This window comes from Hesperophylax consimilis, chromosome 6, assembly GCF_061612785.1.
Source record: "Hesperophylax consimilis isolate HC1 chromosome 6, BYU_Hcon_1.0, whole genome shotgun sequence".
In the NCBI taxonomy this organism is placed as follows: domain Eukaryota; kingdom Metazoa; phylum Arthropoda; class Insecta; order Trichoptera; family Limnephilidae; genus Hesperophylax; species Hesperophylax consimilis.
In genome coordinates, this window is record NC_142841.1 from 17,069,954 (window position 1) to 17,518,258 (window position 448,305).

General features: G+C 34.6%; 3 protein-coding genes across 5 annotated transcripts; 1 reads left to right on the top strand and 2 right to left on the bottom strand.

Annotated features, from left to right (window-relative positions):
* Positions 1-150,175: 150,175 nt before the first annotated feature.
* Positions 150,176-410,031, bottom strand: LOC149422999 (uncharacterized). Of its 3 annotated transcripts, XM_089632415.1 has the most exons (10): positions 409,723-410,031; positions 407,610-409,004; positions 356,414-356,537; positions 244,863-245,016; positions 167,637-167,902; positions 161,974-166,938; positions 161,504-161,597; positions 159,237-159,746; positions 155,597-155,891; positions 150,176-154,662 (listed from the first exon to the last, which is right to left on the bottom strand). In XM_089632415.1, exons 2-10 carry the CDS (start codon positions 408,935-408,937, stop codon positions 154,248-154,250), a joined length of 8,151 nt encoding a protein of 2,716 aa, XP_089488541.1. In that variant the 5' UTR covers positions 408,938-409,004; positions 409,723-410,031; the 3' UTR covers positions 150,176-154,247. The 3 variants fall into 3 exon arrangements, with proteins under 3 accessions (XP_089488541.1, XP_089488543.1, XP_089488542.1); XM_089632416.1 differs by lacking the exon at positions 155,597-155,891 and having other exon boundaries at positions 154,504-154,662; XM_089632417.1 differs by lacking the exons at positions 356,414-356,537; positions 407,610-409,004; positions 409,723-410,031 and adding an exon at positions 268,223-268,346.
* Positions 410,032-411,420: 1,389 nt separating this feature from the next.
* wcd (U3 small nucleolar RNA-associated protein 18 homolog wicked) lies at positions 411,421-413,229 on the top strand. The gene is made up of 2 exons (XM_089632805.1): positions 411,421-411,643; positions 411,863-413,229. Exons 1-2 carry the CDS (start codon positions 411,603-411,605, stop codon positions 413,187-413,189), a joined length of 1,368 nt encoding a protein of 455 aa, XP_089488931.1. The 5' UTR covers positions 411,421-411,602; the 3' UTR covers positions 413,190-413,229.
* A 5,473-nt stretch (positions 413,230-418,702) lies between these two features.
* Positions 418,703-437,817, bottom strand: Droj2 (DnaJ heat shock protein family (Hsp40) member A4-like). The gene is made up of 8 exons (XM_089632806.1): positions 437,705-437,817; positions 434,423-434,636; positions 429,918-430,084; positions 428,959-429,189; positions 426,925-427,080; positions 424,104-424,275; positions 420,177-420,304; positions 418,703-419,096 (listed from the first exon to the last, which is right to left on the bottom strand). Exons 2-8 carry the CDS (start codon positions 434,619-434,621, stop codon positions 418,953-418,955), a joined length of 1,197 nt encoding a protein of 398 aa, XP_089488932.1. The 5' UTR covers positions 434,622-434,636; positions 437,705-437,817; the 3' UTR covers positions 418,703-418,952.
* Between the last annotated feature and the right edge of the window lie 10,488 nt (positions 437,818-448,305).

Genomic DNA, 448,305 nt, shown 5'->3' on the forward strand with positions numbered 1-448,305 from the left:
TCGGTTTGTTATTCTGAGCATCAAGGACCAGTCGGGTTAGAGGAGGTAATAATAAACTATTCCTGCTGCAAATCAATTAAAATCTTAAATTAACTCCTTCCTTCTAAATAGCTTCTATGTTTTGCTATCACGTACATATCTATATTATTGTATATTAAATATTTGATATATTCTTTTAAATTATTTTAATAAACTTTGAATAAACACTGTTACTCGCACGTATAAAATATCAACAGTTTATCAATTTTATTCTTATTCGCTTACCCAGTTGTTTTGATTTTATATCTATTTTCTTTTAAATTATAAACTTCATAATATTTTTTAATTCTTCTACATTTCATACTTTCGATATATTCTTTCAAATTATTTTAATGTATTATAAGAATACAGTGTCCATCTTCAGGGCAGGTCTCACATCTGCCCTTATGATAGATACAAGGATGCTGTCCGAAACACGGCATAATACCCCAAAAATAAATCACTATAATACTTTTGGCCGTGAAAATCACAAATTATTTCTATTTTAATGTACTTTCAAACATTAACTCGCGCACGTTAAATATTATCATTTAATTTTTTTCTTATTTCCTTACTTAGTAGTACCTTTTTTTCTAAACTATATAGTCCTTTTTTAGTTTTTATTATATACTTCTTGTAATAATTCTTACAAGTGTTTTTGGATTTTTTTTAAATTCTTCTGTATTTCATATTTGATATATTTTGAACTTTATATATAATCAATCACTACAACATGGGCATGTACCTAGCATTGGGGTCGAAAGATTCTCAATTACTGTAATAAACAATGCACTGAAAAGAACACCTTTTTAAAAATTTATACTTTTTAATCCTTTAATATATTATTTTCAAAAATTAGTAAAATGATGGAAAATTAGCTGGTATATAAAAACATTTATGAAGGTGATAGAAATTTTTTTTTTCCAAAATGTTAATTTTCAATCCTATTTTATTTTTAGAACAGGTCATGTAAATTATATAAATTCAACATATTGTGCAAATGTAGTTTTTGAAAATTGACATTGTTTTTACCAGAGCAAATAAAAACACTATTTGACTTCAAAGCGTTGACAATATCTGCAGAAAATTCAACCAATCTACACAAAATAAATTAAATATGATGGCAAGTATGCAAAGATAGTGAATTTTATTCACAGTAAAATAAAATAACAATTTATTGGTACCTACATGAAATAAAATATTTTTTTAAATAAATTCAGAAAAGAAGTAAAAAAATATTATAAATGGAGTGGCAGGCTCCATCCAGGCAGCCGTGGCAGTGACGATGGAATTCTCGAAATGACCTAGTGAAAGAGTGCACATATCCCTCCAAGAACATTTACGTAGCGCTGCAGTATCTCGGTAGGCGGAACAGTCGGCAATGTTAGGTAACGAGTATGACCGGTCAGTGGCTGAGTTGGCATCGCGATTGGATCCCATCCAGGCGTCGAAAGTTCCCCATCCCGACACAAGCAACATATTCGCTTACCGTGATGGTAATATTTTCAAGTACTGTAAGGTTATTCGTAACCTGACGCAACCTTTCTTTCTTTTTAAAAAATATAGTAATAAAAAGATATAGTAATCAACAGCGTTTTTATTTGTGAAAAACTGTTATTTAAAAAAAAAGGTTGTGAAAATTCTTAAAATTTGCTGCACTTTCCAAATTCCTCCACTACACTACAAAAACCCAACATTACAATCTAAGAACTAAGCGCTACCGCCGACAACCCTCTTGAAGAAAGAAGATGCGATGATTTTTTTGTACTTGTAAAACAACAGAGCACGGCCCGCGTTGCAAACAATACAAATCTATCGCTGCCGTATCTGGAAACCAAAGATACTAAGCGATTTGCCTCAGACGTATCTGGAAACCAAAGACACTAAGTGATAAGCCTCGGAGGTATCTGGAAACCAAAGACACTAAGCGACACCATGTAAAAAGAGTCTGGATAACCGAGTGTTGGAAGGGGTGGAAGGTTTGCAGAAAAAAATAAAGAAGGACTCTAGCGCATCAAATTAACCAGGTCAATACCGCAACAGGCACGGCGCGGGGGATGCGGTGTCTGTGCTACAAATAACGGGGTGCCACGAGAAATGGGAACCTTCTCGAGATTAATCAATAAGGTACAAGCTTTCGTAGCTGGATCCCAAAAATATACATTTTGTCAGTTAGTTATTTCTGGAAAAAAAAATTAATATGATAATATTGTTGTCTTATTGTACACTTTGTTATTTTTATTATAATTTTGTTAATTCACCACGCGAGTTGAAAACATCATAACTTAAACACTACTACAATAATCACAAATACTACTACAACCCATACAGATTAGCAGTTTTTCTACAACATGTACTTATTATGTAAACTGTATGTAAGAGAATAGAAATGAATAAATTTAAAAAATAACAGGATGCAAAAAATTTTGCGCGCGCGTTTATCGTTTTTTTTATTTTAATTTTTTATTCATTTATAGAATGAATAGTTAATACATATCAACAAACAAGTCCTGCTAATCCAATTGAATTGACTTGTCAACAGGTGCTTAAAGTTTAGTTACATATACATTTTATAAGTTATAATTTACATCTTATATGTACAGATTCAACATTTTTTCATACAATTTTTCATTCATATTAAAGTTAATATCTTTTCCGATAGCCAATATTTCACCATATATTTAACCTTATTCATAGACTTTACGTTTCTTTACATTGCTTTATTTGTTTATATTGCTTTCTTTGTTTACATTGCTTTGAGTATCAGGTAATAAACTAAATATCTTCGGCATGTTGTATTCAAACGTTCTCGGTCCGTACTTATTATTAAATTTCGGAATCCCGTCATTGCGCGTGAATCTAGTGCTGTATTTATGTTAAAATTTCTCTTTATGCTGCGGGGTTAATATATGCTGAATTATAATTTTTTGCCATAACAGGAAAAAATTTTAATTCCCACTGTACACGTATACGAACACCCGTGCCAAAAGGATCAATGAAGATAGTTCTTTCGACCACCCACTATTTTAATTAAAATATTTTCATTTTCTCGAGTTATATTTTTTGCAGCTATCTTTTAACTCAGATTTCAGACATGTTCATTAAAATAAACCCAAGTAAATAAATAAAGATATTCAAATAAATATATTAAATACTTATTATACGTAAACTGAAATCTGAACCTTCTGCCTATTGAATTTCTATGAATTTATGCAGCTTACATAATAAAACGTAATATATTATGTTCTTAAAAAATTTTGCTACTTTATAGATGAACAAAAGTAATTTTATGGCCCGTTATCTTAAACCCTACAAAAACAATAACCCACACAAGTGGAAGATACTTTTAAATTCAAATCTACCTCCATCTCTAGATCTATAGATCTCAGAGCTGCAATAAGCCAATTATAAACTCTGGAGATTCGTATATAAACACTCTAGCCCTCTCACAATACTCGAGGCAAATGCTGGGTGTAGTAGTTGGGGCCGTGGGGAGATGGGGAAGTAAATATTTAGGTGCGCCTCGGGGCTGGATTATAACATTACTATTCCTGGGCACAGCTGAGAGTACTTGCGTGCTAGTGAAGTACTGAGCAACTAGCGGTTACAGTCGGTGTTGTTGTAATAATTATTCTAAGTGTGGTTTAGTACGTTTATTAAAATACCAAGGAAAATATTATTATTTTAGTGTAAATTGTTTTAAGGATAAGATTTAAAAGGCAGAGTTCTTAACGGTGATAATATTTAACAAAAATTGTTCGATATCCGAAAACAAAAGTGAAGAAGAAGGTTGACACAAGAGGTAAATGGTCAGAGCACACGCCCACATCCGGGTCGTGTTTTTCTCCTAAACACACTATTACGATCACTGTCCCATGAAAGAGCATTTGATTTTATATTCCAAATTAATTAAACAAAAGCACAAAATTTAACGTTGCACAAGCCCAAAAGTAAGAATTTAACAGCATCATAACTCGATATATGTACCTATTTATAAAATGCAGGTGACGTTCAAGTCAATGCCTGTAAATGTAAATATGTCTCCTCAGCCTCGTAAAATGACACGCGACGTCATTCCGAGAGGAACATGCAAGCCAACTAATATTTATAATTTTATTTTACGAAACAGCGTGTGTGACGTCACTCCGCTGAGACATGTTTACGTCCCAGTTTATTGGTATCGACTTGAACATTGCCTGCATTTTCTAAATACATGTTCTATCGTTCCTTCCAACTAAAACCGCGGCATATCCCAAACACCTTGCACGAATGCCGAATTCATCCCGAGCTGCTGCGCCCAGAGAACAGCCTATCACTAGAAATGCAAAACTCATTTTCTAAAGGAAAACGGATGCCGCCAATTTACATAAGCCTGAAGATACACACAAACCTGTTATGACAGTCATTGCTGATTTTTATGGCAATATCCACACAAGGCCGGCCCTGAACCAAACGGGGTTTGGCGTTATCAAAAAACTTGAGGGAGCTGTGTTAGGTGTTGGGTCTCTTCTTGGCTCCTTGGCGCCTTAGCAAGTTGGCTCCCTGGGCGGACTGCTGCAATTGTGCCCCACAAGCCGGCCCTGTACAGACAAGGTAATCGTAGTTATCGGGACCAATGCCATACAAACTTGTACCGACCGCCGAAAACCAGTCGATACACAGGTGCGTGTGTCTTCTCGCTAACGATGCCTTAAAGTTAAGATATTGTATATCTATAAACTATTATTTAAAACTAAACTTGCAAATTTGAGTTCTCCTTAGAAGAGTCTAGTTCATAGATCATTTTGTGGGCACACTGACACTACCACGGTAAACTTTTATTGGTTTATCTCTTCCGTGGCTGAGGCAGACACCCGGGCTTCTGTCAGGAAGGGAGGAGACGAGGAAGCAGGGATGTATGTAAGGAAGCAAGTTCGGTTTATAATGACGTTCCCCTTATATTGCGATAAGTATCTGCAGCACCCGCACCTTTATTATACCTGTGTGAAGTTATTACCTCCGTTAACTTCTACGATGAAAACTGCACTTCGAAATGTCAAGTGTTTATGACTTTCTTCAATTTTTTTTAATAATGATAGCCTTTATATTATCATTTAACATGAAAGAAAAATCCTGTTTTGAGTGAATATATATATTTTAAATTTGCGTACGATAACCACTTTTAAAAAATATTTTGCAGGTACCTACTACATCGGATTTTTAAACTGTAACGTTTTGGCCCAACACGATCCCAATCACAAAGCTATCTGTCTCTTATCGGAAGTTGTACAAAAAAAATCATATTAGTTTAAGTGTTTGTTATTCAATCAATGGTTCCCGGGGCGGCGATATAATCACCTCAATAAATATATAACAATAAAAAATTGGTAAAAGGTTGATTTGGTGTTTAAGATTGGCTAATATGTACTTTGTATGCTTGATAGAATTTTAATAGTAATGTTACAATGGAGCTCAGAGTAACTGAGACAATATGTAATCTTTGCTCTCGAATTATAATATATAATGGCATGATGTGGCGTCTTTAGCGCTGTTAAGTTATGTTCGGTCAGGTTATGTTCGATCAGGCTAGGTTAGATTAAAATGGAGTTTTCTGCAGCAGCGCCATAATAGACAGGTTGAAAATTCTATATCTATTCTCTTCAGTTAAGAACACCACATGACGTAGCGGACTAACTGTGGCGGTGGCTGTGTAGGTAGTAGGTAGTGTAGCTGGTACCCGCTGTGCCGGAATAACTACCCGCGTGTGACGTCGCGACGCTTTCCGCGTCGAGGCAGTGTTATTTATAACCATCGTAAATTTCAAATAGGATCGCGTAAAATTGAATCAGCCAATCGAGGAGGTTGGTTTTTCCCCATATTCCGCTCTATTATAAGCCGAACGCCCACTGCTTCCGCTACGTTCATTTCCGTTGTCACATATTATTATTCCGTTGATAATATCATGTACGGCGGAGAGCCGACCGAGCGGAAATTCAAGGAAAGCTAGTGCGAACGGCGCGGAAACGTTGTGGCGCACTTATTTGTACTAGTTTGTTTCGGTAATTGCTGTTACTAGAGCTTACAATAACTTAGGCACGGTTAGACAGACTCACCGTAAGGAAGCATTGCTTTGTGCCATAGAATAAAGAATAACACAAGAAGTACCTTGTGGGCGTATTTCGTGATCCAAATATAAGCCCAATTTGAGCTTTTATTATTTATTTCCATGCAAAACTGTGTTTCTCCTTGATTACGAAAATTCAAATGGGACGGCGTTTTACAATTTCAGGCAATTGCAAGAGTGACAGACCGCGTTCTAAATGGTCTAGAACCAAAAGTCAGTGGCACCTTTGTTTCCATTCAAATTTGTGGGGAAGGCATTTCTTATTTCCTTCTTTATTCTATGATTAGCGCCGACTTGTCGTTTTGTGCGTGGCTAAGACCTCAATTCAAATCACTTTTTCTGGCATGGTTATAGTGGAACTCTCCGTAGTATGCCAAGAAATTAACATAGTATTAGCTATTTGAGTAATAGGGAGAAAAATCAGACGACAAAATGATTCATAACACATAATGAAAACATGTTTTTTAGCGTAATAATGCACACGTTTATTTTTTGCTTAAATCATCGTATCGCAGCTGATGTTTGCGCATAAACTAAGTTTAACAACTGCTGCTAATTTATTAACGATTTTTACATTTGAATAGTAAAAATTATACAGTTTATATTTTTTAACGAAACGTGATAAATCGAAGATGTCAACTGATTCGGTATAATTATTTTGGGCAGTGAGGAATACGGTTCCATGCTAACTCAACACAGTGACTATTCAACACACTTTTAAAAAGTGATGGAGTCATTAAAAAGATGATTTTTTTTTAACCTAACCCAACCTACTTAACCCAGTTAATAAAAATTTTGTTTCATCACTTTCCATGACTTTATATAACTTTTTTAAGATGTGATGAATTATCATTTTGATGATTTATCCGGTCACCGAGGAATACATATGGCAGGTAGTCTAAGAATTTCTGCAATGAAATAAATCCCGACTTCTAGTCTTACGTAGTGGAATCTAAAAGCTTATCAATATAAGCAATTCTGGACTATCAAATGATAGATTTAGAATAGAATAGAATAGAGTTTAATTTAAAAATACAAGTCAGCGAAAATCCTTCTGTCCGACAATTTCAACATATTCATATTATTTAAAAGAGTGTCGTAGTTCAACAAAATTGCAGGAATACTCATTTTAAAACATAGAAAACCTAAGAATTTTTGTTATTGTACTCTTTCAATAGCTTGTACGCGAAAATTTTTATGTGGGTTCTAGACGGGAGAATTGTACTGAAGTTGACTTTAACAATTCCAAAATATTGTATGTCTCATATTTGAATTTAGATTCAATTTCAAAGTGTAAAATTCGTTATCTTTGCTACAGGACAAAGTGAACATAATAATTTATAATCGATTTTTGCTATGAAAGTGATAATTTTAAGAGTGTTTTTCTGAATTTTAACCGTTTGATTGCCAATCGTCGACTTTCGTCGATTCGTGTTTTAACGAAGATTGCCGATCGTCGATTTCCGTCGATTGCGTCAGTCGTGTTCTGATTCGCGCGTACGTCGGGTGTGGTGCTGCGGCGTTGGTAAATATTATTCTAATATTATCTTAATAGTTGTAAGATCGTAGTAAACCGTTTAAAATTCAGATTAATTTATTATTTTTTTTATTTTAGTTAATTGAAAAAATATAACGTCGAGGGCGTCCTCTGAAATGTCTGACAGCGGGAGCGACGATTTACACTCCTCTAATTCAAGTTCGAGTAAGAGTAGCTCTGATGAGAGTGATGTCAGTGATGTCATACCTGTGTTTCCCAACCGCAGGATGCGAATTTCCAGTAATTCTTCGGATAGTGACCAAGAAATGGAGAGTAACACCGGAAATTACTCATTTTCAAATGTACCTCCCGGAACCAATTTTTCTAACGGAAATTCTCATTTTTTCGAAACGCCTGGACTTCGGGATCCTCCTCCGCGTGATTCTAAACCAATATCATATTTTGATTTATCGAAATCCTTGAAAATTCAAAGAATTTATGGGGTTTTAAAAAAATATATAGTTATAAAAAAAATAAGGTTTTTTTGGTGGCATTTTACAAGCAAATGTATGAATTTTTTGGCAGTCAAACGGTTTATATTGTGCGAAAAGCTCATATTTATGCAGGGACCCAGATTTAAAAAAATATTAGTATTTTTTGTAATCAGAGCGAAACAAATAATTCGTTCCATATTGGAAAAGAATAAGAGAGAACGTGTTTTTTTTTTATGGAATCGAACAACTACTGTAGGTATTTCTGGATTAAATTATTCAAACGTAACCGTACAAGGAAATTCGTGAAACTGTAACGAATTGATTCATATGAATTTAAGTTAATGGCCCAATTGCCGCGCGATACGTGTGACAAAACAGGATGAATGTCTTCAATGAAAATAACTCATTAAATTATCGACAGTCGAATTTTCGACATTCAATTAAAATTAAACATTATTTCTCAATAATGTATTTTTTTACTTCTTCAATAATTTCAAATTCACTTTGTTTAGTCATTTTAGTTATTTATAAAATAAATAACTTTGTATACACTATTATTCAATCAAAATAATTGACACATTTCAACACCAGTAGTTTCTTCATCAGAATGAACGCATAATGAAAATTGACAAATATAAAAACAGACAAACAATTGTGGATAAATAAGTACCTACAGACAAAAATTTCACACATCTGCCCTGATGATGAACACTGAAGTGCTGTCCTAAACATTGGCTAAAGAAGGAGGTAGCGCAACACGGTATAACACCCCAAAAATAAATTCTTATAATATTTTCTAATAAATTTCTTAAATCTCAAATCATATCCGAATAATATTAAAATGTAAATGAGGCCCACGTTATAAACAATGTTTAAAAATATGTAAAGTTATTGTATCCGGTTTAAAAAAAACACACACATACAAAAATTATATAAAAATAAAATGTTGTCAATAGAGTATTAATGTGAAAATAGATTCAAAAAATGGCTATTTAAAAAAAAATGTATCGCATCACCAGCCAGCGCAGAAAAGAGAACTATTTAAAAACCTGAAATCGGATCGAAGGTAGACTTACCACTTCACGATGGGACTCAAAAAGGGACAATTGTTTCATACCAATTTGATTTTCTTTACGACTTTTAAAAATACAGGAAAGATTTGGTGTTCATATTATCAATCCGGATCAGCAGTGACCCGCAAGCCGTGAGATTACAATAACACGAATCTTCGGGACAACCGGGTCTCGAACCGTGAAGATCGGTCTTTGCAAACCGGATCTCATGGATTTGTACAGCGATCCGGTTCACTGAGCCGAGTCGTTTGCGAACGTCTCACTTTTAGACTTATAGTATGTACACATTCGTATTGTAGACATTCCTGATTTCTGGCCCGATCACAAGAAACTGGTTCTTTTTCTGCCACTGGAACCGTCGATATTTTTCCCCGAGAAACCGGTTCCCTGTGTAATATGTATAAAATAAAACACGAGCCCCTGAGGTGATATCTCACAAAAGCGGCGCTATACAAATTGTCCAAATATTATTATTATTAATACTATTTTAATTAGAAATTTATAAAAAACCTGTGATATTTTTCTAAAAATTTCTCTAGTACCCTCTCCTCCCTTGCCCCATTAAAAAAAAGTACAGTGTGTGGCAAGCCTACGCACGACGGAAGTGAAACTTTTAGTATTCTACTCTCTCTCTTTTCATTTCATATTATTATTATTCAGAATGCTGTACATTATAGTTTTAAAAAGTATACATTTATTTATAGGCGTGTTGTTAACAAATGAACGTTTAACGAGATTCCTAATATTGACATATTTATAAGTAGCATGTAATAAAAAAAATAAAAAGTTATAAAAATATGGGATTTGAACCTGGGTCCTGCATAACGAGTGTCGAACGCTCTGCCTCTAAACCGCGAGGAGACGTAACTCGCGCGACGAGAACCGCGTATACAACGTGTACTCCTCAATCGACTCAATTGAATTTTGAAAAACTCACTTACGACTGTGTTTTTTACTAAAAAAACTTGTCACGCACGTCTGCGAGGGTAATTAGTCGCGTTATCGGCCTTGATTAGTAATTTTAATGATTCAAAATAAAAATAATTAATCAAAATACCGAGCGACTCTACCGGCTTGATTTGTAAGCTATATTTCGACCGAAATATCATATAGGTACCGACCGTTACTTCTAGCCAATTACTCGAGTGAACACCTGCCGGTCTAGAGTCTCACTAAATGGATTTAGACATTTCGGGAGACTCTCGGTTAAAATTAAGAAATTTATGTAATTTTTTACTACATTATTACAAATCATGTAGATATCTTCTTTTATGTAGCCTGACAAAGTCGCAGCACGAGAGCATTTTATCACTTTTCCTCGTATTAAAAAAATCACAAAAAGAAAAAAAACATAGTTAAAGCGGGGATCGAACCTCGGTTCTTAACGACGACAGTCGTGCGCTCTGCCTCTAGAGAGCGAAGCTGAGTTTGGAGAGTGACCTAAACTAGGTATATAATATAAACTAGGCTCCTATAGCGAAATGATCACGATTTTCGTGACGGTCATGAGTCGGTTTTACTCCGGTTTTCGAAAATGCATAACGCGCGTAAAGAAGTTTCACTTCAAAAACATACTTATTGAGAAACCGCTTCCAAAAGTAACGGGTTGAAGAACCGGTTCAACATCGGTCTCCGGTAACTGGAACCGAAGGGGACAACTGACCATGTGACCATTTCAAGATTTAACAATTTCTAATGGCCACGAACATTCCTGAACAACGAATCCATTATATCCCGTTGATTTATATATTTTTTGGCCCTAACCACTCACGTAATTAAGGCCTAAACAAACAGAACCTTCTCCACACTACTCACCATCGCGCTTGTTTTCATATATTTTTTGCCGGGGGTTCAATTTTTCGTGGCAAAAGCCGACCCGCCACCCCGGAAAAGAGGTCCAAGAACAAGGTTAGGTTAGGCACCTCAGTATTAAAACCGAGCCGACCCGAAGGTACTGCAATCCAGAAATTCTTGACGTATATACCTAATCTGAAATTATCCGTATAGGTGCGCTAACATAGTACAAAAGCTGCCGAGAGTGTCGCTGCACGACCATTTTAGTTGGTGATTAAAGCGATAGATGGCATTACTCCACAACCCAATAACTTGATTTTATTCCCTTTTAAATTTCCGTTTTAAATTTTTTATTAATCATGCCAGAAAATACCACAAAAGCTACCTTGTTTTTTTGTTTGTTTTGCATTGAACAATTTTTTTTTTCTGTGTTTATTTAACAGACAAATTGTTTCAATTATCATATAAATGTTCATTACACATATATGCTCACATAGATGTGTATAGGTACATATTACAATTTTTCGTGAACACCTCACTAGGAGAACTTGCTCTGTGTTTTTTTGTTTGTTTTTGATAAATTGTTAAAGCGTGTATATTATCCTAGCAAATGTTTGCTTCATTTAGCAGCCAGGCAATATTCAATAAAATAATATTAATAACCATTTATATGTACAAAATAAAGAAAAAAATGTTTTTAAGCAATAAATATTATTTTCATAATGAGCAGATAATATTTCAATTACAAGAGCTCCATCTCTTTAATCAAAGTGATATAAATATTAAGATATGGCAAGTCTAGGTCCCAAAAACACTTTCTAATAAATTTACCCCCCTCCCCTTTCTCCTTTTCCAAATTCTTCCCCCCCCCCCCTTAGTGTCGAAACCCCTCCCACCATATGAATACTTTAGCTACGACGCAAAAAATACATAGACATTTCTTTCTGAACATCGGCACAGATTTTTTATGTTTCTCACTATAACATTTTTCCTTTGATTTTCCGAACTTTTTTTTTTTTTTTTTTTTAATTCCTTTATTTTTCCCAATTTTTACATTAATTACATACAATATTTTATAAATCAATAAGAATAATGGGAACCCACTAAGGCGCAGCCTATGCGTGGGTAATATATTTAAGTTATTATTTTATTGTACCTAGAAATAAAACAAATTGTGGGCATATAAAATAAAAAACAAGATTACATTTTGTATTAGCGTTTTGTATAAAAAGTGTTTATAATAGTGTATAGTGAAGTTATAAGTGTTTAGTGTAATATATGGTGAATATTTTATGAGAAACATAAATTGATTAAAACAAATTAAATAAAAAAAGTTTCAACTGCTGTATCGAAAAGCCATAATTTTAATTCTTTTAAATATTGAGGAAGTTTAGTTATCACTTGAATATTTTTCGGTAAAAGATTGAAAGTACGAGGTCCAATGAAACTGCAGTGTGTTTGCATTTGTTTTGTGTTCGTTTGGGGAGTATAAAATACATTATTATTTCTAATGTTGGTTCTGTTTTCATTTATTTCGAATTTATTTTTGTTTTTAAATATGTATTTCATAGTTTGCAAAATAAATAGTTTACGGAGACAGAATAATTTAGATTCTTTGTATAACTCATCCGTTGAAAATGTTCTTTTCCGACTATACATAACTTTGATGATATAATTTTGAATTATTTGTAAAGGTTTGATATGTGCATTAAGCGCACCGCCTTATCCTATTATTCCGTATATGAGTGAAGATTGCACCAAAGAAAAATAAATAATTTTCAGTTTTTCAACATTGAGTACTTCTTTTAGTCTGTAAAATGTGTATGTAAGATATCTTAATTTACAGACGGTATTATTAATTTGTGACTGCCAATTTAATTTTGTATCAATAACAATACCTAAATATTTAATCTTTTCAACTTTTCCGAGTTCAAAGCAAGATGAGCATATTTCTTGATTACAGTTAACGTTATGTAAAATTAATTTGCCAGATTAGGTTAGTAAAGAGTTTTGTATGCAACTAATTAATTTAAAATATTGAATATTGATTTTTTTTAAAAACATTTGACATTGAAAGATATTTACACGGAAATTGTACGTGATTTATATTGATCTGGTGTTACCATTGGTGGTAAGTAAACACTGTAAAAGTTTTTTTTTTTGTAGGTATATATTAAAAAATACGCAGGCACGTTGTAAGCTTTTTGTAACGTAAAAGTAATTTTTACTTAAAAAAATTTTTTATTGCATCAGGATCTATGTTTTCAATATTTAATATTTAATGGCTTGCACACAACACTTGTAAAGCACTAAAAGTTATGTCGGTGATATTAAAAATGCATTTCATTAAATTATTCCGTCTCTCCCGTTGTCCTACAGCAGTACTAACATTGCTACTGAATAGTTCCTAGGTATATTTTTGTAACGGTTCGCTCAAGTTCGCAACCCCCGCTGCATTGCATGTCATTCAGAGGTGCATCTGCCGCATGTGAAAAGTGCATGTTGTGGATACTCGGGCATTTTAAATAATACATTCCAACAGTCATTTTGACTACAGTGGGATTGGAAAGGATGCAATTGAATTACAGATTTGCGTGTATTCAGAAATTGTTGAAGAAATGTGAAACGTGTTAACCCGGACTTAGGTAAGTATTAATATACATTATCGTGCCAGGATTTCCAATAAAATATTTTATTACTTAACTAAAAATCAAAATCATTAACTTGATGTAAATTTGAAGATAGATAAATAACTCAATTAAAACCATTGAGGAAAACTCCACAGTTCAAACTTTTAAAAAAAGTTATTTTGAACGTTACGATTAGGTGGTATTTTGGGTTTATTCACACTTAAAAAAAATATCTACCTACCCAAAGCATGAAAAAGGGCACTAATATATATATATATATTAAGAAGTTGCTAATATATATATATATATATATTAGCAACTTCTTCCGAATATTAAAACTTATAATTGTTTTGTAATTGATGTTGTTACCAACCTACACGTGTAATTGATCTGTCACGTCATTGAAAGGCCACCGATAAAATACGGAACATAAAAAAATTTATGTTTAGTGACAAGATTCGAATGCCGAAGTTTTCTTACCATTCCTGTACACTTTCTTACTCCGTTCCTCTCCCTAATTGGTCTATCTTGTTTATTTATTTATGATTTCTTACGATCAAACTGATTTGCTCAGTTTTGTAAGATTTATGTAAAATACAATGTTGTAAAAAAAATAACATTTAATCTTATCTGTTTGAAGTATATGTAGATATAGCCTATGTCATAATACAATCCTATTCATTATATTTTTTTTATATTGGTTTGAAAAAAAAACATTGCACAGAAAATCTTACAAAAAAAGGAGGTAAAATAAGTGTAACGTATTTATCGAGATGGACAAACATTTCCGCAACCTGATTTTTTTTAAACTTGCCTTATTTCTAGATTAGGGAACAATTCATTGCAACATTGGGTACCTGTTCTCAATAAGGTTTAATAAACTCTTTCTCGGGAGGTCATTGCATCACAAAAGTTGTCAATATAATCAAAGTTGTCTAAATGAATATAGTTGTCAACATCATTGAAGTTGTCAATATCAATAAAATTGTCAACGTAATTTATTTTATTTTATTTTAACCTCTCGTACATCCATGTTTACAAATGTCTAATTTATTATATTAGTTTTAATATTTATTACATTTTCTCATTATTAATATAGACCCTACAATCCAGCTGTAATATATCAATTGATTTGAAGTTGTCAATGTCAGAACAAGCAAAAAACTATCGAACGGTGAACTCTGGTATGGGAATTTTCACATCTTTTTCTGTCTGGAATTTCTGGGTGAACGCATCATAATTCCTTAATGAAGTAACTATTATTGCAAATTCACTTTGTGGCATCATTTTACTTAAAATTAGATAAATAACTTATCAAAATGGAACGACATGTTTCAAAATCAATGGTTACTTCGTCACGATAATATTATACTTTATCCTGAAAAAAACATTGGTTTTGAAACATGTCGATCGTCTTTGATGAAAAAATGGTGATTTCGCAATTGTTTATTTCATTTAAGATAAACCTATATTTATCCGTCTAAACAGTAAGATAAGAAGCCACGTTGAACCCTGTTTTTCAATGGTTAATGGTTAGTAAATACCGTAGTAACTACGGTCACATTTGAATAGCATTCTAATATAATATTATTACCTATGTGCTTGAATCTACCAGAAAAGGAAATATCCCAATACGTAATAATAATTATATAATTTCTATTTGTATAAGTCTTCTAAAAGCACAAAATCTTTTTACTCATGTTTTTCTTAAAAAATGGTAAAAATATATCAGACAGTTATTTTGCACCCACCCTGTACGCGAGCAAAACAATAATAAAACGATATAAAAATAATAAAAAAATAGTTTGACGCTTCGGTTCCAATGGCAACAAGGCACATGGCGACTGGCGACTGGCGACTGGCAACTGGAGAGTGGATGGACTGAGCAGAGAATTGAATGCTTCTCGCTACTATTCCCGGAATAACATAGGAAATTTGTGGAGCATTTGCTGACGCCGACGACCTCGTCCGGAATACCGAATCAGTTTCGGCACTCGGCTGCCATGCCTGTGTCCTATATCCCACAACTCTTATCCCGAATTTGCAGGCATATTTTATGGATTCATCAGATACGTCGGCGGGCTTCAATAAATCGTTGTCAAAAATGGATAATTGTTCAAAATAATTTAATTTAATTTAATAACAAACACACCACAGTCTGTCTAAAAGTAATAATGTGGTATCACAATTATTCGGATGTATTGTGAATCATATCTGGACACTAAAGACTGTTTTACAGAATTTGATAAATTTCAACGTTGATTCTCAAGTTCTGTGAAGATTCTATTCAAGTTCTGTATTTTTCAAATTTGTAATTTCAATTTTGTGAAACACCTGGGCAATATTTATATAATAACAGAACTTGAATAGAACCTTCACAGAACTTGAAAATTAAGTTTGAAATTCGATGACTCGTTCAAATTCTGTCAAACGACCCGTCTTAAGGTGATTTCAAACAACGCTTCGATAAAAAGGTTATTTCAAACAACATTTCTATTCAAAAACAAAATAAACTTTTCTAATTTTTTCAACAGGGCGATACTGAAAGTATCCACCACCAGATGGAAGGCTTTGTTAGGGAGGATGTACCATAGTACTTTTTAACTTTATTTTGTGAATATTACCTACTTAAAAGAGGCTCACTATTCAAACCTCTGTATCACATATACCTACTAATTATAGAGTACAATACAATGAATATGTATGATTGAGTACTTAAAAATTCACGAGTAGAAATGTATAATTCATAGATAATCCGCAATAAGTCAATTGGTGTTGACGTATGAAAAAATATATTTTATAACTGAACTCGTGAAACCAAAAACTGATTCAATATTTGTATTTATGTGAATACCGTGTAAGAGTCCCAACTGCTCCCAACCGTCTGGAGCAAGTGAGGCTATGGTATCCCGAATTAGGGTTGTGATGCTGAAAGTACTGGGAAGGGGAAGGAAATGGAAAAGAGGAAGGTGTGGAAGTACCTGGCTAATCTGACCTGGTCACCAAATACGGCTTAACCCATTTCAATCAATGTTTCAATTCAGAATAATGTCTTACACTAGGGCGAAAATGAGTATATTTTCCTGGAACTACCATGGAAATTTATTATTTTTAATTAATAATTTGTGATTAAAAAAAATAATCAAAAAAACATTACTTGTGTACCTCCGGAGGCCGTCAAAGAAATTTGATATGCATTTATTCGTATATAATTCAAATTGTGTGCCCGAGCAACGAAAGCCAACGTTCTTACCACTCAGCCATAAAACAACCCAAGCAAAATTCTTCAATCTCAAAACATATTTCAATCCGTGATATCTTGCTAAAGCCAAACTTTATTTTCCGAGAAACTTTAAATAATAAATAAAAATTACAACTATCCCTTGGAAAGTCAGGAAAGTGTGTGTACCATTTTCAATACTTTTAACCCACGCGTTCTTCCTTTCTTTACTTACTTTTTTACTTTACTTCCTCCTAATGCGACCCAACGCTCCTGGTATACGTTTTGTAGGATAGGATTTTCATTAAATCATATTTTCACCTTGTGAAAGTCGCCAGAACTGAAATCGTAAAACGTGCTTCGAATGTCGACAATTTTGGACTTATTTTGTACAACACTTTGATCGTGAAATTTGATACAAATATTTTTTGAACGAAGGTATACAAAATATAGATGTAAGTACACCTGTACGTGAATAGTTCTTATGGCATCTTTCAATCTCAGTTTTATTTGCTGTAATCTAAATAATACTTAGACATGTGATTCTAAAACGAGAAACCTTTAAATTAATTAGAATATATTTTGAAGGTTATATCATCTTTGAAATGATTAACGATTCCCAGCCGAGACTGTTACCTTATTATTTTTCTGTGTCTTGTTCTACTTCATGTTTTGTTTAGATTTAGTAACATCTACTTTTAAAAGGAAAATGTTTGATTACTTTTTATGATAACCAGTGGAAATGTGGAATCTACAATTTGGAGAATTACGGGAGGCTGGAGAAAGTATGACTGCCTATTACGATTGTTAAAAGTCTATGGTTCAATTTAACATTGTGATTCGGTAGACATTCGAATCCTGGTGGCTTTGAAATCTTTCCAAACTTACAAATAAATAAATATGTGAGGCGTGTTGAAACAAAGACAGCAATCTCCACTTCTTTTCATTTTGAGTAAAATGCAATAAATGTTTTTTTTTTGTATTTTTCCAATACCTTATGTATCACACCAGCTGTTCACACTTTGTATGGGGTGGCGGTTTTAAATATCATATTTCTGGGTCTCTGATTGGCTCAAACAAAAACTGCTGTTTTTGTTCCGTAACCTGAAGGAAATCGCTATGTTTGTTGTGGAACTAAATATTAAAATTCAAAAATGTATGGAATATTGTCGTTTATGCTCCAAAACCTTTGCAGCAGTCGATAGTATTTTTGATTCTCTATCCATCGCCATATCTTACTCATTTTACACCAATGGTGGAGATTGCTGTCTTTGTTTCAACACGCCTCATGTGTTTATGACTAAAATTATGTTTAAAAATTAGAAGGCTTTTTTAGAAGCGGATATGTTCTTCTACATTATAACAATCAATATATAAGTCTCTTATATTAATACTAGCTGACGTGTACCCGACGTTGCTTGGGGTTGTTAATGATTTGGAGTAAAGTTTCGAGGTTGTGAATGATTTGGAATAAAGTTTTGTAGTTGTGAATTCCGAGATAATCATCGACTTTTCTCTATTTTTTATAAAAAGAATATGCACTTATTTATATTTAAACCTTCCAAAAGAAATTCTCTAAATAAAAGTTAAAACCTTATCCAAATCCGTTGCTTAGTTTAGAAGAACCAAGCGCACAAACTGAAAACGTGGGTGGTGAATTCGTTTTATAATATTTAGAGAAATATTATTATGATTGAAAATGTAGGGTGCGGCCCAGACACTTTCTTTTTTTTGAGTGGAAGAATTTTTGATAGACAAAATTTTTTCTTCATATGAAGCGGTTACTTTGTGACATTATAACGCATTAAGTATTTACCCATAAGTGATGTTTACAAAGTTACTGTTTAATTTTAAAAGACAAAATTTTGTTTAGATTGTGAAAGAACATAATTTCAAGTTATAAATAATGTCGTCTAATATAAAACATTTTTAAGGTGGTGCCCATCTTTCTCTCCGACCAAATTGTATTGAATTAATCCAAGCCGATCTCTGAAGTTTCTCTCTACACGTTCCAACTTACCCCAATCAACAATACTTCTTTTTCTGTTCGCCTTTAAAAAGGAAAGTGTCCAGGCCTCAGTTCAAAATCGGCCCACTAAACCAACACAAAATTTGTTCTTAGAAAGCTTTCAAAAGAAAATTGAAATGTTCCGTCTAAAATTTAAATAATTTTATGCCTACATAAAATTTAATATAACACAAATTTGAGTGGGTACCTACTACCCATATACCATCAATTTCCAAAACATTAAGCTAATGGTTGATTTCATTTCACGGCTATATCATTTAATATATTTCTGCTATTGAAATCTATTTGTAAGACTATTTGCAGGAAATTTGAATATCTCCTCTGAAAACGCTTCAATAAAGGTTCATTAAATAAATGGTTTCAAACATTTCCATAAAGAAAATTTATATCAGACAGAGCAGTTTTGTGAAGAACAAATTTCCCGTCCCCCGCTGTTGCCCAATATATTATGTACGATTCTCATACTAAAAGTGTAGTCCCTCCTCTTGAAATTATAAAAAAAAATAAAGCAGGTATTTCATCCCATTTCAATGTCTTATTTTATAATTTAATCCGTCAATCGGCTTCAGCAAAAGAATCAATAACGTCAAAGAGAACTTTATAAACATGTTTAATTTCGCCGGCAGTGATGAAAGCTATTTTTATTCCGCCTTTCGTGAATATATTATTTACAAAACCGATATCGAAAATCCGTCACCGAATTTCTAGAACAATTTTCCCGGAACATAGGTATGATATAATAAAATGTAATATTCATGAAGCGGCAGCATTTCAAAGTCCTCGTATCGCCATAATATTGCATTTTTTATATCACGTATAAGCAACAATCAATAAATTGTAATTTATAAGTTAATGGCACCACAAACGAAACCCGATTATTTTGCCTCCTACGCAGAATTGCGTCACAAATTCCCTCCCGGTGATTATAGCAAGCGAAGCGTTCGCATTTTGCACACATTGGAGTATTACGATAAAAAACGTCAAATACGTGATGTTATTTTAAAATTTAAAACTGCCGGAAAGCTTTTAATTTCAATTTATCTTGTGTGCTGACCATACTAACGAGGGAATTAATTATGTACGATGTTAATAGACAGGTGGTTGGTTTTAATTAAATTTACTAACGTCATTGGCATTAATCTGGTCATGCAATTGATATTTTATTGTCTATGCGTTAGCCCGTATAAATTATGATTAATATGAAAATACAATTTATTTCGGTTTTATGTATATGCACGGAACTTCACCTAGTGTACTTTATAAAAAAATAAAATTAAAAAATTATAATAATTTAAAAAATGATTACCAGGTGGTGTTGCTAGGCTAGAGTAAATACATAATTATTGTCCCAAGAACCTAAGCGCCATTTTTGCGGACATAGTCTGTTTAGTATTTTTTAATGAAAATTTGTACAATCCTTTGTAGCAATTGATGTTAACACATTGCCCGCAACTAGCTCTGAATCATACTTAAATATATTGCTGTTTTTATACTTACCGATTCGTATGTTCTGCCTTCTCGCCAATTCGTGTCGTTTGGGTGGGGACTAGGGAGGTGAATTTAATTAAGAACATCTAATAATTATAAGTCTCGATTTTAATAGGGTTTGTCAAGTGTTAATACTAAATCTAAATTATCCTTAGATCTACTTACATCTATAACTTAACTAGTTGTCATATGGTTCGGATTACTTCTTCACTATTCGCATTGTCATTGTTCACTGCAGTTACACTGTTGTCACTGAGTTGATTTTGTTCGATGGCCTTAGTAAGGCCGAAGTCCTAGGTGGCAGCTTCTGCAGTTCTGCAGCTCAGGCCCTCCCGGCCGCGTCTGATCACCGCACTTTCTTCGCCTCCCGCCCAACATTACGTCGCCGGGCGGAGGATAATACTTGAAAATCACTTTCTCTAACTCGACTGTAACTTCTTCATCCGCCGCCCAGCATCACACCGCTGGGCGGGGAGCGCGTACTTCACCACCACTCCTGTCTCGATCTCCTCTCTCTCCCGCCTCGATCTTGACTGTCTTTCTTTCTTGAGCTCGTAGGACCTGTCGCCCTACCCCGCACTTCTCACTTCTTTCTTTACAACCCCCGTCTGTCAACACTTTCTTTGTCTTTGGCCGCACACTGCGAGACATACTTAGTTTAACGTTCAAATTTATTTGTGACGAAATTTGATTCGTCACACCTTGTAGATATATGTAACTTTAAGGAAAAAAAATTGGGTTCCTGAAATAAAGGTTAAGGTACTGAAAAATATTCAGGAACTCGGAAATTGTGTCATTTTAGTGATTTATGGGTATTATTAATTAAATAAATTATTGTTTTGATGGTTTAAGATTATTATAGCACTAAAAACATTTTTTTGTATTATTTTGAACGTATGTTTAAACACTGAAAAAATCCTGAAACTCTGAAATGCGGTAAATTATTCGATTTCATTATTTATATTTTTATTTTCTCTGGATGGAGTAGCAAAGGTAAAATAGGTGCATTAAATTAAGGCGTAGATACTAAACTGACTATACAAAAAAAATTTAATGATTGTTTATAAAATTTTTTAATGCCCTCTCGGGAAAATGATACAATTATATTCGTAGAATTTAAAAGAAGAAAAATTGAACTATAACATATTTTTAGGTATGTAGGTACCTAGGTACCAAAAACAAATTTTGAGAAATGTAGGTACCTAGGTACTAAAAACATATCTTGGTTAATATTAATTTGGTGTGTTCAAATTTAATTTTATTTTATAGTACTTACTAAAAATATTTTTAGAAACAGAATATAGGAAAATATGTAAATAATAAAAGTTAGCAGAGATGAATATTTATAATCCACATTCATGATACAACTCTCTGAAATATATAAAAATAAATATATTTTAAAACTTATCCCTCCAACAGATAGTTAGTTAATAAAACACTAACTTCAGGAAAATATCCGCAGCTGAAATTTTACAACCTCTCTATAATAGATATTACGTATTTTCTATACATGTATATTGGTTTCCTGGAGGACGCAGGTGGACAAATTGTATTTTAGTTTTACAAAAATTAGTTTAAAAAATCCATAGAGTCTGAAATATATAAATAAAAAAATATTTAGAAATAAAATAATAGATTTTTTTTATTAAAAATCGAAATGTGTTTAGAATATAAAATAAAACAATATCAACGATACGGCCCTTCTAAATCAACCAAAGAACTCTCAAAATAAATAAATTCAAAAAATTATCTGCTAAGAGAAAAAATTAAATAAAATCTAACTTCCCGCAAATATGAAAGCACAGCTGAAATTTTGCCAAATATAAATACATTTTTTTTGTACATATTTTCCATATATTGGTTTCCCGGAGGACCCGGGTGGACAAACTTTACTTTATTTATTATTTTTTTGTTTTTTTATAAATTTAATTTAGATTAAATTTGATAATATTATTATTAAGTTCTGCAAGTGTTTTAGTTTTTTATTATTGTGACAACTGTTTCGGCTTACAAGGCCATTTTCAAACTGTGGTTAGTCCACATTGAGACGACGTATTTATACTATTTCAAATGTAAATTTTGAAGGTGCATACATTGATTTATTACTGGTTAAACCGATGACATGATCTATTGTTGGTTAAACCAATCTATGTTTTCCCCTCAGTAAATGGTAATGAGTTCTTAATTATTTACTAATGACTTTATTGCTATGAATTATTTGGGTGCATTATACTGCTTGGGTTTTGTAAAACAATGAATAAAAAAATAAAAATAAAAAATAAAAATAAAAAATAAATAAAAATAAAAACTTTACTTTAGTTTTTTTAATGTACTCTTTACTTTCAAAACCGTAAAAAAATCATAAAACATTAAATATAAAAACCACTGAAATGTATAAAATAATATGTATAATAATAACCAAAAGTTGTGCAATGTATAAAATGAATAATATTAACAATACAATCCTTCAAAATCAAACAAAAAACTATCAACAGTCATGTTTGTTGACCCACAATTATATCTACACAGGTTGCATAAAAAAATTGCATTCAAATCACATCAAGATAATGTCTACCGAATCACAAGGTTAAATTTAACGATAGACTTTTGAATATCGTAATAGGCAAGTTTTACTTTCTTCAGCCTCCCGAAATTCTCCAAATTGTGGTTTTCATAGTTCTACTGGTTCCGAGCAGTTGGGACTATTGTACGGTTTAACTTAATAAAAGTATTTCCAATCTTAAAAAGTGCTAATTTAAAATATCGTCAAAATTCACGATGTTCCATCAGTTCTATGGAATGAAGACACGGAGTAATATCAACGAACCGTCTATGCTAAATATTATTAATGTTATGAAAAAGATCATTTCGTGCAATTTAACTTTCATTTTGACGGCCTCGACTAAGAAACTGGAAGTCGCGGGCTCTAATCCCGGCACGCACAAGTAAATTAGGTATATTTGATTGATTTGTATTATTCCACAAATTACTCATTTAAAAACAATAAATATTACATTTGCGGCAAGTTCCAGAGTGGAAGATACTGTCAGTATCGGTGTAAGACCACCATTAATAATCGAAACGTTTTTGAAATGGCTTTAGCCATCTTTTGTGACCAGATCTGAATATTCATGTAATTTCCCTCCTTCCACTTCCCCCTCCCCTTTCGCTCTCCACTACCTTCAACCTCACAACATGCCCCAATTGGGGATGCCATGGTCTCACTGGATCAATATGGTTGAGAGCAGTTAAGTATCTTATATGGTTCCACATTAAAAAGCAAATTTAAAAAAACGGTATAAATGTATTAATTTCGTTTCGTTTCACAACCTTTCACGTGGGATTTTTAGCGTTCCATTTCCTATCCCACATCTGGCAGCCACAAATCAAGGGAGCCCGGAAGCGGGAGCAGAGATTTCACGCCATCCGGAATCCGTCCGGCGACAATTTCAACATTCGCTGGCTTTTTAATATGAATGTACTTGAAAATTTGCAGTTTTTGCACTCCGTAATTTATCCGATTTTAAAAACACAGAAGTAAGTAATGGGTTTTTAAGGTGTCTTTGAAATGGATAGCTCTCCCTTATTATTTTACTGCTATTGTCATGATAGTGCGAAACAATAAACTCCTCAAATTTATCCGAACTGCATGACATTGCACAATACTTTTTTCCATAACTGAAACCAGCAGAAATGAGGTCGATTTTCCAGTATCAGCCATTAATCATTTTATCTATGCCACTTGTGTTTTTAAATTATTCCGGTGCTGGACGTTGATTAATCAATTATTGAATATTAATCCCTCAATTTGTGAATGTTGAATTAATGGAATATTTCCTAGCGTGTCAATTTATTCAGTATATTTTCTATTTAAATTATACACATGTTTGTGTTTTATACATAAATTGTATGTTCTGATTATAATTAATATATTACTAAAGTGGAAGATACTTTCAGTAACGCCCTGCTAAGATCACCACCACTCACAATCGGAAAGATAATCCTAAATTTCAACTTTGGTGGCAAAATAAAAATGTAATGCAACTTTTTACATCAGAAAATACTTAATTTCCCATTGATTTAGTCGATTTCTTGTTGTTTAATCTTCAGTTAAAATCTGGGCTGGAACCTGAAAAAAATACTGTGGTCTAAAACAAGGCATATTATATCTAAAAGTAATTTTTTTAAATACATTACAGCTGTGTTTGCTGACAGCACACCAAAAGCCAGATATTCCCAAAGATCTCCTCCCCTTACTTGCTCTTTGAATTTATATAATGGTACTTTCATATTATTGTGTTACTCCGGTTTCGGGATGGCGGATATATAATCTGACAGAATATAATTTGACAGGTGATAATGAAGAAAGAATGGACAACCACGCGTAATCTTTATAAACCTGCAGTTGACTCGCTTTCATGTCGTCTCTCTCATACAAGATTTCAGTCGCACGTTCAATACTTCAACATTCTTCCAAAATAAATTACCTACATTCCATAGTTCCACTGGCTCCTGGCAAATGGAAGTATTGTACCGTATCACAAGCAAATGTTGCAAGTAGCATCGAAAAATACATTGAGTTTTAATGAAAAACGAAATTCTTAGTATAAATATGGTTTAAATCTACAAGAAAAGCATTGCTTATTTCCTTGTCCTTATAAAGTAGATTACGTATTATTTAGTATCTATCCTTGCCACTAAAGCACCACTTTGAGTATATGAGACGTATCTAAATAGAATAAGAGCGCAACAGCTAAAAGCGGTAGAAGTAACAGGTAACAGGTGTGAACGATACCTTACTTAAAGAAGTTGTCGCAGCAGCATCGGAAGAGTAATAATGGAAATAAGTAAGGGGGCATCTTCATATACAATCACGACGTGTCCTCGTATAAGCAACAGATGCTAAAATAAAGTCTTCGTGTTTATCTTCTTCAATCTTCTTTCATGTTTGCAGAGTTGAAAATTCCAACGTTCTATTCAATTGTCTTTTTTTATGTTACTCTCTATAAGTACTAGTACAACAGCACCCTTCTTCTAGTGTTGTCAGTGGAAACCTGATTACGTAACGTTTTGGGTGGGTTATGACTTATGAGTTATGAGGGAGGTACTGAATATTTTTGTTGTCTTCAGTTCGTCCCTTTATGTTATCTTATATTGTGCTACACATACTGACTATTTAATTTAGCATTATTTTTCAAAATTTCCCTGTTGTGACCACGCTGATGCAAATAATTACATACATCTATAAATGGACAACATTGTGTTATACCGTATGCAACATGCAAAATCAATCAATGATATTGCACAGCAAAGCGGCTTTCTAATTTATACTTTAGAAAGTTTTAAGTAAGCTCTCAATGACTTGTTTAAGTGGTTAGTGTGTAATTGTAAACAAATTTATATGAGTCATTAATATACTCGTATAATAATAAATTAGTGTACAGTATTGATATCTGATCAGAATAACAATACACGGGTATTTGAACAGTTATAAAATGAAAATACAATGTCAAAGGCAATTATATATGTTGCCCGCTCGTAACCAATGAATTGCTTGCCATAGTCAGTATGTATGGTGTTTTAATTTATATATTTTAACTAACCTCTTACCTGTAGAAAAGGCACAGAGGTTGATTCCAAAAGCCATCCTACCTAAACCATCTATATTTCCAACACAGCTATTTAACTCTTTTAGGGTTGTTAGTCTAAATAATATATTCAAAAAGAACTCATCGTTACAAACTCACAAAGATCATTTCAATACTACCATAACATTTCCAAAAATAATTAACCGATCAAGATCACGTTGCAACTTAGAAATCTCTTAATTTAAAATGAGTGCTTATCAACACTATTATACTTGTCAAGGTATATTTTTTTTAATGCACTCCCATATAAAATCAAATCTGAAAAAATTATAAAGCCTTTAAATCACAAATAAAACGACTGCTTGATCAATCCAATAATAATTATAAGTTTTAATTTTATAAAATTAATTTTTACTATGTTTTGATTATATGTACATATTAGTAGTAAATTTTAATATTACATACTTAGTATATAATTATTTTTTTAATTTCATCATTTATTAACAAAATCATATCCTCTTGAAATATTATATCAGCATTCGAATTACTAATAGCTTATTGTCACAATTTATTATGTACCTACTATTGCAATATTATCAGCTCTGCTTTATTCCAACTGAATAGAATAACTCCATGTACTTACCACCTACTTATTAATCGAAATATAATAATAATATTTTTATTTTACTACATCCATATTCTTAAATTTATTTACATTTACTGTGTATCTAATTTAGTAACAAACAATATTAATATTTCTTTTTTTTTTATATATTCAATAATATTGTTATTGGGTTTATAAAAACAGTTTATTTTTAAACAAATGCCTTCAGAGGGCGAAACAGCTTGTAATGTAAGGAAAAGGCTGGGTCGCCAAATGCAATGTATATTGTTGTAACATTCCAATGTTTACAAAAACGGTAGAGCAAAGATCTCATCTCATGATTGTGGGATTAATTTCCTGTCAAGTAAGTTGGGTAATCATAAATAATAAGAATGAATTCTTAATGTAAAATATATTGAAACAACAAGAGTTACAACAAAGCAGTACAGATGATAAACATTGTAACCATAGAAATAAATATAGGCACATACCCGATGGACTCCTGAATCAAACTAAACTAACTTAACGTAAAACGAAAGAACGACAACGGATAGCGAACGAAGACTTGCTCTCGGCAGCGGGGAACGGACCCGAGACGAAAGCCAGGACATCCTTCCCTTGGTGGAAGCAGGAGGACGCAACTCCTTCAATGGACGCCTGCAGGGGCATCAGGCCTGCAGCACGTGGTAGTCGACCAGACTCTTCAACGGAGCCAAGACAGCAATCCGTATTCTTAGTGGCAGCGGGAGAACGCAGCTCCTTTAAAGGAGAGTAACTGGATCCACCGACCCACCGGCAAGGCAGGCCGGGGAGGAAGTGACCATAAACAAAACTGTACTTCCTTCCTTCAAAATATTGCCAAAGTTCGAGAAAAAACACCATAGACAAAATAACCCCAATTAAGCAAGAACTAAACTTGTCACAAAATATTTATGTGACAATTCCCCCCTTCCCACAAAATGTTTGCCCTCAAACATGAACAACTAAGACCACTAATAAACTAAACTATGAGTCCATCAGGTGTCTAGAAAAATGAAAACATAAACAATAATTAGTAGTTATAATAACAACTTAGAATTAAGTTTCTTAAAAACTAAATTTCTTAAAAATAAATTTCTTAATAATAAAGAAAAAAAACAAGATCACTTTTCCTTGCACAGGAAATCAAGGCCAATTTGGCTTCACTTTAGGGTGGTTAAACAGCCCTCACTTACACTGAATTTACGCTATAATTAAATAGCAAAATGAGAAACCTATCTAACTAAGTCCATCCGGTTTAACAGTCTTATGACAAAAATCTTATGACAACATTCTTATGACAAAACTTAAAATTAAACAATACTTAAAATTAAACAATCATAGATAATGAAAATATCTTTATAGATATACATTTTTTTTTTTACAATTCAGAACAATGCAGTTCAAAGTAGGCAAAATTAGTACACAAGAAAATACTTTTCTGTGTTATAAGTAATATAGAATCAGTTTACAAACTGTCTATCAGACGTGACCAGAGTAGGGGTTTGTATTGGATTATTTATCCATCATTATTTATCGTTCGTTATTGAACCAGGATTTACAATTCTGAAGAAATACCAATAAGTAACAGAGTCGTCAAACAAGAATAATATTCAAATTATTCTTTTTGCGAAAGTCAAATCAGGTCAGGTTTATAAAACTATAAATACCTGCCAATCAAGGTGAACAGAATAGGATTTACATAACACAATACCTATCTATTTATCAATCAGTTCATGACCAAAGTCAATTGGTACTAAAAAGCAAAACAGAAACTAGTAAGTTAAGCTCATACCTTAGGATATACAAAAATCCATATAACAATCTGCAGCAAACACTCAACAGAGTGACATTGATTGTAAAAGAAAAGAGACCAAGGCAATACCCAAGCTGGCATTCCTTAAAAAAACACTCCAAGTGTAGACAAAACGTCAGCATTTCTTGTACAAACAAAACAAAATTGTGTGGTCAACTATGGCTTTCAGTGAGCTGACACTATTCGAGGGGTGATCAATCCAAAATTTAATGAATGACACTAGTAATACTTAATTTATAGTCTAATACTGGTATTAACAGTAAGACTCTAATGTTTATCACATTTAGACTTAAAAACTAAACAGAAACACACTTTCCTGTATTAGAGGCAAAGTGATAATTCCAAAAGAATTAATTACTAGTTAAGCACGCCAAAGCAGTACTAACTTTGTTAGAGACAAAACAACTTTCTTATGAACTAAGACTTATTTAAAGAACTTTTAGGAAAGCTATACCATACTTAAAGTTTATGAAATACAAACTATCAATAATAGACTTAACAGAACTTTTGTGCATCAGAAAGTAGTTCAAGTCTCTGAAACACAAAATTCCAAGATATACATTCTGAAGTTCCCTGGAGGTTCAATGGGCCGATAAAAGGGCCTCCAGTGGACTAAAGAAAGAAGGGCATAAACTTAAAAATAAAAGTATTACAACATAATCCGTTATACAGACGGAACCAAGAAATAAATCAATGTGTGTGCATGTATATAACTAAGTGTATTATAACCAATATAATCAAATATTTGAAACTACCAAAATCCCGAAACTAATGTATGTTATTATTAACAAGAAAAGCGTAGTAACGAAGGAAAGAAAGACTTAACTAACAAAATTTGGGCGCCAGTGACCACAAGGATCACGTTCCAGTTTACCGAGGGTAAATAAACGGTTTATCGTCGATAAACTAGATTTTAGTGTCCGTACTGAGCACAAGAAATGGAGGTACCAAACTCCAAATCATGAGAACAGAACAGTCACAAAAGAATTATAAATATATATTGCAATAATGTGAAGGCTTTGGTAGGCCTACACACTAAAACATTGGCTTCCTTAAAGGGAAAAAAAAAAACAAAACTAATCTACCTGAAAAAACCAAATTCTTAATTTTAATATAAACAAGTGGTCTAACATCTTGTCCACAATGAGATAGCGACACACATGCGTCCATGTTGTGTGTTGTAAACTTATATTTATTACTAGTAACCGCTGACGACCCTTTATCACCCCTGTACACAGAATGCAAAAGATCGTTGGCTTTTTGAATTATACTTAACAATAACTTAATTTAACTGCGGAAAATGATAATTAGAATTTTAATAATTATTCTTCAATAAGAATATTATCACTTATGTAATAATGAAATATAAATAATAATTTATTTATAACAGATCAATTACCAAACACCCTATACAAGTCAACTCGAAAAGTAGAAATTGTTTACACTAATACGCGTCAAAACAGTGCCGCCAACGTATTCTCCAAATAAATCAGTGCCGCCAAGCGACGATATACGAGTACTCCAAGTACAATTAAGAATCAAGGACAACTACTTTATTGTAATTTAATAAAAAAAACAATTATCCAAATTGTTATAATAATTGATAAAGAAAACAATTAACCAAATTGTTATGATAATTGATGTAGATGATGATGATGCTCTTTATTAAAAAATTACACGTCGTTATTTTCGATTAAATAAACCGCAAAAAAAATAACGAAGTCTTGTGCAGACATTGACAGTTATCCATGTCTGTAAACAATGTAGTATTTACTAGTGCCTAATGTCAGATGACACCACAACAACATATTCAATAATGACAGAAGTGCGCTGTCATTGAAAAATAACCATGAAAAGTCTCGTTACCATTTTTGTATATGAAATGGTAATATCATATAAAAGATTCTTTAATAAAGGTATTTCATTATAAAATAACAATATTGAACATTATTTGCATGTTTATGTTTCATCATGATAGATGACAAATGTCAATGTACACATTTTGACAGATAGTATTTTTAGAATGTAAACAATGAATTTGTTTTGATAGAATTTGTGATAATAATAAGGTAGGTAATTTTTTTTTTTGACAAAGTCGTAATTTAAATGTGTACTGGATTCATAAAAACTTGAATATTACTGTGCAAATATATTTAAAAAGTAAGTATTGTACGTATGTTTGTACCTTGTATGCATTGCAATTACAAATAAACTGAATTTTAATATCACAGTTGTTTGTATTGATATGAAAAATGTACCTCCGTATTGAATATAAAAACATAAAGATTTTAACAAATGCATGTTAATTTTTAATTTGATTCGGTATTATTATTCACCATTCATAAAAATACAATAGCTTTTGACTGCTGTAATGAAGTGTATTTGAAAGTGTAAAAATACAACACTCGTTTTGACGTTTAACCTTTGTTTATTTTGACAACTAATCTTGTTCATAGATCAACAAAAAAAATCATAGACAATCGATATTATAATTTAAAGAAAATAATTACTTATTTACTCAAACTTTCGAAAACTTTAACAGTAATAAATTGTCTATGCTCAAACAATGACATTTGAAAATGCAAACAACATAATTATTATAGGTTATGTATGAGAATACATGAACATAACATTGAATAACATTAATATTAAAGGTTATAATGTTAGAAATTAGATATTCTCGAGCAAGAAAAACAATAGTAGACAATAGAATATGTAAATGTAAGTATATAAATGTAAAGTACACACACATCGATTTAATTTTAATATTATCAACTAGTATTAATGAAAATCCAACCTGACATGACAGAAAAAAGTATACGGCACCGAAAATGAAATATTTTAAACGTTGAGCGCCAAATGTAATGTAAGGAAAAGGCTGGGTCGCCAAATGCAATGTATATTGTTGTAACATTCCAATGTTTACAAAAACGGTAGAGCAAAGATCTCATCTCATGATTGTGGGATTAATTTCCTGTCAAGTAAGTTGGGTAATCATAAATAATAAGAATGAATTCTTAATGTAAAATATATTGAAACAACAAGAGTTACAACAAAGCAGTACAGATGATAAACATTGTAACCATAGAAATAAATATAGGCACATACCCGATGGACTCCTGAATCAAACTAAACTAACTTAACGTAAAACGAAAGAACGACAACGGATAGCGAACGAAGACTTGCTCTCGGCAGCGGGGAACGGACCCGAGACGAAAGCCAGGACATCCTTCCCTTGGTGGAAGCAGGAGGACGCAACTCCTTCAATGGACGCCTGCAGGGGCATCAGGCCTGCAGCACGTGGTAGTCGACCAGACTCTTCAACGGAGCCAAGACAGCAATCCGTATTCTTAGTGGCAGCGGGAGAACGCAGCTCCTTTAAAGGAGAGTAACTGGATCCACCGACCCACCGGCAAGGCAGGCCGGGGAGGAAGTGACCATAAACAAAACTGTACTTCCTTCCTTCAAAATATTGCCAAAGTTCGAGAAAAAACACCATAGACAAAATAACCCCAATTAAGCAAGAACTAAACTTGTCACAAAATATTTATGTGACAAGCTGTCACGCGTAATAATAATTACACAGCAGAACTTCTTTAAAAATAAACTGTTTTTATAAACCCAATAATAATATTATTGAATATATAAAAAATTAAAATTAAAATGGAGTTCTACAAATTAAACTTAATTACAATAAATTAATATTTCTTACTTACTTTTCTTTACATTATGTATACTATAATGGCACTACTCCCCAACTCAAACACGAGAAACGTTTTTCTCTATTGAATTGGGTAGTTACGTTAAAAAGAAAATATTTTATTGCAATTAGTTTTTAGAACTATATGTTTTTCTTCTGTAAATATGTCATATGCATGTATTTCAAATATATTTATTCAAATGTAATTGTGTTGCCGTGAAGAGTGTGGGTACCTGGGACGTTCTTATGAATTCTGTATGTGTATGTATGAGTTTATTATTTATTTTGTACATAAGTAGACATTTATAATATTCATATAGTTTTCTTAATGTTAACAGTTTTGTTTCTATGTATAATTTATTGGGGATGTTCTGGGTTTGAAGTGAAATAGCTTTTAGATTACTTTGTTTTGTGTTACCTGTATCTCATTTATGTTAGTTTCATACGCGCTTCCCCAGATTTCAATCAAGTAATTTAATTAGTAATTTGTACGAGGCTATAATATAGAACTTTTTTTATTTTTATTTGGTAACAGATATGATAACCGGCTTAATACGCGAATTAAGGGGGATTTTATCTTTAATATCATGAATATGCTATTTAAATGTGCTTATCAATGCACAACCCAAGATATTTCTCCTGTATCAGGATTTGCAGGTTTTTATTTTAATATTTTAAGGGTACATGAGGAGGAATTATTTTACGGGTTGAGTATAATTTTCTAGTAAGATATCTAAAACTTTACCACAGTAGAAAATTTCAGTATCAACTGAAAACAAAAAAATCACCTTTTAAATCTAATTGGGAGATATCATTCATATAATTTGAATTTGTATCTATTTACTTCTTACAAAACACATTTTTCATTGAGTTTATGGTGCTACAAATTGTCATAGTTGGCTCATAAAGGAAATCAAGCTGTGAAGCTCATGATGGCTGTAAAAAATTAAACCAAAAAATTAATAAGCAAACCAGTATACTGTCAATTCCGTGACCTCAGCACAAAGATGATAAGTATTTCCATATTGTTAACAACAAGAGATACATACACTAACTATTTATATACTGCCGTACTTAAAACTAAAATAATTAGAGGTTGGCATCTAACCCTTTAGACAACTCGGCCACAAGTAGCATAGAATTCCAAGTAGCAGGATCTCTTTCTCTTTGCTTAATCCCCTTATCTTTCAAATCTTTGCGAATAAATTAACAATTTAAGACTAAACAATGAATTTTGCAAATCATCGCCGGCTTAGAGGAATGTGCTCAGAAAAAGCTGGGACATAATTTGTTTTCTTATAAAAATCTTCCTGCCACTCTAGGCCCTAACGAGCTTATCTGACTCTGCAGAAAGGATAATATAATCCATGGAATTTGATACCCGGATAAGACATTTCAGATAGACAGACAGACTTTAGCAAGACAAATTCGCGGTAATGAAATATGAATATATTTTTATCTTTCGCAGTATTTTTACGTGAAGTAAAAATATCATCTCCAAAACGTTTTATAAAGATTTTTTTTTAAATTAACCCCACACAGGAGGCCCTGACGAAAATAATTTCCCTCGGAGCCTAAGTCACCTTTCGGGATGCTGCGTGGAGGGTAGTTTTAAGGAAAAGAAGGAAAAATATATGAGGGGTTGGTAGTTGGTAATCTAAGGATCAGTGTGTCCAGTAGAGACGGACAAATGAATATAAAGGCGCAAGGCGATGGGTCGAGAAACCAGCTGAAGAGGTCAAAGGGTCTCCCCAAACCAGTCTGTTCCGATTTGGCAGCTGGTGGGCAGGCGCATCCTGAACATACCTCAGCCGATGAACTCGGCCCCCCCTGCTAAATCACCAAACGTATCAAACCACTTGGGGTGACCTATGACAGAGGAGTTAGTTATCCAAGTGGTTACCGGGGCGGCGGTACCCAAACCCGCAAGACTGGCTCAGTTTTTTTTAACCAGTTCGGTCAAAGCAAGTAATCAAGCCATTTCGAATAATGTTTTGATTATGAATTGGGATCTTTCACCGGGTATAATGAAATAATCACATGAGAACGAGTCGTTTCTACGGTTTGTTCTAGAGTTGAACAGCTCGACTGTGGAATGAATTGCCGGTCTCTGTGTTTCTTCCCTCCTACAACATGGGTCTTTTCAAGGTTCATGTTCACTCACTCTTTAAGACCCATGTTCTCTGCTTCATTTTCTCAAAAAGACCACCAACACAGCATCCCCAAAATTATATAGGCCCTGAGGGAAATTAAACCCTCACCCTCCAAATTTGGAACCGAAGATCTAATACGCTCGACAACGGAGGTCGTCAAAATCTGCAAAATGTATACAATGCTAAATAACAAAACTAAAAACAGAGTAAAGCCGGTTTTAAAAATAGTTGTAAAGCCGGTTCCAGATTATGAAATGCCATGAAATTATTTTGAAAAATGGCTGACGCTAAATAAGACATTTACGTGCTTTAAGAATATAGAGATTGCCTTCACAGATTCGCTTCAGGAGAAAAACTTGAGTGAAATATTTTCTAGTAAAATGCAGCCAAATAGCGAAGAGGGAGCCAACGTTTTGTAACAGTATTTCAAATCTTTTTACTCATAGCTAACGATTGTATATAAGAAAATCCCCTCCCGCTATTGCAGCACGCTGAAATGGTTCCGGAAACTCAATACATGTGCGGAATAAAGAGAGTTTCAACTTTAAGAATACGTTTTTCCCCAAGAACACTTCGGAATAAACTTTGTAGGTATCTTAAACCCAACCAATCCACGAATTCGAGCCTTAGAACTCTCGCACACTTTCCCGAGGCTTTAAATATAATTGTTTCAAGTATCCCACTTCTCAAGACGTCAGGATATCAAAGTAAAAGCGACCTTTTGATAATTTACTTAGGCTCTTCTCGTAAGCGGAAAAGATTCATTAGATTTAGCAACTTTTAATGACTCATTATCGTGGAAACTCTTGGTGATTCGTGACAACTGCAAATCCACGCTTAAATATGGGTAGATTTTGGAAGAATATCGAGTGCCTGATCACAGAAGAGCACTAAAATAGATTACATCCAGTAAGAGACTTCTTGTCCGTAGTTATCTAAGTAGGTTAATAGTTATTTGCTTTCTGGTTGTTGTTTCCTTCATCGGAGTTTGGTTATGACATGCACTAAGACTTAGTCCATTCTGAGAAATTGGTTTGATTATATTGTTAATACATACTACATTTCTGAGTGGGCATTGATGTACTGAATAATCCCCGTAATACTTGTATGCTAATCAATACAGCAACGCGGTGAACATATAATATTAGATTCAGGGTCGTGATCAGGTACATTTCATGTAGGTATCAAGACATAATTTTGATTATTATAAACACCTTGATATCGATCAAATTATATACTAAAACAACGCTTATTTCAAATAATTATTTAAAATTATGTAAACTTGATTATTTACCATGAAATAAACACGAAAACCTACGCCTTCCAAAAAATTGTTATTTTTCCCGTGTTGCTTTCGCTATTATCAAAATAAAAGTGCTCGAATACTTAATGTTTATGGCTGAAAAAAATAAACTCCATAAAAAAGGTACGAGAGAAGCACCAGGGAAAACGGAAAAGGAACAAACAAAAATTATCTCTGAGGTGCCATAAATGTTCCTCCGGCCGCCAGAGCGCCGAACGAATTTCTTTGTTTTCTGTCCACTCAAAAACATCTTTGTAGATGTTTGCCTCAGCTCTCGATCTTAACTTAACTGTTATATTCAGCATAAAGGTATTCCGTTCTGTATTCTTTTATTGCACTAACTCCTATCCCGGTATAAGTTTATCTACTTTAATGTGGAACGATAAAGATTTCTGCGAGTAAGGATTTTCATTTATTAAGTCAAATCAAAATAATCGCACCAAAATAATAGGAAAATAATATTCTCCAACCCGTATTTAGAACAAAAGGGTACGTACATCCGACATATGTGAGGTTTTAGAATATCTGTGACATGTACCAGAATAGGTACATGTCACAGTTCATTTAGTTACAGTCATAGAATAAATTCTTATTCTATGACTGTAATAGTTTTCATAAACTAGAAGTGCTTTCCATACAAATTTTAATGGAAACAGATTTTCCATTTAACCTGACAACCCAGGGCTCTGTCACACTTACACTCGGCTGACATCGTAGATCTCTATCCCATTTGATTTTTTTCTTCTTATTATTCCAGATATCGGAGAAGGTGGTGCAATCCCACCAGCTCCATATTATACATAGAATATGTCAAGTAAATATAAATTTTATGAACGCAGTTTTGTATGTTTATTATTATTAAATAGTATAAAATAAAGTCGCAATCCGTGTGTGTCTGTTTGTTCGCTTAGTTCTTCTAAACAACGCAACGGATTTTGATAGGGTTTTTAGTATCATTTAGAGATTTTCTTCCGGGAGGTTTACATATATGATACATATCATAATTATAGAAAGTAGAGAAATGTAGATGTTTTGTAATATTTTCAGACGCTTCCATTGCTAGTGCTGGCTAAGCCTTGTGAGATGAACCAATTTAATTTCTACGGAATTGTGTATCTTAAAAAGGTCTACAGAAAAGTCCGGGATGGTATGTGTCTATCTCCTAAGGAACGTCGTGTACGTGTCAGCTAGTTGAAAATAAGTCTCGATTAGTTAAGTATTTGGATCACGAAGCAAGCCCACAAAGCATTTCTTGTGTTCTTATTTATTCTATGGTTACAATAGTTAAAAACCTATGTAGTAAAATGTGTGCATTTCATTCGGTTTATTTTGGTGACTAGATTTTAATAGCCTTGTTTATTACTCCGTTACCTACCAAACAAATCACGAGTAGGTGCCTGTATTCTGGAACTAGCTGGAAGGTAACTACGCTGACCATCATACCACCAATTGTTTAACCTTTCCCTTACTGTGCTAAAAAAATCCACGCGTTCCGGTGCTGTGTAGTCAATACACATCTCAAAATAAGCGATTTTATATCGTAAAAATATAAATATTTATAACTAATCACTTATTTTTATTACATTTTATATCAAAAGTGATAATAATTGTAATTTGATTGCTGAAAACATGAAAAAACATCCACATCCACATCTAACGACGGTCCGCGACCGACTGTCTGGCGGCTGGCGACTGGCACACACACAGCTATGTGGTCGTAGATATCGATGGTCTAAATCAAAATACAACTGTGGACTTGTGGATTTCTCATGTTCCCGCATAGCGAACTAAAGCAGGAACATGAGAAATCGTGTCACACGGTTGATTGTATTGGTGTATTTGTTTCCGATTTTTTATAAAAATCTGTGATTTTTAATTGAATTTGAAAACTATGTAATATATTATTTTTTTAATTCAGTGCATAAATGTATAACGGAGAAATACCGAAAATCTGAACCTAGAATTTATTATATTTATAGAGTTATTAACGTTATTAGAAGCGATGTGTAGTAAATACACTCCACAGATAAGGAAAGGTTAATAACTGCGGCATAAATTCTTTATACAGGGTGTTGAGTTGGAGAACAATTATTTATTACCCCATACCATTAACATAATGCTTTGGGGAAAAAAATTACATGGGCTTACTATTTATCAAAATCAAATCAAAAATATGACCTTTTTCTGACCATCCTTACACATATTTTGTTTACGCCTAACTGGGCTTTATCATGCATTTTAAAACCGAATATATCTAGTAAGACATCAAAAATTATTTTAAAAAAATAAAGCTTATGAAATCAACATAATATTAGTAAAACATGTAACAGTAACATCAAATATTATAGAGACTAGAATAGGTACATATAACTACATATAAGACAAATCACTAAAACGAAATTACCAACGCTACCCTAACAGTGGCGGTTCGTGGTCTTTTTAACAGGGGGTTCAGAAATTCAAGAGAAGATAAACATATCTAATTAAAATTTACTTACTGTTGTCCTTCGTCAAATAGTCGAATACGGCAGCAGTCACACAACTTAAATAAAGTTAGTGGGAGGGGTACCTACATATTATTGTTTTTAAATCACTTTACCTAGACACAATTATTAGATAATGAGAAAAGTTTTATAGGAATTAAATTGTTTAATGTTTTTATAGCACTCAATGTAGGTATGTTGCTAATTATTAAACGCTTTCAATTTGAAATCCGAAAGAATACTGGAGATAGTGGAGATGGAGAACTGAACTGGAGAAGACAAAACACAAAATTGCATAACTAGCGACGACAATGGGGCGTTTGCCGAAACTTTCGCAAATAGAATTAAGGAATATAACGACTTATCTAAAAAAAAAATACGAAAACAGTAATCAAAATCGGTCTACTTCAATAGGTAGTAGATTTACAAATGCCATAAGCAAACGGTTGGAGAAATGCAGAAACAAGAAAACAAAAATATGTACAAAAATGACTACAAAGTTAAATACCATAATATAACATAAAAAAATAACACTTAACTTGCATCCCTATGGTTCAAAGGTCAAACGTCGGCCGCGAAGTTCTCGGGTTTCTTCGGTTACATTCGTCAATGTTCGGAGGTCACGTGATATCGTAACGCGTGTTCGACGCACACAATTTGTCTTATTTTTGCAAAGAAAGACCAAATTTTGTATAAGTCACCGTCATAGGGTCTGTACCGGCTAAGATTATTTTGTATGAAGAGTTTGGCGCGGATTTCAACTCGCACAAATTTGGAATAGGTATCGTATTTTTCGGTGGCGCGGGTTTTGAAGGCGAAATTTTAATAGCGTGCTATCTATAATGTGCTTATATTATTATAAAACAAGTTTGTTTTATTTTCTCATCTTTTTAATGGGGGTTCGCCGCACAAACGCACTTTAGAGAAAACCGCCACTGTACCCTAATTTGAAAGTTGTTTCAGAAATATGACCATTATCTGACCGTCCTTCCACATGTCTCAGAAATATGACCTTTTTCTGACCGTAGTTCCGAATATTTAAGAATATGACCTTTTTCTGACCGTCCTTCGCATATTTTATAAATATGACCTTTTCAGACCGTCCTTACGCATGTTTCAGAAATATGACCTTTTTCTGACCATCCTTCCGCATTTTTCAGAAATATTACCTTTTTACGACCGTCCTTCCGCATGTTTCAAAAAATATTTAAAAATGTTGAATATCCTCAAAAAAAACTTTAAAGGTTTTCTTTAAGCCCCCATTAAAAAATTAAAACATAAATAAGAATTGGGTTGCGGTTTAATTTTTACAAAACTTTGATTAACTTTAAAAAAAACAGAACGTAATAGAATCGCTATTATTTTTCTATATACTTTTTAATTACTTTCATATATATAAATCACCATTTTAAAGGGGTTTCAGAATTATAAAGTTAATTAATTATCTTACCGTAACTTGGCGCCATATATAAGATTTCCAATACGGTGCGATTTGGTATAAAAAAATATAATTTTTAAAGTCAACAGATGTCCGTAGGGAATCAAACCATTAGCATAATTATGTTTATTTTAGGTAGGTTACCTACTCATTTTGTAACAGTCACCAACAGTGATTTATTTCGTCTTAGTTGTAAGATACAGTCACAGTCGGATCAATGTGATCCGTAACAATTGTTATATGTATGTATTTTTTTTACTAAAAACATCTGTAATATATATATATATATATTACAATAGAAAGACAAATACATGGCAAGTTACAGGCAAGTTACATGCAAGTTCTATATCTTCTATCTTTGTTGAACGTCACAGCGGTAATGCCAAGGTCTGTTATCTATGTGAGAATATTGTGTCAGCGCTTTATTAGCAGCAGACACATGCCTGGTCGAATGAAGAACCTCGTGCTGGCACTGTTGGTGGACACGGTGGACTCTCTCGTCGCAGCAGCTGGTCCAGTTTTTTCACCACCTAGGATTCTTGTTGCAGAGTCTCCATCTTCACTTTATTTTTGTAATATTATTTTTTGTTTGTAATACCTGCATCAACTGTAAAGCGCTCCTGAGATGATATCTCACAAAAGCGGCGCTATAAAAATTTTCAAATAAATAAATGGAAATGGAAGGTGGGGAAGTACCTGGCTTATTAGATCAGGTCACACAACAAGACTAAAGCCATCTCATGCAACGTTCCGATTTTCTCGTTAACTCCTTAAGTTTTTATGTTTAAAAAAACATATGTTATTTTTTAAGATAATATCAAAACATTAATTATTCAGAAACTTTAACTATATGAAATTCCCTTCGATGGAAAAAAAACAATAATTTCAATATATATATTTTTTTTTTTAACAAACTTTTTTCCACATATCGTCACTAATTTCTCTGCCTAGTAACCGCCCACCCCTCACCCCGACCCTGAATGTCCAATAACTACTGATTTTTGATGTTTTAAAAAAAACATCAAAAATGTCACCGAAATTATGTTCCCATTTTTACTCCAAATAATGTCAGGAATCACTTGTTAAAGAAAGTCAGGTACGTCCCTTAACACCCTGTATTTACCTACTGGAAAATTAAGAATATTTTTTTGTATTTTAGAATAACGTACATATTTCGGTAAACATAACTTAAACTATACTGTTTACTAGCGCAGTGAAAAATCACGGAAAATATATTTTTTTTTTTTTTCAAAAGAGTATCATAAATTTACATTTCGAATGACCACCATTATTAAACTAGAAACATGACGAAATCTGTCAATATTTTACGTTCATATATGTTTGAAACGCATTATTATTCCAATTTCGATAATCAAAGCAAATCCCAGTTCTGGAGTTCATGGAACAAGAGTTACACAAAGACATATAAACACAGAGACACGCCACCGAAATTATTATTTTTAACAATAATATGTAAATACAACAATATCGATCTTTTTTGCCGTTTGATGTCTATGATAATAATAAAATTCTGCCGAACTTTTGGTCCAAAGAAAGCTGAGCCTATCAAAAACAGTGCTAGTCTGTTGGTCTGTGTCCCTATGTATTCCCTTCCCCTTCCCTCTCTCCACCCCCAGCCCTAACTCGCCGATTTCTCCCCGGGCAATCCCAATCCCCTTATCTGATCTGGACCCCTCATAACTTTCCCGACATCGACAGTACAAATCGTTTCCACGGTACGATATAATGCCAACTAAAATATGTACACAGCGGTCTATTCTAATAACAAACCAATTCGTTTGTATTTATTTTGCATTATTTACTGCTACCTGTCCTCATCCGAAATTCAATGCAATATTTTTTTATTGACCAAGGCAATTAAAAAATTGGTAAAAATAGTTTTTCCGATAGCGAATATCCGTCAACAAGTAAAACGAAAAGGTTCTAACCTTTTAATTATCGTGTAAAACGCTTATTTTCTTTTACTTTACATTGGTAGGTTCAACAACAACAAAAAACGATGTGCAAGTTCTCACAACTTATTGCAGAGCAAGAGTAACTTTTTATCCCCAGATTGAGTGAGGCGGATTAAGTTAGGAGAGAATTTGTTAATCCGAGTTTTTAACTCAGGGACCTCAAATAGTACAACATATGTGCCAACGGAAAGCGATTAAGGCCGACCAGTTTATGTTCCCTGTTGTTGAATTTTCAAGCAATAGCCTGAAAAACGAAAAGAATAAATACGTAACTTAACCAATGAATACGTACGGTAAGTAAAGAGTTCTTGCAGCTTGGTTATATAGAACGCAGAACCATGGTATGTGTTAATCGGGTTCAACTCGGCAGCATTTGCATTAGGTCCCATCCATAATATGCAGAGATGTGCAAAATGGGTACCCAAAACCATTTGAAATGCAAAATGGAAATGGGTCAAAACTTTTCCATTAGAAAATGCAAAATGGTTTTTAGAAAAGCATTTCAAATGCAAAATGCAAAATACCTATTTTCAAAATGCATTGAAAATGCAAAATGGTTTCTCAGGTTTAAAATAATTATTGAGTTTTTAAACAATTTTGTCATTTAATAATGGACATCAATGTAGAACAAACATATTACATCATGGTAAATCTAAAAACACCACGACTACAGATTATGAAACCACAAAAAATTTGCGTGGTACTAATGTTGCCAACGTAAAAACATGGAAACTTCTATCTTACATTTAATATTACAGCTTCATGGCCACATGTTCAGTATTTGAATCAGTATTTTATGTTATGGTATCACTCAATTGCCAGGGCTCCTACCAGGGAGCAACTTGACAAATGTCAATTATGTATCTCTCATAGCGAGGTTGAGGACCGACTGATATTTGGGGCTTATGAAGAAAAGATGAGTGGAGATAGTAGGAAGAATGTTGCAAAAAAGCATTTAAAATGGAAAATGCATTGAGAAAAGCATTTAAAATGTAAAATGCAAAATGGTTTTTAGAAAAGCATTTAAAATGCAAAATGGAAAATACCCATTTTGCATTTTGCATTTCCATTTGAAATGGATTTATTTGAAATAAAACACATCTCTGATAATATGTATGTATATCGGATATGGAAGACTAACGAGAGTAATTTCTAGGCTGCCAGGGTGAGGTGAATGAGGAGTGTGGCGGAAATCACTATATATGGGATCAAGTGAGTGGCTGCAATCTTCCAGAAGCGCTTAAAATCTATCCCCTGCTTACCAGCTACTAATAGGAAAAAAAAAACATTGAGTGACTCGGACGTATTCTCAGGGTAGCAACAGAAAAACTCCCGCAAATATGTCTACCGTAGAAGGAAGACACACTTAAAAACAAATGCGATAAGAATCTCTGCCTGCAATGGACCGTAGTCACCGAACTTATGCAAAATAGAGGCACATTTCAGAACACCTTCATAACCTTCACTGGCTCAAGTGCCCTGAAAGAATCCAGTACAAACTGTGCTGGATGACCACCAATGAAATGGCCCCACCCTACATCTCTGAACTATGCGTCCCGGAAAACACTGCTCTGAGGCGGTCAACTCTTAGATCAGCAACATCAGCAGCTGTAGGCAGACTTATGGAATCTAAGCGCAAGCCAAATACTAAGTTTGGTGATCGCGCTTTCGGAGCATCTGGGCCGAAGCTTGGAATAAATTCCTTCCGGAACTAAGATCCATAACAAGTCCAACAGAATTCAGTTCTAAACTGAAAACTTACCTTTTTAAGCTGTCATACCCTTAAATTAAATATACCAATCCTGAGAGAAAGTTCAGTTATATCCAATTATGTCCTTAGTCCTGTATCTAAATTTCGCTAATAAACAATTAGTTAATGTTAATTATGTGTTAATCTCGAGTGACCTACCAGGTAAGTAGTGTACTTATATTATCTCCATATATAGTTAGTAATAACATTGTAGAAATGTATTATATATAAATACAGCGCACTTGATGTGATTTTGCACAAAAACGGCGCTATACAAATCGTCCAAAAATTATTATTATTATTATATATTTACTCTCTAATATATATATACTCTCTACTGTCATCGGGAGATTGAGAGCTTTGTCAGTGTCAAATATTTGGGGCGGGTTTAATTTGTGAGTTATTTTATTGATAATTTTCCCACATTAATTAGCATTGTGCTGATTGAATTTTAAATAGTATTTGTTTTGATTGATTTAATGAACTACTCATGAAATTATGACGAACAAACCGCTGAAAACACTCTTCTCACGTTGAAAAATTTCTCTTGTAATACCTTACCAGACTATTTGTCTGTTTTAGATTATCTATAAATTACATCAACACCCCTCATCGCTCGATGAATATAATAGTCCATACTGATAAAATCAGTCAATTTACGTATATTTTGAGGCGGAAGTACGTAAAATCACGTAAAAGTCATATTTGATATTTTTTATTGCTTGTGCCTCAGCTTCTAAAATAGTAACTATTCTGCGGCTTGCCAAGGCTTATGCGACCAATTTAGCCCGCTTAAATTTGAGTGATGGGTACTGAGGATACGGACTAACTGATATACCGGGTCTTAAACTCTCTCTTTCAACAAGCCGAATTCAAAATAATACTTATGAACACCGAGCATATCCATCGTTTTCTATTTTTTACTAATTTAGGTATTTTTTTATTAATTTACGTAGGTTTACTTCTCGTAAGATATGGTAGGTCTGAGTTTATAATCATCACTGAATTAGGCACTTAATAAATAAATAAATAAATTAATAAATTTTGTAAAAATTCAACAATTGCCTCTTATTGACTTCGATTATCGTTTATGATGATTAGTCATAATTCATAGTTCACTGAACTTAAAATTAGCATCTTCAATAAGTAATATTTTTTTAAAGAAGTGTATGCAATAATTTTTATTTTATAAATGTACTATCTGTCTTGCACCAATGAAATAATATTAAAGAAATAAGTATTGCCAAACATATTGAAGTCACTTATAATAATCTATACTTTCAGGGAACTAAACATACCAAAATTGTAAAGTAAATTAAATTTTCAATTAGACCCTTTTTCTGCTATTCGAAAGCGGCACTTGGAACGAATACTTTCCACTTCAAAAATTAAGCCTGGCCGCCTTCCGTAGCGGAATAGCCCCGATAGTTTGCCAGAATTGGTATCATTGAACCATTTTTTACTTCATAAGGCCGTTCGCCAGACTTTGAAGATATCTCAATTTTTTTATTTCCTTATTCGGTCTCGCAAAAGTTAAGGCCAGAACTTCAAATAGCTGGTGAGGGGAATAAGAAGTGCTTATCTCAAGGGGATCTGCTTTTGAAAAGAGTTTGCATCCGTTCATGATTAACGAAGCAAATATTTTCTATTCTTTCTTTTTTTTGCACTACATAGATAATATTATGTTATTAGGGTAAGTCCGGGAGAATTGGCCATACGGGAGAGATGGCCCGGAACCGTAATTCCAAATCCTAATCACAGATGACGCCGCATGCATATTAGTACGACTCTCCGTGATGACTACATCGAACGTTTCCTCGCCAGAAAACACGAAAAACGTGAGTAATGAATGTTTATTTATTAAATTAAGTTTTATTTTGTTTCACAACATTTTAAGCCTCATTGATTGGCATCTTGTTAACTATATATTTTTGAAAGGAAGTGTGTTTTAAGCACTTATTTGTGAAGCGTTAACGTGTTTCTAACCTAATAATTGTTAGCGTCGTCATTATGTTTGGCTCGGAATATTGGGATGGCCATCTAACCCTTACAATTAGGTGAGATAGCCATCTTTTTTAAAGATGTGATGGCCATATGCATATACAGGGTGTATCGGCACGTACCCGACAAACTTTAACCAGCTATTCCTTGGCACATTTGGAGTAAAAAATGTTATTTGCACTTTGCTGTCTGGTAACATTTTTTTTTAATAAAAAATTTACTATTCATATTTTTACCACATTTCACCAATGTTTTATCCTTTGTCGAAGTTTGAAAACCCGTCTGGAAATATTTTGTTCGAGTTTCGTTGAATAATGTACGTACGTACCTACGTTGGCGCGCTTTTACAAGCACAACGAAATGGCACGGCACCATTCGTCTCATTTTTAACTATTATTATTTAGTGTGTACGAAAGAGCGAGGACACTTTTTGACACACTTGCTAGTAATAAATATATATATATATATATACAGGGTGTATATATTGGTTGTGCGGAACTCTTTCGTACGCAATTGTGCGGGGGGTTGCGGTATTGCGGATGCGATATAGACTAAGACAAATAAAAACGAATTGAATTGCCTTAGTGTTTGCAAGAGGAAAATGAGTGGGAAAGGCCAAAGACTTACCCTGGTCTCGTTCTCCTTAAGCCGCTGGTTCTGCTCTCTTATCAGTTTGCATACAATTAACATTAACACTTTACACAAAACAAAAAACACAGTGAAATTCACTGCGGCGGGTAAAACCGTTTCACTGGACGATTGTGCTCCAAAATGATCACAGCCGAGTTCAACATATGCGGGTTTCAATATGACACGAAATGTTCGCGGGTAAGATGCAACGATAACACTGATAACAATACTCCTTGTCTCTGGGCCCGGATCAAGGAAAGGGGACAAGGGGCAAAGGGGGGTGAAGGGTACACATTTAAGGCTATTCAATTTTAAAACCTAGCGCGCAACTATATATATTTGTGAGTATTCCATTCTTTTCACAATAACAGAATGTTGGTTTCTTCTTTTTTCCCGATACCTAACAAATACAAACGCATCAGCATGGGTCTTCTTGGCAACTTGACGGAGGAGCAGTTGCAATGTACAATTCATACGTAGAGAACTACTACAAATCTGAAAAGACCGAAGACTGGTGTAAATTGTGCTCTTATTGGTTGCATGAACACTGCACAGAATTTTTTGATATTTGCCATCCACGCGGCCGTAAGGATTTGACATTAAAAAGGGAAGTAGCCAAAGGAAGAAAAATAAAAATTAGGTTGAGTTTTTTGTTGTTCATTTTTCCACCCTTTTATCTATTTTCATAATTGTACAACTACTGAAGAATTATGTATAAAAATGAATAAAGTTTTGATAACAGTAATCAATGAAATTTTATTTGCTAAAACTAAAGAAAAAATTGTAAAACCAAATATGGCCAACTCTCCCGGACTTACCCTATGCTTTAACTATCTCGGCTGTCTTTAAGTCAGGATTTTTAATTCTTATTTTGTTTACAAAGATTTACAAAGAAGTTTTGACTGGCATTCCATTTGGTTAGCTATAACCGTATCACTACTGACAGACAGCTGAAGACAAGGGCGCTATTGTTAGCTATAACCTTATCGCTACCGACAGACTGCTGCAGAAAAGGGCGCGATTGTTAGCTATAACCGTATCGCTACTGACAGACAGCTGAAGACAAGGGCGCGATTGTTAGCTATAACCTTATCGCTACCGACAGACTGCTGCAGAAAAGGGCGCGATTGTTAGCTATAACCGTATCGCTACTGACAGACAGCTGAAGACAAGGGCGCGATTGTTAGCTATAACCCTATCGCTACCGGCAGACCGCTACAAACAAGGGTGGAATTATTGGCTATAGCCTATAACCGTATCGCTACCGACAGACCGCTGCAGACAAGGGCGCGATTGTGAGGTGTAACATAAAATAAATTAAAAATGGTCAATGCAGATATTTATTGCTGTATGGTGTGTAGGGCGGTCATCTTGGACATCATAACGGGTATCAGTTGCAACATTTGTTCTAAAGTGAAAAATCTACAAGAAACAAACAATGAAATAACGTGTTGGTTATAAGTAAATTGTTTGATTTGTGCCCTTTCGATAAAAATATATTTTTAAATACAATAAACATTATTTTTTGTTTACCGAACAATAATAATAAAAAAAATATTTCGAACCGTATGTAGACATAGTGGAATTCAATACCTTTCAGTATTAATTAAGAGTTAAACAAAATAACCATATATAAAAAGATAAATAAAAGTGGGAGTGAAAAAAATATTTTTTATAAATTATGCAAATAGTCGTTTGCAGGTTATTGGTCACCATCTCCCGTCTCCAGAGTCTCCGGACTCCATTCAAGCAACCATGGCAGTGATAATGGTAGGTATTCTAGGATTGGCATGGACTGCATAATAACATCCTGTACAAATTGACAGTTGAGTGGCATCGCGTTTGGGTCCAATTCAGGCGTAGTTTGTTCAATTCCTCGTCTGGCTAAGTCCTCCATCACAACACAAGCAACATTTTCCTCGTAATATGGTGGTAGTAGGAGATTTTCAAATATTGTTAGGTTATTCGTAACCGTCTTCCGTCTCCAGAGGGCCACAAGGGGGGACTCCATTCAGGCAACCATGGCAGTGATGATGGTAGGTATTCTAGGATAGGCATGGGCTGTGTAATAACTTCGTGTACGTATTGAACGGTCAGTGGCTGAGTTGGCATCGCGTTTGGGTCCCACCCGGACGTAGTGTGTTCAATTCTTCGGCTGGCCAAGTCTACCATTACAACACAATCGCCGACTACCACCGTAGACTGTGGTGGTAGTATGCGATTTTAAAACATTGCAGGGTAATCGTAACCCGAAAGTGTTTGACTTTCTTAAAAAAATAATAGTAAAAATATGATAACATTTGACTTCGCTGGGAAACGAATCTGATACCACCGTTTAGGGTCAAAACTCTTAACCTCTCGGCTAACTCTCGAACAACTTAAGATATATGTTTCGATGTAAATTATAATTTCCTTGGAGAAGTATTTTTTTACGCTTACTCATTACATTCAATCATATTTTGTATTATTTTACACACCATCGTAGTCCACAGCTTGTGTATATATACTGTCGTAATTGTGTTGCTTGGCTGAAAACGCCTCAATTGTGCCTACTTACGGTGCAAACATTTAATTACGTAGTGTCTCTTGCGCCTATAAAATAAATCTACCGCACCATTCCCGGAAGCAATCCAAGTCTAAGACTAAGATAAATGGTTTTTTTATTGCGTTCTTCGATTTGAAATGTCTTCTTCACTCGTCGAATCTAGGCGACAATTCTGCCAAATATATTGGAAAAATACATGTCGTATATAATTTATTTAAAAATTGATTTTTTTGCATTATTTTCTGCAAAGTTGATAAAATGCTTTTTGATAAAAATAAATGTATTTGGAGAGAAATTGCTGAAAAATCCAACCGTAAATAAATTATTTTTACTATAATACATCTGTGTTCAATTTTCTACCTAGTTGCGCCATCTCTTGAGCCGGCTAGTAGGTAATATCAAAGAAGAAGTCCTTGATGTGATTTTGCACAAAAACGGCGCTATAAAAATCATCCAAATATTATTATTGTTTATTATTAAGAAGAAATTGATTTGACGATCGAAACTTCCTGAGGAACTGAAGTCAACACCGCTAACATCTAAGCCGAACCTTAATTGGATGGTACCGACATCTATTACTCGCGTATATGAATGCAACCAACATGAATTGTCATCGACAACGAGTCTGTGTGCCGAGTTTCAGCTCGATCAGGTGTCGGAATGTGGGTTAATTTCTACTTCTAAAGTTCCTTTTCACTCATTCAATCAAGAAAACAAAATGTAAATTCAAATAGATGTATTTAAGAATTCGTGTTTTTATCCAAAAAGCGTACTTTATATACATTACAATTTTTGTATCCGTTCTGAGCTCACCACAAATATGTATTTCGTTTTTTTTTATCTTCGTAATTTTTTTTTCTTACAGATAATTAAACATTTTTAAATTGAAGGTAAACGCACCATAATAAACTTAATAATAAGACTTTGTGTATTAAAACTCGTCTACAACTTTCTACCACTTATTTTATTAATTACCGGACCGGTTTTATCTTATTACGGGCATCTTTCAAACCGGTACAACTTTAACTAAATCTTAAGTACACAGGAACGGCAGAAGCTATATTAAATATGATATAGTTACCATGTTATTGGCTATATACAATGATGCACATCTAGGACCTTATGCGAAGCGACTTTATTACGTTTGAATATACGCACTTTAAAAACACAGTGTTTTATAAAACTACAATCCATTGACATACCAGTAGATAATATTTAAAATGTCTTAGAATGGCGAAAAGCTTACTCAGCATTATTATTCTCTAACGAAATAGTAGGAGAATCAGTTCCCGAGTCGCATCGGCTAAAGGAATCAGATAAGGTTTTCACGCTGATTGATTTAATGAAAAATGACAGAAATCGACCCCTCCTTGAATTTGCTCCCCTCGCCCACCCTGCTCCGTCACTGGAAAAGTTATTCCATTTTCGGCAATTTCTTCCGTATTATAATTCTAAGAAAAACATTTATTTCAGCGCGCTTTCAATCGGAGAAACGCCTCCATCATTTATTTTGCTTTCAGGTTTTATAATTATTATTTATTATCGGAGCGATTTTGGCAATTTATTAAGGGTAATATTGTATTACGGATGGGATTGTTATACAGGTATTACATCTAAATAATTTGTTTACTTACGTTGCTTGCTTAACTTACTAACGTTAACAAACTATTTTACACGATGTAACTACTAAGAAATACCAATTAAACTAAATCAATGAGGGAAACGTAGGTGTACCATGCGAACACGCACACGCACTCGCGCACACACACACACAAACACACAGCAATATTGTCATTGATATTAATTGAGTTTAGAATTTGTTATCGTGCGTATTTTTAACACAACATAAAATATATATATATATATTACAATATTATAATAATATAATATGTAACACCGTATTTCACGCTCATAGCACGAATCATTCGGGGTGATTATTAATGAAAACTTATTCAAATAAAAAGTTATGATAAATATTGCAATTGGCAATTTTGCTATCCGAACACGTGCATTATTCGCAAAAATCAATCTACGATTACACTGGAAAAATTTTATAACATTTTTTTTCAATTCGAATTGCGTTGATCTAAAAACTGAAATCGGGTTTTTTCTTCGAATTAGTAAAACACCCAAAGTTTCGCGGTATGAGCGTGGAACACAGTATGTTTATATATATATATATATATATATTTATGTGTGTATTTTAGGGCAGTAAATACAAAAACAAGTTATCTACAAAATTCATTGCAAAAAATCTCTTTGGTAATAATCTCTACTTAATAAAGTTTTAATAACCTTAAAAGGTAATACATACAATAGGGATTTAAAGTTTAAGCAACTCGTATAAAATTTTCCTTTTTTTCGTTGATATATTATTATTTTCTGTGATGTTTTTCCCTTTTCCTCCGTGACTTCTCTCCCTGACTCTCCAGCTCACTTTCTTATCACGTCCTGTTCATCAGTTATTTTTGCAACGTGACTTTTCCTTTTATGTACACACATGGGATCAATAGTCCTTTAATATTGTTCTATCCTTTTAGTCGGGGCGATTAACACGGCATCTTTCTTTCGGCGAGTCACCCCCGATGAGATGAAATATTGTCCACAAAGAAATGTTCCCACAGAATAATGCAATTTATTACTCGCAGAAGCTTGTAAGAGTTAGATCTTTTTACGTGCTTATTTTTTTTGTTGAAATAAGAAAAAAATTTCACCGGATAACTGTGTATTTTTTTTGACTAGTTTTATAAAAAAAGATCTATTAAACACTCTGAATCTATGAATTAGTGTACATTCTTGCAGGTAACGGTATTCCGAATTCCAAAAAAGGCTCTATTTTTGCTCGATCTACCTGTATTTAAAGTTTTACTGGTGAAAATTAGTATAGTGCCAATCGTCTGGATTGATAATAATGTTTGAAAATCATTTACAAATAATAAACGAGATATTATGTCGGATGTGGATATGTTTATAGGGGTTTCCTCAACCTACCCTAGGTGTATGGGGTAGCTCGAGGATGCACCTATAGGTATATCTACATGTTATTAGTCAGATGGTCATCAGATTGCGTTTTGCAAGTATGAGTAAAGTTGCTTATATTATGAAGCAGTGTGCTTCAGCGTCATTAAAGTTTACGAGCTTTTTTTAATATGGATTTTTTTTTTAATTATAAATAGTTGAGCTTTCAACATCAGATAAATAATGATCAATAAAGCTTTGAAATTTCCATCTATCCGTCAACAATACCATAACGTTATTCGTTTTTGTTAAAAATATATAAGGTGCATTATGAAGAGCAGAAATACTAGGTCACCAAACAAAAAATATATAAGGTACACCATGAAGAGCAGAAATACAAGGTCACCAAACAATGTTTAACCTGTTGGCAGACAATCACTGCGCGCTTAAAAATATATAAGGTTCACCATGAGAAGCAGAAATACAAGGTCACAGACCAATCTTAAACCTGATAGCAGACAATCGCCTCGCGCATAAAAAACATCTAAAGAAGGTGGAGGTTGAATATTACCTTGTAGTTTTTTTTTTCGGAAAGTCTAAACAGTTACAATACGGTTGGTTTATACATTTTTAACTGAGAAACTAATTATAGATTACCTCATTATACTTATACATTATGTATTTAACAATTAAACAGTGCATTTATAAAAATTAACAGGTATTACAAATAAAATATATAATTATAACAGGAGATACTCCATAATATATAATTATTATGTCATTACATAATGTATCATTACATTTTATGTAGTTTGGTTTAATTAGTGTACAAATCAATACATTTTTTATAGTTATTACATTATTTTTTATTGCAATTGAAGATATTTATATCAGAGAGAATTTTTTATATGTTGAACACAGTCTCTTAAAGGATAGCATTTTAGTTTGAATTAGTTTTACATTGTTTGTTGAATCAATTTTGTTTAATAAATCCGGACAGTCGGTAATGTTGTTTTCGATTTTGTATAGCGACATCGGATCTAATATTCTCCACGTACACTCAAAGCATCAATTATGAAAAAAGTGCACACAGATAATTAATAAATCGATTGTGCGATTTGTACGATTTTTTTTCTGAATCGATTCAATTCTATTTATATGTAATATATAAAACGGAGACCACACAGTTGACGCAAACTTTAGATGGCTTCGTACGTACGCAAGAGTAAAGGTGGAAACACATTATTAAAACCCGACGCGACCCGATGAAACGCGATGCGTGTTGAGTCGAATCAAATGTATTGTTTTCTTATGACCAGAATCACACTATGAACATCCGACGCGACGCCATGTCGGGATTGTCGGGTGTTCATAGTGTGATTCTGGTCATAAGAAAACAATACATTTGATTCGACTCAACACGCATCGCGTTTCATCGGGTCGCGTCGGGTTTTAATAATGTGTTTCCGACTTGAATGCAAAAAAAGAAATATATATTTTTAAAGTACACATATTTGTACTTTGATAAAATTAAAAGACGCAATTGTTTACCTGAGCAAACAATGTAAATTATGACTGCATTACTTTACGTACCTTATATTTTTCTATATTAAGTGAAGAAGTTGGCTAAAATGTTGGATGTCATTAGATATTCACGGTTCAGAAGCCAATATGTGTAAAAACTATATCCTTGGAAAGTGATGGCTCAACTTCCGGCCACATCTTCTTCTTCTATCTCTGGCTTAGTATGCGCCATCAATTTTCGATAAAATGGTCGTCGTTTATTCTGATCTCTCATCCCTACCTTCTTTCTCCCTTAGTTCAAACACTTTCCGATGGTATTTTAAAGAAAACTTTCAAGGGAAGATAAAAGTTGTGATGGTAAAAGTATTTGCATTTGAATAATAAAAAATAAGGCAATATTGACAATCTTCTTAGCGTAATAGTTGACGCATTTAACTTTAATCCGAGTGGTTGATGGCTCGAACCTCGAATCTTTTGAAAAACTAATATTGACAGCATTACATCAGAAATCAAGATTAAACAATAAAATTACAAAAATTCATAACTTAATATTAATATTTTCGGATAAAATTAAAACTGCACCAAAGTAAAATTTTACCGAAACCAGTCGATAAATAATATAATAAAAGCTCTTGGTTTATACAAATTGTTTGTATCATTTCAAAATATAATGCCTAGCCACAAAGTAATTGCTTCTAACGAAATATATATTTTTTGATCTTTTTTTTTGTACAATATCTTTCATTTCTTAGTACAATTTAGTAATTTTGGCCTCACTGGGTGGCTCACCCGTGCTGAGGCCTCCATTATACAAAAAAATATTCAAAATACATTTAAGGAAATATATATATACATTTTTTTTTTTTAAAGAAAGACAAACATTCGAATAACCGAATAACCATAATAAACGAATAACCTGACAATTTTTTAAAATCTCCTACTACCACCACAGTAAGCTGAAAATGTTGCTTGTGTTGTGATGGAGGACTAAGCCAGCCGAGGAATTAAACACACTACGCCTGAGTGGGACCCAAGCGCGATGTCAACTCGGCCACCGACCGGTATGAAATGTTGGCGAAGAAAAATAACATAAGATTAAGATAAATTTAAACTAAAAATATAAATTTAAAATTTAAATTAAATTAAAATAAAACTTAAATGAAATAAAGTAAAAAGTCGGTATATTTATATTATATGTTGTATAAAAAAAACTTACCTATTTTTTATTTATTTACCTATATGTTGTGTGTTTGTGTGATGTGTGTTTTATACTGGTTTTGTGTGTTACGTGTAGGTTTTTTTATTTTATGTTATGAAATCTTGGTAATATTGTCTTTTTTGTTCTTTAATCCATTTTGTAATTTTGTGTCTAAATTTATTTTTGTTTTCCTCAATTTTATTTTCAAGTGTTTCAAGACTGTTGAAAGCTTTTATAGCATGGTATTGATAGTGTATTTGTCCAAAGCTTGTATTTACCGCTTTAAACTTGCTTTAAACTTTCATTACCGATACTATTAGACACATGCCTCCATCATTGTTTCTTATATTGGTCACTATTCTAATAAAATATTTCGTAAATTTTCATCTCATTCTGGAGTGAAAGATATTATCAGAAACATATAAGCAAACTTTCAGAATTGTACATTGGAATGGATTTAACTATTTTTAGATTTAGTGACAAGATTAGAATAGACGTGTCCTTTCTGACCTTCTTACGCCTTTTACAGCCTCACAAGGTTACCCAATGGAAATGACAAAATTCCACTGGCTTAACTTCAAGAAAACTTTTCTTTTAAACACTGGGATAACAATAAGTATCTTTGAATTTTTGGGTAATCATCCGAAGTTAGTGTTAGGTGTGTATTAATCTTAGGTGTGTAGAGATTGTTTCTAATTTTGTGATCATAGGCACAATAAAAAAAATATTATTTGAAGTAAAATCTTAACAAACAAGTGGGTAAGGAAAAGATAGAATAGGATTTCACAATAACGGAGAAAAGATTTGGACCATAGGGATTAGAATATTGTTTTTTATAAAATTAAATTATTGTGATTTTTCCACCATCTTGTTAAATACCTATTCATCTCACGTTTGATGAATATTAAAACTTTATGTTTTTAAACTACAATAAATGTATTAGACTTTTTAATATTGGATAGAATAGCGTGTAACACAAAAACAGAATATGAAATAGTTTCGATCAAAGAAGCGATAGAAAACCGTGAATATTGAACACCATATTTCTAATAAAAAAAATCGTCTGGTCTTTTTATACTTTTCGCTCTTGTAGTTTTTTTTTATGTCCGTATTTGCAATTGAATTTAGTAAAAAAAAACATGACGAAGGTTTTTTTGCTATTTGTTTTTGGGGTATTATGCCGTGTTGCGCTAACTCTAAAGACTATCTCCAAAAGAATTTCAGAACACTTCAGAGCTTGTAAACTCGGCCACCCTGACAAATCGTCAATTGCCGAGCATTTTATTGACACCGGGCATTACTTTGGATTTGTTCCTGAAATCCTGGGGAGACCGAAAACTTATAGAGCACGGCTGATTACGGAGGCCATTGAAATTCATAAAAATCCCGTAAACATTAATAGAGACGATGGAGCTAAGCTTAATAGTTCTTGGTATCCGGTAATTGACGGATACACCAGAGCTAAACGAAGAAAACCACTTTAAATAAAAAATGATACGTTAATGTTAGCTCAGAGGGTTGGAGCTGGCAACACGGTATCACAACCTTGTAATTTTTCTACGGCTCCCCTCGCTTCTTGTTAACTGATTAATATTTTCGTCACGATTGGTTTGCAACTTCTCGCGGTTTATCAACCCTTCAATCTTAACGAATTAATATGTCACGTTGTGTCAATTTTTTGTTTCGACAGGGATTAATTCATTGAAGGATCCTTTTAATTGGTTGTGGTAACTTTGGTTCTTTTTAGATGAGGCGTGTTACATTCTGTATGGTTTGAAAATAAGACAATGACCGACTACCCTGATTTAAATTACCTTTTCCTACCTTGTTTGCTCGCCCAAACGTTTCAGGATGCTGCAGTCGACAATGTGCTAATATAATGAGACAATTAATTACAATTTCATGAAATTCGCTATAGACAATTCAATTCAAGATGCACAAAATTCTAAGTTAATGATTTGACTATGGATTGTTAGTTTTGTGAGTTATTTCTATGAGTAGGTATTTTCGGGAATAGCTAGAGACAAAACATGTGTTGCTTTCGATTGGTCTCCGTCCAAATCCCATCCATCAACGTGACCAGCTCGAAAGCAGCCAAGTTGATGGTCCAATCCCAACACCTCCAGAAATGAATTGAATATCGCTCAGCGACAGATGAAATAATGACATGTTTTGCCTCCTGCCGGAGGGTGATGAAGGTGGGATGTGGGTCCTTGGTGGTAAATGATGATGTTGATGATGATGATGATTGAAGAAGATTCATCTTATACCGTTAGGTACAAGGAGCTGCTCCGGTCCGGTGGCATGATAGCCTGGTGTCAGGAACCATTTGGGTCACGTGGGTAGCGCGAGGTTTAGGTCGCGTCAACCTCCCCCAAATCGATGATGAGTTAAGCTTCGCCAGCATGCCGAAAATTAGGAGTCCACTCTACTAACCTCAAACATAAACATATACTGAAGTGGTTTGCATCAGCAACGTCAGGAGTTCGGGAGTCCCGTGAACACCCCTCTGGTTTACGCTCGTAAGGATAATGATGAATTCAGCTTCAGTTTGTTCGACTTCGCCTCTGCAGTCACGCTACTCCAAATAGCTCCTGGCTCCAGTCTATACAGCTTCTCGTTCCAGTAGAGGTAATTACACATATTTATCATATGTACAATACAGAACATACTTCAAGTCTTTCGTCCACACTCAAAATAGTCATGTCAATATTTAATTTGGATGAGGGCGTCCATCCGACATAACGAATGTTTCCTAGACGGGAGATTTTACCCCACTTCAAAGTCATGGTCATTCGCTCTATCGTTGGTTACCCTCCGTTCGCTTCAAATATCAAAGAATGGTAGAAATTGATATCCTCGACTTCCGGCGCTAAGGATCAGGGATACTGGAATCATCAGGTCGTGAATCTGAAATCATCCGATCTCCGTCAGCTCAAACGGTTTCAGTCGGAGTCAATTTCCAACCTAATTCTGGATGACTTCTCCTCCTATAGTGGGGTAAGTACTTATTGAATTTGACAGGAAGGACGTCAGAAAGCGCCGAGACAACTTCATATTCGTCACGATCCCTTCGTTCTGTCAGCGAGAAAATCCTTCCCACACGCCAGACAAGAATAGCATAGCCCTTATCCGCTTTGTTCCTTCGTCTACCAGCTAACTCAAGTAGGAAAGCCCATTAGCAATTTTCGTTCCCTTCGATCTGAACTCAGTGAAAGCGTCCTCTCACCAGCTGAAAATACTCGAAACAGGGGTCTATTCAGGGTGACTATCTAAGGCTGGTCCGCCAACACCTTCGACAGAAACCGGTGCTTTTTACGGGAATAACTCAACCACACCTGAGCAGGGTAAAACCGACAGAAACCGGTGCTTTTTACGGGAATAACTCAACCACACCTGAGCAGGGTAAAACCCGGCGCTACTCTACTGAAAATAGACTTTATCTCGGTATCCAGGGTTATCGACTTTGCTAACACAAAAGTCCCTATTAGGCAAGCCAATTACAAATTTCGTTCCCTTCGCTTTTGTTGCTTTGGTAAGATAGGACAGCCTACGGAAAATTCGTACACCTCGTCCCCGCCAAACTTATGAAAAATTAAAATCTCACTTGATAGAATAGGAATGCCAGATAGATGCATTCTCTCGGCGGCTAGCTTCCATCCGCTGCGTTATTCCGATTCAAAAATGAATGAAAAGAGTGATGTTTGAATAAATTATATTTAATTAAATATATACTATGAATTCCGTGAAGAATAAGTTGAATTCCCAAGGAGGATACGACAACTCATTGTCAAATAACAGGCATTGAAGCATTTAATTAACCGTTCTATCCGTTACTATTCCGCCCATAGGTATCTGATTGTTTCGACTAATAACCGTTCTATCCGTTACTATTCCGCCCATAGGTATCTGATTGTTTCGACTAATAACCGTTCGCCGGACTTAAAAACACTGCATAAATACAATGGTTTGTGTTCTATAAATTTTGGCGCTAAATATAACTTCTGGAGAGTTATTAAATCATTTTAAATTGCATAAAATAGTCTAACTCATAAACAATGTCTATTATTGAATGATCCAAGCGGCTTCAGGGTAACCGCTCTTCGTCCTTTTTTTTATAGCCGAGACCCGGTCGCTTCCATGCAATAGGTGATTTATGGCCTCCCTTGCTAACAGGTCCGGACCTATAGTACTCAAGTTAAATACCCCTACTTCAAAATACAATTGAATTATATGGTTTACATTAGGGAAATAAGTTTTAATAATTAGATTATAATAGACTTACCGATACATCTTAGTGTCAACAATCCAAATAATTATAAAAAACCAATACAGTCACATGCAGTAAAATACTCATGCTGTTAGAAAACCGCACCTTCTACACTAAATGATTTTAGCCGTGTTCGCGTCCCGACGATTAATTCTTGTTGACGCGCTTCCTAGTTTTTACTAACTCGACTATCTTAAAACGCTGACCGATCCTGATTATTCCTGACCGTCTCTCAGACCTTGAAACTCTGACCCCCCTTGACTGTATTTGATCGTCTCCCAACGCTTTCAAACTGACTATCTTGACCCGCTTTTTCTAACCACCGACTATCGACTTCCTTCTTCCGTTCTTCAACGCTAACTGTCTCGACCGTCTCCCCGCGCTTTCAAATCCAGACTCCCCCTCCCCAAACCAACCCCCCCCCCCAAATCACCATATGCGATTTCTAATTTATGTTCTTTTGAATTCTGAATGCTTTTTGTTTTCAAAAGACAGAAATGCACTAAAGGAACACATCAATTATGGCCCTAGAACCTGTCACATTAATTTTAAATCGTTTCAAAACCAATAAATTGTTACTTCTCCAGTAAAATGTCTAACTCTTTGTTCAAAGGATGAAACTTGACTACCCCCAGTCCAGTTTCCCAGCCCAAATTCGCTCTCCACTGAATAAAATCTAAGAATTCAAACCACATCCCGGAGGTCTCTGACGATACAGTGCATGTTCCCATTTTTTTCTCTACCCTAATAAATCTAAACACTTGTTTCTAAAACAGCTTTAAGGCCAACATCTGGTAAACCCTTACTTCGTGAAATCAACTGAAAAATTCTTTCTAACCATAATAAATCAACAATAAAAAAAATTTATCCCAGGGCGAGTCCATCACAGCTCCCTTCTGGAAAAATAATAGTGGGAGTAGATACAGAGATAAGCTATTGTCAGCTATTATTGTTCCATCACCCTAGCAGCAGAACACGTTTGAACTCGCCAATAATACATTTTTTTTTTTCAAACCTTCCTAGGTTTCACTTGCTCCCCACTGCCCTGTTCTTGTTGCTAAAATTGTTAAAACTCCTAATCCCTTTTACTTTTTATTTTATTTTTTTATATATATTTTTTTTTCTACGAAAGATTTCCCAATCCGCCCCTGTCTCGCTCGACGTTCTTATCTTTTTTTTCCTTGGCCGAACGCTATCAGTTAAACCTCTGGTAGGTCCGTTATGGGGCCCTTTTGTTAACTTTTTGTGTGTTCCTGCCGTTGTTAATTGTTTTATGACTGAGCATACAGTAACCAAGATCTTGAGAGTTATTTCGCACTAATTATTTGCATTTTTAAGCGTTGGGTAATTTGTTTTGATGTTTTAATTCATGTGAATAGGACTCCTTCTATATGAACAATCTATAAGTGTACCTATATGTTTTGCGGTAATTCAGTTCCGTCTAATTAGAGTGGATAATCTCTTTACCAATTTAATTGATAAATTATTTCTCGTAAAACCGTGTGCCTTATTTCCTATTGCTCCTTACAGGACGCCTAATAATAATAATTATTATTATTGAATAATTTATATAGCGCCGCTTTCGTGAAAAGCTAACTCAAGGAACCTAATATTGTAGTAGCTACTAATATTTTGATAAGAGTTTAGTTGAACAACTGAAAGGCATCAGGGAAACCCTAGGTATAAATATGTTTATATGTAACCATATTTTTTTTATTTTTATCACGAACTCTTTATTCAATACGCAACTTTTATTAGAATATTAACACTCGTGTTTCTATTACGTTTCAGGAATCCCATTATTATTCAACCGTTTTGAATTGAAGGCCCCGATCGACTCTGGATTTTACATTCGAAATCTGATTAAGATGAGTTAGATTATTATTTTTATTAATTATGTTGATCCCTCCGTTTATTATTGTAGTAAATATATTTTGTTTTATTTGAAAGGAATTTAATTGTTTTATTTACAAAACTTAATCACTGATTCACGCCGTAATGTCCTCATCATCACTTTATTCAATTAGCAAGTTAGGTTATATCAAAATTGAATCAATTTATTGTAGATATTCACTGCACAAGGACACGGCCTTCTTTTCATGGAAGAATACCCGTTAGAGAACGAAGCCATAAGTACTCTACTAATGCGCACTTTTATTGTTCACTGAATTTTTACTAACATTTCAAGATAATATAAACCTGTTCCGTCGACCCACTTATAAATGGTCAAGTTCATAGTAAGTGACGTAATAAGCTATTATTTGGTTTTGTCCCCCCCGGGAAGAGGCTCCGGTCTAGTAGTACAATACATCTTTGTTTAGATTTTACAACCGTCTTAGGCCCTAGGGTCTTTCTCACCGTACGTATTATTGACTTTAAATGTTTGTTTACAATTGCAATTTCTCTTCCCGTCTCCCTTCAAAGTTGAACTTCAAAAAAAAACTGTTATCATAAGTGATTTTTTTGTTGTTTTTTCTCTCCCCAAAGTAAAACGGGCATGTGCCTAGCATGGTGGTCGAAAAAATCCTAAATGCATGTACTAAATAATTTCAATGAATAAAGAAACATAAAAAAAGGTTTTATCTGCTAATTCAGTCCTTATCGGAGGTTGGACATCAGCCTCTAGAATGAATTGGGTTTGTGTATACTACTTGAAGAAACTATTTTCTCCCTCCACAATGTAATACCTTTAATAACTATGTCTTATCGGAGGTTGGATGACAATACAAAATTTTGCTTTTACAATTTTATTTAAAATTTAAATAATCTAATTTATTCCCTGCTTATAAATTCACGGATATTTTTATTTCGGATATTTAGCATTTAAAGCAAATAAACTAATGCGCTGGTGTTTGGTCTACTACTGAAGGAACTATTTTTTCCCTCCACAATGTAATACCTTTACTCACTGTGTCCTATCGGAGGTTGGATAACATCATAAAATTTCGTTCGTATATTTTTATTTGGAATTTAAATAAATTAATTTTTACCCTAGTGATAAATTCACGTATGGCTCAACTATTATTGTAGAAATTCACTACCTTCCGCAGTTTTGTATTTAAAATACTGAACTGTTAGCCCTGGCTTTTTTTTATTTTTTTTTCTTTGTCTTGAACCAAACAGAATGTAAAACATTTTAAAACCCCACCTCCTGGTCCAACGGCATCACTGTAATGTTTTCACCGTGTCCCCTGCGTTATAACGAATTAACATTTTGTTACGTTTGATTTGGCTCTTCTCGCGGTTTATCAACCCTTCAATCTTAACGAATTAATATGTCACGTTGTGTCAATTTTTTGTTTCGACAGGGATTAATTCATTGAAGGATCCTTTTAATTGGTTGTGGTAACTTTGGTTCTTTTTAGATGAGGCGTGTTACATTCTGTATGGTTTGAAAATAAGACAATGACCGACTACCCTGATTTTAACTACCTTTTCCTACCTTGTTTGCTCGCCCAAACGTTTCAGGATGCTGCAGTCGACAATGTGCTAATATAATGAGACAATTAATTACAATTTCATGAAATTCGCTATAGACAATTCAATTCAAGATGCACAAAATTCTAAGTTAATGATTTGACTATGGATTGTTAGTTTTGTGAGTTATTTCTATGAGTAGGTATTTTCGGGAATAGCTAGAGACAAAACATGTGTTGCTTTCGATTGGTCTCCGTCCAAATCCCATCCATCAACGTGACCAGCTCGAAAGCAGCCAAGTTGATGGTCCAATCCCAACACCTCCAGAAATGAATTGAATATCGCTCAGCGACAGATGAAATAATGACATGTTTTGCCTCCTGCCGGAGGGTGATGAAGGTGGGATGTGGGTCCTTGGTGGTAAATGATGATGTTGATGATGATGATGATTGAAGAAGATTCATCTTATACCGTTAGGTACAAGGAGCTGCTCCGGTCCGGTGGCATGATAGCCTGGTGTCAGGAACCATTTGGGTCACGTGGGTAGCGCGAGGTTTAGGTCGCGTCAACCTCCCCCAAATCGATGATGAGTTAAGCTTCGCCAGCATGCCGAAAATTAGGAGTCCACTCTACTAACCTCAAACATAAACATATACTGAAGTGGTTTGCATCAGCAACGTCAGGAGTTCGGGAGTCCCGTGAACACCCCTCTGGTTTACGCTCGTAAGGATAATGATGAATTCAGCTTCAGTTTGTTCGACTTCGCCTCTGCAGTCACGCTACTCCAAATAGCTCCTGGCTCCAGTCTATACAGCTTCTCGTTCCAGTAGAGGTAATTACACATATTTATCATATGTACAATACAGAACATACTTCAAGTCTTTCGTCCACACTCAAAATAGTCATGTCAATATTTAATTTGGATGAGGGCGTCCATCCGACATAACGAATGTTTCCTAGACGGGAGATTTTACCCCACTTCAAAGTCATGGTCATTCGCTCTATCGTTGGTTACCCTCCGTTCGCTTCAAATATCAAAGAATGGTAGAAATTGATATCCTCGACTTCCGGCGCTAAGGATCAGGGATACTGGAATCATCAGGTCGTGAATCTGAAATCATCCGATCTCCGTCAGCTCAAACGGTTTCAGTCGGAGTCAATTTCCAACCTAATTCTGGATGACTTCTCCTCCTATAGTGGGGTAAGTACTTATTGAATTTGACAGGAAGGACGTCAGAAAGCGCCGAGACAACTTCATATTCGTCACGATCTCTTCGTTCTGTCAGCGAGAAAATCCTTCCCACACGCCAGACAAGAATAGCATAGCCCTTATCCGCTTTGTTCCTTCGTCTACCAGCTAACTCAAGTAGGAAAGCCCATTAGCAATTTTCGTTCCCTTCGATCTGAACTCAGTGAAAGCGTCCTCTCACCAGCTGAAAATACTCGAAACAGGGGTCTATTCAGGGTGACTATCTAAGGCTGGTCCGCCAACACCTTCGACAGAAACCGGTGCTTTTTACGGGAATAACTCAACCACACCTGAGCAGGGTAAAACCCGGCGCTACTCTACTGAAAATAGACTTTATCTCGGTATCCAGGGTTATCGACTTTGCTAACACAAAAGTCCCTATTAGGCAAGCCAATTACAAATTTCGTTCCCTTCGCTTTTGTTGCTTTGGTAAGATAGGACAGCCTACGGAAAATTCGTACACCTCGTCCCCGCCAAACTTATGAAAAATTAAAATCTCACTTGATAGAATAGGAATGCCAGACAGATGCATTCTCTCGGCGGCTAGCTTCCATCCGCTGCGTTATTCCGATTCAAAAATGAATGAAAAGAGTGATGTTTGAATAAATTATATTTAATTAAATATATACTATGAATTCCGTGAAGAATAAGTTGAATTCCCAAGGAGGATACGACAACTCATTGTCAAATAACAGGCATTGAAGCATTTAATTAACCGTTCTATCCGTTACTATTCCGCCCATAGGTATCTGATTGTTTCGACTAATAACCGTTCTATCCGTTACTATTCCGCCCATAGGTATCTGATTGTTTCGACTAATAACCGTTCGCCGGACTTAAAAACACTGCATAAATACAATGGTTTGTGTTCTATAAATTTTGGCGCTAAATATAACTTCTGGAGAGTTATTAAATCATTTTAAATTGCATAAAATAGTCTAACTCATAAACAATGTCTATTATTGAATGATCCAAGCGGCTTCAGGGTAACCGCTCTTCGTCCTTTTTTTTATAGCCGAGACCCGGTCGCTTCCATGCAATAGGTGATTTATGGCCTCCCTTGCTAACAGGTCCGGACCTATAGTACTCAAGTTAAATACCCCTACTTCAAAATACAATTGAATTATATGGTTTACATTAGGGAAATAAGTTTTAATAATTAGATTATAATAGACTTACCGATACATCTTAGTGTCAACAATCCAAATAATTATAAAAAACCAACACAGTCACATGCAGTAAAATACTCATGCTGTTAGAAAACCGCACCTTCTACACTAAATGATTTTAGCCGTGTTCGCGTCCCGACGATTAATTCTTGTTGACGCGCTTCCTAGTTTTTACTAACTCGACTATCTTAAAACGCTGACCGATCCTGATTATTCCTGACCGTCTCCCAGACCTTGAAACTCTGACCCCCCTTGACTGTATTTGATCGTCTCCCAACGCTTTCAAACTGACTATCTTGAACCGCTTTTTCTAACCACCGACTATCGACTTCCTTCTTCCGTTCTTCAACGCTAACTGTCTCGACCGTCTCCCCGCGCTTTCAAATCCAGACTCCCCCTCCCCAAACCAACCCCCCCCAAATCACCATATGCGATTTCTAATTTATGTTCTTTTGAATTCTGAATGCTTTTTGTTTTCAAAAGACAGAAATGCACTAAAGGAACACATCAATTATGGCCCTAGAACCTGTCACATTAATTTTAAATCGTTTCAAAACCAATAAATTGTTACTTCTCCAGTAAAATGTCTAACTCTTTGTTCAAAGGATGAAACTTGACTACCCCCAGTCCAGTTTCCCAGCCCAAATTCGCTCTCCACTGAATAAAATCTAAGAATTCAAACCACATCCCGGAGGTCTCTGACGATACAGTGCATGTTCCCATTTTTTTCTCTACCCTAATAAATCTAAACACTTGTTTCTAAAACAGCTTTAAGGCCAACATCTGGTAAACCCTTACTTCATGAAATCAACTGAAAAATTCTTTCTAACCATAATAAATCAACAATAAAAAAAATTTATCCCAGGGCGAGTCCATCACAACCTCATACATAAGCTCACATTTTAACACAACCTCAAATAACACATCTGCCCTGATGATGGACACTGCAATGCTGTCCGAAACGTTGGCTAAAGAAGGAGTTAGCACAACACGGCATAATACCCCAAAAACAAATAGCAAAAATACTTTTGGCCGTGAAAATCTTAAATCATATATGACGAAGGTTGATTCAAGCGAATCCCGAATGACATATATTTTTTAATATATTTTACGGTAATATCTAACCGTCACGCCGTTTATTGGCATGAGTAGGCAGAGGGATAGACTGTCAAACAAATCCGTCTCGGCACACACTCCTCGCTTTATTCGCATTCATATATAGAATAAAACATACTCTTCTGTTATTCTGACTCAAGACCTGACTATTATTAAGTATTCGCTTGAACGTGCCATGTCTTCCTCGTAATATAAATAAAACTATGTTGTTAAAATCAATGATGATCATAATAGGACCTTCATTAAAATGTTCAATTTAGCAAGGTCGGCATTTTGACCTTCAGTTCACTTATCTTTTCTAAAATGTTGGCCTTAAATACACACATGAATTTGAGTTCTATTGTTTTTCTTAGAAGTCAACTAAATATTTAGTAGATGAACTCGGTCGGGCGTAAAATGCGCAAGGGAAAACAGCCGCAAGATTGTTCCGAAATTCCCCCCATCTACTGAATTGAATTAACAAAATGCCTGACGTAAAAGCAATTTTGCCTAAACGTCTTCATAAATAGTAGATGGCCAGTGATATCGACCTAATTTTGTTGCGATCGTTTTATTAGCTCTCTAATCGATTTAGTCTTCCTGATTAAGGTCGTACAGAAGGCTCTCAAAACAACATATTAACAATGGAATGTGGTTTGTGTAATAAATAAACCTTGCTTAGTGTTACCCAAACAGACGACCGAGAAAGTATGTGCATATGACTATGGAAAAATTTAACGGCCCGTCATAGTTTTGTAGAACAAAAAAGACAATATTACCAAGATTTCATAACATAAAATAAAAAAACCTACACGTAACACACAAAACCAGTATAAAACACACAACATATAATATAACGACTTTTTACTTTGTTTCATTTAAGTTTTATTTTACTTTAATTTTGAATCTATATTTTTAGTTTAAATTTATCTTAATCTTATATTATTTTTCTTCATCAACATTTCATATATTTTCCTTAAGGCGATGCACTACGTCGTGTAATATTTTAAATTGAGCCGCTATCAATAATAACCCTTACGTAGATGGCGATAAGCTTTAAATTCCCGCTTAACACCATCCGCCTGTTTTGATTTATGCAAGAAAAAAACATGGCCAAAAAGTGCCTTTTATTTTATTTTGTGGATGTTCAGGCATAAATATTTTTTTTTTTTTCGATCATTTTATAAATAACTTAATTTGCCACATTATACAATAAAATCATAACCGAAAATGGGTCCGTAAGTAGGAGATTTTGAACTTTAAAGCTGTTTTCATAGGCCTTTACATTATTTTTTTCTTGGCTTATAAAAAGACTTAACTAACTAAGTAACTCTCTCTATAGTGCCATGTTTTCCTAGGGTGTCCGTTCACTTGCGCCTTACATATTCTCCTTTCGCAGTCCACCCGCTTGACAAATGTCTAAAAAGTCTATGAGAACATTTCTACTATGGTATTTTTTTTACCTATTACTGCGTTCAATTCCCAATTAATTGAATTCCCCTGCATTTATTCCACAAACAAAAACATATTACCTGTCTCTCCCAAACATACTTCCCGAATTTATTGTACATAATGTAAAAAATAAAATCTCCATTGGAAACAATTGGCCTTTATATTTCCTTCAAAAACAAACACTATTCACTGAGTGCATTCTGTTTTATTTTAATAATTTATTTTAAAAATAGATAGTTAGGTAGGTTGCAATATATGGTATACATAAAGCTCACAATATATTGCTTTACTTAACCATTGTTGTTGATGGGTTCAATAAATACCAATATCTTTCAGCCAATGTTGTGTATTATGTGGAATGCTGCATATTCACAGGCTATAGCTTTTCCATAGCGGTATGTATATTACATCTCATTCCTGAAGCTTTTCACAGAATTTTCCAGTGTTCGATTTCACGCCACCGGGGTATATTTCACACGGCGGACAAACGCAGGGTCTCCAAGAATGTGTCGGGAATTTGATGAATTTATCGGTTCACCTGGCAAGGGTGCTCACCTCTCCCTTACCCGGAGCCTCCAGCGTAGAATATACGACCTACCCCTTCCCTTCGCTTTAGAGACTTTCGACCGATAATTATCGCCAAACTGTTGCAAAGTGTTTCGCTCGAACAATAGTTAACAGACAATCATTTTGCCGCGCAATATGTTCACGAGAAGGTTATTAATTATCACATTGTTCGCAGGTGATGATGGGAAGGGATCTGTTTGCTTAAATTAACAGCCATAATTAGAGCCGCCTTATTTAACACCACATTTTGATGTACTATTATTTGTCTGTGAGTGATGGAGATTCTACATTATATTGTACGCGAGCAATGGGGTAAGACACGCGTAATGGTTAGTATCAACAAAGGAACTGTTTGTGTTAAAGTTTTGCATGAAAAACTTCATATTGTTATTCTTCTTATATCCTCGTCTATCGGAGGTTGGCTGGTACCACCGTACAGGCTGCGACCGGGCACAGCAAACAAGCAGAACACTCGTTCCAAACACGTAAGTTTCAAAACCATGCAATGCATCGTAATACTAATTATTACTGTACATTTTTCCCCGTTTAATAGTGTTAAAAAAACACTGTTCAACGCATTCTGTACCGGCCTGTATACGTGTGAGACATGGTGTCACTACCGAACTTGTTCGATGGAACGATTCCGAATTCAATATAATGACGACTGTAGAATCATATTTGGATACCGGAGGTACAGCAGCGCATCGACAATGTTCACAGAATAAGGACTAAATTGATTTTCAGACCCGATGAGACACCGGGTTACTGGAGCCAGGATGCGGCTAATGGCCTCCGCCAACACGGTAGTGACCGCAGCCTACCAGCGAGTGAGCGCTGGGCCCAAGCTCACGCAAGACCGCGCACTACATAGTCCTTAATTGATAATTTTATTTTTTTGGATTTTCTTAGATCTCCTAAAGTTCATTGTTTTCACGTAATTGTTGTTTTTTTTAGATCTCTTGTATATATGTCTTGAAAAAAATTGCTAGTATTTCCAAAAATTCTTGTATTCACATATCTATTGTACAATCAATGTGTATATCTATATGGGACGTGTGGGTTTGCACTATTTTTTGTTGTATGTCCGTAGTATTTATGTTTAATTACTACAACATAATGTATGTTGACGGTTAATTTACAAATCAAAACATTGCTTTACTAACTATCCATAAAAGCAGCACTATACCCATTATACCCATTATATCCATAAATTCCGACATTTCCGGACAAGCAACGTTATAAAATCATGCAAATAACCGCATTTATGTAAACACTGAATACAAATTGAAAAAAAGCGCTTTAATTTTTAACAGTTAACAATCCAATTATAACTAATTCCCCGTTTTCCATGGTTATTCAACTAAAATTTGAATGTTCGTGGTTTATTTACCTAACTAATGGCTATTCAAAATTATTCCAAAATAACAAATTTCCACCGATTTTTTAACATAATTTCAGTTACTATTAATAATGTAAGTCAATAATAACATAGGGTCGCTCGAAGATCTAGAGTTGTTTTACATAATTTAGCTTAATTTATTTTAATAAAAAATAGATTCCTTGTGAGAGACCTGAAGGAGTAACCATCTGTTACCACAAGCAGGGCAGGAAAGCTGTGGATATCATCTAATGGTGGTAAATAACTGTTATAAATCATTCACAAAATCCATCAAAAATACATTAATTAGTTAATTATACTTCAACCATATAAATGATAAAATCTGCTACAATACCCACGCACAGGCTTTGCCTTTGTGGGATTTATTGCTACGTACTACAGTGTATTTTTATTTGTAAAACTATTCCAATGCTTTATCAAAAATTTCAATTAAAAAAATCAATTCAAATTTTAACTTAATGTAATCAATAAATAAAGTAAAACAGGTGGATTTAATATATCCTTCAAGAGCACTTCATTTGTTTAGTTTATTCCGTTCGGAGGTAACTTTTTTAATAAAATTACTTTGACCCATTAACTTAACAGTTTGTAGTATCTTTATGAAAACTATAAATTTTGAATGTTGAAAAATTAAATTTGTCAAAATGCTAATGAAAATATAGAAAGAGAAATCTTAGTTTTTTTTAAATATTTCTTTAAGGTAATAATTATTTATGAACAATAATAAAGAATATTCGAAATTAGTGACTAAATAATTTAACTATTCGTAAATTTTACTATTACGAATACGGACATGTTCCTCGTGAGGTACTCGAGAAAACGCAATAAATTGTAATACGTAAAATTTATTAAGAATTTCATTAAATAAATATAGAAAAAAAAATTCGCTGATGGTATCGTATCGTACGAGATTAAATAATTTTAATTTTCTTACAATTCATCACGAGTTTTAAATAATAATCACACAGTGGAAAACTATTTAAAAACATCAGGACGAGAATACAAAACAAAACAAAAAACATTTATAGTAAAGTTTGATAAATAATTCTATAATCAGTGATTTATTATAATACGCGTAAAGAACTATAAAAAAATACCTAGGAGAAGTAGATTAGTACAGTATCTATAAAGAAATCACATATCTTCTAAATATGTTGGTATGGCATTATCTGTCCTCCAAAATTGTTTATGAAAATAATTGTCCGTTCAAGTTTCCAAGTAGATCTTCAGACTCCAAATTGCACTTTCTTAGCACGATAAAAATATCTCTTGAGATTGACCTATCATCACCCAAGTATCCATAAATTGCATTAAAAACCCTTTACGCTCCTAAGGGCTGCATTTGAATACAAATGATATTGAGTCGAGTGCTCTAAGTCAATTTTATGGGCTCTACCATAGATTACTATAAGCTTCGATTTAGAAAAAATGCTCCCTCCCGTATACAAGTTATACAGGTTGTTACATGGAATTTATATTTGTTCTGTGAAGTAAATGTGAGATATTCTCAGTGGTATTAGTATTGTGAACCAAGATGTTGAGAGATCGATTATTTTAAGGGAAATAAAAATATTATACGAAGAAAAATATCGAAAAATTCTCACCGCATTACTGAAATTCTTGGGATTGCTTTTTTAAAATATTATTTGACAACAATCGTGACAAAGCGGTTTAAACGTTTAATTATGTAAAAAAACGTTTGTTTTTTACATAAAGAATTGATATAAATTAACTTTTAGATATTTTGTAGTTCGTCCGGTAGAGGAAATTTTTTTCATCACAACCAAGATGAAAGAGCACGACCAAAAATCCGAATCAATATGACTTTGTTTGAGCGTGTACTTCCCGACCGTCATCTGTGTGTCCTCCTTCCACTTCCGCATTTTTATCCATCTTATTTTTTTTCTAATTGCTGGCTACTAGCTGTAAGACTCTTGAGGTATTCACTTCAAATGATAGATTTTCATCGGTATACAGAAAAATAAATTTGTGGATGAATTATTTCTGAAGTTTAGATACTAGGGTTTTCAATCCCGCATCCCGCAACACCGCGGAATTTCAGTAACATTATAGATATATGGGATTTTATGTGCGGGATTGAATAAATACTAAATTTACCCCAAACACATGATTTTTATATAAATAAGTTGTGGTCAATCTTTGACAATGAAAGAGGAACTGAATTTGATGTTAGAAAGATGGGATAGAACCGCATCTCGAGCTCGAAAACTTCAAGACCTGGAATCGATTTTGAAGAAAGAGATGTTCCTTTTTGAGAAGCCACCAACTTTTTTGGAAGCAGAGAGAGCTTTTTCCGCTGATGGACTGCTTTGCACGAATATCAAAATATCAGTGACAGAACTCTCCAATGTCATCTTAAACTACTTATTACATTACTCTTTACTTTTTTTATAAAATTACTCTTACCAAAGATGATTGACACGAAATAATAAATAAAAAAATGTTGACACTATTTCAATTAATTACCCCTTAGTAAAAATCCCGCAATATCCCGCGGGATTTTAAAATTCTATTGCGCAATCTTGCGGGATTCGAAAAAGGTGCGAGATTTGCAAACCCTATTAGAGACAATCATTGTCATTTTTCTGACTGTAAAGACTTATTAATAAATTCTGCTTTAACATTTTTTAAATTTATTATTCCGGTTTTTAGTAACAACCTGTATCCAACTTCTATATTGGTATAGCAATGAAAATTTTATGAGGCTTAAGTACGCCATACATACGAGTATGGCATAGTCTAGTATAGCGTATACGCCGCATATTATACCTTTGGAAAAAAGTTCCTTCTATTTATCATTATTATGTTTTTACACATCATTGGCGTTCGTGAGAGATCGTTTACTTTAGTTTATAAAGTGCTTTAGAAATATCATGTTTATATTCCCAATTTCATTGGAAAATATTTACTTAGGTAAGAACTTCACCACTACCTACTTACATGATTTCTGAATTTGCTTTTGCGCTGAAAATTTATAGAATATAATTTATTTTGACGTCTCGATTTGATGATTAACGATTTTATTTCAGCTTTTTATTAAAGGTATGAAAGGTTTCCTCGCATATAGTGAGCTTTGATCTAATATTACGTTTCAAGGTGCTCTTTATTTCTCGTTTCATCGGATCTACTATTGTCTGCTGAATTACCGTCTGCCAAACTTATATCACAAACACAATATCCGTGAACATGCACATTGAACATGCCTATATACTTGAAATAATCCACGCAGGAACACATAATGTTTTGGTCTGGAAAAAAACAAAGGGTACAGAATTATTTCATAACTTAATAACACCAAGTAAAACATAATACAATGTCATTAACATTAAATATAATTTATTTTCATCTGGATGTTTTCGTCTTTCTTATAATATTTGATATTTAAAAAAATTAAAATACTTGATATTTTATAATATTAAAGTGATTCTAAATACATGTAATCAAACATTAGTGATTGGACTTACGTTATAATTGCATAAATTTAACTGTAAAATAAATAGAAATAGCTAAATCGTAATAAATAAAAAAAATCAGCCTGAAACTCGAAAAGTGAAAAACCGTGCCAGGAGTGCTTAGAGAGTGGTTTTGATGGTAGAACAAGTCGAGGACGCCCGAGGAATACTCAACGCATATCGAATATAAAAAAATACCACTCTCACTCAAAAACCTCGACATTATAACATTTAAATCTCAAATAAAAAGCTGGATACTTAATATAGGGAGATCTGAAATAGAAAATATTCTGATATCAATCACAGACTAAAATCAAATCTACTAAACTGAACTATACAAAAAAACACTATCTTACTTATTTTGAAATTATTTTTAAAAAAATTTACTACATGATAAATGTTTATAATTAAATTTATATATTACTTTGATGTAATATTAATTTCTTATAATTAAATTATAATATGTAAATGTAATCCTCAGCACGGGAGATCCCAGTGAGGATATCATTATCTCTATATGTTACTAAGAAAAGAAGACAATAAATCATTATTATTATTATTAATATCTGTGAACCGGAATGAGATGCGGAAACGAATAAGGTCGATATAATGTAGTTTTTAACAGTTCCATTGTGGTATAAAGTAGCAAATGGTGGAAGATGTCAGAGACGCCCGAGAAATGCATTAGAAATTAAAAATCTTTTCAATTATTTCTTAATGATTTCTCATGGAAAAGTAGCAGAGGATGTGTCATTTATTTAGACACACACATTACATTGTATTACAAGTGATAAGGTGATTATTATCTTGATAAATGATATCAGTAACCTTTACATTAACTGAAACATAATCAGTTTGGCTGATGATACCGTTATATTATTTAAGAAGAAAACTGGACGGAAATTTTTTATTTGGCTGAACAAGGGCTTAGTTCACTTCGAAATCGGCTAAAAATTAACTCGCTTACTTTAATGAGCAAAACTAAATATATAAAATTTTCAATGAACTCAAGGCCAATTACGAGTAGTAAAATCACTAGAACTAAAATTATGTGTAGGTACTGTATAGTAGTATTTAATGAAATAATGTTTGATCTTATAAAAAAATTACAAAGCATGAAATGTCTCGGAGTAGTATTAATGAAAATCTTAGATGGGACCGACACATGTCAAAGGTATGATGGAAAAACTCACAAGCCTTCTTTAAAAATCTAAGAAATTTTGTAAATAAAAAGAACATAAAAATGTATTTTACACTTTATTTCATAGGATGGGGATGTGCTATATCTAAATACAAACATAACCTGAATACAATTAAAAGAATAAATCATAAAGACCATGCTGAAAGTACCCATAAGAACGCATTCCATTGAAATTTTCAATAGTTTTGATGTACCAAATGTACAAAAAATATACTGTTGAAACTATTCAAAAATACGGAGTCCTCTACTATTCCGGGATTACATCACACTACATCGAATCACAGTGACATAAAAAATATGCCTAGTTATAAAACTATATTCGGACAAAGAAACTACATTTATTTTGCGACAAAACTCCACCATATCCTTCCCTCAAATATAAAGCGAAAAGAAAAATTTAATGATTACATCTTTAAAAAACTGACTAAAAGAGATTAATTAAAACCTCAAAAAAAACATTGAAAACGACATAGAAAACAAATAAAATAAGATTAAAATAGGAAAAAGTGAGATGAGAAGAGGTTTTATATTATATTGCTCTAAATTATTTTACTTCATCAAGAATCAAACCTTGAAAGGAGACCCAGATTCAAATAATCTTTCACCTGTATCCCACGACATAATATCTTAACCACAATAAATATTACTATGTATCTTACTTTGTATATTTACCTTCGGGCTTAAGACATGCTCATTAGAAATAAAACATGAGCAAACCCGGTAAACATCTGCTTGGTCGTATTTAAACGTTTTCGTATAGCTAACTGGAAAACATGAATACAGGACGATGTTATCCAAGCAAAGGAACTTTTAATAACATGAAAATGGTTTCAAAATCATAGCGCTGATAATTATATTGCAGTTCCGCTCGGATTTAATGCAGTGGCAGTTGCTATTTTTTAACCGAAAAGATCAAGTGGGGCAAATAAGCATCTCTCGACTCCGTGGAAATATCCGCTGCCACTGTGAATCTGGCAGGCTACCAGTAGCGCCGAAAGAGGGCAGCTTGTTTTAATTACTTCCCACCACAATCCCCTTCCCACCCCCTTTCCAATCCATGTTTTATCTCCCTTCCCTATTTTTTAGGCCGCCACCCCTTCTACCTGCTACAGCCACACCGTAATAATAAATTGAAAAATATTACCCATTTCGCTAAACGCTGCTGTTAAACGACTAGTGCTTGAAAAGTCTAAATGTCCATTTTCGCTGGAAGTTGACAGTATTTGAAATTCATTGTCACATTTCGCTTTTTCAAATTCCATCCAGAAGTCGATAGAAGTGATTTAATTTTTTTTACTTTTTTAAAATTCGTTAAGTAAAGTTTGTAGGCTTCTCAAACATTTGTTTAAGCAAGGAAATTTTATTGTAATGGCAATGTTTATATTTGTTCTATCTAATCGGGCGTAATAAAGGTTTGTTAATTGCAAACGTGCTTTACGTTGCGTACTGTTCATGTTTATTTATATAATTAGGTTAAAAAACTTACTTTAACTACCTTATTATACTACTATAATACACCTATCAAATTCCACTGTACAATTTTCGATATATCATAATACCTTTCATACTTCTTCATGTTCACCTTTTACCGCTGTATTAATTAAGCAATGTTCTGTAAAACACCCAATTAAAAGTTACTACACATTGCCCTGTAACTACTTTCATAGTATCTTAATTACTTACTTTGCACTCTTGTTATTATATACAATTATTGAACTCCAAGATAACTTGTCTTGTACCTACTTATATCGTTATTATACTATACACTTATTATTGTACTCCTGAACAACTCACATATAACAATGTATACAATTAAAAGCCTTCAAAGCGTGAATACATATTTTACATTTTACGCGAGCCGAACTGCCGAACTGAACTTCAACTTATGGGAAAGGAACAAAGAAACCGCAAAGGGTGTAAAACGCCGCTTGCAGTTGCTTCGTTCCTTTCCCGTAATTCGTGGCTCGGTTCGCGTTAAGGTTCGCAAATGTATACATATCATTATATTTCTATTTCGCACGTAACACAAGAAATTTAATTGCCTATTTCCTATGAAACATATTTTTGAATCTAATAAAGAAAGTATTTACATTCAACGACGTGTTTATAACACATAAATTCTTGGCATTATATAAAATAAATAAAAACTGTGAATGTGTAACATTTTAATAATTCAATTTCATCAAAACCATTTCGCGTAACAAAGCAAAATCTTAAATAAATAACAATATCTGTATAGCAAACCATTTTATTGTGTAATTCAAAATAAATAAAAATTTACTTGTATTAAAAAGTTAACACCCTTAAATAAGCGTTAAGACTGAGCTATTTTAAATTACTACCAAGCCGATAATAATTACGTATAATTCTTTATTATCTAAAAGTATTTCTTTTTAAATTTGTCGTTTGTTGTTTTGTAAATTGCAAAGTACTTAAGCAATGGCAATCACGTTAATGGTTTTTCTTGGCGTGCCTATTATAATCGTTGCGCATTAAAATATTTCTTCTCAGAAATCACAGAGCTCATTAAAATTCTTTTTGAATACCTTTTCTGTCCATTATAATCGCTATAAGGACGCTGACTCATTGGGAATATATTTTCGGAACAATCCTGTTTTATTATTATTATTTGTCAGTTTAATGATATTTGTCCACAAGGATTAATTTAAAATAAAATATTTATCTCTAGTAAAGTGGTTCTACAAAATCGATCCATTGTTATAAAAAGTATTGTAATTATTTTCGTACGTTGACGCAACGTTCATTGTTATAAATTACTGCATTATTTACATTATACCATATTCGGCGAAGTTATCTGATCGTGATCCCCCAAACTATGTGCTATATTTTTTTATAAAAATGTTCTCATGAGGTGTTTTTGATATGTTGTTAATTGATTTTGCTAACAACTATAAGAGTGTTTTTGTTTGTTTGTTTGTTTATTTGATTTTTGTCAAAAACAGAACAGGAATATAAACGTACTTACTATTCAGGTTAACATTATAGGTAATCATTAAAAAGATTTGTAGAGATGTTTAGATTTCCTTTAAAGCTAAAAAAATAAAGCTAAATTGTTCTATAGTTCAGCCATAAACGGTAATAGAAAAAAAATTATAACAGTAATAAAGAGAGAATAATATAGTTTATTTAAGTTGGACATCACAAAATTAATTAATACTCTTAGGGTACTAATAAACAAACATAAATATATGGTAAATGGTTGCTTACAAGTTATTTAAAATTTAAAACACATTTATTACAAGTGATTTAGTCTATGGTTTACCAATACACACAGCGTTCATCAATAGCACGATTGGAAATGGTTGACTGAATTTTGACAGTTAAGTAATTATAAAAGAGATCTAGGTATTTACCTGTTTTTGTATTTAATTTAATTATTACTATGTCGTGGGAGATCGAATCAAACTTCAACCGCGTTTTGTAATTGGATTTTTCACACGTAAGGCAGCTCGCTCATGGGCCGGTAAGGAATCGACAAGAACCGGGTGCTGTAAGAAAGCGTGATACCGAGAGCGCCACTTTTCATATGTTTCTATTGAAGCCCGTATGGCGTATACGGGTCTGCGCGGCAAGGGCGTGTTGTTGCATAATTCAACTGCCCAAATTTTTACTGCACCCGGTTTGTATTGATTCTTTGCTGACCCATGAGGGAGTGGGATAAGAGTGAACATCTGTAAATAAAATTTAAAATATTGACTCAGTACAGAAGAGACTAAACATTGTTTATATGAGGTAGCTAAATCTCTGTACAATATGGGTTACTGAAGAATTCAACCCTCATCATCTTGTTTATAAAGCAACTATAATGATGTAAACTATACCTTTTATCATCAAACAAACCAACAGGCGGGTCAGTTCTGTCACTGAGTAACGAGTAACGAACTTATAATGTTCGAGTATTTCCCGGTGGTAAAGTTTAAGCAACATAGGCGTGGCTACAGACAGGGCAAATAGAGCTGTCGTTTAGGGACCTGGATTGCAGTGTACATATTAGTTTGAATTTATTTCAATCTTCATTTGACTTATTTATTTAGTGCCAACGACGAAAAAATTACAATTAATGTAAAATAATGCAATGCCAGTATCACATTCAACGGAGCTGAATTTCATTGCAATTAAGTATATTATGAATTGAACTGACAATATATAGTTATTGCACTATCTACAGATGTGAATACCGCAACTGTAACCGTCCGGAGCCAGTAGGACTAAGCATCCCCCATCGTGGTATTTTGAGAGGCTAAAGATAGTGGGAACGGGAAGAAGATGCGCGGGAGGAAGGTTGGGAAATATCTGACTATTCTTATCTGTTCATCAAACACGGCGAAAGCTGTTTTAAGCGGGAAGCAAATTTGCAATTTGGGACGCGGGTATGGGTACCGCCGCCCCGCAAACCATTTATCGGATGACCAACACCTCTGCCATAGGTCACCCCAAGTAGTTCGATGATTTAGCAGGGGTGCCCCGGTTAATGTTGAGAGGTTTGTTACAGCGTGGCGGGTGGAATCGGGAGAAACTGGTTGAAGAAAATATTTTAACCTCTCCAGCCGGATTCTCTCAATCCATCGCTTTGCACTGCAATGGGAGAAATGGATTCATACGTCCGTCACATTGAACGCATTGAACATGTATGAACAGGTACGCAATGTAAAAGAAAATTAATTTAAAATTTTACTTTGTTATAGAACGATAGTAATGTAAAAATACCTTAACATACATTTTAATTTATTTTAAATACACCACTAGTTAATCCATTAATACTGTTAAAATTGGTTTTTATTTCGTTATTTTTATTTGATGCTTTAACGCGTTCCATGAAACGACAACGTGAAAAAATTGGTCTGCCGCGTAAATTTATTGTCCATTATTGATATTTTTCAATAAATTATATCTAGATATTTAGAAAAATTAGTTTTGCTACCTTTTGTCTTGATCGTTTTACTGGCTTGCCATGGGGCTGGTGAGTGAGTCGCTGTGCTACTGATTACACTGTATAGTGGTATAACTTCAAGCTTAGATCTTAAAAGCTAGGTGGATCTACATTCAAAAGCTACAACAATTCACATTCAAATTGTATTCAGGTTGAAAAGGAAGGTTTGTTACTTCCGTTTAGGGTCATGCCTGAAACATAAAGGATCTGCGTGAACACGTGTTTGAGCTGCTACTATATAACAGAAGGATATACACGATTACAATACAGGGAAAATCATAAGTAAATGAAAAATCTATTATAATCAATCGTCATTTAATGAATCTTGATTATCTGGAAAATAATTCTGAATGATGGTTTTTCGTATAAGAATTTCAATGCTCAAGTTTCTTTTTCCGAAAAAGCTGATCTAGAAATTGCTAACTCAATATTCAAATTTTCAACTATTGAAACGATTTATATTAGAAGCTTTTCACTTGAAAATACCAATACTGAATGAATGAATCCTGGATTTTTACTTGTGGAAATGCAATACTTTTGTTCTTATGATGCTAAAACCAAGCACGTTTCAGCTTTAGGCTTACGAAAATTCTTAAATCGGATACTTGGACACTTCGCGGAAATACAAAGATCGTGTTTTTCGATCTGAAACCATTCAAAATTGGAGCTTCAACTTGCGAAATGCCCAAGGCATTATAATATAGTATCTAAATAATTCCCGGTTTGTCTCATGGAAATAAAATGCTTATTATTTTATCAGATTTCTTCGGTTGAAAAGCTAAGCACCTCTTTAGGGTTCATCTCCTGAAAATAGCTAATTCTACTAATGACCTCTAACCTTCACAGAAGACCTCGTCCGCAATAATAATTCAAATGCGTACATTGTTTAGTAGGGGAGCGTGGGACAGTTTGGAGCGGGGTTGGTCGGGTAGGGCTCGTTACCCGACAGGTGCCGCCATCTGCCGCCCTCGGGGGAAATTACATTAAATGGCCAGCGGGCGTGATGTCCAACCGACCAACGACCGTCCTGTTTTTATATCGTCATTATCGGACCGATGCACCCTTTGAAATACGACCATTGAGTAGGCAACGGGAGTAACCCCGAAAAAACGACACCATCTATTTCCCGGTCGTGCGTGCGTGATGACAAGGTAATGAACGTCGGGTTAATTGTTCGAATTGACTTTAAAATATCACACGGTCGGATGCCTAGTTTCAATCATTTATACGACACTTGCGCAATTTTTTTTCAAGCGATCAATCATATTCAATGAATAAGAAATAAAACGTTAACAGATTATTGTTAGCGTGTTTGTATAACCGAATTGAAGTTAGTTTATCTTATTTCGGAAGACATTGATTAAAAAATTATGTATTGAAATTCATTCTTGAACAAACAATCAATTTCATCGGCTTCCTTGGAAGCCTAGGTCAGTTTCCTTTTATCTTTAAAAACAGGTATTGATCACACTTCTAGGGTTTTTCTTTTTCATGTTTATATCATTCAAATTGTTCGAATATTCTCATAAAATACTTATATTATTGTACATTTACTGTCGCACACAATGTGGCTTTCAACCAACATTTCAAAAACCAAGTTCATAACTTTTCGTAGCATTATTGAAATGTCACTTGATAATGGGTTTTTTATGTTCTTATTTCCCTGCGTTTCCCCCTTATCTTGTAAATCTCACAATCGAAAATGTACGCCAGATTTCTTAAAAATGTAAAAATTCCTACGAAATTATGTTTTGACATATTTTCTTAAGATTTTCTTTTTTTCGTAGTGAGAAATTATAGTACCCCCTAGGAGAAAAGAAGATTAAAATTTACCTACTTGTCGATTCAGATCTACGAAAAATATATAGTTTTTCTATTACAAACAACATTTAGATTTTCAATTATGGTGTAACTAGGCCATCTAGGTTGATAAAATTGAAGGAATATAATAATATTATGTCTTACTGCTATTTCTTCGGATTCCTATTGCACTCGTGTCTCGGGCTTAAATCATCCCAAGGACTCTATTTTCAAATCCTGTGCTCCGAAGTTTCTGTATCAATTTTATTGTCTTTAGTTACTTACACAATATGTGACTGATTTTGTATCGGTACCTTATGTCTCTAGTTTCGCAGACAATAATTTGGATCACCCATCTATCAAAAACTTTAAAAATGAGACAATACGAAACCCGCTAAGACCGGAAAAAGTTAATTGCCGTGGCATTAATGAACATACGTATCCCATTTGAATAAAAAATTCACAATAATTATTATAAAGTAATGAACCATTGCTGTATTTATTTTAGAACGAAGATTAAATCAAATACTGTAAGAATTAACGACCCCCGTGGCAGAGCGGCGAGCTCCTCGGCTCTGAATCCATAGGTCGGGTCTCCAGTACAAAATACGAAATTATGTTTTTTTTATTCCCCATTAAATCTTATAGAATAAAAATGGTAGTATAATGGTAGTAAATGGTAACCTCTCAGTATCCTGTTCATCTCAGTATCCTGTCCATTCTAAGTCTGATATACATTCTCAGTATGTCCTGATGAGAGACGACAATTAAGAATCGAAACGTGTCTTAACACGATTTAGGCATGTGAAATTATCGTTTTTTCTAATCTTCATCTTCCCGTAGTATTTCCTTTTTTACATTAGCTCCACACAGGAGGCCTTGAGGACAAAATAAATCAGGGCCTATGCCATCTTTGGGGATGCTGTATGAAGACTTATGTATGGTGTTCCTGTCCATCTTGTATTTTAATCCAATCTAACTCTGTTGTCTGTGTACGAGTATGTAGAACTTTTGTTGTGTTAATTTATTTATTGCAAAACCCCCCAATGTCGTGACTCACCGAGGGTGCCAAGGATCTGCAAATAGTATATTGTCCCGGGACGATAGATGGTGTCTCCTGTCTCCTGAAGAAGTGTCCAGGCTAAACCCAATATCGCCGTATAGGAATCATTGGATCATCCGGGTACCACGTGGCCCCACCCTCTGAACCCACCCCCACATCGTGTGACCCTACCCGCATACTAATAACACACGCTACGGATTACAATAGACACAACGGCAAGTGACATCTTTAAAATATTTTTTCAATATTTCAATTTGAATTCGAGCAGAACATGGTATAATTTAAGGTTAAACGTATCGTAATGTACGCATTCATAGATAGCGTTAATTTAATTGTGGCTAATTTTGTTCGTATAAAAAACTCAATTCTTTTAACAGTGGCATACAAATACAATATTGAATTGAATCACCTGTACAATATTGTATTTGTATGCCTTACTTGAAATATTTGAGTTTATACACGGACAAAACTATTTATTCATATTCATATTGCGTATGTACGAGAGCAAACAAATAAGTCGTCTTAAGAGGAAGCTACAAGCCAAAAATGTGTATATTCTTGGTATACCTTATATTGTAGGTAATAGGCATTAAAATCGCTTGACAAACGAAATCTAAAAACGTTCGATTTCATCTCAAAACTGATTTTTATTTATTTTGTAAATAATTTTATAAGAAAGCAAAAAAGTTAATCAAGTGAAACTGTCACAGATAATCTTAGCTATAATACTGTATTTTTTTAAGTTGTTTCCTTTACGCGTTCATACATTTCTATTGAAAAAATATTTTTTTTAGTAGCTTACATTTATATTTTTTATTGAGTCATTTATTATTTTATTTGTATTCTACTCAAGTGAAACGATAGGAAAACCTTCAATTTATCTAAAGCATATTTTTGGTATTCATAATGTACACCAATTCGGTATAAAGATTAATCAAAATAGTGATTTAGCATTAAGTTTCGCCCTACTATTTTAAAGCATGACCACAAAAAAGTGTATTTTCATAAAATAATTAAACTAACGCCGTCTATAATGCGTAGATTATAATGTACGTTACTTTTGCCCTTAAAGTCCAGATAAACTAATAGGTGAGCTAACTATGAGGTGAATAGGTGAACTCTCTTCGAATATGCTTAAATGTTTAGTTTTCTCATCAATTTTCATGGCTTTATATATTATTGTTTATAAATATGTATCCTACATAATAATTGATAAAATTCTATTTCGCCAGCCATACCTAATTACCTAGTGTACCTACCGTTTTAAAAAATATTGCCTGCAAAATTTAAGATATTTTTAAATACTAGATTGTTTGTAAATTTTATTCCCTGACCGGCCTCAAAAATAATCTTATTCTTTTTCATAACAAGGAACAACAAATAGCTTTTAAACTTTTAATATATATATAACTCGTTTGTAGTGAAACGAAAAATCATTATATTATCAGACCCCTACCTGCTTTTCGCGGACTGCTTTTATTCTAGAAAATTCTTTTCCCATGCAATATTCATGGCAGTGGTCAAAGGGCAAGCTCGTATGGGTGACTCTGCCGACCAAAGTAGACGTCTGCAGGAAGGTTCTATCCCAAATCTAAATATAATAACATTACTTCCGGCTCACTAAGCGAGATCACAGAGCCAGGGGGCGCTTTGAAGCTGCGAATCGATTTGCAATAATTACACGCAAATACATTTAATAATCAATATTCAAATATGCCCATTATTTTATGTATGAAGGTTCAGGTGTTGTGTTTGATTTTCCCTTGTAATGACGGATCATGATCAGCAATGTTTCAATGTGAAAATAAAACCTGTGACAGACTGACAGACTACGCTATAAGCGCGCTTTATTTTCGTGGCTTGGCCTATTTCAGTATATCACTATCCATACATTAGAATTGGGCTAAGCCATGATGCGTATAGCGTAATTTTGAAAAATAATTATAATTATAGGCTTCAGAAAAATGTGTACCTCGTTGACTGTTCCGAATACCCGGCCTTACGAGTTACGCGTTGCATTTTTAAAAAATATTACAATTAAAATATATGCATTAAGCCTCTGACAGACACGCTATATTCTTGTGGCTTAGCCTATTTCAGCACATCGCTCGTCATAAATTCCCATTGGGATTGTATGGCAAGCAATATGCTGAAATAGGATAAGGCATGATGCGTATAGCGTAATCTCTCAGCTACATTACACTGTCGTGAAGCAGTGAAACCATGTGTTACAACACCTTAGTGGAATGTACAAAGTTTCAAAGTCGGCCTAGTTTCAACGCACTTCTTTCAAAAGTATTTCAAATTGATCATTTGAAAAATATACAAACAATATGTTTAATAAAGTTCCATGACTTGTTATGACGCTCCACACGATGAAACTTATAGAATTCGATGCGATCTGAAAATATTCGATTTGACTGATAAAGATACTCTGCTAATTTCATGACTCCAGGGGGCACCGTTCGAAATATATACGTTATTCTTGTTCAGACAGTCAGATTTCTGCTATTTAGGTGTGATTGAAAATCCATAAAACATTCCGATAACAGAATCCAAAATAAAGGTTTTTACTTACCTGTTTATTTACGGAAATCTAAGTGTCTTGTGTGATTTTTCAACATAGAGTATCTATATTTTAAAATGAAACTGTCTGAAAACGAGACTTTTCCTCCCTGAAATTTATTTGTCCCGCTAAAATTGTCAAAGGCGTTATTAATTCGCGTAATATGTAAAGCGATAGAGGATCGATGGCGGTGGAATGTCATTCCTATCGTCCTTGTGAATGCCGATCATTAATCTGAATAGCGATTACTAGGCCATTCATCTGAATACCATCACTGTGCCTAATCGGTATTAATTAAAGCTTTATTTGCCGCCAGCTAATGAATTGGCGACCTCAAAACCGTAAATGTAACTAAAGCCATTATTTACACGCACAGCCGCAATTGGACACATGCGAGATCTTCGTAGATGTTTGGTCGCAAGTAGATATAATAGTATCTAGTATCTCATCCTACAAAACCGTACGATCGTGGTGACCTATATAAACTAGTACCTACTATAAAAATATATCTGTTTTTCATCCACGTGCAAAAATAAAAGTTAATTTTATTCTTACACGTACACAAATTTTACCTGTGGTCAAAGATTTAACATTGTTTATTATGAATAACTCACAAGAGGTATGGTGTCCACAATAATTAGGGTATGCTGTGAGGCTGAAGAAACTGGGGAAGGGGAAGCAGATGTGGAAGTAGGAAAGCTGGGAAGTACAGGGAAATCATTTTAAAAATGAAACGTTTGAATGCATTTGTTTGGGCATAACTGATTATTATTAGTTTAATATACCTACGTCCCCCGCCTTTCCAACTATTTTGTCACCAGGAGAAGAAAGAGTGCCGGGCAATACCTTTTCTACCGTTCGATAAATTACAAGTGATACGTTCAAAGCCGCGTTGCGCGCAAAAGTGAAGCAATTATGTAGCCATCGAGTTTTTAGTATATACGAAGGAATAAAGAGGATCATCAAGGTAGGCCTTTTCGACATTCTGGTGGCATCCTCACTGCTGTACTATTTTCCGTTACTTTTTACTTACTTCCATCATTTCGTCATCAAGAACAAAACTCGCGGCCCTAGATTGCAATTCCAAGAGCTATCGAAATAGTGTGTGAGCACCCTAATAGTATAGAGTGTATCAAAAATGTTAAAACTAGTTTTGAAAACCGACCGTTTTTATCGACGTTTATCAATAATTGGTTAACGTCGATATAATAATTGAATTTAAAATAATTAGTTTCACCTATCAGTATTCGAGTAGGTACCTACTTTAAGTAGTAAACCCTTTAAATTTATATTCTTTTTTTCATATTCTTTGCCATGGAATATGGAATCGAATGAAATATTCTATATCAAAAATAATACTATGTGCTCTCTGGAGTTTCCCAGGGCTCCAATTTAGGATCACTCTTTTTTTATATTTTTACCAATGAAATCACATAAATTATTCTTCATTCTAGCTCACTTCTTTTCGCTGATGATCTTAAATTATTCTTAGTAATACAAATTATAGAAGACTGCATTCGACATCAATTGAACATCGATAGAATTGTTGATTGGGGTAAAATGAATGCGATTAAGGTTAATGTTTCGTTTTTTCATCATACTTGGTGTTTTCCAGTATACTATGAAGTTTAAAACGTGTTTTCACTATGAAAAATCTTGGTATCATGTTTGATAGTAGGCTGACAATTCATACTCATATTGAAATGACCTATTGTACTTCATTGAGGTTTCTGGGTTTCGTCCTACGTACTGTGAGGAATTTTAAAAACACCCGGGTATTCATAATACTGTACAATGCATTGGTTAGGAGAAGGCTTGAGAGTGGGTCGCTGGTTTGGAGCACGCACTAGGCGAAGTATTCCCTTGTGTTCAGTAATAGATAAATAAACATATATTTTGAGACAGTGTAGAAAAACGGTAGGAAAATTCGAAATCAAATTGAATTCAAATGAAGCGTCTTTTATCCGATTTTCAAAAATCTGAAAAAATGATAAGGGCCAAAATTTATTATCGAAATAGAAAGTTTTATTATATAGTTATATAAACTTAATCCAAATCATTTTACCTACAAATAAACATTCCTTGTCTTCCGTATAATTTTGCCGGTTCCTTCAGTCATAACCAATAACATATATTATACATGTGTACAGTGTACACACATACATATTGTCCACTTATTCCTTAATCTATTTCGGTTCAAATTAGTATACATTATTATATATTGGTTAATTAAAGATCATGCATATATTTACGACTACGTTATCAGTATAATCGCAATATCTCATGACTGTTTACGGTTATTATTTTGGGTTGACTGTAATGATAATTCAAATACATAGCTTATACTAAATTTAAATATTGAAGTAAGGTGGGAGGAAAAATATTGCTATTTTGATTATTGAATATTGGAGAAAACTTGATTTATAGATTCCAACTCAAAAATGCCTCTTGTCACTCAATTTTAAGCAGATTCACAAACTTTAATCACTGGCCAATAATTTACAAAGCTTTATCATTTGTATCCCTTTGAAGGGTATGAAACCTTAAAAATATATTTAATATTAATTTGCATATTTATGATGAAGTCGTATTAAAATTCTGAGGGAATTAGGTACGTGATTTTTTAATTTTAGAATTTCCTAGAATTTTTTATTTTAATTTAAAATTTGTGTTTTATAATTATGTGGAGTATGAATGAGGCATACTAGGCAAAAATGTTTTGTATTTATTAAGCTACAATATAATAACGGTTTTAAATTTCAAAACCATTTTTTTTCTGAATTTTTCTGAAAGAAGTGCACTGCGTATTGTGTAGATTATGTGATCACTAGTATCTAATGCAATCTCTAATAATTTGCAAAATTATTAATAAAGTTTGTAAAGTAACTGAATATCTATTGAACTTGCATTAAAAAACGAAAAACTTGAATGCTTACTTGGCAAGCCAGTTGTTTTCAAGAGAATGTATGAACTATAGTAATTTGAGTAAAGTGACTTAATGAATTAAAACATTTTATTGACTTATAAAAAGATTCTTAATGGATTTTAATTAGTAAATACATGATTTACTGTTAATTTACTAGCACTGCTGCTAATCTTGATCTTAAATGACGTTGCAGTAGGATTTGCAAACCTTATTCATGGCTTGTCTTTCGTTACAACAACAGTGTTTAATTAACAGTGTTAATTCAACATTTCTTGAAAGATTATTATTTTAAACACAATTTAACTTTCATTGTATGTGTACATAGACCAACTACCGTAAGTGCGAATTAAAATGGGGAAAGTTGTCTGGTTTATTACATTGGTTTCCTTTACCCAAGGTCACAAATATTTATAAAACTTTGGACATATTCTAGATGTGTTCTCACAAAGAGCCTGCATACAAACAACCCCTATTTATAGTATCATTGTTTAACAAGGCGGTTAGCTAAGATCCACCCTACTAGTTCCGGAAATCGTAGCACCATAATATATGCTCGAATATGTGGGTTTCACATTGTGACCCGAGCCTGTATTCAAGTATCAACAATATTATCTATAATTGAAGAGGCAGGATTACCATGAAAGGTTTCAGGCAATAATAATAACTCGAATCAATACAAAGGACACCCAAACCTGCCCCAGACGTTCCTTACAGATACGCTAAATTGAATTTATAATTTCAACAAAATCAAATTTCCGAACCCCATTGAGACAATGTACCCACGATAAAACTCCCATAATGCCAAAACATCTACGGAGATTATATTTACAACTTTGTTTCCAATTCATTTTCCAAATGGCTCGGTAATTCGGTGATTGTAAAAATTCCTCTCTCTTACAAAGAACAAAAAATGTTGAAAGCAATTTTTTTCGACGAGTAAAGGCGCAATTACAATTATTGGCATCAATAAATGAATTCATAAAATGCCTCGGGCATGAATGCTTTGTTTTCAATAACGTTATGAAACCTTTTTTAGTTATCATTGTACAATGAACAAGGAATTGGTAAAGTTTTTTTTATTGATTAGATTATCTGACAAATTTGTTTGTATGATGACCTCCATGGTAGAACATTAATCCCAGTATTATCATTGGTCTCATACCAAAAACTAGTACCTACTTGTTACATATAAAATATGCAACTATTAAGCGTACCTACATTCCCAGTCATTAATTTCTCTTTGATGCTTTTATGCACCGGTATCCCGATGTTTGTCTATTATTGCGACAGAAGGAAAGATGCTTCATTAACAAAAGACATGACGACAAACGGGTTCCATAAACGTACGAGATATTATTTTAAAAGTGGAAGACAATTCTTATCCGGATAAACAGAGTATTTAATAGCCCGGCTAGGCAAATTCTATCTGAAATGATTGGATAATCACCAATCTATAATACGAAGGTCATATTTTTCATTTTTTTCCTACATATTGTAAAATTGGGATTTTTATAAGGCCCATGCTGTTATGGACATGATCATTCCTGTGAAGAGGTTCTGGCCTGAACCAAGGTTAATTCACAGCCTTAATCTTGGATCGGGGATCGCCAAGATCATTTGTCGAAGCCTGGAATAATGACTTTCGCATCACAACGTGTAAGATTAGAGATGTAACCCACAGAGTTTACCCCCGTTTGCTACTTTGTGTTCGTAAATTAAGCGCTGGTAGAGCCCTTTTCAGGAATGGTTGTAGGTTTTTTTACATGTTTTTCGCAAAATATCTATTTGTTTGCTGATTGAAAATTCGCCATTTAACATGAATCCTAAGATGCAGTCCCATTACCACAAGTTACCTACAAGACCTGGGGTAAGATTTCTCAAATGGTAATTAGTTTCCTTTACTTTAAAAAGAGAATGGTGCCCATTACAGTTACATGCGTTGCCCGTTATAGTTACACTAACATACTTCAGGAACCAAAACAACTGTAACTTTCCGATGATGTACGATAACGGGTATGAACGATGAACTTAATGGCAAACAGGTTTAGCCCAGCGGGAGTAAACACAGACTCCTATTTGCGCGAGCTTAAAAAGCGTATAATATTTTGCCGTCATATCGTCTGTGTCAAGCGCGGTGTACCTGAAACGTTTCATCTTCCTTATTACTGTCAAATAAATTTCCACAAGGTTTTACAGCGGTTTTTATAGCGGAGCTTTATTACTTGCTCACACACATTTCGGTGTTAATGTAATTCAAACACCGGCTACGAAACAATAAACTTTATATCGCCGGAATAACAGCCCTCTATAAACGTTAACGGAATCTGTGTTGTCTAACGATGTGGCGATACCGAGCTTTAACGTGACCATTTACTTCAATGAGTGTATTTTTTATACGTTGCTAATAATAAATAAACATTGCTTTGATTACATAATGAAAGCTTACCAAGCTGTATGCTTTCCCTACCCGTAATTTAAAGGTAAACATTTGCACACCACGAATTATATAAAATTTACATTACGCACAAAGTAAAAGCAGTATTATAATAAAAGGTATTGATCGCTTCAGTGTTCATATATTTTATAATATAATACAATAGAGCTGGGGTGAAAACAGAACTTTACTATGTTGTCCTATTTTGAGTGGAAAAATAAATTTCAACCATTATTATATTATACTAAGCATTCCGCAAATTCATTTACGCACATAAATGTTTAGTGTATATTTTTATTACGTGCTTTGTGAACAAAATTGGTAATAACGCATATGAATTCCACTTCCCAGAGCCAGTGGAACTGTGACACCCCTATTTAGGGAAGGTTGGTGAAAGGCTGAAGAAAGAGAGAGAGGGGAAGGTGAAGTAATAAGGAGGATCGAAAAGTATCTGTGTGTGTTTTTTTTACATAACCCCACACAGGAAGCCCTGAAGAAAATATTTTCCCTCAGGGCCTGTGTCATCTTTAGGGATGCTGTGTGGAGGGTCTTTTTTAAGGAAAGGAAGGAGATTAGTTCTGGGGAGGAAAAGGGAAGGAGGGGTGGGTAGGATTTTAGGGCTCAGAGTGTCCAGTGGTGACGGACGAATGATCTATCCCTCCCGCTGCGGCACAAGGCGATGGATCCAGAGAGTGCAGTTGGAGATGTCACTTGAGGGTGTCCTAAGACAGAGGTGTTGGTTATCAAATAAATGATTCCCGAGGCCGCGGTGCCTAAATCCGTCTCCTAAATTGTCGTTTTTTTAAATTTATTTATCAATATAAAGTTTTCTTACATATATTTTTCGTCTGTCTCACTAGGGTACACCTGTGTCGAGACAGACGTATTCAGGTACTTATAGAATACTTACAAAGGGGCTATTATGAAATTATTTAATCTATTATTTTATTTTGTATATGAATTGTTGTTCCAATACTTGTTATCCATTTCTTTATTTCATGTTTGAATTTGGTCATTGACTCTATCCGTCTAATAATGGCTGGTAGTATATTGTATAGTTTGCAAGCATTTTATGTATTTAAAATGTCTTTGCACAAAGGTGGTTTTAGAAAAAGGAGCTTGAAGAAGTTCTTTGTTTTTAGCTCGGTTATTGTGTATCGTTTGAGATTTTTTGTACAGTGTTTTGCTGTTTTGATGTAAATTAATCAGGATGGATCTTGCAAAGAGCTGTTTTATGTCCGAAATGGCGAAAATTGGCATAACCGGTAACGTACTATCTTGGTTTAAGAATTATCTGTCTAATCGAGAGCTTACTGTCTGCATTAAAGGTCAACTGTCCTACACTTTTACAGCTACAAGCGGCGTGCCCCAGGGATCACATCTAGGACCCATTCTTTTCAACATATTTATAAATGACGTTACAAATGTATTTAAACGTGTCTTTATTTTGATGTTCGCAGATGATATGAAAATTTACCGAATTATTGAAAATATTAATGACTGCTTATTATTACAATCAAATCTCATTAGCTTTTCTGATTGGTGTATCCTAAATAAATTAACCCTTAATGTAAAAAAGTGTCAAGTCATGAAATTTTATAGGAAGAAAAACCCATTGATTTTCACATACTGTATGAATAATCAAGTCTTAGTATCTGTACCTGAAATAAAAGACGTGGGGATAATATTTGACACCAAATTAACATTTCTCTGGTGGTTATATTGTTAATCTCCCACATTAACAATATAACCACTAAAGCGATGCAAATGTTGGGTTTCATATTAAGAACTTAAAAGGATTCAAAAATTTAAAAACTTTAAAAATATTGTATTCATCCTTTGTCAGAAGCCATTTAGAATTCAACTCAACCATTTGGAATCCATTTTACAATATTCGTGAAAAATCTATCGAGCGAATCCAACATAAATTTTTACGAAACATAAATTATAGATTAGGTATTCCTATTGAAAACATTAACTACACCTCACTGTTGAAAGTCATGGGCCTTGCCACATTAAAAGAAAGAAGAATATGTTCTGATCTCTTTTTTCTTTATAAAATTGTTAATAACATGTTCGACTCCCCTGAACTCCTTAGGTTGATCGACTTTCATGTGCCTAGTAGAACGGTTTGTCAGAAAATACCTTACCATTGTAACATTGCAGGTACCAAAGCAGAAATAAATTCAGTAATGAACCGACTACACAGTGCAGGGAATAAATATTGCGTGAACACTAACAGTACTGAATGTCTATCAGCCTATAAACACATTATTATTAAATCTGTATGTCAAATATGAACTTGGCAAACATTAAATGGAGTATGTGCGAACTATTTCTCCTACTTTGCAAACTATTTTTATACTTTCCTTTAATCATTATCATTGATTTGGAGGATTTTGGCAGATTCTCTATTTTTCATCTCAATTATTTGGACCTATATTTTGTTAACTCGTATATTTTTTTATATAACCTATATTTATCATATAAAATATAAGATCTGTATAATTTATTATCTGTAAAAGCCCTATGGGCGTTTAAATAAATAAATAAATAAATAACGTTGATAGTATTTATGATAGTATCAGTGCTGGTAAAAAAGGAAGTTTGAGAATTATTTTTATGATTAATTTTTGTGCTTTAATAATGGGGTCGAGGGCACTAGAAGAAGTACTACCCCAAGCCAAAATTCCGTATTCTATGTGTGATTGGCATAGTGAGAAATACACTGATTTCAAAAGTTTGGGGTTAAGGAAATTAAGTGTTTGTGTGAAAAAGTAAATAGATTTACGAATTTTGTTTGTAATGTTATAGATATGTTGTTTCCAGTTTAGGTGTGTGTCAAAGGTTAGTCCTAGATATTTGATATTGATTGCTTGTTCTAGGCATGAGCAGTCACAATTCCGGTCAAGGGGAGAATTTTTGCAAACGTGTATTTTTAAAGTTAGGTTTGACTTTGGGATATTGGTGAAGCTAAACAGTAAGTATTTTGTTTTAGGTACATTCAGAGTTAGTGAATTAGAGTTGAGCCACTGTTTTACCTTATGAATTCCTTCATCCGCTTTGGCGTATACGATAGGCCAGTCTTTCGATTGGAATAGTAGGACTGTGTCATCGGCAAAACTGACAATAGTGGCATCGATATCTAGGTTACATAACTCATTAATATATATCAGGAAGAGGGTTGGACCTAAAACACTGCCTTGTGGGACACCGTAACTAATAGGCAGATTATGACTCTTTTTGGTTCTGATTTTAACGCATTGTGATCTGCCAGATCAGAAGCTAGAGAGAAGGTCTAATTCCTTATTTCTAACACCTATATTGAACATTTTGCGTTCTAATTTGATTTTGGCGTGTGTGAGATTGTATCAAACGTTTTACAAAGGTTGAGGAATACCGACAGACATATATATATAGTCAGTAACCGTGGCTATGGCATCGTTAGTGTTTTTGTGTCTTCTGAAGCCAAATTGACGAGGCGATAGTAATTTTTTGGTTTCCAAGTATTCAATCAGACTAGTATGAACGATCTTTACAAACACTTTCGAAAGGGAATTTAGCAAAGTAATAGGGCGATAATTACTGACGTCAAGTTTGGAGCATGTTTTTAAAATAGGGATAGTAAGACCTTGTTTTAGAATAGTGGGGAAAAGCCTTTGGCGGATGCTAATATTAAGAAGATGAGTTAGTGGTTGAATTATACCGGGGGCAATTTTTTTAGAACAGTATTGGGTATTTCATCTATGCCGGAAGATGAGGAAAATTTGAGAGACTTTTTTGCTATTGAAACTTCATTTTCTGTAACTGTTTTAAGAACGAGGCGTGTTGGGAATTCTTCCTTGGTTGCGGGGTTGCTAGGGCCAAGTGTATGATTATTTTATTTGCTAGTTCTGAACCTATATTTGCAAAATAATGGTTGATATGATTGACAATTGTGTTAGGTTTCGATGTAAAGTCTGCAGTGTTATCATTGATTTTGAGAGAGTTTAAAGGTCGGTGGCTTTGTATGAGTTGGTAGCTTCCTTGAGGACTTTCCATATTTTTTTAGGGTCATTGTTGCATTCGGAGATTTTTTTATTGTAATATAAATTGTTGGCTTTTCTAATGACTTGTGTGCAAATATTTCTGTATATTTTGTAGAAATTGTGGATGGTTATATCATATAGATTCGTGGCACATTTTTGCGTATGGAGTTGCGTTTCCGATAACAGTATGGTTTATCCATGGTTTTGGTGGTTTGATCGCTCTACGAGTGTTCATGGTGATGATTTTGGTGTTCTGATTAAAGTTGTCTTGTAGGTAGGTAGAGAAGTAATTTCAGGCATCCTCTGTTTTTGTTATAATGTGCAGTATGTCCCAGGATTTGGAGTTAATCGTTTTGTTGAGGTTTTCATAGTCAATTGTTTTCTTTGTTATTGCAGTTGGTGCTTGGTTTTGTTCGTTATATTTGGAACCTATTATGAAGGAAGTAGCGTAGTGATCTGTAATTGATGACGTATGAATTTCAGAGGTGTGTCGGTTGTTCGATTTTACCATAATATGGTCGATGTAGGAGGATGAGTATTGCGTGCGTCGTGTTTACTGTGCTTACATTCCATGAAACATTACAGTATTTAGGTAGTTCACTGGGGATGTTCGTTGTTTTTTAGAATGTTGGTGTTGAGGTCTCCAATTAAAACTAGGTTCTTTATTTTTTTTAGTTCAGTGAGACTGTAATTTAAGTCTTGCAAAATGGGGAGATATTTGGTTTAGAAGGGGAACGGTAGAGTGCAATGATACATGTGTTGACGTTGTGTGTTATTTGAAGACAGTTTGAATTAGTAATGGTAATTTCTTTGACGTTATACGGTTACTCCGGTCTGGTCAGTAAAATTAGCTAAAGTAATTTCAAGCTACTTTAATATTTCGATTCTGAATGGTGGCCATACTGAATACTGAATACTGAGTCCTTACTGCCCGGAGCCGGTGGGACTATAGCATTTCCAATCGGGTTATGTTGTGTGGCTGGAAAGAATGGGAGGGAAAGGAGATGCTATGAGTAAGGTTGGAAAGTACTGCGCTAATTAGATCTGGTCACTTAAGGAACCATAGTAAGTGTTCAAAAAGAAGAAGAAGATGTGTCGATAGGGAGATATTAGAGGGAGTGATATAGGCGTAAGGTAAAATATTTAATAAAGCACGACTTATTTAAAACTGACTAAAACGCCTAAATTAGCTTTTAAAGAGACACTGTGAATGTTTTCATACTTATAACATGTTAAATAACAGAACAAAATATTTATTTTTTGCTATAGAGAAATTTTCATATAATTACTGTATCGGCTCGGTAAATGCATAAGCATTATCTTCAAAATAACAGATGTATTTTTTAAATCTTAAAAACAATTGTACAAAGGAAATGTGTTAAAAATCTATACAAATTCGGAATACCGAGGCAACGGCTAAAGCTATTTCGATAGTTCTTTCACGTACTTTCAGCTTGATATCGAGAGTATCTACGATTATGAATTTGATAGGAATCGAATAACGGCTGTTAACTTAAGGCGATGCCATACGTAGTAATGCAAAATCATGTGTTTTTGGTTTTAAAATTTGGTCGCCTAGAAATGTTTCAGATGCTTTAATTAAATACTGCGAGTAGAATACATTTTGGCCTTTAAACTAATCGTGCATTTTTTAAGTCTTTTTATAAGCCCAGAAAAAAATAATGTATAAGGCCTATGAAAACTGCTTTAAAGTTCAAAATCTCCTACTTACAAACCCATTTCCGGTAATGATTTTATTGTATAATGTGGCAAATTAAGTTATTTATAAAATGATCAAAAAAATATACATATTTATTCGTGAAAATCCACAGAATAAAATAAAAGGCACTTTTTGGCCATGTTTTTTTCTTGCATAAATCAAAACAGGCGGATTAAGGCGATGCACTGCGTCATGTAATATTTTAAATTGAGCCGCTATCAATAACAACCCTTACGTAGATGGAGATTAGGTTTAAATTCCCGCTTAACACTATCCACCTGTTTTGATTTATGCAAGAAAAAAACGTGGCCAAAAAGTGCCTTTTATTTTATTTTGTGGATGTTCAGGCACAAATATTTAAATGTTTTTCGATCATTTTATAAATAACTTAATTTGCTACATTATACAATAAAACCATAACCGAAAATGGGTTCGTAAATAGGAGATTTTGAACTTTAAAGCAGTTTTCATAGGCCTAAAAAATACTCGATTATTTCAAAGGCCAAGATGTATTCTACTCGCAATATTTAATTAAAGCATCTGAAACATTTCTAGGCGACCAAATTTTCAAACCAAAAACACTTGATTTTGCATTACTACGTATGGCATCGCCTTAAAACGGATTAAACTACGTAAGGGTTGTTATTGACAGCGGCTCAATTTAAAATATTACACGACGTAGTGCATCGCCTTAACTAGAAAATGGTTTTACTGTTCAAATAAAAACAATTTATTTGTTAAATTTGGAATGCTTTATAAAAAAATATTTATTTTATGTGCCTAGTAGAATTTTCCTGATTTATGTAGCAAGTTTGCATTTCAGTGAAGACTTCCAAGTATATCATGAAAATTACACGTGATATCCCATTATGGGGAGAGACGAGCTGGAACAGACTATTTTCTTTGCCCATTACCTCCGAGCCAGCCCTCCGTCACCCGTTGCGCCACTGGAGCGATTATTACGTCAGGCGTAATGTGTATTATGATGATGACGTAAAGTGTGTTTTATAACGGCAAGAAAATATTTGGCATCAAATGTGTATTATTTTGGCAAGATTTTACAATGCTAATGGTGTGAATCATTTCTCTTCTTCAAATTCACGTTTGTCCTCCACATTTTGTAGATATATTTCGCTGGGACGGTTTATTTTTAGAAATGTTTGAATGCAATCTAACAAATTGGATAATTAAACACTTAAAATGATCTGTACATTATAATACCACTGAAATTGAGTTTAAATACAACTCATAAATATAAATTTAAAACCAATTACGTCAATTTCAGTACCTATCCATTTAAACACTCATTTTAATGCTATGTCACAAATACAGGGTTTTCCAATAAGAGGTGTTATTTTGATATTCAATCGTAAAAAATCAATGGTTTCGTTGCTTGTGTGGTACGTAACGCCGTTTTTTTTTAAATTAAACGTTGTCAAGATCAATACCATCCAATTCCAGCCATAAAAAATCATTAATCATCTCTTGATAGCGCAATCCATTCACCGTAACTGTCGCTCCAGCCTCATTTTCAAAAAAGTAAGGTCCAATGACTCCGCCGGACCATAAACCTTTTTTAATGTGAATTATTTTTTTCTCTCTTTCTTTCTTCTCTGTTTTAAAAAAAATAATAGTTTATTACATTTTTATTGCAATAAAATATCATGGTCGCCCTACATATTTACAGCATTATATTGTAATGAATAGGCTGATAGGTACCATGTAGGTATCCAATTCTCAGAAACGTCAATGTAACAATATTGTTATCTTAATATTTGAAATATTTGTACTATTTTAAATCTCTTATAATCTTTGTACTATTTTTTTAATATTTTGTAAAATTATTAACCTCAACACAGGCTTGTACTAGTGAGGTTAAAAATTCTAACTTTTAAAAAAAAGATACAATGTAAAGAAACGATAAATAAATAAATAAAATAAACCGCACCAAACAGTCACAGGATGAAGAGGATTTTCAACAATAATTATTGGGTTTTCCGAGTCCCAAATGCGACGATTTTGCTTGTTGACGAAGCCACCTAGGTGGAAATGTACCTCATCACTCAAGATGATTTGCATTTGATTCACTCAAGTGAATTTTAATAATTTCAATGCATTTTCGAAGCGTGTATCGTTCCATTTTTATTAATGGCGTAGCTTTTAATTGTGAAATATCAAAAAATGACAGCTTTAAAAGTAAAATCTACGGAAATAGTGGGCTATTCAAAATAACACCTCTTATTGGAAAACCCTTTATATATATATATATATTTTTTTTTTTTCAATAACTTGACTCGAAAGCATTAAACTTTGATTATTTATTTTGAACCCTGAGATGGGCTAATTTGGGAGGCAGATTTGTGTAACGCCGCCCCGGGAACCATTTATTTGATAACCAACACCTCTGCCATGCGTCACCACAAGTGGTTTGCTACGTTTGGTGATTTAGCGGGGGTGCAATGGTTCATCAGGTGAGGTGTGTTCAAAATGCGCCTGCCCACCAGATAAGTGGTGTGCCAGTTCGGGAGAGGCTGGTTTGGTAGCTCCAACTGGTCTCTCGACTCATTGCTTTGCGCCGCAGTGGGATGGATATATTCATCATATATTCGTATATATCCGTCACTCCTGGACACAATGATCCCTAGATTCCTACCCAACCTGTAACAGTTTCAATCTTAACCCAGGAATTTAAGGTTGACTCGTCAGTAATAGAAACTACGGACCACCTAGCTATCGATTGAATAGCCGCTCTTTTTGGAGGAGTAGCAAACAGCGCGACTCGGGGTGATCGAAACAACAAGTACTCAATACTGTTCAACGGGAAGCGGAGGGATCTGGTCTACTGGAAGGATTGAGGGGTGGACTCCAGACGACATTTTGGAACGTGATAGCTTGCTAGATTTCGCTGGACATCATGGTCTAATCATTTTTATCATACTCTAAATTTTGTGAGTTCAAACTCTTTGACTCACATGGCGCCCTTCAATATGTAACAATGTCATATTGAAGGTCTTATAGTTGGATTTGGTACAAATGAATATACATGCATATAAATGTTACATTATCCCCACAACGAGGTATTCTATGTTACAAACCCTCATACTTTTTACCTTCTCAGAACTTCCGCTCCTTCCTTTTCTTGAAAAAGACCCTTCACCCAGCACCCCAAAAGATGACATAGGCCCTGAGGGATATTATTTTTCTCAGAAAATTCGTGTGGGTTAATGTTAAAAAATATATATAATTTCCAAAAAAACACGGTTTTCTAGAATATATAGATCAAAGCAACTACTCTCTACTAATGTTTAAAACTGTAATATATAACTATACGTATTTCAAATATACGTTTCGTTTTAAAATACAAATCATACGTAATAGTCAAAACCCGCGCATCGGTATTGCCCAAGTAAAATCTTTAATGTACCTACATGTAAATATTTTCGTGTTTTTCTTTTTTTAAATCTTTTTTTCACTTAAATTCCGCCTTTTTTATTCCTATCTATGTATTATTATTTGTCTTGTTCTAATAATAATAATACATAGATAGAATAAGAAAAAGAATATTTTTAATACATATGGCATAAAAAATGCGGAATTTAAGTGAAAAAAGATTTAAAAAAAAAGAAAAAAAAAAAAACTATTTCAAAATGTGGAATGTATTGCCCCTGCATACTTTCTGGAATATATTATTATTATTATTACACATTAAACATATATGTAATTATGTTTGTTTTATTGTTTTTTCTTGCCACCTAAAGATAATTTTTATATTATAAACTATGTGAATATATAAATGATCGTAACTAAAACAAATAAATTATAAAAATTCGTGACTAATTCCAATAAGTATGTTTGTTCCCCCAGTAATATTAGAATATATTATATGCGTGGCTCACTGCCCCTACCCTTACAGCCTACGCTACCTTCCACCCACCCCCTGACATTCCGCATCAGGAAAACTCCATCCATTAAACCTCATCCCTATAAAGAACAATACATATTTCCAGGATACATAGTGTTACCCGGCAAGAACGCACCCGAAGTGGGGATAATGGCGTTATGATAGTCGTAAAATACACTCCGCCGATTTTTCATTACTTCCTATTTATCTAACGAAATTTATGTAGATTATACAACATTGGCCCAGGAAGTTACACAAGTAAACCTATTTTTTAGCAGTTGGGGATGATTTTAGTTTTATAATGGGGTATATTTCCATCTCGATCAGGCCTCTACTCGATCGTTTGCTGAACGTGTTTAGCGTGTTTAATGTTTACTAAAATACTTTTAGAACACTCAAAACATCAGAACGATTTATTTTACAACTCATGTTATCTTTTTTCAACTCATATCAACTCCCCCCTTAATCCTTACTATTCGTAAATTTCACAGTGCTAAATCCTGTATATCTACTGCTAACGATGATATCCAAAATAATAATTATTAAGCACTCTTAAATTCCCTATTGGATTGTTCTCAATAATCATTAGATTAGAGATTAGCTATTCAGATAGGGATGGGGTGTCAGAAAATCTGGCTCGAATTTCGGCCGCAGTGGAGGTTACACGAAACCGTGCCAAAAGTGGCACGTATTTTTAGTATTATGGCTTTACATTTATTTATTTTTAATATATGAAATAAATATATTTACCGCGTGGGAAATACAGATCAGAAAGTGCTTGGACAAGGACATTAATTTAAACATTGAGGGTAACACAAGTAGTTTCCATAAAATCAAGTTCATATCATAACAAACATTTAAATTTTGATACTCTTGACCAATTATTTTCATTTACAGGATAATCCTCGAGGGGGGTAAATTTTGAAGAACATCAGTGACCAACGGTTGACAACAATAACTGGATGAACGAGAGTAAGGAGTGAATCAAAATGCCGATGGTGAAGTTGAAACTCGGTCCAATGCAATGGAGAAATTTGCAAAGTGTTTGAATTTAAAAGGCGGATGTGCTGAAAAATAATAGACTTAGGTAATACTCTCAGTGTAATGTGCATTGTGCATACATTATTACATAATTGTGAAAAGACATAAAAACTGTGAAGAAAGGCAGGAATAAAATTTTATGCATTTATTTCACAATTTTTTTAAATAAAACGTTAGCTTTGCGTAGTGTGTAGTGTAGGTTCTCGTAGATAGGATATGTGTTTTTAATTAAAATTTCACCTGGGATCCATTAACTAACTCAAATAACTGAATACTTACCAGAATATGGATTCAAAAGAACATATTTTCATGAATAACGGTGAACGTTTTGTTACTTTTCCAACTTAATTTATTATAAGTGCCGAACTGTTAAGTTATTAAAGGTAAGCTTGACGATCGTACATAGTCAATAAAATATGTAGTGACGGTACTGATGTGATAACTTTTTCGTCACCTTTTTTTGGTGTTATTCAACTACAAAATATTGATGGAGGCTCGAGTTAAGTTTTCTACACTTCAAAAAGGTTTGGCACAAACTTCTAGCCCAAAAATGAAAGAGCTCAAAATATAACATATCAAAAAATGTTTTAAATGGAGGTATACGCAAGCAACAAAACGCTTTTAAAATCTTAATAAATTAACTACCATCTTCAAATGCCTCGTCACTTTGCTGTCATCTTTGAAGTAATAACCAGGAGTGAAGTGATGTGAAGAGTAAAATAGGTTAAAGGAAAGAGGGTGGTTTGTGAAAAGGGAAGGGGTAAAAGCTCTCGCTCGACAATGTGTCTCCATCGCAACCCCTACTCATTCTACACTTTTCCACCCTTATCTCCAACAACTCGTCATTCATTCGGAACTAAAAAGCTACTACTTTGTAACAATTTCGTTTTTTCATCAATCAAGTTGATTGTAAAAATTGCTATGTATCAGATTATGGACGATGTTTATAGTTCGATTGAAGACTTTTAGACTTGATATTTTGTTTTACAAAGTTTTTTAGGTAATAATGATAGAATTTATAGACATCGCAAATAAACTGACTTGTTTACATATATGCGGTTATAATAATAATATTAGGAATCTGTAAAAAAGTCAAATTTCAAAGAAAACAGACTTCAAAAATTTTTTGAGAGGATTTTTTTTCAAATTTATTAAAAGGAGCATTCGTTTATCTTTATTTGGACTACAATATTAACGTAACCTCTGTCCCTGATTAGTTTTAACATTCCTTTGAGAGGTACACGAAATACAGCGCCATTCTATACGCTTTATTACAAAATAAAAAATACAGCATCAGATTCGCCAATTAACCTATAACTCTAACATGGATTTTTTGTCGGATTCAGTGCCCATATTATTTAAAAGGAACATCATTTCGATGATATTTCACATGATGTGAACAATTCAAACATTTAACAACTGCTCATTGCGCATACCCATACATACACACACCTTTACACACATGTTACCCGGTAATTACTAAATGTACATACCAGTAAAGTAAACACATCATAGGTACCTTAAAATATTTACTATCTTTAAATTGTTTCATCACTGTAACCAATGTACTGTTTTTTTCTATAATGTAAAATAAATTTTAAAAAACGTACTTATAATAATAGTCCCAGAGAGAGGTCACACGTAATGCCATCCACGAAAAATCTATAATTTCTAAAATGCGTGTTAAAATATCGTTAAAATAAAAGCTATAGATACTGAAAATGTTTATGGACATTACAAAATGAAGACAGATATGTCAAATGCTTTATTTGGAGATATTACTTATTTAAGGTTTTAAAATAACGTTGTGTTACATAATGCAGTTTTGCTGAGATTTATGAGCTTTAGACTAAATAAAATAGCAAAGGATAGTGAAAAAATAAAATCAATAACAATCTTTTGAAGGCCAAATTAAAGAAGGAATCATGGCAGTCAGTCCTGTCATCGCAAGATGTTAATTAATTTCATAAAATGTTTAAAAATGCATGTGGAAAGATGTTCGTCTGTACAATGTGTAAAACGTAGAAATATTTAAAACCTTGGATAATTTATGGAATTACCAAAAGCCTGAGAACCCGCGACAAACTGCACAGTAAATGTCGAGGAGAGTTAAATAATTATTCAGCTGCTGAATTATTGTAAAAGATACAGAAACAAAAAATTAGAAAATACACAAATCAAGCGCATTACAGGAGGTGCTCGGGCCAGTTATTGTTGCATAGTATTTGGTTCTGTTGTTTCCCACCCGCGTTCCGCGCCTTTTACCTACATGAGTCAGTTGTTTAAGTAACCGCGCCGCAAGTACAACCGCTTTCCGCATAACCTATCTTGAGTTATTAAAACCACCGCGCCGCGCTGTAAACGGCAAATGTCATACTGCAAAATATCGCCGTGAAATAGTGCATAAAAATAGCAATCTATAACGCATTGAACCATTTCGCAAATCCAATATCACTATTCCCTTTCCTTGACCTCCTCCAATACTAACAATTACCCCACCGGTGATTAAAGCAGAGCAAAGTGGAAGGTGCCGACAGCTTGGAGATATTGGTAAGTCAATCAAACAATATCACAAATACCGCAATTACAGTCCATTCACGCCGCAACATTTGGTCCTATTCGAGCCGCATTATTTAAATTGAGAATTACATTTTGGTAATTCTAGAACCATATTTGTTCCTATTCAATCGCAAATTACATTCATTTTGTGTAAGAATTCAGTTAGCAATACTCGTCCGCTATTTGAAATTACATGCCTAGGTATAGGTACTCTTTGATATCTTGGGTAATTAAATTATTTATCGATGTTGTTGTAGCAAATTTATTCGGTGCAAATCGCAAAGATATTACAGCGTAATATATATTCGTCTATATGTATTAATGCCAACCTAAGTACGTACGTAAACATCGCTTTGAGTATCGCTCAATATATTTAATTATTTGGAAAATAACTTCTCCACTATAATTCGTCAGTACAAATTGTCGCCCAGTACATTTGTGTTTCTTGCGAATTAATTTATAAATAATTAAACTTTTAGTTTGCAAATAATTCTAAAAATGGAAGACAAACTAAAAAGACAATTAGTTTTACTAAAAGGTAAAAGAGATATTATTCTAAAAAGGGTTCAAAATTTAGTTTTGCTTGCAAATAATTTGCCAATCAATTTCGAAGCGTCACGCTCAGGTGAAGCATTTATGTCCGAATCTGAAAGTATTTTAGAAATTAAAAATAAATTTGAATTAATTATTGATCAAATTAACGAGAATACTCTTACGTCAGACCCGAATTCTGAACCAGATTATTCAAGCTGGGAACAGTTTGAAGAATTATACACACGTATTATTCGCGCACGAAATAATTTAAAACCAAATTTAGCTACAAAACCGCAAACATCTACATCTGCGTGTGCTGCTACGACTAATAATAATAATTTTATTAAGTTACCCGCTATAGAATTACCTACGTTTGATGGACGGATGGAAAATTGGCACATATTTTATGAAACATTCAAAACAAATGTTCATTTAAATTCACAACTATCTGATTCGCAACGCGTACAATATTTAATTGGAAAAAAATTAACTGGAACCGCGAAAAATGTTACGTCAGGTTTAGTGCCAACTGGAGACACATATAAAATAATCTGGGATACGCTAGTCAATAAATATCAAGATAAGCGATCTCTTGCCACTTATTACCTGAATAACATATTTCATTCAAAAACCGTAGCTCACAACGCAAACAATCTGACAGTTTTTATAGAAAAATATTCAGCATCTATCGCCGCACTAAAACAATTGGGAATAGAAGACCTTTCGGATTTTATATTACTACAATGCGCTTTGCAGAGTCGCAAACTGCACAAGCATTTGAGCTCTCAGTTCGAGAAATTGAGATTCCCACCTGCAAGCAATTGGTGTCGTTTGTGCAAGATCAGGTCAAAATTCTGCAACGAACTTCAACAACTCGTGGACCTAACACCGCCAACACACATTCAACCAGTTCCGGTGGAACTGGTCGCACAGCTCAACTCCGCACACATCATACTTACACGAGTACGCAATCAAAATGCCTTTATTGTCAAAATGAGAACCACACGCAACTGTACACTTGTACACAATTTTTAAAATTATCACCAAAGAAAAGGTTTTCCTTCGCAAAGGAAAAATCTTTGTGTTTTAATTGCTTGAGCCCGCAACATACATCTACAAAATGTAAATCAAAAGGCACTTGTCATAAGTGTCATGGCAAGCACCATACTTTTCTTCACTTTGATAAACCCAGTCAAGCAAACGCCTCCACATCCAATGGAGAAACTCAACCTAACGATGCAGAACCGCCGATATGTACTATGTCAGCAACCACGCGACAAGGGGCAACCACTGAAGTTCTTGCTACCGCCAAAGTTCACACTGTTGATCGAAACGGTGAAGAAAATACCGTCCGCTGTCTTCTAGACCCAGGCTCACAAAAACATTATATAACTTCACAATGTTGTGAAAAATTAGGCCTGGCAGTCAGTTCAGGAACGCGCTTCGCAGTCCAGGGTTTAGGTGGCAAAACGCAATCAATAAGAGGAAGTGTCACATTGACAATTCAATCTAGGATTGATCCCTACTGCAAATACTCCATAACCGCTCTGGTTTTAGAAAAAATTACCGTTCATTTACCTACTTGCAAGGTGGACTTGAAGTCATATAAATTTATAAATGTTCCGCTGGCAGACGACACCTGGGCAGTGAGCAATGCCAGGCCCAATCGATTTGCTAATTGGCGTCAGTCTGTTTTGTCAACTGTTGCTACCAAATAAGATAATCACCCCCGGTTTTCCAGTCGCGATTCAAACCACATTAGGTTATGTTTTTATGGGTGACGCCCCAGTAAATTCTCAACCAAACACCGCATTAACTTTCTGCGCTACGCACGAAATTGAGAACTTAATGCAAAAATTCTGGGAAATCGAAGATATTGGTTCGGAACCAGTTCACAGCCTCGAAGAAAAAGAAGCTGAAGACATTTTTAAAGGCACCACAACTCGCCTCGAGGACGGTTCTTATGAAGTGGCTTTGCCATTCAAAAGCAACCCTTGAGACTTAGGTGATTCATTGCAAGCTGCGCAAAATCGGTTTTATGCACTAGAAAGAAAATTTAATCATCTGCCAGAACTAAAACCGCTTTATGATGAAGTGATAAGAGAACATATTCATAAAGGTTATCTGTCCCAGGTGGAAGCCTTACCGTCAGAAAACGCATACTACATCCCGCATCACGCAGTTAGGCGTGAAGATAAAATGACAACAAAGGTGAGAGTGGTTCTGGACGCAAGCGCAAAGACAAAAACTGGTTTATCTTTGAACGATATTTTACACACGGGACCAAGCCTACAGAATGATTTATTTTGCATTCTTCTGAATTTACGCCTTTTTCCTATCGCAATATCCGCAGACGTTCGTCAAATGTATTTATGTATAAATGTTCGCAAAGAAGATCGTCGTTATCAACGAATTTTATATAGATTCGATCCGCAAAAGCCGCTTCAGGCTTACCAATACAATCGCGTAACATTCGGTCTTAAATGTAGTCCGTTCTTAGCCCTTCGAGCAATCAAACAATTAATGTTAGATGAAAGCGCTCGCTTCCCTCTTGCAAAGGATATTATTAATAGAGATGTTTATGTAGACGACATCGCTAGCTCTGCTTTAAATGAGCAAGAAGCTATCCGCGCGGCTGAAGAGTTGATTGAGCTCTTCCAGTCAGGAGGTTTTCAACTCGCTAAGTGGGCATCCAATTCCAGCACAGTTTTAGAAAACGTTCCATTGGAACTTCGCCTGTCGCAAAGTGTAACTTTCGATAATGATGCATCGCTAAAAATCCTTGGGCTACGATGGCATCCTTCGGATGACATTTTCGCATTTGAAGTTACTCCAGACAATCGAACTTGTACGAAACGCAATATTTTATCATCTGTCGCTAGACTCTTTGACGTGATGGGTCTGGTAGCACCTATAATTGTACAAGCCAAGCTTCTAATAAAGGAGCTGTGGAATTTGAAAATCGATTGGGACGAAATCCCACCCGCAAGGATATCACAACAGTGGCAGCAGTTCAACGCGGAATTGCCGTCAATATCGTCGATTCGTATTCCACGTCATATAGGAGTCACGGAAGGATGCACGTTAATACTTGTTGGATTTGCGGATGCCAGCGAAAAGGCATATGGAGGAGTGGTATACGCTCATGTGACCACTCCTGATAACCGAATTAAGGTTCAATTAGTTTGCGCAAAATCAAAGGTAGCGCCGCTAAAAATCGTCTCCTTAGCACGCCTAGAATTATGCGCTGCATTATTGTTATCGCACCTGTTAAAAAAGGTAATTGATAATTACTCCGCTAGGTTTACTATTCATTCAACATTTGCCTTTTCTGATTCGACTGTAACTTTAAGTTGGATTCATTCATCACCTCACCGCTGGCAAACCTTTGTTGCCAATCGTGTAGCAAAAATACACTAAAATTTAAACAGTAGTCATTTTTATCATGTCGCAGGTGCTGATAACCCTAGCGACTGCCTGTCAAGAGGTATGCTACCATCGCAATTGATAGCAAATGACATTTGGTGGAATGGTCCAAAATGGCTTTGCCAGCCGCATTTCGAGTGGCCTATTTCACCATTTAAGCACGCAAATTCAGAACAGTTACCGGAATTGAAACCCAATCAGTATGAACAGCCAACTACTTTTGGCTTGTGCTCTCGTGTAGCTGATCCACCCGAAATGAAACCTAAAACCGATAATCGCCTCAAGACAATCGTGTCACCTTTATTATGCACATTGGCTTCTCGCATTCATTCGTGGTCGAAATTGATTCGAATTGTCATTTACGTGTTTCGCTTCATTAGGAAATTGCCGCGTAAATTTGAGTTAAGCCATATTGACATTGCAGAAATCGCTATTATAAAGGCAGTTCAGCAAGTACATTTTTCCGATGATATGAAGTCAGTGAACGACGGCAAGAAAGTACGGCAAGTTCTTGCTAAATTAAATCCATTTATTCAGGACGGTCTCCTAAGAGTAGGAGGCAGATTGAGAAACGCCGAACTCGAATTTGATAGTCGTCATCCTATTTTATTACCCGCTCATGATCATATAGTTGATTTAATAGTAGATTATTACCACACAAAGAACTTGCATACGGGACCCACCTTACTCATGTCTCTGTTGAGGCAAAGGTTTTGGATACTTTCTTCACGCAATTTGATTCGGAAACGCGTGCATCAGTGCAATACATGCTTTAAAGTCAATCCCAAACCGCAATTCCCAATAATGGGAGATTTACCCGCTTGCCGCGTCCGCGAAGCTAAGGCCTTTCTGCACACGGGGGTCGACTACGCTGGGCCGCTTCAAATAATCCCGCATAGACGTCGGGGTGTTAGAAGCCAAAAGGCATACATTTGCTTATTTATCTGTCTGGTGACCCGCGCGGTTCATATTGAACTCGCTTCAGACCTCTCGACCGAAGTCTTTCTCAACGCGTTCAAACGTTTTCTATCCCGTCGAGGGCCTGCAAATGTAATGTATTCTGATAATGGGACAAATTTCGTAGGAGCTAAATCGCATTTGAAGGCTTTATTCGAACTTTTAGAGTCACCGGACTACAAGAAAGAATTCTCAGAAAATTTGTTGGAAAACCGTATCGAGTGGAAGATGAATCCTCCACAAGCACCCCACTTCGGTGGGATCTGGGAGAGTAACATTAAGTGCATTAAATGTTACTTAAATTAAGTTGTGGGTACATCTCTTCTAACATACGAAGAGATGCAAACGGTTCTTCATCAGATTGGCGTAGTGGTAAACGTCCACCCCGGCGTAGATGGGGTGATCCGCGTTGCGGACGTTAAGACTAACTCCGGAAAATATCGCAGGGCAGTCGTTAAACTCTGTCCCCTGCCTACACAATAACTTTAACGTTATCTTAGATTTAGTTAATTTAGAATTTAGTTCTACCGCGGGTTCAGTATTGTTTATTGAATCCTTTCATAACGTGTTTCTTTTGTTGTATTAGTTACTTTGACCATTGGTCAAGGCGGGGGGCATGCTCGGGCCAGTTATTGTTGCATAGTATTTGGTTCTGTTGTTTCCCACCCGCGTTCCGCGCCTTTTACCTACATGAGTCAGTTGTTTAAGTAACCGCGCCGCAAGTACAACCGCTTTCCGCATAACCTATCTTGAGTTATTAAAACCACCGCGCCGCGCTGTAAACGGCAAATGTCATACTGCAAAATATCGCCGTGAAATAGTGCATAAAAATAGCAATCTATAACGCATTGAACCATTTCGCAAATCCAATATCACTATTCCCTTTCCTTGACCTCCTCCAATACTAACAATTACCCCACCGGTGATTAAAGCAGAGCAAAGTGGAAGGTGCCGACAGCTTGGAGATATTGGTAAGTCAATCAAACAATATCACAAATACCGCAATTACAGTCCATTCACGCCGCAACAGGAGGAAACTGGAAAAATTCAATGGAAATACCATACAATAGTGCAAGATTATAAAGAAAGTCCATTAAAAAATTGAAAACCTATAACAATATTATTGAGGAGAATTCACACTTAATTGCTAACTGTGTCAATAACTTCTTCAGTGATATTGGTCCTAAAATAATGCAGTGGAAATAAAACCAGCCAAATGTGTGTTGTTAAAAATTTTATACCTGGTACTCAAGTTGCAGAAGATAGTTTTGAATTTAAAACTACTAGCATGTATGACGTAACTAAAGTGATAAATTAATTAAATGTGATAATAATGATAAATATGAGAGTTGGCTGGTCCCTTTATGGTCATATTGTTAATATTAGTTTAATGGCATATTTCCTGCTCATTGGAAAAATGCCAAGGTTATACCTATTTTCAAATGTGGAGATCATCAAAATTTTAATAATGACAGACCCATATCTTTGCTCAATACTCTCTCAAAAATAATTTAAAAATTAGCTATTTCAAGATAAGTATCATTTTTAGAAAAATACAAATACTCTCCGATAACCTATTCGGTTTCAGGGAGAATAAAGGTACGAGTGATGCTGTATTAGGTATTGACCAAAGTTATAAACGCGCTGGACTGTGGCAACAAAGCTATAGCGGAATTTTTGGACTTATCAAAGGCCTTTGATACAGTTTCCCACGAGCTGCTCCTTAAGAAATTATTATCTTTTGGCATTAATAATACAGCAATGGGATGGTTCAGATCTTACATTAATGATATAACGCAGCAAGTTTGGATAAATAAAATGTTAAGCAATAGTAAACCAATCTCTTTGGATTCCCACAAGGTAGTGTTCTTGGGCCGATATTATTTCTAATATATATAAACGATTTATGCAGTCTAAATATTCCAGGTGACATTCTTAGTTTTGCAGATGACACTGCCTTAATATTTTAAGGCAAAACATGGAGGGAATCATTATACAGATACAGCTTTAAGAGTAGTTAATAGTTATCCAAATAATAGTATTCTAACTTTAAATACACGAAAAACCAAATACATCACTTTTACAGTTTTTTATAAAAGTCAGATATATACCTATCTAACTTGATTATTCACAATTGTGCGCAAAAGAAATGTAGACAACATCAAATACCTAGGCGTAAAATTAGATACATTTTGAGATGGAATGATCATGTCGTAAATATGTTGGTAAATGTTGGTAAATAATGGTAAATAATAGTTGCAGGCTTATCTATATTTTTTAAGATCTCAGATATGTACTAGACAAGGACAAATTGAAACCTTCTTATTTTGCTATAATTCAGTCTCTACTTTCGTATAATGTAGTGTGCTGGGTTTCTGCCTGAAAACTATTATAGAACCACTTAATATTTCCCAAAAACTGATTCTCAATGTTATGTACAAGAAAAAGTTCATAGATCCTACACAGTTACTTTATAAGGAATGTAATTTAATGAATTTAAAACAACTATTTATCACACAAACGCTTTGCAGATTTTTTAACGATATAAGTATTGATATAAGAATACAGCAAATTCGTACTAAAATAATTGGCTGTGATCTGAACTTTAAGGCAATTTACACGCATTTGGCCAAAGAAATTATTTGTATCAGGCTCTCCTTCTATTTAATAGCCTTTCAGTACACATTAAGTCTTCTAAGTCCTTGAGTACTTTTAAAAATAATGGAAAATTATTTGTGCTAGCCAAGGATTGCCAACATTTTGTTTTTCATTTTTTTCCTTTTAAATTAATGGCATAATATGTTGTATATGTATATTTTGTCATTCTTGTCATTTTATTTTATATCTTTTCCGATTTTATGTCCGGGTTAAATCTTCCCCATAGGAAAAACTAAACCCTTCCACAGATGAATATCTAGTCAATCACCATTATGCAAGTGCATTATATAAGCAAAATAAATACAAGAACAACACGTCAACTCACCAGAGATCAAATGGGAAAATAATTCACCGACTCCAGATATTTTCATATCAGAGGGTTTGGCTCGGTAGAACTCCTAACAGGGCCTATAAATCCTACTGATCCCTCAACATAAATATTTAAAAAATCTTTCGTTATCCTACATGTATTTAAAATGACTGATTTTTGAATTTTTAAATATAAATTTTTTGATAGATCTAATACAAAGTTTATTTTTATTTTTCTGGAACTTTTAAAATTAATAGTTTATAATGTTTTTTGACATTTAAGACAACCCTGAATTATTAATGCCAAGTTGCGATGCCTACTCAGTTATTCCAAGTACAAATAATTTTGTGGGTAACAATAAACTCACTACTGACTATTATCATAGACACCTCATACTTTGACTTACGTCAGGTCTTATACAAGCCTAGTATAAATTAGTTCAACTATTGTTCAACACTCTTATACATTTTTTTTAACTATGCATTGTTTTACTGCACTTATATTAATAACTGCATCACTTGCAATAATATTTTTGTGTACAATTTAATTGTCATAGAATTAAAATTAAAAAACTTTTTCACTTTGTTCCACTTATTTATTATTACCAGGACCGGTTTCATCCTACTACGGACATTTTCAGACCAGTCTGAAAATGTCCGTAGTAGGATGAAACCGGTCCTGGTAATAATAAATAAGTGGAACAAAGTGAAAAAGTTTTTTAATTTTAATTCTATTACAATGGAATTCCACCACGAATTAACAGTGCAAAAACTAGACTAATTTAATTGTCCTTTAATTTATTGCTATTATTATCCTGTTTACCACTATTCCCTTTTAATTCGATTATCACTGTATTGTAAAAGCCATTTTATGGCGTTTGAATAAATAAATAAATATTACGAGCTTATACTGGTTTAACCAAAGTTAGTTATTTTCATTTGATTAAAACGATTGTGAAATTAAATTTATTGAAGAAGTAAATAAAATAATTAAAGAAACTATTGTTACGCCCAAAAATAGCACAAAACAGTTATAAAATAATTAAAAATTGTATTCATCAGGTTTTCTGAAACTAGTCGTTCACAATTAAAAACCCCATAAACTATCGCTGAAAGTTAAAGATCATGAATTAAAAAAAAAAAGATATATACCTACCCCTAAAAATTATAACAATGCACACCTTCTCACTAACAGGACTTGTTTTGAAGGGGTAGGTCGACACTCTAATCGAGCATCATAACCACAGGGCTAACGATCAAGAGGAACTGTCTAGTCAGTAGCTTGCTTTTAAAAATAATTATGCAATTTACATTGTATAGATACATAGATTTAGAATAAAACACTGCCTTTGTGGTTAATGTCGCATTCTCTAAGGCTAAAGTCTATAAAGTCTATCCTGCAATATTTATTATATGGAAACCCGATGTTACGGAAATTGGATGCTACCACTATCCGCTGGTGACACATTTACAATCATCATAAAGAACAGGCCAGTAACCCGGCTGATCACATTATTCTGACAGGATGCATCACGATTGTGAGGCATGATTACCGAAATATCTACATTAATATTTGCGATGAAGGATCCCTTTCAGTATCTTTATTGTTATTTCAATAAAATGCTAAGATCGAGCTATCTTTTATTGTATCCTTAGTACGATCACAAAGCGTGTAAGTAATATCTAAGTTCAGGTTCTCCTCTAATTCTTGCTTCTGAGTAAACAGCAAATGAACCATAAATCACAGAGATCTCTTAAAACTTACATGTTACAAAATCAATCCGAACACTTTTCCGTTCCTGGGTTCCTGGTAAAACAACTTGATCCGACAGTTCGATCTAATTAAGTTGGTAGTGTGCGCTTTTAGAGCTCGATGGATTTCGCTCCCGCTTCTACTTAGCCCCCGCTCACCACTCACTCTCCTCCCGCGTCTCTCCCTAAACTCTCCATCGTTTCTCCCGCTCATCTCCCTACTCAGTCTGCAGCCACGCTGCCCCCGACTACGCAGCCACCCAGCGACCCCCTGATCTGCCACAGTGATGGCTAATCTCGTGACAGGAGTGCTATAACCGGGGATTTCACGACATTTGGATTATATACTTCTCAAAAGTTTCGCGTCGTATTTCGTCGGGGACAGTTTAAAGACGACAAACTTTACAATCATTATGAAAATTCCAATTTGATACGCATTTCACTTATTTCGTGGTTATCACCCCATTTTGAATTACAATTTTTCAGGTATAACAAGATTGTGTTCACAGATTGCGTTCCACAATAAAAAGTATAAGTATAACCTTTGTTTTTAATAGGGACGTGTTTATAGATAGAGCAGATGGACGGAGAAATAAATACAGAACAATTAACCCTAGTCAATAAGGTTTCAGAGAAAAACTGAATAGAGAAAAAAATGCAAAAGTATATTCATAGACCTCCGTAAAGTATTTAATAGTGTTTCACATTCAAAATTAATTGATAAACGAAATAATATAGGAATAACTGGCAAAGCTGAATGCGGGTGAATTTTCACAAAAAAAATTATTTTTTTAAGAGTTTTCTCTATCAAAGGACACAGCAGGTGAAAAAAAAACAAAGAACAAAGTGATATATTCAAAATAGATTTTTGAAATGCACAAGGAACCGTATTAGCGTTATAAACAGTCTTAATACGTTCATATTTTAGTGTTAGAAACTGTTTTAATCATTGACCAATTAAATAGCGACAATAAAAATTTAAGACCAAATTAAAAAAAAGCAAAAATTCATAACAATATAATATAATCAGATCTGATAAATTACAACTATTTAAAGGTACAAAAAGTATATTTTTAAAACATATTTTCTAGTTTTACATTCAAACATGGAGTGAATAATAAGAGAAAGTGGTGTTATTCAATTCAAATTGCTGTTATTCTTTTATCCAAACTTATTTTTTACGATTCAAACTGAAAGCAGAAGAGGAAAAAAACTTATGAGAAAATATTTTTTTTTTAATATATTAATAAAATTAAATATGACAAAAAATATATATCAATAAAATAGTAAGTTTACTGACATATTCGATAATGTTATCTTACGAATGAATTTAGTAAGGTTCGTGTTAAACAAATCGATGTCTAAACATAATTTATTAAACGTGCTACAGCTTCTTATTTTTTTAAATACATTTTCAAGATTATTAGTATTGCTCTAAGGAATTTAAAATGTGTCCGAATATCGAGTAACTCTTAACAGACATCTGAAATCTGAATATTTTGTAATAGGTACGAGCTATCAATGAAATTGTGAATTATCTTACTTAGCATTACTGGGTCTCTAATATCTCGGCGTTGATCAAGAGTTTTAATGTTCTTTGAGACATAGTTCTCATTATTTTGCATGCAATAAGAAACATATTTCGAAAAAAAATTCTGAACTCTTTCTATATTTGATTTATATGTAGAACAATGAGGCTTCCGTACTGTTGACGCGTACTCTAGGTGGTTTCTGACGTAGGATAAATAGAATCTTAAATATTTGCGGATTTTTAAACATTTAAATTACTCGAAGAGTAATTTCTAGCATTTTCAAAGCCTTCGACGTGATATGCCCGACGTGAGATTGAAAGAAAACTTTGCTGTCTAATAGACCTCCATGATCTCTAATTACATTTACCCTATTTAAAAGATTGTTCTCAATTATATAGCTTCATATATTACGACACTTAACTCTAAAATAAAATCCCACTCTTATTCAAAACTCACAACAATATTTTAAAATATAAATCTCTAATAAAAAGCTGGATTCAAAACATAAGGAGATTCGAATAGATAATATACTGACACCATATAAACTGAAACTCAAACTTCTCAACTGGACAAAAAAACACCATGTAAAATATTTCAGAAAAAAACACAGATAGTAATATCTGTATTATATAGGAGATAATATCAGTATGTAGATGTAATCCATTATAAAGTAGGTACAAAATAGATGTAGGTACTAAATCCATAAATATAAAACTGTAACTTGACAATTCTGAATGTTAAAAAATAAAGCATTTTGTTTACACCATTGATGAAGTTTATCTAAGTAAGTCTGAAAAATTTGGCAGTCGTATACATTTAGTATTATTTTATATATGTTTAAGTCGACTGCAAATAGTAGTACTTTAACATCTAAATTGGTCAACAATGTCATTGATGAATAATAAGGAAATTTTTGGACCGAGATGGGACCCTTGAGGAACCTCATTTGTGGCCCCAAATATATAAGATTGTACAGAATTAATCTTTACGCTAAGCACCCGATTTCTATGGTAACTAATAATCCAACTCAATAAAATGCCTTTGATGCCACAATCTGAGTTTATATATATGTATGTGATGTCGAACCTTTTCAAAAGCTTTACTAAAATCGGTGTATACAGTGTCCACTTCGTTGTTTGAGACCAAGAGATTCAGATATTTAATTTTCATAAATTATTAATTTACTTAAGACGAAGCCACCTGGGATGAAGCCATGTTGGTTAGGAACAATAATGTTGTTGATATGTTTTACAATGAAATCTAGCACTAATTTCTCAAAAAGTTTCGGTGAGGCAGTATGCAAATTGGTTTGTAGTTTGATATGTCGCTTTTATCGCCTATTTGTGAAAGTGTTAAATAACTCTTTTTCCACTGAGCCTTAAAAACTCAGAAGGGCTTGTTAAAGAAGAAAACGATAGTACTAATAAATCTAAACGAAACATGAAACAGAACAGATACGAAAATCGGATATGTTTATCCGAGACACTATCTAGGTTACAAACCAATTTCATTAGAAATTTTGTTTTCATTTAAAAAGGTAGAAGCCATAAATATGGGAAACAAATAATTGCAATATGATATTGTTCTGAACTTGAAATATGACGCTTAATAAATAAGTCCCAATGGTCGAGTGGTTTAAGACGCCTGTTCCGGTAAGACAAGAGATTCTGGGTTCGATTTCTATGTGTGACCGTCATCTTTTTATTTTTCTGTGTCTTGTTCTTCTTCGTTTAGATATATTAGAATTATATTCTTCTTCAATTATATATTATATTGATGAGTACAACCTTCAGAATAAGTTAAAAAGAATAATTGTTCCTGAATACTTGTTAAAGAGTTTATATAAAAGATATTTCAGACTACTAACACAAGTTATTAAAAATATTGTAGGAATACATCCGGTCCAGCAGATTTATTGTTATCTAATGCCTTTATGCTCTTTTCTATGGCCTCAATTTTGATGAAACATTTGTTTAAATTTAATGACTTCCACTAAAATGTCAGAAACAGTATTGACAGAAATAACTATGTCGTAAACACTCAAGGTATTTAAAAATGAGTATAATTGTTCTAATTGATTACGTAAATTATTTTCCTCGTCGTAAAATGACCAAGGTACTCTACAATATTATGGTATTCAGCTTTGGAGAAGTTATACGATGTGGTAGTTAGGTTTTGAGATCTTCCAGACATATTTGTTATGATAATATCTAATGGCGGATGGTGTTTATCGAGAGGTAATAATAATTCTTCAGCTTTCTCGACTACTATTTTAAATCACTGGAAAACACGTCTAACTTTCGATTTTAAGGAATATGGACATATCACGAATTTCACTAGATTAGCGCACTGTAATTCGGTTTCGTTGATAACAGATCCGATGTCATCTTGGCTGGTCCAGTTCAGCAGATTATAATCATTAGCGATTATGAATTTTACCTCGGATTTTTAAATTTGAGTATTTCTATGTCCTCATTGTAGTTTTCATATATTTGCAAATCCTCTGCAGGCGAGATGTAGACACAGCCAATAATAATTTTTTGATTAGGTATGCTGAACATCACAAAAATGTGTTCAACACTAGTGTGCTCGACCTATAATTTACAGAATGAGATGTTTTAGACACGCACATACAGGATTGAGTTTAATATTTCTAAATGTTTGTCATTTTGTCATTGGCGACTCATACCTGGTATTACCGGTATACAATGGATGCCCGAAGTTTAAAACGTGTCTCGACAATGAAGGATCTTGGAATCATGTTTGATAGTAGGCTGACATTTCATGCTCATATTAAGATGACATGTAGCACTTTACTGAGAATTCTGGGCTTTGTTCTACGCACTAGAAGTAATTTTAGAGATACCCGGGTGCTTATAGTTTTATTTAATTCCTTAGTAAGGAGTAGACTTGAAAGTGGGTCGGTGATTTGGAGTACACATCAGGTAACGTATTATCTCATGTTGGAGAGAGTTCAGAAGAAATTCTTGAGATTTCTCTACATGAGGGAGTATGGCTACTACCCGTGGCTCTATTCTAATGACTTTCTTTTGGGTATGCTTGGAATGAACTATCTACGGGTCAGGAGGGATGTGCGCATTGCTACACATTTCTTTAGAATGATTCGTGGATGGTTTGAAAACTCGGTCATCATGGATAGCATTCATTTCTATGTTCCCGATGGTTATCTCCGTCACCGACAACATAGACTATTCTATCTCCCAGCTTGCAGGACTAACTTTCCAATGGTCATGCCTGTGGGGAGAGCAATCTTGCTGTTGAACAGAATCAATTCGGATATCGACATTTTTAGCATCAGTGAGGCTTCCTTTAAAAGGCAAGCTCTATTATTACTTGTGTAGTTCATATACACACTGTCTATATCAATGTAAGAATTCTTAATACCAAATTTATTTTAAAAACGCATTAAAATTAACAATTTTGTCATGTTTTTAAACTGAATTGAATTTGAATTGCACAATATCACACCTCCTACATTAGACTTTTTGCTCGAATTAGAACTTAGATCAAGACGATAGGTATTGTTTTGATTTGGGACTAATTCTAACGAGCTGATATTCGCATTAAACCATGTTTCAGTTAATAAAAAATTGTCAAATGAGAAGGTAGGTGAACTAATTTTAAGTTGCTGCAATTTCATACTTATTCCTCGTACATTTTGATAATATCCATTGAGTCTGAAGAGTACATTCTGTTTGTTTATCAGTTTTATCCATAGCTTTTGATAATTTTAGGAATTACATAAAAATGTTCGCACCCTTTTCTTTTCTCTCCTCCATTTCTTTCTAGATCAGGCCAGTTAAATGTTCTTTTAAATGAAGAATGCTGTTCGGTTTCATTTTTATTCCACTAGGCAAAATATTTTTCTTAAAAGAAAAAGGTTTGGCAGCTTAGTTTCTTGAAATTTAACTTTACTGCGCCTTATTTTTTATTAAATTTTACTACCAACCCTGTAAATTTTAACTTCATCAGATTTGAACTCGCTATTTATTTCACTAATGACAGCTGAGCCTTTTTTTCCTTCAAGATACTCTCCATGCTTGAGTTGGAACTACACTCGGAGACGTTAAATAAAATCACATTCAAATTTGAGCGGGTCTTGCGTTCCTCGTCACAAATTGGCGTTGTTTCTTTGGGTGATACTTTCTTTTAAATTAACTCTTCAAGTGTCATAAATTTTCTTTCGAGGACTCTCAAGTATAAGATTAATTCCATAGGTTCCAGAGAGGTTAGACGCAATAAATATCATAGTTTCACGAAAACTTATTGTTACTTAATGTTGAAAAAACAATTTTCATTTAAATCTAAATTTACAATTTAAATGTAAAGATTAAAACAAAAATTAATGATAAACATATATAAGTAACAAGGTATTTTATGCACAGCGCAAAGGCGTTATCCTATTATTTTTAAGCTACATTGATTAGCCTGAAACACCTATAAAAAAATGAAAAATCTTCCGAGAAAAAAAAGGCTGATTATGATAATTAACCCGCAGCCTTTTGATTGCCTTAAAGCACCTGACCGGTAATCAGAAGGCTGCAAGCTGGGCTGAAGGCTGGGTTCAATTCCCGTCGGCGGCATGTATTTATCTCGGAAGTTTTTTTCAAGTTATATAAGTGTTTCCGGCTAATAATTATTGCATAAAAATAATATGTACACATTGAAGTTCACGAAAGAAATTGTGTTCATAGAATTACACCCTGTAACTCTCACTGTATACACATAAGTAGGAAAGAAAAAATAAAATATCTTGGTATAATTATCGATAACATAAAATGGAACAGTCAAACAAACTCCACAGTAGACAGAGTGAGACAGCTGATTTATATATTTATTAGACTTAAACATATTTATCATTAAATGTAATAAAATATATTTATTTTGCATTTCTGGATTCTTTGCTACAATTAAAAAAATATCACTGAAAAAACATTTTACATTGAAATAAATGTATTCCAAGAATTCCCGGTTCCGCCACATACAAAAATTTACGCCAAAATTGCACTACTTCAGATACATAAAGATCTTTTTAATAAAAAAATAATATCCCACCGTATAATTTTTACTTTTTCCTCGATATAATTATTATGTTTTGTTATTATTTCTAATGTATTATGTACATCTCATCTACATTTTTTATTACTTTTATATATTGTATTACAAATTTATCCTATATATTCTTACCAAAGATATTATAATACTTTTATTCTATTATCTTTGATTCTTGCGTATATATTGTCATCTAAAATGGTTAAATAATTATATAAATTGACTAAATTAATTTAAGATTAAAAAATTCACATAAGAAATTTATTATTATTATTTAATTTTTTATTGATGAACCTGCATGTCGAACTTTTCACTTAACTTCACTCCGTAAACTTTCACTTTGTAACGTTTCACTTTAAACTTCAAACTTCGCTTTGAAAATTATAATTTAACTTTAAATTTTTCATTTTATAACTTTACTCAAGTTTTTGCTATAAATAATTTCTCCTCTTCTAGGCACAAGCATCTGCTTTATAAGGAGTGTTGTGTAATATTATATAAATCAATATTACGCTGAAATAAAATTTATTGTGAAAAAAGATAATATTTTTAAAAAAAGTGAGCCAAATTTATTTATTTATTTATTTATTTTTTTAAGACATACACAGTACAATAAGATACAGTTAGATAAATTTAGTTATTACATAGTTGTAGTACCTATTACGTATGTCCATAAAATATCATTACGTAATTTCGCCTGAGATTGTTATAAAAGGAAGGAAGTGTGTGGATAATAATAAAAATGATAAATAATAATAGTAATAAATGAATTGAAAACAAGAATTATAATAAGCTCACGAATTGTAATTGACTGTTAATATGTACATAGGAGTTTTGAAAAATGATGTGAAAATATTTTTGAAATATGTCATGCCAAGAAATTTAATAATTATAATAAGCTCACGAATTGTAATTGACTGTTAATATGTACATAGGAGTTTTGAAAAATGATGTGAAAATATTTTTGAAATATGTCATGCTAAGAAATTTAATAAGTTAGTTTTGTATGTTAGAAAGGAATCATGAAAGATGTCTAAATGTAGTAATTTTTCGTAATGGGTGTATGTTGTGATTGCGCGAGTAATTACTGAGTTGTTTGCTGCATTGGTATTGTTGGCTTCAATATGAAAAAGTGTAGTGTGCCTGGTACGCCTTGTTGGAACATTTAAACCAGTGACGGATAGCAATTCGGGACTATCTATTTTATTATTTAGCAGATTATGTAGAAACAACAGGTCTGACAATGTGCGTCTTTTTTGTAAAGTTAACATATTATTTGTAGTTTTGTTGTATTTCTTGAGCAAATGTTTCGAAAATTTATTCTGTATACTTTCTACTAAATCTATGTATACCTTATATTGAGGATTCCATATTGTGGAAGCATACTCCAGTGGACTTCTGACCAATGAACAAAAAAAAATTTTCAGAGTCTTAGCACTTTTGAAAACTTTGCATATTCGTAATAAGAAACCTAGCATTCTGTAGGATTTTGAAATAATGTGTTCAATGTGCTTGTCAAAAATTAATTTGCTATCTAAGTAAACACCTAGATCTTTACACGTAGACATAGGTTGTAAAGGTTTGTTATTCAAGTTGTATGGATATATGATTTTGTTTTTATTTCTAGTAAATGTAATCGAGTGACACTTAGATATGTTTAAGGACAATAAATTTGATTCACAATATACGCACAAATTATCAAGATCGCTTTGCAATTCCATACAATCGGGTAAACTCTGTATGCTTCGGTATTTATTTGTCTATAGTTTCGACATACTTGAATAGCATCGATATACGTACATTCATTTAATATTTAAAAGACCCAAACAAAGCAAATTATGGTGGCAATAGAATACAAATAAGAATAATATAAAATAATTATTTATATAATGACATTAAACTGATAATAATAAAACAACACAGACGGATTTGGGTGCCTCGGTATGGATAACATAAAACATATATTTATTTTTCGGAATAACTTTTATTGAGTAAAACCTCAAATTGTTATATTTAATTATTGAAGACAATATTAGCGATTTCTAAACGAAAATCTGAAACAGAAAAATCAGAAAAGGGTAGAGCAGTGTCCCGGAAAGACAAGGGTCCTGGGTTAGTGTCCTAGATGTGACCGTATCCTTTTCTGATTTTTCTGTTTCAGATTTTTGTTTAGAAATCGCTTATATTGTCTTCAATAATTAAATATAACAATTTTGAGGTTTTACTCAATAAAAGTTATTCCGAAAAATAAATATTCATTCTAGACTTGCAGAAAAGTCAATAGATGTCGCATATTAAAAATAAAAAAATAAAATAATATAGTTTTATCTAAAAAGACGCTGTCTAGATTGCATTTAGTTCGGGTTGAATCTTGCGATCATACATAAAGATAGTTTCCAATAAAAATGTGCGGTGAAAAAATGAAGACAATGTTGGTAGTTCTTATTCGAAGTATGATACAGTTAAAAGTGACCGAGGGGGATAGGGTCCCATTAGCTCAGTTGGTAGAGCGTGTCTCGGAAAGACAAGGGTCCTGGGTTCGCGTCCTAGATGTGACCGTATCCTTTTCTGATTTTTCTGTTTCAGATTTTCGTTTAGAAATCGCTAATACTGTCTTCAATAATTAAAACATATATGTTTGAGACAGTGTATGAATACGAATGAAGCAATAATGTGTACCAAAACTAGGTTATATAGCATTCCATTATATTTGACTATCTCTGCGGCAAAACGGTAGATAAGTACTAAATGATATAAAGAACCATTTCTATTTGGCACAAAATTCATCACTATTATCAAAAATTAATTTGGCCATCAAAATATTTCAATATGTAAATCTTTGTTTGTGTTAGCTATTCGTATTATATGTCCAATCTGCATTTTTAAAATATTTCAGAATATTTAATATAAAAAGAAAAAAGCAAAAATTCCATCTATCTTGTTTAATTTATGAAGAAGGGAGAATAGATGAACAATCAGTATCTTTTAAATCTCGTCGTGAATGATAAAGCGTATTCAGTGGCCTAACTGCTGTAATTCTAGACATTCGTAGGACCGTCGTAAATGTAATGAAAATGTTTCCCTCCCTATTCGGGAGGATTTATTTCATTAACCCCTCCCACCCTCGGGGTGGTAATGTACCCCGGGGTGGGACGTACCCCAAGGATAGTTTATCTGGCCAGTCACCCCACCTCGTCAAATGATGAACGAATGCGATTTACCCAGCAGCTTGTGTCAAAGGTTAGTGCCGTTTCCTTCAACTTGTACAAATCACTGGTAAAATCTTTACCTACCCTCATGAAAGCTTTGTGGAAGTTTTCATTCTCTTTCTTATCAGATTATGTTTACCTTTCTCTAAAAAGGTTTGCTGGTAGCACCCGGCGTTGGTAGGGAATTTGATTTATCCAAAGGGTAGCTGATAAGTACTTAATTAGTGGTCGGATCACATAGAGCTCTAACGGTCGATTCTCAAATGACCTTCAATCGAAATCAAACCCACTAGGTAGGTGTTTTTTTACCTTATAAAATTGCATGCAGATTCGTCACTGCATTCTTATGTTCCATAAATTAATACCCACCGTCTAAATTTAGTCGATGATACGAGTGCCTTTCCTCAGTTGGACTTAGATAATATGGGTTTAAATAATATGTCATGGCTGTAAAAATGATAAATGTTAATACTTAAGTTAATAATAATCACGTTCGATTTCTCGAAAATTATTTTTGGTGTATTATGCCGTGTTGGCAAAAAATAACATAAAATATGCAATGCAATAACATAATATGTTTGAAATGGCTTTAGCCGTGTTTGGTAGCCAGGGATTCCTCTACCTTCCTCCTCCCCATCTCTTTCCCCTCCCCGCTACCTTCAGCTACATACAACATAACCCAATCGGGAATGCGATAGTCTCACTGGCTCTAGATGGTTGGGAGCAGTCGGGACACGCATTTAAAAAAAAATCGAACAAAAGGCGAACACAGAAAAGGATATTTTCATTGTTTTTTTTTTATCCTCGAAATAAATGAGGAAAAAAATTAGTGAAGGTAATAATCAAAAAAGTAAAAAAAAAATATTAAAATAAAAAATTTAATTTAATTTCTATAATGATTGAAAGTGTGCCATTTTCAATTTTCAGTTTTTATTCGTGAATTTGCCAAGAGCATTGGCGCAAACGAAGGCAACGGCGTTCACACGTTGGCGAGTTGGCTCCAACGTTGGCTTAGTGCGTTGGGCAACGTGAACTAGGGGCACAAGCTGAAATGTTGACCGACGAGTGACCATTGTCATCAGTAGTTTGTGCATTTTGTTACAGAATTGTATGGCTAAAGACCTTTTCGCTACACTTCCACGATTTGTTTATTAAGTTTGTTTTGACGTACAAACACTAATAGCAACTCTTTGACTCAATTATATCAATATTTGAAAACAATCTCAGTTTTCTGAATAGCATTTTATTTTTCAAGGATTAATATAATGGAGATTTTTCTTGATGCAGCGAAATTATGCATTTATTATTGTGTACTCTGTTTTTATAGCTCTTTTTGTAAATACATATACGCACTTTTTCAAAACTATTTTATTAATTATTACCTTTTATTATGACGCAGATGCGAATGGTAGCAGAAGCCGGGGACGCCCGAGAAGACATGGCACAATCAAGTGAATCAGATACTTGAGTCGGGACATGTCAAGAGTCAGAATACTAGAATAGTATGTATTAGACGATGTATGAATATGAATGAGGCAAGGATTATGTATCAAGACTGAGTTGTTTGGCGTTCCGGCCTCTCTGCCTACCCCTGCGGGGAAACGGCGTGTTGGTTATTTAGTTACTTACCTTTTATTATTTTGATCTTCAATTGTCGTTATTTTATTAATCATCTAAGAAAGAGATAATACCAATACATCTAAACGAAACATGAAACAGAACAACATTGCTTCCGTGGTCGAGGGGCAAGGCTCTCAACTAGCAATCCGGAGGTCAGCGTGCGCAGGTAAATTTTATTTGATTGATTTGTGTTATTTCACAATTAATAATGATTAATGATTAGTTATGGTTCAAATATTGTTACAATATACTGTCAAATTACCCATCTGGTAACACATCTAATACTTATTTTTTTCTTTAATTTTGAAATATTTTGTGTTTGTATGTAGAATTAATTTATGTTTGTGATTACTCTTATGTTTGCTTCACTATAATGTAAATTGTTAACCTCGCTCAGGCACAGTCCTAGTAGTGAGGTTGATTTTTATGAGAAAAAAAAGTGTTTTATGTATAGTGAGATGCAATAAATAAACATTTAACCCTTAAATGCATACTGTTGCAAAACTGCAACATACCGTTCAAACCACCATTAACTCTTTGGTGTATACTTAATGCATGCCGTTTTAGAATTATCAAGTTCACGGTAATATATTTTATCGAGTGGCATCACCTTTTTTTTCTTTCGCGAATGCCAAATGTCACTTTTTCTCTAACAAAGTGAAGATTCTCGAAAATTGGTTGGAGGTTAGAATTACAGTTTTGTTTTGCTGTTATTATTTTGATTTTCTTAGGTAAGTAGATACAATAATACAATACTTATATGTAATAACTCGTATTTTTCCGGTACACTTATTACTTTTGAGAATTTTTTTTAGGTTTTTTAATTTTTTTTCATACGTAAATTGTTCATATTAATTTTTATTAAGTACAAGGTGTTGTAAACCTGCAACAATTTTTTTTTAATCAAATATCATTGAAAAATTACAAAAAAATAAAATTCTTTATATTTCCTTGCATATGCATGTAAATATCTACAAAATATATTTTTTTCCAGAAAAATAAATAAATCATGCATTTAAGGGTTAAAAATTATATGAGGTATATTTGCAGCACGTTCCAGAGTGGATGATTCTCTCAATATCGTCGTAGTGTAATATTGTTGTTATCGACCACCAATTAGAATTAAAAAGCAGCTTGAAATGGCGTTACCGTATTTGGTCTAAAAAACTAGGTACTTCTAGACCTTCCTCTTCCCCATATCCTTCTCCTCCCCACTACTTTCAGCCTCACAACGTACCCCAATGAGAATGCCATAGTCTCACTGACCCCAGGAGGTTGGTGACAGGGGACTTTTGTGCGTTGTTCACATAAACAATTTTAAAATATACAGAAAATAAAAAAAGTTACGGTTCCAATTGGCTATCGAACCCAGGATCTTTGTCTATCCGGGACAACGCCTCAATCCACTCAGCCATTATGACCTAATTTTTTATGTAATTTTTGTCATTCTCGTTGTACATAATTCAGTATTAACAATACTGTCTTCAACTTTATGAATGATTGAAAATTTCTTGTGAATTTATTTGTAACCTAGAAGGTTTTTAAGATATTCAGCATGTATCCAATTTTTATTTATGAGTCACCTAGTACCTTTTTCTATAAGTCTGAAATAAATATTCAATTTCATTGGAATAACTTTTTTTAAATAAATTTTATTCAAGTTATTTTATTGGTCAGTGATAAAGCCTTCAATACGCTATTAAAATTAATTTGCGAAGACATTTTTGCATGGCATTTGATGAAAAAAAAAAAAAAACACCCCTTAAATACTGTTTTCCACGTTAAAAATATTTTAGCTGAAATAATTGAAAAAATCTGTCTAAATTTACCTAATATGAATTCTATCGACTTGGGAGTGGTCTCATTCGATTCAGCACTGAAAATGTAATGAACGATACCTCACTTGACCTAGTCTGTAAACATGTAGTTATCAAATCCCCCGACCAAAAGAAGGGGGTTCCACCATTTTATTTTGGGTGGACTCTGCGATCTTCATTTATACTAGTTGTCTGCTAAGAATGTTCTTGTTTCTGAACTTAAGCTCGGCCTGCTGTTTTATATTATATTTTAGGTACTTGTTATTTTCTTATGCTATAATAGCACTTTTATTGTTAATTGTGTAGCTGTAGCTAATAAAAAGTTTGGGAACGTTCATACATGCAAGCAAAAAAAAGTTTTCGTACAAACAGGTCTCCAACTCGTCGTGGAACGAGTTTATAAATAAATGGTTCTTTTATATTAATCAGAGATTTATTAATACTCCGCGTATTATAAAGTTGACTCGATAGTCGACCTAACTAGAAGCTGGCTAATTGGAATCTGGAACAGTAAATTTCTCTGGGAGCCTTCCCACTGGCCCTGGCGACTACTGGCCACTGGTTCCATTTCGCGGACTTCCACGCAAGCTCTTACTTCCCAACATATACCAAGAAACGAAATTACTATAAATCAGAAAACTGTACGAATATAACATTTACATATTAATCTACAAAATCCAAAATGGATTTTTATACATGAACACAACATTCATAAAAAACATCACAAGTACATGAACACTACTTAAGACAACATAATAAACGATACACACATTCAGCAAAGACTGAAAGAGGTAAAGGAAACATATGCCAAGAGGGTGTACGTATATACGATAACCTTCCTAATAGCCTCACATCAGTAAATAGATAATACACAAAAATAAAGTTGATTGTTTACAGGTGGAAAAAATATAATAAGCAGTAATTGTTGATTGAAGTACTAGTACCTACATATTAAATTATTTGGCGGGTTGGAAATAAGCCTACGTGGCTCAGTGGTCAAGAGTGTCTGACCGGACATTCTGATGAGGCGCGGGTTCAATTTATTTTTACTCGGGAGATATTTTCAATTTGTATTGATATTGCAGGCGACTAATTATTTTCTTATATTGATTTCATATAATTCTCATTCGGAGCCTACCCCATTAGTGAACGGGGTAGCCTAAAATATTTAAAAAATAAAACTGTTTGAAATGTCCAATCTTTTGAAACATCGAATTTTGATATTTCTTTTCTGGTAACAGATAAAATGAAAACTCAGTTTCGTGTTAAGTATTTTTATGTCAGCAAGACAATAAATTATAGGTACGTAATAGGTTAAATCATTGCTGTATTAGAACGATGGAAATATACCTTGAATGACATAATTACGATCCAATACGGGACCTCAAAACGCACAATCCTGACAGGAACAAGGATACATAATGAACTGGAGAAGTGGTTTAGTCCGAAGAAGTCGTAGGTCCCCTTGACGCACTCGACTTCCTCAGTAATGAAGGCGGGAAGACGAAAGGAGCTGAAGCCCTGCTGCTATCTTCTGCTTGAATACTGCGGGGTAGTCACTTTCCTGAGAGAAAATTGGATGATCGTACCACCCTGCTAAGAAATTATTTACTAAGCATGAAACACTAAAATCCGTTTATCCGTGGTCTTTTTTTCGGTTCCAATTCCAAGATTCTTCCCCAGTACTGAACACCATCTACAAGTCCAGTCTCCACCAACGCATTTTCGAGCCACCGACTTCATCACCTCGACCAATCCACCGCCATCATCTCCTATTACATCTGGTGTCGATCTTCAAACTGGGGAATTCACCGTCGACTGCATCCTCCAACTGCGTGAGCATCGGTCCGAAGTTACCTCTCCGGACTACACTGACTCAATAAATGCTGTGACCTCACAAGTTGTTTCATTCGTCTCCTTACCACATCCCCAAAATATTTTTTTCCTCTCATAACCGTTATCGTTATCTCGTCATTGTTTGTATTTACTTTACATTTTTTGTTATATTATTTGATCAAGATTATGTAAGCAGCACTGTAGAAGTAATGTTAAGAACATGACCACTGAATACTAACTTATTCTTTATTATGGTAAAGCACACCTGAAGTGAAATAACACAAAACTGCGCTACATGTGTTATGTTATTATTATTATTCTCTTAATTTATCAGTTTAAGTATTTTATCAGTTTAAGTTGAATTAATTTCTTCCTGAATACTTTTCACTTATATAAAATGTTCAACACCAACTTAACTATTACTAGCATATTTCACGTGAGAGGAAATCATACACATATTTCAGCATTAAGGTCAGAAGTGTTGGTGTTAGTATGGTGCATATGATGCAAGTTGTGCAATGTGCAATTCCATGAGAATATTTCAGCGGAGTGCGCCTACGAGATAGCGGTGCATTAACTGCATTATTGAAGAACATTTAACATTGCAATGCGGTCAACTTTAATGGGCTTGTGGTCGTTAATTTTCCATATTTCTTGAACATTATAAGAGATTTAATGCAGTTAGAAGTATCGGCAAATAATACAGTTTCATTAAATAAATTATTTTGTCTTCTATTATCAGATTTAATTTTTGTATGAGCTTCACACAGAAGACTTATGTGAATTATTATTTGTCTTTTGGGGTGCTGTATGGATGATCTATTCAGGTAAAGAAAAGAGTACACCCGTAGCTTTAAGAGACTAATAGGTGAGTTGAAAAACAAATACCAGAAAATATGCGAAGAGTGACATTCGAACGCAAATGTTGGGTACGCATTTGAAGTGATTCCCAGGTACGGCGCTGCCAAGGAAATCAATAACACTAGCAATTTGGATAATTTCACATTGAAATACCAGTAGAACAAACACAAAATCTTGATCTAATTCTACTAGGAATCTCTCAAACAGGTTGCCCACGTCTGTGAATAGTTTATGAAACCTAATTTTCAAGTAGGTATCTAGAGACTTCAGACCAGATTGCTGCCGAACTCAGAAATGTAGAGCATTTGCGGTTTGTATAGGGTCAACTGTTACAGTTGCAAATATCCGAAAGTAAAGTTTTCATTAATTCTCTTGTAACGTTTGTTACTTTATGAATATTTGACACTGAATACTTAAAAGTCGCATAATAATTGCTAGCGAATCAGGTCGCAATAAACATCGAAAAAACGGAAGTCACAAAAGTTTGCATGCGCTAGGTAATAGTTTATATGCCTCATTAAAAAACAATCAGTTCTCCAGAGGTAGGTGATGCCCAACTTAGAAATAGATTATTAACACATTAACAAATAAGAATAAAACCATATCATTACGATGTATTTCCGACAGGGGAGGGAAACTTGTCTAGGGGAAAAGAGGAAGGAATAAGGGTTGTGAAAGAAAATCATATTATCAAGTCACGTTTCAGTGGTTATGCTCCAGAGTGATAAGTTAATTTTAATGAAATCAATTATGTATTCTTTATAAAAATAAATGTTAAGCAAGAAGTTTTATTGAGATAATAACATGAATTTAACATAATATTCTGCTTAATATTATGTTAAATTAATATTATTTTTGCTCTGGACTTAAGTACATTTCGTTTAAATGAAGAAAACTATATCAGTCAGATTTTTCTTGCAATTTTCACCTAGTACATATCTGTCATCAATTCATCCTTTTCTATTTTACAACATCATAAAAATATATGTCACTCATACCTCCTCCTGTCTTAAATAATCTGTCATCACGATTCTTTTATGGATTGTCAAATTTTGTTTAGTAAATCATAGATTATTTACTTAATGTTGAAATCCCCTGATAATATAAACTGCTGAACTGTCCGATACATTGGGAGAAGAAATCAAAACAAAACAATTAAAAACAAGAAAACTGAGAATATTTTTAAATGTCCCTTTCAACTTTGACAAGTTTTTAAGGTCAAACTCAAAGCTAGTAATTATCTACACTTTCATAGATGGTGGTAATTTATTTATTTTATTAAAAAACTCTTTTTGCAAATTATTGCTTTACAATATTAAGACGAATTATTTGTTTGTGCCCGTAAATGAATCGTTTTGTCCGTTTAATATTCATTCTGATTCTGACATACAATATTGTACCGATGATCAAATCAACATTGTATTTGTATTTATATACTTAATTCTTTCAAAGGAATACAAATACAATATTGTACTGATGATTTAATCCAATATTGTATTTTTATGCTTTCCTTGAAAGAATTAATTTTTTTACGGACAAAACTATTTATTCATATTCATATTGCGTACGCAAACAAATAATTTGTCTTAATATTGAGAAACAATAACTTGCGAAAAGCATTTTTCAATGAATAAAAAAATTACCGCCATCTATGATCGTGTAGATTATAACGAGGTTCGCGTTTAACCTTAAACGTATAAACTCGAACATTAAAATATTAATTTTCGCAGCCAGTATTTAATACAATATGTTAAAGGTTTGAGGTATAAAATTTCCTGCTCGGGGTCAATAATAATTGATATTGAATTATACAATTATTATAAATCACAGCAATTAAACCTGCGTACTATGTACAGTATAATTTACAATACTATTTAACAATGTAATATCAGCAGCTCTTATCTGTAAGCCTCGGTATTATTTTCATTAACCGCCAGAGATTACTGGCGGACTGAACATCTTCTCTTCGTCTCCACGGAGGAAGAGAGAGGGGGGGAGACGAAAGAGAAAAGCGGATTACCGTCAGCTCACCCGGTATTTACTCCAGGCAATGTCAGTGATTCTTACAGATATACCCGGGACAGCTTAAGTAATTGCTTCATGAGTTAACTCTGTATGTATGAGTGCATTTTTACTTTTAAAGTTTTACCAGGTTTATTGTATGGTAGTGGTTTGAGTCAGTGGCGCACCCAGGATTTTGTCTTGGGGGGGGGGAGTTAAAATAATGAAAATATGCTGAGCATAATTATTATTTTAAATTCCATATGTCATAAATATAAAACATTATGACTAAGGATTTCATTGATATTTTTAAGTATGTTTGAACCTAATCTCAAAAAGTTACACATGAAAGATTAAAATGTTTCATATTTCGTAAGAATTTAATCAAATATCATTATTGTAAAAATTGTCATAATTACCGTGAATACTTAAAATTACTTAACCAACAGTCACGCCATTTTCTCTGCAGGGGTAGGCAGAAAGGACTGACCACCACACAACTCTTGGCATTCATACACCGTCTTACACATACAAATACATTCACATACGTGCAATTGAGGAGGCGCGTTTGGGTACCGCCTCCCCAGGAACCATTTATTGGATAACCAACACCTCTCCCACAGGCCACCCCACGTGGTTGGCTACGTTTGGTGATTTGGCAGGGGTGCGCAGGTTCATCGGGTGAGGTGTGTTCGGGATGCGCTCCTCACCAGCTGCGTGGCGTGACAGAACGGGAGAGACTGGTTAGGGGAGATCCTTTGACCTTTCCAACTAGTATCTTGATCCATGGCCTTGCGCCGCAGTGGGAGGAATATATTCGCACGTCTGTCATACTGATCCCTAGATTCCAACCCAACCCTCATTCCTTGTACATTCCCAGTACTGTTTACTATTATTTTATCACATTCAATTTATTTTTTTAATTACTCTCACTCCATCTTCTATAAGCTATATTTTCTGTAATCTATATAGTTGCCAGAATGAAATGTCGACAAAATTAAACTAGCTGAAAAAAACTGCCCCAAGCATCCTTTGGGAATCAAAATCGTGATCGAAAAATAATTAGTTTTATACGACTCGGCAAAAACAGGCTACCCGTCTGATGGATTCCCCTAACTTAACAACGGACTGATTGCAATCGGTGGAACACAAACATTTGAAAATTCTGTGGTTTTTTCACCGATGTTATTTCTGTCATGAGGGGTGCCCGTGGAACTAAGAACGGAATTAGCGTGAATTTTAATTAATTACCTGTTTCACTGTGGAACAACCCGTTGACTTTTAATCAATTACCTGTTTCACTGTGAACAAACAACCCGTTGACTTTTAATCAATTACCTGTTTCACTGTGGAACAACCCGTTGACTTTTAATCAATTACCTGTTTCACTGTGGAACAACCCGTTGACTTTTAATCAATTACCTGTTTCACTGTGGAACAACCCGTTGACTTTTAATCAATTACCTGTTTCACTGTGGAACAACCCGTTGACTTTTAATCAATTACCTGTTTCACTGTGGAACAACCCGTTGACTTTTAATCAATTACCTGTTTCACTGTGAAACAACCTGCTGACTTTTGTGTACCTTCCCTTCTACAATATGGCTTTCTTCGAGAGCTAAGTTCACTCTAATATCTTTAATTAGACCCACCCATTAGAATTCCCAATGACGATTAGTCTTGTGAGGACTCAGGACTTCCTATATGGAAATAATTTAAAGATTAAAAAATGATGCAGAATTTCAAAAAATACCTGGCAAACAAACAAGAGAGATGTGTTTACCAAAATTACCAGAAGAAAATATTTAAAAAAATCGAGATATTAAAAAGAACATACCCTACTGTATATCTTACTGACTCCGGGAGCAGTTGGGATTTTTCTTATGATACTGAAGGGTATGTGGAGGGGAAGAAAACGGTGACGAGGAGAGTGGAAAAGTAGGTACCTGGCTCTAAATATCTGGTCATCACACACGGCTAAAGTCATTTTAAGCAACGTTTCGATTCTGAAGTATGGTGTTTCACCAAGGTGATACTGAGAGTATCTACCACTCTGGATTGTACGTGTGTGACGTGGAATGGATATATATATAAGATTGTTTTAAAGATTTCATGGACAGTTATTATATTTTCATTCATTTTTTAGCTGGGTTTGAATGTAAATTAATTCTTTAATAGTAGCTCCTCATCCAAAATAATAGTAGGTGTACGAGACGATCAGAAATGTCTGTACAGATACTGTATTCACGACAGGGCACGGACACAATTTGTCTAGGTGTTTGGCTACGCTCTCTCAATTTTACGTAAATATATTTTTTTTTGAAAAGGTCGGCATTATTTTGGACACGTATAATAAACTAGGTAATAAGTAATAATATTTGTTTCTAAAAAATAAAAAACGTATGTGATATCATTTTAGAATCTCTATTAAACGGGCAAAAATTTTAGCCATTTGGCCATCCAGATCTCCTAAAACTTTTGGGAAAAAAATTAATCGAATCACAATTTTAAAGTTTTACACCGTAGTACACCTTTAATCAATGCTTCGGACAGCTTTATATTGTACATCGTCGGGTCAGATGTGAACATCACTAAAAAAATCGCGATCGCAAAAAGACGCGTTTTCTCAAAACATGAAAAATGCAGATACGTTTCTTTTGAATTGCAGGAGCGTTATATCGGTTAATCTCTTCAGTAATATGGTATTATATTTCACCACTAACTTTACATTTTTAGTGAACCGTGGTAAGCAACCAATGCCTCCAGATAGTTATCAAACCGCCCAAGATGTAAGTGAAGTGAGTAAGTCGGGCCTCGCGTAGCACGTGTATGCTAAAACATGTCGTTTTGGAAACACGAGAACCTACTCAGGACTCAGGATTGGGTATCTATATATACTAGCTACTAGTAGTGCTAAAAGTTGGTAGAGAGAAAATTCTTTTTATGATTGCTTTTTTTGAAGTTGAACACAGTTAGGCTTAAGGCGATGCCATACGTAGTAATGCAAAATCAGTGTTTTTGGTTTGAAAATTTGGTCGCCTAAAAATTTTTCAGATGCTTTAATTAAATACTGCGAGCAGAATACATCTATCTTGGATATTCTAACCAAAATCCCATGATTTTTCATTACTTCACCATTTCTGTAAAATACTGTGTATTTATTTTCCAAATACGATTTAAATTATTTTTTTAAATAAATTCGAGAAAATCAACCCTAATACAAATCTTTGACCAAATAAAAGATTTTATTATAAAGGTCTTTAACTATGAAAAAAAACCATGTTTGTCTTAAATCTATTTAACTGGGAGTTCTGGCATCTTAAAATTTGCAAACATTATGTTCTAGGGATTTCTGCGTAAATACGTAAATACACATGCTTTCAAATAACAAGTTTTCAAATTATTATGTCTCAATTGTACAATACATAACATGATTATTCTAAATAGAAAAAATCATATTATAACCGAAATTGATTTCACACGAATTAATGATTTCAACAGTCAAATGTAACTAACAAAGTCGAAACGCACTTAGCGACTTGTTTCTTAGAGAAAATAGCTTTTTCCACTTATTACAACATTAAGATACAACAAACTAATTTACTAACACCATCAAATCACTGCAAGCGAACATTATTGTGTCATGTCAAACCACAAAGTGATTGCTATATAAATATTATACTCCAGGTATAAAAAGAGTATTTGAAAAGCCGAGTACATTGGTTTTTAATCCCCCGCTGCGTGGGGATATGGGGAGCGAGGGACAGGCCATCCACGGGGTAAGACGCCATCAAAAAGTTATGACAAATATCTCCGCCCGTTCGACAGGGGCGCTCTGTATGTAAATCCCGAAATCTCCCAGATAAGCTATGGGGAGTATAGGGGCATTACCGAAAAAGGAGTACAAAGTTTTAATACAGGCATCAAGATTCTCCCCACTATCTTTATTCCGAATGCGAAGTTTTACGCCAACCCGGGATATGGGACGTAGAACTGTGGGACTGTAGGTACGATGGAGGAAGAGGAAAGAAGGGGAAAGCTCAACGATCTTGGAATCAAGGCCGCTTAGAACGTTTTTAGAAAGTTGGGTGAAAATGATTTTAGACTTATCGTGCATATAAACTTTCTACGTTACTGCCTCTAAGAGACTCATTGAAGCCTTTTTTCTGTAATATGCAAGCCGTTTATGAGAAGGGGGAAGGTTAAATGATACTGTCAGCTGTATACATTATGTCCATAATAATAGGTCAATAAGTTAATAATATAAATTTTATCGAAGAAAGCAAACACTTTGTGGCTTGACATTATACAAAATGAAACAAACACTTTACTGTTTATTGTTTGTGCACTACTTTTGTAGGAGCGTATTATATTAGGCACCATCCGAAGCTTCATTGTGTCTATCGTATTCAATTTATTTGAGGAAAATCGTTCATGATTGCTTTCGCCAGTCAATGGTGGTGGAAGTTTTAGCGAAGGATTACACAGTTTGTGTTATGTGAATAGGTACTGCACAGGAGTTGCAACTGCTCCCAGTCATAGCCAATGAGACAATGGCATCCCCAATTGGGGTATGTTGTGAGTCGGAAGGTAGTGGAGATGGGAAGGAGTAGTAATATGAAGGATATTGATATTACTGGCTATTCAGATCTGGTCAAAAAGCCATTTCAAGAACGTTTCAATTCTGAATGGTGGTCGTACACCAGGGAGTATCTTCTACTCTGGAACGTGCCACAAATATGCCTCATATTATTTTAACTGATTAAATTGTGAAATAACACAAATGAATTAAATAAAATTTACTTGCTTACGCCGGGATTTGAACCCGCGACCTCTGGATTTTATCCAATTTTTTTTTACTTAGCCTTCAATTAATGCCAACTTTTGTATGAAAAAATAATAATTAAGGCGATGCACTACGTAGTAATGCAAATAATATGTGTTTTTGGTTTGAAAATTTGGTCGCCTGAAAATGTTTCAGATGCTTTAATTAAATACTGCGAGTAGAATACATTTTGGCCTTTGAAATAATCGAGTATTTTTTAGATAAGTCTTTTTATAAGCCCAGAAAAAAATAATGTATAAGGCCTATGAAAACTGCTTTAAAGTTCAAAATCTCCTACTTACAAACCCATTTTTGGTTATGGTTTTATTGTATAGTGTGGCGAATTAAGTTATTTATAAAATGATCGAATAAAATTTAAATATTACTGCCTGAACATCCACAAAATAAAATAAAAGGCACTTTTTGGCCATGTTTTTTTCTTGCATAAATCAAAACAGGTGGATGGTGTTAAGCGGAAATTTAAGCCTTATCGCCACTCACGTAAGGTGAGTTATTGATAGCGGCTCGATTCAAAATATTACACGACGTAGTGCATCGCCTTAATATTTCAATCCGATTTGAACATATATTACGTTAGAGAAAGTGTACAATCATCTACGTAAACAATAGTGCAATTCATAATGAAAGCGGCCGTCAGTGTCGTACTATGTATGTATATCGAAAAGAGAAACAATTTTGTTTTAATTTCTTTGTTTGTGTAATATACTAGCTTACGTGTACCCGGCGTTACTCGAGGTTATGAATGATTTGGAGTTTTGGAGTAAAGCATTGAGCTTTTGAATTCTAGTCTACCTGAAAAACTGGGACTATATTTAAGGTGAAGATAATAGTATTCTAAAGAATTGAAAAGATTACTTTTTGTAAATTTTTGTTTCACTTGATCGTGCCACCTCTTCCTAGGAGTGCCCGACTGTCACCATTCACTACTGCGTATCACATTGGTACTACTAAAAAACACATTATATTGACTTTTATTCGACTCATTCCAGTCCAAAGATGATGTGTTAAATCTTTCTCGGGCGTTCCCGACTTTTCCTACCATTCACTTCTTTATCCACATTGTTACTATTAAAAAACTACATTATATCGAGTTTTATTTGACTCCGTATCTCATTCCAGTGCAGAGATAATGCGAAGCCTTCCTCAGGCGTCCTTGACTTCTTCTACCATCCAAACCAACTCTCTAAACACTTCTGACAATAATAAGAACAAACTTTTCAGCGAACTAGTTTTTGAGTACATAGGGAACAAACAAACAAATAATTTCTGAGATTCCTCTACCTGAGGGAGTATGGCTACTACCCGTGGCTCTATCCTACTGACTTTCTCTTGGGCATGCTCGGTATGAACCATCTACGGGTCAGGGGCTCTATTCCTGAATCGAGGGCGCTCGTAATCGCCGTCGAAAGTACGTACGTTGGTCGTCGTTGCTATTCCCGAAATTGGTCGAAGGTACATACTTCGACGCCAAACGTCAAAAGTCATTCCACACAACATCTACTGGGTATAACCAGTAGAAACAGGGCAGCGAGTGGTAGGTTGTTGGCGTTTCTATGGAATTGGCTGTCAAAATCTAGTCTAGCTGTCAATTTTTGTTTTACCGCACGAACGTTCGGACCCGCAAAGAGGTTTATAAAGTTATACAATCCTATTACAATGGCTAATTTACCAGCGATGTTGGCTACAATTCACCATGTTGAGCAAGCTGAAGCGGCTGCTTTGAGACCCATTTCTGTTTTGAATAACGAATAACTGTTGTCTGTTTGACAGTCACACCATAGAAATCCCAAAAACATCAGGAACATAGACAATATTCACAGGGGTGCCAATATAATCATCTCTTCTACCAACTTCGACCGTTCGACGCTCAAGAATACGTAAAATTGAAACATTCGAAAAAATTAGTCGCGACGACTAGTAGTTTTTCACTCGAAGACGGCGCATACGAAAACGATTTATCGTTTAACTCCAGAATCGCGGGCCAGAAGAGATGTGCATATTGTATCACACTTCTTCAAACTGATTCGTGGATGGTTTGAAAATCCGACTATCATGGAGAGTATTAGTCTCTATGTTCCTGATGGTTATCTCCGTCACCGACAGCATAGACTGTGCCATCTCCCGGCCTGCAGGACCAACTTGCCAATGGTCATGCCGGTAGGGAGAGTAGTCTTGCTGTTGAACAGAATTAATTCGGATATCGACATATTTAGCATCGGTGAAGCTGCCTTTAAAAGGCAAGCTCTATTGATGCTGGTATAGTTGATACACCGCTCACTTATTATGTAATACCATTTTACAAATGTACTTAAAAACGAAATAAAACGTAATTTTATAATGTTTTTAAAGGAATAAACTAATTGAATTGAATTGAATTGAAACAATCAAACATTTTTATATACATAGATTTACTTCGATATGAAAATAAAATTCTATACATTATTCTGGAATCTATTTTTTATTTATTTAGTAAATGATACACATATATCTGTATCAGGGAATTCGATAGCTAAAACTCTCGATTGCAAACCCTTTAATTTATAACTGCCTACTTATAATATATAAACCCCCGAAGCTGTTTATTAAAAGCCTCCTAAGTAATCAATTTTCCGTGAAATACTTTCATTATTCACCTATTTTGTCGATGAATTTATCATCTCATAATTCATTCACGGCAAATATTTCGAAATAGCGTGTAAACTTGCGGCAGGCACCTTGTTTATTCAAAAATGTTTTCCAAAAGGGATTTCCATTCCAATACGTCTATTTACTGATCGTTAGAGTTCCGACACTAAACAAACACAATGTTTGTGCAGGAACCGGCTTAAATTTGGCTCATCCAAAATGCCCACCAAAATTACAATTTCATTATGTATGCTTTTGATCATTAAATAACGTTTTTTTTATTTGACTACTTCTGACGTATGATGGAAATGTTAGGTAAGGTAAGAGTTTCCGAAGCTGGGAGATTTTTCACCCTTCGACTCTTCAAGGGATGATATTAATTCAATCAAACACATGTGTACTACGTTTTGACCACTGTGTATTTAAACTTTAACATAGTTTTGTACAACAAATACAAACATAATCGTGCTAAAGAATGAAAAAATGAAATATAAATAGTACAATTTTATTTCGATTATATCTTTCAATTTGGGATGCGGGTATGGGTACTGCTGCCCCGGGAACCATTTATTGGGTAACCAACAAGTGATTCGCCACGTTTGGTGACATAGCAGGGGTGCCCGGGTTCATAGTGTGAGATTGGTTCAGGTGTTGGCGGCGGATACATACACACCTACTGCGTGGCGGGCCGGATCGGTAGAGACTGGTAGAGGGAGATCTTTAGATCTCTTCGACTGTTCCTCTAGCTCTGTTAACTCTTGACCCATCGCCCGTCCGTCACTCCTAGATACACTGACCCCCAGATTCCTATCCTCCTCTCATACCTTTTACTTTCCCAGAACTTTCTCTCCTTCCTTTCCTTAAAAAGACCCTCCACACAGCACCCCCCAAAGATGATATACACCCTGAAGGAAATTATTTTCCTCAAGGCCTCCTGTGTGGAGCTAACACAAAATATTTTTTAAATCTTCATATATACTTATGGCCGACCGGTTTTCCCCTACCACAGAAGATTCTTCAGTATACATGGAGAAAAATGATCCTGTTAAAATGTGGTAGCATGATAATTTCCTGATAAAACACTAGTCATTCAGAAAATATCGAAATGACGGAATGCAACAATGTCAGTACTTCTATGAACACATGTTCCGCCGTCTTCATTCTTGCTTTTAACTGATAATTTGTTAGAAACTCTGACCATTCAATCGTCAAAGGCCTGCATTTCCATTTTTAACAGGAAAACGAATAATTTTACCAGATTTTTAATAAATTAAGAATATTTTATTTCAGTAAGTATTCTGCGTGTAATACTAGTATTATATAAGCCTAGTATTTATTGCCCTGAAAATGCTACGGTAGTAGCGAAATCCAGTCGGCAATAAGTATAAAAATAAGAGTGATGCAAACCAAGTCTTTTTTAAAATTATAATTTAGCATCACAAAGCATTAACGATGACACCAAAATGAAATTTGCTGACATCCTAAAATATGAAGCCAAAAGTCTTTGAAATGATTTATTGCATTATACTAATATTTACTAGAAATGGCGAGATTGCCCAGCTGAATAACCCACACAACCAAGCTGGAAAAATAATACATGAATTGTGTACAGCTTTCGTCTCGTTTTTTAAGTTTTTATTGTTTTTATTTTTTTTATTTTTTTTTATTTTTTTTTTTATTTTTTTTTTTAATTTTAACATCCAAATTCCTCTATTTTCAACACAACAAATGCACAATAACTACATTTACAAAGGCATAAGATATTTTAATAGTCTTCCCGAAGAAGTGAAAAAAATACCAGATTTTATTTTATTCAAAAAGAAGGTCAAATTTATCTTTAAAAAAAATTAATATCACCTATCAAATGTTATAACTTCAATTCATGTTACAACCAAAATTAACGTCACAATCCTATTTTAAGTTTATATTTATTGTACTATAATAATGTTAATTACTGATATAAACATGAAATAATTGTCAAATAACTCCTACGCCAAGCTCAAGAGCTAGCACTCTTCATTGGAGTAGAAATTCAACAACATATGTTTTACACTATTACTTATTATTACCTAATTTTATGTACAATGTAACAATGTTATAAGTTAAACAATAAAAAAAAATAAAATAAAAGTCTTGAATGCTTGCCTAAAAAACCACAGTCAGTTGTAAAAACGTAATTATGAACACTTGACCGCGGATGCAGTCGGTTGAAGGTTTGCACTCACTTCAGCAGTTTTCTATTACTTCTATATTCATTGGCTTGTCGAAGCAACAATCTGCCTGAATATGTTCATTTATCAGCACGCGCTAATAAAAATGAAAACAAACAACTACATTTATTAGAAATTTGCTAAGTTACCCTTTTTCTACGTTATCTCACCCCTACACTGAAAGAAATCAAAGCGTCATTCCATAAAACAGAAGATATTCCGAATCAATGAGGATTGTTTGTTGGTAACGTTCAGAATTGAATTAAGTCTGCCTATTAATGCCATAGTAAGTATTACCATAATCTGTTTAATATACTTTACAAAGCGGCTGTTTGTTCATTAATACTTTCCCCTAAGCAACTTATTACAAGCTCCTCCAACTTTTATATACAACTAGCTGAAGTTCTCGGCATTACTCGGGACGCAAAGTTACGCGAAGTTTTTCGAAATCAGATGTAGATAGTGACCATCCTCTTGTTTTGAAGGTCAAGTGTGCCAAATTTCATCAATTATTGCGCATATTAAGAAAAAAGGCTTGCTTGAAAGATCTATACCATGCCATTTTATTCAAGTACTACACACATATATATATATATATACCCTGTTTACTTCCACTTTCAGAAAGTCCAGTCAAATATGTTTTAGTTCCAAAATTGAAAACTTTTGTATGCAGATTCAAACGGCCAGATAAATCTTTTATCCAAAATGCAATTTATCTGCTAGCCCAACAGTGACAGCCGTGCAAATTGTAATTTAAAAGTGGGAAAATCAAACGAAAATCGCACACATTGAGGAAAAAACTGTGTTGGCATTTAATGAGATTTAAATTTAATTAAGAATGAAAGTGAAAATTAGCCGTGGGATTCTCAATCAGCATAATTTTAAAGCTTTTTATAATCTATTAAAAATATAATTATATTAAGATCTTTATTCTATGGAATATTCGTATTAGGGAAAGGTTCATGATGATTGAATGTAGCAACAGAATTGCTTTCCTCTCTGGATTCCGTTTCATTGGTAAGTATCTACGTAAACTATAAAATAATTATCGTTATTTAAATACGACTTTTCAAAAACATTTTGCAACAAGGAAACAAGGAAATTTCAAAAAATAATTTTACTCAAATCATTATAAAAATTAAATTAAATAATTATTAAGAAAATTTCACCTCAAATACTCTTATGGATGAATCGCAATAAAATAGAATAATGAAATTCACAAACTTATTACAAACAATATATTTATCATATTTTTGTGATTATTCAAAACAAATAAAAAAAGTTTACGAGAATATTTTCCATCTACCTTGAAGAGCCGACTGAATGATGATGTGTTTACGTATTTAGATAACATAAATTATTGGGTGTTGTTATGTTCGTACAAACAGGTCTCCAACTCGTCTTGGAAGGAGTTTATAAATAATTGGTTCTTTTAGGGATAATCAGGGATTTATTATTACTCCATTTATTATAATGGTGACTCGATAGTCGACCTAACTAGAAGCTGGCTAATTGGAATCTAAAACAGTAAATTTCTCTGGGAGCCTTCCCACTGACCCTGGCGATTATTGGCCACTGGCTCCATCTTACGGACTTCCACGCAAGTTCTATGCACTGCCATCTGTGCGTGCATCTATGAAGCTCTTACTTCCCAACAGGTGTTATAATAATAAGGCAGTAAGGCAGTTGTATATAATACAGACTCTCTGTAAATTTATCAACAACATTGTGCGCAACACTCGATTGGGTTCTTTTTTAATGTATCAGCCGGTGAATACCAGAACATCTTTGGACAAAGGAGTTTTTCTTATAAAACTCCGTTGCTTTATAATATGCTCGGTGAAAATATAAAAAAAAAAACTTAGGTTCGTTTAATCAAGAAAATGGTGAAAACATCCTGGCTGAGAGTGATGATGTTTGTTGGATTGCCAATGTCGTGGATTCTGTCATGAATCTCCTTAGGAGCCCCATATTCGATGTGATCCATGTATATGTGTTATGTGAAAAAAAAATTACCTGGAAATCGAAGAATGTATTTATGTTAGGGTGGCAGAACTATATTTTCGACATTTTGAAATTTTTTGCTGAAATTCTAGATCTCAGATTGAATCTCAGATTCCATTATGTATATACTTAAGACTACATTACAGTTAAGAATGGAGTTCAAAATATAAACTTCTGTCTAAATATAAATTTAAGTCCCGGATTAAGAAGTATGTATATTTCAATATTCAATATTCACCAGTGACTCAACTCAACACAATTCACCTGAAGACAGTGGCGCGTCGGGCACTTTTCTCGCTCCCCCAGGATCTCGCAGGCTGCGCCCGGGGCTCGAGCGTATCATGTTGGGAAACTTTTAATACTCTCGTTTCAACTTTTCAACGTACAACCCTCGTTTCAAACAATATCAAGCAAACTGCAAACACATTCCTGTCCGTATTACCCATAATATTAGAGCGTAAAAGATAATACTTGGAAAACTTTCGACTATGAAGGCTTTTGATAAACTAGGTAATAATAAGAGTTTTTTCCCAGTAGGTCAGAAACAAACCTACCGCAAACTAAATTGCCTTTGAATGAGCTAATATTAAAGGACTATCAAAGGAATATCTTCAATGTGTTATTTTGTATTAGATATATTTTTATTGTTAGAACAACACGGCGCAGTGTTTTCGTGCTCCGGGAAAGGGAATTCTTCTAAGTGTTTTTAGTTTAATGTAAATGACAATTTACAATTTATATGATAATAAAACAGTATTATGAAAATTCACAATAAATGTGAGTACCGTACAAACATCCCAACTACTCCGAATTATCAGAAGCCAGCGGGACTGCGGCATCCCGAATTGAGGTATGTGGTGAGGCCGAAAGGAGCGGGGAAGGGAATGGGAGGGGGAATGTGAGGAGTGCGTAAGGGAAGGAGTGGGAAAGGAAAGTAGTGGGAAAGGGAAGGGGAGCGGGGAAGGGAATGGGAGGTGGAATGTGAGGAGTGCGTAAGGGAAGGAGTGGGAAAGGAAAGTAGTGGGAAAGGGAAGGGGAGCGGGGAAGGGAATGGGAGGGGGAATGTGAGGAGTGCGTAAGGGAAGGAGTGGGAAAGGAAAGTAGTGGGAAAGGGAAGGGGAGCGGGGAAGGGAATGAGCAGGAAAGGGTAGGAGCGGGGAAGGGAAGGAGATGAGAGAGAGGAAGGTTGAGACGTATGACAATGAAGGAATCTGTTATCTCTTAAAAGTAAGAGTTTTTTACAACGATGTTGTAACACTACTGTATGTATGTAAAAAAGAATGTGAAACAAAGACGCATCACGCCTTATATAAATAAATCATATTATATATTATTATAAATTATTTCGAAAAGTAAAATAAAAATCTGAGACTGGTCCACGACCCATTTCTCAGATCGTCCCTCTTACCTCATGTCACAGATAAGGCAATTTATGAAGCCAAGTACATAACGTATGGAATTATTATTCAGAAACTGAAGAAACATTAACATAAACCTTCCTATGTGTGATTTCTTTATACTTTATACTGGCGACAGTCGAACGAAATAGTCGCCGAGTTAAGGGAGAGATTTATGACAAAAACTTCTAAAGTATATGGATTTGACTCGGCAATAATTCTTTTCACTGCAATGCCTAGCTTCATATTTACTTTACGATTACGGAAATATATTATCCAACTTGCGAAATATTTCTCATTTTTACAATTTACTGCCGTTTCTATAAGTAGGTTTGCCATTCTAGTTGGTTTAAGCGAATTTATTTAACTTTTTTATTATTTCATTTTTTTATGTGATTGGGTACCGCACAAGAGTCCCAGCTGCCCGAAGTCAGTGAGACCATGGCATCCCTAATTGTGGTATGCTGTGAAGCTGAATGGAGCGGGATGGGAAGAGGATTGGAAAGTGGAAGGTTGGGAAGTGTCTGGCAAGTAGAAGATCTGGTCACCACACACGGTTAAATCCGTTACAAGTAAAGTTTCGATATATAATGGCGGTCTATATATATATATATATTTTTTTTTTTTTTAATTAATTTATTTCACCAAAAAATTACAGAATATATAACATATCATTAGTAAGTTATATAACCATATGTAAGTTAGTAACAATAACATTTTTTAAAGAATAATGTTACAATAATAGAGCAGTTTCTAATAGAAGAAAAAGTAAATAGGTATGCATGTAAGAGTGTTATATAGAAATGGCATAATATACTATATTTTAAGTTGTGCATAACCTGCCTCACTAGGCGAACCTGTATTGAGGCATAATTTTTAGTTAATTATTTCTCGCATTTTGTCTATGGTTTACTTATAAATATTTATTATAGGTTCCTATACAGCAATACATTATTTTAGGTTACATTATTGTTTGCATATACACAATACAAATACAGCAAGTTTTAGCATACTACAATAACTGTCAGTTTTTGGGTGAGGGCACCAGCATATGCTCGATCATTAGAATAAATCCAGATTTTAACATTTTTTTAAAACTCTTTCTGTGTTTGACTTAGTTTAATATTTTCTGGGAGCATGTTAAATATTTTTGTGGCAGCGTATCTAAAGCTACGTTGACCAAAAGTGGAAGAAAGTGCTGGAACTTGCAATATGTCTTTGTTCGAATTACGCGTAAATCGTAAGTTTATTTTTCGTAAAACACGTGTTTATTTTTAAAGAGATGCATGAGGATAGTTTTTTCATAGATCTGTCGAACATCAAATAATCTCATTATGTTGAAAATTAAGTTACCGTTTGCAGTTTGAGGAAGTTTGAGAATAATTTTCATAATTGTTTTGTGCGCCTTTTCAACAGGATCTAGAGCTGATGAAGTACCCCCTTCAAACTCAATATAAACTAATAAATGATGAGTAATAAGGTTTGTAGCTCTTTAGCGACAAAGGGTCTTCATCTCTATATAAATATGTATTTAAAAATGTATTACGTAAGTACATATGTACATTTGTTTCAGCACCTACCATATGTAAAACTTTTAACATATTTCCTTAGTATTTTTTTGTAGGTAACCTACCTATGAATTTTATTTGGAATCCTTTTAAAAATCATAAAATCTGACGAAAACTTTTCTAGATGATTCTGTGTAATTGGTTAAATTATTGATTTATCTATATTTCGGTACCTATAATCAATAAAGGCACCGGGTGCGTATTATATTGACAGCTTCAAAGCTGCTTCTGTAAGGTCCACCAAACAAAATTATCAACATTTTACAAGCACTCAAATTGTCGACTGCCTTAGAGCTACCAATTTATTTGGTTTACAACTAATAAACTAAGCATTTTCATTGATGGAGAACTTACAAAATATAAACAGTTTCATTACATACTGAGTTGACGAAGAAAAAATATATACCTCCTAATTTACGCAGAAAAAGATTAAGGAGAATTTATAGAAAAAGATATACAAGTAGAATAAATAAGGAGTTCAAGTCTGCTGAAAATACTTTTGTGACTGATTTTATATTACATTTTTTGCAGAATTGAGTTGAAAATACGTATAATAATATGACCAAAAAAACCTAACACACGAAGTCTCATGATTGCAAAATGAACAATGTATTATATCAGACTCAAATCTTTTCCTAGCATGTAATAACCCCGCCCGGTAAAATTAATATAATCTAATCACTCTCCAGTCACCAGATATTTCAAAGAGACTTGTCGTTGGTACCGGTCTTTTTAATAATTTGTAAAATGTTTACCACTCATTTAATTTATATACTGCTCGTTTCTAAAATAATAAAAACATCAGTTAACCCTTTTAAATATTTAATGAAATCTGGTAGCAATAAAGCATTTTTATATGTGGAGTTGGTGGATACGCAACTTATAATTATAATAAATAGATGCAATCAATCAATGGTTGACAATTTCAAATTGAATTACCGAGTCATCAATAAACCGTTTAGATAGTCGATCTGTTGTCAGTAAAAAGTCATAATATATCATGTCTCGTGATATTAATAGATGATATGACGAGGTAAAATCTTAAATATGTCTGTCTCTTAAATTCTCGACTCGCATACTAGTATGTTTGATGAAAAAGTCAAACAAAGAAGACTTTTCAAGATGAAATAAGACGATGTAAAAACTTTATTATGTACTAAGGGTGTCGAAATATTTTGTGCGAATTTTTATTGTTTTTCAACTGTGCTCTTGTCAGATACCAGGTTAAATATAATTCCACACCCTAAGTTTATTCAAAGGCTATTGAAAGAATTCAACATTTTCCTACCCTCTTGACCTTCGCATTACCATTATAAAAGAGCGATCATGACCGTATTGAAGAATTATAATATTATATTATATTCAAAGAAAACCTTCCGGCTCAACGTCAAGTGAAAATTTCGCTACGGAGCCGTCATCCATATTGTGGAAATTGAGAGAGGGAAAACATAAAAATTCTAGACAAGTCTACCCAGCCAAAAAACCTTTAGAAAACGTCCAGTTAAACCAAAATCCTTATCCGATAAGAATCGTAAGGCTTATTATCCGGTGTTGATGCTACTTGGAAGAGTAAGTCTCGGGGAAATAACAGGGAAAAGGCGTTGAATTCAAAAACTAGTAAAAAGTCGAATGTCAGTTAAAACTCCAGGGTCTTTGTCCTGCTAATGTGGAGATTTTGGGAGCTAACACGAACATAGCACGCACTTCAACTTATGAGATAGATTTAAGATGCTTAATTAACGTTAAACCTAATCATCGTGAACTACACTTATAAAACTCCCGAGTTTTTATAACTATAATGGTGGAAAATAAAAATACAGAATTTATTTCCCAAAATAGAAATATCACAATGGTGTTTTTTAGGTTACCTTTAAAAACCAAGTTTTCTAGAACGAAGCGATTCTTTATTTCGTAGCGTCTATTGTTCCTCTTATAGGCTCTCATAAAAGAGATATCGGATTAGTCTTTTTCAGCTGATTCCTAACGAATCTTATTGTACATTAAAATAACGCTGTGATGATTCCTTTTTTATACGAGAAGACAATGCTTTATCTGAGAATTCCAGGCAATCTAGATTCCCATTGTTCCTGACAATAAGCACGCCAATAATCCATGCAAGGAGAAACTTTAAAAGGTCTCCTGAATGGAGGGAAGGGATGTCTTAAGCCCTCTGAAGTCATGACTGAACGTTCGTGGGGCGCGTAAACTGTGACCTTAACCAGGAGAGGTCAACTTTTACACTATTTGTACTTTATTTCTTCATAAATCGCGTTTAGGCTCGGAGAGATCTAGTGGAACGTTGGCGGAGAGGAAAGTTAACATCAATTAATTTGCGCAGGTAAGATAGGTAAGTACCCGAATTATACAAGGTGCCCTCTATAAATCAGAAGGTAACCCAGAACGTGTTTGTACATTACAAAGCAACTACATTATGTTACATATATATTATACATTGTTGGTAGGTGGGCTAAGATGGGAATGGGATGGGAATGGGAATTGGAATTCAGAATCGGATGGGAATGATAATTCCATTTTTGTACCTACTTAAATTCACATGCAATATTTTGTAAGTGCAATGTATTAAATATTCGCAAAAAATTCCTGCAGACGAGGCAATAATATTAATCAACATTCGGCCTGGGTAATTGTGAAAAAGTATTGTTAGTCAGGTCATAAATATTCGTTGAAGGACATTAAAAAATCTTTATTAATAATAACTAGTGGACCGTGCAATGTTTCGCTATTGCTCATGTCTTTCTCGAGTGTCCCCGACTTCTTCCACGATCCACTTCTCATATCGTATCTCATTATTCATCTGGCAACCTCCACTTTTTCTACCATTCAAATCACTCTCTAAACACTCCTGACACTAATAAGAACAAACATTGAAATTTTCATATTATTAGTATTGCGAGCGCAAATATCCGTAGGCTGAATTTTTACAAAGTATATAAAGATAAAGATTACAGTGCACTTTTTACGACCCTTGGTTTAGACCAGTCTGAAATTTGTGACGAAAGGATCTGATCCCTTTGTCACGATTGGATGTGGGGTAAGGAAAGACAGAGGGAGGAGCGAGGGAGAGAGGAGAATTTTCCACGTTTTTCAATTACTTTCTTTATCTCGTAAGACGCCATCTAAGCCATTCATAACAATGGATAGTTTTATTAACATTTCTAATAAAAATTCTATCGTTTTCAACGAAAATGGTGTACATTGTAGATGCGAGACAAGCCTTACAACTTTTAACTCCAGTTTAATTTTGATTGTAGAAATATTTATACTTCTATTGGCAATAGATAGTTTCCCAATATTTAGTATAATAATAATCGTTACAACAAAGAAAGTACGTGTATTGGTTTTATTACGTTTATTTTTAAGGGAACACACATCAAATTTTAAAAGAATTCAAAATCTGCTCGTTCACAGGTGGCGCTAATTAAATTATTTCACTTAAAGACACATTTTGAATTATTTGTGTGCGCCCGTACATACGCAATATGAATATGAATAAGTAGTTTTGTCCGTATAAAATCTCATTTCTTTCAAGAAAGGCATACATATTCAATATTTTTTTAGCGAACAAACATATTTATTCATATTCATATTGCGTATGTACGGGCGCAAACAAAATGATTTTTCCTAATATTTTAAAGCAATGTCATGGAAAAAGCGTATTTTAATAAAAACAATTAATTAACGCCATCTATGAACACGTAGAATATAACGAGCGTCGTGTTTATTTATCCATGGTTTGTAAAGGCAAATTCTGCTTCTTTTTAGGTCTTCATAAATGTCAAAACACGTATTTACAGAAGATAATTTGCAAAAATGAGAGCATGTTCCGATAGGGCGATGACTTTAGCACCACCTTTTAAACAATGTTTTTTTTTTTTCAATTTTATTAAATGTTTGTGTTTTGTGAAAAATCCTGTAAACTACAAAAATATTAAAAGAGAAAAATTCTTCACTCATTTTCATTGCACATATCATTCTGAAAATAAATTGTTTGTCAAGATTTTTGTCTCCCTACTAGGCTACCACAAAATCATGAAAAATGGGGGATTGAATACACACGAAATTGCACGAAATCTTGTACAAATATTGTTTTGAAAATTACCTTTTTCCAAAAAAAGGAATCTAATGCTGCCATCTATAAAAATATTGCGGACTCAATGCTACTACTTTTCCATGCGTAATTCTCGACCTACCTGCAGATGTTCACAAAGGAACAGCCATAAAAACCAGAAATGGTTCCGTTGAATTCCGTTAGATGTCAGTAGCCTCCGATTACAGACATCTTCTAAAAATCATAAAATTAATCTGCAATATTCTTGGAAATTGGTTCAAAGCTCAGAAAATTTTTATAATAATAATAGTTTGTTGTACTGTTCTTTTACGAAATAATTGTTGGCAGGGCCGGCCCAGAGCCAAACGGCATCCGGTGCGGGTAAAATTTTGACCCCCCTTGTCAAAACCAGTAGACGCCTATTTGCATTTTTGTGTAGTGCCATTTTTATGAAAAATAATCTGTCGGGGAAACGGCGTGATGACAGAGAGGACGGACTGCCAAACAACTCAGTCTTGGTACACATTCATACATACTCTTCTATTATTCTAACTCTTGTCATGGCCCGACTCAAGTATCTGATTCACTTCCTCGGGCGTCTCCAGAAGGTTTGGTTTTAGATATTATCAGCGCTTTGTCAATTCGGCACCCAGAGTGAACAGTTCAAATTGCGCCCGCATGGGGCTGGTCCTGATTGTTGGTAAATGTTACAGTTTAAAACAAATGAGGCGTCCAGTATGTCGAATCCATGTTTTAGAGAAAACCATGAAAAAATATTTTTAGTAAATACTTTTTATGATGAAACATAATATTGCGATAAAGTTTTTATATGATTCGTGTTGTAAACTATTTCCCCTTTTACAAATAATTATTTTTCTTCTCAGTTTGGTATTTATTTTTGTTAGTGATTTCGATCCACATTGTATCAACTCGTCCACATTTTTCATCTATTTTTTTTTGACGCTTTCTACCAATTTTTGGAGTTAGTGCTTGGTAGATTCATTCATTGTCTGGCCTAGATGCGGGGGGCGCAAACTTGTCATTGCTTGTAAATAATATTTTGGTAATCTTCCTAAGAAAGTATTCCAACATCAACATATTGAAATTATGCCATTAAATAAGTTGTTAATAATTTCAATCAGTGTGGGTACACACAGGATTTTGGAACTGGATCTGCATCTCATAGCATATTTTATATTGAATAAGATGGTTTTTAATGGTCAGGTTTTGGAAACAAAACAGTAATGCATAAAATAAGGTATTTGGAAATGGACTTATTTTTAAACAAGAATCGTAGTAGCAAAATGAGGTTTCCGGTGTATAACCATATAAAAAACAAATTCCCCACCCTCAAATTATAAGGAAACTACCCAAATGTCACTTTGGTCCATATCGGCTCGTAGCGGAAATTGGTACCGGACACCTCATACGCATTGAAGACACATTTCTTTATAAAAAGTGACATCGGTGTCTTTCATTAAAATGATTATTTTTGCAGTAAGTATGATTGTGAAAAAAACTCCAATAAGGCAGATACATATTTATATAAGTACAAATGAAAGTCCAAATAAATCTTGCACATTTAATTTTTCAAGTCTAGTTTATATACAAAACACATAATATAATTTCAAATATTTTCACGATTGATTATTTGATGATTGAAGTGATTTATGACCACCACTCAAAGCATTCATCTAGTTACCTTTCAAATAAAATAACATAACAATAAAAACAGTGACCGATATATTATTATCTAATATTACATATACTATCATAGTTACTTAGGTCTGTCAAATATAATATACAGATATTTTTTTTATTAAAATGTGAATAAAGTTATTTATGGTCAATAACACAAAATATTTGTCGAGGTTGCCTCGTTAGTAATTTCATTCATAAACCAGTCACTTCAGTAGTCATGAGTACATGAAAAGCACATATTTATATAGTCTCCTTCTGCAGGGAACTCAAATAGCTGGATTATGTTTATCACATTATTAAACTTTACGAATTGTTTATATTATCTTTTAATATATAATTTTACATAATTAATTTCTTTAAACATGAATAATTTCTCAAAAGACTTTTTACCAAAATTTAAATACTGGATTCTATTTTATATTATACAAACCACCGGAATTATTAATAAAATAAGAAAACAAAAGCTTAGAATATTTACATGACATAAATAAATAATTATTCAACTTATTGAAATCTAACAACATCCTTATGCAACAGACTAGGCTGTTTATCTAAATGCTATAATACTAACACAGAAATAGTACAATATTCTGTACACTTCAATCCTCATCATGACATCTTCATGATATTGATTTGGATAAAAAGCATTAAAATGCATAATACATCATTAATCTCTCCATCGTAAATTCGATTCTTACGAACATTGTAATATGAACCATAAAGCTGTAGACATACGACATATTGTCGCTGGGCCGCTATAACCTCGTGCTCCCGGGTGACAAAAACCAAATACCTACAAATTACAGTAATAAGTACTATTTATATCGCCAGTTCATTGTGACAAAAGGAAAAACATATGTACATATTATCTAAATGAGGTTTAACATCCCAGGGACGATATTACTTATGCAAGTGAAAAACATATGTATTATCTAAATGAGGTTTAACATCCCAGGGACGATATTACTTATGCAAGTGAAAAACATATGTATTATCTAAATGAGGTTTAACATCCCAGGGACGATATTACTTATGCAAGTGAAAAACATATGTATTATCTAAATGAGGTTTAACATCCCAGGGACGATATTACTTATGCAAGTGAAAAACATATGTATGTATTATCTAAATGAGGTTTAACATCCCAGGGACAATATTACATATGCGAGTGAAAGACATATGTATTATCTAAATGAGGTTTAACATCCCAGGGACGATACGACTTATGCAAGTGTATAAATATGGCATTATCATTGAATACATAATTGAAAAATGCATGACTCATCAGTAAAATATGTATAATATTCAATATAATATTATTATTAAAACTAATGCAATGTAATTTTACTTGATAAGGTTCTTTCGGTATGCGTTTCAAAAAATAAAAATGCCTTTCAATGAACAGGCCGTGATTTATTGTCAACATTATATCTATGTCACATTCTCCAAAATCTGACTAGAACTCAATAAACAGCATCTTATAGAATCTAAAATGGAGTATATAATATGATCTACAACAATTATTATAAGATTACATATTTACACTTCTACTTGTAATAATTACCATAGGAAACATTTACAATTACATCACCTGGCAACTACTTATGTTATATTTACATGCTGTCCATCTTTCTTTTCCTTCGTTAAAATACAAGTCTTCTCAAAACATTAATTTACACAACATGCATTCTTCAGCTATATTGCTAAACACCAATATTAGTAATAGCAAAAAATGTATGCATTGAGAAATGATGCAGAATTCTAATTACACATAGTAAAATAGTACATACAATCAAGTATATTAAGAGATATTGTTAGCGACATACCTAAACTATCAACTCTACCTTATCTATGAAGTTGTAGCTTTACAGGAGCGGACTTTAAGGTGTTATTTTCACAGATTTGTCATCAATCATCCCCATAACTATACTACTTTCAAATATATATATATGTATTTCAGGATCTTAAAAGGCTACAAAACAATATCTAAGTTCATCGAGTACTTTAATTAGGGCGCATCAATAGAAAAAAACTTAAAGTTAAACAGTAAGTAATCATTCTAATTTCTTTTTTACATTGTCTCCACACAGGAGGCCTTGAGGGAAAAAAAACCCTCAGGGCCTGTCATATTTGGGGATGCTGTGTTGAAGGATATTTTTAGGAAAAGGAAGGAGAGGAAGCTCTGGGAAGAAAAAAGGTATGAGGGGTGGGTAAAAATCTGGAATTGGTCAATGTCTCCAGGAGTGACGGACGTATAAATCCATCCCTCCCACTGCGAGAGGTTGAGAGTACAGCTGAAGAGGTCAAAGGGTCTCCCTCAACCAGTCTCTACCGATCCGGCCCAACACGCAACTGGTGGGCAAACAAGACCTAGACAAACCTCACATCATGAGACCGGGCACACCTGCTACCCAGTCACCAAACGTAGCAAACTACTTGTGGTGACCTATGGCAGGGGTGTTAGTTATTCAATAAATGGTTGCCGGGGCGGCGGTACCCAAACCCGCCTCCCAAATTACAGAGTAGATACAGTCTAATTAATACAAGTGATGTAAGAAAACATGATGTCTCCGAGATCAAAGTTAATAAAAGTACATTGCGATAGAAGTAGGCGAATGCATCACATTTAAAGGCATAATATACTATTGTAGTTACTTACGAAACAATAAATTATCTGATAGGTACTGTCTTAGTTAAGCAACCTAAGACAGGCTCTACACAATATTGTAGTTACTAAATACTATTTGCTAATTTAATCAAAATTAGAATGAATTTTCCAAAGCGAGATACATTATTTTCCACCGATTACTCTACACATTTATTTTCTATAGGTACGTGTTATCATCATGATATAATTTTATTACTGGAGGTACTCCATGATACATATTGCATCAAATTTTATTTTAAATACAGTTAAAACATCAAAATATTTAACTGTTGGCTTTATAGCTTTTATCAAACTATTGTCTTACAAAATTTGACAGGAAAATATGGCATTTTATACAGAAATTATAATACTGTATTTGATATTATTAATTATTGTATCGATTGAAAAAATATAAATATCATGAAAGTCATAATATTTAATGGTTATTAAAGGAAGATACTGATTAAATTTACCTACTCACATGCTTTAATGGAATAATTCTTATTGGTCATTTGATAAATTCACTGCAGGTGTAATTAGTTACTTCAATTTAAAAAATCTACAAGTACGTATGTTCATTCATTTCAAAACAAGTATGTACATAATATATAGTATAAATATACGAAGTAAATTTCATGATTATTAAAAATGATTGATAGAACTTGGTAAAACTGTCCAAAGATATTGTGGTATGAAGATTATTAAATCTCTTAATTATTAGACATCAACTGTGCAAACATAATGCATTATTATCATTCAATTAAAGAAACAGTCAAATAAATAAATATGTATGTGGTGAAATCAATAGTTTTATGATTGAAATTTTGTTTGTAAAAAGTAAAAAGATTCAAATCATATTTTTAAAATTTGATATGCATACTGTTTTTTTTACAAATGCTAGTTTTTATTTTTATTATAAGCCATGTACGTGTTGTGCAGATACAATTTAAGATTATTCTATTTCAGTGATAAATTAGAGCATAAATTTAATTTAATTTCGGGGTACCACACTATGTCACGGTTTGATGAGTATTCCCATCAACAAAACTTTAAGAACGCCACTGGAATTAATTTGGTTCATAAAAGTATGTTCACATTTGTAATTCCTGGACACCTGGATCTGTTCCACCATCATAGATAAATATGTGAGGCTATAAAGAACATTTGCAACTGATTTATTTCATTACCAGTTGAACCATGTTTAGCACAGATCCAATGGTCTCTATGGTGTAAAGACGATATATAGCATAGAGGGGGCATTGAGCATGGGCGACACTAGAGGGGATTCTCCCCTCTCCTCTTGTCATCGCTGCTGCTGCTGTTGGCTGCTCCTCAATCGGCCGGTCACCTCGCAGTTAGCCTGACTGGCTCCAGGATGCGGAGCTATTTTCACCACACTCCCTACTCCATTTCTACCAGACTTGGCAGCTTGATTCTCTCTCTTTCCATTCCAAGATTTGACTTTACTCTCTGCACTCTTCTGTACTCCTGATATTTCACAAATCTTCACATTATTATTATTGTTCCTTCCGATGGATTTGAGGAATGGTTTGCTTGAGTTCCCATTGATATCCGCCAGTTCCGCCTCGATTTTGTGAAGGGATGTGGTATCCACTCTGTTAACTCCGCGTCTCTTTTCTCGACTTTCCGCAACGCGGTCTAGTTCTGCCATAGCTTCCTGGATTGCTTTTTCTAGTTGAGCATTTAATTTACGGCTTCTAGACAAAAATGCATAAAACGATTAGCTATGACCATAAAAATGTTTATTAAATTCAATATTTTATTTATTTAAACACATGGGGATATCATTTTTCATAGTAAATCATGTTGCCAAATACAAATAAATTACTTATTTCACAATATTACCACACTAACAATGTCACAATCATCATATAACACCAAATAAAAAGAAGTTAATTATGCAAATTAATTATTACACCAGCCTTTCGTGTGTAGAAGGGATAACAAATTGCTTAGAACTACAAGTCATAAAAAATCATCAAAATTTGTCTGAAACCGAATCAATGTCATGCTAGAAAAAAAAAATTATGTCATTCATTGTTCAAAATATATTTACTAAACCAGTCCTATAACAGCGGTATTTCAACAAAGGGTTGAAATAACACAACACTCAAGGATTATTATCAATCACTGTTCACTTATCCTTTATTTATTATCATCAAACCAATAAATTTTATCTTATTTTCAAAGAAACAAAAATAAATTACCCAAAAGAACATCGATATGTAAATTATGGTTCCTTAACAACAACAAAAACATTATTTTTTAATTTACAATGGTTCAACACTAAGCAGAATACATCTTTGCCAATCAAGACTCAAGACTCAAACAAATTAAATTAAATTAAGTCTCTTCCTAGGAATGAAATAGATATAATATAACTGTTTAGTGTTGAACTATCACAACAGATTCCATGTGTACACCAGATGTCACCAAATACTTGAAAGAATCAAACATCTAGTAAAGAAAGAAAATGATGTATCTAAAATTGAACATTTGCGCAAGTTGTGAGAGAATACATGACCAGAAGTGTTTGGCTCCACCTGGCGTACCTACACCTTTCTCAATTGGTTTCTATTGCACAGAAGACGGCTTGGCACACAAGCAGCCTTAAGTGGGGAATAGACTCACTTTCTACATTTAGTTCTTGCGGCGTGGTGAGCCTCCAATCCTTCTGACAGTGTTTGCAGTTTAGCCGAGTCCACAACTGTGAGGCATTTGTCTCCTCCGAACCAGCGAACCAGGACTTTACCGTCTTCTTTGCCGTTGACCTGGTTCTTGGTAACCAGTTTGCCTGGCCAGGCGGGGTAGCCTTTGGCCGGACCCCAGACCAAATCACCTTCTTTGAAGTGTCTTGACTGAACGGTGATTTCTGCTATGGGCACGCATTGCATTGGAGAGGCTCCACACTCTTCGGACGAACTCTCTATAGTACATTTTTTTATCAAATCAGTTTCATTGTTGTGCATTACACAAGGGAGAAAGTGCAATTTAATGGTTTTAGCTTTAGTGAAATGTTGATCAATTTGATGATACATTATAGGTAGTTTTGTGATTCACCATGTGTTATTTTGAAAATATTTGTTTATTTTTGATTACAAGACAATATTGATAGAAACATAATAAAAATGATTGAATGTATGAAAATTTTCAAGTTCCAGAATATTGCATTTAATATGTTTTTTTTTGCCTAAAGAAGACATTAAATCATGAAAATTACAATGTTTGTTGTTCCTTTTCAAAGCTTTCATACATAAAGATTAATAGAGCAGTTCAAGTTAAAAGTGTGATGATTTAGAATTTCCCAATGAGAGAGAGTGTTTCATAAGAAGAGGTGGACCCAACAATAATACTATGTCAGTTAACATTTGACACAATACTTAACAGGAAGGGGCAAAGCTGTTTGTGTACAGATCATGCAGTGTTTTAAAGCTTACAATATACCTAACAACACCGCATTCCCAAATGTTGAAATGAATAACATGTTTTTACAATTATCTTAAAATAAAACACCAAAATGATTAAATTAATGCAAATGAACATATAACACAAATGAACATAACCAATGAATATGAAGATGACATGATTTTTTTTCAATGTTCACAATGAGTATTTTGTAGTAACAAATATTTCATGGCCAATTTTATCAACACCAGAAATAACAAACTGACTTTTTTCATAAATAAACTTGTCATTTGAAATATTAGCAAAATTAAAAAGGTTATTCGAGTTTGTTATTTCTGAAGGCAAGGCTGTATCTTGTATTAACAGTAGTTGTTATCCCTTTACTTATTTATTTTTTAGTTTACAGAGAGGTTCACACAGTTCACCAGATAAAATATTAAGCACAAAAAGGCTGAAATATTAAATATTGACATGAACACACAGTTGCCCTTGTTTAAAAATAAAAACATGAAAAAAGCAAGAGATATTCATATTGAGCATTGCAATGTAAGTGCTTTATTTTTAATTGTGGTGCCATCTGTAGCTGCGTACACTGACACAAACAATGTATTTGAAACAACGAAACTGTGCGTTAATAAAATAATTGAACATGAATCGCCAGTATTCAAAGGATTGAAGGAGATGCATCAACTATTTATTATAGTAATTATTGCACTACACGAGGAGCAACTGCATGTCAAACAAACATACAATCATTATGAATAGTAATCATTATTATATTCAAGTTAGTAAAGCCATTATTATTTTACCATAACCAATACAAGACACAACATTATGTGACATTGCAAATTAAGAGTTTTGATGAATGATATAGTTTGGACAATGTTTAGTGAGAAGTATGATGTGTTTATGATGAAGCAATAAGCTTGTAGGACTGTGAGGAGAATAATAAACATATTGCAACGGATGATTTATGAAATGTACAAATTAAATTATATATAAAGCATGAGATATATATTTTTTTATAATTGTAAGTAGATAGCAATAATTATTTACAAGAAATAAACCATTCCAAAATTATGTTACGAAATTACGGGTATACTTAGAATTCATGACCTGCTCTTTCATAGATGGAAATAACTTAATTATTTTAGGAAAAAACACTTTTGCAAGTTATGCTTTCAAATATTAAGAGGAAGCTACAAGCCAAAGATGTGTGGAATCTTAGTGTGCCACTAATATAGGTAGTAGGCATAAAAATCGCTTGGCAAATGGAGTCTAGAAAAGCTAGTGAATAATTTTATAAAAAAAAGTTAGTCAAACTGTCATAGATAATCTAAGCCTTGAACTACTAAAAATTTTTTTTTAGTAGTTCAAGCTTAATTTTTGAATAATGTAATTTAACAATTTTATTTTAATTCTACTCAAGCTAAATAATAGAAAAAGTAAAATTTATCCAATGCATATTTTTCGGTATTCATAATGTAAACCGATTCGTAGTAAAGATTAATCTGAAATAGTGATTTCACGTTAAGCTTCGCCTTAAGATGAATTATTTATTTTTACCCTTACGTACGCAATATGAATATATATGCATATACAAATGTTTGTTTATTGAGTTTGTATACTGACAAAACTAATTATTCATATTGCACTATACGGGCGCAAATAAATAATTCACCTTAATATTGTAAAGCATAACTTGAAAAAAGGGTTTGATCTAAAATAAATAAATTAGGTCTCCTGTGAAAGAGCAGATAATGAATTCTTTTAAGAATTATTTTTTAATATTCGTTCAAAAAAGCAACAAAAGATCATATTTATAATACCAAGTGAGTTCTTGGAAAACTATCTTCGATAAATGGAATATGTATTGCATAATATGCATTTACAGATTGATCCAAAGGGCCGTATAAAAAAAATAAATTTAAATGATAAGGTAAGTTTACCAAGAAGTACATATTAGGATGAGACACTTGATTGAAAATGATTTTGAAAAAGATATGATAACCAACAGAGATAATTTTTTGTCATATTTATATTATTAAAAAATGTTTCTATCTCATGAAACGGCTATTTTATGTGATGTTAAAGCCGTTGTACCACTGGGTCGGTTTTGGAAAGCAATTGACATAAACCAGAGACCCTGTGCAGAAAATTGTCACAATGGCTGCGTTGCAAACAATAGCGAACTTTACTTAACTGCCTTGTCTTCGGTTTACATTGATTGCTTATCGATACGGAACCAGTGGAACAAAGAGTTTAGATATGTACAGTATAGTCTCTGCAATCCAAAACCAATATAGTCCGAACCTCCATTAATCTGAACCACCGGGTGATGGGGGGCGGGGTGTGTGAGTGGAAAACACAAGACGTTGACTATTGATGAAAAAGGTGTAATTTTAACCTGAACTGCGGTCATTGACAATTTAAAAACACTCCGAAGACAATAGTTTGGTTTTGCAAAGAAAAAAGAAACATGTTTCTCTATTAAAATCATTGACAAAATGAAGAAAATTAGTAATATCTATGCTTACGAACTATATATGGATTTATGTGCTAAGCCACGATAAGACCGACATTCCAATCAAGCCGAGTTTAAAAACAACTGATAAACTCAAGAAAATTTTCGACTACGTAGCATCAATGTTAAAAATGTCAAACTCTCAAAATTTCCGAAAATCCAACTGTTTCTTAGTTTCCAGTAATTTGGAACTTTGTTAAGCCGAACAGGCTCAGTTTTTGATTGTTCAGAATATAGAGGCTGTACTGTATTTATTTATGACAAAAATGATCTCTGATTGAATGGTCCAAGATGAAATTAAAAAAATGCAATAGATGAGTAATTTAAATCAACACAGCTTACCATTAGCGCTGGAAACTGAGATTCTTTTCAAGCTATTTCCAGAACTGATATTATCAATATTATTGCAGTTCCTTTGGACATCTGTTGCGTTAACGTTCCTCCCATTGTGATGCATCTTTTCAATGATTTGGCCGTGAGTGGAACTGATTTGGTTGCTGATGTGTCTCGTATCAATCTCCATGACATTTGTTATTGCCGTGCTTTTGGAAACCTTCTCATGTTGTGATGAAATTTGGGCATTAGTCGGGATCAAAGTGATGGTATTCTGATGGTTATTCTGATGGCTGTTCTGGTGATTGTTTTGATGAGTGTTCTGGTGATTATTTTGATGAATATTGTGCTTGGGAGTATTATTCTTGGGATAGTAGTTGACAGGCGTGATGGTGAGGTTCTGTTGGTTGTTCAAGGAGCTAACTGTGATGGTCTGATTGTTGAAATGTATTCCCGATGAATCCACACTGTAGAAAGTGTTTTGGTCAGATTGACTTTTGTTAAGTTGAACAGTATTGCCTGTAAATGAGAAAATATAGATTTAATTTATTTCAAAATTAGACTATTTGAAGGTTAAGGCGATGCCATACGTAGTAATGCAAAGTCATGTGTTTTGGTTTGAAAATTTGGTCAACTAGAAATGTTTCAGATGCTTTAGTTAAATACTGCGAGTAGAATACATCTTGGCCTTTGAAAGAATCGAGTATTTTTTAGATAAGTCTTTTTTAAGCCCAGAAAAAAAAATGTATAAGGCCTATGAAAACAGCTTTAAAGTTCAAAATCTCCTACTTACGAACCCATTTTCGGTTATGATTTTATTATAAAATGATTGAAAAAAAAAAAATATATTTATGCCTGAACATCCACAAAATAAAATAAAAGGCACTTTTTGGCCATGTTTTTTTCTTGCATAAATCAAAACAGGCGGATGGTGTTAAGCGGGAATTTAAACTTTATCGCCATCTACATAAGGGTTGTTATTGATAACGGCTCAATTTAAAATATTACACGACGTAGTGCATCGCCTTAATTGGTTTTGAAATATTCAAACTTTTAAGAAGAACGGCTATGCGACCCTTTCTCATACAAAACTTAATTTTGGGTTAAAGGCTAAAATACTCAACAAAATAGAAAATATTTTTGAAATCAAAAGGAATAGCAAATATGTATCTGATATTGTGACCTATTTTAATTATTTGTGCTTTAAATTATAAAATAGTGGTAGTTAAATCGATTTTTCATTATTAGAGTCAATTTTGGAAATTATTTGTGGGTTTATGACAATTATTAAAAAAAAATCATTTTTGCCTTACGTACTATGTACGTATGATGAAATCTTAATATATAAAAATTAAGCCTGCGTATGTTTGCGCTCACAAAACTCGAAAAGTAGTCCACCGATATCACTGGCAATTTCAAAGTTTGTTCTTATTAGTGCCAGGAGTGTTAAGAGAGTGGTTTGAATGGTAGAAAAAGTCGGGGACGCTCGAGGAATACTTGATACAATATCTCTGCATCGGAATGAGATACGAGATGAGAGTCAAATTAAAGTCGATGTAATGTAGTGTTTTTAACAGTAACATTGTAATATACAGTAGTGAATGGTGGAAGAAGTCAGAGACACCCGAGAAAGACATTAGCAATAGCGAAGCATGCGGGGACCGCTAGTATAAAATAAAAAAAAATTGAAAAAAGCATTTTGTTGGGCTTAAATTTAACTTACAAACAACTGATGTTGGAACACAAATTTGTCATCTATCTATATAAATAAAAATGTTAATGTTCATTTGTTTAAAATCTTAAATCTCCTTCAGAATGTAGCAATCGAATACGCATGCATTTTTATATACCTAAATTATATTTATGTCACCTGTAACAGTGAAAAACATGCTTTTTTTTGAAAAAAGCACCATCTGTTGGACAAACATGCTTTTTTTTTTAAATAGCGCCAACGATGTAAAAACAACAAGCGCTCTTGTTTCTCTATCTGCACAGACAGACTGAGCTACAGCAACGTATGGCGGGGTACAGCTAGTATTATATTATTTAATATTAAATAAATATATTATTTAATATTTAATATTAAATAACTATATGTATTATTTAATATTCAATATTAAATAACTCCGTTGCATAGTTTAGAAGAACTAATCGCACAAACGGACAGACGCGATAGTGACTTTTTTTTATACTATTTAGAGAAACACAAATAAATAAAATAGCTCAATCGTGTACTAGATATTTGCAATACATTTTTATAAATTAATTAATCTTACCTGAATTATCAGAGATTTTTTCTTTACTTTTCTTCCCCCATGGATTATTTTCCAAAGAATCAGGTTCACTGCTAGATACACAATGCACCATGGCCTGAAATTAGATATGACAAAAAAGACATAAATAACAAATTATATTTTCAAACCATAGATAACCTTCTAAAGATATATTTATTATTATTGAAGCTATACCTTCGTGGCTATTCCATTATAAATAAATAATCAATTTCAGATGAGTTAAAACCACCAGCGGCGTAACATTATAAATGAATTTAAATATATCTTTGTTGTAATAACACTATTTTTGGCACCGACTAGGTTTCACTACTGACTAAATTAATCTGTATTAGATGTAATACTTATTAATTTTAATTCACTAGGAAAAATACTAACAATAATGTTTTTTCTGCTTTATAGGCACGTATAATGGTAAGGAACATTAATTAGATTGTGTTTGATAAAAGAATTACCATGGATCCTTGCTCCATTGGCTCTGGACTTCCGGTGGTGTCCACCAGATTTCCATGGGAAGAGTTAGGACTCCTGCTGCTGAGACTGTTGGCCGGACTGCCGCTGGAGCCATCCAATGATCCAAGAGGACTGTGAGTTGTGGTATCAGGTGGACTTCCCCCGGAGTTGAGATGGTATGCGCCTGGAGGGGACTTATTACCATTCTGTTGCTGATTAACCAATGTCTGCGTAGACACTGAATGCCTCACGTGAGGATGAAGAAGGTTCTGCTGTTGCTGGTTCATCAAGTTGTTCTGGTTGATGTTAGCGAAGATTTGCTGAATTTGAGAGTCATTCTTCATATTTCCATTCATCTGCGGAATTTGGTTCAGCATCTGCGGATATTGCAGAGCGATCCTCTTCATGCCGGGGCCGTCGTTAGAATTCTGAATTGTTATTTGTTGAGGATGATTTTGAATCTGCAAGATGTTGTGGTTTCGTCCTTTGACCTGATTATTTTGCTTCATACTCTGATTCATTATGACTCCCTGGTCTAAATTCATAGCTGATGCATTGTGAGAATTACCCGAAGGGTTTTGGAACTGGTTATTATTATTTGAAACCATTGTGGTTTGCTGTTGAACAATTGTAGTATTTTGCTGTACATAGGTCGTGTTCTGCTGATTGGCTGAGGAAGAGACTGTGATTTGAGTTGGAGATAGTGGCAACATTAACGTTTGACCCATCTGATTGCACTGTAGGAACTCTTGTTGGATATTAGATCTTACTTGAGGAGGGCTGCCGTTGAACGTGACTGTGTGATTAGGGCTGACGCTTGCCACAAGAGGACTCAGTTGGCTATTAAACGGAGACCCACCCATGACTATCTGTCCACCATTGGGGGACAGAAATTGAGCTCCTGGACTATGCTGTGATTGCATCATTTTATTGTTAGAATTTTGAGTTCTAATAACCATTCCCCCCGGTCCGGCAGTAAGTATCCCCTGATTTTGTATTGGAGTTAAAACATTCTGTCCATTAACATTTTGAATCTGTAGTTGCATCGGCATATTGGAAGCATCTTGAAGAATTGTTGTGCCATCTGCAGTCATAACCATACCGCCAAGACCCGGAACAATAAACTGTTGAAATGTAGGGAAATTCTGTACAACTCCTGTTGTTCCATTGAGTAAATTTACAGGTTGGAGTAGATTAATATGCTGTGCACCTTGAGAGTTGGTGATTATTTGTTGCTGTCCAAAATTCCCAGCAGCCTGTCCATTCATTACTATATGAGCTGGAGCACCAGCTTTCCCAGGAACGATTGTAAGAGCTTGCAGCATCGGGCCAGTTGACAAATTTCCATTGGGAGACATCTGAAAACTCTGAGATGGAAATTGTTGCTGCTGTTGTTGAGAATTATGTTGCACCAAAATGTTATTAGGGCTGTGATGGGTTGTTATTTGCATCATAGATGTAGGACCTTGACTTTGAGATTTTCTTTTCTTGCCTTTCTTTTTTCCCGAATCCGGTGAAAGCAGGGCTTGCTTTTGAAGTACATTATGATTCTTATTAAATTCTTGAGAATTATTTGGGTCCATTGCTTGGCCTTGTGAAATGATGTTTCCAGCAACAATTTGAGGCATTTGCACATTCTGATTAACCATCTGTCCATCGACAGTCACCATCTGCTGTTGAAGCATAAAAGGTGATGTATTGACAAGCACTGTGGGATGATTGAGAACTTGCGGCATTCCACCAACAGCTGGTATCGCTTGTGACATGGTAGCGGTAACAGAAGTGACATGAGATGATGCAGAGATGGGAGGCAGAGGCTGTCCTTTAGGCGGCGGGGGTGCCATCACTGTCCCTTGACCTGTTCCAGTAATCACAAACTGACCATTTGAAGGCATAACAATATGACCAGAATTTACTACACTTCCATTTGCAGTTTTACATTGCATCTGGCCTGACCTAGATACCAAGGGTCCAGAAGAGCAATTCTGAGCCTGAGATACTTGAATACTGCTTACAACACTTTGAACCATCTCCAAAGGAGATTTAGAAACAAGAGCCTGCGCTACCGTTCCAGCAACATGCAAGGGATAGTTGGGTGGAGCATTCATATGGACAAAATGGTCATTACGAGGTTGCGTAGAATTTGTTGTGGCATTTGGATTTGGCATTGCTGGATAAATATATGGCATTCCAGCCGATGACGTATTGATAGATGTCGTAGCTGTTTGAGCTTTGCCAGCTAACACCGAGGTTATTGTATTTCTGCTGAGCGTGTGTCCACTTGCCATTGTGGTAACAACTCCATTTGAAGGAATGAACATCATATTATTACCGCGTTGGATATTCGGTGATCCTGCACCTAAATTTGGTGGTACGTAGTATGTTGATCCATTTATGCTTTGCACTATTCTTTGGTTATTATTGGCTGGATCCATATTCATCATTGTGTTATCATTCGAGATAACAACATTACTCATAGGCGAGTTAGAAGAATTAGGATCATTGAAGCAGTTCATTCTAAAGCTTTGGGTATTTACACTATCATTGTTGTTGATTTGCGATGAAGACACAATAATAGACTGATTAGATCTATTGTTGGACATAGAGTCCTGGGAATTGTATGAAACAAAGTTCTGGGTCATATTTCCCGGAGAAGGCGTAGCAGGATTACTGTTGATACTTTCTCTAGATGATCCTTGGTTTGAATATCCTGGGCTAGGATTTGTAAATGGACAACTTGATGATATATTATAGCCACCGCTGCCACTGTTCTTACTTTGAGGCGTATCTGTATTGCGGGAACTATTGGAAGGTGTTGGAGACAGTTCCGGTATTTGATAAGTCTCCATAGGAGAACCATGACTAGTGCTAATAATTCCACCTTGAATAGGTCCTCTTGAATCAGACCGATGGTGATTGGATCGACTGCCAGGTCTTTCCCCGTAAGTGGAAGAAGTTACGGGACTTTCATCCGAACTTTGATTGGGACTAGGAGTGCCTGGTTGTGAACAGGATTCAGATTTCAAAGAAGATAGAGATTCCATATAATTTTGCATTTTTGATTGAAAATTAGCATTTCGAAGTCTCGATTCGCAGTCACTTGAATTCAAGTTCCGAGCAGCCAAATCATTTTTGGATTCATTCATCTCCGCAATGCAGCCTTGGCAGTGTGAGTGTGATTGCTGCATTACGGTTGAATCACTGGATTTATCACAGTGTATGCTACTGTCAGGTATGTTACTCTGAGTAGGGGAATTATTAAATGCATTATTGCTATTGTTTTGGCCACGATTTTCCTGATCCGTTGTATTTGAAGATATATTTTGTATATTACGAGAATTATAAGACTTTGAGCTCAAAGGTACGTTATTTCCATCTTTCAAGCTGATATGTAGGCTATTATTTTTCATACTAGGGTTATTTTGAACAGGGCTATTAGGATTCATGGAATTCAATCCAACTTGCCTTGATATGGTACTGTTTAATAGGGCAGTCTGTTGGGCTAAATATCCACTGGGATCTTCCATGAATGATGGACTGGGATTCATTGGGCTTATGCAGCCATTTTGCAGTTGATTTGTTCTAAAAGTATGTGATGTATTCCTCATATCGGAATTAGAGGAAGCATTCTGGTTGGAAGTTACATTGGTTAATCTTTGATTTTCATGGACTCTTTTCTTGACATTTTTACACGCCTTAGATTTCTTTCTTTGTACTTCTTCAGGCCAAACGGTGGGTGGAGTGTGATGGTGAAGTGGTGGTACTCTAGAGAAAACATTTTGATTTCCATTATTCTGTCCTATCATAACATTTCCACCACTGGGAGAGGCCTCCATGAGTGAGATATTTTGAGATCCTTGAAAAGGTATGTTTTGTGATGTCATTTCTATTTCATTTTGCCTTATAGGTTGATTTTGCTTGTTCACAAATTTCATGTTTTGATTTTGGTGGAACTGTTGCTGTGGTAATTTATTGATTCTATTAAGCTGCCATGGTGGAACTCTTTGTTGATTAACCATCATCATCTGATGAACTGGCGATCCCATTTGGTTAGTATTAGGAACAACATTTCCTTGATTCACATCATTGAACGCATTCACTTGCTTCCCTGTAATTATCTGCTGCGAAGTAACTGGAACAATGTGAGTCTTGATTCCTTTCATTGCCAATTCCATTTGCTTTTGATTTTGCTGAATAAAGATTTGCTGCTGTTGATTGATTCTTTGGATAACCTCAGGAGTTAGGTGTTGAATATTGGTATCTCCTACTATAATATTAGGATTAGGATTACTATTAGAAGTTGGTGGAGATGGATTTGTCGGTCCATTTTGTAAACAATGGACCTGTGGCGTTAGATGAGAAACCTTCAGACCATCATTACTTTGATTTCCGTCGCAAAACTTGTTCCCAACTATCTGGTCAGGCTTGTTTCCAGAACCATCAAGAGAGACACTAACTTTATCATTATTGAACACATTACCCAAGCTTTGACTTCTGGGGATGTTAGATGTTTGAATCTCTATAATTTGGCCGTTAGGCCCAATAATATGGTTCATACCAGAGAAACTTTGGCCATTAGCAAGAAACTGCGATTGAGTGATGTTGTGTGCTTGTTGGGGATTTATTACAATATGCGACTGTATTAACCTTTGGTTGGGTTCTGGGGTGTTTTGTGATGAATTGATTAGGTTATTTCCATTGATAGTTAGTACTTGAGATCCCAAATTGTGTTTGCTGTTCATTTGGAACTCGGCTGATGGCATTGAATTGGTTCTAACATCAGTTTTGCTATTTTGTTGAGATCCTTGGTTGACCATGGTAGGACTATTTGAATTAAGCAACACATTTCGGTTCAAGAAGTTGTTATCAGGTGGCCCATTGAGCCTTATTTGTGGTATGGTAGGAGAGGGTGATTGCTGCGCATGAGGGCTGTTGAGGCTGATGTTCTGTGGTGAATTTGTCCACATCTGAAAAGTGACAATGTGACAGTTAAAAACATATATGGAGTATTGTATTTAAAAAATATGTTAAAATATACATACAACGAGAAAACTGATGTGAGCAGTGCTCAAATTTGGTGACCGGATATCTCATCAAAATGACAGTTCAACACACCTACAAAAAGTGATATAAAGTCATGAAAAGTGATGAAACAAAAAACTAGGTTAAATAGGTTACATAGGTAACTAATTAACCTAGTTATTGTTTCATCACTTTTAATGACTCTGTATCACTTTTTAAAGGTGTGTTAAATTGTCATTTTGATGAAATATCATGGACCCTCAAATTTAAACTGACAAAATCTGAACCTGTTCTTCTCAAGAAAAATTGATTTAATATCATTCTGAGCAAATTCAAAAATCCTGACACTTGACTAAAGATTAGAATGTTTTTTTAGTAAAACACTAAAACTGTGAAAATGGCCGGTGGCATTTTTTTTGCCGATAACCAAATAATAATGCTTCCATATGGAATTGATGAAGGAGAATAGAATAGCATATGAGCAGCGTAATGCTATGTAGGTATATAATTTCTTCATAAAATTCTGTAACAGTTTTTCTGTCGAAAAGGGACAAGATGAATATTTCCATGAGTGTTACGTTTAACTCTTACAACTTTGAAGGTTTACCCTTTCCAGCAAAAATAACCATCAATAAAAACTTACATTCTGTTGTTGATGGCAGTTTTTGTGATTCTGCTGCAGTTGCTGGGACTGCAGCTGCTGCTGTTGCTGTATGTGTTGCTGCTGCATCTGTTGCTGCTGCAGTTGTTGTTGCTGCAACTGTTGCTGTATTTGCTGCTGCTGTTGCTGCTGCAGTTGTTGCTGTTGCTGTAGGTTCTCCCTCTGGGCCAGTAGCTGCGAAACTGAAACTCCGGAATAAGGGTTTCCTTTCCGCTTCCGTTTTTTGGCAGCGGGCATTTCTGTAACAACTGGAAAAAACACATTATTGTAGCAAAAGTTAGATTTTATTTATCTGATACAATCGTAACTACATATAAATCAGAAATAATCTTAAAAAAAAAACGGTGAGCTCTGTCGTCATAAAATCGGCGAAAATTTTCCGTGTGGAGTTTTAAAAAAAATTTCATATCGCTACGTAATTTCCATCATGAGCTATAGAGTTTTTAAATATCCATTTAACTGTCGAAAAATACGCCATATTATTTTTATTGACTCAGGCGTCCCCAACTTCTGCTACCATTCACATTTGAGTCATATATTCTCCTTACAGTCCTTTCTTGGCTCATTCGCTCTACATGCCCAAACCATCTAAGCGTCCCTTTCTTAATCTTACTCACTAAGCTTACATCAGCCTTGCACTATTTGCAGATCTCCACATTTCTCACACGATCATACATGGTTTTCTCACATACGCCTCAGGGTTCTCATTTCAACAGCATTCAGTCTACTTTCATCCTTTCTCTGTCAGTTCCATGCCTCACTTTCATACGTCAGGGTAGGTACCAGCACTCCATTGTGGACTGCTAACTTCGCTTCTTTGGACAATTTTTTTTCTAACGCCAACTGCGTTCAGTCCTTCGTTAATGGAGTGACCTACCCTCAGAACCAGAAATATTAAATATCGACTATAATATGTAATATTAAGTATAATGTAATATTAAATATCGACTTAGCATTTTTTAAACTCTAGTGCTAGAAAGCTGTGTAGGATTGTGCACATTGAATATCCTGAACCACCGAGATTTTCGAGCTATCCCAACACAACTAACATCCATAAGCCAGAAGAAAAAGTACTGGAACTGGCTAAAACTAACAAGCAAGAACAAAAATATATTTAAAAATTTAATTTAAATTAATTTAGTTTAAAAATTTTATCTCTAAATTAACTTTCAACAAAAACTTTATATTACGCTGATGCGATTATTCTTATTTTTATTTCTATTATCCCTAACATTATCTATTATTTTTATTTTTAAAAGATTCACATACTTCAACTCCTTTCCTGTATGTGATCATGTACCTAATATTATATATTCAGAATTGGTTATTTATGAAGGGAAGGAACTATTTTAAAGAATGCCTGACATCTTTAAGTTACTAGTAATCCCTTCTTAGTTTAATTCTCATTCCTTATTTACAGACATGTGTTATTTACATTTATAGTGATTTACTCTTTCTTATTAAAACTGCTTATAATATGTTTTACGCATGCCTAGTTTATCAATACCTAATACTGTTGTTTAAACTATTTTTTGATATGTTATTATTATGAGATTTAGACGCTACCATTTTGTAAATTTAAAGTTCCTACGAAATTCCTGTTTTTATGTAACTATATATGGAATGCTCCATGTATATATTGATATATATATTTGTATAAATGTATGTGTATGTGTAAGCAAATATATGTACCCGCCTCAGAACAGAAATCTTCTTGTGAGGCGGGTTACTTTCATGTTTGTAATTTTGATCATGTTATTGCAATAAACGCCCGGGTTGCCGGCAATTAAAAAAAAAATTAAAATTAAAAAAATTAAATTTAGTTCACTTGCCTTATTATTATTTTTTTCATTTAAATTCTGTTTAAAATTTCTTTCTAAAATAATTAATTAATTTATCATTATCTTCATTATATCAACAAGTAAAGTCATTTGTTTATTTGCCCATTTATATTTATTTTTTCTCATTAAAACCAACAGTTTGCAATACGGTTGGTTTGTTCTTGTGAAATCTACTTAACTAGAAAACCAGTTAAAGTAGTACATGTTTTACAAATACATTGCATTTAACAAAATGATATATTAACAAATTAACATGTATTACATTTATATAATTATATACAAATTTCGACTACCATAATACGGACATGCGTCTAGTGTGGTAGTCGAAAAGCATGTAACGTACGAATAAAGGAAAGAAAAAAAAAACAGAACAGTAGAATCATTTAAAGAGATTTTTGCTTTTGTGGTGGTGTACTGTATCTTAGTATTACTGCGGGTAAGAGAAGACTACGGGCGGGTGTTCCAAACTATTTAGAACCATTTTGAACCACTATCGGTGTTCACAAATACATTCAAACGTTCACTCTTAAATGATTTGCCTATAGGTACGTAATTTTATGAGTGATTGCGTAAAAAGTTAACCACTGGTGTTCCACGTACAAATAATAAACAAATCACGAACTACCCTTATTAAAATTACGCTGGAATAATGTTATGCTTCATATACACCCGAGTTACACATCATTTTATGGGGGGCTAAAGTACGTTACGACCATAAACTTGATATATGATATGACACAGTCAGGTAATTACATTAAAAAGTAAGGGTTAGAAACGTGCGGCGGAGGAAACGACAAAAACACACAAAAAGTCAACATCGGTTAGCAAAGAAAAAACCAATCGGATAGTAAGAAGCCATACAATGGCCGGATTAAGATACGACATACTGCTGAGACACGCGTAAAATAATTTACTGATGTGCCTACGTCAGTTTTTTTTTTCCATCGAACTTAAGATTTTTACGCGCCGGTTCAGCGGCGCTATAGTTAAACCGGCCTTACGCTCGGTAATATATACATACATGGTGACCGATTAACTCATCAAAATAACAATTCAACCCACCAATAAAAAGTGTTATAAAGTCATTAAAAGTGATGAAACAAAAAGCAGGTTAAATAGTTACATATGTAACCCATTTAACCTAGTTTTTGTTTCATCACTTTTCATAACTTTATAACACATTTTATAGGTTTGTTGAATTGTCATTTTGATGAGTTATCATGGAACCATGCCTACACGAAGTAAAAGTACTAATATTGAATATTGCTACTTAAATGAAGAATCTCTTCAAATTAATCCGGTTAAAAACGGGAGTTCAGTCAGTTAACGAATGAATTGATAGTTTTCCTAATAAACTTTTAGTAAAATACTAAGGAGTATTCATGGTTCAGTTTTCCAGAGCGGAAGATACTCTCAGTATCGCCCTGGTGTAAGACCACCATTCAGAATTGAAACGTTGCTTGAAATGGCTTTAGCCGGCTTTGGTGACCAGATTTGAATAGCCAGGTACTCCGCCACCTTCCTCTTCCCCAATTAGCAATACTATTTTTTCTCCGTGTACCTAAGCCGAGAGTTATAAGTCAAGTTTTTCACTATTCTGGCGGAAATTTTACTAAGAATTGTTCCTGGTAGGTACTATTTCAAAGATCATAATGCTGATCTCTAAAAAATATGTTGAAGATAAAATAGTAAGAAATGTATCTACTCGCAATATTTTATTACAAATAATGATATTTCAACGCTCTTCGGCAATATACATAAAATATGTACATATATTTAAAAAAATGTGTTTGTAATTTTAATATCGCCTTAAGACGATACCATACGTAGTGATGCAAAATCATGTGTTTTTGGTTTGAAAATTTGGATTCTAGAAATGTTTCAGATGCTTTAATTAAATACTGCGAGTAGAATACAGCTTGGCCTTTGAAATAATCCAGTATTTTTTAGATAAGTCTTTTTATAAGCCCAGAAAAAAATAATGTATAAGGCCAATGAAAACTGCTTTAAAGTTCAAAATCTCCTACTTACGAACCCATTTTCGGTTATGATTTTATTGTATAATGTGGCAAATTAAGTTATTTTTAAAATGATCCAAAAAAAATTTAATATATATGCCGGAACATCCACAAAATAAAATAAAAGCCACTTTTTGGCCATGTTTTTTTTCTTGCAAACCTTATCGCCATCTACGTAAGGGTTGTTATTGATAGCGGCTCAATTTAAAATATTACACGACGTAGTGCATCGCCTTAATAGAGACAGAAGTTAAGATAGCTTACCATTTTGTTACCTGGGGCTAATTCCGGCGCGTAAGTTAAACCCATGTTATTATAATGTTTAATATAATATTAGCCGTAGGTAAGTTGACACGACCGTTCACCAAACGAGCTTCAATTACAATCAGCACGCTGATGGCTGCTGGCTGTTAGCTGTTAGCTGCTAATGCCCCTTTGTTGACTAAACGCTCCACTCCATCTTCTTTTGTTCAAAATCGAGACGCAAAAAATAGAACAAACCAAGTTGAAGATTCACACCGCCCACGCTTGTGTCTCGAGGATTTCATTCGAAACCATTTTTAGACCCAAAAAGCAAAGGCTACGATCATATCGACATGAATTTGAATAAAGATTGTGAATAAACACACGTTATCCACAAAATCCTGAGAGTTTGATTGTGTTATTTACAAGAAATAAAAACATGACCCCAGCCTAACATGGTTTATATAAGGGTACGTATACATTTGCGAACCGTACCACGAATTACGGGAAAGGAACAAATAAGCTGCAAGCTGCGTTTCGCGTCATTTGCGGTTGCTTCGTTTCTTTCCCATAAGTTGAGCTTCAGTTCGGCCGTTCGGCTCGCGTATGTATACGTAGCATAACAGCTCATTCTCTAACCGGACGGAAAAAACTTTGATTTTAAAAAAATGCCAATTTACTAAAAATCTCTTCAAATTATTCGAATTCCTGTTAAAAACGGGACTGCAGGTCTTTAAAGAATGAATTGACAGACTTCCTAACAAACAATCAGTAAAACACGAATGTGTTGTGGCGATATCTCGGAACTCGTTTTCATAAAAATTAAAGTATTTTCGCAATTCGTCATTACATAATAACAGGATAAACGCAGCTGCATGAACACGTGTTCCGATATATTATGAAAGTACTAATAGTTTATTAGGCAATGGCCTGCTGTCACCTTTATAACAGGATTTGAATATAATCATATGTCTCCGTGCAGGCCGAAAAAAATAATAATAAGAGAAGAAGCGTGATGTATTTTATTGCCGCTGTGAGCTCCGTTGTAACCTCATATTTTATTACTTGTGTCGTTTATTTTAAAAGAGGGAAATGCTACAAGCTACAATTGAGCTATCAGCATGCCTTCACATCACAGCTTTTCAAAAACATCACATCAAAGTATTCATTCAAGTCTGTGTATCAAAGGCGCGAATATAAATATAAAAAAATAACCTTGACGGATTAATAAAAATTAAAGTCTGAGAATGATAAAACCATACCGTCGCGTCAGTTTTATTCTTCGACTATACGTAGAAAATTTGGCGCGCCTTGCGGGAATGTCACGTTGACGTTTTATAATTCCACCAGACAAACTACGCCCTTTAGAAAATAATAATAGTAGCAGAGTTCAGACCGCGTGGGCGGACAATATTCATAGGTCAAAGGTGTGAGGTGGCCGCCTTCTCTGAGGGGTTTGAATAAATTGTTGACGTACTAACCCTTGGAGGGTCGATGGAAAATAGTCACCTATATTAAAGCCTGTAAATTGGATGATAAGAAAGGTAAATTATAAATAAGTAAATAATTTTAAACCGGCTTCTGCGTAGTACTGACTAAAAAAGTTAATTCAAAAGAAGCGAGGCTAACCACCAACCCCGTAATACTATAGATTTCGTAGGGAAAGTATGAAAGTATACTAATGCAGCAGAAATTAGAACCCTGTGGTAAAACCATGTTGTATAAACCCAATAAATTTCTAAATCAAAACCGATGTAAGCATAACGAACAAGATTAAAACAGAGACGAAGTTTTGGACATGAAACACGGATGGACGGAAAAGGGGTGGTGAAATATTCAGGAACTTCCCACGAAGATGTGGCACAAACCAGTTAATTATATACAAGCTTCAGTACAAGACAATAGGCATTCCTTCCTTTCTATCTAACTTGCGGAGAAATGGCCTCATGGTTACATACTTATGTTGTAAAAAGATTCCAAAGGTCGCCCCTATCGAGTTTGAATATTTCAGTAAATTGATAAGACGACAAATAAATTTAATAACAATCCTAGATAAATCAACAGTATCGATTCCCAGTACAATTTACAAGGCTTTCAGAGAACCAATAACGTGGCAAGTGCAAGAAAAAGAAGTAAGCGCCTGGCAAAAAAGAGAAGCCGCCTGTCAATGCGCACCTGTTCTGAGAAACAGAGTTAGCACAACACTCTGAACACTCGGAGGCCATAACTCTATATCAGTGTGATAGTTGGCTGGCAGGACAGGGCCTTCGGAGTTCAGACGGGCGGGCCCCCTCCCGACCCTACCACCAGAGTAGGCAGTGCACGCTGCACATTCACAGTGCACAGTATTGCACCCCCTCCCGCCCCCGCCCACTGGCCGACACCCCTCTGGCGGAGTTTGCGTCAAACCGTCAGACAGTTAACTCTGGGGTTAGTTTGGTGTTTGGCCAATGGGCAGGGCCGCACGGAGTGTAAAAATCTCAAAATTATTACTTTTGTTTCCAGATAAGTAATTAAATAAGGTCCGTTCCCAATTTAGCGGCGGACTTGTTATATCCATGGGTACTTATTTGGAAAACGGGTGGCTTTTATGGAAAGATGTGCTCGCCTACAACTGATCCACGCCCAAATCATCACAAAGTGTGAAGCAATTAAACATTTTAAAGAGGTTCAATATTAACACGTGAAAAAATCAGGAGTTAAAATCAATATGCAGGTGTGAAATAATTTCGGAAGTTGTATTTTACAACTATAGTTAGTTTATGGGACATTGATTTGTTTTGCAACTCTCCGCTTTGAATAAACGTTTCGGACAACTTTGCGTGTACATGATCATGGCAGATTTTTGGTGAATACTCGGCGGTCTGGATAAGTTCGATCAGTGACGTTGAAATTGAGCTCAAAGTGATAACTGATAATACCTATACTGCTAGCCTTATTACAGAAATAATTGAAATCTGTAAGCATCCGATTAACATTAGGTAAAATAGATGACTGGTTAACACGTCTTCTTGGTAGGTACCTGGGTTTGAACGGAATTTTCAATATGCGACTGATGTAGCCCATTAGTGAGAATCGACAACTTTCCTCACATTTACATAATGATGCTGGATACTGCGAGGCTTTCCAAATTTTGACGAGGTGTGGAAGTGCAAATACATCTTCGCAACATAATACTTCATTACATTTTTTATGTGGCTTATTGTACAGAACGATCAACCTGAATTACAACAAACACAGAAAAAATATTGATTGAAGGCCCTTCACGAATTAATTGATAGGTTCCCTGATAAACTTTTAATGAAATGTCGATGTCGGAACACGTACTCATAAAATTCCTAACATTTTCGCATTTCTTCTCTACATATTATCAAGACAAACACAGGTGCAGGAACATGTGTTCAGATATTAATACGAATTAACTAAAAGTTTATCAGGAAACGGTCTGCAATACCGTTTTTAACCATATTACCAATAATTTGAAGAGATTCTTAACAAATTAACAATACTCATTTTTCTCCGTGCATCCGTAAAACTTTATGCAGATGTTAGAAATTTGTTCAATTTAATCACTTTCACATACAATTAAGATTGAATGTAGTTTAGCTATCTATCAACAAAATATATAGAGAAGACGACAAACGACTTACTTTGAAAAAATCTCAAATACAGTTATACTAATCGTGAGAATCGAATCATATCTGGTATCGCACCATATCATATAAGCAGTTCTTGTAGAATCTTGGAATAAAACTAGCTTTCCATTCTCGATTTATCGTTCGTTTGATATGATGGTGGTCATATTTAGCACCCCTGTGGAGATATGGAGGCAGACAGGAGCATTGTACCGTAATCCATTACACCATTGGCTGTCGATGTCGCTGCATCGAATGCAACAGAACGACAACACCGGTTATCCGCCTTCTCGAATGTACACCCTATTAATTATCTTAGCGTGGTTGCATTAATCAGGGCTCTATTGAATGGCGGTCCGGATGATACTGATGACGTGACGCTCTGCTAGGAGACACTCGATTATGATGAATAATCGAACGCGTTAATAATCATGTCAAATACCTAGTGGGAGAGATCCCTTCAGAACGCGCAAACTTGTTTTTTTTTCAAATAACGATTTTATTTGTGATACATGTTTTAAACGGTTATTTCTAAACGAAAATTTCGCGATTTTCGCAATTAACTAAAAACTTCAAATTCATTTTTTTATTTTATTAAAATACGGAAGTTTAAAAATATACATATAACTGACCGAAATCCGTTGGCAAAACAGTTCCATTTTCAAAAATAAAATGACACTTAAATTCAAAGCTAATTTGCAAACCAGATTTCACACAGGACTAACTAATGCACGCACGACAACCGAAATTAGTTTGTTTGATGATAATCTGTTTTGACTAGTTTATTTACTTACTTAAAAGTCAAATTTCATTTTTGATTAGTTTTGTATCTAATAACGAATGAAGCTCTCCAAAATTTCATTTATATCTAGCACCTTAGTACTAATATTACATATAGTGGTATAAAATATTATTAATGTCTCTTTTTTTTAAATATACCTTCATTTTTATAACTGTATAACTCGAAGAGAATACTAAAGTGTTGGTTTATTTTTGTTGCTTTCTTTAATTATAAGTTTAAGAGAATTTTTGCAGCAAATATTCCGTTATATTTATGAATAATTAATTACCCTTTTTGATACTATCTATTTATTGTACCATTAAATGGGGGACAAACTATAATTTAACGCAGTGGAATAATTTGAGAATAGTATGCAAACGATTACAAATTGCATGAATTCGCATATAAATATAATATAAACTTTGGACCTTGTATATTCCACATGTACCAAAGACTGTCCAATTTTGTGACATCATTTTTGAGGCATTTTTCAACAATATCAAAACGTTAAAAATCTCCCCCTTACTTTATGGTACCTAGTATTTAAAATCTTATAATAATTGAAAACATTAATCTTATATCTAATAATATAAAGAATGTCTGTGGTGGACACCGGATGGGGGTGGGGCGGCGTAGATTTGATTTGTATACAAATCTACAGTTTTATTCAAAGACTGGTGACATTTTGGATACTTGACCTTCAAAACAAGAGAATGGTCACTGTCTACATTAAATTTATAAAACTCTGAGTAAAGCCCGGGTAACACCGGGGACTTCAGATAATCCTCAGTAAATAATAAATTAGTACCTATTCAGTGTACACTTCCTTGTGCAATGTGTCCTAATGCAATGTTCGTAGAGTTCTTATATAAAACAGGCGTTTGAATTTTAATAATAATATATGGATGATTTGTATAGCGCCGTTTTTATGCAAAATCTCCTCAAGGGCGCTGTACAAATATATGATACATTTCTGTGCAAATAATAAGTGAAATCTTATCTTACACGAATATCACGACTTATTTTCCGATTATCGAGAACAAAAAAATTCCGGTTGGTAATTTTGGTCTAAGACACGTTGTTTCAAATTTAAACAAATAATAACACTAATATCTGATGAAAAGCCACGGCGCACCCGAGATATAATATAATAGTTCACCTAATAAGTATCTCGTTGTCATAATAAACGAAAAATCAATTATAGATTAAATTAGATCATAGATTAAATTAGATCATAGATTAATTTATAACAGAAATATCAATTTGAGTATTGGCAGCCAGCCTAACCTACAGCATTCAATATTAATCTGTAATATATTTGATTAAATGACACAAAGCTAGTATTTACATTACAGGGTACATATATGGACTTGACGTAAACTAGACTAGTCGATGGATTAATGTCCATAACTTAGTAATCAATGTAAATGGAGCGAGATTCCGCTAATCAATACTATAATATGCAATTTAATGCAGACAGAAGACAGGCTTTAACCATATTATCCAGACCTGAGTGAGATACAGAACAGGAGTAATTGAATAGTGATGGGTAAATTCCCGAGAATTTATTTTTGGGGAATATTCCCGAAACGGACAATACGGAGAACTTACGTCTAAATGGTGAGATTATCTCCTACAACGAAATTTCATGTTATTTAAAAATATCAATTTAATTAGCGCATGCTTAGGACCAAACTTTTAGAATAGTACCGAAGATATAATAAGCCGTCAAAATGTTGATATTTGCTGCCGGCCAATAAGCGTGAATGGCGCAGCAGTACTGCAGCACTGCAATTCGAATTATAATTTATACTGAATTGTGTCTCGTGTACGTTTTACCAAAGTTCACTTTAAAATCTCATCATTTCGTCGTTTTTGAGGACATCAAAAAAACTCATTTCACTGTTTCTATTATCTTTTTTATATATAATACATTTTCATCAAAAAGACAACCTCATTGTCAATAATTGAGGATAACTAGCTGTCACGAGTTGATATTGATGAAGCTACAGTTTATTTCAATTTAATTAAGTAAAGTACATATTTCATAAATTTGTAACTTATTTGCAGTATTATAAATAACCGGAAATTTATGAGATGAGTCTACATATCTATCCACAAATACAAACATAAAATAATTTGGGAGACGAAAAGTACTATGAGTCACATTATTTGGATGAGGAGTCCTTGGGAAATTTTCGCTATACTGAAATGAGTCAGTTTGTCGCATACATTTAAACAAACAATCGCATACAGAGAAAGTCAGCAGGAAAAATATATCATGAACTTATCTATCGCTGAAATAGATTATACAATTATAAATGTTTTATAAATTATACAAAAACATTTTCTAAATTCGGACGACTGACAAATTAATGATGTTGCGCGATAAACAAGGGCAACCAACAACAAAACAACAAAACAACAACATGTTGTTCAATTCTTTATTGGGTTCAATTGGAACGGTTCAAAGACCCATCGTCCAATTAGGGATTCCGAACACCCTATAATTATCCAACATCAATCACATCTTTTTGGGTAATATGCCTAGTTGGTAAATTCTCCCTTTCATTGTATGTAAATTTACAAAGTTTTGCTTGAAAAATAATACATCAAAACGAACGTCGTAATAATTATTCACTGTCCGCAGTAAGATCAAAGAAGATCCTCGGGTCTTTAATTTAATACATGTAGTATAATACAGTATGGTAACGTAAGGAAAATTCCTTTAGGGCTGTGATCACTGGAGCGTTAACGTAGCCACGGTATTGGTGGGGGCGGGTAGGAGATCGGGGGGAGGCATTACTGAAGCAATCTAGCCGTAGAGAGTAGAGAGTAGAGGGTGGTGAGCTTTCTTGACTAGACGGGGGTAGTAGTAGTAGCCAGTATAGACAGTGTAGCCAGTATAGACAGTGTAGCCAGTATAGACAGTGTAGCCAGTATACTCCCCCTTTCTTCCCAACGCCACTGTCGTCACGCCGACTATAGACAGACCAAGTCTAACTACAGTTTCTAGTGTCGCTAAGAGACGGCCGATCCGTACATTGTGACAGGGCATTTGATTCGATTGAAAGCTCGAGTGGAACGTGCCTTATTGGATTACCCACCAAAAGACTGCAGGTAAATAAACCTCTAAAGACAACGGTTCGAGCGTGATGTCAAGCATTCCTGGGAATAATTGAGCAAATACAAGACTTAAAACACAAAAAATGAAAACAAAATCGATTTGAATCAGTTGACAATGGTAGGCGAAGGTTTTCGACGTCTGTCGACATTAAACTAGTTACAAAACCGCTTTCAGAGAGACTAAAAAATGGAAAAAAAACAATAAATTGGTGTAGATAACGAATACATACATCAAACGGCTTGAACTTTGTTCGGCACTCTGACCTTTTTACGGCAAATTCTTTTTGAATAATAAGATTATTAATCAAATATGGATGTGATTCATGAAAAAAACACTTGCATAATACAATGAATGAATTCGTTACCAACAGTATCCTAATAATGCATTGTGTTTCCGACATTTCGTCGTCTGTGCATTTTGCATGACTCAAAATTAGCCGATACGAATAATGCGATGAGGTACAATAATATGCGACCGAAGCGACAATAAAAAAACAGCCCCACGTTTGGGATTGATTGGAGAAAGTTCAACATGCAAACCACGATTTGTCACTCAGTCCCTGTCATCGCACACACGAGGGCAATATAAAGTGTACCTACAAACAGGTGTAGTTTGGTCACCGAATAAAATATCCGCATTGCTGGATTTTTACGCAATAAAGTTTCTAGCTCACAACAAAACGTGTCTCATTTACCGGGAATTTCATCGAACAGAATGGGTTTTAAATCGCAAAATTGCGTGGACAATTTCGATTCTGTTTGTGATTCGAGTCACTTCAGTGATTAACAAAAATTATTTTTTGGTTAGCATTCAGAATCTAAACGTTGCTTGAAATGGCAACAGCTGTGTGAGACCTGAATAACCGGGCACTTCTCAAACTTCATCTTTCTCATCTCATTTCTTTCCCAATCTCTTCAGTATCACAATATAACCCATTCGTAAAAGAAATTCCCGTACCAACATAAAAGGTACCAAGGTACCAACATAAAAGAAAAAAAACAGTTACATCGCCTATTATACACTCTCGGCGAGACTAACCGAGGGACTACGAGCGCGAGAGTGTAGTTAACACGCTCGCCTCAACGCTCTTTATTCCATCTTGCCTTGCCAGAGTTCGGTCCCGTGTCAGTGTTTTGTGCATCATGAACCCAAGGACGAGAGGCGATACCGCCACCGTAATAAGGGGGTATTTACAGGTAACAGTCGAACGCAGTCACTACGTAACCAAATAATTCACACGAGCTACGAGCAACTACGCGATACAAAAACGGAGATGTCTCGGGAAAAGCTTCGCTAAATGTCTCACCGTAATTGAAAATCAGGAATGATAACCAATAGTGAGAATACAGAATGTTAGATGACATTACATCATGTAGTACAATACAGTACCTGTATATTATACAGTAAAATGAGCCACCTATATCAAATGAACATAATAGAAATGTCCAAGACATTCCCTGGAGACGGGGACGTAGGTTCTATCCGTGGATAATATGACCAACTTTGGTTATAAATAGCCACAGGCTTTGTAGACCTTTTAATTGCATAATGTATATGTTATTTGAATACCGACGTCATACAATTTATTGTATTCCTAGAGGAATTTTCTATAACTTTGTTCAGATGAGGGTTTCTAATAGTAACCAACTAATTAAGGTACGGGAAAAGAGCTTGGCTTAGTTTTGAAAATGCTTACAGCTTTAGTTGGCAGTAAATACTACCGAAAAATGTATTTACTCCAAGGTATTTTTACTACCGGCTCCGCCCGAGGTTTAAATCTCTTTTTTTGATATCTGTATTCTTACATTAAACAAACAGTTACATTGGATGAAGCTCGATATCACGATGGAAATTATGTTGCGAACTGAAAACAGTTGCGTCGACCTAAAAAATTCAGACAGAAAAATCGGCATAATTTCTTGACGCCAGAGCTCAGTTTTTTGGCTGACATTCTTGGCTGGCGATTGCTATTAATGTAAGACCGTTTCGAATTTAACATAAAAACACGATGGTAGAAGCAATTCAGTGTCATGTTAGTGTAATATTTCACGCGTCAGTGCGTTGGATTCATGCCGGGTTACCGCGTCACGCGTCATGCCTCACGTTCGTCAAAACCAGACATAAATCGTCAAGGATGAGCAACGTAACACATGCGGCCAGATCCTGGTGCATCATACATTTGCAGCTGAGAATCTGCCTTAACTTATATTAAGACACATTTTCACATTCATCTCTCATTGCGTACAAATTGGCGTACGTCATGCGCAAGCAAGACATGAGAAATAATGTGTACATATTATAATATGTGGATCTTTTGTATGCGTCGTTTATGAATGAGAAGGGCTTGTATATTGACTATTGGAATTATACCATTTGTCCAAAGAAACCTCACTATCTCAATAACAAGTTATTTTTTTCAAACTCTCTTCAAACAAAAAATACCAAATAAACACGACGAATTACACATTTGAAAAAAGTTGAATCTTTGCTGAACCATTAAAACGCCACCATCTTGAAATAAATTTACCGAAGGACGAAATGCAAAACGGTCGAGTTAAAACGGGATTTCGCTAAGATTATTATATTTATAATGCAGCATCCTACGAATGCAAGAGATTATTTCAGTGAAGTAATGATAACTCGAGATAAATACAAAACCACGCTATTCAATTATAGTAATTACAATTATTACGACTGATTGCAACTATTACAGATTCAAGGTATATGAATATTTCCATGACCTATAAATATTACCAACTTCCAAGTTTTTTTTTAGTGTCTTCAATTTTATTTTAACCTTATTCATATAGTTTCCAAATCAAACACAGTTACGGATTCATTACAGAACACTCGATTGCGTAATGAATACGCATCTTTGGAATATAATCGTTGTATCTTATTTAGTAAGATGTATAGTAATTTCACATTACATGAGGTGGTATTTTAAGCAATACGCAATTCAAAGGGAGATGAAGATTTATTCTGATGATTCGATATACTATAATCTACGTTTGTAGCTTCTCTGGATATTTCTCATAAACGACGAAAGTAGCAGAAAGAGAGAGTATAACAGAGCTCTCAGTTGCATAACCATGATATGGCCATGACTCGTGTCTAGGGTAAAAATCCACATTTTTACGCTAAAAACTCAAATTTTCCCATTTTATCGAGAATAACGCAATTATCGTCAAAAAACGCGAATTTTAAAATAACGAATTAATACTATACATTCTAAATATTATGTATTTTTCTGTGATTTTTGACGAGCGTAGTAATTCAATGGAACACAGCCAACTCCCGCGTCGAAAACGCGTACATAAATTTATCCAATGTTTTTTTTTTGCTACAAAATACCAAAATATGATACAATAAAAAATTGCAAAACACTACCATTTTTGCTAAAAAAATAACACCACATTTCGCCGAAAAGAATGGGGATTTAGTAATGAAATAATGCAAATTTAACGCAATTTTTTCTTCAAGATCAAAAAGCACGCCAACGGGTGTAATTCTGTCAATGTTCATATTATAATTTTACCGAATAAACTAAGTTTGGATTAACTGAATTTTAGAGCTACAAAATATCCAAATAAATGTGACAAATAATGACCTAGAAAATAAAGAGATAATGGAATTTCGGACGAAGTAGGCTAGTAAAGCTAGCTTAATAATAAAAAAACGTATTTCATTTCAGGGATGTTTTACTAGGATATTTAAATGCATTTTTAATAAACCGATCACAAAAAATTTACTCCGGATATGGATGAAATAAATGAAACGTCGGAATTTGAGATGCAATTAAAAACCTGTGTTGGTTTCCGACGTAAAATTTGTACGTGTTATATTTATTCAGAGCACACAGCTTTGAAAATAATACCAATTCATAATTCTTTTAATTTAGCACATTGTGCTTTATACCGTTTACCATCAAACCATTAAAACATTAATATTATAAGGTCTACATACATTGTTTGCAAAACAAGGAAAACTAAAGATGACGCTTTTTATCTCTGAATCATCGATTAAATGAGTAGGTACTAATACTAATGGAAGTTGTCAGACAATTGAGAAGGAAAGAAAGATTATAACTGACCCATATTGAGTAAATATTTGATCGAGACAACAAGAAATATTCATTCCTCAGTCGACGAAACAAAATAACGGTAACTAGAAACGGTTAAACAGAGGTTTGAAAGAGGAATGTTTTATGCCTTCCATCATAACTTCGTACATGTCTTCGTATTGTTAGTTTGGTATGGTTTGGTATGAAGAAACTTTGCTGTCAGTGACAGTATTAATATTCTAGTATCTTATAAATATAAATCTATTGCACAATCTTACAAAATGTATGGTAGGTAATCCAACAGTGTATCCAACGATACCCGGAATTAGAGCTACTGTTATTATTGAAATAATCTTGCACCTATTTATCTGAATGCTTCTATTCTGTCAATATTCGCAAATAATAACAATAAACATAAGTTTATGACATTCTTCGAGACAATGCGATTATTTTCAGTTATGAGAGATCTCAAGCGGGTTAAGTAAGTTTCATAACTCCGTTATGTTTCGACAGAAGCCGTTATTCAATCGACATTATTACTCCATAAGGGCCAACGACGTGTGTTTTCAATGTACCTACGACCATAATGCATAATACATAATTCGTCTGAACTTAAGAAAATCGTGAGCGATGAAAATAATCCAACAAAATGCAATATATACTGTACATTACACAACTTGGTCCATCGCTCACTGAAAATTTGTATCGGCAGTGTTTTTGTGCTGATAAAAGTTCATAAATGCAAGGAGACAGGAACATACTAACTTCATGGAGAATATTATGGTTTTAAAAAATAGTCACAGGCTTCATATACCATTAACTAATAATTATTGAGTACCAATAATTTGTACCAAGGACATAAAATTAAATTTCAAGAGAATTTTTTAGATTTTTGTTTGGGTAAGGGTTTCAATTAATGACCGAGTAATTTATACGTACGATACAATATGTAGCGGAGAGAACACTTCACCATAATTCAGTATCAAACTTAATAACGCACGATCAAATCAGCTAATCCACAGAAACTTATGCGGAAACTTCACTGGTCCATGCAACAACGTAACACATGTTTTTTTAAAGCATTAAATATGTAACTGCTTTCTTCCCCAATAAACTAAAGTAAAATAAATTTAAAAAACTTCAGAACCTCACTGCAAAAGAAATGACAATTCAAAGCTAAACAAAAAAGACAAGAACTAAAAGCTAACAAGGAGGAATTTAATATCAAACATTCAATTTAACGTTTCAATAGTTAGCGGAAAACGCCCGTGAAACGCAACACTGCATTATAATTTTAATATTTATCACTGAGGATACATCCCGCAAATGTTAAACAATTTTCCATCAAAATTATTCGGTTCATCCCATTAAACATCGCCGGTGTTCAGTGAAGTTTCATACGGGAAGTGTTGACGCGTTATATTTTATGGTACATTGAATCCGCGAGTGATTAAACAAATCTGTTAGGTTTGGTAATGTAATGTGTAATGTTGACTCGGCACACAATAATAACACAGGAGCGACAATAAATTATTTCCAACCGGTAATTTATGCGGATTTAAATATGTCTCGTAAACATTTATTTATTATGGCATAAATAAAGCAACCCTGTAAGAGATGAAATGCAGAGTGTGAGGAAAAATATAAGCTTTTTAACAAAATGTTTTTCTTCTAAAGAAAAATTTTTGAAATCTAAATTTCCTCTGGAATTATAGGACTTTTTCTTATTTTCGGAAAATAAACTTTTAGTGCAGAGTGACTAGTAGGTAAGACATGTGAGGGGAAATGCTAAAGGACGTAATAGAGGAAATATAATATTCAAACAAAAATATAATTTTAGAGTTATATGATTCGTTGATACAAAGCAAGTATAGTAATTAGTGAAAAACGTTTTGAGAGTTTAATGTTTTGTTTTTTTGGCGCTTTTTCTTGGAGTTATTCAATTGAATTGCGTATCGTTTCTCACGAATTAACTCTGGATAGACTTTTGGCTATTGTTAACTAAAAAAAACAATATTTAAATCTATGACGGTTTAAAGAGATTGCACAAAGCGTAATCGGGTGCACACGCCAAGAAAGAGGTAACATAATGATGTTTCATCAATAACACACGAAAACGTCCGCCTAGTTAGCAATAGTACTAAAAGCTCGTTTTTAACACTACACGAAAACGTCTACCTGTCCATTAAGCTGAATATAATTAATAAAATATGTGTACCAGTGCAACTTATGACATGCGTGCATTGCAAAAGTATTGTACAATAACACGCAGTTCCAATGTTGAGTTTGGTTGACGCTATCGGGCGTTTTGCTGACAAAAACAAAAGGCCCCCCTTACTGAAAACCGCCCCCCACTTTACGACTTTTAAATCATCGCCATGGAATATGCATGGGGCTGTCCTCGGCTTGACAGCCAAGAAGTAGTTGGGATTATTATTACAAGAGCTGGGGCCGGGAGCAATGCCGGGCTCAAATATTATTACGATGGTTCATACTTTATTACTGTAGGTCGGGAAAGCTGCGATCGTTCGGAACTTTAGATGGAGTTCGAGGTAATTAAATAAATTTCCCAACTTTAGGAGACAGTACAGAATAAGTTATGTTCTAATTTATACGATGCAATAATAACGAAAAGTAGTCAATATCATGTTTAAGCTCCTTGGTATTATGAAGCTATCGGGGAATCGAGCCTTGTAGAGCTTCTTCTTGAGCCAATGTTTCGGACAGCCTTCCAATATTCATGAACGAACAGATTGCAGTCTTTAGAATATGTACCAAGATGAGATGGGATTGCTGTACTTGTTCTACTTGTAAGTTTTTAGATTCTCACGGCCAAAAGCATTTTTGTTGTTTGTTTTATTAAATTTTATTTAATTCGCCACAAGATGTCGCCACTTCCGTGGCATTTCGCACTTGGACGGGCCCAGGCCACAAACAAATAAGCACAAACTCGACAACCAAAATTTACACATCTTCGGATCTACCGGATCTGCCCTGATGATGGACACTGCAACGCTGTCCGAAACGTCGGCTAAAGAAGGAGTTAGCGCAACACGGCATAACACTCCAAAAACAAACAACAAAAATTGTTCTACTTGTGTTTAAGCGGACTTTGATCTGAATAAGTCATTGGTCTCTTCAGCATCGGTGCATAGTCGACACGCCGAACACGTACCCAACATTTGTACACGGATGTTATTTGTCGAATGAGAACGGCCTTAGTTTTGTGCTCATCAGCTCCGCGGTGAACGAATCACCGGATCGCCTTACTACAACTTTGGTCCCTTCAAGAGCCAAAATCACTCCTCCATTTACTTAAAAAGACCCTCCACACGGCATTCCAAAAGAAAGTAAACGCCTTAAGGGAAACCTAAAACGGTATTGTTTTATTTACCTAGCAGAACCTTGAAGAAACTTTTATACCTAGCAGAACTTTTTTAAGTATACCGTTTTTTTATTATTTAATAAGTATTGATACTTATTAGGTACTAAAAAAAAACTTTAAACTAAAATAGACAACAAGAAAATTATAAATCAACTTTACGTCAAAACTGCTCTCCTACATCTCATCCATAATAATCTTCATATTACAAATCAACCAAAAGCCATAATAAAAACCAGGTCATCAACAAATAAAACACTGAACATTCCGATAACACACACCACACACGGACAAAGACACTTTCAATACTACGCAACCAAACTTTTTAACAGTCTGCCCATTACTTTGAGACAATTAATGACTATAAATACATCTACAAACTTTCTTAAAAAACATATCGGAGCCTGGATAAAAAATCAAGATATTCACTTTATTCAAAAGATTATAATTCTAAACCAAACATAACCAAAATTTAATAAGTAAAATTAAATATTATACACGTTCTTCAAGAATTATCCAAAAATACATACACTCACATATAAATTTGTGTTTTCATGTTTCAATATATGTCATATATATTAACTTTCTAGTAACTTTCTACTACAACACATAAATACCTGTCACACTTAATCACAAACACGTTAACACCTCAGCACAGGTTCTCCTAGTGAGGTGTTCACGTAACATACAATATCACCCACGCACAGTTTTACCTATATCAACCTATGTTTATTTTTTATTTTTTATACCTTTTTTCTGTACTTTTTTCTCTGTACTACAATATAAACCACTGTAATCATTTGTAAAATGTGTATTCAAGAATAGACATAAATAAATAAATATTGTTTATATTTTTACCCAGCATTGATTGTGGTACAGAAGTTAATCCTAGCCCGACTCAATACTATAAAATCAAACAACATTCATCTTGACACCGACATATTTTCTGGCAGCCTTAGGAAGAGTTAACGAAAACCGAACTATTTTTTTAATATAATTTTTTTAAATTTTAAAATTGATATCTATCGACGCTACCGACTGCAAATCAAGTTGTGATATAATTTGGTCTTGAGAATTTAAAACCATAGATAATATTTTTGAAGCTGCTGGCGGTGTTCTTCGTAATTTCAAATACGGTTTCCAATTTAACTTCTCAAAACCAAAAATCAGATATTCGTTTCGGTCGCCACGGATCGGCCAACCAATCCAATCCAACAACCCCTTCGCGTCTAGTACCTACCCCGGCGGTGTTTTAACGCATGGTGAGCTAAAACAATGGTGGCCGGGGGCGGCCCGCGGGGAAGGTAGGCCGACAGAAAGTGACGGAAGCCAGCGTACATCTGTGTGCGTGGACGCGTACAGCTGTGTACGTGAGACAGCTGCCGTGGTAAATCATATTAGGTACGAAGAATGGCCAAAGAGCTGTGCCATGCTAATGAAACATCACAAACTGTATTTTGATTGATTGATGGCTGTCAGCAATCAATAAAATGGATATTATCATATTGAAGGAGACATCGTGAAGGGGTGAATAAACAAAACCGAAGATCAAGATTTTCACTGATAATTTTTTTTTTTCTGCTTATCAGTCTTAACCTATTGGGTTATAGTCCTGCCCATAAGTACTTTCTGTCACGGGCGTCGTTTATGGGAAAGAGGGAGAGCTTGCAGAGAAATTATAGGTATATGTCTATAAAATAGTGATTTCAGAAAGCTATAAAAGACAAATCTCTACAAGAACTTTATTAGCTGAAGGCAAGTCGATGATAGCTCAGCTGTAAGTGGTGCAACTTCTACACCTTACTTATAAACGACGCATGTAGTAGCAAGAGAGGTTACAACGTAACTGTCAGTGGCAGGCCATAATTTGGTGCAGTTCAAATAATCACAATATATGTACATCCAGATGTAGATTTCAAGAGTCATGTGACTTATTAAGGATTGTCGTCATTGTTAGGTCACAATAACTCAGTTTCAGCAAGGTAGGCGACACATTACGCTATACGTATCGCGGCTTGATAGACTGAAATAGGCCAAGCAACGATAATATAGCGAACATATAGCGAGGTCTGACACAGGCATAAACCGTAAACTTACTCTTTGAAAACATGTTGATTAGGTACGACCTGTGCACATTGGGAACTCTTTAATAATTGGGGGCACAATGAACCAACTCGTTCAAAGTTGATTTAGAGATAATTAAGACCTAAAGAATTTTCTTTTCATAGACATACTCAGAGCACAACAACGGTAATAATAATAATATCATTTTTTTTTTTTTCGAAGAAAACTTCTTCTAACTGCTTTTCACTTTGTGATGGCATTATTTATTTTTTATTAAAACACAAATAACATTGTTTACATCACTTTATTTCGATACAAAATCTCAACATGTTTCATGAACCAAGTTCAATTCATCAGGAGCACAAGTATATTTAGTATACTTGAGTATAGTATACTTTGAGTATACTTGTGCTCCTGATGAAGTGAACTTGGTTCATGAAACATGTTGAGATTTTGTATCGAAATAAAGTGATGTAAACAATGTTATTTGTGTTTTAATAAAAAATAATAATATCATTTAGGTTCAAGTAGGTATGCTAAAAATGAGAAAATTTTTGTTACAGTGAAATAATGATAAGGATAGATTTTTTCACAGGATTAGAACAATTCATGAAATTTCAATGTTAAAATTCATGTTCTACTAAAGTTCTATTAAGTTCTATCATTATTATTTCGTCGGTTCCATGATAACTCAACACAGTGACAATTCAACAAACTTTTAAAAAATCATTAGAAACGATATAAAGTCATTAGAAACGATGAAAAAAATAATTTTTAACCTACCTTTCCTAACCTACTTAACCCAGTCAATAAAGTTTTTGTTTCATCACTTTCCATGGCTTTATATAACTTTTTAAAGATGGGATGAATTATCATTGTGATGATTTATCCGGTCACGTATTTCGTCATGACCACTTGAAAATTTGAACCCCCTCAATTTATTATCACGGCTGACGTTGTTTTTTTCCCATCTCGAAAACACAGGCACTAATCCGTTTATACTAATCACATTAATTGTGAGTATCCGGGGCTCATCGTGCCCGGCGCGCCGCGTGCACTGGGTCAGCGGAGCGGCGTGCGGCCGAGCGCGACGCGCATTGTGCGCGAGCAAGAGCCGTGACACGCCCGGGCGGCTCTCGTGCTCGAGGGACGTGCTGAGGCCCAGACAAGACCTCGAGTAAACATATACACTGTGCAATGTTAACATGCACGTATTAGGTTACACTCAATATAAAACATACAGTTCAAAATCCAAATAATATTTCTGAATAAGTAAGGAAGGATTCAGTGTATTTGCATAGAAGCACACCTATTTACTCGTATTAATACCAGAAGTCAAATATTTCAAACGATCTTTCACTTCCTCGATAACTCGCATTCATTCTCGTGTTCGTGGCACGAAAAATACAAATGAGCCGTTTTAATAGGAGGTTTCGATCGCACTAAACTTCCAGAATTAGAAGGCAATTGACTGATCTAATATGATTATACAAAATAATTCACGGTCATCTTCATACTGCATTGTGTCCTAGCAATATTGAAATAAATGTTCCCAATTCCCATTATTTAAGACGCCATAGAACGTTTCATCAGAATACATAATTTAGATATTTTAGCCCTCTGACCCAAAGTTGTCGACTGTATAATTTTTAGGGATTCCTAAAAAATGTTATGCTGTTGCTAAAAAAATACGTTGCGCTAAGTATATCATGTATTACTTGTGTCTGTATTTGTGTCTTGCCTTTCTTTGAACAATTTGTCACTTGATTGAGCTTCTTTTATATAATTATGTATTTGTTTCGTTAATGTATCTTTATTTAGATGTATGCATATCAATGTCTCATGTTTCTGAATAGATTTTTGTAAGTGTATGTACTTATTTCTGAATTAAAAAAACATTTTAAAAATTCAACGTTATCTCGACCATACTTCATGGAAATAAATCACATACTTCACCAAACTCACTGATACTTATAAATTATTGAGATAAGCTAAAAGCCGACTAAGAATGTTCAAAACAGAGAGCCGTGATAAAGTTGAAACATGAAATATGGATACAACTTTGAGGATAATTGAATACCGAATCCCACAAGTGTAAAACTAGTAAACTTCATTAATAATTTACGCTTCAAAGACTAAAGGAAAGGAGTTTCCTTGAGGAGAAAACAATAAAGGCGTATAAAATGTTTTGGATACCAATTATATTTAGATTATATAAATACTTGGTTTTAACTCTTAAACCCTACCACTCTGGGAATGTAATTATTCCTACCACGGGGTACTGAAGTACCCCACGCAAAAAAATTTAATAAAATAAAAGTCTTTGATATTTTTTTGAATATTATTTTATTATGACAAAGTAATAAGAAAAGACAATAAAAAATTATTAATAAAAAGTAATAGACATTTTTGTCGTTACATGAAGGACAGATTTTCTATTGATGGTCAACACAAATATGGCGGCGACAAGTGTTACAGACAGATCGAGATTTTCTGTCCTTTGTGCGCGGACAAAAGCAGCAGCGACCAGGTTTGGGATTATCAGGAACCGGCCTATGATCTTCACTATGAATATTCAAGACTGCACGTATAGTTTCTCTGATATCCCGGGGTAAACTTGGTAATTGTAATTTTGCTCTCATATGAGGCTTTATGAGTGCCATTGACAAACTCTTAAGAAATTCACGCAGTTTGGTTATTTTCCCTTTATCAATGTTAGTTGACAGCTTGAATAAGACCCAAGAGTTGACACCAACGGCAATTAGCATCCCTTAGAATTGACACATGGGCCACCTTTTGATCTTCCTGGACGTCGAGTATTTCTTACAAAGTTGGTCGAACACATCCACCCCGCATTTGGTTTTATTATAGAAATGTATTATTTCTGGAAGGTATACTTCATTATCCTTATCAGGACTGTTATACATGGTGGACAGCATGGTTACAACTTTCTTCTTAGCTAACTTCAGAGGACAAAACGACAAAAGTGTGATGTGCATCTCTCTCTATTTTTATTGTTCATGAAAACAGGAGGAATTTGTCGTTTATTCTTCTTTACAGTTCCAACTAATGTTATACCTTTTTCCAGTAACTTCTCGGCTGTGAGTATAGACGTGAACCAATTGTCACATGTCAGGTTTCTGTTAAGACGTTACCAGGTGGGTGCAACAAAATATTGCGGCGAGGCATTCTTGAGCGAGAATGCTTAAAACCAGTCCACTTACGTCGATTATTATGACTTTTTCAGTACAGAACTAATGGAGAATCTAGCACACGAACCAAGCGCCTACCTAAATACTCTTCATCTCCTTTCACACTATCTTGATCACCGTCTTCGTGAGATGCGAATTCAGAATGGTCCCGGAAATCCTCGATTTTACAATAACACTATTCCTACCACGGGGTACTGGGGTACCCCGGAACACCTGTGGACGCGACTGCACTTTCCGGGTGGTCACGGCTTACTGATGTTCTTACGCGCCAATTATCGAGAGTAGATTAGCTAGAGCAATTTTTGCAACATTGCAATATTGTTGAAATTGTTGATATTTTAAACACCAGTGGGGTACTCCAGTACCCCAGGTAGGGTTTAAGAGTTAAAAACAAAATTTAAACATTGTGTTTGAATTAACACAAGGATGATGGATTGATAATGATAATGTAATATAATATTAAGGGACCACGGGCAAAATTGTGCTGTAATCGTTTTATATACCTTTTTCCGTTCAATTAATCTAATGGCACTAAGTTGTTTACAGAACGCAAAACAAAATCTAGAAAGTTTTGATTCGATTGGAAAATCTAAAAGTTTAAAAATTGCTAGGATCAGTCTCCTCTTTGTCATTTTTACTGACCTCCAAGTTCCTACACATTCAGGCTAAATAAAATTCTGAACAGAATATCTTGACTATTATATAAACTAGTGTTTGAAGTCATGATGAGAAGATTAAGACCCTCATTCACAATGTCACCTAAAATGTGCCCGAGGCAGGCAGAATCAAAATCCAGGCAGTGCTGGTACAAAAATATTCATCCAACTTTTTCGAATCCCGAATTTTTATTTATTTTCACAGATTGTCAACATGAAATGCACGATTGGGATTATATCGAATATTATTGTCAATATTTCTCCCAACCACATAATGCATTTTGCTCTCGTCAAAACATAAAACTGAATGAAATATATATTTTCTTTCAACGAAACAAAGTTTAAGATATAACTAAAAAAAATGGCAAAAATACATTATATATTTATTGAATGTCGAATGTTGACTTTTCTCTCCTAATTTGTATTTACATTAATTCTGTTTATATCCATTAGTTAGACCGCGAACGCGAAATCAACAATCCGCCCGTATTAAATTAATCATGCTTAAATTCCGCCGCTTGAATAAATAATTGGAATTTGACGATATTTTTTGCCTCCTCGTCACCATCTCGGCGCTCGACGTTCCCAAATCAACAATGAAAAGCATAATAAGAAATAATATCAATATGTTTTTTCTTCCATTCTCTTGTGAAACTGGTTAGACCGGTCGATCGTGTGACGAAATAATTTATTGACTGTGAACTGAGCCCGGCTAAACGCGTATCTTGTCTAATAAATTATTTTTGGGGACCTGTCAAAACATTTGCTTAATCTGACCATCATCTTATTCTTGCTGACCGCTACAAATGGTGACTGATTTTATAGGCTTTGTTCAATTCAATTGGCATTAATAATTACTCTGTTAAATAATTACAAAATATCAGTCAATCATGTGCTGCATTATTGACAATACAAAATTAATTGAAAATTTTGCATGCTGATTTATAAACAAGACTACAGTCTATTTCAACAACGGTAAACCCTTTTCTTAATTGACTCAATAGTACCTGTCCAATTTTTTTTCCTTTATTTTTTTACACATAAGTATACACATTTTCAAAATAAAAAATGACATGCATAAAATATTAAAAAGGGGTAATATAAGGGAACTAACAAAGGCGCTTCCTGAGCGTGGGCAATATAGAAAACTACTGATAAAAAGCGTGTAACGTATATAATAAGAATTCTAATTATATTGATATATTACGTGTAATCCAAGAACATTTAAAAAATATATCCTAGCTAACATTGAATATTTAATTTGTTTAATAACGTACTGCAAGTTATCATGTTGTTGCTATGAATCCTGTTCAGTTGCATACCATTCATTTTATAAACATTTGTTCAATTTAGTTGTAGGTATAATATATTAGTAATTATTACTGCCGTTAATAATAATGTAGTGAGGATAATTTTTTTTTTTGTTATTTTATTTATTTGTGAAAATCTGTCATTGGATTTTATTTGTATTGTTTATAAGTGTATTATTTAGAGTAGTAAAAAATCTGTTGGTTTTCCTAAGTAAATAAATAAGAGATCGATAAAAAAGAATAAAAATAAACTTTTTAAACAAATTAAAATACAACATCAAGAAAGTTGTATGATAAATTTTAAAGTTACGTTATAGTAATGTAATATCGTTGTTAAGAAGTCAAACATAAATTTTCACGATTTAATTTTTTTATACAATTAGTGTTAACAATGAAAATTTTGAAGTTATGGTAATGCAGTAGTGAGGAATAAAACATATTTTTTTGCAAAGAATTTATATGAATAGTGTTTCAACATCTAAATCATTCACCCATAATTTTTTTTCTTTTCATAGATATTTTATTGGCCATTTGTATTTGTTTTGGTAGAAGATTAAATGTACGCTATGATTAATAAAACTGCTGTGTTTGCATTAATTTGGTATTATTATTATACATTATGAATTAATGCTTTAAAATAAACAAATATTTTTTGTTTTAAAAAACATGTTACATAGTTTTCAGGAAAGATAACTTGTGAATATTAAATATTTTAGTTTCTTTGTCAACTCTTTTCGATTTTTTATTAAATACTGAAAATGAAACACCTTTACCTGAAAAGTACCATAAAACTTAGGAATTTCAATTTTTTTTCATTTGTAGAATCATGTGTGAAGTCTGTCGTTATGAAATTTGTATGGCTTTATCAATCCAAAATTTCTGATTTCAAGAAAATATTTTCAGCTTCCATTGTTGCTTCCATCGTGTGCTATGAAGCTCTGAAACATCAATTTAACTGCAAAAAATAAAAATATTTTTTTCCAAATTTTCAAAATATGTATTCAAGGGTGACCGGATAAATCATCACAATGATAATTCATCAGTATTCATCACATCTTTAAAACGTTATATAAAGTCTTGGAAAGTGATGAAACAAAAACTTTATTAACTGGGTTAAGTAGGTTAGGTTAGGTTAGGTTTAATTTTTTTTTTTCATTGTTTCTAATGACTTTATATCACTTTTTAAATGTGTGTTGAATTGTCACTGTGTTGAGTTATCATGGAACCGTATTCAAGATAGAATAAAAAAGATTCTGATAAAATATTATTATAATCGGGTAGCCTCCTAAAGTCTTCAGTCTATAAAATTCAAGCGTCGTTAATGAAATCCATAAAATAATATATCAGTGTTCATAAAAAAACTCTTTCGGCAGAATAAAATGCTGGTAAAATGAAGGCCTCGCTCGCCATTAGTACATTAGTTCCAAGGACTACTTAATGGGAAACTTTAGTAGCAACAATAAGGCACCTCTAAAGGGAAGTGGCAGTACGTACTACGTCTACGTAGTCTCGGAACGGTAAACAAAGGGTCCCTGCATACACTCATTATCGCGGCGCGACAAAGGGGCGAATAACAAGGACTCAAACTCGACAAAACTTTTAATGCGTTCTGCGCAAATTTATTGGAAGTTTTGTATTGGATTGAACATAACAGATCAAATAATTGATTTGAAACAATTCATAAATATTTACTCAAACTACTGACGATCGCGAGACGCGTTGGATCTGCTAAATTCATTTATCAGATATATCCGTAGTTATTAATTTAACAATATTCCTTACGACAGTTGTAACGCCAGTCTTATGAGATCCATTAAACTTTACAAACACCATGGCGCTTTTAATTTATAGTAAAAGGTAGACAAATAATTAGATACATTGACTTTTTGTTGTTCCTTGTTTCAAAATAGTCGCAGAAACAGATTTTCAGCTAATACCATAACGCAGAATCGGCTAACATCAGCAAGGATAAAAATAACAAAATGCACTCTTTTAGTTGAGTTTGTTGGTTGCTGGTCTCGGGAAGTAAGTAACGAGTGGAAGTAATGACTAAGGGAAGGAGTGGAAGCAGCCGCCGAGGGTAGAGGGTAGTGGTGCACGACGGTGTTTAGCAGCCCCGGGGCGCCGGTTCGATACCTGCAAGGCGATAAGCGACACGCGGGCGTGACACGCACGCGGGCTGGATCTAACGGCAACACCCATTTGTGCATTTATACCGCACATAAGAAACAGACCCCGACGCCCTCGACCAACTTGTCACGAAATACGGAGGTTGGACATGGAAAAGAAAGATTTAAAGAACCTATATAATTATTATTTAAGGTACACGAACAAGTGTAGCAATATTATTTACGCGTGTTTTAAATGCAGATTAATGGTCTCAGATCAGTCAAAGGTATATATGATTAACGTAATTTAATATTTTTATAAAAACGTGGAACCAAACGAAGCAGGTAACTACTTTATAATATGGATAACATCGCACTGAAGTAGGTATTAGGACAATTAAAAGGGGCTGTTGGTAGTGAAAAACACCAATAGCTGTGGTAAATCTGAAGAGGATGGTAAAATACTTATCCTACTATGATATCATTGTGATACCCAATGAGATATGCTGTAAAACCACGAGACATCTACAAACACCCAATGACAACAGGTGAAAGTCAAAAGGAACTGGGCTACTATCTAAGTAATAATGTGAAAAATGAGAGCTAGTCCAACGGGCCGACGCGCTACAGTATGTGTACATGAGCTACACAGTTCTTCTTCGTATCAATAATAATAAGAGTCAACCCAGAACGGAAGCAATAAGGAAGATATAGAAAACGTCATGTAAATACCCCTATGTTTCGTACGTGTCAATTGAAATGAGTAAAGCTATAAAACAGTACTCAAAATGACATGACGAGGATTCAAACATCGTGATCGATTGACAGTACCGCATATAAATAACTTATATATAGACAGTAAGAATATTTCATTTGCACATAAATCAACATAATAAAGTAAGCGTAAGTAAATACAAAACCCAGCAACATTGCTCATTACGAAAAACAGCCCACACAACACAATGCGGTGTGTGTGTTTATAAAGGCAAAGTGGTAGGTTTATGTACAAATGCAAGATTGTGAGGAGATAATGGCATATAATTACATTTGAATGTTAATAAGGAATATATACAAAAATAAACACGCAGCTGCTATCTTCTACACACATTTTGTACTGTAGGTAGCGACACGGTCTCTTGTTCTGTTGATTATTTAGTTATTAAAGCCGAATATTTCGGTGTAGTATTTTGGAAAGACAATGTGTGTTACTCTGTACAATGAGGAAAAAACTTTCCTTTGGTATTTTAGTTTAAGGTTTTTTGTGTTCAATGTGGCATATTTTATTACTTTTTTTATGAACGTGTGTATTCTGTTGTTTGGGTTAAATGCATAATATTAATAGTTGATAATCATAAAAGAATGGGTGTTCTGTTATGAACATAAGAACCCAAAGTGTGGTTAATGAGAGTAATAAAAATAAAACAGTCGGAATAATGTAAAAGGGATTTTTTTACACGTACAAAATACCTGCGTAAGTATTAACTGAAAAAAAACTTGGTGGATGGATCCATTTTTTTTGTCAGTGAGGTTTTTTCATGTTTTTTGTGGATTTTTTCGTAATCTTCCATACTATCAAACTATTCAGCAGTAGGTAATACAACCTCGTATAAATTTTTAGAAATCGGTGTACTTTAGTTGGTTCAAAATAATGGTGTTGCAAGTAGGTACTTAATTTGCAACTTCACGCAAACTCCACAAAGCACCGCGGGTTAATCAATTATTTACAAAATGCAGACAAAATAATAATTGTAATTGAAATGCATATTATTTAAATGTCAGGCTTTGGTCGCGCCCGCCCCACATTTCTCAGGGTAAAGGGGGCCGACAGAAAGAAAGACAGAAACGAACGTCTCGGCGTTTATTACGGGAATAAATTAAGAATAATTATGAATGGAATATTTTAATTGAGGCCCGCTGCGGAAGTAGATCTCGCGATTGTCGGCCAAAACATCTCACAAAAACTCCTGCGGCCAAAACTTGCATGGCCCTAGATAATTGTCTTTAAAATGTATTACGGTGGATGATAATAGTGGAAAATGATTTCCTCTTGCAATATAATGTTATTTATTGGAATTATTAGGTACATTAATGGATTATATTAATTATAAGTAATTGAAACCATTGACAAACATGTTAACCACGATTTTTTTTTAAATGTGAATATGTATATGTATGTGTATAGAAACCTATAGTAAACATTTATAAGTAAACCATAGACAAAATGCGAGAAATAATTAACTAAAAAATCTGCCTCAATAAAGGTTCGCCTAGTGAGGCAGGTTATGCACAACTTAAAATATAGTATATTACGCCATATCTATATAATACTCTTATATACGTATTTACTTTTTCTTCTATTATTGTAACATTAGTTTTTCAACAATGTCATTGTTACTAACTTACATATAGGTATTTTACTTACTAATGATATATTATATATTCTGTAATTTTTTTGATGAAATAAATAAATTTAATTTAAAAAAAAAAATACCAACTACTTTACTTGCTACCAGTGGCAATTTGGTTGTGAGGATGTGAAGCTAAAGAATTGGCAAGGGGAAAGATTAAGGGAAAGGAGAAGATTAGAAATTACTCTCTAGTCAAATCTAGTCACCAAGCACAACTACAGTCCAATTCTTTACGATTCTGAATTATGGCCTTCACCGGGGTGGTTTATTTTGCGTAAAAACCAAAATATAGTAATACAATAACCAAAAAAAACGATAAACAAAATTAAAAATAAGTAAGTATATAAATTTCACTCCTTGACTATTCAGTTGGTTTTTTGGTAGTTTAAAAACTCACTGACAATATAAAATAAACAACATACCGAACATGAGGGATTAAGGCCCCGTAGTAAGCGTCCAAAGATGGTTTGAAAGGGGGATATGTAAATACGAATGTTAGAGGGAGCGCGCTAATATGAAAAAACGATAACAATTGAGCGAAAATGGTTAAAATATTTAATAACACACTACTTTTTTGAAATAGAGCAAAAATCTCTGGACAAATGCTTTAGTTGCATTTATAGATACACTTTCATGCCTATTAACATATTAAATTACAGAATAAAACGTTTTTTTAATAATTTTCTTACTTATTGGAGCTTATTTTGCGATATTTTTCTATCGATGGAATTTCATATAATTAACGTTTCGGCATAACAGATTTATAGATATTATCTTAAAAAATAACATACATTTTTTTGGAACTTAATCTTTAGCGAGAAACTTGTTATAAATCGGTAGAAATGGGGTATGCGGGGTTTAAAGTAAGCCCTGTCAACCGAGAAACGGATATGTGCGTTCCAATTTCACATTGGTCGGTGTAACCCCGTATCAGATTACGTATGCCAAAAATTGCGTGCATGATTATTTAGTGACGTCTTCCGCACCAAACTGGTTCGTAAGCGAACAAAAAAGTTCCGCGTTGACGCATTCAACTCTGCGCCAAATATGCGGATAAATTAACATCACAAGTAACGCGTTCGATACTCAATAGCAGGTAACCGGCAAACATCGGCTTAATATCGGCTGCATGTTTTGATGACGTCTTTTGCAGAAGGTTCATTACCAACGCATTCAACTCTGGGCCAAGAGTTTGAAAATGGCAGATCACCAGCCATACAAAAGTAACTGAATCAGTACCTACTGATGGAAGGCCGACTACTACGTCTATACGATGTGTAGTTGTACACTAACTAACTAACCATCACGCCGTTTCCCCGCAGGGGTAGGCAGAGACTGCTGACCCTGTACAAATCGCAAGTGCGCCCTACTGTCGAATTTGGCAGCCATCTCTGGTCCGGAGCCCCTAAATACCTGAAAAAAACCCTAGACTCTGTGCAAAAACGGGCGGTCCGTTTGATAGATTCCCCAATCTTAACAAACGGACTGCAATCTTTAGAGCACAGGCGTCAGGTAGGTATGCTGTCCTTGTTCTATCGGTATTACAATGGAAGATGCTCTGAGGAACTAGCGTCATTGATCCCTTCGGCACCGGTGCGTAGTCGGGATACACGCCAAACGCGCGCCCAACATTTGTACACAGTTGACACTTGTCACATGAGAACGGGTCGCTTCTACAATTCGTTCTTAAGTTCAACAGCTCGGCTGTGGAACGAACTGCCGGCCTCTGTGTTTCCTCCCTCCTACAACATGGGACTCTTCAAGACCCATGTTCACTCCTTCCTCTCTACAAAAGACCCTCCACACAGCATCCCCAAAGATGACATAGGCCCTGAGGGAAATTATTTTCTTCAGGGCCTCCTGTGTGGAGTTAATATTAAAAAAAAGAGAGGAAGAACCGCCAAACAACTCGGTCTTGGACACACTCCTCGCCTCATTCGCATTCATACATCGTCGCATATATACTCTTCTGTTATTATCTATTATTCTGACTCTTGACATGGCCCGACTCAAGTATCTATTTCCCTTGATAGTGCCATATCTTCCTCGGGCGTCCCCGACTTCTGCTACCACACACACCCTATTAATGAAAATCGCTACAGCAGTAGAGTAAATAATGCATTTGAGGTTCCCCTATGCAAAACTAGGCTTGAGCAGAGACATGCTTTTTCATTGCGCCAAAAATTTACAATGCACTCTATCAGACTGTAGAAATTAGATGTAAAAGATATCGTCTCACAGCGTATACAAAAATGTAATAAAGACTTGGATCGTTACCAATGACACAAATACTTACCTGCTATAACATCCTACCTGCTGTAACTTTACAAATTCTTAATTTTTATTTAACTTGTTTCGTTTTGTTTTTTTTTGTTTTTTTTTTAAATTTTGTAAATATGGAATTATTTGTTTTATAAATATTTTAAAACATAATGTTAAAATTTATAATCTTAATCTCATAATAAATCATTAGTATACCCACGAACTGGCGATGCCTATGTGGGATTTTTTGATATTATACATACATGCATACTACTGTACTATATTTTTTGTTTAATTGGATAATTTTTTTTAAATTTTATAGTTCTTTCTTTTTTACTTAATATAAAATTTATATATTTATATGTTTGTAACAAAATTTTTATTAATAAATTAAAAAAACTGCAAAAAACTGGTTCGTGACCAACGCATCCAATTCACGGTAAGTTATGAAAATAATATAAATTAATAATGCCTGCATGATATGATGACGTGTTTCGCACAAAACTGATTTGGAAAAGGTTCCGCACCGACGCACTCAACTCCGAGCCAAAACTGCGGAAATGGCCGATCACAGTCATGCACAAGTAGCGGGCTCGATACTTGATGGCAGGCAACCGACACTACCTTATTAACTCGTCACTCGGCGATAGACAAATTAATAATAGACGGGGGGCGACTGACATAATACCCCAAGGATGACATTATATGCAAGCTCATTGAATTAACATTACCTCTGTTCGAGTCGGGCCGTGTCTGAATATAAATCGAAATTTAAAACGAAAATGAACGTTTCGTTTATTGGCGTTGCGCGATAGTGGTTGGCTGGTTCGGTGTTCACCTGTTAGCTGTTACTACTGTTGTTGTAGTCAGGAGAAGCCAATTAGACGGTAATCGGGCGTGGCTGGAACGGGATGCGCAATCGATAATTATATTGTAGGATCACTCGTTAAACTCGACAATCGATAATGAACCGAATTTAATAGAAAAATCAATTTCATGTTGTTTAAAAAAACATGCGGGGCTGGAATGCCGGTTGAAAGGCGCAACGTAAATGTTAACCGCAACAGATGATATAACAAAATTATGTTAAAACCAATCATCTTCATTTGAACATTAAAATACAATTGAACTATAAAGGGTAAACCTTTGAGCTAAAGCAGAAAAAACTAAGCACAGGGATCATAAAATTTGCATAGCTGTTCTATCTGGAATTTCAACGAAAGGTCAAAGAAACTATTTTCAGCTTGCAATGTTATTTTCATCATGAATTTTTCTTTTAAAACTTAAACTTAAAGGTGAACAGAACTGTAAGTACGAGGTTTCCTTCAATTAAGGCATATTAAAGCATTGCGGAGAAGACTGCCAACAGAGGCGGCTAAATTGCCATTTAATTTGTATGACGTTTCACGTCTAGATTATTGCGGAATACATGTAACTCTCGCTAAATATCAAATTAACAAATTGCAATCCGCTTTCAATGCTGTCGAGAGACTTATCACAGGTGTATCTAAATGTCCCCACATTTCAGAGCATCTTAAAAATCTACAACGGCTCAAACATTCTGAAAGAATCCAGTTCAAGCTATGTTGAATGCTTCTGATGTTGGTAAGATGGTCTGTTGGTCACTTAACGGAATCGCTACGGCTTACTTACCGGAAATGTGTATTCTCGAAAAGGCCAATTCACGACAGTTAAAGTAACCAAAGCGAACTATATATGTATAAGTTTGGTGTGCGTGCTTTCGGAGTATCAGGACCTAAAGCCTGGAATGGACTGCCACATGATTTAAGAATGATCAGAGAATCGACAGAATGTAGAGCTAAACTTAAAACTCACCTTTTCAAACAGTCATATCCGTAAAGTCAGAAATCTTTTACCTTCACCGTCCGAGACATTGTGAATAACTAAATGTGTAAAAAATTTAAACAACTAAGAATTTCTAAGCTTTTTTAGGTCATTTCATAAAAAATTTCCACTTCTAAAGAGTCCTAAATTCTTCAGTCTTTTAAAATAAATATCAACTTTACTTTTGCCTGTAATTATCTAATAAAAATGTTATATCAAAAGTAATGGAGGAAAAAATAGCAAATGTAAAATCAAGCAATATCCAGAGTATAGTGTCCTTTGCGTGCAAAGTCGTATCTTCTCTAAGCTTAAACTTTCTAATAAAATTGTGTTTATCTGACGTGACGTGCAAGGTAATACGTTTTCTGTATCTATGTAAATCATAAAATTAGATAAAGGCTATGAACTCATAATTTTACAGCGCCCTTGAGGTGATTTCTCATAAAATGGCGCTATACAAATCATAACATTATTATTAAGTATGGATGTTAGAAAAAATTCACTTAATTCAAGGAATACTTTTATAAATAAATGGATACTTCACTACAGAAAGTAATCAGATGTAAACATGTAATAAATATTTAATTTAATGAATTAATCATGTTTATTTCGAAATTGCTTACTTTAATATATGTAGGGTAAACTTTTATAACGGCTGGCCACGCTTACTACGAATATTTTTAGAAAAAAATACTTTGAATTAACCTAATTGCGATAAAAGACAACTATATGCATTCGGAGGGGGTGGATTTAAAATTACAATTACGAGGAACGAAATTTTCTTTTGTATGGAACGACCGCCAAAAATAATACTTTACAATAATTTCTGTCCATAATATATAACTTTTGGTAAGTAAATAAAAAAAAAATTAATAAAAAAACTTATTGAGTAAAAAAAACCTATTTTATATAATAATTTCTGTCCATAATATATAACTTTTGGTAAGTAAATAAAAAAAAAATTAATAAAAAAACTTATTGAGTAAAAAAAACCTATTTTATATTAAATACGAAATGTCAGGAGTACTGACATAATGCAGGAATATGAAACGAACTGCTTGTTATATGTTTCCTAGTGTATAAACGTTAAGAGAGCTTGCTTGATGGTTCTAGCTGCAAAATATTAGTTTTAAGGTAGTAAGTATTCGGACTACGGACGAGGATGGAAAACAAAAACAATGCGTTCGGAATCAAAACAAACATCGTCTGAACAACTTCCGACGCGAATCTCGTTTCAATGGACGGGGATAGGATAACCAGCGGGCAAAGGCAAAGCAAGCGAGCCAACAACAACCCGCGGCCTTATTCGGACAGCGCAGCGTGATAAACCAACCTGCAATAATACACCATCGTCCAAATTCCATTATAAGCTGGCCAAAAATACAATTTTGACTTTTGATCGCAGTAAATACATTATACCTACTTATAATAAAAGTCAAGTTTCACCAACTAACCATCACGCCATTTTTCCGCAGGATGAATAACGCAACGCACACGCCATACTTTAATCACATTCAAAAATCGTCTCACACATATTCTTCTATTATTACTCTGTCAGTTCCAGCAAATACGTATTTTTGAGGAATAAAAAGGTTAAAACCTTAGATGAATGAATAAGTTTTTCTAATTTTGATCCAATGTGGTATAATGGGACCCATTAAAATCAATAGAGACGACAGGGCTAAGCTTAATAATGGTTGGTATCCGGTACTTGAAAACCATATTAATTTTCAATAATTATACTGAAATACCGGCCCTAAGAACATTGAAACGCAAAAGACGGTATCGTTTCTACATACGTATACGTAAATACATTCTTCACCCCGATCTACTTCTGATAATGGACTGAATGAATTTTTTTACAAAATTTTTTGCCTGCTTAAGTTGCGATTCGGACTTCTGTGCGATTTACCCAATGTGCGTGCAATGCAATCACGACAAAAAAGCAGTCTGTAGTCCAAGGGTCGTATCACTGATTGGTGTTATTTTACCACGTTGTTAAAATACCGCCGGTGGAACAATCCGGGAGGAAAATAGCCCCGCGGTGAAAAACTCCCGGCGCGTTCCGGCGGTTTCTTGGCCGTGGAAGTAGGCAAACAAAAGTTTCCCAATTAAAAGTTGGGCGAGCTTGGCTCTGGGCTTGGGCCGAGGCCGATAGACGGAAGGCGATTAATTGCAGAATAACACGACGGGGAATTTTATTGTTTTTCTCGGGGCTCGATGGAAATATATATCATTTGTGTTTTCCGGATTGGAGATAAGGGGTCTGAAATGGGTACTTGCGATTTCATTTCAGTCAATGGTAAAATAAAAGAGAAAAAACTAATATTGAAGTATTTAAATTTGATTTTCGTTCTCAGTATAATATTATCACATCTTCACTTTAAAACAGCAAATATTCTCGAACCGTGAGCTCTTAAATACCCAACTTGTTCTGTTTGGAGTAAAAGCAAATCAGCAATTTTCAGCCCATAAAGTCATTTACATCACGAACATGGTTGTAAATCTGTCAAAAAGTCAATAATACTTATTGACAATGATAACACACAAGTCATTTAGACAATTTTCAATAATGTGAACGCAGTTTCAGATTTATAATCTATGACGAAAAGTCATCAATCAGTGCAGTCAAAAATATTCAGACTAAATAAATCTGAGAATTCGGATATGTTGAGTTAATAACTTCTGAAATAATTACCTTTTCCAACATCAGCTAAAATAATATTACAAAACTCCGATTCAGACCAGTTTCCTTTTGCTAGCTTCATTCGTCGCAATCTATTAAGATCTCTTAATCTCTTGCAAACAAATAATGGATATGTTTATGGGTCTGCTAGAATTGCCATAAACACCGGGCATTGTTTTCAATTCGAAAATCAAGTAATCCGAAGTCGACTTAGCGGACTTGGCATAAACCAGCGACCTCATAAAGCATAGAGGCAGGGGTGGATTTACCGGTACTGCACGGTAATACGAGGAGAAATATGATCCACATTGACAGGGGTACCAAAATACAAATTTCCTCAAATTAATATATCTAGGGTACATTGTTTTTTCTCATATATTTTCAAACATTAAGAATGTCAAAATAAGAATTTTTGTACCGCAATTGGATAAGTAATGCGTCGTACAATACATTTTTAAAGAATACGTAATAAGCTCACCTAATACGACGTAGGTAACTCGTGAGAGAATGAATGCATAGATGTAGAATTTTACAAAAATAAGTAGGTACCAATTTCTTTAAACTGTTAAAGATTATCTATTAGGAAACTTCTAGGTAATATACATCAAAATACTATTAAAGGTCCTAAATATCTCAGATTTTACGAAGGTGATAGGTGAAAGAGGAGTCAAAAAGTCGAAACATCAACTTTTTATGGTGCCCTCTCCTTCCGTTGGCTATCGCCATGGTAATGTTCACCCTGCAGACAGCACGTGAACCATCCATATAGATTTGACATTACATAGGCTTCTACTTCGTCTTCCAGGACAATATGTTGTATTTTTGTCGCTCTTCAAAATTTAACCAATATATTGAAGTCGTTTTATTTTTACATCTAGTAAATTTTACTTTTTTTTGGCATTTTGACGAATTTTGACCTGAAACCTTAAACAGATATTTAATTACAACAATAATATGAGGCGGGTATGGGTACCGCCGCCCGGGAACCATTTATTGGATAACCAACAACTCTGCCATAGGTGTCCCCAAGTGGTCCGCTACGTTTGGTGACTTAGCAGGGGTGCCTGGGTTCATGGGGTGAGGTTTTTCCAGGTATTGGCGGCGGATTCATCTGCCCACTAAATGCGTGGCGGGCCGGATCAGGAGATACTGGTTGAGTGAGACCATTTGAGCTCTCCGCTCGACCTGTCACCTTGCACCGCAGTGGGAGGGATGGATTCATATGCCCGTCACTCCCGGACACACAGACCCCCAGATACCTACCCACTCCTTCCCTGAACTACCTCCCCTACCTTTCCTTGAAATGACCCTCCACACAGCATCCCCAAAGGTGACATAGGCCTTGAGAGAAATTATTTTATATACTACTATGTAGAGCTAGTGTATTCATTGTTGAAGGGACTCCGAATGGTATAATCCGTCCCTGCACGGAAGAGAGAGCGGCTAGGAATAAATTCGGCAATAAAATAACAACAAAGCGTCGTGATAGCAATAAACTCCACGTGTCGATGAACAAAAGTAGGCGCTTGGTTATCCGCGTTACGGGAATAAGACCACGTCAATAATAATCTTTAGGTACTATCATCACTTCGCGACGTCCATAGAATAAAGCAGTTAATTTTAGCCCTGTGTTGAATAGAAGAGCACTTAAAGCCGAGTGCCTCAAAGAAAAATTAATATTGTTATTATGGTCATTTCTCGTAGGCGCGTCGTAAATTCAAGTTATGTACATTTTCAGTATTTGTAATGGCGAAGGCTTTATGCCTTTTAGGGGTATCTCGGAATACAGCGAAATACAGTTTATGCTAATTCAAATTAAATGGTATTATGAAAGGTGTTACATTGTAATCCGTAAATTTCTGAAATAGACATTGTACACAGCCCAAAAAATATAACTTATGATATCAAAGAATGACGTGGTTCATTAAAGCCTTTGAGATAATCCCGAAAATGTGTGGAAGCTTGAAAATAAAACAAATTTGGGAAATATAACTTTTTATTAAAAAAACGCTCACAATAAACTAGAATTAGTCCAGACATGGAATTTTTTTAATAATTAAACCATAATAAAAAAAATATGATTAAAAAATTGCAATCATAACTCATCTCTAAATAGTATAAAATAAAGTCCCTATCCGCGTCTGTATCTTTGTGCGCTTAGTTCTTCTAAACTACTCAACGGATTTTGATAGGGCTTTCAGTGTAATTTAGAGAATTTCTTCCGGAAGGTTTATATATATAATACAAGCGAATTATATTTATAAAAAATAGACAAAAGTCGATGTTTTGTAAACAAGTCGTAAAAAAATATATTCGGGACATTGCTGGCTAAACATTATGAGATACATAAAAATAATAATGTGCTACGGAAATGTATATCTAAAAAAGGCCTGACAATCTCAAAACTTTACCCCAAACCAGCTCAGTTTTCTCCATAAACTGATCTATTAAGCTTTGATATTAGAGGTCGCAAATAATGAACGGGCATAAAATAAATCAAATGCAGTTTCCAGACTTCGAACGCATTTCATGGATGTAGGCGGTTTCAAACATTTTAAAAATAATTTTCACTATGTGGACTTTGGGCACAAACTCATCGGTGAACCTGTACGAAATAAGTGGTAAATACTATCTCTTTAAGTCAGCATAGCGCTCACCGCTAATAAAAGAAAAACATGTTTTAGGGAAGAGTAAATTACTAGACAATAAATTATAAAAGGTCAGACCAAAATAATATAACGTTTTGCAAATAAGTAAAGCAACTCACAATTGATGCTCAGAGTGTGACTTTTGACTCGGAACCGAAGACTATTACCGATCATGCAAATACCTTTTTTACAAACGTTGGATCGAAACTGGCCGGTAAAATAAAAGAAAACATCAACTGCAGCTTTAAAATGCTATCATCACATGATCTCCCAAAAGAAACTTTAAAAAAAATTCTCTAAAAGAGGTATGATCGAGGATATTATCAAAAAAATAGAATCACTGAAAGAGAGGACCTCACCTGGACATGACAAAATTCCAAGCCAACTATTAAAATCGATGAAATCTCATATAGCCTTTCCCCTTAAATTTTTAATCAATAAGAGCTTCACTCAGGTTGTTTCCCTAATGTATTAAAGCAAGGTATTATCACTCCAATTTTTAAAGGTGGAAAAAACTGAAATTACTAATTACAGACCAATTTGTGTTCTAAGTGCACTCATAAAATACTTTTAGATAAACTTAAGAGGATAGGATTTTCAGTCCTGCAATTATTCTGTAGTTATCTAACAGATCGAACGCAATTCGTTAAAATAAACAGTACCTATAGTCGTCCTCAAAAAACGGTTTGTGGCGTCCCACAAGGTAGCATCTTAGGACCCTTATTATTCTTAATATATATTAATGATCTATGCAGCCTACAAATTTTTGGACAAATCACAACTTTTGCCGATGATACTGTTTTGCTATTTTACGAAATATTGGGATGAAGTCTGTAAAACGGCAGAAAATGGCCTTTGTACTGTTAAAATTGGCTTGATGCTCACATATTAAGCTATTCAATTCTCTTCCTATTGACATTAGAAACACACAAACCAAAACTATCTTTAAAATTAAAATCATTGATTACCTCCAATAAAAATATACATTAGAAGTATTTCATGACATACTAAAAATTGTGCCTACTGTGTTTATATATGTATAATATGCCTTTTGGTCAAACTGAAACTTTATTAATTAATTACTTAAAATTAGTATCGCTTCGCCTTCATCTTCTACATTCATTCTTGAATTGTATAATTTAAAAAAAAAACTAAAAATACTGATTTTATTTCATCTGACATTTTCACAATATTGTATAAACTAAAACCTAGTTAACAACCACTATGTAAATTGCCATCTCAACACAGGCTTTACACACCGTTTAGTGAGATGGGCAATACGTCACTATTGTAAAACTAAATGTAATATTAAAATAAAATAAAATAAAAATAAAAATTGTTACAAGGTGGATGTTTTGCGTATAATCGATGACAGAAAAATTATACAGGTGTTAAGGGAAGTACTGGTCTTACATTGAAATTATTGGGAGTAAAAAATGTATGTGAAATTTTGGTATCCGGTAACGTTTTTGATATTTTTTTTTCAAAATATTTCAATTTTATTTTTAAAATCTTTTAAATTAAAAATAAAACAGGTTCCTGGCTTTCTCCAAATAATGTCCGGAATCAGCGGTTAAAGTAAGTAAGTACGTCCCTTAACACTGTGTGCTGTATAATAAATTTCGATCAACATCATTAATAGCAATGAAGATAGAACATACATGTGTCAATTACAGCAATAACTTACAACCATGAATAGCCAGTTTTGAAACAATTATTGCATAATTTATACTATGTACCTATACCGATGCATGGCCTACATGATATGCACATTATCAGTGTTTTTCGAAACTATTTGCATATGGAAGCGTGAGCTACGCAACGGATTTTAATTATGTATTTCACTATGTACGGTGGTCCGATGTTCGGTGTCTGTTATATTATTCCAAATAATATTAGCGGCCAAGTAAAGGGACATACGGCGGGCCAGCTGTTGGTATGTCACACATCGTGTAATGTGAAGCGTAACATTTGCTGAAAGGAAGTGCATTCTGGTTGAATGTTACCGTATGGGAATTTCATGTCGGCAGACCATCGCGCATCGCGTCGTGAATTCATCTAAACAGGTATTTTAGAACATCTTATCGTTGTTATACATGCAATACCGCGTAAGCGACATGAAACAATTTGTTCAGGAGAAAGAAAAACGTAATCGCAACCAACTTCAATTTGTACTTTTAACAAGAAAAAAGTAATTATTTAAAATATTATGTCGTTTTTACACCAGGTTAACGATGTAACAAAAAAAATTTCAAAATGGACGTTTTACTTTATAGTGCCGATAAAGTAGGATTTTTTTTGATAATTCAATATTCAAACAATTTACTGTAATACTTTTACACACTTTTAGCGTGCTATGTTCCATCACAAGCTCCAAAGCTCCACATTCTGAAAAAAAAAACATTTAACTGTCCATAAGTGCCTAAGACAAATGCCAAATTGCTAGTCCCTTAGTTAAATTGACAAAATTAAATGAAAAAAATGTAATTTCAGCTCTTTCAGTTCAATGTAAGGGGATACAAGAATTAAAAACACGGGCGAAGCCGGGTAGTACAATTAGTAAACCATAAAAAATGTACTTTTGTTTGAAGTTATGCTTAAATGTACAAGACTTTTCATAGATTATCGTGTCCGCAAATGCAAGTGAATTCACACCAGCCAGTTATCGCTCATTGTCTATTCGACATGCCAACGCATTAAACTTATGCAAAACTATAGCATTAACTTGCCAGTAGGTATTCAAAATGAAGTAATGCCGCGAATGCAGTTAAAATATTTAATGGCGCCATAAGAGAAGGATTCGTACTTATATAGGGATAAAACATAGTGCATGTTGAAATGATATATGTTTTTTAAAGTACAATTTAAACTCATTTAAATGCGTGTGTGCTTCGTTCCGTAGTGGAAGATGCTCTCAGTATCTCCTTGCCGAGAGTTCACCATTCAGACTCAAAACTGAAATGAGTGCGTAAAATGGCATGAGCTATGTTTAGTAAATACGAGTAGATTTAGAATGTCAAAGCTCAACCAGACATTAGGTTTTATTGCCCTCCTACATTTCTGTTCGTCCACAATTATTACTTGTGAAAAAAACGACATTTATAATTTGAAATTCCACTAACTTCTTATCATTTACTGGTTCTTCAATATGGCGTCCTCCTATGTTGTTGGAGTTGAAAATATTCAAACGATCTTTATAAAATTGACGTTGCGAATGAAAATAAAAAACCGCGACCTGAAAGTAGTTGACCTAGAAATTACAGGGAGGAAAAGCTGCACAAATTTCATTACGTCAACAACATTGAATATTTTTTGCTATTTCAGAGAAAAAAAACAGATTTCTGTAATGCAAAAGTTAAATTGTCGTTAGATTTCTAAAACTAATATAACTTTATTTTATTAACTTTATAAAAATGTTTTTCGTTGTAATATGTTTAAAAGCCAATAGCCCATGGTAAAGTAATTAACATGTGCGCAGGTTCAGTGGTTAGTTCATAATATATGAAGATGAGTAGGCACCGAGCAGTAGTAGTGACGTTGCAGTTGGGAACTGACTGCGCTTAATTAAATAATGTTCAAATGTGCTACGCTTGCGGTACGCCACTGTTTCTGGGAGGGATGACGTCAGCAGATTATTAATAGGTAATTCTATAGCCAGGCAGGGTTTGTGACAATACTACGAACAATAACTAAGTAATATTTCAAATGTTTAGGCTTGTAAAGATACAGATTAGATTAGAGTAATTAACGTGGGACGCGTAGATATGAACAAATACTCAAAATTTATAAGCACATATTTCCAACTGGAAAATTTGATCAAAAAACAAATGTTCATACTACGGCACAAAAACTGACATGTTGCTTTCTATTAAATGTAAAATTTCATTGGTGTCAGGTTGTCAGGTACGGATATAACTAACTACATAATATTACAATATTAAAACGACCGGTCAGAGGCTGAGTTGGCATCGCGTCTAGGTCCCACCCAGGCGTCGTGAGTTCAAGTCAACGGCTGGGTAAGTCCTCCATCACGACACAAGCAACATTTTCCGCTTACTGTGGTAGTAGCAAGAGATTTTCAAATATTGTCACTATTGTCAGGTTATTCATAACCCGGGGATGTTTGTATTGACTATTTTTTTCTCATCAGAATTAATTGGACCCTATTGCTGTGTAGAAATAGAGTAGTCCAACTAGGGTGGAACAATTTATAGTATAAGTACTTGAAAGCTGCATTGTTCCGATATTGAGTAGTATGCGAAAAATTGCCAAAATTCTGCACGTTTGACATCTGTCCATGAATTCCAAAATGATACATGGACAAATTTTTCTCTTGTATTTTCATTTCGTAGACTCACTTGGTCCTTTGGTTACAAAAGTTTGGTATGCCATTGATTTTCCATCATTATCCGAATATTGTAAGAGCTTTTGAAAAAAAAAACATTATTTATTGCAAGGTGTTCTGTAAACCATCCATTCATTCACCATATTCATCAGAGCCAGCTTTCTTTTTTTCTTCCATTCGTAGGCATTTCTATCTTGTCGCCTTGAGTTCCTAGCAGGAACTATATCACAAGTAAGTGTTTCTGGATAATAAACAATAATTAAAGCTATTATTTACATTATAATTAGGAAACACAAAGTCCTATCAATCATTTACAGTTGTTGGGGTTAAGTTTTTCTTTCCCATCACGCCAGTGCTCAAATAAGTATCAAGTTGTAAAATTCGAAACAAGTGCTTTAGTTTACAGGGCATTTAAATAAGCGTAGATCACCACCGAGAGCCAGTGGAGAAGTTAATTCAAAGCGCTATTGACTCTCCATAGCGACGCCCTTAAATTTAATATTAATTGGTGACCTATCCCGCCCTAGAATGCAACCAGTTGATAATTAAGAAATACATTCGACACAACTTCAAAGAGAATCATTTATTATTTTAATTTGGAAAAATTCGCTGGGTTCTTTCCCAAGATTTAATGGAAGGTAATTCGAATAATAAGCTTATCGTTGATCCCTTCGGTTCGGGTGGATACGGTTCAGTTTAACACGGTTGACATTTTCCGCATAACAGGTCGTTGGTTTGGGCATATAGAGCGAATGAGCGAAGAAAGGAGTGTAAGGAGGATATATGATGCAAATGCGAATGATAGTAGAAGTCGGGGACGCCCGAGGAAGACATGGCACGATCAAGTAGATCAGATACTTGAGTCGGGCCCTGTCACGATGTATGAATGTGAATGAGGCAAGGAGCGTGTGCCAAGACCGTCCGTCCTCTCTGCCTACCTCTGCGGAGAAACGGCGTGATGGTTAGTTAGGTCGTTTTTATTTCTCTAACAACTCGGTTGCGGAAAGACCTGCCATTTTTTGTATTTCCACTTCAATACCCAGGTTCCTCCCTTCATCTCCTTTAAAAAATGTTTCGCACACAATATTCACAGATGACATCTTGTGAGGGGTTAAAATGTGTCAGTATCAATAATTAAAATTACTTCAGAAATGTGATGCTAAGTATGGACAGTAAATTCTTTAAAAAATAAAGATGTTTTATATACTGCTGGAGAAGGTGGGTAAAAATAAATAAACCTACCCAAAACTAAAATAAAAATGTATAAGAAAAGGCAACAAAACATAGTTAGGGTGATATATGATATCACCCCTTTATCACAATTTTCTAATGTAACTATTTGATTTCCAAAGCTAATCTTGTATTTTATGGTAGTAATTTAAGTCTGAGTATTGATACCAGTCCACTTTCACAAACGACGTTATGTTGTTCACATCCGGAACTGTGTTGACTTTCAGTCTACGATCAAACGTCGTAAAATGTTAGAGTCAGAAATAGCTAACTTTCCCCGTCTCGCGAACAAATCGCATGAAAGGAAATAAATTGGAAAATTGATTACGTTTGAAATTGGCAACCAGCAACAAATTTTAAATAATAATGATGCACTTATCAACTGGCATGTATGTACAATCTCAAATAATTAAATAGACACAACATATATTTATTTATTACAGCGTAGAATATTGCACAGGATGGCGACAGAAAAGATATTTCAAAATCCGTGTTTATGATAATTTCAGGTTTTACATTTTTGCTCGAAATATTAACCTTGGGGCGAGATATTTATAAATGTCTATTTCAGCCATACCAAAGAAATGAGAATACTGTGTGTCCTTAGAATAGAGACTGTTTTTCTAATCGATTCTAAGTGTAAAATTGGTATTACATTTTAGTAAAATAAAAACACATATTATTTGAAACATACCCTGTTTCTCTCATCTATGGAAACCTTAGTCAAATGAAAGATTAAATTTATTAAATGCAATTACACAAAAACTTCTAATATGATGACATCATTTTGAAATAGTTAGATTAACACGCATCCTAGATCACTGAACATAAAATAGCTGAAATATGCATAATACATGTATCAAAAACTATGCAAAATGTCATAACCAAAAAATTGCATAAAAAATATTTCAGCCGAGCCTTTTTTGTGGATGTTTTGTTATTCGTTCGGGTCACAGTATTTGAAGCTAAAACTAGGTGTATTTTATTCGTTCGGGTCACAGTATTTAAAGCTAACTAGGTGTATTTTATTCGTTCGGGTCACAGTATTTAAAGCTAAATAGGTGTATTTTGAAGCGCCGCCTTGCGGAAGGGAATGCAGTTAGCGCATTAAAATATTGAAAACTTATTTAATAGTCGACCGCAAAAGCAGGCATTTAATAACCACTTAACCGACACTAATGGCGGCTTTACGACGCCATGAAACGGGCCAAATCAAAGGAAACTCGCTTCGGTCAGACCTGACGCAACATTATTCAAGTAACCCAGCCACGAAAATAAAACTTTAAATTATTATAGGGTGGATATTAGAGTTCGTACTCCAAAAGCTTCATAATATATAGTGAATAGGGTTTTTTTCTGAAATATGTATATATATATATATATTTAGATAAATATCATATTTGAAACATGTAAAATAAAATTTACGCGAATGCTTGTATGAAGGTAACTGATATCACGTTACTTTAATTAACTAATGAAGTTATCTTCATAATGTAAATACACTTTTTTATACTCCAAAATCAAGAACTTCTTTGTATCAGAATAAATTATTACTATTAACTAAAATCAAGTTACTTTAAGTTTACATAATAGCATTTTATGAAATGGTAATCTTTATTCAGACTGTCAACCAGTTTCATAAGAACTGCACACAGCATCTCCAAATATGACACAGGCCCTCAGGCAAAGTATTGCCTCAGGGTCTCCTGTGTGGAGTTAATGAAAAAAAAATCCGTTTCCTAGAAAAGGTAAAAGCTTAACAAATACATGCAATTTAATCTGATCTAATTATAAGAATATACGCGTGTATTTTCACGATGTATAATTTATACGTGTCTTCACGTAGATGTGTATCTATATACCTACCGATGTATTGTGTATTTGCGTAAGTATTTTCAAATAATTATAAATATACAATAAGTGCACGTGATACGGCGTACGAAAATACATAATACTATACAGTCCACGCAACCGAAGCCAGGCATTCATAAAAAGGCATAGGTAATCGTTTCGTATAGCCCGTGTTGCCGGAAGCACTTTTTTTCCAACGCGTCCAGAGCGCCATTCGCGAGAACAAACGCATTTTATTACTTTCATAATAATCACAAAAGCCCGCAGCGCTGTGCAAAGATTCGTCTCCACTTTGCAATGGAATTATCACAACAAACAATCTTAAATGAATACAATTTTATTAACATAGTTCTATTATTAAATAGCATGGCAACCTGAGAGGAGAATCGCTTGGATAATATGTTATACTCAATATAAACGACAAATTTTTAATAGCCAATCTTCATTATCATGTGAATAGTTTACAAGGCAATTTTATCACCTAGGAAATATACAAAGAAAGGTGCAGTTAAGGCGATGCACTACGTCGTGTAATATTTTAAATTGAGCCGCTATCAATAACAACCCTTACGTAGATGGCGATAAGGTTTAAATTCCCGCTTAACACCATCCGCCTGTTTTGATTTATGCAAGAACAAAACATGGCCAAAAAGTGCCTTTTATTTTATTTTGTGGATTTTCAGGCATAAACATTTAATTTTTTTTCGATCATTTTATAAATAACTTAATTTGCCAATAAAATTATAAACACATTAAAACTAATTATAAACATATTAAAACTAATAATAAACACAATATAAATACAATACAATTATAAACCGGAAATGGGTTCGTAAGTAGGAGATTTTGAACTTTAAAGCAGTTTTCATAGGCCTTATTTTATGCAAGAACAAAACATGGCCAAAAAGTGCCTTTTATTTTATTTTGTGGATTTTCAGGCATAAACATTTAATTTTTTTTCGATCATTTTATAAATAACTTAATTTGCCAATAAAATTTAAAACACATTAAAACTAATTATAAACACATTAAAACTAATTATAAACACATTAAAACTAATAATAAACACAATATAAATACAATACAATTATAAACCGGAAATGGGTTCGTAAGTAGGAGATTTTGAACTTTAAAACAGTTTTCATAGGCCTTATACATTATTTTTTTCTGGGCTTATAAAAAGACTTATTAGAGGTCGATTATTTTAAAGGCCAAGATGTATTCTACTCGCAGTATTTAATTAAAGCATCTGAAACATTTCTAGGCGACCAAATTTTTAAACCAAAAACACATGATTTTGCATTACTACGTATGGCATCGCCTTAATAGTAATTTTCTCCGCCTATCTATGAGTTATATAACTGCGGTGACGTGCATCCATCTTTGCCTATCAGCCGTATATATCTACACAGGACAACGATATGTATTTATTTTATTTTTAACAGAAAGACGAAAATTCCCGGGTTACGAATAATCTGACAAAATTTCAAAATCTCCTTCTTCCACCACAATAAGCGGAAAAAGTTGCTTGTGTTGTGATGAAGGACTTCACGACGCCTGGGTGGGACCCAAACGCGATGTTAACTCAGCCACCGACCGGTAAAAAATATGATTGATGTTGCTTAACGTAAAATACTGGTAGTTAAAGATTTGTTTAACTGGTTTTACAAAGTTTTTAATATATTATTCAGATGTATGACGATAAAGTACCTACCCATGAAGACGAACACTTTGCTTAAATCTAAGAAACATACGTGGAAAACTGCACTGTCCGTAGACAGATTATGCGATTGAAAAGTTTTATACGTTATAGCAGATGTGGAAATCAGACTAGAATATTCATAAAAAATGGTTTCTAATTCATATCAACTCAATAGCAACACAATTCAATAATCGCGTATGGATTTAATCCGAGATATTAAGTTTATGCAAAATAAATCGATCCGCTCTCTTGGCGAACTATGAAGTACATTTGAAATCTCATAAAGCGATGCGATAAAAACATGGCTATTGAATAACCACAAGTGATGACTCAAAGCGCGGGTTTCGTTCATTGTTTGCAATTCTTTTGTCGCAAGTAGTCCGCATGGTGAGCATTGTCTTTTTAATGTCGATATAAAGTTAGGCATTCAGCTTCGGGCAGGACCGCTCCAGGGGTGGGACACTCAATACTGGACAGCGAATGATAGACGAAATATTTAATAACTGACACTATTCATAGTATGATGACAAGAATCGCTTTGCGATAAAAACGATATGTGTGTGCATTGAGAAAATAACTGTTTTAGCTCAAGGTTTTACAGTAGCAGATAGTCCAAGTTGTTACTTGTGACTTCGTCTAGAGGGAGACAAAGTTACAAGTAACAACTCTCGTAAGCATAATTAAGTGATTTTTGGGAAGTAAAAAACAGGTGAAAAAATGTAACAAGCAGTAATTGTTGAATGAAACACTAGTATATATTGAATTATTTCGCGGGTAAGAGATAAGCCGCCATAGCTCAGTGGTCAGAGCTGTCGACCGGAAATCGAAGGGACACGGGTTCGAGTCCCGTTGGCGTCATGTATCTTTTATCACGAGATTTTTCAATGTGGATGAGTGTTTCAGGCGAATAATTATTGCTTGTAAAATAATTAGTAAAAAACACATTAATAAAATATAAAAAAAATTTAATGCATGGAGAAAATGCAGTAGATCTACGCGAGAATTGGATTTTTTAAAAGTGATAAAGAGAAGAAATAATTTTTAAAACGTTAACAGTAATTTTCTCTAGAGGTTTTTTTTATTTACGTAATTACAATTACATGCATATTATTATAGTGCGTGCAAGAGGTAGTCCTACAAAGCTGTCACGTGACACTAGTGTGCAGGTTCTTCGAAACTAATTAATTTTTCTTAATATTTCATAACTTTTTATTTATTTATTTGACAGTTTATATAGCGCCGCTTTTGTGAGATATCACCTCAGGGGCGCTCATTTCTACGTACATATAGTTTTTTAAAGATACTATGAATTATAAATACCTCCTTACCGTTAAATATTTAGGGAGGTAGCACCCAATAAAAATGTGAGGTTAGAAAAAGAGGATAACGTTGGTAGTTCTTATTCTAAGTATGATGTCTTCAATATTTAAAATAGGAAAACATTTTAATATTTGTGACTGAACTTCACAAAATAATGTGAAACAAAATAACACACATGCATTTTGGCGATATTTTTTTCTTTGCATAAATCGAAACTGGCGGCCGGTGACGCGGAAATTTTTTTTTTTTTTTTTTAACATTATTTCTGGCTTTCACCCTTCAAGGGTGTTCTTGGCCATCATTTAAAATTATTGAGAAATGAAAGGTGAATTTAAATATTAATTTTATTTAAATAGGCAAATTTCAAAATTATAATGTAAATTGGAGTCGAGTTCAGACTTAGAAGAGATGAGATGTTGAATGGAGGGGAGGCAATTTTAGATAAGGCTTGATAGAAGAGAGGATATTTGTTTAGAGAGGGACAACCAAAAAATATGTGATCTAAAGTTCCCACTTCTAGACCACAGAATGTACAATCTGGGGAGTCAAGGACGTGAATTTTAAAAAGGTGTGAAGGAACGGAACAATGTCCGATCCTCATTCGAATGAGTGAAGAAATTTCTTTTTTGGAAAAATGAGGGAATTGCTGAAACCACGGTTTTGATGGAATAGTCCTTTGTAGACGCGGAAATTAAATAAATTAAATTATCAACCTTATCGCCATTTGCGTAAGGATTGCGTGCTTTCGCCAGATTTCGAATGTTACAAGTTGAGGTGGATAGCCTTAAAATGTTATAGATGCGTGCCTTTTCATTATTTCAATTTTAATATTCTTCATTACATGTCGACCCCTTGGAAAACCAAGTTTCCATCTGATAGGGCGATGGTATGCGATAATGAACTTTAAAGTAATTTATCTTTGGATTTCATGTTTTCTAAGGGTTAAAGTACCCAATTTTAAATAGTTGATTAATTAACACTGCATAGTTTTTTTTTCATCCTCGCCTGGTCAGCCCTGTGAGCTGTGCCCTGTGACTATGTCTGCCCTGTCCACTAGTGTTACTGTGACGTCCCCGGCAAAGGAACAAAGACAACTTAAGAGCATAATGGACGCCGAGCGCCGCGCCGCCCGCGCCGTAATGATTAATGTCCTGTGCATTGGTAAAATTGCACATGAGCATCGTGATACGGGACGTATCTATTGTATAGTGTGCACACGTACATCTACGTGCCGTTACTTCCTTTGTGGCGCTTATTATTTAAGCGAATAGATAATTTATTTATTTTTATTTATTTATTGCATCTCACTATACATAAAACACTTTTTTACACTAGGACTAAGCCTGTATCGAGGTTGACAATTTACATTTGAGTGAAGCAAACATAAGAGTATCACAAACATAAAGTAATTCTACATACAAACACACAATATTTCAAAATTAAAGAAAAAATGAGTATTATATGTGTTATCAGATGGGTAATTTGACAGTATATTGTAACAATATTTGAACCATAACTAATCATTAATCATTATTCAAAGGAAGAAGCAAAGTAGATGATAAAGACAGATAGGGTGACATTCAGTTTTTAGCAAATGGGACTTATATAAAATCTTATTATTTAAGAAAGGACAAGGATGAAAAAATATTAAGACAATCGTCTGTCAATACATAAACCTTAATTAACTTTTTAAAGTTAACTAAGGAATTGGTAGACTTAATATGATTTGGAAGAATATTACATAAGTGGTGCCTGATATAAATAATTTCTTTGACCAAAAGAAGTTTTAGTATGTACAGCCACAAAGTTCAATGTAGAGCTAATTCTAGTTGTCCGCATTTGTTGTGTTCTTTCAGCAAATTTAATATTGATAAGAAATCGATAAAGTATTTGAGTGATATATAGCTGTTTTATCCACATAACATTACATTCCTTATAAAGTAGTTTGGATGGATAACAGAATTTTTTTTGTACATCACTTTAAGGATCAATTTTTGAGTAATATTTAGTGGTTCAACATTGGACTTTAGACATGATCCCCAGCATACTATTTTGCAGAATGATGCAGTACTCAGTAGAGTACAGTGATGTTTATGAAAAATTCAGATATTTATCGAAAATTTAACCTAACTAAACTTCAATATTCAAAATTTTAAAAAAAATCGTATAGAACGGATCGAAAAAAGAAAATTTACAGATTTTATAAACAGTGTAGTAAAATATATTAATACATTATTAATTTAACGTATAAATTCAATCTAAATAATACTGTGTTCTCGAAAAAACTGATGTTTCCCCGCGAATCCCCTACAAATCCACTATACACGAGACAGTGTGTTGTTTCCCACAAAAAATTTTTTTTTTAGATTTTTTGTTAGTTTTTAATTTATGTCCTGACAAAAGAAAACCGTCATTTCACAGTTTAAATAAATAATATGGTGATTAAAAGAAATTTATTTGGCTGAATTTTAAATAACTTTATAAAAAATGTAATTGTATGCCTGCGCTAACTTAAATGCGATGAACATTTATTTTAGAGGCTAATTCAAAATATTTACACAGAAGTTACAGATTCAAATAACAAATGTAGATCCTAGGAAATAAATTGTACAGCGCCCTTGAGGTGATTTTTCATAAAAACGGCGCTCTACAAATTATCCAATTAGATATTATTATTATTATTATTATTAATCAAATTCACACTGTGACAGCAGTACGGTCTAGGCAATTATATAACTACATACATTTATGTACGCGCGACGATTTGCTTTAAATTATGCAGATATAAATCTCAAACGGAAAAGTTGAATTCACACAGGTGTAGTGTATTTACAGCGTGCACAAAGTATCCCCTCCTCTCGGGGGACGTGTACGTAGTGAGTAGGCACCGTGTACAGGCTGTGTGTGTATCACGTACCTAGTTAAACTAACACAACTCGAGGGCCACAATGTTTCCTGCGGCTTTTTATAAGGAAAACTTACCCCCCTTTACAGACAGACGGCGGAGGATACAAGTCCGGATGCTGCGACGCTTAACTATTTTTCCCGGTGGAAACTTCAAGAACGGAAAATGGCGAGCGTCGAATCGCAAAATAAAAATGTATTGCACAAAGGAACATTTTTCTTTGCAGTAACTAATCGTGCGCGCGTTTGAATGCTGCCATGAAACTTGATAAGCGAGCTACCAAATATTATTTTTTATTCAGTGATGATAAAAATTGGATCAGAGCTGTCTTTTTATTGCCAAGATAATTTAGCAGGCAATCCATTCTTCTTTATTAATTTTTAAATCAATACCGCACAAGAGTCCCGACTGCTTCCAACCGTATATATATATCTTAAGTAAATTATTTCAGATGATTAAATTGTAAAATAACACAAATCAATCAAATAAAATTTCCACCACGATTTGAACCCGCGATCTTACTAGTTGAGAGCTTTAACTCTAGGCCATTGTGCGCGCTCTCTTACTTGTAAATATTTTGAAAACGTAAGGGCGACCTTATGTTTGATGGAACGGATCGCAGTATAGTATATAAGGTGAACTATTATTATAATAATATAATCATTAATTCGATAAATTTACACAAATCGACATCGAATAAAGGTGACCGTCACACCCGTCACACAACTTTATAAATACTAGGCCGTCAACTGCATACATTCCGCTGTGGTACGGACTCTTGACGGTCCCCGACAAAAGGTGCCAAAATGTCTTCTTCGGGTGTCTCGGCATATTTTTCTTTCACTTGCGTGTCATATTCTCTCATGAAATAACTAGTCAGTCTGAAAACAAATATACAATGTTCAGGTATCTAGATACATTGATACATTTTATCGTGATCTAGTTTTATAAACAATACTGTAAGATGTTAAATTCAACATCCACGAATCGGAATGTTATCCGCTTAATTCTACAAATCATAAAACCAAACGCTAGTTCAAACACAATCAATAGTTTCATTAACCTAGATTCACCAGACAGAAAAATAAACGATAAAATAGCGAGAGGTTTCATTTATGGAAACGAGGAGACTTTATGGCTCGGAAATAATAAAGTTTGCTGGATTGGAACACGTATTTCATATACATATATCTCAGTTTCCATAATAAGGTAGAGTACGGGCTCCTCTCACACGGATAGATTATAATATAGAACCGGAGTTCATAAAGTCTGTGTAGCGGAATATATTCTGTCTGTAAATGTTTCTCTCGAAGATCGCTGCGGAATTTATTTCTCAAGAATATCGGAGCAAGCGCTGAATTTATTGACTACACATCAGTCGGAACGTATTAACCGTTTACATTGTTTCAATATAGGATTCAATCAATTTGCAGAACAAACAAAATTAATATAGAGAACACTTTCATAGCACATCTACAACTATACATTGGAGAGGTGAACCACATTTTTTTTGTTTATTTTATACGTATTTTGTGGGAGAGGGATTATTGATAAAAGATTTAAGTAAATTAAATTATTGAATAAACAGTATTTTTATAGTAAAGGATATTTTTTAATAAGTGAAAAATGTGGAACACGCAATACTGCCTCTAGTCTCATGTTTTGACAGTTAAATGGATATTTCATACCCGATGACATGTCATGTGGTGAAAACAGTTATGTAAAACCAAAAATTACAGAAAGCCAAACCAATGCAAAATTTATGGCAGCAGAACCAAAATAGTTTCTATGGAACAGAATCTAGTTAATATTGTAATTTATCAGCGTAGTTTAGGAATTTACCATTCAATATTATTTGAAGAAATTCAAAATATACAAAATACGTTTTTTAAGGCTTCAATCACTTCATTCGTTAAACGTAATCGTAAATCAAATCAAATAAACATAACGTAAAAGCTTTGATTGAAAGCGGGATGCTCAACTTCCAGAAGAGGCTTTGGCGGGGAGTAAATAAATGAAAAAGGACATTTAGGATTGAGTACACAAAGACAAGTGTAGTGGTAATGGCGCAGGGCCGGGTCATGGGACGGGTCCTTTGGCGAGCGAGCCTTGTTTACACTGACTAAATTGTATTTACCGCCCGGAGCCTCGGGGTAAAAAGCTCGCTCGTCAGGGTACGGCTCGCACTCGAGTGTCGAGATCGAACCAACGAATCGAATAATGCATTCATAGCGTATGTAAGTGCAGGCGGGATATTGAAGTAATTGTTTATGTTTCGCAGTTATATTGCATACAAGATGAAAAGATAACATAAAGCTTCAAAGCACAAAATAAACTGCAACTTACTTTGCTTTATTTTTTTTCCTCCATACGGTTTTTCCTCTGCTAGAATGTTCGGATATATTTTCTAAATATAATATCATAATTTACAATTGATAAAATCTTAATATTGTTGGTTAGATGAAATATGTTCTGCTCCTGATGATGAACTCTCCGATAGAATGTTAGCTATCATCAGGGGAATCTTCACCGCGCAGTCTGTAGTTCGGTGAGATCCAACGAAATTGCAGTAGTACCATTCAAGTAGGTTTCGAAGTCTTACCATCAATCTGTTTATTGATGGCAATAAGAAACCATAATGAAGGTATACATTAAAATTGAATGTTTCCCAAATGTTTTAATGATATCTGACCTATAATAGGAGGGGAAACCAGAAGAAAAATAAGCTTATATTAAAAGAACTAATCAAAAGACCGTAGCATGAAGAAAACCGTTCGGTGAGATATTAATGGAAATTACTTAAAATCTCATTCATCACTGTGAGGAAATTCTTCAACGAACTTATTATATACGATTTAGAAAATAAATATTAGTGTCAATACATTTCAAAACAAATAACGCTTTTTAAAAAAGGTTGGTGTAAATAACAATGTGAATAGTAATCAATTTTAAATATTCACAATGCCCAGCCCAAAAGATCTATAAATCAGAAAGTAAAAAAGAAAAGCGACAATTCAGTTGGCTTTATTCCTACACATGTTTATGCATGATACTAATACAATTTTACCGGCTTAAATTGAAGCCAATTCGTGAAACGTGCGACGGGAGGTGAGGAAGGGGGGGTTGATTCAGTATAAAGAGAGATTTGGAGGATTTGAAAAACAAAAATGGAGAAGTGTGGGGATGAAGCAATTTTGCAAGTATCGTATTACGTAGGGCACGTGTCGCTAGCATTCCGCCCGAACACAGCCTAATGGGTAGGTTACATTTCACAAATTGATTGACCCAAATCGTGAGAACAAAGAGCGACCCGCCTTCGGACTGGGCGGGCGGGATTGGGACGGCATCGAGTTAGGTCGGGGGGGGGGGATTGCCATAATTCACGGAAAAGGGTATCGGGCGGAAAATTCCATTAACTTAAATGTCTTTTCAAAGATGGACAAGAAAAACAAAAACATCGTCAATAATAATAATAATCACCTTTCTTATCACTATAAAATAACCTCAAGGGCGGTTTACATTTTGAAAAAAGCCCTGTCAATAAATTTTGCAGTATTCGTCCGAGAGAGCGCATCAGACCTGTCCGACGTGAGCGTGAGTTGCGCCTGAGTACATTAGTGTCCCTCACGAAGAAAACGTACCTAATTTGAGTGATTGTTTATTCTTAAGCTGAAAAAAAGGAACAATGAAATCTGGCGTTGAGAAATTTGCACAGATATTCTATCTGGAATTTCTATGTCAACGCAGCTATTTTCAATTAGTTACGTTGTTTCCTGTATGAGATATTGAGCTTTGAAATTAATATACATTTAACTGTCTAAAAATAAGATGCAATATGTTTTTCGATTGTTAATACAAATGAACGGTGCTCTAGCAAAGGGTAGTACCACATAATCATATGTCACGCTTTCAGATGGTCTTTAACAAAGATACAAAAAGTCTTAGTATACAACAAAGGTGGACGATGTAAAAATAAGCTCTAAGAAAAATGAATTTCAAAATATTAACAAAATAAAAAATGGTTCCATTAATCAAGGTGCTCCACAACCGGCGGGCGGTCGATTTACAAGTATAAAACAGACTAACATATTAGCATAGGGTGGCCCGGCTACAAAGATGAGTAAAGGGCGGGAAACAAACGGGCGCCAGGGGGTGAGAGGGTGTTGAGACAAAGACGCAAAGACTCCAGACAACAACTTGAACAGTGTTCGTGTTCATGAACATGTGGACAGACGTATGAATATCGACGACCATATCTGAGAATCCATTAGGGCGCAGACTATGTAGGGTGGAATTAGGAGTGGGAGGGGGCAGGTACAGAGGGAGATAATGCTGGATAATGGATAAAGACGGGGGGGTGTTATAACACTCAAATAGTAATGCTCGTGACGGCGGCTTTCTACGGGGTCTACGTTATTAGGGTGGCGAGAAGCGATTACAAAAGCTGCTTTTAAGCCTGATTGAATTGTCATTTTAATAAACGAAGGTAAAAAATATCAGATTACCGCCATGTAAATTTACTAACGAAAAGAAAAGTTGATGTTTTATTAGAGAATAATAATGATAGCGCAAAAACAATAAAAAAATAATAATTATTCAAATGGCAAACGAAAATAAAAAGCGTGTCTAACGATTAAGCAGTTTGACGGGCGCATCGTTAAATTAAAATAATAATACACTATACAGGCCAACATCCAACACCAAGAATAACTAGCGCGAAATGTCTATGACAACGTTTAGCGGGCTCTGAGGTGGGTGGGACTCCGCCCGGTCCGGGCCTCACTCAACACATACTGTAAGGCACACAAGTGAGATCAATAATCTCACCCAGGGGGCGCCATCTGCCCACCATCCCTCTTTCTCCCACCCCCATTCCTCCCGCATTCCCTCCCCGCGGCTCCTCGCAGATTCGCTTTTTCGCGAGCGTATCTCTCCATCTAAATAATATCCCCCGCGACCGGGTTCCCCCGCTTCCTTTCTTCCTCACCGATCCAATTGAACAATATCATTCCGGGAGCGGCAGCCCCGAGCCGGTCCTGGGCGATGGTAGCTTCGTCTGCGCTCGATGACTATTCCATTAAGTGGGAGTTAAAACGCGACCAACAGGTAACAAAGATAACTCTGTTTGCATTCTTACGGTTTCTAGACATTTATAAGAAAACTCATAACTAGAATCATTTTCAATCTTTTGTCAGCAAGATAAAAATGCGATTATTTTGTTAACATAAATAATGTAAAACACAGAAAAAATCGTGGTTCAAATAAAGCATAAAACAATGTCCCTTGACTTTTCCTCGTCGTTCCGCATTCCCAGAGCTGCCCTCTACCCCCTTCTTGTGATTCTGATTTTCCACTCTATTGATATACATTATCTTTTCGCCGTATTTGCGTTACAAGAGCAAAGCGCGCGAAGATACCAGATAGCGATAGCCGTCCCTCTCTGATTGCCGAAGTAGAAGAGGAAAGGCTCGGACGCCCGAATGGGAGATATCAACCGAGTCTGTGGCTAGAAAAAGGTGACTTATGGACTCGGGCGACAAGGGGCTATTTCCTTTAGAGTGATCCCGACGGGGACGAGGCCAAGAAAACTTCAACCCCGAGCGGATCACGTGAAAAGTTAAGAGAAGTAACAAAGCACAAAGGAAAACGGCCAATTTATAAAAAAGCCATTTCAATCACAAACAATGAACAAAAAAACACAACCCTTCGTTAATAAATGGCCATTTTGTCCTCGACTTTCTTTGAATTTGCAGACTATTATGGATGCCGGGAAAGTACATACCTGCGTGGGCGACAAAAATAAATGACGCAATCAATTCTGTAGGCGGGTTTCTGAAGTAAATTTAATCAGTTTAATATTAAAGCTTCTTTATGCGTGAAACAAAAAATGCCGATTTAAAGCTCAAAGACATCATTTTAAGGTTTTTAAATTATGGAAATCACACTTTCAGTTAGTTCGGAGGTACACACATATTATCAATTCGTAAAGATTATTATAAATTCGCAATGCTTTGTGCAGATACAATAAAAAATAATGAAAATATGAAAGTACTTTTATAAAAGTGAAGTTTTAATCTTATCATGTCACAAATTATGATTATGAAAAATATCACGTTGACAAATACGTGAAACAGTCAATTCGCGTCCCAATAATCCATTGTGTAATACAACGTAATGTTTTCATCGGCCAATGGCCGGGGCAAACAATATTAATCCGCGTCATTAATCAACGTGTTTGATGAGCCGGCAGATCGACACCCCTACCTCCATCCCGTCCCCGCTGGCCCGCCAATCCTACCCGCCCGCGCCCCCGCAGAGCCGGCGGGAAGCTAACGAGATACCTTTACGGGGTAATTTCCCAATAATAGGGTACGAATCCTTTCGACACAGATGAAATTTATCACCAGGGGTGGCAGAAACTTTAGAGAATAAAACACATATTTTTTAAGTCTTAGAGTTTATTGTGTACGAATACGAACACATGATACCCAACTGCTCGAATTCAGTGGGACGATGGCACCCCTACAGTGGCGGATGGTGACGCTCCTGTGTAGAGAACTATGAATGAAAAACAATAAGATAGTTCTAAATATCGTTGAAAAACAGAAAATTTCATATCTTAACAATAATTCAGAACATCATTTGTGTAACAAACTACCCTTCGAACGGGCATTATATAAATTACGTACTTTATATTTTGGTCAACGCAACCATTTTCAGTGCGCAGTATTTCCATCATCAATCTTAACTTCTCAGGCCTCTGGCACATTCTGTCAAATGGTCAGAATATTTCCGCTTTGCAAATAAAATCTAAATTAACGGGATATTCCTGAACGTATCCGAAAACTAAAAACAATTTTTGAAAGGTGATCAAATACGCCCTCAAACATTATTATTAGAAATAAACATATAAGTATTGAAGAAGAAGATAATACTAACAAATCTAAAAGATATATGAAATAGTACAAGACGCAGAAAAATAAAAAGATAACGGTCACAACAAGGAATCGAACCCAGGATCTCTTGGAACTTATTTATTAAACGTCATATTTGCCGATCTCAAATTTCAAATTCAGAATTATCAATATCATCTAGTTGTGACCGTTACCTTTTTTTATTTTTGTGTCTTGTACTGTTTCATGTTTCGTTAAGATTTATTAGTGGGTACTATCTTCTTCTTCAATGATATATTACATTGATGGGTATAAATTCAAAATAAGTTTAAACGTAAAATTTGTTTCTAAACTGTTCCCAAAAGTAAACAAATTAGTTCGAGGAGTTAATAAGAAAAAATAAGTCTGAAACAGAATGTTGCAGATGAAGCCAGGTAGTCTAGTTTTTTCATCATCATATCAAGTAATGTTTTTTTAAATATATTGTGGTATAAATTTGGTACTACGCAGCAGATTCTGAGTTTGGTTCAATTTTACCGTTTTAGCAATAAAAAAATCAACAGCCGCCACTGCAATAAATTGGAAAATGTGAAGCGAAGTGAATTATTAGATGGGTATAATATGTAGACTACCTATACCATTTTTTTTTCCGAAATGAACAAGGTTGAAATTTTTTTTTAATTATGTACAAGTAAGTGAGGTACCGAGCTAGTTTCCACGGTACGTACTCGAGAAATCCTTCATTTAACGATAGGGAGATTTTACAACCTTTCAGGAGTTACAAGGCAGTTCAAAATTATATCACGTTTGATTTAAGGGAGGCAAGTCAAAGTTCGGAGAAGTTGACAAAGTTGTTGGGGTATTTGTTTAAGATTTAACCTTGGTAAAAATGGCTTTTGGTACAATTTAAATTGAAAGGGTAGTTATGCTAAAAAACACTGGTAAGTAAAAGTATTTTCGTGAAAATTATTTATTTGCCGGGTGCTTTTCTGCCATCAAATAGAAAATAGATTTAAACATTAGAAGAATTTGGGGTTAGGGGCTAAGGTACATAAGGGTGGAAGGAAAAGTGGAAGTGAAAGGTTGAACAGTAGAAGGTTGTTCAGATCTAATTACTAAACATAGCTAAAGCCATTTCAAGCACCCCAGCGTTTCGATACTGAACGGTGATCTCTCATAGGGAAACACTGAAGGAAGATTACACTGATCTACGAATTATTTTACATTTATTACATTTTCAATTGTGCAAAATCCAATAAGAGTTTTTTCTTACAGTAAAATAATTTTAATCCGTAAGAGTTAAGAAGATATAATTGGTGTACGTAATACGATCGAATATATATACGAGTATATTATAATACATACCCAAGGCCTGAGTGAAAGCGAAGACGTCAACAACGAACGCCTTACCTTGTACGAGTATAATAAATTAGGATAATATTAAAACGATACAATTCGAGGGGGGATTAAAAACAAAATCGGTGGGTCTTCCTTTTTAAAGATTTCGTATTAATTCCAGTACTAAGTAAGGTTTCCTGCGTAAACAAAGCGCTAACTCATAATTCCAGTAAACTTCAACAAACCCAAGGGTTGTTCAGGGGATGGTTTCATTTAGAAGCGAAAAATCTTCGCACAATAAATAACCTTTAGCGTTTCAAGGAGGGGTGGGATTGGTAGAATTCTTTGTTTTATTTATGCAAGACCAGGTATTGGCAGGTTAACACGCTGTGCTGCGATGGGCCGTGGGGGGATCACGGATCACTTTCGAACGCGTGAGGTCAAATTAAATCCTGGGGGAAAGCCTAAACAAATAGCAGCCTGGGAAATAAGTGATTGTTTTAAAAGCCGTGTAAAGTTGCAAAGCAGGAGGATATCAGCATATTACATTTATGTGACCATCGAAACAGGGGAGTAAAATAGTATTAGTAGGGAATATTCACCACAGCGTTCAGGCGAAAACAGGACTGGAAAATAGAATTTTATGAAAAGCTTTTACGATATCGACAGAAGTCAGAACAAAAAGCGTACACGGCATCCAATATTTGTGTATCTATAACTTCTATACGTTTTATAGGAAAATGGTGTAATTAAAACGCAGGATAACGTTGACAGTGTTAAGGCTGTACCCGGGTTGCCAACTCCCGGGGTACTAATCCCAGTACTGGATTATTATCATTTAAATAATATATTCTTATGAATAATTTGATCATAAACAGAGCTTAAATATTTCTTGAGAATTGAATAAAGGTGATAAGTGTTGTAGATATAACATTTGGAGTAAAACGCCTCTGAATTTCACGGACTAATATAATAATTCATAATTATAAGGCTGTGAGAAGAACAGTGAGAAGTTTATTCGGATCTATTGACGGCTATGAACTCCTCTGTAGGTAACGCATGTAAAGCTTTCATACTGACTCAAAGGTCAAATGATGACGAAATATAAAATTAAACACAGTTGCACTAGAGAAAGATTTTTTTATCACACAATAAAAAACGATTGGGTTACAACGGCAGTGCAATAATAAGTATAAACACGAATCGCAATAAAATATGAAGCTCACCTATTTGATTATAAATATAAAATCACTGAGAGCGGTGAGTCACTACTTTAAGGGTTCATTCCACTTTAGACGGATGAAAAATTAGGTACTTTGGGATTTTTTGTATGGTTCGTATAAAATATATTGATGTAAATCTTTTTGTGCTTCATCAAATATCTCTTGAAATGTATGAAAATTTTTATTTTATTTATTTTACATAATTTATCTACCCCTGGTAGCAGCATTCGCATAGCCCCTCAAAAAAGTCAGCTTCGTTGATGTTATTTCCGAGTAGATTTTTTATCTGAAAGACAAAACCAAAAAGGTTTGAGTTCAGTTTAGTTGTGGATACGGTTCAAACTAGTATTATGAATTTTAATGCATAAATAAAAAAAACGGCGACTATTGAAAACAAATTCTCCAAAATAAGCTTTTGAGAGATATTTATTTTTAAAAGTACTGTTAAATATACCTACACTTAAAATTTTCAAATAATTCTGGTTCCAGCAGTAATATGTGGCAAATGTGTAGCAAAATTTCTTGATGATCGGTTCAGAAGTTCCGGAAAAAGAAACAACGAAGCAAGAACAAAAGCAGTTTTGAGAAAAAAGCGTTTAATGTTTATTTACTGAGAAATCTATCAGCTAATCAGCGATGCCAGCACCATACAGGATGCCTTAAGCTGGTTCAAACAGTTAATTTTCTGTCTAGCATCTCTTCGGATATACAAAGTTTTAACTGTTTTTGTATATAAAGCCGAGAGTCTTAAGAAAGGGCAGAGCAGCTAGGCTAACGTATACCCGCTCGCTCGAGTTAAAGTACGCCGGAGAGCGCCCTCAAATAAACTTCAAAAAAATAATACTTGGAACGCTTTGATCTTTATGAAATTTACACACAATATTTTTGAAGTGATATTTTCGAAATCCATCTAAAAAAAACTATTTTATTCAATTGATTAAGTGGGATGAACCCTTAATCATATTTGATCCTGATTCTAACCCAACTGTCTCAACAATGTAGCATACGAGCTGGAAATCAAGCGCCTTTGAAGAAAAAATAACAACGCATAAAAAAAATAATGCACATGGTTGCATTTGCAGTCACGACGTCGGGAGGCGCGATCCGCGGAACCGGCTGGGCGCATATAGTAAATGCGAGCCATTAGCCGGAGTTATTTATGGTCATTTAAATACATATTCCAATAATATGATGGCTATACATTAGGATGAATTGCCCTCTCACGATTTGGCCGGCTGCATTGTTCATAGAGAGATTAACTAGGCACTGCTAGACAACCCACCCCGCTTGGAATGGTATGGGTAATTTCAATAACAGTTGGACGAGAACGCCCGGCTTAAGTGAAATAATGGCATCGTATTAGCATTGGCAATATTGATAAGCCAATAAACATCTGAATCGATTTTGAAAAGTGTGCATAAAGCCGCTGTTAATGTTTGCTCGCTTAGGATTTCGAATCGTTTTGCGATTCAAACTTAGCTTTTATGAGCTATTTAGCGCTAAAACTAAGCTGTAAGCACACAAACCATTAAACCAATATTTTTGTGCCATGCGTGTACCTGCTTCTGACAAAAGCCAGTGCATCCTTGGAACATACGATTTAGGAATTTTGTGAATTTTGTACATGGCCTATCACATCGGGTTAAAATATCACAGTGTGACTGAGTTCGATTCTGAATATTGCCAGGTACCTACAGGTGGATACTGGGTGAACTTGGGTGATACTGAAAGAAATTTTATGTGAAAAATCAACACATCTCAAATACAGATTTTTACACTCCAGTTCAGTTTTATAATTTACTAACTATGGAACTAATTTCTTACATTGTTCTTTATTTTAAAACAAACGGCAGAAAATAAGCCATTATGATAATTATAAAGTTCAAAAGTATAAAGAGGAAAAAAAATTTAAATACAAAATAACTAATGAGGTAAAGTATAAGTACAAAAGAAAAAAATATTATTAATAATTGTGTATTAACTATCAATAATATTATAAAATAATAATCTGTAATATAATATAATATTATTTATTTATTTAAACGCCATAAAATGGCGTTTACAATAGGGTGATACAATAGAGTGATTACAGAACAAGTAATGTGTACACAAACATATTATTGCAAGTGATACAGTTGTTAATAGAAGTGCAGTTAAACAATACATAATTAAAAGAAATATCTACTAGTGTAGTAATAGTTGAATGAGTACTAGGTTTGTATAAGACCTGACATAAATCGAGGTATGAGGTGTTTATGATAATGAATAGTAATTAATATAAAATAAATTTTATTAAGGCCTAGAATGTTATAATAACAATACTTAAGACAGTAATATAAATAATACCAAATAGAATTATTTGCCGATGATGCCAACTGTACAAACCCATGAATAATCTATATAATTATCTATTTTATTTATTGTTTTCAAGTTTAATTTGTAGAACTCCATTATATATTTATTTATTTATTTTATTTACTCAATAATATTATTGTTTAATTTATAAAAATTTGAGATAATCAAATTATAGGATGACTTATCTATTACTATCTATTGTCAGAATAAGCTGTTATTTTGAATAGTTCAATTACCTGTTAAAAGAAAACTATAGTAAGTAACAATATAAACGTAGCACTAATCAAGTCACAAACAAAACAGCCAAAATGACTGGATTAATAACAAGAAATACAAAAGACTTAACAAACATTTTTATATGAAACCACTATACTTTGCAAACTTTGCATTCGTACGAAGCCGTTTAGAGTTTGAGTTTTCTTGACCCTGTTTCACGCTTTGCCTCAGATTTCTATCCTGAACAATATTATTCAGATTTTCTTATCGACCACCTGACCTAAAAGACGAAATACGCAACATCGTCAGCAGTGAAATATACGTTAACATAAAGATACATGGCATCCCGATAGTTAAGTCGACTTCGTGCTCCGCAACAACCAGGCAGCGAGGGCATCGCTTAATCGACCGTAGTTAACCTAACCTTGGACACGCAATTGTAAGGCGAAAAATCGACGTAAATAAATTATCCACCTCAGAGGAGGAGGAAATAATCCCCGAAGGGCTGAATTCAGCCGTTTAAACCAACCGAAAGTTTTCATTACGTCTCCACCATTTAAACTCAGGTCGCCCGGGGCGCTTACGACACGCCACTGGAAAACCAAACTTCCCCAAGAACATTATTATCCCCGGCTTGTTTATTCCACGGAGTTGACTTTGGCAAACTGAAATAAATTGGCTTGCCACTGGCATATTGGGAACACTGTCGCATTTTGAAAGCTTATAAATAAAGGTTATTGATATAAACAAGACATTCTTAGTTTATGTTCAGACACATAATTAACTAAAAATTTAAGCATATCAATTAGACTCATTGACGATGTAGAAATTTGTGGGTGCCTAATTTACTTTTGAACTCAAAAACCAGTACATTCTATAGGTAGCTAGGCAGATTTTTAAATTCAAAATCACATGTCAACATTACCTTTATAAAATTTCTGGAGTAATTAATTGAAAACGATAAAATAATTAAGCAACCCTAAATACGCAGACCTTTTATACTTATTCACGTGATAATCGAGTAAATCAAAAGCAGGTGGGCGAAATGAAACACTTGGCCTGAAAAGCAATTTCTTTTCACTTCAGACACACTTATTCAGACATCGTCATTCAATGAACGCCTTGTAAATAAATAAAGAGGGTCGACGAAGGAAGTGCCTGCGGTGATAGGCATTCCAGGTTCCGATCTCAAAACATCAAGAACGTCAGAAATGTCAAAAACTGTCAAATTATTAAGAATCGCGGGTTCTGGCAGACATTGAAAGCTCCAAAAGGTTTTATTTAGCATCCCAACAGGAAGACGGCGAAGAAACGGCGAACATTATGCAGTGACAGATGTAGGTTTTGTGTTAAAATCGTATTCGAATTTTTTTACAGGAAAATTTTGGAATATTTGAGCAATGTAATGTTTTCGGCGTTTGAATAAAACAACATAGACGTTCGGCGATGAATTTTCGGGGAGATTGAAAACGGTTTCAAGGATATTCTTGTAAAAATTTGCGATTATTGATTTAAGCAGAAAATCATTTATAATATCAGAGAAATTAAGAAAGTCTTTCCAGATATAATGGTACAGGTAAATGATTAATTTTACATTATATATGTCTGTAATAATTTGGGTGACTGGATTAATTATGATCAAAACTATAGGTAGATTAAACATTTAGTTTGTGTCGTGAAAGTTCTATTTATTTCATGGACTAATTCTTCGGCAATTCAAGGTGGCCAGATCAAGTTCATGAGCCTGGAATCACGTGACGGATATCATTTACCTGCAGGGGGCCATGAGTAGAAAAATTGCAGTCCTCGGAGCGATCAAAACAACAAAAAAACCTTCCAAAAACATTTCCGTGTTAGCTCACCGAACCGAAACGCTCTCAAGGCCGCGTGGCTATTCCAAAACGAATTAAGGCCAGAGTCAACATAACACACCTCGTGGTGTTCGAGTATATACTAGAGTTCATTATTATCATTATGTTCATCCCCTTTTCCCAGTTATTTCTAGTTTCCATTGCTTCGACATTAAAGGCGTCTGTCTATCTTTCAGAGTTCAATGAAATATTATTTATAATACTTACCTTTAAAATGTTGTTGTTTTGATGAGTTGATTGGTTTCATAACGTAAATTGACACAATTGATGAAAACTTCGCGAAAATCATCAAGTTGCCTCAGGGCCCGTTCCCACTTCCGTTTTCAAATCGGGGGCGGGTCCCGTTTTAAAATCGGATGCCCTAGTGGCTGTAGTGGATGTATGGAGCTGTTCACACTTGTCCGACACGATTTGAAAACGGATCCGACATTTTTTGTCGGATGGCTCGCCTACGCAGCGCGTCCGTTTTCAAATCGTGTCGGCACACGCTCGCTCATAGTGTTGTATGGAGCTGTTCACACTTGTCGTCCAGTCGTTCCGGCAGAGTCCCCGCCAAACCCCGACCCCTCCCCGCCCGCTCCCTGTCGCAAGGAAGCAGGCACGCAGCGTGCTTGTATTTGGTTATTTTGTTAAGTAAATAAATCAAAACTACAATAATGGATAAGGAAATAAATCCCGAAAATTTAATACCACTGGTCGAAGAAAGAGTATGGTAATATTTTATCTTTAACTAAATAAAAACAAAACACTTGGTGTACACAACTTTTGTACATCAAAATTTTTATTTTATTTTATTTAAGTTTACTTTTTTTTAAATTTTAAAGCTTTAATGAGATGCACGGAAGAGCGTATTAGTTAAATAAACACATAATAAAAAATATTTGAGTGTTTATTGTTTTCTTACTTTAAAATATCGATAGCCTTTCTTCAGGACAAATGCACTTTCTCAATTTTGTATTTTGATATGTTAAGCTCTCTGAAACTCATTCCAGTAGATGGTTAAAGGAAGTGATAGACATTCTCTTAAGCCATTAAGCGCCCTTGAGGTGATTTTTCATGGTGAAAACGGCGCTATATAAATAATCCAATCATTATTATTCTAAAATAATTAAAGAACTTTAGTTCATCACTTCTTAACTCACCAATTAACACTTGGAAAAATTCCTACAGAAAATCATTCGGCTATGATTGGGTGTACCCAAAATTTTCTTTTCACTTTTTTCCTTCTATTTAATAAGTACCACATGACAACAAGAGCTTCATCGTCGTCCATTGCGCACCATTACTGAATAATGAGCAAATAACATGTTTTTGTTGAATCGACAATTATTTTTTTTCGTAGAGTATGGTCCGTTTTTAAAACGGTAGTGTGAACAGGGCCATTGGCCATCCGTTTTTAAAACGGGACACGCCTCCGATTTGAAAACGGAAGTGGGAATAATTTATAGCCCATTTGACCGCAGAGAAAAACTTTAAAATTCTATCAAATAATGACGGTTTATTCCGGGAATAAATTTTCGATCAAAGCCATCAAAAACATAAAGTGGGGAAAAATCATTAATGATTTCAGTACAAAAAAATCCTTTCGGAAAATACCGATAAACATGGAAAGTACCTTTCTATTTTTGGCGTAGTAAATTCATTTAAAACCTTACTTTCAATTTATTTATTATATTTTTAATTTCCGAATAATACTTACAGTTCGTAAACTACAGTGCAGTTGAAGCAATAACATGTAGTTGATGTACATCATGAGAAAGTAAAAGGAATTCTAGCGAATAAAATAATTACTATTCTGCATTGCGTAACAAACGGAAGGTAGTTACTTACACACAGGTATATGATAATATGTTTGTGAATATACGAGCATGTTCAATTCGGTATTTTTACATGTTTTCAACAGTCTTATAATAGTGGGATAACAAGTTAAACAATGCCATATTGAATTAACAATATTTATTGCAATGCAAACTACCACCTCCGCGTGACCTTTAAAACACCGACTATACATTTACACATTCGTTTATCACACGGTTAGCTATCTATATCTGATCTGACCTTGACACTTAAAAAGACAGCGATTATTTTACCATATTGAATAGCGATATCGATATTGTATGTAGATGTATAACCCGGGAAGAGGCCCGCCGAACAAACAAGATGCCGCTTGTTTTACCGTCTTGATTTTCCTCCTTACTTAGCCCCATAAAATCCACGTTTACCGACGCCTGCGTTCATACTGTTGAGTCGCAAATCCAATAATAAATCACAAACACGTTTCTCTCACAAACGTCACGACTGCTAACGCCGTTAAATCATATATATCCGACTTTTTTATAAAACGTAACTATACATACCTATACAGAATATGATACAACGGCCTAATACGACGACAAAACAACGGCAGAGCGAAAGCTACCGAAATTATTCAGAAAGCCGAACAGACAGAAATATATTTTAAAATACGTACAAAGGTTGGTCATACAACTTTTGACCGGCCAGTTTGAACAAATATTTTTCGAAACTTTACAAACTTGCATAATGCCCGTCTGTCATGGTCTCGTAATAATAGATTTTCCATGCGAAATGAAACAGGTATATCGACTTCAAAAGGCCAAGCGAAAATACACGTAAATTATGCACAGAAACAAAATAATCAAGCACGAAGTTTTAGACACTTTATCCGGTTATCCCGGCGATAATGCGGCATTCGTGTACTTTGCGATGCAAGGTGTGGAATCAAAAGTGGAAAGCGTGCAGAAAGCAGAACTAGGTCTACGAAACCACCGTACACGAAACGTGTTGTAACTAAGTGGAAATGCCGATAGCTGTAGAAAATGTTAGGAGGATGAAGAAACAAGTGTTTATTTATGGTTCCAATATTACGCCCTGAGAATTACCTAAGTAGCTAAGTCTTGGAATCAGAATAATACACCGAAGCTGAATAATTGTCTTATACAAACTGGGCCGATGACAAATGAATAAGGTGAAATTCGGAGCATAACAGTTCAATGTCTTGAATGCTGAAGGGAATTATGAAAACCGTCTCCGTATTAAATAAACATACCGTACAACTTATACCCCAACCCAGGCGTGTGGCTATAAAAATGATATAATCAAACAAAAGTACCAAGCAAATAGATTACCACATAACTTCATTTCCATTGGCAGTACATCCACCCTAATACGATTGGTGCAGTAGAGCCTGTACAGCGTACAAGCATGCAACGAGAGCCGAGAGTCGGGATGTTGAAACCACCGCACAAAGAGTGACGTGTAACAAGCTGTAAGCTGTACGCTGTACACACTACACTCACTCGACAGAGGGTCCTCGCATTCCGCCATTTACATTGAATATTCAATAACAACGGCAGAGCCACCCCTGTTCTCGCCTGCTTCCCTGGTGTCGGAATTTACGCTCGATGAGCGAACTGAACGCGATGAAACGTGGTCCATAATCCGGCGAATCTTGCGTGTACAGTGTACGCTGAACATGTGAAACAATTAGGTTTGCGGTAACAGCTAGTTTTATTCATTATTCGCGTTTCGGTTCGCGTGTAAACAAAGCAAAAACTAATTCAATTCCGTGAAGGTAGATACGGATTATTTATGCTTTTAAATAACGGAGTGAAAAACTTGCATATCGTGTTGCATTCAAATTGGAATTGCATTCGCGTTAATACCAAAAGCCAGGTTGAAAACGGCGTGCGTGCCACGACTTTTTTTTACGAATTTCAACAATGTTTTTTCTTTTACGATGATATTCGAAAACACATTTATTTTCAATTAAAACTTTTTCCATAATACTAAAGAAAACCTTTTTCACTAAATAAATATTCACCTTATATGAACAACTAATTTGTCAATTTATTTGTGGCTGCTGGTTCTGAAAGTCGCGAAAATTTAAAAATAAAAAAACAAAGTTGGAAAATTAAGTCATAGTCTCAATTAATTTATTTTATTTAAAAACTAACGTTTAATTAAAATCAAAATAATGAAGAATGTTGGGAGAAGAGCTTTAAGCTATCAACTAGAGGAATAATAGTTCAGAAAACTACCCTGAGCCATTTAAAAGCACACTTGAGAACTAGGAAAACGAGTGTGGTGAGTAGAATACTCGGCTAGCAGTCGAACGGAGTTATAATATCTCAGCAGCGGCTACTGACAAATTATTTCTAGAAGAAGCTTACGTTTTGTGAAAAGTCATAAAAAAGAAAATATTATTATTTTCGAATTTAAAAAAGAGCTGATAATTGGGTCTGAAGATGATCAATTTCAGTGAATTGTTTCCATAATATTTGTATTCCTACGAGGGTGTTAATTACCGAACCTGACAGCCCCAACGGCTTACGTCATTACATTACACAAATAGGGATGTATTATACCATTATGCCGCTGGGATACGTCAAAATTACCGCCACATTGAATAAGGTGAACACTGCTGAGGTTCGCGTACAATTTAATATATACAATGAAATAATTATAATTGTTCACAACTTTGGAAAACAAAGACAATACCAATCGACAACAATGGGAACTTATGAAAGCTTTCACATATTGCTAATACAAAATTTCTGAACAAATCTACCATTAAATGCCTTCCGTTGGAATAATAATGTGCATACAATGCTGAATGGTAGGAAATGTAAAAATCAGCAATGTATCAAGTATCAAAAAGATGATTCCTACACTTATTTTGTAAAGCAAAATATAATAGATACAACTTGTAACAAAGAAAGCAGAGGTAACGTCTTATATACTTATTATTGAATCTTATAGTATTTGCACTGTAAAATGTTTTGAACTATCTTCACTTGACATTCTCAAGGTTATTACGGTACAACTTAAGTGTATAGAATAGTAAGAAAAATCGACCGAAGCAGAAAACGTGGGTGTTGGCAGGGAGTGGAGAGTCTGGCGAGGGAAGGGGTGGGTGGAATTCGTTTATAAAGGCTTTGTTACCGTTGTAAATTGAAAAGAGCGATTTTCTAAATTTCTTTACTCCCACACAAAGCAATAATAAGACTAAAATGTAAGGAAAACTCTTGCCTTTCCGAATTCTACCCGTAATGGAATACACTTTAACTTTCCAAATGAAATTATTTATAGACACGGAGCAAAGTTGTTATTGTGTTCATTTGAGAGATAATATAATGTATCGTACAACACGTGAACATCGTTGTTATAATTCTATCCGAACAAACATGTTAGAATGCATTATCATTTAGATTATTTAGAACATCAAAGCGGAAAGGGAATTACATCGCGATAAAAGTTCGGTTTAGCAAATGTATTTTTTCCGGAAGCGCCTCGCCGAAACGGTGGAAACGATTTCCCATATAGATACCCAATATTGACAGATCTCATCAGAGAACCGCCAACTGGGAAAATCAGCTCAGCCACACAAGTGAAGTATAATGCTATCCCTAATGTTTACCATTCGGGAATGGGTTATCATCCCTACGTCGATAAATAACGTAGTAAGCTCCGCAGAAAGCAATCAAACCCAAAGTATTAGGTAGTTGTATGTCGGGGCGTATGTAACGTAAGCCTTATATCCCGCTCGTCTAGCATTGATTGCTTTAACAGAGAAGAAATCCAAATAGAAGTGGGGTAATATCCCTTTTAAATAAACTGTTTACGTTGTATTATTGTGGACGTTCAATAAACTTGTTCCTTCTAATCATATTAACCCAAGAGAAAATGTACAAGTAGGGAGATGTAAGAGAATTACAATGAACTTTTTCTCATCAAATGTATTTAGGGGATCAATATCAACATTATTCATTATATTTCCAACTTAATAAAAAAAGATTTATTGTGAAGACTTTTCATTCGATTTGAACTTGAAGTAGATGTATAATTATTATTAATGGATACACCTCAAACCCAACAATGAAAATCCATTACTTCTGCTTCAATGAACCTCGAATGAGTTCAGAAAAAACAAGTTAGTAAAACGAGAGGGTTGAAAGAACTAAAAATAAGGCTAATAAAATAATTAGCGGTCGCTAAGCTCCGCAATAAGTTACTCGGCGGATTTAGGAAGCAAATCGCAAAGTAATTTCCGCAATGGCTTTGTAGTGCAAATGACGTACACTCAAAAGCCGGACTTCGGAAAAGCTAAGCCTTAAGTAGGTCAGCGGAGAATGCCCGGAACACAATCTCAGCGAAGGATGGAAATGTACAAGTTGATTTATAGGTACGAGTAACAGCATTAGAATCAAAAAGAGGAATATTTTTTAAATGAGAAATCAATCACGTAATGCAATGGACATTAGCGTAGGTATTATAATATCAGATAAGTTATAATATAATATAATATCAGATAACATTTTTCAATATAAATGAAATATGACTCTTAAAAAAGCTGCTATACAAGGAAATGTGATTACTAAAATGTGTTTTAGATTGATTTAATTTTTTTAATATTTATACTGTGCGAAAATGCGCGAATTTCATTATAATCTAGTTAAATTAAAACACAGATATTAGGAGCTATATTTTCCTGCAGCATAAAAATTACAATTTATTCAACACGCTTATAGTAAAACCATCGCTAAGCTCTCTTTGAATAAAATCTGCGCAATATTCTCCGTTTGTAAATCCAATCCTTTGATATGAAATAAAAGCTTTCTTGTTCCATTTCTATTTGCTGCCGGCGTAGCAGTGTACAGAGTAAACCGGGCACAGTGTAAGTGTATACACTCAGAGTTAATGATCGGCTCTTACTGAAGAGAGTTCTACAACTACAACGAGACCATACTGGGTACCTATTACACCCCCTTATACAGGGTCCATTGTCCATTACTTTTCTAGAATTAACAAAACTGCTTCTTTCCTTTCTTTACTGTCTCTCTCACTGAAAGCGATGAAAACAACGCGTATGGTGATACCGTTCAGAGGGCGCTATGCGTCAGTCCATAATTGGGAAATGAAATTATAAGTTTCTAAAGGAACCTACAGTAGAAACTATTTCTGCTAAGCGTATAACGCGATGAATGACTCTTAATCGTATAGTCGAGAAGAATGAGGAAACGTTTTCACGTCAACAAGTGGACTGAAAAATCGACTGAGTAGTTAAAAACATGACAATTGAAATCACCTAACTCTGACAGGGGAAGCCACCATAATACTAAGATAAAGATTATATATCACCGCCAAATATTGATATTATAATTACACAAAAAACTAATTTCAACAGAATTGGTCAAATACGGCGGAACCGAAAATTCGTAAGAGCTGTGTCACCTTTTCATGTGTTTTTTTAGTCAGATAAAGCCAAAGCAAGACCATACAGCCGTCATGATTAATCTTATAAAGCAGAAAATCTATTTGTACGATATCTCAAGCGGTAAAAGCTCTCCAACAGAAATCTCATGACATTTGGCACATATTTTCCGACTGGAATTTTTATAGCAATACTAACATTTTCAGCTCTCAATGTCATTTACAATATGATCTATGGAGCATTGAAATAGTTTCCATTTAGAAATAAAAAAAATTAAATAAGAAACAAAATTGTTCGTTCCATTTATTCCCTTCGGGTTGTAACTATCATCAGGTAATAAAAATAAAATAAATATATATTTTTTTAATTTATTAATATAACATGTATTTACATTTTAATCTAAATAGTGACCACTATCGCATTGACTTACTATATAAATATTGGCTCATTCTCCCAACATTCGTGTGATGCCCCCCTCCGAGAAAGTGGGCGCAGCACGGTAAGATGGGATGGGGAGGAGCAAAGCTCTTTATTGTGATTGTATTGTGTCAAGAGGGCATTACAAAAGGTCAGTGGGGTAATACGGCGCGTTTAGTGAAACAGGAGGAAACGGAAAAAACGACGAATACGAAATACCCACACGGAACTGAAAGAGGGAAAACGGAATACCCCACATGGAACTCGGACAGGGAATACGTTATAGGGGGAATTCGAGTGACGTTATTTGATTGAATCCCTTAATACGGGTCTTTCATGTGAGTGAAAGGGTAATTCGTTTGAAAGAATGTTCGAATTGGAGAAACAAAAACAAAACAAAGTTAGTAGCTAGAAGCTATACAAATTTAAGGAGCTGTCTAGATTTTTTTATTTAGGTCAATAGTATGATGTTGCCCTGGGCATGGCACTGCAAACACACTGATGTCATCTGCGCAGATGATGAACACTTTAAGGATGCCAGAAATAATGGCAGAAAAGGGAAAAGGAAGCGCAACACGGGTTAAAACCCCAAAATTTAAACAACATAGCAGAAAATCTGTTCGCTTGTCCCACACCTCGAAATCTAGAATGGTGGGCTCTAACGTCAAGAAATTTGCACAGCCTGAAATTATTATGTTAACTCTTAGAGTAACATAATACTCTAAGGGTTAAATCAATGGAAAACGTCCCGCTACAACTTCATTTCCATCAGAACTATGGAAATTAGAATTATTTATTTTTCGTTCGATCGATAAAAAGGAGCATTACGAAGATACTACGTAAATAAATAAATGTAACCAGTCAGACATTCGAAGAATCGTAAGAATAAGGCGAACGATACAAACTAACATAAAGTTGCTTTGAAGATTTACGGGTCGGATAAAATAAACGTAGTTTAATGCAAGTTTCAAAATAAACATAAATCCGTTTTGATCTTCTTAAAAATAATTTTATTTCGGATTTTTTATTATTTCATTGGTAAATAAACGAAACAAAGTAAAACAAAAAGTGTGCGTTAAACGTGAATCCAAGATAGTTCAGAAACATGCGGTTGGAAATGTCATGATGATATTTTTTTACTTATTTTTTATGTGAACCGACTGAAGGTAGTGGGAGGGGAAGGAGACGGGATAGACGAAGATGGGGAAGTGCCTGGCTACTCAGATCTGGTCACCAAACACGGATAAAGCCATTTAAAGCAACGTTTCAATTCTCAAAGGTGGTTTTACACCAGGGCGATACTGAGGGTATTTTCCACTCTGGAACTTGCCGTCAATATTCTCCCTATATATTATTTTGAATAAAAAAAATGTGTAAAAGAACACAAATTAATTAAATAAAATTAACTTGAGCACGTCGGGATTTAAAAGCCGCGATTTCTGGATTGCTAGACGAGAGCCTTACCCCTCGACCACGGATGCTGTCACAAATAACCCTAGATACTTGATACTGTCAAAAAAATGGATGCTGTCAGAAAAAAATCCTAGATACTTGTCACATACACATTCCAGCATGTTTAATATTCTCAGTATCACCCTGGTGACAAACCGCCAGTCAAACATTAAACATTGCTAGTAGTCTTTAGTAATCAAATCTGAATAACTAGGTAACTCCCAACCATCCTATTCAACCTCACCAGCTCCAGATATTGGGGTTGTTTTGAGTCCTACCGAATCTGGGTAGTTGTGATTCGTGTACGTAATTACCCAAAATATATTTTTTTTAATTGTTAATAAGTTCAACCGAAACAATTAAGTTCTAAAATCGGGGATACACCAAGATGATGATATTTCACAAGTTCTACACTGCTCACGCATCAGCATAGTTCACTACATCGCGTGCTAACTGCCAACACAACGTTGCGAATAGTCTCCATTCCCTTTGATGGGATACTTAAACTGATTTGAGCGTAATCTCGAGGAAGTAGTAGGAAGTAGAAAGTAGGAAGAAGGCTTGACTCACCCTTCCTCTGCTTGTCGTCCGCCGGCGGGGAAGGTGGTGCGGGCGGGGGGTGCGGAGAGGGCGATAGCGGCGCCCCTCGCCTCTTGCCCCCGCAGCCGAGGCGCGCCGCGCCTCCCCTGGACGAGGACCGAGACTCTAAAGGCTTGCCCATAACCTGCAAAAAAGAAAGATAAACAAATTACAAAAAATATCAACAGTAAAAAAGTAACTAAATAAATAAATCCAACAAAAAAATATGTCGCTAAGCAATCAAGCTTCCAAAGTTCACCAATTCATTATTCAAATTGTATGGTTGAAAGCTTTTCCTCTCAATAATTGTATGATTGATTGCTTTTCCTCTTAGTAATAGTATGATTGAAGGCTTTTCCTCTCAGTAAATGTATGATTGAAGGCATTTCCTCTCAGTATTTGTACGATTGAAGGATTTTCCTCTCAGTAATTGTATGATTGATTGCTTTTCCTCTTAGTAATAGTACGATTGAAGGCTTTTCCTCTCAGTAATTGTATGATTGAAGGATTTTTCCTCTCAGTAATTGTACGATTGAAGGCTTTTCCTCTCAGTAATTGTACGATTGAAGGCTTTTCCTCTCAGTAATTGTATGATTGAAGGCTTTTCCTTTCAATAATTGTATGATTGAAGGCTTTTCCTCTCAATAATTGTTCAAGGAATAAGAATTCAGAAAAGAAAGATTAATTTTGAAATTCAGATATCATGTAAGATTTTCACGGGCTTTTGGAGTTATCAGCCAAGTTGCTACCTACTTCTAGTCAAGGTCGGACAACTTTGCAGTCTTCACCATTTAGGACAAATGTGTAGAGTGTGAAATCTTGTTCTAAACCTTGGGTTGTAAGCGAGGCAAAGATTATAATCAAAATAAAAACCCTAAATACTCCAGAGTTGAAGCTTTTATTACGTACAAAATACTCCAGTGACATTTTATTTCTGATTTATTGCTACAACAACAGCACACAGCGCACGCAAGTATCAACTACCACAAACCTAAGCCGCTATAAAAAATAAGATTCTAAATACCATCTTAGAAACTTAGATTGGTAAGTCAGTGGCCCAAGAGTAATTGAGCAGGAACGCAAGAAGGATAAATGATAACGAACCCCCAAAGGAATCAAAATCGAATTCCCGTCCGTTGTCCGATAATCCGATAATGGAGCATCACGCATGTGAGGACGCTTCATTACGTCACTAATCGCTTTATCCCGAGCGCTGCCTCCACCGCTGGACCTCACACAGCGCTGGGAAGACATCTGTCAACACTCTAGAGGAATGAGGGGGATTGCTCCACTTTAACAAAATAATCGAGCTTTTAAAGCCATCGAATGAAACTAACCACTGAAATGACACAGAATGCAAACACACATTAAAAATGGCAACATATTTAAAAAATAAACATTTTTTTTAAACATTGTTAGGATTATTTTGTGATGACTATTTTTTTTAAACATTAATCTTTAAAAATTTCCTTTGAACACTGAAAACATATTTTGATACGTAAATTCGACAGATAATTTTCATTAAATTGATGGACAGATGTCACTTTTTTGCTGGGAACGGATATTTGCCTTTCGAAAGCGTTTTTCAGAGACGACTTTGATATCGTCAAATAAAGTCTGATATTGAGATTTATTATTTTTTACAAATAAATAATATCTATATTCATGGAGGATTGAAGAAATTGGTGTATCGCATCTTAGATGAACTTAATCATCAATACCGAAGTTAAACCGTCACGACTGTCATGTCCACTTCATAGCATTAGAGTAATCCCATAATACCGAAGTGTATTTCAGGTTTAGTCAAATCACGAGCAGTGGCTTAACATCCAACCAGGGCGGCTCTTTATAGTGATACTTTAGTAGTGCGAGCTTCGCATTACCAAAGTATCGGATCGTTTTAATTCCCGCCTCACTCTCCGGAGAAGCTACTTACATCTTAGACCAATTATCCTGCGGAGTTAAGAGGGCAATATCCGCATGGGTTGCAATATTCACAAAGCGCTGGGTGCCAGTGATTCCCAAAGTGGGCGAATTGGCCACTTCGAAGCGTTGGAGATGCCTCAGAGGCAAAAGGAACGCAATGAAAGACAAAAGGGAGCCGGAGAGGGAAATGAGAAGGCGTTAAAAAATTTCGACTTGAAAAACATACAAAATGTGGAAAGAATCGTACCTATAAATTAGGTCAGACTCCAAGAGGCGTGCGACACATGCGCTAGACAAGTTCGAGCAAGTATCAAGAAATATTTGGACACGAAAAGAAATTTCTGAACATTGTATTATCATATTCTAATTTAAGATACTCGTATATGAATAGGCCGAGGTGGCAGAAATTTTATTTAATTTTAATATCAAGTAAATGAGAAGAAAATATAAATTAATAAATTAAAAGAGATAAATGGTTACGAGTAATAAAAAGTAGAAAAAAATGCAAATGAAATAAAAGGATTAAATAAGAGAAAGTGAAAAAATGAAAGAAATAAATAAATGAGAAGAAAAGATAAAATACAGGCGTGGAGTGTATTGTTATACGGTACAAGTTATCTGCCTGCAATATATATATTGCCTTTGTTGGCTATCCATGTGTGAATTTCGTGTTTCAGATTAACATTTTTATCAGGTGATATATCAATATTTTAATATCTTTATGGATTATTATTTTGTTTCAATTAGAGCCAGTTTATGATAATGTCTTTGTCCATTCGTAGTATTTGTCTTCAGAGTCATGTGTTGATGTCTATGTCTTGTTTCGTAATTGTGTTGTGCAGTATGATGGTTCAGTTTGTCTGGTAATGTGTAGATACAAGTTAGATGTATAGTTGATGTGTGTTCAGTACAGCGAAGTCTTTAAGTAACTGTACGATCGAGAATTTAGTCTAGTTTTTTTGTAATGATTTTAATTAAGGTTTTTGGGCTGTATCGAGAGAGTCCATACTAGTGTTAGCTACACCGCCCCATACAATCATACCGTGAGTGTATATCGTTTTAAGAGTCGTCATTTGCATGGTTTAGCAGTATTTATTTTGTCCTTTTGAATGCCTAATTTTTTGCTAGTTGGGAATGTATGTTGTGCGTTGTGTGTACTAGCTGGACGAAACTTATGAACCGTTCATGATTGGTTAAGCATGCTTTCTTCCAAGGAAACGTACAAAATGCATATTATATCCTGTCGATTGAAAATCAACACTTGAAAAGTATACTTTCGACAGTGGAATTTGCAACACTGCTAATTATCATAACACCACAATTAGTAAATTGAGTATGAATATGCATTGAGAGTAATCTATTTCCTTCAGTGCCTATGTTTTCTTTCGGGATACTCCGGTGAGAAGGAGTGAACCTGGCGGACGCTGATAAAAAATATATCATAATAATATCTCTATAAAATGGAGGCTGTGAGCCCAATAAGTTTAGGAAACTCTGCAATATCTCATACGCTTATAAACACGATAATCCCCTTGAGTATACTGAACACAGTTGAACCAGCAAAGGATTACTAAAACAGAAACATTCGCACCGCAATACTCGCGTTATTATCGAGGGCCTGAAATTACACAATCATGCTTTTAAACACTTTCCTTTCAGCGTGGTAGAATTACTGTATCATTATTATTCACTTTGCAGAATGCATCTGTTCATATATACTTGGAATATACGAATGTTTACTTTTTAGAGATAAATATGCTTACAGATTGGATGCATTAAGCCTGAAGAAGGATGATTTATATTACCAACATATCGGTTAGCTTTCCAAAACAGGTGAAACGGTGTGGTTTTTGTTACTGTAAAGAAGAATAATATTTCAACGAATAAAGTTGACCGCATTGACCACATTTTCTTTGTGCTCCTGCATAAGGGTGTTGTAATACCCACTATTAGAGTTATTGACAGATTTATTTCTTGGTGTCAATAAAAAGTATATGGTTATTTATTCGGAAAAGTGCGGGTACGCATCAGTGGTGTTCCGTGACCTATTTATGTTTTTGTTTGTTTTAAATCTTATACAATTGTACGGAAAAAGCAATCTCTGTCACTTCTAGACAATTACAATGCAAATTATTGGAATTTGAAATCAATTATTTCTATAATAAATAAAAATTGGAATTTGAAATCAATTATTTCTTGTTACAAAATTATCAACAAAAAACTATTTGTTCTGAAAAATGGCCAAAATTCATAGAAATATCATGTCAGGTTTTATGTATACCTACGTACAGACGCTTGCAGGAGTTTTAAAAATAACATGTTCATACAGATAAGTGCATGCATATTTAAAATTTCTCGATTTAATTTAGTTAAAATAAACCTTACACCGCAAAACTGCGACGAGATATCGAAAAACAATCGATAAGTGCCTGTAATGTAAATACACATTACGTATGAGCCGCCCGTAAATAATGTAGAAGCAATACATGTTCCACTATTACTTGATTGCACACCGACAACTTTAAATCTTATCAAGATTCCGCCGAACCATAAAGCAGTAAATTCAATAAAGCCGAGTTTCCACACAACATATTAATATTATTATTTTTACAGACTTACTTGCAATCTTGTAAATATGAAATGCGTATAAAAAGGCTGTTTCGAAGAAGGTTTACAGCATAAATCTTTTGATTTTACATTAATCGGTTAATAAATATTTCCGTATAAAGCTGCGCGGGTCGCAATCACTCGTGCGGACATCGGCTACCGTCGTATAAGGACCATTATCTCGATTGTGGGAACCACTCAAGCGTATCAAACCAAATGAAACGAGTACAATAAATACAAGGCGATCCACACAAGTGGCCCTTTTTAGTAGGCACCGGGGATGTAGAGCGTAGTAGACTGGCCGAGAATAAAAACACAGACGATGAAGAAAAAGGGAAAAACAATTATTAAGCTAGGGACATAAATAATCCACGTTTCTGCCTTACCGTATTGATCCACTAAACGAATCGATCGTTTTTTTATCAAATACTCAAACTGTATGACTGAGAAATATGGATTCTAATAAAGGAGACAGCCAAAAGACTCCCAGCATTCGAAATAGATATTGAGAAACAAATGACTATTTAAGATTAATCCAACACCCTAATTTTGAAATCAAATACGTCTATCTTTGAACCTAATAGATATTAGATACGACTAATACAAGTTTCCAGGAGAGGAAGAAGTGCAAATTGAATGACGTAAAGTAGTGAACAGCGTGCGGATGTAAGAGCTGAAGCGTGTTGCATTTCACAGAAAGAAATTCATATTAATCATAATATCACCATGAAAATTCATCACGTCAATTCAAAAAAACATCACGTGATTGTGATAGTACGTATAAACCTATGATAATGAAGAATTATTGAAGATGGGTATTGGAATTCAATAAAAGAATAGCAGTCCTAAAAAAGGCTCTGATACTAAATATAGGCTAAGCGATAGAGGAATTCTAAATAATAAATAAACAAAGACCCTTGCTAGTCATCGTAGCTATCCAATGTAAAGGGGTGTATTCTGAATGGTATTGCCCGTGAAACGAAACACCCACACGGGCAATCCATCACATAATTCATACTCTGGGTAATATGATGTAGCCAGACTATTTATGGCTAATGATTCCAGATGCGTGGTTTCCAAGTTCCAAGTTCACGGTCGCGGCAAAACAACAACAATGAAACGTGGATTTCCTTTGACAAAAAGGCTTTGCCGCGGGGTTACCTCGCCTACTTTATATTACACTATGTATATATCTCTCGCAGTTAGATAATACAGGGTGACCCAGCAAGAAACAATGCAAAGTGAAATAAACCTAATGTTTATACATAAGTTACTCAACAACTAAAATCATATATTTATTGTTATTAAGTTTAATTTGTAGAACTCAATTTTTATTTTGAAGTGAAACTTCTTTACGCGCGTTATGCAATTTCGAGGACCGGAGTAAAACCAATTCATGACCGTCATGAAAAACCGTGATCATTTCGCTATAGGAGCCTAGCCAATATTATATACCTACTTTAGGTCACTCTCCAAACTCAGCTTCGCGGTCTAGAGGCAGAGCGCCCGATTGTCCTCGTGAAGAACCGAGGTTCGATCCCCGCTTTAACTATTTTTTTTCTTTTTGTGATTTTTTTAATAATAATTTTTTTTAAAGTGATAAAATGCTCTCGTGCTGCGACTTTTAGATATTTTGGTCGAATACGTAATAACCGCGATCTAGAGGCAGAGCGTTCGACACTCGTTATGCAGGACCCGGGTTCGAATCCCATATTTTTATAACTTTTATTTTTTTTTATCAACGATTTGTAATAATGTAGTAAAAAATTAGATAAATTTGTTAATTTAAATTTAATTTACTTTACGGTACCTATATAATATTTTGGTCGAAATATAGCTTACAAATCGAGCCGGTAGAGTGGTTCGGTATTTTGATTAATTATTTTTATTTTTCAACGATTTGTAATAATGTACTAAAAAATTAAATAAATTTGTTAATTTACCCTTACTTTAATTTACGATACCTATATGATATTTTGGTCGAAATATAGCGTACAAATCGAGCCGGTAGAGTCGCTCGGTATTTTGATTAATTATTTTTTTTTATCAACAATTTGTAATAATGTAGTAAAAAATTACATGAATTTGTTAATTTACCTTTACTTTAATTTACGGTACCTATATGATATTTTGGTCGAAATATAGCTTACAAATCGAGCCGGTAGAGTCGCTCGGTATTTTGATTAATTATTTTTATTTTGAATCATTAAAATTACTAATCAAGCCCGATAACGCCGCGTCGCGCGAAATATCTCTCCTCGCGGTCTAGAGGCAGAGCGTTCGACACTCGTTATGCAGGACCCGGGTTCGAATCCCATATTTTTATAACTTTTAATTTTTTTATCATATGCTACTTATAAATATGTCAATAGACAGAAAAAAGGAGAGAATGAAATGAAAAGAGAGAGAAAAATAATAAAAGTTTCACTTCCGTCGTGCGTAGGCTTGCCACACACTGTATTTTTAAACAAGTTCTGCTGTGCAATTATTATTACCCGTGACAGCTGTTTCGCCCTCTGAAGGCATTATCAAACAGTTTGATAATACCTTCAGAGGTCGAAACAGCTGTCACGCGTAATAATAATTACACAGCAGAACTTGTTTAAAAATAAACGGTTTTTATAAACCCAATAACAATATTATTGAATATTTATATATAAAAAATTTTAAAAAAAAAAATTAAAAAAAAAAAAAAAAAACTAAAATCATATTCACAAACTTAAGCCTCAAGATTTTCCACCGAGAGGAAACCCGAACCTTTCAATAGTGTGAATATTCTTCCTCGTATCGCTGATCTAAGAGTTGACTGACTTAGACCAGTATCTTTCGGAATGCATAGCTCAGAAATATACGGAGGCGCCATTTCGTTGATAGCTTTAAACACCATCCAGCATAGCTTGTACTGGATCCTTTCAGGACACTTCAGCCAGTGAAGATTTCGGAGGTGTTCTGAAATGTGCGAAAACTTGGGTACCCCGGTGATAAGCCTTGCTGCGGCGTTGAACACTGATTGTAGTTTATCAGTTTCGCATTTAGGAATACTTGCATAGATGCCGTTGCAATAGTCAAGACGTGATACTATATATTATGAGTTCACAAGTAGTTTAGTTGCCTCTGTTGAAAGGTTCCTACGAACTGACTTAAGTTGTCTTTGGTAGAACAACCCCGTGCTAGATAGTTATGTATAAAGTAATAATAATAATATTTGGATGTTTTTTTTAGCGCCGTTTTTGTGCAAAATCACTTCAAGGGTGCTGTACAAGTATATAATACATTGCCTGCAAATGTTGTACAATTTTTAAATATTTGCTTTTATCAATCAAATATATAATACATTGACTGCAAATGTTATACAATTTTTAAATATTTGCTTGTATCTATTTTAATAAAATAAAATCGTAATAAAATCACGTTAAGGCGATGCCATACATAGTAATGCAAAATCATGTGTTTATGGTTTGAAAATTTGGTCGCCTAGAAATGTTTCAGATGCTTTAAATAAATACCGCGAGTATAATACATCTTGGCCTTTGAAATAATCGAGTCTTTATATAAGCCCAGAAAAAAATTATTTATAAGGCCTATGAAAACTGTTTTAAGTTCAAAATTTCCTACTTACGAACCCATTTTCGGTTATGGTTTTATTGTATAATGTGGGAAATTAGTTTATTTATAAAATGATCGTAAAACATTTAAATATTTATGCCTGAACATCCACAAAATAAAATAAAAGGCACTTATTGGCAATGTTTTTTTCTTGCCTAAATCAAAACAGCTGGATGGTTTTAAGCTGGAATTTAAGCCTTATCGCCATCTACGTAAGGAGAGTTATTGATGGCGGCTCGATTCAAAATATTACACGACGTATAGCATCGCCTTAAGATACTGAACAAGTCCGTAAATGCCCCCTATCAGAGAGACTTACAAAATATTGAATGTTAGGGATATGTCAATTCAGATGGAGGACTTTATCAGGCCCAGCGGGAATAACGTGATCAACTCTATGCAATAGACAGGTAATATATGTGGTCCAACAGATTAGTGTGAATTGAATCTAGAATCTAGTCTGCCAAAAGATTGGGTCACCCTGTAAGCCGTAGCAGCACTTCAGACTTTCAGACACTGCACCACGCTTTGCCCTCGGTCCTGTTGAACTAGACTCCGCCGAGGTAAAGGGTAAAGGCAGTGACTTTGACACGCTCGATTCGTGACTCGCGGCAAACGGACCGGAGAGCGGTACCGGCTTTCTCTCCTGTCAGTGCTGGCCGCTAGCCGCCAGTCGCGCTCGCGCTGGGCCGAATGCAGCCTAATGGGCGTTTACACGATGCTTTTTGCGCCCAGTTTACATACGGATCGTCTTTTCAAATGGATTTGAAATAAAAAAGTGTTCTATTTTGGTACCGATTTTCGTACATTTTAAGATGGCGGAGTTTTATATTTAAAATATTGCACAAACGTTGAACCAAACTGCCCTATTTTTCATGTTTGCAGAAATATCATGGCAGGATACGCCGCTTTTACTGATTGTGAGCGTGTATTGAATCAATATTGCGTCTGCATAAAAAATGTGTACAGCCAAGCCCTATTTTTTATGTTTGCGATAATATTAGGTTCAATGTTTATGGAAATATTGTCGCGTGTATTACTTTAGGTATTCTAAATTTCGTATTTTTGATGATCTGTTGATGGCAACGGCAAAGGCAAATGGCAGAAGCTATGATTATGTTCAATTGTTACAATTTTTAACGATTTAGTACCGTCCCAAAACATTATTTATACTCTAATGGCAACTATCTGTATGAAATGGATAAATTAAAGATGTCTACTGACTCTGTATAATTTTCCCTCCATAAGTATTCTGCGCAATGAGGAATACATATGGTAGTTAGTACCATAATTTCTGCACTGAAATAAATCTCGACTTCTAGTATTACGTAGTGGAATCTGAAAGCTTATCAATGCAAGCAATTCTGGACTATCAAATGCATTATTTTGAATTACCAAGTCGGTGAAAATCCTTCTGTCAGACAATTTAAACATATTCATTTAATTTAAAAGAGCGTTTTAGTTTAAAAAAATGATGAAATACCCATTTTAAAACATAGAAAACGTAAATGGGGATCGGTATGAGAAAAGCATCGTGTAAATCTCCCATTAGCCTTCCTTGCCTACAATACTTACCTGCCCAAAGCCGACGCATTTCAAGGAACGAAAAGTCAACTTTCGAATATCTATCTCTGTGGATTGACGCGGTATGAATCAAATGTGATTGGGGAAACAGATCGTGATGGTAATAATTTATGTCTGACGTTGAAATAGTGTTCCTCCGTTCGTTTCTTGATGTCTCTAGATGTTTGAAAGCAAGATAAATTATATTTTTTACTGATTTTACATTACCTTATTCTAGGTATAAATAGGTACTAAAGCACTGTGTTTGAAAATTCTTTTAAAAATCTGTGTACAGGTTCTCATGTGATTTAATACAATATTTTCTTAGGTGGTGATATTTTTGAGATGCTGATTTTTTCGGGATTCCTATTCCTGGAGAATTAGCGATTCTGACATTTTTTCAATACGTTATGACAGTAATTGATTTGTTGATACCGCAAGAAAACACTAAAAACTCTATCAATACTTTATAAATATATTAATATAATTCGTTAATATTATGAAATAGTTTCTATTCATAATACTTAAACTCGAAGACCTGTGAAAAATCACGGAATTGATATTTTTGTGTTTAAATAAATATGATATGTTTATATATATATTTAATCAACAACAAAAAATTGCCACGGCCGAGAACCGAACCCCGATCAACTGCTTGGATGGCAACTATGCTAAAAATTACACCATCCACTATTGTAAGAACGGCGACATAAAATCATTATGTGCACGGAGAAAAATTAATATTGCTAAATTATTTAGAATCTCTACAAATTATTGGCAATCCGGTTAAAAACGGGATTGCAGGCCCTTTCCTGACAAACTTTTAGTAAATTCCTAATATATCGGAACACACGTAAATGCACATGCATTTGCCTTGATACTATATATTGACGAAATGCGAAAACATCGTTATAATGATAATGCATACGTAATTTACTAAAAGTTTATGAAGAAACGGCCTGCAATCTCGTTTTTAACCGGATTACCAATAATTTGAAGAGATGCTTAATAAATTAGCAATACTCATTTTTATCCGTGCGTACTGAAAACAAAAGAATTGTGTATTTTAGAATGTTACGTAAAAACATTTAGAATGCTATCTACAAACAATCGAAATTATATTGCTTAAATGTTATTCTGCAAGTCTTGAAAACATCACAAAAGTACACAAAATCAATCGGCTATAAACAGATTTTTATATTTGAAAAAAACGAGTTAATAACAACCATTATTAATCGCTTACCAGTTTTTCAACAGAAGGGTAGGTAGGTACTTATCAAAGAGTTACTAATTAATTTAATTCTTGGAAATCCATTGGAAATGAATTACCAGTGTTTTATTCATTTACAGGAAAAAAAACACATCGTAATAAATTACGAGATTCTGAAAATGAAGTGAAAGAGCCCAGTAAAATAACAAAAATTAGCTTTAAATCAATTCAAAATATTCACTGTTACGTGGAAAAAAAACGACCGAATACAATAAAACCTAAAGATTCAATAATATAATCAAAACAACTAATTCTTTCAAAATACAAGATGACCTTTGTCTGACATTTACAAATGGCGAACCAATGTCCCACTTGACATTAATGAAATAATGATTCATTCAACGCGGACATTGACGAACAATGGGATAATGTGTGTTTAGTAAAACGGGCAAAACATGCTGTATAGGTACACAATGCTTTATTAATAAATAATCCTACCAACCATAAAGTGGTATGACTCATCCCAAAATCAAACTAAATCTCATTACTTGAACGATTGATTGATTGCGTAGGCAGAAACGCCATCATGCTTGGACAAACAAATGTAGGAAGAAATCAACCCGAAAAAAACAAAACATCCCAAATGCGTAACTGATAAACTACAATCAGTGTTCAACGCCGCAGCAAGGTTAATCACCGTGGTACCCAAGTTTTCGCACATTTCGGAACACCTCCGAAATCTTCACTGGGTGAAGTGTCCTGAAAGGATCCAGTACAAGCTATGCTGGATGGTGTTTAAAGCAGAGGTTCCCAAAGTGGTCTATATAGACCCCCAGGGGTCGATATCGGCTTGCTGGGGGTCTATGTTAGCGAGAAAAAAATTTGGGGGTCCACGAGATTCAAATGGGGGTACATACGAGCGGACCCCCATTTACCTTAAGTCAACATTTAGGAGTTCCGTAAATGACACAATACACCTAACACAAATAACACACGTAATACTAGTAATAGACTGAGAAATTACTTAATTGATATTTGTATTTTTATATTTCGTAAAGTTGTTTATTGAGGTATACAAATAAAATTATACGTTCCTTTTCTCGTCAGTATTAATATATTGAAGCAAAACATTGCACATCGAAAGCCGCGAATTTTCCTAGATTCCCAACTTTTTTTTGAAAAACGTCCAGGGTAATAATGACGTTCAACATTTAAATGTACTTCACACAGACTTCAAAACTAATTTTGAGGACATTTTGACTGTGGAAGTGGAATGTTGAAGAATCGGATCATGTGACAAGAAGAACTGATCGGAATAAGCGCTAACAAAGAACTTAAGGGGGCTAGCTGTAGGGCTAGCTACTATCCTATCCTATCCTGCTCCATTTTCATTTGGTGTAATACCTCACAAGTCTGCACAATTTAAAGACAAAGGAATTATACCGCCACACAGTGGGCTGAAAATCGCCTTTCATAGACATAGAGACTTGAATTTTCAAGGGTATTTTTTTTGGCTGCCTATCAATAACAACTTAAGTTGCGCCACATTACGAAGTAAAAAAAATACAAATAAATAGTAGTATATATGTGTGTAAGGATAGAATGGCCAACCTTATGATTCCAGAGATAGCCTCATTTTTAATGTCAGTGCCATACAAATTTTTCTTAAAAAAATGATAACTCCTTCATTTGTACACGCAATTGCTTCGTACGAAATTTTATAGCATAGTAATTAATGATCAGCAGAATCCATTTCTAGCCAAAAAAATACCCTTGGAAATTCAAGTCTCTATGTCTATGAAAGGCGATTTTCAGCCCACTGTGCGCCACCCGGTTGTAGGGCAGGCAAGGGAAGGGAATCTTCTTACGAAAAAGAGAAATTATTATCACGTGGGACGTTAATAGATTTAGGAAAATTCAATATTCCGCAGGCAGGGGGTCTACGGAAAAAAATATATTTGGCAAGTGGTCTACGGGGAAAAAAAGTTTGGGAACCTCTGGTTTAAAGCTATCAACGAAATGGCGCCACCTTATATTTCTGAGCTATGCATTCCGGAAGATGCGATAATTTAAGAATGCGTTAAAGATCGACGATTAATTTCATTAATTTAAGATATATATCCAGCTAACCCATTGGGGGCATTTTGCACCTGTGTTCTAAAATGAATTATAAAAACACCCTAATATAATAGAACTTCCTTCTTCCTCTGGCGCTAGTAAAATTAGATTGTTAATGTTAGTTGTAAGTTTCTACATACGAGCATGTAAATATATATGTCATTAAGATAGTAGTTATAGGCCTTAGTCGTAAGTCACTAGATATAAGTCTTAGAGGTAAGTCACTAGTTTTAAGTCAGTAGTTCTAGTATTAACTATTTAAGAAATATAATTGTACAGCGGCCTTGAGATCATTTTTCACGAAAACGGCGCTATAAAAATTAGCCAAATATTATTATTATTAACTGTAGTCAACAACTCTACCAACCTCATAAAATACCGATTGGGTAGGACGGACATCTATTCCGTATATTAACTAGTAATGTCAACCGATTTCAGAGAAATTCATATATGTCCGCGTGAGTGTACGTATCTATTTATTTATTTATTAACGCCGATTATAGCGGCTTTTACAAAATAATAACAATTGTATCGCCACCAAAAGAATGCATTGTCATCGACAACGAGTCTATTCTGCTCGAATGGATGTCGGGAACTGGGTTAATTAATTCATTACCGAAAACAAAAGAAAAAATTCAAAAAAAATTATTTAAAAATAACACATAAGAAGATTTTAAGTGGCTAGTAGGACTGTGGCTTCCAGAATTATTTTAGTTATGTTGTAAGGTCAAATGAAGTGGAGAGGGGAAGGAGATGGAGTAGAGGAAAGTTGAGAAGTACCTAGCTAGTCAGATTTGGTGACCATGCACGACTAATTCCATTTAAAGCAATATTTCAATTCTGAATGCTGGTCTTCCAGCAGGACTACTGATACATACAAAGATGATTTGGTTAGTGTAAACTATGGACAAGGTACACATTATGGCGTCGTAAACACAATGCAAATACAGTATAACCGGGACGAGTCAGCGCTACCGGAAATCGGAAAACACGCTCGTCCAGGCCGTAGCGCTTAGCCCAGTGGCAAGGGGCTCCCCTACACCACACATAGAGAATTTGCCTCAAGCCACCGTAGTACAAGTGCTAAATACGTTAAGGCGATACCTTACGTAGTAATGCAAAATCATGTGTTTTTGGTTTGAAAATTTGGTCGCCTAGAAATGTTTCAGATGCTTCAATTAAATGCTGCGAGTAGAATACATCTTGACCTTTGCAATAATCGAGTATTTTTTACATATATGTCTTTTTATAAGCCCAGAAAAAAATAATGTATAGGCCTATGAAAACTGCTTTAAAGTTCAAAATCTCCTTCTTACGAACCCATTTTAGGTTATGATTTTATTGTATTATGTGGCAAATTAAGTTATTTATAAAATGATCGGAAAAAAATTAAATATTAATGCCTGAACATCAACAAAATAAAATAAAAGGCACTTTTTGGCCATGTTTTTTTCTTGCATAAATCAAAACAGGCGGATGGTGTTAAACGGGAATTTAAACCTTATCGCCACCTACGTAAGGGTTGTTATTGATAGCAGCTCAATTTAAAATATTACACGACGTAGTGCATCGCCTCAACTATTTTATTTTATTTATTATTATCCTGCAATTAATTCATATGTACGCTTTTACATTGCATACAGATTATTGTACTCACCGGTCTGTTCAGTTGAATTAAACGAACATTTTTTTATTATTATATTATATTATATTAACAATTTAATAATTGACTGGTAAAGCAAATCTCTTGTTGGCAGGAAAATGTTAGCTTAACAATATTATTATCAATACCTCTATAATCTCATCATAATATAATCAGCGAATATGGAAATTTCCACGATAAGGTCTGCTATTACATAATAAAAAACAACGTTCATAAGGTAATTATTTTTGCAAACACTAGGTACCGTAAAATGGGGTGACTTCCAATAAAAACTCTTAATTTTGAAACGAAATTACTTTTTTTAAATTATTAAAATTCGTATTTATTGCACATATAAATTAAATGTATAAGCGTTTGGGGAGTCGAAAAATAGATCTATCTTTCAGAAAGGGGGGACATTGATATACCTACCATTTATATAAGCTTATTAATCCCAAAAATAAATGTTTAAAAGAAATTCAAGTTGGAATATTCTATTCATAATTATGTACATCGATACACAGAGCATATACTTTACAATATAAATGTCACGAAACTATTATAATTGTCGAGGAATTTATACAATGTATTTACATTCTTTCTCTGCTTGAAAATCTTAAAAAAGGAGTGTAATTTCCAAGTGGTAGCGAGTATCCACGATGATCAAAAGATCAATAAGAGGTAATAATGATTTTATTATTTCTATGCACGACAAATAAACTTATCGTATACAGCATGGTGAGTAGGTAATAGGTAAGTACCTAGTAACAGTTAGTAGGTAAGTAGTTAGTAACCCCCTAACTGATAATATTACAAAATGAATTTCGTACTGTAGATTTGAGCGCCCTTGAAGCGATTTTAACAAAAACTAATAATATATTATTGTCCAAATATTATTATGTGTATAAATCACATCTATATATCTGTACCAACATATAGAGGAAATGGGCATATATAAACAGTTCATAAGTGACCTGACGTTTGAGATTGTCGATGAAGCCGGAACCTGTTGGCACGATTGTGTAAATGGAAGTAAGTGAAAGAAGTGTTTCATTTAAAAAATCACGTAAGTACGAAAAATTGCAGACCTTAAATCATTTCAAACGGGTTGTTAAAAAAATGTTTAAAAATGTTGTCAGTAGCTAAAAATCTTACATGTAAGTGATCTCCAAGTCACTAGTTAGTTGCTAGTAAGTCTTAGTCACTAGATATGAATATTAGATGTAAGCCACTTGTAATAAATCTCAGCTTTAAGTATTTACTTATTTTAAGTATAAGTAAATGTAAAGCACTCTTCAGGTGATTTTCCCACGAAAACGACGCTATAGAAACAATAATTATTATTTCATCATAAAGCATTATTATTATAACTACATACAATATAATACATATGTGGCAATAAAAGCATAAAATAATTATAATAGGTATAACAAATTTCCACGCGCTGTTATATTTATATATGTTAAAAATTCATGAAAACAGCAGTTAAAAGCTTAGGTATATGAAGATATTCAATACCGTAACATCCCCTCTAGTGGTATTGCTTTAGCAGAATAACAAGAGTGCTAAAAAAATAAATTTAGTCGTACCGGGAGATGGGACATATTTTATTCAAGATAACCTGACAAATCCTACACTTGACACGCGTTCAAATCCAAGAGTGAATGCGCTGTAAAGCCATTTTGTATTCTAATTCGGCGGAGGGTTACCTGCGGCATTATGTAGGTGCGCAGAATCCATTCTATGACAATATTATTCCACTTTTAAACCTTTCGGGATTAGAGCGCGTACATAGTATACATGCATTATGCATATATCATATACGGCCGAGCTACGATTATATTCAGTTTTACAGGGAATGTCCAAAAAAATGCTGAGATTGGAATAATTATAAATAGCTCTAACAAAGCTCACTCAAAAAGCTAATTTCTATCAAAGTTTATACCTGCATTTCTTTTTGCCTGGCTTTATTAGTTTATTCGTTTGCTTAAAATTAACTCCCAAACGGAAAGCCTTAATAAGGCAAACGTCATTTTTCGAGATGCTGTGTGGAGAGAGCTTCATTTCCTTGAGGAAAGAAAGAAATGAACCTGGGTCTTGGAGAAACCCATGTTATAGGATAAACGAAACACAAAAAACGGTAATTATACAGCATAGAAACTACCTATTTTCAAAGGGAAAATGACTACCGGCTGTGCACCGATGCCGAAGGGATCTATGACGCTATCTGTGAGCACCTACTTTGACGTACCGTAAAATGAGGAGACTCCGGACATTCTGTCATGATCTTTTAAAGTTTCAGGATAACTAGCCGAGAGAATATCTTAATCTTAATTTGAATTATATTTATTTATATGTATAACTAGAGTAACTTTAAAAAAATAAGGATACTGATACTGATTGACCTGATAACATAATATATATATGTTATCAGGTCAATCAAGTGTGGTTACTCCGGACAGCTACGTAATTATCTCTGTAAACCGTATTAAACTTCTTACAGGGTGTCCAAAAAGGGTAGCGGGTATTTGATAGTTGAATAAACCAAAAAAATATTAATATTAAAATTCGTTTTTATTCTTAATTTAAAATATTTTACAAATATTATGTTGTGAAAATGCCGCCCTTCGCTCAGCTGACGTTCCTCTAATCTTAAACAAAGATTGGCAACAACGCTCTTGAGATGGCTGCCATTTCTGATCTGATATTTTCTGCAATTGTGTCAAATTCGTCGGTTTGTTCTCGTATACCTTACTTTTTAGGTATCCCCATAAAAAAATAATCCAGCGGACGATTAGGGCTCCTGGCCAGTTAATAGTGCCTCTTAGAGAAATCACTTGATTCGGGAACAGTTCGTTTACAGCTTCAATGGATTGGTCAGATAGATGTATGGCAAGTGGCCCCACCTTGTTGAAACCATATTCCTGAAATAACACTGGGGTCAAAAAGTTTTTTTAACATTTCGCAATAACGGTCACTATTCACAGTGAGTGCTCGCCCTCGACGATTTCAGTGAAAATATGGACCGATGATGAGAACCTTTGGGCTATGAAGTGGTCGTTGACGTTATCGTTTAGGATTTTCTTCTGCCGAACGATACGAATATCGAGCGGCTACTACGGATTTACTGTTGCGATAATAAGCGCGTACGCAAAAGGCTTTTTTTTGATTTTATGGATTCTTTCGTAATCCTCTAACTAGATAGGGCTTATAACAATACCCTTCATGTTTCTAGCTGACTAGTACTGCGGCTCATTTGGCCTTATTACTATTACCATCTGATGGTTGTATTTACTTGACTGATTTTATATTACATTAATAAGTTTTATGGGGAAAAATTCTTAACTGGATAAAAAACCTCATACAAATGATTTTATATTACATTAATAAGTTTTATGGGGAAAAATTCTTAACTGGATAAAAAACCTCATACAAATGACAAGAAAAAGAAAAACAATAAGTTCTGAACTTTTTACGCTGTTTGTACGCAAAAGGCGCGATGCGTCCCGGGGTACGTTCCCGTTCCCGTACCCGCTCCCCTGCACTGCCACCTTTCAACGTAAACACAAAAACAAAGCTCCGCTACTCTTCTTGGACACCCTGTATGTCATGATTTCTGTCAACTGGTATTCTATGATCATGTTAGAGGGGGGGGGTTCAAAGTTGATATTTAAAACAGGATTGTGTAAAAAATGTTCACTGTCTCAAAAAACATACACGTCTAATAATTATTGAACTAGTAAATAAAATACAAAAAATATTTAACTAAAGTGCAGAGATGTGTGCATAATAATGCATTAAGTTAACTTTTATTCAGATGTTCTAAACAAAATAAAAAATTTTTTTTAAAGATAGAATATATCTAACGAAACAGACCTATTCCACAACTTATATTGATAAATACAACACAACATTGATAAATCAATGTTGAAATAGCGTCGCCCACGTTTTTCGGTGATCGGTGTGATTTTGTTTTTTGTGATTTAGGTTTTTTGTAACACCTCTATTTAAAAATCGCTTTGAGGTACAGAATATTGTTCATTCGCACCTCTAATGGGTAATTTCTTGTTTCGTACATCCGACACGGCTTTTTCTAGATTTTCTGGAGAATAACATTGATGAAACGTTCCTCCAATCTTCTTTGTACACTTTCGTGGCATATCCAAAGTCACCCTACAAAATACGTTTTTTTAATTGGTATCTATTAAAATATTACGCTAAATTGTAGATATGCTGACTTTATTCAAAAGTGTTCTTAAATATACAATTGCTAATTTCAAATAAGAAATCTTATTTGATAAATAATAATACTGGACTTCAAGATAGTTTATATCTCGATAAAACTAATTTTTTAAGCTGTCAAGAAGACTGGCCATAAATTAACAACACACGTACATCGGTCACGCCGGGATCCAACTTATAACCACGAAACCTTTATTCTCAAGGGCACGTGATACCTTAACGTTATGCACAATGCTCATGTCCGGAATCACTCTCCCTATCGAAGTCGCCTCATTCTACGGTTCCGGTAGAATAAACACCACCCATCGTTTATGTTCCTCTGCTAAATAATTTTCATGTCAAGAAAAAAACAGGTATCAGGATCTAGACGATTTTTGATATTATGAATAGATACATCGGTAATCAAAATGTGGTAATGCGCCTCCGTCGATAAAGTCGTAAGAATAAGAGAAAAAAGGCGGAACTGTTGCCTATAATCGGGGGGGGGAGAAAAACTCTAAATTCTTATTCTCTGATGCGGAGCAAAAAATAAAACTAAGAACGTGGCAGATCGAACCTTCGATTTCATGGTTCTTAGTCACGACTATCAAAGCGCATTGTCACCCCATAAAAAAACATCGATTGACACTTCATACATCCAAGTTTAACGAAATTACAACCTAACAATTAAAATGGTACTTTCTAATAAAGCGTCCTAGAGGCGATTTTACACTAAAAAAACGGCGCAATAATATTTACCAGAATAAAAACGATTTGGTTTTAGTAAAATTTGATGCAGTACGAGAAGATAAGAGAATTTCTACACGCCTATAGATTTGGAGTTCTGCGTACATAAATTTCATCTTGTAAAAGAAAGATAAAAACAATCATTACGGCCTCTTGTTCTTGAACCATGAGGCTTTTTTGAGCTATTTCAAGGCTCGTGTGCTAACAATATGTGCATTTAGTTTATTGATATTATATATTTGAATGGTTCATCCACACAGATTACCTGCTTGCTGAAGCTGACACATGATTCTAGAGACACGACCGACAATAATAAAAATAAGCGGAAATTCAAGGTAACCTACCTCGGGGAATCGCAGCTCATTTCACAAAGAGCAAAAATGCTGCTGTACCAGTTTGGGCTGGACCAGGACTCTGGAGAAGAATGCGCCTTCTCCGACCTCCCAAAGTCTTTGGAGATGGAAAAAACAAAGAAGGCAAGAAAACTGTGTTGACAGACGCTTAAAATACTCTTTTAAATAATACTTCTGACAATTATATTACACGACCGAGTTATTTTCTTACCACCTTAAATTTACACAACTGATAAAAACTCATTTACCCTACATTAATGGTTGTTTAACAGTTGTGTAAAATATAAAAAAAACATTTATTAGTAAGATCCTTAATGTCAGAATAAAAAAATTGTCTTTAAATGCATCCGACGGCCTCCGTGGTCGAGGGGTAAGGCTCTCGACTAGCAATCGCGAGTTCAAATCCCGTCGTGTACAAGTAAATTGATTAATTGTGTTATTTCGCATTTTATCAATTTAAAATAATAAATAGTATATTTGCGGCACTTTACCGAGTGGCCGATACTCTCAGTATTGCCCTGGTGTAAGACCACCACTAGAATTGAAATTTTATGTCACTAGATCTGAATAGCTAGGTACTTTCCCACCTTACTCTCCCCCATCTCCTTCACCGCCCCACTACCAGAATTCAGAATCCTACCTAATAATTGTGAAGAAATTGAGAATTTTCTTTGAAAATCACGTTAATATCTAATAACAACAGCTTGTACGCTATTTTATATTTAAATAGTAAAGCCATTTTATATTCGGAGAGAAAATCAATTTTACATTGGTAGGTATGAGTATAAGCAAAGCTAGCTAATCGTCTTATGAGTCAGTCACACAGAAGGACAAACAATTCATTATGTCATGCATTGTTTACAGATATGTGGGCAAATCAATATTGTAATTATTAACCTATTCTGGATAATATTCTAATGAATGTTAGCCATTTTTCGCTATCGAGCATGATTGATAAATAATTACAGATAATTTGTCCGAAGCTGACATCCTGTCACATTAAATCAAAGATAACTTCAACGATAATATTGTCAACCAAAACAATTACGACTTGCATGAAACGTACAATAAAATATCAAATAATTAATTTTGATGACGATATATAAAAAACAAAAAAAAAAACAAATAAAGTACCTAACTTATGTTTAATGTTTGGAGCACGAACTATTCGATAACTACTAATATATACAATTTGTGAACAATAATTATAATAAACTACGGAAAAACAACAACTGGTGTGCTAATTCATAGTCGTAATTGAATTGAAGTGAAGTAATGTTAATATTGAATAATAACATTATTAAATAATTGCATTGAGAGGTAATTACTGATAATTGCACCAAACATCATTCAGCGATTTAAATCAATTATTTTAACTTGTAATTCAACTATCATGGGTCTTGATTGTATCATACTTAGCTTGTTTACAATTACGAAATCTAAAGATAATTATTAAAGTTATAAAATTTATCTCATGACTTCTTAATTGCGAATATTAATGTCATAAAAGGTGAAACATTTAATTATACAGTATTACAAAAACGCAGATATACGTAAATGTCTAAGCAGTAGGATAAAGGTTGTCGCACCCCGGTACCAGATCAGCATCGCCTCAGCTTGAGCCGTTCAGAGTTATTTGTATCAAATTCCATACTAATAAAGCACACTAATCAGCATCGTAACGGCATCGCCTCGCCGCGGGACAATCTAGTGAAATGAGACGAGGAGGTACAGATCCGATGCCGAGATGATGTCTGCGATAACCTTAATTCATAAAGAGAAATAATTGATTCATTACAAAAATTGAAAAATAATTCGAAGCATTTAAAAAAAAAAAGTCTTAAAAAAGGAACTTAAAAACCATATCAATTTTGATTACTGCAATTCAAGAAGTGCTAAACTGGTTTATATTCCTGCAAATAGATTTAAGAGTTCATATTACATTAGTTGGTAAACATCTCCGATGACCTGATTGACGTCATAATAAGATGGTTAGGTAGGGTGAACGGAAATCATTAGGTCACTCATTATTAGTCTTTATCCACAGGTAATTTACAAGTAACTAACAGTAAACAACTAACGCTACTTTCAATATAATAAGGTAATGCTTTCGTGCGTAAAAAAATGGGGATGAGTAAAAAAAACGCTAACGAAATGAGTAGATATACCACACCTGTCGTCCTTCTCGGTTTTTTTTGAAATGCTGAATCATATGATAGGTAACAATTATTTTATAAGCAATAATTATTAGCCTGAAACACTCATCCACATTGAAAAATCTCCTGATAAAAGATACATGACGCCAACGGGACTTGAACCCGTGTCCTTTCGATTTCCGGTCGACAGCTCTGACCACTGAGCTATGGCGGCTTATCTCTTATCCGCGAAATAATTCAATATATACTAGTGTTTCATTCAACACGGTACTTTTTTACTGCTTGTTACATTTTTTCACCTGAAACAACCAACATTATTTTATATGAGAAAGGCATTGTAAGTGCTAACTCTCTCACTAGATGGCGTCGAGACAAATTGTCTACATTTTTTGGTGAAGATACTCGAACTTTAAGACGAATTTTTAAGACAAGATTTTTTATGCATAGCACAAAGGGTAACAATTATTTTATAAGCAATAATTATTATCCTGAAACACTCATCCACATTCACTAATCCACATTTTATCAGGAGATTTTTCAATGTGGATGAGTGTTTCAGGCTAATAATTATTGCTTATAAAATAATTGTTACCCTTTGTGCTATGCATAAAAAATCTTGTCTTAAACATTAGTTTACCAAAAAAAAAATTCATATGATAGGTACCTATATCCTTTGTTTATCTGAAAGTCCAAATATTTTTTTTACGTTTTTCTCGAAAGATAATTTTTACAGCTTCATTAAGTAGGGACTGTGCTCAAAACTGGTTTGAAAATCTTCCCTTTTCTTTTCACACACAAATTAATGTCACACTTTGTAGGGAATATCAAGATAAACATCGTGAAAATACATAGTAGGCAACTACCACTAAAGCTACATTCAAGATAACAAGATAATATCACTTCGTGTGGTGGACTCGAAATACCAAATTGTGAAAGATCTGGAAAAATCAATTCATCATTACTGTCACAGGGCGAAAACAAATAATGATACAGCATAAAAATGCCACACACATTCAAAATAACAAATTAATTATTTATGTTAACTTATTGAAGATTTAAAGGACCCTGTTTTTTAAAGATATTGTGAAAATAAAAATAATATTACTCTCACAGGACGAAAATAAGGTAACTACCAATAAAGTACTCAACATAAAAACATTCATGTCACTCAACGAGATCTGGTAAAAAAAATCAATAATTACTTTCACAGGGCGATAATTGGTCGCGAGAAAAATACTACGTACACATTGTACACACAAGCACGAGAGAACCAAGAAACCGTTCGCGAATTATCGCAGTAATGATGTTTTATAAGGCCGCTCGGTGGCCGCAACTTGACTGAGTACCGCCGGCACCGCTGCACGACGTATCGGCCGAAGGCTGGATACTTGCACTAGAATAGGAGGGGCGAGGACTCGACCATTCGAGGCACTCCACGGATTATCTGGGCAGGAAAATCATTTAAAGATGACACGTTTCAATATGCACCGATAGTATCGGAATTTTAAAAAGGTTTTTCGAGCTAATTTGGAACACCCGCCCGCAGTGGTCCAAAGTCGCCAGACGCCAAATGCCCAAAGATGCTGGGTGCGCATATCAATTAATATATCTATCAAATATATAATATGTATGTCATAATAATAATTGGATAACTTGTGTAGCGCCATTTTTGTGAAAAATCACCTTAAGGGCGCTGTAAATTATTGATTAACCTAAATAAGTAAACCGTTTAAAGTTAGACTCGAGATTAAGGCATATTTTATTTACACTTTATAATACTACAATATAAATTTATTTAGTTACTTATTGTGTATTGGGGTACCTGTAAGAAAAGGGATGTTATTATGAGCTATAGATACCCTTTGTACTTTTATTAATTAATAATTTTTTATTTTAATTTGCAACCAAAAAGGTGAATATGGATATTATTTTATCCACCAAGTAACTAGACAACCATAGGTATCTTTTAACGGTGAGGTAAACGAGAGTATGCAGTAAATTATCAAGTGGAGAATCAAGATCTAGCAGAGCACTGAAAAGGCTCCCAATCCCAAGTGAGCTACGATGAACAGAATTCAAAGAAAGTCAAAGCTCGACTTTTCAAAAAAGCATACTGGTGAATAAATAGTACCTAATCCTAAAATCCCTATTTCAGATGCGAACTTAGTACATTATGTAATATTTTCTATTTGTATTATCTGCGGCTTTTATTGTTAATTCCTGACAGTTTGTTAATACAAGAGAAATCTGATACCTTTAACAGCCTGTGACTTCGTGAAAATTTCAAAATTCGTTATTATATTATTTTAATCCACATACCTTCGTTTAACCTAAGTAAAAATGGCTGTATTTTAAGGTAATTTTAAGATAATTCCTAAAGCTTTGTAAAAGGCCCTTAAAGTGAGAAATTTAAACAGTAATTTGTAATGTACCTATTATCATGAAATTCTATATTCTTTAACACAGTGAATTCGTTAAATATATCATAAAAATTGACACCATCATAATATCTATTATCATAATAGATATTTAAGACAATCGGGGAATAATAAGACCACCCACTGCTCACCAAATAATACACCTAGCAAAATTTTGTAATGGAGGGCAACAGACTATTAGACCTGACCTCGACATTAATAGGATCATAATCAACCGGGTCCCAACAACCCGATAAAATTAACATAAAGAGCTTTATTCAAATAATATAAATTTTAGCAAACAGGAAAACGAGACTTAATAAATAATATAACCTTGAAGAACTTGTACATTGATTCGTAACTGTTACTAAGTCGTTAGGCATGAATAGGGAATTTTAAGGCAAACTAATATGCTTTTCTTGGAACCGTATTTTATTGAACTGTAATTTGAAACGGATAAATCGGTAACAGAACGACTCAACACAATTGCAATTAAACACAACTTTAAAAGTTATATAAGTCATTAAAAATTAGGTAAAATAGGTTAGGTTTATAGCTTAGTTTTTTCTCGTCGCTTTTAATGACTTTTTATCACTTTTTAAAGGTGTGGTGAGTTACTATTGTGTTGAGTTATCATGGACCCCTTGTAATGTAATGTTTAGTTGTTGTTTACAAATTATTTTCCTCATAGCTGGTTGTTCATCATGTTATTAATATTAAAATATCATATTTTTATTTTTTGGTTTTCCAAATAAAAATACGACATATTACTCGGAAAACTGCCTATTAAAAATGACGGATTTAACATTAGATTCAGACACAAAAATGTCAAACCTCCAACCGCAAGGAATTCAATCATGTAATTTTTCGTCTTTATTAAACGTGAAAAATTGTTCTATTATTTTATTCCAATGCTTCTGTGATACCGCACAAGAGTTTCAACTGCCCCGAGTCAGTTGAACTATGACATCTCCATTTGGTAGACACTAACACAGCAACTCTTAACACATGGGGTACTAAGTACTGAGAGTATTTTCCATTCAGTAACAAATAAATATTATGTTTATTTAAATTGTTAATGTGGAATAACCCATACCAGTAAGGCGGACAGGGTATTGCACCCATCTGCTAAAATAAAGAACACTGTCTTATGGTGCTGCCAGACGCAAAGCTCACATCAAAAGTTAATGTACAGCGCATCATCTTTTCTACCGACACACGACGTTATCAAATATTTCTTCCTATGGTAGGAGAGGGGGTCAGTTGAATTCGAGAGCGGCCGAGGAACATAATTTCATCTGTCAAAGTGACAACTTTACTTACTGACAGCTTGAGCACGTTTTCGAAATGGATGATACTTGTCGCCTATTGCTGGATCTGTTGGACAGCTCATCCTCAGATGATGATGCCGCCAACTATATAATTATAAATGCTATTTATAAACTTTTTAGATTTTAAACAATCTGCGCGTAAATAGCGCATTTTCACATAACCTCTCCATCGAATCAGGAAATTCGCAGTTCGCACGCCGATCGACGAAAGCGACATATAATAAATTATTGTAAAATAAGCTCAAGTCAAAGTCAAAGGGCGAAAATTTGTTTACTTCAAATTCAAATATTGATTATATTTATATTTTAAATATATGTTAAGTATGTTTGCCAAATAAAGTTTTTTTTTTATGTTTCTAAATTTACTAGCACACATGACGATATGAGCTAACATAATAAATAAGAAATGCATTATTAGGCTGCTTATGTCATGGCTGTCAAAGGGAACACGGAACTTAGTCGGTAGCTCCGCAATTAAAATGACCCCCTCTCCTTTTTACGGCGGAGAGGGGGACGCATAACTTTTCAAATATCGCGTCGGGAGCGGTTACGTAAAATAAATTCGGTTAGCGAAGTTCAGAACCACACTTATAGCGCGTTATCTTTTTACGTGTGTCGGGTCTGTTTGGGATTGTATGGCGAGCGCTATTGTGCTTTATATTATCTGTTGATGTGAGCTTTGCGTGTGGCAGCACCATTATTGTTATTCAATAATATATTTTTTAAACACCTATATACACACGCTGGATTTCGAATCTGCGACATCTGGACCCTGAACTAATAATTTAGTCATCTGGACCCTGAACTAAATTGCGATAAAATGCAACATATTGCAGCATAGAGTAAGGAATAGACAGAGCTGCCCATAAGGGCGAGGAAAACAAACCAAGTTGCGAGAAGCAGGGGAGTGGCGTGGGTGTGTCCCGGTCAGTGATTTGTCAATAAAGAAATCTGACAGTATACAGGCACCTCGCATTGTAATATCATAATGGACTTTTAAGAGTTTGTCCTGTTTCCACGCAAAATAAAATGTGTTTTTTTTTTACTTCTCCACTCTGGACCTAACGTTATAATGAATTTTAAATTATCGAAGGACGATTAGTGATTAGAATGGCCGGCCTACTGGATCTAGACTGATCATTCAAGCTCATCATAATATCTATAGAAAGTACCTCTATCTCTATTATAGAAGTCAGGCGACCTTCATAAATCATAGAGGTCGGAACGGTTCAAGCAGATCGCAAAGCGGCGAGAAAGGTCGTCTACAAAGCCAATAATAAATTATTATTATTTTATCTTCCAGCGGGCGAGCTGTCATTATCATTACTATTCACGAGTAGTTGGCTGGCTTCGTATTACTTTGTAAACGATATTAGCAATGACAGGTTGTACACAATAATTAATCTTTGCTTCGCTAATGTAACGTTATTTCACAAAGATGCACCCAAGCGCATTCGTTTACGGGTATTCAACCAGTTGACTTATCTAAGATACATTGAGTGAATCTTACCGTCTTGGACCGCAAACTAAGTATAGGTAGTCGAAATAAATTATAATGTTGCATAAAATTTTGTCATAAGCTATCTCTCTGTTACGGGCGTCGTTCACGAGACAGAGAGATATAGATAACAATGTAGCTTTCGATAGGACGTCTACACACGTAGAAAAAAGAATACAGACGATTTATCAAATTCTGTTAAAAATGTGACTGCATGCCCATGTCCTAAAGTCATTCAAAATATGTATCACGCAGGTTGCCTCGTCCTAGTAAATATAATGGACGAAATTCGAAAACATAATTTTTTAGAACACGGGTTCCGACTTACTCATAACTCATAACATATTCGTGGTTTACTGATGGTTTGTTATGAAACCTGTCAATTCATTCGTTAAAGGCCTGCAGTCCGTTTTTAACAGGAAAACGAATAATTTAACCAGATTTTTAATAAATGAACAATATTTTATATCAGTAAGTTTTCTCCGTGCAGAGTTAGTGTTTATAATATCATTACACAATCACATATTTGGATATTCAACTTTCATTAAGTCGTTCCGAATATAATGCGTCAGTTTGGTGGAAGTGTTCGCAATTCTCAGTGAGTGCCACTTCAGAGTTTTTTGTTCCAATTTTAGTCTTCACTAAAAAGCGATGACAAGATTAAGGCGTGATTGTAAAGGCATGGATCTAGTCTCTGTGAAGATAAGGTTCAATAAAGAGACACGGATTATTTTAAGACTTTTTTTCCGTCAACGGCCGCGGATTGGACACGTCTGATTTACAGCCATGTTGCATGACCTAAAAAGGTATAATGTGTGGCAATTATTTACACGATTTCAACGTTTATTAGAATGAATGAATGAGATTCATTTAGGTTCATAATAATATAATAATATTTTTTTTAAATACAGGTGAGTATATTGAAAATTTGGCATTAATATACATATTTACGACTGTGAAAAACTCAGTATTTTAGATAATTAACAGTCCATATTGTAATTAATTCACTGGCATAGCAATAAAATCAATAATTGTGCCCGGGTTTCGAAAAAGATCAGGCAGAATATAAATGCGTTCAAAATTCAATCACATTATAGAAGTTTGTTTTTCTGAAAGGCTGATTCTGTCTGGTTTTTAACGGTGGTTTCGCAAATGCTGTAAACAACATAGTAATAGAGTTAATTTAAACATCTTACCTTAGAATGTTTCCAATACACTAATATTGTTTTTGCATTACTAGTCACATTCAATACTGTTCGTACATATTACTCAATTTTTCAAAATCGGAGAAAGGGAGTAGGGATTTTTTGAGGCCAGGTTTGGGTTAGTTAAATTTTCTGAACCCCGGTAGGCCTTTCATAGCTTTCCAAATTAAAACCACTAATACTGAAAAAATGTTAAAATTTTTGGTAATTTTGTAACACTATTAAATTCACATAAACCCTGTTTTATTGGAGATCATAGCAAATTTAGTCTACTTTATAAATGCGTGATCAATTTTTTACTTAAAACTTAGTCCTTCAAGGTGAAAATTGGCAAAATCTGAACAAAGGTTTAAAAGGCGGTTATTTTGGAAATTTGACAAAGATCCGGAGGTCTGCCGAGGTCGAAAACTTATTTTTCACTACCCCTCAGTCATGTATATTGTGCAACATGAGAATATTAGACAGTCGGGGTCGGTATGGGGGGTAGGGCGGTTACTCATATAAGTGACTAAGTAGTTTATTAAAAAAAATTAAAACCAACCTAAAATATCACCGGAGACCAAAAATTTAATTCCCATTTTTTACTCAAAATAATGTCAGGAATCGCTGGTTTAAAATAGGAAGCCAAATATCTCTCTTAACACCCTGTATATTATGCTTTATTTCATAGCTGACGAAGGTACCTACCGTCGACGCAACGATGATTCGTATAAATATTTTGTTTACGTTAATATGTTTCACGTACGTTGTCAAGGTTGGTACTTATCATACACATTAGGTGAGTTAAAAATACTAGAATATGTTAAGCACCTCCCTCAAGTGAACATACTTATCATTTGTCATTACAATAAACGTTGACAAAGGTACAATATTTTTGTCGCGTTATCCATTGCATATTAAAGCTTCCAAAAGCACATCGAGTCTTTATATTACTCGAACCCAGCGGGAAAACGGTTCGTCCTAAAATATTTTACTATTATATCTACTCCTACGCAAAAATATATAACCCCTTAAAACCTGTAAGCCTTGATTAATGAAAATTTGTAAAAAAATCATATTGTACTGATTTGGTATAGAATATGGCTATAATAGTATTTTTGTTTTGACCAAATGCAGGTTTAAAATCAAATAAAGACAACAATATGACAAAGTAATAAGAGCCAGTGAAAGAAGGCGGATAGAATCGCTCGAAATGTGGTGCTGGAAAAAACTTCTCAGAGTTTTATGGACAGCCAAGCGCATAAATGTGTCCATTCTGAAAGAGCTAGGCATCCTCAATAAGCTTTCAATTGTCTGCCTACAATCTATTTAAGATACGTTGGACACGTTGCTCGTCAAACTGAGGGCACCATAGTCAAACTCATATAGCCACTGGCAAAGTGTTTGGCAGGAGAAGCAGATGAAGGTCACCAATGTGCTGGAATAACCAATAATCACTGGCGTCTGGTACGTCCATAGACATATGAATATTAGTAGACCTGCCCTAAGTGATTAAAAGCGTATTATCCCCACTCCCCATACCGGTTCCATTGAGCCGGCTGGGCTCGCGTACGACCTCAAGTGAAATTTGAAAACGTGACGTCATCATTCTTGTGCGAACTATGGTCGAGGCATCATCGGTTCATTTTACGAAATAACACGGCAAAATGTTTACTTGTACTATGAAAACTGGTAAAAATAGATGCGAAAAAAGAGAATAAACCCAATTGTCGTATTACATTCCATATATAAGCATTATTTTATTTTATTTTAAGCATATTCACATCGTATAATATGAATCAGTTGTTACTATCACATCGAGAAACGTCTGGACGCGAAACACAAAGCTGGTTGGTTGCTGGGAAGTAAATTATGAACATTTATAAAAGTGTCTTAACTAAATACTCTGAAACTAACTACGACTATGAATATAGAAGCTGCCTTACTTTGCCGAATTTGGACTTCGCAAATTTGTTCATAACGTGGCGAGTAATTTGCGCTCCCATGTAAAAATGTCTATTCATTCAAAGCAGATTTTACTTTTAAGAAGTAAATGGTGATATTATAATGCGAGATGCTTATTTACTGTCAGATTGATTTATTGACGAATCACAGTCAGCTTCACTCCCTTCGGTCTTCAACAGTTGATTTTACCCCTCGCCTTTATCTTCTCGTCTATTAATTCCTATGTCTGTGGGTACGTCGGTGTCCGCAGCTCTACATGCAGCGCAGAACCGCGAGAAGTGGAGGAGCTTTGTTTCCTGGGAAATTGATATGGGGGTTACGATCCTCAGTAATGAGGAACCGTCTTAAGGAGGAATGAAATGACAAATCTTAATTTTTAATTTCTGACACAAAAATAGGAATAAATTCTTTGAAACGATATTGTTTTACAACATCAGGTCCCAGAGGGTTAAAAATATAACATATATATAAAATATGTCACATTTCTTAACAATTCTTAGCACTCCTATGGTCATTTCATGGCAACAAGTTTCATATAAATTTATCGCAAATCATAAAATGAACAATGAAAGTGTATATTAAAATAAAAAGAAAAAATATAGAAAATTGTGGAACTTAATATAGTAATTAGATGATTTTTAAAGTGCCGTTTTTGTTAAAATCACCTCAAAGGCGCTGTACAATTTATTAGTTTCTAGGTTCTATCTAATTTATTTACTTATTATTTACAAACAGATACAGAAAAACATACTTACCCGGCTGGTCATTTCAGAAAATACACTTTTATTAAAAAGTTTACGAACAAAAAAATAGTATGCGATCCTATTTGAGCGGTTGAGAAACGTCTTAATCTCTAGGATTTCTAATTTGTGGATTGCGAAAATGTTTTGAGATTACGAAAATTATGACAGAATGTCGCCAATCAAAACTGAGTAAATAAAATATACTTTTGCCGAAAAACTTGGCAAAAGAATAGGCTTTTCCAATTTATCAACAGTAATTGCTGATAAAGCATTTGCTCAATGCCATTATCTATAAATAAATATGTATGTTTCACAGGCTGACAGTTCAACGCTCAGCTGAGTTTGAATCCGTGCAATAGATCGCTTAACTATTAATTTTGCTGCTGAAATACGTTAGTAATACCACCAATACTATACAGTTTCTGATAGAACTATACGTATACCCCTTAATTATTTTTAAGGTGGGTCGCGAAAGCTCGAAAGTATTTATAAAGAGTATGTCGCAGTGGTAGGAAGTTTAAGAACTCTGTAACATGTAATAATGCTTGTTAAACAACACTATATCAAATGTTGCATGTTGCGGAAGCTCACAGGAGTTCTAACGTCTAAGTCTATAGGCAGGTCGATATCATATTTACATAATTGGAAATGCGTACAAATGTACAGTTACGGCTGCACGCATTACTGAAATAAATCAGCATTTCTGCTATGAGATTCATTTGAAACCCACTCTGTTCTAGTCTAGGAAACACTCGGGGGAAATTCTGCAGCTGAATACAAGATGAATAAAGCTGTTTTCGAGAACACTGGGACTCTCTTACAAGTCAATACTACATTATGAGTGCAGGAGCACTGAGATCGTGTTCGGATAAAGAAAGTCTTTTCACGGATATTAAAGCCGCACCTTCAGTTGTAATGTCTACCCTTTAGATACGGTACGTATACAATATTATACATAATCAGCAGAACTGGATTTAGCGGTACAATAAAAGCTAACAGTAGTAGGGCCCGCGATGACAAGGGAAAACTATATTAAAATAGCATAAGTTGTTCAATTCACTAATATCTGATGTTCTTTATACTGTTTAAAGGATTGCACATTTCCCCCAATTTTTTTTATGGTACTTAATTTTAATATTTTATACATAATTAAAATGTATCATTAGTAGTATATTATAAAACTACTACATTTGCCTAGGTACTAAAATTTGAACATTCAGACTAACACAGGAAAATCTGCAAGCTTTCGTAACATTTAAAGGGAGTTCATTGAATATGTTAAAACCTTTATAATAACTATCGTTTAGTGATCCTGATAAATTTATCTTGGGAAGCCTAAAATCGTTGCAACTTCTCGTAGGATAGCCATAAACTGTACTATTATTACTAATACTTCTTAGCATGTAATCTGGTAACATTTTATATTTCTAACTTAAAAATAAATACTAGCGTTTAAGATTGCCACACACTTAGAATAATGAGTTGGCGTTGCATTGTTTTATCTTACAGCACATACATAAGTTTCATTGTTCCGTGTATCATAATATTTTTTTGTAACAATAGTTAAGTACTACATTGGCACAATAAACGCACACGACACGAGCCCTTCGCTCAAAGAACAGTCATAAGAACACATATTATATCTAGCAGGGTTCAAGGAGGGATAAATATTAACAGTGCTACTAATTCAGCCAGCACAAACGACATAAAATTGCACGGCCGAGACAGCAGACTTGATAGACAGCCAGGAGAGCAGTTAGAGGTTGTTAATTGTAAGTTCCACAACACCAGCCACTAGCTCAAGGGTTCAGCCATCACACATTTACCAGGGTTCAAGGAGGGATAAAGAGTAACAGTGCTACTAAATTCAGCCAGCACAAACGACACAAACGACATCAAATTGCACGGGCGAGACAGCACAGCCAGACAACAGACTTCAGACTCGAGACAGCCAGGAGAGCAGAGCTTGACAGGTATTGTCATCGCTAGAGCATCTGACGGGCAGGGCTGATTCGCGTCTTGTGTCGAGGGACGTGATGCCTCTGCGCTGATGGGATAACACTGTTAACGGTGGCGAGGTCATGATGCGTGCTTCTCGCAAATGACAGAGCAAATAAAGTCGTTTTCGGGAGATTATTTTACAGCGAGAAAATGTGATGTGAAACGAGAAAAGTTTGTATAGTAACCCGCCTGCACCAACTTACAAGTTTTCTAATCCAGATAATTTATTAATACACGGACGGAAACAAGCAGTCTCGAATCGAAATACACGGAAGCCTTTGAAAAATCACCTCAAGGGCAATATTTTTTTTCTGCGAGAACTACGCAGCCACTGCTTGAAGCTTTAGATATCGACTGCTCGGAGCATTGCGTGTATTCCCAGCCTAAAATGTCAAAATGTGATTTAAAACAAGTTGTAAACTTGCGTACTTTTTGAAAGGGTCCCTTTTTGTTAAGGCTGATGTAAGCGTAACGATAAAAATTGATAAATAGAAATTATATGTGGAAAAATTTGCGCAAATTTCTCACCATTCGATTTATTCTATCTTTTTCAAGTTTTTCTGCTTAAGAAAATACATATCTGGTATATTCAATAAAGATTATTAAAAACAAAATCAATGGTCCTGTCGTTATTCCTGGTTATCATAACAAATTTACAGTGTCAATTTGAAATAGCTAGTGTTTTAACACTAAACTTTTAACATCGATTCTAATTCAACAGTACCGTTTTTTGTATAACACACTGGCCGATGTAAACCAAGAAGGAAAAAATCAGAATCAAGGAGGAAACCATAAAGTATTTCATACAGGAACAACGATCCCACGTTTCAACCGGAGCGGAGGCCGTATGGCCTGACACTTAAGGCACTGTTAAATCTTCCTGCAAAGGAGCGTTCATTACAGGCTTTGCGACCGACAGACTAAAGGTCCAGCTACATAACATACTTAAAATGACACATAACACATAATAAGGGAGAAAGAGTGAGAACACTAGTCTCAGAAAATAACTACGCGAAACATTCTACCGTAAAGGCCAATTACTGTGGCAGTTGCAAAGAACAGAACTTAGGTCGATTCTTTATAAATGCCGAGTTCACGATCGTGTTTTCATGTGAAAATGGGCGTTTTGAACCTTGTTATTATTTTATGTACAAAGTTTACATCACAGAATGTTCAATTTTATGTCGTTATTAGAGCAAACTTCCAAAGATCGTTTCATAATGAGCATGTCGGTACAAACTATTAATGGGAGTCATTAAAAGGGGAAACGATTGAGAAACAATAATTAACAGGAGGCGAACGAGATAATATTATTTGATGATTTTAACCTTTTTGCACCCTTTTGTTATTCTTCAGAATTAACGCTGAAAGATTTTAAAAGTAATTCAAAAGAAGTGAATGTTAAAAAATACTTCAATTTAAATAATTACGATTAAAATAATTTTATTCAGTTGACAAAGCTAAACAAAGTCAAGATAAGTTGTTGAAATAGATTGTCTAAAAGAGTAAATTATTTCCATACCCTTCAATATCACATTGTTCCTTTCAGCACCGTGCTTCGGTTTCCACATTTAGACCATATTTTATGCTTGATATATTTTATTTGAAATTTTTTGGTGTGTATTTTGTTTTTCTGATAAATTAGAATAATATTATTTTTACGCCTCAAAGGGTTATTTTTTACGAGCGAGTCAAAAACACTATGACAAACAATTATTTAATTTTATTAAATATTAATTTATAGTGTAGCATGCATAACATTAGAAATCATAAAAAAATTATAATGGATCTGTCATAATGGTATTTTTCGGGGGATTGCAACCCTGCAGAAAAAATAGACGCCATGAGAAATATCCTTTCAAGCGATATGCAACATACGGAGATATCAATTATTTCCATCGTGTTCCTGAGGTAGAACTCTGGTATTGGAGGGGTTCAAATGTGGTTCTAAAATTAAACAACCTACAGCTAATTTTTCTGCAGCCAACTTGGATTTTGTGGCGTTCGATAATTATATGATACTAGATTAAGGACGGGTTGTTTCGGAGAATTTTAGAAGATTTAGTATAAAATTAATCATCTTGCAAAGTTATCCCTCGTCACCCAATAGAATATGACAACATTTAGGACGGGTTGTTTCGGAGAATCTGAACAATTCATCAAATTTCAACGTTCATTTTCGGGTTCTGTGAAAGACTTATTCAAGTTCTGTTTTTATATCATTGTAGGCTAATTGCTTGACAAAACTGAAATAAAAACAGAACTTGAAAAAGTCTTTCACAGAACTTGAAAATGAACGTTGAAATTTGATGAATTGTTCAGATTCTCCGAAACAACCCGTCCTAAATGTTGTCATATTCTATTGGGTGACGAGGGATAACTTTGCAAGATGATTGATTTTATACTAAATCTGCGTGCAATTGGGTTAGTAATTTAATGGGTATTAAAACAGAAAGCTTTTATTAGGAGTTCAAACGTTCAGACAAAGGACAATGCACAATACAATAGCATAAGGATTATTATGTATGTACATCCAAAGCGAAGACAACATAAATACCTTTGCAATGTAATTGATTTTCGAATGATTCTTGTGGCATTGTGCCAGAGATATCTTATAATAAAATATCAAAAAGGATAAAAATAAAGCCATGCTGTATCGTTTTTACCTATATCTCGGCAATATAATGGAAAAATAACAGGAATTGGTGGGAATAAAAACTCACAGTGTCAATATTTCAGTTTAGTAGCGCTGGTTCAAGTAAGCAAGAAATACGGGCACATCATGACGGCTGATTGAATTGTTGTCATCACAAAAACCCGTCGGTTTACTGAAACCAGCGAGCCATAATAATTCAAGCCCATTTTATGAAGCAAAAGTAGCAAAAAAGCAAACTCTTCCGACTGCTAAGAAAATGAATGAAATGATTTAGTAAACATCTTTTGTTTTGTGGCTCAAATGCAAGACTACATTATAATAATACTAACTTAAAGAGCATCTCCGCTTTTCAGCGCAGACATTTGAAAAAAAAATTCTGTCTTTAATACTAGACGAAGAATATTATGAACTATACTGGATACTCGCGGTATATTGTTGTATTTATTATGACATGCATTAATGATGTCAATTATAACCTCGGCCATTGTTTATATCGGCAATTAAATACGAATGCGATTGATGAAAATCAATTCATTGCGATGGCATTTATGAATAGAATAATATTTTAATGGCTCGTGTTTTTAAATCTGCAATAATGTTAATAAGTAAATTCAATAATTAATAAAAACATGTCATTCCAATAACGCATGACTGGTAAATGAGTTATTAATTCGAAACAATGATAAACAAATCAAGCAAGGATTTACATTGATGAGTAAAAAAATAAGTTAGAATGTATAATATTTGTGTAAACCTTATACGGTTTCTTTGTAACACCTCCCTCTTTCTCATGGATGATCTATGTGACAGAGAGGTTATAACAGACACCAAAGCAACGTGGCTATAAAAATTATGTGTTGATTGGTAATCATGATGGTATACACAGCCAAGTGCATAACACTAAAAACATAATCCTTATTTAGTAACAATTAAACCTGTAACAATGTATGTACAACTCTAAAACCGCAAAGCAAACTATAACTATGTGTTGTTTTTGTATTGTGGTATAAATTTCTTGATATGTTTGTTCCCTTTTGAGAGTCACAGAGAGATAGGTACCTATTGTTTTAAAAGTAATTGCGTTGCTAATAGATAGTTACTGTAATTGAATGCCAAGCCTGCAGCATAGGTATTCATTACCCTTGTTCCCTCGCAGCATCTCACATCACACAGGAAGAACAGATCCGTAAAGCTGAACAGAAAATGAGATTAACTCCGCTGTGCAGTTTGCAATGACAATAAAATTACAACAGCGCACCTCCCGTCAAGCTGTTGCAACACGTCAATTCTTTACACTGACGTGCATCGAATGCTACATCCTCTGCCCATTATTTATTTTCAATATCCAGACGTATGCTCCTGCCACCGAGAGCTCCCTCATAACCCCTCTTTCTGTTACATGCATCGTTTATGAGAAAGAGGGAGATATTAGATCGGGGCGATCAGCGGCACGCCTGTATCTGCGCGGTGGGAATATTTCCTTGCATCGTATGAATAACAAACGCACTCCCCCGCAACAGTGTTGATATCAGCAGGCCCGTGGGTGTACTGGTACTGACGCTGTACCGTGAGAACACGCGAAAATTACGCGCCCAAATCAATGTCAATCATCGAATGTTCCTGTCGCTGTTTGATCGGTGGATTCGATATAACTATGGACAGGCCATCGTCATCGCTTTATTATTTATGGAATAATGTTTCATGTCCAGAGTCGGAATGAACAGAATTCAAAATTAACCGAAAAGCAGAAATAATAGTGTGCAGGTTTTCAATGTGATCTCCTGATTTTTAATGTTAAAATTTATCAGAGTTCTGCGCTTCGATCGTGGCATCCATATAAATGAAATCGGAAAGATATTTTACATTCCCTCTTCCTAATTTCGGTTACTAGGTAAGGTAAGGTAAAAGGTGTTTATTGTTTGCTAAAACATCATCATTTGGCTTTTTAATGGCGTCATGTTATTTATATTAGGCGAATCTGACCGTCGGAAATTAATAGAGCATAGTTATAGACGGTAATAAGATTTTAGTGTAACAAATCTCTAAAGCACACATAAAAATGAGACAAAAAACATTATAACCGTACCATAAAAGCTTATCGACACTACGATCATCCTTCATGGCTATTTTTAACATGAGCAATAAAACGATCGCGAAATGTCACATTAATGTCGTCACATACCGAGAAAAGCTCACTGAAACTGGTTTGCTCATAAACTAATGAGTAAGTATGTAGAATCTTCATTCCACTGAGTTACATTACAAGCATTAGTATGATGCCCACAAACGAGGGGAGGAATTGAAAGGAGAACCGTATAATAATATCAAAGGCAATGCTTTATAACAGAAAGCCTTGGTCTTATTGTGTTTGCAAAGTTCGCATGAACATTTTTTCAAGTGACAGCGTACAACACACACAACGTAATTGGCTGATATCCATCTGTAAATCATAAAAAGCAAAAATACTGGTTTTATGTAAATATACGACAATTATATACTGGATCAAAGTTACAAGAAGATTGGTTGCGTATAATCAACATAACAGACAGCGTACTCGTATGCCTATTTGAATAAGTTTCAAACTTTGATAAAGCACACAATGGATAACAAATAATGCAGCATCTTGCGCGGTTGTGGGAAACATAGAAGAAGAATATAACATCCAAACGTTCGCCGCTGTAAGAAGCAAGAACAGGCAAGCAATGGAGTACACAGGCTAATAATAGACAGGCGATAGGAATCGATAAAACGGCAAAACAATGGGTAAGTAATGAGACAGGTGGCGCGCTGGAGTAGATACGTACACAGCATGTAGTATATACTATACACGTACTAGAGATGTTATCGGAGAGAAATATCATCCAGGCACACTCAGAGTACACAGATCTGGGAGTTATTACATAGTAAAGGGGACGAGACGTTCGTACGCCGGGCTGGATGAAAACGTGTAATTAACCCCCATTCAGGTCTGCTGGGGTCGAAACAATAGAACCCACATTCCTAACAGCCATTCTATCGGGAACTAGAGTAATCGTAACGTATTCAGCTTGTCAGAGCTTTCTAAAATGTCCAGGAACGGTATTTATTCGACGTATGCAGGGCCAATTAATAAACCACTATTCAATTAATAATCTCAACCATTGAGTTTTTTTCTCTCAAAGTTATAATAAATCTAGACAGTTACATAACAGTTTGTCTCTGCTTAGAGCCTATCTTCTGTAGATAGGCTCTAAGCAGAGTTTGAGATTTGATTAGGTGCAGCGCATAAATGAGTGGAGTGGTCGGTTACACGGACAGTGTATAGAATTTGTCGCGACTACAAATTATTATTGTCTGTGTGACATATGGCAACGATAAATCATAGATATAGAGGACAGCCGCGGGAACTCTCCTCCGTATTTGTCACATATAACATAAACACATGAAGCGCTGCGATAAAAACATACATTGAATAAAATCGGGCACAATAGGTAGTCGTTAAAATATTTCCAAGGCGATTTACGTTCTGGAAACCGAATTACTTCACAGTGGTTGTATTCGTAAATTTGTCGGATTCTCGGGGTAGTCTAACAATGATAGATAGATTCATACTTCCGACTATTCGATAGTTTATACATGACCATGCACCACGTCTTGTATCATTTGGTTAACACTCCTTACAAAGATGGAGATAAGGTTTAAATTCCCACTTTATACCAGCAGCCTGTTTTGACTGATGCGAGAAAAAACATCGCCAAAGAGCTTGTTTTATTTTATTTTACGACGTTGAGGCACAAATATTGGTATGTTTTACAATAATTTTCAAAAGAATTTAATTTGCCACATCTTATATTAATTATTAAATAGTATAAAACAAAGTCGCTATCCGCGTCTGTCTGTTTGTGCACTTAGTTATTCTAAACTATGCAACGGATATTGTTAGGGTATTCATAATCATTTAGAAAATTTCTTTCGGAAGGTTTATTTATATATATAATACATGCATATTATATTTATAGAAAGTAAAGAAAAATCGATGTTTTGTAATTAAGTCGTAAAAAAATATTTTCGGGCGCTTACATTGCTAAAGGTGGCCACACCTTATGAGAAACATCAAAATAATGTACTACCATAGACATATGAATATTAGTAGACCTGCCCTAAGTGATTAAAAGTGTATTATCCCCACTCCCCATACCGGTTCCATTGGAGCCGGCTGTGCTCGCGTATGGCCTCAAGTGAAATTTGAAAACGTGACGTCATCATTCTTGTGCGAACTATGGTCGAGGCATCATCGGTTCATTTTACGAAATAACACGGCAAAATGTTGACCTAATGCTATGAAAACTTGTAAAAATAGATGTGAAAAAGAGAATAAACCCAATTGTCGTATTACATTCCATATATAAGCATTATTTTACTTTATTTTAAGCATATTCACATCGTATAATATGGATCAGTTGTAGAAACATGTCTGGACGCGAAACACAAAGCTGGTTGGTTGCTGGGAAGTAAATTATGAACATTTATAAAAGTGTCTTAACTAAATACTTAAACGAAATATTCGACTCTGAAAATAGAACCGAATTTTTTTGCCGAATTTGGACTTCGCAAATTTGTTCATAACGTGGCGAGTAATTTGCGCTCCCATGTAAAAATGTCTATTCATTCAAAAGCAGATTTTACTTTTAAGAAGTAAATTGTGATATTATAATGCGAGATGCCTATTTACTGTCAGATTGATTTATTGACAAATCACAGTCAGCCTCACTCCCTTCGTTCTTCAACAGTTGATTTTACCCCTCGCCATTATCTTCTCGTCTATTAATTCCTATGTCTGTGTGTACTACGGAATTGTATAGCTTTAAAGGGTATATCACAACCTCAAAACTTTACCCCAAACGATTCATAAGTCCACGAGCAACGCCGTCTACACGTCAGCTAGTTTTACAATAAAACCATAACCGAAAAGGGGTAAGTAAGATATTTTGAACTTTAAAAGCATTTTTATAAGCCTGATTGTAGCGTGTTCTATAACACTTTGAGTGAACTGTAAAAAAACGATAACTAAAGCTCATTCAATTGGTTTGTAAATAGCACGGGAATAATTGGAAGAAGGAAAACAGCTTACCTGAACTCCCATGAATCCGGGCAAAAATACGGGTTTTCGATGCACTTTGCACTGGTGAATTTTCCTCCACAAACGAGACGAACAACAAATGAATTTATTTCGGTATTTACACATATGATACGACGACGAAATTTTAGGTGGCACCTTCTTGATGTACGACACGAGCTCGACTGGTATTTGCGACAATTAGTGCAACATAAATGTTCATAATGTCCAATGTGGGTAGGACTGTTTATAGGGAAGGAAATGGATAGTAGGAAAAATGGTAGGTAATTCAAAAAGCTGTTTCAATACTAAACATTCCGCCCGCCTTGAGGAAATGTACAAATTTTCTCAACAATCGACATAAAAAAAAGAAGATGAACAAAATATATATATATATAAACTTAAGTTAATGTAACGAAAACTAAAATTAGAAACTAAATAGAACAAAATTTATTCGATAGGTAATCGATATAGTTTCACTACGGGGCGTTTAAAAACACCCTGTGGCGTACGAACTGAAACGACACGAACAATTTTATCAGCGCCAGGAAATAATTCAATAACTCGCCCAACGGGCCAACGCATGGGCGCAGAATGTGAGTCGTCAATCATTACTAGGTCGTCGACTTTCAGATTGGGTGATGATGATGACCACTTGTTCCGTTGTTGAAGAGTGTGTAAATATTCTTTTCGCCAACGATTCCAAAAATGTTGAGACATTTGTTTCAATAATTGCCAGCGCGATAGACGGTTCATTGGTACGTCCACAAAATCTTCTTCAACAACAGAAACTAGAGGAGCTCCAATCAAAAAATGCGCTGGAGTCAGGGCGTCCATTTCAGACGGATCCGTTGACATCGCGCCAATAGGACGAGAATTTAAGATTGCTTCGATACGAGTCAAAACAGTAGCTAGCTCTTCAAAAGTGAGTACTTGATTTCCCACCACCCTTTTCAAATGATGTTTAGTTGATTTAATTCCAGCCTCCGATACTCCGTTAAAGTGTGGTGCGGAGGGAGGATTAAAGTGCCAGATAATTGAACGAATGGCAGTAGCGTCTATAAGTGTGTTATTGTTTTCAGGTAATCTTAAAAATTTAGAAAGACCTATATGATATCTATTGGCACCGACAAAGTTGGTACCACAATCGCTATAAATGTTTTGGCAAAGTCCACGACGAGAAATGAATCGATCTAATGCTGCTATAAATGCTTCAGTGGATAGATCTGACACTAATTCCAAATGAACGGCTTTAGTCGATAAACAAACGAAAAGACATAAATAGGCTTTATAGGTTTTAGCGCCGCGACGCCTACTTTCGCGGACTACAAACGGACCTCCATAATCGGTTCCTACATTTAAAAATGGACGACCTTCTCGAAAACGGGAAGCGGGCAAGTTACCCATCAAGGGTAAACTACCACGCGGGTTGTTTTTAAAACAAGAGATACATTTGCTCAAACGATGTCGAATTACGTTACGAGCCGAAATTATCCAATATTTTAATGATAGTATAGATTGCAATGCACGCGGACCAGGATGAAGGTACAAACGATGGTAATAATCTATTATTAGAGTTGTTAAATGACATTGCTTTGGTAAAATAATAGGATGTCTAGAGGTTTCCGACACTACTTGTGCAAAGCGAAGACGTCCGCCCACCCTTAATATTCCAAATTCATCGATAAAGGGAGCAAGTCTTTGCAGTTGCGGTGAACACACATTATGCGAGATTATATTATCTATATCTTGTTTAAAATAAATATTTTGAACGAATTTAATGCAACAGGTCAAAGATAAATTAATTTCTTTCAACGAGAGTGTGTTGCAACTTATCTTTGATTTCAAACTTAATCTATTAATAAATCGACGACACCAAGCTATAACTCGTAATAATTTCGATAGTGATGAAAATTTCAATAGAAACTCTTGGTCACGAGTCGACACATTAGTTGATAATGAAATTAGATTCTTCGATTTATACTCTGGTATTTGTTCTACCGGAATATCTTGAGGTTTAACAAAGGACCACTCCTCTACGGGTGACGATATAAAACGTGGACCATACCACCATAAGGAAGATTCGGCAATTTCACTTGGAAAAACTCCTCGTGACCCCAAATCTGCAGGATTTTCTTGCGACGAAATGTGAAACCAATGTTCATAAGGTAGACTTTGAATGATGGTTTCAATACGATTTGCAACGAAAGTTTGCAAACGAAACGTAGGTGTTTTTAACCACGCCAAAACAATAGTGGAATCGGTGAAAGCTATAATGTTTTCTATTTGAAGTCGATCTTTATATACTTCTTTACAATAGGTTAACAGCTTTGCCAACAAAACTGCTCCAAGCAGTTCAAGCCGTGGAATAGATATCACCTTAATGGGTGCAACTTTTGATTTAGATAGTAAAATGTGGCTTGAAATTTCTCGATTATTGATTGCAATCAAATAAACAACTCCACAATATCCTCGTTCAGAGGCGTCAGAAAAACCAACCAGTATACAACGACTTTTTTGAGACGTAGTAACAAAGCGATCAATTCTTAACTTTGATAGGGAAGGAAGTTCCGTTATATATTTCTTCCACTTCAAACTCATTTCCATGGGGATTACCTCATCCCAACCAAGTTGCAACTTCCACAATTCTTGCATGAAATATTTAGCGACAAAAACGACAGGGTTAATGAATCCCAATGGATCATATAATCGTGCTATGGTAGATAGCATTGTACGTTTTGTGCAGTGGTCACTAAAAGCATTATTAATTTTATATGTAAATTTATCGAGCGACGGGATCCATTGAATACCTAATATATTAATATTTTTCTTATCACCGTCAAATTCAAAACTTAATGGTACTTCCCGATAATTGAGAGGAATGTCTTCTAAAACTTCAGGATAATTGCTAGTCCATTTTCGTAATTCAAAACCACCCTTTTGAAGTAATGCATTCAACTCCATGATGTAAAATCGAGCGCTTTCCAAAGTTTGCGCACCACTGACAATGTCATCTACATATGTGTCATTAATTAATATGCTTGCAGCCTTTGAATAGTTAGTACTTTCATCAGCTGCTAATTGATGCAATGTTCGAATAGCTAAGAAAGGGGCACTTGCTGTCCCATATGTGACCGTTTGTAATTCAAATTCTTTTACGGGATGATTGCGCGACTCCCGCCATAATATATGTTGATAATTACATGAGTTTGAATCCATGAGGATTTGTCGATACATTTGACGTATGTCAGCTGTAAAAACGACTTTGTGTATACGAAAGTTACACATCAATTCGACTATGTCCTTTTGTAATTTTGAGCCCACGAAAAGTATATCATTCAATGCAATACCCGATGATGTTTTGGTACTTGCATCAAAAACGACTCTCAAACGAGTTGTAGAACTTGTCTCCTTGATTACGCCGTGATGTGGTATGAAATAGTTTCCAACTGGTGACCGAGGTGGTATTTCAATCATATGTTCCAAAGTTAAATACTCTCTCATAAAAGAAATATATTGCGATTTGAGATCAGGATTTGAATCCAGCCTCTTTTCTAAATGCATAAAGCGCGACAATGCGGTGTCATATGACTTTCCCAATTTTTCTGGGCTTTCCTTAAATGGTAAAGCTACGACATACCTCCCGTCTTTGTTACGGTAGGTATTTTCAATATACAACTTTTCACACCGAATTTCATCAGGGGATCGAATTTCTTTCAAAGAGGGGACATTTTCGATTTCCCAAAAACATTTAAGTTTATCCTCAATTGAGTCATCCATTGAAGTAAAAAATGAATTTATCGAATCATTTGACGATCCGACATTTCCCATTAAAACCCATCCTAATGTTGTTTCGATGGCAATAGGTTCATTTGCTTTGCCGACCAATTTACCTGGGCCTAATAATGAGGCAAAAATATTACTTCCGAGTAGAATGTCAATTGCTGATGGCAAGTAGAAGGTTGGGTCTCCTAATTTGAGTCCTCTAATATGTTGCCAGTCATGTTCAACGATATGAGACGACGGCAAGTACGATGAAATGTTATTGATAATAAGGAAATCTGTTGTAATACCAGACTCCTTCGAGGCGACAGGACGAAAATTTGTTTTTACTAATCCGTTTGATCCAATTGTGCGAGTGCCACCAATACCGACGATAGAAAATGAATGTTTACTTGAACGAGAAAAGCCGAGGCGTTTTGCACACTCCTCCGAAATGAAATTAGCCTGACTCGCCGAGTCCAAAAGAATTCTTGCTTTTTGAAAAACGCCATTTTTTCCTAATATTTCCACGTAGGCTGTGGACAACAGTACCGATTTACTATTTTTATTGTAGAACGTTGTTAACGCAAGTGGTTCAGAATTTTCTTGATTTTCAGAATTTTCCTGATTTTCAGTATTTTCAAACATTTTCTTTGGAAAATGCAACAGACTGTGATGTCTAGCTTGACACTCATTACAAGAGAAACGAGACTGACAATTTTTTGCATTATGTTTATTTTGTAAACAGTTGAGACAGAGCTTGTGCTCCTTGGCGAATGAAAATCTGTCCTTTGGTGACAGACGTAAGAATTTTTCACATTTATTCAGATAATGTGACGATTTACACACAAGACATTTATTTACGACATTCGACACAAAAGAACTAACATTATTATTATTATTATTCGAACGATTTTTAATGTTATATGCTTTCGAGGGGCTTTTATTAAAGATTTCCCTTTGTGACAGACTTTCCGGAAAAACGCCCAACGCGGTCTCTTTAGCTAGACATTGTTGCTCCAAAAAATGTAATAATTGGTCAAATGTAGGCACTTTTTCCAATTTATTTTGAATTTCAAATTCAATACGTAATTCTTTTGGTAATTTACGTAAAACAATATGTAATAATAGGAAACTCCATTCATGTACTGGAAAATGTAATGCCATTAAAGCCGCTACGTTTTCCTTCAATATTGAAATAAATTTCCTCAAGTTATCATTGGCTTTGACAATTTGACATGACAATATTAACTCTATATGGGTATCTGCTATTAACCGAATGTTTTCGAATCTTGCCTTTAACAAATTGTAGGCAACAATATAATTTTCTTCCGAAATAGGAAGATGTTTAACACAAATAAATGCTTCTCCAGATAAACTACTAATTAAATAATGCATTTTTTGTACAGGATTTAACGTATTATTTGAATGTATTAACGAATCAAAAGTATTTATGTAATTTACCCATTCTGTTGAAATTCCAGAAAAATTTATCAATTTAATTTTCGGAAGTGAAATATTTGAATTCTTAGTAACATTTTTACTTTCAAAATCATTTTCGAAGTTTTCCGGAAACAATTCACTGTGATGTGACTGTATTTCGTAATAAATATCTTGAAATTCAGAATATTTTGTTTGCAAAGTTACAATTTCAGATTCCTCCTTTTTCGAAGTTTCCAAAAGCATATGACACTGTACGAAATTATCTCTAACTGTTGTTATATCCGAAAAACGTGCTTTAAAAATCTTCTTATCTGATAACTCCGATGTTTTTAAAGCCTTAACCGCCGACGCGCGAATACTTTCTAGATCTAAAATCGCCAATTTATATTTAATTGCGTTCGATGCCATATTTGCAGATTTAAGAAAAGTATTTTAGTAAACAAAATTCTGAAAAAACAACAACAAACTATTTTGACAGCTAGATAATTTGTAAACAATGTATTCCAATATGGCCGTCCAATTGACAGCTGACTACTCAGTAGTACCAACTTAAAAACCAGCCACTTTCTGATTATTGAAACAATCTGTTTTACCGACACGACAATATTCAAAAATAATTGCACCTACCTACTTCAAATTCGAAGGTAACAAATTTAAGATTACCCACCGAATTTGCAAACAATATTGACAATATTCTAGGTACTAAATTTATGCTTCTATTATTGAATAATGATTCTAAATTGTTGAAACAGCTTTTAGACAGGAGAATGGATGACAAGGTTGTGATATTCAAAAAAACAATTGAATGGCTAATTGAACCGATGTTCAATATCCAACCAGATCGATATCCGGGGAGAGGACCAAACAGTGTAGCGTGTTCTATAACACTTTGAGTGAACTGTAAAAAAACGATAACTAAAGCTCATTCAATTGGTTTGTAAATAGCACGGGAATAATTGGAAGAAGGAAAACAGCTTACCTGAACTCCCATGAATCCGGGCAAAAATACGGGTTTTCGATGCACTTTGCACTGGTGAATTTTCCTCCACAAACGAGACGAACAACAAATGAATTTATTTCGGTATTTACACATATGATACGACGACGAAATTTTAGGTGGCACCTTCTTGATGTACGACACGAGCTCGACTGGTATTTGCGACAATTAGTGCAACATAAATGTTCATAATGTCCAATGTGGGTAGGACTGTTTATAGGGAAGGAAATGGATAGTAGGAAAAATGGTAGGTAATTCAAAAAGCTGTTTCAATACTAAACACTGATATTACCTTTTTTCTGGGTTTATAAAAAGACTTACCAATAAATGATCGATTATTTCAAAGGCCAAGATGTGTTCTACTAGCATTATTTAAAATATAAAGCATTTAAAATATTTCTAAGCGATCAAATTTTCAAACCAAAACAAATGATTTTGCATTGCTTCTTAGTGCTTCGCCTTGCTACTAAGTGTTACATCGCCGCTTTTACGGCGTGTTCTAGAAGCGGTCGCTAACAAAACCATTAAAATACACTGTAATGTATGTAACAGATTGATTTCACTTGCGTACACGAAGTTTATAATGTGAACCTCAACAAAGTAATAAAATATTGAAAGATAATTATTACAAGACGTAACTAGCGTGTATATTACACAGAGTATAATATACCTCCATCGAACATATTTTATGAAAACATTTTGATGTTTCCATCATAACGAAATATTTTATCATGATTTTAATAGAAACTCCATTCAGTTCATTAAAAATTAAAAGTGAATGCGTCAAACTTCATTAGTAAAGTAACACGTAATCAAAAAGAGAGAAGAGTGTGTAGTGCGTTGTGTGTAGTTTGTACTGTACTAGCAATTAGTTCACACATCGTGTCAACACGGCACTTGCAATCCAAACAACCTAATGCCCGCTAATGATACATAATTAAAGGAATAAATTAGCAGAGTGGTTGGGGAGGGACAGGGACAGAATCAGGGACGCAGGAGCAAGGTGGCTGACCCCCTGACCAGGCGCCATGTTATAATGAAGGAACTTTGCCGAAACAATGGTTCTTCCCGGTGTCAAGTGTAGTTAATAAACCCCAAATTTCGTTTAACAGTCCAAATAGATGTGACGAATTTTGTGAAAATGTGAGAATTTTATTTTAAAAAAATGACGGCATAAACGTGGTATAAGGATGAGAAAGAAGAGACACGATTATTGGTCACTAGTAGGTATATGTCATACGAATAGGGTACATACGTATAGGGTAAAAAATACTCTTAATACATAAAACAGCACCAAAACCAAGGAATAAAACTTCAAACTGATAAATAATGAAGTTCGATTATTTTTTAACAAGAGATTATATTATAGTGTTACGGTTTCTAATTTCAAATATTTGGATGATATTTGAGTAATTTACGTTAAAAAGTTAAATGCTCTATCTAGTTTTAGTAGCGTTAAAGCATAGTTATTATATCGTGAGATGCGATTTAACTACTTAAGTACTTAAAATAATACATATAAATATTGAAATGTGTACAGTGATTGATGTATTCTTGACAATCCGGGGTTACTTACGAGACCTTGGGAACACTGCTCGTTTAATAAATCGCAAGAATCGGTATGTGGACCAAGGCAATGAGAAAGAGGCCATATTTTCTCGGGACGTTGATACATAACCTGATATTTTATGAACGTTTTTAAAATTTATAAACAGTATTCAATTATGAATGTTTTTTAATTGTATTTAATTAATCAACATCACCACCATCATTTGCGATAAAGTTAATGATGAAAAACGTTTGAAATGAGAATCATTTAACAGGTACAAAAAGAAGCAGCCATTCGCTAAGTGAAACCTCTTGTGAGATGCATCGAGGCGCTGCTGCACCGATCGTAAAAGCAAATTGATCAACGCTTTAATCGTACTTTAATCCAACAAAGTTATAAAACTTTAAGGCGGAATCTTCGAACGTCATTAACTTTTTCACAGATCTACCAATACAAATGGAGCAGCGGATGTAAACCGTTTTATCGATGTGTAAGGTGCAAATTTCATAAATTATTATGAACAAAAATAAAAAAAAGTATTGAATACAATATCATTCACCCAAAATGCTTTCATGAAAAAGAGGATTGATTAACAATACGACTGGTATTAGCTACAAGCCTTATCATTCATTTACGAAATTATAGTGACACTGAGAGTACACTCCAGTGCTGTGATTGCGATTACCATTTTTATATTTTCTTCTGAATTGCAAGTTTCCTCTGAATATCATTTATAACAAACAAAACATCAAAAGTTAAGAAAAAAATAATTAAGGGGTGTGATTTAGGGTGTCAAGTATGCTAGTTGTACTTTATATAGCCATTGGTTTTCAATACGTCATCATGTTATTGCTTTCTGGAAAATTGTTTTCAAGGTAGATATAACCTAATACCATATCCGTAGCGACTTATTTAGCATAAATTACCTATCCACTTACCACAAGTCATCCTTTTTGAGAACCCCTTAACTGGAGGATTACAGTTTATTATCACTTCTGACAGTTGATTAAAAACACGGAGGACATAAAAATGCGAACCTTGAGGGACGCCTAAATTATCCCAAAAAAGCCACACCTACTTACTGTTTTGGGATTCGAACCAGGAGTATTAGCTGTGATTTATTATTTGATGAAACGATAAATAATCCCTGGTCCGAGCATCCCACATGATTGGATAATACGGGTATTTCCAAAAAGGGTGGAAGTGGGAAAGATTAATGAAAAATATGTGCGAAAATCCTGTGCGGGAAAACAATATCAACACATTTTTACAAACACACAACAAATCGTTGTAAATATTATTTATTTTGGTATTTCCACAGACATAGGAATTAATAGACGAGAAGATAAAGGCGAGGGGTAAAATCAACTGTTGAAGAACGAAGGGAGTGAAGATGACTGTGATTCGTCAATAAATCAATCTGACAGTAAATAGGCATCTCGCATTATAATATCACCATTTACTTCTTAAAAGTAAAATCTGCTTTGAATGAATAGACATTTTTACATGGGAGCGCAAATTACTCGCCACGTTATGAACAAATTTGCGAAGTCCAAATTCGGCAAAGTAAGGCAGCTTCTATATTCAGAGTCGTAGTTAGTTTCAGAGTATTTAGTTAAGACACTTTTATAAATGTTCATAATTTACTTCCCAGCAACCAACCAGCTTTGTGTTTCGCGTCCAGACGTTTCTCGATGTGATAGTAACAACTGATTCATATTATACGATGTGAATATGCTTAAAATAAAATAAAATAATGCTTATATATGGAATGTAATACGACAATTGGGTTTATTCTCTTTTTTCGCATCTATTTTTACCAGTTTTCATAGTACAAGTAAACATTTTGCCGTGTTATTTCGTAAAATGAACCGATGATGTCGCGACCATAGTTCGCACAAGAATGATGACGTCACGTTTTCAAATATCACTTGAGGCCGTACGCGAGCCCAGCCGGCTCAATGGAACCGGTATGGGGAGTGGGGATAATACGCTTTTAATCACTTAGGGCAGGTCTACTAATATTCATATGTCTATGGGTATTTCATATTTAATTGGTATTTTGGTGTGCTACAACAGCAAGAACTCTTGAAAGGTGAAGATTGTCGCCACACAAGTTTTTCAAATATGAATTTCTAACTCCATTCCACTATTTTCCTATAAGATAGCCAAATAAGGCGTACAACTGTCAAAAAATACAATAGCATGCCATATTGTGTAATTCATATATTTCAATTGAACAATAATAAAAAAATATTAATATTAGTAATAATAAAATCAGATGCTTTTATATAATCAGATCACAAATAATCACATATTCAAGCATAAACCATTGCACATTTTAAATTGCTGGTTTGTGGCGAACTGTAATCTGATGAATTCCACAAATAATGACTGAAATTAATGAACACAGCGAAATAATCCGTGATGCTTGTTAAAATAGTTACGAAATAAAGTGTTATTTTGTTGAAAGTAACGAGTTGTATCACACAAAAACATGGAACGTTCAGAAAATAGACAAAACTAACCACTCGGTGAAAGTTCTGAGGCAGGACAAAGAAACCGTAGACGGATAAGAGGATGTTTACATGTTTATTTTTGTGTTACATCAGTCATGGAAACAAAGCAATTCCAAAAGTGATTAACTAGGTAACAATGCACTAACAGCAAAATAATCAAATTAGCCATTTCTAGCCGAGTGATCCAAAGCGTTGGTTTCAATCCTCTGCAAAATAGGTCCGCCACCATTACACAGTTGCGAGCAATAAAGCCTAGTATGAAATAATTACTTTGTTCCACGTTCATACAAATCTTCCAACGTATGGTACATATGTTCATCTCTCTCTTGAAAAGACACGAACTTCACTTGTTTGTGTCCGAGTTATCCAAGACCTATTCATCCACAAAACACTTGATCGTCAAATAAAACATTTTCATAATGTATCTAACAACTCAATGCTATTGCGACTACAACGATATATCAAATCAAACACGGCTTTTTTTCTTTTTGAACGTTTATTTAGATGTATGCAAAAAAAAAATTACACACATAGTAGGAAAGAACACATTTCACAAAAAGTAACACGAAGCACATTAAGGAAAAATACGGTCAAAGAAACAAATATAAATTGATGTAAAATTAACTAAAAATTATCTTGGTAGGTATACGAATCATTTTTTTCACGTTCAGCACATATCTTACGAAAAGTGCCAAGGCTTTTTTGATTACAGATTCTTCATCCTATCCAGTAATATAGCCAAACGGATATAGGATCGGAGAACCCGTTTGTTTGGAACAGTCTCTTATCTTCGCTGCAAGAGAGACGAGAGATGTCGGCCGCATTATAAAGTTACATTTAGTTGGACATCCATAATTGGAGTCGACAAACTAACAAACTTACATAACTACTTCGGGAAGCTTAGTCAATAGATGGGTATGTACCTACAGTATAATACATAACATATACTAGGGCTGTGGAACGGGTTTTTGTACGGAACTGGAACGGTTCCGGATTTAGATTGCTCCATTTATTATTATTAGATTATTTTGTAAAAGCAGGTGCATTCATAACATAAATCATTTCAGTTTCAAAAAACTTAATAGAGGTTTAAATATTTTAACTACGAAAGACATGGGAAGAGATGAAGATAGGTCATATATTAATAATGCATAAATTTATACAGACAAATAATAAATGCAGTTAACAGTACTGTCCATATTATTGCATTAGTAGATTATTAAAATAGCTTGATGTCACAGAAATTTCTCATATTCAAGTCAATGCGATAAGTAAATTATCGGTAAACATAGAGTTATGTATACCTCAATGTGAGTAAATTGATGATGTTTATTTAATTCGATTAGATATAACCAAGCCATAGTGTATAAAAAGCTCATATATATCTACCACATATTAGATGGTTGCATGATAACTCAACACAGTGACAATTCGACACACTTACTTCAATTAAAAAGTCATTAGAAACGATGAAAAAAAAATTAACCTAACCTACTTAATCCAGTTAATAAAATTTTTGTTTCGTCACTTTCCATGACTTTATATAACTTTTTAAAGATGTGATGAATTATCATTGTGATGATTTATCCGGTCACCATATTAGATTTAGGAAGTAACTTGGTGAAAAATGGTAACATTTAAATTTTCATGCATATATTTTACAAAATACAAGCACACATTTGCAAAATATAATAAACGTATCAGAGAAAAATACTGTTCATATTCTGTAGGTACAGAAAAGGGACAGAGTCAACTAATTATCGATTTAAGAGAAACGGAGTTTTTTTCGAGTGTAGAACGGAGTGTAGAAACGTTCGATTTCAAGCACAAAACTGGTTTTTATTTATTTTGTAAATAATTTTATAATATTATTTTGTAAATAACTTATCACTATCATCTGGAACTTTGGCACTCGTGGAAAATTTCGTATATTCGACCCATTTTCAAGTCTGGGAACAAATCAAATATTGGAAATTACAGACCAATATCAATTATATCTAATATTCCGAAAATATTTGAGTCAATAATTACAAAGAAAATCACTCTTTTTTTTCAAAAATGTTCTGATTGAGGAACAGCATGGATTTAGATCGGCGAAATCTACAACAACTAATTTACTGTCTTTTACAAACATCATTGTTAAAGCTTTAGAAGACAACTCTCAGGCTGATGTCCTTTACACCGACTTCTCTAAAGCCTTTGACAAAGTAAATCACTCAATCCTCATGGCCAAACTTTATTTATTTATTTTATTTTATTTTATTTTTTATTTTTATTTTATGCTAGAGGTATTAGAAACCCTATGTTATCATTTTTTCAATCTTACTTGAGTGATAGAAAACAAAGAGTTAAAATAAATAACTTTGAATCCTTTAACATTGATGTAACGTCCGGTGTTCCCCAAGGAGCCCATTTGACACCGCTTCTTTTTAACCTTTTTATTAACGACTTAACTAAAGTTTTTTCGCACACAAGCTTCTGGCTTTTTGCTGATGATAATAAGATTCTTAAGATAATTAAATCCTTTCTTGACTGTTTACTATTTCAACTTGATATTGATTCATTTAATGATTGGTGCAAACTAAACTGCTTGGAACTTAATGTTGATAAATGCAAAGTTTTGTCCTTTTACAGAGCCAATAAACCTATTCAGTTTGAGTATAAACTAAATGGTGCTTGTCTATCAACTGTCACATCCATCAAGGACCTTGGGGTCACTCTTGATTGCAAACTCTCTTTTCGAGATCATATAAATAACATCGTAAATAAATCACTTAAAACTCTTTATTGTTCGTTGGTTCGCCCTCACCTTGAATATGCCAGTGTCATTTGGTCTCCTTTCTATGCTGTCCACATTAGTCACATCGAATCTGTCCAACATTGCTTCCTACGGCGAATTGCTTGGAGGTTAGGAGTGTTAGGACTCGAAAGAGGCGATTACTCATATGAGGAAATTGAACAAACTTTAAACCTATCTTCTTTAGAAAAACGTAGAAAAGACTCCGATCTAATTTGCATATTTAAAATAATCAACAGTATAACCGACTCACCTGAACTGCTACAACTCATTCAATTCAACATCCCTTCCCGTAGACTCCGAAATAATGAATTGTTGTTCCTCAATCACCACTCAACTAACTATGGGTACCATTCTTCTTTGTCCAGAATGTCGAAACTTGTAAACTCAAGTCAGAGCATTGAATTTTTTGGTGTAAGTCTAAATGACTTTCAAAAAGCGATACGTAATGTGTAATTTTTCACAGCTTAATCGTTATTGATGCTCTGACTTGTAGTTATTTTCTATATGTACATTTTCTATTTTACATTGTCTTTGCCCTTCACATTCATGTAGGTACTCTCCATTCACTGTCATCTATGTTTTCTTATTCGTGTCAATATTATGGTTTTAATGGACATATTGTCCGTAAATTACTAAATAAATAAATAAATAAGAAAGCAAAAAAGTTAATCAAGTGAAACTGTCACAGATAATCTTAGCTATAATACTATAAGATGTTTCCTTTACGCGTTCATACATGTCTATTGAAATTTTTTTTATTTTTTAGTAGTTTACATTTATATTTTTTATTGAGTTATTTATTTTTTATTTGTATTCTACTCAACCGAAACGATAGGAAACCTTCAATTTATCTAAAGCATATTTTTTGGTATTCATAATGTACACTTAATTTGTTATAAATATCAAAATAGTGATTTAGCATTAAACTACGCCTTACTGACTAATAGCAGGACATAACAAGATAAAATATAGAATGTTCTTTACGAAGTTAGAGTTCATGATAAAGGAATTTGTTCCAAATCTCGGGCGATGCACACATCACGTCATAATAAACAACACGGATTGCTGTCGACACTTCCTTCACCTCTGGGTAAACAGTCAACTTATATCATCTAACGCCTCGTTATGCCGCGGTTATTTGTTTTACCAGTAATCTAGAAATCTAGAGCCTAAACTGGCTGAGAGACATAAGAAAACAATAATCGCTTGCTGTATGGAGTACAGAGTAACACCAAGCAATCTCATTTCTCACACTTCGTGAATACGTGAAGTAGGGTGTTGCGTGAAAGCTTAAGTTAATACGCGTATTTATCAATTTACCTAGCCACAGTTAGAAAGGCATTTTGCTCGATAGTACCTACACTGCACGGGAATCGAACCTAAAGACAAACACGTAGCACTACGCTACACTAAGTAGGGAAAATGGAAATCATCGTCATGTAAAAAGAAGGATGACGCAAAAAATAATAAACACATAAAAGTAGAATAAATTAAGACCATTTACAATTGCATTACAGAGAAAATATGTGAGCTGAAGCAGAAAAACTATCTAACTGTGAGCTTTTGCGCGTAATATTGCACAGCATTTTAACATATAATACATGAACGCAACTATTTTAAAAAGAATTTTACACGAAGAAAATGATCCTATTAAAAAGAGATAGCATGTCAGTTTCCTGATAAAATATTAGTCATTCAGAATATATCGAGAACGCGTGTTATATTCCTAATAAATATTATGACGGAATGCGACAATATCAGTATGACAATATCTATATTTGTACGAATACATGTTCCGCCGTCCTCATAAAAACATTCGCTTTTAACTGATAATTTGGTAATTTGATAATTTGGCTAATTTCTATAGCGAAATTTTCGTGAAAAATCACCTCAAGGTCGCTGTACAAATGTATTTCTTAAATAGTTAATACTAGAACTACTGACTTAAAACTACTGACTACTTGAAAACTAAAACTAGTAATTGTACTGAATATTATCTCCATATATAGTTAGTAATGACATAGATCATTGTAGAAATGTATTATATATTTGTACAGCACCCTTGAGGTGATTTTGCACAAAACCGGCGCTGTACAAATCATCCAAATATTATTATTATTATTAGAACACGGGTACAAAATGGCCCAATGGGTTAGCTGGATATATATCTTAAATATGAAAAATGACAGCAGGGTATGTATAAGACGATGCATGAATGTGATTGAAGCAAGGAGTGTGTCAGAACAGAGTTGTTTGGCGGTCCGTCCTCTCAGCCTAGGGAAACAGTATGATGGATAGTTAGTTAGTAGGCATGTTGTCAATGAAATTTTCACGTAACTTCGTCATTTTAAGGGGCGAATACGGGTACCCGCGCCCCGGGAATAATGCATTGAATAACCCACACCTCTGCCATAGGCCACTTCAAGTGGACCGCCACAAATTTGGTGACTTAGCAGGGATGCCCGGGTTCATATGGTTAGGTTTAAAACACAACTAAAAAAATATACCGTATACTAAGAGAGAAAAAATAAATAAAAACAAAAACAGTTACAAAATTTTTAATAACTAAGTAAATAACACCCCTCTCCCATGCACTATAGCTTTTAATGGGGGTACATCTGTAAATAAAAATATTGCTAGATAATTATGAAAATGTAATATTTCTGTAATTAAATATTACACATTTTAATTATTACCTGTTATCAGTTATGTTCATACTTTGTATACATAAATTTCCATAAAAATAATTGTAAAAAATACCAAAATGCTCTTTACTTCGGACTTCAGTTGAGACATGCAATTGCGGACATTAGGTCGGTGCCTAACTAGGTACTACTTGCCAGCTGTTTTGGGTTTATTTATTTGACGCAAACGGACTAATCCACCTCACGCAGCATCCAGCATCTGCCGAGCGACTGAATTACTGACGTGGCAGTACGTCGTATCGAATTTGGTTATACTACATAGTAATAATGTCTAGATTTTAACATAGTACATGAATGAACCACTTGAAAGAGTTTTTAATTGACTAAATCTAATATTTTTACTACACAGTAAGAAAATCCTATGAAATGTACGTTGAATACTAATTTGTAATAAATTACGCAAATCCGTATGTGAAAACTTTGTGATAATGCAAGACTTATTTTTAATCTATTAATATGATAAACACAGAATGTGTTAGCGATGTGCGACAATTTTTTTTAGTAAATTTTTGACTCTTTATTTTAGGACATTCAAATAAATATTGTTCTTCTCATATTTATTTTTACAAATCTTCACAGTGATTTTGTTACAATATAGTAACACTGGTATACTCTATAAAGATAATACTTCAATTTAGCCCGTACTAAAAAATATGTATCCAAAAATTGCAACGGAATCGAAAAAGTTCCAATGCCTTAAAAAATCATTCCAAAAATTAAAACAGTATGCAAGTGGCCAATCTCGAGGATTCAAGTGAGTGATGTTAGGTGATTAATCATTCAGTTTATGATTATTCAGACGCGCAGTGTTTGTAAATATTATTGATATCGCGTGACACACAATGTGAGGAGCCATTGAGTTGGATGGGATGCTGTATGGATACAAAAACATGAAACCTATTTACAGTAATTTCCTCCCGCATTTGTAAACATTGGAGATGAGATCTCCAGGCTAGAACACGCATTGAAAATAAACAATCCGGAACTTTGTAGCTAGAATTACAAAATCACGACTTGAGCTTGTTATTGAAGACCGCGAACATTTTTGAAAACCACCTCTTGTTCAATTATATCAGTTCTAAAATAATCGTTAAACAATAATAATATTTAGATGATTTGTACAGCGCCGTTTTTGTGCAAAATCACCTCAAGGGCGCTGTATAAATATACAATACATTTATACAAAGATCTATGTTATTACTAACTATATATGGAGATAATTAGACATACAAATAGACAGTAACCACACTTACCTGGTAGGTCACTCGAGGTTAACACTTAATTAACATTAACTAATTGTTTATTCTCGAAATTTAGATACAGGATTTAGGACATGATTGGAAAATTGGATATAATTGAACTTTTCGGTATATATTTTAACGATATATATTTATGTTTTTTAATGAGCGTGTTTAGGAAAGGAAAAGCAAAATTTTATGCTGGGCGGTAATACAGTACAAGGTTTTGATCAGAATTCACTTTCCTAAATGTGATTCGTCCCTCCAATATAAATACAATAAGAAAAATATATTTAGTTGCTGTTTTAATTATTATTATTTTATTCCAAAACATATTTATTTATTTTTAGTACATAATAACAAATTATACGGTTATAATAATTCATAATGTTTTGCTTAGTCCTCCTCATAGGGGATGTGGAACATCGTTTGACGCGCCTAGGGGGTAAAACCGACTGCGTGCAGCAAGCGTGGCAAGACGGTGCATCGCTTTTGCACAGAAACGGGACGACGCGAAGCTTCATTCGGCCAGCCATACTGCGGAATACAGGGTGTCCGGGGGTAAAGTCCGCTGACTTCGGGAGGTGATTCTACATGATGGTAGAAGTAAAAAAATAATTTACACTTTTGCACAGAAACGGGACGACGCGAAGCTTCATTCGGCCAGCCATACTGCGGAATACAGGGTGTCCGGGGGTAAAGTTCGCTGACTTCGGGAGGCGATTCTACATGATGGTAGAAGTAAAAAAATAATTTACACTTTTGCACAGAAACGGGACGACGCTTCATTCGGCCAGCCGTATTGCGGTATGCAGGGTGTCCGGGGGTAAAGTTCGCTGACTTCAGTAGGTGATTCTACATGATGTTAAAAGTAAAAATTACTTGACGTTATCTACATTCCTACTTGATTTTCGTGTGTTTGGTCGTTTAGTGCCCTTTTCCCATTAATTGAAATACAAACATGATATAAAAATGTTGCTATTTTGTAAAAAAAAACCAACGTGACGGCTGCTACGAGTTTATGTTTATGTGTTTAATAATATATAGACTATACATAATGAAAATGTGGCATGCATAACTTCATTCGCTGAGTGAGTAAACAAATGGAATTTTTCAAGCAAGTGATTCAAATCAACTCGTCATTTAACACGTTTTGGTGAATAATAGAAATTTCGGATGAGACTCGCTTTGTTATTTTAAATTCTAATCTTTTTTTAAATTCCGCATGCGGACCGGAATCAGTGATTGACAAATTCCGGGAACACAGCATTAAATTAGTCAAATTAATTGTAGTGTAAACCGCGAACAATAAAATTGATTTATCTGAATGTCCCTCCATAATCCTTTTGAAACTAGGATGAACATATTTAATAAAACACTACATAACCGGAACGTTGCACGAAAAATGCACATAAAATTTAATTTCAAAGACGTCATTTATCAAGTTTTATGCGATAGTTAAGTGCTTCCAAAAAGAGAATGGATATAATTTATTAGATAATAAAGAAAAAAAATCCAAAAGCCATAATATTTAGTCATAACAACACAAACAAAACAATATTATTTATAGAATTAATGTACCTATCACATAATAAAATGAATATAAAATGGTTGGTTTATTTAACGAAATTCTATATAAAACCGATAAAGGTGTATAACGAAGATTTGATATTTAATTCATAACCTGAAAAAAATGTTAACGAGAGCTATGAAGAGTTCAGATTAAACGAGGTTTATTACGAGATGGTGTTGATTCTAGGACAGGGGTGGCAAACGACAGGAGCCATTTTTTTTTTTAATTTACAACACTGGATCAATTGGACAATGGGATCAGGCTGGACGATTTGAAAATAGGGATAGCATAAACTCTAAATATATTTATTAAGGCTTCCGTGGTCGAGGGGTAATGTAGCGTCTGGTATATGGCCAGCAGATTCTGCTAAAAGTAACCATCCGCTAACCCTATACAAATCTCAAGTATGCCCAACATTTGAATTTCGGAGCCCCACAATACTTGATAAGCCTACTTGGTTATGTGCAAAGGAGGGCGGTCCATTGTTAACAGAACGATTGCCATCTCTAATGCACATCCGCAATATGGGCATGCTAAGTGTGTTCTACAGGTATTTTAATGGAGCCAGCAGCATTGATCCCGGTGCACGTACGTGCGTCGACGTACCTACACGAGCGAAACACCCGTTCACAGTTGATGTTGGCTACTTGTGAACGGGCCGCTTCTTCGACTCGCTTTTGTGTAAGACGGCTCGTATGTGGAACGAGTTAGCGGCATTTGTTTTTCCTCCTTTACATAATCCAGGCCTCTTCAAGACCCACATTAATAAAACCCTTCCTGCAGCCCCTACCTTAAGCTGCCCCACGACGCTGGCCAACCGGCTGGCTAAATAGCTTCCCCGCCTTTACACTGTACAGACAGAGGCGCTTTTGTGAAGTGTCACAAAAAAATAATTCAGAGGTCGTGAGTTTAAATGCTGGCGTGTACAAGTACATTTTATATTGACCGTAGCAGGTGTGAGATTAAAAGCTGTCAACTCTAATTTGTAATTTACAATAAACTTAGAATCAGACAAACGATAATCAAACACATATTATGTGGGTTGTAGGTTCTTATCATGTTAAGTAGAAAGAAAATTGTAGATTTTAAACAGTAGTAGTCCTAATATAAATCCCTGCGGAACTCCATAATACGTTTATACAGTACGTATATTTAATGGCACTCATTAATTTTACTATAAATAATAAATCTAACTGAGAAATAAATATCTTGCCACACTTAAAGATAGGTTCGCCATCTCTCTGGTCTAGCAGCATCTGTTTCCGAGTTCTGGTGTTGGCAAGAATCGATACGAATCTCATAGCAACATAACAATGTATCAAAGGTTTAAAATATGCTTTAATACGTGTTTTATCCTCTGGGGCTTTTGGGCTTCTCACGCCCCACACCGCGCTGTTAAGGCTAAATACAATTTCATAAGGACCCACACGGAAGCGTAAACAATGATTATTTAATAAAAAAAAATAGTATTTATACAATTAGTGTTCGTGCAGAGGAATAAAAAATTAACGGTTATCAGAAGGGATATTTCACAATATCTGATGATGTACTCGTATATTATTATTATTATATCAAGCTCGCTGCAGCGTTTGATGATTTTATAAAATGTCAACATTCCTACAACCAAATAATTGTATAACAAATACCATGATTACGAAAACTTGAATATAAGTTTTCACTTACTTAAATAGACTTTCAACTGAATAAACGACTGATGAGTGTTTGAGTTCATGTCATATTGGTCAGTGATGATTTTTTTTTGTTTTAACACTAACCCCACGCAGTAGGCCACGAGTAAAATAATTTCCTTCAGGGCCTGTAATCTTTAAGGAGGGTGACGAAGTTTTGGGAAGATAAAAAGGTATGAGGGGTGGGTAGGAATCTAGGGATCAGTGTGTCCAGGAGTGACGGACGAATGATCTACCCTCCCGCTGCAGCGCAAGGCGATGGGTCAAGAGAGACCAGTTGGAGAGGGCAAAGGGTCTCCCAAACCAGCCTCTCCCGATCCCTGCACGCCACGCAGCAGGTGGACAGGCGAAACCTGAACACACCTCACCCGATGAACCCGGGCACCCCTGCTAAATCCCCAAACGTAGCGAACCACTTGGAATGACCTATAGCAGAGGTGTTGGTTATTCAATAAATGGGTCCGGTGCGGCGGTACCCAAACACGCCTCCCAAATATAAAAATTGAAACATGATTAGGTACATTTTTAGTAAAAGGTCATCATTAATAATTCCCTGTATATTAATGATGATTTTTCTTAAATTGTGTCCTTATACCTAATGTATGTAAGACAAGGCGCATTCTTTCCAAATAATCATTGACTTCCGAGTTACGTCGTAAAAATATTATTCTAGAAGCATTTATCTGATTGGGAAGAATGCCAGGAAATAGTGTCAGGGACAGTATTAGTATTGTTCTATGGAAATTGATTCTCAATAAAGAAGGGGAGAATGAAAAAAGCGGATAAATTCTAAGTGGAATCATTGATGGTTTGACCCACTGTTCGCATTCACTATCAGCCGCTTATAAGCTTCAACAATGCTGGATACCTCAAAGATCCAATGGTTCATAATGGAAACAAACAGTTTTTTCAGTCAGCACAAAGAATTGATGTGGGAAGAGTGTGAGAAAAATCCATACAGATGACTTGATTCTAAGTTGAAGATGATTATAATCAAAATATGGGTACTCTAGTAAACGGAATGTATGATAAAAAACGGGTGTCTCGAAAGAAGTCATAGATAAGATAATATTTTCGATGCTTTTATCAAAATGTAACAATCTATCTTCGGTTCGATGATAAATAATAATTCAACAACAAGTCTGATAAATGAACAAAACAAAGAAGGAGATAATACGGCAAGTGTAATAGGGAATAGGGAACCAATTAATCCGCATGCCTGCACGCCTGTTCCATTAGCTTAGCGAGAGATACTGTGGAACTGCAGAACTGGAGACTGTAGATCAGGGGAACTCAAACGGTTGACCGGGAAAGATTTTCGAAGTTAGATATTAAAAAGTCGTAGAAAATAGTTCACATCTATTTTATCAATCCAGTGCATAGTCAACATTTCATCGTAGGGTCGCATAATAAGCGTATTCTGTAATGATATAACCGGATTTCATAGGGTTAACGAGGAGTTACAAATGCTTGACAGGGTAAAACCATTTTTGAAAATATTAGCGCAACAAGTTAATTTAAATGGAAACGTGCACCGACTGAATAATCAACGATTGATTCAAAGATATTCTTCCCATCGAAGGGAGGACAACACACCGAATCAAAAATATAGTTACGAGGAAACTAAAAAACTTTTAAAGGGAGTTTTCAATTTCATGAAATTTGCAACTTTCATGGGTGTTATCAATTTTCTAGCACAAATGCATTTTAGAGAGTTTCAATGTGAAGCTTGTGTACAGTAGAAAAAATGTCTTAGATATATGAACAAAAGTCAGAGCAACTGAAAATAAATGCGTTTGTTTTTTTCTATATAAGGATAAATTTAATTAAAAATAATGTGAAACAATCCAAAAATTATGCCTATAATAAGAGATTCTGCCAAAGAGGTTAATGAACTTGTATAGTGGTTACCTAATGTAGTTTTTTTAATGTAATGTTATTTCTTAGTTACATAGTCGACAACTTGGCTCTTAATAAAATAATCGTAGACGTCCATTAGCACAAGTCTAAGCATCCCTGCTGTAGACTGTCGGATAGCCATTCACAATAATAAAGCTTCATATAAATAACGAACGTTCCACCGGAGAATGCCCTCGCTTAACCTGGGGCAGATTGTTCGTATTTGCCTTGCAATAGGATTGTGTCTGTTTTTACGTTTTATTTCGGAAAGCTCGTTTACTCAGAGATTCACCCCGTTATGGTAAGCAAGTACCTACTAGGTACACCGCCTCGGGACGAGTTGCATCCTTATAATGGGCGTCTTTCAAATGCGCATAATATACATAGGAAATCTTCCCAGATTCTGTATAATGACGTGCATTATTATCTGCAACAAAGACGTTTATCGATCCTCACCCGGGCTGACTGAGTAATACCCTTATAATTGAGACATTATTCATTCGGTAGGCAATAACAAGTCACAGTTTGATAAGGAAGATATAAGGAAAATCTGATACAGTTCGCGGAAGATATTCTGTTTTATACATACAAAACGCTCTTCATGCGCCCATGAGGTGATTTTTTAACAAATAAAAATGACTATTTTTTACATTTAAAACTGTTTAATGGACATTATTTTGTAATGCACGGAGTGCCATGATGATATGTGTTACCGAAACACTGTTAACATCAAGTCATACATGTAAATTACACTATTTATGGAGAGAAAGCCTCTAAAAGAAAAACACAAAATAGTGTATTAATAAAATTTTAAAAAAATACATATATTGGGACGTTATGGTGGGCCTGAAGAAAGTCGCAATAGTTCAGAGGTTTATAGTAGCAAGTCCGATTGGCCATAGATTCCGGCGTTCATTTGCGGGGAAAACAATTTTTCTCGCAATATTTTGATGAACAATTTGATAGTAAATTTACTGACAATATTAATGCCAGCATCATTGCATAGCATGGCAATTAAAAATACCAATTAATTAATTGCGACGGGAATGATTTTGTAGTTATATTATATTAAATTATATATATATATATATTAGGTTGCACATTAGGTACTGGGACGCTACGTTCCACTTAATTTAATATAATAATGATAAACAACATTCACGCGATTAGCTGTCACGTGTCTCCTAAAGAGATGTGTATTATCAAACGATATAATGTACTAAAAGAAGCATCATACAACGTGCTGTCATGCTGTGGTTCATCATGCATGTGCAATCATTACAAATAATTACATATTAGCGAGGTTCACCATCATGCAACATGAGGTCTGTACTAGTTGACCATAATACGAGATTTACACTTTGAAGTGATCGATTACTTATGCTTAACATTTCGAACGAATTAGTAATCGAAATAATCTAAAAATCGCTCTGAGATGGGGCTCGTTGAAGGAATAAATGGGAGACGACTTCGTTGTCGGTTCTTTTTTAGGACAAAAAAATTGGCGTCCTGATTTTTTTTAGGGGCCAAAACAGTTGTCTGTGCACTACAGGATGAAGTCCTTCCAAAACTGTTTCCTCTTTCCCCGGTTTCATGCTTCGTGCTGCTACGTGTTTCCGTCTAATTTGATTATATTGTTAAACCGGCAGGTCTTAGGATGGATTCAAGTAGTTATCATTCTACCAATCCTCTTAGGCGCCGAGATTTGACATTACATTGTCCATTCTTCATGCGATGTATTTCGCGCATTGACACTTAAATACTAATATCTCAAATACTTTCATTTTCTTCCCCATGCATTCGTCTCCACTACAATCTGCTAGCGTGATGTCTGGCATGCATCTTTCCATTCCACATCACGTTACTTTCAGTTATGCACCTATTGTGCATTAGATATTGTGTTTCCGTGTTTCTCATTCATATAAGTATGCTTTGATTGAAAAACACGATGCTTTTGAAAATCATGAATAATAATTAGATGTTCAGAATTGAGCAATTTAATGATGATTTATTGGTAACCCTATCTGTCTTCAAATTCCCTGGTAAGTAAATCAGGAATTTAATAGAAAAAGCGAGGGGGAATGGATAAGGCAGTTCTGCAGCATAAGATATGAGATCAGGACAGGCTATGTCTAGCGAAGCGCGGAGAAATGCATACAATCATAGACTAGAAAGAGAAAAATAGTTACCGAGATGCAGACGAGATAGTGCACCGTGGCGATCAAAGAGGGAGTGCATTCAAAAAGATACATTCAGAGATTACATTTTATAAGCATCTCGAAAACTGGTTGGCATTCATTTAAACGACGCAAAATCTTAAAGGCCGTTAACTAAGAAGTCATGTAAAATTTTGCTTATAAATAAGATGGATTTTGGCATGGAACATTATTAATCATCATTTATGATTATTTATATATTTAGTTTAATATTAACTCTCGCATTTATAGGGTGGGTAGTTGTTTTACTAAAATGGACAGAACAATATCGAAATACAGAAGGTCAAGTTGCCAGTTATGTGAAATATTGTATAACGAGAATGTAAATCTGAATCGACAAATGGTTTTATTACCCGATGAAAAAAATGTATGCGTTATTGGTCACGTCATGAAAGGAAAACAGATTTATAAATGCCAAATCTTATTATATAGCCTAATAGCGTATGATATTCAGTACAGTTCCGATAAATCGCCGTTTATTGAAATAAATATACTCTTTTTTATATTTTCTTAAAAAAAGCAATATTAGTAGGTTAACAATGATTTTTGTTTATTCAATTTAATTGTATGCTTTGCATTACCTACCCCACTAGGTGTAACTTGTGTTGAGATAGACGACAGGAATGTACAGTAAAAAATATGTTATTGCAATGTCATTTACATTTTTTTTAAAGAGAGTAAGACAAACATTCCCGGGTTACGAATAACCTGACAATATGTGAAAATATTCTACTACCACCACAGAAAGCGAAAAATGTTGCTTGTGTTGTGATGGAGCACTTAGCCAGTAGAGGAATTCGGCACGCTACGTCTGGGTGGGACCCAAACGCGATGCCAACTCAGCTACTGACCGTGTTCAGTAGCTAAGTTGGACTCAACGCGTGCCCATTAGAAGAATTATTAAAGTATGTAGTGTTTAAAAGGAGAAGAATATAGTTTATTTTTAGACATGATCAGAAAGACTACAGTTAGATAATATATATATAAGAAATAAAAATAATATAACGTGAAAATTACGTACTATTAGCAGTGCATAAAGAATAACGAGTTTTATTTCATATGCTCTTCAATAGAGATTATGTTAAAATCTTAAATTATATTAGTTGTAAGTTGTATTACATGGCAATTAGAACATTAAACGGTATATGTTAAGGATCGAAAGTCAGAACGAATTAATTAATTATTTTCATATATTAAATGCTTATGATTTATAAATATAGAATTAAAAATATAACCGGGTTATAATTTTGGAAGTGACCAAAGAATGCCAAGATTTTTCCCATTTGAGTGAGGTTTTAGAAAGCGTTTTAAAATGATAATTTAATGGGCACGCGCCTAATCATTTTACTAGGTCAACTACCACAAGCGTTAAGAAGCCTATGCACACTCCCCAATACACAGTCAGATTCCGTAACCTAGGAAACGAATATGGGCAGATAATTGGTAACGTATAGGTGTAACTCAACACTTTTAAACTATAAAATCTTTAAAAGACCAAAGAATTACCTCTTAACAATTAACAATTAGAGTTAGGTTTATAAATTTGTTATGTATTGTACTTTTAAATTTCAGTGCAAGTTATGAATTAAGATTAAGCAAAATAAATAAAAAATTAAGGCGACACAAGACAATAATATTTTTTTTTCAGACCGATACCCAAGTGTGTAAGTTATTTGTATTTCAGATTAATAAAAACAGTACCTTACCATTTAAATATTTTACGTAAAACAGTTTAAAATTTTATAAAACGTTATTCAGCTATAAAATTAGCGGTAAGCAACAGATTTAATTTTTCTAGGTAAAAACTAAGGTAGAAACATCTGAGATTGTAGTAATACGTTTAAAAGAATTAATTAAAAAAAAGCCCACGGAAAGATCAATTTTCAAAGCCTGCTAGGGAAAAATCGACCGTAAGTTCATCCAATACACCAGAGCCGCGCGTCGCATATTTTCTTACCCGCCTTCCTCACTTACGTCGCGTCGCGCGTCGTTACGTTTACGACTTTATTTTAGGGTATTGTGTCGTCTTAGAAAGACCAGAAAATATTGTTCATGTGAAATAAATAATCAAATGATAACAATAGAATAATAAACGCACATTTATGAGAGAGGCACTTTCAGAATCGGACTTCAGATTTAATCCAGAAGACAGTAAGAGGCAAAGATGTTTAATGTGGAACTCTGGTATTTAAGTTCTCTTCGGACATTTCACACTTAACTCCCGAAGCGACCATTGTTCTAATGTCAAGGGTCACGGGGCAAGACAAAGGTCAAACTGAAATAATAAAATAAAAATACAATCTCTAAATACCGAACTAGCAGGTTGTGGCTGGGATGCGCGTGAGACCAACTTACAAAGCGTGATACTTGTTAGCTTTACTATAGTTTAAACGACCTATGAAGCAGGGGATCTCAACATTATAAATAGTGATAACTTAATTATTACACCGTCATCTTTAAAAAATAATGAGTGGAGATTATTTTCGAATACCGAGGCTTGCAATTATCTAATCACAGCTTCAAAGGCATAGTTGTAAAGCCACATTATAACAGTATTATGTAAATACCCACTCGGTCATAAAAATATGTTTAATTTTAAGCCACTAGTTATAAGTCTTAGTTTTAAGTCACTAGTTATAAGCCAGAAGTAATAAATCGAAGTTATAAATCTAAGTGGTAGGGTGAAGGTTAATGAATAAATGAAGTTGTAAGGCGTTATTGAGGTAATTTTCTCACGAAAATAGAAATGATCCAAACATTATTACTATCAAGATTAAAGCGAATTGAAATGTTGGGTCAGTAAAGTGATTATATTGAGAAGCACGAATGGTTTTCGAAATAAATCGAATGTCCAATTTCCTACCAATTAATTCAAAACAATGATGCCAAAAAAACATTAATAGTAACTAAATAATATTATGGCTTTTAAATATATTATATATACCGTAGGAATTTTAATGTGTAGTTTAAATGTTGATTCTTGCAACAAAATCGTAAACATATAGTGTCTGTCACTCTATTCTCTATGTGCCCCGACCGCAAAACTGTTTAGAACCCCTACTGCAGGGTACCTCCTACAATTACAATTCTTACGTCCTTATACAACACGAATATGTTTTGTCTGTGTATTGTTGCTCTACATGTATGCTGTGTGATGTATGCACGAGCAAGTACATAAATGCTATATGTCTTGGTAAATCAGATGTTCTGAAACATAACTATGGAGAACTTAATAATATAGCCTAAGGAAATTTTGTAACACGATTAAATTCCTCGTTGCAGTTTCAGAGAGATTACTTACGTATACGTAACATGGTGTTCAGAGTAATTTAACGTGTTATTCTGAATATTACACAGAACTAATATTTTTTATAACATTGAATGTGAATAGGACAAGATTTATAATTCAAAAAACACAACGATAGTAAAAAATTATACCCGTTAAAATATAAATGCGGAAAGGTGTTAGGATGGGCAGTATTGGTGACAAATAATCACTGGAATGACACTTGAGAAGAAATGGGAAGGACAAGAAGAATTCTATAATAATAATACTCAAAACGCAATAACACCTAGTTTTATTAATATATTAGAAACCGCACAAGAGTTTCAAGAGTTACCTACAACTTTTCAAATCCCACTTAGGAAATTTTGTGAGACTGCATTAAGTGGGGAAGAGGAAGAAGAAGCTGGGAAGAAATTGAATTTTGACTTTCAACTCACCACGGATATTCGGAGTGTTTTCACCTAAAACCCTTGAAATAGAACGCAACCTCCTGATTCGTAGCCAAGGATCGTAACCACTCAAACACGGAGTTGTTATGATAATGAGAAATAACACAGAGATTGTTAAATTATTGTGTTCCTAACTGGCCAACAAAAAACTTTTTAAGGTTTAAAGATTTTTGAGTATTTCATTATCTGTAGGTACTCGTTTTCACATCACGTTTAATGTGAGTTATTTCCTTAGTAATTCTCTAACGAAAACATTCATGTTTCAATAATGTAAAGTGTTGTTACTTAAATCATTACGGTCCTGCAGGATACTACTCTCAGCGGGCATGATAACATCTAGCCGGTGTATTTTACCCGAGCGAGAATAATCAATCCTTCAAAGTCGGAACACAACCCGTGGCCGGCGAGGAGCTAAAAAAACTCAAAGAAACAAGAGATCTCTGATACGGGTATAGTACAGAGTTATATTTTATGCAAATCGAAAACTAAAGTAAGTTCGAAAAATCATTTTCCGATGTTTCTCCGAAGAAATTATAAAACTGATCGGATTTTTTTTAATACCATTTAAGAGTACCAACTCCGCCCAACCATCTGAAGCCAGTGAGACTGTCGCATCTCCAAGTTGTGAGTCTAAAGTCGGGGGGGGGAGGGAAGACATGGGGATTTGAAATGTTCGCCGTTAATATTCAATAACCAAACAGAAAAAACTAATTAAATTCCACAAATAAATCTTAATTTAATTAATATTCGTTGGCAGGACCCACCCCCCACACCCCCAACCCCTAAACCTGCCGCAAAGTTTACAACCCTGTTCTGTTGGGAGGGGGTCGGCTAGGCGTTAGTCCACCAACACCGCCACCACACCACTACACTTCCCTACATTACATCCGAGCCCATCGCTTCGTGCAATTACTACTATAATTAAAATAAACCCCGCCAAATGAAAACGTCAATCCGCTGACTGCCGTGGCCATTATTCGCAAAATAATAGCTTAAATTAAATTTAACAACAAAGCGATATTGGATACACATCGACGATGTCACGTTACGGCGAAACGGTCGGCCTGAATTGTATAATCTGATGTGTTGGAAAATAATATCAAAATAGAAAAAGGCAGTAATCCTGTTTTATTAATTAATACACCAATGTTACATGAACAATTTTTTTTCGGTATTGATAAAAAGCCTCATATCGTATTTATTTTTTTACAATGTCATAGGTATCTACGAATTTAAATCTATTTCGCAAGGGTTTTTCATACATTTATAGTTTGGTGAAATCAGCAATAATTTTATATTAAAAAATATATTAAATAGTTTTAGCCACATTTAGAGACTAGATCTGTAAATTTTCCCCTCCCTCACTTCCTTCAACCACAAAAAAATTTGCAAATGGGGATGCCGTAGTTCCATAGGATTCTGACAGTTGGAACTCTTGTGAGGTATTGACAATTTTAAAAAAAAAACAATGCAAGTATTCCTGCTAGAAAAATACACTCTAACAAAAGTCGAGAAGTTACTCAATTAAAGTAATAAATAAATAATTATTAATAAGTCAATTACCATGAAAGATAGGTACGTGAGTGCAGGTAAATCATTTTAAAGAGACTCCTGCTTATGTAGTGGTGTACTGGATGGGTCAACAAATATTTTTTAAATTTTGTTTTGTCAGGTTAGGTTCGCGAGTCTAATTTGAAACTGAATTTTTCAACGTAGCTACTCACCCAGAATCTTTGGGGATTTGCGGGGTTAGAGGGGACTGCGGTCGGTGTTCCAAACTAGATCGAAAAACATATTTGAAACTTTCGATACTATCAGTGTGAACAAACACATTCAAACGTGTCCCCTTTAAAATTATTTGCATGTCATTATAGTGATTTGTTTTTGGGGTATTATGCCGTGTTGTGCTATATCTTTCTTTAGCCAACGTTTTGGACAATACACATCTTTACATTACATTACATTATTACACATCTTACATATCTGCCCTGATGATGGACACTGCAATGCTGTCCGAAACGTTGGCTAAAGAAGGAGGTAGCGCAACACGGCATAATACCCAAAAAAAATCACTATAATACTTTTGGCCGTGAAAATCTCAAATCATACCCGATTTGCACGTCGTTTAACTTTTGAGTAGGTGTATAATCAGCTCAGCTTAAAATTATGATGATAAATGCAATAATACTACACTTAAAGTACGAAAGTGATTTGCCTGATGTACTGCAAATAGAATGGCTAAACAAAGCGGAAAGGATTGAAATAATGAGCGCTCTCTGCATATGGGTTCTTCGCAGTCGGTAATATAATCTTCTATCATCAAGAACTACTCAAAAGGGCACCACTGAGTTTTCTCAAAATATATTTCCATCGAATAAGATACTTTCATTATCGCCCTGGAGGGAGACAACCATTCAGAATCGAAAAGTGGCGGTGACGCTTGAAATGGCTTTAGCCGTAATATCCCTCCCGCTATTTTCAGCCACAGTATATTTCTCTAAGAAAGAAGTCGTAGGTACATTGATATTACAAAAAAGGAAGTTTTACCTGACGCCGGTTCATTATTTCCCATAGTGATCGTATTTTCAAATTTTGAAGCATTACCTGAAAAGAAAGAAAAACATATATTAGTAAGAAATGCATTTTAAGAATAGAAAATCATCTGTCAATTATAGTATATATAATCTGTATGTATATTTAAATATGCACTATATTTACATATACATGTACTGTTTTTAAAAATCAGTAGCATATTTATTAATAATTAAAACATAAAATTAAAATAAATATCTTCGCACACACCACTATGAGGTGGGTCACGACTGAATAGGATTTTTTTATAATAGTGATAAAATGGTGTTAAATGGAGACATAAAATCAACTACATGTATTTTTTATGTAATATTTGGATGTTATCTTATACATCCGGTTTGACATTGAAATTTCACGTTATAGAGAGAAACCCCTGAGTGTGATTAATTTTTTTAACAACCATGGTTGATTTCTTACTGCATACGACACACGACACATGGTACAGAACACGACGCGCAGCTAATTCTCGGATATTCTAATTTCTAATAGGTACGTTGCTAAAATGTTAAGATTTTCTGAAGGTGCTTCAGTTGAAACATAAATAATTCGGTTAGCATACGTGCCATCGAGGATAAATATTTTTCCTAGAGATGTGTTGCCTAAATCTTCAGTAAATTCCCCCACCGTAACTGCATTTAATATTTTATATAAATATAACTGACACGTACTCAGGTCTCGAGTTAATAATTCAGTTAATTATCCATTGTAATGGTTTATCCAAACGTTTTTCAAGCATACAGATTATACCCCATGTTTTCCAACGATCATGTTCGAATTGTCACACAAATAGCAAAAAAAGGTTGAAATGGTATATCAATAGTTATTGATCTTTCTATAACTTTCAAAGTAGCAGAGTTTGGTGCAATATCACCCAAATACGTCTAGTCTGGCAGTATTATCAATGAAATAATGATATATGCACTTCTAATATTAATTCCCCCCCTCCTCCTTAGTGATAATTAGTATTTTATCCTTTTTATGTATTTATTTTAAAGAACATAAACAGTTAATATTAATTTAATATAGAAAGGACGATGGAAAAGAATCAGACCAATTACAAATGTTCACAGATGGTTGAATTGGTAATATACAACAAAGTATTTAGTAAATGTAGACTAAAATATAAAAAGCATGACTAAATAACAAATTTAAAATCCGAACTAAGTAACAAGTATAAAAATGGAAGTAAACTATATAATGCGTTACCAATTAACTGAAAAAACCTATTTAATCTAATTGAATTTCCTCTAGTAACTAGCAAAACATCTTAATATCTCCTAAAACTTAGCGGTTTTTTATTGAAGATTCACTGACTCTGAATTCATGGAGAATTTCGTCAAAGTCAAATCACAAATTGATTAAAAAAATTGTCACCCCTCCATTGCGCGAGGAGCCGATTCAATTGCAAACAGCGACTATTTTAGATGAGTTAAAAATCCTGGCAGCGATTGTGTTTAAATACGTTTCACGTGTGTACCATCGCAAAGGCCATTAATTTCCCCCGAGCATCGGAGCGCCAAACCATATCAAAGTCACAAATTATTTATGGTCCGCTCGCAAATAAAGCCCAGAATGCCGGGAAAAATGCAAATTAAAACGGAGAAAAATGTTGCACCTGCGGTACCAAACACAACGGCACACGACGTGAAAAGTGACTAGACCAGGAGATTATTAATTAGCTTCTGATCGAATGTGAATGATGAAACTTTGATCAAAATCATTCGATTACCTAATAATATTTGTCGCTCAAGTTAGAAATAAATCAGAATATTCCACTAATGGATCACGAAAGCAGGTCATAACAAAACACACGACCGTATTAATTGCAAATATTTGTAATAGGTAAGTAGATATACACGGTGTCCGGAAACTCGTAGTACAAGCGGGAAACTGGAGAATCTACACCACATGGGGAACCCAAAAAAAACATAAAGTTTTTTGATTTGAGCATTTTCAAAAAAAAAAAAAAAACAAAAAAATATATTTTTCGGCTATTTTAGGGTTAAAGTTTTTTCTGGTGTTTAGGGTTGAATAACAGATGTTTTAACCCTGCAGAGCAGAAATATTTTATGATTACACCGGGTGATTTCAAAATAATGCTTCAAATCCGAGTTTCTTCATTTGTTTTACTTTCAAATAGTTTTAATTAGTTGGGTACTTTGATCTTCAGTAATAATTTATAAGAATTTGATTAAAAAAAAAAAAAAAAATCAACTTCAAACTCGATTTACTCGATAACGAAAGCTCAAATAAAAAAAAAATATACTACAAAATCGACTCCAAATGTGATGTAGATTCACCAGTTTCCCGCTTGTACTACGAGTTTCCGGACACCCTGTATACCCAGATTTTTTTTTTCAAATGAATCACGAAAGCAGATAATTTTTACAAATAGTATTGATCAAATTAAATAAGGTTGGTCATATGTAGTGCTCAAATTCCTAATAATTATCATTGTTTTGACAATTTAATCACGAAACCAGAAAAAACCCCAGACTATTTTTTTGTGTCACGTAGTCCTGAAATTCGTACCTATGCATCTATCATTCGATCGTCAATTGTATCACGAAAGCAGAATAAGTGAAGAAAAATTCGACCATAATAATTTTGTATGCCAGTGATTATCTCCCATAAAAAATATTGTTTTTACCTACAGAGGCTTGGGTTTGCCAGAGAGGAATAAAAATGTAGTTCATATATACTAAAAGTCTTCGTTCATAAAAGAAAAAAAATACCTTGGAAAATAGCCATCTAAGATTACGATGGTAGCTAAAATATTATTGAAAAATTCAGCGAGTGAGTGAGTGTAGTGCTGTAGATCGTTCACCTTAAGCTACGTGATTTTTAATCGGCACGTGCAAATGCATATTTTTCTCGATCAAGCACTGCAAACACTTAAAAGGAAAATATATTTTATTCATAGATCGCATTTATTTAACATGTCTATTTCTAGAAACGCTACTTACATAGCATTATACAGATTGGTGAATGCACTACAACACATTACTATGTGGCTGAAGTGTGTTCGTTGTATATAATTAGGATACAACCGTTTTGGTATATCCATTACTTACTAGTCTTACGTACTACGGTACATAATTTATAATAATATATGTTGAATTTAAAAACAGAACAGTCCATTTTGTTTAATCTATAATGATATTCCAACTTTAATAACAGTATTTTTTATTGTAATAGTTAGTTTTAATAGATGAAATAATTCTGGAAGTGTTAATAAGTTAATTTTTCAGGTCTCACAAAAACGCATCAAATCTATAGACGTGACCCGTAACGTCACCAGTCTCAAAAAGCCTACGTTTTTTTTCAACCGACGCTGTATTTTGTACGGAAGTCAAGACGTTTTTTATTCTTAAGCTTACAACACTAGGTAAGATGTTAGCATCTCATCACTAATGTTATATTATTGAACAAGGTGCAAAAATGCATCCATGACCGCACCTGATAAACAATTTGCCGGTGTTTAAAAACCTGCATGTTCAAATGTGAATGTGGACCAGTGTTGCCAATTAATATGTTCTAAAATACCCACAAAAGATGAATAGACGTAAAAAATTCCCCGCAAGTTTCTTTACCTCCAAAGTGAAAAAAAATCTATTGAAATTGGGATTTATTTTATATTATGTAGTCATTTTAGTTTTTTTTTGTTCAGGCTTTAAAAATAGACTATCTTGAAAATTTGGTGTGGAAAAAAACGAAATATAGTACTTTCTCACAATTATTATAAATATGATTTCTGAATATGGTTGGATTATCAAGAAATGCCCAGCATCTCTGTATTTTCCCCACAAACAGCTTCTCTCCGCAAAAAACCTAATTCTTGAAAAATTTTAGACATTCCCCGCCATTTAGAATTTTTTCCTCGAATTTTTAACCCTGATGTGGATATTTTAGACCATAGATATATTACTCATGTAGACTGGTTGTGATGTATCAGCATATTCAGTCGTACCAACCAAACGATTTATGTTAATGAGATGGTTTAATCGTTTTTAAATAACAATTTATAAATTCAACATATACAATAAAACTCAGAATCGTATGTCGACATTATTAGTCGTTCATTTGCTATTTGGGAATGGCTTGACCATGTGGATTGTATGGACAAAGCCAATATTTAGAAATTTGGAATCAACACACCTCCGAACAGGTCGGGTGGAGACGCACGGTAAGCTGCGCTGATATTCACGACCGGCGCTAAACGCGCTAACAGCGAAGGTAGGGCAGGATCGAATCGAAACCCATCATTTTTTGCGTTAACTTAAAAATCGTGGTACCGCATAAACGTCCCCAAACGTCCCGAAGCCATTGGAACCATAGCCTCCTCTACTTAGGGAATTTTTAAAGGTTGAATGAAGTAGAGAGGTGAGGGGCACGTTGAAGAGGACGATTGGAAAGGATATGTTTATAAAAAAGGGTACTGAGATTAAGAACCTTCCACCTATTCACTTCATTTGGTCACCAAAAACGGCGAAAATCATTTGAACGTGCCGAAAATATACTATTTACATCTTCTATATAAATAAAAATTTACATGTTCGTTTGTTCAAAATCTTAAATCTCCAAAAGTTTTTCACCGATTGCTTTGAAATTTTGACACAACTTTGCATTCGAATACGTGTGTTTTTACATAAAATAGGTCACCTGTGAAAGGTAAAAACATGTTTTTTTTAAACAACGCCATCTGTTGGACGTAAAAGCAACACGCGCTATTTTTTTCTGTCTGCACAGACATAATGAGCCACAGCAACGCGTGGGGAGGTTCAGCTAGTAATCAAATAAAGTGTAATTGCGCACGCCAGGATTTGAACCTCGAACCTCTTACCTCTTACCTATCGACCACGGAGGCCGTCAAAACACTGTTATAGCCCAGCTACACTACTCGCGAAGTTGATCGAAGTTGACCGAATACGATAGTGTGGGCACGAACTTCGCTTCGCTTCGGGCAACTTCGCTTCGCTTCGCCCGACTTCCGATTGTTGTCGGTAAATGCGCCCGAGTCAAAGGACTCGAAGCGTCACGGCATAAATAAACCAATCACTGACTGGTTGGACTGAGTTACTCGCGAAGTTGCACGAGTGTGTGGGCACGCACTTCGAACTTCGGCTAACTTCGTCGAGGACTTCGTCGAAGCGTTGAAGCGAGTAGTGTAGCTGACACTTTACACTTTTATAAAAGAATAATAATAAATAGTGATATATTGAAAAGCCGACCCTGTTCGACTAACATCACAGTTTACAAGATCCAATGAGCGTATTCGTACGGCAATACATGTCTGATTAATATGCAGGGCCGATTTATTAGACTGCATGTCCTCGGCACAGAAATCCCATGCATTATTCAGTCTGCAGTAGGTACTAGGTAGTAGTGTATGCGAGTCGATTCGATTACGCGTGTCTCAATTAATTGGATAAGTCCTCTAGACTCTCAGCATGTTGTGTGCAACGGAGTGCACAAGCATTTCATCGACTGCATCGAGCAGTTTGGGTTTCGTTTGCTGTTTACATTTCGTTCCAGTCGGTCTCAGCATTTTGCTCGAGTTTGTATTTTAGTCATCCTCGCGAGCTTTATCTAAAGGCCTTAATTACTACGATGCTATCTCTTAAAGAATCTAAATCGATTAGAATTTTAGAAACGTAATGATCTCACTTGAAATTTATGTATCACAGTCATGCTGATAGAAGGCAATGACTGGAAAACATCATCACATATAAAAGTTGAAACAGCAATAAACATACTAAAAAATTGCTTGACGAAAACACATTAAACAATACCAAAACAAAATACACAACATAACAGTGTAAACAAAAATGGACAGCCAAAAAATCCTCACATTATCAAAATCCACTTGTGTACTGAAAATACTGACAACTGGTCTTATAAAGAAATTGAAAACATAAAATACCTATAAATATACATCGACGCCTATCTCAAGATAGGCAATATCAAGAACAAACTACATACTCGAAACAATATACACATTCTAAAATATTAGAAACATATTCTGTTTGACAGAAATTAAAAATATATACTAGGCCAATCTAAAATTGAATATGTAATATTTGTGGAACTTGGAACCTAACCTAACCACTTAGCTTTCGCGTTACCCTTTAGACCTCATGTGTTTCTTAACTTCTTGGAGTTTTTAAACAAATTAAACCTACATTATTTCAAGCATCATCAAATATTTGAGGAGGGTCATCTCAAAAATAAGAATAACAGAGAATGTATGACACGATGCATGAATGCGAATAAAGCAAGGAGTGTGACAAGACAATTGTATGGTAGGTCTATCTTTTCTACCTCCGGGGTAACGGTGTGTTATTTCAAGCGCTTTCCGGGATAAACATTCATACCTTATTTCAATTACACTTTTGTTTTCGGTAATGAATGAATGCAAATCTTGGAAGCGGAAATTAACCCACTTCGATCGAGCTGAAACTTGGCCGATAGACTCGTTGTCGATGACAATGAATTCCTTCGGTGGCAATCACGTACACATGCACGGACCCACATACATTTCACTGAAATCGGATGACATCACGGCAGTTAACATAAGAAATAAATGCCGCTCCTGCCCGATCGGCATTTAGCGAGGTTGGTAGAGTTGTCGATCCAGCTCCTGGGTAGGAAGGTTCAATTCTCAGACAAAAAAAAATTTTAAAGTTTTAAAAGACATTTATTTTAAAATAGATTTATTGAAAAAGAAAACTTTTTTATAGGTTGATTTTTACATATGCATTGTGTAGGTGAGGTCGATTTCATTTTTTTGAAATGACGCTGTTTGGTAACGGGGAAAAACTTTCCACTTTTATCGCAGAATGGTTAACCGGGTAATTGATTTGAATTAAAAATGTTAAAATGACGCGAAAGCATTCCACGATGATAATAAATGCCTCTAAATATGTATTTTATCCCAAAGAGATTGGTCTAATTCGTCTTGTTGATTTTATTGTATATATGAGATAATTTTCCCAATTGAAAGCTTTAATAATTCGATGGGCTAATTCAGAAATACGCGGGCAGCCATTATTACGTGCGTTGGTTAGCAGTCCTGACTTCAAATCCCAGATGTTCAAACCACCAAATACACTTGCAGGGATTCAGACACGGCTAATCATGTTTGATGTTAAAGGTCCCCTTAATTATAAATATTTATAAAAAAATTAAAGCTATCAAGGCCTATTGTAAACTCGTATAAACATGGAAATCGCACAATGTACAAATCAGCTGGAACATTTAGTACGAGAGTGTAAGAAATTACACTAATCAGCGTTGTATTAGCATGGTACTAGGCTTGCATAATAATAATAAAGATGTTTAGTGCTTAGCTTTGTAGCGAGTGCTAAACAGGTTTTGTTGACTCTATATTCCTCGTTGATCGTTTTTTTAGATCTGTACACTTATTGACCGCGCAATAAACGAGGAATACTTTAATAAATTCCCTCATCTTGACAAAAATATTGCAATACTAGATTATAGAAGTGAGAAAAAATATAGATAATAAAACATTATTTATTATTATATACAAGCTGTACCCCGTCACGCATTGCTGTGGCTTAGTCTGTCTGTGCCTCTTAGGTATTTTATTTAGTCATTGGTCTTTGAAAAAAAAAAAAAAAAATAGCGCGTGTTTTTTTACGTCCAACAGATGGCGCTGTTTTTTTATTATTTAAAGAAAGCATGTTTTGACCTGCCACAGGTGACATCTATATGATACGGGTAGAAGTATTCGAATGCAACATGGTGTGTAAAAGTTTGAAAGAAATCGGTAAAGAACTTTCGGAGATTTAAGATTTTGAACAAACGAACATTTAAGATTTTGAACAAACGAACATTTAAATTTTTATAGATAATATTGAGTGAAAACCCAGGACCCCATATGTGGGAGTTAATATAAAAAATCACCGTGCAACAAATAGCAATGTACTTGTATGCATTGTGATTTGGGGTGAATAAGAATTTCAAAAAATCTGATGCAAACAGTAAGAATGTAAAACAATAAAACACTGGTCAAGTTTTCCTGGAATTGAGATTTAAAAAGGATCACTCAATTAGTGGTAGCCAAATCACGCGTCCGATGCTGCAATCATTCTTACATCCTCCGGGCTATCGATTGCATAGCGGCCGCCCGACCAACCAAAGGAACGCGGCAATATGTCAACAGGTTGATATATGACGGTCAAACTCTATTTTTATTTGGCCACCCATCCAAAAGAATGCCCGATTATCTTTTCTTTCTGTTGTATGATCGGGTAATTGATTAGTCAACAGGCAGGGGGAGCAAGTGATGAGGCATAACGATAGAAGCGGGAACAATAATTTGTTATTTAATCATTAATTATTTGAGCTACTATCACAGTGCAGCGGAGAGAAAATTAATAGACAGTCAATTAATTATTAGACAAGTTCTTATAGGCGTACCGTTGATAGATCCGTTCTAATCTCTCAGTCTTTATCGTAAACGATCTTAACGGAATTCTAAAGTGCAATTTAAATTAAAAACACATACTTCAATTTTGACTTGCTATAATTAAATAAATCGATAAATTGTTGTAACAAACCAATGCATTCCAGTTGTAGTTGTAGAATCATCATCCCCTTAGTCAGTTAAAAAAATAAAGAAAAATTAAAGGTCCAGAAAAAAAGACCATTCTTAAGAAATAAAAATTTCAAGAATTATTCATTGATGAGTGGAAGGTACCATAAGGGGAAGGATAGGTAATGGCGTACACGGAGGAAGGAGTGGTTTACAAAAAACATGTTCAGTCTTACTTATAAAGGATTCCCTAATACGTCACTGCAGTACTGGTATAGCTAATAATAATATTTAAATACTGAAGACAATATTAGTGATTTTTTCAAACGAAAATCTGAAACAGAAAAATCAGAAAAGGAAACGGTCACATCTGGGACTCGAACCCAGGACCCTTGTCTTTCCGGGACAATGCTCTACCAACTGCGCTAATGGGACCCTATCCTATTCGGTCACTTTTAACTGTATCATACTTCGAATAAGAACTACCAACGTTGTCTTCATTTTTTCACCGCACATTTTTATTGGCAACTATCTTTATGTATGATCGCAAGATTCAACCCGAATTATTATTCGAAGTATGATACAGTTAAAAGTGACCGAATAGGATAGGGTCCCATTAGCGCAGTTGGTAGAGCATTGTCCCGGAAAGACAAGGGTCCTGGGTTCGAGTCCCAGATGTGACCGTTTCCTTTTCTGATTTTTCTGTTTCAGATTTTCGTTTGAAAAAATCACTAATATTGTCTTCAGTACTTAAATATTATTTCAATTTTCAATTTCAGTGCCGGCAACCCGGGCGTTTATTTATTATTATTTATGTACATACATGATTTTTCTCCTTACCCTCCTCACTAGACAAAGTCTGTTCTGAGGCTGGTAACTAACAATTTCTAATTACATAAAAACAAATAAGTGGTAAAAAAAAGCAATATACATATTATAGTAAAAATAATAATAATAAAATAAGAGGAGAATCAGAAATTAAAAACAGAGTAGAAAAAAGAAAATATATAATTTTAGATATTAAGAATATTACTTATCTCTCTTCTTTCTTTGACATTCAACCAGTTTAGAAATCTTTTGAATACCCAATTCAAATTATTAGATGCGACGTAGGTCTTTGTTTGGGCTACAAACTTATTGAATATATGTGGTGCCAAGTAAGATTCATGTTTTTTTGCAAAATTTGATTTGATATATGGTACTTGTAATTGATTGTGTGTGTTTGCTCTTGTGTTTTGCGAGTGAGTTATGAAGTGTGGTGATATTTTTATGCAGTTTTTGTAGATGATCTTCTTTATGAATAGTTTATTTATGTCTAATAGGTTATTGTTGATCATTAGCTGTTCTGTCGGATGTTGATAAGGCTTTCTAAACATAATTCTGATTATTGTTTTATGATTAATTTTAAGTGATTTGAGATGAGTCTCTGCTGCTGCTCCCCATACTGAAATACCATACATAAGAATACTTTGACAGAGTGCAAAATATATATTTTTTAGCTGAGGTAGTGACATAATGTTTCGAATTGTTTTGAAGATGTAAGAGAGTTTCCGTATTTTTTTTGTAATTAGGTTGATTTGGAGATCCCATTTTAAGTTATTGTCAACAGTTAAACCGAGATATTTAATATTTTGCGCATAATCAATTTTGTCACAAACACAGCGTGAGTTAGTTAATGAGGTAACTGTGCAGGGGTGAAGATGAAGTTGTGGGTGACTATCTGGCTGACCAGCTAATGTTTTACTGAAAGTTAAGTATTTAGTTTTAGAAATATTTAGTGTCAGTAGATTATTTATTAGCCATCTATTAACTTCAGTCATCCCTGTTTCCGTGTGTTTGAAGACGTTTTCCCATGATTGGGCTTTGAATAAAATTACAGTGTCATCTGCATAACTGATTACTTTGTACGCTATGTTCCCTAGGCTTATCTCAGTTAGACTGTTAATGTAGATGAGAAACAGTATGGGACCCAAGACGCTGCCTTGGGGTACTCCATACCTGTTGCCTACTTTGTCACTTTCTTGATTATTTATTTTTACAATTTGTTGTCTATTTTCAATGTAGCTAATGAACCATTTTAGTGGTATAATTTGAGGTTTTACTCAATAAGTTATTCCGAAAAATAATAATAATAATATTCATGAAAGTTTTTTTTAGACTGGCGCCACTTTGTTCCAATCCTCAAAAATACGGTTAATTTTGCATTTCGCGTTTAGTTGCTAACTTCAGGTTTCTTCAGATGACATTTGCGATGTCATCGACCCTTTCTGCTTTGAATTGCTCCGAAATTTGGCCAATTCGATTATGTGTTCCGTATTTGCTTTGGTAAACCGATAATTCGATTTAAAATATTCCTCTGATAGTGCTTACCAATGGTTATTTACTGTTTTTTCACATTTTCCCTGTGCAACCAATCGATATTTGTCAAATCAACCAGATTGTTAACAATGTCGGAGATATCCGTCTTAATACCGTAGTAATACGACCCTAATCCTGGGGGTCGGGAAGTTTAAAAATCTGTCAGCCACTAATACTACGGTATTACGGCCGGTATACGCAATACGTATACTCCGTATTATCTATTATGAGTAAGAAGGATAAAGTATAGGACCATAATATATTAATTTGACGACCCCCGTGGTTGAGTGGATACGATCCTAGGAGGTCGCTGGTTCAAAACCCGACTCCCGTAAGTAAATTTTATTTCATTAATTTGGGTTATTTCACAATTATATATATATCCAATAAAATAGTAAAGGTATAGTATATTTGCGGTATATTCCAGAGTAGCGGATACTTAAGTATCGCCCTGGTAAATAAGAATTGATACTTTTTTTAATGACAGCGAAATTCGGTAAACAGCTATGAATAACTAAGAAGGTACTTGTCCACCTTCCTCTTCCCATCTTCTCTTCGTTCTCACTACTTTCAGCCACGTAACAAACCTCAATTGGGATTGTCATAGTCTCACTGGCTGTAGGGACTCTTGTGCAGAATTCACTTAAACAAACAAAAGGTTAAATTAAATTGCTCATTTATTATGCTGTAATGTTTAGAGAACGTTTGCGGTGATTACATTTTTCAAGCGATTAAGATTTGGAATATATATTATAGTTGCATTTAAAATAAAAGCAAAGTGGGCTACTGCTAATTATTGATTCAACGCCTACACAGCAGTAGTTGTATATAATAATATGACACGAATAAATTGAATCACGTGAAGTTGTTTTTCTGTTGAGAGACAGGCGTCACTCGCCAAGGACGCTATGTATTTGGATATCATGTTAATAATGGAGGTTGGAATCACATCATTATAAGTGACAGAATCGGTATGTTGATTGATCACCAACTATAAATAAAAACTAAGTGACGAGACAATTATTAGAAAGTGTAAAATCATTTGTTAGAATTTTCATACTCTTCATTGATAATAAATGCATTTTTATTATGAAAACGGCAAATCAATGGTCGGGTAAGGCTCTCGACTAGCAATCCGGTGGTTGCGGTTTCAAATCCCGGCGCGCGTAACCAAATTTTATTTGATTAATTTATGTTATTTCACAACTTATTCATTTAATATATAGTACATTTCGGCATGTTTGGTGACCAGATCTGAAAGCCAGGTACTTTCCCACCTTCCCCTTCCCCATCCCATCCCCATACTACCTTCAGCCTCGCAACATCCCAATTGGGGATGCCATAGTCTCACTCGCTCCAGATGGTTGTGAGCAGTTGGGACTCTTGTGCGGTATTCACACAAAAAATAATAACAAATAAACAAAAAATAAAGACCCCGTGGTGAATTGGTTAAAACACGTTCGCCCAAAAATGTTGCAAGTGATAATAATTGTTCTGGTGAAATTTTTTTAAACCGAAGGAGTGACTTCAGGCAATCTGGGTAGGTAGTAGGTAGGTACACATTCGGATATATTGTACCGCAATTCAACCTTCATAAACGATTCTGGTTATGATATGAGCAGGTATTTCTTAAATAAGAATAATCCAAGTGAAAGAGAATTAATGCTCAGAATTAATAAAACGCCTGCGATATGGTTTATCGCTTTACGTAAACTGAAAAGCAGCATATTTGTATGGGCAAACCCAATCAAAAATATATAAAGAGACATGATTTTATTATTATTTAATATTTGCATAATCCTATGGTTTATTTCTGTAAAATTGTTATGGCGTGTTCCCAATCAGATCCTTGAGGTCGCATAATCTAAGGTGCTAATACTTTATTTCATTATTTGTGCCGAATACTTTGGTTGTGCGAATTAAATAATCTCCTACTTTATCATATTTAAAAACTGAAGAATTTTATTTACAAAATAATCCCAAACATCTCGCCAAGTGTTATGAAAAACTGAATTATGTTCGTGTAGGTTTTAGTTCAAACAAATCTCTACATACAGGGTTTTCCAAAAAGAGGTGTTATTTTGATATTCAGTCGTAAAATATCAATGGTTTCATTACTTGTGTGGCACGTAGCGCCGTCTTGTTGAAAGTAAACGTTGTCCAGATCAATACCATCCAATTCCGGCCATAAAAAATCATTAATCATCTCTCGATAGCGCAATCCATTCACCGTAACTGTTGCTCCAGCCTCATTTTCGAAAAAGTAAGGTCCAATGACTCCGCCGGACCATAAACCGCACCAAACAGTCACACGTTGAGGATAGAGAGGCTTTTCAACAATAACTCTTGGGTTTTCCGAGCCCCAGATGCGACAATTTTGCTTGTTAACAAAGCGACCGAGGTGGAAATGGGCCTCATCACTCAAGATGATTTGCATTTGATTCACTCAAGTGAATTTTAATGCGTTGTTGAAGCGTGTATCGTTCCATTTTTATGATGGCGTAGTTTCTACTTGTCAAATGTCAAAAAATGACAGCTTCAAAAGTAACATCTACCGAAATAGCGGGCTATTCAAAATAACACTCTTATTGGAAAACCCTGTAGTATAAAATTAAGTAGCTATCTGCGTTCGTCTGTTTGTCATTTAATCATTTAGATTTAGAGAATTTGTTCCGGAAGGTTTATGTATATAATACATGCATATTATATTTGTAGAAAGTAGTGAAAAGTCAATGTTTTGTAATGAAGTGGTAAAATTTTTTTAGGGCGCTTACATTGCTAACGCTGGCTAAACCTTATAAGATACATCAGAACAATGTTCTACGGAATTGTATATCTTAAAAATATCTATGAAAAGTCCTTGATGGCTTATGTCTATCTCCTAAGGTTAACCCCCAGCAACGCCAGGTAGACATCAGCTAGTAAATAATAAGCGCATGAAACGAGCAATGAATCACGGAACAAAACCTAAAACAATGCAACTAGCAAAATGAAGAAAACGAGTTGTTAAACTAATTCGGTGGGAAAAAAGCGTGGCGGCTTTTATTTGATATTTTCAATTGCCCAGAGTATTGAAGCACAGCGAACACGATATTGTAATATTCCGTTGACATATTGTGCGGCGTGTTGTGCAAACAAACTTTGACATATTACATAAACACCGTCCGGCATTATGGCGGCATAGTTATTATAATAAACGACAACAGATTCTCAACGGTCACACAAATTTATACAATAAAATAAATACGAAAAATACATAAAATAAATCAATTGGCCCGTGCAAATACCGGCGCGAGTGTAATAGGGCGGACAAAGTAATCGTGGGCTTTATTGCTTCATTTATGAACAAAACGTACAAATTACGTAAATTATTGTGGCTGCACTATTTTTACTGGTCATTTATTTCCCTAAAACAAACAATAATTATACCTAGTACATGTCGGTACTATGATTGCAATACGATATAATTAAATATAGAAGCCGTTTTTATAAACTGTATAAGTTTCTTTTCCACATGGTATATATAGGACATAGGTAATCTAAAGTCAAATGCCGAAACTATTATGTACATGTAAACATTTATGAAAATAATGTTTGAAACCTTTCAAATAAGTTAACATGGAAAATGTGTATCTTCTTATGGTGCAAATACACTTGACGAACCGCAGCAGTGTTTCGTTATACAAGCTAGACGGTAAACACTCATAACACAACAATCAATTACTTTTAACCCACCTGTGGAGTGTATAATTTATTGTATTGCGGTTTGTATATATTTAGCATCACTTGCACTGGGCTTTTGAAGTTCAAATATACTTAAAATATTATTATACTTTCCCTGAAGCCTTTCTTTCTTCGGCAAACTCCTTCATGTCACGAACAAGTTTTTTTTTTTTTTTAATATTTTTATTCTAGATAAAAGAAAATTACATTTTTCACTTATTTAACTAGAAATAACATATATATTACACATAAATATATTACACACTGATATTATTCACTTTCATTGTTTTGTTGATTGAGCATAAAACTGAACATATTTTTTTTAAATGTACCTATACTTTTTTCATTTTTAATTTCGTCTGGGAGGCAATTGTATATGTTGCTTCCCTCGTAACCAATGGATTGCTTGCCATAATGAGTATGTATGGTGTTTAAATGTATTTTATCGTGTTGCCGTGTAAAGTGTGTGTGTGTACTTGGGACGTTTTAATGAGTTCTGTATTTGTATGTATGAGTTTATTATTTATTTTGTAAATAAGAAGACATGTAGGTATTATATTCATATAATTTTCTTAATTTTAATAGTTTTGTTTCCATATATAATTTTTTTGTTGATGTTCTAGATTTGAAGTGAAATAGTTTTTTGATTACTTTGTTTTGTGTTACCTGTAGTTCGTTTATATATGTTTCACATGTATTTCCCCAGATTTCAACCAAGTAGTTTAAGTGTGAGTGTACGAGGCTATAATATAAACCTTTTTTTTAATTTTATTTGGTAACAGATATGATATCCGGCTGAATACGCTAATTAAGGGGGAGATTTTATATTTAATATCTTGAATATGCTGTTTAAAAGTTAGGTGTTTATCAATGCACAGTCCAAGATATTTCTCCTGTATCAGGATTTGCAGGTTGTTATTTTCAATTTTTAAGGGTACATGAGGAGGAATTATTTTACGAGTTGAGCTTAAAATCATGTATCCTGTTTTTTTAACATTCAATGTTAATATATTTGATTGGAGCCAACTGTTAATTTTGTCTAAGTCACTCTGTGCATTTTCTAGTAAGATGTTTAAATCTTTACCCCAGTAGAAAATTGCAGTATCATCTGCATATAAAAAAATATCACCGTTTAAATCTAATTGGGAGATATCATTTTTATAAATTTGGAACAGAAGTGGTCCTAGTATGGATCCTTGCGGAACTCCGTAGTTTATTAGTAGGTGGTTGCTATTTTGATTATTGATGCTAACGAATTGCTTTCTGTTGCTAAGATATGATTTGAATAGATTAAGAGCAGGACCAACTACACCAATTTTCTCAAGTTTCTTGAGAAGTATGTCATGGCTTACTGTATCTAAGGCTTTTTGAAGGTCAATTAGTATAGATAAAATATAATTTCCACCATCAACGCTGGTTCTAAGTTTACTGATTAAGTCATTTACTGCCGCAAGTGTGTTTGATTTTTTCCTAAAGCCATATTGTTTTTAATATAAGAACGGTTTTTTTGATATAAAGTTGTTTAATCTATCGTAGATTACACGTTCAAAGATTTTAGATAAGATTGGTAAGATAGAAATGGGTCTGTAATTTGAGGTATCCGTTTTGGACCCACCTCTGTGAATTGGTATTACCTTAACAATTTTGCAACTATCTGGAAAAGTTCCCTCTTTAAGACACTGATTAATTAACTTTGATAAAATAGGAACCAATTCTGTGGAGAGACTTAGAACTGTCTTACATTTGAGTGTATCATAACCAGCGCTTGCATTTAGTTTTAAGGATTTTATTATTTTACTTATTTCTAATTCCGTGGTAGGTTGAAGATATAATGATTCCATGCTATCATGCACTAATGTTATTTCATTGGCTAGATTGTGTGTGATTTTGTTGTGTATATTATTAGCTAAGGAGGAGCCAATGTTACAAAAGAAATTGTCAATGTGGTCGCATATCTCTACGTTGTTTGTGATTATTTCGTTGTTAATGATTAATTTATTACAAAAAAGTATTCGATTGGTTCTGTATGATGTTGTTTATTAACTTCCAGTTTTTTTTACTGTTATTTTCGCATTTTTTAAAAAGATCACCGTAGTGTTTTTGTTTTAAGTTTCGTTTTTTCTTAGTAATATTATTTCTTACTACTAGGAATTCTGTTTTCAATAACGTGTTGTTTGATTGTTTTTTTAGTTTCAGGTGTAATCTGTTTCTTTTGTTGATTAATTTTATAAGGTCTTTGGTTATCCAGTCTGGGTTATTTATGTTTTTTGTGTTAATTTTAGTGATTATTTTTGAGGTAGTTTAAAAGATTGTCACAGTTTAATACCGAGTCGTTATTCATGTTAAGATGAAAGGGGTTTTGGATGATATCATTCTTTATATTATCAAAATCAATATGTGTATATTTTCGGGACGACTTTATAGATGTGTTTTTAGTATATGTGTGAATTACATCAAGGAGTAAAATATTGTGGTCGTTAATAGTGATAATGTAGTTTAATTGTGTCAAAGGCAGATAAAATGTTTTAGGACATTTTCACAGATCTACGCTTTACAGCACACTGTGAAATATGTATCGCTGCATTGGTTTGGGTGGGCAGATAATTCCACCAAAAGAGGGGTCAAATAATATAATATTTATCCAGGGAGCTCGACGTAGTTCGTGAACATTTCAGATTCCACGTTTTACCACTGCACATGCCGTCTTGCATAATTCGTAGACAGGGGAAGAGCCCTTCATGTACCTAATATGTACATGAAGCGTTGCTCGACCATTGTTGAAGAGCTTTCAAGCGAAACGTCGAGCTTTTGTCGTAGTCGTAATGCGATTATCTTACTAAAGACTTACAGCCGGACTGCGATTTGAATTTCGCTGTCAAGTTTGTAAAACGTTCTTACCGGCTACCGAATTATTGTGGAAATCCTTTGAATAAATCGCTTACCTCTGTGATTACATGAATAGTATTTCCTTTTAGAATTTATTCACTTTCATTTCCCATTTATATTTATACAATATATAAACCCTTTCAATTTTCTCATGCGATCCCTCGTTTGCCGTTAAATATTTAATAATTCCCTTGAGAAAAACTCGGTTAATTTGTTGACAGTTTCTCAATGGATCTCTGTGTACCTACAATAAAAGAATAAAGATGTTGTATTATCTTACCGAAAAATTCAATATTGGAATATAACGAAAGTTCAATCGATGATAATAAATTACTAATTTCTAATTTTTTGTGAATTATCACCTCAGGGGCGCTTCACAAACCTAGAAAAAAACTTTAAAAACCTTAAAAATACATGGTCGAGCGAGGCTTTATGAAATAAATGATAAAGCTGGCAGTAAAAGTTGGTATTTACGTGATAAACTATCATCATTAAATTCCACCGTAAAAAGATAAAATTATATTATCAAATGAAGATATCTGAAGTAAAGTTTTCGGCTATTATCAATAAATTTATGGACATGAAATTCGTAGCTCACCTAAAATCGCCAGCGGTATTCATCTCCCGATGTTTTCAATTAGTGAATGTGTGTTTTTGTTAGACCGGTCTAGCGCTTACACACCCGCCCCTCATCCGATTATCATTGCAAAGTTTAAATTAGGTAATACACCCCGAAATCGCAGTTCAGCCAAGTAGACCGCCAAACGGGCATATCCTGCCATCCGCATATCTCGTCTATCGCCTCCTGGTATTTTTTTCCCTTTCGTGAATTTGTTTTTACTGCACAAATCTGCGGCTCAGACGGAATTAAAATATGGCCATTGCTGAGTCTATTCTATAAAGCCACGTAAAATGGAATTGGCGCGCGTATGAAAAACGTATTATAAATATGGAGGCGAGGCGAAAAATCTGCCCGCCATGGAATGAAAAAACTTTAACTAAGTTTGTGCCGCCCGCTGTCTATCTGGCGGGGGGCGGTATGGGCGGCGGACGGGGGCGGGGAGCTTTTGCCCACTCGGACTTGTGGCGTTCTACGATTCAAATTTACTACGCTTTTCCACTGCTGTTTTTATTTCACGGTTTCTGAACACGCTTTTAAACGAATCAGGTTTCTGTGGAACACTTATTCACAAAACACCCTTCGGTTTCAGAGAGAGTTTAGTGAGCGTTATTTGGGTGAATATTCAGTACATACACTTGGGTTTAAAATAATGTGAAAGTATTGCGAATCTATTTACATACGGGCGGAATGCAGACAGAAGTTTAAATTAGTATTTTCGCAAGCTTTCAGATTTATAAAGATTACATTTGTGAAAATAACTAACGACCAATCTTTTTTTAAATCCACACATTCTCTTATGCTTCTATCTGCAGTAGCTACCTCCCGATAGAATAGATAAGTTTACAGATATTACGTATTTATCTGGAGGAGCTTCATCAATAACTGCACAGTTCAATAAATATTCCAAAAAGTTTACAAGAGATCATTATTTGCAAATCTAAATACGGATTTAAAAAGGCGTCTTCGAAATAGTCAGCTGCGAAGAATGTCGGATCAGCGCTCAAATCGAGCAAATTAAATTGCCATTGTCAACAGTCAGTCGAGTGACACTCCAACCTCCAGTCGGGCTCGGGCGGATTGTTGCCCTCAGTGTAAAAGCAATTTTCCTTGAGTCAGTCTTGCTTAGCTTCGGCGCCCGTCCTGCGTCCGTTTCTAGCCCGTCACAACAGTGGCGCACACTGGTGCAGAGTCATATAAACCTGGACAAGTCATTTTTGAAGCTAGCACTTTTGTGCCTTGGTCGATGTTTCAACAACGACGACACACCCTAGCAATATGAATCCGTCAAATCCAGCCGATTAGCCTCTTGAATTATTCAAAAACAAGAAAGTAATCATACGTCCCCGCAGGAGTAAGCAGATATAATGAACTATAAACAACTCTGACATTACAACACGACATTTCGACATTACACAACTCCGACACGGTGCACACTCTCCTCGCTTCGTTCATGTCCAAACATTGTCTCATTCCTACGCTTCTGTTACTGATCTATGAAATGACTCAAGAATTTGATAAATTTTACGATATCATGCATCCCTCGAGCGTCCCATATTATTTCCACTCACTGGCTTGTCGTTTATTCTCCTGACACTGGGTTTAGGCAGGGTTTTTGCATGAGTTCTCCATATTTCCAAACTATATGTAAGGTTTCATATATTATATCCATTTTGGATCTTCACATTCGGAATACGACAGCACGTGTTTTTACCACACATAATAAAGTAAAGTGCTGCTTGCCTCTTCTATCAGAGGTCGGCTGTCATAGGAAAAATCTTTACTCTGCACACTGTGATGTTTTGAATATCCACAAAAATAAACGATAAATAATAAACGAACGTGCTCTAAAAATTTTTTTTTTGTCTAGACTAGCAACATGGGATAGATTATAGGCCTTGAGTAAACAGATTCCCACGGGAAAGGGGAGATCGGAGGGCAGTCGAGTCTTGAACTTGGGTACGTCGACAGCTCCGAGAATTCAATACAAATCAGAAGTGTTGTGTGAGATTACAGTTAATTAGTGAATTCAGATGGTGTTAGAAAGCTTTGTTGGTTTTTGAATTAAAGTGAAAGATTATTGAACCGGTGTTTGTGTGAAGTGAAAGTGGTTCGACTCAGTGAGAATACAATTAATAATAATGACAATAATAATAATTGGATAATTTGTAGAGCGCCGTTTTGTGAAAAATCACCCCAGGGGCGCTAAAGGGTTGGGCGATCGCGATTATAATATAAAATGTGTTAAATTAAACGTGATTTCGTAAATATGTAGTTCAAACTAAGTGACTTGTCTTAAAAACATGGAAATGATAAAAATAATGATTGCGTTTTTAAAACAGAGTGAACATATAAAGGCAGGAAGTGTTTAATCGGGCTAGGTTATTGATTTGGCGAGATGGCATTCTATCCACGGAGACCGAAAACCAGAGAATCAAATAGATTATCAACTGAGGGTTCGAATCCTGACAGATTAGGGAGGTACAATTTTATTTACAGGAATATTTAATTACCCTTTTATAAGCGTAGGGAGGAGGTCGAAAATTAAAGTGATTTAGCTATATAGTGTAACCAGGTAAGCTTCACGCTGAGAATGAGAGGTGACTAACTGGGTGAGTTTTTTTATATTATTTATTAAATTCCAGAGGACCCCTTTTAAAAGACGGATACAACCGAGGTGCAGGAACTAAGTTTACGACACCTGCCGCCCAAATAATGTTATCATTAAAAGGAATACCCTAGACGGATTGTCAATCAGCTGTGAGTGAGAGACAGGCCAATGACCTTTTCATATATAGGCCGAGAGGCGCGGTGTACAGTCAGTCAAAGGGGAAGTTTTGCTAGCGTATGACCTCCCGAATTGAAAGCGATCGGATGCAACCAGACGGAACAAAATGAAAACTTTTCTTCTGTTATTTGACTTTCTAATTTAATACTTTTCATCTATTGTTTGACTTTCTAAGTTACGAATTGGGATGCACAAAAACATATCTAGAGGCAAAAGAGGGAGATGGTAATCTCCGAAATAAAGCTACCAACCGAACAACTTTTCTCAACAGGTACCTTTCGAGAGGTAGGCAGCCTCTTTAAATTAAATGCAAAAATCAAACCAATTATCCGTTTATACCTACCTTAGAGGATAGGTATCCAGTAGAAGTTACCCATACCTAATACACGAGGATGCTAGTAACCTCATAAAATAATTACTAGAACCAAATATTAAAATACAGACAGTCCTCATCCTAAATTTGGCATCTCGAGTAGACCTTACATATATCTCACATGATAATTGGCTGAATGGGTAGGCACACAACCTATCGCTAAAAAGCAGGCTAAATGTCGACAAGATTGTCGTGTGTTATCTATGTTATTGACCTAGAAAGGGATGTAAATCCCCGACGACGAGGGAGTTACAACGTTTTCTAGAGGTGGCACGTAACTTAGGACCTTACGTGTCACATTTTCGCGACTAGATTCGTGACAAGGGATGTCATGGCTTTCCCCTTCTACACTCAGTAAAGTAGATTTCCTGGAGGTGTTTGAGGTTGGGGCAATTCTGAAATTGGTGATGAGACCTGGTTTTCTTTATTCTGGCGTGACGGTTGCCGATTTGGAACAAGGGGAGACCCGGCCGGTTGTGATATACAGACACGCAGATATCGATCGCCTTGCTCAAATTATCATCCATCGGTTTTGTTTGGTAAAGAGGAGGAGCCAATCTTAGCTTGAAAAAAAATTCATTCCCTTTCCTCTCCTTCCCCTCCCAAAATATATACATGGATGGCGCCGACAACTAACACCATAAAATTATCGTATGTATATCACATATATAAAATCTAACACTTTATTATACTCACATAATCCTATGACAGGTAGACTCACGTAGCTAGTTTGAAGAGCAGGCGACTCAGAAAAATCAGGTTTATGAGATGGCTTTAAAACACAGCGGTAATGAATTCAACTCACTCTATCTCAAAAGAACCAAGGGATACCACACATACATAGATAACTAGGTTTCTAAAGCGAGAAACAAAAAACCAACACAACGTTCGGTGAAGCCTTTTTATACTGATCTGTCACGTGAAATGAGTACGTTCAAGGTCGTACGTCACGTAGACAAACTAGGATGTACACACTTGAAAGGGTGTGTAATAAAGAGAGAGGCAAGGGATTGAAAGACGGCAGGGAGGACCTTCCTACCCCGGATATATACATAACCAAAGCCTTATGGAAAAGTTACCTATGGGACTTAAAGAAAATTTATCGTAGAAAGAAGAGAAGAAAAAGTTGAAGTAAGAAAGGGCAGATCATTACAACACCGAAGGTTGAACAACTCAGGAAACTGGAAGTCACTAATAAGACTTTTGACCATGTTTTGTAGATTCTTCCCAACTGTGCGGGCTAATAAAACTTCCCCGAGCGCGGAATTTAATTTCCCCATGGCTGAGGATTATGCGCGCGGATTAAAAATGAACGTGTAAATGAATATTTCCGCTTGGCTTTATCTCGGCGCTCTCTCCCACTCTATCCTGGCAATCTACATGGCATTCTGAGTCTGGGCGCACTGAACACTGAATACTGCGCTCGCCTTCCGAGGCAAAATTATAGTCACTGATTTGCTTTGTAACACTGCATCAGTAACCGGAGTAACACTTATACAGTAGTAATAACATTTAACTCAATCTTATAGCGCCTTTTTGTGAAATATCTCCTCAAGGGCGCTTAACAAAGCTTAGAACGAACTTAAAACTATATCTCGATAAAATTTCCTTAAAACTATATACTACGATTGATAGTTACTGGTATTTATATTGGTTAGGTAGTTATTTTTAAAAGAATACCTTAAAAGCCCCCATAATATTTTAACGCCACGCTAGTTAATAGTGCGGGGAATTTAATTTCTCTTTAATTTAATTTAGGTTTTTAGCAGTGATATATCACGAAAAAAAACTAGGATCGGTTTTTTTTTGTCAAGAGTGTTCTGATTTGTCATGTAACAAACCCTCGTAGGTAATATATATTAATATACATTTCATTTAGCTATAAAATTTTATATTAGTGTATACCTCCTTGAGGTGTTTTTGCACAAAAACGGCGCTATACAAGTCATCCAAGTATTATTAATATTTATTATCTGTTATACTATTACTATTATAACGTGCGTACTAAAATTTGGACATCACAACATTGAGACATAACCAGTGAAATACTTTTCGCTTCCTTAACATTTAATATGTGTGTTTCAATAAAAAGATGAAGAAATTCTTTCAACGGGGATCAAAACGGGGGAAAACATAAAATAGGAAATATACGTAATGGCTGATACGCAGTGCATATTCAGGTGCTCCGCGCATTAAAAATCATATCCTAAAACAATACGAACGTTTTATTACATTATATTATATGTATAATAGATTCCACGAATCGTTGCATGGTAATTCGTGCAAAGTCTTTCGTATTCTTTCTTCCTTTTATATTTTTTAAAATTCACTTAAGTGTTTAAACGTCTGTCATGCTTTGTACTTGTTTAATGCCTTCTTAATATATTCCATTTCCTTGACACAATAAGAAAATTACCGGCACGTTTTGAGACTCGTTTTTTGTAAACGACTGACCTCGTTCCGTTGGCTGTGATTTCGACACCCAAATTAACGTTTAATGTCAAAGTTAAAGTAATTGTTAAACATTGGGCGAATTCGTTATGTCCATCCATTAATAATTAATTGAATAAGAATAATGACATACACGTTCAAATAAGCTAATCAGATAATTTTAATTTAATTTTTTTATTATTTCAACAACCAAAGTTATTACGATCATATTGAAGTAGTATTTACAATTATTATTTTAATAATAGTCCTACAAAGCTGGCACGACACAGCTTATCTGCAGGTAAACGAAATCAATTTTAAATTAATTTAATTTCTACTTACATCAATTTTTTAAACTTTAAATTTAAATTTCTATTTAAATGTAGTTGTTTTTAATTATACATTATACATATATGTTATTTTAATCATAATTAATTATTTTCATTTTTTATATTATTAACTTATGTGTGCCTTATATTTAATTATATTTTATACTCCGAAATCTAGGACTTCTGCCTATCAGAACGCGCCAATCAACAGAGCGACGCAACTGCTTAACGATTCTGCATTGACCATCGACATTTTCAACGTCAATAATTACAGATAATTCAGCGACTATATTTTGACGCATGTCATCTGAAATAAATTTACTAACTCAAAAAATATTAACATTCGATATCCCGGAAATTATTACATAAATAAAGAATAGATATATTTGACTCGAATTAAAAGTATAAGTGCATTTAACGTATTCATAAATACACATGGATAAATATTTAGGTAGGTACATAGATATTTAAAGAAACATGGAATGTTAATTAGTCTGATCTATTTTTTTTTTTTTAATATATTAACTCCACACAGGAGGCCCTGAAGAAAATAATTTCCCTCAGGGCCTATGTCATCTTTGGGGATGCTGTGTGGAGGGTCTTTTTGTGGAGAGGAAGGAGTGAACATGGGTCTTGAAGAGTCCCATGTTGTAGGAGGGAGGAAACACAGAGGCCGGCAGTTCGTTCCACAGCCGAGCTGTTGAACTTAAGAACGAATCGTAGAAACGACCCGTTCTCATGTGACAAATGTCAACTGTGTACAAATGTTGGGCGCGCGTTTGGCGTGTATCCCGACTACGCACCGGTGCCGAAGGGATCAATGACGCTAGTTCCTCAGAGCATCTTCCATTGTAATACCGATAGAACAAGGACAGCATACCTACCTGACGCCTGTGCTCTAAAGATTGCAGTCCGTTTGTTAAGATTGGGGAATCTATCAAACGAACCGCCCGTTTTTGCACAGAGTCAAGGGTTTTTTTTCAGTATTTAGGGGCTCCGGACCAGAGATGGCTGTACAGTACGCCCAGCTTCTGAGAAGCCAACTTTACTCTGGCTTCGATGGAGCCCCCATACCTGAGCTGGTCACTTATAGTTATACCAAGCATATCAATGGAAGGCCTGTTAGGAAGATTGCTTCCGTTGAAGGAGACTAGATTATCATTTGGATCCCTTTTAGACGTAATCAGACAGGATTGGGTCTTTGAAACATTAAATTCGACGAGATTATTTTTATCTCAGGGGGAAATACTCTCGAGATAACCGTCCATTCTCTGCTTCAAAGCCCTCCGAGCCGTTGGAGTTTGTGTGCCCTTTGGGGGCTTGTCAAACAAAAAGCTATCATGAACTGTACTGTCATCCGCGTAACAATGAATCGGTGCACATGTCAAAAGGTCATTGATGTGCAACAAAAACAAAGTCGGAGACAGAACCGATCCCTGTGGGACGCCAGCATTTATGGAGTGCGAGGAAGAGGTGAAACCGTCAGCAACCGCCTGAATCGACCTATCCCTTAAAAAGTTAGCAATCCACGTACACAGGGATGCGGGAAGTCCGTAAGAAGGCAATTTGTTGACAAGTCCTCGGTGCCAGACCCGGTCAAAGGCCTTGGATATGTCTAGTGCGACCGTTTGGGTCTCACCGTGACGTTCCAGGCACCGCCCCCAAACATGCGTCACATACGCGAGAAGATCACCGCACGAGCGGTTCCGCCGGAATCCGTATTGACGGTCGTTGATAATTTTGTTCTTCTCGAGGTATGTGAGCAGTTTGTCGTTGATCACACGTTCCATCACTTTGGACAGAACTGATGTGATCGCTATGGGGCGGTAGTTGGCCGGGTTGGAGCGGTCACCTTTCTTGGGAATAGGGTGAATGACCGCTTTTTTCCAACCAGAGGGCACAGTGCCACACTTCAGGGACATTTTGAAGAGCTTTGTCAAAACTGGAACTATTTCCGCAGCTACTAATAATTTGAGTAATTCTTATAATCTTCCTATAATTCTCTAACTTCTTCATTCTCTTCTTGCAACCCTAACTAGCTTCTCATCATTTTTATTATTTTTCTTTTTCATATCATACCTAGTAATGTATAGATTCTGTTCAAACTGTAAAATTCAACCGCCATAACACTGGGTCATCCCTAGCATGGAGGGTGAAATATCACAAAAACCATATGTACCCTCTAAGTCTTGTATTAATAAAATAAAAAAATAAAATAAAAATAAAATAATTTATCATCCAGAGCTTTGTCATTTTTGCGCAGGGCCTTACACACTCTTTTATATTTATATTTCATACGAATCTTCTAAAAATTTAAAAATTGTAAAATAGTTATAAAATAAAAATAATACAAAAAATTTTATATCTCTTGCATATCAAAGATAAAAAAAAACAGATTCACTTAAAAGAAACGGCAAAAGCTAGTGTGGAGAAAGCGAACACGTGATTTAGCGTTATGTTCTTTGTACTCGAGCTTATAAACTTGACAATTTTAAACACCATTTAATACATTGACTGGATATTTCTCCAGATAATTTAAATAAATGAGGAACGCGTGAACGAGAACACAATAAATGTGAAGGTTTTATGTGCGGGATGCAGTTCGTGATGTTCGCATTAAAGATAATTGACTGCGATTAAATAACCTTTTATTGCAAATATAATGTGGACTTGCTTAACATTTCAACAAGACGATGACAAGAGGGAGCTCGCTATCTTAATTCAGTGTTTCTGCCATCAACTGAAATAACCTACAAAGAACGAATAAAAATCAACTAACACAATTAAAACAAAGATGCCGAATTAGGGTTTTTGTTTTATTGATTATCATGGAAAATAAATCAAATTTTAGATTTTATCGGATTAAAACATATGATTTGCCGAAAAAAGGTGGGTGTTGGTAGGTAAATTGATAGCAAGTTATATAAAAATCACGATAATTTATTATATTTCTTATTACCGTGATTAATTTTTGGGATACTATGCCACGTTGTGCTTCCTTTGTGTTTCGGGAGGCGTTTCGGACAGCTTTACAGTATCCACCATCAGGGCAAATGTGATGTTATGATGGACACTGAAACCCTGTCCGAAGCGTTGGGTAAAGAACGAGGAAACTCAACACGGCTCAATAACACAAAAAATAATCACGATAAAATTATCCGTGGTAGGTAGGGTTGCCAGCTCCCGTTTTATGAATTAGAGGATTTGATACGATTAAATAAAGGACATATGATGAAAATAAAGGACATCAATATATTTTTTTAATGAAATGCTGTTATGGTATCAGTAGTTACATTTATTAATAAAAAACAATATGCACAATGTTAATCGAAGCCAAGTATGTAGTGCGACCTTAATTAGTCATTTTGCATTTAAAGTAATAAATAAAGTTAAAACTTGGTATTACTTTTGGCTGCTCTGAGAGCTTCTTCATTTTCTATAATGAAATTGTTTGCATTTCATGTTGAAGTTCGACTTTATTTGTAGTTCTGCTTTTACAGTATCAATATTTATCTTATTTCGGTTTTTGGTCCACGTATCGTACACAAGGAAAAAATCCTTTCGGCTTGGGCATTAGAAACGGGGATGGAAAATACGTATTGTATTATTTTTAGCAGATTCTTGTTTTCATCCGTAGATTTGAGAATCTGAATCCAAATTTCAAGAACATTTTCACACATCTTATCGTCTATAATTTTCGTCAGGAGAGGCTTTAATATACAGAACTCTTCATACAATGCATCAAGGTTAATATTAGGTATCTGTAGTTTTGATACCATGATGACAAAGTATTGTCCTCTATTGAAGATTTTAAATTAGAGGACAAGATCAATTTTTGGGTCTGAAATAGAGGACGTCCTTTAAAATAAAGGACGTCTGGCAACCCTAGTGGTAGGCCATGAAAATCTTAAATCATATTATATTCTGTATTGGTCAAACGGGTTAAAAAAAACAACAGTAAAGCTGGTATTCTACAAAGAAACCACAGCTCTGGTAACTGGTTCAATATCACCACAAACTCTTCATTCATGGCCTGTAAAATTTAAATGTATAACGATAAATTGAATACTTTGTTCAGAGCGCTGTAAAACGGCAGTAGATACAAGGGTAAATACGAGCTTACTGAACAAAAGGTTAAATAATAACGCTCATTTGCATATCCTTGAGACGGGAGAGATGACTTAACCAGTTCCGTGGACCGCTTTAATTACATTCATTTAAAGTTCTTTGCGTAGCGACACGGAGTTGAGGGAAGTTTCATTACGCAAATGTAGCTCTTTCAACCCCTTTGTGTAGAAGCGAAAATGCTAATGGGCCGGAGGAAAACCGAGGCTAGAATTTGGGTCAATATAGTAGTCCGGGGGTCTTGGCGTCAAATTTAGTATTTACCCAATACAATGGGCTGTATAATGCGTGCCGCTTTCTCGTATGGTAATTCTGAAGGCGCTGTTATGTGCGATCCCATCTCGCAATATTCAAGCGTCAGATACGAGTACTTCCACAATAATTCACAATGGGATTCGCGGCTACGGCGGTGGAATGATGTCACGGCTGCTCCACTTAGCGGCAGAGCGGGTCAGATAATCAAATGATCCGAGGCACCCACGCCGACACTTCCACGGACCAGGGACCAGAAGGAGGTCATTGAATCAAGCATCCATCCATTCCATGCGTGCCTTTAGCTTCGTGTACAGTGTGGCTTTGTCTGTGGTACTGTCAAACAGGACCCAATCAAAGTGCTCGGCTAAACAAATTATCTACGTCAACCATCAGGTTATATGAATTATGAATGGTGTATTGGAACTATGCTAACCCATAGAATTAAGGGCTACAAACAAAAGCGATTAAATAACAATCTCAGAGGAGATTTTGTAGCGATGGCAACTTGAAAATAATTGCTCTGGAGAGCTTTAGGTATCAACGTAATTAGATTACGTGAATTTATAAAGCAATAATATCGAAACATTCAATTTATCACGAAAGAAACAAAATAAAACATTGTTTCATCTTAACCTTTTAAGCTGTCCAAAGAAGCGAAACTAACAGTCCACGGTGGAGTGATGGTACCTACCCTGATGTACCTACGGCAATGAGATATTGAACTGGCAGAGGAAGAATGAAATTAGACTGAACGCTGTAGAAATGAGATCTCTGAGGTCTATCTGTGGTAAAACCACGTATGATCGTGTGTAAAAATATGGATTCGCAAATAATTCAAGGCAGGTAAGCTTCATTACTCAAATAAGATTAAAATAGGGACTCTTGGATGGTTTGGGCATGTGGGTTAAATAAACATAGAAAGGAGTGTAAGGAGAATATACGACGCAAATGTGAATGGTAGAAGTTGGGGACGACCGAGGAAGACATGGCACGAGTTAATCAAATACTCGAGTCAGGCTATGTCAAGATTCATAATAAAGGAAAGGTGTATGTATAAGACGATGAATGTGAATGAAGCAAGGAGTGTGTGCAAAGACAGAATTGTTGGGCGGTCCGTCCTCTCTGCCAATCTCTGCAGAGAAACGGCGTGATGGTTAAAAATAATTTCTTAGTTACCTTTTATTATATTCGTTTTCAGAAGGTTTGAGGAGATCGCTGACTGTGCTATTGTGAGCCACTCAATTATCATCAAATATTACATTGAACATACAAATTTATTACTAGGAAAACGGCATTTTGCTAATAAATGTCATCCTCTGTGCCATCCTAGATTGAATGAGCTGCTACATTTCAAATTTCACTGCACAAGTTTCTAACTTCGCCCTCCTGACAAATCAACTCTTTTAAAACGGGTTACGATAGGGATGTCCATGAATATTATTACATCTCAGTTCAATTAACCCCCTTGAAGCATAAAACTCGTTATGATTCACGATAAAAGTTTAATTATATCCTTAGGTACAACAACAAACAAACCAATGCCCATATCAGTCCAAAAACAATGGAATTTTAAGCTATCCAGGTCACTTCATAACAATTGTATCAACGTTATAAAGAAACCCATTAAACACTAAACGGGTGGGGTAAAAAAAACGAAATACTTGATTCCTGACAAATACGTAGGTACCTACCATTAAAAGCACTCAAGTATCCCCGCGGAATGCGGAAAATGGCTCACCCAAATGCAAACTAGTGTGATTTATTTGTAGAAAAAATCAATACCAAGAAAAAGGACGCAACTCACCGCGGACCGTCGCCCAGTCGATATAATGAGCAAACTGGTTATGAATAATATTTCCAAAGATTTCAATTTTTTTTTTAAATAAATAAACTAGTTTTATTGCCAACCCTTGGCCCTAAATTTAAACAACCTTTTTTTTTATTGAACAATTGAAAAATAATAATCAAACAATTTGGCGACTTTTCTTATTTTTACCAGTGAAATATGTAGATATTTCAAAGTTCTATAGATCACGATGGAAATGATGTGAGTTGAAAAGGAAATTTCTGACAAAAAGTTGGGTATATTTTACTCACCGTTCGAGAATTTTTACTACTGCATACAAACAAAAACAAACACAAAGACAGTTCATCTACCCGCAGCTCCTAAAATCTTCAACCTTCTCCCTGATAACCCAACTTTAAACATTCAAAACACAATTAAAGCTATGGATCCTTACATCTGCAATACATTTCATTCATAATACTCATACACTCTACACTCATACTCTTACTTACTCTATTTAATGTATAATCATATAAAAAAATTATAAATCAAACAATCAATTTGTATAATTTAATTTATATATGTAATGTAATTTTTGTATCTTAGACGTGTCGTTGTGGCTGAAGCCATAAAAATAGGATAAAAAAGTGATCACATAAGAAATCCGAATACTGAACTATCAGCCCGTCGTGGAAAGCTTTGCAATGTAGTTCTGCTCTGCATTGTCTGTGTATCTCCGTCCATACGTCAAAAGTGAAAACATTCGATTTTAAACAATAAGTTTGTTAGTCAAAATTTGACCATCGAATCTCGAATCACCCGTTCACCTCGCCTCGCTCAAGACATGTTTTACGAGTAGCGGGAATAACGCGAAGGTAATAAACTGGTGCAAATAAAGCCTGCGACGTGCGGTAATTACGGGGAACACGAGCTTTTCACAAGGCGGCGATAATGAATGACGGGATAATTCAATTTATATCTGTTAGGCGTCGTTAGTCACCCGGTTATTGGTTTATTTAATTGAAATACCAACCACCGACCGAATTCCCGGCGTCACATATGAACCAGCCTTCACATTTCGGGATTGCAAAATCAAAAATAAATTAAAATCTAGTAAACAAGCTTTCAAAGTGTGGGTGATTTTAATATTAATATTTCTGTACGCAGATGACACTGCAATATTTTACTTCGGAAAAAAACTTAGAAACTCTGTTAGAACAATCTCAAAAGGATCTTAATATACTAAGCAGTTGGCTAATAAAAAATATATTAACAATAAATATTAATAAAACCGGCTACATGATCCTAAAATAATAATACCGTGGCATAAACCTTTACAAATAGAAGAAAGGGACCTTCTTATTCTAGACAGCGAAAAATACCTTGGCTTACATATTGATAAACATCTGACATTTAAACAACACGTAGAAAAATTAAAATCAAAAATCATCCCACTAATTGGTGTATTTGGTACAATTGCCCATCTCCTACCAACAGAGGTAAAGAGGGGCTTATCCTTTAGTTTAATCCAGTCCCATCTAAATTATTTAATAGAAATATGGGGAAACACATACATTACATACGTAAATGATTTACAAACAATACAGAACAAAGTTATTAAAAAACTCTTCAATTTTAACCCGGACACTCCCACAAAAAAACTATATCAGGAAATGAAACTCTTGAAAATAAGAAAATTGTACGAATACAACATATGCCTCCTAATCTACAAAAATCCAAAATGGACTTATACACACAGACACAAAATTTAAACAAACGTCACAAGTACACGAACATTATATTAGGCAACATAACAAATTGTACACAAATACTGTAAGGACTGAAAGTGGCCAAAGAGGCACTGGCCACGAGGGTGTACAAATATACAATCTCCTTCCAGATAACCTTAAAACGGAGAGTATAAATGTTTTTTAAAAAAACTTTTGTATCTTAAGTTATCATAAAAAATTAGAAAACTACTTGTATGTACTTATTTAAGTTAAGAAAGTGAAATGTAAACTTAACTTAATAAATAAAAAATAAATAAATAAGATTAACATAGACTATGTCCGGTTTCTGTGTAACGTATTTTAACTATGATTTCTTCGATTTCCTCCCACCATCCGATCCCCATGGGATATTAATTATTAAGACACTTAAGTGAAAACCTATTACTATCTGGTTCCAGATTTGAAGAACATTTGTTTATGAAACATTACACCTACAAGATTTAGAGCACAGACCTCTAAACTTAGCATGGCTGATGCTGAAAACGGAGTAAGTAGTATGTGGGTAGTGAACCAAATCCAAGTCCTCATCATGTTTCATTTTGAAAGCCAAGCAAGACTGTGTTTATCAGTTTTTAAAAGAAACATGCAAGTGTAATATTTAATTCGATACGTTTCCGTTTTCCTTTCGCTACCGCAACCGTTGAATTTAAGTCTTGTCATGCAAACACCCCATTACCTACCCAACGAGCAATATAATTACTTCATTGAAACGATAAATTCATTAAGCCATAACATGTTTTATTTCAATCAGACAGTTTATTCCCACCGCATCCTATAATAGCGTAAGAATACGGTTCTAATGCATATTCAGCAGGCACTTTCGTGTACCGTGTAGCATTGTAGCATGTATCAGGATGGGAACGTGTAATATACGTTGGACAAGTGTACGTAGCTGCCAAGGACAAAACACTCCCCATAGCGAAATCCCGGCGGACTGACACGGCGGGCGTTACAGCAATTCGCAGTGCAAACAGGCAGGACAATGCAGAGCCGAAATGTACACGGACGTTCTGTAACATTGAATGCAGCGTCCGCACGGCTCTACAGAAATGAATGGAGCATTTTCATTTTTCATCACATACAATAGTTACAGGATAGTGTCTTTTGAATGGAACAGGGGACGGAAAACAGGTTGTGTCGGGAATCAAGATAAGCAAATTGGGAAAAGGTAGTTTTCCGAGCATGAACATGCAAAGAGAAACAGATGCCGGTTAAAAACAGTAAAATCGCAAATCTTTCTTCTTGTGAATGATTTACGCATAAGTGCAAAACAAAATGTATTGAACTTCAGCCTCCCTTAGCGATGCAGCGCCTCGCAGAGGGAAGGGTGTATGGGTTTGCTGCTTTGGTGAGCCACAAAGTAGCCGAAAAATCCGGAAATCGGAAAACAGTCTCATCCAGGCTATCGCCCATCGCTTCTACACCATACACAGAGAATTTCCCTCAAGCTACCGTAGTACAAGTGCTAAATATGTAAACTATTTAATTTAATTATCATGCATTCATTTTTTATTGTGTAAATATGGCAGGCAGAGACTCACCGATCTGTTCAGCTGAATTAAAAAAAAAACATCATAATAATTGTTATTAAATCTCATTTTACAACCTTACATAATTGAAAGTTTAAAATAAATCAAAGATAAGATGCCATACCCAAAAGGCGTTTGTAAACAATGTGTGTGTATATATTTTGCAGGGTATATAAGAATTGTTGGGAGGTGGCAGTAAAATAAATAATGCATACCTCCTCTCGGGACTGCGCTCAGAGTCAACGTAAACACCTCTTCATTCTCACAAACAGACCTACTTACTCTACATAAATGTACATAGGCTAACCTTAATTACCGACAGACGAATTAGATCACATTGAAGGAATATTAATAGGAACAAAGTATATGAAGCAAAAAAGGTACTCGTACAATCACATTTTTTAATACCCAATACCCCAAGAATAACTGAGTAAGAGAAAATAATAGTAGTATTTCTGTGCAAAGCAGATCTCGCGTCAAAAAAACTACATTTCTAATATGGGAATAGGGATATTGAAAAAATCAGAACGAAAATTTTCTCTGAAATCATTAGATTTGTAAGGTGTACTTAAATACTTGCCTACTTAATTATAAACCATAAATATTATATAACATTTTTTATTTCAAATAAGGAATAATACGATTTCTCTAAATAAATGTTACCATCTCAATGACAAAGAAACAAACTTTCTTCAGACCGGTAAGTACAATAATACTGATTATTCCGCTGTCGCATTAGAAACCACGATCATGCGAACTCTGGCGTGAAATAAATGTAGTATCCAACATCTTGAACCGGAACCTGAACGTAACAAACAAATTTACAATCAGATGAAATGCCAAATGGTCGATTTAAAACAGGACTTCGCTATGCTCAGTCAATAATATATTCATATATAGCGTTGTGTACTACAATATTATAGTGTAAGTACCGAAGTAGAAAATAAACCTTTCAGTTGCATAAAATTAACCAGGCTAATATAAGTATCCAACACCAACGCTCTGTATTAAAATTCGCTAATGAGAACAAATAATATTTAATTAGGAACCCATCAAACTAAATAAACCGACTTTTGCAATTCAAAAATATTCAGATGGACACAATTTGATTAAAACTTGTTTAATTAATTTGCGGCCCTCCATTACCAGTGAAACGCGATGCTAAATATCCTACGCAAGCTTTGGCGTTAATTTTAAAAAGGCGGGGATTTTTGACGCTTGGCAAATAATATATTCATTCTGTACGTGTTATTTTGGGGAAACTGGCGAGATTCAGCATGTTGTTTTTTTGTTAAATATTAGTTACGCTACCTTGGCACTACGAAGAATACGAACATAAAAACATAACAAGATGCTAAAAAGGTTTCTTAAATGCACATTGTTTACAACGTTCGGGAGTTGTTCGTGAGAACTGCGCCTCATCGTGCATAAATTACACAACAAACATTTTTTTTAGGGATTTAATTCGAGCCCTAGCCTAAAAACCACATTGTGTGATTGATTTACATTAAAATCACCAACTTTGGCATCAAGCGACCGATTTTTAAATTTATCTATGTGGAAATAACTCTCGTAAATGTGTATGTGGGTACGAATATTCAAAAACAAATGATTATTTTTTTAAAATATTTTAACGTCTAATGAATCACGTCACTTTACGTGGCCGAGAATCGTAGGAAAAACAACGGATGGCGAACGAAAACTTGACTCCGCTAGAGGGGAACGGACCCGTGACGGAACCACGGATCTACCGGGGACGGCGTGGAATCCAGGGAAGCCAGGACATCCTTCACTTAGGGGAGACAGGAGGGCGCAACTCCTTCAACGAGCGCCTGTAGAATCTTCATCCGAGTAGCACGTGGAATCCAACCAGACTCGTCTTACGGACTTCGGGAACAGCAATCCGTGACTTCGCGACGCGGGGTTAAACAGCCATACCTAATATTCTAGCCACAGCTAGGACCAAACTCTTGACGATTTCAAGTCCAAAACACAAAAACTACAAACATGAGCACCGGCCATCACCGAAAAATGCGGGGTTCCATAACCTCCACTAAAAATAAAAACCTACACGAACTATTCGTGTTAGGAAAAACACCCCACGCCCTTTTTAAAAGATAAGAACAACTTCTAATCACATGATTAACTCAGATTAAAAAACCTTAAATGGCGAGTGACTAATTCACCGTGCAGCTAGCCCAAGCTGACGGGGAGGAAGTGACCATAAACAAAACTATCTTTTCTTCCTCAAAAAATATTGCCAAACTTCACAAAAAAAACACCATAGACAAAATAACCCAAATAGGCAAGAACTGCACTTGTCACAAAATATTTATGTGACAATTTAATAGACGAAACAATAAATGCCAAAGTTTGAAATCCGATAAATCAGATATCTACGAAAGCTTATTTCATTCTCTCTAGTCCTTCATGATTTCTGCAAATATGCGTTAACATTTTGATAAATAATTCATACTTATTCTCTATTGTGCATGTTTAACATTTTATATACCCCGTATACATATCCCTGTGAAGCCAATCATTGTTATGCAAGAATAAGTCTTTGACGGCCTCCGTGTTCGAGGGGTAAGCTCTCGACTAGCAAAGCTGAAAGTCGCGGGTTCAAATCGCGGCTTGAGCAAGTAAAATTAATTTGAGTCATTTCACAATTTATTCATTAAAATAATATAAAGTATACTTGCGGCACCTTCCAAAGTGGAAGATACTCTCAGTATCGCACTGGTGTAAGACCACCATTCAGAATTGAAACGTTGCTTGAAATGGCTTTAGCCGTGTTTTTTGACCAGATCTGAATAGCCAGGTACTCCCTCACCTTCCTCCCTTCCCACTATCTTCAGCATCACAACACACCCCAAATGGGGATGCCGTAGTCTCACTGGCTCCAGATGGTTGGGAGCAGTTGAGACTCTTGTGCGGTATTCAAATAAGAACATATAAAAAGCGTGTAGTGGTATCGATTGAGCATGTAATCAGAAATCAGTATGATGCTAGCAAAATATAGGACAGATGTCTTTAAATAAATATTTACAAGCAATAGTTTTTATCAGGTGTCTGCGTGCGGACTTGCAGAGTACAAAATAATATATGAATCATGCTTTTATTCAGCATACACCTGGCTATTGGCACAACAATGCCAGGAAAACTTGGGGTCATATTATAAAATTATGTCGGAATACGTAAGTTCAGTGTATGTTTTGCCTTCCGCAAATTGATAAGGTGCGTGTGATGATTCGGATTGATAATAATGCATTTACTCCAAAATACATTTGGGGACGATGAAGGCCATCGTTATCACTGACGTAGATTTAGTCAATTGTGACATCCCTGTTCATTTTCGCGATCATGCAGAACAAAAGGTTTTTTGGCTAGTTTATGCAAAATATGTCAATCTTTAATCGAGTATTGGTATTTAAGCCTGAGGTGGAGCTAATGCTGCCGCCAATGATTCATTCTTTATAGGTCAGAAACTAAATTTAAAGATTATTCTAAAACTACTCATCTGTGTATTGGATACTAGCAACTTTACACCAAAAATGTACCGACGCACAGTGGGCTGAAAATCGCCTTTCATAGACATAGAGACTTGAATTTTCAAGGGTATTTTTTTGGCTAGAAATGGATTCTGCTGATCATTAGTATGCTTTAGAATTTCGTACGAAGCAATTGCGTGTACAAATGAAGGAGTTATCATTTTTTTAAGAAAAATTTGTATGGCACTGACTTGAATGAGGCTATCTCTGGAATCATAAGGTTGGCCATTCTATCCTTAAACACAGATATACTACTATTTATTTGTATTTTTTTGACATACTTCGTATTGTGGCGCAATTTGCGATTTTTTTTTTTAAATCCTCAAGTTGAAAAAAAAGCTTTTTTATGTTGATGATTCATTTTAATGCTTCAGCCCACTGTGCGACGTACCTCTTCTACCTTGATAATATCCAAACTGCTCGTGATACTAGATCCAAAAGGCATCTTTTAGCCAATTAAATTTTAAATACTTTGCGACAAAACTTTCACTTCCACTGGCCATTGATTAGACAGAACACAAATTATTCTCAATATAAATTAGACACAAAGTCTTGGATCATCAGCCAAGACAGTTCAAACAAAAACGATCTTATAAAAACCTGTATGTGTATGTGTTTCCAATGGTTCGATGCTGTTTGTCTTTTATTTTTAATGTCATATGATGTTGTTATTTTTAATGTACAAACGTTGTGTTGGTATTTTTGTTATAAACTGCGCCTGCACTCAACACAGGATTTCCTAATGAGACAGGCATAGTACAACTACCTATGTAATATAATAAATATAGTTGTTTAAAAAAAAAGGATAAACATTTATATATAAATAATATATCAGGTTGTTCTGGGCTGCAGCCTGCAGGGAAAATATAGCGATGATAGCCAACCCCCGATCGGATAGATAATAGATAGACCAGAACAAGAATAAGAAGCAGCGTATTGAAAGGGTTCCATAATTACTCTTACAAAAATAAGATTCTTTTTGACTTTAAAAATATAAACCAAATATTTTGAGCCCTAAAAGATCATGAAAGTTTGAAAAAATAGTCACGTTACGGCTCCAATTGATAAACACATCACACCCCCTTTTGAATCTATTAATCTACTAAGTATAAATAAGGTTTCCACAATGGCAATAAACAGATATAAAAAGTAAACTTTGTACACGAATAAATCACAAAGGAACAGAATATAGCATTGAAGGGATTTTAAATACGAATTCATTTGAGGTTTGTTAGTAAAATCAACCGAGCAAATGAATTGTATCAAAAGTCCCTCTTACGTATTTACATACCAAAGTTGCCAAGTGCTTCAGCAGATTTCTTAAGCCTTAACAACTACAAAAGGCAACTGGGTTTCCTCTTTTAGCGTACTTCAAGGATTTGAAGGATGCGGAGATGTAGGCATGCGTTACAAAAGCACACTCGACGAGGTTTTCGTTCTCAGAACACCATTTGGCGGTCTTAAAGCCTAGTTAATTTGGAATGAACGGTTTCGTTATTCGAACATCACACGTGCGAATGGTCTGAATCCTCAGGCTCAGGATCAATCCTTTTATTCGGCAGTTCGAGCCGTCTCCGTATTTATAAAAGGCTATTCAGAACCAGAATACGCGAGGTCATTCGTATATTGACTTGTAATTTTGTATGCATCTGTGTTCTCGACACAAAGGAAGAATGATTCCATTGAAAACAAAACTGCCACCTGGATTTGGACGCTGTTTTGTTTAGTGAAGTCAGAAAAAGATTATTTTAGGTATGAGCATGGAAACAAGCCTTTTCGCATAAAGCCCTTAGTTCGATACATTGCATTGTATCGTAGGTAGTGCATTTATTGATAACACGTTGATACGATATCGGTAAGGATTTCTGTTATTTTATGCGGTAAAATTGACCGGATGCAGTAGAATTGAGATCTTTCAGGCGTGTAAATGGTAAAACAATGAACGACTGTATTTTGCGTGAGACGTAAGCGTAATGATTAATGATGAACAAGAAATAATATGAGGACGATGCATCGATTGGATGTTTAGATAACATGGACATGTAAATCGAGTGGACCGAGAAAAGAGTATCAAGAAAAGATGACGAGTGAGTGAAAGAAAGAAGCAGCCAAGGACTGATGACCCCACAAGAAGATATGACTCGATCAATCGAAACAAGTACTCGATTCAGGTTATGTCAACAGTGAGAATAATAGAATACGTGGCGTTCATACTATGTGTCGATCCACACCTGTTTGAAAATTGGGTGCCGATTAGTTAGTAAAATTAGGATGCATAATTCTCCTAAGGTTAAAATAGTATTGATAATGTGGAGCACAACAGGTAAAATTACTATTACATTTGTGAAAATTCTGTTGATACGACGAAACAGAGAAAAACGAAAGAAGTACAAGGTCAAACATGATATGATGTTTTCTACATTTCTTGATTGATTGATGGTCGGACATGTAACTTTTTCATACCGAGTGAGGTTTTTGAGGAGGGAGATAGCACCGTTGTAATAGCTTTCTCATAAACGACGTGTGTAACAGAAAAATGTATAATGGATGGAATGGAGAAAAAGGTTATATACAGGGGTAAGACCACAATTATAATGAAACGCATGTTTCTTAAGATCCACATGGCTTTGTTCTAAGAGGAAATTAAGGTCATTGGGATGTTATTATAGTATATAGGGTGGAACTGACCTTGGGATCGAAGTTGAAGGTCACCTCCGGCTTCAGCGGGCAGTCCAGGCCACACTTGCACGTGCCTGCACTTTGCAAGTATTGCCGCACGTGCTCCATAGAGCACAGGACTTCTCCGCTGGGACTGAAACATAAAATACGTATAAATAAAACTATGCCTGATTTATGATGGACAGGATGTGTTATACAAAGTGCCAGAAAATATGTTTACTGCTTGATAGATCCGTTGTAACATCTCCCCTTATTAAATACGCAGGTAAGAGAAACTGAAAAAACAAAGGAGTTCACAGTGGCAGGTCCATTATTACTTGTTTTATATGTTTTTTGTAGGGCAGGCACGGTGCTGTTTTCACCTAGAAATCTTGTAAAAATCGTGTTAGGTGTACTATTATTGTTTATTACTGATAACTTGCACGTTCTTTTGATTAACATTACTCTGATTGTAAACGAATTCGAAGAAAGTCAAAATACTAATACACATAAATAAAAGTAACCATAACCATACACAATATTTCAGATTGAAACCGATTAGAATAAAACCGAGCTTTCTTAGAGGATTTTATTAACGTTTTAGATTGACAGACTTTAGAAAAATTACTACTACTAATGGTAAGGAACGTTGAAGATTTACAGTTTTTTTACAAATTCTCCAACAAAATACACATAGGGACATATTTGTTACATACACAATAAGGTTTATCGAAAAAACTATTTTTGGTATTTCAAAGTTGGTAAAAAGTTGTTTCTACGTACCCACATATACGACAAAAATTGGCTCGATTGAAATACATGTAAATCTCCCGCAAGAGGTCAATTTTTTTTTCTTTTAATCATGTCAAGACAAAAAAATTGTCAAATATAGTATTGTTAGTCACTTGAAAATAAAAAAAAAGTTTTAGACTCTGTTTGATTGGTCGTTCTCTGCAAAATTGACTCTAAATTAGGAAATAAGGTAAATTTGTTAAAATTACTCAATTTTAGGCGAAGTGCGGGATTAGATATATTTTTGATAAACTTTTGCACCCCATTGGTTAAATTTTTCAACTTCTTAAGAAAATTATAAACTTCAGGCATCATGCGGGAGACGTTTTTATACTGGGTTATTTTCTTTTAGGTATGAAATTTTGAATTTCAAAAAAAACTTTTATCGATAGGCAATACCGTAATACACAATATCTTTGCAAAGGACTTTTGTAACAAAACTAACATTTTATGCTCATCGCCAACAAATAATATTATATTTCGTTAGAAAATGGCTTTCAAATTACCGGCATAAGTTTTTTAGTATGTAGATAATTTATCTGAATATAATAATGTGTCACATTGAATACAATGTCACATTCATAAACTGCATTGCATGTATGATTTTCAATTGTTTTGATTACATGGTTGTCGCAATTAGTAATAATAAATACGTCATTAGTTCATAGATACAAATTATTACAGTAAAATAGATTAGGATTTCAAAGGATTTCGAGGAGTAAGCATAATACACGGTAATAATGGCTTATTGGATTTGCATGGATAATATTTATTTTGTCAATATTTAAAGTCTAAATCACTCCTACCATATTATATTATATTAATACTATCAGATTCTACATTACAATGTATATCTAAACGCCCTCGAGGCATTTTCTCAAAAAAAATACTATAAAAAGCGACACGACAATCAAATTGTAATGAATTGAAATGGTTTATACATATTATACATTATGTTACATAAATTCATTTGTATTTTTTCAACTGTTAGTGAGTACTTGGTGGAATTTCATCGCAATGGGTATAATACATTATGTTGTATGGGTTTTAGATACTCTCAGTATTGCCCAGGCGAAAGAGCTTCATTCAGAATCGAAACGTTGCTTGCGAATAGTCGTCACCAAGACTTGTTCAAGATACCGCATGGCAGAACAGATGTTCCAGCACAGCATTGCATGACAAAAGGAATGATGTTATTGAATGAAAGTTCCAAAACAGTAGATATAATATTTAATATTACTTTTTTGTCATATCTTCCCAAATATTAGAAATATTTAAAAACAATCTTGTACAGTAAATGGATGATTAATCTGTTCAATAATTTAAATAAAGTAAAATATTTATATTTATTTAAGTTAAGCAGGGTTGCCAAATCAATAGAAGTTTCTACAAATTGCGGGGAATTTCTAAGATTTTTCAAGAATTGGTATTTTGCGGTGAGAAACTTTTTGGGGGAAAATGCGGGGATTCTGGGTATTTCTTGATTATCCAACAATATTGAAAAATAATTGTGAGAATGTAGTGTAAGAAAAAAAACTGAAAATGACTAAATAGTAAAAAAAAAATACTTATTTCAATAGAATTTTGTTTCATTTTGGAGGTAAAGGAACTGGTGGGGAATATGAACAATTATTGTGGGATCTTTAAAACATATGTATTGGCAACCCTGCTCGTAAGATGGATATATATGTACTATGTATGATGACTATGATAAACATATTATACTTGTGTACATATTTAACGACTGAGAGTACCGCCTGACTCACGCTCAAGAACCGCCCGGCGAAGACCTCATAACTCAGGCAATATTATCAGTCTTTTCTTGTCACGAATCACTATACGCTCAACATGTAAGATACATCATGGCCATTGACTATGCGCTATGCAGAGCGAGAATAACACAGGCTCACGTTTGCATCGGGACCGAGGGTACCTACTACAAGGAATACCAGGGAAGATAATGTATCTGATGTCTGCCATCGAAGTGACATAATGTATCTGATGTCTGCCATCGAAGTGACATAATGTATCTGATGTCTGCCATCGAAGTGACATAATGTATCTGATGTCTGCCATCGAAGTGACATAATGTATGAATAAAGCTCAGGGGTTCGTATTAAATTATAACGAGTACAATAAAAAGAAAAATTAATTTTAGTAAGAATAAATGTAGGTATGTATTTCTGATCGAACAGGTTTACGATTGCCTACCCTATTTGTATTACAGTATAGATTAATACTTAAGGCGATGCACTATGTCGTGTAATATTTTAAATCGAGCCGCTATCAATAACACCCCTTAGGTAAATGGCGATAAGGTTTAAATTCCTGATTAACACCATCCGCCTGTTTTGATTTATCCAAGAAAAAAACATGGCTAAAAAGTGCCTTTTATTTTTTTTGTGGATGTTCAGGCATAAATATTTTTTTTTTTTTCGATCATTATATAAATAACTTAATTTGCCACATTATAAAATAAAATCATAACCGAAAATGGGTTCGTAAGTAGGAGATTTTGAACTTTAAAGCAGTTTTCATAGGCCTTATACATTATTTTTTTCTGGGCTTATTAAAAGACTTATCTAAAAACTACTCGATTATTTCAAAGGCCAAGATGTATTCTACTCGCAGTATTTAATTAAAGCATCTGAAACATTTCTAGGCGACCAAATTTTCAAACCAAAAACACATGATTTTGCATTACTACGTATGGCATCGCCTTGTATCTGTTTGACCGGTATCTATTTAAATTAAAAATGGGGAACTGGCGTCAATGATCCTTTCGGCACCGGTACACAGATGCCAAATGAAATCGGATAATTTTAACGACTCGATCATGTGTTCACCGTCGTACAACATCAACATCTAAAAGACCTAACTCCTCCTAACTAACTTAATTTCTTCCTCTGCTTAGAAAACTCTCCCTACAGCATACCCAAATGTGACTTATATCCTTAGGGAAACCACAAGACAAGATAAATGAAATAATAAATAATTACATCACAGCATTAAATACCAATAAACCGATAAATCTCGTTCGTTTACTGTTCCAAAGGGGAGTGATTATCGTTTAGTTTTTAGTGCCTTTTTGAAGTTGGTGCACACAGCGCTGTTCACACGCGCGATCAGGCACTAAATTCCTGACTCCTTTCTTCTGCGAGATGGCCAGAGCGCCGCTGTTGAACGGTGACCAGTGATTCGTATTCTGAATACTCATACTGTGTTTACCCGGCACCTTTTGTATGAAGATTGCTGCCGATTCGTATTGCACGCAAGCTGTGATCGTAGGGAGTGTTGGAACAAAGAGGTGGAACGATATAAATGATTGAAGAGTAAAAAAAAAGATATGCAAACTAAATTAATATGGAAAGTTTCATCATATAATTTTTTTACTCAACATGATTTTTTCCGATGTTATATAAAATATGAACTATCATTCTAGAACTGATAAAAATACAAAATACGAAAAAATTCTCGATGATAATAGAGTTGAAAACCTAACTTCAGACAAGCCCAAAGCAAAAATAATATAATATTTTTATTAATTTGCAGAAGTTTTAAATTTCTGTTTTATATTCTTTATTCCTTGACAGTTTGTTCAAGGATCTGTAAATATAACAAATTTAATCTAAGTACCTATATAAAATCTAATCTTTAGATAGGCGACACATTACGCTATACGCATCATGGCTTGGCTTATTTCAGCATATCGCTCGCTATACACTAGCAATGGGAATGTATGGCGAGCGATATGCTTAAATAAGCAAAGCCATGAAAATACAGTGCGCTTATAGCGTGGTCTGTCACAGTTTATGTGTGTCTTCTATTTTATTATTTGAATTTTATTAATATAGCTTCAATATTTAATAAGTAACGGCTTTAAAAGCGTATAGTTAATTTATAACTTTATAAAACACCCTCGAGGTGATATTTCAAAAAGAAGTGTTATTGTTTTCTTGAGGTGTCAAGAAGCTTTAACATGTAAATTAAGCAATTTATTGCCGTCCGAAAGTTTATGGTTCAATCAAATATCCTGTTTACAACAAGTCCGTAACAATAATTATATTATCTATCAGCACATTAGCACTTTGAAAGTAATAATTATTTATGTTCAATTAGATTGTACTGGCGAGAGTTCTACAATATCAGAAAACGTGTAATTGGTCGTACATACACAGCAATAGCTTGGAATCATGTAAGGCTGTGATAAATTTAATCGTTATTAGAGCGTCTGACAAGTTTCCGTGTAGGAACATTTAATACTGAATGTTAGTTCAATTAACGGTTCGAAGCGTATCTCGGGCAGGTCGGTGGCAACAGAACTGGCTACTTTCTAAAAGATCGAACGCCATTCTCCCGTTGGAGGTACACACATTTTAATGACATTCACGATTTCTCCGATTTATTACTCGTCGCATTTCGATGCACGACATGCTGGTTCAGTCAGTTGAGTTGACGCAGAGTTCGTTCGCGCCGGGCGCTTTCCCAACCAGCGGAGCAACCAACAAACCAACCAACGGTACAGACAGCCTCTCTCCCGACCGACCACTCGACTCCTCTACTCTGCTGAATGTCGGGGGTCGACGGAATGTTTTATCATCGCTTTATCATGAGCTACTCTCCTACGTGATCATTTACCACTGGGGATATCTTACGTAATATTCCATACTTGCAACACAAGAAAATAATAAAAATTATTTAATAAAAAAAATTACGGAAATCGAATAATAAAACAGGTGTGAGAATTTACAAGACGAAAAAGAAATTATATTTTTAAATTCAAATGTGACAATACGACCGTAAACATTTATTCTTCTAGATAGGTACCTACCATGATTAACCTGCATTCAAAAATTTTGATGTAAAATAATTGGTTACTTTTCAATTTTTAATATATAGTTTAATCTTTATTTTATAGTTTAATCGTATTTAAAATAGAGTTTAATATTTATATTTAATTCTATTATGGTAAATATACATATTTTTTTGACATTACATAATATAATACAGTTTTTAATTATATAATATAATATAAGTATTTGATGTACCCCCATAAATAAGCAAGGCTTGTGTGTATGGGGGGTGTTGTTATTTTGGTTTAAATTTGATATGATTCAGTTCAAGTGTTCGGAATACTTTTTAAGGTGGCTTTTGAATTCGTTTATATTTACATTCATGTTTCTAATTTTTTCTGGTAATGAATTAAAAAATTTAACTCCGAGATATTCATGGTTGAACTGTCCTATTGTTTTTTACATTTAGGAGTAGGAAGTATTGACGTTAATATTTATAATGTATATTTTTTTCATAAAATGTTCTTTTCCCTTGTGTTTTATTATTTGTTTATACAAAATATTATTTTCCTGGTTCTTCCATCATATCTAAATCATATACGACTATCATAATACGAACTTGAATAAAGCATAATATGGTAGTTGAAAAAATTACAAAAATTGTTATTTGTAAAATTATTTTTTTAAAAACATTGGTGAAATAGGACAAGAGGGTAAAAGTAAAAACAGATATAATAAGAATAGTCGGTAGGTATGTGGATGAAAAAGTAAAAGTAAGAAGGAGTAATCACAAGTCGATTAAGGTAAATGCCAACGATGAATAAACACCGGAAGCCGTACAGGGTAGCAGGGATAGGTTTCATAATAAGACACCCGAATGAAGTAATAATTAATCTCCCCTTCAAAACAAACCAATCCAATAAGCTCTATAAGGTTAAGTACATTAACACCCTACGCGGAAACCAGTGAATCCAGTACCTTAGAAAGGTGGGTGCGAATTCAGTCGAAAAATTAAGAGCACAAGAAAATCTGGCCAAACCTTAGGCTAGCATTACACTTGTAAGTTTTTTCGTAAATTTACGACTTCTAGCCAATGGGCGTATTGGATTTTAAAAATGCAATATGCCCATTGGCTAGAAGTCGTAAATTTACGAAAAAACTTACAAGTGTAATGCTAGCCTTAGAAAGATTCAGCGCATTACCGATCTACTGAATCTATTCGAACTATAGAACAAAGAAGAAAACTAGAAGTACCTTAAATACAAACTTGAATGGAAACAAATTTGTCACTGACTTAGTACATTTTGGTCCCAGACCATTTAGCACGATTTCTCTCTTCAACTTGCCTGAAATTATTTATCGCCATCCCAATTGAATTTCGTAATCATGGTCAAACACAGTTTCGTATGGAAATATAGGCCCAAATTGGGCACGCCCACAAGGCGCTTCTTGTGTTATTCTGTATTATATGATTCGAACCTTAGAAAGGTGGTTACGTAGGTGCGAATGAATTCAGTCGTTTCCTCAAAAGCACTGGTAAATCTGATAAAACCTTAGAAAAGTTAAGCGCATTACCACTCTACTAATCCAGAGACCAGTGAATCTATTCGAACCATAGAAATGTCGTTACGTAGGTACGAATGAATTCAGTCGTTTCCTCAAGAGCACTGGTAAATCTGGTCAAACCTCAGAAAGCAGCAATCTAAATCAAACATGTACGAAGGCGGCTAAGGAGTGGACGGCGGTATGTCTCACTCGTGCCAGGAGTGAAGAGTTAGTACTTACATGCACGATGCGGCCTGAGAGGCCTAGCTGTAAATTAATTCCGGTATATATTCGAGAGGCGGCCGGCCGGACAGCGGGATTACTAATGGAATTAGCAGCGTTTGACGCGGATTCAATTAAACGCTCCGCCGACCGGCGACTAGACTATGATAGGCCCCCGGAGGAAGTGAGAGGAGAGGTGCCGATCCCGGGATGGGAACTGGGAACCTTGTCCTCCGTGGCCCGGATTACACTGCGCACAAGCCACACTTATACACGCGGCGATGAAAGGGAATTCCATTAAGAACCCTTAGTTAATACCACCAACAGATATTTGCTTATTTACTTTCACTTTAGAATCAAGTTGTATATTAAATAGATCCGCTTCTAATGGTGTTTTTATACGATCCTTTTTTTATACCGATCCCCATATGGAAACTATATCGGGATCCGTATGTATTTATACCAACTTACTTTAGAGACAAAATATATTACAATAAAGACTTCAACATATACCATACAAGTCAGAAAGAAAACATTGTCATTTGAACAAAACAAAAACACACAATTGTTTACTAATAAAGGCATCCAAATGTATGGCTTGGTTCCAGTGAAATTAAAAATGTACCTAGATAAAGCTTATTTAAAGAAAATATTTAAATTATTTATGTAATTATTAGTAATAAGCAAAGGGTAGATAATCTTTTTAAATGTGCCTATGTTTATATTAGAACACACGAAGTGGATCTATATTAAGTTTAATAAATTAAAAATATGGCCAATCTTTGCTTTAGGCGATCACTATTTTCATACTTACGATTTCATTATATAGATAGTTGTCATTAAAAAGAAGTAAAAATATGGAACAGAACTAAATCGTCAAAAAAATGGCAGCACCTTGAACGTAACCATAGATCACATGAAAGCATTATCTGTCATTTGTCTGTTGCCTCTGTCAACAAAACATAAAAAATACCCGTGAAATTCAAAGCTGAAAGGAAATAAATGTTCAAAATCAGCAATAAATACATTATTTTTATATGTATTATTCCTCTTGTCAATATTTTAATAAAACAAAATAAGCTTGCAACATATATGTAGTTCCACATTATAGTTACGCAAAAGAATGGCAGACAACAGATGTCAAATAATTTCCGCCATCTTAAATCAGTACGAATAAGTCCTTTTTTTATCCCGAATCCATATGAAAAAACAACCCGTACGAAAACTGGAGGAAAAAAGGCATCGTGTAAAACATCCATTAGAATTGGATCTATAATAAGGGCGGGTTTCCTTGATCACTTCTCAAGATGCACTGAAAGATAATAAAATGCATTTACTCGACACCGAGTACTAGTAAATAAGCACTATGTATTTATTTACTAGTCACCGAATTGCTTGCGATAATGTAAGCGGTCACCGAAACAGTTTTTGGATGAAAAAAAAGCGAAAATTTAATTTATTATTCATCTTAGATTAGATCTTGGGGATTTGATAACTTGATAAGTTAATGTCAAATCATATTCATCTGGTGATTAAATACATATTGTAAGTCAACTTTATTTAAAGTCGCATATGGTTGTAAGCAAATTAAAACTAGCAATAATGTACAAGTAAAGTAATATAAAGAAACAATGTTCACACAAAAACATTTTATTACAAGCACTTACGAATGGGTGCAAAATTTGTCCTTTTAACCAAATTATAGCACGTAAATCAAATCACTTAAATGGGCAAAACCACTTAACGTACTGCCGTTAATAATACATGTCCGTGTACCAAAAAGGGAATTGATTAAAAACCAAAACAAAAATATAGCAAAAACCTCGCATAATGAAGTGGGGAAGTGATATCGGGTGTGTAGCGAACGTTTTCACCCTATGTGCTGTACCGAATGTACATATATAAAAAATCTCTTTCCTAGGGATGCGCAACCCGTGGTCCAACATCATGTTTACTGTGACCAACTTTTTGAAGTAAAACTTGAATACCAAACGTGATATTATAATATGTAGGTATATGGTAAGGTCACGTGATGAAATTATATAGGCGTGATTTTCACGTACCAATATTACTCTGCCAGAGTTACGCACGGACGAAATTACACATGGAGAGAATTACACTTACTTAAATTACACATACCTGAATTAATTATTAATTTAAATTTTAGAGTGTTTAAGTGTGTTAAAAAACGAAGGAAAGAAGAGAGTTGGAATAAAGAATGTTTATCATAATATTATTTTAAATAACTACAGAACAAAACATATTTTAACACATCCATTATTCACTTTCCTTAAATATTTCATATTAGGTGAAATTTAAAGGTTCTTGGATCGGTGGTATTTCCCATAAGTATAGGTGGTAGCTACAGTCGTTCAGTAACATTGTTTTAAATATTATATCTACTTATATGTGAAAAAAAATAATTACGCAATATTAGTACACCACCGAAACAGGATTTGCTAAAATGTGTAAAAAATGTATTCTTGTCAGGAGAATATAAGGGCCGGGATACATACGCGAGCCGAACTGCCCAACAACTTACGTGGAAAGGAACAGTGCAACCGCAAATGACGCAAGATGCCATTTGCACTTGCTCCATTCCTTTCCCTGTAATTCGAGGCACGGATTGCAAATGAATACTTGCCATAAGAGATGGAGGATGATGCTCTTGAAAGACAGGGTCAAAGGAATCAAATGTTTAATCGGGTCATGTCAAAAGTCGAATTAACAGAAGATGATGTTTGTGTGTGCTAATATGGAGATGAGTGGCGGTCCTCTCTGCCATTTGGCCGCAAATGAAACCGTTTTAACGCGGTCAAATTTCAAACATATATTTTATTATGAAACGTCAAACTAATGGTTAGTCGGTGAAAATTTTGAAAAATGATTCTGGAAATACTTAATGGAAAATAATAGTAATAAAAAAGGTTGTGAATCACTGTACAGAGTCTATCCCATTGTGCGCATAGATTGGGCCGATACATTCAAAATAAAAAGGCGACCAAGCGCCGAAACGGGACAAACACAGGGGGACAGGGGTGCATAGCGAGCTTGGGGTAAGACCGTGATAAAACCTATAAATAACGTAGATTTCGGCGAAAGGCGAATAATACGGTAATATGGTCGCTTCGCCTGACAGTGCGCGGATTTGGCGGTCGGTCTGCGGGAACTGGTTTATTATTGCGAACAAACACTTGTTCCGTGCGGCGTGTTATGCGTTTTTAAATATGGCTCGGCGGGCGCGGGCGGCGGGTGGAAATATTTCCAGCAGCGAAAACAGTAACAATGCTATGAGATGAAGGATTTTAAAAAGGGTATTTGCAGACCAATGGAGACTGGTGGCTTTTTAATTAACTGTGTAAAAACGTAACGGCTCCGATAACTCTTCATTACCACAAAAGGTTTTAGTGTTTCTTATTGAACAACTATCTGACGTGTTGCTACCCGGCGTTGCTCAACTTTTCTCTACTTTCAAAAAATATACTATCCATGTATTATATACATATATAAACCTTCCGGAAGAAATTATCTAAATGATAGTTTATTTTGCCGTAATTCAGTGTCTAACTTCCGTATAATATAGAGTGCTGGGGTTCCTGCCTGAAGACTGTAATAGAACAACTTAATATTTCCAAAAACTGATTCTGAAAAAGTTATGTACAAGAAAAAAATTAGATATCCTATACAGTTACTTTATAAGGAATGTAATATAATGAATTCAAAACAACTATTTATCACAAAAACACTGTGCAGATTTTTTAACAATATAAGTTCTGCGAAAAGAAGGCAGCAAATTCGCACTACAAGAATTGGCTCTGGTCTGAACTTTATGACAATTCACCCTAAATCCTCATTTGGACATTATTTGTACGAGGCTCCTCTTCTATTTAATAGCCTCTCAGATCACATTAAGTCGTCAAATTCCTTGTGTACATTTAAAAAGAATGTTAAATTATTTGTGCTATCCGAGGATTTCCAACATACTCGCATTCTTTCATCTTTGTCCTTTTAAATTGTGGCATAATATGTTGAGTATATAATTTATTTCATCCTTTTCCTTTATATAGTGTAATTTTTTTTTCACTCTTTCTTTCTTCTTTCCTTTTTAAAATAATAGTTGTTAAATTTATTCTCTCAATTAAATATCAATGTATTTCATGGTCACCCTATATGTTTACTTCATTATACTGTAATGAATTGATTGGAATTAGATTAATAGGTACCATGCAGGTACACAATTCGTATAAACGTTAATGCACATTGTTCTCTTAATATATAATCTTTGTGCTATTTTTAATTTTATTATTTTCTTAAAATTATAAACCTTAACACAGCGGCTTGTCCTAGTGAGGTTAACAATTCTAAATAATAAAAGATACAATGTAAAGAAACAATAAATAAATAGATAGTGAAAACCCTATCAAACTCCGTTGCATAGTTTAGAAGAACTAAGCGCACAAAAAGACTGACGCGAATAGTAACTTTGTTTTATACTATTTAGAGATTGATAAATGTTACAATTAGGCTTCTTGCCTTATTTTTTGACAGGTAAAAAAAACATTGAAAAAGTTGCGTTATCCTATAATTTCCAAAAAGAAAAAGCTAGGCGAATATATTTATTTTAATCGTGTTTATAATATTACAACATAACGGATTATATAAGATTGCCTAATTGGTTATAAAAATACTCTAGATACATTTAGTATGTAGCGTAAACTCATTGAAGGTTTCAAGAAATGGTCATCTACCGTAAGTTAGCAGGTCGCTCTTTAGATGGGTCAATTCTGACACAGATTTGAAGTGAAGTTTTGAATTTTTAGACTCACTCGACAATACAATAAGTTGTGGCGACGTCCCCGGGTGTGAAACTTCGGCACAAATAGGCTTATTTGTGCAAGATTGATGGCAAATTAAGGCGGTTGATTAAATTAAAAAATATATTTTATCAAAGTAAAACATTGACGCGATTCTCGTGTGTTATTTGACGTACCTAAAATAAAATGAGATGGATATAAATATGGATACGTTCCACGGAGTCGTAAAAAATGATTGATTGATGATTTTCATGATGCCAGAGCTCGCCTTTCAAGAGTTTTTGATGATTTCTATCGGTGATAGTAAAATGTGGGTAAAGTTATTTCTATTTTCGCTGCGTAACTCTGGGTTGAGAACCAAGGAGTTTACCACTCTGCCACGTAGGTTATCGTTCATGTTCATTACTATATGTAACGTATTACTGTTAATCACGTTGGCTCTGAAAGAACACATAATATAACAGTATAATATAATATAACATCTTAATTTCTTTTCCGTAATTCGTAGCTCGGCTCGCGATTCGGTTTGCCAATGTATCCGCACCATAATCGTCTATGAGCAAAATCATATCGTCTACGTGCGAGTTAAATTAGTTAAGGTTTTCAGTTGGTCTTAACGTGATACAAAGCTTTATCTGTCCAAATGACAGCTCCCTGACCTCCCCGTAATGGTTCTACAACTAATCGGGTAGTCCGGGGCAAGAGAGGCCACCAATTTGTCATTGGAAGATCGGAATTCGGCGATGCATTTCGCCGGCGGGCGCGCCGAACAATGTCGTCTGTGGCCGGGCCCAGACGCTAATTGGCGGATTAATCTGTCCCGGCCGCACGGAGCACGGGGGTACTGACGACATTGTCAGTGCCTTTATGTGTCCGACAAACGGCACGGAATCTAATCACGACTGTTTTGATCTTAATATTAAGTCCTAATGCCAATAAAATACCAAAGTACATAACATTGGCTTAAAGGTACTGATGTGAGACGTTCAGAATTAGTTAAGGTACGCGCTACGCCGGATAGCAACTCACAACAAAGCGAGATTCAACAGAAGAGGTGAGGACTTGGTTTTGGTTGAATTGAAAATATTAGTTTATTCTTGTGAATAAGACTGGCTTAAAGACACCAATGCACATATACCTACCTGTGCGAGATAATACGCAGAGTGCAGATACAGCCACGAATTTTAAAGTCACCGTCTTGCCCATCTTCGTTCGACTTCCTTCAGCCATACAACATCGTCCGAAATTAGAAATGACGTAGTTCTACTGGCTCCCACTAGTTGAAACTCTCGTAAGAGGGTCGCTTAGACAGCTTGGAAACGTGTTGAGGGGACGGACAGAGAAAGAAGTGTGAGGAGAATGCATCTCGTACAAATGAATGGAAGAAAAAGTCGAGAATGCCCCGGGAAGACATGGCAAGACATTGATGTATTATATTTCTATATGGTTTAAGAGTCAATGCTATGAGAAGATATTGTATGAGTGCCGATAGAGCTGTGTAGCATAGGAGGCCCTGAGGAAAATAATTCCCCTCATCTTTAGGAATGTGGAGAGACTTTTTGAGGAGAGGAAGGAATGAACACGGGTCTCGCAAGAGAGGTAGTAAACGAAGTAGGAGGGAGGAAACAACACAGAAGCCGGCAAATCATTGCACAGCCGGGCTGTTGAGCTCATGCGACAAATGTCAACCGTGTACTCGACTAGGCCCTGGTGCCGAGGGGATCAATGACGGTTGTTCCTCAGAGCATCTTCCATTGAAATAACAGTAGAACAAAGTCAACATTACCATCTGACGCCTATGCTCTAAAGGTTGAAATCCGTTTGTTAAAATAGGATAGGATAATTTGATAATCTATCAAACGGACCGCCCATTTCTTCAGTCAAGATTTTTTCAAGTATTTTGGGACTCCGGACCAGAGGTGGCTGCCAAATTCAACAGTGGGGCGCACTTGCGATTTGTACGGGGTCAGCAGTTGTGATTAAAGTATCTGCGGACTCTGTATAATAAAGTATGCCCAGCTTCAAAGGCTAACTTAACTCTGGTTTCGATGGAGCCACGTGCCCGGTGACTTGGAGTTATACATCATACGAGTATATGATGAAGCTCAATCAAGCATATCAAAGGAAAAAGAGTTAACACAGAAATGTACACAAATGGCATTAAACTTTTAAATATAAAACATGTTTTTTTAATGAAAAATGTCAAATCTTTATCGTTCACGATCAAAAATAATAAACTATTAGCGATGCTTAGGAATTTCCGGTGGTGTTTGAAGGATTTTTATTATATAGTAAACTAACATGTTTTTTGCAATAACTTAGTTGTAAAACAGATATTATCACGGATGTCGATCTTAATTACAACACATTAAATTAATAACCCTCGAACTGTGATGAAACTGCCATCGAAATAGCAAAAAATGGAGAGCCAGCCACAAGTTCTTATAAACTAGTTTTGTTTATATTGACCGTAAAACATTATTACCTGCCACTTATAACTTACGACAAAGGCAAACTGTGTACACAAGTGGCCCATCTAGTTTGAACTCGACAAAAAACGGCCACAAGAAATAAAAAACAGGAAGGCTCTATGGTTCTTATTTGTACGGAGAGATGTTTAACTTTAATTTGTGTGTTAAACGCACACAGACACAGATATGATAGGGAAAGCGTCTCTGGCGAGAAACTATACGCTTTACATTTACGCTCGAATACCGGTAGCATTGGTCCAAAAAACTCTATGGGAAGAAGCAGGTATATTTGTTCAAGATTAATCTTCTTTTCACAGACGGCTTTGCAGCGCGGAGGGGAACTTAATACCACGCCAAGATATACACGCGCGGGAGAGGTAAACATTAAGCAAACACGAACAAATATGGAGGCGGTAAAAAACAACACTAACAGTATTACATTCCTATAATACGAAACTTATAAAATATTAGACTATTTTAGAAATTCTATGTAGACGTTTTTAGAGTTGATTTTTGGTTTTAGTCTTATAATTCCCTTCGCGTCGCGAAAAATATTGACATTAGATTATTTACCAAAAGTCATATAAAACTAGTTGTTCCTAGTTTGTTATCTTTGTCATTGATAAAACGTTGTCAAACTCAGCAATCCTGAGTAATAAATTAATTTTATTTATGTTTTTGTAGAAAGCAACTATCGTGGTTTATGGTATATGTGGTTTGACATATTATTATTAAACTAGCTGACATGCACCCGGCGTTCTCGAATTTTCTATAATTTCTATTAATATAAAATGCATTGATTATATATACAAACCTTCGGGAATAAATTCTCTAAATGATAAAGAAAACCCTATCAAAATCCGTTTTCGTAGTTTAGAAGAACTAAGCGCACAAACAAACAGACGTGGATAGCGACTTTATTGTATACTATGCAGAGATGTAAACAAACACTTTGTTTCAAACCACTAATTTATCCACCAAGCGATTTTGTTTGGCTCAAGCTTCATTGGGGTAAAAATTTAAAACTGAATTCCCATCTTGTTGAAGCTCGATCAAGCGAAACCTGGTAGACAAATTTAAATAAAATAGTGGTTTGAAACAAAGTGTTTGTTTTCAATCAGTAATTTTATTTAAATCGGAGACAGTAAAATACGTGAAATGCGCAGATTAAGAAACGTAACAAACTAACATATGAATCAGCAATTAGTTTACAAAAAGAACAATTTTTAAAATTGTAATATATACGCAACTGTAATAGTTAGTAATAACATAGATCATTGTAGAAATGTATTATATATTTGTACAGTGCCTTTGAGGTGATTTTGCACAAAAACGGCGATATACAAATCATTATGACTTCAAATATTATTCAACAACATCAAAATGAGTTATAATCTTAATCTTCCATTCGCTATAAATTGACAACACAATGAAACAAATAACACAGAAGTGTGTACGTGCACATACAATACAAATCAAAACCGGTAATGTTCCGAACAGTTAAAACTTTCACATCGGCACACTGCCATTGGGAAATGGAAATGTGATTTTACACACAGAATGATTTATTGTACGATTTATAATGGGTGCGAGCGGATTATTATTGTGTTTACGAATCGTCACACGAAAGTCTTGTAAATAGAGGCACACTGCTAATGCCTACGTTGTAACATCTCCCTCTTAAAATATTAATAAATGAGGCATTTACCTAACAGAAAGTCAGGGTACGACTGAGTTTTCAGTGGCAGCCTATTGAAACACGTTCAGACTAATAATGATTAGCACAGATTAATTTAAATGTTAGGTAAGCGATAAGTAATGTTATATTTGCTTTTTTCACTATTATCCGAGATCGAGATCCTCCAATACGAGAGGGTACCAGGAGAAGAAAATATTTATTTATTTTTGGTAAAAAAACAGTTGGACAACAATAATTTACAGAGCTATCAAATTTAATGTAGATCAATAAAGTATTGAGAAATGGTAAAAATACATATAAACAAGTGTAGTAATAATAAAAAGTACGTACATAAGTAAGTATTTTTTGATGATTGAAAACAATACTAAAGACAACAATAGCAAATAAATATGAAAAAATATTACAAATAGAGCAAGTAATTAATAGCACATAAAAAAACTATTATCTATTTTCAATTTTCGACCTAGTTGCGACATCTCTTGGGCCGACTAGCAGCCAAATTCAAAGTTTTTTTGTTGGTTTGCCTGAAGATCGAACCATCCTCCCCAGGGAATGGCTCTTAAATTTCTGTTTAAGAGCAAATTTTAAAATTTATTTAAAAAATAAATTACATTTTATTTTTTAAATTGTTTGGCTGAGAAATGGAGTCAACACCGCTAACAAACTAAGTCAAATCCTAATTCGATAGTACCGACATTTATTGCGCATATTAACGGTTGTAAATTTTTTAACATAATGTAAATTCAGATAAATGTGTGTGCCCGTGTGTGAGTGCACCAGTGCCTCCAAAAGTTGATAGAATGAATTGACATCGACATCGAGTCCATCTGGCGAGTTTCAGCTCGATTGGAAGTGGGTTGATTTCTACATTCCATTCATACATTGATTTATTCCTTCAGTCAAGAAAACAAAACCGAAATTCAAATAGATGTATTTAAAAAGGGTTATGGGGCAGTTTTCCTATTTTATGACATGCATCAAAAGATAATTGCTAAACTGTCTGTAAGTGACGTTGAAAATGTCAACGTTCAATGAAGCACCGTCAAACAGTTGTATCGCTCTATTGATTAGCGCGTCCTTATAGGAAGTTCGAGGAGCATAAAAAAGTGCATGTGATCCCCCACGAGTATCTATACCTACTTGTGGTATTGAGTAAGTAAACGAAAACAAATCATCCAGCCCAAACAATAACCGATGTTAAAAATAGAATAACTGATAAATAATAATAACTAGGGTCGCCATTATAGACAACCTGCATTACAATTATCAAAACAATCCGACATAATTATTATAGTCAATTTATACAGGGTTTTCCAATAAGAGGTGTTATTTTGATATTCAATCGTAAAAGATCAATGGTTTCGTTGCTTGTGTGGCACGTAGCGCCGTCTTGTTGAAAGTAAACGTTGTCCAGATCACTACCATCCAATTTCGGCCATAAAAAATCATTAATCATCTCTCGATAGCGATCCATTCACCGTAACTGTTGCTCCAGCCTCATTTTCGAAAAAATAAAGTCCATTGACTCCGCCGGACCATAAACCGCACCAAACAGTCACACGTTGAGGATAGAGAGGCTTTTCAACAATAACTCTTGGGTTTTCCGAGCCTCAGATGCGAAAATTTTGCTTGTTGACGAAACCACCGAGGTGGAAATGGGCCTCATCACTCAAGATGATTTGCATTTGATTCACTCAAGTGAATTTTAATAATTTCATTGCGTTGTTGAAGCGTGTATCGTTCCATTTTTATTAATGGCGTAGTTTCTACTTGTCAAATGTCAAAAAATGACAGCTTCAAAATTAACATCTACCGAAATAACGGGCTATTCTAAATAACACCTCTTATTGGAAAACCCTGTATTTCATATTATTTCCAATCTGACATTCATTAAATTACTTACCTAATGATATTGGAAACCACTACCTTTTTACTTTCTATTCCGGTAGAAATTTAGTTTCCGCCTTGCTCGTATCCAATTGCGAGTGGTTTAATAATTGACACCAAATATTGGGTAGCAAAATAATTATCGTTAACATGTCGGTGAGCCAAAATGGAAAAATAATATGAACGGTTAAGTAGGGTTAGCCCGGTGGTCGTTATCATTACGCCCCTATTCATTACCAGTTCAACGCTCTCAACGCGTGGTAAAGGTTCTCTCATTGATAGACCGGCAAACCGGTAAATGTTTTACCAAGTTTTTAATAAATAAGTTTTAGGTATAGATTATATTTGTACGCATTAACCAAGATCAGTAATAACAAAGAAAATCAAAGGTAAGAAGGTCAATTGCACTACCTAATATTGCTTCAATTTTAAATACAAATCTTGATTATGTAATTTAAAAATAATATTATTAATTAGGAACATTAACGATCACCAATGTACTAGAGGCCTAAATTATCCTAAAAAATCTAAAAAATATTTTAATACATTGTTTCACGATGGAATCGTAATTCCAGTATGGAATCGAAGAAAACAGTATCACCGATATTTTTATCGAGTCATGTTATTAAACTGCTCTCCATGAAAATGCTATTTGAACACAGTAAAAAAAAAAGGTTCGCAAAATTGTACGATTTTTATAGTCATACAATCGTACAATTCGCACACTGCAAAATTATATAGGTACCTGATTGCAATTGAAAACATTGCAATTTTTTTATGTGAAACCGCACAATAAGAGTCCCAACTGCTACCAACCGTCTGGAGCCAGTGAGACTATGGCATCGCCAATTGGGGTGTGTTGTGATGCTGAAGATAGTGGGAAGGGAGGAAGGTGAGGGAGTACCTGGCTATTCAGATCTGGTCAACAAACACGGCTGAAGCCATTTGAAGCAACGTTTCAATTATGAATGGTGGTCTTACACCAGGGCGATACCGAGAGTATCTTCCACTGTGGAACGTGCCGCAAATATACTATATATTATTAGTAGTATCAAATAAAATTTACTTGCGCACGCCGGGATTTGAAGCAGCGACCTCCAGCTTGCTAGTTGAGAGCCTTACCACTCGACCAAGGAGGCCGTCAATAAAAATACATACAAATGTTCAGAATACGTGTTTTTTATTATAACATTGTTCTCTCTTTCGAACGAAAAAGCCGTAATTAATAGAACCTGTAGTGATTTAAAATTTGACCGCATTGGAAAAGCCTGTACATTTGCAATCCCTATTTACCATCCTCGACTCGTGAACTTCAAGACGATTAGAGACCGATTATTCGATCGAAGTCACAGATGTTATTATTGGAGCCAGTCGGCTCGAAGTTGTGGGCAAGATTCGTCATTGATGCGCCTGACAACTGTTAGTGTGTGGGAATAGTTAGATGTGGACTGAACGAGAAATCAACTAAACGTATTTAAATTATAGTGGGAAGCCGAAACACGTGACATTTATATGGTTTCAAACTGGGGCTCATTCAGGTGTATTTATCTACATTTGTAACAGCCAACCATAATGTCAAAGTTATATCAAAAACTCTCATTATACTTTATATCTCCGTTCACAGTCCGTTGCTTTATAAGTCCGAGAGCTTAGCTTCTTCGTTAATAAAGGCATAACACATAACAAGTTATTAGCAGGTAGTATAGCGATAATACTACTCCACTGCATGTGCTTAGATAATTAAACCCCTGCACAAATTCTAATTCGAAGAATCAGTTCCAAAACTATGTCAGTAGGATCGAAAATTATTATAAAAGAACTCTGTATCGAACAGTGGGAAACAACTATTTTAGTCAGCGGAAATAATCCATTTTAATATTTTTTTCTTCAAATAAAAATTGTTTTTTTTTTGGAATAACATAATGAGTAAAACCTCAAATGGTAATATTTAATTATTGAAGAAATTATTAGCGATACTTTACAAATTTGAAACAGAAAAATCAGAAAAAGATACGGTCGCATCTAGGATTTGAACGCAGGAAAATAATTAATTAATAATAAAAATTGATTGTTCACTTGGCAGCCATTATTTATAAACGTGTAGATGAGTTTTAGGGTCAGTTTTATCGCATTTTATTTAACCCAAACTAAAAACATAATGTAGGTTCAGCGCTTCTTAGTTTGGGTTTAATTAAAAAAAAATAACAATAACAAAAAATAGCCTAAAAAACATTTTATAAAATTATTATGTCAAAAGATGGCGTGAACTAATGACGTCAAATTATCTGTATTTTGAACGAAATAACTATTAAAATACATTATTTTTCATTTCCGGTGACTGAAATAATTGTTGTTTCTCATTGTTATTAAACTGATTAAAATTGCTTTTAAAATAATTTGTGCGTGTTAACCGTGTCCAGAACTGTGAATATTTACAAAAATAAAAATTGAACAAATTGGACATACGCTATAACCCCGGTGGACAGTAATAATATCACTCCACACAAGAAACTTGGGTCGATGGAAATAAGACAAGGTCCAAGTCGGAGGTAAAGGTAAAAGAAATGAAAATTCACCCGTTGCAGATTACGGCCAGTCATCTCGGCCAGTAGACTGAGATGATTTCACTGGTAACGAGTAATTTATAATATAAAATATACATTATACAACCGTCCCGGGCGAGATAATAATTGTAAGGAGATACCTTTATCTTCCGGTGACATTTCTCCTGCCCGGTTGTCACGGTGAAATACTCGTATCTTTCAAGGAATGGGTTGATAGGACAAGTACGGGATTTAATACGTAGTCACGCAAATATCCACTTACTCTCCAAATATACTGTGCGAACACCAGGATTCGACCGAGTATTATCAAACATCCTAAAATCTTTTTTGATTTTCATCGCAAGCGATATCCTGTCAACCCATGATGAACACAGAACTGGTGAGGTACTTAATTCTTCAGGTTTTAAAATAATATCACCAACAAGTCCTAACGACATGGCGAAATTTCATGGAATTTTGGAATGTATAATACATCAATGTTCCGAGGTATCTAAAATGTGCTACATATTGTTTATTGTTGATGTTGTCGTTAAAAGAAATACCATTTTAGATACTGAATAAAATTATCTTTTCAATGTTTGTATTTGAAATAAACATTCAAAGTTATAAAAAATATTTTTATGAAAATTTTAAGAAAAAAACTTACGGAGACATTTTGAATAGGAACATCCATAATTTTGTAAGAATTAATTTTTTTTAGAACGCATTTCTTTTGTGTGGGTAATTAGTAAGAAAACTGTCAATTCACTTTTTATGCCATCTATACAAAAAAAAATAAACTTTTAACTGGCAATAAAAAAATCCTTGAATCTTATGTATAAATATTTGAATACAAACTGAAAAGAAAAATTATATATCTTTCAAATGACGAGCAAATCTACGTATTATAGAACAAAAAGATAAAAATACTTTTATAATGTATGGACGCCCCGGTCAGATCTGTCCTTCAGGGGCTCTAATGGAATATGAGTAATTAGAGATTGTTGTCCGATCCAAAATTATTTACGTGTGACAAGGCAGTTACTCATATATTAGAGGTAATTAAGCCGAATATTATAAATACTGATAAAATAGTAGGAATGTCATGTAATCTCTTTGTTGAATAATTTTCGTTATATTGCCATTATTTTGTATTCATTATCGGCGTTTCTCTTTATATCCGCGAATTAGCACTGCCCTTTGGCTAGACTAGACGGGCCGGCTGGCTCGCTAGCTATACTGCACAGTGCACACGCGGGAAAGACAGCCAACTAATAGCCTTTGGATCCTGTGCAGTTTAGATAATCTACCATCGTCTGAGTCCCGCGGCTATCGGGGACCGCATAAAGCTGTGTCCATAGTTCCACGGAACCGCTTCCTTTTGCCACCGCGTGTTCCTTGTATGAATATTCATGAGAGGGATAATTGCTTACACTGGCTGTGAAGCATTCTGGTCCTCTGTTTACTCCTGCTGCTTATGCGATCCTGCTACGCCCATCTTCTGTTTTCTTGCATTCAAATGCTTGATATTGTCTTAAAGCTTCTTATGTTTCTTACTAAAAAGCATAAACGTGTTCTGAATCAGCTAGAACTCTAAAACACGAGCCTTGGAACTGTCAAAAAGTAAGATAGATCGTTTGTTCTATGTTTTAAATTGTTCAATAAGTAAAAAGGTTTTTTTAACTCAGGCGTAGCTGTGTAGAAACTTCTAGTATCACCGAAAAGTGCCCGAATTATCTTGCTTCTGGTAAAATTGATCATTTTCTAAAACCGAAATTCTTTCTTGAACAGATAATCGATTTGATTGGACTGTCTAGCAATCGAAAATTCTTGTGTAAATTGCTGATACTATTTTTCTTTCAAATCGGTACGGATCACAATATAGACTGTCATTATAATATGAAACTAAATAATTCAATGTACCCAACTATAAGTTTACGATGCGACAGAAATTGAGCCCTTAACCCCCTACCTAAAAGATTTACTCAAAATCAACGCTATGAAATTTATTTAAAATATGTATTACCTATACATACTTTTGTGTACCTATTATTAAAGGGTTGTTATCTACTGTTGTTTTTAAATACCAGCGTATTAATTTGTCAATTATTGTTGGTAACAAAACTAGTCGCGTATAAATGTATTACCTACTCACGACATTCTTTACTTTCAATTTATGATAGATTTATGTGAAATAAAAGTCTTTGTTTTAAGCAGGTATGTTTCGTGTTGTAAAATATCTGTATATATTGATAAGGAACGTACGTAACTATAGGGCAACATTAATTGTGTTCCGCGTTGTACCTTTATTCGCGTCAAAAACGATTCTCACACAAACACGGTGTAATAAAATAAGGCATCTCGACGGAGTATGTGCATTATTGTACACGTTGTGAAAAAATGTGCAGAACAAACGGATCCTTGCAAAAACTGATGGATATAATATCATTTGCAATCTGCTAGAATACAGAGATATCATATGAAATATTTATTTACCGTAGAATACAGACAATTTGTAATTTTGCTTGCCACCATAACGGCTAAATGTATGATGATCAAGGTCTTGGAAGGATTTATTATATTATTTGTTATGTTGTATAAATTACAAACCAGAGAAATAGCTTCGTGTTATCAAGGACTACATTATTAGGATATTGTAATTAATTATTTAATTTGAAAGTGACAAAATCAAAATACAAAACTTAGAAATTATGCGGTTAGCGCCAAAGTGACGAAAACTCAATATGTCCAGTTGAGAAAAAAATGACTAACTAAGTAACTCGTAGAAATCCCATTGAAATATTTAATATTGGATGATAGCCACTTCTGTTTGATGAAACATATTTACCATCAACTCCATCAATAACTGTTTTGGTTAGTAAACAATATCTTACTACTAACAACCAACATGCCATTTTCCCGCAGGGAAGGCAGAAAAGATGGAACGCTACAATATTTATTCTTATTCACTTTCAAGTTATTACCTATATATGTAATAACCTATCATACGTAAGTACTATTCAATAATACCGACCCTTTCTATGACCCAATTCAATATTTGATTCACTTGAGAGTGCCTTGTATTCCTGGGACACTCACGACTACTGACTTGCATTAGCTTGTGCGCAAAATAAACATCAACATTAAAATAATGTTGAGTGTATCTATGCAGAAAATAGTTTTAGAAACACCGTACAACCTACAATTCTATTTTAAGGCCATTTGATACACCATCATTTTTTTATTTGCCACAATAAACGATATTGTATGCAAATGTGAACTTCAGCATAGTCGGCGGGATAAACTGAGCTTGTTTACGACTCATAAAATAAGTAATAGCAATTATATTATTGCAGATACGTAGGTACTTTCGAAGGTCGAAGGAAGACAATCAAAACAACTCATTCGCCATTAAAACAACTGCCTTCATTTACAGCAGTATATCTCATCTGCGTTTGATTGGAGCGACTTCAATTCAATAACTTCGTCCAGACAATCCACACAACGCACGTGAGGCGTTCCCAAAAAGCAAGGAAGTTCATAAATACGTTCACAACAACATTGATGGAAAAGTCTTAATACATTATTATAGTAACAATGAATTGAATTCATTCACTATATTTTGCCCTTTTGACGGCTTAATTATTTATTTGCTAGTTGGGAACGGCTCACGTGCGTGTTGTGTGGAGTTTCTGGACGAAGCTAATGAGATCCAGCGGAAATATGGACGCTCATTAAAATTGATTGACAAGTGTACAGGTAACTAGTATGAACAACTTAAGATCACCGGCAGTAAGAAATACAATAATATGGCTTAAGTCCGATCTACATAAAAACAGAATGATAAAATCTGATTATTGTTGTAAACAAAAGAAAGGGCGAATTAGTCATACAATTTATTGGGATTTCATTTCTTATTAGTAATCTTGATTCCAAAGCAGTAATCTGTATGAAGCAGCAACTCTCCAACCAAGGAAAATTCAGGAACAACTTTTTCTTTTTAACTTATTTTGAATGTCACACCCATCAATGTAATATATCATTGAAGAAGAAGATAATACTAATAAACCTAAACGAAACATGAAACAGAATAACACACAGAAAAATGATACCGCCTGTCCTGGTAAACTAACAGATCCTGGGTTCAATTCCTAGTTGTGACCGTTATCTTTTTATTTTTCTGGGTCTTGTTCTGTTTCATGTTTCGTTTAGATTTATTAGTATTATCTTCGTCTTCAATGATATAAGGTAAATTCAATTACTTTATAAAATGTTTCCCGTAATGAGTTAGTCGAAAAAATATATTAATAGAACTGAAATCTTTATAAAGACAAAAACCGAGTTTTAAATTTTACACAACTGATAAACAACCAATAAATTAGGGTAAATGGTTGTTTATCAATTGTGTAAAATTTAAACCGCGTTTATTTGCAAGGAGTGTTTAGTTCTAATCTAAAACTCGAGCTAAGTCGGATAGTTACCATATTCCTTATAATAATAACAGATTACTTGGGACATTCTAAATACAGAATAATCATAAAAATATACAAGATAGAAAAAACCTCATGTAGGTATGTGTACTTGAATTAAATGTAATTATTATTCAAGTAGACGTCAGTTTTAATATATGATTGTCTCTGTGATTACAATTTAATTGGAGTAATTTATTATCATACAATTGAGTGGGTTTTGTTTAATGCTAATTTATTCGAATATCTTTACAACCATAGTAAAGTTATCAAATTAATGAAGAAATAAAACTTGCGAGATTCTAAAAGGAAGTTTTGTTTAAAAAATCACCTTGAAGAGTCTTCTACCATAGACCTTATAGCAGATTGTTCCATGTTAAACTTTGACTCGACGACTGAATTCAATTTACAAAGCTAGGTATGTCAAAAGCTTTTCTAAAATTGAACAAATACAGCTTCAAAAGGCTCAAACTCGACGATGCCGAGAGATCCCATAAAATATTCGAGCTTTCATAGAAAAGTTCGAGTAGCGAAGGGAAAGGGAGAGGTAAAATTGAATACGCGAGCTTTCATCCAGGTGTCCGGGTTTATGGTAAACTGCTATGAATGGGGTTGGTTTGGAGGAGTTGGGGATATAACAGATTCCGGGGCATTAAAGCGCTATATAACCTGGCTGGATCCTGGACTCTGAGCCCCCATTTGCCAGCAAAGTGGGAAATTCGAATTGCACGGCGGCCCATCCAACGTCGGATTCAATTACCCACCCCGGCAGTCGGCGTCGCCATCTCCCCTAATTGAAGCTGAGTTAAAACAGTATCGAACTCACTGTCGGCTCTGATAACGGACTGGGACGTTGCCGGTAATTGGTTTTGACGACGGCCATCGAGACCTGAAAGACTGCAGAGTGATGCAAATGACATTTCCTAGCGGCACGAAGCAATACAAACGAAATGCTAGGCGAACAGGCTCTTTGTATGAGGGCGAAATCAATTCAAGCGGAAATACATTCTCAATATATTTAAGGTCTGCTTCCGCAAGCTGGTTCGCCAATTCGCCACTTGACTTCAATCGCTTCAAACAAACGACATAGCGTGTTTCTTTAACTAAAAAGTCCGCAGTTGTCAGTAGAAATTGATTGTAGTACAAACTTACAACGAAAGTAATCTTATAACTATGATAATGAGCTCTTGGGTAACATTCATTGTCTACCTGTTTTATTCCAAGAAACATAAAAACCACATAAGAAAAACTACCATTTGTAAAGATATTAAACTTAAATGAAAAATTATTTTCATTCGAAAGCACTCCACAATCGCGATCGTAGCATGACGGCAGTATAGCGAATATGATTTGTAGCGACCACTCAAAAAAGCTATTCAGTTTTCCACTCCCGCTCGAAAGCACAAACAACGGCTAAAGCTTTATTATGGGCGGATAATTTCTCCCCCCCCCCTAGTCGGATAAACCCGGTAACAGTGAATAAAGCTAACATTTAGGAAGAAAGAAAACAATCTGGAAGCTTGGGCCATTACATGAAATAAAGGAAACGTTTTCGTTGAATTATATTCAATTGAAAAATAAAACAATGCCAAGAAAGCGGGAAACAAACGGGCCGAAAGCACTCTGGCCAAGATAGTGAAATATAATCCTGCGGCAAAGCAAAACCTACACACCTACACTAGCGTAGAATTCAACCAACATCAGAAGTGTATATGGTTATAACTTGGCAAACTTACTGAGAGACTTATTGAGTTTTATAAGGAGAGCTTCTTAGGACGGGTTGTTTCAGAGAATTTGAACAATTCTTCAAATTTAAATGTTAATTTTCAATTTCTGTCAAGCAATTAGCCTATAATAATAAAATAACTTGAATAGGACTTTCACAGAACCCTAAAATGAACGTTGAAATATGATGAATTGCTCAAATTCTCTGAAATCTGAAACAACCCATCATTAATTTGTAATACAAACACATTAAATTCTGGTCCCGACGCACGTTCTGTACCGATGTATGAATCATAAATAAACGCATTAATTCTTCGACGGTAAATAATGTAAGAAAACCGCATTGTCTATAAGGGAAGATGATTGAATCTCATATTAATATAGATAGGTACTGCAAACCCAATGGAATTACTTAAATCCTTTATGATTCCCGAAATAGCTCTAAATAAACAATTTATCGTATGGAAATTATAATTAGACACCAATTATTGTATAGAAATTATAATTACTTGCCATTAGGAAGTGAGATTGCTTAATTTACTTGAAATTTAATACGCATTTAAAAGAATGTCTGATAAATTGCACGAAATGCATCCAATCACAATCAAGCATGCGCCATTTTGCAAACAATAGAATAACTTACCTACTCGTACTTGATGAGATTACCGAAATAGCGTTAGACAAGAAAAATTGGTTACATGCCTATAGTTACTGATATGATTTCATTACGTTTTAATATATTTAAATGCACATCTGATAAATTGCAAGAACCGCCATTTTGCATACTATATGTGTACTAACTTATCTACTTAAGTTTCCCAAAAGAGCATCCGACAAACAAATCTAGATCACATTCGTATCGTTACTGAGAAGATTCCATCACCTTTTAATATAATATTTAAATGCACATCTGATAAAATCTACGAAATGCGTCCAATCAGAAAGCCTACCAAGACCATGGATGGGCCATTTTACATACAATACAATAACTTATTTACTTATGAGATATGAGCATTCTATAAACAAATGTATATGACATGCTTATCGTTACTTAGATGGTCCATCACTTTTTAAGAGTATGTATCTGACTAATTGCAGAGTTGAGCATGCGCTATTCTCGGCAGGTGTTTGTTTGTACTGTCGCACACCCTCAGCATTATGCAAAGCCGGTATATTTCTTGAGTTCGAGTGCAATATGACTGCAGCAGTGAATTATTGATTAGCCTCACAAAGAGCGTTTGTATGACGGAGACCCCTGACCCGTCTTTCCGCCCTCCTTGAACCACCCGATACTGCATTTTCTTGTGCGCGCGCATTGTCAACTGCATTTTCTCCACAAGACGGGTAGCTGCTAGCTGCGAGCTCTTCATCACGGTGGAACTTGTTTCTATTTAAATGAGGTTGCATTATTATGATGCAGTACTTGCGTGAAGGATTTAGCTTAGAATTCTGCATAATAATTTAAGATAATCAAATTTTAGGTGCAATCGTTTAAATCTAATCTAAATAATTAGATATTACAGCGTGGCAATATTTAAAAAAAGCGTAAAGCTAATAATTTATTTATTTAAACTACATAGCTTTACTATCTGGCTTCTCTGGAGTTTAAAAACATTTTTTGGTAATAAGGGATAAAAAATGGTTTTCTGTCTCATTTAATAGCTAAACGACTATTTAAAAGCTATATATATATATATATATATAGCTCATGATGGAAATGGTGTAGCAAACTTAAAACAGATGCGTTGATCTAGAAACTTCAGAAATAAAAAATCTATGCAAATTTCATGAAGCAACAGATTTCTGTTCCAGAGTTAAGTCACAATGGAAAGATGAGAGGCGTAAAATTTTTTAAATTTAGCTACATAGGTAGGGTGGTTATTTTAAAACGTTTAATTTTTAATGACTTGCTTTTATATTAAAAGCAAAGAAATATGATCGCCATCTTCGTGTATTTTTAAAATGATACTACCCATTGCTTGTCAGGTTCAAAATAAACCATCATAACTTACTCGAGGAGAGGTAAATCATGATTAATACCCACATGCTATTAAACGTAATCACTAAAAGTATTATCTTTAACGCAAGTACACAGACAAAGTAAAGTGAGGAGTTTCTTCGCCCGTTTTTTGGTGAACGTAATATATTTTGGCGGCCCACATTAGGACATTATTAAGTGTAGTTCTTTTCAATAATAATTTTCCTATTCGTACGACGACTGAATTTTTATCACTAGTTGAATAAGGATTGAGTATACAAAATATCACAAATAATAATGAACCAATCGAATTCCTCATTCTGCAAGCTTTACACATCTCAGAGTGTCTCATCATAACATAACTATTGAATACAATATGAAGAAGGAATAAACATTACTTGTAAAGACTTCTGTGCCCGGGCTACAATACTATATTTTATTTTTGAAATAATTTAATGAGTAAAATTGTAATATTTAATCATTAAAGACAATATTAGGGACTCTCAAATGCAAATTTTAAACAGAATCAGATTTTTCTGTTTAAAATTTTTGTTCGTGAGTCGCTAATATTATCTTCAATGATTACTATTTGTTTTTCATATGTAAAACAATGGAATAAACAACATAATAGCGTCTTGAGTCGTGACAAACATTTTCATAGTTAAATGGATTCTTTACGGTCCCACAATAGAACTTCCTCCTTCTACTGGCGCTTGTAAAATTAGATTGTTAATGTTAATTTTAGTTTAGTTTTCTACATATGTAAATATATATTTTATTAAGATAGTAGTTATAGGCCTTAGTCGTAAGTCTTTATATATAAGTATCAGACTTAAGTCACTAGTTTTAAGTCAGTAGTTCTAGTATTAACTATTAAAGAAATATATTTGTACAGCGCCCTTGAGGTGATTTCTCACGAAAACGGCGCTATATAAATTAGCCAAATATTATTATAGTTCATGATGGTAATTATGTTGCGTCCATCTAGGATCAACCAATGTTGCATCTAAGTTTGTGCGGCCGCACATCCGCACAACTGTTGAAAATTGTCGGCACAAATCTTGAAGAATCTCCAATATAGGCACATTATCGGACAAAATAGTTTTTTTGCAATGTAATTTATTATTTTGTGGTACATTAAATTTTATCTACGTATGAATGTATGTATTTGCGCGCTAGTCTCTTTCTTCGTTTCATATCTTGCACAGATAAGTTGATAGGCCGACACAATGAAAAAAATAGAGGGAACGTTGCCTAGGACGCTGGAACTGACTGTTCGCGAGTTAGTTAGACATACGCACTGATTTTAATTTTGTAATTTATTTTTTGGTTCAGAATAAACAATCTATTATTATCACATAATTAAATATTATTATGTTGTCCAATGCCAACGGCTTCAAAGTATATACTTGTTCTGGCAGCTTTAAACGGTCAATAAAAAGAAAGGCAGCAGTTTTAAAATTGAGGAAATTTCGTATATTTTTCATAAGTCGTTAGCGGATTGGAAACCTGTCGACAAAAAAAAAACTCTACGCTTTTCCTTGGGCTATTTGTAGAATGGAATTCTTATTCGAAGAAAAAATACAGCATCACACTGCAGAGACGTTGGACATCTAAAGTCAAAAAGCAGTTCCTGGTTGAGAACAATATATTTTATCGACAAAAACAAATCTAACAAGTAGATTTACATTACCTACTAATTTCAGTTGTGTCTATCTGTAACTCTGTATAGTATAAAATCATTGAAACTGCATTTGACTTTTATTACAAAAAGAAGTAAAAATAAATAATCAAAGATCATAAAATAATAAATAGCATTCCTGTATTATTCCACGTTTAATACCCCTAAACTAAAGAGTTAAGCCCACTGACGAAATGGTTAAGCCAGTTTATGGTTTTCAATGATTGTATTTATTTACCTGCCTATTTTTTGAGTAAAAAAAAATGTTTGATATTTGTATTTTATAAAATATATTTATAATAAATATACAATGTTTACAAGTCATACTGTTTTAATTTATACTACACTTCCATTCAAAGCATTTGCTTGTGGATAGAGGAGTGTACATTTGCGAAAAAATAATATAACTTGGTTACTTAAGTAATATACAGTGTTTTCCAATAAGAGGTGTTATTTTGAATAGCCCGCTATTTCGGTAGATGTTACTTTTGAAGCTGTCATTTTTTGACATTTGACAAGTAGAAACTACGCCATTAATAAAAATGGAACGATACACGCTTCAACAACGCATTGAAATTATTAAAATTCACTTGAGTGAATCAAATGCAAATCATCTTGAGTGATGAGGCCCATTTCCACCTCGGTGGCTTCATCAACAAGCAAAATTGTCGCATCTGGGGCTCGGAAAACCCAAGAATTATTGTTGAAAAGCCTCTCTATCCTCAACGTGTGACTGTTTGGTGCGGTTTATGGTCCGGCGGAGTCATTGGACCTTACTTTTTCGAAAATGAGGCTGGAGCAACAGTTACGGTGAATGGATCGCTATCGAGAGATGATTAATGATTTTTACGGCCGGAATTGGATGGTATTGATATGGACAACGTTTGCTATCAACAATACGGCGCTACGTGCCACAAAAGCAACGAAACCATTGATCTTTTACGATTGAATATCAAACTAACACCTCTTATTGGAAAGCCTTGTATTATAATAATAAATAATATAGTAAAATACTTCTTAGTACTTTGTCAATGGGCGCTTTTAATGATGAAAAACTTTTTATACTTAGTTTAAGGAAGATATATATATATTTGCGTTTATAACTAATATATACATGTTAACTGAACAGACGCTGTGCACACATACAAACACATAAACACACATACAAATACAATATATGTGTGCATTATAAAAAATCTAATAATATTAAAGCAGAAATAACAAAAATAAAACATTTTGAATATCGACCAAAAGCTAGGGTCAACAGTGATAATATCTAACAACAATAAAAACTATAGGTAGGTATAACCTATAGGGATATAATATCATATAGAAAATATGATTAGATATTTGCCGTGCGTTAGTAAAATAAGACTATTAATCCGATTCTATGTGATTATCATAGCCTGTTATGTCGGTTGCATTTGTAAAATTTTACATGTTGAGAACGAACGAACTAAAAATAAACGGATAGATTGACGATTTCAAAAATATTTTCAAATGCAACAGATGATTTTGAACGGTTAACGACCTGAGAATGGATCACTTTACGTAATATAAATAGCTTGTTACCAGAATCTATATTACAATCTCATTGTACTGCCGAGGAACTTTCTATTTCAGAAGATCCGTTCGGATGAGATCTATTGCTGACTAGATTCAACAATCGATAGGCAAGTCGATCTACAGTTGCACTAAAATAAGGTAGGTATAAAATAATATCAACTGAAGGTACTTTGATAAAATGTTTTGTGTATTTTACCTGTGGTGTTCTACAGAATAGCCTCTAAAGAAGGCGCTCTTAATACTTTAAACTGGGTTTAGTTCCGACAGGTGAAATGAGACAACCCTCGCATTGTTACGTTAAATTTAAAACGGCCAACAAGCCAGCAGCGAATCTTCTTTAGAAATCGATGATTTTTCGGTAGCAAAAATATTTAAGATGTTCAATGAAGTTGAGGATTCATCAAGAACCAAGATTTCATTTTGTAGTCAGTAGTGTTTGACCTCTTTGGAGTCGGTAAACTACTACATTATACTGAAGTTGGCCGAGGAACTTTCCACTGTAGAAGATTTGTTCTGATTTGTCGAGATTCATTGCCCACCAGTTTCAACAACCGTTCCATAGATCTACGGGGTGTTCAAAATAAGTTTGGATCGTTTCTAAAATAAATCGGCGAGACTTTTGCACTTAGCAGTTGCACTAATGGCTTCAGGGCAACGCCACCCTATACCCCACACAACCCTCCCTAAGATAGTATTACCGCCCTTTCTTCGAAGGAGTGGGGGTTAGTTTCACTCCAAGGCGAAAACTTTCTTCCTTTTTTGTCTGCCGCAACATCGGACTGGATCTTTGCATCTTCCATCTCCTTGTAGAAAAACAAAAAAAGTGGTAGCCTAATGCTACGTACACATTTACGAGCCGACCGCGAGCTGAGCCTCGAATTATGGGAAATGAACGAAACAACCGCAAGCGGCGTTTCACGCCATTGTCTGTTGCTTTATTCCTTTTCCATAATTCGAGATTCGGCTCGCAAATGTATTAGCGCCATTACTATACGTCTAAACAGGACAAAATCGCCGAGCCGAGACACGAATCACGGGAAAAAAACAACCGAAAGCGGTGTTTCGTGCCGTTTGCGGTTGCTCCGTTCCTTTCCCATAATTCGCGGCTCGGCTCGCGGAAATTTTGTCCTGTTTATACGTAGCATAAGATACGAAAGTTTCATTTATATAATATTTAGCTACTTCAGAGTTCGTAAATATGTAGTTACTCGTAAATAGGTACAAGGTTACTCTTTTTACGGCGGAGCAGTTAGATAATAATATGTTGAATGTGGTTATGTAAAAACCCTACGGGCGTTAAATGAATAAAATTAAAAACAAAACAGAACACATTGAAAGGTGATGAAAAAAAACGAATCTAACCTAACCAAATTTATAAGCAGCATAAGATGAACGTTACTTTATAATCCGAGCAAACATATAAATAAACTTATCTGAAGTTCCGCATACGATCTGCCGGTATAAGCTGAAAGGCTTTCTCAAGCTCGCTCAGGAGAATAGAAAGGATTTTATCAACTTGCATTTACATGCAAGTTCAGGTGTGCGCAGAAGATGATTCATCCGATAGCTGTTCAGTCACCCAGCATCAACATCTACTAGGAGTCTAGCAGACAGTGGCGTGCACTCCATTAAGGCCGGAAATCTATTCCTAGCCTAAGAAAAATCACGAACTTTAAATGAGAAATTAAAAGATACATATAAGAAAAATAAAATTATGCGATTTTTTTAAGAAAGATAAGAACTTGTACGCTCATTTATTCAGTTGGCCACAATAATCGGCGAAAGGTGTAAATAAAATTGCCGATTTCGATTTTTGAATAAATATACATACCCTACTTGAAAAGTAGACGCAGCCTACTTTTGGTCGTAGAGCAATGCACGCCACTGTTAACAGATCTAAGCGGTAGCTATCTACTATCTAGGCTGGAAATCGATTAATAAAGACGGCATGTTTTATGCATTCGCCGGGTTGAGACGTCTCGATCTCTACAAGTCTGAAGACAGGTCAATGGACCACGGGAGACAGTGCGTGGCCGTGAAATAGCAACTCTAATTCATTCCAAGTCACGAAAGTTCTTAGAAAATTTAACTAAATAGAAAAAATAGACACGGAAAACTAAATAACACGACAACTCCCGAGGGTAACAACCAATATTTGAACGGCTGATGGAATTGAAAACAAGAGTCAATAAAATACTCAATAAGCGAAGGATTACCAAAAATCTAACACATTGTAAAATAATTCCGGAATGAACAAAACTCTCGACAGCTGGGCAAAGAATGTGTGGACAAGAATACATGGTTTTCGAAACTCAAACAATACGTTTTCTAGGACAGTTGTCGGTTTTAATCCTCTTCCCAGAGTCGGAGCCCCCGTTGGCCGCAAAGAGCGCCAGGAACAAAAGGCACTATGCAATTTTAGGGCCCGATCACCCAAAGAAAGAAAGTAACCCACAGTAAAGTAGTAAATCTTTTACTCACCCAGAGTTGTAAATTATCCTTCACATTTTTTTATGGCAAGGTCTGCTAACAGAGAGTACTCAAAAAAAGGAAACAAAAAATCCGGATTGACAAAAGTAATAACGACTCTAGCTGTAATGATCCCGAATGAGCTTGTAAACTTTTATAGACCAACTAGGGCCGGTCATTATGCAAGGAAAGGTTCGGACACGCGTAACGTGAAAACAAAAGGCAGGCTATAAAAAAGGTGCAGGAAAAAAGAACAACATGGGAGGCGAGATTCTTGTCCCACGTGGTGAACAATACCGGATTTTAAAGTCAAAGTCCTTCTGTGAAATTCCTCGTATTGTGTTATCTTTTTGTTCGCTTTTCTCCCCACTCGGAATGGGAAAGAAGAAAGGGCCTTCGTGATGTGCACAAGTCAAAGTTTAAAGGGATGGGGGTGACACGGGCGCGGCTAAAGGGCTCGGTCCGCCGATACCTGTGCATGTGGCTGGGGGGCTGCGAAAGATCAAACGTATCCGATTTACTTTCGTGCAGCCAGTCACGCTATCATGACCGGGCGGCATGCGACATGCACTACATGCGATGCTCTTTGCTCACGTGCAGGTAATGTGCATCTAGCGGGGAGACGAACAAACCTACTCCTAATAAACTCGTCAAATTGGCTTTATTGAATTCAATTCTTGAACCGTAACAACTTATGAAAATACAAAATAATAAAGCTATCGTTTGCTAGCATCATTCTACATTAGACACTTGACAATGGCACAGTTGGCAAGACTATTTTTAGACTGTTTTTGACGTGATAAAATAAATCTATCAACCAACAAATTTGAATCAAATTTGAAAAACACCACTTGTCCACATACCGTTACCGGAATGATAATGGATCTCAAATAGCCAACGTTTTTTGTGTTTATTTTAATTACCTTACACATTATCTACAGTTTATTTGAAGAAAAACAAATATGCCTGGGAACGTTGGCTTTCAAATAAACACTGCCTACCTTGTTGTTATGTATCTGTCAAGATGGGAGATCAAGTTTACCTCATTAGCAGTCAATTTAAAGTAAAAAGGCGTAAAAAACACAAAATTCACAGGGTGATATGGTAAAACTATAAATAATTATAATTCAATAAAAATGATTACTGAACACCTCCTAATAATTAGCAACACTTCACAGAAGAAGCTTATTGAAATACAATCCTTTCACCGCACCGGTGGGTAATAATAAAGCTTTAAAAAGCTCAATAACCGCAGTGATTACCTACGTAAGTAATGATCGGAGATATTTCATACGAGTCATTGGTAAATGGCATCAATCATCTCACCGCATCGCAAAACATGATACAGACGGTTGCAATAAATATACAAAAAAATGCATACAATGGAAGGACACGCGGAAAAAATAACGAACTAACTTAGCAGTCAATCAAAACGCGCACGACAGATAAAGTTGTCTGATATTTTGGTAGAGGCCAGTTGCCAATCCTAAAGAGGAAGCAACTGGGAAGGAAGATCTGAACTGAAGATAGCGCAGATTGACAGCATTGTCCTTCTGCCTTCTGTCTTCTGTCTCCCGGTAAGTTGAGGAAACTAAAGGGGATTGTTGGTGAGCTTGTTCTTTTGGCCATTTATGATCTCGGAAAGCAGTGCGCTCTCGATAAGGAGAAACCGGTGGCCGAACAGTCTGGCTGCTCGAGGCTGATTCACAGTTCAAAAAGGCAGAGGGAATTTCTGCCGCAGCGATTCGTGAGAGGATTTTCATATTTTGTTTTTTAATCACTCGCTTCTTGGTAAATTGGTACTCAGTATTTTACATTGTTCTCCGCTCATGACCGGTAACGATGGAGGGAAATGAATTATTGGATGAGTTAACTAACTGCCGAAATGTTTGTTAAATTATAATCACTTGAACTCGGTGCAAATAAAATGAACCAATTATTTATATATTACGAAATAATTTGGTGAAATTGTGTTTTGCATAATTTGTAATAACGTGCAACCAGATTGATTTAAAAGTAATAATAAATTGTTATGAGGTCAGTCGGGGATGTGCGTGTATAGGGTGCGTACGTATAAAATGCGATATTAAACCCGTCACAGTTTACTAGTGCTCGATGTCTTTGTACGCACCAATTTTATTCTGACAGCTATTTTATTTTCATGGTGATTTTAACTCTCCGAAATAGTAAACCCTACGTATTTGCTTATAATTTTTATTTTTATGAAAGCGCACCGAATCCCCTCTTTGCTTTATACGCTGAACTTCCCTCGACTGACCTTACCTACAAACTTCGTTTTGAATAAATATATCACCACATAGCCTTTCTCTGCAGAATTTAATAAAATGAATTTAAGTTGTTTAAAATGTATTAATAGTTTATACAGTAATAACATTAATAACGTTTATACAATCAACCAAAGTAAGAAGCTGAAGGCTATTAGTATGATGAAATCAATACATTATCAGTTGGGCAATCCGCATGTAATTAATTATTAACTTCTCTGTAGGAGTAATTACGAAAATATCCTCAACAATATTCGTGCTGAGTTTTTACTACGGAACCATTCGTCTTTTACGATCTGGGTAAGTAATAAAAAAACATGTTTGGTCGTAATTCAATAACTAGGCGTGCAAAGAAACACTTCTCTACACAATGGATGCTTAATGAACAGCAAATTAAGTTTGTCCGAAGGTAAAATGGATTAAAAGGAATGAGATACTAAATGGAGTTGCGTCACGAAGACAGAAATAGCCGACATAACCTCAATTCGGGCTGTTCAATGGACAGGGCATGGATTGGGGATAAGAAACGAAGAAACACGATGAAATACCCAACATTGGAGGACACACAGCAATAAACTTATGAATAAATGTTTGACACCATTCCCAGCTTTACGCAGAACTCAAATACCCATGAAATAGTGAAGTAAATTATTGAATATTAACCACAAACCTACGCAAGTAAATCATTGCTTTATTGAAAAAATATGCCGTCCATAATAAAATAATTAAACTAAAATGAAATAAACAGTAAGAACTAGGTAGTGCAGATACGTAAATTATTGATATCTAGTATTGCAAAATTCTGAGTATCATAATAAAATAAATTAACGAGAAATTAACAAACGATTATGTAGTATATACTACATAGGTATGAACACATGGTGGAAGGAATATGGAAAATACTTCTGCAATTTTCTAATGAAGACATTAAACATTGATGCAAAATAAGACTTGTCTTGGCTATAAATGTCAACCTCATGAACAGCAATGTAAATGGTGCACCATAATTAGGTAATCGTATCTTTAGTAATGTAGATTATTCAAACACGCATGAGTGTGATTAAAATGGAGAAAAAAACGTATCAAAAATACACTGCGGTATAAACTGGAGGGAAAGTTAGCAGTTAGGTATTTGCTTCATATAATACATAATATATATCTACATTTTAACGCAGCATCCCGGTCGTTGGTAAAATGCATTGTCCATAAAACATGTAAGCATAGTTTTGTATTATTAATCGGTGCACTGGTAGACTCAATCTATTAGCCATAAGTTGTTTAGATTCTCTGTTAGTAATATATTAGTGATAAGATGCAGTATTAGAAAAAAAAATGCACAGCGCCCTTGCATTATTTTCAAATCTCCACATTTGTTAGTACCTACTTTAAATCAAAACTTTTGACAATGAGCTTGTAATTATTTTTACTTTATACCTATGTAGTTATATCAGATCTTCAAGCCCGAGACCAATATGATTTTGCCTTAGAAAGAAAGGGCATGGTTATAATGATTACATTAGCAAAGCGGTTCCGTGATAACTCAACACAGTGACAATTCAACACACCTTTAAAAAGTGATATAAAGTCATTAGAAACGATGAAAAACAAAAAAAAATTAAACCTAATCTACTTAACCCAGTTAATAAAGTTTTTGTTTCATCACTTTCCATGACTTTATATAACTTTTTAAAAGTTTGATGAATTATCATTTTGATAATTTATCCGGTCAACTAGCAAAGCACAGAGCGAAGGTTCGAACCATGGCTGGAAGTCAACAAAAAGGAAAACTCCAATGTAACTCTCAGTGGCAGGACCGTAATAATGAAGCGCATATTTCGGAATCTTACCCAAATGGCATTGTCTTTGAGGGTAAGAACGGCCATCGACAAGTTATTATCACTACAAAAAGCAAAGCAAAGGGCAGCACAGAGCGAAGAATTGCATCTCGTCTGTTGTACGGATCGGATGGTGGAATGCAGTGGCGGCTCGAACATTTTTTCGATAGTGCACGGAGAAAATGAGTAGGTACCTACGGCTTTTTATCAATATAGTGTTAAAAATGTGACTGAATGATCAATTCCCAATAATATATTAATAATTCAGAATATATCTGGACACGTGTTCACGCAAGTGTCCTTGTCCGAATAAATATAATGGACCTTAAATAATTAAACGCATTACGCAGGAATAGGTTCAATTTCAAATTAAGCCCACATGCACGGACAACCGAAATTAGTATGTTTAATTTCTGCAAAAATTATGTTTATTGCTTTTATGTTTGAAGAATTTATTCATTTTGATGAAGACATCGACCAATTTTTTTCTCTACAGACGGGTTTTGTTACAGAATTTGAACATTCTATCAAATTTCAAAGTTAAAATTCAAATTCTTTGAAAGTCGTATGCAAGTTCTGTTACCATCCATGTACTCTGAAACATCCGGCACATGATGAAGTAATAACAGAACGTGAATAGAAATTTCACTGAACTTTAATTTTTACTTTGAAATTTTTTATTTTTTTATTTTTTTTTTTATTTTTATTTAGTTACTTTTTTAAATAATTAGGTACATTTTTGTATGGCACATGAAATAAAATATATATATAAAATTAAAACAGATCATTGAAGTCCTCCTCACTAGGAGATCCTGTGCTGAGGGGGACTATATATGTTAGTATACGTTTTCAGCAACTAAGATGACGTTTTAAATATATTAGCTAGTTCTTCTTCCGATATTTCCCTAAGCCAAGATTTGATGTCCTTAATGTAGTTATTTTTCGTTTTCCTTTGTTTGATGTTGAGAGGGAGTTAATTATATAATTTAATTGCTAAAAATTCAGAGTTTCTTTGTCCAAAGGTAGAATTACATTTAGGAATATTTAGCATGTCTGTTTGCTTGGCTCTGGTTTTATGATCGTGAGAGAATTTGATGAATTGTTTAAATTCTGCACGGATAAAAACGAGTATTGCCGATTTATTCAAATCCGCGGTGTCCTAATAAACTTTTGGTACATTAAATTTTTTTATAAACGCGTGTTCTGAAATCGCCATAACACATTCGTGTTTTACTGATAGTTTATTAGGAAACCTGTCAATTCATTCGTTAAAGACCTGCAGTCTCGTTTCTAACCGGAATACCAATAAGTTGAAGAGATTTTTAATAAATTAGCAATATTTATAAGTAAGTTTTCTCCGTGTGTGAAACAACCCGTCCTTAGTAGGTTTCAGGAATATCTGGTGGGGATCGCCCACATTGTCCCCCGTGAATAACCGCCACTGGTAGGATGGTAAGTTGTATGTTGTGTTGGTACACGCGGCTGTGATCGCCATACCAGTAGGTAATTATAACGATGCAGCTGTCGGGACAGGTTTGCTTGCGGGCGAGCCAAAGGAAACAAAAAGCCTGCAGATGAGTGGGGAGAGCACAGTTTAGTGGAATCAAGACATTAGTCCGAGCTCAATCTCGGAACAGAAGATCGAACGGATGGGTGATTTATCAAGGCAGCTCAGCACAGGACTGCCGGGGGTTTGGGATAGGATGGGACACGTAATAAGGTAATACATTATTATAAGTACTTTAGGACAGGTATGTAAAATATTTATGTAAAATACAACTGTAAAAAAGTCAACTGAATAAAACCATTAAAAAAAAGTATTTTCTAAATGACTTTACCATTGATGTATTATACTAGATTAGCCCTGTCTAGTTGAATTCATTTTAAAAAATAACGCCACGTAGCGTACGTCACAAATATGGAGATGAACTTAACAACCCAACTCTGTTTAAACTCCTTGTACAAGCGTTCAAACTCGTAATCGAAACCACGGAGAATTTGTTGTCATGTAATATGGACATAATTCAAATTTAAATATTTGGAACTCGGTTATTTTTGTGATTGAAAAAATGAACTTGCCCAGCATAGCTGAGAAGCAAAATAGACCAACAAAAGGTAAAACGCAATGCACAGTGCCCATTTCGCATTGCGACATAATGCGTGGGCCTTTTCATAAATGTGCATGTGAACCAAACCAAAATTGTGTTGGGGTTATTTTTAAATGAATATGCCGTGTCTAGTCTAATTTAGTCTATGGCTTAATACCCATTTTTCGTGTTGAACAATTTTACTAGGTAAGTATATGGCGTCTTGCCTTATTTTTTACAGTTAAGCCTATGACAGACCACGATATAAACGCGCTATACTTTCGTGGCTTGGCATATTTCAGCATAACCCTCGCCGTACATTCCCATTGGTAGCGTATGGCGAACGATAGGCTGAAATAGGCCAAGCCACGATGCGTATAGCGTAATGTGTCGCCTACCTCAAGTCGATGCAATGTATTCCAAAATCACGTGGTTTGAAAATTTGATAACCGCATTAATTACATACTTTACACATTGCTTTTGCTTTAATAGGGCAGTTTTTGTGACTCTTTTTATACATATGTATTTAAAAAAATAATCAGGCATATAAAAAATGTGTTAAAGTTTAAAATCTCCCATTTACCGTTTGAGAGTTTTTATCCATCAGGACACACAAACATAGTTTCTGATTTATAATTAAGACTCAACCTATAGAGGGCGGACTTGATAATGCAACTATTATTTAGTTTTAATGAGTCACTAATGAAAGGACAAATCCACTAAAAGCGGTCACTTTTTTTAAAATAATCTCTAGACTCCATTTATTAATACACATTTACGAGTTGTTTACATGAAGGGCAATCAAAAGACGTCCTTCCAAAAAGGACCTCATTACATGGCCATTAAAAATAAAGTATACAAAAACATACCACAACACATCAATTTTAATGGTTCCGTGGCATTTAAAACACCATTAAAAACATTCTTACTAAGCAAATGTCACTGTACCTTGAACGAATACTTATTCGTATCACAAATTTTACTATTTTGAGTCCTATTTTCTTTTGAGGTTAACTTATTTACTCAATTTTATATTTCCATTGTTTACATACTTATTTACTATTTCTTCTGTTTATTTCACTGTGTTTTTCTATATTTTAATGCTTTTTGTATATATTTATATGTATTTAGGCCAGCTGTAAGAAATAAGACAATCCTATTCCGTAGTTTTTTTTTTCATCGTTTTTAATGATTTTATATCACTTTTTAAAGGTGTGTTGAATAGTCACTGTGTTGAGTTAGCATGGAACCCCTTAGAGCACATGCAGTAGGTGGGAATGCTGTCCTTGTGCTACCGGTATTTCAATGGAAGATGCTCCGAGGAGCTAACGTTATTGACCTCTTCGGCACGAGTGCAGTCGAGAAACACGCCAACAAACGCGTGCCCAATTTGTAAACAGGTGACTTATCTTTCAAATGCATCGACCAACTAAATAAACGGTCAAATTAGTAAGGGTCATTTCTACGACTCGTTCTTGAGTTCAACAGCCCGGCTGTGGAATCGAAAATTGCTGATATCTGCGTTTCCTCCCTCCTACAACGCCCTTGAAGTGATTTTTCACGAAAATGGCGCTATATGGGCACAACATGGGTCTCTTCAAACCCTGAACTCACTCCTTCATTTCCTCAAAAAGAACCTTCAAACAGCATCCCCAAGGATGACACACTCGACAACTATAATTTGACGTCGTCTTATAGATTTTTTTTTAGAATAAATTAAAATTATAACTGTACACAAATACTTTCCTATGAAAATGAATTTATTAATAACATAGCTATATCAATCAATATTATATCAATAAAAACACATAAATTTGTTTTTGACCACTATAGTTTTATTTTCACTCTACCGGTTTCGGAAGAACCCTTCCTTCGTCAGGAGAATATTAAAAACTGATCTACTACACAAAATATTGACATATATATACAAAAATGGTGTTTGAGGGTGGACAAAGTGCAAGGGGTAATTACAGGAATTCCAGGAAGAACAGAGCGGTTAACTGGAAATATGTCTAGAATAGGACTATAAGACAGATTAATTTGATTATTTATTATACTGGAGTTATTATTACAAAGGCAAAAAAATTAGATAATTTAGAAGCACTTGATATCAGAAAATCCCTCAATAATGAAGGGTTCTTCCGAAACCGGTAGAGTGAAATAAAACTATAGTGGTCAAAAACAAATTTATGTGTTTTTATTGTAAATTATGATGAGCCACAAAGTGAATGCTTTTTACAATTACGTAATATTATATCAATTCCTCATTATTTATTCTGTACCTACAAGCTTTTGAGTTGTTCCAGCAACCCGGACAGCATGGTAGGCCTACAGAGCGAAGCCTCCGCCAGAGGACCCTAAAATGTGTGAGCATATCTGGCGCGGGGAGCGGGGGCACTCCACGCGGCGCGGCGGAGGGGTTCACATTTCACATTGTTATGCAACCGGCGACCGACGGAGGCCGCATCAAGTTCACGAGCAAACCCGTCCGGATAGGGCGGGACCACGGAGGGCGAAAAATGCATAGTATGAAGATTATTTATTATTATTATATATCAGGAATTGCGGATGACTGATGCGGTGAAAGAATGCAAGCAATGGAAGTGTTTATTTATTCACGACCAACCGATTAAATTAAAACATTAAGGCGATGCCATACGTAGTAATGCAAAATCATGTGTTTTTGGTTTGAAAATTTGGTCGCCTAGAAATGTTTCAGATGCTTTAATTAAATACTGCGAGTAGAATACATCTTGGCCTTTGAAATAATCGAGTATTTTTTAGATAAGTCTTTTTATAAGCCCAGAAAAAAATAATTTATGAAGCCTATGAAAACTGCTTTAAAGATCAATATCTCCTACTTACGAACCCATTTTCGGTTTTTATTTTATTGTATAATGTGGCAAATTAAGTTATTTATAAAATGTTCGAAAAAAAATTAAATATTTATGCCTGAACATCCACAAAATAAAATAAAAGGAACTTTTTAGCCATGTTTTTTTCTTGCACAAATCAAAACAGGTGGATGGTGTTAAGCGGGAATTGATAGCGGTTCAATTTAAAATATTACACGACGTAGTGCATCGCCTTAAAGGGCATCTCATGAAGACATTTATCTAGGGTTTGCAATCCCCCAAACCCGCGGGATTTTAGCAGTACTTGAACCCGCGGATTTGCGCAATTTTCATGTGCGGGATTTAAAAAAAACCGTTTGCAATTATTAATACTATCAGAGTCAATATTGATGCTTGATGATGATGCAATTTAAATTTAATTAAGATGCTTGGCTTTCTTTGCAGAACTTTTAACTGATTTGAAGTCCTTAGATTGTATGAGAACCCTCTATATTTCAGAAGTCAAGTGGAATATAATTCACCTATTTTGTCCCCTTTATAAAAAGTTCACTCTAACAATAAAGAAAGAGTTCAGCACAAATTTTTAGGTACGTAAATTTTATGCTCAGAATTCCATTTGATTACATTAATTATGTCAGTTTGATGAATCTATAACACTAATATTATTATAGCATCTAGTAACACAGGAGAATTATGAGTCTGACAGGAGAATTTAGTCCGACCTGGTTATGTTACAGAGTCATTAACAGCTTAATTGACAGTCCTGCCATCGTTGCCACTGTTAAATTCCATGTGCCGACGAGGAATACAAGACAAAATATAACATTGTACTGCAGTACATACACAACCAACTATCAGACACACTCACTGACCAATAGGATGCATGATCTGGGCAACAAGAATGGGGATACATAGATATATTTATTGACTGCATTTATAGAATTAAGCGTAATCTATACCAGAACTTTGTTGAACCCTACAAATTAGAGTAGCGTTGGTAATGTAGTTTTAGTGATTTGTCTTATATGTAGTATTGTTCTAGTTTCGATAATATTTTATGTGTTACATATTTTACTAATATTATTTTATATTCATAGGCTTTAAATTTTTTTTGTATAAGTTTCGATAGCTTACTAGATATATTGTTTTAAAATATATGTAAAAGCCCGGCTGGGCGTAAAACCAAAAAATAATATTTTACAATGATAGAGAAACTCATTTTGATGCAATGAAAAGAGAAGAGAGCATAGAGCCGCATCTCAAGCTCGGAAACTTTAAAACCTACATAGATTCTATTTCGAAGAATGTATGTTATGTGACTTTGAGAGTTTGTATGCCTATGAGCGTGTGACGATATCTATCTGTTGTATATTTTGTGCCTTCGTATTGTACTTGAAATTTTATTAGTATATATTTTCTACGTTGTGGTTTCTAGTTATATAATGTTCTTTGGTGCTATGATTAATATTGTCTAATTGACCTGCTGACAAACTGCTTTGGCAGTGAGAACGGGGGAATCTTCGACTCGTTTTTGTGTAAGACGGTTAATATGTGGAACGAGCTACCGGCACCTGTTTTTCCTCCTTCATATAATCCGGGCCTCTTTAAGACCCGTAATAATAAATCCATTCCCTAAGCCCCTACACTGTAGATACAGGGTAACTCACTCTTCTCAAATCGGCAATCCCGCGGGATTTGAAAACCCTAATTGCATCCAATGAATTAAGAGATCAACCCATAGAAGTGTTGTCCTGTTGTCCACTGCTTGTGTACTAAGCTCAGTTTTTCCTTACTTTTGGATCAAACATTTACCAAATTTCTTTCATGAACAGGATAATCAATTTCATTATTGACCTGTGTGGAGCCTAGGAGTCGAAATGTCTTATGTAAATTGGTGAATTTACCAGTTCTTAATAAATTTTAGAAAATGGTAACGTACGAAAGTTACATCTGCTTTCAGATCATTTAAAGATATTTTTTTATTTACAAAATACAATTACATTAGTTTTTCAAAATAATCAAGGTTTAATACCGGGCTTCGTGCATGGGTTGGGCACTGCAATGTTATCTGTACTGGTATTATATTTAAAAAATATATTGTCTGTTTTCGTCGACGATCATTTTCGGCAAAGTTTTTACCTTGCGTTTTAGTCATGTCCCCCGATTTTGATTGCCTTTTTCGTAGTTATTTTTAGTAGAATATTGGAAAGTTAAATATTTTTAGCACGAAAATTTAGTAATTAACATTATTTAGTCAGTTAAATGCAACTATCGAATATTTCATAAATTTAAAATTAATTATTTAGATTTTAAAAATGTGTGTATGTATAACGTCCCACTTCTGCATTGAATTAAACAAAGTCAGATTTCGTATTTAATTTTAGATATGTAAGATTAATTTGGTGGTGTCTTAAATAGCTTGCATAGTATATTTTTGGAAAATATACAGGATTTACAAATATTTGGACCAACATTAAAAAAAATCAACTCTAACATTTTTGGTAAAGAATCCGTTGGTTTCATTGACGTTGACAATATATATGTTTAACGCCCTTTTCAGAGACTTTTACATGGAAATAGTTCATAAAATTGTGTACAATTATAAAACTATTAAACAGCATTTTTAATATATTTTTATACATAACTGAAGTGCCCCAGCAACGATCTTACGTATTTATTAAGTGATAGATTGGAGATGTCCACTGAAGAATCCACATTATTATCCTACAGTAGTATTCTGAGCAATGAAGAGTTCATCGCAGTGGCGGCTCGTGACTTATGGGTGTACTGAGTGCAAATATGACAAAAAATGGCATTATTGATGTTGTTGTAGCTAAAAACGTCGTTTTTCGAAAATTCGATGTTTTGAATGAAGATTTTCAAGATATCCGTGCGGCGCACGGCCAAACTGAAATTTCCTGAAAATGTTCATACAAAAAATCTAATTTTCGAAAAAAAATAAAAATCGTTGGACGTAAAGAACATCTACGTCGAATTTTTCAAATTTAGCAAAAATAAAATATCAAAATTTTGGCGAAAATGCCCAGACTTACTTACTGTCAACAAAACATCCTATGACTAGAGATGCTGCACCCGGGATGAATCACCGGAATAATATATGGCAATCAAGAAGAAGTACCAATCTAACATACTTATAGCTTGTTCTAGTTAGGTTAGCAGATCTCTACCCATATGTAAATATCCTAGAAATGCGTGGGCTATAAGGAAGTTGGAACCTACTATTATTGTTTGGTCAGCTCCTGTGACAGATCACACTATTTTCTCGTGGATTGGCCTATTTCAACATATCACTTGCCATACATTCACATTGGGTTTGTATGGCGAGAGATATGTTGAAACAGGCCAAGCCATGATAACTATAGCGTAATCTGTCAGCCCCATAATGCGAAAATCTAAGAAATTTAATAATAATATTTAATTATTAATTATTAATAAATAGGCGAGTCAGCTGTGAATTTTAAATTTATTTTTTACATCTATCAGTTGTAATTAACAATAATATTAACCTGGTTTAAGCTAAAGATTGGAATTGAATTGAATATATTTCTAAATGAAACAATCGAATGTACGCGGAAGTATTTTTCGAAGAAAACCTGAAAATTACTGAAAATTGTCGCCAGTTATTGATTTTATTTATTACGCGTTTTTACTTTTCATCTGAACGGTTGTTTAATCGAAATGTGTCGATATATTGTGCAAAGTATACAACCTTCATTTTACTTTGTTAAAAAATAGTAGTCATAATGTTTTCAAGAATTATAAATATTTAAGGCGATGCACTACGTCGTGCAATATTTTAAATTGAGCCGCTATCAACAACAACCCTTACGTAGGTGGCGATAAGGTTTAAATTCCCGCTTAACACCATCCGCCTGTTTTGATTTATGCAAGAAAAAAACATGGCCAAAAGGTGCCTTTTATTTTATTTTGTGGATGTTCAGGCATTATTATTTAATTTGTTTCCGATCATTTTATAAATAACTTAATTTGTCACATTATACAATAAAATCATAATCGAAAATGGGTTTGTAAGTAGGAGATTTTGAACATTAAAGCAGTTTTCATAGGCCTTTACATTATTTTTTTCTGGGCTTATAAAAAGACTTATCTAAAATATACTCGATTATTTCAAAGGCCAAGATGTATTCTACTCGCAGTATTTAATTGAAGCATCTGAAACATTTCTAGGCGACAACATTTTCAAACCAAAAACACATAATTTTGCATTACTACGTATGGCATCGCCTTAATGCATGATCATAACATGTTTCCGGAAACCACTTTAATATTAGGATTATATCTAGTTTGATTGAAAATACAATAACAAATGTAGGTTATTTTATAGGGCAATACGCGAGTGTGTTCTTCGTTTCTCTTACCGTCATACAGAGTACAGCTGGCGCATTGTTGGCAATTTCCTATGCGTTTAACTTCAATTAATCGAGAACCTTGGGAATTCTGGGTCATTTCAACTAAGGCACATTTATTTCTCAGCGGTCATTTAACGGTTAGAGCGGACTGTGGTAGGTAGGTACGTATGAATCTTGCACGTGAAATGAGGCGCTCAGCGGAAGAGTGGTCAACATACAAAAAATTTAATCAGCGAAAAAATCAGATTGTTAAAGATTTTTGTCATATCTTATGAAGACAATAAGTGGCCCAATTTTAGTTTTCAATGATTTCAAAGGATGGCGCTATATAATATAGTTCTTTCTTTACTAAATTAGCTACTTATCTTTAACAATATGATGTTATCGCTGATTATGAATTTTTGTTGGTTGGTGCACTCTTCCGCTGAGCGCCTCAAATCATCCTCTGTATTTTAATGAGTAAAGTACTTTCATCACATTTAGACAGTTAGCAATGTTTTCTGTGTATTTGAAATGCGCTATATAAATCTTATTTTTTTAATTTTCGGTTAAAACAAATGCGATTTTAGAAACTAGATAAAATTATCTTTCCGGTGTATGCATTTAAAATAAACATCATTATTTCTAAATAATAAATTTTTATTATCAAACGTGAACAATGTTTTTACTTAATTTTTTACTCCAATCATAGAAAAATTGAGTGAAATCGATATTTCGAAAACACGTTCGTTTTGTTTGGGGAATTTGTAAGAAAACTGTACCTTCACTTTTATCTCGTTCATTTAATAGAAAAAATAAGAAATAATTTTTAAAGTTAAACCGATTGTTACGATAGCGGCGCGAAATAGTAATTATTCATTTTGGATATTTTTAGGATTTTATTAATGGATTCCAGTAAGTTAAATATTTGAGGCAAACTGGAAAGAATAATTATTTCTCTTTCTAAGGTCAAAAAAATATGTATTTCCAAGTATGAAAAAAAGATAAAAATACTTTTATAAAATATAGACGCACGGTCATATATGACCCTCAAATGCTGTAGGGGTTAAGGCGAAGCTGCTAAATCACTATTTTGATTAATCTTTACAACATAACGAATCGGTGTACATTATGAATACCAAAAATAACTATATTAAATTTAAGGTTTTCCTATCGTTTCGCTTGAGTAGAATACAAATAAAAAAATAAATTACTCAATAAAAAATATAACTACTAAAAATTTTTTTCAATAGAAATGTATGAACGCGTAAAGGAAACAACTTTAAAAAAATACAGTTTTATAGCAAAGATTATCTGTGACAGTTACACTTGATTAACTTTTTTGCTTTCTTATAAAATTATTTACGAAATAAAAAAAATAAAAACAGTTTTATACTTAAAATCGAACGTTTCTAGACTCCGTTTGTCAAGCGATTTTAATGCCTATTTACAATATAAGGTATACCAAGAATATACACATTTTAAGCTTGTAGCTTCCTCTTAAGCATCTAAATGTTTTTTTTTTTTTTTTATTTCTTTCTCCAATAGTAACTACCTATCCATCCTCTATGCCAACATGATTTAACGCACGATTGTGATAAATTTTTACAGCCACATTTTTTCGCGGTAAATTAATGGTAAATAGGTTGCGCGAGCTTTTGAATAATCCTACAGAATATAAATAATAAAGAATGGAAAGTTTCCCATAGCTCAAAGCATAAAACGTTTTGAAGATCGAAGAATTTAGTTTGGTGAGCAGTTTATGGCTTATGGATTTAGCTATAAGTTACGTATTTATTTAATAATAATAATAATATTGGACAATTTTTATAGCGCCGCTTTTGTGAGTTATCACTTCAGGGGCGTATTTGTACGTCAAAACGTAATTAAAAAGTAATGTACTCCTAACTTAAGAGGAGTTTTGAAAGTGTATTAAAATATTTGGGGTTTATTTAATTATTTTGGTAAGAATTCTAAAATGTAAACATGATCCATACTTTTATAAATATTAATATAATGAGAATATATATGACGCAGATGTGAATGGTAGAATTCGGAGGTGCCCGAGGATGACGTAGCACAATTAAGTGAACCAAATACTAGAGTCGGGCCATGTTAAGAGTCAGATTAACAGAATGGTATGTATGAATGTGAATGAAGCAAGGAGTATGTGCCAAGACCGAGTTGTTTGGCAGTTCATTCTCTCTGCCTAACCCTGCGTAGAAACGGCGTAATGGTTAGTTAGTTAGTTTAAAATAAATAAAATTGTGCCAGACAGTGTCCTCGAGGTGATATTTCACATAACCCTTGAGGTAACCCGTCACAAAAATGGCGCTATAAAAATTACCGAATTATTATTTTAACAATTAATTTTGCGGGGATTGCCTAAGTGGAATGCTCTGAGCCTCGTGAGTTTTGAAAGAGGTGAATTTCATAGAAGAGATATATAAATTCAACACCTTTAAAAAATGTTTCAAACCATAATTTATTTACAAAATTAAATACAAATAATAATACAAAATAACCCTACAATAATATCAAATTACACATAAAGATGTGGAAAAAATAAAATGCAGCAATCATGATAATATATTAAACAAATTACTTACTACACAGAGCTAAAAGCAATACATTATTATTTTACATGTAAACAAACAAAATAACGAGGAATTTTAATATTAAATAAATATACATAAGTGGTACCTAAAATAGTTTGCTCTAAATAAAATAAAATGTTCTGCTGAAGTTTGGTCTCCGGTGACCAAATGTTTTCAAAACATGTCAAACAAATCAAAAACAAAAACATTGGGTCGGAGCCGCAATGTTTTTTGTTTTACATCAGCCATGGAAAACAAAAACATTGTAGCCCTGACCCAATGTTTCATGTTTGTACAAACATTTAGTTCAATGTTGGTGGTAATATTGTCACTGGAGACCCGCCTTAATTTAAAAAAAATATATAATAATCAACAAAATTTATCAGCAGGTGTAGGTAACTAGAAACACAATAAAATTATTTTTAACCCACAAAAAAATTAATATATTTATTTATATGTACTCAAAGCATCTGTTGAAGATCAGGAATCAAGCATCAGATATTTGGAAGCTATTAAATAAAATGTATTAGATATAGTAGTTACCTGATATAGTAGACGTTGTTTCCATCAACGACCCTGTTCCACCCGAAGGGAATCACTATCACTTCCGGCTGCGATTGAACGGTCACTTGTCTACCATCACTCGGCACAAATGATTGCACTGCATTATTGCCTCCAGCACTGGCCACACTGTTCACCACACCGACACTTACACTAGAACCCACTGCACTCTGTTTAGCCGGGAGCATGCTCAGCATTATACCTGCCGGCGTCCGCACCAGCTGGTGGGGCATATTGTTCACCATCACCATCTCTCCCTCCAAGCCCATCCCCATCCCTTGCCGCATCATCCCTTCAACTCCCACACTGTTACACTCAAAAGTCTGCCTTCCGTGCTCCGTCAAGCCTTCCCGACGCTCGCTCGAACCATTCTGACTATCCATCACATTGGTATTAATGCTTCGCTGACTCGCGATCATATGCTGGCTCATCATACTCATGTTTTGGTTCGTCATCGAATGCTGGGCCATGTTACTGTTCATGATATGGAAGTTAGATATACCGTTCTGTCCATTTTGAGCGTTTTCCATTTGAGTCGGTAACATGCCATTCTGATTATTTGTTATGACTATGTTACCCGTTGACCGCAATTGATTCATGGCATTCTGATTCAAGACAATCTGATTATGATTGTTAATATGTTGCCCGTGGACGTTGGTTGGCATTTGTCCAGACATTATTAAGATGTTATTCGGGCAGTCGTTCTGGCTGTCGCCGGAACTCAGGCTGGAACAAGATTCACCGGCTTCGGACCGCACTGATTCTGAACGAGCGAGAGTTACGATATTTGCGTTGCCCTGCACCTGTTCTTGGCTCAATTCCACATAGTTATTGCCACATGCGGACATCATGCGTGAACCATCAGATTTATCATTGATTTTGGCCATCGATTCGAACATCTCCCGCTGCATTATTCTCTGTCCGTCCTGCATGTTCGGTATGCCAACAATGGTGTTGTTCATAATGCCAGGAATACCGTTGTTAGGGTTAGTGGAGTCTCCCGCCGGTTTGCAAGCGTAGACAGATGATGAATGGTTAGAACTATTTTCGATAGAGAGAATGTTTGACATTGTCATGGAATCTTTTTGGATTGAGATGCCATTATGATAGGGGGATTGATACTGTAAGTGCTGCAGGTTCTCTTCCTTGGGGAGATGTTTGCGATGAGCAAGTTGTGGAGGGAAGTGTTGAGACTCCTGGCTGTGGGACTGGGGGACCCGTGGCAGCGGAAGGTTGGGGGGGCTGACGTAGAGCAGCAGGTTGGGGGCGGACGGGGCCCCCGGGGACTCTGCCTTGGAGCCGGACATCATGTCACACCACGCCACTGCCGCTGCCCGCGACTGGCTCTGGTCTCCTGAGGATTACCGATTACAGCTCCTAAAATAATGACAAATGAGCATGTATTTACTTTTATGTTATAATACATTTAAAATTCAACATTTTGTGTACTAAATGTAGGCTTATTGTATAAAAGTGGCAATGTATCTGAAGGTGCCTAATTCAGTACTAAGAATAAAAACATTTTACATTTTTTGACATTTACATGTTACAGGTCATTTTGTTCATGAAATGTAAGTATCCTTCCTTCAAGGATATAGTTATAATAAATATCATTGATTTATTGTACATGATATACACTTGAAGGATTCGTTTCGATGACTTTTTATACTGGAGCATTATTTTAGATGATAGTTTTCAATTTTACACAAATAACTGCTGTAAAGAAAACAAAATTCAATCATAAATTTGAAATGTGGTTGGGCAAACATTTTATTTAATTGCGCAATGTTTACGAGTTTTAAGAATAATTTGTACACATACGAAAAATAAATATTTATTTTGGCCAGTACTGCCCATAAGGCAGCCTGTAATCGAAACCAATTCATTGAAAACAACATACGAAGATAATGATGTTTGTTATTTTTTCTATTGGGCATGGACCAAAATAAACACAGAAATAAAAGACCTTCCTCATTTTTGAAAGGCCTACTTATTATGAAAAAATAGGTGTTTTATGGTTCGGAGCTGATAAATATGGCAATAATGTTTATGACATAGGACTGCTACTGCAGTTGTAAACATAGGTTACTCGTACCTGGGTGACACATTTGTCTGCGGTAGGATTACGTTGATATTTAATAGGTTGCACATAGCACTAGTATTACTATCTTTATTGACGTTATTATTGGTTGCAGTTTATGTAAGCAATTATCACCAAAACATTCACCGAGAACAGCAGCACTTGGATATAAACACTTGAACTTTATAAACATACACATCAATCAAAATTAAAACAATTTCTCACCACCTCATTGCCGAAATAATTTAAAGGTTCATTAAATTCACATTTTAATATTTTTAATACCCGTAATTTAATATACACAAAAGACAACCACTCCCGTCAACACACCTGAAAATATGGTTGCGTCTCAGCATTTGAGTGAGATGGCTTTCATTATTCTATGATGCACAACGCAAAAGTAATAAGAACGAGTGAGATGGGAACAGAAATACATTGCGCTCCAAACGAATTTAGCAGCTCTAGCGGCCAGCGTATGAGCTGTTGACTAGTTTCGTGAATCAATAAAGAAATCTGTTTTATCGTCTGCTCTCTGCTCGTCGACTAAAATGTTAGCCTTTTATTCGCTAGGCGACACTTTTCTAAATGAATATCTATTGATATGACGTGTGATAAAGAAAACATAAAAGTGATTTTACAATTTGATGTTCTGGATTTTGCTTTCCATAATCAATAGAATTTATCGCACAGATATAATAATGTTTTGGGATACGTGTATCTAGGTAAATTATAGTTTTTAGTGGGATTATTCTAAATCTACGTATTTTTATTTTAACATAATAAGCGACTGAATCAATAATCAAAATGGTTTTCAAAAATCTCCCGGAAGGTGTATAAGTATTTATATGTATAAATTATTAATTTTTTAAATGTGATTACCGCACAAGAGTCCCAACCGTATGGAGCTGTATTCTGATGCTGAAGGAAGTGGGGAAGGGAAGCAGATACTATTCAGATCTGGTAACCAGACACGGCTAGAGCCGTTTCAAGCAACGTTTCGATTGTGAATGGTGGTATTTCACCAAGTCGATAATGAAAGTATATATAACTCTGGAAAATGTCTCAAATTTCCTACTTTTGAATGAGATTGTGACATAACAATATACATAAAAATGAATTAAATGAAATTAACTTACGCACGCCGACATTTGAGCCCACCATCTCCAGATTCGTAACCGAGGATCGTAAAAACTCAACCACGGAGGCCGATAATTACAATTGTTACGCAGTCGCTCTTTTTATCGATTAACAACAGGGGAATCGATACATAATAATAATATACAATAACGTTAAAAAATATTTTAGAATATATATTCTATTACACCTTTTTGTTTTGGCTGGGTTTTATTTTTATTTTTGAATAGCTGGTGATCATAGTAAATTTTGAGCCAGTGTGATATTTATTTGTTCCTTATTTTTAGGTTTACCCCAAAGCAGATTAAAAACATGTCTTGCCTAATTTCCAATAATTGATATCTGTTTTCTCAAATTATTAATAATTCTTTATAATTCTTCTTCAAACTCCCCAATGAGACCCATATTACCAAGTAATGTTTTCAAAATATATCTAATGTATTAATTAAAAAAAACTTGGGTACTTATTTGGGACATTATTCATGAAGTGGCTGTATATTCTCCGTTTGGATTAATGCATAGACTAAAAATGTCTATGATTTTTCCTTACATTTTTTCACACATTCCCCATAAATAAATTGTCTATTCTGTTCTGCCATGCTTTGAAAACTGTCAAAGTAGTTTGACAATTTGGTTAGCAATATTTATGGTTTTAAGTTTTACATGCTCAAAATAACTTGAATTTTCTATTATTTTATTTGAGAGTTAAAGCAGGTTCAGTGATATCTTAGAATACATCTTCGGACCCGATCAATCTCGCCATGTCAACGTCAGCAAAACGTTTTAAAACAGAAGAAGAAAAGTAAGTTTTATGGTGAACACATTATTTACAACAAAAATATTTTGTTACAGGACGGATCAATTAAATCTATTTTAAATACATAACTTATTTTGTACGGGAAAATATTACAGCGTCTTGGTTTTTACAAATGTAATAATATGATATTATCTTGTAAAACTATCCTTTATGTAAATATTTATATTTAATCTTTCAGTAACTTATCAATTTACGTTCTTCCAGGTTGTCAAGATTACTTTTCAGTGATACGGCAGGGTTGGTAGAAAAGTTTTCTGAAGTAACAGGCGACAGTGACAATCAAGAAAAGAAAGAACGGAAACATAAAAAACATGTTGCTGCATGGCACGATGACGACGATGACATGGATGTCCGGTCAGTGCTCAAAGTGCAAGGAAGAAACTTGCCAGACGGAGGTGTGAATGAGAAATCAGGACAGTATTCGGATCTTGTGAAACATAAATACAAACTACTTGTAGGTACCCCTGATTGGGCGGACCTCAGCAGGAAGGTTGAGGAAGATAGCGATGATGAAGTTCTACAGTCTGTCGGACACATTGTTAAAACCTCATCTATTTCCCTTCCCAAAGGAGCGCTTGAATTCAAACGCTTGAAATATTTGAACCAAGAAACAGGTACTGAAGGGCCAATCATCCAAGCTATTGAGTTCCATCCGACTTCCAGTGTAGCTCTTGTCGCTGGCCATTCCGGGGTGGCTTCTCTTCTCACAGTCGATGGAAAGAAAAATGAAAAGCTTCACTCCATTGCATTCAAGAAGTTCCCCGTTTACTGTTCACGCTTCTCAAAAGATGGCTCTGAGGCTTATCTAGGCTCAAACGTCCCTTATTTTTATGTTTATGACTTAATGAATGCAAGAGCACTGAGGATTCCGCTCCCTAAAGACGTAACTAAAATGTCTATGTTTGAACTTTCACCTTGTGGGAAGTATTTAGCCATCGGTGGACGTTTTGGAGAAATTCACTTGATCTGCGCCAAATCAAGAGAGTCCATTCAAACCTTAAAACAGAGCGGAGACGTCACAGCAATAGCTTTCAGCCCCGATAGTACTAAGCTGTATGGCCATGGCTCAGAGGGCCTCGTCACAGTGTGGGATATGTCAACCCTCAAGGTTGTTCACAAGTGGGTGGATGACGGTTGCTTATCTGGTTCCAGTTTGGCTATCAGTCCTTCAGGCAACTACTTTGCTACTGGCAGCGCTCAGGGAGTTGTAAATATTTATGAGACCAAGGACATTCTTTACTCCAAAGCTCCCAAGCCACAAAAGATTATACTTAATCTGACTACGAGTATTACATCCTTAAAATTTAACCCGAGCTCTGAGATTTTGGCCATTCTGTCTTCTGAAGCTTCGAATGCTGTACGTTTAGTGCATATCCCCTCTTTCCAAGTCTTCAGCAACTTTCCAGGAATAGCTCCTAATCTGGGGCATTGTTCTGTTATTAATTTCTCCCCCAACAGTGGCTACATGAGTTTCGGCAATAACAAGAGACTAGCTTACCTCTATCGTTTGAAACACTTCAAGAACTACTAATCTGTCAAAACCTTGTAATAGTGTTAATAAAGAATGTGTTAAATTATTTTTCGTTTTTGTTTTATGATCATCAAAACATTGATTATTATCAAATAATAAATTATTAGCTTTGGTATGGCAAAGGACTGTGTAAAAAATGGTATACAGGGTGTTAAGAGATGTACCTGACTTTCTTTAACAAGTGATTCCATTTGGAGTAACCTAACCTAACCTAACCACTCAACCCCCCACTCTGACCATAACTGTCCTATCAATACCTATTGATTTATGTTTTTAGATGAAAAAAGTTACTGGAGTCACTTTATTCTCCAAATAACCTCAGGAATTGCTAATTAAGGTAAGGCTCCTCCGATTACCTCTCACCCTAGAAGATAGGTGGAAACTTGAGTGGCAAACGGCTAACGTGGAAAATGCCCACCTCATACAGGACCCCACCGAGAGACAGCCTGGGTTCTCATTTCCTTGCAAAACCTGGTCCGCCGTGAATAGGTTAAGGTGCTCCCATAGCCGCTGTGCCCACATGATCCACAGATGGGGCCTTAATGAGTCGGCTATGTGTGAATGTGGTGCGGTGCAGACCAGCGAACATGTGGTCAACGAATGCCCTCTCCATTCATTCCCCGGCGGGATTGATGAGGTTCACATGGCGACGCCTGAGGCCCTAGAATGGCTCGCAGACCTAGATGTCCCCCTCTGACCCCCCACCATACGAAAGAAGAAGTCCGGTGCGTCTCTTTAACACCCTGTAAAAGACCCTCCCTGCAGCATCTCCAAAGATAGACACCGTGAGGGAAATAATAGAGCCTCCTTTTTGGAGTTGGTATATAACAAAAGGTCATCAGGTTGAAGGACAATGATTTAAAAAAATCCTTCCTTTGATAAAAAAATTCATTTAGGCGGTGCAACAATTCAATATCTATAATAAACCCTTTAATAAATCGGTGTAGACAGGGACGCGCCGTCACTATAGGCACGTAAGTACTGCCAGAGCCGGCCCTATGCAGGCGCAATTGGAGCAGTCAATATCAAATAATTTGTCCGTTTTCTAAGGCCTACCTTGATTAAAAACTCTGTGCACGCAGTTGGTACAACTGTTTTAGGCAGGCGATATATATACACTACCGATGGGAATGTATGATGAGCGATATTCTGAAATAGGCCAAGCCACCCAAATATAGCGTGGTCTGTCATAGGCATTATGGATACTACGAAAAATAAATAATATTTTTATTTTTGGAATAACTTCAAGAGTAAATCCTCAAATTGTAATATTTAATCTTTATATGGGTTCAAGTCCTAGATGTCACCGTATCGTTTTCTGATTTTCGTTTAGGAATCGCTAATATTGTCTTCAATAATTAAATAAATAATAGCTCCGTCCTGATTTCGACATGCCTGCGACACATGGCCTATACCAAATGCGAGCAAGTATCAAGCAACAGTTATTGAAAATTAACAAATAGGCCTGATTATTATTACAGACACAATAAATTATTGATTTTGTTTGCCTTTTTGACTGTTATTGGTTGGGAACTGCCTCGAACAACAGGAGCAAGGTGTGTCGAGTTTCCTGACACTTTCACTTCTAGTTTAAGGTAGAGTTCCGAGCACAGCTACAACTGCATCAGTGTTGCCGCGACAGTATTAGGCATATTTTTATTATATATATATATTTTTCTATTGTTTAATCAATCCCTTGACACAGTGTGCTTCCCTGATATTTGGAAACGTTGTTATTTAACACCTATATTTAAAAAGGGTAATAAAAGTGATGTTACTAACTATAGACCAATATGTAAGCTATCCGTAATTCCTAAACTTTTTGAAAAACTATTACTTGATAAAATTTCACCATGTATTAACCATCTCATTGTTCCGAATCAACACGGATTTTTGTCGGGTATATCAACTCTGACAAATCTCTCGTTATATGAAAACTATATATCAAACGCATTAGCTAACAGAACTCAAGTCGATTCCATATATACGGACTTTATCAAGGCCTTTGACAAAGTATGCCATAAAATTCTCCTGATCAAACTACGTAAGCTCGGTATTTACGGAAAACTTTTAGAATGGTTTGCTAGCTATCTAACTGATAGAGTTTTACTTGTAAAAATCAATTTGTTCATTTCCAATCAATTTATAGCTACCAGTGGTGTACCACAGGGGTCTCATTTAGGCCCAATATTATTTTTACTGTTTATAAATGATATTGTAAATATATTTGATGAAGATATTAATGCGCTACTTTTCGCAGATGATTTAAAAATATTTAAAATAATCAAAAGCGCTGAAGATTGTATCTGTCTACAAAATAATTTGAACAGGTTAATTAATTGGTGTTCTCTTAACAAACTTCATTTGAACAAAAGTGTTATTTAATAATATTTTACAGAATAAATCAACCAATTGTTCATTCATATAAACTCAATAACTCAATCCTTACCTCTGTCGAAGAAATTAATGACCTGGGGATAACTTTCGACTCTAAATTAAACTTTATATCGCATATAAATAATATTAATAATAAAGGAATGAAAATGCTAGGCTTCATTCTTCGAAATTCCAGAGGTTTCAAGAATATTTCAACATTAAAAATTTTGTATACATCCCTGGTTCGTAGTCAAGTCGAATATAACTCCTCGATCTGGTCCCCCCACTACAAATTACATTCAGATTCAATCGAAAAAATTCAACATAAATTCCTAAGACACATTAATTTTAAACTCGGTATTCCCATTGAAAATATAAACTATAATTACTTGATGAAAAATCTAAATTTATTAAAACTCTCAGATCGAGGAATTATATCCGACTTAAGGTGGTTTAACCAGCGGACGAGAATTCAAATTTCGTTAAAAGATGGACTCGCGATCGGACTTTTTTTAGACCGAGACAGAAATACCGAATTCATTCCGCTGCGAGCCGTCCACTCGCGCGGCTGTGAAAACTACAGCATGGTTCCGATGAAATAACAATTATTGTTGTTAAATTCTTGGTTGTAGCTTTCTTCCTAATAAGTAGTTACATATTTGTAAATTATACGTCGGAGTGCGTAAACATAAATAAATACAAATGCAGTTTGTTGACATGGTAGATATAAAATATGTAGGTATATGAATATACATTTAAAAAAATTTTCAAATATTTGTTTAATTTGTTTTTTTTTTTAAATATTTTACACGAGTTTTCTAAAGGTGAGTAAAAATCTTTTGTTTTACTTATTTATTCGTTTGTCCGAAAGGTATTACCGGTAAGTTTTATTTCTAATACTTATCTTTAAAGTATTACTTGTCAAAAATAACCTTGTTTTTTTCCTAAAACAAGAAGCTCAATTCACAATATGACATTATGAAACTGACAAAAAGTAACACAAAAAATATTAAATATGTTGAATTGTACCAATGTAATAGTGAATTGGACAATAAAAGAGAAATTATGAACAAAAAAATGATTTGAATCGCACATCACGAATCGAAATTCATTTGGTTCGTGTCACTTTTTGACTACCAATCACAAACAGTTTCACATACTTTGGCATAAGTTTTAACATTTATACATGAAAAAACGATGGCAGACATAAACTCCTGTCCATAGTTGATTCTTTTCCCTGGAAATTAAACAACACAAAATTATCGCCAAATGTTATAAAAAATATGTGCTTATTCTGACTGATTCTTTCGAACGACTCTGTACCATTTAAGTACGTACAATGTACACGGATAATTAAATATCACTAACCTTTATTTTTTCTGAAAATATATCTCCCACGTACGTTTTTGATGTCGTAATTTGTGCTATCTAATAAAACTTTTTTTCGAGGGTATTTTCCTCCTCATTTTTAAGCGAGGAATTTCTTTAAAATGTTATCAAGTAGACTGGCGTGGAGTAGACGTCCGCTCGCCGCGCTGTCGCAGCGGGGAATGATAAAATGTCGGCTTGCGCCGGGGTAATCACAAACAACAAACGCGAATCGAAATTAATTACTATTATATACTTTAAGAATATATTTTTTGGTCATAAATTATTTCTAATGTTTCAATAATGTCTTGGTAAATTATTTTTCTAAAAAAATCTGAACTATACCAATTTGTAAGACCATAAATAAATAGTCCAATTGAGGGATTTTCGTCACAAAACGCGTGCTCGGATTTATTTATTAGTAATTTTATTTGAAATAAAAACAAAATTATTATACATACATATGATAGATAATTTATTGATTGTTTATACTGTATTATTATATGATTTGAAATATTTGTTGTATAATACAACTTCACCTTTGAAAATGCAACAAATCTGCGCATCGTCCAACGGTAACACTTTATTATGATATGAAAATAATATTATTTTTCAAAATTTTACATCTTACTTTACAAGATAAAATAACGATCTTTCGAAATCAATTTGTGTTTTTTTCAAGAAAAGTGTCCATACGTCTAAAAGTGGCCTCAAAAATGCCAAATTTCAGGTCAAGTCTACCTATTTCGCCTTAATATTTATGTTCAAAATTGTAAATGGTAGTATAGACAGTCCTGATTTAATTAACCTCATTGAATTTCATATACCCACGAGAGCTACTTGTTCTAAAATTTTGTTTAAATGCAACAATATCAGGACTGAGTATTCCAAAAACTCGCTTGTACCTAGGTTGCATGAAGTTAGTAATAGATACGCAGATGTGGCAGATCTATTTAACACGCAAGGTAGGTGTAAGAGGGCTATGCTATCAAATCTTTTCAATCAATATTAATTTAATCTAATTCTACCTTATTTGCACTATAGAAACTTATGTATTTGTATCTCTTGTTTACTTACTTACATACTCTCTAATGTCATTTCACAATCAAATGCCACATATATTTGTAATTCTTTTTTAAAAATATTTCTACGATTTTAACTGTGACATGTTATCATTCTTTATGGTATATTTATACCGTTGATATTAAATAAATATGTACAAAAGTATGGGAGCATATTCGAACACAGTGATACTGACACAGCAGCCATAATGCGGCGGTAACAAGAGTCACATTTGCACACGCTGCAGTGGATGATTTTTGATATTACATACATATTTATATTTTTGGGACCTTACGAGCTCTTATGACTTTGGTGTCATAACATCCATTATTGTTTGATGGGCAAAAGACTACAAAAACACAACAAAAAATAGTTTGCAGTAAAAGTGTAAATCTTTCAGAAGGGATTTACTGAATAAAATTTATAGGAGAAAGGCAACTATGTCAGCGATCATGATGAAGCAATGACTGGAGTCGGCCGGCGATAGTGTCGCTTCCCTCGGAAGTAACTTGCGCCTCAATGTACACAATGCCACTGATGCTAGTGTCGCTATGCACGGATCTTTACCTTTGAGCGGACACAGATGGAAGAAGTCACATAGATGTAATTACACAACCATTTTATTGATTTCATATACTTTTATTGCATTACATTATTTATACACAGTAGTTTACAAACCTCCATTTATACACAATAAAACACTTAAGTTATAGTTTAGTCAAAAATTTATTATCATTTGATCATACAAATATTCTCACATGAATGTTCCCAAGATGGTTTCACGCCGAAACTATTGAATAGGTTCGCAGATTTTACAAACACTCGCATCACAAAAGACTGCCGGAAAAGTTCGTGGAATACTTTAAGTATCAAGGAAATAATAATCACATTAACTATGAAATAAAATGTGGTTGTTATATTGAAGGTGCTATTAATAGAAATAAAATTAGATACATTCTAGCTAGAGGCGCATTGTACTCGGTTCACGCCGGGTCCTTCCTCGTCCTCATCGTAAGCCTGACGATGGCTTCTACGCTGGTAGTCCTTCTCCGGGTCCATGTCCACCAGCATGCACTCTTCTGCACATTCCGGAATGGTTATCTGCACACAAATACACACAACATTATAATAGAGACAACATTTCTGTACAAGCATTGAGGTTTTGTGGTATAAATTATTATTTACTGTTAATAGTAATGAGCTGATATGGGAAAACATGCTGAATATATCTAAATTTGAGCTTTGGTGGCAAAAATATATTATCAGCAAATGATTTCCCATTGACTAAAACTACTACATTTAGGAGGTTACTCATAGACGGCACATAGCTGTCGATAATGCAGGAAGGACTATAATAAATACTATTGCAACCTCTAGGTCAGGGTCCAGAATAATTCCTACTGGCTGCGCCAGTTTGTTGTAACTTCGGGATTGTCAAACAAACACTGACTCCGGGGTCAACAAAACACTTTAGACTTTATTTGTAATAGATAATAATGAGCTCTGTTTTGTCTCTATTTAGCGGGTTTACGTCAGTTTCACGCTACTGACAGTGCTGGCATGCAACGGGAGTTGCATTCACATCTACTATTGACAGAAATGGCGTCTGAACAAGATTTTGAATGTATTTGTTCTGGAGGTGGGAATACATAAGAAAGGATTTAGCTGAGGATTGTCGATAATGCAGGTGTATTGAGGTTGGAAAAAAGAAGTCCATTTGACATCATTCCCGTGTAGTTACTTGGCAGCGACGAATGCCCCACAATTAATATTTATTTCGTTGTGTGGGTGAAACCAATTTCTCCCTTTAGATTGTTTTTTATGCTTACAAAGATAAAAAAGAACAATTTGTCTTCGTCGCTAGAGTCACTTGACATCCTACTAATTTGTGAAAAATGGACAAGTTCAATATAATTCGAATAGTGCCGTGTATGGAAACCAGCTTTAAAGAGTGGCATCTTGTGATTGCATCAGTATCTCTGTGTATGAAGGGTCTTATACTACTCTCTAGGATTCTAGGATATCACAAAAATGTTCTAAGAATTTTTTTCTTCATATTTGTTTGTTAATTTCATGTTTAGTTCAAGATGTTAATGGAGAGTTTCATAATGGCTATTGCTATTTATAAATTTAAGTTCGGAAATTGAGAGGCATATTATGCATATTGTTTTTACGAATTACCGTGGGTCTGGGTGGCAGACAGTTCTCCAGAGCAGGGATGATATCGGGAGACATCTGCGGAGGGAATGCAACAAGGAATTGCACCACAAGACGTCCCTTTTCAAATGGATTCTTGTACTGGGGCATACCTGAAATAAAACATCACACAAATAAATACTAAAAGTATAATATATACACACAAGCAATTGCTTATTATGGGAGAACATTGAAAAAAAATAAATATTAATCATATCATAATATCTTATCTTATTACTAGTGAAATATATATATATATGTATATCACACATTGTAAATTTGTTTATTGAATAAATTGAATTTGTTTAAAAAGAAAAAAAAAAAAATAATATCATTAACATCACTAACATTGCTAGATATTCTTCAGCACTGCCCCGGTGAAAGACCACCACGTACGGTAGTGGAACCCCGTTATATGAAATCCACGGGACCTCGAAAACCAAATTTTGGATTAACGAATTCCCAAAATTCAAAATTATAGGAACAAATCACCGATAAGTGGAATTCCCACAGCTGTCCCTTCAAATTCAGGTATGTATTCAGAATAAATTCGTAATAAAGCAAATCTGTGTAAATTGAATTTTCACAGGAATTTCTGCGGCGGCCCTTTAAATTCAGATATTCGAGTAAATTCATAAAAATGCGACGTATTCACATGTAAATCAAAATCGTATACCTGCGCAGCAAGTCCGTCATTATTAGATTCAGATTTACAAAATAAAAGTACATATTTACCGTAGAACCCCGTTAATTCAAACCCTAATAATTTGAAAAAAAATGCGTAATTCGAAATTTTCACTAAAAAAATAGTCAGAATTTTTTTTCTTACAAAATGGTTTTTTAATTCGAAATTTATTTTTGTCAGCGCACGAAGATTTGTTTGTGTAATTCGAAAAATTTCGATTTTTGCGAAAATAAATCATAAAATTTCGTAAATCTGAATCCAAAAGACAGCCATGGCGGTAAAACGCCGAAAAATGTATTTTTACGAGGTTTTACATTTCTAATTAGTACTATTATTTTCAGATTTACGCTGGAATGTCGAATTTTTTCAAATTTATTTTGAATATCCGACTTTGAAAGGCAGAGAATATTCGTATGCGGAAATATGTCGTAGTTTTACGAATTTACACCAAATATCTGAATTTAAAGGGTCGGCCAGTAACGAAAATCGGGCGCGAAATTTTGATTTACGCGGAAATATTTGTTGTTTTTACGAATTTACTTTGAATATATGAGTTTAAAGGGTCAGTTGCAAAATTTCAATTTACGTGGAAATACACCGTTTTTTACGAATATATGAGCATAAAGGGCCGGCTGTGACGAAAATCAGCCGTGAAATCTCTATTTTCGTAGAATATATCATATTTTTACAAATTTACATCGAAGATCCTAAATTAAGGGGCCACGATAGTAATATTTAATTTACACAGGAATAATCGGTATTATTTCGAATTCAAAGATACCACCCGAATTTGAAGGGGCGGCTGAGGAACTAGATTTTCGGCGTCTGTGTTTTTTTTTTGTTCATAAATTTTTGAATTATTTGGGAATTCGTTAATTCGAAATTTTATTTTTGATGTCCCATGGATTTCAAATTAATGAGGTTCTACTGTATAACTGCCCAAAGTGAAATTTTACAGCCACCAGACACCACCTTGCCACCCCAAAACTGGGCAAATAGTGATAGCGGCGGATTATACTTATACACATGGAAAATATGCTAAAAATTAAAGCAGTTATTTTATAAAATCAAACAAACACTGCCACCAATCTTTCGTAAAAATTTCATTGTCATTTTTAAAGTTGCGAGAAGACTCGATCTTGTCAACTTGTTCAAACAAAGTACACAGATTACCAATGTTCCCTCTAAGGTGTGCAGCTGAAGATCTGTTAAGAATATTCCGCACATATCTCTTAGGAACTTGTCACCAAATTTTTGTTTTGCGCAAGTATACACAAAAATAACCAATATTTTATGATACTGAATTATTATTATTATCCCTTGTTTGAAGGTCTTCCTGTTATTTTTTTTTGCATGTGTAGGAGAAGTATAACCAGAGGTAATATTATCTACTTTTACTGTGACTGTTTCATTGTTGTGTAATAATAAAAATGCACATTTTTCCGAGGCGATAAATAATTTAAAAAAAAATTGTCAGTGTTAAGTTAATTAGCCTTACTGCGCTCCCTTATGGACCGGTAAGGAATCGACATAAACTAGATAAATATATATATATTTTTTTTTATGTTGAAATACATAAATGACAGATTTACAGAAGAAAAACATATGGTTCTAAAAACTAATTACAATAAAATGTTTTCTTTTTAACGTAACTACCCATTTCAATAGAGAAAAACTTTCTCGTGTTTGATTTGGAGAGTAGTGCCATTACAGTATACCTAAGGTAAAGAAAAGAAAGAAAGTTTTTATTTAATTATAAAGTAAGAAATAAACAAAATTTATATAGCATGATAACTAAAGTATAGATAATGAAATAGACTAATATAGCAGTTCCTAAATTAGGTACAACGTAAATGTAAATAAATTTAAGAAATATATTATACAACAGTGTTACATAAATAACCATTGTTAACAAGACTCTAACTTGACTCAAATATGAAGGAACATTATTGGGTAACAAGACTCTAACTTGACTCAAATATGAAGGAACATTATTGGGTAAGAAAATGGTGTTTTAACCAACATTTAAAAAATGTAAATTAAGAAATTTTTCTATTTATATACAAATTTTATTACCTAATTTTATTTGTGTATGTCTAGTTTCTTTCTTTATAATATTTTGCACAAATAAGTTAATGGTCCACAAACACAATGAAAAAATTAGATTGCTGAGGACTAATTTAAGGGCGACTTGCACCAACTATCGCAAATTTTATCTTAAATTGTATTTAACTAAACGTATTTAAGACCCTAAATACATTTAACTTAAATGCGTTTAGTTGCGTCCTGCACCACGCAGTTCGGTGGCAATTTTAGTTAAACGTGTTTAACGCGTCGGTAAAACAGTTACCGCGTGGTTACCGCCATTAACGCGTAAATAAAACAGCTACGATGTTTCATTTTACTTGAAGTGTCAAAATATTTTGTGATTGTGTGTGTGGTTTAATAGTGTGTTCATTTATTTTGAAGAAAAAGTTAAAGCAAATAGACAATGATGAAATAAGACAAAAAGAGCTTCTGTTGTTGGAATTAAAAATAAAACAATTATCCGAGTAATTTTGTTTTTTATTTCTTTTACATATTATATTGTTTTAAAGTATTATAAGAATGCTGTAGGTATGATTAGAAGTTTACAACCTTGCAAAGTACTCCTCGATAAGGAGTGTTAGCTTCAAGTTACGAGCACCTCGCTGATGTTTTTATTGGTGTTGAATTTTAACTGAGGTTTAATTTCTTGCACTATGATGTCGTTTTTTTACAGAGACGAAATCTTCTTTGAAACTTCTTGGCACTGAGTGTTTCAAATAAATTTGTTCTTGTGTTTACTTCTCTGACTATAAACGGTCTACTTATAAACTCTATAATTTCTTCATCATCGTCAGAATACAAATCCCAAATGTTCATTGTGAATACAAATTAAAATGATATAGATTTTAACCACAATCAAAAATCTAAGGGATAACCTAAACAATTTTTGACAGTACTGCTTTATGAGTCGGGCTAAACGCGTTTAACTCGGTTAAACAGCCCATTTTGGGTATTTAACTTTGACAGTTCTTTAAACGCATTTAACGACTTAAATTTTGTGGTGCAAGACGCCAAGTCGACTTAAATCAAATAATGTGTTTAAAATTATATTTAAATCAAATTTAACTTATGGTGCAAGCCGCCCTAAATGTCACAATAATGGCTTTTATAAATTGCACTGTAAATAAATCAGTTCTCACCTTCATTCATGATGCACTTGACATCACCGTGCTTGGTGACCTCACCAGGGAGAGTCTGTATGACAAGGTCTCTCTGATCCAGAGTCTGTATCACCTTTTGGAAGCCACACAGAGCCTCAACAAGCTGAATGTTCATTCGCAGGATCAAGTCATTTCGTGAACGCTTGAAAGTCTGTTGAAAAGAAAAACTTTTTAAGAAATTATAGTTCAACTACACAATAGCAGCATTTAGATTTTGTGTCGTTGTTAATTGCGAACGATCTTATTTCCACGGGAATGGTGTTACTAATACCCTCTTTCCTTGATATTTGTGACCCTAAATCACAACCCAATGAAATTCATACGACATTACATCATAATCTCAATTAAATAGATATAAAAAACATGTGATTTATATTTGGTTGATAATTTTAGATGTCTCTTGATGCACGACTAGAGATTTCAGAAAACAGCTTAGTGGGGAGTCTGTTCTGATGTCTGTTGATGTTGACACAGCTCAGTGTAGCATGAGTGAGCAATCTTTAAGATGATTATTTACCAGGGTGGCCACAAAAAACGGATTTCAAAATTCCCTGATAATTCCAGGTTTTCCAGGGCAGTTTCTATATTTTTCCCTGATATGTTTTATTTGGTATAAAGGACATATCGTTCAAAATTTTATTTTTGAAACACGATTTTCATCTACGCCAGAAAATTAGAACAGATACATAAATAAAAGGAATTCCGTCATCTAAAGCATTTATTATTTCTTTGCACCACAATGATCTATTCAAAACAAAATACACTTATTACAAATTTATGATATTTCGCCTGAAGACAATTTGTGTACAAATGAAAAGACCAGACAAAAATAGACAAATAAACTAAAGTAAGTACAGTAGAACCCCGATAATTCGAAAAAACGCGTAATTCGAAATTTTGGTCAAAAATATTTTTCATACAAATTTTTTTTTAATTCGAAATTCGTTAATTCGTAATTCGAAATTTATTTTTCTCCGCGCACGAAAATTTGTTCGTCAAATTCGAAAAAATTTGATTTTTGCGAAAATAAATCATAATATTTCGTAAATCTGAATCTAAAAGCCAGCCGTGGCGGTAAAACGCCGAAAAATGTATTTTTACGTGGTTATACATCATCCTAATTAGTATTATTATTGTGTAAATCTGAATCGATTTACACTGGAATGTTGTATTTTTTCAAATTTATTTCGAATATCCGAGTTTGAAGGGCGGAGAAAATACGTTTTACGCGGATATATGTCGTAGTTTTACGAGTTTACACCAAATATAGTATTTAAAGGGTCGGCCGCGAAGAAACTCAGCCGCGAAATTTCGATTTACGCGTAAATGTATCGTATATTTACGAATTTATTTCGAATATTTGAATTTAAATGGCCCGCTGCGACGGAATCGGCCGCGAAATCTCGATTTACGCGTAAATATATCGTTATTTTACGAATTTATCTGAAATTTTAAGGGCCCGCCGCGACGGAAATCGGACGCGAAATTTCAATTTACGCGGAAATATATCGTATTTTTACCAACTTTACTTCGAATATCCAATTAAAAAATACGGCGTGACGGAAATCGGCCGAAAAATTATATATTTTTACGAATTTACTTCAAATATATGAACTTAAAAGGCCGGCCACGACGAAAAACTGCCGATAAAATTCGATTTACGCGGAAATATTTCATATTTTTACGAATTTACATGAAATATCTTAATTTAAAGGGTCGGCCGCGACGGAAATCGGCCGCGCATTCTCGATTTACACGGAAATATATCGTATTTTTGCGAATTTTTTTCGAATCTGAATTTTAAGAGCTGGCCGCGACGGAATACGGCCGCGAATTCTCGTTTAACGCGGAAATATATCGTATTTTTACGAATTTAAATTCAGATATTTGAAATAATGTGCCGGCTGCGACGGAAAATTACCGCGAAATCTCGATTTACGCGGAAATATATCGTATTTTTACGAATATCTCAATTTAAAGGGTAGGCCGCGACCGAAATCGGCGGCGAAATCTCGATTTGCGCGTAAATATATAGCATTTTTACGAATTTATTGCGAATATCTGAATTTAAAGTGCCCGCCGCTACGGTAATCGGCCGCGAAAATAAAGAAATAATTGGTATTAATACGAATTTACAACTAAAATACCACCCGGATTTGAAGAGGCGGCCGAGAAAATCGATTTTCGGCGTATTTTTTTTTTTTCATAAAAATTCGAATTATGTGGGAATTCCTTAATTCGAAATTTGATTTTTGATGTCCCGTGGATTTCGAATTAACAAGGTTCTACTGTATTGATACTTTGTAAAAATGTTGATAATGATGATCTTTAAATTTTATTACGACCGTACTGGGTGTCCGACCCTTTTGACACTTTGTTGTAACTTTGCTAGCTTTTTCTTTACAGATTTCGCACCTACATAGTATAGGGTAAAAATCAAGGCGGGTGGTTTACGACATGATTGTGTTGCAAGGGCTATTTACGAAAATAATAATAAAAAAATACCTACTTATTTAGTTTGTCTTTGTAGGCATATCTTTTGTTACACAGGCCGCAAGTAAAAGTAATAAAACACAACTTTGGGACTTCACAAATCGTAAATAACGAATTTCGTTTTATTGTTGGAATTCCCTGATATTTTAAGAATATTTTAAAATTCCCTGACATTTCCCGGTTCGCTAAAATTCCCTGATAATTCCCGGTTTTCCAGGTCTGTGGCCACCCTGTTTACCAAGTGAGTTGAAAAAAGTCATTAAGCAGAAAAAATAGGTCTTACATATTGTTTCTCCTGGTTACTTACATCGTGTTCCTTCTCATCGAGCACAATGATGATGTCCCCGGGCTCCAGCTCGGGCTCCTGGTCCCCCTCTCCGGCAAATACTATCTTCTGGCCGTCCGTCATGCCCTTATCCACATGCACCTCCAGAATTTTCCTATCTCTTATGGTCTTTTTGCCCTGGAAGAAATGTAACATACATAAAATATATATATTTAATTTTAAAACAATAACTTCACACAGGAGACCATGAGAAAAATAATTTCCATCGGGGCCTATGTCATCTTTGGATGCTGTGTGGAGTATTTTTGATGAAAGGAAGGAGTGAACCTGTTGTAGTAGAGAGGAGACCCAGAGGCTAGCAAATCATTCCATAGCCGAACTGTTAAACTTAAGAACAAGTCGTAGAAATGACTTGTTCTTATTTGAAAATGTCAAATAAAACTATGTACAAATCCTGGGCTTGCATTTCCCAACAGAGCTGAAGGGATCAATGACGTTAGTTCACTGTAGCATCTTCCATTGAAATACCTGTATAACAAGGTTAGCATTCCAACCCGACGTGTGTTCTCTAAAGATTGCAATCGGAGGATAATACATAATAAGATAGGATAATCCATCAAATGGACCGCCCGTTTCTGCAGTGTCAAGAGGGGTTTTGAGGTATTTCAAGACTCCAGATCAGATGTGGCTTTCAAAAAACCATGGGGCGAACTTGCGAATTGCACAGGGTTAGCAGTTGTGCAAAACATATTCAAGTATCTACGGGCCCTGTACAGTATGTCCAGCTTAATTAAGTTCTATTCATGTTACAGAGATTTTGTATTGCAATAAAATAATAGTCAATACAGACTACTACGATTATGGAACATTCTTCCTTATTGAAAGTTGGCCTTCATTATCTCCAAGTTGGACACGGGTCCTACAAATGAAGAACAGATACTTTAGATTACATTGTTTTGTGTTACAATACCAACAAAATATGGCAAGAATTCTATTCTACACCCCAAGGCCTTTTTCGATTCAAAAACTCGGTATGCTAATTGCCCACAGACATCCAAATTGATAAACGAGTCAATCAGGGAAAGGGGAACAAACCAACATAAGTATACAGGCAACCCGCATTGTAATATCACCATTCAGTCCTCAAAAATAAAATGTGTTTACGAATTATTAGTCCTTTTATAATGGTGCGCAAATCCCTGGCTGCGTAAAAAAAATTAACTACATATTACAAATTGGGTAACCAAAAGTTCGGGCTTGTTTCAAAAATTATATATTTTGATACACTATTTTTATTCATTTATTGAGCGGAGACGGTTTACACATAGTTTCCGTGAGCACATAGGTCCATTGTGCTATCCCCCAATTTACCTCATTCCTTTAACAGTCACCCGGTCCCTTTTATAAAGTTCACCAGGATTGTCATTGGATATGTCTTCTGGTTCCACGATGTTTCTTCCCAGGTCTCATCTCTCCCCTTCAATCCCCCTTGGTTCCCTAAAGGCCCCACAAGGGAAGAGAGCCTCATCTCTCCTCTCCATTCCCCTTTGGTTCCCAGAAGGCCCCTCAACGGAAGAGGTCACGGAGGTGGCCTCATCTCTCCTCTCTACTCCTCCTTGGTTCCCTGAAGTCCCATGGGGAAGAGTCCACTCCCCGTTGATACACTATTTAGTTAGACACTTTTACAGCCACCACACTCAATTTTAACATCGCTACGCCAGGCAATTAATTTAAAACGAACATTCATCCTGCAATTAACCTTGGCCTTACTTTAGCAAACTTTACTTTTCTGCACATGTTCTGGTTATTTCAATGTGCGCCCTTCGGTGGTCAATGTACGACTGGTGTCAATAGTTTATTCAAAGCATTCTCCTGATGCCAAAATATGGTCACGTGGTTTGCCTAAAGCTCGTCGAAATGATACAAAGATTTTATGTTAGGGCACATCTATTAATTATAATTTCTATGTAAGTACCAACCTTTGTCAAAGTGTTACAAATGGATGTCACAAAGGGTGGAATGGACAAAATAATATAAAGGAGAAGTCATAATTACCTGGCAGTGCTTACACCTATCCTTGGGATTGATATTCTCGCCGGCGCCCCGGCACTCCGGGCACACCGACTGGATCTGCTGGAACATGCCCGGCCCAATCTGGCTGATCTTCATCTGCATGCCGCTGCCCTTGCAAATCCCACAGGTCGTCATAGCGCCCTTCTTGCCGCCCCTGCCCTCGCACTTATCACAGATTACATTCTTCTGCAGCGCCAGCTTTCTCACTGTGCCCTGGGAAATAAACACAAGCGCATGTTAGATACGGGAGCTGATTTATTTAAATATCATTCTAGAGGAAATGCGTTATCTTTGTGGTGTTGATATTATATTATGTATGTCAGTCTTAGTTCATAGAAGAGCAAATATTGTTAAGTTATGAAAAACCATCACATATCAAAATTACATATAATAATAAAACATTTGTTTGTCAATAGACCATTAGCTTGTTACACTTCATAGTATTTGCCTTGACAATATTGACAAAAAGGTCACTGCTCAGCTGTACCCTCCAGACCCAGAATATAGTTGGTTTTCAACAGTGCCTCTAATATACATATAAATATTTATACATAATAAATAAACGATTAAAAATATGCATATAGGGATGTCGCCCAATGTATAATACAAAATCTATGAAGGAGATATGCGTCAGTGATCCGTCTTCACCACTCGTGTATAAACCGTGTATTACAATCGCCTGACATTGCAGATCTCTTTGTATTTGAAATTTAAGCCTCGATTAGGCAAATATTTGGGTCACGAAACACACCCAGAAGGCATCACTTGTGTTCTTCTCTATTGTATGATCCTAGGTTACCCTAAATAAGGTTCAATGTACGATATTCCAAAATATATAGGTTCTGAGATATCAAATACAAAAATTACATAAAAGTGAAGGAACACACCATATTCTTGTATTTTTCTTAAATAGGTATTTTAACTTATTTTCAGTTAGTTACCTTATAAAGCTCTTCCAAGTTGACGCTGAGTTGATGTATGACATCCTTTCCTCGCTTTCTTCCTCCTCCACAGCCCCCGGAGAATCCTCCGCCAAAGAACATGTCGAACAGATCCATCGGACTTCCGCCATTGCCGACACCACCCTCTTTCAATGCTTGCTCACCGCCTGACAAAAACATAATAAACAATTTTATAAAATTGTCCTTGCATGGGAAAGGAAAGCAGATGTCACCCACAGACAGGCGCAATCGGAGCAGTCTGCTCCGGGTGCCAACTTGCCAAGGCGCTGATAATACCTAACACCTAATACAGTGTCTTTGAGGTTGTTGTTAGCACCAGGTGCCGGCTCAGGGCCGGCCTTGCCCACAGACCTGAGATCTTCGGGCGGGTGAATTGCCAAGAATCGGTAAAACTGTGATCCAATACCAATGTCTGAAGCTGGACACCAGGGGGGTCACAATATTCAGCAGTCTGTTTTCTAAGAGCTCATAGACAATGACACATCTTTTATGATGACTAAAATATGTATTATGTTTACAAAATAAAATTATTATAACTTTTGCTAATAGTTCAGCAATTTGAGAGACTGGAGATCAATCACAGTGGAATAACACAGGTTTGATTCTCGGTGTTTTTTAAATGTGAATATTGTACAAGAATTCGAGATTACTCAAAGCTAGTGGGATTATGAAAGCATTCGCAATTGGGGTATGTTGTGAGGCTGTAGGGAGTGGGGAGGGGAAGGAGATGTGAGAGGAAGGTTGGGAAGTATCTAGCTATTCAGATCTGGTCACCAAACATGTTCGATTCTGAATGGTGGTGAGAGTATCTACCACTCTGATCGTTTATAAGGATCTAACCTGTTTTAAACCTTGAGAATAGTGTCAATAATTTATTATGAAATGGTTAAGTTATTGTATTCACCAGCTTATACTAAACACATTTCTGCATCAAAACAGTTTGCTTTGATGTAATAATATAAAATATTATTCACGATTATTATGAATGAAATTCACATGGGTGGATCTAAGAGTCTGATGCCAAGTTTGAAAATAAGCCGGATCCATTCAAAAGTAAGCGCCCACACATTTCATAGTTCGGGCTATCTAAAAGTGGGCGGGGCACTGAAGTTTCCAGATTTTACTACTCGTAAGGAAAAAAATTATACATAACAATATTTTTTAAATGAAACAAACACTTGGTATATATCCACGAACTTTATTTATTATTTAGCATATCCATTGATTGATATGCAAAATAATAAATAAAGTTCGTGGTTATATACGAGGGCCATCCAGAAAGTAAGGTTTTAAGGGCTCCTGAGGCCACAGGAAACTTTTGTTTCGAATTTGGCGCACCTGGCGTGCAGGGGGGATCCTAATGGTAGGTTTGTAAGGTTCCGCTTGTTTGTCGGCTATTTTTTTCAGTCACAGTAAATTCTTTCGATGGAGAGGTCGTCGAGCCTTCCCGTTTTGCACAAGTGAGTGAAGCACTTCTGGACTATCGTGACGGCGGAAGAAACGTGGGTGTGTCACTACACTCCAGAATCCGATCACTTCAATGGCGTCATTCACCTTCCCCAGCCAACAAAAAGTTCATGGCATCTGTTTTTTAGGACTGTAAGGTTTTTTTTGGTGGATTTTATGCCTAAAGGGACTACCATTCAGCCTCCTGCATGACAATGCCAGGTGCCACACCGCGCGAGTTTCACAGGAGCTACTGATATCGTTTGGATGGGATATTGTCACCCCCGCCCCCCTTTATTCACCCGACTTGGCACCTTCGGACTATCACCTTTTCATTATACTAACGATCAGGAAATCGAGGAAGCTATGAAAAAATGACTGAAAGAGCTGGCGGTGGAGGTCTATGACACTGGCATACAAAAGCTGGTGCCCCGGCTACAGAAATGTCTCGATCTTGACGACGATTACGTTTAAATATACTTTAATATATTTGTGATGTCCTGTAAATTTCAATTAAGGCGATGCCATACGTAGTAATGCAAAATCGTGTGTTTTTGATTTGAAAATTTGGTCGCCTAAAAATGTTTCAGATGCTTTAATTAAATACTGGGAGTAGAATACATCTTGGCCTTTGAAATAATCGGGTATTTTTTAGATAAGTCTTTTTATAATCCCAGAAAAAAATAATGTATAAGGCCTATGAAAACTGCTAAGTTCAAAATCTCCTACTTACGAACCCATTTTCGGTTATGATTTTATTGTATAATGTGGCAAATTATGTTATTTATAAAATTATTGAAATTTTTTTAAAATATTTATGCCTGAACATCCACAAAATAAAAGGCACTTTTTGGCCATGTTTTTTTCTTGATATAAATCAAAACAGGCGGATGGTGTTAAGCGGAAATTTAAACCTTATCGCCATCTACGCAAGGGTTATTATTGATAGCGGCTCAATTTAAAATATTACACAACGTAGTGCATCGCCTTAAATTAAAGCATTTTTCGATCCTACATAAATGTTGTAACCTTACATTCTGGATGACAAGTGTTTGTTTCATTTAAAAAATATAATGTACAAGGTAATTAATTGCTTCATAAGAAAAGAAAAAAAACAATAATATAGTCACAAATATATTATGAACATAAAATGATGTGCGAATAAATTTGTTCCTTGAGAATTTACTAACTAGTCAATACAAAACTATTCGCTTATTTTTGATGGAGCAACCAAAATATTGTAATTTGCTAGCCAAATGTTTCCTGTTTTTCTGTCAATTTGAGATAACAAGTTGGACAAGAACAAGATGTAGGTTGTTCCCAATTTTTGCTCTTCATAATCTGGATATTAGCTTGATCATTCAACTTAAGATATTGCCACCAGAAATCCTATTACAGAAGCAAAATATAACTTATTGGTAGAGACCTGAAAATATTGCATTATTTTTGGCCAAATTCGTGTCATTTTTAAGCAAAAGGGGAGATTTTGGGACAAAGGTTATGTTTTTAACTTTTTGGTATTTTGTAGTGGCGGAAAGAATTTAAAAAAAAAAAAAAAAAAATCGAAAACATATGACAGTATGCAGTGTTTTGGGCGTGAAGTTAGTTTCATTTTATGGCTATTGAGCTTGTTAGAATTATATATATATAAAGGAATATTTTGATTGCACAATATTAGTTATTATTTTAAAACACCAGGATATTTTATACCTATTACTCAAAGTTTACTAACAAATAATAATTAAATTGCAGCAATCTTCATAATTTATCAAGCAATTTGCTGACCAAATATTGCCAGGCAATATAAAAATGAGTATAAGGGTTCATAGATCATGGGTCATACTCATATAATGATTCCCAGTTGGATAATAACACTAGCCAAAAACTGTAACACTTGCACGAAAGGTTATGGACACACCCTTGGCCTTGACATTGTCTATCCTAATATCTAATTTAAAACTACCTAAACCATAAAATATATGGGTGGATACTATGAACACAACCCCTATTTATGTTTTAATGATTTTTTTTTACAGTAAATACAATTTTAGTATTATTTCACCCGCCATGCTAGGGAATTCCCTGTGTTGCGTGAGTTGATATAACTGAAATTCTGAAATACGGAACCATAAAGGTTATTCATAACAATATTGAGTTTACAAAACTTTTAAATTAGAGTTTTTCATTGTAGCAAAATAATGCCATTTTGAATGGTCATAATGCCACCAAATGCATTACTAATCCTTTGTATCTAATTAAATTCAGTTTGCTTTGTTTACCAATGCCAATGTAGTATGAATAGAGTGAATAATGGAAAATTGATTTTAAGTAAAACTTAAAGCAGAATTCTGATACTTAAGATACTTACACGTAGGCTTGACATTATTTTTTAAATCAATCTTGGGAAATGTTGGGGATTAAAGTAATTTATTTTTATTTTATGGATTCTTTCGTAATCCTCTAACTAGCTAGGGCTTATAACAATACCCTTTAATGTGTTTAACTAACTAGTACTGCGACTCATTTGGCCTTATTACTGTTACCATCTGATGGTTGTATTTACTTGACATATTTATTTATTTATATTTACTTTGGATAAAAAACTTCATACAAATGAAAGGGAAAAGACTATTCAATTTTGCCATTTAAAAATAAAAGACTACAAGGTTCAACAGTTGAGTTCATGAATACTTGAAATTCGGCACATTCTAGTTTTCTGAGGCAGAATATAACTCGAAAATATAATACGTAAGATTAAATTGTATTTTTCATGGTAATTGGATTGTTTTACATTTACATATTAATATAGGTATCTACATTTCCGAGCTACGAGAAATTACTGAAATAACCGTTGGTAAATTAACGTTTCCTTAAAAATGCCACAGAAATACGGGCCTTAGATCTGAACAACTTTAAAAAAATAATTGTAATTATCCTAAACACTGATATGCTGTAATTACAATAATTGATGATTTTAGATATAAAAATGAAAGTCCTTATCATAATATTGGTCAATCTTAGTGTAAGTTCTCTCTTACCTTGGTCATAAATCTTCTTTTTATCAGGATTAGATAAGACCTCGTATGCCTGGGAGATTTGCTTGAACTTGTCCCCCTCGTTGGGGTTTTTGTCGGGGTGGTATTTGAGGGCTAATTTTCTGTACGCCTTTTTGAGCTCGTCCGGGGGGCAGCCGGGCTTCACTCCCAGGACATCATAGTATGTCGTCTCTTTCACCATTTTGAAAAACTTTCACTGAAAACAAAAGAAAAGCAGGTAAAATTTTGACACTTGCTAAAATAAAACAAAAACAGGTAGGAAATTTGATTGACTGTCAGAATGACAGATATTGTCTAATATTTAATAGAAGACAAAAATTGAGGGCACTGAGTTTATTTAATTTTTTTTTTGAATGGCAAATCCTAGATGGCTCGTAGGAAAATAAATGCAAGTTTAAAAAAGCACAATGGTCCAAGTTCAAAATCAAGGTTCTTGACATTAACAAAATAAATGGTGTTCAGAAATCGGTGGTAGGTACTTTCCAAAATGAGAATTATTCTAGATTTTAAGAATATTTCTAGAGGACAATTTTATGTTACAACTTTTTATTTACTCTGAAGATGTAAGAAGATTTGTAAAGGTGATTTTTTTTAAAAATAGTTATGAAATTTATATGTAAAAAATAAGGTAAATATTCGGAATCGCTGGACACGGATTATACGAAATATTTTTTAATAAAACCTTCTGATTTACCTTAATTACCATAAAAGGAATCTGACTGCACTTGGGATATTTTTAATTTAAGCATTTTAATTTTTAATTACGTAAATCGAAAATTCACTTTCGTTGTATGGGATGAGAGCTGGAATGATTTCTGTTGATGACATTTTCTCATGTTGGTATTTCTGATACGTAGCGAATGACAGTAGCGAGGAGGGGGTAGCGCGGCGTTGTCGCTTATTTCGCCAATTTACTGTGCACAGAGTGTGGAAATTTTTTATTTTTTTGTTTTTAATTGAAAACAGATGTTACCGGACTGCAAAGTGGCAATAACATTTTTTACTCCATATATGCTCAGGAATCGCTGGTTAAAGTTTGTCGGGTAAATAATAATTATTACAAAAAACGATTTCTGTACCCATTTAAAAGTTATACATACTTTTCTGCAATGCTTTGGGTGCATTTTAAAATAGCTAAGCATTACCTTAGCTATTTTAAAATGCACCAAAACAGCGCCTGGTGCGAGTAAAAATTTGGCGCACTTTGTCAAAACTAGTAGATGCCTAGTTAGGAATTGCCGTAATCAATAAAATTCAGATGATTTGTATTTTTGTGTAGCGTGGTTTTTTATTAAAAATAATCACAAGGGCGATTTGTTGGGAGCGTTAAGTATTATCAGTGCCTTAGTAATTCGGCACCCGGAGCGGACTGCTCCAGTTGCGCCCGCATTGGGCCAGCCCTGTGCTTGCAAAAACGGAAATGGTTAATGGACAATAAAAATATTATTTAATCCTGGCTTAGTTTGATATTCTATTCCTACCTCAAAAACAATTACATAGTTGAAAAAAAATTCACAACCACAATAAAACGCCCAATATTCTCTATGTTCCATTGTTTTCAACTTTGTGGGTACCCACTACAATTTCAAAAGATAAACAAGCTTGTCATGTAAAAACCCTGAGTATAAAATATTATACAATAATTAAACTTAAAGTTTAATCCAGTAAAACTGGATGAGTGCTGGAGTACTCCATTTGCCATTTTTAAATATAATAAAGAAGAAAAATATAAGGTTAATTAGAAATAAGGGAGTTTGCAACAGAGACAAAGGAGTTGGAGAAGGTCCGACATAATATCTATACATTTGTTATGCTGAAACATTAATTATTTGAAATTCCCTTGGTAAGAAAAAAATCGCAAAAGTAAGCTCCGAAAATTATTAAAAACACATTTTGTTCCGTTATTTAATGTGTTAGAGGCATGAAAAAAAATCACAGTGCATCTTTAAATGCAACTAAAGCATTTGTAGAGAGATTTTTGTTCTGTTTTAAAAGAGTTCACCATTTTCGCTTAATTATTATAGTTGTTTAATATTAGCGCGCTCCCTCTAATATTCGTATTTATATATCTCCCTTTAGAACCATCTTTGGATGCTTACTACGGGGCCTTAACTAGCGCCAGGCGTCGTTTGGCTCAGGGCCGGCTCTGAGTTCGAGTAGTAGCCCTAGCTGGATATTAGCCATAAAATACATTCAATGCTGAACAATTCTATGAATGAAATGACTTGGGCCGGTTCCATTACTGCTAAACTATACAAAAGTATCTGATTATTTATGTTATAAGTAAAGATTACGATCTAAAACAAATTTTAAACAGGTTATAATTTTTAGTTATGTTTGACTGCATTGATGGCTTTCAAAATGAAAAATATCAATAATAATTCATGAATGGAGTAGGAGCCAAAGAAAGATGGTGTAAGTCATACATAAATAATAATTGAGGGTCAGGGATTTGGCAGATAAGGGGAAATATAATAGTTATTATAATAATATGTAACAACATGTAGGTGACTCAGCAATGTTAACACCTAGGTACTCTGCTGAAGCTATCACCTTAGTTGGAAAAATGTGAATACATTTGAATATTGTAGGTTACTTGGCACCATATAAAAAAATGCCCAAAATTGTCTTTGTTCGAGAGGATGTGAGTACAAAAGTGCGTTATTTTATCATCTAGCTGCATTTTATACTTAAAATGTACACAATAAACTAGAGCCAAACAATGGATATAAAAGCATTATTACATGTTTGCAAAATCAAAGCTGGAATATTAATTATTATAAATTCTGAAGGTCCGTACGTAATTCAAGTTGATTTAATCAACATTACATCACGGGTGGATGAAGTCAATCAGCTGACAGTGTTCGTCATAGAATAGTAATCGGAAAGGGCATTTTGAAAACGTTTTAGCAGGACGGAGAGCCGCAATATTTGAAAGCAATGAAAGCATTCAATGAAGTCGAATAGTCACAACGTGGGTACGGATTAAAAATGACGGCAACTACAAATTTTTAAAGCATTTTCGGGCTGTTTCCGAAAACATTTGAATTTCAACGGTGCATACCGGTCAAGAATAGATTGATGCGTATTTAAATGACGAAACATGAAATTACTCTAACGATGTTCGTTATTCTATGATCTTCTCGAACCTTGACAGCCATAGGGAAACGTATCGTTAAAAATATTTCACGTTCCGTAAGACTACAAACTTTCCGAAACACAATGAAATATTGTACATTTTTAATGTGTATTGTAATTTCTCACCTGAAACTTATTGCTAACAATAAATAATTTTACACTAGGTATCTTTCCAACACAATTTGATGCCAAAAGAAGGCAAAGCAGCAACTCGGCCGATGTCCGATTTCTAACTGACGTGAACAGAGGAACGAGCAATATTCCAGAACATTTCACCGCTCAAGGTTTTCTAGAAAATTCTCCATGTTGGCATTTTACGTCGAAAAACTTGAGGAAATTAATACATATCAATAATTTATTTCATATCAGCGAATACCTATCGAAATTTGGATATCCGTTTCGGCGAAAATCTGCCGATCTATCGAAATTCGTAGAAAATAACCGAAATTATCTGAAATTATCCAAAATTCTCCAGCTACATGGTTTTGAAACCTCCCCATGATTTTTTTCCAGTAATTCTCTGGCTATATCCCCCTCACGGATTTTTAAAATATTGTGGAGAATTATTTTTCTCCTAAATTCTCTAAAATGGATTTGAAAATATGTGGGGAATTATTCTTGTCTGAAATTCGTTAATCCCCCCCTCCATGGATTCGAAAATATTGTGTATATCAGGTATATTTATGATATCATTACTGATTTAGCAACTATAAATATTTTGACGACCTACCGTTTTTGTCTCAAATCTACCGATTTTTTCACTAAAATCTGCCGATTTTAATTTTCGCGGTATGGCATCACTGTTTCATTTCATGATTCAGCAAATCGCACGACGTTGATTTAGTTTTAAATTTAAATCAAAGGATTTGTAAAACTATTGACATATTTCAAAAAAATGTTGACACCATAAATAAACCACTCACCGTCAAGAAACAATAAAGCATAGATAATAATACCGATAGAAGTAGGCATAAATAAACCACGAAGTATGAGCCTACCCACGCCCAGGCAGAGTGGTTTATTTATGGCCCAGGCAATCCACTCCTAAAAAGAATACTGCCCAAGTGTAAAATTATAAAAATGATTAAAGCATAAACTATTTATTATTATACCTAATCGATATATTATACAAATAACGAACGCTTATTAAAAAAACGATATATAATTATTTACTTCAGGAACCCCATCTATAGTTGAAACGCAAAAGCTTTTCAATCTGTTCCGCAGAACCAGTGTTACCATCTAGTTCGAGTATGTTCGTAGAGTAACTCTCCCTACGAACCTTGACCAAGACCAAAAAGTTAGCTCATACAGGCACTTTTTGGAAAAAAATATCGGGCCGCTCAGAAGCTCGTGACGTAGCTCGAAGTCAAGTAGGAGTCAGAAAGGAAGATCTCTATCATTTTCTTACTCTTTTTAGTAAATCTACATTAAATTCCTCGCACTTATGTTTGTACATACGAGTTGAATTAAAGTCGATAAAATTTTGGTAATAAAATAGTGGTAAAAAAAGTTGGGAACGCCCGAGCAAGACTTAACGCATCATCTCTGCACTGAAATGATATACGGAGTCGAATTAAAGAGGTCATATAGTAGATAACAGTAACAGTAGATAACATATGTGGTATACAGTGGTCAATGTTAGAAAAAGTCGTGGACGCCCGAGGAAGACTTAACGCATCATTTCTGTACTGGAATGACATATGAAGTCGAATTAAAGTCGATGCAATATAATTTTTTTAACAGAAATAATTTGGTGTACAGTAGTAGAAGGTAGGAAAGTCATAAAATAGATGACAATTACATACTTTTAACTACTACTGTTGAATTTGGCTGCCACCTCTGGTTGGTGAGCACCAAAATACTTGGTGAGCAAAAAAAACCCTTGACTATGCAGAAAAAGGCGGCCTGGTTGTTAGATTCCCTGTTTTGAGGCGAAGCTCAGTGCTAAATGACTATTTTGATTAATTTATAACGAATTGGTGTACATAATGAATACCAAAAATATACTTTAGATAAATTGAAGGTTTTCCTATCGTTTCGCTTGAGTAGAATACAAATAAAAAAATTAAATTACTCATAAAAAAATATAAATTTAAAGAACAATTTTTTTTTCAATAGAAATGTATGAACGCGCAAAGGGAACAACTTAAAAACTACAGTATTATAGCTAAGATTATCTGTGACAGTTTCACTAGATTAACTTTTTTGCTTTCGTATACAATTATTTACAAAATAATAAAAACCAGTTTTTATCATTGAGCCACCCAACATACCCCAACTGGGGATGCCATCGTGTCTCTGCCTCTAGACGATTGGTGCATTGGGACTCTGGTGCGGTTTTAATTACAAAAAAAAACGATATAAATAAATCATCGCAAATGCATTCCGAGTCGCTTGACGCCACTTGTGTTGCAGTAAATTAAAATCTCCCAGTAGAAAACGGGCTTTTAGCTACGTCATGACTTTTTAGCCAATTACCGCTCTACCCTCCGGATGAGCCAACCTTGTTGAATACATTTTCTACGAACCTTGACCAAGACGTATGATATTATGATCTCTTTCGGGTTCCATGGCAATTCAGGACAGTGGCAATAAGGAACTCCAGTGAAAAATATAATGCCATATATAATATATTCATCGTAGATCAACAAACGCTGTTTCTGAATATATGTTTTATTAAATATTACTTACGTAGAATGCATAAATCGTCGTTTCAAAACGAATAAAATACCATCCCGTTTGGTTGGTAGCACTGAACTGCTGATTCATCACAACCAGTCTACGTGAGTAATGTAGGTATCTATGGTTTATAATATCGGCACAAAGGTTGCCAATTCGTGGAGAGTTCCCCAAATTGCGGGGAATTAGTAATATTTTTTAAGAATTGGGTTTTGTGCGGGTAGAATCTTTTTGTGAGGAAAATGCAGAGATTCTGGGAATTTCTTGACTATCCAACCATATTGAAAAATAATATTTACAAAATTTGTGAATTTTATTTTAGTAATTTGAATATCAAAATTTACAAATTATTTATGACTTACCTACACTATTTTATAGATAAAAATGTAAACGTTCGTTTGTTCAAAATCTTAAATCTACGAAATTTCTTCACCGATTGCTTTGAAATTTTGACACAACGTTGCATTCGAATACGCGTGTGTTTTTATATATCTATATTATATAGATGTCACCTGTGACAGGTAAAAACACACCAACTTTTTGAGAAACAGCGCCATCTGCACAGACAGTTTGAGCAACAGCATTGCGTGGAGGGGTACATCTAGTATACTATATTTTCTCTTGCTTAATGTGGCTCCTACAATACATCTTGAATCTACCAATTGGCGCATACTTCCGGAATATTTCCGGCAGCGCATTACGAGTATAATACTTCATTCCTTTTTAAAAACTAAAGAGTAAACTATATTATGCATGAATCAAATTATTATGTAGTATGTATTATTGTGACAAATATACTACGGTTTCAGGCTGAAATTTTGTTATAGATAGATTACACACCATTGGTAACACTTATGCTATGTTACCTGATTTTTTAAAATGTGCCTTTATTGAAGTATAAAGTTGTATTAATAAAACATACAATGTAAAATTTTAGCAGTGCATAATTTAACGAAGTCACTGCATAACAGTTTTTTTTTTGTTTTAGTGTCTTCTTCATTTATTTCATTAACTATGTACTAATAAATAATAAATACTCTTTTTTCTTGTTTTATTTACTTATATAATCTTATAATTTTTCATTTCATTCTTTTTCCTAAATTGTACTATGACTGTCAATAATGATCATGTATGTAAATGGCGCTTGTGCCTTTAATTCTAAATATATAAATTACAATATTGGTACGCAATGGCCAACACATAATTGTTCACGGGTCTGTGCTACTATTCATTATTAATTGAGTCTTATTTCTCATAATAATATTCACGTAAAGAAATGCGTTCTCAATTTCAAGCGCATGGAAATAACACGCACTTCAAGAATGTATATATGTAAGAATGCGTTTATTCAGATTTTTTTATCTGTCTTCCATAAGTAAAATACAATTTCAAATAAATAATTAGGTACCTATAGCAAAATTAATAATGTATTTCAGAAATCAGCGTTTTTTAACATGATAAACAAATCCAAGTTTATTTTCATAAGGTAGTTCGAAAGTCATTAAAGTTCATTTATTAAAAGTGAACTCAAATTCGCATGTAATAAAAAGAACATAAAATTGGTATATGGTTTTTAAAAGGAAAAAAAAAACAGAAAAAGCTTCCAGTCGACCATTTGGACCATTTTCATAAAGTAGTAGGTATCTTCTTATCTGTCTTCCCTTGTCTTGGCCACCTAAATAATATCAATCTAATAGCGCCTGTGTACGTTGGCGCCAACTCGCCAACCTGTGAACGTCGTCGCAACGTAATGTAAATACAGCATAAGAGTGCCAACTGCTACCAACCGTTTGGAGCCAGTGAGACAACGCCATCCCCAAATGAACCCGCGACTTTCGGATTGCTAGTCAAGAGCCTTACCCCTCAACTCCTATTTGTACAGCATGTTTGATTATTAATCATCGTAATAACGTAAATAACCACTCATGCAATAATCAACACGACAGCCTTCGCAGAACGCGTATTGCGAACTGAAGATAGCCAACGTGCGAACGCTCTTTGTGGGTTGGCGCAAATGACCAACGCAGAGTAGGGTATTTTCATTGTTTTTTCTCATAAAATGAGGAAAAAAAATACGATGGTGATGGTATATTTATTTTATTTTTATGTTGACAAATAAATGTCATATTTATATTTTCCTTAGATTCATTCCTTCGTTAATCCGCTCTACACAACCAAATTTAGGCAGCTTGTGTCCAACTTTAAATATATTATTTATGACCTTTTCAAAGTTGTTATAATTTAAAATTCTTTTCTATTACTGTTTTTATTTAAACTAAACTGTAAAATTTGGGGTATATATAAAGAACTCTTAAAAGTGTCATACATTTAATATCGTACCTAATAAATATTGTATTAAAAAAGGCCATGCGGCCATGACGGCCGGCGTGGTCTAGTGGTATACGCTTTTGACTACAGATCCGAAGGTCGCGGGTTCGAACCCGGCGTGCGCAAATAAATTTTATTTGATTAATTTGTGTTATTTCACAATTAATTAATTTAAAAATTAAAAATTTAAAAATAATATATAGTATATATAGTATATATAGTATATTTGCGGCACGTTCCAGAGTGGAAGATACTCTCAGTATCGCCCTGGTGTAAGACCACCATTCAGAATTGAAACGTTGCTTGAAATGGCTTTAGCCGTGTTTGGTGACCAGATCTGAATAGCCAGGTACTTCCCCACCTTCCTCTTCCCCATCTCCCTCCCCTCCCCAATACCCTCAGCCTCACATCATACCCCAATTGGGGATGCCATAGTCTCACTGGCTCCAGACGGGAGCAGTTGGGACTCTTGTGCGGTAATACTGTAAAAAAAAAAAAAAAAAGGCCAACCTAAAATAATGTAACAATGAGAGTGTATAATACATTCCCGGTCTCTTTTAAAAAAACCTTAAAAAAAAGCATTCCTTATAGCACACCGATAAAGGTGTTATTGATAATATCGGTAACTTGTCAACCTTCCAGGGCACGACTGTAGATCGCCAATGAACAAATGCATATTTCATCTTTTTTTTTTTTTTTTTTATATTTACTCCACACAGGAGGCCCTGAAGAAAATAATTTCCCTCGGGGCCTATGTCATCTTTGGGGATGCTGTGTGGAGGGTCTTTTTTTGGAGAGGAAGGAGTGAACATGGGTCTTGAAGAGTCCCATGTTGCAGGAGGGAGGAAACACAGAGGCCGGCAGTTCGTTCCACAGCCGAGCTGTTGAACTTAAGAACGAATCGTAGAAGCGACCCGTTCTCATGTGACAAGTGTCAACTGTGTACAAATGTTGGGCGCGCGTTTGGCGTGTATCCCGACTACGCACCGGTGCTGAAGGGATCAATGACGCTAGTTCCTCAGAGCATCTTCCATTGTAATACCGATAGAACAAGGACAGCATACCTACCTGACGCCTGTGCTCTAAAGATTGCAGTCCGTTTGTTAAGATTGGGGAATCTATCAAACGGACCGCCTGTTTCTGCACAGAGTCAAGGGTTTTTTTCAAGTATTTTGGGGCTCCAGACCAGAGATGGCTGCCAAATTCGACAGTAGGGCGCACTTGCGATTTGTACAGGGTGAGCAGTTGTGTACTATTAAAGTATCTGCGGGCCCTGTACAGTACGCCCAGCTTCTGAGAGGCCAACTTTACTCTGGCTTCGATGGAGCCCCCGTACCTGAGCTGGTCACTTATAGTTACACCAAGCATATCAATGGAAGGCCTGTTCGGAAGATTGCTTCCGTTGAAGGAGACTAGATTATCATTTGGATCCCTTTTAGACGTAATCAGACAGGATTGGGTCTTTGAAACATTAAATTCGACGAGATTATTTTTACCCCAGGAGGAAATACTCTCGAGATAACCGTCCATTCTCTGCTTCAAAGCCCTCCGAGCCGTTGGAGTTTGTGTGCCCTTTGGGGGCTTGTCAAACAAAAAGCTATCATGAACTGTACTGTCATCCGCGTAACAATGAATCGGTGCACATGTCAAAAGGTCATTGATGTGCAACAAAAACAAAGTCGGAGACAGAACCGATCCCTGTGGGACGCCAGCATTTATGGAGTGCGAGGAAGAGGTGAAACCGTCAGCAACCGCCTGAATCGACCTATCCCTTAAAAAGTCAAAACGTATGTTAACGACTTTTCTAATCTCTAAATAGTATAAAATAAATTCGCTTTCCGCGTCTGTCTGTTTGTGCGCTTAGTTCTTCTAAACTACGCAACGAATTTTGATAGGGTTTTCACTATCATTTAGAAAATTTCTTCCGGAAGGTTTTTATAAATATGATACACGCATATTACATTTATATAAAATAGGGAAAAGTCGATGTTTTGAAATCAAGTCGTAAAAAATATATTTCGGGCGCTTACATTGCCAGCGCTGGCTAAACCTTATGAGATACATCAAAATAATGTACTACGGAATTGTGTATTTTAAAAAGACGTACAGAAAATTATACAACGGTATATGTCTATATCCTAAGGATAACTCCCAGCAACGCCGGGTTTACGACAGCTAGTTAAAACCTTTTGTAGAAATGCGTGCAGGTACTACTTGGCATTAGGGGGCTAAAATGGATTTATCGCAATATCGTGGTTGTTGCGGGAGCCTAATCATATGTGAAGTCATGTCGCGGGGTGAAGAAATTTCTGATATTGCACGTTTCTCAAGGGTAGGAATTTTAAACGCCCGTCTAGTCTAATAAAATTCTCGCCAACGAACTCTGGAGATGAAAGCTCCGGGTAATGCGCTTTAAGTCGTCGCGCGGGAGCTCCGAGACGCGATCAATTCACTCGATTCATTTAACTTGGTTAAAACCATCAATGGTTAAGACACTGTCAATGCTTTGACAAAAAATCGAACAAGCTAAGACAATGACTCAAAATAATGAAAAGCTTTCTTTGTACTGAATATCATAAAATAATATTTAAAATTTTGCTTTAACTTACACAAAGCATCAAAGGTGAGGTGTTTTTAATATACACTTGCTGCAATTAATGCATGGTTTAACCATATTAGGTGTACCTAAAGCTTTTTAAATTAGCTTTTAAAGTCTTTTTTCAAATTCCACAAAATATCATATAATATACATGTACATAATTGATAGTCTGATGTTCATGATAATTCCATGATATGTACTTATCATGTGATAAGTATGAATTCAAATATTTTGCACGATAAAGTATAATGATCTTTTTTGTACTAGGCATTAAATTTTTGTTTGTCAACCATATCGAAAAATTGTTGTTGATAATGTTGACATGATTCCAAAGCAAATATTTTTTTAATTTTACCAAATATTCGCTAAACACAACTCATGAAAATAAAAATAAGTCTTAACATTGATTTGATTGAATTTTTCACTACAAGACTCGTATTAATTACCGAGGGAAATGTCACTTCAATAATTCGGAAAGCTTTTTACTATAAGGTTAGGTGACGGCGTGACATAGTCAGTCTTTTAGGTGCACAGCACATTGCACACAGGTAAATCATTTTATTGCCAAGTGTTATAAATTTACGTATTTAAGGGAATTGTTTACATTATTTAATTACCCACGCTCCTCATGACAGCGGTTTAAGAAGGTCCACCAACATTATAACACATAGGCCTGAAATAATAAAAAACATCATCATACATTTTAGCGCCAGAACGAGGGTTATATTATGGATATCAGTACAATATTACACATGATACATTATTTAAAAAAATAAATAAACATACATTTTGTGTAGGATTTTTTTTATTTTATATAAATCTTTCGACACACTGTGACTTCGTCAGGGCAAATAAAAAAAACATTTAATCATGTTCTAACATAAATTTATTAATTACCATGCTATATAATTTCTGCACAACGGCACTAAACTCTACAACAAAATCCCACTCTCATTCAAAACTCAAAACAGTATTTTAACCAATTTATATGTTAAATAAAAAGCTAGATATAAAACATAGGGATATCGGAAATAGATAATATACTGACACCAAATACAGACTGAAACTGAAACCACTCAACTGAACAAAAAAAAACACCATGTTATATATTTATAATTATTTCAGAAAAATAACTTTTCAATATATTTATAATTATTTCAGAAAACCCACTATTCAATATATTTATAAATATTTCAGAAAAAAAACACTACTTAATATATTAATAATTATTTCAGAAAAAACACTAATCAATATAATATTTATAATTATTTTATTTTATCCATACTACTAAATTTTAATCATATGTAAATGAAATCCTCAGCACAGGAGATCTCAGTGAGGATATCATTATATCTGTTTGTCACAAAAAAGATAATAAAACACTAAATATTATTATTATTACTATAATTATTATCTCGGTAAGTAAAAATGCCCGTCTGATTTATGTTTTGATTGAAAGGTGATTAACCCACGTAGATAATATTTACCCAATTTTTATGTAATGGCTCGAATTGCAATCAGCTGACTCTAGGAATATTTGATTGGCATTTGAGAGGGAATGGAAAATTGCGAATGTTTGTGTCAGACAGGAAAAGCTCGCAAATGAAAACATAAATAATCAGTAAATTACACAATTCGCGCCCGTTTAGAAGTGCGAAAAACGTCCGACAATTTTAGCCGTGATATGATGTCAATATCAAGTAGTTACTTTCATAAATAATAAAATATATATAATAAATATAAATATTTTTTTTTTACAATTTTCATTTTTAACTTTAGTTGCACATAGGAATCCCTTGGGAAATTTTTTCCCCTCAGGGCCTGTATCATCTTGGGAATGCTGTGTCTTGATGCTGTTACGGTTTTTTGAGGGAAAGGAATGAGAGGAAGTTCTGGGAAGGAAAAAGGTTTGAGGGGTGAGTTGAAATATGGAGGTCAATGTGTCCAGGATTGACGGATGTATGAATCCATACCTCCCACTACGGTGCAAGGCGATGGGTTGAGAAAAAGTCTAGCTGGAGAGGTCAAAAGGTCTCCCTCAACCAGTCTCTCCCGATCCTACCCGCCACGCAGTAGGTGGACAAACGCATCCGCCACCAAGACCTAGACAAAACTAACCCCATGAACCCGGGCAGCCCTGCGAAGTCACCAAATGTAGCGAGCCACTTAGGGTAACCTATGGCAGGGGTGTTGAGTTATCCAATAAATGGTTCCTGGGGCTGCCGTACCCACACCCGCCTCCCAAATAGAATTTTCCAACAAATAAATCTGTAGTAGGTACTAAGATTTATAGCAATAATAAAAAACAAGCTAATTTCAATTATGCACTTTGGATTATTTCTAGGTGTGAATTACAGTTAAGAGGTGTGAAATTGATTACTAAATAAAGATAAATGATATTTTTTATAAACACTCACACGTATATTTCTATTATGCCCTGAACAGACCAAGTGCATCATTTGAAATGTGAATTAAATTCAAAGATTTACTTACCAAAGAGATTTATCACAACCATTGAAATTAATTTAATAAACAACGTCGTAAAAACCTGGTCATTCATAAAGGGACTAAAAAAGATAGTCAATTTTCATACATTATTCAAAATGTTAATTATATCCTTCCGATGAAACAATTATATTTGATTAAATAATTGTTAGATAGGCGGATTATCTCTGACCTTGTTCTATTAAGTACTTGTTAGATAGGCAGATTATCTCTGACCTAGTTCTATTAAATAATTGTTAAATAGGCGGATTATCTCTGACCTTGTTCTATTAAGTAATTGTTAGATAGGCGGATTATCTCTGACCTAGTTCTATTAAGTAATTGTTAGATAGGCGGATTATCTCTGACCTAGTTCTATTACATAATTGTTAGATAGGCGGATTATCTCTGACCCTGTTCTATTAAGTAATTGTTACATAGGCGGATCATCTCTGACCTTGTTCTTTTTTTTTTTTTTTTATATTTACTCCACACAGGAGGCCCTGAAGAAAATAATTTCCCTCAGGGCCTATGTCATCTTTGGGGATGCTGTGTGGAGGGTCTTTTTGTGGAGAGGAAGGAGTGAACATGGGTCTTGAAGAGTCCCATGTTGTAGGAGGGAGGAAACACAGAG

What these genes read in the sequence shown, in the direction of transcription:
- LOC149422999 (XM_089632415.1), bottom strand. Translation starts at nt 408,937, where the DNA reads ATGATGTCCGGCTCCAAGGCAGAGTCCCCGGGGGCCCCGTCCGCCCCC. An exon ending in CAATGGAGCAAGGATCCATG is followed by an intron (nt 161,598 to 161,973) that starts GTAATTCTTTTA and finishes ATCTAATTTCAG; the next exon opens with GCCATGGTGCATTGTGTATC. An exon ending in GCAAGAACTAAATGTAGAAA is followed by an intron (nt 154,663 to 155,596) that starts GTGAGTCTATTC and finishes ATTTTTGTCTAG; the next exon opens with AAGCCGTAAATTAAATGCTC.
- wcd (XM_089632805.1), top strand. Translation starts at nt 411,603, where the DNA reads ATGTCAACGTCAGCAAAACGTTTTAAAACAGAAGAAGAAAA. An exon ending in TTTAAAACAGAAGAAGAAAA is followed by an intron (nt 411,644 to 411,862) that starts GTAAGTTTTATG and finishes ACGTTCTTCCAG; the next exon opens with GTTGTCAAGATTACTTTTCA.
- Droj2 (XM_089632806.1), bottom strand. Translation starts at nt 434,621, where the DNA reads ATGGTGAAAGAGACGACATACTATGATGTCCTGGGAGTGAAGCCCGGC. An exon ending in TCGATGAGAAGGAACACGAT is followed by an intron (nt 424,276 to 426,924) that starts GTAAGTAACCAG and finishes TCTTTTCAACAG; the next exon opens with ACTTTCAAGCGTTCACGAAA. An exon ending in CAAGTGCATCATGAATGAAG is followed by an intron (nt 420,305 to 424,103) that starts GTGAGAACTGAT and finishes GTTTTATTTCAG; the next exon opens with GTATGCCCCAGTACAAGAAT.